This window comes from Perognathus longimembris, chromosome 11 (assembly GCF_023159225.1).
Source record: "Perognathus longimembris pacificus isolate PPM17 chromosome 11, ASM2315922v1, whole genome shotgun sequence".
Lineage (NCBI taxonomy): Eukaryota > Metazoa > Chordata > Mammalia > Rodentia > Heteromyidae > Perognathus > Perognathus longimembris.
The window spans coordinates 23,231,947-23,808,662 of NC_063171.1; the positions used below are offsets into that span (position 1 = coordinate 23,231,947).

General features: G+C 39.0%; 5 protein-coding genes, 1 long non-coding RNA gene, 1 other non-coding gene and 1 pseudogene across 13 annotated transcripts; 5 read left to right on the top strand and 3 right to left on the bottom strand.

The window, feature by feature from the left end:
• Positions 1 to 14,763: 14,763 nt before the first annotated feature.
• Tex35 (testis expressed 35) lies at positions 14,764 to 27,820 on the bottom strand. Its single transcript, XM_048358177.1, has 8 exons — positions 27,674 to 27,820; positions 20,606 to 20,680; positions 19,333 to 19,389; positions 18,397 to 18,456; positions 15,839 to 15,903; positions 15,488 to 15,671; positions 15,118 to 15,161; positions 14,764 to 14,827 (listed from the first exon to the last, which is right to left on the bottom strand). The coding sequence occupies exons 1-8, from the start codon at positions 27,818 to 27,820 to the stop codon at positions 14,764 to 14,766; spliced, it is 696 nt and encodes a 231-aa protein (XP_048214134.1).
• A 20,193-nt stretch (positions 27,821 to 48,013) lies between these two features.
• Rasal2 (RAS protein activator like 2) lies at positions 48,014 to 319,637 on the bottom strand. 5 transcript variants are annotated; one of them, XM_048357801.1, is made up of 20 exons: positions 319,031 to 319,637; positions 200,324 to 200,451; positions 188,699 to 188,822; positions 125,666 to 125,772; positions 106,425 to 106,534; positions 87,640 to 87,793; positions 86,081 to 86,179; positions 84,595 to 85,149; positions 79,609 to 79,753; positions 73,093 to 73,237; positions 72,347 to 72,583; positions 68,371 to 68,572; positions 65,239 to 65,417; positions 63,644 to 64,505; positions 60,534 to 60,668; positions 57,016 to 57,218; positions 55,111 to 55,198; positions 53,333 to 53,363; positions 48,758 to 50,378; positions 48,014 to 48,547 (listed from the first exon to the last, which is right to left on the bottom strand). In XM_048357801.1, exons 1-19 carry the CDS (start codon positions 319,230 to 319,232, stop codon positions 50,236 to 50,238), a joined length of 3,849 nt encoding a protein of 1,282 aa, XP_048213758.1. In that variant the 5' UTR covers positions 319,233 to 319,637; the 3' UTR covers positions 48,014 to 48,547; positions 48,758 to 50,235. The 5 variants fall into 5 exon arrangements, with proteins under 5 accessions (XP_048213758.1, XP_048213756.1, XP_048213757.1 ...); XM_048357799.1 differs by having other exon boundaries at positions 65,239 to 65,438; XM_048357800.1 differs by lacking the exon at positions 53,333 to 53,363 and having other exon boundaries at positions 65,239 to 65,438; positions 319,031 to 319,634.
• On the bottom strand, positions 255,975 to 278,047 carry LOC125359931. The gene is made up of 3 exons (XR_007212621.1): positions 277,724 to 278,047; positions 272,257 to 272,259; positions 255,975 to 256,029 (listed from the first exon to the last, which is right to left on the bottom strand). It is a non-coding gene; the product is annotated as an uncharacterized LOC125359931 (long non-coding RNA).
• A 53,325-nt stretch (positions 319,638 to 372,962) lies between the features above and the next one.
• On the top strand, positions 372,963 to 403,336 carry LOC125359325 (quinone oxidoreductase-like protein 2). Of its 3 annotated transcripts, none has more exons than XM_048357003.1 (10): positions 372,963 to 373,073; positions 373,161 to 373,269; positions 375,956 to 376,052; positions 378,280 to 378,338; positions 379,652 to 379,717; positions 380,467 to 380,576; positions 381,610 to 381,691; positions 386,356 to 386,537; positions 388,566 to 388,794; positions 402,220 to 403,336. In XM_048357003.1, exons 1-10 carry the CDS (start codon positions 373,024 to 373,026, stop codon positions 402,286 to 402,288), a joined length of 1,053 nt encoding a protein of 350 aa, XP_048212960.1. In that variant the 5' UTR covers positions 372,963 to 373,023; the 3' UTR covers positions 402,289 to 403,336. The 3 variants fall into 3 exon arrangements, with proteins under 3 accessions (XP_048212960.1, XP_048212962.1, XP_048212961.1); XM_048357004.1 differs by having other exon boundaries at positions 373,005 to 373,067; positions 373,155 to 373,269; XM_048357005.1 differs by lacking the exon at positions 388,566 to 388,794 and having other exon boundaries at positions 372,998 to 373,073.
• Positions 378,571 to 379,086, top strand: LOC125359326 (annotated as a pseudogene).
• Positions 403,337 to 430,386: 27,050 nt separating the features above from the next.
• Positions 430,387 to 472,150, top strand: Sec16b (SEC16 homolog B, endoplasmic reticulum export factor). The gene is made up of 26 exons (XM_048357835.1): positions 430,387 to 430,578; positions 433,090 to 433,439; positions 436,328 to 436,440; positions 437,118 to 437,238; positions 437,945 to 438,023; positions 439,722 to 439,860; positions 440,868 to 441,019; positions 441,389 to 441,450; positions 442,774 to 442,909; positions 443,322 to 443,552; positions 449,961 to 450,058; positions 451,938 to 452,019; positions 455,726 to 455,843; positions 456,996 to 457,107; positions 458,897 to 459,002; positions 460,914 to 461,054; positions 462,456 to 462,569; positions 463,326 to 463,401; positions 465,154 to 465,459; positions 466,306 to 466,373; positions 468,568 to 468,723; positions 468,896 to 468,994; positions 469,365 to 469,467; positions 469,596 to 469,675; positions 470,031 to 470,129; positions 471,070 to 472,150. The coding sequence occupies exons 2-26, from the start codon at positions 433,147 to 433,149 to the stop codon at positions 471,139 to 471,141; spliced, it is 3,156 nt and encodes a 1,051-aa protein (XP_048213792.1). The 5' UTR covers positions 430,387 to 430,578; positions 433,090 to 433,146; the 3' UTR covers positions 471,142 to 472,150.
• A 39,089-nt stretch (positions 472,151 to 511,239) lies between these two features.
• On the top strand, positions 511,240 to 511,687 carry LOC125359453 (60S ribosomal protein L31-like). Its single transcript, XM_048357198.1, has one exon. It carries the CDS (start codon positions 511,313 to 511,315, stop codon positions 511,685 to 511,687), a length of 375 nt encoding a protein of 124 aa, XP_048213155.1. The 5' UTR covers positions 511,240 to 511,312.
• A 51,800-nt stretch (positions 511,688 to 563,487) lies between these two features.
• LOC125360330 lies at positions 563,488 to 563,597 on the top strand. Its single transcript, XR_007212719.1, has one exon. It is a non-coding gene; the product is annotated as a U6 spliceosomal RNA (small nuclear RNA).
• Positions 563,598 to 576,716: the final 13,119 nt, after the last annotated feature.

Below are 576,716 nucleotides of genomic sequence, written 5' to 3' on the forward strand. Positions count from 1 at the left end.
ATATCACTTTTGTCACTGTCTTGATAGTGGGCCAGAGCTCAAGAGGTAGAGCTGGGGTCAAGCTTCCTATGGCAAACACAGCATTGGCAAAGACACAGTGAGTGAGATGGGAAACCCCAGCTCGACCTTCTGCACAACAGGTCCCTAGATGTTCCTGTGGCCCAACCAAGGCTCCATAAGCCAACAGGTTCCTCCCTTCTCTCCCAATAAGCAGGTGGGCTGGGTTCTTGTGGGAGGCAGAGGTGGGATGTCATGGCTATAAGCACCCATGTGAAGTGCCACATTGAAGCCTGCTTGTGGAGGGATAGCTTCAAGAGAGGAGCCTGTTAGTGTCTGTCCTGGACCTCTGGGGCTTCTGCCTGCCCCGCAGAGCTGAGGCAGGTCTTTCTGAGCCTGTCTCCTGACAGCAGGGGAGTGCTGAGTGGGTGGTTCCGAGGCCCGGCCATCTGGCCTGCAGCACAGAAGCAGAGCTGGGAGGACAGTGCTGGTCCCCAAGGCTCCCAGGCGGTGGGCCCAGAAGAGTTGGGCCTGCAGCTGTCACCTTCAGGCTCTGTCCTCCCAGCTCAGCAGTTTTCTGGCTGTCCTTTATCCTGATCTGACCTCTCTCTGGCCTTGTAGAAGTACATACACAGAATATTACAGGAATCACTGTCACAGCCACTCAGAACTGCTTAGAGATAGTTCCTCTTGACTTGTAAACCCTGAGTTGACATCCCCTCACCCCAGGAGTTGCTCCACCAGCTCTTCTAAGAAGCTATGGCAGAATAAGAGCTCCCTGGCAAGTGCTCAGGTCTTGTTCTCCAAACACCATGCCCAGTACAAACAGCCTGAAACTGCCTCTTCCCTACTGAGATTAATTGAGGAAAGCGTTAATAGATGGGAATGTCCCCTAGAGGACTGGGGCATCTCACATTGGGATGCAATGTTCGATGGTTTGTGCCCCTGCCAACATTGAGCTGAGAGGAACTCACAGACCCAGGAATGTGGACAGGGATGCAGAGTCAGAGGCTGGGAGAGGGGCTGCCACACTGGGCAGACAGGCTTGATATGCTGAGGGGTCCTGGGGTGCCCACGCTGTTCCTGCAGAACAGGAATGAGCCCCAGGTCAGGATCTAGAGGGAGCAGTGGGAGGTGCCAACACCAACCTTTCAGTGGGTCAGCATGTTATGAGCACCAGGAAGTGATGAACCCCAACTTCTCCCCCTCTCCCTGTATTCCTTTTATCCTGACCATACTGCCTTTCCCTTAATCTGTTTCATTTACTTCCACCCTAAACAAAAGATTGTTGTTTTACTTTTCTTTTTTCCTTCCTTCTTCCTTCCTTCCTTCCTTCCTTCCTTCCTTCCTTCCTTCCTTCCTTCCTTCCTTCTGAGGTGTGTGTGTGTGTGTGTGTGTGTGTGTGTGTGTGTGTAGCGCATATGGGTCACCAGTCCAGGGGCTTCAATTCAGGACCTAGGCCTGTCCCTTTTTCACTCAAAGCTACTGCTTTACCACTTGAATCACAGCTCCACTTCAAGTTTTTTGGTGGTTAATTGGAGATGAGATTTTCACAGCCGTTCCTGCCTTGGCTAGCTTGGAACCACAGCCCTTAGCCTCAGCTTTCTGAGTAGGTAGGGTTACAGGCATGAGCCACTATCACTGGGGAAAATTTTATTTTCTCTCTATGAAGATGTAAGGGCTCTGGCAGGTAGGGGGTGTAGTCTAGGCATCCAGCCATTTCTGTAAAATTACACAATGAGGAAACACCTTGTCTAGCTTGTGCCTGGATCATAAAGTGCTTAACAAAGCTGGCTGAGTAAATATAAGAATAAAAAGTCACTTCATTTTGAATTCCAAATTCTGGATTTGGGTGTGGTCTTTAGGAACTATTGGGATGTAGTAACCAGTGGTTTTTTCACGGGCACAAATCAATGGCATTAAGTGTCATGAGCTCCCACAATATTGCCAAAGTGAAGCCAAGACAGGCCCCAAGATTTAGACTCAGACTTTGGCCAGGTCCTTGTGCTGACCTGGCCACTTTTCCTTCACAGTGACTGATGGGGCGCCATCGCCCTCTGCTGGTCAGTCTTCATGGTTGCTTCCTCCTAGTTGGATTTATCAACCTCTGGTTTTGCTGGGCTTGTGGAAGGTGTTAGGATTTCTGGCTTTTTCTAGGCCACTCTTCTGTGACTATCAAGACTGATTCTGGTTCCTGGTGAAACAAATTAGTGTCTTGATGGGCGTTCTGGTAAGACAATGAGAGAAGACTTTAAAAAATTTATTTTGACAACCTCCCAGGTCCCAATGTTTGGAAAAGCATCAACTAGAAATGGCTTCTCCTCCAGGCTGAGTACATCTCTGATGTCAAATGGGCTTTTGTGTGCCTTTGAGAAGCTCTGTCTGCTGTTCTGAGTGAACTGGAAGACTTTCTTCCATGAACAGAAGTAGCCCTGTCCACAGTGGCCTGGCTCCTGCACCGAATCGGGGCCAAGATTTCATAATGATCACAACATGCTGACTGTCCACAGAGTCCTCCAGGCCAGCTGGAGAGGAAGCCAAAGACTGCTCTCGCTCCAGACCCTTCCTCCTCAGCAGCAGGTGTGGAGAGCTCTTGGGTCCATGGTAAAGGACAGGGGGAGGATTCACCGATTATGGGCAACCCCTTGCTTAGCATGAGGCCCCCATCAACAAGCCACATATTCTAGAGCTGTGCCCTAAAACCACTGGGGAAGACTTGTTAGAGTGCAGGTTCCTATTCAGCGGGCTAGGGATAGAGCCTAGGACACTGCCCATCAGTAAGCACTCAGGTCCTGCTTTGGTCTAGGAACCTTACCACAAGAAACAGGGCTCGGGCTGGAATGTAGCTCAGTGGCAAAGCACTTGCCTAGCAAGTGCAACATCCTGGTTTCAATCCCCAGTACCAAAAACAGGAAAGACAAAAAAAAAGAAAAGAAAAAAAAAAGAAACAGGAAGTCAGAACACGTGGATTCAAATTCTGACTGTCCCATGTATTCTGTCTGTGACATAAGGACAGATAACTTCCATTGCTTTCCCATTCTGCCCATTTCATTCAGTAGAAAATGAGGACATAATTGCTTGAATGACTTCATAGAATGCCAGATTTCATTGCTGTCATAAGAAGAATGTGAGAAGCTGCAGGTAAAAACATCTGCACAAGAAGCCTACAGTGCAGGGCTTGGGGACCATTTGTGGATAACTGTGTATCCTTTCTGTGTTCATTGACTCCCTGTGGTGGCAGGCCCTGTCACATTGATTTGGATTTGCTCTGGGAGAAATGGGGAAAACACTGGAAAAGTTCTGAGCTTCAGTGTGGTGAAATCTAACTGGGCTTACAAAGGGACAGCTTGAGCTGGTAGAGAGCTGACTGTCAGGGATTCACACTGCTCTCCATGGTGGTATGTGGGGAGAGGGAAAGGTGGCTGTTGTTTTCTACTGTCCCTTCAAATATATTCAAAGGGGGTGAACTTGTTTCTTTTACTTTGATGAGCTTGTGGACAGAGCATGCTCTCTGAATCTCTCTCAGATAACAAAAGGGTTTAAGGTGCTTTCTATTTGAAAAGGTGATAGAGGATCTCAACTGACTTGGTCAGTTCTTCAGAATCCTTCTTGGCCATCTTTCCTTTCTGGGAGGAGGTAACAAGTTTGACAAGAAATGTACTCACTACCTTACGTATGTAACTGTAACCCCTCTGTACATCACCTGAACAACAAGAAAAAGGACAACCAAAACCCAAATATCATCAAACAAACAAACAAACAAAAAAGGCTACTGTGATTTGTTATCCAAACAGTATGTGCTTGTTGTAGGAATATTAGAAATTATCACTTAGTGCAAAGAATGTGGAAGATCACTGTTGAGAGTCTGGTGCCCGCTTTCCAAATCTCTTCGGTTCACACACACACACACACACACACACACACACACACACACATTACTATAATCTAATTTTATAATTTTCTTGTTTTGGTTGGTCATGGGGCTTGAACTCAGGGCTGGGGCACTGTCTCTAAGCTTTTATACTCAAGGCTAGTGCTTTACCACTTTGAACCACAGCTTCATTTCTGTTTTGGTGTTTTTTTGGGGGGGAGGGGTTAGTTGGAGATAACAGTCTCACAGACTTTTCTGCCTGGGTTGTCTTCAAACAATAATCCTCAGCTCTCCGTCTTCTAAGTAGCTACAATCCCAGGCATGAGCCACTAGCACCTGGCTAATTTTCTATTTTTTATTTAACATTCTGCTACCAACATCTCTTGATGTCATTAGTTATATTTCAACAGTCTATTTTTCATTCTTAGTAGAACATTATTTTATCATTGTGCCATTAATTCACAAACAAATTTACCTATATTGTTTCTAGTTTTTTGGTTTTGTTTTGTTTTGGAGGGCAAGGGCTTGAATTTAGAGCCTAGGAATTCTCTGTTAGCTGTTTTGCTCATGGCTAGTGCTCTACCACTGGAGGCACAGATCTAGCTTGTTTCCAGTTTGTAAATATAATCTATAAATAAGTGACTTTTTAGAGACTTTTAAACCTTTTTGTGGTGACATCTTGGCATGTATTTATCATCTTTTGGTGTGTCTTTTGAGGTATCTGATAGTGCCAGAATAGACTTCTTCGAGTTGCTTGTCTCTGCACAAGTTCATAGCCATTTAAAACAAAGTGCTTTTGGTCATCAGTTTTAAAAGCTGATATTGACAAAGAGACGAATCACCTTTGAAATAATAAGAGAGCATACTAGAAGCTCTAGAGACCCCCGGGGCAGCCAGAGCAGCAGCTCTGAGGATGCATGGGTAGAACATTTGCAGGGAGAGTCGTCTAGCCTTTGAGTCTAAGAGGGGTTGGTAGAGGCTGAGTCTGTAACGGTGGCTGAGCGCCCCTGGGGGCTGACCTGAGCCTGTGACCCGGCAGGAGGGCTGTTGTAAGAGAACATGTGCCGGTGCTCATGATAGTGATGGGAACAGAGAACACAGCATGACCTTCTCTTGGGCCCAGCCTTATCCTCTCTAATTGCTCCCAAATGACTCGTCCGTGAGTTCCTCTGGGGACACAGGAGTCAGGGCTTGGGACTGCAGCACCTGTGGTGAGTGGGCTGAGTGGAGCCATTTGCTCCTCACTCTGTCATCATTGGGCACTAAGGTCACATGTGTGAGGTGCCAGGGTCTAAAGACTCAGCCCTGTCCTCTTCAAACAGCAGTCCCCAGCCCACAGCACACTTGTGTTTCCTGTTGTTCAACCTCCAGAGCTCCACATTTGCCCTTTTCAAAACAACTGTTAGTTGTTGCTTATTTGTTTGTCACCACTAGGGATTGAACTCAGAACCTTGCACTTACTAGACAGGTGCTCTGCCACTTGAGCCAGGCCACCAGTCCTCATTTGTTTATTTTGCAATTTAAAGTAGAACAAAAAATGATTTTGTTGCAGGCCTTGTTATGACTGGAGTGTTATGACTGGAGTCAGCCAAGGTGTCAGGAAACTGGGGCTCCAAAGGAAGGCCTTCATATCAAGGAACGAGTCTGCCCTGTCGTTATTTATTTTTTCTATTTTATTGTTCTGGTACTTGGGTTGACCTGGAGCTTCCTGCTTTCCAAGCAAGTTCTCTATCACTTGTGCTAAATCTTCACCTTTTGTCTTCTCCCTCCCTCCCTCTCTCCCTCCCTCCCTCCCTCTCTCTCTCCCTCCCTCCCTGTCTCCTTCCCTGTCTCCTTCCCTCCCTCCCTCTCTCCTTCCTTCCATCTTTTTTTCTTCTTCATTTTCTTCCTTTCTTCTTTTTCCTCCTCCTTTGTCATTATTCTTTAGTTGGATGAAAAAGTTACCATTCAACAAATCAGCTTATGAATACAATCTCCTCCTCTTCTTTCTCCTCTTCCTTCTCCTCCTTCTCCCTCTTCCTCCTCCTCTTTTCTCAAGGTCTTTTTTTTAAGGTCTTGTTAACTTTGCTCAGGGTAGCCTCAGATTCACAATTCTGCCTCCGCTTTCTGAGTACCTGAAATTATAGTTGTGTATCACCAAGCCCAAAGGAGTTCTTTGTGTTTGTTGTTGTTGTTTTTAAATAGAATCCCCAGCTGTCAATCCTGGAGTCTCATCACATGCTCAATCCAAGTCCCCAGGAAGAGACTCATGGGGCCACATGGTCTTGGATTGCCCATCTCAGTCTAGTCCACTGGGTCTGAGGTGTGTCAAGGAGGGCAGTGTCATGTAGCACAGGAAAGTAGGGGCCTGGGCAGGAGAGATGTCTTCCAAGGGGCTATGTACTGAGGACAGAACTAGAAGAGACAAGGTTAATTATCACTCTGTTCCAAATGAAGTGACATTGAGACCTCCACAAAAAGAGTGAACTCATCAGCAAAGCTGGACAACAGTGTCACAGGGACAGCCACGGTGGCTCCTTGCATCCCTGAATCCCTCCCCAAGGGCACATGCAGCATCTGTTTGACAGCCAGGTAACTGGTCCCTTCACCACATATCTGTCTGTTGCCCCTGTGCTGGGTGATGGTGGCAGGGCAGGAAAACCTGGAGAAAGGTCCAGAGATGGGTGGCAGAGCCCACTGCCTCATCCTCAGACCTTGAGAACAGCTGTAACAGCTTTTGCACAAGGACAAAGCACCCAAAGAAGCTTCTCACAATAACCTTTCTAGTCCTTGAAACTGATGTTTTAGGTTGGGAGAAAACATCTCACCTTGTTGGCCAATTGGAGCATGAAACTCAATCGTACATGTGCATTTCCCAGCATGATGTTGGTTGAACATCTGGATAGTTGAGAAGCTATCGTAGGATCTCCCCAAGGCCTGCTCACTCCTGGAGGGGCCCATGTGTGAGGAGATCTCTGCTGCTACCCTGGGACTGCAGAAGCACAGGACTGGGTCAAGAAGGCTGATATGTGAATCTCACAAGCTGGGCATCAAGTCTGACATAGTGCATTTCCTGAGCACCTACCAAGTACAGGGCCCAACCTCCTGGCTGAGGAGGAGGAGGTGGAGGAGGTGGAGGAGAAAGAAGACAGAAGCCTTGCCTCTAGAGACACATACCCTCTGTGGAGAGGAGAAAAATCTGTGGATCACGAAGAATGAGGAAATGGGACATGTCTGCCATTGGGCAATGACTTAGTCACTGGGTGTCTGAGGAGTTGTGGGGAGACAGTGAAGAATAAGGTGAACAAAGGTGAGAATGTGGAAAGATGAAAGGTGTAGTGGGAATATCTATAGATAAGAATGGGGTAATTTGTCCAGAAACACACAATTATGTACAAAGGGTTGTAATGGGCACTGGAAGTTTGGTCACAGCTGGTTGGAGAAGAAATCAGTAGTCTTGGACAGACTGTCTGGCAATCGTTGCCACTTGGATTTCAGGCTGAGAAACTGCCAGGGCAGCGAGGAATGGGGTGGAAGCTGTTGCAAGTAATTCGAAGTCCAGATACCCATAGTAGAGTATACCTGGAGTGGGAAGGTGAGATGATGGACATTTGAAGTGTTATAAAGATTCCACAGGACTTCTGGGAAGGAGATGGGAAGTGGCACACTTGAAGGAGGAAATGGCACCCATGTCAGCAATAGAAAATGTTTCCTGCATCTGTACAACCATATACACATCACGTGGCAGAAGTATGGGCTCGTCAATGAATTTATGGAGCCTCTGCCCCCGAAGAGATACATTCTCTTCACTCATTCTCAACTCAGGTAGAAAAGCCTCAAGAGCCCACAAAGACCCTAAGGGCTAGAGCTCAGTTGTAGGATATAAGATCCATTGCTTATTGTGCCCAAGACCTTGTCTATGAGGGAAGTGGTGGTAGAGGAGGTGACAAGGATATGTAAAGGAACACAGGTGGAAGGATAATTCATTTCACTGGCAGCCCTTCTGCCCTGAAGGTACTTTTACCTAGTCTCAGAAATCCTCAAAACAACCCTATATTCTTTACCTCACATATGGTGTATACATACATGTACACATCTGAGGGAAGCTGGGAGGAGGCACAGAATAAGTGAAAAGAGGGTGAAAAAATACAGTGGAGGGGGCCCAACAGCTACAATGGACATTGATGAGAGAAAACTAAGCAACTCAAGGGCAGCTGGGGGAGGGAAGAAATGAGAGAAAAAGAAGGAACAGATTACACTAAGCAAAAGGAAAGAAATGTACATATCACCCAGCCTGGAAGGAATTGTTTTATTGTTGATAATCATAGAGTTCATAAACATTGTAGACTAGAATGACAATTTCCATCATTGGGAAAGTTTCAAAAAAATGATGAATGCAAGGGGGTCTTGAGGGGGGGAGGGAAGGTGGGGAAAATGCAGAAGGGGATGACAAGTATGACAAGAAATGTATTCACTAGCTTAAGTATGTAACTCTAACTACTCTGTATACCATCTTAAAAGAAATTCTCAAAACAGTCCTAAGGGCTCCAGGAGAGGTGCAGGGACCAGATGCTCAGGGTGGGCTCTGAGCCCCCAGGTCTCCTCCTGGATGTCTGGTCCAGGACACTAGCTAGGTGTGGACAGGCAGACAGATGGGCTGAAGAAAGCCCTGCTGGAGAAGGAAACCCAGCCTGTGTGCTCCAGCTGTCTGAAAGCTGAACAAGGACAAAGGCCCCTGTCCGGACATGGGGCAGAGAAAGAATCGTGGGGCACAGATGTGGAATCTATTTTGGGATTTGTTGAGTTAGATAGGCTAGTGTGGCTCCAGAGAGACAGGGAGCTCTAAGCCTGGATAAGAGGTCAGGCTTGAGTCCAAAGCTTGAGGTCACCTGCCAGAGACAATGAACTTGAGATCTGTTCAAGTTCATTCTTCTTCAGAGCAAGGTTGACATTGGCTCCTCTTAAACCAATTTCTATTCCCATCTCAGCCAGCTCATCTGGTAGGAATAATAAGCTGACAGATAAATGCTAATGAGTAAAGGAATAGTAGGAGAAATATTTCCAATTAATCAAGTTATGATTATGCACACCTAATTAAAAGAGAGAAAGTTAATTTTTTCCTGGGCAGGAAGGACAGGATCACACATTGGGTTTCAGGGTCACATGAGCTTTCTCTTGTGCTCCAAATGAGTTTTTCCCCCCATTAATTAATGAATGTAGATTTGGCCAGGAGGGTCTTCATTAATTTAGATTTGATCTTCTGATCTTTGAGGGTTGACACTGATTGAATGGTACATATTCATTCTGGGGCCAGTATGTTCATTCTGGGATCCCCAGAGTAGAGTAAAATAGACTTGAAATCTACCCTGGGTCTTCCAGAAGCAGAGCCTTAGAAAACAGCGAAGAAACATAGGGAAAACCTAGAGGAGGTTCATAGTGAAAATGTAGTCTCAATGTTCTTGTGCTTCCAAAATTACACATGTGGAAACCCAAGGGGATATGTTTTCAAGTGGGGCTTGGGGCAGTGATTATAGCTCCAGGCAGAGTTCTTGTGAATGGGGCCAGTTCCTTTTGGTTATTGTTTTTTGTTTTTGTTGCCAGTCCTGGGGCTTGAACTCAGGGCCTGAGCACTGTCCCTGGCTTCTTTTTGCTCAAGGCTAGCATGCTACCTCTTGAGCCACTGTGCCACTTCTGGCTTTTTCTATATATGTGGTGCTTGGGGAATCAGACTCGGGGCTTCATATATATGAGGCAAGGACTTTACCACTAGGCCATATTCCCAGCCCACTAGTTCCTTTTTGAGAGAGACCTGAGAGATCCCTTGCCCTTTCCACCATGGGAAGACAGAGAGGAGGCTCCCCATGAACCAAGAAATGGGCCCCCACTTGACAATCTTTGGTGCTTTCTTTTCTTTTTCTTTTATTGTTGTTGTTCATGGGGCTTGAACTCTGGGCCTGGGCGCCATCCTTGAGCTCACGGGGACCTTTCAGCCATGGCTGGCTTTGAACCGTGATCCTCAGATCTGAGTATCCTGAGTAGCTAGGAGTACAGGCATGAGCCACCAGTGCTTGGCTCTTTGGTGCTTTCTTCTTGTATTCTTTTTACCTTGTAGAACTGTGGGAAACAGGTTGTTTATAAGTCATTTAGTGCATTGTAATATTGTTATAGCAGCCCAAACTGGCCAGGAATGGTGCTCACACCTGTAATTACTTGGTAGATAGAAATAGGATCAAAGTTTGAGGCCAGCTTGGACAGAAATTTGTGAGATCTGTTCTCAAAGAACATGCTAGGCATGGTGGTACAGGCCCATAATCTTAAGATATGCAAGTGGCGGAGGTGACAGAATTGTAGTCAGAAGCCAATCTGGGCAGAGTGTGTGACTCAACCTGAAAAATAACCAAATACAAAGAACTTGAGGCATGGTTTAAGTGGTAGAACACTAAGTGCTTGGCCCTGAGTTCAAATCACTGCACTGTCAAAAAAGTTTAGGGCTCGGGGCTGGGGATATAGCCTAGTGGCAAGAGTGCCTGCCTCGGATACACGAGGCCCTAGGTTCGATTCCCCAGCACCACATATGCAGAAAACGGCCAGAAGCGGCGCTGTGGCTCAAGAGGCAGAGTGCTAGCCTTGAGCGGGAAGAAGCCAGGGACAGTGCTCAGGCCCTGAGCCCAAGGCCCAGGACTGGCCAAAAAAAAAAAAAAAAAAAAAAAAAGTTTAGGGCTGGCAAAACAGGAGTCAAGGGAGCCCCAAAATGCAAAAAAGGCTTGCTGACCAGGGTCAAAGCAGGGACTAATCAGAGAATGACTGCTAGGAAAGGATGAGTGAAAGGTTGGGCTGGCTTCCTTTGGAGAAAAGCAGGGCGGAGACCAGGAGTTCTGGATCATGCAAGAGAGGATGGAGAGCTGATACTTCTCAGTTCCATTTGCCATCAGTATGGAGAAAGCAGATACTTGCAGGTGCTACGGGCTGGGAAAGGTGTTAGACCACAGGGAAGATGCCCAGAGGGCACCTGGGAAATTGTTTTCATTTTATTCTAAAAAGTATAGGCAACTATCGGGGGAAAATGCAAGCTTTCACTAGTTCCCCCCCCCCCACCCCCAAGGCTGATACTTTACCACTTGAACTGTTGTAGGGAGTACAGCTGACTCCATCTTGATTAGGGAAACATGGTAGCAATTGTTAAAATGAAGTTAAATATTAGGTCAACCTGACCGCAAATTTCTGCTTCTGTAAATGGCTTGCTTAACTTGTTTGTTGCTTGCTCTACCCCTTGCGTCAACCCCCTACATTTATTCTATGCTTTTACCTTTATAAATTCCAGCTTGAGGACTGTTAGGGGTCATAGTGTCAGTGCCCAAATCTGCACTGTGTCCCTGGCTGGTCAGCCTGCTTTTTTATTGTAGTTTCAGCTCCCGAGTCCGTGCTGCATCCCTGGCCGATCAGTTCGCTTTTTACTTTCCCAATAAATCCATCTTTGCTTGAGACTGTCTCTGCGTGGTGGACTCTGGAGGGACCTGACTTTGAGTCCCACTTGGGGTACGTCCCCCAGACCTTGTAACAGAACCACAGTTCCACTCCCTGATTTTGCTGGCTAATTGGAGATAAACCATCCTTCTGACTTGTCTGCTTGGGCTGGTTTCAAACCAGTATGCTTAGAGCTCAGCTCCTGAGTAGCTAGGATTACAGGTGTGAGCATTTGTGCCAGGCATTATGTCTCAGTGTTTAAAGTCGTCTTTTAAACATGAAATAAGTGAACAGGAAGGAGATGTGCACAGTATCCATTGATATGTATCAAGCTACTTCAAAACTTTTTTTTTTGCCAGTCCTGGGGCTTGAACTCAGGGCCTGAGCACTGTCCCTGGATTTTTTGTGCTCAAGGCTAGCACTCTACCACTTGAGCCACAGTGCCACTTCCAGCTTTTTTCTATATATGTGGTGCTGAGGAATTGAACCCAGGGCTTCATGTATATGAGGCGAGCACTTTACCACTAGGCTATATTCCCAGCTACCACTTCAAAAGTTAGTAATATAAAGTAATTTATTATGTCACCATTTGTCCTGGGATTTGGGAGCAGCTAAGTGAGTCAACCTGGTCCAGTCAGTATATCAGCTGGGCGGTGATCATTTCTGGCTTGATTAGGGCTGGAGGATTCTAATATGGTGCCCTCAAATGGCTCTTGGAAGGCGTGGTCTCTGGTCATCAGGCATCAGCCTCTTCATGGGACTGCTTTGATGGCTTCACCACATGGTAGCTGGCTTCACCCAGATGGAAGCCATATGACTCAGAAGTAAACCACAACATGTCCTATTTATGAGTTCCCATGTCTAGCACACACTCAGAAGTTGGTGTGTGTGTGTGTGTGTGTGTGTGTGTGTGTACATGTGCACATGCTTTTGTTTTTTTCCTCAAAGCAAATGCTCTACCACTTTAGTCACAGCTCCACTTCCAAATTTCTTGGTAGTTAATTGAAGAAGAATCTCATGACTTCCCTGTCTGGGCTGGCTTTGAACCACAATCCTTAGATCTCATCTTCCTGAGTAGGTAGGATTACAGGTGTGAGCTACCAGGGAAGGAAAGAGTGAGACTACTTCGAAACTATCATCCACAAAACAGGGCAGCCTTCCCATGTTGGGAAGTCTGGTCCTTTGATGAGACAGGGTCTGAGAGGTCCACTGTGGTAGGCAGAATAATGTCCTCCCTAAACAGCTGGACTCTAATTCCCTGGACCTATGGCTATGTTATATTGCAGTAAGAATTTTAGGTTGCTAAGCAGCTGATCTTAAAATAGAAACATCATTCTGGATTAACCAGGTGGACTTCAGTGTATTCACAAATGCCCTTGAGAGTGGGAACGAGGCAGAACTCAGTGTCAGATTGGTGCAGTATATGTGGAAGACTTCACCGGCCATTTGTGGCTTTAAAGATGGAAGGGGGCCACCGGCCAAGGAATGCAGGCAGCCTACTGAGTCTGGGAAAAGCAAAGAAGCTGTTTCTCCTCAAGTCTCCAGAAAGAAAGTGGCCTTTCTTGATACCTGGGCATTAGTCCAGTGAGATGACCCATTTCTTATTGTCTTAAGCCATTAAAGTGTGGTAAACCCATTATAGTAACAATAGGAAATGAATACAGGGATAGACTCATTCACTTTTCCTCATTCCTCATCTATTTCTGTTCTCATTACAGGCTTATTATTATGCTACTTATATTTTACTGATGTATTTGTTGCCGCCTCTTTAAAATTATAAGCTTTCTGACAGCAAGGGTGATACTGTCCATGTTTTGTTTTTGTTGCTAGTCCTGGGGTGTGGACTCAGGGCCTGAGCACTGTCCTTGGCTTCTTTTTGCTCAAGGCTAGCACTCTACCTCTTGAACCACAGCGCCACGTGCAGCCCTTTTCTGTTTATGTGGTGCTGAGGAATCGAACCCAGGGCTTCAGGCATGCTAAGGAAGCACTCTACCACTAGGCCATATTCCCAGCCCCGGTGATACTGTCTTTTGGTTTTTGTTCTTAAAACATTTATCTGAAGTACAAAACACATTGTTCATTACTCTGTGTTGTGGTTTGGATATGAAGTGTCTCCACATAAAGATTGGAGGGTTGGTTCCCCAGCTGGTGGTGCTATTTTGGGAGGTTCTAGAAACAGCCTACCTGAAGATAAGTCCCTGATGTGTGTTGGGGTGGGGGCTGTAACTTATCCCGGGATTTTTCTATCTCTCTGCTTCCTATGGCTATGGAGTAAGGGAGCCACGGCTGCTACATTCTTCTGCCACCATGATGGTTCCACACAAGCGCAAAGGGCCCATTAAGTAATCATGGACTGATTTCTCTGAAACTAAGAGCTAAAATGAATCTTTCCTCTCTTACATTGTCTCAGTTTTGGCTAGAGCTACATTAAATTAACTTGTATGCCACGTCACTTTTAGATGGTCTAAACGTAAAAGCAGTCAACTTAGGAAAGAAGTGAAACAGAGCTGGTGTGAAATAAATATGATATACCATCAATTCTTCCTCCGTCAGACTAAAATCAAAGATTCACACCCATGGCAGGATAGTTTATTGAAATACTATTAACTATGTCTTTCTTGTGATTTCAAATCAGTAGCCAGCTTCATTTCCTTAGGGTAGGGACTTCTAGCTGGATCAGTGGGAGATTGGTGGCCACTGGCTCATCTCCAACTTGGAAAAGCCTAAGGCCTTTGGAGAGTTATGGCTCCTTTGGGGTGGAGAGAGGGAGGGGAAGTCTTTTAGGGGTAAGGAAGATGGATCCTCAGAACCAAAGAAGCACCCCGCCCCCCCCCCCCAGCCTTATGATTAGCCGGGATCTGCATCCTGTTTGGTGATAAGCCCTCCCAGGGGAGGAGGGCAAGTTAGACCCGAGACTTGAAAGTTCTCTGAATTCTCCATGAAGCCCAGGCCCTGCACACAGTTCAGTAGTGGATAATGTGAAGAAATTGGGCAGAATAGTGGGTAATCTCGCCTGAGACCACACAAAATGGCACCCCATGTCTTCAGGGGCCTCCCAGGGCCTTAAGGGATGTTGTAAAACCAAATGGGAGGGGTAGAGAAGGATATGTATGTTGGGGGAGAAAACCCTAGGATAACCAAGATGGAATGTCTCCATACTAGTCAGAAGAGGAAGAGAGGCTGGAATCAGAAATACTCTGATTTTGAAGGACAAAAGGCAATAGTCCACATTTTGGACTAGTATTCAAACTAGTGACACTCTTTGGCTTTAATGGAAGATGTTTAATGTATGGGGAGGTCTGGGCAGGGCTGGTATTTAAGAAGGCAACAGGTCCTTCACTGTGCTGCTTTGGGAGAGGGGAAGAGGATGAAGTAGAGCTGCTGGTAGGTTCTGTGGCTGAGCTAGGTTGGAAGCACATACTCCATCTCATCAGGGTTGAGGTACAGGTAAATCAGAAGGCAGCTCCAGATGCCAAGGGTGAAAAGGGCGCCCAGACGGGGTGTGAAAGGTTCTTGCTAGGTGGGGAGAAAGGCAGGAACCTGAGGCCAAGTCAGCTCTGTTGCTGGGGGTGGGGGACCCCCTCCCCACCCAGGGCAGCAACCTTAGGCTTGGCCTCCCAAGTCCTCCTTCCTGGAGCCACATTCTCTATGACTGGGCAGTTGTACCGCGTGGCAGAGTCACTTGTGGTCCCTACTTCCTAAATAACCACACATAGGGGAGCTTTGCTGTACAGGCCGCTAGAGCACAGAGGCCCATGGGAAAAACAAAGACACCCAACTGGGAGATCTTGTACGGATCTACCTACCCCTGATTGTAGTTGGTCTTTAGAGCACACAACAAACATTTCTCCTGCAGAGGACAGAAACGGCACAAGAAAGATCATTTTCCCCTGGTCCAAGATGGCCAGCCTGCTGGACCCCTCATCGAGCCTCGCTATAGGAAAGGACAGAATAATACAGTGGAACTTGGGAGCAGGCAAATCCAGGGTTGACCTACATGATCATGCTTAGGAAGCTCCACCATCTAGAAGGCAAGGTGGGTAAGGAAGGCTCCAGACTAGGGAGGCATCCCAGGGCCAGCAGTGGGTGGCACCAGCCACCTTCAAGAACAGAGGTTGAAAGAAGAGGAGCCCAGGGCTCAGCACCAGGCCTGGCTGGGTTCAGGGCTACACTTACACAGCAGCTCTTGCACTGATGGGGTGAATCCAGTGGGTCCTTTTTGGGTTTTGGGGATGCCATCATCTTGCGAAGAGTCATTGGGGCTCTTTCTTCCATCTTCCTGTGCCTGTGCTGAGAGTCTACATCAATGATTCCTGTCATCCCGAGTTCCTGGTGTTCTTTGGCTCTTCTTTGGAGGGTTCTAGTGGTTAGGGAGGGACCAAGAGTTGGGGAAAACAGAAGACTTTGAGCCATTAGAGTCACAAGTCTTTGGAGAATCTGAGTGTCCCCCGCACCCAGAGGAAGTTGGCAGAGTGAATGGAGGAGATACTTGAGGAATGAGGGGAGAGGGGGGTAGCTGCTACTTACAGCTTGTTGTTTTTCTGTATATTTATTAAGACATCCATCTTTTCATCCATATCCTTTTGCATTTCCTTCAAGAGAAAATGCTCAGTTTTCTTTTTCAAATTTTTGTTATTCTAAATAATCTTGTGTTGATTTTTAAAAAAACATTTATACTGGCTTTTCTAATTATGCTCATGAATTATATTAGGAGTAGAATCTTAATCTCAACAAGTTTTATCTTTCTAGTGACGTTTACCTAGGAGTCCGTCCCACTTTTGTACAAATTTGCACTCTATTCCTACTTTAAGAGCATTTCCATCTTGTTTTAAAATTAATTAATGCCAGTACTGCAGTTTGAATTCAGGGCTTCAGTGTTGTCCCTTAGCTTTTATTCCTGCTCAAGGCTGGCACTCTTCCACTTGAGTCACTCCCCTTCCCCCATACCTACACACACACACACACACACACACACACACACACACACACACACACACCTCATCTTTCTGCTTGGAGATGAGTGTCTTTTGCATTTTGTGGTTTTGAACCACAATCCTCAGCTCTCAGCTTCTTGAGTAGCTAGGATTACAAGTGTCAGCCACTAACACCCAACCAACATAACTCTTTTTTAAAAACTCCCTTTCTTTGTAATGGAAACTATTATTTTTGCCAGTCCTGGGGCTTGAACTCAGGGCCTGAGCACTGTCCCTGGCTTCTTTTTGCTCAAGGCTAGTACTCTACCTCTTGAGCCACGGCGCCACTTCTGGCCTTTTCTGTTTATGTGGTGCTGAGGAATGGAACCCAGGGCTTCATGCATGTTACACAAGCACTCTACCACTAGGCCATATTCCCAGCCCCTAAAACCCCTTTTTATATATTTAAATATTTAAGTTTGTGATTTCCATTATATACTGAACAATAAATACTACTGATAACATCTTATTGGTTTTTATTTTTTAAAATCACTTTATAGACTCTTTTCTGTTTACAGGGCTAACTGGCTTGTGTTTTTCTCACATTGTTAAAGCAATGTTCTTAATATCATTATATAATCCTTTCCTTCTCCCTGATACTTTTTATTTAAATTTTTAGAGAATTCTCTAGAAGTGCACTGAGCATGCACTGGAGTCACCTGGGAATATGTGAATGCTGCTGATGTCTGGACCTCATCTCTGAAGTTCTACCTTACTGTTTGGGGCTGTAGCCTGCATGTAGGGGTAGGGGCTCTCTGTTGAATATGAAGTCTGTTGGCCCCAAACAACTATCGTCCTAATCTTAGTCTTCTGAGTAGGTAGGATTCCAGATGTGAGCCACTGGTAGCCAGCTTGATTGTACGGCTTTTATTTCTTTTTTAAATTTCATTATTGTCAAAGTTATGTACAGACGGGTTAGAGATTCATATGTAAGGCAGTGAGTACATTTCTTATCCAACTTGTTACCTCCTCCCTCATTTTCCCCCTGCCTCCCCATCCCAACTGTGTGGCTTTTCAATCTTCACAAGGGGTTTTCTTCCCTGGCAGAGAAGCTGTTCTCTTTAGTACTATAGATTACCCACTCAGGTACCTCTATTTGTCTTGTGACAAATCAGTTTGTACCACCCTGGTTTGATAACTGTGGCTTTGTCACTGAAAATTAACTATTTGGTAAGGCTAGAGACTCTTTAAGCCATTGAAATAAAAAAAATAAACATAATTTTATTATTGTTAAGGTGTACAAAAGGGGTTATTATTTTATAAGTCTGATAATGAGTACAACTCTTTTTGGACAATGTTACCTCTTCCTTCGCTTTCCCCCAATAACTCTTTAAAATTTTATAGTGAATGCTTATTTCTGTTTCTGTGTCAGTAGTTCTCAAACTTTCAGCTGAAGAACTTGGCCAAAGTACAAGGGCCCACCCTAGACCAACAGAAATATAGGCTGCATTTCCTTGCTACTATCACAAGTGATTCTGAAACACTGGAGTTTGTGAACCTCTCTTCTAAATTCCAGATTATCCTCCCAGTGTGAGGTGTATGCACGTGTGTGCGAATGAGTTTGTGTGTGTGCATACCAGTTGTTGAAATTGAGCTCAGGGGGCCTGGGTGCTGTCCCTGAGATTTTTTGCCCAGGCTAGTACTCTACCACTTGAGCCATAGCTCTACTTCCAACTTTTTGGAAATTTATTGGAAATTCCTATTTCCAATGAATTCTCATATGCTTTCCTACGTAAGTTAGCCTTGAATTGTAATCCTCATATCTCAGCCTCTTGAGTAGTTAGGATTGCAGGCATGAGCCACCTGTGCCTGGCTTTTTTTCCTCTTTCTTTCTTTAGTCCAAAAGAATCCTATAGGCCCTTCAATTTGTTTAGTTTGTTTTATTTTCAACTTGCAGAAAGTTCTAAGGCTTAGCGGAAAACTCACTTTCTAAGGATGCTTCTGTTAGGTTTCCTGAGTCACTACCCCCTGATTACTGACAGCCTGCGATTTAGCTGGCAGTGGCGTGGGGATTTCCTCCTGGGCCATAAGCACCTGGAGAGCAAGGTCTGCCATCTCTTTACCATTCAGCATGGTACCCTGGCCCACGGAAGGCAGGAAGGAAAAGCTTACCTTCATAATTTCGACAAATTCTTGAAGTTTATCAAAATCCTTGTCCATTATATCCTTAATCTAATGAGGAAGGAAGAGCACAGGGTATGTGTGTTACTAGGGTCAGTTTTGGGATCTTGGAAGCATTTTAAGCCAAGGACTCTACTAACAATGTCCTGCAAAGGCCACTACCTTTCCAAGAAGTCACTAAGGGGACCAAGCACACCAGCCATCAAGTCATTCCCACCGGCCCCGGCATGGCTTAGACACAGCCACTGCAAGGCCTATGGGTGAGGCGGGTGCAGAGAGACAGATTGTTCAGTGATGCCTTCTTGCTTGGGGATTCCCTTGTTCTCTGAGTGGCCGGAGGCAGCTACAACTCAGAGACAAGGGAGTTCTTGCTATGCAGGTCACTCATGGGAGGTGAGTAAGGAGAGTGCTCTGACTTACCTGCCCCCCACCCTGCATTCTAAGTCAGCCCCTCCCTCAGTGCTATCATTGAAGTTACACCATCCCACCCTTAACATTAAGATCAAGTCACTCGAAAACTAGACCTAAGCAGCACACAATAAAAACAACAAAAATACCTAAGCTGCCTGCCCAATACTTAAAAGAGGTCGAGGCTGAATTTAGTTTGATTGCAATTCCTGATTTTCTTCACTACTCAAAGTTATAAACAAACAAAAATAAATTAACTTTGTAGTACTGGAGATTGAATCCAGACCTAGAGCTTGCTCAGCAAGCATTCTACTGTTTAAATCACACTTTTAGTCTTCTAGACGTTTCTTTCTTTTCATTTTACTTTCAGAGAGATTAACTTTGCCTGGGTTGCCTTTGACCTGGGATCCCTGTCTCCACCTCCTAAAATGCTGGGATTACAGGTGTGTGCCACCACTCCTAGGGCATTTTTCTTGAGCTCTGCTTTCCCTCCATGTTATTCAAGCCTTGTCCAATTACCTGTTTAATCTCCTCCATTTTTTCTTTGAGTTCTTCCCTCACCTCCCTGAGTTCGTTCTGAGGAAATAAAGTGAGAGAGAGAAGGAGTAAAGAAATATTTTGGATGGTGTGGGGGACTGTTAAAGGAAAGGGTGTGGAACAGAACATGGCCATAAGAACAAAGAGATAGCTCCATGAATAGGGAAGAAAGAATGCTGTTAAGACACAGGGACCAGGGGACCTGCAGACATAATGGGCTTCGTGATGGGAAAGCAGAGGAGCAGACTATCACTTCTTTAGAAGTCAGGCCCCTTAAGCCCACCCTGAACCTAGAAATCAGACAAGTCCAAATTACAGGACATTTAGTAAAACAAATAATCTGTAATCCTCAAAAATGTCAGTGCCCTAAAAGACAAGAACTGTTCCTAATTATAGGAAAAGAAAGTGACGCGTGATCACAGATTAGCTCCTGAGCCAGAATTTTTTAAAAAGTGTTTGTTGTGAAAAACAATGAGGCAATTGTGAAGTGAGAATAAGGATCCAGATGAGTATGGTTGGCCGATTTCCTGATTTTGATCATTGCACTGTGGGTATGTTAAGAGAATGCTGGGGTTGTTTTTTTTTTTTTAAGGAAATAAATGCACACTGAAAATTTGGAGAAGTCTTACATCAAATGGTCCAGAAAATAACACAGTCATCCCTTGGTACCCACAGAGAATGGCTTCCATGGCTCTACCCCATGAAGGGCAGTGGAAGGGGAGGCCCAGAAGGGGAGAAGCAGTCTGATGCTGGCCCAGTAATAGCCCACTGCTCCTCTGTGTCTGGGGTGGGGAGTGGGGCTGTTCCAGGACACTGCAGCAGGTGCCCAAAGCAGCAATTAACTCCTGCCATTACATCATGTCACATTTACATATGACCTGTACATAAACTTTCATCTTTTCCCCCTAGTGTTTCCTATTTGAGGTTAGTTGAAGATGTGGAGCCCAAAAATACAAAGGGCTGTGTGTGCATGTAAGTGGGGGAGGGGTTGGGGAGGATAAAGCAACCACAACAAAATGGTAAGTAGCATTTGGAAAATGTGGGTGCAGGTCATATTAGAATTCATTGTACCACTTTTTGTCCCTTTTTGGTAAGTCTGCAATTGTTTCAAAATAAAATGTTAAACAAAAAAAGACCCAGAGAGGATGAAGTTACGGCACCACAGGTGCCAGCGGGTTTGTTCCCTGGAAGCTGTGCTGCCCACCCACACTTCACAGGACTTTGGGGTCCCCAACTCCTGGGCTTCCTCACTGACCTTCAGCTCCTGCGTCATCCCCGTCTTGGTGAATAGACTCTCCTGTTTAGTTACTTTGCAATTATATGTCTGAGGCTTGAGGAAGAAACACAGAACATTGGAAATTACAGATGTGGGCTGGGGTTGCAGGGCAGGGAAACTCACCCGAGTTTCTGGAGACGGGACACAGAGATGAAGCTGGTGGCCCCACCTAGGCCCAAGTCCCCTCTCTGCTCCTCCTCCCCGAGTCTATCTTGTTCCACTTCCCTCCTGGTCCACTGAGCCGCTGTTCTTTCTGCCCCTTGCCCTGCCAAGCTCGTGTCTCCTCCGGGCTCTGGGTGCTGCCTCCTCTGTCCTGCCAGCAGCTGCTCATCCAGAGCTCTCTAAAGAACCTCTTTCCCAGCCACCCCACACAAATCAGCCATCTTTCCTGTCTCTCCGCCTCTGCTGTGCTCTTTGCACAGCTGGGAACACAGCTGCGTGTTCCTGGGATGCCCATCTGATGGGCTACTTGTGTGAAGGTCTTCTGGAGAAACTTGTCTCTCATGGTGACTTCCAACACCTAGGCCAGGCACTGGTTGCCAGGAACAGTGAATCACCTAACTCCAAGTCACCTCACCACCCATGTCAGGCCTGGATGCCCTATATAGGTCCTCAAATATTTGGCCTGACCCTGGCTTGTTTCAGGCAAACTGCCTTGCAATTCTTGTTCTACAAAACAAGAGAGGAGGCTGGGCCTTAGTCTGTCAGGAACTGGGACTGAGGGAAGTAACACCTGGTCCTTGCCAAGAGACTCTCCCTGACACTGAACCTGCCCTGGCTCACATGGTCCCCCGATCTGCTTCCTGGAAGCTCAGCTCTTCTAATGAGCATGCGCTTGCCTATTCAGCAGGCAGAAAACGCTTTGGGGGGCAACCTCCTAGAGACAGTTTCTAGAGTAGAGGCCTTGGGGATACACCCAGGTTTCTTTTTGTTTAGTTATTTTTCTGATAGGTTCTTGTATTTTTTTTTAAACCCGGGCTGATCTGGACGACGATCGTCCTACCTCTACCTCTTATGTAGCTGAGATTACAGGCACAAACCAACACAACCAGCTTGTTTTGTGGAGATGCAGGTCTAATTTTTTGCCCCAGTTCACCTTGAACCACAGTCCTGCCATTACAGTCTTGAGCCACCTCACCCAGACTACACCCAGCTTCTAACCTCAGCTCTCTTTTCTTCTAGCTGAGCCAAGTTGGGGGAGTTATTTACTACCTCTGAGCCTTCATTTCCTCATGTGTAAGGTGGAGGGAATAATTATTTTTCTGATAAGGTTATTTTTGAGCCTTAGACTTGCTGGTGAGATTTGGTCTAGCCCAGGGATTAGGGGCTGTGAGTTGTTAGGAGGACAGAGTATTACAGTGAGGGAGAGAGCAGAGGCTCCCTGCTCCCACCTCATGCCTTGAACCCAAAAGCCAGGCATGAATCCCATACCCACTTTAAGCTGAGCAGCTACTTTGTGCTCAGAACAGGAAAGAACAGCTGGATGGGCCAGAGTATGTGTCTTCCTCACCAGTCTCCACTCAGTAGGAGGTCAGAGTCCCCCATAGCACCACGCCCTCCCCATTTACCATTCTTTTCTTCAATTCTGCCCTCTTGGCTGACATGATGAAAGAGGCCAGGGTGTTCTTTACCTTCCCAACCACCCCACAACAACCTCCCGGGGACCAGCCACTGTCTTACGCAACTTACAGGCTGAGGTGAGGGAGGGTGACTACCTCTGCGGGGCGGAATCGCTGAGGTCACAGTGGGCCAGGCCTCACAATGCAGGCCCCACAGCTTGGGCCCCACTGCCTTGCCACGGAGATGAGAGGCTCTGACCAGGTCTCAAGGTCACAGTCCTTCCTGCAGGAGCAGAAGCTGTTCACCTGGGGGCCTAGACTTCATTTCTCTATGTGTTCTTTAGGAACTGTAAGGTTCCTTTGATCTGTGGTTCAGTTCTCAAAGATCCATCAGCCACAGGGTAGCAGGGCCCTTTCTCCACTTGTTCCCATAGACCCTTGATAGTGCTGAGCAGAGAATCATGGTAAAAATGACTGACTCCACTGTAATAGCTCTGTGATATGACAGGCAGCACTTTCTCTTTCCCTCTTGCTTGGCTTAGGCTCCTTTCAGACCTGCAGTGACCTTCACTTAGTGGGGCAGTTGTTCAGTAAGCTGCTTTCCAGTTCAGCACGATGTGAGCTCAGTGGCCCTATGTATTAGGCAGTGGGTCTAAAAGAAGGTCTCAGTGTGAAACTGCCTCATAAAGAAATAAGTGAGCTGGGTATCAGTGGCTTATACCTATAATCCTAGCTAGCTACTCAGGAAGTTGAGATCTGAAGATCATGGTTTGAAATAAGCCCAGACAGGACAGCATACGAGAATCATCTCCAGTTAACCAGCCAAAACCCCAAGTGGTACAGTGGCTCAAGTGTAGGGTGCTGGCCCTGAGTGACAAAGCTAAGGAACAGCACTAGGACAATTCCTAGCACTAGCACACACAGAAAGAAAGAGAAAGGAAAGAAAGAGGAAAAAGGAAACAGAAAGAATGGATGGAAGAAAGAAAGTAATATATACATGTATACACACACTTATGATTTATCATGTGGACAGAAATCTAATCAGAGTGTTTACCTTCTCCCAGTATTTACCATTCATTTCCCAAACATATCACTGTTGTTATATCTTTCAGAAATGCTGTGGTGAGCTATGTACATATGATCATATAAGACAAGGATAAGCAAAAACAACTCCAAGAGTAGGACACAGGAGGACTCTATTATTGACATTACATTTAAAGTTCTAGGTGAATCTCCTTTGGCATACACTACATGGTTACTGTATATGATTTTGGTACACTGGGTATTGTATATATGCCTACCTGATCTAAGGAAGGGAAAGAAAAATGAGGGTGTAAGATATCACAAGATATGTACTCACTGCCTTATTATGTAACTGTACCCCTTTTGCACAACACCTTGTCAACAAAATTTAATTAATAAAAGAAATGCTGTGGTGAATCTGAGGGAGTGAGTCTCATTATTCTGGAAGGTTCTGCAGCCTTTGGAGGACTAAGTTGAAGCAGCTCTGCAGTGCTAGACATTGTTTAGTACCATTTTGTTATGGCAATGCCATTTTTACCTGGAGAATGCCAGATCTGCTTTTCCTAACCCCATTTCACAGTACAAGGCATGTGTGAAAACCAGGGCAAAGATAAGGTTCATAAGTATTCTATCAGGGTTTGGGGAGACGGGTGTCCACAACAGAGAGGAAGAGGCACCTGTGGGGTGTTCAAATCAGTAGTTCAACTTCCTTTTCTTTACAAAGCTTCTAGGTTTTCAGTTTTATAAGGGTAATGTTGGGGATAATTTTTTTGATTGACTTATTGCCTTATTTTTTTTTTAAAGAGAGGAAGATCTTGGTGCTAGTGGCTCATGCATGTAATCCTTGCTGCTCAGGAGGCTCATGGTTTAAAGCCAGCCCATGCAGGAAAGTCCGTGAGACTCTTATCTCCAATTAACCACCAGAAAACTGGGAGCAGAGCTGTGGCTCAAAGTGGTAGAATTCTAGCCTTGAGCAGAAAAGCTCAGGGACAGTGCCCAGGCCTTGAGTTCAAGTGCCACAACTGAACAAAATAGAAAGAGAAGGGGCAGGGAGGGAGAGGAAAAGAAGGTGAGTAGGGTAGGGAGAACCAACCTCAGTTGGTAAAACAAAGAGCATAGTGACATCAGTGAATATTTGGGAGTTATACACAGACAGTATATAAATAAATGTGTAATGTATAAAGTTTACCTGAATGTGCAACTGTGAACTCATTTTATTGGTAACTGTTGCAGAAGTGCATCTTGCACATGCCATTTTGGGGATCATTTTTTTTTGTTGTTGTTGGAGAAATGTTTAAAATGGACTCAGGCCTCTGAATTTGGCATCTTATGAATCCAGGGCTATAAATTTCAGGCTCAGTCACTACGCATGTGGAAGCTCAGAGAACAGGGGAAAAAAATCCTGTGGCCAAGAGACCTATTTGACCACCGAGCCTCAATATTCTAAAGCCCTTTGATTATGGCAGAATGTGTCCTAAGCACCCAGAACCTTGATAATGTGGTCTCCAACCAACCTCAAATCAACATGGGTCAATATAGATGCACTGCACGATCAACTTTCTGGCACCCTGGCACTTCATATCCTGACTCATTGACAGAGGGGCCTGTGTTTCCTAGCTCTTGGGGAGCTCTTCATATACACTTAAGAGCTTTCACTACTCCAGAGGTGGAAATCAGGAAGATTGTGGCAAGGCCAGGCAAAGATTAGCAAAACTCCATCTCAATAAGCCAGGCATGGTGGCCCAGGCCTGTCATACCAGCCATGGCAGGAAGCCTAAATAGGAGGATCATAGTTCAAGTCTGCCTGGGAAAAAGTGAGACACTTAAAACAAGAACTAACGCGAAACAGGGTCAAGGAGTAGTGCAGATTGCTTGGCTGGTAAGCAAATTCAAACACCAAGGCTGCCACCAAATACACAACCAAAAAAGATACTTTATTTGATTGACTTCGGTGTTGTCTTCTTTGATTTTAGATAGCTTTATTCTCTGCAGCAGCAGATACCCTTTTTCATAGACACTGGTTACTATGCAATTTCTGATCATTTCTACAAGTAATGTAGCTAGCTTTTAAATTGATTTTTATATTCTTTTTATTACTTGGTTTATTTTGTTATTGTTTCTGTGAGAAAGCTATATGTAGTTGCTGTCGTATGAACTCCTTATACTTCCATTTCAGGAACAGATTATTGTCAACCTCTAGTGAAGTCACGTCAAATGTGCTGTGGCTTTTCTCCTCTGCATATTCACTATAACAAGCACCTGCTTGCCAGGCCTCTCCAGACCCCACAGACCCATTGCTATTCCCACAACCCATCAGAGCAAGACTGGCCGGCTGTGTGAGAGAATGCAAGGGCGCTGTCCTCCCGAGTGTGGCTTCCAGGCTCTTTCGCTTTATTTTTCATCATAACTGAGACCCACAGCAAGAAGGGCAACTAGTTTCCTTTTGCCTTTCTCAGCCCTTCTGCTGGAAGGCTGGCCACAGGTGCTGTCCTTGCCTTTTATTTCCTCCTTGCCACCTCTGACCTCTTCAAACTCCCATTTGTCATGAAAATGATAAGACTGTGATACCATCCTTTTGACCTTGAGACAATCTCTATCTTGGGAGCAGCTCTTGTCACTACTGGTCACATTCCTGTACTGACCCCCCCCCCCCAAACAAAACCAAAAAACCCCAAACCAACCAAAATACCCAAAACACATCTGAGTGCAAAGGATGCTGGGAAATGTAATCAAGCTTCTTCCACTAAGAGAAAATAGCTTTATGGAGGTAGCCAACTTCTGCTCCATTTTCTAATGCATTCCATCTCACTTTAACAACTGTCATAGTAAGTCTGATTTGGGATTCTTTTGTTTTGTAGTGTAAAAGAAAGGTAACTTTCAAAAGCTTCCCAAAAGGAAATCTATACCGTGATTAAATGTCTGCCAAATGTGAACTGGAACACCTAGGGTAAAGATTGGGTACTTTTTTGTTACCTGACTGGACAATGAGCCAGGATGTTGAGACAAAGATTGTATTAACAGTCCAATTTGACCAAGGCTTTAGAGTACCACAGTTCCAGGCTATTCCATACCCATTCGGCTGCAAAGGGCCTTGCAAACCAAACTCTTCACCACAGGAGTCTCCTCCACGGCAGCCACTAGAATATGGGGGCTGTTGTGAATAGCTCCAGCCCAACTGCTCCCCCAAAACTACTTCCTTAGGGAGGGGAAGTGGGGGTGTGCTCTGCTGTTAGCCTCTTGGGTTCTTTCACAAACATACTCTCCAAAGTGTGGGCCCCAGCATTGAGCTCCATTCCTTTTCCTCAGCCTGTGGCCCAGGCCTCCTCTTTCCAGGCTCCTGCTCCCCAGCCTGTTTGCCCAGCTTAGCTAACGCTAAATTGTAGGCAGAGGCTACACAGGACAGCTTCCTTTTGGCAGGATGGGATAGCTCAGGTATAAAGAGACACTTAAACTGTTCCACTGGGGCCTGGGACCTCTGGTGCTTTCCTACTGGTCTTGTAAAAGATTGGTTCCCATGGGTGAATGCTTTGTGAACTAGGAACCATTCCTGCCCTCAAGAAACTCAATCTAGAGGAGGGAAAGAGAAATGCATGTGGAATTTCCACCTGGAATGCTGAGTGGGGCCCTTGGGGTGGGGTGGGGGACTGCCTTGCCCCTCACTGCACTTCTGGGTAGGTATCTCTCAGGGTTTAATGGCACCTTTTGTTCAAGGGACTTGCAAAGAAGCCTGGGAAAAATGACAAGACAAAAAGGTGACTGGTACTGTTTTCTGTCCTCACAGGCCCTGGCACAACAGGGTCTGACCACTGGGATGCAGTCATCTCAGGACACCACCACACAGGAGAATATTGGGCAGGACATTATTGTTACTGATTGAGTCACATTTTCCTTCCATCTTTTCCTTTTTCCCATTCAGACAAAGCTGTAGTTCTCTTAGGGATAGCTGAGGTAGAGCACAGAAAAAGTCTTTTAGGTTTTTTGTTTGTTCTTGTTTTTTTTAAAGACTGGGCCTTGGAGAGAGCAGACTCTGGGCATAAACAGGACACAGGGATTTGTTTCCCCAGAGGAGGGAAGTGCCTCATTCTCCAGTGTGTGTGTTTACATGGGACCTGGAGCCTAGAATGATGAAGGGTTCATATCACTAGAGCACAACTTGTGGGGCCATCTTCTTCCTGCTTCGTAGTTTTCTGTGACCTGTGCTTGAATCATGGCCCCATTACATTACTTTCTACCATATAGTCTTTTTTCTTTCTTTCTTTTTCGTGACACTGGGGTTTGAACTCAGGCCTTACTTGTTTGGCAAGTGCTCTATTCCTCTGGCCATGCATCCAATCTTTTTGTTTTGTTTGAATATATATATATATATTTTTTTTTCAGATAAATTATCATGCTTTTGTCTCTGCCAACCTCAAACCAAGATCTTCCTACACTCCCATCCTGAGCATTAGGAATTACAGGTGTGTACCATAGCACCTGGCCCATGTAGTCTTAAGCAAGTTATTTCACCTCTCTGAGCCATAACTTTCCCCCTGTACAAAGGGGCCAGTGTCACAGTCTTCCTGGTGAGGGTGCAGTGAGGGTGGGCAGGATTGTGCAGCACGGCCTGGCCCATGCACGCTTTTCTTCTCCATCCCCAGCCCTGTTCCCTCTCCTCCTCTCCTCCTCTAGCCCTTCTGGCCTCCAGAACTCCACTCCACTCACTTGGTTCTCTTCCATCCCACCCTCTCCTTTATCAGCAGCAGCCCCAAAGATGGTCTCCTCCCTGCCCTTCTCTACATAGTATTTGTCTGATCCCTGTTGCCTTGCAACAAGTTGCAAAGAGATTTTTTTTTTCTGCTTTACTCAAGCTGAATCCCCAGCACCACCTGCAGTGAGTAGCCAGCAGCAGGTATCAGTGAGTATTTGCTTAGTAAAATCCATCAGTGTGGACAACAAAAGTGAGGAGAATAAATCCAAGAAAGAAATGACCAGAAGACCAGGTACAGCCTCTGTCAAGCCTGAGAACTTTCCACCCAAAGGCTGCTAGCTCTGAGGGTTTTGTCCTGTGCCACAGCCATGCTGTCAAGGCAGCTGTTGCTATGTCTCTGCTCAACAGGTAAGACCACACCTGGGCCTGGGGGAGGGCACGCAGCCCAGAGCAGCTCTCCTCTGAGCTTCTCAAGACCCAAGATGGAGTGAGACAAAATGGACAGAAGTGAACATTTTACAAGCATTGTTCCAAGGGTGGGGAGGAAAGGAGGTAAGCATGAGGTTCTCTCTCCCTTCGTGTTGCCTTTGGGCCTCCTGGGCCCTGAGCTGCTCATGGATCTAGGAGGGGGGGCAGGCCCAGAACCAGTGTACTGACTGAAGGTCAAGTGAAAAGTGGTAAAAAAAAAAAAACCAGGGCTTAACTTCACTGGGCTTACGTCTAGGGGTGCTGAAAGATGTTCATCCAGATAAATCACAAAGATCAAGTGTAGTAAGGGAGGTCAAGGTGTCCAGGCGCCCTGGGAAGGGGACTGCTGATCAGGTGGGAGGGCTTTCCTGGGAAGGGAGGTTCAGGCTGGGCTGAACAGTTAGGAATAGCCCATGGCAGGGTGTGGGACAAGGCCACTTCAGAAGCTCCAAGGTGACAGCCTAGGACCTGCTGTAGCAGGACTAATAACTTGGCCTGATGGGCCTAGGGTGTGGAAAGAAGTGGGGAGCTGAAGAAAGCTTGAGGTGCTCATGGCTGTAGAACCCACAGTGTTTGCTGGGTGGCAGGGATGAAACACTGGGCAGTGACTCCTGGCCCTAGTCTGGTGAATGGGTGTTTTCCCCCATCTCCCAGGGGAAATGCCTGATCCCAAACTATGAAAGAACACTCGGCTTTAATCCCTCCTGCTGGCAGAAGGAACAAAGCGTGTTCTCATGGATTACGCTAAGTTGAGGAAAGGTTGCCGAAGCCTCCCTTCCTCCCCCCCCCCCCGTCCCCTCACGTGTCAGGAATGGCGGCAGAGAGAGAGAGAGAGGCATGGGGAGACATATTCCATGGTCCATGAGTCTCACCCGTCCAGAGGGTGGGCAGAAGAATTTATTATGGTGACAAAGGCGGAAGGGGAGGGACTTGGGGTGACTAACTGATTAGCTGAGCTGGGCTGCCAATCAGGTGATGTCATGAAACTTCCTCTGTGGGTGAGGACCACAATCCCCCAAGGGCCAGGCCTCCACCATTAGACACGCTGCTGAGAGGCGGGGACCGCTTGCTTCTCTTCTGGTTGAGGCAGGAAGGTGGGAGGGGCCCCTCCCACACTGCCCCAGGGCTGGGGGAAGGGCAGCCTGAATCCCCAACAAACGGGTGGCATGTGTCCATGGTCCTGGATGTATACAGAAGGTGAAGAAAGCAATCAGGACCCTGGCCTGGCTGGCTTTCCAAACCCATTCGTTCCTAACATCAGTCCAGGGGGCCACAGGCAGTCATTTTTAAAACAGAGAATAAAGTCAAAGTATCCTTACATCTCCCCCTGTTCTTTCTTGGGCACAGGAATCTTCCAGTTGTCAGCAGACATCTTGGACTCTGGTGGGTGTAAGAGCTTCCTTATTGTGCAGTGTCTGTTTGTCCTTCCTGTGCTGCCCTCTTTCCCAGGCTTAGTTTTCCTTCCTACGACACCTGGCTTGAGGCTGGTTCTTGGTGGCCTGGAATCTTCCAAGATGCTCTCTGTCCCTGCATAGCCAAGGTGTGGGCATAGAGCCTGGGCCAGTTTTCCTTTGCTGGGAATCCCCCCCCCCCAACACATACACAAAGGGATGTTAGGGGAGGTAGGAAGTGAACACTCTGATCTTAGAGTTGGCAGGGAATTTCTGGGAAAAGTCTCTTCCTTCCCTTTATCTTTCCTTCCCAAACACATTGAGAACTTCTGATATATCCTGGTGTGTATAAAGGCTCTTTATACCCAAGTTTCCTAGGCCTGGTGATGGAGACAGATGACCCAACAAGTCTCTTTCCCAAGAGTGCTTTAAAAATCCTCATTCATAGGTGGAGCTGCACATGTGTGAAAAGCTTCCTGGGTGACTCTAATGTACAGCCTGACTTACAAGGCTCTGATGTAGAAGCAGTGCCCAAAGGGCTCACATCTGGGGGCCCCACCCAGGTTCTTGAGTCCTGGCTCTACCTATTTCCCACTAGGTGACCTTGGCCATCCATCATTTGATTTCTTCATTTGTAAAACAGGCATAGCACTCTCTGTCTTACAGAGCTGGAAGAATTCAGTGAAGGAATGGCCCATTGCACATGCTCAGTGTGTTGCAGCTTACAGGAAGGACTCTGCATAGGGCAAAGGGATGGGGAGGTAAAGGAATGGAAGAACGTGGTATTAAGGGGTTGGGTGGGGATAGCTAGCCCATCTAGGGCCAAGAGATCAGTTTGTGCAAAGGCCCAGTGGCTGAGATGGGTAGAGTTGGAGGCAGAGGTGAGAGGCAACCTGGGAGAGAAGAGGCTGGAGAGGTCATTGGGGACTAGGGTAGTGGTGGCAGTAGCCATGCAGTGACAGCCTCTTCTGCCCCAGCCTCACAGCTAGTAAGCAACAGCAAAAGCTTCTACCAGGTGGAGCAGGTGCTGGGAGCAGCTGGTCATGCAGTACTGCCAGCGGCACTACACAGGCCTTGCTGACCTGGAGAGCTTGAACAGTGCAGAGACCATTGTGAGACTCTACAAACTCACCAGCAAGACAGAGGTGTGGGTTGGCCTCTTCTACGATGTGTGAATTTCTGGCCTGAGCTGGTCCAGTGGCTCTGTCTTCACCATCCCAGCATGGTGCAACCTGCCTGTCTTCAAGGAGGGCCTGTGTGCCACTCTGTTTTCTACACTGTTTTGCCTGGCCTGGGCACCGCCTCTTGCATGGCCCAGAAGCCCTTCATTTGCTATGATGGTGTGTGCAGATTCATGTTCTTGGCCTGGGCTTCTTCCTTAGTGTGTGTGTGTGTGTGTGTGTGTGTGTGTGTGTGTGTGTGTGTGTGTGTGTGTAGCCAGGGGATAGGGGAGACTTCTGGGGAAGCTCCATCAGTGGCTGTTATGTTACTTTTTTGCTTAGGTTCAAATTTCTCTGTCTCCCACTGCTAAGACCTCATTAGAAAAAAATGAGTATAAATTAGGATAGAGAAAAATCAAAATCTGGAATATTCCACTATGTCTCTTCCATCTTCCAATTAAAGATTTGGGCCAGGACAAAAAAGGGAAAGTCAGGTGGGAAGATCCATTTGTACCTATGGACACATGACAGCAGAATTCCAGGTGTCCCCCTTCTCATGGGGCACAGGGCAGTATCTCAAAGAGGCAGTGGGACATCCCTGCTTTCCTGGGAGGTCAGTGGGTGGGGCCAACTCCTCTGGGTTATCTTAGCAGGAAATCCAACCTCACACTGGCTATTGGGAACAATCACCCCAACTTTGCCCTCTACCTGGCCTGTCTCTGCTCCTGGAAACCCATACCACAGACCTTTTGTCTTGTTGATGCTAAGAAGATCATGTAGAGAATGGCTATACACAGGATGGACTTTCCTGGAAAAGAGTGCGGCCAACTCTACATTCAATGGTTCTTGTCACCCTGATACTAGTATAGAGCTCAGCTGGCTCCGTCCCTGAGTCTCAGCTACATTGTGCCTGCCATACGATTGTGATACCTAGTCTGTTTCAAGGCTTCTGTTTGAACCCTGGGTTCCAAAGAAGTAAAGAGCTTTCCAGAGGAAGCACTACAGAGGAAAGGCTGTGAGTAGAGGCCTTCCCCTGCGTCTTCCACATCTTAGCACTCCGCAACGACATGTTGGCCCCACACTACCCAGTTTCTCTAGATCTACATGGCCATAGCCAGCACATGAAGTCAAATCACCACTCTTTCCTTAGACTGCCCTGGGCCTTGCCAGTCTGTTATATGTGAAGTGAGATTTAAATGGGAATCAGATCCTGATGAGAAATCCTCACAGCATTCAGAATACCATCCTTCTCACAGGTAGCCAGGCCCTGCCTGATATCTTTGGCCTTGTCTTCTATTCCACCACCCACCCAATCTGCCCAGCCACACTGACTTTTTATTCCCCAACCATACAGCGCCTTGCCTTTGGGCCTTTTATTCTTACTCTGCCGTGGCTAAGGCTAACTCCTTCTCATACTTTCTTCAAAAGCAAAGACCCTAAGTACTTTATTTCTATTTTCCCAGCCACATAATAGGTGTTCAACTTTTTTTTATTGAATAAAGGCAGAAAAGAAGGAATGAGTCTATCCACCTAGAGCTAGGCTTCCTCTGGCTCCAACTTGGCAGTATTCGTGCCTGTAGAGGATCCTCGATAGCCCTCATCCTTACTCCATAACCCTGGCCTGCTTCTGTGTTACAGACCACTCTATAGGTCGCCGCTCCTCCTCGGAGTCCAACCTCAACTTGGCTGTGCTTCAGAAACAAGGTACACCCCTTCTCTGGGAACTTGAACTCATCTGTCTGGACTGATCACTATCTGCTTTCCCTACCCTCCACCCCTGCCTGGTCCTGGCTCTTCCCACCTCTGCTTGGCTGGTTGTATGGATTTGCTGCTCCCAGACTAGAACCCAGAGAGGGGATCAATGCCTTTATTGTTTAGACAGACCAAGAGGGAAGGTGACTTAAATTGCTGAAGAGAGCTGCATCCCTGCTTTCTGGCTCTTTCTCTCAGAGTAGAATAGGCAATTTTTCTTCACAGTTCAGAGTCCTACCCATCGGCCCAGAGATGGGGACTTAACAAGTCCTGGATGTTACTGCTTTAGGGATAACAAAAGTTTCTTTACATCTGATACACAGAAATTCTACGATGAAAGAGAGTTAACCATCTGCTTTGTGGAGCTGGTTCCTGCAGGTTATGGAGCATGGAGGTGGAGAATGAAATAGCATAGGCTTTCAAGGCAGGCAGACTTGTGTTCTGATCTCATTTTTGATACTGAAAATCACTGAGTTAGGGTGAGTCACCACCTTCTTTGGCCTCCTCTTTCTCATCTTGGAGATGAGCTAATATCTATTTTTCAGGATTAGAATATTTTAAAAGATCATGTAGCCATATACATAGGACAGGGCTAGCATATGCTAGTTATTTACTACAGAATAACTTCATAGGATAGGGAAAGAAAGTGTCAGAGAAATCTAGGCAAATCTAAATGGGCCTGTGTCAGACTTTGGGAAGCCCTATTTGAATGTAAGGATGTGACTCCCAATTACGCAAACAGTATTTTCTTTATCCAAGCCTCTGCTCACATCCTTCCCAGATTTCCATTGTCACAGATGCATAGGTTGGAGGGGGACTGGCAGGGGGCAGCCCTCCCTACCTCTGGGACATGGTGCAGGCCAGCTTCAGGCAAGGACTAGAAGTAGTGACTGGTTAGGCTGATGTCTATATATATAATTTTTTTTATTATCAAACTGAATTACAGAGAGATTAGGCTGATGTCTTATTTGTCTGAATTCCTTGGGGCACTAGGGATGGGCTGGCTCTGCCTCATGCCCACTAAGTGGGTCTTATACCAGACTTGTCTCTTCTTTCTGACTCTCTTGATGTAGTGATCCTAGGAACATCACAACCTCCTCTAGTCAGCCTCAGCCCAGGAGCCTCCCAAGAGCCAGTATTGGCAGGCACAGCCCCTGGAAGTTACAAATGAGACAGACTCCAAACCAACATCATCTTAGTTCCTTCAATTATCTCCCAAGTAGAAACTATTATCTTATTAAGTGTGATTTACATGCCCTGTGCTAAGCCACTTATATATGTGCAATTCTGATCTTAAGTACAATTATTATCCCTATTTGACAGGTGAAATTGAGATTTAAATGTAACTTGTAGTGTCATCTAGCTATCAGAATTGCTCTAAAACCCTGCTTGGCATAATGTTTCTCTCTCCAGCTGCTGCTTCATTCTTCCAAGCCAGTAATTTCATCTACCTATAAAATTGTAGCTTTGATCAGCCCTGACACATGAAGATGGGTGACAAGGGCCCAGATCAGATCAGAGAACTGTGCTTGGGGCAGTGAAGGTTGGGATGTCAAAGATCTAGGACCTCAGGCCTGTGGTCTCTGTGTTCTTTGCCTCCAGCTGAAGTCCAGATTGGTAGACTCAACTTCATTCGATTTCAAGAAAAAATGACGTGGCCCTTGGCCCTGAAATATTGTCGCAACCACTACACAGACCTGGCAGACCTGCAGACAGTTACCGACGAGGCAGGCAAGAAAGCCTTGAAGACCATCACAACTGAGATGGAGGCCTGGATTGGCCTCTACTTCAATACAAAATCGGAGACTCTGACCTGGTCCAGTGGCCTGGGTGACAGCATCCCTGACTGGCTGCAGGAAAGGTCCCTTTTGGCAAGAGGGCTGTGTGCAGCACTCGGCAACTACTTGAAAAGCACCCATATATATGCAGTGGTTTGCTCTCTCCTGAAACCCTTCTTGTGCTTCTATGGTGTGTGACAGTCAACTCCTCCTGGGCTCAGAACTGAGGCTAAGCATTAGAATAGGGAGTGGGTTGACTAGGACACTAAGTATAGACCTAAGGAAGTACTTCTGGGCTTTGAGGATAACTGAATTCTGGAACAGATTCCCAAGACCCTTGTACTATAAACTGATAAAGAAGTTATATTTATATTCTGGGGAAGAATCGAATGGACCCCAGCAAGCATGAGGACATCAGCAATTAGCAATAGCAATTAGTTATTGGACAATGAAATGATTAAGGATCTGGGCTTTAGGACAGACAAATTTTTACCACTTTCTAGAAATAAGATAGGTGGCATTCCTGAGCTTTTTTTCTCCTCACCTGGGAAGTAGATTTAACAAAGCAGGATTGGTGATTCCCTGCCCCATGACAGCTTTGGAGGTTGAATGTACAAGGTTTAGAAGAGATCCAGGCATGGGATAAGCACTTAATAGATACCAGCTGTTGTCATTGTTACTGTCACCATGAATGTGTAGGGGCCAGAGTCACTGTGGGTCTGTGTATAGTCTGCTTTCTCAGCAACATGCCTCATCCTGGATTGTCCTTTGCTTTCTCTCTTCTCCTATTCCCCCCTCCCTTCTTATAGCTTTATTGAGATACAATCCACATACCTTAAAATGGCACCTTTGGGGCTGGGAATACAGCCTAGTGGTAAAGTGCTTGCCTCATATACATGAAGCCCTGGGTTTGATTCCTCAGCACCACATATATGGAAAAGGCCAGAAGTGTTGCTGTGGCTCAAGTGGTAGAGTGCTAGCCTTGAGCAAAAAGATGCCAGGGACAGTGCTCAGGCCCTGAGTTCAAGCCCCAGGTCTGGCAAAAAAAAGGTACCCTTTTTAAATGCACAACCCCTGGTTTTTAGTATATTTGCAAGGTTGTTGAATCCTTCCCATTGTCTAATTTCAGGACATCTTCTATCACTCCAAGAAATTCTGTACCCATTAGCAGTTATTCACTGCTCATTGTCCTCCTGGTCATCACCAATATACTTTTGTCTCTGTGGATTTGCCTATCTTGACTATATTTTCTTTCGGTGTGTTGCATTTGATGAGAACTTTGATCCACATCTGTAAAGTAGCTAAGGATTCCTTTTAGTGTTTTTGTGAGGAACAAAGATGGAGCAAATTACCTCTCCCAGCAATAGGCAGACCTAGTGTAGTCATTATACTGTTGAGTTTGCCACCTGGTTGGAGCCAGGCCAGCTACTCAGCCTGTTACATGTGACAGATCCTGACCTTACACTCACCGTTTTCTTCCAGATCCTAACATTGGAACTCGGAAGTTGGCAGAGATGCCTCCGTTCTTTGATGCTCTGACAGTCATGGCTGTGAAGACGACTCCAAGGCCAACTATAGGTGCTTTGAGACCTGAGGTCTTCTGGGGCTGGGGAAGTAAAAAGGGTGGTTTCTATGCAGTTGTCCAAGTTAGGGCACAGGGGATCCTAACAAATCAGCCAGTGAGTGGCCAGAAATGAGGTGGGCTGAGTGTCAGTCAAGGGACACATATGCAGAGAAAGCTCTGTTCTCTACCCTGCTGGGCCAGCAAAGGGTCACTGCCAACATGCTTGCTCCAGGACCAAGAGACCTGGGAGAGGCTAGTTACTCAGGTGCCATGGTGAGGGCAAGATGGCTGGGTAGTACTCTTGGAGAAGAGCCATCAGGGTCTCTGAGGTTCAGCATCTAGGGAGGAAGACACAATAGAGGTGTCTATTGAAATCACTTCTAACTGTTCACTCCTCTGTGGGGAGTGACCAGGGCAGAGTTGGTAGATTTCGTGTGGGGATGTGGCTGTGATTGACAGTATGATCATTCCTGCAGTATTTTAAATTTCCTGAAACATCTTCATAGCTATTACCTCATTTTGTTTCCCAAGAGTTCTTAAGTTAAATAGGATAATTGAGGGCAAAGTCACAGTTTGCCTGGCCTCCTTAAATCACATTAAGATTTTTTGCTTTCTTTTTCAAAGCGGTTAGGGGACTTGATTATGCTCCAACAGTGTTCCATCAATTCCTTTGTTAAATGCTGATAGAGGTGGGTGCTGGTGGTGGCTTGGCCCTATAATCCTAGCTACTCAGAAAGCTCAGATCAGACATCTTGGTATAAAGCTAGTTCAGCTAGAAAAGTCTGTGAAACTCCATCTCTAAAATAACCAGCAAAAAGCTAGGTTGGAGGTACAGCTCAGGTAGGTAGTATGTTCACAAAGCAGGTAAGCCAAGCTAGCCAAGCTAGCTGAGAAAGCTTGAGGACCATGGTACTGGGTGGAGGGGGAGGGGGCAGAGCTTGTTTGGGAAGAGCTCACAGTAAGCAGAGAAGAGAGAAGAGGCTGGTACTTGGTATAGTCATGGCATGGCATAGTTGGGAAAGAGGAGTGTGTGTTCCAGTCCCTATATAATTCTCAGGTGGACTGCATAGCAAGGTGATTCCAGAACCATTTTGAAGGATGAGGAGAAATTAACTTGCAAAATTATGATGGAGCTAGTTATGTGGGGCTGTAGGTATGAGCTGATAGGTTATGTATGTGGGAAAGAGAGAGGAGGGGGAAGGAGATCTAGAGAGGGAGGGAGAGAGAAAACACAGTAGAGAGCAGTGGAGAAGGTAATTTTGGTTCCAAAGCTGGGTGGAAGCCCTCTAATATCTAACATGACCACCTACATGTTTGTCCCAGGCCTGCTGGCTAGTTGGGCTAGTCACAGTGGTTCCAGAAGGCCCTCTTTGCTCTTCCTGGTGTTCAATAAGTGGCACCATTCAGGGTGAAAGCAGCACAGGCTCGGGTGCTGGGTTCTTCTCTCTGCCCTGCAGCTGGCTGGCAGTGCCAGAAGCTCTGGGCACAATGCCCACATGGCCTGTGGCTGGGACCTTGAGAAGGGGTCCTGAACACAGCAGGTACCAGAGAAGTCTCTCTTGCCCTAGAGACCAGCACTGTCTTAGCAGCTGCCTTCCAGGGCCTGGTTTCAGAGGCATGTCACCAGCAGACAGAGAGCCTGGGGTCTTCCCAACTTGGCTCCCACACCTGTGATTCTACCACCTCCACCTCTGTGGGCCTCCCAACTTTGCAACACCAAGGATCTACCTCCTTCAGCCCTCTGACAACCCGCATGCCCCTGGGAGGCACCTCTGTGCAGCAAGAGAGGCTCAGAACCCTGCTGGCCACTACCCACACTGTGTCCTTGAATCTCATGCCTCGTGGAGAAGGTACCTCAGTCCCAGAAGGGCCCAGGGCCCTGCTGGCCACTGCCCAGACCTCGTCCTTGCACCTTTCACCCCCAGGAGAGTCCTGGGGAAGGGCCTGGGGAAGGGTCACTGTTCAGACCACCTCTTTGTGCCTACCACCCTCAGGAGATAACTTGGCCCCTGGGGAAGAACCTGGGACCCCGCTGGTCACTGCTCAGACTATGTCCTCAGGCTCATCACTCCTGGGAAACAATACCCCAGTCTCTAGGGAAGGATCCAGAATCCTATTGGTCATTGACCAGGTCCTATCCTTGAACCTCATGCCCTGGGGAGGAGGTACCTTGGTCCTAGAAAGGCCTAGGGCCCCGCTGGCCACTGGCTACTGGCCAGACTGCATCCTGGCAACTCTGTCACTGATCTGTACAGGTCCTTATGTCTCCGGGGAACTCATGTTCCCCAGGAAGTAGCTGGGACCCTTCTAGTCACAGACACCAGTTCTACTGCAGAACCTGTGCCCCAGGGCAGGCTTCTGACTCCGCAGGAGGAAGTAGGGTGACTCTGGCTCAGTTCCATCCAGGTCACCAGGTTGCCAGTGTCCCCTGGGTCCTTCCTATCTAGCTGGTCCCTAGGCTCCAAGGTCCTGGGAAGCTTTATAAGCGAAGAGAGAGTTTTGATGGCATCTGTCTCCTCAGAGAACTCAGGGGGAACTGGTTCAGCAGAGCTCAGAAGAACAACTGCACCCCCTGCATCTGAAACTCCAAGCCAGGTCGCCAGCACTGGGACAGCGGAGAGCCTGCCAGGAACGACAGCAGGTGCCCATTTGCGTCACTGGAGTTAGGCAGCGGGCCTGGGCTTTAGCACCACACAAATCCTCAGGATGGGCCAAGTTCAGTGCCATAGCATGAGTGCTAGATTCCATGGGTGTAGCAGCATTCCAGGCCTTTTACAGGGAACAGGGAATCCTGCCTGGTTACACAGTTCACTTGCCCACTCCCCCTTGATTATGTAGAATGGAGATGGGGTGAAGCATAGAGATGTGGAAAAGAAACAAGCTAGATAATAACAAGAATGCAGAGACATGTGGTTTTTTTTTTTTTTTTTTTTTTCTGGCCAGTCCTGGGCCTTGGACTCAGGGCCTGAGCACTATCCCTGGCTTCTTTTTGCTCAAGGCCAGCACTCTGCCACTTGAGCCACAGTGCCACCTCTGGCCGTTTTCTATATATGTGGTGCTGGGGAATCAAACCCAGGGCTTCATGTATACAAGGCAAACACTCTTGCCACTAGGCCATATTCCCTGCCCCTACATGTGGTTTTTGAACAAACCCCATAAGAAAACCGAGAAAGGAATTTTGTTTAAATTGTATGTAATCTGCTCAAGTGTTTCCTTGCTCTTAATTTTGTGATAATATGCCTCCCCCAAAGCAAATGGTGCCCCCAAAGCTGTAAGTTAGTGCTTAAGGGATAAAGTGAAAATTCTAGATTTGTTAAAAGGCAGCCGAAGTTGGATGGCATCACGGGAGGACTGAGTAAAGTATAGTGTAGTATTGAACTCAAGTATGGTATGGTCAACTCTACAAATCCTGGGTTATTTGTGGATTCTCAACAGTGCTCTCCCTGAAATCATATGGGCAGATACCAAAGATCTATTGTATTTTACCTGTAAGAAGCAGTTTGACGGGCAAGGTTGGGCTATTGTCTCCATTACTTACTGTGTGGCCTTAGTACTCTACATGCTCCCATTCAGCCTTTTACTCAATAGATGGAAAAATGAGACTAACTTCATTCTCATTTTATCATACAATTAAGAATGGTCACAATTATGAATTATGAGAATTACAGAATTTTACAAGGTAGAGGGTATTTCTTTTTCTCTCTCCCATGCCTAAAATGGTGTTTTGCCTGTTGGTAGATGGCTCAATTCAACAACCAGCTCTTGAGTACAGTTCTGAACTAGACATTAAACTATGCATATTGAGATGAGCAGGGATTATTTCCTGTTTTTGAAAGAGGGCATTCTAATAGGAACAGACAGACAACTGGGATAGCTTGGTAAGTGCTGTACCAGAGGTGTAAACCCCAAGCAAAGGCAGTTTAAGTGATTCATTTATTCTGCCTGAACTTTTTTTTTTTTTTTTTTTTTTGGCCAGTCCTGGGCCTTGGACTCAGGGCCTGAGCACTGTCCCTGGCTTCTTCCCGCTCAAGGCTAGCACTCTACCACTTGAGCCACAGCGCCGCTTCTGGCCGTTTTCTGTATATGTGGTGCTGGGGAATCGAACCTAGGGCCTCGTGTATCCGAGGCAGGTACTCTTGCCACTAGGCTATATCCCCAGCCCCTGCCTGAATCTTATTGGCAGCTTATGAGTCACAGCGCCACTTCTGGCTTTTTCTGTGTATGTGGTACTGAGGATTCAAACCCAGGGCTTCATGCATGCAAGGCAAGCACTCTGCCATTAGGTCATATTCCCAGCCCCTTAAGTGTTTTTTGTTTTTGTAATGCTTTTGATGGTGAAAGAGAAACTGTGGAGCTGAGGCTGACCAGGACAGGAGTGTGTGGGGAAGACTTGTACACCCTTGGTGAATGGAACTGCCACCAGCATGGAATAACTCCACTGTTCACAAGAGACACCAATCAAATACCAGTACAAAACACATTCAAAACATGCTCAGCATTGTCCCTGAAATCACAGACATGCAAATGAAAATTCATTTAAAAATTATTTTTTCATCTACCTGTTTGGCAAACATTTGACAGGGCAGTAATGAGAAGGTTGGGAATGGCTTCCAGCATAGCAGCTTGCATAAAATCGCTGCCATTCTGGCAACACAGTTCCAGTCTAGAAGTGCACATGTTCTTTCCTATAGAAGCTGTGCACTTAGAAACTGATGTAGGAGATAGTAACTTAAGGTGACTGCGCACGCATGCCTTCCACATAAGGTGTTGCAGTGCAAAAATTAGAAGCAACCTCATGTCTTCTGAAAGCAGATTGGCTATTGCACATTCAATGAAATGCTAAGCAATCTTTAAAGAGCACAAAGTAGATCTTTGTATATTCCAAGTGGGAAGAATATAATGAACTGTTAATATTAGTTGTTAATATTAGTTCTACCTGGGGGTTGAGGGAATATTTTTGCTTCAATACTTGATAATAATAAAATACCAAATGATTTGGTTATGCCTAGATTTGCAAGGACTCTTGTGACAATATAAGAGCAGCACAGGACACCTGGGATGTTCTCTGGCTGGAGTGCTTGAGGCTAAGCTTGATTTGAAGTATCACTATGAGGGAGATGTCAGGGCCTGAGTGCCTTGGGTGGAAATCTGTGTGTAGCTGGCAGGAAACAGGGGCACTGGCCCTCTTGGAGTAGATTGCTGAAAAAGCTTGGTACTGAGGAACACCTGCTAATATTGCTCAAGCTCCCACAAATCCTGATGGTGGGGTTGCCTTTGAAAGATGAGGGGTACAGTAACTCAAGAGCTGGGTACAAGAGCCTGGGTGGCAAGTCCAGGGGCACAAAAACTGAGCTTCCTACACAGATGGCTTCTAGAACAACTATTGTGTGTGGCATTGCTGCCCTAGCCAGTCTTTTGCTCATAAGTAGTCACCAGAATTAGACCCCCTGACTGTCTTCTGGCTATTTGCAATAACTCCCTTATTTTCCTATCCTTTAGCTGTGACCAATGTAAAAGGTAGCACCGATGCAAGAGACACAGTTATTGCCACTCAGGCCCAACATTTAAGCTCCTCTAACCACCCAGAATCTGAAGATCAAACAGCAGCACCAGAATCAGGTAACGCTTCTGTTCACCAAGTCCCCACTAACAGCTAAATTTTTTTTCTTTTTTTCTTTTTTGGCCAGTCCTGGGCTTGGACTCAGGGCCTGAGCACTGTCCCTGGCTTCTTTTTTGCTCAAGGCTAGCACTCTGCCACTTGAGCCACAGCGCCACTTCTGGCCATTTTCTGTGTATGTGGTGCTGGGGAATCGAACCCAGGGCCTCATGTATATGAGGCAAGTACTCTTGCCACTAGGCCATATCCCCAGCCCCTAACAGCTAATTTTTTATCCCAGGGCCTTTGGGACCTTTCAATGAAAGATAGCACGAACTGTTGGCAACAGGATAGAAAGACATGGATTCTAGTTTAGGCTCTGTGACTACTGTGAACACTTTGGAAGTCGTCACTTCCTAGTCTCAATTTTTCATCGAAAAGGGTTCAGTAAAAACTACCCTGTTTATATCAGAAGGTTAGTATTGTAAGCACTTAGTGAGTTAATTACACAAAGGCATATTATAAGGCATAAAATGCTATGCAAACACGAGGCAGGCCTTCTATAATGTTGCAGATCCTGAGATTATGGAGATTATAGAACCATATACAAGTTCAGTGATCCTGCTTGGCATTTTCTGGAGTAGAGATTCCAAGGACAAAGTAAATCCAATGTGGTGTAGATCACCTATTAACAGGTCTATTAAAAGTGAGAAGAAAAATAGAGGAGATGGAAATTCCTGATGGATGGCCAGGCTCTGGGAAGTCAATGTTACTACAATATATGGGATTTTCCTTTTGGTCACTAGTTAGTTGGCCCTACTTGAAGCTGGGGGATTCCCTTGTCAGGTCAGCAGCTTCCCTCTTCTGAGTTTTGAAGTCTTCGGTCATCATGTGGTATCTATGGCGTCCAATGGGCATTCATCAGATCTAAGCTCAAGTGGCAACAGGTAATGTTCCCTAAACCAGGTAACACTTTCTTCAGGTTACTCTTTTGGGATCCTGAAAGCAGATTTTACCATCTCAACTCTGGAGGACCCAGCGGAGATGAAAGACCAGTTTTTGAAAGAGGTGAGACTTCTGTCCTCTTCTAATTTTGATCAGATGACTTCACAATGCAAAATAATATTATGAATACTAACATGTTAAGAAAAAAAAAAAAAGCTTTGGAAACCGAGCTCATTTTGCTTTGCCATTACTTTGTCTCACAGTGACAGATTGGTTATGTGGTAACAGGATCTTTTTAGTTTTTTTTTTTTTCTCTTAGCATCGTCAACATTTTTCTAGAGCTATAGTTTTAACATTTCATTAAGAAGTAAGAGTATATGTATAAATACCTTATCCTATAAGAGAATACATATAACTAACTTATCCAAGCTTTAGGAACTGGGAGTGAAGACAATGTAACTGACACTACCACACAGCAGCAAAGCTTGATGGAACTACTGGGTGAAGTGAGAATCCTCTGGAGATGTTTTTTTTAAAAACCTGCTCTCAGTCTGTAGTGAGATTCTATTTCATTGCTCAGATGTAAAGCCCTGAGCTTTACATGTAATATATACCCTTACATGTTATAGATGGAAATAAAGAGTGTTCATGTGGATAATTTAGAGCTAAGGGAAGCTAATGGAAGCTATAAGAGAGTATCAACAGCTTATCTCTCTCTCTCTCTCTCTTTGGTGATGCTGGGTGAGGACTGACCAGGACTTTATACTCTACACCCCCAGTCTTATTTATCTTTTTGTGTTTCAGATCCAAGAAACCTTAAAGCATGTATTAGGTCACGAACGATTCAGATTGAAATGGGTTGACTTCAAAGTGAACAAAAAATAGCACCTGTCTACTGACTTTGCTTCCTTTTAAAGCATTCTTCTTCGTATTTTCAGTTTATTTTAGTTACTAGAAGAATAAGATTAAAAGACAACATGAAATACGCCAAGAGGCACAGACTCAACTAGCACAAAAGAAAGCTACATATGGAACCTGCATCTTTAGATTTTATTGAATGAAATAGGTAAAGTGATGAAAATGATGAGATCATAGGTTGAATACAGTAGTGACTTTAGTCTGAAATGTTTAAAGTTAAAGTTTATTTGTACTCTTTGTAGGAATATCAATAAAAGACCTCAAGCGTATCTATATCTGTACATGTACAAGAACCATCAAAAATTATTCACAGAACAAAAATAAATCTTCTTTAGGACAAACCCAGGTAATGAAATGCAGATATGGATCTCACATATGGAACAATCTAAGTGCGAATTGCACAAAAATATGGCTTTAAAAATAAAATAAGATCTTGGGTTTTGTTTTTCTAAGATGTATTTTCTCTTTCTTGAAATAAAAAATAAATTATTTCGAGCTATCACTGTAAAATAGTCATGTGTATTAACACATTTTTATTAAGGCCCTGGGGATGAAAAATAAAATCAAATTTATAAGGTAAATCCCTCACAGGTGTGATCCAGGTAAATGTGCTGCTGTCCATGTGAGTTGGTTTTACTTTTTTTTTTTCTGCCAGTCCTGGGCCTTAGACTCAGGGGCTGAGCACTGTCCCTGGCTTCTTTTTGCTCAAGGCTAGCACTCTGCCACTTGAGCCGCAGCGCCGCTTCTGGCCATTTTCTGTATATGTGGTGCTGGGGAATCGAACCCAGGGCTTCATGTATATGAGGCAAGCACTCTTGCCACTAGGCCATATCCCCAGTCAGTGAGTTGGTTTTAATATAGCTAAGAAATGTCTAAGCACCAGTCAAAATTTAACCTTTACTATTTTTTTCAGGTCTTCAGAATAGGGATAACTGAGTCAATTTACATCTGACCTTTTGTTGAAGTTGGAATTGAAATATTTCCCTTGGGAATTTGGAAATGATGTAGATGAGTTCGGAAATGATGTACATATACATAAATACTTGTATCCCACACAGATGATAGAGGCCCCTAAAACACAGTTTCTGTGGAAATCCCACTGCACCACCAGATAAATCTGGTTTTAAGTCCCACATTAAAAAAAATTCCTAGGGAATAATGAAAGCATTTGAATGAAAATGTAATGACTGAGTCCAAAATACCACTTTCCTTGGATTGCTCACTACATTTGCCAAGGCTGGCTGGGTTTGTAACTCAAACACCTAAGGATTATCTGATTGGGAACCAAAGCTACTTCTTTCTCCATCCTATTTAGAATAGTGTTGTTCACTTTTCTTTGACTCCCCATGCTATCATTAGTGATATTTAGGTTTTGGAGATCATGTTAAACCAAATCTAGTTCAAGTCACCTTAACTCACCTTAACTTATATATACATATTTCGCATATAGTACATTTTCACCCTCTTTTTTTTAAATTGTCAAAGTGAAGTATAGTACATTTTAAGTGGATCATAAAATCTAATAAAATGAACAACAAATCTAAAAAATGAATAAGCTTAGGAATCACTGTTTTGTAAAATGGATCAGCATTCAGAAAAAGGAAAACCTAAGAATTGTGTGTTTTCTGTGGCTGTGCACATATTTATAGGAACTGCCTTTGTGTATATCTATATAGTTCAAGAGTGGGCAGGGGATAGAAATCTTGCTGTTTAACTTCTGAGCTACAGAGAAAATTGCTATTCATTAGTACCCATCCAGATCATGTGTTTTCCTTGTATTTATTCTGCATGTAAATTTCATTACTTTGGTCTTCAAAGTTCAAATGCATTCAGAGCAGAGTTGTGATAACACGAGAATACCTGTAGAACCAATAGCCATCATTCAAACATACACACACACACACTCTCTCTCTCTCTATTTAAAAATTCAACACCTCAACATCTCTTGCTTTTATGAAAGTAGTATAGGTCCTTTCAATTGATACACTGGTAGAAAAATAAAGTATCCTAGGTGAGCAGTGGGAGACAGCTATTTATTGCTGGGGCAAGCAGAAAATTTCATTACTAGTCTAGAAAAAGGGAAGAGAAATGGAGAAGAAAGCCCTTTTTGATTTCCACAATCTGGAGGACATGAAAATGCAGCGAGGCTATAGGAATGGCTTGGGAACTGCAGTGACAAGTCTAATCTACTGTCAAGCCTAGACTCAATGGAGCAGGACTGATGAGGCTGAGGTCATTTTGAGAAGCATTGCTTCTTCAGCTCAGTCCCATAACCAGCCTTCTCAGCAACTTCCAGAACTTAGATAACTAGAACTAAATCAGAATGGAAGCAAAACAAATAATATTGCAAACTCACTTGTTGGCAATGGTCTTCCTCTGAGAACTCCAAACAACAACTCTGCTCCCAATCTGGTGTGCCTTTGAGGGTATAGTAAAAGTCAGGGGTCTATAGGACCACTGATTCATAAACAGAGGCTGTAGGTACAGCAAGATCTGAAACATTTTACTTCTAAAGTCAAATGGTTATGGCAGTTCTCAACAGAAAATCTGACCACTTCTTCTTTTTTTGCCAGTCCTGGGCCTTGGACAAAGGCCCTGAGCACTGCCCCTGGCTTCTTTTTGCTCAAGGCTAGCATTCTGCCACTTGAGCCACAGCGCCACTTCTGGCCGTTTTCTATATATGTGGTGCTGGGGAATCAAACCCAGCGCTTCATGTATACAAGGCAAACACTCTTGCCACTAGGCCATATTCCCAGCCCCTGACCACTTCTTTACTATCCAACTCCACCACAGAGCAAGGCAGAAGCAGACCAATATGAAAGCTAATTCTGACCAACTTGATATCAAATGAAAAAAGTTAAAGCTACAGCAGAACGCCACATTGTCTTTAGCAAGGTAAATATGTACTGAATCACTACCTTTGTGGCAATGAATGGATGGTGCTCAGGTGCTTGTTACCATTACTGCAGAGGCTCAGGGGATAATGATGGCCTAGTGGAGATGTAACTTTTTTTTTTTTTTAACTTTGGCTTGGATAGTTTATTGCTTCAGCAATGTAGCACTTTTCCTGAATCCTACCAACATTGTCCTTGTTAGTGGGACAGTCTAGTTACCACCTAGATATAAACATATAACCAGAATGACAAATTTCATTCAATCTAGGTCTTTCCTTACCTTACCATGTGATGCTATATTGAGGGAAGCAAGGAGTATAAAATACCATTATTTTAATCTGTTAGCTTCTCTCCAACCATGTAGTTCAAAAAGTTTGCTTGAGCTGAAAAAAGCCATTATATAACACCTCCACAAATTATCTCTTGTTGCTGCCTTTGTTCACACTTAAAAAATGTCTCAAGATAAATTTTATTGATTGCACCATTCTGTAGAGAAATAGTAAAGGAATTTGAAGGGAGAGGGGGAGGTGGGGGAAAATGAGGGAGGAGGTAACAAGTTGGATAAGAAATGTATACACTGTCTTACGTATGAAACTGTAGCCCCTCTGTACATCACTTGGACAATAAAGAAATGAAAAAAAAAAGAATTTGAGAATGATGATCAAGATATATTGTATTCATAAATTTCTTTGTTAAGTGGCAACTTCTTTGTACAACTACTTAACAGTTAGTTTGAAAAGGAGTAACCTCAAAGGAAAACCTAAACTTTGAAATCAGGGAACAGCTTTGAACTTTCATCTAACTTTATTATTATTTTACCTGTTTAGTTGTTGTGCAAGAAAACCTAGTGGTATAGGGCCTCAAAATCTGTTCAGATGTTTTGGGCATTTAATCTTCCAATGTGGCATCTAAAGAGATCCCACAATGTGAACTGCACTCTTCAAAGCATACTTGATTTTCTTCTGTCTTGTCCAAGCCTCCAATATAATTTTTTAATCAGTTTTCTGTAACTGACAACAGAAGATACTATTTTATACACTTAAGGAGAATTCTCTTACCAGGTTTTCTTTTCTTTCTTTTTTTTTTGGCCAGTCCTGGGCCTTGGACTCAGGGCCTGAGCACCTTCCCTGGCTTCTTCCCGCTCAAGGCTAGCACTCTGCCACCTGAGCCACAGCGCCCCTTCTGGCCTTTTCCATATATGTGGTGCTGGGGAATCGAACCGAGAGCTTCATGTGTAGGAGGAGGTAAGCACTCTTGCCACTAGGCCATATTCCCAGCCCCTCTTACCAGGTTTTCTATGGCACAACTATTTTAATTTATATATTTTTGGCCCTGGGGCTTGGGTGCTGTCCCTTAGCATTGTTGCTCTACCACTCAAGCCACAGCTCCACTTCAAGCTTTTTGGTGGTTAATTGGAGGTAAGTGTCTCATGGATTTTCCTGTCCATGCTAGCTTTGAATCTTGATCTCAGATCTCAGCCTTCTGGGTAGCTAGGATTACAGACATGAGCCTCTGGTGCCTGGTCAACTGAAGAATTTTTGAAGAGTCAATTAAACACTGCTAGAGCTGAGAGTAAGCCACAAACAAGAACACATCTATTCATACACTCCTTCACTCAACACAAGATACCGCTTCAGAATTGGGTGCTTTTCTTCTATTAAGTGATTCTGATCACAGTGTGCCCTAACTTTGGAAGGATGAAGTTAAGAAATGATAAAATAACTTCTAAGGGTCAAGAAAATGCCCAAATGCCTTGGCAGGAAGTCTTCGGTTCTAATAATAAGCTCTTACTTTAGATCTCTATCTAGCATAAATAGGCTTTAAAAAATTTTAAAAGGTTGTGGGGATGCTATGGAGAGGTTGATGAAATGTAACACAAAGATCCCCTGAGAGAGGGCTTAAAGAGTTGGAATGTAAGCCAGGGACTTGGTGAAGAGAGGGCTTGGTGTTGACCAGGGCTTCACACAAAAGAAGGTATTATACATGTCCTCCTGTTTTCTTATAAATATTTGGCTATGCAGAAACACTCGCTCCATGTGCATGGCTCCTCCAGGTCTCCCTTCCCACCCCTTCCTTTTTTCATTTATAAAAAACTGTAACTTAAAATAAACATTGACTTATTTGATAAACACTGTTGCTTCCTTATTATAAAACTGCTTAGATCTTGCTGAAAGAGATTCAAGAACCTTTTTTTTGGCCAGTCCTGGGCTTTGGACTCAGGGCCTGAGCACTGTCCCTGGCTTGTTTTTGCTCAAGGCTAGCACTCTGCCACTTGAGCCACAGTGCCACTTCTGGCCATTTTTTTGTATATGTGGTGCTGGGGAATTGAACCCAGGACCTCCTGTATACGAGGCGAGCACTGTTGCCACTAGGCCATATCCCCAGCCCTCAAGAACCTTTTAACAGTGTATCTGTATACCAGGAAACATAGAAGGCATGAACATTTCTTATCTGTGCAATAATATGTACATATGTGTAAATATGTGTATATATATTTGTATATATGTGTGTTTAACAGGTAACTTTCCATACACCAGGTAATCAAGGTTGCGTGCCAGATGACACGTCACATCTCTGGAAAGAAAAAGGACATACTTTCTCTTGACTTTTTTGTTCCTTAAAAGCCATGGATAACACATATTTAAGCTGGGTCAGTTACTGGCACACCTATCAATAGTGTGAGAATAGCAATTGGAATGTGACATCCTGATGCTTCAGTTTTGGATTTTCTTTCCAAATTCTACTAAAGAGTAAGAGGAAGAAGCAGCAATTTAAAAGTTAAAGATGGTGACAAAATTACCCTGCCCATATATTTGCTACTAAAATCATAATTTCAAAAGATTAGAAGGAAATATTCAGAGATTGCTGCTATGTTGTGGTTAGCCCTTTTCTGTGTGGAAGAAAGGGTGTTGATCTCAGATGGCTATGGACCAAATATTTGAATAGCCTCTCCAGGGGAGAAGAAACCCTGGTGGTGCAGAAGACTCCCACCATGGGGGGGAGAAGGCAGTGGACATATGAAGATGAAGATGGTTTGGAGACACACAAATGTTTATATTGTATCAACTTGAAAGAGGAAAAAGAATACCTTTTATTACAATAGGAGTAAAAATGAAAAAGCCCATATCTAAAACAGGAATTTCCCATCTGCTGTAGACAGAGGAAATAAACAAATTGACAGGAGTTCAACAGAGATCACTCCTAAAGTTCAGTTTTATCTGTTATCCTATAAAACAGTGAATCTCCAAGTCAGATTAAGTCTGATCAGAATCAGTCTAGACTGATCAGTGAATAAATTATTGTTGTAAATGGATCTTGGTATTTGCATATTTTCCTAAAGGACAAGGAACTAGAATAGGGCTTTTAAACTGGCAGATGAATCCCTGAAAAACTCATGTCCTATTGCACTCTATGTGCTTCTATCACATAGACACTTGGTCTCTATCTACTGAACCAATCGGCTCATTTCTCACTCACACATAGTTCCTACGTTTCCTCCACTAACAACTGCAGTGCTTTCAACAAGAGGAAAACAATAATAAAAATAGTAATAATTAAAAAGATAATCTACATTATTAACTTCCTTTTGGTATATTACAGTGATATTTTCTGTACATGGCCCAGAACTAAGTTCCCTATGTACATAGAGACATGGGGGAAAGCATCGACCTTGGAAGTCTTCGCCTTATGCCCTGAAAGACAAGGTTCCTTTCTTCACCTAAGAGTTTCTCCCTACATTGCCATTTTGAAGTAGCAACATTCTGTAAACCTGGAGGGACTGGGTAAAGGGATGGGGCTAGGAGGGTGGGTCAGTTTCCTTCTGTCTCCTTCCACAGTCTGTATTCAAGCCTGTCAGCAGCTGCTGTTTTTGAATTCACCATTCTCCGTGATGGAAAGCTTGGTGGGGTTGGTGGGGGAGATACCATTGCGGACCTGCATGCTGTACCGCTCCTTCACTTGGGTCAGCGCACTCATCAGTCTCGTGTTGGCGGAATCCAGGGACACGATCCGTTTTTCCTACAACACAGCAATTATGGCTTTATTCAGGCTGTTCACAGGAAATGATATCCTTTCTTTACTCAATGACTAACCCAATATTTTCTCTCACACAGTAGTATGCATGGTGCTTCCCAAACAAATGGAACGTCTCTGCCTCTTTCTGCACACTGGTTAGGTTCAGCTTTCCCTCTTCCCTTCTATTTTTCTCTTGTTTCCTCCTTTTGTCAAGTAGGAATTGTTATTAATAATCTCTTGGGATATTAGTGTATCTTGTAAAAAATGACACCATATGTTACTTCAGACTTTACAACTGAGGTGCCATACTGCCTATTATATTAAGTGCTTTGTCCCCCTTTGTATTAGAAGCATGGAACTTAGGTGGCAAAGAAAGAAGCACCAGAGGTTTCATTTCACAGAAGAGAGTGTGTGTGATCTATGGGCTCTTACCCTTAAAGGAGAGCATAACAGGCACATTGTGCTCAACATTAAAAACAGTACATGGTGGCAGTTTAAAATCACCAACCAGGTGAGGATGCAAGAGCAAGAGGAGATAAGAGCAGCCAGAAGCTCAGACCAAGGAGTTATTTGAATGTGGGGGGGAGGTGTGGCCAAAAGGGATGCTATAAACATAACACATGAGAACAAACAGAACACAGGCTCCTAGACCCATTCCAGCTCAGAGTTACTCCAGGAAAGCTGTCTGATAAGGAAAATGTTTTCATTTTGACACTTGTCTTTGAAAAAAATGCTTTAGAATACTTTGTGATTAGATATTGTTGTGCACACAAGCACACACACACACACACACACACACACACACACACGTGCATGAATGCATGTGCATTTCCTTTTTCCCAGTAGAAAAAGGGCCAAAAAAAAGTAATTTAAAGTAAAGATGAAAATTATTACCAGTTCCACAGAGCTTAGGAGAAATCTTTATCTTAGTGGCTAGGTAAATTATTTCAGAACCTTTCCTACATGAAGTCCGTGTGTTGTTCCTTAGCAGTGTTGCTCAAGGATGGAGCTCTACCACTTGAGCCACAGCTCCACATCTGGCTTTTTTGTGGTTAATTGATTAACTGGAATTAAGAGTCTCACAGGCTTTCTTGCCCAAGCTGGCTTGGAGATGTGATCCTCAGATCTCAGGGCATGCATGAGCTACCAGTACTGGCACAGCCCATGAGGTTTATATTTAACAGAAAATAAGTTTGCATAGAGAAAAACATTCTTTCTATGCTCATGAAACTGGAACTACTCAATGATAAACAACCCTAAAGTAAAAAAGAAGCCTTTCTACCCAGGAGTTTCCTACCAGGCAAAAGCATTGTAAGTTTAGTAGTGGGAAAGGCAGGGTGGGGTAGGAGGGATAGGGGTTGATGCTGCTCCTTGCTGTTAATGCAGAAGCTACTGCACAAGGTCATGAATGTAGCTCTGCTCCACTGAGACCACATGCTGTCAGGGCTGAGCAGAATGATGACCACTACCCTAGAGAAAAATCAAGAGTAAATCATAGGTACAGCATCAAGTAAAGTTTCCCTTTAATCTCCTACTTCAATGGGGTTGGGAGGGTATCTGTTATGAAGCAGGGCTGGTGGCTACAGTTTCAAAAGTATGGAACCCCCCCGCCCCGTCCCCGCCCCAAGCAAAAGCTATCTCCCACTTCCTGTTATCCCTTAAATTAAAAAAAAAAGGTAATTTCCTGGAAAACTCAGGTGGTAAAATATAAAAAAAACAGCTTCATTAACTAACCTCTATTTGTTTTTGTTTTTTTTTTTGAGCTTGGGTTTTAATTCAGAATTTTGCCTGTGTACTAGGCAGGGCATTCTACCACTTGAGCCATACCTCCAGTCCTTTTTTGTTTTAGTTATTTCATTATTATTATTACTGCTATTTTTTTGTGTCAGTACTATGAACTCAGGGCCTTGTGTTATTGTTTGGCTTTTTTTTCTCATGAGTGGAATACTACCATTTGAAAATAAGTACAGATTTTTTTTTTTTGGTGGTAGTTCTGGGATTTGAACTCAGGGCCTTACCTGTGCTAGGCTGGCACTCTACTTCTGAGCCACACTTCTACATATCTATCTATCTATCTATCTATCTATCTATCTATCTATCTATCATTATTTATTATTATTAGGATAGGGTATACTTCTTGCCTGGACACATATGGTGCAATCCACCTACTTTAGGTTTTCTGTTGTTACTGGGTAAACTGATGCCTGCCACCATGTCCAGCTTCCCTCAATGAAGATGGAGACTCACAGACTTTTTGGCCTGGGCTAGCTTGGAAATGCAATACTCCTGATCTTATCCACCTAAGCAGCTAGAATTATGGGTGTGGACCACTCTCATCCACCCACTTTAAAAATCTAATAGGTTACCAAAAAAAAAAAAAAGAGGTAAGTGGCTATCAGAAAACAAGAGGTAGGTGTCAAATATGCTTTCCTTCATAGTTACGAATGACTTCTAAACAGAGTAACTGGTAATCTTTAAATTTAAACATAGCTTTGGTTTTGAACCATTTTTTTAAACAGTAAGTGAAAAATTATACTAGTAAAACTGGTAATTTCTGGCAATGATATTTCAGTATTGGTGTAAGTTGTAAGACCCAAGACTTAAGGAAATCAGGATTGTCTAGGATTTCATTCCCCTAAAATCAAGCATCCACACACACAAAAAAATCTAACTTAATCTTACAGGTAGAGAAAGTCCCTTTGTAGTTTGCTCTAATACCAACTTCTTAAAACAAAAGTTAACAATTACTATCATTTTTAAAAAGTTATTCTGAAGGTTTGGTGAAAGTTGCTCTGACATTTTGATTCTGCGTGGTCTGAAGACAAAGCAATCTAATTTATGCCTGAATGGAAGTATTTCAATAAGGGGAGTGGGCAGGAGCTGGAATGTGTAGGAGGCCAGTGCACTAGGCCAGGGCTAGGAACTGCTCAGCTAGAGAACGGACAGGGTTTACTTGCCTGTTTGAATAATTTCATTTCCATTTATGACCTGTAATTTAACACAGTGGAGATATCACTTGCGATAGTAACTAGGCAGCTCTTTGCTTCTGATAGGAGGAAGCCCTTCTCTGTTCTCCATCTGAGTTACATGGAGCGATCCTGGGAGGTAGCTCATTCCCTCATTTGATATTTTTATAAAATTTTCCTCAGTACCATCATTAGGATTCCCATATAGGAGCTACAAGGTCCAGGACTGGTAGGTTCTGCCACTCAACCCTGGAGTGCACATCTGTTTGCAGTTCTAGCTTAGGCTGATGTAGGTCGGTGCCTCCCAGCATAGACTCCAGATGAATGGGAGCCTTTTTATGGGAGCACAGGGCTGCTATGAGAGAAAAACCATTCACAGGTACCTGAGTATTATTTTGAAAAGTCATAGTACTAGATTTAGCTCTAACACACAGAAAGCAACTGTATTCACTTTAGTGTTGTTTTTCTTCTTGCTGTCATTGGTACTGAGGTATATGGGATAATCATTTATCTAAGGTAGAGCAAGATGGCCATGTCTCTGTTACCCTTCACACACCTTGGGGATACCTAGAAATATTTTTTTTAAAAAGAACCAAGTAATAGATTATAGCATTTTTTTTTCTGACTTTTAGAAGGTCAAAATATCCAGAATCTATAGAGCTCAAAATATTTTGGGAGCTGTGCTTATGTAAGAACTTCCAGGTCTAGTGATCTTACAGGAATACGAGTGAGACCCATGCATCAGTTTCCTCATGGCTCTAGTCTCAGCCTGATTCCCAATTCCTTTGAAAATAACTCCATCCTACATTGATCTTTGAAGTAAACTAGATTGTTATATACAGGCTTAAGAGTACTGGAGACTCCAACATATACTGACTATTAACTGATTGTAGAGAAAGAAATGAAACATTTATTTATCAGGTCCTCGCTCTAACTTTTATTTCACAACTTAAGGGTAAGAAATGCAAACTTTGCTGTGTGTACTCAGAGACATGATATATTAAGTGGTTAGACAAGCCACTATTGTAACTATACTTGCCTTCTGTTATTTTTTCACTTTAAGGAATAAGAACCATATTTCGCACTGATAAAATGAAAACGTGTTACAAGCAGTTACTGCTTTCCTGAGGAAATCTCGGTAGCTATCCACCTCACTGGTGATACAGGTATAAACTATCATAAACAGAGGTCTAGATTCTGATTTCATCATCTGTTCCTTAGAAAGTTTTATCTGAGGAGACTCTCAGCATAGCATCAACAAAGAAGGGTGGCCAAGCACATTCCAAGCAGCAATGCCAAACCCTGACTGAAAAGAATAACAAGGAAAGGTATCTTCTATAGCATTCTTCCCCCTGAAATTCCTCTTCTGTCTGGGGTTACAGGTTGATGGCAGTGAACGTGACTGACAAGACCGTGAGCAATATAGCCAGGCAATGGTCAGTGGAGGTCACAAGCCAGACACATGCAGTGCACTTTTCATAATTATCCCTGTAGAGACTGTCCTCCTTTCCATAAGGAAAGAAGTAAGTTCTACCATGCACTTGTCAAACAACTGTACTAAATATTCTAATGCTTTGCTGGGTTAACAGAATTGCCAGTAAAAGAAAGAAAAACAATGGAAAGCATGTAGAAACTCATTCTTCAGTGTAAAAAAGATAATGTCAAAAGCTTTGCAGTCTCATATTCTAGTGCCTGTCTTGCCATTTGCAAAGATGGGAACTAAGAAAGTAACCATTATAATAATTTCACTAGATCTAGCACTTGCTTACCTGTGCATCAATGATTTTTTGTTTTGCATCAATGACTGCTTGCATTTCTGCATGATCCTTCTTCAGTTCCTCTTCCACAGCCATTAGCCTGGAGTGTGGCAGGAAGACATCAACATTTTCAAAGACAGGGTTGGGATATGTGGAGTGGGATATGTGGAGAACAAGAAACTTAAAACTCATAGTTCAAGATTTCTATTATTTTTTCTTTGCCAGTCCTGTGGCTTAGACTCAGGGCCTGAGCACTGTCCCTGGCGTGCGCGCGCGCGCGCGCGCGCGTGTGTGTGTGTGTGTGTGTGTGTGTGTGTGTGTGTATTTTTTATTATCAAACTGAATTACAGAGAGGTTACGGTTTCATACATTAGGCATTGGATACATTTATTGTACTGTTTGTTACCTTGTCCCTCATGTCCCTGGCTTCTTTTTGCTCAAGGCTAGCACTCTGCCACTTGAGCCACAGTGCCACTTCTGGTCGTTTTCTTTACATGTGGTGCTGAGGAATTGAACCCAGGGTTTCATGTATAGGAGGTAAGCACTGTTGCCACTAAGCCATATTCCCACCCCAAGATTTCTATTCTTTCCCAATAAAAAGACCTACAACCAGCTTTTTTTTTTTTTTTTATAATCATGTTTGAACTCAGGGCCTTGCTTTACTCATCTGTTGTTTTTCTTTTTGGCCAGTCCTGGGGCTTGAACTCAAGGCCTGGGCACTGTCTCTGAGCTGCTTTTGCTCAAGGCTAGCACTCTATCACTTGAGCCTCAGCGCCACTTTCAGCTTTTTCTGTGTATATGGTACTGAAGAATTGAACCCAGGGCTTCATGCATATTAGGCAAGTACTCTACCACTAAGCCACGTTCCCCGCCCTTACAACCATCTTTTCTTTCTCTCACCTTGGAGAAAAACATTTAAGGTTGATTTCTATAAGTGTTACTGGGTCCCATGAATTTAATGTTCTTTGGAGCAGTATTCTGATGATCATTTCCTCCCTCCCTATCAGATCCTTCTCTCAGTCATCTGAAAAAAACTTATGTCATCTTAAAATATAAACTACCCAACAAAAAAACAAATAATCCTCTCTCAATGCCAAGTTATATGGTATCCACTGTCCTATCTCTCTCAGTATTATGGATAACTGCTGCTACTAAAGTAACACATTATTTCTGTCCTCCATTACATGACCTGTCCAAAATGTATTGGTTATGAGTATAAACTCTGGGGCTTAGTTGTGTGGGCTCCAATCTTAATGCATCAATATGTGATGTTGGACAAGATATTGATGAATCTATCCCTAATTTTTTTGTCTGCAAAATGAGAATGATACTAATGCCTATATCAAAGGCTGAGATCAAGATAAAATAAATTAATATTTGTAAAGTGCATCAAAAAGTGCTTAGCCCATATAGAATGGTATATAAATATATGTCATAAACCTGACTTATTCTTTCTTGGTTTCTTTTCTTTTTTTTTTTTTTTTTCAGTTGTGGGGCTTGAACTCTGGGCCTGGGCACTGTCTCTGCTCAAGGCATCTTCCTTGTTTGGTATCATGCTCTTTTGTTCCTAAATACATCCAGTGAGACTCCTTTCAGTGTTTCTGGACTTGTTTTGCAAACCTGGGCCTTGGCTCTTGGATACTTAAAATTTTTAAACCTAGTTCTCTTTTCAAAACTTCAAAGGAGAGAGCCTTTATTTAGTCTTCCTTTTGTTGAATTGTTATGGTTAAAGAAAAAGTATATGCTTATTTTCATAGGCAGTAGGTCTCATTTTTAAGGATACTTGAAGAGACAGTTTTCACACTTGTACTGAATCTGCAGAGTATATATGAGTGAAGATGGATTTTGTAGCCATTCCTTTATGAATGTTTGGATCATCTTCCCATGACAAGGAGAGAGAGACGGTGATCCTCTAACCTGCTGATAATGCTTTTCATCTGGCTGTCCTTCTCTTCCTGTTGTCTACGCAGCCTCTCTTCACTGTCCTCTAGCCTGGCCTTGTATTCCAGTAGCAGCTTCTGCATCTGCTGTTCTTGCACAAGCAACCGGCGCTCATATTCCTCCAGCCGTCGACTGGATACCCTCAGGCGTTCCTTCAGTTTACTAATTTCTTGTTCATACTACAACAAAGGAAAAGAAAAGCACAAATGACAAGAAGAATTACATTCATTTTAAAATTGGTGATTTACTTAACAAAAAGAACCCTAGGCCATGTAGCCAGATGTAGTCTGTTGCTTGTGTTAATTAAAATTACTAATTGGCATATGTTAATGAAGCTCTGGCCTCCTTATAAAGTCACATTTTAAATCTTAACTTGGCATTCCAAATTCTACAGATTTATGTACTTCTCTCTACATTAAATTATCAGTTGCTGCAAGCTACATCCAATCTGTGATAGTGTCAGATTATGTCAGGAAAGAAAAAAAAAAGATCAAGCACTTAGAAGCCCAATAAATGACTTGAGTCAAAAGCCAGCTGTCTACAAGAGAAGAGATTTATGCATGATCACCTGTACTGTGGGATTCCTGACATATCTTGGCTCATCAGACTGCCTTCTACTGGCATAAGCCTTTAGAGAACAAGCAACATTTCTGTATTTCTAAGCCACTAAATCAGTAAAAGAATCTCATGGCAAAAGTAGACTATCACTGTTCTCCAACTACAAAGGAGTAAAATATTCATGCCATAGCACTAAGCAAAGGTCTGTATGCTTTTAGTGTTGATTAATGTTACCCCTTGGTTAATTTTCAGACATAAGCATATATATATATATATACACACACACATATATATATAATTTATGTGTGTATTCTGAGAAGCCTTATCAAAATTCAGTAATTGAACTGGCCAGTAATTCCATGGTTATGTGGCCCTTTCTGAGGTTGCTGTGGATGGGCTGTTATAATGGGATGTCGAATTTTCTAGGTAAGGTAAGAAGCATAAAATATATTTATTAGCTGATAACAATAATTCTGTATGTCACTTTGTAAAATACAATATTATCTCATTCAATTGATGATCAAACAACTAGCTATTGTTTACCAATATCATAGTTACAAATTATGCTTGTTAATCTAGAAAGTGAAAGGTGAGAGTATTTATGGCAGTTTTGCAGCGTTAGGCCGTATTAATAAAACAGTTTAGGATTATGCTAGCAAGAAGTTAATTGTCTTGTTCTCAATTAAATGTGCCTATGCTATGTGTGACATCAAGGTCATTGCCTGATGATCCTTGTTTTCCATGTCATCTATCTATCTATCTATCTATCTATCTATCTATCTATCTATCTATCTATCTATCTATCTATCTATCTTGCTGCCTTCTTTCCTCTCTCTTTCCTTCCCTTCCTCTTCTCTTTGTTCTTTCCCTCCCTCCCTCCTTTCCTTCCTTCTTTCCCTTTTTGTCTTGTACTCAAAAGACAAACATTTATTTATTTTTTTCACAGTTCTGGAGACTTAGAAGAGAGATGTCAGAGTGGTCAGCTCTCTCCTAGCTTAACTTCTTACTTATCCTTACATGGTAGCAAGAGTGAGCAATAGAGGGACATTTCTGACACCTCTTCCTCCTCTTATAAGAACATGAACCCCATTATGTATGACTGTAGGACCTCATGTAAACCTAGTTCCCTACTGAAGGCTCTATCTACAAAGAATCACAATCAGGCAACTCTTACACATTTTCACTAGAAACTGGCAAATATTACTCCATAATCTTAAGGAAGAGGTGGACAATATAATTTCTGAAGGATGCATGTTTTATTTGGCTTCCAAAGTAATGAAATTTGGAAGGAAACTATTGGAAGAAATGACACTGATCAATATGTACTGCACTCATAAAACACCAATTTTTCTTTTATTTTTTAGTATTATTAAGTAATTGTACAAAGGGGTTACAATTCCATAGGTAGGGTTATGAGTACTATGCTTCTTGGCCAATGTCACCTCATCTATCCTTCTCCTCCATTTCCCCCATCATCCCAATCCTCAATTTGTATAGTTCATTTTTTACATGATGCACATTGTCTAGAGTGACTACATTCACTCAGGCTTTATTCCTCCATTCATGGTCCCCACTTCTTTGCCTTTCCCTGGCAAACATATTTTCACTTCCTGGAATTTATTTTGATAAACAGTACATTAGCTGTTTAGGGTAGTTATACCTTTGGAATCCTCCTCTAAGTATACCATCCTTTAGTCAGTTTGTTGGTGTGTATATGCTAGGGTATTATGTAATATACAGGTATATATGTATATATACAACTTTTATCATACATGTTTGTATTTTAGATCTAGCCTCGCCATGTGAGAGAAAATATGCACCATTTGTCTCTTGGAGCTTGGCTTAAAAGTTAACAAACAAAAACTAAACCAAACCCTCAACTCAGTAGCCTAATGTTGAAGCATTGAGAGTTTGAGCCAAGCCTGAGTTACATAAAGACCCCTGTCTCAAAAAAAAAAAAAAAAAAGGAAAAGAAAAAGAAAAAGAAAAAAAAAGCTGGCATGGTGGTTCATATCTGTAAATCCTTGGGAGACAAAGGTAGGAAGATCACAGTCATGAGTGGTTGGAGCAAAAAACACAAGACCCTATCTAAAAAACTAAAAGCAAGGACTGGGGGCATGGCTAAAGTGTTAGCATGCTTGCCTAATGAGTAAAGACACTGATTTCAATCTTCAGTACCAAAACCCAAACCTAACCCAAACAAAACCAGAAAACCCTTTTCAAGAATTATCTATAGAGATACACATTTTTTGTTCATAAAAGGCAAAAGCTGGGAGCTGGTGGCTCATGCCTACAATCCTAACTATTTAGGAGGCTGAGATCTAAGGATCACAGTTCAAAGTCAGCTTAGGCAGCAAAGTCCATGAGACTCTTATCTCTAATAAACTACCAAAGAGATGTAAGTGGAGCTGTGGCTCAAGTGGCTGAATTCTAGCCTTGAGCAAAAAAAGCTCAGGGACAGTGTCCAGACCTTGAGTTCAAGACTAGATTAAGCCAACCCCCCTGACCCTCCTGCCCATACCAAGGGCAAACAAAAAAATCAAAACAGTAAAAAGCAAAATCTCAAGCAAACTGTTATCAAGATACAGAAACAAATCTTATCCTAAGGTAATTTTGACCTTGGTTGAATATAAATAATTGGTATATAGAAATACTAAATGATATACATAAGTACCAATTATTTACTTAATATGAACTAGAAATGAAAGAAATCAAGACAATATACATAAAATTATGCTATACTTCCTCCTAGAGGGGGAATGACAGGCATTTTCCATGTATATTCATATGAAATACTACTGACTCATTAAACATAGACATAATGGGCAGCATAAAAAGTACAGTAGAGGTAGAAATGAGGCAGGACAGATTATATTCTTGGCTTGATAATCCTTTTAGTGGCCTATCAGTTAGCTAATTAAGAGACTAAATTCTACCTTCTCAGCGTGCTTGGCTTCATCTGGATTCTGCTCAGATTCTTCCACATCCTCTTCATATTGTCCATTGTTCAGAACCCATGCTGCTGTCCTCTCTACTGGGGACATTGTGGCAGAGTCCACAGGTGACTGAACCTGGACCAGAAACAACTGTTAGCATTTCCCCAAATAGCTCACTCATTCATTACGCTTCACAGGGATAGCTATTCTAAGAAGATGTAACTGTGATCTCTAATAAATATTTTCAGTGGTAAGTAATATTTTATCAATGCCAGTGCTACATCAATACATACATATGAATTCTCCCCTAAATATATTTTAGTTAATAGACTTGTGTATACTTGCATACTATCCTGAAGCATTTACTTATACATTTACAAATTAATTTTAGCTTCCACATATGAGAGAAAACATGCATTCCTCATCTCCCTGGGCCTGAGTTAACATGAGTTTTTTTTTTTTTTTTTAAGGACCTTCCATTTCTTTGCAAATGATGCAGTATTATTCTATAACACCTTCTCAAATCTGAATTTCTAATGTTTGGAAATCTGGTAAATTTAAACAATTCATATATTAATGATTTACAAAAGCCTTTATTAAAAAAGCATATAGTATGTAAAAATAAAAGTGAAGAATATGAGAAAAATACAAAGTCTCAAAGGGATCAAAATATTCATTTTTTCTTAAAAGAAAATTATTTCTATGTAAATTGTTTCACTAGGATTTTACTTCCTTCCTACTCACTATCAGGAGAAAACTGAAGCTAGTTGTAGTACTGCTAACAAAGACCACTTCTTTGTGCTAAGATACAAATGGAATTTCCATGGGACAAAGCCGCTGATAATTAGATGCCTCCAGTACAATCCTCACAAAGAAATCTTCTACTTTTGGCCAGAGAACAATAAAATTTCAATGAAAGTATGTAAAGGAATTTGTCTTTAAATGTGCTGATTCTAGAGAACTTTAGAGGCTTCGTGAAAGAAAAGAAACAGAAGTAAGAAACAGAGAGAAAAGGAGGAAAAAGAGCTCAAATGAGTAAGAAAAAACAGAAACTTGAGCAATCAAACTACACTAATCCACACTTGAACTATTATGATGGTGCCAGTTATGAGTACAGATAGATATTATATCTGTGCTAGGATATCTCACTGTGGCTCTGCCCTGCTAAATATCTATATCTTTGTGTCTATTTATAGATATTTATTCCCTAACTCATTAATGGTTGTGGCAGAAAAATTAATTTTTAAATTGGATTTTGGAGATGGTATGCATTTCCAAGCTCCCATCTATGTAGGAAGCTTCACATTCATTCACAGAAACATGCCTGTGTAATTGGTGTTTTATTTTCCTTTCAGAAAATGCAAGTGGCAACTGGTTCCAGATGCGCACACAAAGAACTATTTAATTTGTAATATTTATAAACAATCAGAGTCATGAGCCCTGGTAATTAAAGACTTCTTAATACAGGAGAATGGACAGGTGGAGTAAGAGAGAAAAAGATTAATTTTCCTGTTCTTTTCAGGGCTAGACCAAGACAATTTCTGAAAAGTAGGAAGGCCTTTCCTGTTTTATCCCTGTCAACCTGACGTTCTCTACTTCCGATCTCATTGTTAGTGTCTTCCTTCTGACTTAAGCCCTCAGGTAGACATTTGCTTTCATACTGTATTCCATCTCTAAAACTACTTATCTTCCTTTTCTTCTTCCAATAAAATTTTAACTCTCTGAAAATAGTTGATATTAATCAAAGGCTAGCAAAGAAATACGTGCAGAAACAAAAATACAATAAAGTATCAGTGATGGATTGCCTAGTAACAAAAAAATACACAGGTTTATATATAAGTGCATGTTTATATGTAAAAGATACACATAATCAGCATACAGGAAGCAGAGGCAAGGGGTTTACAAGTTCAAAGCCAGCATGTGCTGTATAGTGAGAACTTGTCTCAAAAGAAAAACAAACATAGTATATATGTATTTTCTCATTTTCTTTAAGTAAAAATGGCTATTAAATCAGAAGAATTGATGAAATTTGGGGCAACATAAAAGTGAAACATTTTAGATCGAAAGCATGTTTATTTCCCAGAAAAGAACAACTAAGTAAAGCTCTCAGAATCAGCTTAAGTTGGCCATGCTTTTTTTTTTTTTGCCAGTCCTGGGGCTTGGACTCAGGGCCTAAGCACTGTCCCTGACTTCTTTTTGCTCAAGGCTAGCACTCTACCACTTGAGCCACAGCGGCACTTCCGGCCTTTTCTGTTTATGTGGTGCTGAGGAATCGAACCCAGGGATTCATGCATGCAAAACGAGCACTCTACCACTAAGCCATAGTCCCAACCCTGGTCATGCTTTTATCCCTTCCTTTATTTCTAAACATTCTGCACATGGCCCATTTTTTTCCTTTAAACAACTATCAATGTAAGAGCAAAGGGTTCTGATTATAGCACTATAAAGGCAGAAGCTGTCAAATCAGTTACTACCTGTAAAGATGCACATATATTAAAGATACAAAGGAATTTTATTGTAGTCCCCTTGTCCAGTTTTTTTTAGTTTAAGATTTATCATTGAATTCCATTAATCACAAAACTCCTGAGAGTACTTGTGAAGTATAAATAGGTTTAAAAATTTAATTAATACAAACATTTTAGGAAGAGCATTTTTAAAAGATAACACACACACACACACACACACACACACACACTCTCTCACTCAACAGAGTCCTAAAGGTATTAGGTTCATATAAAAAGGCAAAATATGTACTGCTGTAATAACTAAGGAAAGATTGATTAAATTCTTGGCAAACAAGAAAAAGTCTGAAAATCTTAAATTAAGATTGGTTTGACACTAGCTGGGCTTGTCCATGTACACAGCAATATAAGGGATATGCAAATATTCAGGATACTTGTCAGTCACATGTGCTTCTATCTTGTTACCTCTTCTTTCCCTTCCCCTCCATAGGTGTGGTTTCTTTGTCTAGCCATTTTCAGAAAAGGGCACAGTGAACTGATTTCTCCATAGGGAATTGGAGGGTAAAATGAGGGACAGTTATATATACATAAAGAAGCAAGGAAAGTAGTTGAACTAAGCAGAAGCCAAACCTTTCACTCTCGTCCCACCTGCTGTGTCTGTTGTCTCTGGATTGCTCTCACTTTGGGAACAGGGCTCTCTCGGGAGGAAGAGGACTGTTGCCGAGACCGACTCCCATTCTGCACAGGTTCAGCCACCAGGGCTGCAGAAGCCACTGACATGCTCCCGGTGCTACGTAAGGAAGCGCTGTGTGGCAGGGATGGAGGGGCTTTGACTCGGGCACCTAACCCAGCCTGGTCCATTTTTCGGATTTGGGGCTGCCCAGTACTATTTTGCCGTGGCAGAGCAAGAGGTATGTGTCTATCTGGTACAGTGTGCCGCCTGGAGAAGTCTTCACTCTGAGTGCTACGCTTGGTGAAATCTTCCATGCTGCTATTGCTGGGTCCACTAAGTTTGAAGTCTTCACTGTTACTTTGGCTTCTAGAACTGGCAGTGCTTAGATTCTCCAAACTAGAATCTACAGAGGCCTTTGGCATTGATGGAATTGGGTTACTGAGGTGATAGACAGGGTTCTGGAATGACAAGGGCTGGAGACTTCCTGGCTGGCTCAAGGCTGGATGCAGGGGTCTTCTCACTTGGGGTGCACTTTGAGGTGTGCTCTGGGTTTCCCGCAGTTGTTTGATGCTGGCCACCTGAGTAATGGAAAGTTGGCTTCCTGTCAGGCGCATAGGCACATCAAGCATGACAGATGCATGCTCCACCTGAGCGGCATGAGTGTCCTGGAGGTCCATGAGAGAGATGCTCCGACCATTAGGAAGGGTATTTTCTTTTTCATCCTTTTCTGAGTAAGTCATGCTCTGGGAGGATGCTTGCTGAACTAGTAATAATGTTTTCCCTCGGAAATAGCTATCTGTATTGTCCTGGCTTGGAGATTTTAGTTTATGCAAATCACTGTGGAAAAGGAAAGGACCCTTAATTATTCTTGGGGTAAATTCATTATAGTTAAGACTTATTAGTTTGGGCATATGACTTCTTTTGAAGTTTCACAAGCTCAATGTGGAAAATTCAAATTTCTTTAGAAACACAGATTTTATCACTATTATTCTTAGAATAAAATCTAGTGCTTTCAGTTTCTTCTCAAGGTTAGAGTAACACTGCAATACCACTTCATCACTGTCTTAAGTTTTTACTACAGTTCCAATAGTCCCCTACTTAGGTTTCAAACTCTCCCAAGATATTCCAACTCATAATTTGTTCTTCCTAAACCTTAAGGAAGAGAAGTTCTAAGTGGATAACCAAAGGATCTTTGTTAAAGCACAAATCTTCCCAATCCAGAGCACAAAATATAAGCAGCAAAATTGAACCTCCCCATGTAACTGGTAAAGCCAGCTATAAAATGGTTTTAACTGAGGCTCTGCTCAGTTTTGAGTGCTATACCATATGAACGCATTGTCATAAAAGCCCTTAATCTTTCATCAACCATGACAAAGATTTTTGTATACATTTACTGAATGTAACACTATTATCCCAGGAAATCTTAGACTGTATGGATTATGACAAGTGACATTTATTTCACATGATTCTTTCAACTGCTCATAATTTTAAATTTCAAAAATTAAACATTTTTTTCCCAAATCTAAACAATATCTTTCTGAGACAATAGCTCAAACCCTCACTTTCCTACCTGTCTGTGGGGTCTTCAAAGATTTTCTGCAGTCCAGAAGAGAGGCTTCCACTAACATTTGGACTGGAGTTATGCTCAGTGAAGCGTCTCAGTTGCTGTTGTATTGGTGTAGGATTAGTCAGGGATTTGGTAATATCAGCAAGTACTCGAGGAAGAGGCCCCAATTTTGCCACGGTTGCCTGTAGGAAGGAATTTTCACCCTAATTGGATAATAGCATTGTGGTATCCATGACAGGATGTTTTTGGGAAAATGATGGCCATTGATGGAGGGGTGTAGGTTGGAGGGAAGGACAGGTATTTGTATATGGGAGTGGCAGGTTCATAATGCATTGTTATGGAGGAGCAGAACCATGGCGTCGAGATGAATGGAGGAGGCGAACAGGGTGCAGCGGACATTGAGGAAAGAAAGGAAACAGAAATTAGGGTTATGCAAATAAAACTTAAAAGACATGCTCAAAACAACCAAATTATTGCCATTCCAACTAAAATAGGCATGCAAAGCAAGCTAAATCTTTGGGTGGCTAGAAGACTTTAGTGGAGAAGGGCAGGGGAAGTACCAAACATCTCCTAACTAAAAGGACCTTCAAGACCAGAGGATGGGCTAGTATGATGAAACTTCCAAAGCAAAAACAGATGATGTGAGAAAAGAAATGCATGCCAACATACAGGAAGGTGCTGCATTCAGGGTTCCAAGAGCACTGTAGGGCACGCAGTTAGATTATAATGCCATTTGCTATCCTAGTCAGTCTTGCAAACCTGATTTATTTACTGGGTATATTTGTAACTTTTTTTCAATACAAAATCAGGTAATCAATCTCTATAAGATATACTACATATATTCCTGATTTCCAGGACCAAACAGAGATTAAAAAAATAATGTTATATAGCAAAACTTGTTACCTTGAATAAATCAAATCTATTTGACAAGATAACTAGTTATAGTTATCCAATAAAGAATAATTTTTTAAGCTATTTGCTTCATCTCAATCATAGTTTTCCTTAGATAATTCTTAGCCTCATGAAGTGTTATGAGATCCCTCAACTGTTTGGCAGTTTTTTTACATTGCTGCCTTTGGGTCTTCATTAGCTTCTCAAAACCAAAAAAATCAATAAACCTTTTTGTTTTTTTGGTAGTACTAGAGATTTGAACCCAAGGACTTAGGTGAAAGTGTGTTGACTTACACAGCCACTTTTATACTATCCAAAGGATTACAAATGATATTTGAAGAATGTCTTTATGTGTTCAACAATACTGGTTCATGGTTCAAATGAACTTATTTATTTTTGCTGGTCCTGGGCTTGAACTCAGAGCATAAGTTCTGTCCCTCAGCCTCTTTGTGCTCAAGGCTAGTGCTCTACCACTTGAGCCACAGCACCACTTATGGCTTTTTCTGAGTAGTTTATGAGGTAAGAGTCTCATGGATTTTTCTGCACTGGTTGGCTTCAAACTACGATCAGATCTCAGCCTTCTGAGTAGCTAGGATTATAGGCATGAGCCAGCGGTCTCCAGCTGAAGGGAATTTACTTTTTTTTTTTTTTCAGTTGTCTTCCCGGCACCGCCCCCCCCCCCCCCCACTTTCTTTTCTTATTTATTGTCAAAGTGATGTACAGAGAAGTTACAGTTTCATACGTTAGGCCTTGGGTACATTTCTTGTACTGTTTGTTACCTCCTCTCTCATTCCCCCTCCCCCTTCCCCTCTCCCCCCATGAGTTGTTCAGTTGGTTTACACCAAATGGTTTTGCACGTATTGCTTTTGGAGTCGTTTGTCTTTTTATCCTTTGCCTCTCGATTTTGATATTCCTGTTCACTTCCTTAGTTCTAATACCAATATATGGAAACGACTGTTATATCACTGTTGTAATCACTTTCAACATGCCATGTGAAACTGCAGCTTCTATTGTCGATGATCATCTTGTATCCCCTTCCTGTGGTTGTACCCGCCCGCATATCACTGTATCTCATCTGAGTACACTGGATACTGTATATACAGGAATTTTCTTCTAACATAGTTAAAATCTAACTAGATTTTAAAATCTAGTCAGTATTTCTAAAGGTAAATAACAGGTTATTGACAAATTAGGAGTGGTTTATTATTTTATAAATAAAGCATCAGTGGATAAGCTACTATTTATGTTCTTTTCATGAAAGTTTTGATTAATATAGGTTTCATTATGCTTCAAGCTATTAGTACAACTTAATAAAAAATGGAGGGAAAAATCCTTATAACAGAAAAATAACTTTAAAAAGCCATTGTAACATATTACTAAACTATTACCTATTAATAAATCTGAAGTACCAGAAGGAAAAAAATAATACGTATGGTTTTCCACTTGCTATTATTATTAGTTTGATACATAATAAAATGTTTATTTAGAATCCAAAAATAAATAAGATAATTGATTTCTGTATTCTTATTTCATATCTGTAGATAAAGAAAACAACTGGTGGGGCTGGGAATATGGCCTAGTGGCAAGAGTGCTTGACTCATATACATGAAGCCCTGGGTTCGATTCCCCAGCACCACATATATAGAAAATGGCCAGAAGTGGTGCTGTGGCTCAAGTGGCAGAATGCTAGCCTTGAGCAAAAAGAAGCCACGGACAGTGCTCAGGCCACGAGTTGAAGGCCCAGGACTGGCAAAAAGAAAAAGAAAAAGAAAACAACAGGATTTCCAGATTTCATGTGATTCTTAGCACTAATAAATATATCAATCTTTCTGCTCTGTAATTTTTTCTCATATGTAGTGTTACTTAAATATGATAAACAATATTTTCTAAGCCTGTGATTTTATTACAAATCAGTTGATAAATAAGAATGTACACAACAATATTTGGTGTTAATTTTCTAGGCAAGTTTTTGTATACATGCTATGTAAATCTGTAGGAACATACATTAATTCAGGTAATTATGTAAACTATATTAATGATTTCATGGCTTTCTGGAATTTCTGGGTTGTTGATCATCTGTGTTACTCAGAAACAATTACCATTTACTTTTCAGATATTTAGTACAAGTGGCTGCTTTCAATGATCAGAGAGGGTAATTTCTATTACTTGTAGATACCCTTCAGAATTCAGATTCAATAAAGTTATCTATCTCTCATTTTCTATCATTCTTCCAGTCTACTTTACCTTATCCAGCTGGGAAACTACTTCCCAGAGTAAGGAATGCAAAACTGAAAGCTCTCGGCCAAGATCAATATAACCATCAAAGCCTGGAGTGTTTGAGATGGTGTCTGGATTAGAGATCTCCAAAAGGAAGCGCTTCATTCCACTCCACTCATGTTCTAAAAAATCATTCATGAACGCCATGTATTCCTCTTTGTTACCAAACCTGAAGTAAGAGGTGAGAAAATAAGAAGGAAGATATTGCAGGAAAGAGATATTATTTTGAATTGATCCATGAAAAATTTTTTACATTGAAGTATAATTTTTTAAAATTTTATACAGATAATTATGACTTTTGTATCTCCATAAGCTCTGTTAAACATACTTCTTTGATAAAGATTATAAAACTTTGAATAAGTTTCTCTTTTATGAATGGTAAAGCCAAAGCTCATGTTTTTCTGGTATTTAAAGCTTTCTATCCAACAAATGCTCACCAACACAAACTACAGTTTTTCTAGCTTCTTCAAAAGTTCCCAAATGTATTATACAATAGTTTCCCCTTTAACCATAGTGTATATTCCAAAACCTTTAATGGATGCTTGAAACTGTGAATAGTGTAGAACCTTTTTTCCCCTATACATACATACTGTGATAAGGTTTCACCTTTTTTAAACGAAGTTCTTTATAACTTCTCTTTGGCATATCCGAATCACCAGTATCACTGCTTCTATGATTTGGGACTATGAAGTAAAATAAGGGATACCTGAACATGAACACTGTGATACCTTCATAGCTGAGATCAAGAACCTACTAAAGGGGGCTGGGGATATGGCCTAGTGGCAAGAGTGCTTGCCTCATACACATGAAGCTCTCGGTTCAATTCCCCAGCACCACATATATGGAAAACGGCCAGAAGGGGTGCTGTGGCTCAGGTGGCAGAGTGCTAGCCTTGAGCAGGAAGAAGCCAGGGAAGGTGCTCAGGCCTGGAGTCCAAGGCCCAGGACTGGCCAAAAAAAAAAAAAAAAAAAAAAGAACCTACTAAAGGATCAATAGCATATACATGGATAAAGGGATGATATTCATTCTGGCTGGGACTGAGCTAGAGAGCATGAGGTGTCATCATGCTACTCAGAATGACATGCAATTTTAAACTAGGGAATTGTTTATTTCTGAAATATGTCACTTAAACAGTATTGGACCACAGTTGAACATGGGTAAGTTAACCCATGGAATGCAAACCTTGGATAAAGGTACTGTGCTCTTTATTTTCTTCTTCAAGCCTTTGCTGATACCCTTTATTTCAACTAGGGAAGAATTTGTCTACCTAGTTCCTACCTATCTCCAGAGCCCAATTTAAAACTATAAAACCTATTCTAAGATAGACTAGAAATCATCTGTATAAGAACTAGTTCAAATTTAGCTAAATATGTATCTTTTTACATTGGCTTATACATAGTGCATACAAAGTTAAAATAGTGTACTTCTAATAACACACACTATTTAGAAAAGAAAACAGTTAGCTTCATTGAAGTTCTATTTTTTTCTTCCATACATCTGTGATCAATTCTGTTAGTGGGAATTCTTTCCTGCTCTTTCCTCAAAATTATTTTCTACAAAAATTTAAGATTACAATTACTCAGGAAGGAGCTGAAAACAATAAAAAAGTAGAAAGAAAGAAGTGTGAGTCTATGCATTCAACTAAACAAACATTATTTGCTATTTACATTTGAGTGCTACTGTTTTCCTTTAACTTTCAGAAAAAAAAATGCCTACAAGCAAGTTGAAAGAACACCCATATGCCTTTCATTTACATTAACTGTTAACATTCTGCCAAGTTTTTTTTTTTGTTTTGTTTTGTTTGGAAATACAAGACTACAGGGAATTTAATGGCAGGGATGGGTTGGGGTGGGTGAGGGTAGGACTCTAACTTGAAACAAGCTAGTTAAGTGTTAGAGGATGACTTCACTTTAGGTTAAAACAAAAAAACTACACAAGTATACACAAGCATCTGAAATGTCACATATAAAAACATCAACACTGGCAGTATTCCTGTGCAGTGGTTATTCTCCCCACTGCTTTTCTATTTTCTAAAATAGAATTACTTGATATAAATGGTACTGAATAGACAGTGATTAATGCCACGAGTTAGGAATCCAAGCCACGCTGGGTGTTCAGCAGTTTGAAACCCAAAATCTAGGTAGTCAAACCAAGTTCATTCCCATTCCCACAATTCCTTTCATCCATTTCCTCTACATTTAATGTTCTAAGAATTCTTCTTTTTTTTTTTTTTTTTTCCCAGTCCTGGGGCTTGGACTCAGGGCCTAAGCACTGTCCCTGGCTTCTTTTTACTCAAAGCTAGCACTCTGCCACTTGAGCCATAGCGCCACTTCTGGCCATTTTCTATATATGTGGTGCTGGGGAATCGAACCCAGGGCTTCATGTATACGAGGCAAGCACTCTTGCCACTAGGCCATATTCCCAGCCCTTCTGCCAAGTTTTCTTTCACTCTCTCTCTACGCATATCTTTTTTTTTCTGAATCATTTTAAACTAACTTGACATCACCTCTAAATAATTGGGCACTCATTTTTTCAAATAAGATGAATTTCTTATATAAAACAATGACATTATTATACTAAAACTTTAAAGCATTATCCATGATTCCTATTATATAGTCCATATTAAATTCTACCAATTATCTCCCCAAAACGTTTTTAAATAGGGCCTTTCTGTGTAGCCCATGCTGACCTAGAAATCACTCTGCTACTCAAGTTGCCCTTGAACTGGATCCTTTGTTTCAACTTCCCTAAGTGCTGGATATGGAGGTGTATGTCACCATGTATGGTTCCCAGAATAATTGAAATAATTTTTCCCATAAGATCATAAAAAGTTGCATTTGGCCTCTTTTTGTCATCTATAGCATTCTTCTATCTTTTGTATCCATGCTAACATTATCTTTTAGGAAGTGGCTAGGCTAGTTGGTGGTAACCATAGAATTTGTCTATTTTTCCCAATTTTTTTCTTCCTCCCCATCCCCTTCCTCCTCCACCACCTCCTCTTCTTCCTCCTTCTCTTCACTGGAAGTGAAGCCAGGACCTTGTACATCCTGGCAAGTATTCTACTATTAAGCTACATAACTAGCCCTTTCTCTATACTTTTATACTTACAAATTCTTGTTTTCATATTGTTAGAACATAATATGTACCATTTTGAATCGTGTTTATAAGCTAACATTTTCATTTAATTTAATTGTATCTTCACCATTTTCCATGAAACTTAGTATTCTCTAAAAATAGTAGTTTGCTTGTTTTTTTAATTTAAATTTTAGATTCTGGGGTCTGAACACAGGGCCTGTGCTTGATAGGCAGGTGCTTATCATCATGCCACGAGCCCTTTTTCCTTTGTTTTTCAAATAGACTCTCAAATTTGTAACCAGGCAGGCAGACCTGGACCACAATCCTCCTAGTTATGCTTCCTACTTAACTGGGATGACAAGCATATATCACTATGCTTAGCTACCATTGGGTGAGTAACTTTTTGCTTAGGATGGCATTGATCTATAATCCTTTCTATATCTGCCTTCTGAGTTGCTAGGATAAACAATCCTAGTTGGCTTCAAATATTACAATAAATACATGTACTATCATTACTTAGCTGCTGCTTTTATTGAAAACACAATGAGCATCTGCCTGAGTTTTGGAGCTTCCCAATTAGAGACAAATTTTAGGCCTCATGCAATCTTTTTTTTTTTTTTTTGGCAGTCCTGGGCCTTGAACTTATGGCCTGGGCACTGTCTCTGAGCTTCTTTTGCTCAAGGCTAGCACTCTACCATTTGAGCCACAGCGCCACTTCTGACTTTTTCTGTTTATGTGGTACTGAGGAATTGAACCCAGGGCTTCATGCATGCTAGGTGAGCACTCTACCACTAAGCCGCATTCCCAGCCCCCTCATTTAAAACTTTAAACCATGTGTTTTTTAAGTGGTTTGGGTGGTATCACCTACTTGGCAAAGTTGGCTAGGTTCTGAATGACCTTGGCAATAAGAGTAAGAGTTCGAGACGTGCGGTCATCAGGATACTCCTGCATAAGGTTGAAAAGACTGGGAGACATAATGGCTGGACAAAGGAAACGGAGAAACAATGAGGCACTAATGAGCCGTTCACTGATGTCTTGCTTGCCTCGGTTTAGGCACTGCTGCTTCCATGATGCAAATACCTCTTTCAATTCACGAGGAAAGACACTGGGGAGGAAACAAACAAAAACCCAAACTAAATCTCTAAATATCAAAGTACCATAGCCTATGAAAACACAAGTGAATCCAGTGTGACTCAGCACATCTCTGCTCTAGAGTTGAATTCTGAGGAGAACTAGTAGAAGTCCAAGGATTAGACTGACTCATGTTTAAGAAGTGGTGGAAAGTCACAGAAGGCCATATGGAGACTTGAATCTGAAAGCCCAAAAGCTCTGAATTAGTGTAAATTTAGTTTTGCAAAGTGGGAAAATGGCATGAGGCTCCTGAGTAAACCATCTGGTTTAATATAGCTCACCATAATCTGTCTAAAAGACTGTTCATCAAAAATCTTCTAAAATTTCACCAAGTACTGGAACTAGAGCAATGATCAAAATTCATGAGCACATCTGTTCAACATTGGTAAATGTTTTAAAAGAAAAAGTATTTTTGAGTATTAGAGGATGTAGATCTAACATTATGGAAAGGATTATGTCAATAATCAGTTCAGATACCAGTACCAGTAAGAGTTGATGATCTTGCAGAAAGCCAGCTCACAGCACATCTTTAGGTTGCTCTGATGGTCTAGCAGTTCACTAGATGAACATTTACTGGGATCCACTTCACAGTTCTCATCTGATTCATACAAAGCTTTGATGAACTCCCCTTTTTGCAAAGAAAACAAGTAGTGTAAGTATAAAGTGTCTTCTTGAACAGAATAAGATTTAAGATTTCTGAACTAAATAAAATGTATAATGGAGAATTTTCATCTTAAAAATGACACAGAAAGCACAAGACTGCCTGTGAAGGAAGGGCTCCTGATTTGGAACCTCAAAGTTTCTACATTCTCACATGTTTATTTTCCCCATCCTGTAAGCAGAATGATACCAAATACTAACATCACTACAGTACTTATAAAATAATAATAGCTTTAAACAAGGTAGTACTTTTTTTTTTAACCAGAAACTACAAATATATTTATAGTTAGCATCACTTGTAATATGTTATAGAAGGTTCCCTTCTAAGGTAAGGGAACTATTATCATTATTTCAAAAAAAACAAGCAACCCAATCTTGAATGAGTAACCTACCTACCTAAGGTCAATTGAGGTTGAATGTGTAAGAAGGTTGTTGTGGGAAGGCTCACTAGGTTTACCTCTTACAATAAGATAGTCACTTAAATAGAGTAAAACCTATAGCAGATTCTCTTTATATATTCCTTATATGCTTTCCCACAGAAATTTTGCTTAGATGCTTTGTTCATATAGCCTATCTAATACCCTGGAGTTACCACTTTACTTGATAATCCTCCACTATACAATATACTTCCAAATGTTCCATGTTTTATATGATTTTTGTCTATATTTGTTTTCATGGCTGCTCATTTTTAGGATGAATATTCTTGGAAGTTTGGAACTGGGCTTGAATCATGCTAAAATCCCTAGTTCCTTAATATTTGTCAAATAATTATTAGAGACAGCAGGTTTTGTTTTGTTTTGTGTTTTGTATTTAACATGAGTCTTATGAGCTTGTCTGGGCTGGCTTGGCTTTGAATCGAAACCATAAGCTCTTAGCCTCCTGAGTATTTAGGACTAAAGGTATGACTGGCCTGTTCGTAGGTTTAAAGAGGAATGGCCCTGCTAATATTACTTGAGGGTTGGGCTTGTTATAACATAGTTCATGAAGGAGAACATAAATTCCTACAAAATGAAGTAGCAGTATGCAGCACATTTTTTTTCTTTAAAAATTTTATTTTATTTTTTTCAAATTTTTATTATCAAACTGATGTACAGAGAGGTTACAGTTTCATACGTTAGGCATTGGATACATTTCTTGTACTATTTGTTACCTCGTCTCTCATTCCCCCCCCTCCTCCCCCTTTCCCTCCCCCCCCCGAGTTGTTCAGTTCACTTACACCAAACAGTTTTGCAAGTATTGCTTTTGTAGTTGCTTGTCTTTTTTTACCCTGTGTCTTTCAATTTTGGTATTCCCTTTCAATTTCCTAGTTCTAATACCAGTATAGACAGTTTCCAATATACTCAGATAAGAGTACAGAGATAGTGTAGATACAACCACAGGAAGGTGATACAAGAACATCATCAATAGTAGAAGCTACAGATACACATGGGACGTTGAAAGTAGTTACAACTGTGATATAACAATCATTTCCATAACATGGAGTTCATTTCACTTAGCATCATCTTATGTGATCATAAGGGTATAGCTAGTGGGCTCTTGTGATCCTCTGCTGTGACTTGCCTAAACCTGTACTAATTATTCCCAATAAGGGAGACCATAGAGTCCATGTTTCTTTGGGTCTGGCTCACTTCACTTAGTGTAATTTTTTCCAAGTCCTTCCATTTCCTTACAAATGGGGCAATGTCATTCTTTCTGATAGAGGCATAAAATTCCATTGTGTATATGTACCACATTTTCCTGATCCATTTGTCTATTGAGGGGCATCTGGGTTGGTTCCAGATTCTAGCTATGACAAATTGCACTGCGATAAACGTTGTTGTGCAGCACATTTTCAATCAAAATGTTTAGTACTTAGGTAAGTGAAAGTTTTTAAAAATAGATATGACTTAGAAAGAGAAGTGATAATTTGGGAGGAACAGGCCTGGGCAACAAAAAGTGAAGTGGTACAAGGAAAGAAAATGGGGCATAGAAAAAAAAAGCCACGTGCACGTGCGAGAGAGAGAGAGAGAGAGAGAGAGAGAGAGAGACAGAGGCAGAGACAGAGAGACAGAGAGACAGACAGACACACAGAGAGAGAGATATCTAAAGTAATTTTAGTTCAAGCCATAATTATTTGTGTATACAAAAATGGTTATGAAATCTGCTGTAGAATTTGGTTAGGGTGCAAAATAATCTTTTTAAAAAAGCATTTTAATATGCTTCCTGGGCTTCTACAGAAGTCATTATTATGTACAAAAATAAGTTACTTTTATTTTATTTTGTGCTGGCACTGGGATGTTGCTTAGCTTTTTCACTCATGGCTGGTGCTCTATCACTTAAGCCAAACCTCCACTTTGCTGATTTATTGGAGATCAGTCTTTCAGGTTTGTCTGCCCTGGCTAGCTTCAAACTGCAACCGTCATAAGTCAGGCATGAGCTACTGTGCTCAGCTGAAAAATATGCTACCTCTAAATAGTTTTTGGGTTTTTTTGGTGGGTTTTCTTTAAACTATTTTTTATTTCTGCCAGTCCTGGGTCTTGAACTCAGGGCCTGAGCACTGTCCCTGGCTTCTTTTTGCTCAAGGCTAGTGCTCTACCACTTGAGCCATAGCACCACTTCTGGCTTTTTCTCTATATGTGGTGCTAAGGAATCGAACCCAGGCAATGCTAGGCAAGCACTCTACCACTAGGCCATATTCCCAGCCCCTAAATAGTTTTTCATAAAGTAAAATCACCAGAATTAGTAAAAGCTTAACATTACCAGTTTTAGAAGGTATACATTCAATATATTCTTCCTGTTTCCTATATCTCTATAATATGTGTTTTGTTTAAAGAGTACCGGAATTTAAAACTTAAGCAATTAATGTCAAAATATCCAAAGTAACAATTGTTTAACCCTTAGATGTGCAATATGAACTTTACATTGAGGGAGTTCTTTTTAAAGTTTTATCTACTATGGGAAAGTAATGCTAACATTAATGAGTAATATATTAAATATTTTTCTTTTATTTTTTCAAGAGTCAAATAAATTATTGTAGGGCTCAAACATAAATTGTCTATGGTACTCACACTATAAAATTGTCTATGGTGAGCACACTACAGCTTCTTTTAAAAAATATTTCATTTTAAAGGTGATGTACAGAGGACTACACTTATATAAGCCAGGTAAGGAAGAAATTTCTTTTGAACAGTGTCACCTCTTCCCTCATTTTTTCCCTCCCCAATCCCCCTACCCAATTTGTATAGTTCATTTCCAACAAACACTGCTGTATTAGTTCACCCTTTCCCCACTGTTTCTGTGTTTCCCCTTCCTCTCCCCAAATCAGATGAACACTGTAGCTCCTTAAATTTTTTTCCTTATATGACACCATTACAATCTTCTAAAATACAATTATTTTCATTTTTGGAATTATAACCTATGCCTGATAATGTGGCGCATACATATAAAAATGGCAGATGGAGCTTTTGTAGATTTGAACTTAGAAAGTTCTTGACCAAAGTTATTGAGACTGATTAAAAACCCCATTTGAGTTTTTCTTGACTTTGAAAAATAATCAGAATGAAAAGGAGTACTCGCTATGTTGTTTAAGTATAATAAGTTTATGCCAAGTTAGAGAATGCTCTAATGTGTTTTCTATGTAAATTATTAACACCAAAATTTCAAATGTTGGTGTGGACATATTAATGTTGAAAGGAACTTGCCTCTACTAAGTGTTCTAAGTGACTCCTTTAATCTTACAGATGGTATTTGCTGTGTGTCACAGGAGCCAAACCTGAACTCCAACGTCAATTAGACAGGTAAAGGGAACTACTAGATCAAAAATTTAAGTCTAAATGAAGCACTCTGTGCAGTAAAGCGTAATGCTTTATCAGGGCTTTTATCAAGTTAAATGAAGACTGGCTAAGACTCAGGCTAATATTAAACAACATATTACTTTTTTTGGTGCTGATGATCGGACCAAGGCCTATGACATGCTAGGTAAGCATTTTACTGAGCTACAGCCTCAGCCCTGACTGACAACTATTAAAATCAATTCTCCCTGAGGATTCTTAGCAGTCTGGAAATGGCATGTAGTTTTTACATACAGTGTATGAAGTATAGCTAATCTTTAATGGTAACAAGACAATCCAATTGGTTCTGAAGAAGCTTACTGGTTAATTCTGTTTATGTTTGGCCATTTTCACCACTCTGGGTATTGCTCATAGCTTACGAGAAATAGTACATGAATTTCTTCCCATTTTCAGTGAACTGTTTTATGCCTCATTGAGCCAATCAACTACTTAATTATTAACTGTTGTATCAAAGGACTTAGTATCCATTTTCACTTTTAATTTAATTTAATTAAAAAAAACATGCTTGATATTGATTTTTAGAATATAAATATTTGATTTTGAAGAAGTAGGTAGTCAACAAATATTCCCTCCTCAGTTCACAGGATAAACATTGTTTAAGAGGCTTCATTGTTGCCTTTTAAAATACAATACAAATCATTAAAGCAAACCATTACATACATATTATGACTGTAGTAAGCTCTTATACAAATGAAGCTATAACCTATTGGCACCTTTCCAAGTGTCAGTGAATATTTAACTATTTTTCTTGTAAATTCCCATTAGATCTTAAAGTTTAACACTAGACTTGAAGATAAGCACAAAGAGAAAAAAATTACTTCTGTAGAAGTGTATTGCTACTATAGTAAGTTTGTTTCATATAAACATAGTGGTCCTATTTCTTGACCATTCTTTCACTTTTTACTCCTATATAATAAGACTCCTTTCCTCTTGATACCAGTTATATTTAAGTTGCTAAAGGATTTGACAGCCACTCTTTCTTTCCTTCTGAAATCTCTGAAAAAAAAGTAAGTGTAAAATTTTGGTGGTCTTGAAAATGAATCCATGTTGAACATGTGCTCTACCACTGAGCTATTTCCTCAGCCCCTCTGACTCTTAATACTCTATTTGTTATTGATATCAAGGACCCAGTATTTTCCTTATTTTCTTTCCTTTTTGCATTTTCTCTTTGATCATTTTGTTCCTCTGTTTTGTATTCTTCTGCACCATAAACCACTTTGAGATCTGTTTTTGGGTTCTATATTCTCTTGTTGACCTGGTACTTTCATAGTCCACATGAGTAAGTTACTTCCAAATTTTCAACAGCTAGCTTGGATGTCCTGCCTAGTCTTCGTACCAAAAATCTCTGAGATTTCCTTCCAGAACTTCAAACTGAATGTATGTAAGGCAAAATATAATTTCCCTTCTTCTAAGTTTATATTTCTATGATTTAAATTTTCTTTTAAGAATCTCATTATCCTTAGTCATTCACAAAGGCCAAAAAGTCTCTAACATTTGATACTTCCTTCGTTTTCCCAAAGTTGTGAAGTCATATCAGTTCAATTTTAACATTTTTATATCTCTTTCTTCTATTCTTACTCAAGCACACTGCCTCAAAGTCTCTTGTTTTCTTTATTATAATGGCTTCTGAATGGATCTGTTTCAGGTGCTTTCCTAACAAGCCACCTTAATTAAATTTAATTCCACTGAAAACATCCTACTAAAAAACTTTCAGTAGTTTTCCTATAAATAAGTGTAAAATCTAAATCCTTAAGCCAGACTCTCAAAAAAATTGGTTCTAATTATTTTCTAGTCTTTTTGTTGTTTTTCACTTGTCTCTAAATGCCCTTTTTCTGCTAAAAAGTTTTATTCTATCCAGGTGCCTATGGCTCATGTCTGTAATCCTAGCTACTCAGGAGGTTGAGATTTGAAGATTGCAGTTTGAAGCCAGCCAGCACAGGAAAGTCTGTAAGACCCTTACCTCCAATTAACTACCAAAAAGCTAGAAGTGGAACTGTGGGTCAAGTGGCAAAGTTTTAGCCATGAGCAAAGAAAGTTCAGGGACAGTGCCTAGGTCCTGAGTTCAAGCCCAGGATGGATCAAAACCCCCCTCCCCACCATACAGAGTTTTCTATATGTGCCTGATTCTTTCTCATTTCTATGCTTTTTGCCCCCCTCCCATGGTAAACCCCATCAATGCCATTGCCCAATGTTTTCCTTATTACAACCTTTCTTCCCTTTAAACCACACATACAATGTAAGTGTATTTTACACAGGGAATAGTTCTGTAATTCTACCAAGCTGAAATACATTTTTAATAAATTTTTTGAGAAAACCGCATTTTGCTCTTTTTGGCTATAGGGACAAGGTGACTTTTATTTTTCTGTCAGCAACTTGAGAACAAAATAATCTCTTCAACCATTAAACACACTTGTACTGACTGTCTACTTTTACCAATTTGTCTCATGAGGTTGAAACAGGCTAAAACTGAGAGGAAAAGAAAAGAAGGCAGATATTTTCCTTTCCATACCTAATGCATCATGAAGATATTGTTGGCCTACCAACTTGAGGTACTCTTCAATGGATTTGGTGGCAATTGTATTCTCTCTGAAGATTAAGACATCATGCTCTCCACAACGATCCACCTCAGACATCACCAAGTCAGTCAGAAAATCCTGGTAGAACAGTATTTAGTCAGGCAGAAAGCAACTGAATAAATAATCCACATTAGAAGAGTTAACAAAAATATCAGTCATCTTGGAAATGATGCTTTCAAACAAGTTACTAGCTTCACTGGAAATGAAGTCTAGATAAAAATCTTACATATCACTACCTCTAAATTTAAAATTCCTTCATAGGTTTTCCCATGGAGTTTTTGAAAAAGACCACAATTCTGAATGCAGCCTATATGTATCTGAATTTTTGGTTTCTGTCTAGTTCTTCAACTGTGTTTAGAATCATTCTCTCTGCAATAGCCTTAGGGGCTTTCTTTTTAGGTCACTAAATACTTATAATCTCCATTTAGCACAAAGCCTTCTGCAAAGGCTGTCCTCAGTTCTATCCACTCCCATTCTCTTTCCCACCCCAATTTCCACAGAGCTAATTCTTGGAACCCGTTGGATATTAGTTTACAAGTCATTTCCTCAGTAAAACTTTCCCTGGACAGTCTTTGTTAGGTTCCCTTTCCCCACACTTCCAAAGCCTTATCTTTTTAGTCTACTGCACTTCTTCCTATAAATATGCATTTATTTCCCTAACTACTTTGATTGTCTTCCCCAGAAAACAGAAAGCCCTATAAGGCTAATGATACTGTCTATTTTTGTTCACTCCACATTTTCAACACCTAATAGTATATCACACACACACACACACACAAACACACACTATCTCCAATGTGTAAGAGGTACAAATGGCCCACAGTGTCAAAATGGAATATATGGTATTCATTTTTTTTGGACTCATGTTTTTGTCTGGCACTGCATTCATCCATCCACCAACAGAGAAGGAAGAAAAAAGGAAAATTAAAATATGAAGAAAGTCCTTCATTTCTTAATAGTCTTAAAACAAGTGATGTAAAATTCAATGTGCTTGGTGATAAATAGGGATTTAGTTTTAGTTTGTTACAGGTGTTGACCCAGTTTTGCCAGCACCATTTGTTGAAGAGGCTGTATTTGCTCTGACCTATATTTTTAGCTCTTTTGTCAAAGATTAGGTAGCCATAGGTCTGTGGGTTCATTTCTGGGTCTTCAGTTCTGTTCCACTGGTTCTCAGGTCTGTTCTTGTGTCAGTACCAAGCTGTATTTATTATTATAGCTTTGTAATACAACTTAAAGTTTGGTATTGATATTACTCCTGCACTGTTCTTTCTACTTAGGATTATTTTTGCTATTCAGGTTTTTTTTATTGTTCCATATGAATTTCGGAATTGCTTCCTCTATTTCATTTAAGAATGGTGTTGGGATATTGATGGGTATTGCATTGAACTTGTAGATAGCTTTTGGTAATGTTGCCATTTTCACGATGTTAATCCTCCCAATCCAGGAGCATGGGGCGGGGGGGTTACCATTTCTCGAGTTCTGCCTTAATTTCCTTTTTCAGGTTTTCAAAGTTCTCATCATAGAGTTCTTTCACTTCTTTGGTTTAAATTATTCCTAGGTATTTTATGTTTTTTGAGGCTATTGCAAAAGGTGTTGCTTTTCTGATTTCAGCCTCACTCTTCTGGTTGTTGGTGTACATAAAAGCCATTGATTTTTGAGGATTTATTTTATATCCTGCCAAAGTTTTGGATCAGCTCTAGTAGCTTGGGAGCAGAGTCTATGGAGTTCTTTAGGTATAGGATTATGTTGTCTGCAAAGAAAGTTTAACTTCATCTTTTCCAATTTGGATTCCCTTTATGTTTTCTTCTTGCCTAATTGCTCTGGCTAGGAATTCTAGTACTATGTTGAAGAGGAGAGGAAAGATCAGACATCCTTGTCTTGCTCTTGATTTCAAAGGGAATGGCTTTAGCTTTTCACCATTTAATATTATGCTCGCTGTTGGTTTGTCATAGACAGCCCTTATTATATCACCCTGCGCCAAAATCAATTCTAAATGGCCCAAAGACCTAGAAATAAAATCAGATACCCTGAAAACACTACAAGAAGGAACAGGAGAAACTCTAGGACTCCTTGGCACTGGAAGAAACTTCCTCAACAAAGGCCCAGAAACGCAACAAATCAAAGAAAGGTTGGACAAGTGGGACGGCATCAAAATGCAGAGCTTCTGCAGGGCAAAGAACATAGCTTCCAAAATAAACAGAAAGCCCACAGATTGGGAAAAGATCTTTACCAGCCATACAATGAACAAAGGCCTGATATCTAAAATATAAACAGAACTCAAAAAATTAAATTCCTCCACAACACATAATCAAAGAACCTACAGCCCTCTCAACAAATGGGCTAACAACCTAAAAAGAAACTTCTCTGAAGAGGAAATGAGAATGGCCAAGAGTCACACGAAAAAGTGCTCTACATCACTGGCCATAAAAGAAATGCAAATAAAATCAGCATTGAGATTCCACCTCAGCCAGTAAGAATGTCCATTATCTGGAAATCCAATAATAACAAATGCTGGAGAGGATGTGACCAAAAGGGAACCCTACTACATTGCTGGTGGGAATTGAAGCTTGTTCAACCCCTCTGGAAAGCAGTGTGGAGGTTCCTAAGGAGGCTAAACATAGAGCTCCCCTACGACTCAGCAGCCCCACTTTTGGGCATCTACCCAAAAGACTACCAGCAAGACCACACTAAAGCCACCAGCACAACTATGTTCATCGCAGCACAACTTGTCATTACTAAAACATGGAACCAACCTAGATGCCCCTCAGTAGACAAGTGATCAGGAAAATGTGGTACATATCCACAACGGAGTCCTCCATCAGAAGGAATGCCCCATTTGTAAGGAAATGGAAGGACTTGGAAAAAAATCATATAAGTGAAGTGACCCAAATCCAAAGAAACATAAACCTTATGGTGTTCCTCATAGGGAATAGCTAGTACATGATTAGGCTAGTCATGGTACAAGATCAAAATACCCCAACAGCTACACCCATATGATCACATAAGATGATGCCAAGTGAAATGAACTCCACATTACAGAAACGAGTTATACCACTGTTGTAATTATTATCAACATGCCATGTGAAACTGTAAAAAAAAAAAAATTCAATGTGCTCAGCTTGAAATGGGGTAACATTATATATTTTGAATATCATGTATTAATTGAATATTCCAAGGGGTCAAGAACAAAAACCAAAAGGAATATGCTTACTATTAGTTTAAAATTAAGTCTTTTAAACATAGATGGGGGCCAGGTGCTAGTGGCTCACACCTATAATCTTAGCTTATTCAGGAAGCTAGTATAGAGGATTGTGGTTCCAAGCTCGCCCAAGCAAGAAAGTCAATGAGATTCTTATCTCCAATTAACCACCAAAAAAGCTGGAAGTGGAGCGGTGGCACAAAGAATACCAGACCTGAGGAAGAAGCTATGGGACAATGCCAAGGCCCTAATCTGAAGCCCTAATTCAGGCACCAAAACAAACCAACCTCAGAAAACCAACAATCCCCAGAACAATAATGAAATTCACTCTGGAGCAGCTCAACAGTATAATAGAGTTGTGGACTTAAGACCACTACTGACACTTACAGTAATAGTCAGGATGAAATTGTGGAGGTGATGATAATCTTCTATATTTTAGTTATGAAGTAGTTTAATGGCGTATAATCTATCAAAACCCAGTGAACTTCTCCACTTTAAATATATGTAGTTCACAATAAATGATTGTAGCTGTGACCATGAATCTGCAATATAATTCTAGTATGACCAGTTGGCTTCTAATATTGGAGACTCAGATTAGCAAAGTGACTGTGCCTCACAGTTCAACGATGAAATCAGTTGCTTTCCGTTCTTTCTACAACTTATTTAAAATCTTCCTGACTTTTTACTTTACACTATTGCAAAACAAAATGAGATAAGGCTATCATAAAGTAGCTACCAACTACCATCTTTGATATTTTTATCCTAAATAAAGATGTTAACCCCATGAGGATTGTTAATATCCATCATGTTTCTTGAATATTTTCTTCTCTGCCTATGGGATATTGTAATTAGTTAATCATCTTTTTTTTTTTTTTTTGGTGGTGGTGGTTCTGAGGTTTTTAACTCAGGGCTTGCACTTGCTAGGCAAGCACTCTACCAGGTAAGCCATGTATCTAGCCTGTTTTTGCTTTATTTATTTTTTTTTCTCAAATTTGCTTTATTTATTTTTTATTTTTTATTTTTTGTCAGTCCTGGGGCTTAAACTCAGGGCCTGAGCACTGTCCCTGGCTTCTTTTTACCCAAGGCTAGCACTCTACCACTTGAGCCACAGTGCCACGTCTAGCTTTTTCTATATATGTGGTGCTGAGGAACTGAACCCAGGGCTTCATATATATAAGGCGAGCACGTTACCACTAGGCCATATTCCCAGCTAGTTATGTTTTTAAGGTATGTTATCTTATTTACTTACTTATTTTGCCATGGATAGACCATGGTCCACAATCCCTAAGGCCTCCCATGTAGTTGGGATCACCGGCATGAGCCACCAGCTCAACTTTCTTCAAATAATCTTTTAAAAAAATGTAGTGAGCACTGTCACACAACTCTCAAACTAAAGGTAAAAAATTTGAACATATTGTGAGGTTATCGTATCAACCCTACTGGCTGGCTATGGTATTTACCTTTTATGAAAATGAGCAAATAAATGAATTTGCAAATGAATATTTGTTGATTCCTTCGTTTCATAGTAGTTTTCTAATCCCATCTCTTCTAAATCTAGGAATTATGAATAATCTTTTCTTGAATCTTCCCCACACCCTTTTCTTTTTGTGACTGATAGTAAAGTACATTTGAATGTGAATTTCCAATTTGCAATCTCAATTTCTTTGTTAAAGGCAAGGAAAAGTTCTTAGGCAATGTAACCCTCCTTCTTTCTACTTACCTTGGCTCTGCCAGTACTCTGAAGAATGTGCACTAAGGCACAGGCCAGCTCCTCTTTATTCCTCACACTAATTACTGGCTCAAGGACAGAACACAGCATGGTATAGTTGCTGGTGACAAATTCTGCAAATTCTTTATATTGCTCCATAGGCAGAATGGTGATAGTTTGGAAACGTGACTTAATTCGAATAGAAGGTCCTCCTGTCTTTCCTTTATTGGGTGTAGGGGTACTTACTGGATACCACTTTTCTACAAACTGGCGACCAGTCACACTGGCAGTGGGAATGTTGACTAGCCCTACATAATTATTCTTGTCCTTTTTTTTCTTTTTTTCCACATCCTTATAAATATGAACTGTGATGCTATGGAGATGTGGAAGGCTGTAGAATTCAAAATGTTCACCCCAGAAAATATTGTCGGCTTTGGTCTTGCTGGTTGTACGAGCAAAGAGGGTATCATCAAGGCACAGTTCACAGAAATATTTCTTCTTAGGGGCAAGATCCTTGGCTTCAATGATCCATAAACGGAGAACATTTTCAGCTCGTCTGCAGTTGTCCTGTTAAGAGGCACGAAAAGTTGAATCTGTAAGCTGATATGCCAGAAAGACAACATTTTCCTCTGATGCTGATTATGTATTCTATTAATAGGAGTCAAGAGGAGTCAACATTGATTGAGATAAGACCAAGCTCTAAATAACAATCTTAAAAAACCAAATATATTCTATTTTATTTGGGTTAAAAATATTTTCTAACTTATCATAGTGCCACCAAAGTGATAACTGGACCAGTTTCTATAAATGAAAAAGCGACAAGTACAACTTATTTCTAGTCTCATTTTCATTATGCACTATTTTTTTTTTTTTTTTTGGCCAGTCCTGGGGCTTGAACTCAGGGCCTGGGCTCTGTCCCCAAGCCTCTCTGTGCTCAAGGCTAGCACTCGCCCCTGAGCACTCTACCACTTGAACCATAGCACCACTTCTGGCTTCTTCTGTTTGTGGGCCAAGTAACGGAACCTAGGGCTTCATGCATGCTAGGCAAGCACTACCACTAAGCCATATTCCCAGTCCCTCGTGCACTGATTTTTGACATGGGTATGTCACTTAGCTTTTCTGTGTGTCTCCTTACCAACACTGGTAAAATCTCAACAATAATTCCTGTGAGTTTATCTCTCATCATAACATGTCAATACATGTATGTAGACTTGAAAACCATTAAGCTGTAAACCAATCATGGTTGTATATGTCTGTTACCCAGCACTTGCAAGGTTAAGACAAGAGGATAACAAGTTTGAGGCCAGCATGGGATACAAAGCAATTTGGAAGGAAGCCTAGGCTATAGGGAGACTTTACCTCAAAACTAAGTAACAATAATGTAAAAACAAACAAAAAAAACCTGTTAAGCGCTATAAAAATTAAGATATTATCAGTACATTTATATTCTATGAACTTGCTGCTTAGATATAGTTTTTACACCCAAAGCTACTATTACCTTATTTGGTTGAACTGTCCTGCGAAGATTTTCCATCCACTTATCTCTTTCCGAGGCAGAGTTACAGCTGAAGCACTTACTTCCACTTAAGTAGGTGACCTTCAACATAAAAATTAGAGATAAAGAAATGGAAATGTATGATTAGAGGTTCTATGTTTCTAATTCTACTGTTAAGAGTTAAGGACTTACTATAAATCCAAATCTTTAAGTTTCATTATATACATACATATACACATACATATACATATATCTGTGTATATATATATATCATCTATTTTTAAATTTATTCTCTAGGTAGAATCCACATTCGTTCCCAGGTATGCAAACAAAAGCCATGTAGAATTTGTTTGCCTATGGTTCAGAAAAATGAAGTTAAAAAAAACCTTTTAGACTACTTCTTAAATTAACTGAAAATGAATATGTTCAATACTAAGCTACTGAAAATAGCTGAAAAGGGAAGACTGTTTCTCAAACAGCTTATTAGATTTCTCAAGACTGGCTTCACCATAACACTATGTAACTACTAAATACAAGAGTTACTGAATCACTGTCTTTAGAATCCATTTTTCTTCTATTTGGTAACCTGCTACTGGTTTTCAGTTATTTACTAGGTTATCCTGATTACTATTATCACTGTCCATCAAAAATGAAACACATAGCTTATAGTCTTTATTTTTTTATTAAAAAGATTTTAAAATATTTTTTATTAAAAAGAATATCAAGAAGTAATTCAAATGGTTTTTATTAAAGCGTATCATTAAATGGCCTGCCTAAGTTGCTGAAATTTGTTCACTTGTTAATTCAATCTCAGGTCATAGTCCAGTGAATGAGATCAGATTATATGTTCTGCCTAAAATGGTAATTATCAGCGTCATGTGACTAGTGAATACCTGCTATGTGGTAGCCAAACTACCATGTTTAGGACCATGGTCCTAGATAAAGAACTATTCATGTTGTAAATTAGAAAAATTGTGAGACTTGCATGAAGTTCCCCCAAATAACATTAAAATTGGGGACATAGGGCTTCAAGAGAAAAATAGTGTATCATTCTTATTACTAAAAATTAAAGTATTAAAAATTAAAAATGCTAACAATTAAAATATTAATTTAATAAGTTATAGTTAACTTCTGCTGAGAATGTAGTAAGTATTCAACTTTTTTCTTTTTTTTTTTCTTGGAGTCAGGGTCTGGGCACTGTCTCTGAGCTTTTTTTGCTCAAGGCTAGCATTCTACCACTTGAGCCACAATGTCACTTTCAGTTTTGTCTGTTTATGTGGTACTTGAGGAATCGAATCCAGTGCTTCATGCATGCTAGGCAAGCATGTAGCTACATTCCCAGTCCTCCAACTATTTTTTTGAAAGCAGACAGCAAAATAAGGAGACATAATCATTAATAACTTTAATAACAAATGTAATTAGATGAACAGATTTGCAACTTTTTACTAAATAGAAAATTTCCACCAACTGAAATGATGTCAGCATCATGACAGTAATGAACTTGTGTTGATTAATTATTCTGTTTACTGTGTGTGTGTGTGTGTGTGTGTGTGTGTGTTTACCTCAAAGCAAAAGTCTTGTCCAAGGATGCTACTATGAAGTGGTTTCACTGCCACAGGCTCCCCTCTACCAAGATCCAGACATTCTACTGCACTGCATGGGCTCAGCAAGGATTCATGGGAACGTGATTCTTTTAGTTTAGGCAGCCCACGAGACCTAAAAGTAGAAGATATTTAAGGTGATGCTACCTGGCCAACAAAAAACTGAAGGCTTAATGCAATGGAAGGTAACAACTGTACAAATACCTACAGGGGAAAAAATAAAAGGAAGAGAAAATTAGTAGTCTCTAGTAATAAGATATCATGTGGCACATATAAACTACATACACATATATGAACAGAAGTATAAAAATGTAATTTCACCAGTCTTAAGGGAGCTCCAGCTCCTTTGTTTACTTATGATCTTGCTATATTCAGTTCAAGGCCAAGGTGGCCTTGAACTTGCAATCCTCCTGCTTCTGCACCATGAGTACTGGGATTTCAGGCATGTATAATCATGCCCAGCCTCTACAGACATCATCATCATCATCATCATCATCATCATCATCATCATCATCATCATCTCTCTAAACTGTAATATGGAAAAATAAAATAATCTTATTCTTTATTTTAAAATATTGTCAAACATTTCTTATTTTTATATTCATGCTACAGCTTTTAGCCTCTTGTATCACTGACAAAATAGTAGTGGTTGAATCCTCAGTTTATTTCATCTCTGACAGAATACACACCCACAGACAGACAGACAGACACACATCAAAGCTAAATTTTTCAGCACAGACTATCTCCCAGAAAGCCTGATTTCCATTTCAATATGAAATTTTCTTCTGACAGCTTTTGCTTCTACCAACGCTTTACAATATAAATGTGAATAAAGAACAAAGTGCACTCAAGAAACTTCCCATCATGAAAACAATGCCCAAACTTTCACAGAGAACAACATACTAGATCTGTTGACACTGTTGAGACAACCTGGATGATTTTAATTTCCTGGGATTTTTTTTTTTTAAAGAATGCTTGGAGTCATGACTCATGCCACTATGGGAGCAGCAATTCGCTGGCTTCCCCTTTAAAGAATTAATGGAGTCTAATAATGTGAAGTACAGTGTTTCTGAATCCAGAACTGGCTGGCCATGCTGTTTTACTTAATAATTACACTATTTATGAAATACTCGGAGTTAAATACATATACTTGAAGAATAAGTACTTAGAAAAGAGGATTAAAAAATGCTGTGTAAAGACATTTGTTTTATGTAAAATAAATTAGGTAAGTGGCTTCATTGAAACCAAGATAACATTCAAAGGATCTGAAGTATTTAAAGGTAGAGTAGTGCTTAGACAGTAAAGCTGCATTTTAATAGTTTAATTAAACTTCATAACACAAGAAATATTTTCAACAGTAATGATTTTGCTCTGCTCTTTCCATACAAATATAAAAAAAACCACTATTTAAAGTTTATGCTGAAAATATGTATATCCTGGTATTTCAGCAGTTTTTGAAAGACATTTATATTTCCCATTGATAATATACAAAAATGTACAAGAAAGTGTAACGAAATACCTTTACATTTATTTCCTTTTGTTCTGCATAAGACAATGACATGTTTGCAGTTATATACTGCAAATATAGCACATCAATTAAAAACAGCTAATGCTATTTTACTTAATCTTACAACCTTTTCCAATATGCTATTTTGGAAGGCTTGATGAGACAACAGAAGCCTGGGTGAGACATCAAAGCACTATAATCTTTCTTAAACAAATATAAAACAATTCTAACAAATGTTTCTCAGGAGAAATTGCTGGAGGGGAAACACCTTGCAAGCTCTGGGATGAATCACAAGGAAAAAAAGCAGAGCATATTTAAAAAAGGAGTTTCAACAAAAGGCTTACTTATATTTTTTTAAGTAAAAAAGAAAAAATAAGTTAATTTTATTTCAAACAAAATAAATGTCTACCTACATGAAGCAACTGTATAGCCACCTGGTAGTGCAACCCCAAATCATAGCGGTGCCACATGTCCTGGAATAGCAAGTCACTTCCTGGACTACATTTCAGAAAACAACTCTCTGTTCAGAAGACAGGAACCAACAGAAGATGGTTTCCCTGCTGCCTTCGGTTACTGATACCATCTTCCCAGGTGTTATTCAAGTCTTCCACAGAGCAGAACAGAAACACAAACAACAGACCAAGTCACCATCTTCATCCAAACCCTGCAGAACAGGTAATATTCCTTCTTTTCCTTCAGGCTGCATCTAGCCCCTCAGGTAACACAAACAAGGTTCCAGGGCTCTAGGCTGGGCCTGTTGCCATGGTGCTACACCTGTGAGGAGATTATAGCTGGGAGGCTGCTGGAGAAGCTGCAGCTTGGACTCAAGGAAAACTCTCCACAAACATGGCAAAGGTGACCATTTTAATCAGAAAGGAAATAATGGTGAAGCCCCTGCCCATTTCTATTTGCAAGTTATCAAAACAAACTGGGAATGGAGGTGGCTATCTTATTAAAAATTCTGCTGGGAATAAATCTAAGCTTTAGCTTATTTCATACATATTAATTCCAACCAGCCATCCTACTAGACACTACTTCATACATCTCATTTGCAAATACAGTCTTTCCTAGCTCTTCTGTTTCTTTGTAATGCTTAGCCTAAAGTTTCTAAAACTCATTTTATATGAACTTATCTGGTTTACAATTTTTCTTCCTTTAGAGATTGTTGGGCAAAATCCTTTTTTTTCCCTATTGCATTTTCAATGCATGCAGTGTATATCCTAATGGCTGCCATAAACAGGTACTCTAACCAAACCACCTGGAATTGTAACACTAAATTCTTCTAGTTACTGAAATTTCCACTATTAATATATAGTTCAGAATTTTCTATTGTTCAGTCTGTATATATATGCACACATGAGCCGAAAGCTAAAGTAACTAGTGTGTTCAACATACTAAATAAATAAGCAAGCTCTTCCTGTATCGAAAGAGTGTCTCAGAGAAGACAGAAGTAATTCCCAGAGAAGCAAGATTACAGTAAACAGGAAGATCAAACAGCCTGGGAATGGCTTAGGGGAGGAGGCATTATCTGTATAAATATTTCCATATAATAGCATTAGTAACCCCCAAGTCCCCTCTAAATCATGTTTACCTCCTCCGTTGTACCTTCATATGAATTGATTTTTCTTAGATCTACTAACTACAGAGTTTTAGTAGACTTATGGCACCATAGTTTACTCCTCTAATGGAAGGTAGAATTTATTGGGAGAATAATGAGCTTAAAACTTGGTCCAAGCCACTTTGACAAATACCTTTTATCAAGAAACCTAACCCAGCCTTGGAAGTGGATATTGAATACCTTAACTACTTGCCAGATTCTCTTCCTGACTGCTTTCTTTCTCCCTGGACCATCAGCCCATGTTACTATACCATGTGAGAATAATTCAGGGTTTCAATATAAATCTTTCTAGACTTAACTGAGAAAATTTTCCAGAGGGCAATTTTACTTAAAATTAGGAACACCGTATCCTTTAATGTCTGTGCACGATCGCACAATTTATGTAAACTCTAGCATTGTGAGGTAAGGGTTAAAATTTTAATTGCTGATGAAGATTATCTGCTGCTTTTGACCTAGTAAGGAAGCAAACTATAAGGCAAGAGAGGCTTTCTATTGCTGACTACATCAAATCAGTATTATATTGCTCCAAACCTCATCCCTACCTAAAACCACTCTTAAAAGATGAAATCAATCTTTAAAATCAGCTGGGGGATGGGGCACCAACTCACACAACAGCAGATACACTGATGAAGGGAAAAAAAGTAAAAGAACTCTGGTTAGCACAATTTTAAATACATCACAGCTGGTTTCCTCAGCTTATCCATCCAATTCTTTAAAAAGCCACATTTCCTCCACAATTTCAATAATGTCTAGATATGCTAGCTCAATCTGCCACATGTTTACAGATTCAGTTCCAAATTTAGGAATTGGGAAACTTAATTAAAAATGCTATTGCCACACAAGATCCAGGACTCCAGTGCAGGTGAGTTTCTGCTTGGCTTGGCAGTTATGATTCTAGAGTGTTTCACTGAATTCTTGAAAAGGACAGCCAGTGTAAAAGGACAGCTGAGTGTAAAAATGAACCCATGTTTCAGTCAGTATGCATTTCTAAGGCATTCATTTTCTTTGAAAATTTCACAGGTTATAACTAAGATTCATTATTCTAATGCTCTACCAATAGAGTTTGTTTTTTTTTGTAGCTCTCACATTGAGAACAATTGCTTTACCTGTCCTCTAGACTTGATTATTTTTTAAACCAGGTATTTTATGAAAACATCTAAATAAAACTTTCTTGAAAATATTAAATTTTCCATAATAATTTTTTTTGCTGGTCCTGGGGCTTGAACTCAGGGTCTGGCACTATCCTTGAACCTCTCTGTGCTCAAGGCTAGCACTCTACCACTTGAGCCATAGGGCCACTTCCAGCTTACTCTGTGTATGTAGTACTGAGGAATCAAACCATGCTAGGCAAGTACTCTTACCACTAAACCACATTTCCACCCCCTGAAGAATAATTTTAAAGGTTCCCCTCCCTGAACTAAGAAAAGAAATTAGGACCCATTTATCACAGTTTTACTTGTGATATTGTAAGGTGAGAAAAGAGAGAAGCCACATTTTGAAGGATCAAATCTTGGTGTCTTTTATCAAAAGGCTGGCCGAATGCATGGTGTACTCTTGTCTCAAAGATATCAGACAGCAATTACACCTAAAACAGTTAGGAAATTGGGCCATGAAGCCAAGAGGAAAGAACAAAAAACAATCCCAACAAATGAATTCAGCTCCAATGACTGGAGAAGAGCCAGGAGACAGAAGACAGGTGAGGAACATAGAGACACATGGTATAGTGTAATGGCACCTGAGCTGGTCTGTGCCTAAATAAGGTCAGGTCAGGGGGAGGGTCACAGGAAATTCCCAGTCCCAGGCATTGGACTGACAGGTTTAGTAACCTATCAGGCAAGTGCCTGCCTCTGCCTCCAAGGATTCAGGCATGCCCCTCACCTGGGAGGTGGGAGATCCACCTTCCTCCACCATGAAGACAAGATGGCAGACCCTACCATCATCCATGTGGCCAAGATGGTGCCAGCCAGACCCGGTCTCCGTACTTCAGTGATACTAAAAGAATCAGTGTCTTCCATGAAGATCCTGAAAGCTCTTTTAGCTTCAGGTAAAGCCATTCCTATTGCTTACATTACTCACTGACTTTCATGTTAGCTTAAAATTACACACTATACAGCTTTTGTGGAAGCACAATGTATTCTGTATATCCTCTTTCCCTGCCTCAGCTTCCAGACAATATTATCTAATGAATCAAGCTGCTGACAAAGGGCACCTATTAGCTAGAGTGGTCACTTAAAATGAACACACTTGACAAGTGATGGTGGCTTATGCCTGCAATCCTAGCCACTCAGGAGGCTGAGATCTGAGGATCATGGTTCGAAGACAGCCCGGGCAGGAAAGAAAGAAAGTCCGTGAGACTCATATTTCCAATTAAGCATCAGAAAACTCAAAGTGGAGATGTGGCTCAAAGTGGTAGTGTGCTAGCCTTGAGCACAGTGCCCAGGCCCTTAGTTCAAACCCCATGACCAACACCACTACCACCACCAAGAAACACATTCATGGCAAGGAAATTCATCTCAAAGAAAAAAAAATACCCACATGAGCTTTGGTATATCTACATGTATATATGCTGAAGTTAGTCTCAGAAGGAAGTTTAGAAATATTAAAATATGTTTTGTAGGGTAGATAATTCAAGTTATCTCAAATATGACACACACTAGGGAACAATCTACAGAAAATAGTGTCACATAATAACACATTATTCTTTTGATGTTTAAATTGCAATGGGAGTAAAATCTACTAGTACTCAAACAAATTTCATATAGATATCAATTGAATAAAAAAAAACATGCAGAAATATAGCCAGGCACCAATGGCTCACATCTGTGATCCTTGAGACTTGAGAGGCTAAAAATAAAATTACAGTTTGAGAGACCCCTTCTTAATGCATAGCTGGGTGTGGTGGTGTGTGTCTGTCATTGTAGTTATGGTAAGAAGAGCAAACAGATAGGAAACAAGACTCTATCTCAAAAAAATAACCAGGGCATAAAAGGGCTAGAAAGATGGTGCAGCAATAGAGCACCTGCCTAGCAAGTGTGAGGTCCGGAGGCCCATCACTAACAGAGACAGGCAGACATACAAAATGAAACGCCCGAAACTCCACTTATATCCAACTCTACTGACATTCTAAACAGAAAGTGAAAATGGTAAGTACATTTTCTCCTCTTTTATTAAAGCGGCCATTAGATGGATATAGGAAAGTTACCTTGGGTGGCAGAAGTGCAATATGAGCAGGTGAGTCTCAGCAGGACTAGTTTGGTGAAGGAATTGACAGAGGGGTATGCAGAGAGGGAACAAGTATAAGACTAGAGATTAGTTCCTAGATTATGGTTAACACTCTGCAAAGCGAGCATGAACTAAGCTAGCAGAAATGAGGAAGAAAAAAATAGAGTGTAGGGGGCAAATAGGGCTTGATGACTGGACCACTTCAGTTACAGTAAAGTGGTAGAGCAAAGGATGCCTGGTCATCCTGGCTTGAACCTCTGGGTAGAAAAATGTTGATGCCATTCACAGAGATAAGAAATAAAAGGCAATACTGGTTGAACTGAGAATAGAAACGAATCAAGTTCTGAACAAGCTGAATTTGAGGTTCCTGTGGAGATACTAGGTAAACGTTGAAAGAGGGTATGTGGAATGAGAAAACATCCTAAAAAATAACTTAAGGAATATTAACCTTTAATCTAGACAAGAGAGACAGAGAAATTTGAAAGAGAGATGGAAAACTAGGTGATTCAAGCATCAAAAAAGTCCAGAAAAGAAAGCCATTTTCTCAAGAATGATTGGTGTCTACTATAGCACAAAAGCAAGTTTGTTAAAAGATTAAACGTGGCCAATGAATTTCAGAGCCAAGAGGAATTTGAGACTTTGGCAAGAGGAATTTCAGAAAAGGCACAAGGACAAAAAAGAGGCTATAGTCATTCAAAAAGAAACAGGGACGTAGGAAAGTAGAAACTAACTCATTTAACTGTGACGAAGTGGTAATATCAAAGAGCTAGAGAGAGACTTATTGCTGGAGATTGAACTCAGGATCTCCTCTTAAGCACTCTACTTACGACTTGAGCCATTCCCTCAGACCTTTTGCTTATATAGTTTGTTTTTTGGAATAGGGTCCCAACAACTTTTTCCCCAGTTGGCCTCAAACTATAATCCTCCTGGTGGCTGGATTTAAAGGTATGTGTCACCTTTCTAGGCTGAGGGTAATTTTTTAAAGCTAATTTTTATTACTTTCTTTCTTAAAGTGATGAATACTCTTGGTTAAAAAAATTACAAGATAGTAGGTAAAGAACTAAAATAAGGGTACTTTCACCAATCTCCTACAGAAAATATCATTAGCAATTCTGTGAACTCTCCTACAAATATTTTAAATAAGGAGCCAGATTTTAAAACATAGTACTTATATAATATGTATACTTAAATTTATATAGTATTTATTACAAACATGATTTTGCCATACTTTATAAAGAATGTATTTTGGACTTCTGTTCTTATTGGAACATACAGGTTTAACTTGCCTCTTTTTATTGTTATTATTTTACAATATATTTTATTGTTATTGTAGATGTAATGTGCAGAGAGGGGTTACAGTAATGTAAGTCAGGTAATCTCCCAGTTTTTTTCCTCCTGTCCCCACCCACAAGTTGTGCAGTTCATTTTCAACATAGTGTCTCTAGTAAGTACCACTACTGTATTTGTTCACCCTTTGTCCCATCTTTTCTGTGCTTCTTCTTGCCCACTCAAAGATAAATAAATTAACAAACAAGACAAAAGGAAAAGGCAACAAAAATAGCAACAATAACAACCAAAAATCTCATTTCCATTTTTTGGTGTTCATTTTGAAAACGATTAGTTTATATGATCATATGCACATAGCTATTGAGTCTTTGTGATCCACTCCTATGAATATCCTCCTTTGGTCTCATTGTGTGAATGTATAGAGACCTGTATAACCACATAGTATTCCTTTGTATGGGACTTCAGTAGTTAACCAATACCTGATGAACATCTAAGCCTTTTCCTTCTTCTTTCTTTTCCTTTCTTCCTCTCGTCCTTCCTTCCTTCTCTCCCTTCCCTTCTTCCTTCCTTCCTTCCTTCCTTCCTACCTTCCTTCGTGATTATCAATAAGGCTTAAAGAGTATCTTAGAGCATGTCTCTTTATATGTGCTTTGTATACACGTGCATGTACTCACAATTTAAATTCCCAGATACAAAGCTTTTAAATTGAAAGGTATACATATTAAAACTTAAGACATTATTAAGTTAACTCCATAAAAAAATTAAACTACGAAATCTTTGCCACTACTATAGTAAAATAATAGTATTTCATTATTTCTTTTATTTACATATGAACATGAGAATATTTGAACTTGTTTAATGGCAATTTAGTTTTCCTATTCAGATAATTTGTGAACCATTTTGTAATTGTTGAACTTATCTAATATATAGTCATCTGCTATACTAATAAGTAAATTGGTCTTTTTTAAAGAGAGCAATAGAGGAGAATAATATGACTGAATTATAATATATGTAACATGTGAAATATCATGATGAAACCCCTTTGTAATACACACTAAAAAATGAAAAAAAAAACTGACAGCAAAGTATAGTAGCCTCTGTTCAGAATAGTAATGGCAGATACCAGTAGAAATAGGCAGGGCCAATGAAGAGGGTTTATGAAGATAAATATGATCTAAATTCTTTTTATGAATGCGTGAAAACGGAACAATGAAACTTGATGAAACTGTACTAAGGAGAGGAGAGTGATGAGATAGAGTCATAGAAGGGTTGAGTTTCATGGGATACATTGTATACATGTATGGAAATGCTACAACATGTGTAGGTAATGTATGCTAATAAAAAGTTATTAATTTTTTATTTCATATTTATAATTATTTCCTTCCAGTTTATTCATAAGTTTTTTGATTCCAAGATCCCAATTAATCCAGTTATATTTTCTTTCAGTATTTTCATTTAAAAATTTAATGTAACCCATTCAGACTTCTTTAGAGGGGAGGGATAATGAAAAGAATATGATAAGGACTCAATTTTCTATTTTTCCAAATTGTGGAAATAATATGGCCTTAAATGGAATCATTAATTATTACAGTCTGGTATCCTATTCTTACTAAGAGTTGTAGTAAACACCTAAAATCCTAGCTATTCAGGAGGCTAAGATCTGAGGATCATGTTTTGAAGCCAGCCCAGATAGAGACATTTTCGAGATTCTTATCTCCAGTTAACCAGCAAAAAGCTGGAACTGGTGACATGATTTAAATTGTAGAGTGCCATTGTGAGTAGAAAAAGCTTGGTTAGAGTGTAAGGCCCTGAGTTCAAGCCCCAATACGGGCAGAAGACAAATAAGCAAAGAACAAACAAGCAAAGACTTATAACAAGTGTATGTGTCTGAGTAGTGTGTGTAATATGGATGCTTATTATTCTATGCCTCACAGAGTTTTGCATCTATTTCATAAGTTGCAACTATGATACAGATGTGAGGGACTATGATCATTAACATGGAGATTTTACAATGATATGACATGTATTAGTTCACTTTATATAAATTTACTCATGATCAGGCTTGCTCTTTTTGTTTTGGTGCCAGTTCTGGGGCTTGAACTAGGGCCTAAGTACTGTCTCTGAGCTTTCTTTTTTTCTCAAGACTAGAGTTCTACCACTTGTGCCACAGCTTAACTTCCAGATTTTTGGTGATTAATTACAGATAAGAGTCTCATGGACTTTCTTGCCAAACTGGCTTCAAACTGTGATCCTCAGATCTCAGCCTCCTGTGTAGCTAGGGTTATAGGCTTGAGCTATCAGTGCCATATAGAAATGTGTGTGTATGTGTGTGTGTGTGTGTGTGTGTGTGTGTATTCTGGGACTTGAATCTCAGGTCTCTCACACACAACTAAGTGTGCTTTCTATCACTGAACTACACTCCTAGACAGAAAACCTATTATTGAATATATTCTTTTCTGGAAGGATATAAAGACAAAAGGAATATATGTATATAGATATTTTGTATTAAGAGAAATGATTCCTTTAAGTTAAATATATTCACTGAGGACAAAATATATGACATGGGGATCTAACATAGTTTTGCACAATTAGAGAATAAGAATCTGTATACTATAACATTTCAAAGTTAAATTTTTTTCAAATTTTTATTATCAAACTGATGTACAGAGAGGTTACAGTTTCATACGTTAGGCATTGGATACATTTCTTATACTGTTTGTTACCTTGTCCCTCATACCCTCCTCCCTCTTTCCCTTTCCCCCCATGAGGTATTCAGTTCACTTACACCAAACAGTTTTGCAAGTATTGCTTTTGTAGTTGTTTGTCTTTTTTTTACCCCGTGTCTCTCAATTTTGGTATTCCCTTTCAATTTCCTAGTTCTAATACCAGTATAGACGGTTTCCAATATACTCAGATAAGATTACAGAGATAGTGTATATACAATCACAGGAAGGTGATACAAGAACATCATCAATAATAGAAGCTACAGATACACACGGGATGTTGAAAGTAGTTACAACTGTGATATAACAATCATTTCCATAACATGGAGTTCATCTCACTTAGCATCATCTTATGTGTTCATAAGGGTATAGCTATTGGGCACTTGTGACCCTCTGCTATGACTTGCCTAAACCTGTACTAATTATTCCCAATAAGGGAGACCATAGAGTCCATGTTTCTTTGGGTCTGGCTCACTTCACTTAGTATAATTTTTTTCCAAGCAGTATGGAGATTCCTCAGAAGGCTAAATATAGAACTCCCCTATGACCCAGCAGCCCCACTTTTGGATATCTATCCAAAAGACCACAAACAAAATCACAGTAAAGCCACCAGTACAACAATGTTCATCGCAGGGCAATTTGTCATAGCTAGAATCTGGAACCAACCCAGATGCCCCTCAGTAGACAAATGGATCGGAAAATGTGGAACATATACACAATGGAATTTTATGCCTCTATCAGAAAGAATGACATTGCCCCATTTGTAAGGAAATGGAAGGACTCAAAGTTAAAATTTTCCCAAGATTTCTTTTTTATTAGCACACATTAGCTGCATGGGAGGGTGAATTATTGTGATATTTCCATATGCATATAATGAATCAGAATCAAACTCACCCTCTCTATTACCTTCCTTTGACCCTCAGGATAAAGCATTCTAATGTATTCAAACACTATCATAATATAATTAAAAACGCTGATTGAATCTTAGGTCATAAAACTAAAAGATCCTTAATTGATGGTGGCAGTAAACCTGATAACGGAAACTGTACAATCAATAGCTGGAATGTATTTACTAATTAATGGTCTGGAGCCCCAATAAATTCTAAGAAGTTGTCATTAGAACCAAGTACTCCATATTTTTAAAAAAACTGTTCATTATCTACATCACTTTTGACTCTTCCTTTTTGTTGTAAGTGAATAAATATTTATTGAGTTCTTAAATAGGGTAGGCTTTGTGCTTGGAGATGATACAGTTGGTCAGGGTAGGCAGTAACTTATTCTAGGAGATGATATTAGAAGAACACAGTAAAGAACTCAAGTAGCATATGATTTCTGATTTGGGTATTGTTGCACGAGTGTGAACTAAGAAGTAAGTGTGACAAAGGATAAGATATGGAAAAGGGGCCAGCATTTAGAATAGAAGAGACAGAAAGATCAAAAGCAGAGAAATATGACACTATAGTACTAGAAATACAAGGATTGAGGAGATAATGGTGAGAGGGCATTTGTGTTATGCTAATCATGACTTGGTTAAAAGTATTATACACATGAGATGAGATATTAAAACTGTCAAGACATTGACACAAAATAGATGTTATGCATCAACGTATATTGGATAAAATGTAGTAGTCTATAAGGGAAGATGTCCTTGAATTTCTCAGATCAAGACTATAAAAAGTAGCTACAGAATACAGACATGAAAATATTTTGTGAGAGACAATTTTTGCAGAAATCTCTGAGGAGCGCCTCCATTTCCCACATTGGCATGAGTAGCAAACAGAGGGTAGGATTTGGTTTTATTTTGGAAATCCAGATGGTGAGAAATGTCTAGATGCTGGAGTGAACAAGAGAGTGTTGATGCTTCTCAATCAGCTTGAACTCTTAAAGGCTGTCAGGGCAAAGGATATGTGGTTGTTTCCTATGGACCAGAAAACTACTGGGAATGGGACTGGGGATGGTGAGGGATAAACAATGACAGCAAGAACTCCTTCCTAGAAAGGATTCACAAATGAACACTTGGGATATAATGCACCTGCCAAAGTCAAGAGATTCTTCAGGGATAAGAAATCCCCAAAGAATTCCTCAAAGAACCCCTTAAGGGAACTGTCAGCTGTAAACATCTGCAGGCTCAGAGAATATAATGGAAGACTGATGTAAGTAACAGAACTTTCTTTCCTTTCGGGTCTCCCTTTTCCCCAAACCTAGGAAACACTTATAACCGTGGTTAATAAAATGGAGAGGAAGAGTAGATGAGAAAATTAAGTCTACCAACTCTTAACAGCTTTATTTAAAATAAACAAAGACCCCAGAAATTTCAGTGGGTGAATGGCTATACAAACTACACAACCCATATGGGAAAATACTACTCAGCAACAAATGGAACAAATTACTGACGAATGCAAAGATTTTGATGGATATCAAAGCCAAATACTTATGGACAAAAAGACAACCTCAATGATAAACTGTATCTCTGTCTGTCTGTTGTGCTGGAGAATGAAACCAAAGCTTCACAAACATTAAGCAATGCTCTACCACTGAGACATGCCCTCAACTGCATTTATATAATGTTATTGAAATAGTAAACTTACTGTAGGGCTGGGAATATGGCCTAGTGGTAAAAGTGCTTGCCTGGTATACATGAAGCCCTGGACTCAATTCCTCAGCACCGTATATATAGAAAAAGCCAGAAATGGCACTGTGGCTCAAGTGGTAGAGCGCTAGCGTTGGGCAAAAAGAAGCCAGGGACAGTGCTCAGGCCCTGAGTTTGAGCCCCAGGACTGGCAAAAAAAAAAAATGTTGTAAACTTACTGTAATGAAAAACAGTGACTGTTAGAGGACAGGGAGGAAGGTGATGTGACCGCAAAGGGGTAGCATGTTTGAGTTCTCTTCTGGAAACAAAAGTTATTGTAAATGTGATCTACAGAGAGGTTACAGTTACATAACTAAGGTAATGAGTACATTTCTTTTTGAACAGTGTTACCTCTTCCCTCATTTTTTCCCATACCCCCCTGAATGCACCTGGTCTTGTCTGAATAGTTCTTTGTCTTGATTGTGGTAGAAGTAACATATCTTTACACAGAAGGTTATGTTCTTTTGCATAGAACAACACACACTCTCGAGTGAGTATAAGTTAAAATGGTAAAATGGAATGAAGTTTGTAGTTAATAGTACTGTACTAAAGTAAATTATGTGTTTTTTATATCATACTATAGTAATGAAAGTCACTGTTAGCTGGAAGGGAAGGGCCTACAGGACTCTACTACTTTACAACTTCTTTTTTTTCTGAATAATTATTTATTGTCAAAGTGATGTACAGAGGGGTTACAGTTTCATACGTAAGGCAGTGGGTACATTTCTTGTACAATTTGTTACCTCCGCCCTCATTTCCCCCTTCCCCCTTCCCCTCTCCCTCCAGTTGTTGTTCAGTTTGTTTATACCAAATGGTTTTGTAAGTATTGCTTTTGGAGTTGTTTGTCTTTTTATCCTTTGTCTCTCAATTTTGATATTCCCTTTCCCTTCCCTAGTTCTAATACCAGTATATACAGTATGATGTTAAGTGAAATGAACTCCATGTTATGGAAACGAGTGTTATATCACTGTTGTAATTACTTTCAACATGTCATGTGAAACCGTAGCTTTTTTTATTGATGATCCTCTTGTATCCCCTTCCTGTGGTTGTCCCCGCGCTATTACTATATCTCATCTCAGTACCCTGGATACAACTTCTGAAGAATGGATGGCATCAAAATAAAAAGTTAAAAAATTAGTTCTATTAAGTGTTCAGAAGAATGAGAAAATTTTATGCCATCTGTTTATTGCTACCTCAAGTCACAGATATATTTAAGTAGCACTTCTAACACGAGGTTGACAGTCTGGTAGGTATGGTAGATAGAATCCTGAGATGCCTGGAAATGAGGCATACTTTTACGTGAAAAGGCAGAATTGTCACAGTCATTTCATGTCCCAATACCCTCTTACATGACATGGTTTAAAGGTAAGAATGCTGAAAATACTGATTCTAGAAAATAATTTTACTGGTTTTCATCTAATTAGATGACATTGGAACAATGATAACTTTGTGACATCATTTTAATTTTGCTTCTAAAATGTTCTTCCTATCTTGTCTCTGTCTCTTTGTTCCTACTACCCTTTATCTACCTCAAAGCCTTCAATGTTTCCTTTCCCTTCTTCTTTTGATGGCACTGAAGCTTTTAAACTCAGGGCCTCTTACTTGCTAGACAGGTGCTCTAATGATAAGTCATGACTCCATTATCTTTTTTTGCACTGGTTAGAGAAAGAGTCTGACTTTCTGTCTGGACACGACTGGACTGCAATCTGCCTATTTTAGGCTAGCCATCATTAAGAGGGTCTTGAGAACTTTCTGCCCAACCTGGCCTCAAACTGTGATCTCAGCCTCCCAAGTAGCTAAGATTATAGGCATAACCCACTAGTACCTAGCTCATTGTAAATTGCAATAGTTTCATGCTAATTAAGTCTTCCAAATTCTTCATGCTGACTTCCAAAATTAAGTGTCTACAAGTGAAATTCTGCATTTCATATGATAAGATTTATCCTTCTATAGTATAATTGTTTATAAAGAGGTTACATGTTTCCTAGTATTTGTAGGCTAAAATCCAAGTTCCTTAGACTGACATTCAAGAAATGCCTGTGTACAAAATATTGTGTTGAAAATAATTTCCTCTCAGAATTAATATTCTTCCTGACTTCTGGTTTTCTGTATTTTCACTGAGAATACCAATCTCCCTACCTATTACATATCCCTTTGTATATAATCAATTTTTTTTCTAAAAGCTATCAAGACTTTAAAAATATTTTTATTATCTTTAAGTACCTGTACAGAGGAGTTACCATTCAACAATTCAGTTTTAGCAATTTTGTATTTTGTGTCTGATATGAATTAATGTGTATATGTTAAGGGGTCTTTTATCACTTACTATCTTGGAAATTTGGTGGTCTTTCCAATCTGGACATTTATGTTTTCTTGTTTAGGGACATTTTCTTATGTTATTTCTTTGACTATTTCTACTCCAAAATCTTTGCTCCCTCTTTGTATAATATTCTGGGTTGATTAAAAAAAATTATGTTCCACTTTCTGAGAGAGTAAGCTGACTTTAGTTTTTATATAAATTTCCAAGCTCTTTGTTTTCTTTACTGATAGTTTCTTATATTATCCTTTATTGTTTCATAGATGTAAACTCTTATCTATTGATAACATGCTTTCTACTTTCTGAGAGAGTAAGCTGACTTTAGCTTTTATATAAATCTCCAAGCTCTTTGATTTCTTCATTGATAGTTTGTTATATTATCCTGTTACATAGTCTTATCTGTTGCCAATGTTAATTTTACTTGTAAACTTGCTTTTCCTCCATCCATTTTGCTTCTTCTTATCTCCTCTATTTTTTGTCCTTATCTTTCATTTTGAAGACTTTCCTCAAGATCTGTAAGATACTTGATTATCTATTTACATTTAAAAGTAAAACACTAAAAAACTAATGAAGTTTTATATACTATAGTGGGCTTTACTGTCTTATGAATTTTATTGCAGTTTTTGATTGGCTGTTTTAATTAAAGCTATCTATACCAAAATATAATTATCTACTACAAAATCACCACATTTACAATATATACCTGTCAGAATATTCAGAGATGTACAATCATCACCATAATCTACATTTGAAATATTTTCATCACTCTAAAAAGAAATCCTGGGCTGGGGATATGGCCTAGTGGCAAGAGAGCTTGCCTCGTATACGTGAGGCCCTGGGTTCAATTCCCCAGCACCACATATACAGAAAACGGCCAGAAGTGGTGCTGTGGCTCAAGTGGCAGAGTGCTAGCCTTGAGCAAAAGGAAGCCAGGGACGGTGCTCAGGCCCTGAGTCCAAGGCCCAGGACTGGCAAAAAAAAAAAAAAAAAAAAAAAAAAAAAAAATCTCATTAAAAAGAAATCCCATGCTCTCTTGAAGTCATTCCTCATTCATTGCTTCCATTCACTCCACCTCCTCAGTGTCTGGCAATCATTAGTCTGTCAGTACAGACCTGACTATTCTGGACATTTCTGTTTTTAGTCACACACACACACACACACACACACACACACACACACACAGTGTGCTGATACTGGGGCTTGAACTCAGTTTTGCTCAATAGCTAAAACTGTGAAAAGCACAAATAATCTGATTTTAAAATGTAGAGTAGATCTAAATAAATATTCTTCAAAAGAAGACAGACAAATAGCTAATAGGCATATGGGAAAATGTCTGATATCACTTATCATTAAAGAAATACAAATCAAAATTGTAGTGAAATATCCTTATTCAGTCAAATTGGCTGTTATCAACAAGAAACACAGAAAAGAACAAGTGCTGAAAAAGATGTGAAAAAAATGAATTACATATTGCTGGTGCAAAGGTAAATTAGTACACCATTATGGAACACTGTGTTCATGTTTCTCAAATATTAAAAATTAACTACCATATGATCTAGCAATTTCACTCCTGGATTTATATCCAACAAAAATGATGTCAGGAAGCAAAAGAGATGTCAGCACTCCCACATTTACTGCAACAATACTAAGAAATGGCAACAATCTAAGTGTCCATAAGCTGAACAGATAAAGAAAATGTAATACACAACTGAGCTCTGGTGGGTTACACCTATAATCTTAAACAGGAAGTTGAGATCTGAGGACTGAGGTTCAAAGCCGGAAGACAAATCCTCAAGACTCTTATCTCCAATTAACATCAAAAAGTCAGAACTAGAGGCATAGCTCAAATGGTAGAATGCCAGTCATGAGTGAAAAAAAGCTCTGCTAGAGCTCGAGGCTTCGGTTCAAGCCCCAGTACTACCACAAGAAAAACAAAAGTAAGAAAAGAAAATGTAGTAGGTATATACAATGTAATACTATTCTGCCATAAAAAAAATGAAATCTTGTCATTTGGGGACAATAAGGGTAGAACTAGTGACTATTATTCTAAGTGAAATGACCTAGGCCAGAAATTCAGGTAGCACATGATCTCATTCATATGTGAAATATTGAGATTAGAATGGTGGCTACTAGATGTGGAGGAAAATAAGGTAGGGGAAGGGATACACAAATGTTAATCAATGGGTACTGAGAGTTATAAGAAGGTGTGGTGTTTTATTGTACAGTAGGATGACTATAGGTAGTAACAATGCACTATAGATTTCAAAACTGAAAATAAAAATATTCTGAGGGTTGCTACCATAAAGTATTTAAGGACATAGACATGCTTAAGTTGACTGAGCAATATACACTGTAAACATGTAATAAAACATCATCTAGTATTTCCTTAATAAGAAAACATGTTTTATATCTCAGTTAAAATACATTTTTCTTTTCCCAGCCTTGCAATCTGGGCCAGGCACTGTCCATAAACAACTTTTGCTCAAGGCTAGTACTCTACTACTTAAGCTATTGCACCATTTTTGGCTTTTTCTGTGATTAATTGGAGATAAAGAGTCTCACGGACTTCTCTGCTTAGGCTAGTTTTGAGCCATGATCCTCAGATCTCAGCTTCCGAGTAGCTAGGATTAGGTGTGAGCCACCAGCTCCCGGCTTAAAATAAATTTGAGGTATTAAGTTTAAAAGCCCAAAGAAGTATAAAAGAGAACATCTGACAATTACACTGTCAACTGGATAAATCTCAATGAGCACTTTTTAATGTGGTTCAGAGATAAAATAGTTAAGCAGTAGTTCTAATGAATGAAATCCATGTTTTCTGTCCAACAAATGTCTGATTCCACATGGTGAATACAAAGAACAACATAGCAGTGAAGATCATGGACTCTGGAGCTAGCCAAATTACCCAAGTTCAAATAGTATTTTTGCTAGTTATGATATGTATGATATTAACTACAATTACTTAATCTCTCTGTGCCTCAGAATCCTCATCTGTGAAATAGAAAAAACAATAACATTTATCATATAGCATTATAATAAAGGTTAAATAAGACAATGTGCATAAAGCATCCAATGATAGTGCTCAGAAAGTTAGTTATTGTCACTTCTTAAGAACTAGTCTACAGAAATAGATTAATCTCTGACCACTACAACAGACAACTGATTACTAAATTAGTTATAATATATCCTCAATTTTATAACATTATAAGGTTCTTTGTAAATAATATACTTTGGTCATATATACTTTCCATTACCGTCTTATTTCATAAGATGCTTAAACTGGTTGAGTATTTGAGTCAACAATTTGTATCCTGCTTTAATATGAGCAAAAAAAAGTAAATTTTGTATTAGGTCTGTCACCAATGCAAAGTTAGAGAAGGTTGAAGAATCTCATCCAAATCCACTCTAATGGTACTTTCTCTATGTCAAGCAAGTTAACTTCCTACCTGTCATCTGTATTGCGAAGGGATGGAAGCCGAAAGCTCGTGTTTCTGTCAAGCTTAGACTGGCTTTTGGTCCTCTTGATAGAGCCTTTCAGGCGCTTGCTGAAGAATCCCTAGAATGAAAGGGTAGAAGTTGTTGGGAAAAAGAATAAAAAGAAACTATAGTCTTCTGCACTAAATTTGTAAAAGGTGTTCAGGATTTTATAATGAAGACCTGAAACTGAGTCTAGAATATAAGTTTTACTTTTTCTGTAAATAATAGTTGCTTGAAAACACTTGGTAAGGCGATGAGAATTGGTTCTACTGTGAAAAGTAGGAAAATTAACCTTTATGATAGCATCAATAATATTATCTCTAATACAGTCTTTATTCTAGTTATGGTAGAAAAACTTCATTAATAGCTTTTTTAAAAACACACAACATAGACAAATAGTTCTTTTTAAAACATGAAATAGTACTAGTTAATTCTTAACTAAAGGAAAACAGAGTAGTATGTACACAGGCTCTGAAGTAAGAACAGAAGCTTTAGGGGTAACATTCCTCAAGATGCATTATATTCAGAAATTGACACATTTAATGAAATCCTTTGTACAAGGACTAACAGATTAAAAAGAGAATTAACTAAGTAGTAAAAAAATACACTGATGGTTTCAAAGTATTAAAAATTTAATGGGAGCTGGCAGTTCATGCCTGTAAACCTAGCTATTCAGTAGGCTGAGATCCAGAAGCCAGTCTGGGAAGAAAACTCTATGAGATTTTTTATCTCCCATTAACCATCAAAAAGCTAGAAGTAAAGGTGTAGTTCAAGTGGTAGAGTACCAGCCCCAAGTTAAAAAGCTAAGTGAAAAGTATGACACCCTAAGTTCAGTACAGGTATGCACAAAAATATTTTTTTGGTCTATATCACTTTGAATATGGTATTTCTAAAGTTAAAATTTAAATATAGCTAAACTATTTTAAAATAAAATGTAGATCATCACTGAAACCATTAAAGCAGGCAAAATTTAAATAATGTATTTTATCGCTGGCTGTCTCTTTTCACTTTCACCAAACAATCTAGAGTTTCTTGAACATACTCTTGCTCTCGGCATTTGTCAAAGAATGGGCATATAATAATATTTGTTGACTAAAAGAAGAAATACAAGATTATGATGGTCATTAATTAAAAAAATTGCAATTCAATTTTCAGCAGATGAAAGAACATTTTATAAAAGTAGAAAGTCAAAGAAAAATATTTTGACACACAGAAAGTAGCTCACCTTCAGATGCCTATCATTTATATAAGCTATGCATAACACATATTTCCATAAGAAAAGAAACAAAAGCTAGGCTAACATCAGTACATCAAATATTTTGTATTCTTTTAGCTAATACCAAAGCCCACTGTTTGAGACCAGACTAGTCAGATTAGTCTAAATTATACTTCTTTATAAAAAACCTCCACTAAAATCCTAAGCTTAAAACATGCTACATTGTCCCTGGGCAGGTCAACCAGGGGTATGACCCTGCTCTATAATGTATACTCAAGGGCTGTGAGCTATGGGAAATTCCATTTCTATGCTTTTATAGTTGCTCCAATAGGATAAAGGAAATAAAACAGATTATGCACAGTTATGTGCTCTGTGATCAACAAGGAACCTAAAATTATACCAAGAGTTATATGGGAATTAACAAACTGACTTAGTAAAAACGTAATTTAACATAGGATTTATGTACTATGTATAACACATAGGCTTATTAGTAGACTGGACAAAGCTGAGGTAATAACTCTGAGCACAAGAAGTAGAAACATCTTAAAAAAGTAGAAACATCTGAAAAGCAAATAGAATAAAGACAAATAATGAATTAAAAAAAACCCAGATTATCCAGGAATTGTTGGGCAACTATAAAAGGTATAAAGGAGGAGGAGGAGGAGGGGGAGGAGGGGGAGGAGAAAGAGGAGGAGGAGGAGGAGGAGGAGGAGGAGGAGGAGGAGGAGGAGGAGGAGGAGGAGGAGGAGGAGGAGGAGGAGGAGGAGGCAAAGGAGAAGGAGGGACTGAAGAAATATCTAGTAATAACTAGAATTTTATTTATGTTAGAAACCAATCTACAAATCCAAAATATAGCATAAATGTCATAACAACCTAAGTGTTTTGCCACAAATGCCAAAATAACATTGAAAACTACATGTAGGCATTATTTCAGGCCACAAATAAGTCAGAGATTAAAACTATCCTGAAAAAAGCTAGAGAGAAAGAGAAAGAATGCACATGCATGAGAGCGAATGAGTGCATGTACACACATGCATTTATATATTGAGGAAAAACTATCTTTCAAAAGTAAAGAAGTTGGAGAAACTTTTTTCTCAATTGAGAATATTGTAAAAGGGAAAATTTAAAACCCTCTTTTAGACAGTAATTTCAAGAATAAGTGAATGCAAAAGTACTTTTATTTCATTATTTTTAATTTTTCTGCAGTGCTAATGATCAAACCCAGGGCTTTGTACATGTGAAAAAGTGCTTATTAAAACACTGAAAGAAACAAAGAGAAATGGCCAATTGAATATGACTCGAGAGAAAGCCTATTGAATAGGCTGGTAAAATCTCTTTTTTCTTTTTCCTCCTGGAAACCATCATATCACAGGAAGGGAAGAAACAAAAAATAAGTTCCATAACAGCAGAGATTTGCAGCTGTTCTGTTCTGTGATATGCTCCCCTTCTCACCCTGTAGTGGTAGTTGACACATTGTAAGCACTCAGTAAATACCACTTTGTAAGTGCTCAGTAAACATTTGGTCACTAAACAAATTTACCAAAGGCTTTCAGCATGTCAGCACTGGAAGAGTACTTTCCAACATGTAATGCCATTTAATCCATACAGGGACTTTATGTAGGTTTTCAGTAATTTGCTTCAGCTAACACACTTAACGATATTGAGTTAAAGTTTAAACTCAATTTATTGTTAATATTCAAAATTTCCTGTTCATTTGCATATTCATTGAATAGCTATTATTTGTCAGAAACTTGAGGCATTTGCCATGCATCAGTAAACAAAACCATAAATCCTATCTTCATTAAGCTGACATACTAACAGAGTGAGATAATAAACAAAGAACAAGGGGGCTAGGGATATGGCCTAGTGGCACGAGAGCTTGCCTCGTATACATGAGGCCCTGGGTTCGATTCCCCAGCACCACATATACAGAAAATGGCCAGAAGTGGCGCTGTGGCTCAAGTGGCAGAGTGCTAGCCTTGAGCAAAAAGAAGCCAGGGACAGTGCTCAGGCCCTGAGTCCAAGGCCCAGGACTGGCCTAAATAAATAAATAAATAAATAAACAAAGAACATAATAAATAAGTAAAAGGCAAGTACAATAGCAAATCAAAGCCATGAAAAAGGAAATCAATATTAAATGGTCAAGATAGACCTTATAGGTAGGAGCTAAATTTGAGTAAAGAGTTGGAGTTAATCTGCATATATCAGAGGAAAACATATTCCAGACAATAGACACAGAGCAAAGCCCTAAGGCTGAACTATTCACACTATGTTCAAGGAAGACCCACAAGCCAGTGTGCCTAAGATAGATGTTAAGTAGTGGGAAATGGAGGGCAGTGGTTCTGAGAGCTGGATAGTATGCAGATCCTGTAGATTAGCCAAAGGACCTTATCTTTTACTCTAAGAAGAAACCATGTAAAAGGAAATAACAATAAAAAGGGACTTTATTTTTGAGACAAAGTCTTGTTATATAGCCTAGGCTGGACTTGAACTTGGGATCCTCCTTACCTCGACTTCCAAAGTGCTAGAATTAGTAGTATGTGCCTACACATCAGGCTGAACTCTTGACCACTCTGCAATACTAAATCTCTACATTTTAATTCCTCTTTGGATATTATTAGCATTATAATATAACTTACTCTTCCCATAAGTACCATATTTAATTTGTATAGGTCTTAAATAATTGTATATAACAAGTATCTAGGAAAACAATATAATTCAATACATGAGGGGGAACGAAATGAATCAAAAAATTAATCCTGTAAATTTTTTATGTATATAATTTTATTACTAAGTAATAATATAAAGAATTTACAAAGAGCTTACAATTCCATAATTCAGATTATGAGCATAATGCTTCTTTTTTTGAATAATTATTTATTGTCAAAGCGATGTACAGAGGGGTTACAGTTTTTTACGTAAGACAATGGGTATATTTCTTGTATAATATGTTACCTCCTCCCTCATCCCCCCTCCCCTTTGCCCCTTAGGTTTTAATAATAAAACTCTACTATTACACTAAAGTGAAACTTTATTGAAATTACTTTTTTTGTAGCTGATTCTGTGGCTACTAAATATATTAAAAATAACTTCCTCAAGTACAAAATGTAAAAATAGATGTATCAACAGGAAAATATTTCTCTTTCTTCTATATGGAGTTATACTGTACATGTCTTACAGAAATATGAACAGTATAAATGATGCTTCTGTAAGTTTACTACAAATATCCAATAGCACAAAAATGGAAACAAAAGCAACACTACAAATTCAATATTCAATTTACTCTATTCTCTGACACCAACCTAATATGAAAACATTCTAGTAAAACCAGCAAAACAACTCCTACCTTATTCAGTTCTCCTTGGAACAGCTTTTGTTAACATCTATAATATTTTTAAAAATATTAAAAAGCTCATCATTTAAAAAACTAGCAATTTAGGATATTAAAATGACTTACTTTAATTAGTTGTTGCTCACTATTTTCCTTAAAAATCAAGCTTTCAATTAGCAACCGTCAGAGAAATAAAAAGCCAAATGCTGCCTTTCTCTGGAGCTTGAAAAATGTTAGGATGATGATAACGAAAGTTGTTCATACACTGCAAATTAGAGTAACCTCGGAAGACTGAACTTGGCTATCTGGGTATGACTGGAAGCTGAAATAAAACTGCTGCTATGCAACCACTCTCAGTGGTGATAATAAGAGGCACTGATTTGCCAGTGTCCCAGCACTGCTGTTACTCCCTTAAGACTGGGAGAAGTGGAGACAGAGAAATATGTCATCACCATTCACACAAAAATAGAGAGATGTGCAACAAAACTTGCTATAATTCTGCTGGAGATCTTTCACATCAGTAGTCACACCAGGGATTAAGGACAACATTACTGAAATTCTGAGTAGGTAATTTTAATAGAATTTCCTCTAAATTTATATGAATTTATTTAAAAAAAATAACTTTTTAACCAGAAAGAACTCAGATTACAACTGTTTTCCTTCTTGCTTTTCATGTTTTACTTTATACTTTTTTTTTTTAACCATCCAGTGTTTTTACTTGTAGATTTATAGGCACATTCTAGTTACAACAAATGAGGGAAACCCTGAACTTGTTTCTTTGTGTCTGGCTTACATCACCTAATATAATTTTTTTTCAAAGTTTTTTCATTTCCTTACAAATGGTACAATGCCATTTTTTTCTGATGAGAGTATAGAATTACATTTTGTATGTATATATGTATATGTATATGTATACACATACACACACACACACACACACACACACACACACACACACACACCACATTTTCTTGATCCATTCATCCTTAGGCATGACAAATTATACAGGACTCCAGACATTCACACTGTGACACCAAAGAAGGATATTTTTTAGGACAGGATCACAAATGCTCAAATAGCTATGTGCTTATGATCATATAAAATAATGTTTATTGGAATCAATTCCAAGAAATGGAAACAAGATTTTTTTGTTCTTTTTATCTTCTCCTTTGTCACTGTTCTTGTTTTCTGTACCTTTTGTCGCATATATAAGTTAATTTGTTTTGAGGAAGGTAGGTTGGGCACAGAAATGGTGGGATAAAGGGTGATACTAGACACTTATGTTGAAAATGAACTATACAACTTGTGGGGGGTGTTGGGAGGGAAAAACTGGGGGAAGACATGACATTGTCCAGAAGAAATGTTTCATCCACCTGACTTATGTACTGTAACCTCTCTGTACATATCCTTTACAATACCAATAAAAAAGAATTTTTAACATAATTACCTTTAAATAGTTGTACAAAGGAGTTACCATTTAAGAAAGAAGTTTATGAATATAACATACCTTAATCAATCCCTTTCAACATCATCACCCCCCTTTATACTTTTCCCTTTGTTCTTCTTAATTTTATAGAACATACATTGGATTTTTTTTTTACTACATTTTCCCCCTCCTCTATCTTCTTCATTCATCTACCCCTTTCCCTTGATCCTATCCTAACTCTTCTGAGCACCTGCTTCCTGGTGTTTTAATTTGCTGAACTTTGATTTTGCCTTTTAAGGAATACACTATTTAAGATCTCCCTTGAATCTACAGTATCTCAGTTAAAATATTTATATACATTTACATATCACCCAATGTATTTAACTATAAGTTTGGAAGCTAAATTTAGTTTCTACATATAAAGAAAAGATGCATTCACTATCTCACTGGGCCTGATTTATTTAACATAACTTTTCCCCAAGTCTTTCCATTTCTTTACAAATGGTACAATAACATTCTTTCTCGTGGATGAGTAAAATCCCATTGTATATATATACCACATTTTCTTGTTCACTGAGGACATCTGGGCTGTTTGCATATATTGGTTAGGGTGAATAGTGCTGCAATAAACATGATTGTGCTGGTAGCTTTATGTATACTGGTTTGTAATTTTTGAATAAATGGCCAGGAGTGGAATTCCTGGATCATAGGGTATTTCTATGTTTAATGTTTTGAAGGACCTCCATACTGCTTTCTAGAGTGGTTGAACAAGTTTACATTCCAACCAAGAGTGTATTAACATTTCCTTTTGGCTGCATTCTCACCAGCATCTCTGATTGTTTGTTTTCTTGATAATGGCCATTCCAACTGTGTGAGGTGGAATCTCAATGTTGTTTTGATTTGTATCTCCTATGACCATGGATGTTGAACATTTCTTCATGTGTGTATTGGCCATTTTTACTTCTTCTGAGACTCCTCTTCAGCCCATTAGCCCATTTATTAACAGGTCGTTTGTTTTTTTAAGATTTAATTTTTTACATTTTCTGCATATTCTGGATATTAGGTCACTATCTGATGGGTAGCTGGCAAAATTTTTTTCCTATTCTATAAGCTGTTCTCCCCCCCCTCCCCGATAACAATAATAGCCTCATGGCCAGTCATGAAGCTATTCTTTTTTTTTTTTCTTATTTATTGTGAAAGTGATGTACAGAGAGGTTACAGTTTCATACATTAGGCACTGGATACATTTCTTGTACTGTTTGTTACCTCCTCCCTCATTCCCCCTCCCTCTCCCCTTTCCCTCTCCCCCCATGAGTTGTTCAGTTGGTTTACACCAAACAGTTTTGCAAGTATTGCTTTTGTAGTCATTTGTGTTTTTATCCTGTGTCTCTCGATTTTGGTATTCCCTTTCACTTTCTTAATTCTAATACCAGTATATACAGTTTCCAATGTACTCAGATAAGATACAGTGATAGTGCAGGTACAACCACAGGAAGGGGATACAAGAGGATCATCAACAATAGAAGTTATGGCTTCACATGGCATGTTGAAAGTAATTACAACAGTGATACATCACTTGTTTCCATAACATGGAGTTCAGTTCACTTAGTATTATCTTATGCATTCATAGGGGCATAGCTATAAGCTGTTGTTTTTTTTAAAATTGAAATTGTTGTTTGCTATGTTCTTTGCCATCCAGAAACTTTTTAGTTTGACTCAGTCCCATTTATCAAGTCTTTTTTTTTGATTTGCTGTGCTTATGAGTCAAGTTTCACTTTAATTAGTAAAGTAATCTGTGTATTTTGCATATTTTACTAGTATTTTGCGTATTTTACTATGGAGTGTAATTGCTTGAGAAGAAAAGCCTATGATATATAAATCATTGCCTTTCATGGTCTCTTAGTATAAAATAGTAACTTGTTAGATGGTTCAATAAATGTTGACTAAAACATAACGGTAAAAATTAATAAGGAGCTGGTGTTGGGCTTATACCTCGAATCCCAGCTACTCAAGAGGCTGAGATCTGATGATGGCCAGTTTGGGAAGACAAGTCCATGAGACTCTTATCTCCAACTATTTAACAAAAAAAGTTGGAAGGGCTGGGAATATGGCCTAGTGGCAAGAGTGCTTGGCTCGTGTACATGAAGCCCTGAGTTCAATTCCCCAGCACCACATATACAGAAATTGTCCAGAAGTGGCGCTGTGGCTCAAGTGACAGAATGCTAGCCTTAAGCAAAAAGAAGCCAGGGACAGTGCTCAGGCCCTGAGTCCAAGCCCCAGGACTGGCAAAAAAAAAAAAGTTGGAAATGATAGCTGTGGCTCAAGTAGTAGAGAGGTAGTCTTGAGTTAAAAAGCTCAGGGACAATCCCAAAGGTCTGAGCCTTAGCACTGACACTAAAAAGAAACAAATAAGGAAAAAAGAAAAAGAATGGGCAATTTAAAACTTTATTGTCCACTGGACTTCATAACTGGAAGTCCAGACAAGAGGAGAAATCTTAGATGACTGGAACAATAGCTTTCCTTCCCAGTCCTAGGAATCCATGAATGGGCTTGCTTTTTCTGTTATTTCAATGTCTCTGGGCTTTTCTTCCATCTGCCTGACTCGTTCTTTCATGATTCCCTATATATCTTCCTCTTTTTCTAGTCAGATTATGGTTTCTCTTCTGTTACTTGAATGTTCTCATTCATAAAGTCAGAATGGTGGACACCTCTAATCTGTTATCTTGCCCTACCCAATCATATTTTTTTCTCTGTAGCACAGATTGGCTTCAAATTTGACATCCCCCGCATCTTCCTTCTAAGTGTTGAGATTGCAACATGTTTTACCACACCCAGCTTCTTTCTTACTTGTGACCTATCGTTTCTCACTATTTTATTCCTTAATTAATAGAGATGTCAAATGCAGAAAGAGAAAGCAGAAGATGCTATCATAAGGAACTGATTTATCCGGAAAGGCTTGAAAGCACTGAGATGCATCCCTGGTAATTGAATGCTGATGTCCATATGCAGATAGGACTGGGGGTCCAGATCTAAATATTCTAAATCACAAAAATTCCCTAACTTTCTGCTTTGTACAAGGAGGTGAGCTGCTGAACAGAACAAGTAACAATATTTTTCAGTTCTTCCCTAGCCAGAAGTCTGTTTTCTTCCCTCATTCTCAACACATTTAGGGATAATTCTGAGGCTTAAACACTTGCTGTCCATGAAGACACAAAATGGGGGCAAGAGTAGGTGGAAGAAAGGGGAACTTGCCTAGACCACAGGTTGTAAAACTCTTTGCAGCCAACAGCAGCACTAGTGTACAAAGAAAGGGAACTTCTATAATGAAAGCAGCCCAGAAGTGGACAACCAGCCTTTTCACAAGAGACTTTAGCTAGTTTGCCTCAATCTGAGCAAAGCTGGGGTTGAGCCCTGGTACACTGTGTAGTAGTAAATGCATAGAGACATACTACACTTTCACTGGTTAAAAACAGCAATTCAACCTGGCCGTTACATTGTCCTGCCCAAACACTGAAACTATTTCAATTGAAAGACAATTAAGACTTTTAATCAAGAACTTAAGACTCAGGAAGCATAAATATTAATGTAGAAATAGCAGTAATATTAAGAAAACAAGGCAAAATGTCTCCTTCAAAATGTCAATAATTCGACAATAAAAGAGTTGAACGATAGTGAAGAAGATAAAATTTCAAATAATGAATTCCAAAGAAGAATAATAAGAATGACCAATGAAATTATGAGGACATGTATAAATCATGAAAAAATCTAAAGAGCACACAAGCCAATAGCTGAATCAATTCAAAGACTTTAAATAAACAGTTGAATGAAATAAACTCAATTGATAGTCTTATAGAATAGAACACGTTGAAAATAAGAATATCAGGGGCTGGGGATATAGCCTAGTGGCAAGAGTGCCTGCCTCGGATACACGAGGCCCTAGGTTCGATTCCCCAGCACCACATATACAGAAAACGGCCAGAAGCGGCGCTGTGGCTCAAGTGGCTAGCCTTGAGCGGAAAGAAGCCAGGGACAGTGCTCAGGCCCTGAGTCCAAGGCCCAGGACTGGCCAAAAAAAAAAAAAAGAAAATAAGAATATCAGGGATTAAAGATAAAGTACACAATTTAGATCCATCAGACAAAGGCAAAGAAAAGAATACCGGGAAAATAAAAATTTGAACATCCAAAACCTTTGGTATACCACACCAAGAGACCAAATCTATGATTTATGAGTATAGAAGAAAGAGATAAGATATAAGATAAGGGGATAGAAAATATATTCAGCAAAATAGCAGAAAACTTTTCAAATCTGGAAATAAAGAAGACCAACCAGGTACAGAAAGCTTTCAGAATACCAAATAGGCAGTATCAGAAAACACACACACATATTATAGTTAAAATACTATTTACACAGAACAAAGAACGACTATTAAAAGCTGTAAGAGCCCAGTGTTGGTGGCTCATGCTTGTAACATTAGCTACTCAGGAGGCTGAGATCTGAGGATCACAGTTTGAGTGAGTCCATGAGATTTACCTTCAATGAATTACCAAAAAGCTGGAAAGAGAGCTATGGCTCAAGGGTAGAGTGCTAGCCTTGAGCAAAAAGCTCAGGGACAGCACCCAGGTCCTAAATTCAAGTTCCAGCACCAAAACAACAACAAAAAAAACCACCACAACAAAAACAACCAATAAAAAGTTGTAAGAGAGAAGTGATGAGACATGTAAGTGTAGCCCTTGAGACTAATACTTTTTGCACACACACACACACAAAAGAAAAAGTAATAGTGAAGGTAGTAATCAAAAGGTACACTGTGAACAATAAAGTTATTCTTTAATAAAGTGACTCTTTCTCTTTTTTCTTTTTTGCCTGTCCTGGGGCTTGGGCCTCAGGGCCTGAGCACTGTCCCTGGCTTCCTTTAGCTCAAGGCTAGCACTATACCTCTTGAGCCACAGTGCCACTGGACTTTTCTTAACTCTTTGATCATATTGGGATTTTTTTCTTTTTTGTTGTAGAGTAAATGGAGAATATATTATGGAAAAGATTTTTGTTAGGCAAAATTATACTCCCAGAAAGTATTTCCTACAGTACCATTTCTAATGCTACATTTTTCCATGATCAGTTTAGGAACAAAATTAGAGTTGGTTCTTAATACCTTTTATATGTAAATCTCCAAAAATCTTACAAAATTTATGATATATTATTATAAGAAAAGAAACATGGCTTTAGAACAAGGCAAACAAGTTTTCAGATCATACAAGTGAAATGTAGGCTGAAGATAAGATAAAAATAGTTTATATTTCCTTTGCTGAATATTATAGGTCCACTTTCTTAAATGCTAATATGACCTATATGAGGAATCTAGTAGAATTTAAAGGACAGTGTGACAAGTCCTAGGTTACATGGTCAGAAGAATTTAGAGTTGTTCAACTACAGCCGCCAAATTTTCTTGATAAAAAACCTCTGAGTTGTAACCATAATCTCAAAAACTATGAAAAACAAGGATCCAGGTAGCTAGGACAGATCATGGAATTTTAATCTTCACTTCTGTTGGTTATCACTGTCTTTCTTTTCTCCTTTAGCTTTTTAAACACAGCTGAAAAGCAGACCAGATTCCTATATAGCCAATTACACCCTGAATGAAAAGCGAACTCCTATGAAAACAATTGTCATGAGTCATTCGTTCTGTCATTTGCTCATGAGGCTTCCATAGACAGACTGTTCTTTCAACTCACTACACTGCACTATTAATTCTATTGCACTTAAAAGATTAACTGTTGAAAAAAAACACAATATCGAGTAATTCAATACTACTGGCTAATGATAAAGACACTATAACACAGAAGTTTAATGTCTTTGCAATTTTAATAGCTTTGGATAATCACAAATGCCACCCATACATTTGAGGGTTTTTTGTTTGTTTGTTTGTGCCAGTCCTGGGCCTTGGACTCAGGGCCTGAGCACTGTCCCTGGCTTCTTTTTTTGATCAAGGCTAGCTCTCTACCACTTGAGCCACAGTGCCACTTCTGGCTCTTTCTGTTTATGTGGTACTGAGGAATCAAGCCCAGGGCTTCATGCATGCTAGGCAAGCACTCTATTGCTAAGCCACATTCCCAGCCCACATTTGAGTTTTAATAAACATATTAGGAAAAAGGAAAGGACAGGTCTTCTAGAAAAGTGGTTTCTAAATTTTTTTGACTGCTTAAAATGGACAAAAATGAATAAAATATTGTTTAGTGTGTATTCTTATAAGTACCACACACTGTGCCACTGGAGCTCCAAGTATGTGTTTGTAGTATTTTTATTTATAAAATGCAAGCATGTTTAGGTGTATGACTATGAAGCATTTGATAGCATAAAGATTTAAGCAGTAACAGAAATGAAAGATTTAATATTTCTTTCTGAACCCAAAGTGGATTATTTGTATACCCTTTGTGGTATATACAGCCCATTCTGGAGACCAACAACGAGAATATATGATGGGGGCTGGGGATATGACCTAGTGGCGGGTGCTTGCCTCGTATACATGAAGCCCTGGGTTCAATTCCCCAGCACTACATATATAGAAAATGGACAGAAGTGGCACTGTGGCTCAAGTGGTAGAGTGTTAGCCTTGAGCAAAAAGAAGCCAGGGACAGTGCTCAGGCCCTGAGTCCAAGGCCCAGGACTTGCAAAAATAAATAAATTAATTAAATAAATAAAAAGAAATGCATGCACTGCCTTATGTATGAAACTGTAACCCCTGGGTACATCAGTTTGACACTAGAGAAATATATAAATTATTTAAAAAAGAATACATGATGAATATAAGGTACTATATAAATAGCAATCCTACAATAATATCAGTGCTATAATGGATAAATGCACACTTCTATGGGAACACAGAGTTAGTTGAGGCCAATGTTACCTAAAAGAGGTAAGGAGATGCTGGAGCTGAATTTTAAAGGATGGAATATTTTTAGGAGGAACAGAAGATAAGACTTCCTAGGAGGCAGACATGCACAGAGACCTGACAAAACAAACCTTTTGTTTGGGGAGTTCCTGGATGGCACCTGTGAGCAACAATGTACAGAGTGATAAGAAGGGATGCAGTTACTGGGTATTAAGGAATGAAAAGGCAGTTAAAATAGAGCAAAATATTTCTTGGTGCAAGTTAATTTTTTAAATAATTCTGTAACAGGAGCTCAACTCAAAAAGCTTCAGCAACTGACCCATGCATGATGAATGAAAAGCTAATTCTGTCTGGAGATAATCTAAAAGGGAAAGAGGAAGAGAGAAGATGAGAAGAAAAGAGGAAGAACTCACTTTTGGAGTCAAATAAAATGCATACAATTTGGTAGCTTCTGAAAGACAGTAAGAAAGCATCAAGGAATGATCAGATTTAGATTTTAAAGGGATCACTGCAATCAGCATGATAGGTAAAGTGGAAGGAAAAACTAGAGATGAGTTAAAGAGTCTTTACTGTACTAGATAGGACTGAAAGCATAATTATAAGGGCTCAGTAAAAATAAAGATGCAGGGACAATTGTTTAAAAGATAGACAAAGCCAGTAAATATATTAAAAAAGAAAACATGGTTTTTATTTCCAAGCCTCTCTCCACTCCACAGTTTGTTTTTTTTTTAATTCTTCTAACTTTACTATTTAATGTTACACTACCTGAGGTACCTACCAGTACCAGGTGTAAGCAAGTAACTGGAGCTCCAGCTTATGACTTAGCATGTGAGAGGTTGACAGGTTTTCTCATTGGCCATCAAATCAACCTGAATGTTCTAGAGGCTGTCCTACTCTGGAGCTATTAGGAGTAAGCACTGCCCCATCAGGCCCTGTCCCACTGTCGGATATGCAGTTTAACCCATATCCTTCTCATGTTTGTGCATAGGACCAGTTGTAGCTGGTAAAGATAAAGGAAGGAAGCAGGATGGGGTATCTAGAGGAAAAGAAATGGGCAGTAGAGAATCCATCTCAGGGAGGCAGTGGGCCCCAGGTCCCTAAGAATCATCCATTCATTGTCTCATTGGCTTTCACTTACAAAACAAATCCAGAGATCAGTCAGTAAGAATTTTAAGATTGCAACCACAGGGCTGGGGAAGTGGTTTAGCGGTAGAGTGCTTGCCTAGCATGCATGAAGCCCTAGGTTTGATTCCTTAGCACCACGTAAACAGAAAAAGCTGGAAGTGGTGCTGGGGCTCAAGTAGTAGAGTGCTAGCCTTGAGCAAAATGAAGCCAGGAGGAGTGCTCAGGCCCCGAGTTCAAGCCCCAGGACAGGCAAAAAAAAAAAAAAAATAAGAAGAAGAAGAAGATTGCAACCACAAAGCATACACTCCATTCACAGGATTCACAGGAGTGTAGTACCTAGGTACTGAACTAGTCTCCCGCTCATAAAATTAGTCTTGGTACTAGTTCACAGAAGGAATAACAAATACTGATAATTGAAGCCAGAGAGAAGAATAAATGAATCTGAAAAGAGTCAGACAAGACCTAGTGATTTATTGTGAGAGGGAAAAATGTATATGACTATTAGGTTTTTGACTCTAGGAACTGCAGAAATGTACAGTACTATAAAGTCACAAAATAAAAGGGAAAGGAAAAACAGTGAATAAACTGCTGGGGCAAAGTTAAATTTAAAGAACCACAAAACATCAGAACAAAGCCTTATTAGAACACAGAAAACTATTCAGAAGGATATTTGCCAAAAAAATACCTCTATTTCCTGATCATTAATTTCACTGGTATATCAAAGACTTTTTTGAGATTTCAGCATCATGCCATTAAAAAAACCTATATATTAAGTATCTGATAAGAAAGGAGGCAGATCATATACAAGATAGAAAAGGCTCAACTATTTAACACACCTGAGGTTACAAAATAAATTATGAGCTTAAGAAGATATTAATAAGTCCTTTTAAAACATAAATATTTGTTGACAATCTACAAAACAAAACATTTCACATACATGACACTGCCATTATTCTTTTTAAACTAAATGTTGGGCCTGGGAATATGGCCTAGTGGTAAAGTGCTCATCTCGTATACATGACGCCCTGGGTTCGATTCCTCAGCACCACATATATAGAAAAAGCTGGAAGTGGAGCTGTGGCTCAAGTGGTAGGTAGAGTGCTAGCCTTGAGCAAGAAAAAAAAAAAAAAGAAGCCAGGGACAGTGCTCAGGCCCTGAGTTCAAGCCCCAGGATTGGCAAAACAAAACAAAACACCCCCCCACCAAAAAACCCTAAACTAAACGTTATGCTCTCTATTTCTGCATCCCTAAATATTATACTATTTTCTTTATATATAACAGGCAAAAAAATGCAGCACTGCAAAGTATCAATAGTAACTACCTAAGAAATTTGGTAGAAAATAAGCATCTAACAAATACATGTGTTTTAGTGTCTCCCCTTTGCTTTCTCCCTCAAATATATTGTTTAATATTCTGAAAATATCATTACTGTATTTTGTAATCAGTATTAAAAATAAGATCTATGTTTTTTAAGCCTAGTGTTCTAATTTTTAAGGTTTGAGATATAATTCATGTATTATCTGCACAGCTATTTATTATCTTTTCATATATTACCTGCACAGCTACCATGTATAGATGATATTGAATTATACCATGAAAACAGCAAACATTTCCTTTTTATAGATTTTTAACTTCCGTGAAAAAAAAAGTATTAGCTATCAATTGTACATATTAGGTACACGTAGTAATTACATACTCCCTTAAACAGGCATTGATTTGAAATATTGATCTTTAATTTTGAATTGAAAGTTGTTATACCTCCTCTCCCCCATTATAGACAAGGAGAAAATCTCTGCTTATGGGGAGAAGGGCTTATAGCACATTATCTTTAAGAATGAGTTATAAGTAAATACATTTCATCTTCTGGAATAGTCCTCTTCCCCCAGGCTGGAAAAATAGGACTCCAACTTGCTGTTGTAATTCTGTTTCTAGGCACTGCCATAGATTGAAGAGGGCTTTCATAATTCTTTTATTCTTTCAAGTTCAACTTTACAGTGTTTTCTACCAAACTCTCTTTTTTTCTCTAAACATTTGCCAATCTCTACTTTGTCATCTTAAGAGTTTATATCTAAACTTATTCCTTTTTATATATATTCCTAAGACTTTCAGTTCCAAATTTTAGTTTTTGTAGAATATTATCATTAAAAGAAAATTATACCTAACTCTAATTACAAAATGATATAAAGGAATGGTTAATATTTCTTAACTTTGTACCCCCAATTTTCCTTTCTTATATCTCTGTGGTAATTATATTATTTTTACCTGGTAGCAATGACATGAATAGAAATATTTATATATTATATTTATACATATATAGGTACATATATACCTGGATAAATACACTCTTTATTAAAAGATATGTTACTATAAGGTGATTCTATTATGGATCTTAATTTTATATTTATGGTGATGAAAAGGGGGAGAAACGATGTACAAAGAACTTGAATTATCAAGAGAAATAACTTTACCTGTCCTCTTGGAATATGCTAACAGTGAAAATACAAAATGTGACACTGTATTACAGCTTGGATACTATGAATTCAATTTCATTCCTAAGACAGATAGCTTCTTAGGCTGAGCAGAGGGCACTCTACCACAATAAAGGAAATACTTTCTAAATGGAAACTGGTAATCTGACTGACTATGGTAAACACATACAGGGCCAACTAATAGGCAATGTACTAGAGAAACATCACTTAACAGTTTCTTACATCAGACCTGAAGGTATAAAACCAAGCACTGATGTTCACAGGTAAAACACTGACTAAATTGAGTTCCTAATATTTTATCAAACATCTAAATAGTTCTCGACTATTAGAATAATCCTGGATTTAAAAAAAAATAGAGAACACTGAGCTTTCAAGTAGAGACCATGTTTCACTTAGTGTGCGATGGAGTTTAAGTATGTTTTTTGAAGTCATTAAGATAACTTTTATGGGTAGGTAGAGTTGAAATCCATTTGTTTAAGCAATGGACACTTTCTAGTCTTTCTTAAGTGGGTATGAAACTCTATTTCTTTGTTTAACTTTGAAAAATACTTGTGTACATTTTATTTTCTAGAGCTTTACTCTCTCCTACAAACTATGTAAAGGTTTTGTTTTTTGACTGTCTTTTGCAGCTAGTATATTTATTTGCTTGGAAAATTGCAGGTATCACAGTAGCACGACTACAAGGAGGGCTACACAGGAATATGCAGCTTCTACTTTAGTTCAGCAGCTGTTTTCTAGTTGCGTTGGCATATTTTTCAGTGTCTGAATTTTTTCAGAGCTAAGCTCAAAGCTAATACAAATGAGGCAGCTGCAACTGCATTGTGCTATATTCACATGGAAGGCCAACTCAGACCATTGTGCTATGGAAATGAGAACAGTAGCTGAGCACCTGGCATAGAACACAAGCAGTTCTCTTATGCCAAAGCCAACTTGATGGCATCATCTAAGTAGAAGTGATAAAAACATTAAATATCAAGTCACTTGATAAACAGAATATAAAGTAAGAAGCCTGTTTCAAATCTTAAACATTGTGAAACATGTACAATTATATGGAGAGATCTAATTTAAGAACCAGGATAACTTCTTAGTTACTCAACTCTCCCTTACAGCCTCTGGTGATGTGGTTATAACAATATACAGGAAACAATTTATAGGAAATATAAATATAAAAAGTGAAAAAATCTAACAAGATGTTAAAAGAAGCATTCTTTTATATGAGGCAAAAACTATTCCAATGCCTAAAGTTATTTTTGAAGAATCTAAGTTAAAACTCAATATTTGAGCTTGCACATACATAAAATGCAGAAAGACCTCAGAGAAATATCTCTAAAACATATCATTAAGTAAAAAATTCTATCTAGTTTCAGTTTCAAATATATACCACATATTATTTTTCCTGGCTCCATTGTTAGATTTATGGAGAAAAAGATGAGTTCAATAAGTTCTGGTGGAAATTATTTACATACTTATTGAAGGCTTACTTTGGGCAAAGTGATGGTGATTCACCAATAATTGATTCCTTCTTGGTGTATTATGCTTATACAGAGTAACAGACATAAGAATAGAATTTCCCACTCCCACAGAGACTATAGTCTAGTACCAACAGAGAGAAAAATGGCCAGATTAATAAACAGGTTGGGCGAGTGTGATAATGTAAGTTGTTAACAGCCTGATATGTAGGTTAAGTCTTTGCCAAACAAAGTATTTGAGGGGAGTTTCAAAGGCTGGGAAGTAATTGACAATGCAAGCACAATACTTCAGGCTGAAGAAATAGGTAGGAGTATCCCACTCTGAGGCTAGTCCAAGCAAAAAGGGTGAGAATGTATCTCAAAAAAAAAAAAAAAACCCAAAACAAAACAAAAAAACACACACACACACAAAAAAAAAAACACCCTGAAACAAACAAACATCTCCAAGTAGTAACAACAACAAAAAAGGAACCTGGGTTGAGGCTCAAGTGGTAAAGCTTTGCCTAGCAAGTTGAAGGCCTTAGTTTGAATTTTTCTAACTTCTCCCTCAAAAAAATTTTTTTTAGTTACTAAGAATTATATCAAAAAGGCCCAAACCAGATTTGTGGTGAGCTCATCTTTGCTATGACCTTTCCATCTTAGCAAACTTTTGTCAAACTTTAGTATTCAATATTGAGTCTCACTATTGCCTGGTCAGTTTAAAGAGTCACCTTATTTCCAAGTATTTCTTAACTGTTGTGGTTACCGAAAAGATGTTGCAAGCAAAGCAAAGGCAAGATCTCAAGATTAAAATTCATAATTGTTTAATTTTATGTGAATTTGCTCTGCAGTTTTTTGAGTCTCATTACTCTCTCCTTATTTAGCTCTGGAAAAAATATCTCATACCTCCATCTCCCCCCCAACCCCAAAAAAAACCTCCCACCAGCATCTTTATAGAACCGTGATGGTTTTCAGCTAGCAACTTTGATTAAAGAACATCTATAAAAATTTGCTTCATATAGTTCAGAGGGATGCAGATCTGATGTTCTTACTTACATGTTTTTGAAAACAGCCCACAAGCAAAAATCATATTCCCTCCAATCTTAATAAACCTAATACTGGAAGTAACAGACATTAACTACAGTTAATCTACTCAAATAGGTGACTGTCCTTTAATCTTAGTACTGTAATGAAACTCTTGAGGAATAAAATGTTTGGATTTTTTTAGTAGCTATTTATGACTGTAAAAAAGAGGAATATAAAATATTCTTCTAGAGAACTGACTTACTGGTACTTTGAATGGTGAGGTATTTACTGTATCCATGGAGCTGGGTTTCTCTGATGTACTGGTCCCTGAGATGCTCCGTCTTCGGGGGGACCTTTCTGCTGGCACCTCTGGAAAAGGGAAGAAAGTTGAAATAATAAGAAACCTAAAGTTAAGATCTCTCACCAAATTATAAAGTTAATGGTTTTCATGAGAAAAATTAGTTTGCTTTAAAGAAGCATTATCTCACCACATCATTTGCGTCTATTTTTGTGATGCTTGACATGGAAAAACAATAGAGATGTTATTAGGGTAATGACTTGTATAGTTATATGTGCCTGTATAAAAATATCCTTTGAGCTACATTTAATATCTTTATATTCACTACATTTTTTCATCTTTTACTGTATGACTTTACTTCTCTATATCAGCAATGTAGGAGTTATTCACAGAGCCAAAAGAAATTTCTAACATTCTTGTGAACAAAATACAATCTAGTGCTGCATATGGTCAAAGGTCAAAGTTTGGATCTGTGCAAAGAAGATGATTCACCAGACTGCAACAAAAGGGCTATGAGAAGACTGAAAGCTGCTGCCAAGATAAAATAATATATATGCCTATGCAGATATAAAAATAGATCGGTTTCTCCTTGTTCTAGCACTATGACCTTACTAAGATCTTTCTCTAGAATAAAAAAAATAGTTCAAACTAGCCTCACAAGCTTAGGATTTTGCAGAAGATGTGATCTACAATTTGATTACTATGAGCTGTCTGAAGCTATATTTTAAGATTTTTTTTCAGAATGATATCAATATACAGATATTTATGTACATACACAGGCACACATAGATGATATATATGTATATATATTATACCTTTATCACAACTGCTTCCCATCTCCACTTCAACTGACAGACATATAGGATTCCAGCTTCTCAGATAATATTAGAAAATCTCAACATGGACAAGGAAAAAAAAAACACATCCTAAAAGAAGTATTCTGTGTTATCTTCCAGATCTTAAAAAATAAGGAGCAAACCGTGACTCCGGAGACTGACATTTTGATTCCTGCTGTTCTCCCGTTAAAAGATAGATGCAGTTTAAACTTCCATTTCTGGCCTCCTGGCCCCTGGGATCCGTGCTACTTCCACTTAAGAGAAAACGTTTTCCTCTCGCTCCCTCCCTTTCTTGCTCTTCCCCCCCTCCCGCTCTACAGCTTGCAGAGAGAGCAAGTGAGAAAGAAACACAGGACTGCAGCTATTCATTCAATCAATCGTCCGAGTGCACATCCTCATTAGTTACTTTTAGGCTATTAACATGGATGCAACCACTGTATCCCCTCAGTTGCACAAAATTTCACTGTATTACACTAATATGCTGCAAGAAAAACATTTACTGAAATTAATATCCTACTAGTGCTAAGAGGACACCATTTTATTCAGACTCAGTAAAGCATACAAATCAATGCCTCCTAAAAAAACCCAATTAGAAGTGCTTACCCTACTACTACTTGTACGCCGGACACTGATAATGTTTTCCATGACTAAACATATCTTCTCCGTGACATCTTGACCAATAAGATATAAGCCAAATTGCAACATTCCTAATAACTGAGAACTCCACAACATCTCGTCTTCTATGCTTGCAGTGCCAGAATTCCATGCTATAACTATATTTTAATATGACCAATAACTGTAAGTCAACCTCTTTTTAACTATCATGGGTAAATGATGCTTTAATCTTCAAAGCCACTGTCAGAATTAGGCACATATGACTTCTAACGCACATCTCTGAAAAATGGCAGTATAATTAGCTCAGATTCATGGGAATGGCACAAAGGAATTTAAGCAAATCAGCTTGTCAGAACACAGTGAACAACAAGCCCTTTGGATTTTAACAATATCATTTTACTGTAATTATCTAAGTAAGGGAATTCTATAATGTGGGGACATGAAGATGCAGGAGAGCTGCTGTGAATGTAGAACAAAATCTCATCTTTTCTCTGATAATTATCTTTAAAGATTTAATAACTTCTTTTTATCAAATTAAGACAGAGTGAATACCATAATTTGGCATATTTGGCATATTTTAATCCTGGGATAACAGACAATGACATTAAACTGCAAGAAAAATAAACTTCATTATCTAAGATAAAATGATATAGTAAACAGTTCTTCAATGTGCAATGTTCTATAAGGCAAAAAAAAAAAAAAGAAACTCATTTCCTCACTTTTCTCTGAAAGGTCTAATTTTGTTGTTCAGGCATAAGAATTCATTAAGCTATATATATATTTTTTTTAATTTTTTTTTTGGCCAGTCCTGGGGCTTGGACTCAGGGCCTGAGCACTGTTCCTGGCTTCTTTTTGCTCAAGTCTAGCACTCTGCCGCTTGAGCCACAGCGCCACTTCTGGCCATTTTCTGTATATGTGGTGCTGGGGAATCGAACCCAGGGCCTCATGTATATGAGGCAGGCACTCTTGCCACTAGGCCATATCCCCAGCCCCATTAAGCAATATATTTTAATGCTTCAACTATTTGGAATTTTATACTGGTTAAAATGAGCAGTTACATTTGAAACTCCAATAAATATAGGCATTTGTTGTGCCTTTTTAAAAAAGATTTTTTTTCTATATCATTAAAAAATTACAAGTCTGTTGTAGCTTATAGGTTGGTACTGGGTTCAGAAAGAAGAAATTAAATTGTACTTGAAGACTAAACAACTGTCAGTAAAGAGAATGAAAGAAGATGAGGCCAAACTAATGGGTGAAGAGAAATGCTTTATATTACATTGATTTGTCAACCCTGAACAATAAGCTAGTTTTCTTCTGAAGTAGAGTAGGCCTTTGAAATATATGGCACTTTATTTCTCAGAAAATTCACCTGTAGGGCTAGGAATGTGGCCTAGTGGCAAAAGTGCTTGCCTCATATACATGAAGCCCTGGGTTTGATTCCCTGGCACCACATATATAGAAAAACAGCCAGAAGTGGAGCTGTGGCTCAAGTGGTAGAGTACTAGCCTTGAGAAAAAAAAAAAAAGAAAAGAAAAGAAAAGAAGCCAGGGACAGTGCTCTGACCCTGAGGTCTAAGGCCCAGGACTGGCAAAAAGAAAAATTACCTGTAAAAACCAATATTCACTTAAGAAGCAAGGTAGAAGCTTCTACAAGAGCAGAATTGGAGGAAAATTTGCTGGCTTAGTCACAGGCAGGCTTGCAGAGTGAGCTGGCCTGCCGCTAATCTGCACATCTTGCTGTTAATTTGCATATCTATCTATCTACCTACCTACCAAACTACATACCTGAGACCAGAGCCTTGCTATGTGACTCAGGCTAGCCTCCAATTTGTAATTCTGCCTCTGCCTCCTGAGTGCTGGGATTACAGGTGTGAAACACCAAGCCTGGAGTTTCCTGCTATATTTTTTTTTTAATTTTTTTTTATTATTAATTGAACATAAAATTTTTTTTACAAGGTGTTGTGCAAAGAGGGTGCAGTTACATAGTAGGGCAGTGTGTACATTTCTTGTGATATATTACAACCTGTTTTTCCATCCCTTTCCTGCTATATTTAATGTTAAATATCTAAGCATAAAAGAAGTGGCTACTATGCTCTTAAAGCTTTATTTCTGCTGACTTCAGCATCTACACTCAGTAGGCCAAAATTAGATAGTTGCCTTCCTTATCCCAAGTCATGCTACTACTATTGTCCTGCTTCTATCTGCTGTAAAATCAGTGTATCTTTCATTGTTATAATTTTAATTACAATCATTTTAAAATATGCCTACTTTCTTTTTTATTTTTAATTAATTAACTTTTTATTGTCAAAGTGATGTACAGAGGGGTTACAGTTTCATATGTAAAGCAGTGAGTACATTTCTTAGCAATTTGTTACCACCTCCCTCATTTTTCTCCCTCCTCCCTCCCTCAATATGCCTACTTTCTCAGACAGACACAGAGATAATAGAACATTATTTCAGTTGGCAAAGGTCTGAAGCTGCTTCATTCACTTTCTCATTCTAAAAACAGTATTTTCCACCTTTATATTGAAAGGCAAAAAGAGTTATGGTTGAATAAGCTTAATGCATGGTCAAGTTTTAATATTCTTCTCTTTATTTCCTTTGTCACTGGGTATGAATTGAGAGGCGACAACTTACAATGATAAAAGGTAACTTACAACACAGTTCCACGCTGGGGAGTGTACTTTTTGTAAAACATCAAGAAAACCCCTGCCTCTACCAACCATCTAAATGAGTTTGATAAAGCTCTATCCCTTTCTTGTCTTAGTCTTCAAAACTTAAAAATTGGGTTATTCAGACCAATTAGAGATGAAGACTAGGTTAAAGAGTTTATGTGCTTTGATACAAATTTTTAAGAGAAAGAAGGTGCCTAAATTAAAAGTGTAGAGGTATTATAATGAATGCCGTTTTCTCTGGATACACATTTTCCTCTACATCTTTTCCTCCAGCCTTTTCTGTTGAGATGGGGGTCTCCTGAATTCCCACCCCACCCAGGCTCAAATTGTGACCTCTGCCTCATGACCTCTTACAAGGGAAGGAAAAATAATGTATTTAGGAGAATCTTAAGGAGTAGACTTTGAGAGATAGTGAATTCTGAATTACCATTTCCTTCTTTCGGCATTTGCTAAAGTTTTATATAAAAATATATTGCTTTTTGTCTAAAAGTAGAGCATTCTTTTGACTCACAGATATATCTTCTCTCCCTATATGTGGCATTTGACAGGTGCTTAAAATATTTGTTAAATGAATAAAATACAACACTATGGCTTAAAAATAAAAATCAATTCCATAAAACATAAAATAACTGAGTTTTACATCTAGCTTCATTCTCTATAGACAACTGGATTAATCAAAAGACCTTATTTGCCCAACTACTAATCCCTTTAGGTTATCCAAATGCTCTAGTTCACCCATGTCATAGCACTTTTTGACAGGCACAATAATCTGCTATTTCCTTTAGTATTTGAATATTTAATGTCTCATCTTTTCCTTTAAACATACTAGCTCTCCAGACTGTTGTATTCTTGAGACTATCTTTTCCAGGACAGGTCAGTTGTTTCTCTTTTGTTTTTTTCTTTTTTTTCTTTATTGTCAAAGTGTGATACAGAGGGGTTACAGGTTCATAGGAAAGGTAGTGAGAACATTTCTTGTTTTACTTGTTACCCTCCTCCCTCATTTCCCCCCTCCCCTCCCCCTTCCCCTCTCTCCCTAAGAGTTGTGCAGTTGGTTTACACCAAATGGTTTCTAAGTGTTGCTTTTTGAATGGTTTGTCTTTTTGTTCTTTGTCTCTTGGTTTTGGTATTCCCTCTCCCTCTCCCAGTCCATTTCTTTTGCATCTACTATTACCAGCTATCTTCCCCTTTAGAACTATCCCTACACAAGCATTGAGATTTATAGGGGAAATTTACTGCATACTTCTGACATTCTGTTTAAATCTGATGATTTATTGTGAGATCAAATTTCTTTTTTTTTTTTTTTTTTTTTGGTCAGTCCTGGGCCTTGGACTCAGGGCCTGAGCACTGTCCCTGGCTTCTTCCCGCTCAAGGATAGCACTCTGCCACTTGAGCCACAGCGCCGCTTCTGGCCATTTTCTGTATATGTGGTGCTGGGGAATCGAACCTAGGGCCTCGTGTATCTGAGGCAGGCACTCTTGCCACTAGGCTATATCCCCAGCCCGCAAATTTCTTAATAAATGAAAATTGTCCATTACATATATATTTGTACTGAGGCATGTGAAAATACTTAGATTCAATAGCAATCCACTTGTTAATTTAACAATTTTCAGAGTGCCTACTATGTGCTCAGATTAAGGAGGCTTGAGTAAAAAAAGAGAAATGTATCATTGTGAACTTATATGAAATTAGTGAAGCAAATGATATTCAAAACCTTTTATTAAAAGGTGTGGGTATTTTAGAGGAAATAAAATGTAGTAAGAGGAATGAGAAAGTAGTCTGGTAATTTTAGGTGGCTATTGCATTGAGGTGAGTCAATGCTTAAGGAAATGGGAAATCAACCTTGCAGATTATCAAGGAAGACTACAGAAGGAAGTCAATACAAACTAGGGTAACATGAAGCAGGGAGGCTAGAAGACTATGTACTAATGAGTGGGGGCCAAGTAGTAGGCAATAAAGTCTGACAGAAACTGAGGCAGGTGCCCCTAGGTTATGCAGTCCTAAATGTAAGGACTTCAGCCTCTTATTACAAAATAAAAAGCCACCCAGCAAAACATAACAACAACAACAACAACAAAACTCCAAGTCACTCAGAAATCCCATAAAAATACTCTTTCTGGCACTTTCTGATACATTTTCTTCTTAGGAAAATTATTATGTTATTAAACGACAGGTTTCAAAGGCCTCTGAAAGCATCTTATAAAGAAGAAGTTATATACAATGACATTACAGGGAAAATTAGTGTAAGTATCAACTGCCTTTATTTTTCATCAGGCTCATGTAACTAAATTTTCTATTCGAGATCAGGTCCTATGTGCATATACTTGGATACTTGCATGAATACACAAATTCTGACAATGTCTACTATTTTTAGCACTAGTTATATCTTAAAAAGCAAGTAGGGAAAAGAATTCTAAAATTTTCAATATTTTGAAAAAAGATACTATAAACTTATTTAACACCTCTTCAGTTTGTACAAAAGGAAATGTTCTATGACAATTTTAGATAATATTGGATGTTAATTATAGGCTAAGCACTGAGTCTAGTATTTGTCTTAGTCCAGCCCCTGAAATAGCAAAAAGTATTATTCTCTTTGATGAGGATGAAAACAAAACTTAGAAGGGAATATCATTAACTTTGTGAAAGTAACTTCAGAAAATTCAGCAGGAAATGTGAACAAAATATATAAAAGCTTAATAAAGTTTGAATTTGGTAAACAATGATGTAAGTACATCACGACAGTATTTTTCTCAGGTTCTAAGAAAATACTGTGTGTTCACAAATGCAGTCACTTTGCATATACAGCATGTCTAACACTTATTAATTGTAAGCGAAGTCAATTCCTAGTGATTCTGCGTAACAGAATTATAAAGCATGAAAAAAGTGATTGTATTGCTAATTATTATTCAATAGCCTCTTAAAAAAAGCATTTCAACAAACCATCATAGAAATGGTGGGGCAAAGGGTGAACCAATTCAGAAGTGAAACCCATTAGACACTATGTTGGAATAAGTTATACAACTTTGAGGGGAAGGAAATTGAGAGAGGAAAAACTGGGAGAGAATGAGGGTGGGGCTAACACTGTTCAAAAGGAAATGTACTCATTATCTGAATAATGTAACTGTAATCCCTATGTACATCACCTTTACAATAAAAATTTTAAAGAAATGTCAGCAGTTATAAAAAAAACTGAATACAAACATACATATATACCAAACTCTTTATATACTTACCAATTCAAGCCATGAAATTTCAGCATGTATGGCGTGACAGTGAATAAATGTACTTCACTATAGTCTGTTTGCCTTTATATTATATGTACAACCACAGTGAATAAAATGTGGTGTCAATAACTCAAGCTACTAATGAACAAGATAAGCAAATAACTTCTCTCTCAATGCTATGAATTCTAAATTGGGAGATTTTTTTGTTTGTTTAGGCAAGATTGTAAACACTAAAGAAACAGAACAGGAAGGATAGAACATAACAGGCATTAGGTATATACCTCTCCCAAGGAGCTTTGATAATGAAAGGTAAAATGTGATATAAAAAATCTTTCACAAAAATGATTCAATGGGAATTTAGAGACAGAGTTAGGAGAATTATTATACAGAAACAGTGTCAAGAACGGAAAGTAAGGGCTGGGAATGTGGCTTAGTGGTAGAGTGCCTGCCTTGCATGCATGAAGCCCTGTGTTCGATTCCTCAGCACCACATAAACAGAAAAAGCCATAAGTGGTGCTGTGGCTCAAGAGGGAGAGTGTTAGCCTTGAGCAGAAACAAGCCAGGGACAGTGCTCAAGCCCTGAGTCCAATCCCCAGGACTGGCAAAAAAATAAATAAAATAAAATAAAATAAAATCGCCTATGTCATTTTTGTAGTTGCTAACACATAGTGGCTTGGGTGTTTATAGACCTTATCATTTTCAGTAGTACGTTTTTGGGTACGTCTCACTTTTACTGTTTTAAAACCTCTTCACCAACAATTACCAGCTGCTCTGAAATGTAAATCCCCAGAAGTACTGTAATTCATCCAATCGGACTCACTTAGACTGCAGCACTTCAAACAAGCAATCCTTTCAGGTCCTAGGCACTCCAGTAGTAGGAACTGGTGCAAAGTAGAGAAATGGGGCAAATTCTTAAAATGTACAGTTATCTTGCCCCTATCTTTTCTTTGCCCAAATATATTTATTATTGTTAGTTTTATATACTTATTCTTACTAATATAAAAGGAAAACATTTCTCTCTGGTGAAGAAATCTGAATACCATCCATGAGATGAGTATTCTCCATTCCTTCACATGACAATGGAAAAGGCTAAATAAGAATACACTTCAGAGATGTTAAGGTTCATATATAAAACATATCTCAGGTTGTAGTGTTAACAACCAGCCTTCTAAATAATAACAACACAAATCTGATAACTGTAATACCCAATCATTACTTATAACATGCTACATGTTTTCTATGAGGTCTCTCTTTAATTCACATAATCTTGAGCTGGAATTATCCTGATTTTATAAACATGAAAATATGTCTAAGTGCTCTGCATGTGTTTGTTCAGCAGGCAAGAGACAATCAAGATCACTATTCTGTTTGTGTGTTTTTGATAATGAGCTGTAATGAAGAAAAAAATAATTGTGATCAGGGAGACTTCAATTTTCTTATTTCTTTTCAAAAACAAGTTGAAGAACTAACAATATGCATAAAGTTATGCCTATTTTTAAAAAATTAAGTCATTCTTGCTGAAGGTTAACTGCAAACAAACAAAGTTCATCTGGAAAAATTCACTCCTGGAATGCTGATAAGATTGTCCTCACCAAGAAATACACAGAAGTGAGGCGGTGGGGAAAATAAGAGGTAACTTATTTAATAACAAAGTGCATTCCTGAAAAAAATTGAACAAAACCAGAAAACAAGTTATCAAGAAAATTTACTACTGATTGCTGAATAAAACAACTGACAGAAACTCTTTAAAAAATAACATGTCATTCAATAGTCGTAATGTAATATTCAGTATATCTAAGTGAGGAGACAAATACTTATACAATTTCAAAAGCATTAAGATCCAATCATAATTGGACAATCTTTAACAAAGCATGGGTTGATTTAAATGACTATTGAGCATTTCAAGCAAGTTACTTGTAAGATTTTTGTTTTTAATCTCAAGCTTCATTTGGTTTTGTACAGGGGCTGTTCAAGATAGTTAGGTCTTCACTATGTAGTAGCTCAGGTTAGCTTCCAACCTGGAATCCTCCTGTTTTGCCACCCAAATGCCAGGATTACAGGTATATACCACCATATCTGGTCTCCTAGCTTCACTTTGATGAGTTACATTTTGTTATTAACTCTAGATTAATTACTTTAGATTTCTTCTGATAGGTTATAAGACTTTTATCTCAACATTTTCTTAAATTGATTTAGTTATATATGTTTAGGTATTAATGTTTCATAATATTGAGTCTAGTCTGATATACAGATATGCTCTAAAACAGTTAAACTTTTTCTATAATTGATCCAATAATTTTTACTATATAATTACAAATTTTACTTTCCATAGTAATTTTTTGTTTTTGGTTTCTTTTTTTAAAAATTTACTTGTTATTTTAAAGCTGATGTACAGAGAGATTACAATTACATGAGTCAAGTAATGAGTACATTTCCCCACATAAGGTCTTCCCTTCCCTCACTCTCTTCCAGGCCCTCCCTTTTATGTCTACCCATGAGTTGTATAGTTTACTTTCATCAGTGTCTAGTGAGGTCTACTGCTGCACTTTTCCCACCCTTTTTCTCTCAAGATCTGTACCATCCCCCCACTCCTGAAGACATACACGTGAATACATCATATATAAAGACAGAATAAGCAAGAAATAAAAGTTTTTAAAAAGATCTCATTTCCATATCTTAGAGTTTGTTTTATGTATGTATATATATATATATATATATATATATATATATATGAGGCATGTAGGGATTGCACCTTTGTGTTTCTCTCCTAAGAGTATCATCTTTTGATCTCACTGTGTATATCTAGAATCCAGTATTATTTATGACAGCCTAGTGTATTTTAGATTTAATTTCTACATATCAAGGAGAACATGGGATGTTTGCCTCTCTGAGCTTGGCTTACCTCACTTAAACATGATGTGTTCTAGTTCCATCCATTCCCCTGCAAATGATGTTTTATTCTTTCTAATGGCTGTGTATAGGTACCACATTGTGTATAGATACCATGTTTTTTGGATCTATTCATCTACTGTGTGACATCTGGGCTGCTTCCATAACTTGATCCAATAATTTAATTATAGATATAACCTTTGATTTTTGATACCACGATTTTAGTTTTCATTGACCATTTGAGAAAGAATACTTAATTATGTAAGTACTCTTACTATTATTAGTAATTTAGTAATTGATTTATGCCAAAAACTAGTTTATCTTTTTTACTCCCAAAGAAATGTTAATAGAAGATACTGGAAAGACAGAACATACAAGACAGGCTAGTTGGAAAGCTGAGGCAGGAGGAACTGTGAGATCCAGGAATTTGAATCCTGCTTAGTCAATACAGCCAGATATCATCTCAAAGAAAAAGGGGTAATGGGGAAGAAGTAAAGGAGGGATTAAACAAACATATAAAAGTGTAGACTTTTATTATAAGTATGGAAACATAATCATTTACTGAGAATTAAATATACAAATGGCACTGTAAAATAAACCCAATTTTTTTTTTTTTTTTTTTTTTTTTTTTTTTTTTTGCCAGTCCTGGGCCTTGGACTCAGGGCCTGAGCACTGTCCCTGGCTTCTTTTTGCTCAAGGCTAGCACTCTGCCACTTGAGTCACAGCGCCACTTCTGGCCATTTTCTGTATATGTGGTTCTGGGGAATCAAACCCAGGGCTTCATGTATACGAGGCAAGTGCTCTTGCCACTAGGCTATATCCCCAGCCCTAATAAACCCATATTATTTATACTCAATATCATTTATTATTGAATGTAGTAGAAAAGGAAAAAAGAACCTGTCATGTTGGTCCTTTAACCACCAAACATTGTTAATCCATTTTGTCAAATTTTTGAATTATAATAAAATTGTTTATGATACCATCCAATTTTTAAGTCTTTAATTTTTAGTAACTGTTTCCTTTTTCACTTGTCATTATTTATACTCTTTCTACTGATCACAACTTGACAATTTTACCTACTTTCATTACAGTTTTAAAGGAATAATTCTAAGCTAATTGGGAGATGAAATTAGAAGATCAAAGTCTAAGGCCAGTAAAATGCCAAATATATGGGAGGGGTAAACAAGAGGATTGCAAAAGAAAGGAGACCTTAGTCAAAAAATAACTGAAGGTAACAACAACAATGATAAACCACTTCAATGTACCATGTGAAATTATGCTATTTTCTTTTCTCTTCCTTCCCCTGATGTCACTGCATCTGATTTTGGTACCCTAGGCATTGTATATTTATTGGAAGAAGGCAAGGGAAGAGGAACATCAAAATGGAGAGACAAAGGGTAAAAAAGGCGAACCAATGCAACAGCAACACTTACAAAAATATGCTGTAAACCAACTGTACAACTTGGGGAGGGGAATTAGGGAGGGTGGAAGGTGGGAGAAAAATGAGGGAGTAAGTAATAAATTTGATAAGAAATGTACTCACACTGCCTTATGTACGAAACTGTAACCCCTCTGTACATCACTTTGGCAATAAATAAATCAATTTTAAAAAATGAAGGAAAAGGGGGTGGAGGTATAATTTAAGTGGAAGAATGCTTGCCCAGCATTCTCAGGCTCTGAGTTCAAATACTAATACTGTCAGAAAAAAAAAGAAAAAAGAAACAACTCTTGCTTTTACTGATTCTGTTCATATTGTAAATTTCTTAGTGTTTATTCTTCCACTTTCTGAATTGGTTAATTAAGTGTATAGCTCATTAATTTTTAATCTTTCCCTTCTTCAATATAATAGAACATAAATTTCACTTAAAATTATTTTAGCAATACCCCATGAATCTTGGTATACATGATTTTCACTATCATTTCACTCTAAATAACTATAATTTTCACTGTATTTTCTTCTTTGAGTTATTTATAAGTAACTTTTAAATCTACCAGAATAGAGATTTTAAAGTAATCACTGAATCTCATCTGAATACACTGCATACTGTATATACTGGTATTAGAACTAGGGAAGTGAAAGGGAATATCAAAATTGAGAGGCAAAGGATAAAAAGACAAACGACTCCAAATGCAATACTTGTAAAACCATTTGGTGTAAACCAACTGAACAACTCATGGGGGGAGAGGGAATAGGGGAGGGAGAGGGGGGAATGAGGGAGGAGGTAACAAACAGTACAAGAAATGTATCCAATGCCTAACATATGAAACTGTAACCTCTCTGAACATCACTTTGACAATAAATAAGAAAATAAATAAATAAAGATTTCTAAGGTAAAAAAAGTAATTTTCTATTGTTAATTTCTAACTTAATTCAGCTATCAGAGAAGGCAATCTGTATGACTGGAGTTTGTCTATTACTAGCTTCTATAAAAGTTTCAGATGTGCTTAAGACTATTAATTGTTGGAATCAGTAAACTACATGTTCACAAGTTCAAGCTTAATGTGGGTTTTAAAACTGTATCTTCTAGTTTTCATAGACAAGATTGTATAGAATTATCAATTGCTCCATGTATTTCTATCAATTTGTCCATATAAAATGAGGTTTTTCTGGTGGCATATTTTATGTTTTAATTATTGAGAACTTCATTCCTACGAATTTTTGACAGTCCTATCTTATCTAATTTTCACGGTTTTACCAGTTTTCCTTTTCACTAGTATTTGCCTAATGAATTTTTATCCCAAACATTTACTTTCAGTTTTCCTGTTCCTGTGTTAGATGTCTCTCACTAATGCTTTCCTTAGGGGGTGGGGGGTGCCAATCCTGGAGCTTGAACTCAGGGCCTCGTTGGTGTCCCTGAGCAATTTGTTCAAGGCTAGTGCTCTACTACTTGAGCCACAGCTCCACTTGCAGCTTTTTATTAGTTAATTGGAGATAAAAGTCTCATGGAGTTTCCTGCCAGGGCTGACTTGTTAATTGTGATGCTCAGACCCTGGTTTCCTGAGTAGCTAGTATTACAGGTGTAAGCCACTGACCCCAGTCCGTCAGTCTTGTGGTTTCTGATACACACACGTGTACACACACACACACACACCACACACCATTTTATTTGTGTGTCTAATGCTTTTTTCTGATTTTATTTTTTCCCCTCAGATTGGTCAGGTGTTAAGAGAATCATTTTATTCTCTACTACTTCTGAAATTAGATCTACGTTTATTCTTTTTTACATTTTAACCTGAATTTATAGCCTATAGCGAATCATTTCTATCCTTCTCTTGAATAATTTAATAATCTTAAAATATTTCAATTCCAATGGTCCTTTTCCTACCTCTGATATATCATTGCTATCCACTATTTTGGACACAGTTCTGGTAAGAACTGAATTCCCAGGAGATATTTTTCCTCCTACCTACCCCACCAGTCCAAGCTGAGATAAATAAGATTTGTCTATTTTTGTCAGTGAGCAGATTTTTCTTCATTATTTCCAGTTTCATTGAGGGTGTAACTCATTCAAAGACTTGGTCCTCGGAGAAAAAATACAAAAGACTACCAGTTCTGATTCTTCACTTGCTTGGAGCCTTGGCCATGAGTTACCTTATTAGACATTGAATCTTAGTTCTCTAACTCTAAGATTTGGCAAATGCCCCCAGGACAGTTATGATTCTACTCCTCTTTCCTTTTTCTTTTCTTCCTGAGAGTTGACTCATTTAATTAAAAGTTTTGTTATATTAATATGGTATTGTAGTTTAAATCACTAATTTTCAGTGTATTTAGTCAATCATACCAGAAAGAACATTTTTTTCACTTGTCCTGGGGCTTGAACTCTGGGCCTAGGTACTGTCTCAGAATTTTTTGTGCTCATGGTGAATGCTCTACCACTGGAACCACAGCTCAACTTTCAGCTTATTGTAGTTAATAGGAGATAAGACTCTAATGGACCTTTCTGCCTGGGCTCCATTCTAACCATAATAATCAGAACTCAGCCTCCTGGATAGCTAGGATTATAGGTGTGAGTCACCTGTGCATGCAAAATTTCAATTTTTAAACACATTTTCCACCCAGAGTAGGTATAATTTGAAAAATCAGATAGCAATGTAGGCTCATACCTATAATCACAGCTACTTAGGAGGCTGAGATATGAAGATAGTGGCTCAATGCCAGCTAAGGAAGGAAAGTCTTTGATAGTCTTTTCTCCAATTAACAATTTAAAAGTCAGAAGCAGAGCTGTGGCTGTGGCTCAAGTGGTCCAGTGCCAGCCTTAAGCAGCAAAGCAAAAAGACAAGGCCCAGACTCTGAGTTCAATACCCAATGCTGGACAACCCCCCCCCCCCCCCCCGCAAAAAAAAAGAAGAGGAGGAAGAGGAAAGGGGGGGGAGAGGGGGGAGAGGGAGGAGGAGGAGGAGGAGGAGGGGGGGGGGAGGAGGAGGAGGAGGGGGAGGAGGAGGAGAGGGAGGAGGAGGAGGGGGAGGAGGAGGGGGGGAGGAGGAGGAGGAGGAGGAGGAGGAGGAGGGGGAGGAGGAGGAGGAGGAGGAAGAGGGGGAGGAGGAGGGAGAGGAGGAGGGGGAGGAGGAGGGGAGGAGGAGGAGGAGGGGGGGAGGAGGAGGGGGAGGAGGAGGGGGAGGAGGAGGAGGGGGAGGAGGAGGAGGAGGAGGAGGAGGAGGAGGAGGAATAATAGAGAATTAGACAATAGTTGGCTAAGGGAATCATGAGTTAAATGGTAGAGGGCTTGCCGAGAGAATGTAAGGTCCTGAGTTCAAACCCTAAAACTGCTGAAACAAAGTAGACTGTAGTTGTCAATGTCAAATAATGAAATTATTATTTAAGTCACTTAGAAACTAGAATGTTTTTAAGATGTTCAAATTTAATCCTTTTTATATAATTATGTTAGTAATCTCATTCCTCATTAACTTAGTACACTTAATGAAATCATATAATTTCAATTCAGTTTACAAAATGTAAAGTGGTAAGATCTAAGCTTAATATTTTTTTTCTATAAAGTAAGAACTTGAAACTTGGAAAATCAGTCATAATGTGCTGAAAAAGCAATTGTAAGTTGAAATGAAATCTGTAGAGCTGACACTAAAAGAAGTAGTAAGAGAGGAGGAATAGGAGTATCTGATGAGTTATTGCAACTATTTTGAAAAGGACTGAATTTCAAACTTAGGAATCTGAGTAGCATTCATTCACTCAGAGAACATTTAGTGAGGTTTTCCCCTATCCCTGCTTACTGAAGTTTAAACTCAATGCATCACATTTGCTAGGCTATAACACTTGAAACTTTAGGTCTTATTGTTCAGATAAGATATGTCACTTTTTGCCTGGAGCTAGCCTCAACAGTGATCCTTTTACCTGCATCTCTTGTTTAGCTGGAATTATATCCAGTTTGTTTGTTGAGATAGGGTCTCAAATCAAAATCCTCTTGATGTCCACCTCACCATTAGCCTGTCACAGAAGGTTTTACAGTGACAGCTCAAATACCCTTCAACTATTATCTCTCATTACTTCTTCACTTGACCTCCTTTCCTTTTAAGTCAGTTTACGCATTGTATCTGAAAATAATGTAATATTCCTTATGACACTACTTTCATACAGGAAACCCCCCAACCATTTTCATGAAAATGTATTCTATCTTTTGACATTGACACTGAATCCTATCTTTGTACGGCAAACTACCTTATTCTTAATCAGAAACAATTGAAACTCTCAAAGCCCTTTTCACCTGAAAATATAATTTTACAATTAAGTACTGCTCTATTTTATTTTCTCTCTAGCTATCTCACATTATCATTTAAGCCTTCTCATTAACTTTTATTTAGTTCATGTTTTATCCCCAGCCAAACCTTGTTTCTTATAGAAGCTTTATAATTCTTTGTATCCAACAACAGTACCTATTAGTGTCCTGAACATTCTTTGTGTTCATAAACAAAATTTGAAGCAGGGTTAGAGTGTTGGAAACCTGAGTGTGGGCACTGTTGATAGGAAAAACAGCAAGTGCAATGGCAGGAAAGGGAAATGTCTGTTATAGAGATAGAAAATCAATTTAATTTTTGGAATCTTCCCAAACAGTGAATAGTGGAATGTCAGGTGGGAATGCCAGAGTAAGTTTCACAGTAGGTTTTTAACTATGAATGATAGGTGATGAGGAAACCATGGGTGCTGAGTAAAATAATGAACATGAAGTTTCACCAAACCAGCAGAGTGCCAAATTAATAACAAAGCTTGGACATAAGGTAAGTGGTTATTATCCAGAAGTAAAGTAGAGCTTAACCAGTACAAATAATTTTTCTTGCACTTCCTTTTAGAGCAAAATTTGACTTCAAATTTCTTTAACAAAATAAAAAAATTAAGTAGAGTTTGACAGATTCCTTGACAAAACTTGATTTCTTACTTACCCTACAGAAAACTTAGATATTTGCCTTTTTCCTTGGTGTTTTCAATGGAACAATTAATTAACAACACACACACACACACACACAAAATCCTCAATAAAGCTTAATCCTTAAGCTATCACAAACTGCATCTTAAGAGTTTTGCTCCTAGTTCTTATTAAATTTTTGTTAATTAACAAATTCAGATGCCCACTACGTATGGATTGAAGAGAACTTCCATCCTAAAACTAAGATTTTCTGCAGTGAGAATAGGATAAACTTTTAAAAAATAATCTTTGAGTAGAATAATGACTCGCACTTACCTATGTTTCATCTATTATATATACTAGGCCTTCTCTCCACTAGGTAGATAACTGGAAATTGACTACTTAAAAATTCATATTACAGAAATTTATATCTCTTCTAAGCAAGTTCTAACCACCTCCCCTTATAAAAAATAACCTCCATTTGTGAACAAATTGGAGCAGGGGAGGGCACAGGAACCACTGTAATGCTTTTTTAAAAATTTGTACATCTGTCTACTTGATCAAATATTTTTAGGCATAGTGTGATAATAGGGGTAGAAGTATTTCAGGTCATAAAATTAGAGTAAATGTATTCAAGAGCAAGGAGAAAGTGCTTAATGATGAATCTGCTTTCATCTTCTGTGTCACAGTATGATCTAGGTTATTGATATTACTTAGAGATATTTGCATTTGTGTTTCTTCTCTAATGTTTTTTAAACTTACATTCCCATCTATACATGCATGTTTTATGGGAGGGAAATGGGAAACAAGCAGAATGAGATTGGCTTCAAAGAAACCAAGACTCAAAAGGTATACATGTTTCTTAAGCCCATCCAAACACCCAAGGTAAATTAGGCTATGATGAACTCGCATATTTTAATACCTTAAAATAACTATTCAAGGGAAAAATCAGAAAAGACTTGATTAGGATGGATTATAATGACCCTTTATACCTAAACTACACAAAAAGAAATCACTTATAAAATGTTAAAATTGACAACAAAATTGAATTAAATAAAAACAAAAACAGAAACTTAGTCTAATTATAAGATGTGATGTTTAAATAATAACAGACGTATCTTCTGAACTGGCAGAAGACAAATCATAGGTCTTAGAGAATATTAATGTGTAATTAATTAGGAGACCACCTGAATTTTACCTATTTAAAATAAAGGTATATATAAAATAAAGGCATATAAATATAAAAAAAATTACAAAAAAGATAAATCTAAAGTAAATATTAAGGAACTGAAGTATTTCCAATAGGATTATTTTTGTGTCAACCTTTCCTACCTATTTAGATATGATTGGGTTTATAACCTAAATTTCCTACAATCATCAACAATTGCTACTTGAAAATTTATTGAAAAGCATCTGTTAATGCTATGTTAAAGTATTAGCTAGTCCATATGTCCTACTTTACATGCTTAGAAAAACCATCACATATATTTCACACCTTGCATAAAAGCTACTTCTTGATTCTTTATGTTGGCTTTCTTATGCACAAAAAGCCAACTCCCATTCTAACACAAGTCTCAATATCAATGTATTGAGAATTGAATCAAACAATAATCTACTTTGACTAGGAGAAGTTACCTAAACACCACCGACAGCTGGCCAGATGACATGAGAACCTTGTATGGAGCTAGTACTCTTTGTTAAAAAAAGGCAAACTGTTAAGACTCTTTTCATGGTGTTAAAAGCACTGTTTCTATAGACAGGAACAAACTTCAAATGCAAACAACTGAAACATATTTCATAATCCCTCCCCCACTTTAAAAATACAAAGTGTATTTAGAGAATCTGGGATATTATTCCCCAAAGTAAGAAAAGTTTGGACAATAAACAGTTAAAAGAACAAGAAAGCCCTACCGTACCCAGAAATGACAGGAGGCTCTTCTCCTCTTCTGTGCTACTATCCAACCACTCCGACACATCACCAGGAGAAAGGAGACTCATTCTCCAGCCAGAAAACTTTTCCATACAGAGCACAAATACTGAATGATGAAGTGGGGGGAGGCTACAGATACTAAATTGTTGGGGTCCAACACTTAAAACTGCTGGGTAGGCTGTAATGATGAAAGAGAAAACGTGATCCACCCTCCACTCTCTCTGACATCAATCTAATACAACGGAGGGGGTGGGGAAGGAAGGAAAGAAGAGGGTTAAAAGAGGGTGGTAAAAAAGAAAGGAAAAGAGATTTGTCTCTTGATGCTAAGCTTTAGCCAGAAAGCGAAAGTAAGAATGAAATGAAATGATTTGTGTTTAATAACAGAAGAAAGCACAGGAAAATGAAGAGTGAAGATGCTCAAAGAAAAAGAAATAGGTTCTTACACTGGAAGCAGCTTAAGCTAAATAACCAGGCAGCACAATAGCTAATCAGTTAAGTAAAGCATATCATCAAATAAAAACAAAGGTAAAAGAACTAACTCAGCAGTTTGTTTTGTTCTGTGGAGAAAGGTTTTCAAATTTCCTTTCAGTCATCCCTACCAACGCAAGTCCCTAACCCCCTTCCTGCTTTAGCGATTTCAGCAGCATCCCAGCCCCTTTTATGAAGATTTCCTGTGAGCAAAGGCAGGTTGATAAATCGGTGAATAGGAAGCTTTCATCCCTCCTTTCTTCTCCTCCTCCATTCTTCCTCCCTACCTCGCATGGCGACTGCATTGATCGACAATAATGGAATATGTAACACACTGCCAACAGTAACATTAAGGATATTACAAGCCCACTTCATAAGAATTCAAGCTGGTGGTCGGAACTTGGGGGCAATTCTAGGCTCTGGTCAATAGCTCTGTCATTCTTTGTGAGAAAGAAAAGGGTGTGTGTGTGTGTGTGTGTGTGTGTGTGTGTGTGTGTGAGAGAGAGAGAGAGAGAGAGAGAAAGAAAGAGAGAGAGAGAGAGAAAGGAGGCTGAAATCTGAAAGTAGTAGAGAAGTAAGCTTGTTGGTCCATCAACAGAGCAAATGTTTAATCAACTCCTGTCACATTTATACTGTCATTATGAAGGAATCAGATCCAATGGATTTTTATATGATACACATCACATATTTAATAAGGTTTGATTTAAGATTATCTCAAGCCCTTTTTAACAGGAGGAGAAAAATAAAGAAGAGATGATCAGTGACCCTTAAATATCTAATATCTCTATTCTCTGGAGAATGGTCAAGACTTGTTGCTATAATAAAACAATATTGTTATTAAAATAGGGTTTCCTACGTTAGCAAAATATTAGCTCTTAATAATCTAATTTTTCCTTTAATTCTTCTAGTCTACTCAGTGAAAGATTCTCATTATTCAAGAATTATTATCTCACTAATATATCCCAAATTCATCCTCTTTTTCCATTTACTACAGCCTTATTTATTGTTAGTGGTGGTATAGTTATTACTAAATTTATTTTTGGTGCCAGTCCTTTGGTTTGAACTCAGGTCTTGGTTACTGTCCCTAAACTTTTGTAGTCAAGGCTAGTGCTCTACCACTTTGAGCCACAGCACCATTTCCAGCTTTTTTGGTAGTTAATTGGAAATAAAAAGTCTCATGGACTTTCCTGCCCAAGCTGGCTTCAAACCACAGTCATCAGACCTCAGCCTCCTGAATAGATGTGATTATAGGCATGAGCCACCAATGCACATCTTTTGATATCATTACTTTTAACTTGAATTCTAGTATACTTTAAGTTCTCTGAACTTACAGCTTTATATTAATATTTGTAATGCCAGTGGTTAGAGCAGTACCTAGTGTTTACAAGAAACTCACTAAATTGTGAAATTCCAGTTTGCTTCTCTCAACATTTTAACAACTTCAGCCTGAATATTTCATTACTTCTTTTTAAAACTGACAATTCTGACATGTTTATTTAAAAGTAGTTGTAGCTAGATGCCAGTGACTCATACCATATATATTAAAGATATCCTCTTTATATGTAACATAATTTTGTACTATTTTAAAATAGTATCACTAAGGGATGTTAGTGATATCCTTAGTGGTACTATTTCAAAGAAATAAAAAGTACTAACACTATCATAAAATAGATACTTAAAAGCTAAAGTGTCCAGAGCTAAAGGTGATAAGGTTCATTGGATATTAAAAAATAAATACCAGCAATAAATAGTAAATAACCTCAGAAAAAGATCTAGAAAATGGCTGATATATAATTATTTTCAACATTCCCATAAAATAGTTAAACTTTACAATTAATTTTTCTTACAATATATATAATTCTGGAAGTCTAGTATTTAGCAGATAATACAATGTCAAGCAAATAGTAGCTACCTAATATTTATTGAGTTGAAAATGGATGGATATCTAAGATTATTATCATTCTGAAAGTAAAATGAAAATCATTAGGATATTTCATCTAATTATATCTAGGCCCAGGAATAAATTAGTGTGTCACTAGTAATAATTGGTCAAATGTTCTCTATTTACAATGTACTAAGAAATACACAAAATTGGGCTGGGGATATAGCCTAGTGGCAAGAGTGCCTGCCTCGGATACACGAGGCCCTAGGTTCGATTCCCCAGCACCACATATACAGAAAACGGCCAGAAGCGGCGCTGTGGCTCAAGTGGCAGAGTGCTAGCCTTGAGCGGGAAGAAGCCAGGGACAGTGCTCAGGCCCTGAGTCCAAGGCCCAGGACTGGCCAAAAAAAAAAAAAAAAAAAAAAAAAAAAAGAAATACACAAAATTCTTTTCATATTTAACCTCATATACTCCTTATAAAAACCCATGAAGTTTTATCAATGGGAAAATTAAAGTTTAAAGAGTAGGCAAAAAAAAAGAGAGGCAAATCACATAGCCAGTAAAAAAGGGTAAAAAGTCAAGATATTATTCTTATTCTAAACCACTTTGCAAATTAGCTTCTTTTCTACAGCATTTTTAGGCATTTTGTGTGAGGCATGAAGAACAAAAAGTAAACAGTGATTAAGTGGGAACAACTCTTGTTTGAGTTAAGGATCTGAGAAGCTACAACAAAGTTGAGAAAAGTATACAAAAATCCAGAGCCAATTGCAAAACCAGCAAAGCAGACCTCATAGTTCCTAATAGGAAGCAGTGAAAAGATCACCTAGAATCTGATAGCACATAGACAGTTGTTTTACTCCTTTTCACTAATTATAGACTCTGAAGATTGCCTTTTTTTTTTTTGCCAGTACTGACACTTGAACTCAGCATGTAAGCACTGTCTCTGAGCTTCTTTTGTTCAAGACTAGCACTCTACGACTTGAGCCATAGCTCCACTTTCAGCTTTTTATTTTTTGTAGTTTATTGGAAATAAAAGCTTCATGGATTTTTCTGCCTGGGTTGACTTCAAACTGTGATCCTTAGATCTCAGGCCCTGAGTAGCTAGGATTATAGGCATTCGCCATTGGCTCCTGGCTATGTCTGATTGTTTTCTACACATATCTTTTTAACAAATGGATTTCACTGACCACTATTGCAATGCTTGATGCTTAGTTAAATGTTACATGCATGAACAAATAAATATATATTCCATGCCTGATCAGGATATCTGACAAGGTTACTTGACCCCCAAAGCATTTAATGAGGCTGTTTGATGCTGTGTGTTAGTTAGTGCTGCAATGAAAACTAAGTCAATTTTTATCTATCTTTTAAAGTAAAGTCTTTAAGGTAAGAGAACATAGCATAATTAAGAGAAAATACAACACACACTATTTGTAGGAGAAAATATAATTTGGTTATGTGATGCTTAGTAAGTTAATGGTCATAGCAAAGGAACAAACTACAAAATACAAGATAGCTTACCAATTTGATTTAAAAATAGGCAAAGAGGCTGGATGGCAGTGGCTTATACCTATAATCCTAGCTACTCAGGAGGCAGAGATCAGGAGGCTCATGGTTCAAGGGCAATGTGGGAGGAAAAGTTCACAAGATCCCAAGTTCAACCAATAGCTGGACATGTTAGCAGATATCTGCAATCCTAGCTACTTGGAAGGCTGCAATTGGAAGGACATGGTCCCAGGGCAGCCACCAAGAAAAGGTTCTCAAAACTTCATTTCAACCAATAATAAGCTGGGAATGGTAGTGTGAGTCTGCATCTTAACTATAGCAGAAAGCATAAGTAGGAAGACCATGGTTCAGGTTGATCTGGAGTACAAGTAAGACCTGTTTTAAGAATAGACAGAGCAAAAAGGTCTGAAGGCACAGTGCAAGTAGCACAGAGCTTTCCTCTAGCAAACGTGGAAGCCTTGACTTCAAACTATAGTACTACCAAGAAACACAGACAAAAAGGGGAAAGGACTTGAATGGAGTTTCTAAAAGGAAGATAAACATGGCCAACTGATACTGAATCAGCCAAGGAACGCACTGACACATGAATTGTTTAAGAAAATAGGGTATACGTACATAATGAAATTTTATTCATCCATAAAGGAGAATACATTTTTGTCAATTGCAGAGAAATAGATGAAAGTAGACTGAATAATATTAAGTGAAATAAGCCAGATCCAGAAAGACAAATATTGCATATTTTCTCATGTAGTGTATATGGTATGTGTACATGTGTATTATATATATATACATATACACATATATGTTTAAAGGACAGGAAAATAGAAGGGGAAATCTATCTGGCAATAGAAAGGGGAGCAGTGGAGTGGGGCAAAAGAGGATAATGTGAGGTGAATATTATCTAAGTACATTATCTATGTATGAAAATGGAAAATGTCATGATAAAATCCTGTGGCTAACAAAAACACTACTCAACATTGCTATCAAGAAAATACAAATTAAAAACATAATGAAACATCAGTTCATATTTTTAGAATGCTTTTGTTTAAAAAGACCTAATAAGTGTTAGTGAGACTGTAAACCCTTGTACACCTGTTGTAGAATACAGAATAGTGCAGCCACTATAATTTTTGAAGATATAAAAAAATAGAACTACCATATGACCTGTACCTCTCTTTTGAGTGTCTATTTAAAGAAAACTAGATCATCACCTTTTGAAGATACTTGCATTGAAGTTTATTGCAGCATTATTCACAACAACTAAGATATAGAAACAACCAAAGTATCTGTAGGTAAAATGGATAAAGAAACTGAGATACCCAGATAAACACACACACACACACACACACACCACCACCACCACCACCACCACCACCACCACCTAGAGACAGAATGTTTGCCACTTGCAGCAACATGGATGAACCTTGAGGACAATATGCTAGATGAAATAAGATAAATACAGTAAAAATCTACAAACAAAACCTTCAGAACAAAACAAACAATCAATACACCAGGGCAACAGAAATGAGAAGGTATAGGTCAATGTGTTCTTAGATAAGAAGGATAAAAAAAGTCTATAGTTCTTATACAGAATATGGTTAATAACAGTCTTATGACTGGAAATTTCCCAAGAGAGTAGGTTAATATATGTTTGTCACATTTAAAAAAAGAAAGGGATAGTGTAGGTACAACCACTGTAATCTTATCTGAGTATATTGGAAACCGTATATACTGGTATTGGAAGTAGGAAATTGAAAGGGAATACCAAATTTGAGAGAACAGGGTAAAAAAAGACAAACAACTACAAAAGCAATACTTGCAAAACTGTTTGGTGTAAGTGAACTGAACACCTCCATGGGGTGGGAGGGAAAGGGGGATGAGGGAGGGGGGGATGAGGGACAAGGTAACAAACTGTACAAGAAATGTATCCAGTGCCTAACATATGAAACTGTAACCTTTCTGTACATCAGTTTGATAATAAAAATTTGAAAAAAAAAAAAGAAAGGGAGAGAAAGTGAAGCTAACTATATACGAGGTGATATATATTAACTCACTATACACAGATACACATGCATGCATGTACATGTATGCATGCTCCAAAACATCATGTTGAAAGCCTTAAATATATAAAAGAAGGTTACTATGTGCTTAAAGTTACAGAAAACATATACTGTTTTATAGAAAATGTCTTGGCAATTGGAACAGAAAAAAATATCAGGTGTTTAGACAACTGTTTATTTTACACTTACAACCACAACAAAATCTTCAATATATTTATCATCCCCTAATTTTTTATATAACATATCAATATATGTCCAGAAAACATCATTGATTGAAAAAAGTTCGCAATCACGTCTTTAATTTCCTATGCTTACTGTTAAGAGTCTGTTGCAAGATTAGATTTAATATAAGACAAGGTGGAACAAACTAGGTAAATAAAAAAATGTAAAATCGTGTTCTATTTGATCTTAAGTAAGTTTACATGCCAGAGCTATTTTATAGAACTACATTACTACTTAGGAAATTTATTTACCTAACAATGGAACACAGTATTTGTATAATATAAAGAAGTGAGTAAGTAAACAACTTGCTTTCAAGAAATTCATGATATACACTCCTTTGACAGTGTATTAGTGTATTAGTAAAAAAAACACTTTACATCTCTGGAGATAGATTATAGACAGAGAGACAGACAGTCAAAAGACAGATATATGTGATCTCTAAATAAATGTAGTAAATATGAGTAACATGAGTAAAGTATACTTTTTTCCTATTTTGGATAAGGCTAAAGGAATAAAAAGGAATACACTTTTTCCCACATACAATGGACTGCCTCTGTACTAATTTAGTACAGACCTATTTTGGAAAGATAGTAAATATAAGGTTTATTTAAGAGGTCTCTGCAGATGTACACTAGTAATAGCACTCTTTCAGAACCAGAGATTGCCATTAAGACTTCTAAACAATGCAGTATTTGTCAGTTACTATTGAGGTAACAAATCATACAAAAAGAAACTGAACTGACATCTCAGGTCTACATTACTTTTAGAGAAGAATGATGGGCATTCTACTACTTAAATCACACTTGCTGAAGAAGTATGTAGGACTTATTTCTGGATACCTATATGTTGACAAAATAATTTTAAACCATTATATTTACTGAGGGATATCCCCAAGCTCCATTAACAGTTGTTAAACTTGGCTATCTATTCAAATTTAAGAAGACAAAATAGTTTTTTTTTTATTTTTTTTATTCAGTCAAACTATGCTGATCCCTAGCAAAGCTTGCATTTTATTTTCTTTGAAAACTATGAGTATAACCTGTAAGGGCAGAACAAAAGAAGAGTAAGAAAGGTATTATTTAAATGTAGTTCATAATTGTGTGGATAATTTACTGTTTATTTGTGTACATACATACTGGCATGATTCTTTCTCTTATCTCCCTTTCAAAAAGAATGCTGAGTAGGATATTTCCTATTGCCCCAAGTATAAAATAAAACAAGAATAGATTAAGTATCCCACATTTTGAATTAAAAATAACTGAGGTCAGATACCGCTTCAGTATTTATCAAGAGGTGATCTCTTTCTGCTACTTCAAACTTAAGTCTTTAAAGCAGATGATTTGACAATCAAGTTTCCAAATGTTAGTTGGTGTCTGCAAGGAAATGTTGCCCATCTCCCCTAGCCAAATAAGGAAGCAACATGAGTCTGCCTGCAAATGTTGGTTAGATCTGAATAAGAATTTATTCTAGGCTTAAAAGCTGAGAGGATAGACCTGCTGGAAAAATGCAAAGTGGGAAAGAGAGAACCTATTAGACGGCTTGAATTGTTTCTTATATGTGAGGTACTAAGCCCCAGTACTTCAAAATGTGCCTTTATTGCAATAAGATTACTGTAGATATAATTAGTGAAGGCAAGGCCATTACAGTGAACCATAGTCCAGTACAACTGACATCTTTATAAAAATGAGGCCACAGATGCACATACAGGGAGAAGTTACATGAACATTAAGGTAGAGACCGTAGCTTTTAATGTTCCAATAGGTGATATTAAAGGTTGCTAGCAACCCACCAGAAACTAAGTAAGAGACATAAAACAGATTTTGGTCTCAAAGTTCTCGGAAGGTGGGAATACTACTGACACTTTGATCTTGGGCTTCTAGCTTACAGAACCATGAAATAATACATTCAGCTCCAGTTTGTGGTTGTTTGGTACAGCATTCTACAGAGAATTGATTTTTTTTTATGTGGGACATGAAGAAGGGATTCAGTTCCATTTTGTTTTGCATATGGATATCCCATTGAGCTAATACCATTTATGGAAAAGACCATGATTTCCCTTACAACTCTGCAGTGTTAATTATAAGTGAAACATATACATGTGCACAGGTTTATTTCTGGACTCAACTCCACTAGGTTTCTTTCTAACATAACTGTTATTTTGTCTCAATTTTAATAGTTTTATAAAAATCCTAACAATGCATAGTAAGTCTTGTTTCTTCAGCAGTTTATGGCTATCCTCAGAATTTTGCAGCGACATATCTATAGTCCATTTGTAAAATTCATCTAAAATTTCTAATACTTGTATTGGGAGTACACTGACTCTATAGAAGTATTTAGATGAAAATTAGCACCTTAGAAACCAATTCGCCTATTCAAGAACATAGCATATTTTTATTTTCATTTATTTCTTAATTTCTTTTTTTTTCTTTTTCTTTTTTTTTTGCCAGTCCTGGGGCTTGAACTCAGGGCCTGAGCACTGTCCCTGGCTTCTTTTTGCTCAAGGCTAGCTCTCTGCCACTTGAGCCAGAGTGCCACTTCTGGCTTTTTCTATATATGTGGTGCTGATGAATCGAACCCAGGGCTTCATGTAGACGAGAGGAGCACTTTACCACTAGGCCATATTCCCAGCCCCTATTTCTTAATTTCTTATACTAGAATTCTGTTATTGACTTTTTAATGTTTTGCATACCTTATGTCTAGATTTATTTCTAGGTTATTAACATTTTGTTACTGTAAATGATACTGTAAAATTTCACCTTCAGTTTACTGGATACATGGAAATGCAGTTAGTTTTTGTTTATGGGCTTGTGTCTAATAACCTTACATAAACTCATTACTGTAAAAACTTTACTGAATTTTCTGGACATTCACATAACATAAATTATATAAAGTTTTAGTCTTTTTGATCCTTGAACATTTTTTTCTTGCCTTTTTCTTCACTATATTGGTATCTCCAATATAATTTGAACTAACATATAATTATGTATATCCTGCTTCTGATCCTCACCTAGAGAGGAAAGCTTCCCATAATGATTTGCTGATCTTTGTGTCTTCAAACAATTGATTCTAGTTTTTTAAATTATTTTCTCCATGGCATGTATATTTAATGAATACTTTACTTTTATGTCTTTTCTTCACTTTCAGCTTTTCTGGATTTGTTTGGGCTGGCTTTGATTCCCAGATCTCAGTTTCCTGAGTAGTAAGAATTATTGATGTAAATCACCAGAACCTGGCTCCTCTTTAAACTTTACTCCAACTAAATCATGTAAGTAAGTTTTGTTATACATACATACATTCATTCATACATACATACTTACATATATAGTGTGTGTGTTTGTGTATATGTGTGTGTGTGTGTGCACTTACACACATAGAAGCATGAGCTTGAACTCAAGAATATTCCTTACCTTTTTTTTTGCTGGAGGCTGGCACTCTACCACTTGGGTTACAGTTCCTCTTCTAGCTTTTTAGTGATTAACCAGAGATACAAGTGTATGAACCTTACTGCCCATGCTGACTGAATCTTGAATCTCAGATCTCAGCCTCCTGAGTAGCTAAGATTACAGGTGCAAGTCACCAGTGCCCAGTCTAATTTCGATTTTTATTTATTAATCCATTGGTTTAGAAGTATGTCTTGATGCTTTGAAGAATGCTGTTTAAAAATTTGTGGCCATTTTAAAGTTGTTTTTTAGTGGAAGAAAGTTATTCAGAAAACCTAGTGTACTGTTACTAGAAAGAGAAAGCCTACTATATATTTTTGTCAAAAATGTAAATGCAACTATAACATTAATTGTTTAATTTTGTTGTAGATAAATTACAGCAAAACTTCCATGCTCTCATGAGATCACTTGCATGCAAAAGTGCACCCACAAGTCTGGAAAGATAAATGAATTGTTAACTGTTATTACATGAAAAAAAATAAGAAATATTGGAAGTGGGGGAAAAGGGACAGCTTTTATATCTTGGCTTGGTGTGAATATAGTAAAACAAAAACTATTACTAATGATATGCTTTTTAAATTAAGATTTTACTTAAATGAGACTTGTGAACACAAGAAGTTCTATAATTATAAAATATTACAAAACGATCTCCATATCCAAAGTAGCCTGAATTTCTCATATATGAAGTACTAAATGAGAACTTGCTTAAGTTGCTAAGGTTGTGGGTAAATATTCATACAGAAGCACAAACATGAAAACACTAAGATTGAGTATAACAGGTAAGATATGAAGAAACTAGTGGAGAAGGCTTGTACAGACAATTTCAGAAACAGCATTAGACTATCCTCTTGTTTGAAAAACTGAATGTATGTTATAATTATTTAAAATATGATGAATAGCATGAGTAACCAAAGTTAATCTGAGGGAATGGTTTGAACTCAGCTTCTTATGCTTGCTAGGAAAGTGCTGTACTACATGGGCCATGCCCCCAGCTCTTTTTGCTGTAATTATTTTTCAAATAGGGTCTTCATTTTTGCTCAGCCTTTCCAGGACCACAATGCTCCTCTTTATGCTCCCACACAGATGGGATGACACCAAATTCAGCATTTTGGAGGGAGATGGGTAGCACAAATCTTTTGCTTGGGCTGGGTCGAACTTTGATGCTCCTCATCTCCATCTCCCAAGTAACTAAGATTATAGGCAAGAGTACCATATTGGGCACTACTGTATTTTTAAAAATTAAGGTATATCATATGGACATTAGTGTTTTATACAGAAAGCTCAAAGTTTATAAGAAGTTCAATTTTGTTTAGAGGATATATGCACAAAGCTTGATTCACCATATTTCCTCTACCAAATCTTTAAAATAACACCAAATATAAAATCCCTGATTGTACATATAGATTCAATAACTTTGAATATGTAGATAAATCTGGTATCATGTCTCACTTCCTGCATAAACAAGAACTTTCAAAAACAGTATCATACAAGCTTCATCTTGGAAGTTTGTCAAGAGTTTAAAGTTTGGCTACTGTTTGGGGCTGAAGGTTTTGTGCGTGTTGGGGGGAGGGAGGAAGCTTTGAGCAAAATGGAATTATTTTTATTCTGCATCTAAATAAAGTATAACATTTCTCCAGAAAAGCATGCACATAACAAATATGAGTCAAATTTTCACAAATAGAATTCATCAAGATAACTAGCACCTGGATTTTTTTTTTTTTTTTTTTTTGCCAGTCCTGGGCCTTGGACTCAGGGCCTGAGCATTGTCCCTGGCTTCTTCCCGCTCAAGGCTAGCACTCTGCCACTTGAGCCACAGCGCCGCTTCTGGCCGTTTTCTGTATATGTGGTGCTGGGGAATCAAACCTAGGGCCTCGTGTATCCTAGGCAGGCACTTTTTGCCACTAGGCCATATCCCCAGCCCAGCACCTGGATTTTTTTAAAGGCCACAAAACCACAACTCTCTAAAAACAAAACAGAAAACAAACAACAACAAAAACAATACCAGCAAAGCAGAACCAAACATTATCACCATTCAGAAGTCTGTGTCTCCCTTGGATAATCTTTCAGTCATTATCCTCATAAAGACAACCACTGTCTTGACTTCCTTCACTTATGTATTATGTTGTACAAAGCAGCAATTTGTTCCTTTTCATTGCTATATAGAATTCTAGTACATAAGTAAACCACAATTTATACATTCAATTAATGATGAATATTAGAATAGTTTTTGATTTTTAGCAGTTTGTAAAGAGTGCTGTAACAAACATTTTTGTTTAGGTCAGTGAACCTATATATGAACCAGGTTTCGGTACTGTTAATAGTGAGGCTATCAAGTATTTCTCCTAATTAGCACAAATTTATACTCTTAGCAGTATATATATGAATTAGACATTTTATGTTTTTCTCACTTTAGATATTGTAAAAGGTATGTACCCCATTTTTTTGCTTAAATTTGCATTTCCTTGGTGACTAGCAATGACTGAACAACTTTCCATAGATTGAATAATGACTTGGTTTGTCACATTTATGAAATGAGAATTCCAGGCAGCTGTTTCTCAGTGGTGTGTAGCAGTTCCTTATATATCATGACTTAATATCAAACTTTTTAAATGCCTTTTTGCAGGCTATCAAAGAAAATGTATGCCTTAAAACAATCTCCATTCTCCAGAAGTACAAGCTTGACAAGTAAAAGGGAAAACAGTACACCATTAAATATTAATTAAAGAATTAATATGAACTTGGATTTATAATTTCTGACACTGGGAGAAATCTACTTGGGAAGCTGTCAGAAGTCACAGCACTTTCAAGCTCACTATTTCATGTGAAGTAAAATTTCACTGTCAAACACATTTTACAGTTTATTCAGAGTAATATGTGCATCTGAGAAAAACTACTAAATAATTGGTTGGATTTTCCTTTTAAAGAAGACCAGATGAAAGCCTGGTGTCTGGTTTTAAAAAAAACCTTCACTTAAAAAACAAAACAAAAATAAAGTGGCATTATAGGGTAGTAATCTCAGCAGTTCTGTGAAGCCAAAGAAGGCAAATGGTACATTTCCATTAAGATTTCAACTTTTATAATTCAATAAATTTCTTCCACACAGAATATTTTGGTCTAACATAGGCTAAAGGTGTTTCCAGGATGGTTTAGTTTTTATTTCTTACAATAACAACACTAACTCTTGGGATTTCTTTTTTATACACTATTTGTTTGATTATTTGCTTGTTAAAAAATAACCTATTATCTAAAATATACTTAGAACTCAAAAAATTAAATCCCCCCAAAACAAATCCTTAAAGAAACAACTGCCCCATTAATGGGTGAGATAAACACTTAAAGGGAGATTTCTCTGAAGAGGAACTAAGAATGGCCAATAGACACACAAAGACAAATGCTCAACATCTCTGGCCATAAAAGAAATGCAAATCAAAACAACATTGAGATTCCACCTCACCCCAGTAAGAATGGCCATTATCAAGAAATCTAATAATAATAACAGATGCTGGTGGAGATGTGGCAAAAAGGGAATGCTACTACACCTTTGGAGGGAATGTAAACTTGTTCAACCACTCTGGAAAGCAGCATGGAGGTTCCTTAAAAGAAAACACAGAGCTCCTCTATGACCCAGCAATCCCATTTCTGGGGCTTTATCCCAAAGATCACAAACAAGGCCACACTAAAGCTACCAACACAACTATGTTCACTGCAGCATTGTTTACCATGGCTAAGATATGGAACAACTCCAGATGCCCCTCAGTAGATGAGTAGATCAAGAAAATGTAGTTACATACATACAATGGAATTCTATGCTTCCATCAGAAATAATGTCATTGCCCCTTTATAAGGAAATGAAAAGACTTGGAAAAATCATATTAAGTGAAGTGAAAGGGAATGAATAAGATTACAGACAGCAAAAGTATTTTCCAAAATGTTAGCATTTAAAGCTGTGCAAATATTTGCCTGTACAATAATTTACTCATAAAACAGCATGACATTTACTGTTTCAGGAAAACAGAAATATTTTGCTGATGTTCAAGTAACAAAAGAGTTCAAAGAAATTTCAGGATTTATACAGTCAATTATACAAAAGAGAAAATGAAGATTTTTAATTCATAAAAGTGTCCTTAAATTTCAGCTATGTAATACTGATTTATAAACAAGAATGCAAAGTATTACGTGATGCAATTTTTCCATTGCATGCTTTTCCCCCATACTTTGTGATAATTCAGGTAAGAGGTATTCCATTACCATGAAAAGAAAACTCTTAGAAATGAACTCTTGGTACACAAGTAATAATTACCCTTCTCTGTTTTAAAAAAGTAAAAATTTATATTATATTTTCTTGTTCTTTAACTGAATAAGTCCATGCTTTTACACAGGCTAGATTTTGTGTGTGTGTGTGTGTGTGTGTATGTATGGTTTTTCTTGTACTCACTTGAATATATCACTATCTGTTTTATTTCATTTCATTTATTTAGTTGGCACTCAGTATTCCAGGTGTTCTTAGAAAAAGAAACTACTGAGGTAAGAGAAAAGCATTTTATCTTTCTTTTTACCCAGGAGAGAAAAATCAAGCAAACTACAAACAGTTCAAGTTTTGTTTTGTTTCGTTTGGGGGTGTGGGGGGGAGAGATGCCAGAGTTTCCAATTAGGCCTATTTCAAGTATTTTAGAAAAAAAAAAAGTTACTTTTTTGTTTTTGTTTTTGTTTTTGTTTTTTTTTAGTCATCACATGAGCTAAAGGCAGTAACTATAAATAGTTAACTATACATGTATTTCTATGGTTTTCAAAGGTACTCCATAACCTTTGGAATAGGGTTCAGTACATTAGAGTTAGCAACTTGATCAACAACAAGTTTGGCTGTCCAATAGAAGATATCTGATCTGAATGATACTTTCTAAGACCTGATATGACAAGAAGCAGGCAGTTCTTGAAAGAGTAGGACTGAACAATCTATCTTTTCAAGGTGTGTTTCAGTAAATCATTGATTCATAGGGGACTGTAAGTTCCAAGAATGACAGAAATGTGTAATTTCAGAGTCAAATTGCTGATAGAATCCTCTCACTGGTTCCCTTTTTACAGGTTAAAGTTCACAGTATTTCTAACTCAATAGTAAGGTTTGAAAAGGGGACAGGATGGTGCTGAAGAAGACAAAGAGCTTCGTCTTAATTTTGATCATGAATTAGTCTATTAATTATATAAAAATAAAGTATTCAGAGTAGCAATACCCAAGTCTTCCAAATACAAACTGAGATTACACTAAATGTGGAATTTTGATAAAACATTAGCACTTAAAAATTACAGCGGGCTAGGAATGTGGCTTAGCGGTAGAGTGCTTGCCTTGCATGCATGAAGCCCTGGGTTCGATTCTTCAGCACCACATAAATAGAAAAGGCCAGAATTGGCACTGTGGCACAAGTGGTAGAGTGCTAGCCTTGAGCAAAAAGAAGCCAGGGACAGTGCTCAGGCCCTGAATCCAAGCCCCAGGACTGGCAAAAACCAAACCAACCACCAACCAACCAAACAAACAAACAAAAAAAAACAGCCTCAACAGAATTCATATTGCTGAGTTCATGACTCATTTTCTTCAATAATCATTAAATAGGAACAACAGGACAGGGAGATGCGATTTCCACCTTGTAATTTTGCACTTCGGAATCAGGTATTTTGGGGGGAAAAAAGGTAAAAAATAAAAGAGCCTTATTTCATAGTATCCACCCACATTTCACTAGGACTGATACACAGACTCAGGAAAATGAGAACAGCCACAACCCATCACTAGAAAGCACAAAAGAACAGGAGGGGGGTGGGGAAGAAGAGAAGGAGAGAGAGAGACAGAAAGAGAAACAGAGAGAGGCTATAGCCAGCATTTTTTCCTGTTTAGAGATAAGGGCCAGTTCCTCAAAAGACTAAAGATAGAACTCCTCTATAATCCAGCAATCCTACTCCTAGGCATTTACCCAAATGACCACCAACAAGGCCATACTAAAGCTACCATACAATCATGCTCACTGCAGTATTATTTACCATAGCTAAGATGGACCCAACCCAGAGCCCCCCCCCCAAAAAAAAAGAAAGAAGATGTGGTATATATACACAACAGAGTTCTATGCTTCCATCAGAAAGAATAACATTGCCCCATTCATACGGAAATGGAAAGACTTGGAAAAAAATTGTACTAAGTGAAGTAAGCCAGACCCAAAGATAAGTAGGTTTCATGATTTCCCTTATTTGTAAGAATTAGAATATGTCTATGATATTCATAACAGGGGATCTCAATAACCCAATTGCTTAGTGCATAGGACCACATATAATGAAGCACATCAACATGAACTCCAATATATGGAAACAAGAGGTTCTTATTATATCCTGAATGCAGTTTTTACCCCCTCTTTTCATATGTCTTAATTTTCTGTACCTTGTGTCTTGTATATAAGAGTGTTTGATATGTGGAAGGGAAAGACAATCACAGAAACATCGGAACAAATGATGAACCAATGCAACACTGATATTCACTTGACACTAGGTATGAGCCTTACAACTAGGGGGAGGAGGGGAATAGAGAAGGGATAAGTGGGAGACAATGAGGGATGGGGTAACAATGATTAAAAATGTACTCATTATCTTACTTATGTACGCGTATCCCCTTACTCATCACATTTTCAATTTTTTTTTTAAAAAGGAGAGATAAGGACCAAAATGAACAGAAAGGGAAATACAATGTTGTCTACATAAAGGGATCCCCATAGTTTTGAGTCTATAACCATGTAACTATCATGAGTAAGGTAACTCAGTGGTATTTCATATGTCAAGCCTCAAGTCTAGGTCAGTGGCCTTTTGCCTTCATTTTTGTTTGAAGAGATTTATTTATTCTAAGAAACTTATTTGGAGCACACAAAAAAAGAATTATACCCAGGACAGAAAGAAACTCCATCAGGAAAGGAATAATTTTTTGAATGAGCCAAAGACTTTTTCAACTATAGTCAAATATTTATCAGAAAAATGTTATACTACATTGTAGAGCTGTTTGCCTGCCTTGAAAAACTTAATATGTATGAAGATATAGGTAGTTCACAATTTTTTTAAAAGCTGGTATCATGGAAAAAGTCATGGGTATGAAAAACAGACCTAGGTTTTAGGAAACACTGATAAATATCATTTTGCTTACATGTGAGTTCACTGTCTTATGCCACTTATTTCACTCTCCTCATTATATTTCCATTTAAGATCTGCCTTTAGTTACACAGTGGGCATTTTATTATTGCCTTTCTAGACCTCAGGCAGTATAAATGGCCACAAATTGACATTCATATTCAGAAAATAAAAGGAACCTGTTTGAAATGTTTCTCTTCCTAATGTATGACAGTATATTCTGTGCTGATTGTTAGTTTTATAATGCTTAGGTTGTTTAACAAAATAAAATAATTTCTTTCAATTTACATCAGCAAAGTAACAATAGATGAATAACTTCTGATTATTCCTGCATCAGGAAACACATTCAGACCAAAGTCCACCTTAATTTGTCATGCAGTGAACACATAATATACATATGTATCATTGCAGACATTTTGCATACTTTAGGAAGGATAAAAACTAAGAGAAAACATAAACCCTGTATAATAAGACATGAATAATGTTAAGTGGAATAGAGCATTATGTCCTCATTCTCCCAGCCATTAGTTCTTTTATAAACAGTGTGCTTAAATAATGGATTGTCTATAAGACAAACAGTCTCTTGTTTCCTACTGGGCAGACAATTCAGTCTGCAATTTGGTTTCAGAGGCCGCCCAAAGCAGTTATATAAAACTATTCCTTATAACTTACTGACCATTTCATAAAGACTAGTAAATCAGTACTGACTTACACATGCCTAGACAAAAACTGGAATGATCAAGTCAAGCTTTAATATAAAAGGACAACATCTTGTTTCTATGCTTATAGCTAAATCAGGCTAACTTGTTCCAAGGAGTTATAAAGAGCCATGACAGACCCCTTTGATAGTGTCTATCTTTACTATTTATCTCACTAGAATAGTGTGTCTTCTCTCATTGCCACAATGGTCTCCAGAAAAATGGAAAGGGCAACAACCATTTTTAGAGATTAAATGAAATGTATGAAGACAGATGTTCACTGTCTGTTGTTACTTTCAAGATCTCCACTTAAGTTATCCTCTAGGACATAATAGAGGATCTTGCAAATGTAGAAACGCTGAGCTGAGACCCTGGATAAGGAAGCAATTGATCCTAATGGTGGAATATTTTTAAAATGTTAATACATTTTTAAATATAGAGAGATCTTTTGCTTCCTAGTAAAAGAGATACAGTACAAAAATGAACATATGCATATAGAAAAAGTTTTATCAAATTTTACAGAAATTTTTAAGTTTTAAAGTCATTAAAAGAAATTAAAATCAATTTAGTCTTAACTTTATTTGCAGATACTCAGAATATTTCATAGCTCTATAATTTATATAAAAGCAACACACAAACCACAATTATTTTCCTTAACTGAAAGTCATATACCTCTCATTAAAAAAACAAACAAACTTTGAGCTTTATGCAAGACCATATATCAATTTAAAGTCTGTGATATTCATTCCTCAATATTTCTTTTCAATAGGATTTCTATCTAAATTTATTATGCATTTATCTGGTCTCTTTAGGCAAGAATCCATCATTCCAGAGGCTGTCAAATGATAAAACATAATTAAATGTAATTGTTACTATGTAAAAACTAAGAATTCAGAAATATAGGTTTCTATTTGGGCCAACTACTAAACCTCTTAAACCTTAATAAACTCAGAATGGAGAAAATGGACTCTTGATAATCTCTAAAAGTCTATAGATTCAATGTTCAATGAATTAATAGTTCAAAGCTCTACACTGTCATCTATTGGCAGAGGATATTAGAAGCCTATCTTGGGCAAAAAATAAAAATCAACAAATAACATTTTCACTTGAATGCTCTAACTTGTATATGGATCCAACCTGTTGAACTTCCCGAATGAAGCAATTTATTACATACTACAGAGACTAAAAAAAATCATTAAAATTTTGTTGAAGGTAAGTATATTTTGTCTCCCTCAGAGAGAAACAGGGTCTGCCCATTTCTATGAATCTTTCATATTTCATTAAAAAATTTGAGGCAGGCCTAGAATTTAAAAACCCTCCTTTTATTAAAGGAACAATGAATTTTGCAGCACCGGTGTTTTACTACACTCATCCTTTTACTCTCAGATGGCTATTGTTGGATTTTGTACTGGAATGCTAACAGGCTTCACACAGTATTTCTGTGTATACAAGTAATGAAAACCAACCTATTTAAAGAAAAACAAACTAACACAGAATCACAGAGGCAAATCGTTATTGCATATGTGTGCTTGAAAAATGCATTTCCTTAAAACATACAGGAACATTTAATTTCTAGGAACTCTTACCTGGGTTATGCATTCTGTGAAGTTTCTGGGTGTTACTATCATGTTCCTTCCAGCATGCCAGTCAGAAACTAAAAACACTTTGTATACTGTACTCGCCTGTGCTTGTTCTTGTGCTCTCTCCCTTTTTGCTCTCACTCTGTGCCTCAGACAGTTTGGAATGCAGAAAAGCCAGAGCCAATGCCAGTCAAACTCAATCCATCCCCCTCCATTCTTTGGCTAGAGAGCACTGAACAATAGCCACCCTTCCTTACTCACTCACCACTGTTTCTCTCTTTCAATAGTGCTGGATATAGACAGCATACTTCTGGAGAAGTATTGTGATTTACCAAGCTAGGTCATTCTTTCTGTCTCAAGGGGTGGGAGGATCAATAGGCACTTCTGTGTGTTTTAACAAGTGCTTTATTTCCTATTAAAGTAATCAGTTTCCAAATCTGTCCTGTTTTAAGGATAGATAACTAAGTCAAGTTTCAGATTGTATTATTTTGAATGTTACTGTTTGTTACTGTGATGAATTACCATAGAAACTTTTTAATGTACAAAAAGAGTGAATCTTATAGCTGATACAGGCATAGAAGTCCGATCTTATAAACTACTTTATATTTCAGATCAATCTATCAATGAAAATATCTTACTTTAGGAATTAAACAGAAAAGGAGCAAATATTTTATTTCCCTAAAGCCTTCTGTTCAGGTCTCAAGCTAGAATTTCATTTTAAAATACAGAATAATGATAAAGAATAATAACCATAAATTAATTTCTACTAGCAGGATGAAATTACAGATAATACCACTGTTCTTGGTAATCATTCTAGCTTGTTTTAAAATAAAATATTTCCAGCTGGAAAGCATTTATGTAAAGGATGTCATCCTCATTATTGATATGATGACCTAACATACAGCTGCTCCTTGCTGATGTTAGTAGCTAGCATGTCAGCTTTGATCAATTTAAAACTTCATAGCTGGACTCACAGTGGATTATATCTGCCACTTGAGGCAGCTGAACAGAACAGATATGAGAAGAACACAGTATCAATCTGTTCCTTACCACTTAGCAAATGATGGAATCAGATATATATATATATATTATCCACTTATCTGTCTATACTTTAGACATATGTATTGTATGTATTATATGTGATACATAACTAATGCATTCAATATACATATATTAATAAGTATACACAAGTACATAGGGGTACATGTGTAAGAATATACATGTACATATCTGTTTCTTTTTCTAAGCTGTATGATTTAAATTAAGTTTCTTATTTAATCTATCATAATTTTTCTAATAATGTGGCCTCATTTTCCTTACAAAATATACTGCTCTAATTCTGTATTCCCCTCCACATTTACTTTCAGTTTCCCATCTCCATTTTAGATGAACTTCTTTAATCTCTACTGCTAATCAAATACTAATCATAGGGAAATAAGGCTGAAAATGAATGCTATCTAGAAATATACAAACTGAGAATCTGTTAAGTCTACAGATTCCTACAATGTCTTGTACAAAGTAAAACAACAGCTATACTGTCTTCTTATCAAAGATGATACACCATTAACTAGGTCTTATCACTTACTTTCAAGTGACACAGATACACTTAAATTATTATTAGTTCCCAAATAATTCTAAGAAGTAATGGTTACCATAATTTTATCAAAGAGTTAGAATTAAGAATGGTAAGTTTAAGTTACAGGGCAAGAGATTTCTCTCAGTGCAAAAGGAAGTCAGAGTCTGTGAGATACAAAAGTAGCTGTCTGAAGGGTATGCTGCTACAAGAAACAATGAGCCCCTAATTCTTCTCACACATGATACTGTTCTATTGATAAAAGAGTAACATCAGTCTTTTCCCAAATGCCAAAAAAGTTCATATGTATAATCTTCTCATGTATGAATTTTCTTCTTAAATATTAAGACTTTTTTTTTTTTTTTTGGCCAGTCCTGGGCCAAAGTGCTCAGGGCCTGAGCACTGTCCCTGGCTTCTTCCCGCTCAAGGCTAGCACTCTGCCACTTGAGCCACAGCGCCGCTTCTGGCCGTTTTCTGTATATGTGGTGCTGGGGAATCGAACCTAGGGCCTCGTGTATCCGAGGCAGGCACTCTTGCCACTAGGCTATATCCCCAGCCCCAAATATTAAGACTTTTATTAGCCACTTTGTATAACCACTTTGTATAAGAGGAGGGATTTCATTGTGACATTCCCATACATGCATACATTATCCCAAACCCTCTTCCTCCATTACTCTCCTTCATCTTCCCTCCTACTTCTTTTATTTTTTATTTTTGTCAGTCCTGGGCCTTGGACTCAGGGCCTGAGCACTGTCCCTGGCTTATTCCCGCTCAAGGCTAGCACTCTGCCACCTGAGCCACAGCGCCACTTCTGGCCACTTTCTATATATGTGGTGCTGGGGAATCGAACCCAGGGCTTCATGTATACTAGGCAAGCACTCTTGCCACTAGGCCATATTCCCAGCCCTCCCTCCTACTTCTTACAAACAATTTCAGCAGGTTTCTTTTTTATATTTCCATGTATGCATATATTTATTCTCTTTTGGCTCTCCTGCTTCTTATTGGTAACTGCTTTCCAACACAGCCTGTTTTACTTTCCTGTATTAAATATTTTTAAAACAACAACAAATTGACATGTTGAATTGAAATCCCTTTGTAGAACTATTTTTAAGATTAAAAATGAATTTATTGGTAGTGAGACTAAAGAGCCATTTCCTGCCCAGAAATTTCTACATGATTAATGTCATTTCTTACTTATAGAACTAAGAACCATCTTGAAATCCCAATGTTGTATGCTTTTGCTAAGGCTACCATAACTAAGTGCTGTCACATATTGAATGGCTTAAGCAACAGAAATTTATTCTCCTACAGTTCTGAAGCCTTGAGGTATGCGATGAAGACATCACCCGGAAGTGTTTGTTTCTTTGGAGGCCACTCTCTTTGGCTCAGACACATCTATCTTCTCTGACATTTGCCCATGGTTTTCTGTTGTATAACTCTGTCCTAATCTCATCTTCTTTTAAGTTAGGGTGTTAGGGCTCACCCAGATGAAATTATTTTAACTTAGTCACTTCTTTAAAGACCTTTATCTCCAACTATAGCCACATTCCTAGGTTAAAAATTCAACCTAGGAATTTGGTGAGAATAAAACTCAGGCCCTAACAATGTTGAACCTATCTGAACTGTAAGGGTTTAAAACAAAAAGAAGAAAAAAAAATCAGAATAACTTCCTTAAATTCAAAGAGCATGCATCTTCAAGGTCCAGTGTGTTGTCTTTCCCAGTTACTGTGACCACTTTCTTATGTAACTGTATCTCCAAGCCACTGACATCTATCATCTTGTGCTATCCTTTCAACCAGGCTAAATCTCTAAAATGCCTTTCATTATCTTGGTATAATGCCGAAAAGCTTCTAGAAGCTACTTGATGCAGATACTTGCTTGAGTAACTGGAGGAAAATACATACCTGTCCCAACAACTTGCAAAGTAAAGGTGAAGCTTTTGGGGATTGTGTTGCTCTCGGGGTCAGCAGGCAGTGTGTTAAGTCTTATCATTAAAATCCTGAGCTGCTAAGAACATGGCAAGGTTCAAAGCACAGTCTGTGAATTCGTGTGTGTGTGTGGGGGGGGGCTACAATGCTGAACATTTTTATTTGGAGACTTTCAAAAAAGAAAACAATCATAGTGCATTCATGTTGCCTGACAGGCAGGGGACTGAAAGAAAAATTAAATAATGAGAAGGCCAAGGGCACCAAGGGCAGGAATCTTAAGTCTAGACCTCCAGAGCAAGCACTTTGATAAAGAAAACAAAGGCTGCAGAGGAAAACAATAAGGTTATTAATATATATGTAAACATATATATATACATACACACACACATACACACACACACACACACACACACACACACACACACACACACACATTGCCAGTCCTTGGGGCTTGGGCCTCAGGGCCTGAGCACTGTTCCTGGCTTCTTTTTGCTCAAGTCTAGCCCTCTATCTCTTGAGCTACAGTGCCACTTCCAGCCTTTTCTGTTTATGTGGTGCTGAGAAATTGAACCCAGACGCCACATTCCTAGCCCTAAGATAAATATATAAAATTTTAATTCTAGAATCCATTAGTGTTTATCAACATAAGAGAAACCTTTGATAGAAAATTCAGGTCAAACAAACAGTACAAGAAATGTATCCAATGCCCAACGTATGATACTGTAACCTCTCTGTACATCAGTTTGATAATAAAAATTTGAGAAAAAAAAAAAGAAAATTCAGGTCAATGATTAAATTTTCAGATATTTGAAGTGAAGTTATGACAATATTGTACTATGTGGTACAAAAATCTACTTCTACTACCTACTACCTGATGTTCTAACACCTAAAGAAATCACTGTTGAGTAATTTTTACAACACAGTGCTATTCTATTATTTAACACTCTTACCTTCTTCCAAAACAAAACTGCAAAGAACCAACAGCCCCCTCATCAAGTGGGCTAAAGACTTACAAAGAAACTTCTCTGATGAGGAAATGAGAATGGCCAATAGACATATGAAAAAATGCTCTACATCACTGGCCATAAAGGAAATGCAAATCAAAACAACATTGAGATTCCATCTCACCCCAGCAAGAATGTCATATATCAAGAAAACTAATAATAACAATTGTTGGAGGGGATGTGGCCAAAAGGGAACCCTACTTCATTGTTGGTGGGAATGTAAACTGGTTCAGCCACTCTGGCAAGCAGTATGGAGATTCCTCAGAAGGCTCAATATAGAACTCCCCTATGACCCAGCAGCCCCACTGTTGGGTATCTATCCAAAAGACCACAAACAAAATCACAGTAATGCCACCAGCACAACAATGTTCATCGCAGCACAATTTGTCATAGCGAGAAGCTGGAACCAACCCAGATGCCCCTCCATAGATGAATGGATCAGGAAAATGTGGTACATTTACACAATGGAATTTTATGCCTCTATCAGAAAGAATGACATTGTTCCATTTGTAAGGAAATGGAAGGACTTGGAAAAAGTTATACTAAGTGAAGTGAGCCAGACCCAAAGAAACATGGACTCTATGGCCTCCCTTATTGGGAATAATTAGTACAGGTTTAGGCAAGCCATAGCAGAGCATCACAAGGCCCAATAGCTATACCCTTAGGAACACATAAGATGATGCTAAGTGAAATGAACTCCATGATATGGAAACAAGTGATATATCACAGTTATAACTACTTTCAACGTCCTATGTGAATGTGTAGTTTCTATTATTGATGATGTTTTGTATCACCTTCCTATGTTTGTACCTACACTATCTCTGTAATCTTATCTGAGTATATTGGAAACCGTGTTTACTGGTATTGGAAGTAGGAAATTCAAAGGGAATACCAAATTCGAGAGACACGGGGTAAAAAAAGAGAAATAACTACAAAAGCAATACTTGCAAAACTGTTTGGTGTAAGTGAACTGAACAACTGGGCGGGGGGGAGGGAAGGGGGGGAGGGAGGGGGGCATGAGGGACAAGGCAACAAACAGTACAAGAAATGTATCCAACGCCCAACGTATGATACTGTAACCTCTCTGTACGTCAGTTTGAAAATAAAAATTTGAGAAAAAAAAAAATAAATAAAAGGAACAGCAAAAAAAAAAAAAAAAAAAAAAAAAAAGAAAATGGTATGCCACAATTTATTAATTTCTATAATGAATCTACTTAATCAGTATTACTATTTTTCTTTTCTTTCTTTCTCTCTCTCTTTTTGGGCAGTCCTGGGGCTTGAACTCAGGTTCTAGGCACTGTCTCGGAGCTTCTTTTGCTCTATCACTTGAGCCACAGCTCTACTTTTGGCCTTTTCTGTTTATGTCTCCTTTCCCCAATACAATGTGTGATGCATCATGGAGGTGGGGTAGTGACCGGGATATTGTATTAGTTCCCCCTAATCTCTACAGTTTAGGAAAATACATGAGTAGGAGCTTAACGTTTGATATAAGGATGGGCGGAGGAAGATAAATTTCTTAGTGAAACAAAACATTAAGGAATTCATGTCTGGAGTACATAGATTCAAGTAGCTAATTGGAAGTAAGAGGATTAAATACCAAGGAAAGATAGATACTTCTTTATTTACCCTGTAAGGGCTTGCTTGTAATAGGTAAAATCTTGACAGTAGAAGTTGCTTTGGGGGGAAATTTTTACCTTTGCTGTTTATGAACCCACAGCCATATGCTATGTTGTCTTGGGACAGAAAAAAATGCATCTTCTAAGGGAAAGATTAAAGAGATCAATGGAATTTTTATCTTTTTCTACAGCTATAGAGAGTTCTCCAAAAAATTGTGGAACTATGAGTAAATGCTTTACTATTTAGCCATTAAGTAAAGCAAGAAAGTGGCTAAGTCCAAGTCAATGAAGAACATCCCTCACTTAATAGAAACAGCCACATAAAAGTTGGATGGGAAGTACTGGTGTTTGAAGAAGATTTTGAGCTTGCTAGGAAGGTGCTCCATTGCAGAGCTACACCTTCGACCCTTTTTGCTTTGGTTATTTAGATAGGGTATAGATTCTGCTCCTGCTTCCTGCCTTTGCACATGCACAGCATTTTCCATCGAGAGAGTCCTATGAACTTTTCTATCCAGTGATCCTCCTATTCTCAGCCTCCTAAGTAGGCAGGACTACAGGTACCACTGACATGTGGCTGCATGGAGATTTGATTACAAATTTAGAGTACTCAACTTAGTATCATATTCATTTGGGATAGGCGAAAGCCACTTAAACCATTTTATTTCTGCAAGTAAGCACTATACTAAAATTATTAGGCTTCACATTTCTTCCTCATACAGGGAGTTGAATAGGGTTGTCTTGACTAATCCATTTTATACAGTCCTATCTCAATACTGCATTTAATAGATGCAGTAACTGTATTTTCTAAGTAAAAATAAAAAAGCAGGGCTCCAGACAGGGCTGCAACTCAATGGCAGTGTGTATGCTATATACTTTGTATATAAAAGGCCTATGTTCTATCCCCATTACTGATTAAAAAAAGAAAGTAAGGTCAAATATCAACAATGATCAAATGAGTAAGTAATTAAGCACTACATGAATGGTTGAACTAGAGGATTTTAGTCTTTTCGAGTTTTGAGATTTCATTATTTTCTAATTCAAACAAAAATAATATCAATTCCAAAGTGTTGGTCACCAGGTTATCAAACTTTTATTGTATTCTTATCCTTAGAACTTACCACAATTATAAAGCAGTTTTCATGTATTAGATGTCTATTGCTACCCACCTTGTAAGCTTAAAGATGTGAAGGACTATATACACCTCTGTTCTTTATTGCTGTGTCTGCAATGCTAAGTACAATCTGCTATATAATATGTGATTAAAATTATTTGTTGAATAAATAGCTGATTTGAAAATAAATAGAAGTTTTAGAGACTATATCTATGTATAATTCCAAATTTAGTATCAATAAATATTGATTTCATTATTAAAAGGCCAAAGGTATTTTTTCTAGTTACAAATCACTGAAATAGTACATATTTGTGAATTATGAAGGACATATAGCACATTTTCTCAATACTTTATAAAACAATTATTATGGAAGTGTTTTAGTTTTATGGCAGTACTGGGACTTGAACTCAGGTTCTCATGCTCTTATTCAACTGTTTCACTCATATTTGATGCTCTACTACTTGAGGCATGCCTGATGCTCTACTACTTGAGTCATGTCTCTGGATCTGGCTATTTGCTGGCTAAATGAAGATAAGAATTTCCTAGATTCATCTTCCTGAGCTGGCTTTGAACTATAATCTTCATATCTCAGACTTTTGAGTATTAAGATTATAGGTATGAGCCACTGAGCTAATATGCAATTCTTACTTTGGTACAGGCATACTATTCCATGTGCTAGCCACTAAGAAACTAACCACAAATGCATGATTTCTGAAAAATCAAACAGCATAAAAATTAAGCTTCCTGTATATGATTACTTGCAAACAACTTTACTTAATTAAATAAATGGAAAAACAAACAGTCCTATAACACTTATCTTCTCTTCCAAATAGAAACAATCTCAGTAAGATGCAAGCTAAGGTGCACATCAGGCTCTGAAGACTTTTCTACTATGTATATACCTCACCACTTCAAAACAGCAGATGATAAACACTTCTTCTCTTAACCACAGACAGTTCTTATAATGTCACCCCACAAACCAGATTGGAATTCTGATACTGTGGTCTTCCCACTGCATTCTTTTAAAGTTTCATATTTGAAAAAGAAAACATTGTTCATGTTGGAATGACAAGTGCCAAAGTCACCCACTTATTCTTAAACACCACTAAAATGTTAATTTCTTTTAGGTTTATTGCATGGGACATAACACAGAGACACATACACAGTTCTACTATGATAAAGAAGTATTGTAAAGACCAGAATAAGTCAAATGGGGTGGCACAGACTTTTGAACCAAGCACTGAAGAGACTGGAGTTTGAGGATTCTGAGTTTAAGATTAACATGAGCTACATACACAGCCACATCCAGAGCAACCTGGGGTAGATAGTGAGACCCAGCCTCAAAAAAAAAAATAAAAAATAAAACAACGACAATAACAAAAAAAACCCTCCAGAATAACTATTAAATGATATGGTTAGCTATGTACTTACACATATTTAGAAAGAGCATTTGCCAAACTTGTGACAACTATGATAGTCATGGGTTTTTAAAATTTGGTTGAGAATCTGAGTTTCCCTTACTCTTCCAGGTAAGATATCTGAGCAGACTGAGTTTCCTTACATGGACTGGCAGTTGGCTGAGAGGAAGCATTATAGGCAGAAAACCTAATCAGAGATCAGGCTTAAATTTTTTAAACTCAGGCTCTCCTGAGAATAAAGCCGTATTCAAAGAAAGATAAGCAAAATCTAAGTCATCTAAGTGAAGAAATACTGAGAAAACCTTTTCTCATTTCATCATGAGTAAGAATATAGTATAGTAATAAAAGCAACACTTTTATTTCTATTTCTCATTCTTAAATGGCAAAGTCAACTCAAAGCATTTGGAGATAGTCTTGAGTAATAGCTAATACTATTTCTGAATATTCTCATTCAGCATAGGTCATATTTGTATTTCCTCATTTAAAAAGGAAATATACATTACTTCACAGTAAGGTCTTTAAGACTCATTTTAATTTTTTAAGACTTCTTGATTTTTTTCTCTTAAGCAATCTGGGGTCAAAAATGAAGCATTCATTATACCTTTATCATACAATATAGTTAACACATCACTTTCAGTAGAAATAGTCATTAGGCATCTGTTCTTGCCTTAGATTTAAAAAATATTTACAACTTAAGCTTTGCTTCTACCAACTCTAGTTAGAATGAGTATAGATTATAGGCTAAAGTCAGTCTTTGATATTCCATTGACATAAAAATATATTTGTACTATACAATTCAAAACAGTAATGTAGGTAATCTACTAATTTATTCAATTTCATTATTTTCCTATGACTAACTGAAACAAACCAAATTTCATAGAAAAAATGTCATGTGGCATTTAAAAACTAAAAGAAAAAAGAAATGCTAAAGGAATTCTGTAGGAAACTGAGTTCTAAAAGAAACAAATGCTAGTATTTTGCTCATTTTACTGTTGAAAAAAATAGAGACCCACAGAAATCATATGAGTAACTTGCTGCAGGTCACCAAGTATTGCTGCTAAAATTAATATTCTATTGGTTTGTAGTGCTTTCCCTTAAGTCCTATGGTACTAAAAACTAAACGACTTCTCCACATTTATCTATTTAAGTGCATTCTAGGGGATAGTTTTCCTCTTCAGGGCTTCCTGTAATTTTCAAATTTTTATAAAGGAGCTTGCATATAGCTATAGATTTGGATTATCAGCAGCTGTGGCTCTTTTCTTCAGTATGTGATAATCCAGAAGCAACAAAATATTGTTAGAACAATATACCGACTTTTCAAAAGGACATTCCATATTCATGTTTTCTTGTTGGGACACCGTCCCTTAGTGACACTTTAACAATTACAATTCTGTTTACTCTTTAATAGAAAATCCATTCCCAAAGGAAAATTTAAATTATCAAGTAGGGGAAATCAATCTGTAGTACTTTAGCCCATTACTTCTAAACCATAAAGAATGTGATAGTAACAAAATAAGATCCCTTATTCAATTATTCTCTAGGCTCTTGGGGAGAAATTCTCCTCCCTTTTATACACATCATGCTGCATTTCCATTTTAAATGTGACATCTCTAAATATATTGCTCTACTTTTTTTGAGGATTATTTTTAGATATGTAATGATATGAGATTTTGGTTTTTTTCTAAAGCTGTGATAAATGAGTGATCTTCTAGTTTGTTAAAGCCAAGTGTAAAATATTGTGGATGTGATCATTTTTTAGTTTTAGTGGATATTTATAAAAATAGATTTAGAAAATGCCTATATATAAGAAAAGTTACTTTCTGTAAGCAAAAACTTCTTCCTAAATTTCTCTACATAAAAAACTATTGTTGCAAAGAAGTCCTAGCCATTACTTCTAGAAAGGGCAAAACAATGAATGATATAAAATAAACACACATCCTTTCTTTGATTTGTAGCATTTCTGGGTCTTTGTTAAGGAAGTTCCATCCTGTGCCAAGGAGCCCAAGTGTTTCTCCTACTCCTTCCTTTAGTGTTTTCAGGGTATCTGTTTTAATTTCAAGGTCTTTGATCCATTTGGAATTGATTTTGGTGCAGGGTGATATATAAGGATCTAGTTTTAGTTTGTTGCAGTTTTGCCAGCACCATTTGTTAAAGAGGCTGCCTTTCCTCCATACTATTTTTTTTTAGCTCCTTTATCAAAGATTAAGTAGGCGTAGTTCTGTGGGTTCATTTCTGGGTCTTCAATTCTGTTCCACTGGTCTTCAGGCCTGTTCCGGTGCCAATACCAAGCTGTTTTTATTGCTATAGCTTTATAATACAACTTGAAGTTGGGTATTGTAATTCCTCCAGCACTGTTCTTTCTGCTTAGGATTGTTTTTGCTATTCTAGGTCTTTTATTGTTCCATATGAATTTCTGGATTGCTTCCTCTATTTCATTAAAAAATGGTGTTGGGATATTAATGGGTATTGCATTGAATTTGTCGATAGCCTTTGGCAATATTGCCATTTTGATTATATTAATCCTCCCAGTCCAGGAGAATGGGAGGTTTTCCCATTTCCTTAGTTCTGCCCGAAAGAATGACAATGCCTCATTCATAAGGACATGGAAGGACTTGGAAAAAATACTATACTATACTAATACTATACTAAGTGAAGTGAGACAGACCCAAAGAAACATGGAGTCTATGGTCTCCCTCATAGGGAATAATTAGCACAGGTTTAGGCAAGTCACAGCAGAGGATCACTAGAGCACAATAGCTATACCCTTATGAACACGTAAGATGATGCTAAGTGAAATGAACTACATGTTAAGGAAATGATTGTTATATCACTGTTGTAACTACTTTCAATGTGCTATGTGTAACCGTAGCTTCTATTATTAATGATCTTCTTGTATCCCCTTCCTGTGGTGTACCTGCTCTATCTCTGTATCTTATCTGAGTACATTGGAAACCATGTATACTGGTATTAGAACTAGGAAACTGAAAGGGAATACCAAAATCGAGAGACACAGGGTAAAAAAGACAAACAACTACAAAAGCAATACTTGCAAAACTCTTGGGTGTAAATGAACTGAACAACTCACAGGGGGTGGGGAAGGGAAAGGGGGAGAGGAGGGGAGGGGGGAATGAGGGAGGAGGTAACAAACAGTACAAGAAATGTATCCAATGCCTAACGTATGAAACTGTAACCTCTCTGTACATCAGTTTGACAATAAAATTTTAAAAAATAAATAAAATAAACACAAATATGGGACAAGGAATCTAATTCTAAGGTATTACTAGTACGTGAAGAGCACAATGAATAAGATGATGGATCCTAGGGCCCAAATCCTAGGTTTCCCTGTCAGCTGTGGTATTTATCTTTTGTGAAATCTTGGATAAGCATTATGTCAGTTTCATTAAGTATTAACAAACGAGGGTAACAGTAGTATAACCTTAAAGTTACATAAGTAAATATTTGCAAAGTGCTTAGAACAGTACTTGACCCAAACAACTAAACAAACTTTTGTTGAGTAAGAAAAATGAAAGTAATATTCGAGGAGTGGAGCTATCAGTGAAAAAGGAAAATCAGAACAATTTAATTTCTTATCACTGAGCTGTTTGCTATACTTGTTAAGGTTTTTTTGCATTCACTAGCACTGACAGACTGTTGTCATTTTTGATTTTCTGACATCTTTTTCCTTTTCTTTCATTTACAGAAATGTTTATTTTTCTATTTTTGTTGGTTGTGGGACTTGAACTCAGGGCTGGGGCTCTGTGCCTGAGCTTTTATGCTCATGGCTAGCCCTCTATCACTTTGAGCCACAGCTCCACTTCTGGCTTATAGGTGTTTAACTGGAGATAACCTTTCCAATCCTCAGATCTTAGTCTCCTGAACAGCTAGGATTACAGGTGTGTGCCACCAGCACCCAGATGTTTATTTCTTTTAACAGAGAACACTTTTAATATACTAACTACAGTAAAGGCCACCATGTGAAAAGAATCTGTTAACTTTCCCCCAAAGTATTCTCCTATGAGAGTAATAAATAATGACATTGTAAATCACCCAAGAAAATGCAAAGATGCAATCTTCGGTGAAATAATTTTCAGTTACGTAGTTATAGTAGTACTTTGCAGAATCTTCAATATATATTCCAAGTGAGAAATTAAAACAAAATAATTCATCACTTATGTCCTCCTAGTATTATGGTCTAATTAATAATTATTACTCTAATCTTGTACACTTATCCAACCAACACTTATAAGGAAAAACCTACACAGAGCTTATTAGTCATCTGTTAATGATCCAGTAATAACATGGCACTGTAATAAGCTAATCCACCACCTTTAGTATTTTACAGTATTTATTGCCTCCCACTCAAAATGGCTGATTGTATAATTTAGTCAGCAATATAGACAACCACAAATGTTGAATATATAATATATGTGCTAACCCTAACCTACATATCGCTAAATCTAAGTATAAGTTTTCCTGTTTTGATAGTGAGATGCATATGTGAAGCAGTGAAGAAAGGATGCTAAATTTTAATCAAATTAATTTTTGTTATATACTGATTTCTGATTTCATTTCTATTTCCTCCACATTTTTAATAAAAAGTCTTATTATCAACAAAGACAGGACATCTTGAACATTTGTTAAAATCTATTAAGCTATATAAAATATTCTGAAGAAAGTCTTAAAATTGCAGTACCTTACTTAAAAAGTGAATGGAGGTTTTAAATTATTTATAGATTGGCTGTATGGAACTCAAGATAATTTTCTTTCAAAAAAACAAGTAAAACCTGAAAGGGAGAGAAACTACCATTTAAAGAATAGCACACCCGTGGTTCATACCAGTAATCCTAACTACTTGGAAGGCTGAAATTTGAAGATCACAGTTCCCAGCCAGCCTGAGCAGGAAAGTCTATGAGATGTTTATCTACAATTAATCACACACAGACACACAGACAGAGACACACACACTGACACACAGAGACACAGAGACAGACAGACAGACAGACAGACACACACACACACACACACACACACACACACACACACACACACCTAGAAGTAGAGCTATGGCTCAAGTGGTAGAGGACTAGCCTTGAGCAAAAAGCTCAGAGGCAGTTCCCAGGCCTTGAGTTAAGACCCAGGACCAGCACAAAAAGAGGCTTTGGAAGTCAAAACCATCAGTTTGGGGACATGTTTTTTCAGGTCTTAACCAAATGTCCCTTAGTGTGCTTTCCCATTCTAGCATGCAGAAAGTGATATTTCTCCCGTTCTTCTCCTCTACTGAAATACTTCCTAGATTTTTCTCTTCCCACCACACCTTTTTTTTTCCCCAACTGAGTTTCTCACCATATGACATACTCTAAAGTTTATTTTTGCGAGTCTACTCCTACTGGAATGCAGGGCCTTTTTGTTTTGTTTTACTGTTAGCTATTTTGATTGCCTTGATTACACAGGCCAGTATAATGTATAGCACATTAATGAATCTTTAAAAAACTATATTTAGTGAAAGATGGGACAGACTTCTCAGAGCAAGGGAATTTGCTAAAGTTAGTCACTAGAAGGGCTTTGAATAAGGGAACAAAATCTAGTTGGAAAGAAGAGAAGACAAGCAGTATCACAGTTGCCTGTTATTATTTTATAAATCATTCTTAAGCCAAAAATAACCTATGAGTAATTGTTACTTGCATAAAGAAGTAAGAAGCTCAATAATAAATTGAAGTTGAAATCATACAGACTTGAGTTTGAATTCCAGTTCTGCCACTTATTTAACATCAGTACTCTTATTTATAAGACAAGGATACTAACAGCATTTGTTTCACAGAAGTGCTGCCAGGAAAAATAGGATAATGCACATCCAGACCATGGTGTAAGTGTCACTATTTTATCACTGTGGTTTCTTCACAACTATTGTTTATTTTGTAGTTTGTTCCAGTACTAGGGTTTGAACTTAAGAGCTTTGGGCTCTTGCTTGCTTTTTGTTATTGTTGTTGTTTTCACTCACAGCTAGCATTCTACCAGCTGAGCTATGCCTCCATTCCAGCATTTTGCTAGTAAATTTGACATAGAATTTCAGCTTCCTAAGCAGTTAGGACTATAGATGTAAGCTTCCAGTGCTTGACTATTTTTAAAATAGATAAAGAGAAATTTGAGATGACAGTGATACTAAGAAGAAGCAGAGATTTACAACCGATAGCAAATTCACAGTACTTTCTTCTTAAAAATATGACAAAAATTAAGTATGACATAGTATATCAATTATCTAAGAATGTATTATATTCACTGGAAAAATAACAAGGTATATTAGTTTTCTAGGATTTCCATAACAAATTATCACAAATGAGTGGTTTAACAGTGAACACATTTATTTTCATAAAATTTTGGAGGCCAATAGCCCAAAATAAGGAACAGGCAAAGCTATACTTCCTCAAAAGGCTGCAGGGAATAAAGTTTCTGATGGTTCCAGGTAAGTGTTCCTTTGCATTTGCTATAACACACACATGCCCATACAAAGTTATTGATCTTCTGTTGCTATTAATTGCATTCTAACTACTATATGAATGGTTTTCTGAAAGCTTAAGATTCTAATTCAATAAGACTTTCTAGCATCAAGAATGCTGCTGCTTCTAAGATGTGTGTGATAGTTGCTACCTATAGTCATTGCTACTTAGGAAGCTGAGGTGAAAGAATCACTTAAGTGCCAGGATTTGGGATAAGCCTGATTTAGTTAGTACTTTGCCTCTCTGTTTCTCCGGTTCCTAGTTCATTAAACTGCATCAATGATAGTATCTAGCATCTGTATATGAGGGTTAAAAGTTCATGTACTTTGATCCATTTGGAGTTGATTCTGGTGCAGGGTGATATGTAAGGATCTAGCTTCAGCTTTCTGCATGGGTATAGCCAATTCTACCAGCACCATTTATTGACAAGACTGTCTTTCATCCTGTGTTTTTGGCTCCCTTATCAAATATTAGATGGCTATAAGTCTGTGGGTTCATTTTGGGGTCTTCTATTCTATTCCTTTGGTCCTCAGGCCTATTCTTATGCCAACCTATTTTTATTACTACAGGTTTGTAATAGAAGTTTGAAAGTTGGTATTGATATTCTTCCAGCACTGTTCTTTCTGATAAGGATTGTTTTTGCTATCCAGGGTCTTCTATTATTCCATATGAATTTTTGGATTACTTCTTCTACATCTTTGAAGAATGTTGTTGGGATTTTGATGGGTATTGCAATAATTTGTAGATAGCTTTTGGCAGTACTGACATTTTCATGATGCTAATCCTTCCTATCCAGGGGCATGGGAGGTTTTCCCACTTCCTTAAGTCTGCTTTAATTTCCTTTTTCAGCATTGTTTACCATAGCCAAGATATGGAATCAACCTAGATGCTCTTCAGTGGACGAATAGATCAAGAAAATGTGGTATATATTCACAATGCAATTCTACACTTCCATCAGAAAGAACAACATTGCCTCATTTGTAAGAAAATTTAAAGACTTAAAAAAATTATGCTAAGTGAAGTAAGCTAGACCCAAAGAAACATAGACCGACTGCATGGTTTCCCTAATTTGTAATAACTAGAATGTGCCTATACATCTACAACTAAATCCAATGGATAGTAAAGACAAATAAATTACACCTGGGCATGATTAATTAAACAGCACTCTAAACATCACATAGTGAGAACAAAGGAGAATAATTTTAGGAGAGAGGATCACAAGGGCTCAATAGCTATGTGCATATAATCATATAAAATGATGCTTATTGAAATGAACTCCAAGAAATGGAATTCAAGTAAGAGGGTTTTTAAAAAAATATATTGTTTTCAGTTCTTTATTTTCTTCTTTTTTCCTTTTTTCTTTCATTTATTCCCTCTGTCCCCGTTTTTTATTTCTGTACCCTCTGTCTTGTACAGAAACGGTGGAACAAAGGGTGAATCAATTCAGCACTAAAACCCACTAGCCACTATGATGGAAATGAACTATACATCTCTAGGGGAAGGAAAATCAGGAGGGGAAAAACTGTGAGAGAACAAGGGAGGGGTTGCCACTATTCCAAAGGAAATATACTCTGTACATCACCTTTAGAATACATTTTTAAGTTCATATAAATAATGTGCCTAATAAGCAGAAAGTACTATAGAAGCCTCTTCCATATTCTGAACTACTTTTTTTTCCTCTTGTAATGGCTGATCATTCATTTGCTTAGATTTCTGCATGCTTATTATTAATTTAACTCATATCTCCCTCTTTTTGCTTATATGTTCTCAGTTATTCTATCAATTTTGTCTTCTTAAGTGAATTCCTTACCAAAATCTTCTGAGCTGTTCCTTTTTTTTTTTTTTTTTTTTTTTTTTTTTTTTTTTGGCGAGTCCTAGGCCGTGAACTCAGGGCCTGAGCACTGACCCTGGCTTCTTTTTTGCTCAAGGCTAGCACTCTGCCACTTGAGCCACAGCGCCACTTCTGGCCATTTTCTGTATATGTGGTGCTGAGGAATCGAACCCAGGGCCTCATGTATACGAGGCAAGCACTCTTGCCAGTAGGCCATATTCCCAGCCCTGAGCTGCTCCATTTTGAATTGATTTCTGATCTACAGCTGTTTTACTGGTTCTCTCTAGAAACTTTCTCCTAAGGATTCCCCATGTCTCTCCCCTGTGCCAGACCTGGGTCCTCATTCATAGAGTAGCATTTTCATTAGATCCTGGAGAAATTATGTGTAAGAAGTAATCTTTTTAAAGTGCTTCCTGTCTGAAAATGCCTTTATCTTATCTTCTGCAAATCATGATGAGAGCCTGTACGAATGAGCTGTGTGTGATTTAGAAAGATAATCCTTTGTTTAATATAAAGGCCATGTACAGAGGGAAAATTCCATGTGTTCATTGGGGTTTTAAACCTCAGAACCCTAGCAGAAGTTTATAAAGTAGAAAATGTTTTATATTCATCTTTATAGTTACATGTGTAGAATTTACATGGCTATAAAACTTGTTTTCCATTGTCATCCTTGAGCTCATATGTGACCAGGTGAGAAACATGAAATGATGTTGGAAACATTTTCAGGAATGATACATAATTAGCAATTTTCAAAGAACTGAATAGGAGCCTTTAGGATCTGAACAGTTTTAAAACATGAGAACAGAATTAAATTTAAACAATGAATTGCTTAATAAAGAAAGAAAGATAATCCTTTATTTAAGCCACTTTACTGCCATCTGCTGGAAAAATCATGAAACAACTACAAACTACATGACAGTTTAATAAAAGACACCTCTAGGAGTCAACCTGGGAGAAGAATCTCTAATGTACTATGAGAAGAGGTAATAAACAGTACAAGAACTGTACCCAGTGCATAACGTATGAAATGGTAACCTCTCTGTACATCACTTTTACAGTAAGAAAAAAAAGATAAAAGAAAATTTGGAAAGCCTCTTCTTTCTAATGGGTAAACATGATTAGAACAAGTTGGTAGTAATACTGGTTCTGTTACCTGCATGCTTTGAAATGTGAGTGTTCCATCACAATGTTTGCACATAACACAGCTTTTGTAGTGCTTATAAATAACTTAATCAATGATAAACACTAGGTGAACAAAGAAAAGTGCATCCAATAGAACTAAGCCAAGTCGACTACAGAAAACACTGATACACACATTTATATCAAATACCTACTAGGTGGCTCAATTCACTGCATGTGCAAACACCTAAACATATTTGATATAATAATGTTCTGATTTTTAAATAATCCTCCTTCTACCATTCTACAATAAACTTACAAACTATTCTGATGCCCACTAACACAAATTTTAGGAGTTCTGAAAGGTAAAGTGATACAGTTATTGAAGCATATTTTTTAAACCCAGTTTTGGTTTGTCTTGTTTTGACAGAACTAAGGTTTAACTCAGGAACATGTAATTGTAAGGCAGGCATCCTACCTCTTGAGGTAAGTTCTCAGTCCTTTTTGCTTTAGTTGTTTTTCTAAAGGACTCTCATGTTTTTGTCTAGACCATTCTGAACCTTCCATCTTTCTATTTCCACCTCCTATATAACTGGTATCACAGTTGTATATGATCATGCCCAGCTTACTGGATGAGAAAGGGCTCTTGCTAACTTTTGCCAGACTGATCTCAAACTATTTTTTTTTTTGGCCAGTCCTGGGCCTTGGACTCAGGGCCTGAGCACTGTCCCTGGCTTCTTCCCGCTCAAGGCTAGCACTCTGCCACTTGAGCCACAGCGCCACTTCTGGCCGTTTTCTGTATATGTGGTGCTGGGGAATCGAACCTAGGGCCTCGTGTATCCAAGGCAGGCACTCTTGCCACTAGGCTATATCCCCAGCCCCGTCAAACTTTTTGATCTAAATAAATGCATACATTAAAAGTAATCTAAATATTGAGTAGCTAGGAGTTCCATCATTTTTTATGTCACTGGCTAAGTTTTTTAGAATAGTGCTCCTAATCTCATTTTCTCTATGAACTATGATTTTTGCTATGCAAATCTGTACAATGTTTTTTTAGGATTAAATGTTACATTACAACAGAACTGATTCTAATGGCTATTTTATTTCGGACCATAGCTTATTTTTCCAGAATAATAATATTTATTTATATATAAATATGTATATTTATATGTATATTGTATGTTAATATATGTAATATATATAGCATAACACATAACATTTATTTATATACTATATATTTTGTTTATAGATTACAGTATATATGTATTATATGTTTTTATATATTTTAATCTAGTTCTATATGTAATCAGATTTCAAAGAACAATTATATATTTGCTCATGGTTTTTTTTTTTCAAATTTTTATTATCAAACTGATGTACAGAAAAGTTACAGTTTCATACGTTAGGCACCGGATATATTTCTTGTACAGTTTGTTACCTTGTCCCTCATACTCCCCTCCCTCCTCCCCCTTTCCCTCCCCCCCCCCCCACGGAGGTTCAGTTCACTTACACCAAACAGTTTTGCAAGTATTGCTTTTGTAGTTGTTTCTCTTTTTTTTTACCCTGTGTCTCTCAAATTTGGTATTCCCTTTCAATTTCCTACTTCCAATACCAGTATATACGGTTGCCAACATACTCAGATAAGATTACAGAGATAGTATAGGTACAACCACAGGAAGGTGATACAAGAACATCATCAATAATAGAAGCTACAGATACACATAGGACGTTGAAAGTAGTTACAACTGTTTCCATAACATGGAGTTCATTTCACTTAGCATCATCTTATGTGTTCATAAGGGTATAGCTATTGGGTCTTGTGATGCTCTGCTATGAGTTGCCTAAACCTGTACTAATTATTCCCAATAAGGGAGACCATAGAGTCCATGTTTCTTTGGGTCTGGCTCACTTCACTTAGTATAATTTTTTCCAAGTCCTTCCATTTCCTTACAAATGGGACAATGTCATTCTTTCTGATAGAGGCATAAAATTCCATTGTGTATATGTACCACATTTTCCTGATCCATTCGTCTACTGAGGGGCATCTGGGCTGGTTCCAGATTCTCGCTATGACAAATTGTGCTGCGATGAACATTGTTGTGCTGGTGACATTACTGTGATTTTGTTTGTGGTCTTTTGGATAGATACCCAAAAGTGGGGTTGCTGGGTCATAGGGGAGTTGTATATTTAGCCTTCTGAGGAATCTCCATACTGCTTGCCAGAGTGGCTGAACCAGTTTACATTCCCACCAACAATGAAGTAGGGTTCCCTTTTGGCCACATCCCCTCCAACAATTGTTATTGTTAGTTTTCTTGATATAGGACATTCTTACTGGGGTGAGATGGAATCTCAATGTTGTTTTGATTTGCATTTCTTTTATGGCCAGTGATGTAGAGCATTTTTTCATATGTCTCTTGGCCATTCTCATTTCCTCATCAGAGAAGTCTCTTTGTAAGTCTTTAGCCCACTTGATGAGGGGGCTATTGGTTCTTTGCGGTTTTGTTTTGGAAAAAGGCAATTTTTTTAGTTCTGCATATATTTTAGAGATGAGGCCTTTGTCTGTTGAATGTCCAGTAAAGATCTTCTCCCAGTCTGTGGGCTTTCTGTTTATCTTGCGAGCTATGTCCTTTGCCATGCAGAAGCTCTGCAGTTTGATGCAGTCCCATTTGTCCAACCTTTCTTTGATTTGTACCCTTTCTGGGTCTTTGTTAAGGAAGTTCCGTCCTGCGCCAAGGAGCCCAAGTGTTTCTCCTACTCCTTCCTTAGTGTTTTCAGGGTGTCTGTTTTGATTTCCAGGTCTTTAATCCATTTGGAATTGATTTTGGTGCAGGGTGATATATAAGGATCTAGTTTTAGTTTGTTGCATGTGTTGAGCCAGTTTTGCCAGCACCACTTGTTAAAGAGGCTATCTTTCTTCCATACTATTGTTTTAGCTCCTTTATCAAAGATTAAGTAGGCGTAGTTCTGTGGGTTCATTTCTGGGTCTTCAATTCTGTTCCATTGGTCTTCAGGCCTATTCCGGTGCCAATACCAAGCTGTTTTTATTACTATAGCTTTATAATACAGCTTGAAGTTGGGTATTGTAATTCCTCCAGCACTGTTCTTTCTGCTTAGGATTGTTTTTGCTATTCTAGGTCTTTTATTGTTCCATATGAATTTCTGGATTGCTTCCTCTATTTCATTAAAGAATGGTGTTGGGATATTAATGGGTATTGCATTGAATTTGTCGATAGCCTTTGGCAATATTGCCATTTTGATTATATTAATCCTCCCAATCCAGGAGCATGGGAGGTTTTTCCATTTCCGTAGTTCTGACTTAATTTCATTTTTCAAGCTGTTAAAGTTCTCATCAAGAGGTCTTTCACTTCTTTGGTTAAGGTTATTCCCAGGTATTTTATGTTTTTGGGGGTTGTTGCAAAAGGAGTTGCTTTCCTGATTTCAGCCTCGGTCTTTGGGTCGTTAGCATAGAGAAAGGCCGTTGATTTTTGAAGGTTTATTTTATGTCCTGCAACTTTGCCAAAGTTTTGGATCAGCTCTAAAGAAAAGCCAAAACTATCCAACAAAACAGTTTTCAGGTTCATTATTCCTGGTTATATCTTCTTTAAGTTATTCTGTTCAATACTTTGTCACAGCAATGAAAAAGTAACCAATAGAAAGACATAATGTTCATGAGCTTTAGAAAATAATGTATTTCAATAAAAAAGAATTCAGTGAATTAAAACCCAGGTCAATTTTAGCATCTTGAATAATCTATAGACTGAATTCATGAGTCTGAGAACTATCCTAGGGAGAAGTAAATTCTAGCCAAAGTTCTTACCTCTTGCCTAGATTATTGTAAGCATTCAAATTGGTCCTGAACTCCTATTCCTTCATCCTTATTCTCAGTATAGAAATTATCTGAAAGAGTAAGTCAAAGCCCTTATGAAGACCTATACCATATTCCGCCCCCCCCCCATTTATTACCATTCCAGACTCTTCTCAAAACTAACCATTATTCTAACATTAACACCATAACTACTTTGGCTATTTAGAGCTACTTATAATAAGTAGAATCATATAGCATGTAGTTTCTATACTTTGGAACATTATTCAGTGGAATTTCTTTTCAATTTTTCTATTTGGAAGTGTTTATATAAATAAATATACATAATAATACATAAATGCTCTTAGTTTAATACAAGTGTTGTGAGCATATTTTCCTTCTATATTTTCATCATTTTACTTTGCTAATGGTATGTTGATGAACAGAATTCTTAATGTTAATATGGTCACATTTATCTATTATTCCCATTGGAAAATGTTTGGTGATGGGTGAAACATATGACTACATAGTGTTTTTATATTTTTTAAAGAAATCTTTATCAAGTATAAGGGAATATTGTCAATATTACTTCTGGAGACTTTATTGTTTTACTTCTCTTTATATCTACCAAATGTTTAGAACTGACTTTGCATAGTAAGACAGAGGTCAAGACCCCTGGTCTATTCCTCATAAACATATATATCTGACAATACCAATGACTGAAAAGACATTTTTCCCCACTACCCCTGCTTTGTCAAACCTGACCTATATGGAACCATCTCAGGGCTCTCCATTCTATTTCATGAGTCTATTTGTCTATTATTCTATCTCTATCATATTGTACTTTTAAAAGAGACCTTGGTAATAGTTGAGTAACTCTTCTCTTCTTGTTTTTGCCACCTTACTTATTAATGCTGTGTGAAATTTCTAGAGAAATTTTAGAATCAACTTGCTATGGGAGCTGAAATATTGTCTTCTAATGTATGATCATTCTATAATCTATTTATTTAGATCATTTTTATTTTCCTCAATTATTTTTTATGTAGAAGTCATTCATATTCCTTATTAGAAATCTTTATCTCTAGCCACTAGTAGTGTTATAGTAAATATATATTTAGATTTTTTATTTCCCATTCATTAGTATATAGAAGTATCAGTAGAAATGTAATTGAGTTGAGGATACTAACATTTTTATTTCTATATACATTCATCATTATTTGAGCTAGATAAAGTTTATAAAAATCTACTAAAAGTAGCCAGGAGCTGGTGGCTCATGTCTGTAATCCTAGCTATTCAGGAGACTGAGATCTGAGGACTGTGATTTAAAGCCAGTAAAGCCTGTAAGACTCTTATCGCCAATTAGCTACCAAAAAAGCTAATGTGAAGCTGTGGCTCAAGTGGCAGAATGCCAGCCTTGAGGAAAAAAAGGCTCAGGAACAATGTCCAGGCCCCAAGTTCAAGCCCCAGGATGGCACATGCACAAATAGAATAATTAATTTTAAACATCTACTGAAGGCAGTTATCTTATGCCTTTTTCGTTCTTAGGGACTGGCATAAAATGGTACTATATAACACTTACCCCATGAACTATTTGAGACTGATTTTCCTAAAGAGAAATCATTAGGAGGCAAATCACTAGGAGATAAAAATAAAACAATAGAATAATGATCTAATTCAAGATTAAATTGGCATAGAAAGAAGAATGGCTCCTCTTTTCTCCCTCTGATAGTTTTATATGCTGATCTAGGACAACCACTCTGAAAATGAGCCATGAATTGTCATGAGTCAAAATGGCTACCAAGCTTGCCAAAGACAAAAACAAAGGAAGTTCTAGTTCAGATACTTTTTTTTTGTTGTTTTTTTTTTTTGCCAGTCCTGGGCCTTGGACTCAGGGCCTGAGCACTGTCCCTGGCTTCTTTTTGCTCAAGGCTAGCACTCTGCCACTTGAGTCACAGTGCCACTTCTGGCCATTTTCTATATATGTGGTGCTGGGGAATCGAACCCAGGGCTTCATGTATACGAGGCAAGCGCTCTTGCCACTAGGCTATATCCCCAGCCCATAGTTCAGATACTTTTGTTCCTTGTCTTAGTTTGTCTTTGAGACCAATATCTGGAACACTGCAGATACTTAATAATTTACTATACAGTCTCTGTTCTATAACAATGCAATGATTTTTCATACTACCACTATACGTCTTCAAAACCAGTGACTTTTGTGGGTGAAAACTTGAATATGCCAAGTTTGCTAGAGAAGTGACAAAGATGGTTATCAATGTAAAATTAGATGTAACAAAAGCAAAGGAACTGAAATGTGACACTAAGTTCAAAGCATATGAAATATCAGTGTATGAAATATTAATGGACTATAAAATGGTTACACCTACATAGGTTTTCAATATAACTTAAGCACATACCTAACTGGTTTCAATACACATCAGAGGCGCAATGAAAATTAAGATGTCAGGGCCATATGACTTCTCAAAAGCCCTTGGAGAAATTACATGCTAATCTGGCTAATTTCTAGAAAAACAACTGTTACAGGATAATAAGGGAGAAGGAAAAAAGATTCAAATTCCTAATAAGAGTTTTCAGCTTCTTAAGAAAATGAAAAGACAAAAATAAATTCACAAATTTAAAAACCCGAACTCTTATTTCAGAAAACAGAAGCAAACTCACTGAATCATACACAATCACTACTACAGAGACAACAAATGAATGTCAACAAACCAAGTGTCTACGACTAAAGGTCTACAAGCCACTAAGTACATATATAAAAATGCAAAGTCCTGAAGCAGTACCTACCTTTACACATTCCTTCACTATTTTAAATTGTATAATCCTTAAAAATATCTTGCTAGTTTAATACCAATTTTTAAAAATTAAAAAAAAACACTAAACAGAATACATTTGGTGCACTTTTTATTTGACCTCAGTTTCCTTTAGAACATATGAATTGAAATGAGGTTTGGGATTTTTTGGGGGGGATTCTTTTATGGGATGCTAGGGATCAAATTCAGAACCTTATGAGTGTAAGGCAACAGAATGACATCCCCAATCTGAAATGGGAAAGATTTTTCCTTTTTGTCTTCTATTTCAACCATGGTTCTGAAGAGTTTATATAGAACATGCAAAATTATCTTAGTTAAATGAGGCTGACATTCCGTTTACAAAACAACAACCGTAAAAGCTAAGTGTACACGATATACCCAAACTCTTTCATACTAAGTTCCTCTACTTACTCCCCTATAAATGCAGTGCTTCAATAATATTGCCAGTACTCTTTCAAAATCAAGAGCAAAAAGTAAACACAAAAATAACATTTTTATGACAATTTGATTAGGACTGCATTCTACCTTATAAGCTAGCACTCTTATAAGTTCTGTCTCTGTAAAGGCAACTTTATTGTCACCTGGTTGTAAAGAACAGAACTCTTTGATGACCTCTAATTCTGAGTCAACATACTATTCAATTCAGCACTTACTTAACAGGAAACACAGGATGTTTTATTTTACTGTAACAGCAACAAGTCCATAAGCTATCCAGTAAAATCCAGAAACTTTATTTCATTATCTTACCCAGTTTTGCGGTGCCCTCTGGTGGGTATTCAGGAAACTGACCCTCGGAAGGGACGCTGACAGTTCTCCTCAGGCATCGCCCTTTGGTGGAATCTGTCTGTTGTTCCTGTCCTTCCCCAGGTATCTAGTTGGTCAAAAATTAAAGAAATGAAGCTTAATAGTAAATTAGCCATAACTTTCTCTTGTATAAATAATGTTTTTAGTTAACAAAGGTAAGAGTATGAATTGAGCAGAGTAAAGGAGGAAAAATGTAGAAATCAAGTATAGACAATAGCAAGGTAGTACAAACCCTCTTCAGGAAGCTTTTCTTTAAAAAGAAAACTGGAAGATCAAGAAAGGTAAGTATGCAAATAAAGCTTACATGAGCATGTACAAATCATATCCAGTTGTGAACCAACTCTGGAGATCAGAAAACAAACACCCACACAAGGTTCTTCTATATCTGGTTCACAACATCCAATTTCTTCTAAGTATTCAGAAAGCTAAATGGAAATGAAGGTTAGCAAGAAAAATCAACCTTACTTTTCTCTTATTAGTAGGAATTTCTGGGCATGAGATATGGCTCAAATAGTATAACACTTGCCTAGGAAGAAGAAGCCCTCAGTTCAAACCTGAGTAACTCTTCTCCTAAAAGAAAAGGCAATTCTGTTAGATATTAATTCACCCAATTTTTCTTCAATTTTAGAATAAAATATTTAAGACATAATTAATAAAACACATTTCAGTGGGTAAGTGTAATGATATGCACATTAATATCTGTATAAAATGGCAAATTTCCCAAGGTGAGATTATTCTTATAATCATGAATGATATTTTTCCTAGTATAGTTTCAGAAATAAATCAAATGGTCATTTTCATATGTGAAATCAGCTGTATAAATGGTCAAAAAATAAAAAAAGAATAATTATCAGTTATCATTGTAGAGTAATGGGGTGGCTTAAAGTTCCTTTTTGTTATCATTGTTACTTGTTTATTAGTTTCCTCTTATCCATGAGAAGTATGTTCCAAAGCCCCCAATGAATGTCTGAAACCACAGGTTTCAAACTGTGTATGCCATAACTTTTTTCCTAAACAAACTGATAAAATACTTAAGTTAAAATTTAAATCACTAAACACAAAATAGAAGAGTTATAGCAATATATTGTAGTAAGTTATGCAAATATCTTTTCTCTCTAATATCCTCTTCAGTTTTAACTTGCTTTATTTCCACCTTTTTATTTAACACAAGCATTTTACAGCTTTTCTTTGGCATACTCAAATTTCCAACATCACTACTCTTCAGATTATTGTTGAGTAACATAGTAATTTAAACATAAGCACTGTGATTCTGTCACAGTCAGTCTGATAACCAAGTTGGCTACTAGGAAGTGATTAACTAATGAGTACTATACTAGCATGGACACTGTGGACAAAGGAAAAGACTTCACTAACTAGTGAGCACTATTATTAGTATGGATACTGTATGCAATGGAAAATAATTCATATCCCAGATGGATGCAGGATAATATAGCATTTCAACACCCTACACACACAATTTAAACTTACAAATTTTTATTTCTAGAATTTGTCATTTAATATTTTCAACCTGCATTTGACCACAAATAACTGAAACTGTAGAAAGAAATACCATGGGTTTTTATATGCTAAGTTTGGAAGTAATGGGCAAAAACTTTTATTAGAAGAATTATATTGCAAAGACCTTAAATAGTCTGGTAAAGTTTGCTAGTAATTACCCATAGTTCCTAATTTTTATGGCTTCTGAATTGTTTTTAAAAATCCAATTGTAATGGACTAATATTGAATTTTTAGTATATGTAAGTTTAAGAAAACTATATATGTGACATTGTAAAAGAGCAGGCATTATAATTATTTCTCTTTCACAGATGAGGGAAAGAACTGGTCATGAAGGATACTTAAAATGGTTTAAGACTATGTGACTTCTGCTTTGCCTCTGGGATCCAAGTCCTATATAACTAGGGAAGGAGAAGCATTAGCATGAGAAACTGATATTACATAAGAATTGAAGAACATTCATCACTTTGACAATAAAAAAAAGAATTGAAGAACAAATGTCTAAAATCACCATAAGTACTAAAAAATGTCAAATTCCTTATTCGATCAAATATTCCTATGTCTCCTCATTCTCATAACAATAGTTATTCTTTGCACTTTCAGAAACTGGGCAGAATTAGGATAAACAAATTTCTAAAAATAAGCAAAAACCACATAACAGCATCAAACAAAACTTCTAAAAGTATGCTACATGATGAGCAGTTTATGAAGAGTAACCCAGGTCATCCCTTCCAGAATGTCAGTTATATTATCTCTACTTAAATAATTAAAAGTGTAGCACTAAAATGTCATATGACTCCCACCTATTTAAAAAAGAGAAAACATATATCCCTACTTGCTTTAACTGTAGAAGGAAAAGGAAACAGATAATTTGGATTCTTGAGAGAATAGTTTGATATAAATAAACATAATTCTTGATGTAAATCTAAAATAACTATTTTCTAAAATAATAAAGGTTTACACTTCACAGAGAAAAATGATAATAATTATTTATGGTGTTTTTAAGTGGGGGTAATTTCTTCCTATGGATATTTAAAAGGCCCTGTCCATTTACCATATACTTTGTCTCCAGCACGTCTAAGAAGAGAGTAAATAAAATTCATCAAGCTTCTTAAGCCTAAAATTCATTCACAAATCTTTCTTCAAAGTTTTAAGGAAGATTCTTCATTTCCTACTGTTGGAATTCAAAATATAATCAGAAGTTTTATTCAAAATATCATTTTTAGGGTGAATAAAGGCAGCACTCACTAGACATTATGTTAAAAGTGAACTATACAACTGTGAGTAGGGATGGGAAGAAAAACTGAGAGAGAGGTAAGGGGTAATACTGTCCAAAAAGAAATGTATGTATTGCCTGGTTTATATAACTGTAATCCCTCTGTACATTACTTTTATAATAACCATAATTTTTATGAAAAAAATATTGTTCTTAGATGTTAGGTCATTTTACCTTTGACTCGGGATACATGGGATATTCTAACTTAAATTCTGAATTTGCTGAGAATATTTTATTCTTATAACGCTATAAATGGCTTCTTAACCTAAATATTAAAAATACATTTATTAACACTGTAATTGGACACATTACAATTTAATTACCTTCAAATGAACCAAATTCAGGTTCAGAAAAACTGTGTTTAGTTAAAGAGTCAACCTTTGAAGATGTTTTTCTATATTCTGACTGTCCTATTTAATTTTTGGTTGTTGACAAACTACTCATAAACATTTATATATCTTCCAGATTCTATAACCAAAGAGTAAAAAACAAAAACAAAAAATCTTGGTCTTGTTCTGGGCTTCTGGGTCCACTTTTGCATCAGTAAAAACAAACAAACAAACAAAAAACAAATCAAGCACTTTAATTACACTCCATTTTATAGAAGAAAAATGGAAAACAGTAAGGAATAAATTGCTTCTCAGGTATCTAAGATGTCATAACAACAAAATCAAACTTAATCTCTGGTTCCTAGATCTTCTTCATTAATTCTAATGCATGCATAACAACTTAAGAGTAAAGTGACAACATAAAATTAACATATACACTATGCATGCATACCCATATACCTTCTTCAAAAATATCTAATTTTTCATTTTTCTCAGAATCATTTTTCTTGTCTATCACATTTTTTTATTGTCAAAGTAATGTGCAGGGGGTTAGTTATATGTGTAAGGGAGTGAGTACATTTCTTATCAAACTTGTTACCTTTTCCTTCATTTTTCTCCCACCTCCCCCTCCACCCTTCCCTGAATAGTACAGTTGGTTTACAGCATACTGTCTTGCTGTTGCATTGGTTCGCCTTTACCCTTTGTCTCTCCATTTTGGTGTTCCCCTTCCCTAGTTCCAATAAACACACATATAATATCCAGTGTACCAAAGTCAGTTACAGTGAAATCAGTGGTAAAACCATGGGGAAGAAAGAAAAAAAAAAAGGCATGATTTAGTATGGTAATTTGGAAACAACAACAACAAAAATAAACCACTTATTTCCAAATCCTGTAGTTCATTTCATTTAGAATCATCTTATGTGATCATATGTACATTGCTACTGAGCTCTGTGCTCCTCTACTAGGGTTATCCTAGACAAGTACTAATTGTTTCCAATGAGTGAAACCATGGAGTTTATGTTTCTTTGGATCTGGCTCACTTCACTTGGTATGATTTTTTCCCAAGTCTTTCCATTTCCTCACTAATGGGGCTAAGTCATTCCCTCTAATAGATGCATAGAATTCCATTAATCCATTCATGAACTGAGGGGCATCTGGGTTGGTTCCATATTTTAGCAATGGTAGATTTTGCTGCGATGAACATGGTTAGAGGTTCTTAAAGGAAAGAAGTGAAACACAACACCAAGATATATTAGGGCCATGAATACCAGGCCATAGATAATTTAGGGGCACTGGGAAGCCAAGCTCATTCTTGGAACTGAGGAATGAGGCTCCCACCTGCTCTGTCTTCTTTTTATCTCTTCCTTTTACAAAATATTATATAGATTACTATTCATATTAGCTATGTTTGAGCAGATATCCTTTGTAATGAAGCTTCCTTTGGTAATTCCCCATTGCTAGTAACATCTAAGTGAAATACTTTAGTTCAAAGTTCTTTAAAATAAAAGGATTTCTTAAACTCTCAAGTTTGCTTGTTAAATCATAAATGTCACTTGAATTATCTGTGTTGGTTCCTTCACTGAATTTGTTATGAAGGAGAGAGAGAAAAGAATTGTGTTTCATTCTTTACAACTTCTAGCATAAATGCACACGCAGGGATACATAATATAGCTGTTGAATAACTTGAAAGTGGTTTGAAATGAAACATAACATGGGTAGTAACCCCTAGAGTAAATAACAGTTCATTTTCAGCTGTGTGCACAAAGCCTAACTACTGTTTCATATTCTCATCACTGTATCTGAATATAATACTGTCCTCCAAAAGCAAGACTAATCATGCTAAATATTTTTGAAGTGCACTGGCTGCCTTGCTGCCATACAACTAGCAGCCAGTGCTAAAAATCCCAAATATCAAAAGCAAAACTTGCATTAAAAAATGGAGTGAAATTTACCATCCTGATTGGCATATTGTTGGCAAAAGGAACTCAAAAACTCAGCTTTCTTTTGTATTTCTGTACTGTGTCATGTTTGTCCTCTCTATCATGTCCCTCAATTCCAGATACTCCAGTTAATCTGAAACTCACATAGCCTTCTAGGTCCTCTTTGAACTGGGTTGGCACCAAGCCAGTTATAGCCATTTTTGCACCCACGCAAGGAAGTATATTTCACAACACATAAGCAGTATCTATTTGGCACAATTCAAACAAAGTAATTTACTGAACCAGTGAGTCATTTCTCAAGGTGACACTCTTGGTAAAGTTCTCTTTTAGCATTCTGCCCAGAACAACCCTTCTTCTACATTCCTATATTGGTAATTGGTGTATTTAACACTCTTCCCCATGTATGCTTGCCCCCTTCCCCCCGTCAAATACATTTTCTTTTGACAAGAAATATGTAGAGTTAAGGCAGAACGTTAAAAGATCCCACACACTGACTTAATATACGAATGATACTAGACTAATATAATCCTCCTACACTTCACCAGTGCTTGGCTGAAGATTGAACTGAAATCCTCATAGAACCCTCTTAAATAGATCTCTTAAACACAGCAATGAACATACTTGTGATTAGTTGACCGGGTTTAAAACAACGTTTTTAGATCATTTTAGCAGAAAATTCATTAAATTATTTTCCACGGAGTTCTAAATTATTCAATAGGAAATTCTAAGTATGAGAGTTATATTCCCTATAATCCTTAAGTACAAGTAAAAGGAGATTAATAGTATATTTTGATCTTTAGTTTTGAAAATCAATTTCAAATCCTTTTCTATAATAAAATGACAGAATATTAAACTTATCAAACAGCAGGTACAGCAAGGGCTTCACATTTTTTAAAGACTTAATTCAACTTTTCCTATTTAATAGTGATAGAATATAACCCCTATCTAAGGCATTAAACTGTATTTGTAAACTCATCCCTACCTGGTTCACTGCAGTAATCTATTTAGTTCCACTCTCTTCCAATTATTTTTGTGAGGATCACAGATTAGTGTTTGAAAAAGTAAATCACTATGATGTTATTGCCCTCATAAATAATTTCTGTATTCTGGATCTTTTCCAAAATAAAATCAAAATTCCTTATTATGGCCTTTAAGGTTCTTTGTTATCGGGTTCTTGCCAACTACTACTTTTCCTCATATAAACTATATGCAGAAACTCAACAGTTTACTGTTTGCCAAACAGGTATGTTTCATCACTTTCTATTCCTTTCAAGATGTATAAAGCTCTTCCCTTATTTTCTGACTGGTGAGTTCTTATCTGTAAAAAACCTTTTTAGCTACTGTCCACTCTATACTACAAACCACCTCACTTAATATTTTACTGTGGAAGATATTTTATAGTATAAGAATAATTTTAATAATCCTTGAGGTAAAATTCATATAAAAAGTTTATAAACAGTACATTAAAAATGTTGTAGAACTTTTACTTCTAACTACAAATGGTTATAATTTTTGGATATTAAGTATCCCCTAAAGATGCTTATGTCAAAAGATTGGGCTTTAGCCCATGGTGCTACAGGGAGGTAACAGAAACTTTAAGATGTTGGGCCTGATGGAAGGTCTTTAATGTATTCTCAGTGTGACTTAAAGGGAAGAAAAAGGCCCTGGACCCTTCCTTTTCCTTTTGCTTCCTACCCATGAATTGTGTATCTTTTTCTCTATCACACATCCTGGACATGATATGCTACTTTACCACAAACCTCAAAGCAAAAAGTACAACTCTAAAACAATGAATTAAAATAAAACTTCTCGGGCTGGGAATATGGCCTAGTGGCAAGAGTGCTTGCCTCTTACACATGAAGCTCTCAATTCCCCAGCACCACATATATGGAAAACGGCCAGAAGGGGCACTGTGGCTCAGGTGGCAGAGTGCTAGCCTTGAGCGGGAAGAAGCCAGGGACAGTGCTCAGGCCCTGAGTCCAAGGCCCAGGACTGGCCAAAAAAAAAAAAAAAGAAATGAAAATAAAACTTCTCTTTATATGTTGATTACTTCAAGTACTTGTTCTAGTAACAGAAAGTTAACTAATAGAGCTCATCATAGAAAGAAGAGACAGAAAAGGTCTCTTCTCAAGCTTAAAGAACTAAGCATTCTACAATCAAAATGTGTAATTTGGCCTTTGTAACATTCAATTAAAATATTTATTAAGAATTTAATGTTGGGTGCGGTGGTACATACCTGTAATCTGAGGCAGAAATAGAATGATCAAGAGTTTGAGGCCAGCCCGGACTATAGAGTGAGACTATGTCTCAAATTAAAAAAAAAAAAAAGGGAGGGAAGAAGGGCAAAATAAGAGGAGAAGGAAGAAGTAGGCATAGTAGTAGCAGCAGCAGCAGCAGTAGTAATATTGTAATAGCTATTAGTATATATCATGAGCTAAATCAAAGCTCTGGGGTATATATCATTGGACAAAATAGATGACTAGGATTGCCTCTCCAAAGCTTATATTCTAATAAACGAAATGAGATAACTCATTACCTGACTCATACAATTATAATCCCTCTGTATATCACCTCTATAATAACAATAAAGTAAATTAATTAAAAAATAACTAATTATTTAACATTTTAAAAGGTGGCAAGTGCTGTAAAGTAAAAAAAATAAATAAACCAGGTAGTTAGACCAGAAATGTTGGATAGAAGTATTGTATACAGCCAAAGGAAATTACATCAGTCCTGTTCCTGCTGTCCATGACTGATATACTCAAAAAATAGTAATGAAAACAACATGTTTAGAAATAAAAGAGTTGGGGAAGTTTTGGAACTCTGAAATATGAAATGAAAAAGTTGCCTTTACTGGAGAGGATGATGACTTCTACAAGGTTTGGGAATAAAGATTAGGATCTTAGAATCAGGAATTTTGGAGATGGCTCTTGTATATACAAAAAGAAAATGAGTATTGGGCAAATACATACCTAATTCTAGAGAAGAGAGATGTGTACTTTTAAGATATAAAAGTAAGGACCATCAATATTAGAGGACATCCAAAGTTGTAGGATTAGGTAAAATCCCTAAGGAAATGAGATCCAAAGCCTGAATTGTGTGGTATTTGTGTGGAGATTTAGAGAAACATCTGTAAAGAAAACTCTGAGGGAACTATTAGACAGGCAGGATAAATAACCTAAAACACTACCATGACATAGAAAGTCTAATGAAGGTTATTTTAGGAAAAGGAATGAATGATCAACCTAATAACATGTTATTAACAGATTAAATAAGAGAACTAAGAGCTTTCCACTGAATTCAGCAATCTGGGGATCGTTGGTGAGCTTAACAAGAGCAATAGTTGCCGAGTTGTATCCGTCTGACTGGCATAGTAGGAGAGAAGAAGCTATAGAGGAGTCCCAGGCAACATAGTAAGATCTTAGAGGGAGGTTGGGGGAGTGGTAGTGACAAAATGAATGAATGACAAGATAGGAATTGAGTCAAAAAGTTTAGAAACTTTAATCACTTTTTTCTAAAAAGAAGAGAAAAACAAGGGCAGAAATGAATCTAACACAGTGGGGGCAAGGTTGTTTGTTTCTAAAATGGGTAAAATTATAGCACTGTTGATGGGAATGATGTGGCAGAGAGAAAACATTTAGAATTAAGAAACTGGAGAGAACTGCTATTGATATGACCTTGACAAAAAGGTATAAGGAAAGAGGTTCACTGTAGGATAGGGAACAGATGAACCATAATTAACGAAAGAAATTCTGTCATTGGAAATAATTAGTACATGTCTAGGATAATCCTAGCAGAAGATCACAATAGTTCAACAGCTAATACATATGAACACATAAGATGATGCTAAATGAAATGAACTCCAAATTATGGAAATAAGTGGTTTATCATTGTCGGTATTTTCAACGTAACATGTGAAATTATGCCATTTTCTTTTGTCTTTCTTCCCCAGGATTTTACCCCTAATGTCACTGTTACTGATCTTGGTACCCTGGGTATTGTATATACATTTATTAGAACTAGTGAAGGGAAGGGGAACATCAAAATGGAGAGACAAAGGATAAAAGATGAACCAATGCAACAGCAATACTTACAAAACTATATGCTCTAAACCAATTGTATAACTCATGGGGGAGCAGGGCAATGGGGAGGGGGGAAGATGGAAGGAAAGTGAGGGAGGAGGTAACAAGTTGGATAAGAAATGTACTCACTGCCTTATGTATGAAACGGTAACTCCTCTGTACAATACTTTGACAATAAATATTTTCTTTTTAAAGAAAGGAATTCAGTGGGTAGAAATGGTAATGGACTGTCGCAGAATGTTTCTTCCAAGTTCTTCAATTTTCTCATTAAGGGAATAAGCAAAGAAATTAACTCAGGTATAATAAAGAAGACATCAGAAATTTATGAAGAAAGAAGGAATGAAAAAACATCACAGAAATCATTCTGGACTGTGCTTCTTCTTGAAAGTGTAGTTCAAAATACTACAAACTGTTACTATTCTATAATAATGAAAGTCAAGAAAAAAAAGTTGAGAAGCAACATAATTGGTGTTATTAATGGATTTGTCTCATTGTTATTTCCATATATATAGAATTGTTATAATTAGATTCCTTCTTTCCTTTATTATGCTGAGTATACTTATTTAATTTCATGTCCATTAAATCATGTCTATCGGGATTATATTGTTATTTTCTTTTAAAAAATATATTTCTTGCCAGGGACAGTGCTAAGGCCCTGAGTTCAAGCCCCAGGACTGGCAAAAAAAAATATTTTTTCCTTAACAATTACTTTCACTGTATTTTAGAGGGGGTTTAGCTGGGGGGAAAAAAAACCTGATCCTTTATTATACGTAGATTAAGAAGCACTAGTCGAAGAGAATGGAGTAGTAATTGAACTAAGAAAATGTTCTGTGACTGCACTACAGGATCAAATAACATCTGCAGCCATCAGTTTAAAGACCAGTCAGCATGATGGGGAGATTTTCTCCAGACACATTAAACTATGGATGTAGAGACTATGTTGATCAGATTTCTATCACAATGGAATACCTAAGCTAAATCAACTTATAAAGTTAAATCAACTTAAAAAGATGGAAGTTTTATTTTGGCTTATGGTTTCAGTCTATGAGTACATGGCCTGTATGTGGTTAGGCAGTATGTGAGAGTAGGAATTTGGGGTAGGAGGATGCTTGTCAGGCAGGAAACAAGAGAGGCTGAGGTTCTACTATGCTCTCCAGAAGTATACTTCCAGTTAGCTAATCTCCTTCTACTAGGTCTTATCTCCTAGAATTTACAACCTCCTAAGGGTTTTACAGCCTCTCAAGATTGCCAAAAGATGGCAAACACAGAATACACATAACTACAGAGAGTAAAGGGTGGGAAGCTGAGGGCCCCTAGGTGTCTAAGAATACTTACAATCTGGAATATAAAAAGATGAAAAGATTAAAGATATAGGCCAATAGTAAAGCCAATAAATACATGAAGAAATAGACATCCCTGGCCATAAAAGAAAGAAAAATAAGAACAATATTAAGATTCTACCTCACTCTAGTAAGAATGGCTATCGCCACTTATTTATGTACATAAATATAGGTAGAGGACCAACAGGAATAAAGCATGGTATACGCACATGATATACCACAGCAAAATCCCTTTGGACAATTACTATGCACTTTAACAAAAAGTATTAGGACATTAAAATGTCTTGTTTAGGGTATAGATATTACATGCAGAATATATGAATGACAATTAAGAAACATCATTTCTTGTTCATTACTTATGTTCCTCAAGAAGATGATTTTTACAGAATATATCATAGTAATCTTTTCCTGCCTTCAAGTTAGATTTGGCCATTAAGGATACTGGCAAGAAAGCAGAAGAGAGATGGGAGAGTTTATCCTCTCTTATTTCTTCCTTGGGGGCTGTCTAAGTAGAAGCTTTGTTCTTTTGTGTATAACCACAGCAACTGTCAGGTAGTCTCTCAGAAATCTTACTTTCTTCTGTTACTCTAGAAGTCAAAGGCTATAACTGCTTTCTGCTGTTTCTTGTTCCTGGTGCTTTACCACTCTTAGATGTGTCTTTCATGGTGCCCACACATTTGTCAATTGTTCCCTCATTAAATCTTTCAATTAATATGCCAATTCTTTTTAATATGAGCCAGAATGGTTTAATTTCCAATACTCTTGTAGGCTATTTGCAGAGACAGGTCTACATTATTCAATTCCTTCTCATTCCAAATTTCTCAACTTAATATCTCTTCTATTACTATTCCTTAGTGAACATCTAGTCCTAGCTTTGGGTTTATGCTTTCATTCTAACAACATATTATCATGACATTAGTAGCTTTTAAATTTTATTTATAAATTTATTTATTATAAACAAATTTATTAATTTACATTTATGATTACTAAAGCTTACATTTGTACTATGTGTCTTAAATAAAGATGCAAAAACTTAGAATAATTTTAGGAATTTGCTCAGAAAAGAGAAGTAGATTTCCAGCTCACCTCTTTCTCCTTATTGAGCAAGACCAACTGGCTGTCTGTGAGAATGCAGTATTTCCGCTCCCATGTTGTTGTCTCAGTGTAGGGTGACTGACCACAAGACAAACGATGTGTGGGTGGGCCCTTCACATCTATGTAACAAAAGAAAAACAAAAAAGAAACAATCATTTTAATGTTTGGTAAACCAGTATATCAAGTAATTCTTCAAAGTCATATTAATAAAGAAATGAGTCTAAACATGAATCTCAATAATTGAAACTTTCCTCTTAAACTAAAACCTGTTACAAACAAAATAAGGGAAAAATGGCCTTACAATGTGCAGAGACGGCTAAAATCCTCTAGGAAAAACTTCTAGCACAAAGTTGATGCAGTAATCATTATTTTATTGACACTAAAATAAAGAGAGGTTGCTTCAGAGCTAAATCAACACCATTAAAAACAAACAGTTGGGGTGATACAGAGATAAGAAAAAAAATAAAATTTCCAGTCTTTAGGAGGTAGATGATGTTACATATACACTGAAACTACTGTTGACCCAGAACTGAGAGAGTAAAGTTATTGGCAGAGTGTATCTACAAAATAGCTTTATGCTCATTGAGAATTGGAAATGTTTAAGCAATCATCACATAACCAACCACTAGAGGCCAGTAAGATCAAAACAAAACAAAAAACCCCACCAAGTTCCTCAATCATTTCAGTTTTCCCCCAGCCCTTACATTTTTATTTTGTTTTTTGAGACAGAGTCTTGCAGCTATCTCTTTCAGGGCTGGTTTCAAACTTGTGATCCTTCTGCCACCAATTCGTGACTACCTGGAAATACAGGCCTACACCACCAGCCTTGGCCTCATTACTTCTTTTAAATACCAACTGGTTATCACATTTGATACTTTGAATTTTTTGTTGGTGCTTTTGAGTTGCTGTGTAACCTAGACCATGTCTCAAGCATAGTTACATGTTTAGATCTATTAAATGAAGATTTTATGACATTTCAATATATATTAAAAGTTCTTTACACCACAAGTTAGTGGCTCACACCTATAATCCTGGTTATTCAGGAGGCTGAGATCTGAGGATCGTGGTTTGAAGCCAGCCCAGGCAGAAAAAGTCTGGGAGACTCTTATCTCCAATAAATCACTCAGAAATGGCTAGAAGTGGTACTCTGACTTAAGTGGTAGGGCACTAGCCTTGAGCACAAAGAGGCTCAGGAATAGCACACAGGCCCAGAGTTCAAGCCCCAGAATAGGCAAAAAAAGTTCTTGCGCCACAAAAAACTAATCCCTTTCAAATTTACAATATATTATTTATTATTATGTAGTTGTATGCTAGATGAGCAGCTCAAACTGAAATGATTATAAAACAACTAACTATGAGGGCAGAAGAACTGAAGATAATAAATAAGCACATTTTGTCTGTTGAAAAAGAATTTTTCATTATCAAAGCTTTCTGTAGAAGTTTTTTTTTCTGCCACAGTATGACAAATACTTTTAGTACTAACTCAATAAATTCAAGCGATTTGCTAAATGTCTCATACTGTAATTACTCAAATAGGCAAAACTATGGCCAGATTTCTGTTGAAAGAAAGCAAAGAGCCAGTACACAGTGCAGTGCAGTTTAATTGTGTCTGTTTCTCCCTTACACTGCGTATGTGTTCAATTTTAACTCAACTGTTCCCTCAGGCTTAACTCCCAATCTTAAGTCTATCTAAACTAGTTGCTCTGCACTATTTCCGGAGCTCATCAACTCCCTTCAAAGATAATTCCAGGTCCAAGAACTGGTAATGATACTAGGACTTGGCTAGACATGTTATTAATTCTCAGGAATTTACTACTTCAGCCCTACCTTCCCCTGCCCAATTTTCTGTTCCTATTCCTTCTGAAATATGCACAGTATTACATGAAGATAAGAAAAGGAAAAACTCGTATGTTCACTGATTGGCAGACTTAATGTTATTAAAAGGGGAGGGGGCATACAGCCATAAATAATCTACAAATTTGATGCAACAACCATTGAAATTCTAATGTCATAAAGAAGAAAAAGTATTCATAGAGATAGTAAAAAAAAATCAATCCTATTATTCATATGGAAGTATAAAAAGGCTCTTAATAGACAAAGCAATCTTAAGCCGCCCCTCCCCCCTAAAAAAAACAAACAGAATACTAGACTTCAAATACTACAAAGCCCAGTAACAAATGCAGCATGGTACTTGAACAAAAACTGATTCAAAGACCAATGGAACAGATCAGAAGATGCAGGAATGAATACACACATCGATAGTCCCATGATTTATTGACTAATGAGTCACAAATAGACATTGGAGAAAAGGCAGCTTTTTCTCCAAGGCAGCTGGGAAAACTGGATATTCACATTCGGATTGAAACTACACCTCTGTTTTTCATTTTGTATTAATAATATTTCAAAACTACTACAGGAAAGAACAAGAACTGGAAGTTATTAACATAGGCAGTCATCATTCCTGATAGAAGTTCAACTGCTTAGCAAAGAAGAGTGTGGATTGACAAATGGGACTTCATTAAACTAAAAAGCTTCTGAGAAGGAAACAGTCACTGAAAAGACAGCCTATGAAATAGAAGAAAATCTTTACTATTTAAACATTTTATAAAGGATTAAGAACCAGCATCTGCATGGAGCTCAAAAAAAGTAAACACCCCAAAGAATCAACCCAATTAATAAACTGATAAATGTATTGAACAGATATTTCTTGAAAGAAGTAGAAATGGCCAAATAATGCACAAAGAAATGTTTAGCATCCCTGGCTAGAAGAGAAATGCAAATCAAAACAATGAGATTTTATCTAATTCTAGTTAAAATGACCATAATAAAGAACACATCAACAAATGTTGAACAGGATGGGGAGGTGGTGTTAGGGGGCGGGGAAGCTTATATACTGTTTGTGAGACTATAAGTGCAACCACTATGAAAATCCGTATAGAAATTCATTAAAAATTAAAATTGAGCAATATTATGAACCTGTTATACCACTCTTGGGCATATTTCAGTTGAAGTGAAAAATCAATATCCAAGAGAGAAACCTGTACACTCAGATTACCCCTCTGTACATCACCTTTACAATCACAATTTGGAAAATGGCCAGATAAAACTTTAAGAAGATACTGTGTTAACAGCATAACTCAGATTTCCTAACAACAATATATGTATTATCTCTCTCTCACACACACAATATATGTGTGTTATATCTATTTCTCACACTCTCTCTCTCAAACACACACACACACAACTATCACTGAATTTAAGAAAACCTAAATTTCTCTAGGTATAGTGAGTCATGCCTATAATCCTAACTGCTGGAAGAGAGAAATCAGGAGATTGCAGTTCAAGGCCAGCCTTGGCAAAATGTTAGCAAGACACCATCTCAACCACCAATTCAGCTATAGTAGCAAGCACCAATGATTCCAGCCACTTAGGAGGCATAAGCAGGAGGATCATGGTCCCAGTCAGTCTGGGTATAAATTCAAGACCCTATCTCAAAAATAATGAGGGCAAATAAAACTGGGAGTAGGGCTCAAATGATAGAGGATCTGCCTAACAAATTTAAAGCCCTTAGTTCAAAGCCAAAACTACAAAGAAACAAAGCCCTAAAATTATTTCTTTGCATGATCCTTAGTAACTTTTTAAAGCTTTTATTATTTAATGTTCTCCTTCTGTCCAGACTGAACTTTGTTCTAGTTTTTTCATGGTACTGTGAAAACTAAACAATGTCTCATGAATCCCTTTGGGAAGCTGAATCACTTCTTTCCAGTGTTAAAGACAGGATGGTAGGGTTGAGTTTGATCAGGATATTTTGGATCCATTTATGAAAATATTATACTTCAACTTCCCTTGTACAACTAATAATGCTAATTAATATTTTTTAAAAGATAGGAGGAAATGGAGAATCATAAAGCAGGGAGTAACACCTCTGTATTTTAAGAAATTCTTCATATTTTGAAACATATAAGTCATGGTTTCATCTATTTAGATAGTGCTACTTTTTGATCATTTTATAAAAATATGTAGGAAAATGATCAAAACAGAAATGATTATTTTTATTAGTTTTAGTACTTCTTGTCTGGGCATAAGTTTAAGAAGTACTTTAAATAACCAAGTGATGACGGAGAGGAAGACAGCAGAGGAGCTGCAGAGCACTATCTGCGCTCCCTCCAACACCGTAGTTTTATCACCCCATAGAAACTTTTACTCCTAGAAAGACAGCCAGAGTAAGTTCTAACAGTACAGGGATTCTGGCCAGGAAGGAAAAAATGACTTTGCTTGTCTGAAAACACAGATTTGAGCTCCAGGCAGCGTCCCACCGCCACGCCAGTGCCGGCGCCAGCACAGCGCCCGACACAGCAACCCGCAAGCCGCACAGCTAAAGCACACAGCGTAGACCAGGGAGAAATACTCCAGACAGCGGCTGAGCACGGACGACCTGAAATCGCAGAAAAAGCGTGAGTACCCCACAAAAGACATTCCCACTCGTGCCCACAGAGCAGCTTCTGGAAGGCAGCCCTTCCCCCACCACCAGAGCAAAGCGCCATCTTTGCCACTGGCATTGGGTCAGACCAGACTGGAACTAAAGCAGGCCTGGGGAAAGTGAGGTCAAAGTAGCCATCTTTGAAAAGGGCAAGAGGGATCGAACTGTGAGAGTCACCTCCGCCCAGGAGAACACCCCCTACCAAGGCGGGAGGTGTGTCCTGGGCCACGGCTCAGCCAGAGGTTCCCCGTCCTGCCCACTGGAATTTCTAAATTCATAGCGAAGGCAGAGAGCAGCTCCCGGTGGCACGGAAACACCATGCAGGGGAACAAACAGTTCCTGAGAAAGTTAAACAGTCCCGTCACAGAGGAAGCCCAATTCCCAGCCCGAAACGGAGCTGCACTCCATAGCCACCTCCACTAAGGAGGCCGCCCCGCCCAGGAGCGTGTAGCCTCCCCCAGGCAAGCAACTCTCAGTTGGATAAAACAGGCCAAAGGCACCCCGCTCTGCTGAGTCCACAGCCTATTCATAGCCAGGCGTTAAAGGCAGCGGCCCCACAGCAGACAGAGGAGCTACGGTTCCTGAGACTCCTCAAGTCCCCATCTACAGAGGACGCCAAGGACTGCCAGCAAGCTGTGCAAACCACAGAGACCCAGGATTGCACCAACAGAGGTGAAGCATCAGAACAGAACCACCCCCTGCAAACTGAAATCAAGTCAAACAGCCAAGCAGCAAAATAGACAGCAGACCATCACAAGGAAACCAGAGACTGGGGAAAGACCACCCAAACAAGGAGGACTCCATTTTTTTTTTTCACTTCTGAAACGTCGTCGGTTTTTTTGTTTGATTGTTTATTTTGTTTTCCATTTTTACCTGTTTGTTTTATCAAGTTTTTTTTCTTTGCTGTTTGTTTGGGTTGTTCCTATGTTTTTTTTTTTTCCTTTTTATTTTTTTTATTTTTAAAATAATTTTTCTCTATTTTGTGTATCTGTCTTCCACTATCTTTACTTTATTTCTCTCTTTGCGTTCTCTTTCTCTAAAAATTACTTTCCTATGAATAATACCTCCACTCTTTTCTGCTAACTCTCCATTGTCAATCATTTTAACCTTGTTCTTTCTACTGATTCTACTATTCTCCACATTTCCACATCACTGAAACTAAACCAAAACCACCACCCCACCTCCCCAATACATTTTACGCTATGCTCTTTACTACCTCCAACTTACCCACCTGACTTACTGCCTGGACCTCCAGTTTCCATTGAAGCAAATAATTAAAATCAAATCAGAATTAAATCAATTAGAGACGAAAAAAAACATCGAAAGAATCAACAAAACAAAGAGTTGGTTCTTTGAAAAAATCAACAAGATAGACAGACCCCTGGCAAACCTGACCAAGAAACGAAGGCAGCAGACTCAAATAAACAAGATAAGAGATGAAATAGGTAACATCACTACAGAAATAACTGAAATTCAGAAAATAATAAGGGACTATTTTGCAAACTTTTATGCCAACAAATTTGAGAATTGGGAAGAAATGGATGATTTCCTAGAAAAAATTCATATCCCCAAACTCAAACATGAAGATTTAAACCTTCTAAACAGACCCATATCCAGTATTGAAATAGAAACGGCAATAAATGATCTCCCATCCAAGAAAAGCCCAGGTCCAGATGGATTCACTGCAGAATTCTACAAGGCCTTCAAGACAGAACTCACACCAATATTTCTCAAACTCTTCAATGAAATTGAAAGAGAACGTTCACTACCAGACTCATTCTATGAAGCCAGTATAACCCTCATCCCAAAACCAGGCAGGGACTCATCATGGAAAGAGGACTACAGACCGATTTCCCTGATGAACATAGACGCAAAAATTCTCAACAAAATTCTGGCCAATTGACTTCAACAGGTTATCAAAAAAATCATACACCACGATCAAACTGGTGTCATTCCAGGGATGCAAAGTTGGTTTAATATACGCAAGTCAATTAATGTAATCCACCACATCAACCGGAGCAAGCTAAAGAACCACATGGTTTTATCTCTGGATGCGGAAAAAACGTTCGATAAAATCCAGCACCCATTTATGCTTAAAGCCCTGGAAAAACTGGGATTCCAGGGAACATTCCTGAATATAATCAAGGCAGTTTATGACAAACCAACAGCAAGCATAAATCTAAATGGGGAAAAACTAAAGCCATTCCCTTTAAAATCAGGAACAAGGCAGGGATGTCCAATCTCTCCCCTGCTTTTCAACATAATACTAGAATTCCTAGCCAGAGCAATTAGGCAAGAAGAAAATATAAAGGGGATCCAAATAGGAAAAGATTGTTAAACTTTCTCTCTTCGCAGATGACATGATCCTATACCTAAAGAATCCCATTGACTCTACCCACAAGCTACTAGAGCTGATTCAAAACTTTGGCAAAATTGCAGGATATAAAATAAACCTTCAAAAATCAACGGCCTTTCTTAATGCTAACGACCTGAAGACCGAGGCTGAAATCAGGAAAGCAACTCCCTTTGCAGTAGCCCCCCAAAACATAAAATACCTAGGAATAACCTTAACCAAAGAAGTGAAAGACCTCTTTGATGAGAACTTTAAAAGCTTGAAAAACGAAATTAAGTCAGAACTACGGAAATGGAAAAACCTCCCATGCTCCTGGATTGGGAGGATTAATACAATCAAAATGGCAATATTGCCAAAGGCTATCTACAAATTCAATGCAATTCCCATTAATATCCCAACAATCCAGAAGCAATCCAGAAATTCATATGGAACAATAAAAGACCTAGAATAGCAAAAACAATCCTAAGCAGAAAGAACAGTGCTGGAGGAATTACAATACCCAACGTCAAGCTGTATTATAAAGCTGTAGTAATAAAAACAGCTTGGTATTGGCACCGGAACAGGCCTGAAGACCAATGGAACAGAATTGAAGACCCAGAAATGAACCCACAGAACTACGCCTACTTAATCTTTGATAAAGGAGCTAAAACAATAGTATGGAAGAAAGATAGCCTCTGTAACAAATGGTGCTGGCAAAACTGGCTCAACACATGCAACAAACTAAAACTAGATCCTTATATATCACCCTGCACCAAAATCAATTCCAAATGGATTAAAGACCTGGAAATCAAAACAGACACCCTGAAAACACTAAAGGAAGGAGTAGGAGAAACACTTGGGCTCCTTGGCACAGGATGGAACTTCCTTAACAAAGACCCAGAAAGGCTACAAATCAAAGAAAGGTTGGACAAATGGGACTGCATCAAACTGCAGAGCTTCTGCATGGCAAAGGACACAGCTCGCAAGATAAACAGAAAGCCCACAGACTGGGAGAAGGTCTTTACCGGCAATTCAACGAACAAAGGCCTCATATCTAAAATATATGCAGAACTAAAAAAATTACCCTCTTCCAAAATAAAACCGCAAAGAACTAATAGCCCACTCATCAAGTGGGCTAAAGACTTACAAAGAGACTTCTCTGATGAGGAAATGAGAATGGCCAGGAGACATATGAAAAAATGCTCTACATCACTGGCCATAAAAGAAATGCAAATCAAAACAACATTGAGATTCCATCTCACCCCAGTAAGAATGGCATATATCAAGAAAACTAATAATAACAATTGTTGGAGGGGATGTGGCCAAAAGGGAACCCTACTTCATTGTTGGTGGGAATGTAAACTGGTTCAGCCACTCTGGCAAGCAGCATGGAGATCCCTCAGAAGGCTAAATATAGAACTCCCCTATGACCCAGCAGCCCCACTTTTGGGTATCTATCCAAAAGACCACAAACAAAATCACAGTAATGTCACCAGCACAACAATGTTCATCGCAGCACAATTTGTCATAGCAAAAATCTGGAACCAACCCAGATGCCCCTCAGTAGACAAATGGATCAGGAAAATGTGGTACATATACACAATGAAATTTTATGCCTCTATCAGAGAGAATGACATTGTCCCATATGTAAGGAAATGGAAGGACTTGGAAAAAATTATAATAAGTGAAGTGAGCCAGACCCAAAGAAACATGGACTCTATGGTCTCCCTTATTGGGAATAATTAGTACAGGTTTAGGCAACTCATAGCAGAACATCACAAGGCCCAATAGCTATACCCTTATGAACACCTAAGACGATGCTAAGTGAAATGAACTCCATGTTATGGAAATGATTGTTATATCACAGTTGTAACTACTTTCAACGTCCAATGTGTATCTGTAGCTTCTACTATTGATGATGTTCTTGTATCACCTTCCTGTGGTTGTACCTACACTATCTCTGTAATGTTATCTGAGTATACTGGAAACCGTGTATACTGGTATTGGAACTAGGAACTTGAAAGGGAATACCAAAATTCAGAGATACAGGGTAAAAAAAGACAAACAACTACAAAAGCAATACTTGCAAAACTGTTTGGTGTAAGTGAACTGAACACCTCAGGGGGGGAAAGGGGAAGGGGGAAGGGGGAGGGGGTATGAGGGAAAAGGTAACAAACAGTATAAGAAATGCATCCAATGCCTAACGTATGAAACTGTAACCTCTCTGTACATCAGTTTGATAATAAAAATTTGAAAAAAAATAACCAAGTGATAAAAACTTTTAATAACCCATGATGTATTTGTTTTGGTCCTCATTTCTTTGGCTAACCAAAGGTTTGGCAATATATAAAAAAGGCCTCAATACTAGAGAATGTATGAAAAAACAAGCTCAAATTTTGCCCTATTTGACATTCCCTATTCTAATAATCTTTATTTTTTACTCTAGTGACTTACTTCTAATTTCTGACTTCTAATTATTTTTAGTATCCAATATTCACTAGAGACAAGGATAACTAAAAGAATCACAAAGAATCTTAGTAGCAAAATTAGAAACAATTTTAGATTTTCTATGTTCTATTCCTATGGGAATACTAAGAACATTACATGCTGCCCTCATTACAAAGATGAGAGAGAGAGAGAGAGAGAGAGAGAGAGAGAGAGAGAGAGAGAGAGAGAGAGAGAGAGAGAGAGAGAGACGGTCCATCCTGGGTATGACACCTGAAGTTTTTTGTTGTTATTCGTTTGTTTTTTGATCAAGGCTAGCACTCAAACACTTGAACAACAGCTCTATTTTGGACTTTAGGTAGTTCATTGGAGATAAGGGTCTCACAGACTTTCCTGTCCACACTTTGAAGCACAATCCTCAGATCTCAGCCCAGACAAAGATTAAATGATTTTCTAAGTATCGGAAAGGATCAGCCAAGCCAGGTGCTGGTGGCTCACACCTGTAATCCTAGCTACTCAGGGGGCTGAGATCTAAAGATGCAGTTTGAAGCCAGCCCAGGTAACAAAATCCAATAAACATACTCAGAAAAAGGCAAAAGTAGTGCTCTGGCTCAAGTGGTAGAGTGCTAGCCTTGAGCACAAGGAGGTTCAGGGCCAGCAACCAGGCCCTGAGGTCAATCCCTAGCACTGGCAAAAAAATAAATAAATAAATCACCCAGTATTCAGGGCTTCACACCTATAATTTTAGCTACTAAGGAAGCTGAGTTCTGAGTAGAGCAATTTGAAATTATCCTGGGAAGACAAATCCTTGAGATTTTTACTCAAATAACTGGTAGTAGAGATGATATTTAATAGTAGCATGCTAGCCTGAGTAGAAAGATTAAGCCTCAATGTCATCAAAAAATAAACCAAAAATAACTCAAATGATACTAGGGAAAGCACTACTTTAAAACAATATTGTCCTGTAGACCAGCAGTTCTCAATTTTTTTATGTCAATATCTCTCAAGACTCTTCAAAGTTATTGAGAACCTGGAAGATGATCTATGTTGGTTATGACAATATTTGCTACATTAGACAGTCCAACTGAAAAACTAAAAAAATATGAGTTCATCTATAATAACAAAATCATTGCATATTAACATAAAGTACGTTCTTAAAGAAATGTAATTAATTACAAAAATAGAAAAATGACACTATTTTGAAAGATTGGCTAAAGAGAAGATACCTCAGTTCCTCTATATGATTCCATATTTAATAGTTTTATGTTGTTCTAGCTGACGTACAAGATAAAATCTGGACACTGATATTAAGGTGGAAATGGGAGAGTATTTTAATTGCATTTTCAAACAATTATGAACTAATTTTCTTTAATATAGTATCAAAACCTGACTAGCAACTACCTCCTAAAAGTTACTATATCAATGACATGGCAGGGGATGTCTATCTTTTTGCCCAAGCTAGCCTCTAACCGGGATCTTCACCTCCCAAGTACATTGGATCACAAATACAAACCATTGAACCTGGCCAATTTAATCATGAGTTTTTATCATTAACTATAAATACTATTGGTTGTTTGCCCTGAACTGATGTGTTTATATTCTTTTTCCAGAAAAATATGCCACATAGCAACCATAGAATAAACATAATGTTTTTCAGTTTTACTATAAAGAATAGCTTTATCTTAGCAAATGGAGAGTAATGGGGCACTAGAGTTTCAGAGATCATTTGTTAAAAGCCACTGCTTAGACAATGGGAAATCAATGAAAGAACCTAACAAAATCTGGACAAAATTTATGAAATGAAATGTATAAAAGACCAGAGGAATATGGCTTAGTGGTAGAGTGCTTGCCTAGCATGTATGAAGACCTGGGTTCAATTTCTCATACCACATAAACTGAAGAATACAGAAGTAGCGCTGTTGCTCAAGTGGTAGAGTGGTAGCCTTGAGCAAAAAAAGCTCAGGTAAAGTGCCCAGGCCTTAAGTTCAAGCCCCAAGACAAAAAGACCAGAGGTCGTGACAAATGGGAGACTAATGTAATGATTTGATCAAGGAATGATTAGATTCTGCAATAGTACAATGGAAATAGAAAGAACTACATGATTCAGACTTTAAAACAGGAACCAAGGGGAATAGTAATTTTCTAGTTGTTTGTGTTGGAAAACAGCACAAAAGAGAGTAAAAAAAACCAATACAATTGCAAACTGATAAATACTTGTGAAATAAGTTATATAACTAAAACTATGCTTCAGTTTCAGCCTGAAAGCCCAACACAGATGGTTTTCAAAAAAGAAAGTGAACTTAAAAGGAAAGCTTATTTAAAGTTTCAATGCAATATATACATACATATATATATATATATATATATAAAGTTTTGATGCAACCCATTATTTTTAAGTAATAGGTCTTTAGTCTATCAGAAATTCTAACAACCAAACTCTGGAACCCATCAAATGGTAACAGAATGGGAGTAAACCTTGACAAGGGAACAACAACAGGCTGCTTCTGTGTTAACCCTTTCCGTGATGGGACAAAAGAATATGGTATCCTCTCTTAATATGAAGATTAACCAAAATCATATGACAGACATGGAAACTCCTTTTGGCATATATACATACACATTTTTTTCTTAGAAAGTAAACAACGTTTTTCTTGCAGACTCTGAATGTCAAAATATTTACAGCAAAGTAGATGTTTTTGGAAGCAGAAATAGTTGTAACAGAAAAAGGAAGAGTTTCAACAAGTCATTGGTCCAATATGGCATTGGTCCAAAATGGAGAATGTAAAAGAAAAAAAAATGCTGTGATAACTTTTATTTTTGAATTTTACATCTCCTTTGAAACTCGTTTGAGTGCTTGAGAATCAAAGCATTTACAAGTCACATGCTTTAAAAATTCAGATATTAGAAGTTAACTGCAATTGGAAAATCTTGATCCTGTTACTGCCTACCAAAGCAAGCTTTATAGGATTCTTAAAAAAAACAGCAAGCAAAGCAAAACAAAAACCTTCCAGTTAACACACAAACTGATGCTTCACTAAGTGTCACTAGTATTTCATCTGTTCTAGTGCTAACCTTAACAACAACAAAACCTAGTTTGGGGAAATCCATCAACTTAGGGAAGATTTTAATACATTAAAAGAGAAACACTTCGGGCTGGGGATATAGCCTAGTGGCAAGAGTGCCTGCCTCGGATACACGAGGCCCTAGGTTCGATTCCCCAGCACCACATATACAGAAAACGGCCAGAAGCGGCGCTGTGGCTCAAGTGGCAGAGTGCTAGCCTTGAGCGGGAAGAAGCCAGGGACAGTGCTCAGGCCCTGAGTCCAAGGCCCAGGACTGGCCAAAAAAAAAAAAAAAAAAGAGAAACACTTCCAAGAAATAATGACAAACAGTAGATCCCTGAAATCCTACAGAATGGTAGATCTATATTTTCATTTTTACTCATACACCAAAGCAAACCTGCCTTATAACTGACAAATTCTTCTGAAATTTGACATTTCAATGGCCAGATCTCATTTGGATTCTGAAGTCAAAGCACAAGAAATACTTTATAAAGACTCAAAATCAGAGACACTAGATACAGAAGTAAAAATATCTCTAAGTAATTTTAAAGGAGAACAATGCTACTTAAATTAATTGAGAACACCAGCTGTTTTAAACAGAGGGCTATTTTTCCTTTATCCAAAATGCTCAAAGCATTTTAATACCATTCATATTATTAATATCACTAACAAGTCAAACTGCAAATTATTTTTTAGAAGCAGTAATTTTTCTCATAAACAAAAAAATTCCTGCTCTTGCCATGCAACTTTAAAAATATGATTTACCTTTGGTTATTTTCTATAGGCAAATTTGGCCAAAGAAGAAGAAATACTATTAAGATTTACTGTATGTAGCTGCTGTTTAAAAGGACAATCACCGCAACCCTCCTCCTGTGGAGGAGCCTACAACATACTGGCAGTTGTAATCGAATTATTTTATAAGTATATCAGTGTTGTCTCACTTACTTGCTCAGCTGGAACTTGAGTTAATCTCCAGTCAAGCTTTTTGCTGGTTAATTCTGAGATGGAGTTTTAAGTATACTTTCTGTCAGTCTGGCCTCAAACTTAAATCCTCTAGAGCTCAGCATCCTGAGTACTTAGGATTACAGGCATGACTCAGAAGCATCCAGCTTATTTTTCACTCTTAATTTTATTTATTTCTTCATTACGTTTTTATCCTATATACTCTGTGATATACCAGAAAATACATGCTACTAGAACAACAAACAAAATTTTTCTTAGACTTATAAGCACCCAGTACATACTACCTGTGAATTTTGCTTTGTGCTTACATACAGTAAAGCTTTAGGGTAACATATGACATACAAATCAATAGTCCCAGTAGATTTAAAGATGGCCATATGCACCTTGGTGAATAGTAAGAGTACTAATAAATGTTTCAGTAAGTTTAATATGTAAAATCACTTCCAGAAATGTTTACCTTTAGGAAACATAATTTTAACCCTTATATAAATTTACTATGAGATCATATTGTACAGTCTTTGAACCTTAGAGAACCACTTTTGTTTCCTTCTCAACTGCAGAAGCTTGCTTAATTTCCATATTACTTGATCACTGGTGTCTTGTCAGTAAACCTCTTATATTCTCCATCACCCCTGCTAAGAGAAGAAGGGAGAGAGGTGGTGGGTAATTTTCTTTAGTCTGGTATTTTCAGTCTTTCTGCAGCTTTCTTCTTGGTCTCAGCAGCAAGGTAACTTATGAAGTTTCTTACTCTGCCCTATTACAAGGCAAAATAAGTTATCTTATAAAGAAGTAATGAGTGCTTGAAAGTCATGATTTATTTATAGTTGACAATTACATTTGATAAAAGGTAACATTTTTCCTTACTGAAATGCTCATCTAAATTTACTGCTTTTACCTCAGTATTTTAAGAAGACAAATGAGCTGGGAAAAAATTCCTAATGGTTCTATCTTGTATCTCTCTTCCTTTTCACTGCTTCAGTTTGCATAGTCCCTGGTCACATGTGCCAAGAAACAGCAGGCAGAGCAAATCACATGGCTTTCTTCTTCTTCTTACACATGCATCAGAAAGAAATGTTCCCAAATTCCCACACTGGAACAAAGTGCTGCTTAAGCAAATATATGGCCAGGATAACTGAATGGAGTTTATGAATAATGCCAAAGTCAAGATGACAGATGGTGAACCATCACAGTCTATTCTTCAATTCCAATAGACCAGACACATCTATAGTTTATACTAAATCTGTTTCTTAAATAGGAAAATAAAAAGACTCAAAATAATCCATTTATATGCTAATCCCTAGAAGGAAAAAAGTTTATGTGGAACTTTTTCCTGAAATATTTTGCTAATTTAAGGAAAGTATAGAAAATACCAGATAGCCTTTGAAACATGACCAGGGTTTCCTATTCTTTTTTTTTTTTTTTTGGCCAGTCCTGGGCCTTGGACTCCGGGCCTGAGCACTGTCCCTGGCTTCTTCCCGCTCAAGGCTAGCACTCCGCCACTTGAGCCACAGCGCCGCTTCTGGCCGTTTTCTGTATATGTGGTGCTGGGGAATCGAACCTAGGGCCTCGTGTATCCGAGGCAGGCACTCTTGCCACTAGGCTATATCCCCAGCCCAGGGTTTCCTATTCTTAAAGGATCAAAGTCCTTTTGTGGTCTCACTTTTCCACTACTGGTAGGAAAATGAACTGTACTAATACCAAATACCACTTCATGTGTATTCTTTTTGTTATATTTTGTTATATCTCTTCCTATATTAATATATTCTGTGCTTGCCTCTGTTTTAATTGAATCTCATCACCTTAGTTTAGAAACAGCTGCCATGAAGAAAGCATTACGACTTTTAAAAGAATGCCATTCTTGGTAGAGAGGAGAAAAAACAGTGAGTACTACCATTGAGAGATCTCTTTCTGTTGTTAATGTTGGCTATACTGCCAACACAGTGACATTCTCTCTCTACCTAAGTGATCAGAAAGCAGGTTGCATTGAAAGTGAAAAGTATCAAGAGCATGGAACATGTAATACTTTACTAGCTTTACCTCTCTCCATTGTTTCAACTGGAATGATCTAAGTATGCATCCTTTCTGAATTACAAATCACAAGGTAAAGGTGATAATATAGGGTCCTCTAAAGAATTCACTCACTCAGTAGTTAAATGAATAACTCAATTAAACAAGCTTTGTCCTGATATAAGCTAGCTGACTTTAATTGGGGGTAGGACGCGCATGTGTGTACATGTCAGTGTATACCTTACCAGGGCTTGAACATAAGGCCTTGTACTCACTTGGCTTTTCACCTGAGCAACACCTGAAGTCTGGCATTTTGCAAATTAGTTGAAAATGATAGAGATGAGTCTACTGCAATTTTTTGTCTGAGCTGGCTTTGAACCACAGACTTCTGAGTAGCTAGAGTTATAGGTCAGAGCTAAAAAAGATTATTTTTCAACAAAATGTCACTAACTTGCTGAGCTCCAGTGGTTCATACCAACAATCCTTGCTATCCTGAGATCTCAGAATTGTGGTTTGAAGCCAGCCCAGGCAGGAAAGCCTATGAGAGTCTTATGTCCAATTAACCACACACACACACAAAAAAAATTAAAAATCCAGAAGTGCAGCTGTAGCTCAAGTGGTAGAGTGCTAGCTTTAAGCAAAAAAAAAAAAAAAAAGTTCAAAGACAGTATCCAGGACCTAAATCTAAGCCCCATGATATGCATGTGTGTGTGTGAGTGGGCACACACACAGACACACAGAGCCACTAACCTCATGTGGTTGGATAAGAACAAATACTTATTAAAACAAGGCTATGAAGTAAAAAAAAAAAAATCCAAAACATTTACCACTTTCTATGCAATACAAATGGGCATAAATAGATAGAATAAACCTCTTTCTCCTATGGATATAAGATGTTAAATGACAAACTCTCACAGAACAGGAGACTATATTCTATGATTCTAAATTTATAAAGTAAATTTAATTCAAGTTCATTGAAATTTCTCAAATTATCCAAAACATTGTTAAATATTTATAGACTTTATAATCCTTTGAAAAGACAAGCTGTGTGTCAGGGGCTCCTGCTTGTAATCCTAGCTACTCAGGCTGAGATCTGAGGTTTGAAGCCAGCCCAGGCAGAAAAGTCCCCATGAGACTCTTATCTCCCATTAGCCACTCAAAAATGGGAAGTGGAGCTCTGGCTCAAAATGGTAGAGTGCTAGCCTTGAGCAAAAGAGCTCAGGGACAGGACAGGGCCCAGGCCCTGAGATCAATACCCAGGGCTAACGAAAAACAAACAAACAAAAAACCCACCAAGACTGATTATTTAATATATAATGGATGAAGTATACTTATATACAAAGTATGCACTGTCAGACATAAATTATATTCTTTTCTATGCTACAAACATGTACTATTAAGTATGTAAATAATCATTTATTATAAACTTTAACAATAAATTGTTGAAGACACTATGAAGGCAAAGGACACAAAAAATAAGCTACAAAGCTTTTTCACAAATAAAGTTCATATGAATGAATAGTACATGAGGCCACACGCACTTCTCATCTTTGTACTTGGTCTATCATTGGATTTTATTTGTCTTTTCTTCTGATTAATAGCTTTCCTAGTTTTCCTAGTTATACCTATTTTTCCCAGGCTTTCACATTATCTTAGAAGATACTGAGATTGCACAAATATTTTCAACAATACAATAATAGCATATGATTCTGTTGGGAAAACAAAATAATACTGGATCAGAGGGTTTCTTGGTATTATTAATCTTGGGTAAACTGTGCTACAAAGCACAGTTATATGCAGGAAGGTCTGAAAAAAGTAATAGATTTAAAGATTAATGAAAAATAAGAGAATGACCTGAAAAATCTGAAAAATAGTAAGAAAGGGGAAAAAAAATCCAGTAATTCTCAACCATACCCAAGTGTAGGTTAAAAAATACAGAATAGTGAATAAAACAGATACAACATTAAAAAAAAAAAAAACTTTGGTAAGGGAATTAGAATGATTTTACGTGCTACCTAAGCACTCTTCTGACATAATAGAAAACCAATAAAGGTTTAAATGTGATGATAAAGCCATAGTATATGCAGGGAAGGATGAAGGGAAGGATGGAGACAGAGAGAACATGATTAAAAGCTTATAATTTTCTTTACAAATATAAGTGGCATTTGAAGTACCAGGTTGAAACTTAAACATCTCATATAATTCTCTGTTTTCTATTGTGTAGTCAAATACACAAGAAGGTGATATTAACTCAAAGTTCTACAGCACAAACTGACCTATATTTTATACAGAGCTACTAACACAACTCAAAGTGTATCACTGATTTTCTCAGTATGTATGAATGACTTCTCTACAGAAGAGGCTCCAGAGCACAGAAATTAGGCAAAGTCATACTAGAGCTCTGACAAGACCCTTATCTCCTTCTTAGGATAGTTGATTAAGTGAGTTAACACATTACAAAGATCTCAGTGCAGTGTTTTGGGAACATAGAAAAGTGCTCAATAAATATTAGCATTATTTACCACCATTATTGAGGAGCATTATTGAGGAGGTCAAGTGCTTACAAACATATGGAGTTCAACTGTCAAATAAGAAATCCCTGCTGTATCTCTTTTCAGCTACGAGATCCTAGTCAAGATACTTAACCTCTTGGATTCCCAATTTCCTATCTATGAAAACAGTTTAGTAACAGGAATGTGGTAAGGATTAATGAGCAATATCAAGCATTAAGATGCTATTAGCCCTGAGCAAGTATGAGTAGCTAATTCGTTTTTCACGTTGTGAAACAACAGATTTGCTTGTTAGTCCAATCCAACACTATCAGCTGATAAAAATACAGTAAGATGCAAGAGGAAATGTTTTCAAACTGTGAATGATCATTAGGATCATCTTAAATTGAATATAAGCAAAAGTTTCCCTAGAAATACTATGGGGGAAAAATGTAAAAAGCTCATACATGTATAGCTACTTCTGAGGTTAACATTGGGAAATCTCATTTTAAGGCAAGCCTAGAAGTTTGTAAGACTTTATGTCAATCAATAGCTGGGCACAATACAGGTATCATCTCAGCTACAGAAGAGGCTAAAATAAGGAAATCACAGTTCCATGCCAGTCAGGCACTTAAACAACAACAACAAAATATAGCACCATGAGACTTCATCTCAATAGAAAGTTGAATACTTGTCATTCCAGCTACAGTGTGAAATAGGTCCATGTCAACCCAGGTTAAAAAAAAACCTATATTTTTAGCTCAAAAATGATGGGAGCAAAATGTGCTGAAAGCTATGGCTCAAGCACTAGAGCACCTGCCTAACAAGTATGAAGTCCTAAGTTTAAACCCCAGTCCAGCTCCCCACATACAAAAAGAGAGAGAGAGGAAAAAAAAAAAACTCAACAGATTTGCTCTAACCATCAAACAGATCCTAGTGTATTACTGAATCAAGAATCTTAGAAATCTTTTTTCGATGAACATTTTTCAAAGGAAGAATTAAAAAATCCATTGTCTTTGGCTAGAGAAAGTTATAAATAGAAGTAAAATGTAAAGGCACAAATGCTATTTAAGTTAATTTGGTCAGCTTAATGTACTCTATTTAAGTCAGCCTACCAGTCCTTCCTGGATTGATAAGAAAGGGAGTTTAATATGAGAGAGAAAACAAAGAACAGGGGAAAGGAAAGAAGGAAGAACTGAGGGATAGAAAGGGTGAGGAAGGGAAAAAGGTGGGGGGGGGAGAAAGTAATCTTTCTAATGGCACTGTTTTAATCTAACCAATTAGTTTCCACACTTCAAGCTCTATAATTCTCTAACCACTACATACTTGACAGCTAAACTTGAAAAGACTAATCCACTTCACCTATTTCTCTACTAATTTCAAATAGTACAAAAATACCTGTATACATATATGTGTGTGTATATATATATATACATGTATTTTTCAAATGTAATCAAAAGAATATAAAGCAATTTGAAATTTGGTGAGTGAAGCTTGTTTTGCAAAAAAAATAAAGAAAAAAAGGTTAGTCCATACTCAAAAAATTAAGAAATGAACAATAAAGTTGTCACTTGAAAATTAAAACCATACACACACACACACACACACACACACACACACACACACACAGAGTAGCCTTAATTCTTATGAAACTGTTTTTCCAACACTTTGAACTTCTCTGTATATCCACAAACAAGAGGTTTGTACAAACCTGTAAACTGTATGAAGTCACTGAAACAGAAGCACTGATTGATATTACAGTTGGTATTTTCAGAGTTATCAGTAATTTTAAATATCTTACAGTTACATAGCTAGCAGGCCTTCTTAACAATATTAAAAGCCTGTTCCCTTTATCATCTTTATCTCTTCTCTAGGTGAAAGGACATTCATTTTTGCAACCAATAATTCCTCCAAATATTATACTTAGGAACAGTCCGCAATTACTTTTATTAATTTTTACACTCTCAACACTGATAGCAAAAAAATAAATTAAGAATTTACATAGCCCTATTAATAGATTCTCAAAAGGCCAGGCTGTGGTATTTTAAATAAACATCCATGTTAGTGCAATTCTCAATAGTTCTAATTAATCCGTACAGGTATGTTTGTTTGTGTTGAGGAATAGTCTTTTAGCATCAGAGAAATAATTTATTCCTTGTGAGTCTTTCCTGGAAATGTTATCTTTTTTATTTAACATTAGTTGAAATCATATGTGAATTTTTTAAAATTTCTTTATTGTCAAAGTGAAGTACAGAGGGGTTACAGTTTCATATGTAAGGCAGTGAGTACATTTCTTATCCAACTTGTTACCTCCTCCCTCATTTTCCCCCCACCTCTCTCCCTCCTTGAATTTCTTATGTAAAGGTGCTTATTCTAGCTTCAGTAATTGCTAAAACATGGAAATACGGATAGTGTGAGGTAAATAACTGCATTCCAGTTATGAGGCAAATAAATCAGCTAGACACAATTGTTCACAACTATAATCCCAGCTACTGAGGTGGTAGCGATTGGGAGGATCACAATTGGAGGCCATAGAATGTTTAGACATCAGAGTTACTTTTCTTTTTTAATCATGTACTCCTTAAAATATAGATTGGAAACTGACTAGGAAAATGGAAGAGAGACTAGATATAGAGAGATTTCCAAATTGCTGTTTGTTAATGGCACCAGCGTGAAAGTTCAGTTACATGAATGGAATAACTTCCATACCTTCTGGCTTTTCTCCACACAGTACCTCACATGCAGACTGAAGTTGCAAGAAAAGAAATAGTTTCTACATAGCATTTTGAAAAAAAATATATTAATGAAAATTGACGTGTATACATAAAAAAAAACTGAAAAGATAACAGGCAAAGTTAACTTGAAATTTTTATTTCTTTAAATTTTTATTGTCAAAGTAATGTACAGAGGGGTTACAGTTACATACATAAGGCAGTGAGTACATTTCTTATCAAACTTTTTACCTCCTTTCATTTTTTCTCCCACCTTCTCCCCTCCAAGCTTCCTCCCCACTCTCCCCTGAGTTGTACAGTTGGTTTACAGCATATTGTCTTGTAAATATTGCTGTTGAATTGGTTTGCCTTTTACCCTGTCTCTCCATTTTGGTGTTCCCTTTCTCTAGTTCCAATAACTGGATATACAATACCCAGTGTACCAAAGTCAGTTACAGTGACATCAGGGGTAAAACAATGTGGAAGAAAGACAAAAAAAGGCATAATTTCATAGGGTACACTGGAAATAACAACAACAAAGATAAACCACTTATTTCCAAACTTTGTAGTTCATTTCTCTTAGGATCATCATAGGTGATCATATGTACATTGCTATTGAGCTACTGTGCTCCTCTGCTAGGACTATCCTAGAAAAGTACTAATTGTTTCCAATGAGTGAAGCCACCGAGTTTATGTTTCTTTGGGTCTGGCTCACTTCACTTAGTATGATTTTTTTCCAAGTCTCCATTTCCTCACAAATGGGGCTAAGCCATTCCTTCTAATAGATGCATAGGATTCCATTGTGTACATGTACCACATTTTCTTGATCCATTCGTCTACTGAGGGGCATCTGGGTTGGTTCCATATTTTAGCAATGGTGAATTATTCTGTGATAAACATATTTGTGCTGGTAGCTTTATCGTTAGGGTATCTGATGGCTGCCAGGGCCAGTGGTATGCTTATAATTTGAGCTACTGAGCTTTGAGAATTGCAGTCAGAAGCGAGCCGAGGTAGACAAATCCAAAAGCCTCTAATCCCTTATTAACCAGTAAAAAGCCAAAAATGAAGAAGTGGATCAAGTGGCAGAGTGTCAGGAGTGAGGGAAGAAGTCTAGAGGCCTGTGAGTGAGCACACATAAAGTAATTCTAATTTGGTCTGTGTGTGTGTGGGGGGGGTACTCTTTTATAGAAAAAAAGACTAGTATATCTTTTACCTCTAATCTGTATCTAAAAATTCATTGAGGTTTCTGGGCCAATGATTGTGTTCTGGTTATTTAATTAATAGGCTTCTATTATTTTCATGTAGAATATTTCATTAGAATATTTCAGAGATCTGCATCTGAAGCAAAGAGTCAGAGGAGGGCTGACTGACCAATTCCTAAAGCCTTACACTATCAGTGTGAAAATACTCTTAAAAACAATGTAAGAAACAAAACAAAACAAAATCAACAATGTAAGATTAGGTTTTTCTTGTCTACTCTCCCTGACACTATAAACATTAAAGTAAAAACTACATATATATAATTTAAACATTAAGGATCATATTGTCATATTGCTAGAATTAGTTATTTCTTCATATTCAAACATTCACTCCTATAAGTGAAAAGACTCTAGAGTGAGTATAATATTTGAATATTCATGAACTAAGCCTGGATTTTTAGTACTTCAATTTTACATGAAAAATACACCAATTCATAGGTTTAAAATATTTTTTTTAATTTTAAGATCTTAAATTTTCAACTCCTCAGAATTACTTTTAAAATGAAAATTATTTAAATGGAATCATAATCTCAACCTGAATCATTTAGGATAATTTTTCAAGTGACAGAATTCTTCAAGCACTTTACATTTTGGAATGACACCTTTTCCTTATACAAAATATAATTGGCAAATTTGAAATTTTTATATATACCTTGTCTGATCTGACCATCTAACTATTTAAACCTTACCTTTAAACCTTAAAAACAGTTAGGCCAGGCACTGATGGCTAATACCTGTAGTCCTAGCTACTCAAGAAGCTGAGGTGAGAGGATCACAGTTCATAGTTAGCTTGGGCAGTAAAGTACATGAAATTCTTATCTCCAGTTATCCACCAAAAAAGCTGGAAATGGAGTTGTGGCTCAAGTGGCCGAGTATTAGCCTTGAGAAAAAGGCTAAAGGTTAACTATATAATTTAAGATAATGAGGGCTGGGGATATAGCCTAGTGGCAAGAGTGCCTGCCTCGGATACACGAGGCCCTAGGTTCGATTCCCCAGCACCACATATACAGAAAACGGCCAGAAGCGGCGCTGTGGCTCAAGTGGCAGAGTGCTAGCCTTGAGCGGGAAGAAGCCAGGGACAGTGCTCAGGCCCTGAGTCCAAGGCCCAGGACTGGCCAAAAAAAAAAAAAAAAAAAAAAAGATAATGAAAGAGTAAAGCACATAGTTCTGTTTTGTTTTCTCTGTTATAAGTATCTGAAGAAAAGCACTTTATTTTCATTATTTGCCATAACTATTGAATTTCATTAATGAAAATATGAACTGTGGCAAGGGAGGCTAAATGACTTTTCAAGGTAATTTATCTAGCCCATATTTTACTATGAGCATAATTCATGGCCATTCCTTGTCTGTACTTTCATCATTTTCTTTTCCTTAAAAATAAACTAAATTCATTTTACAGGGGCAAGAGTTGTGGTGACATAAATTATAATTTATATATACTAATTTTTACATATGGTTCCATCATAATGTGGCTACAAGGATCCGTTTTTGTTGTTGTTGTTGTTTTGGTAAGGAAGGATGATTTTTTTTTTTGTCTTGAGCAAGAGACCATGGTATGTCTTTGGTACTGGGCTCCTGACTGTCAGGAGTATGGTCCCTGGGACCTACTATAATAGTACATACTCCCCATTATCTACTTCCCTCACCCTGCCTACTCAATTCAAAGTCCTTTGTCTGAGGTTGTAAGGTAAATTAGTAGAGAAGCCACATTTTGAAGGGTGGAATCTTGGAGTCTTTATTAGAGCATTAGCAGTCTGCAGGCAGCCAGTTGTTACAAAGGCTACAGCCAGCAAATACACTAACACTGTCAGGAAATAGGCCAGAGAGGAAAGAAAGAAGAAAAACAATACCAACAAACCAATTCAGCTCACAGTACATGAACACAGAGACATGTGGCATGGCATAATGGCATCAGACCTGGTCTACACCTAAATATAGTCAGGTCAAGAGGCAGGGTCACAGAAAGCTCCCAGTCCCAGGCACTAGACTGTCAGGTTCAGTAATCTATACGCCCCCCCAATCCATATGTTTTTTAAACAGGAAGACAACAAAAGAGTGGTCTGGCAGAAGTATCAATCCCCTTACCTTGAGCATTTATAGTAATTTTGGATTACTGCTTGAGCTAGGCAATGTCAATGCAAAAATGAATAAGACTATCACCTTACAAGTATCTTTCTCCCAGAGATCTCAAAGCTTTTTCCAAAAATTTCTTTACATCCCCCATGAAGTGGACAGATGACAAGATTGTAGTGTTAGTTGGAAAGATTTAGATATAAAAAGGTTAAGCAATTTCCCAAAGAGTCCAAGTGAGTCAAAAAGAAAATAGAAATAGAACCCCAGACTCATGACTCAGTCTCACACAAAAGCTATTAGATTTCAATTAACCCTTGCCTTTCTAATAACAGCAACAAATACTTACTAAATGTTAATAATTGACAACAAGAGCAGTAACTCCACTTAAGCCTCACAGTGAGGTTGGTGTTCTCATCACTCTCCTATAGGACAGAGAATTTGAGTAAATTAGTCACAGTCACATTATTCCTAAATTATTAAGGCAAGTAAGTATTCTGACTCTATCATCACAATAATAATCATTATCCTATGCCATATCTAAACTAGTACAGGAGTTAGGAAAATTGGTTGTCTTGTCTGTTAATCTGGGATGGTATCTGTTTAGGCTATAAATTCCAGTCATATGGTAGGTATGTCTTCTGATTTTACTTAACATATTTGTAAACTAACATGTAATTGCATTTTGAAGGTCTTTACAGTTCTAAAACAATACAACAAATATAGGTATGTTGAAAGATCTGTTTACGTATAAAATCCATCATACTCTCTGTAATTGTATATTTTTATAGAAATGTAAGTTTATCAGAGGCAGAAATGCTCACTAGTGAACCAATCCTGATAAAACTCAATCTCTAGTTAAACCTTATGTATCCCTAAATATTTTTCTGATCTTGGTTAAAGTCTTTATTAAGTGCAAAATAACTGCAATAAAACTGTTCATTAGCCAAGTACCAGTGGCTCATGCCTCTAATCCTAGCTACTCAGAAGGTTGAGATCTGAGGATTTAAGTTTGAAGCTAGCCTGGCAAAGGCTGTGAGACTCTTATCTCACATTAAATCATAGGGAAAGCTGAAATGGCTCTGTGGCTCAAGTGGTAGAGAGCTGGCCTTGAGCAAAAGGAACTTAAGGGACAGTGTCCAAGCCCAGTTCGAGTCTCAGGACTGGCAAAAAACAAACAAACAAAAAATCATGCTAATTTTGCAAAAATACAAATTTTTGCAAAGCTTATCAGGATAATTTTGGAAAAGTACTCAGATCCTATGTAAACAACCTAAGTGAAACAGAACAGCTACACCATTTAACAGCTGGAGAAGATGGATACAAATGATGACAAGCCATACACTTTAAAGAAAATGATATGAATAAAAATTACTAGCCAGGCACCAGAGGCTCATGCCATAACTCTAGCTACCTCAGAGTCTGAGAACGGGAGGATCACAGTTCAAGGCCAGCCCATGCATATACACGAGATCCCTTCTCAACCTATAGATAGGCATGGAGATGTGCGCCTGTCATCCTAGCTATGGTAGGAAGTGAAAAATACTATCACAGTCCTGGTGTACATCCAAGCAAGCAAGAAGCAAGACCCTATCTTAACAACAACAACCAGTGTAAAAAAGGCATTGCTCAGCAGTAGAGTTGCCTGCCTAGCAAGTGAGAGTCCCTAAGTTCTAAGCCCTGTCCCTCACCAATAAAGAAAGGAAGGAGGGAAGGAAGGAAAGGAGGGATGGAGAGAGGGAGGGGGGCAGAGAGGGTGGGACTGAAGGAGAGAGCTAAGGGACCTGAAATGGAAAGTTTACACACTTTATGCACTCAAACATTGAAAAAGAGTGAAACATTGAGAAACAGCAAATTGAGATGTCAATAGTATAAAATCTTCACTATCATTTACAATAAATGTATATTACATAAAGCACTGAAATAAACATTTACCAAGCATAGTGTCTCTCTCTCTCTCTCTCCCTTTCCTTTAAAAAAAAACCCTTGGATCTGGGAAGAAAACCCACAAATGCTGACAGCAACTCATATGTTCTAACCACAAGATACCACTTTTCTCCAGAACAACAAACCACACACATGGTGTTCAAAATATCCGTTATTTTGACTAAGGTTACGGTTATATACTATGCTAAGTTATAAATGAATTGTGTCCTTTAGACTTAAACTTATTTTGCTATTTTAGATAAAATATCTAAAATCATGAATAAAATATATGATTTCTGCTTTGTAAAAGCAAGTAAGTGACCATCATCAAATCTAGAAATTAGAAGAAAAGGAAACCTTAAAGGACATCTCACTGAGAGCTCCAAATGTGAATCATGGAGAAAATGCTTGTGGTTTACTGACTTAAGCTCAGTCACTAAGAACCTGTGTAGTACTCACATGGATAAAGTTTCCTAATCATAGATTCAGAGTCATTACTCATCTTCTTTTTGCTTCCTTACAAAAAAACTGGCCTAGTGTGAGAAAATGAATAAAAACTGCCTCAGGGAGATAAAAACATGACAATCATCCTGGAAATGTAGACAACTCACCTTGCTCATTGTAATCAAGCTACTAGAAGGAAACTGGATCACCCTAAACAAGCAACATATCTATAATTATATTTTCAACACAGGTGTAAGACACTGCTAATTATTGAAAACATTTGATTAACACTAGATGTATAGAGAGATATATGTTCACGCAAATATTTATTGAATGAATGTGTAGCTATATGCTTAGATAAGAAATGGAAAAATTAAAGTTACTAAGGACATAAAACAGCACACCTACACTTAAGAAGCAGGATAGACCGTCTGCAAAATATCAGGGTAAATACTTAGGAAAACTAAAAACATATATTTAGGTAAAAACTGATTCATAAATATCCCCAGAAGCTTAATTCTTAATAATAAAAATGTATAAATAATCCAAACATTCATTAAATGTTGAATGTATAAATAAAACACAGTAAAACATACCATATAATAGAATATTTTTCAGTCATAAAGATAAATAAAATATTGACTATGCTACAAAATGAGAATATTATGATAGTAAAAGACAAGACAACAAAGGTGATGTATATAAAATGTGTAGGCAAGTCTACAGAAATAGGCTTATATTTGTAGTTAGTGTTAATGTCTGGTAGATGAGATATTTGGAATGAAATGGAGAATGACTGCTAACAGGTACAGAGTTTCATTTTATTGTGATTTAAAACACTCTAGAATTTTTTAAATTTAATTCAGTACATTAAAGGCTACTAACCAGTACAGGACCTAGTAGTCAAATTCATGGGGGCAGAAAATAAAATGATTACCAGTGGCTAGGAAGAGTAAAGAATAGTGTTTAACAAATAGTTTCAGCGTGGGAATATCAAACAGTTTGAAGATGGATGATGGTGATAGTTATACAATGTAAACACCAGTGAACTATACAGCTAAAATGGTTTAAAATGGCCAACTTTTGGGGTATGTTACCACAGAGGGAAAAATGAACTGTATTCTCTAAACAAGTGACTGATATGTGAATTCCATCTCAATAAAGCTGTTAGATAGTAATAAATGAGATCGGCATAGATATTTATAAAAGAAAGAATATTAAACTTGTCACCACAGTGTTTGAACTTTATGTCTATAAGCATAAGAAGTTGAATGGCTTTTAACAGGCTCCAATTAGCATGGAAAAAGATATTAAATGTACCAAGACGAGAAGAATCATCTTGGCATGCTCATTACCTTCATACTACATTCCCAGCCTAAGGGATTTCATCTATTCTTGTGGCTTCCACATTTACACACTAGTAATTCTCCAAAGTGTATCTTCATATGGGAGGGAACCAACCTCTGCTTTTGAATTCCTACCCTTTTACTAATCACTGCCCATTGGATAGATGTTCCCAGGTTCCTGAAAGCCTTTGGAATATCGTATACTCAAACTTAAAAGTGTCACTATTTTCCTAATTTATTAAATTTCCTATTATCTTTCATTATTTTTCTGCATTATTTCTCAAGTTCTATCAGTCTTCTTTAGAATACCTTTTTATTAGAGTTTCTACTCTCATTTATCACTGACACTGCTTTAATTTAGGCTTTCAGCATGTCTCACTTAAACTTTATCATCACTTATTTTTTCCTCTCCAACATTATGCTACTGTCTACACCAACACAAAATTATTAACCTAAAAAACCAGGCTCAGTCTCGAGCAGATTGTGAACCTGAGCTCAACAATCTGAGCAAAAGGGCAGGCCCTGCTGTGTTAGGGATAAATAGGGGTGCATGCCTTGCTTGTGTGATTGATTGCCAGATTTTTGGCTGGTGGAGCACCCTTCTGTGCAGAACTAAACTTTGCCTTGGTGAGACCAAAAAAAGGGGGAAAAGTAAAAACAAGGCTCATCTCCTACTGTACAGCCCCATTACCTTTGAATCTCAGAAAGTTTAGGTTTGGGGCTGGGAATATGGCCTAGTGGCAAGAGTGCTTGCCTCATATACACTAAGCCCTAGGTTCTATTTCTCAGCACCACATATATAGAAAATGGCCAGAAGTGGCGCTGTGGCTCGAGTGGCAGAGTGCTAGCCTTGAGCAAAAAGAAGCCAGGGACAGTGCTCAGGCCCTGTGTCCAAGGCCCAGGACTGGTTAAAAAAAAAAAAAAAAAAAAAGTTTAGGTTTGTACTTTTCTCTACCTTCCTTTCCTGCTAATTCTACCTACATCTAACATCCTTTATGTTTGTTTTTTTTTTGTTTTCTTACTTGGTAAACTAACATTTCAGCACTCCCATAGAAGCCTCCTGGCTTTCACTGATTCCCTCAGCCTAGAATAAGCCTACTCCTTTTCTTTACTGGAATATTCTTATTAAAATTCAAATCTATTTTAAATGACATCTTGTCAAGAACTGTCATTTAACTGTTTACCATTTCTGTCTCCTTGCTATGCTGTAAACTCTTAGAATATAGATAATACGTTAAATTATTTCTGTAACATCATCAGTCCCCAGTTAAGAAGGAAAACAGAAAGGACCCAAATGAAGGAAAGATTGAGACCCAATTACACAAGAAAACATTAGTTCCCAACCTAAAAGAATTAAAAAGCTATTTTTTTTGGTCCACAGTAAACGCCACTAGTGAAAGCCTACTGGTACATGCAAACCATGCCCTAATGTTTTAACCAGTGAAATATACTATTACATTATTTTTTCTTTCTACTGTGTTTCCTTTACAACTTTGCTGGAAAAGAATAAGCAATAGAAAAGAACAAAGAATTACTCTTATTTTTCTTTTTGCTTTTGGTGGGTGTGGGGCTTGAATTCAAGGCCTGGGGCCTGTCAGATGTCTTTTGCTCAATGCTAGTGCTCTAACCCTTCAAGCTATAGCGCCACTTCCGGCTTTTTAGTGTTTAATTGATGCTAAGACTTCTCACAGGGACTTTTCTGCCCAGGATGGCTTTGAACTGGGATCCTCAGATCTCAACCTCCTGAGTAGCTAAGATTATAGACATGAGCCACCAGTGCCCAGCTGAATTACTCATTTTTTTAAGGCTAAGGAGCAATAATGACCCTGTTGCCACATACAAGAAAAAGTAGTACTTGAGGGATCAAGGTGTTACACAATGGTACAGCACTTGCCAATCAGTTATAAAAAATGGTCTTCAGTCCCTAACACCTCAAAAATTACTTGGTTAACTAGTAGAAGTTTGAGATGGCTATTAAAGTTATTGAGGTGGTTATTAACCCCACAGGTTTTCAGTCACACTCAGATCAAAATTTAGAATCTCTGATTTTGAAACCTAAGATTACTAGCAAACTCTAAAAGCACAGGTAATGGTATCCTCTGAAGAAGAACACCATGTATAAAGAACATACATGAATGAAGAAGTAAATTCTATTCCAAGTTAGGGGTAGCTCACCACTCAAGATTATTAGGTACCAGGCTAGAAAAACTGTGTAGCTGGTGTCATGATTTACTATAACCAAGCTGAGTCAAAATCTTTGCACCTGGCCTGGAATGTAGCTTAGTGACAAAGCACTTGCCTAGCACTTGCCTGGGTTCGATCCCCAGTACAAACAAACAAATAAATAAATAAATCTTTGCACCTAATAATCTGAACAGAGTAATTTCTGGTTATATGAAGATATGACATTCAAACAAACTCAAATTTCCAGAAATGGGGCTAGAGGGGCTAAAAAATACATTGGAAGCCCTAAAAGTTTATACAACAACTGAGTAATTTTTGTTGGAAATATACTAGGATATGTTAGGTTAAACTGGCCAGTAAATTTTAAGTGTAAAGTCACTGGTTCCCTATTACAGTGACTTCTTAATTGGCTGATTCAGTGATTCAAGTTAAATTATTGATCTAGAAAACAAAAATCAAGCCAGTCAGTATTTTGTTAAGGAAAGTTTACATATAAAGCACATTTTACCATTTTATTTGTCAAATTGGTCAGACATTACAAAACCACATGGAAAGAGTGAAGTCCAATCCTTTATCTACATGAGAAAAAGTACAAGGATACTACTTTTAAGAAGTTTCTTTAGGGGCTGGGGATATAGCCTAGTGGCAAGAGTGCCTGCCTCGGATACACGAGGCCCTAGGTTCGATTCCCCAGCACCACATATACAGAAAACGGCCAGAAGCGGCGCTGTGGCTCAAGTGGCAGAGTGCTAGCCTTGAGCGGGAAGAAGCCAGGGACAGTGCTCAGGCCCTGAGTCCAAGGCCCAGGACTGGCAAAAAAAAAAAAAAAAAAAAAAAGAAGTTTCTTTAGCGTCTTTAAGAAAACATCTCTAAAGGAAGTACAAAATTACTTGAGTAATTTTCATAATTAAATCAAATAATTAATTTGGAAACATTCCTTCTTTTACATTAATTTAGCTTGCTTATTAAATGTAAGGCAAAATATGAGCTTTTAATATTAGAAGTTACTTTTCATAGCCAAACACTGATACTGAAAATTTATATGAAAATAATTTTAAACCATTTAGCACCAAAATAAAACAAGAAAAACAAAGATAAATAATAAAATAAAAACCCACTGAAACATAAAGGTATCTACCAAATTTTAGTTAAAAACAAGACTATTCTATTTTGTTTTTTGTTTTTGTTTTTTTTGCCAGTCCTGGGCCTTGGACTCAGGGCCTGAGCACTGTCCCTGGCTTCCTTTTTGCTCAAGGCTAGCACTCTGCCACTTGAGCCACAGCGCCACTTCTGGCCGTTTTCCGTATATGTGGTGCTGGGGAATCGAACCCAGGGCTTCATGTATACGAGGCAGGCTCTCTTGCCACTAGGCCATATCCCCAGCCCCCCAAAACAAGACTATTCTAAATACATGTAAATGTCAAAACCTACAAGGTAATATTAAAAAATCAGTAAAATATTACTAATTGAAGAGGCTGTCTTTCTTCCATCCTACTTTTTTAGCTCCTTTATCAAAGATTAAGTAGCCATAAGTCTGCGGGTTCATTTCTGGGTCTTCAGTTCTATTCCATTGGTCCTCAGGCCTGTTCTTATGCCAATACCAAGCTGTTTTTATTACTACAGATTTGTAATAGTTTGATGTTTGATAATGAAGTTCCTCCAGCACTGTTCTTCCTGCTTGGGATTGTTTTTGCTATTCAGGGTCTCTTACTGTCCCATATGAATTTTTGGATTGCTTCCTCTATTTCATTAAAGAATCGCTTTGAGATATTCATCCATTGAATTTGTAGATAGCCTTTGGCAATATTGCCATTTTCACTGTTAATCCTTCCAATTCAGGAGCATGGAGGTTTTTCCATTTCCTTAGTTCTGCTTTAATTTCCCTTTTCAGGCTTTTAAAGTTTCATCATAGAGGCTTCTTCACTTCTTTTTTTTTTTTTTGCCAGTCCTGGTGCTTGGACTCAGGGCCTGAGCACTGTCCCTGGCTTCCTTTTGACAAGGCTAGCACTCTGCCACTTGAGCCACAGCGCCACTTCTGGCCGTTTCCCATATATGTCTTCACTTCTTTGGTTGCAAAAGTACTCATTACTGGCCATAAAAGAAATGCAAATTAAAACAACATTGAGATTCTACCTCACACCAGTAAAAATGGCCATTATCAAGAAAACTAATAACAACAGATGCTGGAGGGGATGTGGCCAAAAGGTAATCCTACTGCACTGTTGGTGGGAGTGTAAGCTTGTTCAATCAATCTGGAAAGCAGTGTGGAGGTTCCTCAAAAGGCTAAACATAACTCCCCTATGATTCAGTAGCCCCGCTTTTCGGTATCAATCCAAAAGATTAGAAGCAAGACCACACTAAAGCCACCAGCACAACTATGTTCATCACAGCACAATTTGTCATCGCTGGAACCGACCCAGATGCCCCTAAGTAGATGAGTGGATAAAGAAAATGTAGTATATATACACAATGGCATTCTATGCCTCTAGCAGAAAGAATGACATTTCCCCAGTCATAAGGAAATGAAAGGACTTTGAAAAAAAATCATACTAAGTGAAGTGAGCCAGACCCAAAGAAACATAGACTCTATGATTTCCCTCATTGGGAATAGTTAGTACATGTCCAGGATAATCCTAGCAGAAGATCACAAGAGCTCAATAGCTATGTCTATATGAACACATAAGATGATGCTAAGCGAAATGAACTCCAAATTATGAAAACAAGTGGTTTATCATTGTTGTTACTGTCAACATACCATGTAAAATTGTGCCTTTTTCTTTTGTCTTTCTTCACCATGGTTTTATCCCTGATGTCACTGTAACTGATTTTGGTATCCTGGGTACTGTATATATGTTTATTGGAACTAGGGAAGGGAAGGGGAACATCAATATGGTAAGAGAAAGGATAAAAGACAAACCAACACAACAGCAATACTTACAAAACTATATGCTGTAAACTAATTGTACAACAAATGGGGTGAGGAAGGAACTAGGGAAGGGAGAAGGGGGAGTAAAATGAGGGAGGAGGTAACAAGTTGGATAAGAAATGTACTCACGGGAGGAGGAAGGGGGGTATGAGGGACAAGGTAACAAACAGTACAAGAAATGTATCCAATGCCTAACGTATGAAACTTTAACCTCTCTGTACATCAGTTTGATAATAAAAATTTGAAAGAAAAAAAAAGAAATGTACTCACTGCTTTATGTATGAAATGGTAACCCTTCTGTACATCACTTTGACAATAAAGAAATAAAAGAAACAAAAAATATTACTAATTATGCTCAGGTTCTATTTGAAAATCTAGGTATTCAAAACACATTCAACTTGAAAAAAGAAGTTAACAAGAACTGTGAGTGTGAACTTGTCCTGTTTCAGTACTAGAAAAAATAGAAATATAATATTGTATACCTAAAAAAGTAATAATCATAAAAGTAACTAATATGAGCTAAGTATATTTCATTTATTACTTATAACAACTCTACAAGATCATTGCTATCATCCTACAGAATCACAATACCATCTTTTTTGTTTGTTTGTTTGTTTGTTTGTTTTGTTTTTGTTGCCAGTCCTGGGGCGTGGACTCACGGGCCTGAGCACTGTCCCTGGCTTCTTCCCGCTCAAGGATAGCACTCTGCCACTTGAGCCACAGCGCCGCTTCTGGCCGTTTTCCGTATATGTGGTGCTGGGGAATCGAACCTAGGGCCTCGTGTATCCGAGGCAGGCACTCTTGCCACTAGGCCATATCCCCAGCCCACACAATACCATCTTTATCATCTTTATTGTACCTCTTTTATCTAGTAGGAAATGAAAGCTCAGAAATGTTTCAGAAAACTTTCTCAGGTATATAACTCTACAAAAGCTTGAATAAAAACTTGAACCCATTTGTATAATTCCAAATAACTTTTCCTTTCTCTCACACCATGCTATAGAGGAATACAAAACATTTTTTTAAAAGCTCACATTCAGAACATCATCAATAATAGAAACTACACATATACATAGGACGTTGAAAGTAGTTATAACTGTGATATATCACTTGTTTCCATATCATGGAGTTCATTTCACTTAGCATCATCTTATGTGTTCCTAATCTGAGTATATTGGAAACCGTGTTTACTGGTATTGGAAGTAGGAAATTCAAAGGGAATACCAAATTCGAGAGACACAGGGTAAAAAAAGAGAAATAACTACAAAAGCAATACTTGCAAAACTGTTTGGTGTAAGTGAACTGAACAACTGGGCGGGGGGGAGGGAAAGGGGGGGAGGGAGGGGGGCATGAGGGACAAGGCAACAAACAGTACAAGAAATGTATCCAATGCCCAACGTATGATACTGTAACCTCTCTGTACGTCAGTTTGAAAATAAAAATTTGAGAAAAAAAAAAAAAAAAAAAAAAGCTCACATTCAGGGCTGGGGATATGGCCTAGTGGCAAGAGTGCCTGCCTCATATACATGAGGCCCTGGGTTCGATTCCCCAGCACCACATATACAGAAAATGGCCAGAAGTAGTGCTGTGGCTCAAGTGGCAGAGTTCTAGCCTTGAGCAAAAAGAAGCCAGGGACGGTGCTCAGGCCCTGAGTCCAAGCCCCAGGACTGGCAAAAAAAAAAAAAAAAAAAAAAGCTCACATTCAAATATGAAAAGATGATAGGGGATAATTGTACTTACAAAGGAATTTGTTCTAAGTAAAGAAATGCCACATGTATTTCTACTGTGATTTGAAAAATACTTGTAATTTCTAGCAATATATGTGATATGCATGTCCCTTAATGTGATTTTAAGATGATATACTTTCCAAGCAATAATTAGTGATACAATCCTAATAAGTAAGAAAATAAAGGATTTCCACAAGTAGAAATTGTAATTTGAAAAAAAAAAACTCAAAGAATTGAAGTGTCTCCTGGTACAAGCTAAACAAGAGAGAAGAAAAGAAAAGAGAGGATAAAGAAATAAACCCACACAGCTACTGCCATCTGAGTTTTGGCCAAGGCACCAAAAATATATTGGAGAAAACATAGACTTTCCAACAAATGGTACTGGGAAAATTGAATATTGATATGTAAAAGACTGAAACTAAATAACTATTGTACCCTGTACAAAAACCAATTCAAGACAGATAATACATCTTAATGTAAGACCTGGAATTTTGAAACTACTACAGGAAAATATAAAGGAAAGGTTAGAAAACATGGATATAGGCACCTTTTTTCTAAATAAGACTCCAGCTACCCAGGATATAAGAATAAAAACTGAAAAATAATATTAAAGCAAATTCAAAAGTTTCATCATAACAAAGGAAATCTTGGTTAACTACTCAATAGATGAAAGATTAATATCCAGAATATATAATGAGCCCATAAAAATCCAACACCAAAAGAACCAATAATCTACTTAATAAATGGGCAAACGATTTGGACAGTTCTCAAAAGTACAAATGGTGAATAAATACATGATAAAATGTTCACTATCCTTATCCATAAAGAAAATACAAATAAAATTACACTGACATTCCATTACACCCTGGTCAGAACAACAATCGTCAAGCAAATAAACAACAAATGCTGGTAAGGATGGAGGCAAAGCTCAAAGACTTGCTGGGAGTGTAAACTAGTACAACTACTATGGATGTCTGTATAGAGTTAATGGAGACTCATCAAAAAAAAACAAGAATAGACATACCTTATGATCTTGGTAACGTGATGTCCTGCTATACCACTCTTAGGCATATATCCAGAGGAATGTAAATCAACATACAAAAGAGAAATCTATACACACACACACACACGCACACACATATTTACAACAGCTGTGCAATCAGCCTAGCTTCCCAATAACTGATGAAAGGATAAAGAAAATGTAGTTCAAATACATAGTTGAGTATTGTTCATCCATAAAGAACAAAATTATGTTGCTTGTAGACAAATGGATAGAATTATAGATCACCAATGTGCTGCAGGATAAGCCAAGCTCAAAAAGCCAAATATTGAATGTTTTCACTCATATGCAGTTCTAGACCTAAGATGGTGGTGATGATTATAATAATGATAATAGTATAAAAGTGGGACTGTTTAGGACTTCAATAAGAGAAGATGGCAAAGGAGAGTGTAACTGAAGGGTGAAAAGGAGTAGTTTAAGTATGTGTATCTCTCTCTCTCTCTCTACATATGTGTGTGTGTGCATGTGTGTGTGTATATGTGAAATGTCAAATAGAACAATTCAGCATTTCAGCATTACTGAGTACTAGAAGTACCAGAAAGTCCAATATCCTTGTCCTATGTGTTACTTGCTGATAAAATTTACATAAAAATTCTTAAATGAAAAAGAGAAGTCAACTTAGCACATATGTACAACTATATTAAAACTTATATAGAGCAAAGATATAGTGATATATTCTATTTTTCTCTAAGTTGCTTCCTAATAAAAATTCTCATGAACATTTAAGCACTGCTATGACTATCATATAATATTTTTATTATGTAAGTTCTCTTCTTCATTTTTGCTATTAAATGACCTTATTCCCTATAGTTATGGACTGCATTGTGCCTCACTCCTAAAGTTCATATATCAGAGCCCTCACTCTGAATTTGACTATGTTTGAAGACAGCCTTTAAGGTGACAATTAAAATCAAAAGAGATCATAAGATATAGTCAGGCTCTGCACCAACTGTTCTCTTTATAAGAGGAAGAAACTCTACGGCTACCTACATACAAAGAGGCACAAGAATCTTGGTCTTACGGACTCTAGAACTTTAAGAAGATAAATTTCTGTTATTAAAACTGCCTGTGAGAATTTGTATGGCAGTCCTAACAGATTAATACATCCTAAATACATTTATTTCAAATGAATTATATTACCATATTGAATAGCTTTAAAGAATTATATGCAAATAACCTGGTTTAAGTTCATTACCAACATTGTTTTAAAGTTATTTATTAATTTCAAAGTTGTGTAAACAATAGGTAACAAACACTACACGTAATAAAATATTAGATCAACTACAGGACAGTCAATAAATTTAAAGTTTTAGCAAGGACTTATTTTTAATTTAACAGAGTTAATGAAGGGAAAAATAAAAGAAGAAAACATTTTCTGCTCTTTTTGCATGAAATAGGAGTTAAAAGATTTCATCAGGACAGTTTAGATACAACAGATTAGGTGGCCAAAGCTAACAGGACAGATGTTGGGTATGCAGAAATGTAGCAGTTCTTGGAAAAATGACAATAAAAGACCTATCTATATTTTATATAGATATCATTATAATAATAACCTTATTACAAAAAGGAAATAGAAGGTGCAGTTAGAGATCAAAGTCACTGCATAAAATTTTATGACAAGACTTCACAACCATTTATTATATATGTAGGTTTTTTATGAACTTACAGTATTTCATTTGTGTTTTTACCTGATTTCATTACAGATTCCCTGGGAGCAAATAAAGATATGATTATAAAATAATATGCTCTATAACCAGCATCTAAACAGTATCTCATAAACTTAATAGTTTTTCAGCTGATATATAAGGCCCCTTCCAATAAATGTTTATGAAAAAGTTGTTTAAACTTTAATGAGCGTATTAAAAGAAAATCACCTAGAAAAATATAAAATCTTCTGAGACTGTTCAAAACTAACAATGTGGAAAGAAGTTTTTCTTACCACTATTACATTTAAAAAAGAGGATGTAAGTTGTTACAAGTAATGACAATAGTATAGGATATATTCAATTTCCTTTCATATATGCATACATATATAAAGCTTTCGTTCATATCTTTACTAACAAAGAAGGAAGAATAATTTAGGAATGATATTGCCTTCAATAATATTCTACTTAAATACATACTAGTTTTAGGGGAAAACAAACCACTTACGTTTGCAGTTTTATAGTTCCTTTTAACTCTCACATAGCTGGCCAAGTGGTAGATTATATAACGTTATTGATTTGATATGTTAAAATTGGCTTTTTATTATTGTGAATTTCTATTATTTCCACTATTACAAAGATGTTTAGTCCATGCTCAGCCCAAAGCAGTGGAATTATTTGTAACTATAAATTTTTTTGTTCTTTGGTCTATATTGTACCAGACAAAATAATACATATTCTAAAATTAGAGGGCTGAATACAAAGTAGTAAAAGGAACTTAAAGGGAATCAATAATGAAATCAGGTTTAAGGGAATGCAAGGAACTACACCTTCAATGCAATTAAACTGATGTACTATTAACATTCCATTAAATTAACATTTAATCCCATTAATTAACATTTAATATGACATTAATAGAAGCACATCAGGACAGATTTCCCTTCTAATTATCTATGTCCTAAAAGAAATATATTTATTTAATATATCATTAGAACTCATAATCAATGGAATAGCTAGTGAAGACAGTGTTTAGAAGAAATACCAAATTTGAGGCATATAGTACTTATAAAGTTACTTGAGTTTGCACTACAATGTTACTTTATGGTATTGTTCAACTTTATTTTAAAATAAATACAATTATATTTGTATAACAAAATTCTTCAGGAACTCACACACACACACACAAAAAAAACTTTAAACTTTTGTTGATATGGTCAATTTCTAAATTATTGAAGTTTTCTTCATGACAGGAACACTTCAGAAAAGTGATTTCAGTAGGCCCCTAAGCCATAAATGAATAGTTTATCCTGCCCTCACTCCCTACACACACACACACACACACACTCTCTCTCTCTCTCTCTCTCTCTCTCTCTCTCTCTCTCTCTCTCTCTCTCTCTTTCTCTCTCTCTCTCTGTTACTCAATAGAATGTACCTTCTACTGGTTCATTGGTTTCTCCTTTTAGACTCAGCATCCTGAGGAAGCCATTGGAAAGAGTAGAGAAAATCCCACGGATGAAATATCTCTGTTGTTCAGATTCCACTGCTCCCATTGAAGATGGCAATGATCTAATAAACCTGTGACTGCTATGGGGTTCTGGCTCTGAAACAGATCTGTTGAATGGAGCTCGAAGTGAAGAGGAGTTGAAAAAGTTCAGCTTCTCTGATGATATTCCACAGACCTCATTAGTAAAAGCAGCATTATTACTGTCCATCTCTGGCAAAACCTTTTGCTGTAGTTCATCTAGGTCTCCTTTGTTATTTTGCAGTCTCTCTTCTTTGCTCCTTTTCTTCCTAAAGCCAGGATATTTTTGCCATCTATAAGTACCCAGTGACTTTTCCAAATTGGAAACAGCATATTCACTTTTCTTCTTGCTTTTCACTGGACCACACCATGGATAAGTATTTAAACTTGTTTCTATCTCTGAATTTGCATAAGCAGGTTCTGACAAAGATCTTCGAAAACTTGGAGGACAAGATGATGTTTGTTTCTTAAAGATGTTTATCTTCCACAACTCCATTTTTTAACAACTTCTCTAAATATAAGCTTCCTCTACTCTGCAGCCGTTGCAGTTGAACCAAACTTGTCCGAACAGTCCAAAACATTTAACTGCTTAAGCAGCTTTCTTTGTGTGGCTTTGAACCACAGCAGATGTTGCTGCTTAAGAACTGGTGTCATATTATTACCCCATTTTCCCAGATCTCTGAAATTTCAGCACCACCTAAAATCCTCTTGCTTAAAGTAAATTATCTTCAGAATACAAAGTAAAGTTTCCCAAAAGATCTTCACTCTTCTTGTAGAAGGTATCATTTCTGTACTGTTTTTAGGAAATTTTTTTTTAAATATAGAGTGAAATAGGAAAAAAGAAAAACCACAAACACCTTTATGGACCACCAGTAATTAAATGTTCACCATGTAAATGACAATGGATTAAAAATAGATTGTGAAAGTACTTAAGCTGATGGCCTCACTTTATAGAAGAAAAAGGAAAAAAACCTGCCTACAAGCGTATTTTGGAGTGACAACTCTTCAGAAGGTCTACTTTTCAGAATTTAATTTTAAGCAAATTCATGCTATTTGTACTACAATCTCTCTTTAAATTAATAATTGTACCTGTTACTAACAGATAAAAACATACAATATTTTTTCAAGTCAATCCACTGCAAAAGGAAAAATAATAGAAAGAAAGCCACAACTTAAGGCCATATATAATACAGACAAATTTTTAAAAGATAAATGGGTAGAAAATTAAAAGCATAAAGGGTATTTACTATGAACAACAGTAAAAAACAAAAAACAAAATCGAACCCATGGACTCACAATAGCTACACAAAACTCAACAACTGAGCTTCAGCCTAAGCTTCTAAAAAAGGAAAATCTTGAGGCAAGTTCTTGTGGCAACTGGAAACATAGGAAAGGAAATACTTAAATAATTTCTAGAAGGGAAAAGTTTGCTATGCAAATCTAATTGGAGTTAAGTTGGCTGGAAAAATATTCCCTATCTGTTTAACCAGAGAAATTCCTTTCTTTATTCATCTCTGTGCCCCTTTCAACAGTTTTTAAAGAGCTTACTACCTAAAATTTGGTTAAAGTAAATGCCTTATACTGAACCAAGATCATGAATGCCAAGTTTTTGGCTAGTGATACTTTTTTCAACTGCCTGCTCATAAACCCCTAAAAATAAGGGTTTCAAATGGAAAGCCTGACAGACTTCAGACCACCAATAAAAGATACATAATAGAGCAATTAGTTACTTCATGAGTGGTATAAAAATCATTTCATCTGGCAAACTGAAAACTTGCATTTACTTATAGAAAGTACACAATAAAAAACAGTTCTCACACTGGCATTCACTATTGCTGAAACAGTATTAACTTATCTGTTGTTGCAACATATTAAAATGTTCTATTATATCAATTTTCTCAAAGCAAGAGCCTCACTTTCATTTGTTTGCAGTCTCTAAAGTTATGCCACCATCTATAAAGAAATGCTGACAAACTTGGCTTTCTTAGAGGGATATATCAAATTACAGGACCTAACTAATAAGCACAGTCTCTGTAATACCTGCTTCCAGAAGAATCAAGTTTAAGGCCATCCTGGGATACATATCAAGACCCAACATAAAAACAAACAAAAAGAAGTGGATCTTGTACTCATAAAAAATCATTAAAATCCCTTTTAAAATATGCATATGTGAATTTATACAAGGACACAATAAACATTATGTTCTAATCTCTCTTTATGGCAGATCATATCATCCACAAAATTTAATAGAAAGCAGACCTAAATGTAAAATATAACATAATAAAGCTGTTAAAAGAAACATGAGAAGAGCTTCTCAATTTTTCTAGGGAGTACGAAAAGATTTCTTAGTATACAGAAAACAATACCTGTAATAGGAAAACATTATATGCCTTCATAAATATAAACCAAGGACTATGAAGTTCTATCACTTTTAAATGAAAATTGTTTTACTTTTAAGGAGTCTTAAGAAAGATGAATAAAAGCAATACATAATTTTGTATGTCATCCTAAATAGGATTTTTATTCTGGAAATACATAATATATAAATATATACTATGGACTCGATAATAGAATTATCAATGTTGTTGAATTTATATTTTAGTACTTGTACTTTGATAATGTAAGAGAGTGTTCTCCTTCTTAAGAAATACATAAAAGGGGATCCAGGGACATGGCTGACGTGGTAGGATTCTTGTTGTGCTTCCCTGGCATGTAAAGGTCCTGGGTTAATCAATAGTACAGCTGAATGAGTGACTGAAGACATGAGAGAGGCAGATATAAAGAGACAGAAATATAGACAGAAGTGTATAATGAGATAAAAGGACAGCGTTTCCAGCTTGCTCTCTAATGATTCAGGGGAAAAAAACTGCATGTAAATCACAAATTATGATAAAACAAGTAACCAAAATGTACATAATTACTGAATACTTCTGCAAATTTTCCACAGATGTGAAATTACATTAAAAGATTTCACAAGTAAATTTTTTTTAATATTTCACATTTTTCTTTGAGTCTATATAGACATTTTTATTATTAATACTTGAGTATACCCTGCTGAGAGTATTTTTGAGGATTAAAAAAATATCTAGTTTCATAATTTTCAGTAGGAAAAGAAGTTGATCAAGAGCATCCCATTAAAATAGCTCAGTGGAAAATTAAACTATGCCTACAATTTTGAGAAATTTGCATAGGAGGAATAAAACTTAAATCCTGAAATCAACAGATTAAAATTCAGACAATATTAAGTTAGAAAACATTCCTACATACCAAATAGGTGGTTAATGCTAAGATTAATTAGGCATTTCTAAACTCATCAGCTCAATCCTGTGCTAGGACTAAAGGAAGAAAAAAGAACAGGACAAACACTATCTCTACCTTCTTGGTACTTGGGGCTTTCGTAAAAAGGGGTAAACAGGGCATTAGGGAACTATGTAACGAGGACTTTTATGTAGTCTAAAGCATAAATGATGGAAGCAATTTCTTTTGAAATTCTTTTCATCCACAATGTATGTGACCAAAATGCAATATGCAGTCCTAAAAATCATCACACAAGGCAAAATTACACAGCAAAATCATGGAGTGATTCTGCAAAAAATATGGGGAAGATGAGCTTAGAAACTTTGACAATAACAAATTTTAAAAGACAGGAAGCCAATAGAAGATGTTGTACTATTTCCTATGCCAAATGCTGTAAAACTTATAAATATCAAATTAATGTGTCATGTTAGTTTTTTTAACCCTGAAGTTTGCTTGTGGAAGTAGGCATTGGAACAGTTGCAGCTTCTGGATTTCTGTAAAGTTGTGGAGGGAATGTATCTGAAATCAGAAGAACAGCTTAACACTTTAACACTATATAGTTGGCTGAATGTGGCTCAGAATACAATGTGGAAAACAGGTGGTTGGTAATTGTTTAAGATGTATGCATTTTCAGTATTCCTACATTACTTGGTTCCGCTGGATATAGTTTTTTCTTGTTTAAGGAGTGTTTCTCACAAATAACACATAAGCCAACACAAAATTCATATAGTGCTCAAATTGTTCCCTTCTATCAATTGTCTAATAGAAATCTTTGCTTTCAGAACAAGTATTATGCCTGATTGTACTTCCTCTTCTCTTCCATACAGAGGGTGTGGTTAAACCAAGAAAAAAAAGATCAACAAGAGACCCTGTCAGTGCAAGGCACAAATAACAGCAGGGGGAGGGAAAAATAGCTCCTACCCTTAGAAAATTCAACTCTTTATTTCAAATGTCTTTTATCCTCCTTCTTCCTCCTCTCTTAATCAGAATAATAAAAAATGAAGGACCAGACTCCTTATGTGAGTATGTGTTTATGTTGAACACAAAGGACCAGTCTCCTAAAAACAAAGCAAGAGATTTACTTTCAGTCAGTGCTCCTCACATGACAATTTGTGGATGAAATCACTGGAGATCTTACTAAAATGTTTATGTGATATACAGGCCTGTGATATCAGGCCTGAAATTCTGCATTTTTAAGCAACTACATAATACTTATATTACTGCTCCATAGACAAACTTGTGCAGAGTAAACTGTAGGTAGATTTTAAACTAAGAGTGTACAAAACTTCCCGACAATTTGGTCAGGTTCACCAAAATAGATAACTCTATTGAGATTGAGAGACAAGCTGAAAACATAAGCCTGAAATGTTTCTCTGACATGATACATATACGTGTATAGAGAGACCTATGCAATGTTCTTGGAAGTGTGTTAAGAATCAAAAAGATAACAATCCCAGCCAAATATTCCTTTGAGACAGAAAAGATAATAATATATTAACAAACAAATTACAATAAGAAAATCTGACAATCAGCACTTCCACTCTTACCCAATGCATGTAACCATATTTCTTAATGGAAGAAAAAGAAGTAAATGCTAATGACTATCAGTAGGAAAGTGACTAAGTCATAATACATAATGATACAAAAAGAAACACACATGCATTTATACATGTCACAAGAACACACATTTACAAGTAATTAGATATGGGTAGTAGAGCTGCAAAATCATCTTAGACCTTTCCTTTTGTTCTGTCCATTCTGAGGCTTGAACTTTGGGCCTGGGCACTGTCTCTGAGCTTTTTTGCTCCAGTCTAGCACTCTACCACTTGAGCCACAGCTCTATTTCCAGCTTTCTGATGATTAATTAGAGATTAAGTCTCATAGACTTTCCTGCCTGGCCTGGCTTCAAATTGCAAATGGACAGATCTTAACCACCAGAGTAGCTAGGATTATAGGTGTAAGCCACCAGTACCTGGGGGACTTTTACATTTTTTATTTTTAACCATGAATATATACTACATTCATAAGAACAAGAATAACATTATATGGAAAGAGATCCAAGAGATAGGAGAGTACAGCAAAATACGTAGGAAGTAGGACATAATCCTACTTCTGTTAAAGATGTTCATTATGATGTTACCATATGCATAATGGAATAATATGCACAGAGAACACCTGCTATTTTCTTTTAGATTGAAACTATAATAAATTTCAATACCATTCATTTCTGTAACACATGAAATTTTATAATGAGTATTTTTCTTCTTCTATAAAGCAAAAAGATTTAATAAATACATATTTAAAATCTACTCATAGCAAAAACAAAAGCTATAGCTAGGTGCTGGTGGATCACAATTGTAATCCTAGCTACACAGGAGGCTAAGATCTGAGGATTTCAGTTCAAAGCCAGCCAGGGCAGAAATGTCTGTGAAACTTATCTCCAATAAACTACTCAGAAAAAGCCAAAAGTGGAGCTGTGGCTCAAGTGGCAGAGTGCTAATGTTGAGCAAAAGTAGCTCAGGGACAGCACACAGGCCCAAAGTTCAAGCCCCGGGACTGTGGGGGTGGAAAAAAAGAAAGAAGCCTAACAAACCCCACTAGCCTACAGATTCTGAATTAGAGAACAAAGAACTGAACACAAATCAATCTTAGCCAGATCTTTCATATTATAAATAATCCATCAAAGCCAGAGAAAAGAATTGTCTACAGTTGTTGAGCTAACAGCACAAAGACAAAAATACTGGTATAAATGATAAAATCATTTTTCATTCCTTTTTTTTTTTTAAAGTGGTGGTACTTATGTTGAAACTGAGCACCTTGTGCTTGCTAGGTTCCAGGCAGGTTGTCTAGCAGTTGAGCCACACCCTAGCTAATATTTAAAATAGGATATTAATTTCTCATTGTGTCCTTATATATTTATTTCAAGGAAATATAAAAAAGTAGAGATGAAATGTCAAAACTTGAGCTTTCTCATTTACAAACAGGCTGTTACTACTTTCTATCTTACGACACGCTTTTTCTGTGTAAGAATCTTATTATACATATCCTACATGATCTTTTTGTATTAGAAGACACAAGCCATGGTACAATTAACCAATAAAGCTCTATAATTCTGTTACTAGATCAAGAGAGTACATACCTCTCAGGTCAACTTATAAAATGCTTTAAAAGTTCATTTATATTAACCAGGAGACATCTTTGAAAAATATAAAGTCTTTGTTTATACAAAGCTAAGTAATTAATAACAAAACATCCCCTTCCCATCTCCTATCGCCAGAGCACATCTGCTTCCCGATGGAATACTTCCTGTGGTAAAAATGAGATCCTTTCTAGTATTAAAACTAAAGGGCACACCTGACACGTACACAACCACTTCTCATCTAAGAGACAAAGGGCCAAAAAATTTTTAAAAGATAAATGTTGAAATCAATAGCTTTAAAAGAAAAGTTTTAAATAAAAACAAAACGTGGAAACCTTTGAATCCTCATCCCATAATTAGGTTTTATTTTATTTTTAAAAATGAAAGTTCCTAATGCTCCTCCAGCCTCTCTAATCACAACGTCTCTTCACCTCTGAGGTTCATTCTTTTCTACTTAGTGTCTACATTTCAAATTTGGATCCTTGGCACCCTCTGCTTATTTGCTTGCCACATGTATCACTCACAGTTGCCATCCCTACTTATAATGCCAATTTAGACCTTGTCTTCTTTCAGAAATATATGTATACATTCAATTTAACATTTTCTAGTCTTCTCAAAATGTATAAAATCTAACCTGTGATCTTTGGGTGGGAACGAGAGAGATGAGAGAATGAGGGAAGGGATAATACTGATCAAGATAAACTGCACACATAAACTGCCATATTGAATTGAAACTCCTTTGTACAACCATTTAAATATTTTAAAAATTAAGATTATTTGACATGAAAAAAATCTGGTCCCATTTCAGTGTTCTTAATTCTAATGAATGGTACTATCTCCATCCAGCTATATAACCCCAAATATTAGTACCCTCTCTCACTTCCTTCCTTCCTAGGTATTACATAAATTTACCTACTTCTCACCACCTCCCCTAAATCTAGCATCATCCCTTACCTGAATTACCTTATGCTCCTAAATTCATCTAGTTACATCTACTATGGTCACCTGTAACCTATCTTTTCCTACTTTAGTCAGAATATATTCAAGCCAAAGCAGAGAGAGCAAATGCATGCCTGTAATCTCATCTATTTGGAAGGCTGAGCTCATCTGAGTTCATGAGTTTGAAAACAGCCAATAAGAACCATGCTCAAAAAATAAATTAACTAAAATAATAAATAAATGACAGTATAATTTTAAAACAAGAATAATCTTCAAAATACAAATTTACTACATCTTGTTTAAAGCCTTTTAATGGCTTCCCACTACTTTTATAATTAAAACAAAATTCCTTAATATATACACTGGTTCCTTCTATTACACACCTTCAGGTTCTTAGAGAATCCTTTCAGTCCTTCATAGGTATCATTCTCCTTATCACAGTGCTCTTGCTCAACCTACTCCCTCTCCTAGAATGTTTAAGACCTCCATTAGAAACATGAATCAGATGTCAAGCGAGTTGTTACGTTCTGAGAAAGACTCTCTGGCTAGGTAAAATTTCTCTGTTACAAGTCTTTATACTAGCATTTCTCCAATACAGCTAAAGCTGTATTTATGTATTTCCTTGAGAAACAACTGATCAATTCCTGTTTTAGTCACGAGGCTATATATAATCCCATGCCTGACTTCATATTCAACATCTACTCCAGTGCTTACCAAATGCTAAGCAAACAGTATTTGTTGACTCAAATAATAAAAAGATCTACTATGGAGGCTGGGAATATGGCCTAGTGGCAAGAGTGCTTGCCTCGTATACATGAAGCCCTGGGTTCGATTCCTCAGCACCACATAAATACAAAATGGAGAGAAGTGGCACTGTGGCTCAAGTGGCAGAGCACTAGCCTTGAGCAAAAAAGAAGCCAGGGACAGTGCTCAGACCCTGAGTTCAAGACTCAGGACTGGCAAAAAAAAAAAAAGAACTAATACAAAACAAACTTCAGAGTAGTAGTGAGAAAAGTCAGTCAGCACTTATTCAACATTATCTCTGGTACCATGACAATTACACAGAAATATAAATCAAAAGGGTGACAGGGAGTAGTCAAACTTTAGAGAGATTGTATTGTACCAAATATATGTTTCTTAAAAGATATTGGCACAAAAAAAAAGATATTGGCACAGAATTAATAGAGAAAAAAGAAAAGAATGTTGTGAAATCAAAGGAGAACAAGAGGAGGCAAAAATTAGTTTGACTTGTTAGGGCAGTTTAATAAATGTATACACTATTTCCTGGCTTTTCAGGATGTTATTAATTCGTTTTAATACCACAATTACTATTTAGAGAAAAAAGTTAAAACCATAAAATATATTTTTGGGCCCTCAACAAGTTTAATAGGTTCCTTAATAAATATACTTAGAAAAAATAATAATATTGTGTGCACCTTACATAAACATTAAAATTAAACATCTGATAATCAGGTAACTGGTTCTAATGTAGACACAGCTAAGCACCAGAAAGTGAGGATTTTGGTGGCAGGAATTAAAAATATTTTGTTATTTGGATTAAGACTGTAGTTCAGTGTTGTATAGTAGTATACTGCTTTCCTGGCGCAAGGTCTAGGTTTTGAACCCCAACACTACAAGAACAAAGAAAAAATAAACTGTTATTCTAAAATATTGTACTACTTTTGAAGTAATAGTGTTATTTAAAAGTAGAGTTGCATTAGTGGTAAATATATATTACAGATCCAAGGACAGCCTATTTAAAAAGTAAGAAACATAATTAAGACACTATATGAGACAAAATGGAGCTAAATAAAATGCTCAACTAAAACCATACAAATGCACAAAAATGGGCTGGGAATGTGGATTAGTGGTAGAGTGCTGGCCTAGCATGCATAAAGCCCTAGGTTTGATTCCTCAGTACCACATAAACAGAGAAAACTGGAAGCAGTGCTATGGCCCAAGTGGTAGAATGCTAGCCTTGAACAAAAGAAGCTCAAGGAGTGTCCAGGTACTGAGTTCAATACCCAGGACTAGCCAAAAAAAAAAGACTACAAATTACAAGCCCACAAAATAAACTTTTTTTTTTTTGGCCAGTTGTGAGGCTTGAACTCAGGGCTTGAGCACTGTCCCTGGCTTCTTTTTGCTCAAGGCTTGTACTCTGCCACTTGAGCCATACCGCCACTTCTGGCCGTTTTCTATATATGTGGTACTGAGGAATTGAACCCAGGGCTTCAAGTATACGAGGCAAGCACTCTTGCCACTAGGCCATATCCCCAGCCCCAAAATAAACTTTTTTAAAATGCACAAAAATAACAAGAACAAGGAAAATAAAGGGAAAAAATTAATAAGTGTGATAATAATTCAAACATCAATCTTTACACAAAAGATGGGCTAAATACACTGATTAAAAGATATGTTGTCAGAGTAGATCAGAACAAAAATATATCATCTACAAGAAACCCATTTTGAGTATAAAAATAAATATAGACTGAAGAAAGAGAGAGATCCTGCTGACAGAAATAAGAGGAAAACTATAGTTGTTATAGCAATCTCACACAAGTTAGATTTCAGAAGAATGAAAACTATTAAGGATGAAAGAGAGAATTACATACAGATAAAGAAGTCAATTCTCCCCCAAAAGACTTAACAAATCATGACCTGTATGTATGGAACAAAGCCTCATGATCACAGTCCATTCTGCAATGATCAAGAAAGTCACACTGTGAACATTCACAGGTACTATCCTCTATAACTCTACTCTCTTCCTGATTCTGTCTTGGTCACCAATGTGTATGCAACCAATTCTGTTAAAATTTTGACTCCCTTTGCTCCTTCCCTATCCTGCTCTCTCTTGCCTACTCTGCTTTCTTCTTTTGAGATATGGGGTAATAAAAACAGTTGCAAGGAAAAACTGGCAAATTCACCATTATCACTGGAGATTCTATATCCCTCTGCTACAAATGGACAGACAGATCCAGCAGGAAGTAAATCAGTATATTATAGTTGAATTTGATACCATTAATCAACTGAATATAAATGGTATCCCTAGACAATTTCTGCCAACAACAGCAGAATCCACATTCTTTGCAAACTCACATGGAACACTGAGCAATCACATTTTGGGCTACAAGATATACCCTGGAAATTTTTAAATGATAGCAATCATCACTACTCTCAGACCACACAGAACTAAACAAGAAATCAATACCAAGACAGCCAGAGCTGGGAATATGGCCTAGTGGTAAAGTGCTCGCCTCGTATACATCGAAGCCCTGGGTTCGATTCCTCAGCACCATATATAAAGAAATGTGTAGAATGGACTGACACTTTGGAAAATAGCATATCATTCATTTTTAAAAACTACTTTTTAATTTAATGTTTAATTTATTTAATGTTATTTTTATCACATTTTATACTGTATATGCTTTTTAGAACTGTACAAAATAGGTTTCATTGTGCTATTTTAAACATGCACATAACATAATCATATTCACACCCTTAATACTCTCACATCTTTTCCCCACTTCTCCTCTTCCCCATTAGTCCCCGTTCTATTTTCCTGTGTCCTTTCCTTTTTCCTCTTCTTTCCTAGAGATTAACCTATGAGAGAAAACATTTCAAGAATTGTCTCTCTGAATAATTTGGCTTAACATTATGAGCTCCAGTTCCATTTAAATCCTCAGAAATGGCATGGTTGCACTGTTTTATATGGCTGAATAAGTATTCCTCTGTGTATATACATGCCATTTTTTCTTTATCTATGCATCATTGAATGTACACTTAGGTCAATTCCATCCCTTTGTTATTGTGGGGCCAAAAAGATCATGAATATGCAGGTATCTCTGTTGTATGCTGACTTTGATCCCTTCAGGATTAAAGAAATACAGCTGGATCATGTGGTAAATCTTCATTATAACGATTTGAGAAACCTCCATACTGAGTTTCACAGCAACCAGACTAACTTACAATCCTACCAGCAATATATAAAGATTCCTTTTCTCATTTTTTAGCATTTTTTTTGGTTTTGGTGTTCCTTTTTGGGGGAGGAGGGGTCCCTGTACCTCTTTGTGTCCAAGGCTAGCATTCTACCACTTGAGCCAAAATGCCACTTTGGCTTTTTTCTGAGTAGTTTATTGGAGATAAAGAGTCTCACAGACTTTCCTGTCAGGACTGGCTTTGAACTGCAATCCTCAGATCTCAGCCTCCAGAGTGGGATGAGCCACCAGTGCCCAGCTGATTTTGCTGTTTCTGATGACAGCTATTCTAGCTAGAGTGAGAAGACATCTCAATGATTTTTTTTGCTTTGCATTTCTCTTGATATCTAAAGATGATGAACACTTCTTGTGTGTGTGTTTATTAGCTATTTATAGACTTGGTTGTTTTTCTGTTTTGTTTTTGTGCCAATACTGGAGCTTGAACTCTGGGCCTCATGGTCTCAATTGGCTTTTTCAGTCAAAATTGACAGTGTCCGGCTTGAGTGATACCTTCACTTCTGGCTCTTTGCTGGTTAATTGGAGATAAGAATATCTTGGTTTGGTCTGCCCAAGCTAGCTTCGATCTGTGATCCTCATAGCTCAGCTCCTGAGTAGCTAGGATTACATGTGTGAGCTACTGGTACCCAACTTGTAGGTCTACTTTTGAAAAATGTTGCTTTAGGCCATGCAATGACTTGAATACTTGCTCTTTCTGTTTTGTTTTTTAGTTTTTAACTTTTCCTGGACAGTAATCCATTGTCAGATGAATAAAATGATGTTCTCCAATTCTGGAAGATTTCTTGTTAATTGTCTCCTTTGTTATGCAGCAGTGTTTAATCTGATTTAATCCCATTTGCCAATTCTTATTATTTCCTGAGATACTGGATCTCTATTCAGAAAGTCTCTCCCTATTGCCTATAATCTTGATTTGCTTCCTCTATGTTTCCCTCTAGTCATTTCAAATTTTGACGTTTTATATTATGACCCTTGATCAATTTTTATTTTGTTCAAAGTGTGATATAGAACCCCAGTTTAAATCTTCTACTTATGGATATCCAATTTTCCCAGCACCTATTGTTATCGAAGTTAACTTTTCTCCAAGGTTATGTTTTTACACTTTTATTGAGAGTCAGACTGCTATTACTGAGTTTATTTCTGGGTCCCCTACTCTATTCTACTTGTTGGTCCATACTGTGTCCATACTGTTTTTATTTTAATGCTGCTCTTGTTACTATTTCTCTGTAGTATCAGGATGGTGATACTTCCAGCATAGCTTTTTACTCAAGATAATTTTGTGACTATTCAGGGCTTCTTGTGTTTCTACATGAATTTTAGGATTTTTTCTAGTTCTGTGAAAAATGTTACCGGAATTTTTAGGGAAGTGCACTGAATTAGTAATCAGAAAAGATCAGTGGTTGCCAAGGGTTAGTGTTAGGGTGCTGGGAATAACTTATAATGAATAGGCACAATATAGGGGATATTTAGAGCAGTGAAAATATCCTGTATGATATGTACTGTAATGGACACACATCACACTTATACAAATCCATAGACCACATAATACCAACAATATACTTTATGTTAGTTATGACTCTGGATGATAATGATGTGTCACTGTATATATTTAATACACATATCACTCTAGTGCAAGATATTGCTAAGTAGTTTGTAAGGTAAGTGTGTGATATCTCAGAATTCTTTGTATTTTCTACTCAGTACTCTGTCAAGCTAATATTGCTCTTTAAAAAAAATCTTTAAAAAACTTGGCTGGGAATATGGCCTAGTGGCAAGAGTGCTTGCCTCCTACACATGAAGCTCTCGGTTCAATTCCTCAGCACCACATATATATGGAAAATGGCCAGAAGGGGCGCTGTGGCTCAGGTGGCAGAGTGCTAGCCTTGAGCGGGAAGAAGCCAGGGAAGGTGCTCAGGCCCTGAGTCCAAGGCCCAGGACTGGCCAAAAAGCAAAAACAAAAAAAACTGAAGGTACCACTTCTTGCTTAATACCTTATGGCCTCCAGAAAACACTTATATTTGCTACCATCTCCTTATGTTTTTGAATATCACAACTCCCTCAAATTCTAGTTGCAAAAAAGGGTCCCAAACCAATAACTAAAATTGTAATAATTGTCTAGATTAATATCCTAAATCAGGCAACCAAGAAAACATGAGATGCCAGTTAGGTAAGTTACATTGTTTATACAATAATTGTTTGGTTGGACTGAATATCTTTTTTGACCAAAAATGAAAATAAAGCACACTGGCATACTGAGTACAACTTTTATAGTCATATAGACTATATTAGTAAGGAAAGTAATGCTAGCTGCTACAACAAACACCCAAATATTAGTAGCAACACAAAACAGAAGCTTATTTCCCACTGATTGGTGATCTAATTGAATAGTCAGGATTCAAACTTCTATCATTCAGGACTTCCTAGTCCTCCACTATATCATCTCTATCAAACAAGTATACTAGTATACTTCCATCCATGTTCTCTTAGTTAGAACTCAAGACACATGGCTAAAACCAATGAAAAGAGAGTCTGAGTAATGGAATGCAGCTATATCCGAGCTACAGAATGACCAGAGTGAACAAACTGGTTTGATGAGCAGCCGTCTCTGCCATGTTTGAATGTAACACTGATTCTGCTACAAACCAGTTGAATCATGTAAAGCAAGTCACTTACTACTGAAATTTAAGTTCAAACAAAATTCTATCTATGATAGGAATCATAGTACTTAATGAGAGAAGGATTAATATATCTTTGCTTCTGTTACACACAGAAGTTTCATTTTTATGTTTGAGTTGTTTTGAGTTTTGTTTTGGGGGGGAATTTTTATATTTTTGCAGTCCTAAGGATTAAATTAAGGGCTGCTATCTTTGAGCTACAACTTATCTCTGAAGTTTAACATTTAACTGATGCATACTGAGCTTGCACATTAAGTAACATTTGAGGAATAATTTCCATGGTTAAATTGGGACTTTGGAAACATGTGGTCTACAGTAACAGCAAAATAGTCATTATAGGAGAGGTTAGATAACTATAAACTCAAGACCTAAATAATTAATGTTCCTTTTAATATGCTACCAGCTTGGATGTGAGATAACCACAGTAGTTTATAAGCTAAAAGCCTCAGTAACCTTTACCAAGCAGAAGAAAAATGGCATCTTACTATGAAATGTATGTTGGGTGCTCAAAAGGTATCTGATTTTATATTTTGGCTTATCTTTCAAGTGTTTCCTATGACCAAATTGAGGTTTCCAAATACCTAAATTCCAAATAAGTCAGAGTTGTCTTATGTGTAGCTGCAGTAACTTATATTACAAAAAGATAATTCCTAGTCTTTTTGCTCAACTCTTTATTATTTTCAGGTTTTTTCCTATGAGGTGTAAAATATGTAAAATCCACATACATGAACTACACAGTTCAATGAGTTCTCACATACCCATTTATTCACTACCATAACACAGTTTATAGCATTGCAGGAGGCCCTTACATATTCTTCTTTTTTTGCCAGCCCTAGGACTTGGGACTCAGGGCCTGAGCACTGTCCCTGGCTTCTTTTTGCCCAAGGCTAGCACACTACCTCTTGAGCCACAGCACCACTTCTGGATTTTTCTGTTTATGTGGTGCTGAGGACTTGAACCCAGGGCTTCATGCATGCTAGGTAAGCACTCTACCACTAAGTTACATTCCTAGCCCATATTCTTTTCCACTCTATTCTACTCATATTCTTCCCAAATCTAGAGGTTATTATTTTCACTTCTGTCATACAGATTAGTCTACCCATTTTAAATTAATATGAGTAAAACTTTTGTCTTGCTTCTTTTGCTCATCATGATTGTGAGATTGATTCATCTACACTGGTGTATGTAAGAGTTGACTCTCTTCTCCCCCCGCCCCCGACCTTTCTCTCTCTCTTATGATACATCTTCTGGGGAATAAACGTGGGGCCTTGTGCATGCTACCCAAACACTCTAATGTGACTCTTTATCCCCAACATAGCTGATTATATTTTGTTGTGCTATTACATAATCACAATTTTACTTCTCAAAGGTTGATGGAAATTTAATCTCATTTGATTTGCCTATGATAAAGTTGCATGTATATTCCTCTATGGTCTTTTGGTGGACATCTACAGCCCTTTCTCATAGCTATGGCATATTCTTAGGCATGGAACAAAGAAGCACATGTTTAACTTCAGTGAATATAAGAAAAAAGTTTGCCAATGTATCTATACCTTGTTGGGAATATAAACATTGAACAATTACTTAGTGCTTTCAAAAGTCAGGAAGATACAGTCCTTCTCAGAAAATTATCTCATTGTGCCATGATTAAATATAATTCTCTATTGCCTGAAACATCATTAACAAAAGTAAGGCTCAAATACGAAACGTTCAATGTTACAATATTTAAAGAGTCACATCACAGTACAAGAAATGTACCCATGACCTAACATATGAAACTGTAACCCCTCTGTACATCACTTTGACAATAAATAAGTAATTATTATTATTTAAAAAAAAGAGTCACATCAAAGTCTAAGACAAGCATACAACAGTCAGCTTGTTTGAAACAGGAGATAGAGTTCATCAGACAACCCCTCAAAGAGATCTGGTTCAGGAAGAAAGGCTACCCTGAGCCAGGCCTAGCCTTGCAGTAGTCAGAGACTACAGCAAATTGCATTGTTCTGAAAGAGATTCTGTTAAAACAAAGTTGGTAATATTGAGAATAAGAAGTAGCCTGACTGATGACTGCTACTGGCCATTAATTATGACATTCAGAAAAAGAAAACCGCATTATAAAAATTCTGTGACATCTGGTATGGCCTATTGACTCTCACAGCATCTATTTTTTCAGTAAATATAAATGACAGAAAGATACTCTATACAAAGCAACAACAACAAAACACCTGGCTTCAATAGTTGCTTAACTAAAAGTAGAAAAAATGACTAGGTCTGACAGTATTAGGTCTGTAATCCCAGCATTCAGGAGGCAGAGGCAGGAGAATTCCAAGTCTGATGTTAATCTGGATACTAAGACTTCAGCATATAATCAGCCCTTGACATTTGCAAGCTCTACAACTGCTAATTCAAGCAACCAAGCAAGTAAAAGTAGTTAGATCTACAATAGTTGCATATATAAAAATAAAGCAAGTATACAAGAAATAAGCAAGTATACAAGAAGCTGTGCATAAGCTATACACATATACTCAACCTCTTTATATAAAAGACACAAACAGCTTAAAATCTGGGTAACCTCAAAGGTTCCAGAAACCAACCTTCCATGAATACTTGTAGCCAGAATTTGGCAATGGTAATCAATATTTCCTTTGAAAAGTCTTAAATCATTCAAACTATGAGTCCACAAATACTATTTCTTAGAGGATTTAGTATAACTACTTTGGTATTCCATCATTTGAGCATGACAGGTTGAATAGCTGTGTGAGCAAAAAGTTATTCTTTATGTCAAATGATTATTGTAAGTTTAAGTCTCATGTACATAGAAAGCAATATAAGTTCAAGGGAAAAATGAAACAGAAAAAGTAATTCCCTATCAAAGGTATGGAAGAGGAATGTTGAATTATACTAGCTGTTAAGAAGGGAATATGGATAGGCAAAATCAAACAAACAAGAAAAACTTTTAAATAAACAAAAGAAACTACCATAGCTAAGATATAGAACCAACTCAGATGCCCCTCAGCAGATGAATGGATCAAGAAAATGTGGTATATATACACAATGGAATTCTATGCTTCCATCAGAAAAATGACATTGCACCATTCGTAAGGAAATGAAAAGGACTTGGAAAAAAATATTAAGGGAAGCAAGCCAGACCCAAAAGAAACACAGGCTGCATGGTTTCCCTCATTTGAAACAACTAGAATATGTCTAGGATATTCTTATCAGAGTATCACAATAGCTCAATAGCAGCTATGTGTATATGACCATATAAAATGATGCTTATCCAAATGAACTCCAAGAAATAGAAACAAGAGAATTTTTAGGTTTTTTTTGTTTTTTGGATGTGTACTGTTTGCATTTACTTCTTTTTTGTTGTTGTTGTTGTTGTTCCTTTGGATTATTGCAGGTTGTCACTGTTTTTGATTTCTGTATCCTCTCTCGTATATAAGTTTATCTGGGCTGGGAATATGGCCTAGTGGCAAGAGTGCTTGCCTCCTACACATGAAGCTCTTGGTTTGATTCCCCAGCACCACTTATATGGAAAACGGCCAAAGGGGGCGCTGTGGCTCAGGTGGCAGAGTGCTAGCCTTGAGCAGGAAGAAGCCAGGGAAGGTGCTCCCAGGACTGGCCAAAAAAAAAAAAAAAGTTTATCTGATTTGGGGAAAGGAAGGGGAGTCACAGAAATCACTGGGGCAAAGGGTGAACCAATGAAACAGTGATACTCAGCAGGACACTATGCTGCAAATGAACTTTACAACTTGGCTTAGGGGGATATATTGGGAGGAGGGGCAAGTGAAAATGAGAGGGGTAACACTGTTCAAAAAGAAATGTACTCATGAGCTTACCTATATAACTGTTAACCTCTTTGTACATCACCTTTAGAATAAAGTAAGAATTTCTGAACAGAATTAAGCTTTTCAAAGTGTCATAAAACCATGCTCTTAGCTTTCCAAAAGTGCTGATTAACTTTTATTCCTATCCATATAGTCTCACTGAACTATAAAACAAAAGTAACTTAGTTTACCGCTATAAAGCTTTTCCAACAAATATAAACTTCTAATCAGAAATAAGGGACAAAAGGGGTATTATTTATGACATTTCTTGGGATCTTTAATATTTGTTTAATAACATGACATGTACTTATAAGCTTATATCTAAAGGGGATTATGCTATGAGAGATAAACCAGGAGATTACCAGTCTATGTTTGTAAAGCAGAATACATGTAAATGACAAATAATTTCAAACTGCTTCACTTATCACAGAATGACCTGTAATTACTGGGATGCATTTCTTCACATACAATCCAGATTTAAATATAGTTTTTATTAGTTCCTAAATCATTTAGCTCATAGAAAATTAGCCCTACACCGAGACTTTATTCTTTAAAATAATAATAATAATAATAATAATAATAATAATAATAATAATAATGGCTCCCCCAAATCTCCAGTTGTGACTCAGGCTGTCTATCAGCCTTCTGCCAGGGATCAGCTTCTCTGTGGGAACTGCACATACCCAAGAAGTGATGCAAAATCTGAACTTTCCACAACGGGAGTGCCAGAAACGTAGGCCTTCAGATCTCTTTACTTTTTCCCTTTCCCAAATCAGTCACTAGGCAATGGCATACAAAGGAAATAGTTGTGTGGCCTCAAAAAAGGGGACTCCTGCAATTTATACATTCATTTGCCTACTCAGATACACATTCAAGGCAGAAGACTTGTAAGCCTCTAAATTCCTTACCATTTTCTTTCATTGGTAATTATGTCAAGCTTTGGAATCCAAATGTGTCCATTTATTTACCTAGACTTAGCTAGGTCAATATTATGCATACAATACTTATCTTATTATTTTTTAATATTAAGTCTACTTCACATTATATGGCTATGTCACATGACAGCTGAACTAAAAAGAAAAAACATAAAAATTTCAAAACTGTTGTACTTCCAGTTTTAAAATTATATACCTTTTTATTTTTTCTTCAAATTTCAGTGCACTTTCTACCTAACAAATCTCAATTTATATTTTAAGTATCACTGACTTACAAAATTATGTCATGTTCAAACTCCTTTATATTTTCTATGGTCCTGACAGAGCAAATAATACACTGTCATCAAACAGATACTGAAACATGATGAAGTTATTTGATAGGATACCAAATACCGACAGTTGGAAAGACAAGGAGAACCAAAAGGGTACATATAACCCAGAGAATCTTGGGGCACTGTTACCAACTTTCTTCCTCATACCTACTTCCACTTCTCACTCGTAAAACGTAAACTAGCAATGCTAAAAGTTTGAGGTTTTTGTTTCTTTGTCCATATACTTATCTCAACTCAATTTACATTTTAGAGTTAGGAAATGTGTGTGGTTGTCTTTCTAACCAGGGTTATTTTTATAGGAATTAAATTACATCAATCTAACTCCTGAGACTGAGAAACAATCTTTGTTTTCCTACAAAATGTAGTTTTCTTTTATTCAGCATATAAAAACCCCAGAATTGGGGCTGGGGATATGGCCTAGTGGCAAGAGAGCTTGCCTCCTATACATGAGGCCCTGGGTTCAATTCCCCAGCACCACATATACAGAAAACGGCCAGAAGTGGCGCTGTGGCTCAAGTGGCAGAGTGCTAGCCTTGAGCAAAAAGAGGCCAGGGACAGGGCTCAAACCCTGAGTCCAAGGCCCAGGACTGGCCAAAAAAAAGAAAAAAAAAATACATATACATACATACATATATATATGGCTGGGGATATGGCCTAGTGGCAAGAGAGCTTGCCTCGTATACATGAGGCCCTGGGTTCAATTCCCCAGCACCACATATACAGAAAACGGCCAGAAGTGGCACTGTGGCTCAAGTGGCAGAGTGTTAGCCTTGAGCAAAAGGAAGCCAGGGACAGTGCTCAGGCCCTGAGTTCAAGGCCCAGGACTGGCCAAAAAAAAAAACAGAATTTTATTGGAATTTATTTATTTACTAGTTTCTTAGGTCATTCAATACACATATTTGCTCATTATCTACTATGCACTATAAACTTTCCCAAGTTCTTAGCTCACAGGAAGTGTTCCTTCATTTTCTTCAATGAATTAGGTGAATTCATATGAAAACTGATAATATACTAGATATAACATGTTATAATAGAAATTCCTTTTAAAATTGACAATATATTGGATATAATATATTGATAAAAAATAGAGATTCCTTTGAAATACAGTAATGGAGTAAGAGACTGATTGCCCAAATCAGACTGGGGAAGCTTTGAAGATAAGGGTTATTTGAATTGAAAGTGGACAGGAAGAAATTTGTACTGAGTAAAAACTAATGTGTAAATAGTACAAAAGTGAATTTTAGGGGCTGGGAATATGGCCTAATGGCAAGAGTGCTTGCCTCGTACACATGAAGCCCTGGGTTCAATTCCCCAGCACCACATATATAAAAATGGCCAGAAGTGGCACTGTTGCTCAAGTGGCAGAGTGCTAGCCTTGAGCAAAAAGAAGCCAGGGACAGTGCTCAGGCCCTGAGTCCAAGGCCCAGGACTGGCAAAAAAAAAAAAAAAAAAAAAAAAAAAAAAAAAAAAAAGTGAATTTTATTTTAAATAATTTCTGTTTAAATTAGCACTACCCAAAGTTGGTTCACAGGGCTATAATGGGCTACAAACTGTTATAAGGCTATGTAAAGATGAACATAAAAAGAGAGAATAAGTATTTAGAAACTATCCTAGCAATGTGACAGAGTATTATTATGCCAGTTGACTGCAATAAGAAGATTGTAGCTTGCTTTTAATATTCTTTTAATTTCATATACATAACTATTCATTTTATTATGCTTCACAAAAATATTGGCTCATAATATTAAAAAAATTTAAAAGCACACACAGTTTGAAAAGGACTACTAAATGGATCTAATTCTTTTTTGGGGGGGTCAGTTCTGGGCCTTGGACTCAGGGCCTGAGCACTGTCCCTGGCTTCTTTTTGCTCAAGGCTAGCACTCTGCCACTTGAGCCACAGCGCCACTTCTGGCCATTTTCTGTATATGTGGTGCTGGGTAATTGAACCCAGGACTTCATGTATAAGAGGCAAGGACTCTTGACACTAGGCCATATCCCCAGCCCTAAATGGATCTAATTCTGATTATAACTTTCAAAATGATCCTGCATTTAAGCTTCTTTTTAGCTCTAACATACACTCCAGTAGGATTTCTACTGACTCCAAGAAGAACTGGCTATGTCATTTAGATACTGAATTATTTTAATTAAAGATTACACCAGCGATTTTGCATGCTGATTAAAAACTGTAAGCATCTCTGTGGACTGAGAAGTAGCTGGTTTACATTCTTTAACAGAAGAAAAAGGAGGAAGAGGGAGGAGGAGAAGAAAGAGGAAGAAGAGGAGGAAGAAGAGATTTAAGATTATACACCAAAGGTATCCCCAACACAGAAATAAAACCAAATCAGTCTCTTTCATAAAAGTCATAAGATCATTTACTTCTTGTTCTTTATTTGCATATAGTTTATTCCAGTTGGTGATAAATTCTTTATGTCAACATTTTCAGTAGTTGATCATTTCTTAGACTTCACTGAATCAGGACATTATTAACATAACTAATAAAATAATCAATAGATTTAGCAGGAGTTTCAATATACAAGGTAGAATGTAAATGAACATAATCAGGTAATCTCAGAAGTAAATCACAGAATATTTAATATAATATTTAAGACTGTATACAGGACCTCACAAATTTTGTTACCTTTTTCTCAAACTGTACACAATATTTTTATTTCACAAAATTTTAGATAAGTAGCTTGAATTCTCTTAGTGTCTACTATTAACAAACTAAAAATATATACAAAGGTATTTCAAGTGGTCTATGGTAAGATGAAAAAGAAAACAAACAGGCAAGACTTTGCTACCCATCCATCAAGGAATAAGAGGCACAGAAAATACCAAGGTTTTTAAAATTCATTTTAGAGCAGATGATTTTTGGAGGGAGAGTGTGGGGAAGGGTTTTCTGTGAAGTGCAAAATGTTTAATGAAATCCTAGTGAGTTACTAGAGGCCAATATCATACCCTCATCTCCAAGGTATGACAATAAAAAACATCTCTCCTGACACTCTACTGAGAACCATTGATCACCAGTATAGAATACAAGTTCCAAACCTGATTTTTATCAAGATGTACTCTCAATAAAAATAAAACTTTAAAGCAGATGTTGGTGCCTCAGGCGTGTAATTCTAGCTACTCTGCAGGCTGAGATCTGAAGATCGCATTTCAGAGACAGCCCAGGCAGGAAAGTCCATGAGATTCTTATTCCAATTAATTACAGAAAAAGCTAGAAGCGCTGCTGTAGCTCAGGTGGTAGAGTGCTAGTCTTGAGCAAAAGGAGCTTAAGGACAGATCCCAGGGCCAGAGTTCAAGGTCCAGGATCAGGAAAAAAGAAAACCTAGTTGGGCACTGGTGGCTCATATCTGTAATCCTAGCTACTCAGGAGGCTGAGATCTGAGGATCACAGAGCAGTCAGAAAGTCCATGAGACTCTTATCTCCAATAAATTACTCAGAAAAAGTCAGAAGTAGAGCTATGGCTAAAGTGGCTAGAGGTCTAGCCTTGAGATAAAGAATCTCAGGGACAGTGCCCAGGCCCTGAGTTCAAACCTCGGAACAGGCACTAAAAACAAAAATAAATACATAAGTAAAATCTTATGTATACACTTTTATCTTGATATGTCTCCAAATTAAATACACAGACTACTGTAGTAATGCTATATATGTTAAGTATATCTTATCTGTAATGTTTGGGATCAAAAGTGATTCGAATGTTGGATTATTTTCAGATTTGGAAATATTTGCCTAGAATTTATTGCTTGAGAGTATCCTGAATCCAAAAATTCTGAAATCCTAAAAAGATCTGAGTATTCTGGACTTCAGATTTTCAGGTTTGGGATTAGGGGAGTTTAACCTCTATTCATTGCAAAATGCAGAAATATACATTTGAACTGAATTCAATAAAATATATATGAGTGTGTTAAATACTTTTATTCTGAGCCCCAAGGGATTATTCCCCAAGAATTCACATAATACATTTTTGAGACAAATGGTATAGATTATATTCTCAAATAACAGATTTGATTCTTATATTTGCTCAATTACTGATTTTCACTGAGACTATTAACTTCTTTATGATGTGTCATATTATTTATAAAGGAAATATAATCACTCCAATACACAAAAAGAAATGTTATTATCCTTACTGGAAAATAAAAGAATTCTAAAACCTTCAGAAAATATATTAAATATTAGACAAATACTCAAGATGAATACTCTGGGATGCCTTTGTCTTTTCTTCTCTCATATTTGATACTGCAATTCATATTCAAGAAAGATAGGCTGATGTCAGTTATCCTACCATTTCTCACAAAGTCCCTCAAGTCTATTTTCAAACTGACAACAGTACGACAACAGTGTTTTAGTCAAATTTATAGTGATATAACAAGTACCTGAGATAAACAACTTACAAGGAACAAAGGTTTATTTTGGCTTTTCTAAGACTCAGTCTCAAAAATAATTAGTAAAAAGCAGGATTGGAAGTAGGGCTCAAGTGGTAGAAAAGGCCAGCCAAGAAAATGTTTAGGCATTGAGTTCAAATCTCAGGACCTACAGAAAAAGAAAAACTAAAGAAAAGAAACAACGCTGTGGGGGCTGGGAATATGGCCTAGTGGCAAGAGTACTTGCCTCGTATACATTAAGCCCTGGGTTCGATTCCCCAGCACCACATATATAGAAAATGGCCAGAAGTGGCCCTGTGGCTCAAGTGGCAGAGTGCTAGCCTTGAGCAAAAAGAAGCCAGGGACAATGCTCAGGCCCTGAGTCCAAGGCCCAGGACTGGCCAAAAAAAGAAAGAAAGAAAGAAAGAAACAATGCTGTGTATTGAGGATAGGGGAGGGTGGATTGGTGTAGGATGACTCCAGAGAAGTTGGTAAGGAAACAGGCCTACAATACTATAAATAAATAATTTAAATAATAATTTAATAATTTAAATGATTATAGGACAGGAATTTCAAGATTGTTGGTAAATATTTTTGTAATTGTTATTGTAATTAATAATTACAAAAATAATTATTTCATAATTAAAATATATTCAGTTACATTTTATACTAGAAAACCATTTCCACTCTGTATATTTATCATTTCATAAACTATTCATAGGTAAATGTATGTCAAAATTTAACAATAATTTTTTACTGATTTGAAAACAAATCAGGAAAAATCTGAAACCTACCAAGGATGATTTTTTAAGCATGCTCAAGAAGAAGGTGAATTTAGTTCATGGAGGAATTAGCTACTGCATGCAATTATCCTTGGAAAGTAAATCTCAAAGTCAAAGAGTTCATGCATGAGTATTAGAACTAGGAAATAGAAAGGGAATACCAAAATCGAGAGACACAGGGTTAAAAAAAAGACAAACAACTACAAAAGCAATACTTGCAAAACGGTTTGGTGTAAATGAACTGAACAACTCATGGGGGGAAAAGGGAAAGAGGGAGGGGGGAATGAGGGAGGAGGTAACAAACAGTACAAGAAATGTATCCAATGCCTAACATAATGAAAATGTAACCTCTCTGTACCTCAGTTTGACAATAAAAATTTAATTTTAAAAAAAGTTCATGGGGCTGGGAATATGGCCTAGTGGCAAGAGCGCTTGCCTCCTACACATGAAGCTCTCGGTTCGATTCCCCAGCACCACATATATGGAAAACGGCCAGAAGGGGCACTGTGGCTCAGGTGGCAGAGTGCTAGCCTTGAGCAGGAAGAAGCCAGGGATGGTGCTCAGGCCCTGAGTCCAAGGCCCAGGACTGGCAAAAAAAAAAAAAAAAAGAGTAAAAAAAAGTTCATGCATGAACAGTGTGAATCAATAAGATTTCTGCATATCTCTTGGACTGTACCTCCTTAAAGAGAAAAAATAACGAAACAAGAGATACTCTCTTAAACCTACCCAAAATTAGCATCCTCATTATGCACCCAAGGGTAGGAAATTAGTATAGTGTAGACTGTAATGAATAAAAAGTACATTTTTAAAAAATATTATAATCTGAGTATGTGAGTCCACTGAAAATACAAACTAATCCCTAACCTAAAAGATAAATAAAAAGTAAATGAACACTTCATCCAATAAGTGTTATCAATAGCAGTATCACTAAAGATCTCTATAAGTTTCTCTAAGGGATATGCATATAACTTGTCAACCATTTTGGAAAGGAAGACTAACAATCACATTTAAGAAACATATTGAAATATCCAAATATAAAGCATATATACTAGCTAAGGAGGGGGTCGTAAAAATGTCTGAAAATGGACCAAAAACAGTAATTTTCTGGAGAGACTAGAGTTTGAACTTACTTGGCTTTCTAGACAAATGAGCCATGCAATAGGCGCCTTTTTAGTACTAGTTATTGATAAGATAGGGTCTTGCTTCCTTCCTATTTGGCCATGACAATGGATCATGATCCCCCTATTTTAGGCTTCCTGACAGAGCTGGTACAATAAGCATGCACCACTACACACAACTTCTTCCATTCAACAGTCTTCCAGAAATTCTCACTAATTTTTCTGCTAGAAATGGCCTGGAACTCCAAGCCGCCTGATCTCAGTCTACCATGAAGCTAGTCTTATGATCTTTTCTGCCTTGAACCATGATGGCCTGGAACTCCAAGCCGCCTGATCTCAGTCTACCATGAAGCTAGTCTTGTGATCTTTTCTGCCTTGAACCATGATCCTATTATTCTCAGCCTCCCAACTAATTAGATTTACAGTTCTAAGGCACCAGGATTTGGCTCAGAAATTGCATTTTTAAGGGACATGAAGGCAACTGAATATATGAATGCTAAAAATAATTTTATGAATAAAGATTATATCTCATTGTCACAATAATTAATGCCTCAATGAAAAATGAAAAGTAAGGATAGCTTCATTGATATTTATTCATTATCTAGGTGATTCTAAATGGAAATAGTTTTGCATTTAAGAAAACAGATACATTTACAGAGCCACAATTAACGTGAAATTATAATGTATTTTCAAAAATATTAAAACCACACTTTGGTTTCTATATGAGCTATTAAAATTTGGTAGCGAATTCTAAATTCACAACAGTAAGAAACAGTAATGAGAGTGATTATAAAGACTTAATTCTATGTGATTCATTATCCACTGCTAATGTGATGGTGCAGACCAATCCATTGATGTTATGAGATCCAAGATAAGCTTTTAGGCAAAAACCCAACTATCCTACAGAGCTCATAGTGCTACTGTTAAGACCTTGCAGCCACACTAAACAATATACAATTCCAATTTTTAAAGACATTAAATGATCATATCACACCATACACACAAGTCTCTTCTCATACTACTAATAAAAACTTCTGATCATAAAGTACTTTGCTGAAAAATAAACCTCTAGAAATTGACCTAGTAGTGTGAAAAGACAGAAAGATTTGGCACTAACATTTCTGATACACTTTGTCTTGTGGATATATCTGTATGTCTAGATCTACATATAGTATTATAGTATTTGGCCAGACATAAAACACCAGTCAGTAGTTTTCTTCTTTATGGCTGGTCACAGGATCTGAGATACAGGCTATCCCATAGCTTCTATGTTGTCTCTGGTTTCAACTTTAATAAATGTATTTGTGAACACTGGAGACTATATAAAAATACACAGGATTTAATGAAGACTAGAACATATGCAGGTGGGTGCTTAAGGAATTTTCTGCCCCTTTTGCCAGCAGTAAGGATGCCATCTGCTTGTGCCATGAATCAAGCTAACCTTCCACAGTTCCCAGCACTGACAGTTAAATTTGGCATTTTAGTTTAAATTTGGCATTTAGTTTAGTTTATTGTAAACGCATTCCAAATCCTAGATGAACTATTATTTTTAAATGCCCTCACATATTTTTAATATCTTGTTTTCTTCTTTGAAAACAATGGTCTTGTTTGTCTATTCTTCACTCATACAACTATTTTAAAAAGAAAACTCAAACTTACACAAACCTGTTCATATACCTAATATCTTGTTTTCTGCTTTGAAAACAATGGTCTTGACTATTCTTTCCTCATACAACTATTTTAAAAAGAAAACTCAAACTTACACAAACCTGTTTGCTGGATAGTCCTCTCTGTTAAGTAAATGAAAATCTATTCTTTTGGTTCAGCCATTTTTGCTTTCATTACTTTTCGAAAGGTTTTTGTGTGTGTGGTTTTTTGTTGTTGTTGTTTTTTGAGTCAGAGCAAAACTAGAACTTGATTCTCCTACTTACATTTCTGTGTAGCTGAGATCATAGACACATACCATTGCACACAGCTTTTTATTGGTTGTGAAGGGATTATGAAAGCTTTTTGCTTGGGATGGCCCCAAATAGCAATCTTCCTGGATCTCAGCCTCAAGTATCTACAATTATTGGTATGGGTCAGCACATCTATATCATAGTTCTCTTGTGAATAAAAACAATGGGTAGATACCTAGACTTACGTCTAAAAATGACATAGAGTTTATTAACCTTATCCTAAACATACTAAGCATGTAGTATTTACTATTCCCATTTCATTTCACAGAAAACTTCTACCTAAAAATTGTTGCCATTTGATTAACAGTCTTTGGGGTTGTTTTTATGGATATTTATGTAAAAATCCATTAAGTAGTCACATTAATTTTGTACCACATTATTTTTCACACTTTTTGACACTGAGATTGGAAACAACATACAACCCATCACAAAGATTCCTTTACCTTCTTGTATCTAACCCAAGATGAAGGTCTCATTTTACTTACTCTGGCTTTGTGCTGGTTAATTCGAGATAAGAGTTTCTTAGCTCTATTTGCCTGGGCTGGCTTCAAACCAGGATTCTCAGATTGCAGCCTCCTGAGGATTATAGGCAAGAGCCACAGGCACCTGGCTCTAGTTTTACATTTAGGAAGCTGAAGAGAGATTTGTTTAGCCATTGTGAGATCAAGGAATACCTATGAAAACACTGGATTTGTGGACATCAGCAATGGTAACACACAAAATTGATTTGGTGAACTGTGTACAAATATGTGTCCATGTGCATAAAAACAGAGAAAAGATTGCCAGTCACATATGTACTTGCTTTGTCTACTCATTAGAAACTAAAGCCTTTAAAGTATATCATGCAACCAAGTTCTTTTGCTCAAATCTGACACCCTACCACTTAAGCCACAGCACTACTTCTGGCTTTTTGCTGGTTACTAGAGATAAGAGTCTTACTGACTTTCTTGTGTAGGCTGGCTTCAAACTGTGATCCTCATATCTAAGACTCCTAAGTAGCTAGGATTACAGGCATGAGCCACCAGCACCAAGCTATTACTCATCATTTTCTTATTGTTTATAGATTTTCAAAAATCAAATATGCTTATGAGGGTTTTAAGAATGTTTCATTTGGTATAAATCAGCTTTTTTAACAACTGAAATTATGAAAGAGATTAATCTGTTTGAATATTATCATAATGTGTATGTATGTGCATGCATGCAAATATTAGGGCACATGTGCTAGTACTGGGACTTTAACTCTAGGCCTTGTGTTCTTGCTTAGCCTTTTCATTCACCCTTCTTCTTTTTGGCTGTTTTGCTGGTTAACTGGAGGTAACTGTCTCTCGGATTTATCTGCTGGGCTGGTTCCCTACCATGATTCTCATATCTCAGTCTCCTGAGTCTGAATACTGGCATGATAATTACTGAAAAAATAGAAATAAGATGTTATAATTGGACTCCTGAACCTAGAAAAGCAACAATTTTTGCTAGAAATACACTTTAGCAGTCAATATTCAGATAAAGAATCTTAGAGCTAATTCCAATGTCTATCAGTTGCTTTCTTCCTTTTATGTAGTGTTTTTTCTATTTTTATTTTGAAATAGTTGCAGACTCATACAAAAGTTGAAAAAATTATGTATAAAGAATTCTAGCATACTCTTCACCAAATACACCAAATGTTCACATATGCCTTTATGTTCCCTCATTTTTTACTCATAACCATGAAAAATAACAAAATACTTATGAATTGACTTAACAAAATAAAGATACTGAAAACTACAAAACACTGTTGGAAGTGAAAACCTAAATAAATAAGAAAATATCCTATGGTCATAGATGAGAGGATACAGTAATAATATATATTAAATAGATTTAATAAAAATCTGTATTAGAAAACCAGCTGACTTTATTTTTTTAATTCATTTGCACTTACAAGAAATATGTGAATAGTTAAAATGATTTTTTAATAGAACAAGATTATAATACTCACACCTTCCATTTCAACACAACAAAGGTACAACAATTAAGACTATGTGGTAGAAATACAGAATAAATACAACTCAAGGGGACTGAAACAAATCTATACCTAAAACTGACTGACATGGCTGCCAAAATAACTTAATGCTATCTTTTACTAAAGTTTTCTCAATAAATGATTCAGGATTGGCATGATATCCAAATAATGTGACCTTATTCTTATACCACATACAAAAACTGACTGTGAATCCAAAACCTAAATATATGTGATATGTGTGTTTGTGTGTGTGTGTGAAAAAAAGACATAATTCTGCATGACCCTAGAGAGAGTAATGGTTTCTTATATATAATCCAATCAAGAAAGAAATAGCTAAAATGGACTTTATTAGTTTAATTTTTTTTTTTTTTTTTGGCCAGTCCTGGGCCTTGGACTCAGGGCCTGAGCACTGTCCCTGGCTTCTTCCCGCTCAAGGCTAGCACTCTGCCACTTGAGCCACAGCGCCGCTTCTGGCCGTTTTCTGTATATGTGGTGCTGGGGAATTGAACCTAGGGCCTCGTGTATCCGAGGCAGGCACTCTTGCCACTAGGCTATATCCCCAGCCCTATTAGTTTAAATTTTGTGGTCTTCAAATGATATCAAGAAAGTGAACAAGAAAATCAACACAAAAATATTTCAAGTCATACATCTGGTAAATATGAAAAATATATTAGATAATTCTTATAAACAGTCAGAGGCCAAATATCCCAATTTAAAAGTGGTATAGAAGGTGGATGTGTAGTTCAAGTGTAGAGATCTCATCTACCTAGCAAGCCTTGAGTTCAAACCCCAGTACTTCTAAAAAGAAAATCAAAAAGGTATTGGAGGAAGTGGAGTGTGGGATCAAAGTGCTACAGCCTTGAGCAAAAAAGCTTAGGGACAATGCCCAGGCCCTGAGTTCAAGCCCCACCACCAACCAATAATAATAATAATAACAACAACAACAACAACAATAAATAGATCTCAATAAGTATTTCTCCAAAGATATACAATGTCTCCTACATACGAAAAGATACTCAATACCATTAGTCACTAAGGAAATACAATGTCAAAAACCAAAAAAAGAATCTCCGTGTCAGTGGCTCATATTTATAATCCTAGCAACTCAAAAAGCTGAGATCTGAGATCATAGTTTGAAGCCAGCCTGGCGAAGAATGTCTGTGAGAATCTTATTTTTTGTTATAAAAAGAAATATGAAAAAGGGGAGGGGAGGGGAGGGGAGGGGAGGGGAGGGGAGGGGAGGGGAGGGGAGGGGAGGGGAGAGGAAGAGGAGGGGAGGAGGGGAGAGGAGAGGAGAGGAGAGAGGAGAGAGGAGAGGAGCAGAGATGGGAGGAGACAGAGAAGAAAAAGTGAGCCAGAAGTAGAACTGTGCCTTAAGTGGTAGAACACTACCCTTGAGCAATAAAAGCTCAGGGACAACACCTGAAAAAAGCTCTGGACAGACCCTGAGTTCAAGGCCTATAACTAGCTCCCAAAAGAACACCAAAAAAAGGTGATGTCCCCTCACATAGATGGCTAAAAAACCATCAGAAAAGATGATGGATAATAGCAAGTGTGAATAACGATGTGGAAAAATTTAAATAATCATTTATTGTGGATGGGAGTATAAATAGTGCATTTTGGAATTTTTCATAAAGCATGAAATTACCATATGCCTGAGACATTTCACATACACACACACACACGCACACACATGCACACACACACGAAAATTAAAAGTATACATCAGGGGAATGGGCACTGAAAGAAAGCTCATGCCTGCAATCATACCTACTTGGGAGACAGATACCTGGAGGATTGTAGTTCAATGCTAGCCTTGGCAAAAAAAAAAAAAAAAAAAAAAAGAACATGTTATCAAACAATATCTAGGCACAGAGATGCAACAGTTATCATCTAAGCTATGGCAACAAGCATTAAGTAGAAAGCCAACCGTCCCAGCCCACCAAATGTGAAACCAAAGCAAAGTAGGCTAGAGGCATGGTTAAGGCAATTAAAATGCCATCCTCGGAAGTGAAAAGCCCTGAATTCAGACCCTCAGTACTGAAAGAAAAAAGAAAAGTCAACAGTAACAGGTTCACAAATGTGCTTATCAGCATTCATTGTAGTCAAAATGTGAAAACAAGCCAAATGTTCACCCACTGACGAATGAGATATATTCAAACAACAGAATTTTCAGCCAGAAAATAAAGTACTGACACATACTATTATATGTTGAACCTTGAAAAATGTGCTAAATGAACTAATCTAGTCACAAGAGATCATATGTCTTTGTTTCTTGATTCCAATTTTATGAAACATAAAAAACAAACAATTTCAAATGACAAATAGCTTAATGGTTGTTATGGGCTAGAGGTTAACAGGTAACAAACTGACAGTACCTACAATAAATATGGAACTTCTTCTTGAGGTAATCCCAGTAGTGGAATTAGGCAGCCCTTATGATTGTACAAAGTATATAATACATACTAAAAACCATCTTATAGCTTGAAAGAATGGACTTAATGGCATATAAATTGTATCTCATTTTTTTTTTGCCAGTCTTGGGGCTTGAACTCAGGGCCTGATCACTGTCCCTGGCTTCTTTTTGCTCAAGGCTAGCACTCTGCCACTTGAGCCACACCACCACTTCTGGCTTTTTCTATATATATGGTGCTGAGGAATCGATCCCAGGGCTTCACGTATATGAGGCAAGCACTCTACCACTAGGCCACATTCCCAGCCCTATATCTCAATTTTTAAAAGTGTTTCAGACCTTAGTGGATACAAAAAAAAAAAAGGAAGGGCATGAAGCCCTGGGTTCAATTCCTCAGTATCACATAAAGAGAAAAGGCTGGAAGTGGCACTGTGGCTTAAGTGGTAGAGATTTTGCATAAAAGCTCAGAACAGTTACCCAGGCCTTAAATTCAAGCCCAGGACTAGCAAAAAGAAAATAAAGGGGGGATGGCTGGGGTCAAGACACTTGGGGGAATTTTCACTGGTGTGGAACAATAAAGAAGAAGCCAGGGAAGTAGGCAATCCAATAGAACATGGAATTTATTTTATCTAACAGAACAACAGTCTGTACTATAAAAATGCTTTGGAGGAACTGATTCCAAGCAAACATGAGTAGTATGAGTTCTATCCAGTTTAAGTTGTCTCCCTTACAAAAGATGTCTAGCTACTCAGCAATCTTCTTTCTGTAGTAAAGACTAATCCTATACGTTATTGAAAGCAATCAAGCTACCTTTCTTTCATAACTTTCCTTAAAAAATTTCACTAACTGACCTTTTCTTCATCAGACAGGATCAGTAAAAGTTGACTCAACAGATTTAATCTCATTTCATGAATTTCATTATTAAAAGAAAATATATCCTCTTCACTGTCTTATATAAAGTAATAACTAATTCACTGTTTTAGATCATCATGTTTCCTTCTTTTCCTATGCATTAGCCTCTATTGTAATTTTCTTTCTTTATTGTAAAGGTGATAAACGGGGGGGGGGCGGTTATAGTTACACAGTAAGGCAATGAGTACTTTTCTTTTTAAACAGTGTCACCTCTCCCCTCATTTTCTCCTGCTTACACTCCCTACTCCCTTCCCCCCCCAAGTTGTAAAGTTCATTTCCAACATAGTGTCTAGTGAGTATTACTATTGCACTAGTCCATCCTTTGTCCTACTGTTTCTACTGTAATTTTCAAAACCCAGAATAATTTCCTCAGGGACCGACTAGAAACTTATAACTTGTGGTCTTTTTTATTTTTGCTTTATATACACTTATGCAAAGTGGAGTTTTATAGAAGATATATAGGAATGCAAAAAAAAAGCATGAAATTCTTTTATTTTTCAGTAAGGTGTTTTTGTATTTCTCTAATACATGAGAGAATTTTAGAAAAGAACAGATAGACTTATAAATGAGTTTGTTTTGAAACGCTTTCCTGCATCATCTTATTTTCTAGGTCATCTGAAACTGTTTAGGGTGTAAGCAGACTGTCTGGCCAGCTGAGACAAAGTCTTGGCACTACTGTGAAATAAGATATGACAGGGCTACTTTTTGGTATTGTTTAACTGGCCTAGTTAAGAGCACATATACTCATGATAGTCAAGAAAGGTATTGGCAATATGGATGCTATCAGGTTATCAATTCACAGGCAGTATCTCTCGTATTAACAAAATGTTTTCTAATTTCAGTAGACTAAAATATGAAGGATAAAAAATTTAAAATGAAACCCAAGAATAAAACCCAATAAAACCACTGCATAATTCAGTTTGAAACACTGAACAGCACTAGCCAAAACATTCACTCTTCTAAACCTACAAGAATAATTTTGAAATTAAGTCTTTTGTATTTCTACTGCAATTTTCAAGTTGTATTTCACCTTGTTGATTCTAATATGATTAAAAAATTTTAAGACTGTATTGACATAAAATAGTTCTAAAACAATTATTTTCCTCTTAAGAGGAAGCATCAAGTAAATTTTAGGGTGAAGTCCATTTACTTATTTCCACAGATACCAAGCTGGGGACTTAAATTTAAAGGAAAGGAAAGATACATACTGATTTATATGCTACAATGTTTATATTCCCAGAAACAGAGTCAGAGAACAGCAGATAACCCTTCTCAGGCAGCTCAGTACTATTACTTCAGAATTAGAACCAAGTAGTTCTCCTTCATACAGGCTTTTAGTTCTTCCACTGATAAAGTCATTACTCCCTAAAAGGCAAAAACTCAGTGATCTATGGCAGAGGATGTCAAAAAAAAAAAAAGGGAAGAACATTGGGAAGACTGGGTAAATGGATAGCACTATAAACCAAAATTTTCAGGCTCTGGTTGTACAGTGATCCATAGAAGCATCTGTTCATCAGGTCAAGAAAGTAAGGATTTCTAAAAGACTTTCTCCACAACGCAAGAAAGCAAGACACTGGGAAAATATGAAACCATAGCCAGACCAAGTATCTATTCTAGAAAGTACTGTCAGTAGCCTGATCAAGAAGCACCACAACCCAACTGTTCAAATTTTCAAGTCTCAGAAATAAGGTATCTATTCTGCATCAAACTGCAGAGCTTCTGCATGGCAAAGGACATATCTGGCAAAGCCCACAGACTGGGAGAAGATCTTCACTAGCCATACAACAGACAAGGGCCTTATATCTAAAATATACTTAAGTTCCCCAAAACAAATCCTCAAAGAAATAACTGTCCCATTAATAAGTGAGCTAGACTTAAAGAGAGACTTCTATGAAGAGGAAATGAGAAGGGCCAAGAGACACATGAAGAAGTGCCCAATATCCCTGGCCATAAAAGAAATGCAAATCAAAACAACATTGAGATTCCACCTCAGCCCAGTAAGAATGGCCATTATCAAGAAAACTAATAACAACAGCTGCTGGCAGGGATGCAGGCAAAAGGGAACCCTACTACATTGTTGGTGGGAGTGTAAACTTGTTCAACCACTATGGAAAGCAGTGTGGAGGTTCCTCAAAAGGCTAAACATAGAGCTCCCCTATGAACCAGTCTTCACACTTCTGGGAATTTACCCAAAGGATCACAAACAAGGCCATACTAAAGCTACCAGCACAACCATGTTCACTGAAGTATTATTTACCATAGCTAAAATATGGAACAACCCAGAGCTCCTCAGTAGATGAATGGATCAAGAAATTGTGGTATATATACACAATAGAATCCTATGCTTCTATCAGGAAGAATGACATTGCCCCATTCATTAAAAAAAAAAAAAAGGAAAAACTCAGAAAAAAATCATACTAAGGGGCTGGGGATATAGCCTAGTGGCAAGAGTGCCTGCCTCGGATACACGAGGCCCTAGGTTCGATTCCCCAGCACCACATATACAGAAAACGGCCAGAAGCGGCGCTGTGGCTCAAGTGGCGGAGTGCTAGCCTTGAGCGGGAAGAAGCCAGGGACAGTGCTCAGGCCCGGAGTCCAAGGCCCAGGACTGGCTAAAAAAAAAAAAAAAAAAAAAAAAAAAAATCATACTAAGTAAAGTAAGCCAGACCCAAAGAAACATGAACTCTAGGGTCTCCCTTAGTGGTAATATAATTAGCATATGTCTAGGATAGTCCTAGCAGATGATCACAATAGCTCAATAGCTATGTACATATATGATCGCATAATATGACACTAAAAGAAATAATCTCCAAAATATGAAAACAAGTGATTTGTCATTGATGTTATTTTCAATGTGCTACGTGAAATGATTCTTTTTTCTTCTTTTCATCTTCCCTATGACTTAGCCCCTGTTATCACTGTATTTGATTCTGGTACCCTGGGTATTTTATATATGTCTGTCTGAATTAGAGAAGGGAAGGGAAGGGCAACATTAAAATGGTGAAACAAAGGGTAAAAAAGCAAACTAATGCAATAGCAATACTTACAAGACAATATGTTGTAAACTAACTGTGCAACTGGGGGAGGGAACTGGGTAGACAGGAAGGAGAAAAATGAGGGAGGGGTAACAAGTTGAACAAGAAATGTACGTATGTAACTGTATGTAACTAACGTATGTAACTGTAACCCCTCTGTACTTCACCTTGACAATAGTTGTGTTTTTTTTTTAAAGAAAGAAGGTATATTATTCAATTCCACATGAAAAAGGGAATTCAGGAAGCAATAATATGTCGTGTTCAAATATACAATGTTTGATACAATGGGGATATACAGAATGTCCAGTATTAAAAGACAAGTTAATACATATAAGAAGATATTTAGGCTAAATAGAATTGCTAATTTACATACCAAATACACAGATGCAGGCACTTATGAAACTAACTGCCAAGTATATTACCTATAACTTAATTTTTTGTCCTGTTCTATTATATTTTCTTTTATTTACTACTATATACTTACCCACTCTGGCATTGTTGTATCTGGATTATAGCACTGAGATTTTTCATTTTTTTAATGTTATTGTAACACAGTGATTACAGAGGGGTTACAGTTACATGAGTCAGGTAATGAGTATATTTCTTTTTGTACAGTGTCACCCCCTCATTTTCTCCCAGTTTTTCCCCTTCTGACTCCCCCCCCATACCAAGTTGTAGAGTTAATTTCCAACATAGTGTCTAGTGGGTTTCACTGCTGAATTGGTTTACCCTTTGTTCCACTATTTCTGTTCCTTCCCCTTCCCCTCCCCAAGTCATATAAACTTATATACAAGACAAAGGGTACAAAAATAAAAAACAGTAACAGAAGGGAATAAACTAAAGAAAAAAGGAAAGGAAAAAAAAGAACCACAAACAGTACAATAAAAAACAAAACTCTTCCATTTCTTGGAGCTCATTTTATATGATCATATGCACATAGCTACTGAGCCTTATTGTAAGCCTCTCTTAAGAATATCCTCCTTTGTTCTCACTGTGTGAATGTTTAGACTGCTGTTTAATTAATCATGTACAAGTGTAATTATTCATCTTTTGCTATCCACTGGATTTACTTGTAGATTTAGAGGCACATTCTAATTATTACAAATGAGAGAAACCATATAGCTCATGTTTCTTTGGATCTGGCTTACTACACATAGTACAATCCTTTCCAAGTCTTTCAATTACCCTATTAATGGGACAATGTTATTCTTTCTAATAAAAGCATAGAATTCCATTGTGTACATAAACCACATTTTCTTGATCCATTTGCCCAGGGGCCCCTGAGTTGATTCCATAGTTTCTCTATGGTAAACAATGCTGAAATGAACATGGTCATGCTGGTGGCTTTAGTGTAACCTGGTTTGTGGTCTGCTGGCTAGATGCCCAAAGTGGGATTTCTGGGTGACAGGCAAGCTATGGAGCTATAGGAGGTTCCTCGAAAGACTAAACATAGACCTTCCCTATTTTATCATTGTTATTTTTAAGGAATAGTAATTATTTTAAAATCTAAAATAATGTTTTATGACTTTGGCTTATTTTTTCAAAATGATGAACCTAAATGTCAAGTTACTTATTACTATGAAGAAGAGGAACTCTGGGTCTAAGAATCTCTGTAATTATTTAGATATGATGTAAAGGACCTATGTAAATAGTTCCTTGCAACAGAGATGTATATTCTCAACAATGTCTACAGAGTATACCTACAGTCAGTTGATAGTCATTAGTGATAAACCATTCATGGGGGCTTTAAGAAGAATTGAGAAAAAAATACAACACAACATATTCAGCATACTTTCAAAAGGAAAAGAAAAAGAATCTGTTTGGCAAGAAGACAATGATCCAGCAAAATCTGTCTCGTACATTACAAAAGATGTAAGAGTCTTCTTTAGAACTGACTAAAAAAAAGTCCTCGGAAGACAGTAACAGATTTTAAGGTCGCATGTAAATTAATACAATAGGATGTCACCACACTTCTATCAACATTTTTAATAGACATGGCAACTGAACACATTCATTCGTGAAGTACTTCAACATCTGTATCAATGTATAATGATAAGACCAAGGTAACTAGCATATATATTACCTCAAACACTGTTTTTTTTGTGTGTGAAAACATTCAAATTCTGTTGTTACTTTTTAAATTTAAATTTTATTTCACTGTAAAGGTGATAGACAAAGGGATTATAGTTACTTAAGTAAGGTAATGAGTGTATTTCTTGTCAAACAGTTACCCCTCCCTCATTTTCTCTTTCCCTCCCCCTAGTTCCCTCCCCCGCAAGTTGCAAAGTTCAGTTCCAACATGGTGTCTTGTGAGTATTGCCGTTATCACTGTTGAGTTGGTTCACCCTTTGTCCTTTGTCTCACCATATTGTGATTTCCCCCTTCCCTTCTCCAAATCAGATAAACATATTTACAAGACACTGAGTACTAAAATAAAAAACAGTGACAACAAGGGATAAACCAAAGGGGTGGGGAGATAACTTCACACAATACATTAGAAAAAAAAATCTTAGAGTTCATTTTGATAAGCATCATTATATATGGTCATATGTACATAGCTATTGAGCTATTGTGATCCTCTGCTAGGAATATCCTGAAGTTATAGTAATTATTACAAATGAGGGAAACTATAGAGCCTGGCCACAAAAGAAATCCAAATCAAAACAACATTAAGATTCTATCTCACCCCAGTTAGAATGGCCATTATCAGTAAAACAAATAATAACAGATGCTGACAGGGACTTGGCCAAAAGGAAATGAATGCTACTACACTGTCAGGAATGTAAATTGTTTCAACCACTCTGGAAAGCAGTATGGAGGTTCCCACTCCTGGGCACTTATCCAAATGATAACAAACAAGGCCACACTAAAGCTACCAGCACAACTGTGTTCACTGCGGCATTATTTAGCATAGTTAAGATGTGGGACCAACCCAGATGCCTCTCAGTAGATGAATGGTTCAAGAAAATGTGATATAGATATAGATATAGATATAGATATAGATATAGATATAGATATAGATATAGATATAGATATAGATATAGATATATATGCACACACACAATGGAATTCACGTAAGTTATTTTTAAATATACAATGAATGGCACAGCACTTGTCTAACAAACATGTGTTAATGCTTATTAGAGTAATGAGTCAATCCTCAGTATAAATAAAAGGGGAAAGAAGGAAGGGAGGAAGGGAGGAAAACAACAAAAAAAAATGTTTTAAGAATTTCTCCTAACTGCATGCCTTTTAACTGACTTCTCTCCATATTCTATTAGTCCTATACTCATCTCAAGTTCTGGTGACCATTATTCCTCCTTCTACTTCTATGTGATCAATGAATTTGTAGATGAATAATATTCTATATGTCACATATTTTTCTTGGTTTACAATGTACTCAGTGAGCTATGTTTTTTTGTTTTGTTTTTTTGTTTTTGTTTTTGCCAGTCCTGGGCCTTGAGACTCAGGGCCTGAGCACTGTCCCTGGCTTCTTTTTGCTCAAGGCTAGCACTCTGCCAACTTGAGCCACAGCGCCACATCTGGTCTTTTCTATATATGTGGTGCTGAGGAATCGAACCCAGGCTTCATGTATACAAGACAAGCACTCTTGCCACTAGGCCATATTCCCAGCCCAAGTGAGCTATGTTTTTCAAGGAGAAAAAAACTTATTAAAATTTCTTAATACTTAAAATACACACACACACACACACACACACACACACACACACACACACAGAGCCAGGTGCCAGTGGCTCATGACTGTAATCCTAGCTACTCAGGATTCTGAGATCAAGGTTCAAGGCCACCATGGGCAGGAAAGTTCTTGAGATTCTAAAATCTCAGGGACAGTGCCCAGGCCCTGAGTCCAAGCCCCAGGACTGGAACAAAAAAAAAGTACATACACACATCTACACATAAATTATAAGTAAGAAATTTTGTTAGAAAAAACAAAGAACATTCAACTAGATGACTAAAAGTGCACAATTTACATCAGAATGGTATATATGCCCAAGTGTTCTTTTTTATTTTTATTCTGATACAGGTACAGAACTTAGTGCTTTTTGCTCATCGCTGGTGCTCTATCACTTGAACCATGTCTCCAGCTATGTCCTAAATATTCTAACATCCTTAGCATCTTAGAAGTATAGAACCAAAGTACAGCTCCCCAGGATTTGGATTTCTACCCAAAGTCCGTAGACTTCTGTAACTGAATCTTAGTGATGAAAAAGAATCAAGGATAGAACCAAATGACAGAAGCAAGAATCCATCGCAGAAACAAAACTGACTTAAGAGACAGTCACTAAATGATGGCTTTCCTGTAGACAATTTATGGGGTATATATGAACTTGACCCTGAAGGATAGAAATTAAAAGTCAATTTTATCCTTACTGATGGTTCTGTACTTCTTTGAAATAATAATAAGAAAAAATGAACAACAGAGAAATGTAAATTACTTTTGTATAGATGCTAACAACTCAATCATTTCATGCTAAAGTTAGAAATGGAAAGCCACTTAACTTCAGGAATAAACGTGCTCAATAAGGTGAACTTTCACCTATTGTGCCCATGTCTACAACCTCATTCCATTACACTACAGGCATCTCAGACCATCTAGAAAGAACACCTTGTCTAGTATAATTCCATTTATTCATTAAAGGAACCTATGAACTCATATATTTTAATCGTTTGTCACATTCTCTTATCATTTCTACTGCTCATATAAGCCAGTTTGAGATGAGAAGGATAGAATGGTGGGTGGACGTAAAGATGATTAAAATATTCAATCCTCTAAACATGAAAATTCAAAAGAAAACCACTGAATTGTTTATCAGAAGCATCTAGTTTTAGCAAAAAAAATTTAAAGAAAGAATTGCAGTTATAATTTATGAAATCATAAATAATCCAACTTGTATGAAATAATTGAACCAATCTTAAGATAGTCAGAAATAGCCAAAGGCCACTCCTAAAGTGTCTTATATTATTAAGTTTGGCTTTTATAACAAGCCTTTATATAGACATCCCCACCCATAGGTTAGCCTGACAGACATCATGCAGAGACTAAGTTTGTGTGGGAAAGGTTACTGCCATCCATCACTGTGAAAAGTAATAGCTTTTTAACAGTTGGAGAAATAGAAGTATGGCAGAGCAATCTTGTTGCAAATATAATTTGCCACCAAAAAAAGCGTAGGCGAAGTCCATTCATAACATTCTCTTCCTCTGACCACCTACATGTTAATTCATTATTCAAATGCCAAAGACAGCAGCAGGCACACATACTCAGCCACTAAGTCACCATTATAAAGGCTGCATAAACATTTCCAGCTTAAGCATTTAAGCATAATAGAATGAGACAGGAACTTGTTTTCCAAGTATCTCAGCAATAAAACTTGTAACAGCTTTGGAAACAACATGATGTAAAATGGCCCCAACTAACATTTTCTTTAGTATCTCATGGAGTAATTTACATATCCTGTTTTATCTAATTTCTTTTTCAATATTAGAAAACATGTAACCTGACTACAATCAGTAAGCACTAAATAGCTAAATAAAGCTCACAGTAATATACCATCATTTTGCAAAACATATCCCAACTCTCTTTGGATTCCAGATCCTGAAATAAGAAAGAACATTACTGTCCTTTAAACATGAAAAATCAAAGTAAAGTCCATATTTTATAATTGAAATGGAAAAATATTTGGGCCCTTTACCCTTTCTCTCTGCTATTCCCTGGCATACTGACTTAAGCTCCTGAAGCTCCTGAAGAGCTAGATATTCAGAAGGTCTTGAACTTCTATTCTAAGCCACATCTATCTATCTATCTATCTATCTATCTATCTATCTATCTATCTATCTATCTATCTCTCTATCTATCTATCTAGTTTGACAACAGATATACTCATCATTGTCTTTTGTCAAAATTGTACTCTGGGCCCAATTATAATAACCTGCACAGGTGGGGAATATAGAAATTGTGATTTTTTTTAAGTTATCAGTTCAAGAGAAGAAAGCCTTTGAAACATTACTTCTTTTATCAACCAACTATTATGGCAATACAAAAAAGGAGAGCACCTAGATGAACATGTACTAAAATTCACTTTAAGGAAAATAATCTCTTTCCTTGAGTCATTTAAAAAAAAAACATTGGGAAGTTACCATGAAAAGTGATTTTTATTTCATTTCATTGGAAACACCAGAACAAAAGTGCCTATTTCTTTTTCTACCATCTTTTTGTTTTATAACATTTTGGAAGGTTGTACTCTCCCAATGAGCCTGTTATGGTGTTTCCATAACAGTTTAACAGATTCTAATGAGTATTATTCAAAAAACAATTACCTATTGTGGAAAACTAATTCTGGAAAATCTTTCCCTATAGTTGCTATAAATTAATCTTCAATAGTGCTTTTTAGTAACATTGATATAAAAAAATAGTTTCCCACATTAAAGTCAATAGCTCAGAATTTAGAGCCACCACTAGTGATTCAATTTACTCTATCACAAATAATAATTTAAAAAGAAAAGAACTAGAGGTTAATTTCATAAAGTATCATCGTATGTGTTCATATGTAGATAGCTGAGCTATTGTGAACTTTTGCTAGGACTATCCTAGAGTTATACTAATGATTACCAGTGAGGGAAACCATAGAGTCTGTGCTTCTTTGGTCTGGCTCACTTCACTTAGTATGATTTTTTTTCCCAAGTCTTTCCATTTCCTTACAAATGGGGCAATGTCATTTTTTCTGATAGAATTCCATTGTGTATATGTACCACATTTTCTCATAAGTGGTTGATCACTGTTGCTGTTATTTTCAACATACTATGTGAAATTATGCCTTTTCTTTTGTTTTTCTTCCCTATGGTTTTTACCCCTGATGTCACTGTAACTTATTCTGGTACTCTGGGTATTGAATATATGTTTATCAGAACTAGGAAAGCGAAGAGGATCATCAAAATGGAGAGACAAAGGGTGAAAGGCAAACCAAAGCAATAGCAATACTTAAAGACAATATGCTGTAAATCAACTTACGAACTTGGGGGGGGGGGGCGGTTGGGGAGAAGGGAAGGTGGGAGAAAAATGAGGGAAGAGGAAACAAGTTTGATAAGAAATGTACTCACTGCCTTATGTATACCACTGCCCTCTGTATACCACTTGGACAATAAATAAATTATAATTTATAAAAGAGAATAGAATAGGTTTAGCTCAGTAGTAGAGGGCTTGCCTAGCAAACACAAGGCTCTGGGTTCTATCCCAGCATTGCTAAAACATAGATACTAGGTAATGACAGTTCTAACCCAACTCCCACTACATAAATATGTAACTAGTCTCCAGCTAACAGATTTGAAGAGCACTAAATTTTTCTGTTCACCTAAATGTACAGTGCTATGTACAATCATGAGCAAGTATACTAGAATGATTTCATTTATTTTGTATACATTTAGTCAAGCCAAGTCACAACTATGATTTTTGGTTACAAATATCACACAATTTTTTTTGCTTTCTGTTGATTATTTAAAAGCATAATTGACATTTGAGGCTCTCTTCTTATTCCTAAAAGCACTGACACAATTTTTCATTCTGTGAAAATAAATCCCCAAACTCTCAAAAAGTCATATAAAAATTAACAGAGATTTTTTTTTTAGCCCCCAATCATATGTCCTACTGCATTCCCAGATAATGGATGCATAAATAACAGAATCCTGTCAGCTCAAATAGAGGAAAAAGGGATAGAAATGTGCCTTAAAAAAGTTCCACAAAATCTGCTTAGCCAACAGTAAAAACTGTTCAATGGTCCACAGAAAAACAGAGGGAGATGGCAAAGCTCCCTTCATATGTCCAATCTGTAACTTCTTTAAAAATGCATAATTGGAAAGAGATGGTCAGAAGAAAAGATGCTAGAAGCAGGAAACAGTCCCAACAGAGAGTTTTTTAATTCTTACTGATAAGAATCATAGATGTACATGGGTCTCCACTTTAAGAAGTATATCCTCAAGCCTTTAGGGAGTAATAATAGGAAAAAATGAATCTTAACATCCAGTAAGAAGCATTAATACTTAGATTCTGAAAAATAAATAAAACAAATGAATGAATAAGTAAATCCCTCCACTGAGGTTAACAGCAGCCTGTTATTTCCAAAATTTGGGAAATCAGTTTCAGTCTTGTAGATCACAACTCTAATGGTTTCAATACAGAGAACTAAACACAAAAAAAATGCTTGCTATACTTATCCTCACTAAGTCCAGGTATAAAGGTTTTTGTTTAGTTCTTAAAACTGCCAGGGCTGGGGATATAGCCTAGCGGCAAGAGTGCCAGCCTTGGATACACGAGGCCCTAGGTTCGATTCCCCAGCACCACATATACAGAAAACGGCCAGAAGCGGCGCTGTGGCTCAAGTGGCAGAGTGCTAGCCTTGAGCGGGAAGAAGCCAGGGACAGTGCTCAGGCCCTGAGTCCAAGGCCCAGGACTGGCAAAAAAAAAAAAACAACAAAAAAAAACTGCCAGGCTTCTATTTTCCTAAGGCTACGCACATATTTTTCCTATTGTGAGGACAGGACTGGATGTTCAGAACCCAGTTTACATATATTTACCCAAGAAAATCTTCCTATCTTACCTTCCTAATTTAGTACCTAACACGGGACATCCTTCTTCACATGATTTCATTTAATCTTCACCATAAACCTCAAATAATTACTATACTTACAGATGAGGATATAGGCTCAGAAATTAAAGAGCTGGTCCAAGGTCATACAGGTAAAGCAAAGATCCAAGCACCAATTTGTCTAATTTCAAGTGTACAATCTTTCTACTATACTAAATTGCCTCTGTCTTACTAGAAAGGAATGCTTAATTAAGCACAAAGCTACAATAAGAGTTCTGGTTTATATAAAAATCTATAAAATGACAGCCTGGATAATTAACTCAATATCCAAAACACATTTACTGTCTATATTTCTTTTATATTAGCAATTAACTAAGTAGATTAAAGGAACAATGGTTACGTTTTACAAAGAGCTCATAAGAGATATTTAACATGCTATTTCCCTCATATACTTTATACACTGATGGAATGTGTAAATGAAGCAGTTAGATTACAGAATTTCTGAGTTAACTCTAAGGAGTTCAATTTTTCAATGAGTATATTTATACCCAGAAATGACTCATTTTTTTTGGTTTTTGTTTTTAATTAAATGGCAAGATTTTTAACATTCTCTAAGCTTAACAAGCTAGGGTAGCATTTTGGCTATATCAATTCACAAGCACTCTAGAAATCTGTTTTATCAACTATGAATAAAATTGTAGAGGGAACAATTTTAACATAAATAGCCTTAATACCTTGAATATGAAAGGCACTCAAATGTACTTTTAAATGCCAATTATTAGGAAAAATGAACCCATTTTCTTTTATCCTGAACTCATGTTAGTTTTAAAATACATCTACAAAATCTTTAGCACTCTCTCCACTAAAATATGAAGCCTGGAGTAGAACTATATATACCTTAGTGGTAGAGCACTTGAGTTAGGCCCTGAGTTCAATCCCCAAGCCCACAAAAACTAGATAGATGGACAGATACATAGGTGAAAAATGAAGTCTAATTCCATCATGTTAAGAATAAAGTATCTTGGTGACTCTTTCTAAGAAAAGGAATAAGGAAAAAAGTGGCAGCACAGAATTGCTAAGGCTAGGTCATAAGAGGCACTACAGTTTCTCTCTGCTCTGTTTTTTGGATCACTCACTCTAGGGGAAACCAGCAGCCAGATATATCCTGAGATCACTCAAACTGCTACATAGGGCTATGTAGCTAGGAATTGAGTCTTCCTGGAAAAAGTCAGGGAGGAAGTAAAGTCTCCTAACAACAGCCAGAAGGTGAGCATCCTCTTACCCAAAACAAGCCTACAAAGATGACTGTAACCCAGAGACATCTTGACTACAATTTTACAAGAGTTCCTAAGCCAGAACAACAAGACTGTGTGAGATAATAAATATCCACTGAGTTTTTTAAGCTACTAAGTTCTAGAGCAGTTTGTTACAAACAATAAAGAATTAAGTATTATCTCAATTATTAAACTTCTCACAGTTTTCTACAACTTCCTAAATCATTTTCCTTTGCCAATTCTCATCAGAATCTTGAACAAGGGAGCTCTCTATGTAAAAAAAAAAATTTAAGTAGCTCAACATGATCCTGTACAAACTAATTTGGTAGTCATTTATAAAAAAACATAATTAATTGGAAAGAAATGAAGTGTCTTTGAGGTGTCTAGTACATTAAGAAAGATAAGAAACTTTGGTAGATTTAGAAGCTACTCAAATTCTCCCCTAAGACTTACTAACTGGTATGACTTATTTAAATCTCACAGGGATTCCTTATTTCAGCTTTCATTGATGGATATGGTGGCTCACATCTGTAATCCTAGCTATTGGTGTAGAGGCTAAAGTTGGGAAGGAAAAGCTTCAAAGAAACACATGAGATACCATTTCAACAAATAAAAAGCTGAGCATGGTGTTAAGTTTCTGTGAACTCAACTATATGGAGAAAGAACATAGATGGATCAGGCCTACCAGGGCAAAAAACAAAACCCTATTTAAAAACAAATAAGGAAGGGAAGGGAGGAAGAGATGGAAGGAAGGAAAGGAAGGGAGTGAAGGAACGAAGGAAAAGGAAAAACAAAAAGGAAAGAAAGAGAAAGCATGCAAGCAAAAAGGGGTGAGGAAAATGGCTCAAGTGATAAGTGATGGCTCTTGCAAGCTCAAGACCATGAATCAGAAGAAAAAAAAAAAGGCTTTAATTAGGTGCAGAGCAGAGTTTTTATGGAACTACCTAATAGCCTAATGATAAATTTTCAAACTTGTGTGTTGGAAACCAAGTTATATAACAACTTAAATTACCTTTCCCACCAACTGCCCTTTCTTCTCCCTCTTAAAGAAAGAACCAATAGGAAACTGGGAACTGAGTATATTGTGGCAGAATTTTTAAAAGGAATAGTTGAGGGTGATTTCCAGTAGTAGAGAATTCTTAATATGGCTAAAACTCTACATTCTGCCCAAGAAATAGGAGAAAAGGAAGAAAGGGAGTAAAAATCTTTGAGGATATGGAGAGACTATACCCCTCCCACTACATTAGTAGTAATGTAGAATGGTGCGGCTGCTACCAAAAATATCTTGGCATTTGCTCAAAAAGTTAAAACATATATTAACCAACAACTCTACTCTTAGACATATAACAAAGAGAATTGAAAAATATGTGTTAACAATAAAATTATGTTCATAAAACATACATATGTTAACACAAAAAATTTTCAATGTACCATGTGAAATTATGCCCTTTTTCTTTTGTCTTTGTTCCTCATGGTTTTACCCGATATCATTATAACTGATTTTAGTACCCTGGATAATGTATACATGTGTATTGAAACTAGGGAAGGAAAAGGGAATACCAAAATCAAGAGACAAAGAATAAAAAGACAAACCAATGCAACAGCAATACTTATAAAACTATATGGTGTAAACCAACTGTACAATTCATGGGGGAGGGAGTGGGGGAGGGGGGCAGGGGAAAAATGAGGGAGGAGGTAACTCACTGCTTTACATATGAAACTGTAATCCCTCTGTACATCACTTTAACAATAAAGAAATGAAAAAAAAAGTTTGCACTCACATTTTTCATAATAACTAACCTAAATGGTAGAGCATCTGCCTAACATGTACAAGGTCCTGGGCTTGATTTGTAGCACTGGAGGGTTGTGTGGGTAGGGGAACTAGGATTCATGTTACAACTTGAAGACATTACAGTGAATAAAAAAAAGTCAGTGAGAAATGACTACATATTATATAAGTCTACTTAAATGAAATATCCAGAAATGGTGTGTTTGGAGAGTAAGAAGGCAAATTAGTGGTTTCCTCGGGCTACAAGCAGGAATTAAAGCAAACTTGGGATGGTGATGAAAATTTTCTAAAGTGGGATTTAAGTGACAGCTATACAAATTTGCAAATGTACTAAAAGTAATGTAACTATACAATTACAAAAAGTGAATTTTATGTAAAAATTACAATTTTATGGTAAATTATGTTTTGAGTAAATTGTACTTCAATAAAGTACCAAAAAATATTAACAGAGTATGTTCCAAGTTACAAGATGAATACAGAGAGTAAGGGTAAGGGGAGAATGCAATCATAAAATTCAATGCATATCCTACAAAATTAAGAAAATTGAGGGGAGGGAGAGGGTTGGGAGGAATGAGGAAGAATGATAAAAGGACATCTATCAAGATAACATGCATTCATAAACTGACTTGTTGAAGGGTAACCCTTTTGAACAACTACTTAAAATAACAAAGGTAATTTTAAAATGGTTACAATTTTTAAAGTAATTGAAAACTGATTCTATGTTTGTGGTAACATTTGCTAACATTATTACCAATTTCAAATACTAAGTAACTCATTTAATCCTTACAATAAGCAAAGGAAGAAGTTTCTGTTACCATTTCCAGGTCACAGATCAAGAAACTAAAACACCTAGAGATTCAGTAACTTGTTAGTAAGTTAATAAACTGCAGGATCAGGAATGGAACTATAGTTTCCTTGACTTCAAATAACAAAAACTTGATAAGTATTTCATTTGCTTCAAAAAGCAATAAGCACTTTTCAATGAAAAAAAATTTGAACTCTGAGATTTACAAATGAAAGAAACTCTGTAGATACTGAAGAGATCATAAATAGTTCAGTCCTGTTTATAAGAAAAAAAAACTTCCTCAAGGTCAGAAGAATTGGGGTGACAAACCTTACCTGACAATGAAGGAGCTTAATTAACTACAGTATCCTTATAAAAGCCATTTCAATTTTGTTCCACAGAAAATTAAGAGATTGTTCAATGCTGGTTTCCTATGCTTTAGTAATTTAACCATGATAGCAATCATTTCTTCCCTCCTATTTATGGCAAAGGCCTCCTTTTCCCACTAGTTTTTCAGAGTAAACTGTATCTCATCTGAGCACCCTGAATACTGTATATACTTGTATTAGGAATAGGGAAGGGAAAGGGAGTATCAAAATCAAGAGACAAATGACAAAAAGATAAATTACTCCAAAAGCAAAACTTACAAAACCATTTGGTATAAACCAACTGAACAACTCATGGGGAGAAAGGAAAATGGGGAGGGGCAAGGGGGGAAAATGAGGGAGGAGGTAACAAGTTATACAAGAAATGTACTCACTGCCTTACATATGAAACTGTAACCCCTCTGTACGTCACATTGACAATAAATAATTTTTTTAAAGAAACAAATTAACTGTAACAGAATTCAATTGAAGTTTTATATATATGTAGAGAGAGAGAGAGAGACAGAGAGAATCTTCCAATCAGAGACTGAAGGAAAAATTTCCTTGATGTTGGAATATGTGTATAAAAAGTTTAAATTCTAGAATAAGTGTGAGAGAAAACAAGAGATTGTCCCTAGAAGAATATGTCTCTACACTAAAAAATAACATTACAAAATGCAATGCTCATTTAATTTCCTATTTAAAACTTGAGTTTAGGGGCTGGGGATATGGCCTAGTGGCAAGAGCGCTTGCCTCGTATACTTGAAGCCCTGGGTTCAATTCCCCAGCACCACATATACAGAAAATGGCCAGAAGTGGCGCCATGACTCAAGTGGCAGAGTGCTAGCCTTGAGCAAAAAGAAGCCAGGGACAGCGCTCAGGCCTTGAGTCCAAGGCTCAGGACTGGCAAAAAAAAAAAAACAAAAAAAAACATAAAACTTGAGTTTAATTAGGCATTCTCACTATTATTTCAGAAAGTATATGCTCTTTTCAAATAATTTGTCCCTGATCTTTCATTTTCTCCTCCCTTCCCTTTTTTCCCCTTCTCTCTCTCCTCCCTCCTTCAGCTTCCCTTCTTACCTCTTCCCCCACTCTTTTATCTCCCTCCTCCCTGGCACAGTATTAGGATTTTTGAACTCAGGGCCTATCCTTGAAATTTAAAAAAAAAAAAAAATCACAGAAAGCACAATCAATAACATAGGATTGTTGTACTATGATTTTTGTCTATAAAATAGCAAGGAAAAAGAATGATTTTGTCATTCTCCTTGAGGGAGGGGGACCAGGATTTCCACTTCCCTCTATGCCTTTACATGCTTCCATTTCAAAACAGAAAAAAATTTCTTGCTGACTTATGTTTAAGGAGTTAGGTATCTCACAAAAATGTAAGAGCAATTCAAAGCCAAAAGAAAATACTGAATACACGTTAAGTACATGATCATTAAGTGCTGGATAATAGTGACTATTAGAAGGAAAACTACTTTCAAAACATAATAAGGCCTCTATTTTCAAACCACTGTATCGTGGCACATGCACAAATTATGGAAATATTAAGATTAATCATTACAGGTTGAACTGACTCAACCTGTAACTTGTGAATCACAATCTGACTGAAGAAAAAGAAGCTATAAAATGAAGGACCAGAAATTAGACTGTGGAACTTGAAGCATCTGGAAAGAAAGCAGTTATTAACACTGCAACTGCTCTAGATGGATAACTGCTTCTCTTCTATTGAAAGTCAGGCTTCAAAGCTCTGAGTCACTTTTACTTAGAGAAGTGATGAGGCTGCAGACTGGACATGAAAACATGATGAATAATGAATGACGCACATGTTTCTGAGCATAGACCCAAAGCATTAAAACAGTACTCATCACAGTTATTTATGGGAATGAAAAGAATGAAAGTTTTCCCTTCTCTTCCCTCTCCTATAAATTCCTATGGACCTGGAAGAACAATTTTCAATGTGTAATGCAAGTAGAAATTCCTTGAAAAGTCAGCTAGATTGTAAGTGTATTCAGTCTTTGAGCTTTCCTATATTTTTATTTATACGATTCAAAACATGAGAAAGCTTAATAAACTATTCAACATAATTATGCATAACTAAGAAAGTCCAAACAGATATGCATAGCATATATCCCATCACAGCTGCCCAATGCAATAATGCAACAATACAGGAATCTGGAAACCTGATTCTATCTTGCTATATAATCTAATAAAACAAATTACACCATCTTTCTACCCATATTATTTTACCAGTCTGTAACCCTTAAACCATATTTTACATATACTTGAGGATTGCCATTTCACGTCAGTTAACAGACTATTTGAGGAAAGAAACGACATCTTCTAGTTTCTAATACATGCAAGCCTTCCTTATTCATGGATTTACTACACACTATTTTGACCAAGCTCAGTCCAAAAAAAAAAAAAAATCCCATACATGAATTAAGCAGCTCAGGTGAGGTGGAGAGCTCTAGTTATCACTAGTCATTTGTGTTTAAACTCTTTTGCAGCCTAATTATTCCCAGTTTTTCCTCAATGGTAGTCTATTGGGACTATATAACCACGAATACTAAGGGTATGCTGTATATAATACAAGATAAGAAAACAGACTCTGGAGCCATAACCAGAATTTCAAATCCAAACTCCAGCATGGGCTTTGTGACCTTGGACAAGATATTAACTCCAAGTCTTAAACCATTAGTTGTACAGTCAACAGGGAAATTTGTAATGAAGGGGACAGAATAATCTTTCCTTATCCTCACTTGTTTTATCTTTGTTTGTGATATAGGGGTTTGAACTCAGAGCCTGTACTTTCTAGGCAGGTCTTCCATCCCTTAAGCATGCCACCACGCAGGATCTCTTCAGCCCAGGAATTTGATGCTAGCCTAGTGAGACCTCAAAAAAAAAAAAAAAAAAAAGAAGGAAAGAGAGAAAGAAGAAAGAGAGAGAGAATGTGAAGTAGAGTGGAGGAGGAGAGAGGCAGGGAGTGGGGTGGGAGTGGAGGGAAATTCCACTCTTAGGTATACCTATAAAGAGCTACAATATAGTTGAATGAGTAATTGTATATCGATGTTCATAACACTATTACTTACAATAGCCACAAAGTGATAGCATCCAAGCATCCATTGACAAATAATAAATGATTGAACAAACAGTGGTGTGTGTGTGTGTGTATATATATATATGTGTGTGTATGTGTATATATATATATATATATATATATATATATATATAGTATTCCTTATAGGGAATAGAATTCTGACATTTGTTTCAATGTGGATGAACACTGAATAGTGAAATAACCCCAAAATAAAAAAATATGGGATTCCACTTACATAAGGGGGCACACAATACTCAAATTCACAAAGATCCAAAACATAAAGGGAGATTTATAATTATTTAGTGAGGATTCTCCATAAAAAAACAACAAATAGAGCTTCAATTTGGGAAGATGATAAAAAAAATTTCTGGAGGTAGTTCATGGTAATGGCTGCACAAGAATGTGTTTATACTTAACGTCACTAGCCAAACTACATACTTAAATATCATTAAAATAATAAATTATAAAGCCACTGTATATGTATTCTATTTATAAATTCTATACAAAGTAACTTGTATACAAAATGCAGTTACATATAAAATATATTTAAATATTGATTAACGGAGACAAATCTCCCTGTGTAGCTCAGGCTGTCCTCGAACTCTCATTCCTTCCTTAGTCTGCTGAGTGTTGGGAAATATTTATGTTTTAAATACATAATAATATTGTATAATAAATATGAAAGTCTTTTGGAAAGTTGTTGTAAACTTTCTTATAAATCTAAACATAATCTCTGTTACTCAGTTATTCCTTACTTATTTGCCCAAGAAAATAAAGATTTATGCCCACAAAAAAACTTGCACACCAATGTGCAGACATTTATTCACAACAACCCACAAACTAAAAGCAAAATAAAATATTCATGAACTTGTAAATGAATACCTATAGTATATCGTGTGTATGTGTGTGCATGCACGCCAGCCCTAGGGCTTGAACTCAGGACCTGGGTGCTGTCCTTGAGTTTCTTTGGCACCTGTATCACTTGAGCCTCACCTCAGCACTACTTATAGTCTCTTTTGAGTGGATTTTTGGAAGTCTCACATACTTCCTGCCCAGGTTGACTTTGAGCCTCAATCCTCAGATCTCAGTCTCCCAAGTAGCTAGGGTTGTAGACATGAGCCACTAGCACCTGGCTTTAGTACATTCTTATAACACTACTCAATAAAAAAGAATAAAGTTCTAAATGTTTTTTTTTTAATTTTAAACAAGAAAATCTCCAAAGCACCATGCTAAGTTAGAGAAACCAGACCAGATAACTATGTATTCCCTCATTCCATTGATGAGACAACCGAAAAAGGCAAAAGAATAAAGACAAAAATTGACTGGGGTTGAGAAAGGCAAACTATAAAGAGGCATGAGGTTAGCTTTTGGAACAATAGAAATATTCTCTATCTTGATTGTGGGGAAATTGAATGACTGTATACATTTATCAAAGTTCACTGGACCACACAAAAAAGAGAACATTTTTACTATATGTAAATTGTGTAAATATACAATAAAAAGTACTATCATCAACTATAACTTAATAAGTACTTTTAATAACTATTCAATATTTAGGACAAATAGCTGACCTTCTGATTTTATGCCAAATACTTGGTATTACCTCACATTCTTAATTTTGTATCTTATAATTATTTTCATAATGGTAATTCATTAAAACAATCATAGTGAGCAAGAAATAGAAATAATTAGTTATCATAAGTAGTCCTTCTTTGGAAACTTATAAGGTAGAAGCAGCATATCATAATATTCATAAAACACTAAATAAGAAACCTCACATTTCCTGTCCTTTCTCTATTTTTGAAATCAGGGCTAATTTCAGAATAACTAACATCTGCAAGAGTGCTAGGAGAAATGACAATAAAGTAGGGGAACACAAGGCAAGTTGGGCATATGACTTATCCTGAATTCAACAGGAACTGAAATAATTAGAAGCAATACAGCACTTTCTACCCTGCTTAAACAAACATGCAAAGCCCTCAATTATAAAAATAAAGTCCAAGTTTTATTCTCAGGAGAAACTAATATGTGAAATCAACACTGCAATTATATATAATAGCACATCCTAAAACCCTAAAAATTTGATTTTTAAAGTAAAAATAGACAACTTTGGTCTCCTATCTTCATAGACTTCCCAACTTACACACCTTAAACAGGAAAGCAAGATGCATAACATATTGAATCTTTTAATCAAGAGATTGTAATTTTTAATATGCATTTAAACTTCCTGAGTGGTTCTCAAAATACAATTTCTTAGCAAAAGGAATCTGCATTTTTAGTAAGCACTCCAGTAATTTCTATGTGGATGGTCTGAAGATTTATTCTGAAAAACATTGGTCACTATGCTGAATTTGGTAACCGTGTTATATTTATTGTCATCATGAAATTCAGGCATTCTCTACTCACTACCATATAATATTGAGTAATACTACTAGCCTGAAGTCAACTTGTCTAAGTTCTAGAAATAAATGTAAGTACTATACAAAAATTAAAATAGACCACAGTATTGTATGAATAAATAGAAAGTAAATATTACAAATTCTTTTTTTTTTTTTTTTTTTGCCAGTCCTGGGGCTTGGACTCAGGGCCTGCCGAGCACTGTCCCTGGCTTCTTTTTTTTTTTTTTTTTTTTTTTTTGGCCAGTCCTGGGCCTTGGACTCAGGGCCTGAGCACTGTCCCTGGCTTCTTCCCGCTCAAGGCTAGCACTCTGCCACTTGAGCCACAGCGCCGCTTCTGGCCGTTTTCTGTATATGTGGTGCTGGGGAATCGAACCTAGGGCCTCGTGTATCCGAGGCAGGCACTCTTGCCACTAGGCTATATCCCCAGCCCAACCCTGGCTTCTTTTTGCTCAAGGCTACTGCTCTGCCACTTGGGCCACAGCGCCACTTTGGGCCGTTTTCTGTATATGTGGTGCTGAGGAATCAAACCCAGGGCTTCATGTATATGAGGCAAGCACTCTTTGCCACTAGGCCATATCCCTAGGCCTGACAAATTCATTTTTTAAAAAGTAAAATTTGACAAAGCCAATCACTAACCTTTCCCTCATACAAAAACTACACAAACCTTGGTGTTAATTTAATATAAAATACACACAAAATAATTTAAACAAAAAACTTGAGATACAGGTTTTCATAAACCACAAAAAAATCTCTCTAACAAATTGTAGAATCAGTTCATAAACCAATCTTTTTTTACTTACTTTCTTCTAAGACACATATGTGGCAAAATGAAAATAAGTAAACAACTTCTCATGTCATTTTTAATATTCAACCATTACTACGACATTTCACTACTGTCTTCATTCCTGAATATCTGAAAATAATTAAATTACCATTGTCAATTTCATCTTCTTCATTTTTGTACTAAACATAATCAAAGCAGACAGCATCCTTTTCTTTCTGACTTAATGTGCCTCCTCAAATAATCCATTTTCTCAACCCTGGTGTTGGTTTTCTGAGCCCAATGAACATTTTCATTATTTTGCTTATTTTTTAATTATGCCAGACGAAAACAAAACAAAACGATGGCTGATAAAGCACAATGAAAACTTTTCCTACTTTTCCTAGTATTTCAAACCAATTCTGTTGAGCATGTCATGAATCTTAGGCTAGTGTTATATTCAGTCATTATTTAGCTGTAACAGGGGTCAGTTCCATCCACTGAGTGCTCTATTAAGAAGACTCCTGTGTTCTTTGTCTTCAAGGAACAGAGGGGCCATAAATTAAAATGAGACAGTTGAAAAATGCTCTAGTCCTATAGCCAATCTAGTTCTTAAAGAGCATGTATCTCCAAAAGCTTACACACACACACACACACACACACACACACACAAAAAAAAAAAAATCAGAAAAGAAAAACAGTATTAACAAGACTAAAAGGAAGTGATGGCAATTAAAGAAAAAAGGTAGTGTTAGTATTTCATTTATGTTGTTGTGTTTAAGTCATGTACTGAATAACACTTAAAAAAAAAAAAGAGGTTTACATAGCTTCTTTTGTTGATGATCCTCTTGTATCCCCTTCCTGTGGCTGTCCCAGCACTATCACTGTATCTCATCTGAGTAGCCTGGATACTGTATATACTGGTATTAGAACTAGGGAAGTGAAAGGGAACACCAAAATCGAGAGACAATGGATAAAAAGACAAACGACTCCCAAGCAATACTTGCAAAATCATTTGGTGTAAACCAACTGAACAACTCATGGGGGGAGAGGGAAAGGAGGAGGGGGGATGAGGGAGGAGGTAACGAATAGTACAAGTAATGTACCCACAGCCTTACATATGAAACTGTAACCCCTCTGTACATCACTTTGACAATAAATAAGTAATTATTTAAAAAAAAAAAAAAAAACTCTGTGGGGAAAAAAAAGATGTTTAGGGTTTGGGGAAAGAGACTACAATAATAACTGAGAAAGAAAAGAGAACTGTTTGATTTCAACCGGTAGCAATTAGATGAAATACTAGGGTGAGGATCTAACTCTGAGCAAGCCACCCCTATTTTAGTCTCATTTTCCTCATCTATAACCTATTTCTCAAAGTTGCTGTAATGAACATCAAGGAAAATGCACCTGGTGCATGTCCAAGTACTACAAAAATGTTAATTTCCTAATCCATTAGTGAACAAGGTCCAACATTATTTTTAAAAGAAAACAGGAGGTAAGTATTTATCCTCAGAAGGTGAACTTAAAAAATAAAATGTTACACTGACTCTCATAAAGGAGTAAAAGATGCTTCCAGAAACGAGAAGGAAGGAAGTCTGCTAACGCTCAACTGAAGTGACTTGAAAAGATATTATAAAATAGGTGTTTTACAAGCATTTGGGGGAAAAGTGGTTACTGGGATTCCGTACTGATTCACTGTAACAAACTTAAAGAATGTGAACAGTTCATATATTACATTCTATCTTAGATCATTTTAGCTGCTGAAACAAAATGCCTTAATTGGGAAATTTATAAATAATATAAATTTATTCTCCACATTTCTGGAGGCTGAGAAGGTCCTATATCAAGTAGTCAGCTGATTCAATATACTGAAGTCTCCTCCTCTGCTCCTCCTCTTGCTGCATCCTCAATTGTCAGAAAGAGCAAAAAGCTTCCTTTCTCCCTTGAACCTCTTTTTTCCTCATTAACCTATCGATAAGAGCAACAATGCCATTATACAGGGAATGGGGGGAGAGGGAAGATGGCGCCAGCAAAATAGGGAGGCACCCCAACTCGCTCCAACTGAATAGTGAGCTGGGAACTCCAGCACCCAACACCTCATCAAGAATCCAGCAGGGCTGGGGATATGGCCTAGTGGCAAGAGTGCCTGCCTCATATACATGAGGCCCTGGGTTCGATTCCCCAGCACCACATATAGAGAAAATGGCCAGAAGTGGCGCTGTGGCTCAAGTGGCAGAGTGCTAGCCTTGAGTAAAAAGAAGCCAGGGACAGTGCTCAGGCCCTGAGTCCAAGCCCCAGGACTGGCAAAAAAAAAAAAAAAGAATCCAGCAAACCCAACAACCAGAAGAAACAGAAAACACAGGAAATGAAAAAGAACAAAAAAATAAGAGCCTATAACCTGCACGGTGCTGGAAAATCTCCGGGGTACCCCACACACACACACACCCGCCGACCCTGGCCCGAACAGGACCAGGCTAGGAAAGGGGACCTGGCACCGGCAAACCAACAGTGGAAAAGTCACGCCAGAAGCACAGAGTCCAGACAGCAGGAGCTCAACAGACCCCAGACTGAGCGCAGACTGACCAAGACAGACGGCAGTGGCGAGGGACCAGAGGTGCGGGACCGAACAGCCGGGATCAGACATAAGTGCAGGCAGGGAGAGCCGGGCCAACACAACCAAACGACCGATTGCCACACTCCAGCACCACAGCCCCCAAAAGCCCACAGCAGCATGGGACACACACACAATCCAGGACCAGCAAGTTCCCCATTACCCACCCCCCCAACGGGAGACCAGCTCTAGCAGAGACCCAAAACCTACAAAGAAGCTAGAGCTCCCTCCCTCCCCCTCCCTACCCAGAGGGAACAAAGGAGCCCCATATCTGGCGGCTGGAGGACCCTACAGCCTCTGGGAGGGCACGGGAACTAGCAGAGGCAGAGCTGTACCCAACAAAGTCAGCAGGAAACACCCTAGTCTGGCATCCCCCCCAAAGCCCCAGCAAAGGAACCTGAACCTGGCCACACCAGCCCCGCCCCCCTCCCCAGCAGGGGCCCGGGAAGTGATAGGCATTGGAAGCCCCACCTGAGGTGCCTGGCCCCCGAGGACTTATTGAACAACAGTCACAGGCTCCCTGGAGTGCAATACCAGCACAGCAGGGACACCTGGGCCCGAACACAGCCCCTCTCCCACACATCGGAGGCGCAGAGAGTCTGTGGACACCAACCCGCGCCCAGACACTTGATCCTGCTGGGGCCCACACATACCGCCCCCCACAGCAAACACTCGAGAGGGCACAAGCACCCTCCAACAACTCGGGGCAGCCCCCAAAGGAAGCAAAGGAAGCACTAGAGTGCACATGCACGCGCCCCCCGGAGGGACAGCATGGGCCAGCATGCTAGCTCTCCAGCAGGAGGATCTCTTGCCCACGGGAGCACACAAGCGGGCAAGCTGCACCCTCAGCAGCAACACCCTCTCTGATCGGTGCACTCCGCACAGGTGGGGAGGGCCCCCCAGCGGCAGCACTCGCTGATAAGTGCATACAGTGCAAAACACAGTTAAAGAAGACCTAAACATCCTGAGAAGTGAAATGCATGAAAAAATAGATTTAAAATACAACTCTTTAAAGGAAGAAATTTCCACGATCAGAGCTGATCTGGCAACCATAAATAGCTCCCTGACATCCATAAACTCCTCACTTGAATCCACAGCACAAAGAATTGACCATATTGAATCTAGAATCTCTCTCTTGGACGATTATGCAGCCGATAAGGTCCAGAAAATTACCACACTCCAAGAAACGATAAAACTCCAGGGCAGACTAATCCAGGAGCTAGTGGATAAAGACAAGAGATATAATCTGCGCATAACTGGAAAAGAAGAAGGACCCGAATACCAGAGCAGAGGGCTTCAACATATTTTCAATAAAGTGATTGCAGAAAACTTCCCCAATCTCACAACAGACCTCACCCAGATAACCAAAGCCTATAGGACGCCTGGCAGACCAGACCCTAGAAAATCCTCGCCCAGGCACATAATAATCAAGACTTCAGATCCCAAGAATAAAGAGCAAATTTTGAATGCAGCCAAAGCGAAGAAAGAAATTTATTACAATGGGAAAAGGATCCGAGTAACACCAGACCTCTCCACACAAACCTACCACGCACGAAGAGAGTGGAAAAACACAATCCAAGTCCTACAGGCCAACGATTGCCAACTCAGAATTAGATATCCAGCGAAACTAGAATTCAAATTCGAGGGGAAAACCAGATCTTTCCATAGCAAAGAGGATCTAAAGGAGTATTTGAATAAAAAACCAGCCTTACAGCGAATTCTAAGAAGGGAACCCCACCCAACAGAAATTGTACAGGACACACAGACAGAAACAGAAAGAAACTACAATAGCCAGAGCACAATAGAAAGAGCAGCTCATTAAAGACAAGAAAAAAAAGAAATGAGAAACAACCTAACAGGAAAATGAAAGGGGACAAATCACACTTATCCTTGATCTCTTTGAATATAAACGGTATAAACTCTCCCATAAAGAGGAGTAGACTGGCAGAATGGATCCGCAAACAAAAAGTTGCCATCTGTTGTCTTCAAGAGACCCATCTTACAGCAAGGGATAAAAACAGGCTCCGAATGAAAAGGATGGAGCAAGATCTTCCAAGCAAACGCACCTACCAAAACAGCACGAGTAACCATCCTGATCTCAGACAAACTGGACTTCTCATTAAAATCAACTCAAAAAGACAAAGAAGGACACTACATTTTAATAAAAGGAAAAATCCAGAATCAAGACATCACACTGATAAATGTATACTCACTGAACAAAAGAGGCCCTACATTTGTCAAGCAAATTCTCCCAGAACTACAGAACAAGATAGACCCAAACACAATCATAGTGGGTGACTTTAATACCCCACTCTCTCCAAGAGCCAGTGCCAACACCCAGAGGATTAGCAAGGGAGCTGAGGACCTAAGTAACACCATATCCCAAATGGATCTGACAGATCTATACAGAATCTTTTACCCTACAGAGACCTAATACACCTTCTTCTCAGCAGGCCATGGATCATACTCCAAAATAGACCATGTCATAGCCCACACAAAGAACCTCAGCAAATACAAAAGTATTGACATCATCCCATGTATTATATCTGACCACAGTGGAATAAAGGTAACCCTCAATAACAAAGATTACCACAGAGGCTATACATATTCTTGGAGGCTAAACCACTCACTGTTATCCAACACTTGTGCCACAGACCAAATTAAAGATGAAATTAATGAATTCATAAGCCACAATGACAATGAAAATACATCAAAAAGAAACCTACGGGACACAGCTAAGGCAGTACTGAGGGGCAAGATCATCGCCCTCAGCACTCACATTAAAAGAATGGAAACAGAGCAGATGAATAAGCTCACGATGAAACTAAAACAACTGGAGAAACAAGAAATGATCGAATCTAAAATGACTAGGAGAAGAGAGATCACAAAGATTAAAGAAGAGATAAATCTGATTGAAAATAGACCATTCAACAAATAAATAAGATTAAAAGCTGGTTCTTTGAGAAAATAAATAAAATTGACAGACCCCTCGCAAGACTTACAAAAAAAAGAAGAGAAGAAACTCATATACGTAAAATCAGGGACTCCACTGGAAAATTTCCAACAAATACACACGATATTCAAACAATCATAAGGAACTATTTCCAGAACCTCTACTCACTAAAAAACAATAATTTTACAGAAATAGATCAATTCTTAGAGAAGTATAAACTGCCCAAACTGAATGAAGAAGAAATAAGTCAACTAAATAAACCAATAACTTACAGCGAGATACAGGGCGTAATCAAGAGCCTCCCAACAAAGAAAAGCCCAGACCCAGATGGATTCACCAACAAATTCTATAAAACCTTTACCAATGCTCCTCAAACTCTTCCACGAAATAGAAACAGAGGGAGAAATCCCAAACTCATTCTATGAAGCTAATATCATAGTTATTCCCAAACCAGGCAAAGACCCAACAAAAAAGGAGAACTACAGACCAATATCACTAATGAACACAGATGCAAAGCTCCTCAATAAAATATTAGCTAACAGGATGCAGAAACTGATCAAGAAAATTATACATCATGACCAAGTAGGCTTCAATCCACAGTCACAACGATGGTTCAACATCCGTAAATCAATCAGTGTAATTCACCACATCAACAGAACTAAAATCAAGAATCACATTGTTATCTCAGTCGATGCCCAAAAAGCCTTTGACAAAATACAACATCTATACTTACTAAAAGCTCTGGAGAAAACAGGAATAGATGGAACATTCCTCAAAACAATAAAAGCCATATACAACAGACCAACTGCTAACATCATATTGAATGGAGAGAAACTTAAAGCATTCCCCCTAAACTCAGGAACAAGACAAGGATGCCCACTCTCCCCACTTCTTTTCAACATAGTGCTAGAATCCCTAGCCATAGCAATAAGGCAAGAGGAGGACATCAAAGGGATCCACATCGGCAAGGAAGAAATCAAGTTATGCCTATTCACACATGACATGATCTTATATCTGAAGAACCCAAAAACTCAGTCCCCAAACTCCTACATCTAATAAACCATTTTGGCAAAGTAGCAGGATACAAAATCAATCCACAAAAGTCAGCAGCTTTTCTGTACACCAGCAATGTACAAGCAGAAAAGGAAATTATGGAAACAATTCCATTTACAGTAGCCAAAAAAAAATAAATAAAGTACCTAGGGATCAACCTAACCAAGGACGTGACGGACCTATTTAATGAGAACTACAAAAAATCTAATAAGGGAAATCAAAGAAGACACAAGGAGATGGAAAGACCTCCCATGCTCATGGGTAGGCAGAATCAATATAGTGAAAATGGCCATATTGCCCAAATTGTTATACATATCCAATGCAATCCCTATCAAAATCCCAGTTACATTCTTCACTAAAATAGAGAAAGCAACCCATAAATTCACATGGAACAGCAAAAGACCTAGAATAGCCAAAGCAATTCTAGGCAAAAAAAGCAGTGCAGGAGGTATCACAATACCAGACTTCAAGCTCTACTATAGAGCCATCATAACAAAAACACACTGGTAGTGGTATAAAAACAGATCGGAAAACCAATGTATTAGAATTGAAGATCCAGAAATAAAACTGCACTCTTACAGTCAGCTGATATTCGACAAAGGAACTAAAGACATACAATGGAATAAACAGAGCCTCCTCAACTACTGGTGCTGGGAAAACTGGGCAGCCATATGCAGAAAACTCAAAGTAGACCCAAGCCTATCACCATGCACCAAGATCAACTCAAAATGGATCAAGGACCTCAATATCAGACCTGAATCCTTGAAACTACTGAAGGACAGAGTAGGAAAGACGCTAGAACTTATAGGCACAGGAAGGAACTTCCTGAATAGAGTCCCAGGGGCACAACAAATAGGGGAGATTGGGGAGAGACTCGACAAATGGGACTACTACAAATTAAAAAGTTTCTGCACAGCTAAGGACATAGCCACCAAAATAGAAAGACAGCCAACCATATGGGAAAGGATCTTTACCAGCACAGCAACACACAAAGGCCTATTGTCTGTCATCTACAGAGAACTCAAAAAACTAAGCCCCTCCAAGCCCAGTAAACCAATTAGGAAATGGGCAAAGGAGCTAAAGAGAGACTTCACAAGAGAAGAGATAAAAATGGCAAAGAAACATATGAGGAAATGTTCAACATCCCTGGTAGTAAAGGAAATGCAAATAAAAACAACCCTGAGATACCACCTCACTCCAGTTAGAATGGCCTATACTCTGAACTCAGGCAACAACAAATGCTGGAGGGGGTGCGGAGAAAGAGGAACCCTTCTCCATTGTTGGTGGGAGTGCAAATTAGTACAACCACTTTGGAGAACAGTATGGAGGTTTCTCAAAAAGCTCAACACAGACCTACCCTATGACCCAGCCATACCACTCCTAGGCATCTATCCTGAACAACAGGTCCCAAGATATCAAAAAGATATTTGCACTTCCATGTTTATAGCTGCACAATTCACAATAGCCAAAATATAGAAACAACCCAGATGCCTCTCCACAGATGAATGGATCAAAAAAATATGGTACCTATACACAATGGAATACTACATAGCGATTAGGAATGGTGAAATATTGTTATTCACAGGGAAATGGTCAGAATTTGAACAACTAATGTTGAGCGAGACAAGCCTAGAACACAGAAAACAAAGGGGCATGATCTCCTTGATAAGGAGGGGTAGGGGGAGACAGTAAAGACCAGGTCTGTGAAACCAAAAACTGCTTGTCAAATGGTATTTCCCACAGGTTTGGGGCAGCGACCCTACATTATGTAACTAAAACCAAACAACTACTCAACATATAAAGGTCAAAAATAGACCTCTCAGTGGTCACAATAGCTCAAAAGTTATGTATGTACGTTCATATAAGACTATTGTCGACATATTGTCTATTGTCAACATTACATTTAAAGCCCTAGGTGAATTTTCTTTGGCGTAGGCCACATGGCTACTGTATATGTTCTTGGTATACAGTGTATTGTATATATGTCTACCTGACCTAGGGAAGGGAAAGAAAAATAGGGTGTAAGATATCACAAGAAATGTACACACTGCCCTACTATGTAACTGTACACCTTTTGCACAACACCTTGTCAAAAAAATTTTGTTTAATCAATAAATTATAAAAAAGCAAAAAAAGAAGGGAATGGGGGCTCACCCTCATGAATTATTTATCATCTAAAAGACCTCCCATTAATATTATTTTACTGGCCATTAAATTACAGCATATGAATGAGGGGGTAGTAACATTCATCCAAATTCAATAGGCTATGCAATATTCATAGTATACTCAAATCCTAATTATTCTATTGCCTTCATTCAAGTTGTACTTCATTTTGAAATAAGATGAATTCTACATCAAATGTGAAATAGTACCAGTTATCTGCAAGAGGTCGGTTTGAAATCATCATAAGATGCATAACTAGAACAGAGGTGAACTCAGTCTAAAAACTAAACCTGATTAAGATGCTAACACAAGCACTGAGGCATGGTGGCACACAACTAATAATTCCAGCTATTCAGAAGTAGAGATAGGGAGGATCACACTTTGGGCCAGCCAGTTCAAAAAGTTAGTAAGACTCTATCTCTGTCAATAAGCCAAGCATGGTATAAGTAACTAATTATAAGCCCAGCTATGAAGGAGGTACAGATATCACTCAGTATATATCTCTTGAAATGGCTAAAATTTTAAAGTCTTACTACACTAAGTACTGATAAGGATATAGAATGGAACTTGTTTAAACTAATGGTAGGAAATGTTGTTACAACCACTCAGGGAAACAATCAGGTACTTTAAAAAAAAATGTATCTATTACATGACCCAGCCATTCAGTTATTCAGTATCTCCCTTAGAGTTATAATGAAAGCATCTGTTTGCACTAAGTCTTGAACATCACTGTTCACAACATTTTGTGCCATAGTTGAAAACTAGCTCAAGTAGTAAAGTGTCTGCTTTACAACAGCAAAACCCTGAGTCCAATCCCCAGTACTGTCAAATAAATGAATGAGTAAATAAATAAAATGTTGAACTGAAACCTTGTTGCACAATCATGTAATATCAATTTGTACACGTGTATGCACATGCATACACGTCCATTCTGGGACTTGAACTCAGGGCCTAGACATAGTCCTTGATCTTTGTTGTTGAAGGCTAGCATTCTACACTTAAACCACAGTTCCACTTGCAGCTTCTTGGTGGTTAACTGAAAATAAAGAGTCTCATGGACTTTCCAGCCCAGACTAGCTTTCAATCACATTCCTCAGCTCTTGGCCTCCTGAGTAGCCAGGATTACAGGCATGAGTCACCAGTAGTACCTGTCTTAAAAATTACTTAATAACAACAAGCTACAAACCTAGAAGTTCATCAAATAATAAACTGATCATATCCACTCAGTGGACTACTACTCAGCAAGACAAAGAAATTAGCTATTGATACATATAGTAACATGAACAAATCTCAGAATATGCTGAATAAAGGAAGCTAGAGCAGATATGTGATTTCCTTTATATGAAATTCTTGAAAATCCAAATTTATCTGTAAAGACACAAACAAGGGACATAAAGAAATGTTTACACAAAATAAAAGCTTATTTTCTTGATTGTAATGATTGCTTCATAGTCAATTGCATATTTCAAAATATATTAAATAACATTCTGTGTGGTTTGTTTTATCAGTTATATCTGACTATATCTTTTTAAGGTATGAACTGAGCCAAGTGCTGGTGGCTCAGGTCTGTGATCCTAGCTACTTGGGAGGCTGAGATCTGAGGATGGTGGTTCGAAGCCAGCCTGGGCAGGAGAGTCCAATAAACTACTTAGCTCCAATAAACTACTCAGAAAAAGCCAGAAGTGATGCTGTGACTTAAGTGGTAGAGTGCTAGCTTTGAGCAAAAGAGCTCAGGGACAGTGCCCAGACCCAGACCAGAGTTCAAGCTCCAGGACTGGCAAAAAAAAAAGGAGGTATGACTGATCAGAATGTTAGATTCTAACTCACTTTTCATTGTTGAATTTGCAATCAACAGAATCACGGATTATAAATAACTACAACCTATTAGTAAGAAATGAAAGTATATTTCAAAATTAATTCATACAGAATACGGTGTATTGCTTTAAGTTTTAAGGCCTTGAAATATCAATCACAGGATATAAATTATAAAGGATATGATATGCAAGAGAAAGTTCAAGAACTGATAATAAAGCAAACCAGGCCCATAAACCAAAATTTCTGTGCACTTTTATAAAGGAGTATGTGAATTTCATTAATGCCTTAAAATATATCCTACTGGACTAATAAGCTCAATCAATATTTTGATTGATCACAGTCTGTGAAAGTGCATTTGCTTTCCTAGAATTTCCTAGAATTACTAATATTCAAGTAGAGAGCCACTTTAAACACAAATTCTGGAGCAAATAAAATTATGTCCCACTGAACATTACTCAAGTTCTTAAGATTTTGTGTTCTTTTAAATATCAACATTCAGTGCTCAATCAAACATAAATATATGCTTGATATAGCATGCTATTATAGAAAAGATTTCATATTTTATACTAGTGCTAAAAATACATTAATTTTAGAGAACAGACTTTGTTTAACCTTTTTAAAATACAGAATATTCATACTACTCACCCACAGATAACTTTGTTATGTTGTCTGCAACTAAGAAAACTTGGACAACTCTATGAAGATGTTCTGTAAAATCATGACATTCACAGAATTTAACCAGCATAACAAATGTCATTATTTTGTAGCTATGATGCTATAAAAACTCACAGGGAAAAGTACAGAATATAGGTCTAAGTTAACACGCATTATTTTTTTCCTTTTTTATAAAAACTATTTAGCAGGATACTGGTGGCTTACCCCTGTAATCTTAGCTACTCAGGAAGCTGAGATCTGAGAGTCTCAGTTCAAAGTCAGCCAGGGCAGAAAAGCTTGTGAGACTCTTATCTCCAATTAACCACCAGAAAACCAGAAATGATGCTGTAGCTCAAAATAGAAGAGTGCCACCTTAAGCAAAAGAGCTCAGGGACAACATTCAGGCCCCAAGTTCAAACCCTATGACCATCATATTAAAAAAAAAACAACGTAAAAATAAAGAACTATTTTAAGTTTTTAACTTGTGAAAAGCCAAATTATATAGTGATTAGACACAGAGACTGAAGAGAAACCACCTGGATTCAAATACCACATCAGCCAGTTACTCACTATAGAACCTCAGGCAAGCTCATTTATATCTTTATGCCTCCAATTCCTCATCTATAAAATGAGGTAATAGTAGTATTTACCAGATATTGTAGTTATAAAAATTAAGTGAGCTAATAGGCCTAACCACTTAAACCTACACTTAATAAGCACTCAAAAAAATGTACTTGTCATCATTCAACCATGCTCAAGACTTGATTAGTGTTAACACTAACATATAAGCCAGGCATCATTGGCTCATGCCTGAAATCCTAGCTACTCAGAGGTTGAGATCCAGAGAATTGTGGTTTGAAACCAATCTAGGTAGAAAAGTCCATAAAGTTCTATCACCTTAAGAATAACCATCATTTAAAAAAAAACAAAACAATAAAATCATAATCAAAAAACCATTTGTGGGACTGGGGATATAGCCTAGTGGCAAGAGTGCCTGCCTCGGATACACGAGGCCCTAGGTTCGATTCCCCAGCACCACATATACAGAAAATGGCCAGAAGCGGCACTGTGGCTCAAGTGGCAGAGTGCTAGCCTTGAGCGGGAAGAAGCCAGGGACAGTGCTCAGGCCCTGAGTCCAAGGCCCAGGACTGGCCAAAAAAAAAAAAAAAAAAAAAAAAAAACCATTTGTTTTATCAATTATACCTGATTATATAAGCTGACTATACAGGCCAGAGGTATGGCTTAAATGGTAGAGTGCCAGTAGTACAAGCATGAGCTTCTATGTTCAAAAATCATACTAGCAAATATATATATGATAATTAACACTAAAAAATTAAGACAATAACTGATACATATCAATATATCTACTAATAAATTATACAAAAAAGACCTGAATAGACATTTCTGCAAGGAAGACAGATAAGAAGCCAATAAGCACATGAAAGTATGTTCAATGTCACTAGGCATTAGGAGAATGAATATCAAAAACACAAGAAGATGCCACTTCACACCTGCCAGAAGGGCTATAATCAGAAAGGAAAATAAGCATTAACAAAGATGTGGAGAAACTGGAACACATATATTCTTGACAAGAATTTAAACAGTGCTGCTGCAGTGAAAAAGTTTGAAGGTTTCCCAAAAGGTCAACCATAAAATTATACTTCTAGGTGATTATTTATAATGTAAAGCATAGACTAAAACAAACATCTGTACACCAAAACTCATAGGTGTATTATTCTCAACAACTAAAAAGTGGATACAACTCAAGTGTCCATAAACAGATAAACAGGCAAAATGTACTATACACAATTCAATCATTAAAAAACAAATTGTGATATGTGCTACAAGAATGGATCTTGAGCCTGGCAGAGCTAGTGGCTCACATCTGTTTCTAGCTACTTAGTTGAGAGCAGAGGATTGAGGTTCAAAGCTTGTTCAAGCAGAAAAGTCTAAGAGGCTTATGTCCAAGTAATCAGCAAAAAGGAAGGAAGGAAGGGAGGGATGAGGGAGGGAGAGAGAAAAGGAGGGAAGGAGGAAGGGAAAGAAAAAGAAAAGAGGCTAGACTGGAGGTATGGGGGTATAGCTCAAGTGGTAGAATGTCAGCTGTAACTGAAAAAGCTGAGCAAGGGTGTGAGACTCTAAGTCCATGTTCCAGTATTAAAAAATGAAAAAAGAATGGACTTTGAGGACATTCTGCTTGCTGAAGAAGCCAAACACAGAGATAAATTGTACAATTTTACTTACAGAAAGTACCTACGTTAGGCAAAATCAGTCATATAAAGTAGAAAAGAAGTTACTAACAGCACAAAGTAAGGACATGCAAGTGAGAGTCATTATTATTAAATGGTAGAGAATTTGAGGTTGAGATCATGAAAATTTTGGGGTTTTTTATCGATAATGGTTACATATTCCTGTTTCATGTCACTATACATTACAAAAGGATGAAGCTTTGGAATGTATATTACACACCCACATACAAACACACAAATGCACACAGGACTAGTACTCAGGACCAATCTCTCCTTTTATGAGTCATTTTTCCACAATTAACTATTTTGCCAATAAAATGGAGATAAAAGACGTTTCTTAAGGATTTTGTGAACACTACTAATTATCTTTTTAAAATTTATTTTCATTGTTATTGCAGAGTTGATATACAAAGGGGTTATAGTTACATGAATCAGGTGATAAGTACAAATCTTTTTGAACCACATCTCTCCTTCCCTCATTCTCTCCAAGTTTTTCTCTCCCATCCCACTCACAAAATGTACAGTTGATTTTTCACAGTGTCTAGTGAGTAGCACTGTTGTATTTGTTATACCTTTTCTGCGTCCCCCCTTGCCATCCCAAATACAAAGAAACAAACAAGACGAAAGAAAACAAAAACAGCAATAACAGCAACTAAAAAAATCTTGTTTCCTTTTCTTAGAGTTCGTTTCATAAAATATTATTTTATATGATTATGTGTACATAGCTATTGAGTCTTTGTTAACCATTCCTATGCATATCCTCCTTTGGCCAGCATGTGAATGTTTCTTAAGTTTCTTGACAGTAAAAAATATGCAGAGTATTTTGAAATTGTACGGGGCAAACAGGAATTTCAAATTATTTTATATAATTTGCTCACAGATAAATGAAATGCCATTGGTTACATAAGGGAAAAAATATGGCTAATAGTTAAGATACACGAAAAGAAGATAATCAGCCAATAACACTACAAAGTAAAGCCTCTCAGGAAGACACTGACATGACATTCTCAAATGTGTAACAAAACCATACAACCTGTTGCGCAAATGCATGAAAATATCCTCTGAAACTGATTTAAGCTGAACTTGTAAAACAATGATTGAAGGATCATGGCCTGAACAAAACAGTAAAATAAAAATCTGACACAAGATACTGTGAAATACATTTCTACTTCAAAAGGAGTGACTACATATGGCACAGTTGTTTCTTAACTATGGTATCAGGCTAAATTCACTGATAAGGATATAAATTCTTTAATGCCTATGAAAAGCAAAGCTACTATGAAATATTGATGAAACTAGAAAATATTAAATTCTTGTGTTAGTGGCTTCCATAATTATCTTTTTTTTCAGGGTCTATTTAACTGACACAGACTAGTCACCAGCCACTTGACAAAACTGACTCACTCCAAAATAAAACTATGCTAGAAAGGCCCCAAGTTTCCTACTTGGGGCTTTCTATCTAGTCCTTAGAAATAGACATAAAATTGACATAGTCCAGCTGAAAGAGAACCATGAATGGAAATCTCAAATTGTATAGACTACTTCAGCACAAGCTAGAATACACAAATGTAAATTGTAACCAGGTAAGGAGATTAATGTCCCCTTAGTGACAGGACTATCAGTCTGAGCCCTTGAAAATGCAAATTCTATCTTTTTAGAATAATTTTTTACAGAAAATGATAGTGAAACATTTTTATAGCAAGGACAAATTGAAAACAAGACACTCGGGAACAATCATCACCTTTTAGAGTATCCATAAGACCAAGCCTGAGTTACAAATTAACTCCCTAGAAACAATGTTGTTATCTACAATGATTTTGTATTTCTTTAAGTTAAATGAATAAAATATTAAAGACTACAATTGATTTACTAAGTTCATCAAGAAAATGTCTAATAAATCATATACTACAATTATCATACCCTTCATATTTTATTATTTTATATTGATTTATGAAACAAAATATTTACATGCTATATTCTACCCAAATGTAATGCAAACAAAATTTCCTACAAGATTCCAAGTATTAGGTGTAGTTGTGGAGGTTTTCTTCGTTCTTATCTCAAAACTGCCTTGTCATTGTTAAAAGTTAAACTACATTGTTAGTCTCAAAGTTTGCTTTTTTCTGGTTGCCATCAATTATGTACTTTTTGGAGTTTGAGAATCATTTTGTGCCCATATGAAGTTACTATAGTGGGAAAATCTAACCATATAAATAAGGCCATTGTCATGGATTTGGCCTGTAACAAATAAACTGCATTACTCCTAACCTCTCATTTACTTGAAAACATGCCATTACTCAAATGGATAAATAACTGTTTTTGAAGGCCCATCTTAAAGCATTAACTCTGAGAACATTTAATAAAGTGCTAAGAATGTTTAAGGGACTATGTGAAAATTATGGAAGACTTTAATATGTTGAAAGTAGCAATAAAGAATTAGGATTTAAAATTATAAGCCATATACTAGTGGCAAGAATTGCTTTCCAGGAAAGTTATACCAACTTGGCACTAAGGCTCAAGGCCTTTGAAAACATTTCCTACTCTTGTAGGAATTCAGTGTAGAGGAACAGTCCAAAGTTCCATTCAAAGACTTGTGCACAAAAACAATTAATTTTAAAGATTATTTTTAATGGGGAAAAAGTATAGCTCACTTGCCTAGCTTGAATGAGGTGTTAGATTATATACTCAGCAATACACACACACACACACACACAGAATAGTTGAAAAATATTAATGTGTAAAAGAGGGTTATAGTTAAATAAGCTAAATAGTTAAATAATGTATGAGTTGAAATCATCTTTAATAAATTGTATTTTCATATCATAAATCTCCAGAAATGAATGAAGCAGTGTAATGCTGACACATGAATATAAAGAGATAACAGAATAGAACAGAAATCTTGAAATAAACCAAAAGACAAATGGTAATCCAGGATAAGAAATAACAATAATCTTGAATCAATAAAGAAAATGTAGATTATTCAACAAGTGATATTGGGACAAGCAGACAACCACCTTTTAAAAAATGAAATTGGGGGCTGGGAATATGGCGTAGTGGCAAGAGTGCTCGCCTCGTATACATGAAGCCCTGGGTTCAATTCCCCAGCATCACATATACAGAAAATGACCAGAAGTGGCGCTGTGACTCAAAGTGGCAGAGTGCTAGCCTTGAGCAAAAAGAAGCCAGGGACAGTGCTCAGGCCCTGAATCCAAGGCCTGGACTGGCAAAAAAAAAAAAAAAAAAAAAAAAAGAAGATCTAACAGAAGATCTAGTTCGGTTTTTTCAGCATTTCCACTCCTGGCTGCTGCTGTACCACTAACCCAGGCTTCTAATTCCAGCTTTTTGCTGGTTAATTAGAGATGAGTCCATGGATGTGACTGCCCAGGCTACCTTTGAATAAAGATCATCAGATCTCAGTCTCCTGAATAGCTGGAATCACAGGCATGAGCCTACAAACAGTATCTTTCAAAATTATACCTTTGATCTAGCAATTCTAATTCTATGAATTTTTCTTACATAAGCAAAATTACTTATTTTCAAGATTATTCATTACAACATCACTTGTCACAGCAAAATTTGGGGACTGATTAAATGAATTACAATTCATCCAGGTACTACTTAGCCACAAAAAAATAATGAGACCCTCTTACAAATGAACTGGAAAATATATCCAAGATATAGTTAACTGAGGGATTGAAGGAAAGGGAGGAATAACAGCATGCAGGTCATATCAGTGCTTATAATGGATCATCACAAGTAAAATTAGAAAAAAAAAATTAAAACAGTTTTTAAAAAGTCTATGCCACAAATCTAGATATAAAGCAATTAAAAACTGGATCCAGACCCCAGAACACCTAGATGCTAGTTGCAGACATTTCATTAACCTAAAAATATATATATATTTCTTAACCAAACTTCTTAGATCTCACTAGGAAAGCACTTCTATATAGCTATTTAGACATCTATATCTATGCACATTCAACAGATATGGAAGGATACATAAGAATTTCAAATTATTTGTTCAGTTGCCATAAAGCATGTAGGAGTCCCAGAGAGAAGAGTGGGACACATCTTAAGGAATATCCATTTGTACATTTTAAATTTTGAAAAAATTGAATACATTATTTTTTAAAATATAGTATGTGAATAATTTTTTAAAAATTTAATGTTTTCCGTAACATGAGAAAACACTGTCAAGAATAAAAAGTAGAGCATAAAATATATGCAGCATGACACCAAATATGTGTAAGAAAATGTATCTGTCAAAGAAAATACAATAAAATATTAAATAATATTTATATTATTATAATAGTATATTATATATAATACATTATTACAATATTTATATAGCATATCCTATATTATATAACATATATTATATATTTATATTTTATATTACAATATTTATATTATTTATAATACTCATTCCAAGTTATTTTGAATTTCTTTGGATTCTCCAAAATTTCAAATTATTTACATAAAGCACAGATTACATTGTTTTTTAAAAAGATACTAGTTTTTTGTTTTTTTTTTTTTTGTTTTTTTTTTTTTTTGGCCAGTTCTGGGCCTTGGACTCAGGGCCTGAGCACTGTCCCTGGCTTCTTCCCGCTCAAGGCTAGCACTCTGCCACTTGAGCCACAGCACCGTTTCTGGCCGTTTTCTGTATATGTGGTGCTGGGGAATCGAACCTAGGGCCTCGTGTATCCGAGGCAGGCACTCTTGCCACTAGGCTATATCCCCAGCCCAAAAGATACTAGTTTTTAATTATATGAATCACAGCTGTTAGAAATTACTGGGCTGGGGATATGGCCTAGTGGCAAGAGTGCTTGCCTTGTATACATGAGGTTCTGGGTTCAATTCCCCAACACCACATATACAGAAAATGGCCAGAGGTGGCGCTGTGGCTCAAGTGGCAGAGTGCTAGCCTTGAGCAAAAAGAAGCCAGGGACAGTGCTCAGGCCCTGAGTCCAAGCCCCAGGACTGGCCAAAAAAAAAACAAAAACAAATTACAGAGGCAGGGAGAAACTTACTAAGCATCTCACATGAAGCATGTGTAGTTCTTTAAAACCTTCCAATTGCAATATAAAGAATTTATGGCTAAAGAACTGAAGAAAAATACAGAGATGGAAAATATCTAATCTCTCCTCTGCTCTTCTTCTTAAGGATAACAAAGATTATTCTCATCTTTCTAATCTGTGGATGCTTTGTTCATTTTTCTTTTCTGTTACCTAGGTGCTTCCAGAATTTGCCTTAAACACTGTGAAACTAAGTCTGGTATTTCTCACTGTAAGTTTTCCTGACCTTCAGCTTTGAAAGGCCATCTCCCTTAGGGAAAGTGGTAAGATCTAGAAGCTAAATCAGGATGGTAAAGAATCTGAGGTTAAGGGTTCTAATCCTAACAAACTGTGGAATTTGTCTCTGGTGTGGGAATAAGCTATACTTCCTAAGCCAGTCTCTTTATTGTGAAAACTTTAAGAACTGTTTTGAAAAGTATTTGGTAATACTGCCTCCACAGTTTAACTTTCCACACTGTTCTTCTAAATTTGTTTTCTTGCCTTGCTTCCTTTCTAGATTTTCACTATCCCAGTCAATATCCTCAAGTATTACAAAACCCTTAGATTCAAAGACGGAGGAAAGAGGTGCATGCACAGACTGAAAAGTAACACAATGAAGACAGAAACTGAGCAATGTTAAAGACAATTTATGAAGAAATAAAAATCCAATCAAGATCTAAATTGGCCCTTTATATGCAAAATGAGCAATTAATTAGAAGTGGAGGGGCTGGGAATGTGGCTTAGCAGTAGAGTGCTTGCCTAGCACACAGGAAGCCCTGGGTTTGATTCCTCAGCACCACATAAACAAAAAAAGCCAGAAGTGGTGCAGTGGCTCAAGAGGTAGAGTGCTAGCCTTGAGCAAAAAAAAAAAAAAAAGCCAGTGACAGTGCTCAGGCCCTGAGTCCAAGCCCCAGGACTGGCAAAAAAATAAAATAAAATAAAAAATTGGAAGCGTGGCTCAAGTAGCAGAGCTCTAAGCTGTGAATGAAAAAGACTGAGAGCAGAGCTGGAGGACTTGAGTTCAAGCCCCAATACCATCATATGCAGAGGACACACAGACACACACTAACTAACAAGCAGTAAGAAAAAGTAAAACTCAGTTCAATATCTGAATTTTTAGGTAAGGAAGATGGTAAGTAAGGAAGATGGTGACTGCCAAATACTGCCTTCAAGGTTCAATTAGTTCCTTTACTGTATACTCATAAATAATTGTTCTATTTGCTTATATAGTTCTTCATGACTGCCTTCTCACTAGAAAAGAAACTAAATTTGTAAAATTCTCTACCTACTAGTCTTGGGAGAAATTAATGTATCAACATTCACAGCCTATGACATAAATTCAATATTGAATACAAGATTAAAAGAATTTTTAAGGAGAATTTCTGAAAGAATTTTGGAAATATTACTACTCATTTATAAAGCTTTAGTTAATGGTACTGAGGAAATGAAAGTGATAAACTTATTATTTGGTGTAATACTTAATACAAACATGTTGGAGTATTTATCTAGTACGCATTCTCTGATATTTTTCTACAGCAATCACTTAAGAGCATGCAAAACTTTCAATCTTAGTTGAACAATTTATTCATCTACATGTTATTACAAAATAGAGTACATATTTAAGGCATGTCATAATGAGTGGCTCACTCAGAACATTCAAACTAAATGACATTAATAATATTCTGTGTAAGCCAGTTAGTCACTTCTAGTTCATATTAGACAAAAATGAAACAACTTCCTAGACTTGTTACTGGTTGCATATTAAATAAATATAGGCACACATTCTCTAGAGATGCCTAAAATGTATCTTCTCTTAGTCTTAATTCTTAAAGAACAGTCAATATCATATACCACAATCACCTAAGACTCAGTTCATGAAAAATGCTTACCAAATTCCCACTGTTGCATTTCTGGAATTATAGGTACTTGATGCAATATGATTAATTTTGTTTCTCTTCTGTAATATAGTACCAGCCTTTATAAACTTTCTAGCAGAATCCTTTGTCATTAATAAGCAATGAGATGCACACCAACTTAATAATTTTATTCATTAGCTGAATATTTCAAAAAGCCCTAGTGATTATTTAAAATTTTTAAAAGCACAAGATTTCTTGTTGATAACTATATTTCCCCTCCAAATCTCGAAGAGCACATCTGTGTACACAATTGTAGATCAGTTACACAGGTGAGTACAGAGATCCACTTCAGGCAATATTAAACATGAGTATCTTAAGTTTCACCCAAAGAGAGTCCTACAATCACCATCTATTTGTGGTAAAATAGTTAATTTTAATGTCCCCATTGTTTAGCAGAAAGCACAGACAGTGAGGCTGGCTTTGCTGCTCCCATTTCCTTTTGCTAGGCTGCTGAGCTTTTTCAGCCATTGACTTTGCTTTGAGGCTATAAATATCTGAAAAATGTTTTGCATTTGATGCTCTTGGATACTGCATCCATATTTAGCTGTTTATGGCATGTCTTTGTTTAAGCTACTCTGTCACCCATAAGATTAGTCAGGTTGAGATCTAGATGGTCAAAGGATAGATAAATCAACTTCAAAAAACACAAGTTTACTAGGAGCAAAGTACCAATCTGCCAGATATGAAAGAAGGAAAAAGGTAGTAGAAAGTCAAAAATATCAACAAGACAGTTCCTGATGTCAAAAATGTTATAGCCAGGGCTGGGGATATAGCCTAGTGGCAAGAAATGCCTGCCTCGGATACACGAGGCCCTAGGTTTGATTCCCCAGCACCACATATACAGAAAACGGCCAGAAGCAGCACTGTGGCTCAAGTGGCAGAGTGCTAGCCTTGAGCGGGAAGAAGCCAGGGACAGTGCTCAGGCCCTGAGTCCAAGGCCCAGGACTGGCCAAAAAAAAAAAAAAATGTTATAGCCAAAAAAAGTTATAGCCTTGGTAAGATATGAGACCAATTTATTGTAATAATAAAATGAAACATTTTAAAGACAAAAGAAAAAGCTCTGAGCATATTCCAAAGTTCTCTAGACATAGCAATACATAAAACTTTGGATAAAAGTACTATTAACCAAAGATCTGAACCTGCCAACACCAAAGTAAAAACAGTTCCAGTCTTAACTTTGTGAGCCAAACTAAGAAAATATTGTTCCTAAGAATTTCTGTTAAGAGAGGGCTGGGAATATGGCCTAGTGGTAGAGTGCTTGCCTCGTATACATGAAAGCCCTGGGTTCGATTCCTCAACACCACATATATAGAAAAGGACAGAAGTGGCAATGTTGCTCAAGTGGCAGAGTGCTAACCTTGAGCAAAAAGCCAGGGACAGTGTTCAGACCCTGAGTTCAAGCCCCAGGACTGGCCAAAAAAAAAAAAGAATTTCTGTTAAGATATTCCTTGGGGAGAGAGAAGAGGTTACTTTTGTTGTTCCTGGTGCGTGCGCGCATACACACTGTGGCTTAAACTCAGGGCAAGGTACTGTCCCTTACCTTTTTCATTCAAGGTGTGTGTGTGTGTGCGCGTGCGCGCGTGCGCGCGCGCGTGCGCTCAAGAATACTATGACTTGAACTCAGGGCATGGTATGGTTCCTTTGCTTTTTCACTCAAGGCTAGTGCTCTCCCACTTGAGCCACAGATCCAATTTTAGCTTTTTTGGTGATTATTTTGAGAAAAGAGTCTCACAGACCTTCCTGCTCATGCTCTTGAAACCATGATCCTCAGATTTCAGCCTCCTAAGTAGCTAGGATTACAGACATAAGCCACTAGAACCCAACTTGTTGTTGTTTGTTTACATAATGATTTCAAACACAAGTATATTACAAGGGTAGTGATTTGAAGCCAGTGGCCAGCTACACATAATATACAGCTTCTCATTATACCCGATCTTGAAAACCCACGTGGTTATGACAGATCTGAGCAATATCTCCATCCCACTTTTCTATCTTGTGAAAACATTCCAAGCAAATATATATCTCACTCTGACATTCCTTCTTTCAAAACTCAGTTTACTGACCGTCTGATAAAACTGCTCTCCAGAACCCCTTGATAATCATGATTAAAAGCATTAAGGGTTTGCTCCATTACTGGCTCCAAAAGTCAGGATGGAATTTGTAGTCTAAGTTGTAGGTAAATAATGACACAAGTCACAAAATCAGCCAACTTTAAAGTTAAAAGGGACCATAGCTACTAATTAGTATAGATCCCACAGTTTTTGCAGAAACCTAGAGAAAGTTATAACTACTTGTCCAATGTTATTAACAACTTAAAAGCCTGAATAGCAATGCAGGTTCTCAACCCCCAGTTTCATACTCCAGTTTAGGTTCTCAGTTTCAGGATTTCTTTAAGACATGTTAAATTACACCCTTTAAACTGTATGAAGGAACATAGAAGATTCATGATAATCTGGGTTTTTAACATAAAAAACAGACAAGAAACAAGAAAAACAAAACAAACTAGCATTCTTCAAATTCATTTTCCATATTCCAAAGGATCACAAAATAGGCAACTTAACAACTAGCTGAGAATATAGACAAGAATCTTTCAGAGAACTTATAATATTTGCATTAAACTACAGACAACAGAGGTGTCCAGGAGAGCTGACTTAGGAGGAAAGTAGCAGTGCTAAACTGTAAATGCAAACAACTTTTACTTCTTTTAACTAGTTGACAAAAATGACAAAAAGAAAATGAAAAAAGTGATAATGCAGTGGAAATCCCGTAACTTGACACAGAAATGCACCCTATTAATGTGGGTATGTGTGGATTAATATATGTGTGTGCCTACCAATTACTCCAAATTCAAATTGCATACTTTATGCAGAAACTTAAGGAGCATTGAGTTAAAAATGTTCAAAGTTAGACAACAAAGCTATGGAAAAGCCAGGTTCTCAAGCCCTAACTGTATACTCTAGACTCAGTTTCTCATTTCTAGATTTCTTTTTACTCCCTCCTTACCCACCCTCTTTGCAGTGCTGAGGATCAAACACACCTGAACATGTTAAGCATGCACTTTTCCATAACCACATCCCACATCCGCAGCTCTCAATTTCTGGATTTCTTTATAATAAGTTAAAGGGTGTGACTGTATGAGTAATGGGTAGATGTAGGTATGTGTATTTACATGCCACAGATCAAGACTTATAGTGGACTACCAAAACAGTAACATATAGATCCCATGCAAAGAATGATAGTTAACACAGGTCTAGAAAAGAGAGTCTTAGATACTGAAACATGGCTTTATCTCCAATATATTAAAAATAATAACTGTATGCCAAAGTATAAGGAAGGAAAACAGAATAGGAAAAGGCACCACAACATAATTCATACTTATTTCTAGACACTCATCAACCTTTGGTGAAAGTGATCAGCTAAATAAGATTAGCAAGCTATGGAAAGACAGGCACCAAAATATTTAATCAAATCTGCTGAGAGCAAACTGGTGACCTTGTATCATTTTTCACTTCACTTTTAATTCTTCCAATTAAAAAGAATAAGCTCAAGAAACACTTAAAAACACCCATCAAATAACAAGGTGGTACACATATAAGTTCCTAAGAGGAAATGATTGCCATTATTTATGACTAAAAGGGCCATTAGATTACTTAGTCCAATCCATTCGTTTTACAGATGAGCAATCAGAGGCCAAAAAACTGACCTAATCTTCCTCCAAATCATTTAGCCATTTAATGACAAAAATAAGGCAAGAACTCAGACTTCTAGATTCTTATTAGTTCTAAGATCTTTCTGATAGTGATGGACATGAAGTCCTGAAACCACAGGAACTATCCAGAAAGGTAACTCCTAAGCCATGGTCACTCTTGATCATCAAGAATGTAACCTGTTCACAAGTAGGAAAGAAAAAAAATTAAATATTTTTAGAAAACCATACTTGATCACTACAGGCATAAATGTACATGACAGCAGGATAACATTTCAGCATTGTGTTTGATCCCAGATGCTTCAAATTTTCCATCTTCCATTCAGCCACATTACTAATGCCTTTTTTGTGGTCATGTGAGCAAAGTGATAAACATCTTCCCATTTCAATATTTTGAAAAGCCACAACTAAACCCTAAATGCCACTCTGTAAATCCTTAGGCTCTGAGTTTTCAAAACCAGCATGGTTTTAAATCTGCCACAAGCCTTACCTTAATAGAATCTCATCATTCAGTTTTAATTAAAAAGGCGGTTACTAGGAATGCAGAAACAAAGTTTTAGTGTGTTCATCACTTTTAACCTGCTTAGTGGCAACCCAATCACTTTACAGTGAAAACCAGAAACAATAACGCAATCTGAAACAATCTGCGCACTTGGAATAAGTGGCTGCCTTTAGAGAGTGAGGTTCAGGAAGAGGTTACAGATAAGTCTGATGTCACCAAATACACATTTTGAGTTTTGGTGTCTCTTTTTATTCATTAGTTTATTTTCTGCTCAGCCTTTTTCATATCTTTATTTCCAGTTTTGATTTACCAAGAGAAAGGGATGAAACCCCATTCCCTTGGTTTTATGGCTTATTCCATCACACATTCTAGAAGATCGGGTGGCAGCTGTCTTGAAATAGCCACCTAGGAATTAGGTTGGGTAGCTCAACTCCATATACTTACAGCGGGTGCCAGGAGAGGTCCAAAGACCACACTGAGTCACACCTCTTTACCCAGGTGCTAATCGGATGTGGGCAGCTGACCTGGGATGGATGGGGGACTGGGGGACTGGAAATGGGAAATGAGACTGGAAAATGCATTGTAACCCAAGTAGAGGCAAGAAACACTAGCCTCAAGAGCGGCCTGCGGTCCTTACCGTACACCCGGACCCAGCTCTGCTGCTGGCACACCGACTCCAGAAGGATTCGATCCAACATGCCACCGGCCACGGCTCCGCTGACAGGGACCACCGCATCCAGATCTTCCGGGGGCAGCGGCGAGTCAGACTCCAGCCCTGGGAACATCTCCGGCCAGGACAGCGCCTCCGCGACTCCTCCGGACGAGGGCGAGAGCTCCATGGTGCCCCGGAGGGACCCGGCGGCGACCGCAGCGGGGGCGGCGGGGCGGGAGCGCGACTCCGCGCCCTGCCTGCGGGAAGGGGAGGAGGACCGCGCAGCAGCGGGGTCGAAGACCCGGGCGGCAGCCGGCGTCCGCGCCGCTCACCCTCTTCCCCGCTACCCTCAGCCTGAGGGCCGGGCGCCGCAGCCCACCTGCAACCCGAGGGTGGGACCCGCGGCGGGAGGCGGATCCAGCGTGGCCCGGACTCGCGGCGGGCGCAGGCTCAGGTGCGGGTCCCCCCCGGGAGGGGACGTGGAGGAACCCGGGAAGAAGCGGCGCGCGCGCCCGCCCCCTCGGAGCCGCCCGCCCTCCTCAGTCCCCGCCGGCGGCGCTCGCGATCCTCGCCGGCGCGGGCCGGGGATGGAGCGGGGTTGGGCAGGGCTGGACTCGGGGGCGTTGCCGCCGGGGGCCGTCCCCTCCGACCGGCTCCCGCCGCCGGCTCCTCAGCGTGAGGGGGGCGGTGGCCCCCCCCCCCCCCCGGCTCCTCGGCCCGCTGGTCCTCGGCTCTCTGCTCTGAAGCAAGCTGGCCCTCCCCCCTAACGCTCAGATCCCGGCTCCGGCTGCAGCTCGCGCTCGGGCCGGCGCTTCACTGAGGAGCCCACAAACCCCGCAGTCGCGGCGGCGCTGGCGCCGGGCGGCATCCCAGGGTGATAGGCTAGAGCAATCGAGAGCCGAGAGCCCAGCCTAGTGTGCAGTCGAATAACGAAGCGGAGGTGGAACTGCCGCCCAAGGCAGAACACATCGGCCACCGAACTACTCATCAGGCCTGCGCCTCCGTCTCCCAGGCTCGTTGCGCTGTGCTGGATCCTGGTCTCCAGAGCTCAGTCTGCTGGAGGAGGCGGGGAGGGAAAAGGGTGCGGGAAATTTAAAAAGAGAAGAGCTCTCCTTTCTTCTCACCCCTTTCCGGTTTATTTCTTCAACGCTTCTTTCTTATCTGGAGAAGAGATTGAAGAGACTACTTTATTTTTACACTCACCCTAGGGGAACCGCCTCCGTCCTTCCCAGAAAGGAAGCTAGCTGGCAGCCGGTCTGGGATTGTGGGGTCCGTGCAGGATCTGCGTTCAGCGCCCTGGTCCTTGCCAAAGCTGGACTTGTCATCGATTTAGAATAGCGTGGCGCAGAAGTGTGGTGTGGATGGATGGACAGGCCTCGCAAGTACAAGAAATGTTCTAAGCTAGTATTACCCAAACATGCATCCCTTCTTTGCCTTTGATCTTTGTGCAATATGTTGGCCCTTTTTCCTCAAATAATGTCACGTGTTTTATTCTGGGCCTTTATTTGTAGACTGTCTTGCCTCGCTGACTTTGGCTTTAGTTGTATCCCCACCCAAAGCAGGATTCACCCATTTGGGTTTAGGAGATTTCTGGGAAAGTGATACAGATTTCAAAAGTCAATACTAATAACTGAAATTGTGATTTACTCGTTATAGTTCATTCGAGAACAAAGCCACTTACAAGGAAGCAGCATTTTTCTATACTACATGTTGGTATATACCTTCTTTAGGAGTTTAGTGTTCTCTGCCCCCCAAAAGACTGATCTACAAGGTCATCTTAGTTTTCTAGTTTTGTGGTATTATAGTGTCTTTTTGGGGGGAGGGGAGGAGGAGTTTGATGGTTATGTGGATGCGTTTTGTAACGTTCTCCAAAATAGTAGAAAATCATTTTTAAACTAAAAGTGACCTTGAAGATAATTTCATCCTGTCTCTCCTTCAACAAATGGAAACAGGAAGATCCAGGTCCGCAGGCATATCAACCACCAGTACAGATATGTCTACAACCTCTCAATGAGTCTTATTACCTTCAGCTTTGTTCCTTCCAGAACCCTTTGTGATTAAACTTGTTGATCAGAGGCTTGGCTATACTGGGGTAGTTCAATATTTAATAGTCCAGTATTTAAAACCCTGTTCACTTAGTATCTGCCTGCATAGTTTTCCAAGTCTAAACTATATGTACTTCAATGCATAAGGGAAGGTGTTGAAGCAAAATTACAGTGCTCAGCACTAAGCAGAGCTATAGCATTTTCATTTAGACTAAATTTCCTATTGGTTTTAAACAAGCCAGAGTTAAGTGAATCCTGGGTTTCAGATGTTAAAATCTGAATATCTCTTTATTAATAATACATACGGAATTTATTGGCCCAAGCATTTATCTCAAAACAGCATTAGGAGCCAAGCACTGGTGGCTCACACTTGTAATCCTAGCTACTCTGGAGGCTGAGATTTGAGGATTGTGGTTTGAAGCCAGCCCATGCATGAGATTTTTATCTCCAACAAATCACTCAAGAAAAAAAACAGGAAGTGGTGCTGTGGCTCAAGTGGTAGAGCACCAGCATTGAGCAAAAGAAGTTCAGGGACAGTACACAAGCCTGGATACCAGCCCCAGGACCAACAGAGGAAAAAAAAAAAAAGCACTAAGAATGCTATATAAAATTCAAAATATTATTTCCAAACTTACTCTCTCAGTTTCATCACTCATTCTTTTTTTTAAATTTCAAATAGTGCATTAAAAATAACAACAATGAAAAAAAACACTTGTTTCGGTAACTTGGAGTTCATTTTGCTTACATCACCCATTCTTGAGTTGAAAACAAAGCCTCAGCCAACTTCCAGTAATCTTACTTTCTTAGTAATCCTATTTTCTTCATCTAGGCCACTAAATACTGATCCCAACTTTACTTACACATCCTGAGCTCAGACTATTTGAAGATCATCTAATTACCTAAGGAATAGTATGTCTGAAATTTATCTAATGCTCAGTACCCAAAAGGAAAATATTTTCACAAACTGAACAATAATTTGGTCATATTTTAATTTAAATCATCATTTAGCCAATGAAAAAAATTGAAGCAGAAAATCCTATTAAGCAATCTCTTTAAAGGTATCTACTTAGTTGACTGAGATTAAAACTCTTAGTTTCCTAATTTTGGTGGAGGGCAGGTACTGAGAGTTTGCATTCAATGTCTTGTACTTGCTAAGCAAACAGTCTACCAGTTGAACTACACCCCAGATCATTTTGCTTTAGGTTATTTTTCAGATAAGGTCTCATGCTTTTCGCCTCAGCTGGCTAAGACAGTAGTTATATTTCTGACATAGCTCGAATTATAGGTGAGCCAATATATCTGGCTTGTTTTTGAGATGGAGGTTCTCAACTTTTCCCCAGGCTGGCCTCAAACTGTGATCTTCCTGATACCATCTTCCCAAGTAGGTAGGATTATAGGCATGAGCCACTGTGCTCAACCTCTAATTTTGTTTATTCAACCTCAATTCCCCTAGGTTGATTTTCTTTAGAGAATGGAATCATTCCAACATTTATGCCTGCCACCTCCCCTCTTTTCTTACCAGTTACAACTGCTTGTTTCTTCTACATTACGTATCCTTTCTTCTATCTCTTCCTCCCAAGAAATGATCCCATCTAATGCCAACGTCCCCTTGTAGCAAATCACTCCATGTCTATATCCGTATTCCACATCATCTGTTCCTGCCCCTCTTCTGGAATCAATCATAGTATCTGTGTAGTGTAGTCCTTGTGTAACACTGAATATCTACTATCAGATTATCACATTATGAGGAGAGAGAGCTTGAGTGATTCATGTTTATACCACACTAGTATCTTCCCCATATCAACCCCTCAATGAAGACAGTCAAGAAACAAGAAACTAAAGAGGAAAAGAAAACCTATATTTATGCACAGACAGGTAAAACTGAAAAAGATACTTAAAATCAGTTTAATGAATTCAATCATGCAACTCTTGCTCTGTCTTCATTTTTAAAATAAACATGCTGTGAAATGGGGAAATCAAAGGAAGAGGTGACATTGTCCAAAAAAGAAAATGAACACATTAGGTAGTGCACTTATGATATGGTAACCCTTCTGTACAACACCTTAATAATAATAAAATTACATAATAATAATAAAAGCACACATAAAAATTCAAAAGAAAATAAATATTACCAGGTGCTGATGGCTCATACCTATAATCCTAGCTACTCAAGAGGCTGATATCTGAGGATCAATGCTCAAAGTTAGCCCAGATAGAAAAAGCCTGTGAGATTCTATCTCCAAGTAACTAGCAGAAAATCTTGACTGGAGATGTAACTCAAGTGGTAGAGAGATAACCATGAGAAAAAGAAAAAAAAATCAAAAATGCTAGTTCCTATGTTCAAGCCCCAGCACTGACATAAAAAATAAATATACCTGGACAACCATGGTCTTGAACATCTATAGTCCTGTTTCTCAGGAGGCTTATTCAAGAGAAGAATCATCTGAATTTATGAGTTTGGAGACTAGCCAGGGCAACATTGACTTCATTTTTATTGTAATTTTTAAAATGAAAAGTTAATAAAGTTAACGGAACTGTAAGCCCCATGGTTCATGCCTATAATTGTAGCTACTCAGCAGGCTGAGATCTGAGGATCACAGTTCTAAGCCAGTCAGGGCAAGAAAGTCCATTAGACTCATCTCTAATTAACCACCAAAAAACCCTTGAAAGTGGAGTTGTGGCTCAAGTGATAGAGTATCACTAACCCTAAGGGGAAAAGCTAAGGTAAGTGTCCAGGCCCTGAGCTCAGCCCCAGTACCAGCACAAAATCCTCCTCCTCCTCCTCATCATCATCATCATCAACAACAACACATCTAGACCCAAGAACACAATTTGACTTATTGAAGGTCATGTAACTAGTGACATAGAAAGGATTAGAATTCAGATCTCTGAATATCAAGTCATCAACCCCATCAGAAGATTGATTTTGTCTTATCCTTTTACTGCCCTTCTCCAAAAGAATGATTATTGATTAACAGCCTTTTCTGTAAAGTATTTTTGCATATTATTTAAGCTTAAAGCATTTGTGCCATATTCCTGGCCTCACATATAATTTTAGTAAAATTATATTTTTAAAAAAACCAAAGGACCAAACAGAGACATCAGAAAACATCTGGTCTGATTCATCAGGGGAGCAGCAACATTTCTATTTATACATGAGCAAGGCCCTATCTTTGTAGCTCTCAGCTGTTGCTCCTTACTCAGTATGTTCTCCTTTTCAACCTTGTCTGTCCGTCATCAAGATAGCGTCCCATGGCTGAGATTTCAGTAACATCAAAAGCAACAGAAAAAATGTATTCCCTATTTCCTAGAAGGGCATGGATATTTTAAAGGAACTTTTCTCTACTTTTCCAGTCTTTTTGTTCTAGAGTATAGAACCTCAAGCCTTTAAGTGGCTGAGTGATTGCCATTGTACTACAGCATTCTTGGTAGAAAGATGTTGGATCAAAACCAAAGCTGGAATGGTAAATCAAGTTTGGAAGAATGTTAGGTTAAAAAAAAAAAGTAAATATTGTAAATGGAATTGCTGTGGAGAATTTAAAAAGCATTAGCTCTCTTCACAGCCACATTTGATTAAAAACTGGAAACTGCAGTCTTAGTTAGGCACCAATATCAAAAACATGTTTAGAAGTCCTCCTAGGTTTTGTGGCTCTCCTTTTATACTTAACTTATATCCTCAAAGAGACGGCCACTACTTGTACCAACCAATGACAATGACAATACTGTTTGGAAAAGCAGTCAAACAGGCCAGAGAGAAACAAATCTCCATGTGTTACCTCTTGGCAAAAACTCCTTCAAAATAATGACCTCACCTCAGCTTTCAACTATTGGAATGCAAAAAAGAATAAAAACACTCAGAGGCAACCACAATGGCCTCTGACATCAGACCTAATTAAAACCTTTTAAGGTCTTAAACACTGAAAATAAGATGCCCTACTCCACCCCATGTAATTTAAAAATAAATTGCAGTGTGTTCAGAAAAACAATATAGTTATGATATTTTTCCCAGAGATTATAACTACAGAATTTTCAACAAAAGTAAATATAAAATTCCTAAAAGTATTGTGTGGAGGAGGAGGGGTATCGTGCGTGTGTGTGTGTGTGTGTGTGTGTGTGTGTGTGTGTGTGTGTTTCTACTTTGCCAGTGCCTAACCTCACATCTGCTGAGCAATCCAATTTGGCTTAGAATACATAGTGCCAAACATCTATTAACTAACACAATGTATGATGGGGGTAATCTTTAGCAAATTAATTTCTGTGTCCTTCTAGTAACCATATAAACACCAAGTTACTTCATCCAAGCGAAAGAAAATGGTCATTTCCTTGGCTTTGTGGTTGTAATGGGTCCTCAAACGATAAAATTAAAAACTCAGAGACCAATAACCCTAGAGGAGAGATCTTTTTTAAATGATCATATTGCTCTGTTATCTTGAGAACAGTATTATCACAATTGGTCGATTTTTGGAGCTTAATATGATCTGTTGTCAGGGTTGTTTTTGTATAATAAAGATATCAGTGTCAAGATATCAGTCATAATAACTGGAACCTATTTGAGACCTTTGTGAATAAAGACAAAAGAAATATAACCTGCCATCTTAATATGGATGTAGATGGTAATAGAAGCTCCCTAAATGTCCATTCATTATTGATTATTATGGATCACTACTACTCAGAATAAGAAAAAATAGGTGAGAGATCATTTTTGTTGGCCTATAATAATAAGTCTTTATCAAGACAACATGGGGTAGCTAAAAGTAAGAAGTAAATAGTGAGAAAATGTACACTGGAGTTTAAGATAGCTGAGGTGTAGTGTCTGACTGTTGATAGGATACAAGATGTGGTTCTGGGAAGCAGATAACTGAAGTTTATGGTGGGCAAAGGAAACAAGGGTCAAGGAGGTGTAGAAACTAAGGTGTGGCATCAGTACTTGACATCAATTCCTAGCTGGAGGCTAACATGTGAGATTAACAGGGTAACTGTGAATTAGGTACCAAACTCTTTGAGGATTGAACGGAAGAGAGCAGGACATTCATTAGAGACAGGGAGGAGAAGAAGATGGAGGGAAGTCATTCAAAAAGGCAGAAGCATTTACATGATAGTGTTAGAGTCTAGAAACAGCAATCAAGTAAGCCAGATGGCCAACCCTAACCTTCTCTACAGACAATAAATTATAGTGTATGGAAGAATGCACAGCCTCTATCAGAGGAATTTGAAAGTCAAATCTTAGCCTTTGAAGAGAGTCCCTCAATTCAAGGCAAAAAAATGGAGAGCACACTTATAAGAAAAAAAACTGAGAAGCTGTAGTGATCTATTTATATTGGAGTAATAGTTTCAGATAGTTGAGTAAAATGGATGACTTGTTTCTAGCAATGGACATAGAAGTGAGAAAGGGATGTGGACAGGCAGATGTGAGAAAGGACTGAATAAGTATAGGTAACCAAAAGCTGTGTGCCTTTATGTATCTACATGGTAGCAATGAGGCTAGTTAAGTCAAGGGTTCTCTCTGAGATAAAATTTCAACTCTGTTTATCCATTTATTTTATTCTGGTTGTTCAGCCTCTCCTAGACTCAGTGTCCATGCCCTGCCTGCGACTATTTATTGACCACTTCAAATACAAATTTACTAGGGCTTGGGTATAGTCTGAGTGTCTTGTAAGGATCCATCATAATGAAAGGGTAGAACCACAGGGTAGCACTACTGGGAAGTAGTGAAAAGTTTGGGAGTGAGACCTAGTACAAGGGCCCTAAGCCACTGAATATGTAGAATACCTACCTCACTGGTTCTCATGTGGAAGCCTTTTGAGTACTCACAAGAGGATTGCTATAAAAAGAGCAAGCCTGGATTCTTCTGGCTTCTGTTTTTCTTTCTGTTACTTTTCCAGATGTGTGTACTTGGTTCTGCTCCCATCAGGATGTGCCATCCTTTACTGTCCTCAACTAAAGATCAAACCAATGCCCCCTAACATGTGTGTGTGCTTACACACACACACATACACACACACACACACAATCTTGTACTTTGAACCTCCAAAACTCTTAGCTACACAGAATTTTTCTCTTAGTTGCCCCAGTTATTTTGTTGCAGTAATTCTAATCAATTCTAATCAATATAATACAAAACTTTCCATTACCCTGCATCCTGACTTTCTGCATCAACTCTGGATTATTTTGCTTTGCCTGCTCACCTTTCTCAAACAGCTATGGGCCAAAAAAACAATAAAACATTACATAACCTTGAACCAGTCATGGCTCTCAGAGATCCACCAATCCCTTAACTTGTCTTGCCTCTCCCATTACTCATCCCCCCTCTCCATGAATATACTTAGTCTTTGTTTTATTCCCAGAGTTCTAATAAATCTCTCCTATTCTGGAAGAAAAATGGAGGCACTGAGCAAGGTCTTTTTCAACATCCTCAAGCCTCCATTATCTTATGTTCCTCTTTTTCAAAGACCAGAACCTTTCACCTCTTTGAGAGTTTAAGCAATTGTTTTCTGGCTTTTTTCTTTCAAACACACCTTCAACACTGACTCATTCCTTAGACTCATATGTTCATCTCTCCCACCTCATCAAAAAGCTCCTGACCAATGAAATGCACTGATATCTGAAAGTTCCTCTCTAATTGCATCCAAAACATAATCTGGATGAATGGAGGGAATCTTGGAGTTTGGGGAATCTTGGAGATGGGTACATGGGTGTTCAGAAAACATTTCTTCCAGCTTTTCTATATGTTTAGAAATTGTCAAGATAAAATATTGGTGACACAGTTTTCTAATGAACCAGAACCATTGTCAAATAGTTGGAAGTTGCTAGACAACATGACCATACACATTCTTCCAGCTCACAAAGTATAAAGTCTATAAATAAGAACCACCATTTGAGTCTTTGACTCTCATTTCCTTTGAGGGCAACAGGAAATGTTTCTCTCTCTCTCTCTCTCTCCATTTCCTACTACATTCTTCCTGTAATACTAAAATAAAACCTTGCTAAATCCTGTTTTAAAAAACTTGGAATGAATGAGGCCTGGTGCTGGTCGCTCACGTCTGTAATCCTATCTACTCAGAAGACTAAGATATGAGGATCATAGTTCAAAGCCAGCCCAGGCAAGAAAGCCTGTGAGACTCTAATTAACCACCAAAAAACCAGAAATTGCACTGTGACTCAAAGAAATAGAGTGTTAGCCTTGATCAAAAGAGCTCAGGAACAGCACACCGGCCCTAAGTTCAAGCCCCATGACCCTCCTCCCTCCTCAAACACATATGCATTGAGTGAGTTGGGCTTTCAACCCAGCATCTCTTTCAAGTCACTATTCAATTTCTATTCTTCTTTTCTTCATATAAACTTTTTTAGAGTAAACTTTACTTTTTCCACTACTTCTTTATCCTCTTTAAAGAAGAAATGATATGCCATCAATAAAACAGTTTCTTTTACATTCCCATCCAATTCCATTCCTAGATACCAAGATGTCATCATTACTGTTGGTATGTATTTTCCTCCATGTATGTATGCAAATCCTTTGATGATTTTTTTCTATTGAATTTTGTTTTGTTTCTTTCTAAAGGTTATATACACATGCATAATATACTCTAGAATTTATCTTTTACATTTGGTTTTATGTTCTGAAGATTTATCTGTGTAGATACTTGTAAACTTAGTCCATTAATCTTAGCTGATACTTTTTTCTCATAAAAATAATCCACCACTAATTTATGCATTGTGTTATTGATGGTCATTCCACATTCTGGATTATCAGAAACAATAAAGGATGTTCACAGATATTAGTTCATAGGTATTAGTGCCTTTCTAGATATATGTCAAGAAATTGAATTACTATGTAGTAGTAATACACTCATTTTCACAAAATATCAGCAAGTATCTTTGTATAACAATTGTAAAAATTTACTTTCTTAATCTCAAAATATAAATGTTTCTTCACAATTTTCCCAGTATTTACCATTATCATTTTTTTTAGTTTTGTCATTCTCATGTATATGAATGATCCAATTTAACTTTGCATTTTTCTTTTCAGAGAAGTTAAAAATATTTTCACTTGCTACTGGTTAGTGGGTTGGCAAATTGATTTTTTTCTACTGCAATTTTTTTTAAGATGGATTATTGCTATGTAGTTGAGGCTGACTTCAAACTTAAAATCCTCCTCAGCCTCCAAGCTTCTGAAGGGCTAAAATTATAGCCATGCACCACCACATCCAATTTCTTTTTTTTCCTGATATACAAAATTTATCCATATATACAAGTTACAGCTTAATTTTTTGTCCTGTGGGTATGTGTGTGTGCTTGTGTGTGTATGTGTGTGTGTGTTTGTGTGTGTGTGCCAGTCCTGGGCTCAAACTCAGGGCCTTGGCACTGTTCCTGAGCTTTTATGCTCAAGGCTAGCACTCTACCATGTGAACTACAACTCTACTTCTGGCATTTTGGGTGTTTAATTGGAGATAAGAATCTCACAGACTTTCCTGCTCAGGCTGGTTTTGAACAGTGATCCTCAGATCTCAGCCTCCTTAGTAGCTAGGATTACAGGTGTGAGCCACCGGTGCCTAGCCTCTTGTGTCTTTCTTATAATGATAGGTATTTTCTCCACTCTTATCATTTTCTCTCTCTCTCTCTCTCTCTCTCTCTCTCTCTCTCTCTCTCTCTCTCTCTCTTTTCCCGCTGGTCCTGGGACTTGAACTCGGGGCCTGAGCGCTGTCCCTGAGCTTATTTTTCTCAAGGCTAGCACTCTACCAGTTGAGCCACAGCACCACTTTTTCTGTTTATATGTTACTAAGTAATTGAACCCAGGGCTTCATGCATGCTAAGCAAGCTCTCTACCACTAAGCCACATTCCCAGCCCACTCTTACCTTTTAACATAGATTATGGTATCTTTTCTCACATAGAAATTTCAGTATTATCATTTTTTTTCTAATGCCTTTGGTTTTTCATTCCCTAAAATGAATCTTTTTTCTTCAGTTATCTTCTAACAGCTTTATTATTTTCCCTTTCACACTGAAGTCTTTAATCCACCTGATATCTTATTTATGTGTACATTGAAAAATCAGGTTCTAATTTTCCTATTATGAACAGCTAAATGATCTGGTACCACTAATTGAACAATTCAGCTTCTCTCCCTGCTTTGTAAGCTCTACCACACACCAAGTATATTTGCACTTTGATAGGATCACTTATCTATTTGTGCTCTGATACCACGGTGTCTCAGTCCTTCCCATATTCATTTTTATTTTTCAAAGTTGTCTTATCCATTTTTGTCCCTGAGCTCTTTCATAAACATTTTTAAATTAGTTGGCTAAAGACTAAGCACATCCTGTCAGAATTCTGTTTGTAAGATGCTAAATTTACATATTCACTAGAATTAATTACCTCTTGATATTGTTTCTATTCAAGAATGTAGAATAGGTTTTCTATCTGATATCCTTCAGTGATGTCATATGCTTTCCAAGTAGATTTGAGGACATTTTTGTTAGCATTTACTCCTAGGCAAATTGTGGATAGTGTTATATATTTTCTAATTGGTTATTGCTGCTGTACATAAGCACTATTGATTTTAGAATACTGATTTTGTATTCATCAACCTTGCAGAACTCTCTTCTAAGTATTGATCAAATGTGAAAGGATTGTCTTGAATATCTTGTGTAGAAGATAATTATGCTCTCTGTATATACTAATTATTTTGTGTCCTCATTTCAATTCACATATTTTTTTCTTATCTTACTATATTGGTTTGAACCTTCAGGACTATGTCAGATAGGTACAACATCTGTATCTTATTTCTGACATTGAGCAGAATGTTTCCATTATTTTGTCATTATATATATGTATGTAAATATATATATAGAGAGAGAGAGAGAGAAAGAACCAGAAATTTGAGACCATGTAGCAAGACCTCATCTTTAAAATATATGCATATACATGCGTATTTATGTATGTATACAGATAGATGTTTTATATACACACATATATATTTGACACACTTGGTTTATTGTTCTGATTTTTGCTTCTGTTTCTGTTTTCTTCTTGAGATGCTGAGGATGGAAGTTAGGGCCTTGCTCATGCTCAGCAATTGATCTGCCAGTGAACTACATCCTCGGTTCTCATCATTTTTTCATACATCTCTCATCATTCCTTTTTGCCCTTCTTTGTAGTATTATCGTCTCCCTAGAATCTCCCTTGACCATCATACTTCTCATTTTACAGATGTTCCCTAAGTGACCTGAGGTATCCTAACTGTTTCAACTACCATCTGTACAGAGATCGTTTCCAATGCACATTTCTATCTCAGTTCTAGAGTTTTCTGGCTCATTCTGGCTGTCCCAAAGCCACCTGGGGCTTACAATGGAATTCTTTTGTCTTTTCCACTGAACAAGCCCCTTCCTTCCTCCCTTCCTTCCTTCTTTCCTCCCTTCCTTCCTTCCTTCCTCCCTTCCTTCCTTTCTTTCTCCCTCCCTCCCTCCCTCCCTCCCTCCCTCCCTCCCTCCCTCCCTCCCTCCCTCCCTTCCTTCCTTCCTGACTTTTTGTCTTTCTTTCTTTTTTGGTTGCTGGGATCAAACCTAGGGCATTGCACTTGCTAGGTAAACGCTTTTCCATTGTGCTACATCCTAGTCCTGAATAAGTTTTTCTTTTTTCTTTTTTTCCTATTAACACAATCATAGTTTGTCTTCTAAGAGGAAACTTTTTGGTCTTTGCTCTCCTTCATCTTTCAAATCCAATCAGTTGACAAGTCCTGAAAGTTTAACTTCTTAAACAGTTAGGCCTGTCCCTGCCTCTGTCTTCATTAGGCCTGCTTCAGACAGGACTTTCTCCAGCTTTTCTTCTGGACTAGCACAATAGTGAGCTGACAGTTTTCCTTTGTTGAGTCTGTTCTAAGTGTGGGCGAAATTACAACCATTTTCTAACTGTTGTCTTTATTTTATGATCTTGCCTTGGCACTTTTCTGCTTTAAAACCCTTTAGCATTTCTACATTAAAGACAAGATGGTGAACACTTCTTAATATGACATTTAGAGCCCTCCATCATGTAGCCTTTTTCTTTTTTCTTATGCTCTTATATAGCTGAACCTTGTCTCCAGCAATTCAGGACTACTTATGGTTCCTTGTATATTTATGCACTTTTTTTCCTTTCCATGCCTTTATCCATAATGTCCCTTCTAGAAGGCGTGACTCCACTTCCAATTCTTTCTGCTGTGTCACACTCATTTCCCTCCCCATTTCTGCTTAGCTATTTACATCCTTTAAGATCCTGCTCAGCTGTCAGCTCATTCAAAAAGCCACCCCAATCCTAATTTCTTCTAAGGGCCTCACTAAGTGCCTTTCTTCAGTGATCTCTTCAAAGCCATGACTATTTTTATATTTTGCATTTACTACATTGCACTATAATTGTTTATGTTTCCCCATTGAATTGTAAACTCACTAAAAGAAACAACTGAGTTTTATTCATACTTAAACTTCCAGAAACTAGCAGAATATCTGGCTCATGAATATTTGTTGAATTCAGAAATGAATTATTTAGTTGAACTGGACATGCCAAAAAGAAAACTTTTGGGTCTTGTTTAGTATTACTTATATTTTAGTTTTCGCTAACTTCCCATTAAATAGAATTCATAAATTTGTTATTGCTCTAGATAACCATCTCCAAAAATAAAATGACAAGAACAAAAATAGTGGCCTATTAGTGTGGTTTAGCATTGGAGTATGGAACTACAGGGGAAAAGACAAATCAATAATTCAGGATAGAATGATGACTGGAGAAAGTCAAAATTTTAACACATACTTCCTATTTTCTTAGTCCATTTAAGATCCTATAACTAGATACCACATAGTGTCTTGTTTATAAACAACAGAAGTTCATTTTCACAGTTCTGGAGCTTGGAAATCCTTTATCATAGTATTAGTTTGATCAAGTTCTTCCCAGAATACAGCCCCTTGCCTGGTTATAGACTGAGATATATATATTTGTATCCTCTTATGACACAAAAAGGAGAAGGAGGATCTCTGGAGTCCTTTGTAGAAACACTAAATCATTCATGAATGTACCACTCATCACCTAACTACTGCCAAAAACTCTACCTCCTAATACCATCACATTGAGGGATGGGATTTCAATATATGCATTTGGTGAGGAGTGGATACAAATAGTCAATTGCAATTTGTATCCTTATCTGGAGATTTCCAATAGTACTATGGTGAGGCTGAGTAATATGTATCAGCAACATCAGACTTTCAGTGGCTTCTGGAGTTAATGTTCTCAAACTCCTTGCAATTCTGGGCTGCCCATTCTCTAGGCAGCCTTTAGGATTTGATTTCTGGTCTCTGATGAATTGCCATTCTTTACTCGGTATCTTGCAGCTGTTCCTTTATGTTCTTTTGGCACTGCCCCAAAGGCTGGGTTACAACCCCTCCTCCTTGATTTCTCATCCCAAATTCATGAGAGGCAGCTGTGTGTGGTAGACTCTTCCAGAAAATTCAGAGAGTGTTGGCCATACAGGGGTGATAGGGACTATATGGCAAATATACAGATTCTTCAGTAGCCAATTTTAAACTGAAAACTCGATTTTTTGTTCTATTTCCACCCAAATGCAAACCTCCTGGCATTTTGCTCAGCCTTCTCTCCCACTCTTCCGTCTCCCTTACCATTTCTCTCTTCTTCTCATATTTCCCACTAATTTCTTATGTAAAATGATTTTGTGATATCTTTGTTTCTTTCCAATCCCAAATAATATCTACCTCACCTACCATCCCTTAGACATCTCTCAGAATAATATTCTAAACCAAGATAATTCATTATCCAAAAAGAACTCTGATAGTCTACAAAATAGTAATGTTTCATAATTACTACATTCCATTTGTTTGTTTTGACAAGCATATAAGTTCAATATTATATCTATAAATTCAGTATTGATCATTTAATTCATGTGACTATTTTCCTCAACCCTTTTGTCATAAAATCTTACATAAATACCTTTAGTCATAGGTAATGATTTCTACTTGAACAAGATGGATAGTCATCTTAATATTCAGGTTGGGGCAATAAAATTTAGTAGTTTGGATAGAGTTATGTGTGAACAGGACTTCGTAATATTCCCAACTTGTGCATTTACAGAAATATTCCTTTTTAAAATTATATTTTATTATATTTAAGTAGTTGTACAAAGGGGTTGCCATTCAACATAATCTGTTTATGAGTACAATACATCTTGATCAGCAGTACACATTTCATCATTCTCTTTGTTTCCTTCCCACCTTTCCCTTCAGTTTTCTTAGTTTCACAGGATATGCATTGAATATTATGACTGCACTCCCCTACTCCTTGTGTATGGATGTATATGTGGGACTCTAAATGGGATGCTTCTGCAAAACCATACATGTTAATGAGTCTGCCACAACGAGAGTTCTTAATAGATTTCCTCTTTGGGAAAGAGTTGAATTCATTCTTTCCAAAAAGTATTTGTCAGACTGGGAATATGGCCTAGTGGTAAAGTGCTCACCTCACATACATGAAGCCCTGGGTTCGATTCCTCAGCACCACATACATAGAAAAAGCCAGAAGTGGTGCTATGGCTCAAGTGGTAGAGTGCTAACCTTGAGCAAAAAGAAGCCAGGAACAGTGCTCTGGCCCTGAGTTCAGGCCCCAGGACCAGCAAAAAACAAAACAAAACAAAACAAAAAGTATTTGTCATGAGCCTGTATTGGATCAGGCATTGGGATAAACTCTGGGAAAAGAATGGCAGAAATAGAGTTGAACTCCCTGCTCTCAAGAAGCATGTATTTCAGTGGGAAACACAGACAATAGGGAAAAATAGATAATTACACACTGTATTCGTTCTTTGAAGAAAGTCAAGATGGTAAGTTGATAAAGAATAAGTACTGGTAGAGACTGTACTCTTAACAGTAGAGCCTGGAACGTATTCTTCCAATTTTGACCTGTTATCTGAGTCCTAAGTGCTGAGAAGGAACCAGTCATACAACAAAGGGGAGGCCAGTTGTGAGGCCATGGCAATAGTCCTGGTAAGAGATAATGTTGGCTTGACAAAGTTAGTGGCATAGAGAGACAAGGAAGGAGACATAGTTATGAAATGGGTTATACATAAGGAGTTAATAGGGAAAAGTAATCAGATGTAACTTCTATGTTTGTGGCTTAAACTAAATAGTTATGAACTACATGTGACAATCAGAATGGGATGCTTGTGAACAACAGTCAATGTGAATGGTTCTTCAACTTCTAAAGTCCATAACAGATTTTCTCTTTTAGAAAGACTTGAATTCATTTTTTACAACAAATATTTGTCAATGTGAGGCGTGGGTGGGACTATAAGATTGACATGCCTCTTGGAGTTCTTGGGAAATATTAGGCCTAGAAATTTGTATTTGGAGTGATCAGCACATAGACACTATTCCAAGCCACAGTGCTGGAGGAACTGTTTAGGTAGTACGTTATGCTTACAGAAGTAGACTCTGGCCTGAGCATTGAAGCATTCCAACAACTAAAGGTCAGGTAGAGAAATGAGAGAGAGAGAAAACAACTGATATAGAGAATCCAATGAGGTAGATAAGGCCAAGAAAGCATGGTGCCTCAAATTCAAGAAGGAGTAGGTCAACAATTAAGGTAGGGACAGAGTCACATTTACTCTTTATTGCATACCCAGTGTTAGAGTCTCTCCAGTCTGTGAGCTTACTTAGCCCAAGATACAGGTAAAAAAAAGTTTCTAATATAAAACACTTTAGGAAAGGGTTTACACTCTACTGGATCCCTGCAGATGTAGCAGATCGAGATATTTCACATGTGATATCATTCTTTCAGACTTGTGATTGATCATGTAGTAGTAAGCAGTGAAACAATGGTTCTGAGATGCCTGAATTTGGGTGTAAACTTGTTGACTGATTATTAGTAGATAATTCCAAGATATCTTTGTGATGAGAATGTAAGGTAAAAGCATGATTATAAAATTGATGTGGAAGTTTCACAATTTCTGTGGTAAAAAGATTATCTTGGTTAATTTCAACCTAATTCTTTTTTCTCAAGAGACATTGAATCATTGGAATAAGGAGTGATCCTTTTTGTCACACAACTGTTGGTGGTTAAGTAAAAGAACTGATGGGGGAAAACCCCACAAGTTTTCATTTTTAGCTTATTATTAACAGCAATGAAAGAGTAGAGAGCACTTCCTTTGAGGGGAAGTGCTGGGTCAATGAGGATACAATCATTTTGATACAGTCTGTTTTCTCATAGTCAATTTGCTGACACACAGCTTTGATACAGTCATTTTGATGGCAGGAACATCTTGATGTGGCTATCTTGATGTGGCTGTTTTGATATGGGAACATTCTGACTCTGATTAAAAACAAACCAATGAACTGAGAAAAAAATCAGTACCAAGTTAAATGCATGACAAATCTTCTTACCTACTTCTACAGTCTCACCTCAACCCTTACCCCTACAATAGAAGCCACATTGTAGAAATAGTACAACCATTGAAAGGAAAAATATCACTACCAAAAAAGGAGGGAACTGAAATAGTAGACCCAACCCATCAATACAACTTGGTGGAAGTGAAAGGCAATTCTAAGAAACGTTGATTGACTGCTTTTTTGGGGAAAAAAAATCTATGAAACACATCCATATGCCATGGAAAGGTGTTGGGCCTTGTTACCTCCTGTGTAGTCCCCTTTCACCCTCGAGCGTAAGCTGCCCATCCCGCAGACGGCAAAGCTGGAGTGAGGGCTATGTGCAAGCCTTGGCATGTGTGGCCAAGAGATGCCCCCCCACCTCACTCGCTAAGAATAAAGAGGCAGGACACGTGAGCTGTCTCGGGAAAACTTCTGGGAAATCCACCGGTTTACTCAGGGGAGGGGTTTATATGACAGTAATGGCGGCAGGAAGGGGAGGGATCTGGAGTCACTAGGGATAGGCTGATCTGGGCTGTCCATCACAGTGATGTCACGGAACTTCCCCCAGAGGTGGAGATCACAGCCCACAGGACTGCCTCCTGGGCTCCGGCCAGGGCCATTTTGACACACACACACACATGCGTGCTCCGAGACAAGAGGGGAGCTGGTTTGGGCCTCTTTTGGTTCCAACCCAGAAGGGGGTAGGAGTGGCTAACAGCCACACAACCCCAGGGTGGGAGAAAGGGGCAGTCTCTCAGGACCTGCCAAGCCAATGCCCCAACATCTCCCCCTTTTGTTTCTTTTTAAAATAGCAGGAGGTGCTGTATATATAAGGCATTGTAGGCATGAGGCAAATGTTGACATAAGATATATGTGGGGCCTCTTCCACAAGGCGGGTAGGTGCCATCCATTTGGCTCAGTCCAGAGAAATTGGAATCCTTAGCCTGTTTCTGCACCACTCAAGATAATGCAGGCAGCACTCCCCTTTTCTGGAGGTGAGGTAGAAGCGGGTTTGAGCTCTGGCGATTCTGGTGGTCCACAGCAGCCAAGGCGCTGGTAACTTAACACGTGTGGTTAGTAAATACTTTATCATAAACATTGAAGCAAGGTGTCAAAACCCTCAGCTCCTATTTTCCTCCAGCGGGAACCCCCTAAGTTTAGCAGCAGGGGGAGAGCAAAAGGGAAAACAATATTCCTTTCCAGTTCTTGTGCAAAGCCGTTGGCAATATTGCCACCGCAAACATTGTGCCAGAAAGACGCCAAGGCAGAGCCCAGGGAGCAAACAGGGAAGGGAAGCTGGCTATATCCGGTGTCATCTACTGCTGATGCAAGCAGGCAGGCTTCCCTTATTTCCATGGAAAAACAGGGAGGAATCCACCATGGTCCTTGTTTTCCTAGAGAGAACAAGAAGACATTTCTCCAGAGCGAGTGATCTAGGCTTAGTTTCCCAATTGGGAAGACATATATAACCCCTTCCCATGCTGTTTTGGGGAGATTTAAACATTTTTTTGTGTGTGTGTAAATTTAAGATATTTAATGTAAGCATAGCTGTCCTTAACTGGTCATGGGGGCTGTTCACCCCCTTTTTGTTTTAATTAATAATAGAGGAGGGCACCAGGCTGGGAGTATGGGTGGAGGTCATTTCTTCTGGAACTACTTCCTGCTGAAAGGGGACAAAGTAGTCAGGGGCCCCTGATTTGCCTGGTACCATCCAGTTTGGTTGGCAAAAGTCCTCATCATCCTTACCATGAGAATGGTTATCAGGGTCAGAGGGTGTCATGGTCTCCTCTGGCTACCTTCTGTAGCTTAGGCACATTAGGAAGTCCCTAGGGCTGGGGGCCTCCAGGGTCCAGATCTGTGCTGGGCACAGCAGTGTAGAAAGATGATGGCCTTGAACTGCAAGTTCCCAGGTGGTGACCTCAGTGAGGTATGTTATCCTGTTAAAAGAGACTTTTGAAAAGGTCAGGCAAAAGGCTGACAAGTTCACAGGACCAGTTAACATGAATGACATAGGAGAACATACCCTGGGCATAGCCAGAAAAGTTCCATTCAGAACATAAACCCAATTGTGGCCCATTACAAGGAAGGAGGAATAACTGAAGGAAGTGTTTAGGGCTAGTGGGCCGGCCGTGGTGGCGCACAGCAGTAATCAAAAGGAAAATGGACAGGTATGGGCATTGGGTAGGTGACCAACTATTCCTCCTGATCTCCTGGCTCTGATTAGTTTTGAAAGGGCGAGACAAAGTGACTCCATTTAGGATGTGACATCATTCTCCTCTTACTCTTCTCCATGATCCTTGTTTCCTGGACTGGCTGAGTCCCGGGAGTCCAGGTGCTTGCTGCTGGGATGGCATGCTCTCATCGGCATTCACAGGGTTTGAACTCAGGGCCTGAGCACTGTTCATGAGTACTTCTGTTCGAGGCTAGTACTCTACCACTTGAGCCACGGTGCCACTTTCAACATTTCTCTGGTTCTCTTGAGCCAAGCTTCCAGTCTGGCTCTTTGCTGGTTAATTGGAGATGAAGTTTTAGAGAGATTTTCTGCTCGGGCTGGCTTCAAACTGCAATCCGAGGAGTTCTAGCCATAAGAGCCCTTTTTATGTCCAATTAAAGCAACAAGGAGAACAATAGGAACAGAGTTTCACCTGCAGTTATCGAGAATTGACCAACAACCACTTGTCAGAGTTCTGTCATAACACTTAGAGAACAGCAGACTGAATGAGATGAATGAGATCCATGTGCTATCAAATCATATCATAATTTAACCTAAATGGAGGGTGGAAGAGAACACAAATGAATAACAATCGAGAGGGAAAAGGTTCAGGATAATGTAAAAGTCTCAGCTTTAGCAGTGGATGTGTCCTCCATCCTGGATTAGCAGGCTTCATTAGCCACATGTGATGGAGCTAGGCAGGAGAGATCTGGGCAAGGCTGTAGGGGCACCTCTCAGAATCCTATGGATAGACTATCATACCTCCTGCAAAATTCTACACAGAATGCTTAAAGACATTTGAAATCCCCCAGTATTTCCTGGTTGCTTATTCTGAGTACTCTTTGGCTTTTGTAGGCTGATGCCCTTCTGGTTCAAGCAGGGTAGAAAGATTTCCCTAGCCACAAAATCCACACTGCTAGCACACATGTTAACCTGTATTCTATGAAGCAAAATGTTAGCACTCTGGTTGTTCAAATTCTTTATCTAGAAATGTACTTTAAGCTTTAAAGGTAGAGAGAGAGGCTTTTACATCTTTGCCTCAGCCTTATTTGCATCTGAAAAACTCTGGAACCCAGGGGGCATCTAGCCTCCTGGCTGCCTGTTTTAAAAGAACCATTTTTTTTCTTTTAGTCCCAGCTACTGTACGACCTTTGAACTTAATTCCGTAATACAATTACAAAATTAGAAACACTTATCCATTCAGCTTTCCAATAAATTACTGAGAAACATTAGCTTGCTTTGCCATTTTTTTATGTACAGAGTTAATGAGAATTTACTTTTATCCCCATTAGTTTATTATACATACTTGCCTGATTATATGTAACTTAAGATAGTTAGGAGTCTTACTTATTACATCACAGTATACACATACAATTTAGTACCAGAATCATTAGACTGATATCCAAAACAATTGTAACAAAAGTACTTTTACCAGTGTTCACCAGAATTACAAACACAAGAAATCCGGTCTCAGCATCTTTGCCTTTTCAATATATCTAAATTGCAAAAATAGCATAGGAATCAAATCACATCAGATAAATAAACTTTTTAACCATTAAAAAAAACTTCCAATTCTTAGTATCTCTCAAGGGGCAGTTTTAGAGATTCCAGTCAATCACTCATTGCTGTATATTAGAACCTTTTGGAGTTTTTCTTAGACACATTTGCTTGCCCCCCAAAAAATCCATTTGAGTTAAAAACCTGGGGTTTTTCCTTGCTGTAACCCCACCTACAGGCTGTAAGGGAGAGTTTAACACAGAACTTAAGCAGGTTAATGTAGTAGTTAAAGAGGCAGTAATTTTTAAACCATGATGCTAGATTTTATACGCTTTTATCCACAGACAAACAGACAGCAAACATACACAGACAAACCCTTGTGCACAAGGTTTGAGCGCTCTTGGGAAAAATATCTGAATTGGCCATGTAAGTCTACTGGAATTCCAGTGGCAAAATGATATTATTTTGCCCATATTTTAGAACCATGTGGTCAGTTAAAAGGCAAAAAAAACCTTTCCTAGGAAACAAAAACTTTCGCAGTTTAACTGGCCAGGAAATGAAGAAGCCACATTTTGAAAAAAACCAGTTCAGCTCTTTCGACTGGAGAAAGTCCAGGAGATGGCAGACAGACACGAACAAGACAGACACATGACAGGGCTTAACACAGCAAGACATCTTTAAGCCCCTGCCCAGCCTTGGGGGATTTGGCACGCCCATCACCTGGGGTGAGGGCAGGAGGAGGCCACCCCCAAACCTATCAAATATTAACAACAAAAATCTAAAGCCTTTTTTGTCTAACAGGCCTCAGAAGAGGGAGCGGGCGGGGAGGGAGCAGGTGCAAGGGCAAGCCAGCCCAAGAGTGGCATGTGCCACTCCGTGAGCACCGTGCACGCCTCACCGCCTCCGTACCTGCCGTGCCGTAAAGGGCCATTGGCCTCCTGCCTCCGCCGCCATTTTCCAGGGCCACCGGGCCAAAAATGGCGCAAGGATCTGCACACTGCTGCCGCTGCTGCCACCAACATGCGTCCCGCGCATCCTGGGACCACTGTTCGCAATTCGAGACTCGGTACCTGGGGGGTGGGGGGGGGTCCCGGCCCAGAGGGCAGCACCTGTTCGGTGTGCCACCGCTGCTGCCTTGTGCGCCACGCCAGCCCCAGGCACTGCCAGGGCCACGGCCGCCACCTCCAGTGCCTATCTGCCGTGCCGGCTGCGGGATCTTCATCGCCTGTCCCACTCGCCATGAAGCCGCAGGGGACCTGCACGCAAGCCCGTCCCCTTGGCAGTGGAAAATCTGTTCCTCTCCCTAGCAGCCCGTTTAAAAAGGCCAGCAGCAGGTTCTGAAATCCCTCGGTCCTTTGCCTGAGTGTCCCACAACTTCAATCCGGTATTTTGGAGCATGAATCTACTTTAGCTCTGCCCTTTCTCCCTGCTGATGGGGGGACCCCACCCCCAGAAAACCGTCCGTGAACCAAGGGCTTACCGGTAGCTCAGTCTACATTCCCCGTGGGCTTTTTGCCCCACATTACGGCACCATTATGTTGGGCCTTGTTACCTCCTGTTCACCCTCGAGTGTAAGCCGCCTCTCCCGCAGATGGCAAAGCTGGAGTGAGGGCTACGTGCAAGCCTTGGCGTGTGTGGCCACGAGACCCCCCCCCCCCCCAACTTGCTAAGAATAAGGAGGCAGGACACGTGGGTTGTCTCGGGAAAACTTCTGGGAAATCCACCGGTTTACTCAGGGGAGGGGTTTATATGACAGTAATGGCGGCAGGAAGGGGAGGGATCTGGAGTCATTAGGGATAGGCTGATCTGGGCTGCCCATCACAGTGATGTCATGGAACTTCCCCCAGAGGTGGAGATCACAGCCCACAGGACTGCCTCCTGGGCTCCTGCCAGTGCCATTTTGACACACACACACACACACACACGCGTGCTCCGAGATGAGAGGCGGGGCTGGTTTGGGCCTCTTCTGGTTCCGACCAAGAAAGGGGTAGGGGGGCTGGGGATATAGCCTAGTGGCAAGAGTGCCTGCCTCGGATACATGAGGCCCTAGGTTCGATTCCCCAGCCAGAAGCGGCGCTGTGGCTCAAGTGGCAGAGTGCTAGCCTTGAGCGGGAAGAAGCCAGGGACAGTGCTCAGACCCTGAGTCCAAGGCCCAGGACTGGCCAAAAAAAAAAAAAAGAAAAAGAAAGGGGTAGGAGTGGCTAACAGCCACGCAGCCCCAGGGTGGGAGAAAGGGGCAGTCTCTCAGGACCTGCCAAGCCAATGCCCCAACAGAAAGGAGCTCCAGGAGCCCTGTTATATGACAAATCTCCATCTTCTTTTCAAAAGCTTACAGTAGCTGTCTATGACCAGACATTTCTTTCATGAGATATGTACCACTGAATAGACAGAATGATTGAGCAGAGAGATTAAGAGAGCCATAACAATGTAGACAAAACAGGAAGCAGAAGCCCTGGGCTGCTAAGTGTGGGCATGGAGATACTAAATGGTTGAGTTTTGAACTGATTCAAGGTTAGTATTTTGCCATTTAAGAATGTCTAGAGCAAGAAAAGGAAAACAACTTGGTCTCGCTGTTTTACTCATAGTCTCAGGAATCTAAGTGTTCTATCTTGTTGCTCTTTATAGTTGAATGGAGAATATTAATTGATGTCTTCCAAAGTAAATTCTTCTCTCTAATAATTCTCTTTTTTAGCAACAATAAAGCTGAAAGATTTATTCTGGGAAACCAGATAAATCATTAATATGATTAATGGTATAATTTCTCTAGTTTCAAGTGTTTGTATCACTCGTACTCATGAAATAAAATATTAAATATTTTCAGAAAGATGGATCTGTATCTCTGTCATCATACCTCTTTAAAAATTTTTGTAATGGCATTTAATTAAATTTTAAAATGTTCATAGTGCATATTGAATTATATTCAATATGAAAACTTACATAGTACATATGATTTATTTTCTAGAAATACAAATTTCTTCTTTTCCCAAACTAATTCACTTCATCTACTGTAGAAAGGACTTTCTATCTTGTTTCTATCTCAATCATTTCCAAGTACTCTTTTAATTTTGATCATCAAATACATATTAAATTTTAGGTATTATATGGGAAAAAGGTAAAGAAAAAGTAGATCTTCTCCTCAGGAAATTTATTGAGGGACTTAGATTTGACTATTAACCATAATTCCTGAAAATCAGAGATATTACTGGGTACTCTCTGTAACTATTTAAATATCATCTAACTGGGCTGGAAATCGAGCTCAGTGGTAAAGCATGTGCTTATGCACAAAGTCCTAGATTCCAGCTTCAATAGCATATAAAAACAAAAATGGCAGGGTGTTGGTGGTTCACACATGTAATTATAGTTATTCAGGAAGCTGAGACCTGAAGTTATTTGAAGCTATCCCTGGCAGACAAATCTGTGAGACTCTTACCTGCAGTTAGCCAGCAAAATGCCAGAAGAAAAGATGTAGCTCAAGTGGTTAGAGCACCAATCTTTTTTTTTTTTTTTGGCCAGTCCTGGGGCTTGGACTCAGGGTCTGAGCACTGTCCCTGGCTTCTTTTTGCTCAAGGCTAGTACTCTGCCACTTGAGCCACAGCGCCACTTCTGGCCATTTTCTGTATATGTGGTGCTGGGGAATCGAACCCAGGGCCTCATGTATACGAGGCAGGCACTCTTGCCACTAGGCCATATCCCCAGCCCTAGAGCACCAATCTTGAGTAAAGAATATAAGTATGAGTGGGAGTCCTTGAGTTCAAGCCCTAGTACCAACAAACCCACCAATCCCCCCTTTAAAAAACTGAAAAGAATAAAACACACAAAAATGTAATGTTTATTTGCATGTAGCTCAGTGGTAAAGTACTTGTCTACAAGGGCAAGGATCAATTTGAAGCAAATCAAAAGTAAATATCATTGGATAAATATTAAATATTAGGCTAGAGGCATTAAATGCCACTATGAGAAGGAGAAAGAAAAATGACATTTAACTATGGATAGCTTACCCTGTAGTTAGCATTGTGCTTTGTTTTACCGTATCTTGCTTCATGTAATCCTCTCAATAGCTCCATTGACAAAGGAGGAAACAGCAGTTCAGCAATAGTAAGGAACTACTTCCCCAGAGTCAGTTTTGATTTGGGAACTGAATTTGAGTCTCAAGGAATCCACATTATTCCAGTCACCCCAAAGAAGACAATGGTGTGTATTACAGCCGAAGTAGAGAAAGAATCAGGAGCCTCTGATTGGATAGGATACGTGTGTTTTTCAAGGATCCCATGGATCACAGTGCCTACTTGTAAGTGAAACTTTATAAAGTTTGTCAAGTTATTCATGAATGTTACAAAAGAATTAAAATGTAATATTGAACTTTCAAAATGACTAAATCGTTAAGTGTCTTAACTCTAGAAGATCTTTTCTTCTAAGAAAAAGTTAATAATGATAGTGAACATTTATTGAACATTTACTAATATCAAATACATGTACTCTGTACACATGGAGACTAGAAGTTGAAATCATAAATTTAAAACCAGGCTGGATTTAAATTTTCTCCTCCTTTGCTTTTTCTCTCCTTCCTCTTCTGTCCTTTCCTCATTTTCAAGTCATTCATTCTGCTGGAGGACAGCAATTGTGTCTTGAAAATTCCCATGGAGAGGCCCGTGTAGTAAGAGACAAAGGCCTCCAACTAACAGCCATATAAGTCAGCTTGGAAACAGGTCCTCCTGTTCTAACCAAACCTGCAAATAACTATAGATGGCCAGTGGCTAGACTAAAGCTTCATGAGAGGCCAAAATTGTCCTACCAAACTAAACAGACTCCCTAAATAACAAGAAATAATGTTTGCTTCCATTTTGGACAGCTAAGTTTTAGAACCATAATTAATTTTGCTGAATTGTTCTTGTTCCTATGAGCTTGTTCTGGTTAGTTTGGATTTCTCTACACACACACACACACACACACACACACACACGCACGCGCGCGCGCACACACACACACACACACACACACACACCCTATCACTCTTCTTTCTCAGGTTTTTTCCCTTTTCAAGGAAGGAGAAAATAATTTTCATTCTTTAGGGATAATCAGCTGTCCCACAGACAATCTTTCTCTTGCTATTGGCTCCTGATTTGTTTCTTTTTTAAAAAATTATTTTTTTATGGTCAAAGTGATGTACAGAGGAGTTCTGATTTGTTTCTTAGTTTTATCTTCTTAATGGGTTTAAGAGTTTCCAAATATGGAAGACTCTTTATGTTTACTCTTATTTGTTCCACTCTGACCCTCTGCCCCACTCTAAATTTGTCTTTCATCTCATTCCTCTTCAAGGAATAGATGCAAGGAATAGATCCAGGTATAGAATTAACTGTTTACTTAAAAGTTAGTGTATCAAGACTGAAAACCATATTCTGTGCTGGTTGTCCCAGATAATTGAGAGTTAAGCCAGGATTGTTAGACCCCAGGAATTTGAGACCAGTCTAACATAAGAAAATGTGTCTTAAAAAAAGTATATATGGGGCTGGGGATATGGCCTAGTGGCAAGAGTGCCTGCCTCGGATACACGAGGCCCTAGGTTCGATTCCCCAGCACCACATATACAGAAAACGGCCAGAAGCGGCGCTGTGGCTCAAGTGGTGGAGTGCTAGCCTTGAGCGGGAAGAAGCCAGGGACAGTGCTCAGGCCCTGAGTCCAAGGCCCAGGACTAGCCAAAAAAAAAAAAAAAAAAGTATATATGTATATATATGTATATATGTGCATATATGTTTATTTATATACACATACATACACACATACATAAGAACTCTCCTACTAAAATATGTTATCTCCTTTAACAATCTTATAAACAATTAATAAAGCAAATTTTCTTGTCATCTCATTGTTGGGCTCTGGCTATACCTTTAAGGGGCAGTCCCGAGAGGCCTGCCCCTTCTCCCGCCCTGGGGCTGCTTGGTTGTTAGTCACTCCTACCCCCTTTCGGGTCCAGAACCGGAAGAGGTGGCAGACCAGCCCCGCCTTCTGCCTTGGTCATGTGTGTGTGAAAATGGCGCTGGGCCAGGCCCAAGGGGCGGGATGTGATGACCGCCCATAAAGGAAGTTCTGTAACATCACTATGATGGGCAGCTTATCAGCCTACCGCTAGTATGCAGTTAGACTCTCCCCTTCCTGCCGCCATTACTGTTATATAAACCCCTCCCCTGAGTAAAACCGGTGGAAATCCAAGGAGCTTTCCCCAAAGCAGCCCACGTGTCTCGCGCCTTTGTTCTTAGTGAGTCGAAGGGGAGGAAGGGCATCTTTCCGTTCACACATGGGTTTGAGGCTTTCACATAACCCTCGCTCCAGCCTTACTGGCTGCAGGTCAGGCAGCTCGTGCATGAGGGCGAAAAGGGGTTACACGGGAGATAGACAGCCCGGCATCTCATCATCATATTCTTATCATCCCTATTTTACAGACAAGATCCCTGGCTAGTAGGTAGACCAACCAGGACTGAGCCCAAGGTTTAACCAACTTGAGCCTGTGCTTATTTTAGCACATTCCTTATATTCATGATACTAAGTCTGTAAGATGAGATTTGTAGCCATTGTAGACAGAGTTCTTATGATGAGTTAATAATAAATATTAATTCCAGGAAATATTTATTTATGCTACATCTAGTCACATAGCTGCCATGTCTATATACATTGTAAAAAACAGAAAGAAGTAGAATAGAATAGAGCGGAATAGAATTAAGTACTTCTCAGGCAAGTTCCTGGGTCTCATGCAAAGCAGGAAATTTGGCTTCAAGCATATGTCACAGTAGGGAAGGTTCTCTGACTTGACTCCAGACCCAGCTGGGACCCTGTAACAAGCTCCCTTTCATTTTCCAATGTAATACTCTCACACATTCTCCTCTGTAAATCTCCAAACATCCAGTCCTCCCACCCACAGCAAATAACTCAATGCCCACTGCTAGGGAAAATACTAGCCACCCCACAGCCACCATTTGGACTTCCTACCAGGGCCTAACGTCTGGCCTCTCACCAGACAATGGAAAATTTTCTCTTCCACAGCTAAAGGCCCTGCCTGGCCTTTAGACCTGAAAACCTCACATTCTCTCAAGAATTGTGCTTTCTTAGTTTCTCCCTCTCTTTGTCCTTTTCACCTTTCTCTCTGCTACTAAATCCTTTCAGCAATATTTAAAAGTCTCTGCTTAAGGAAAAAAAGAAAATCAAATGAACAAAAACTCTCCCATAGCCCTTTCTCTAGGTTCCCCTTCTTAGTCTTTGGAAATGGTTGCAGTTGGCGTAATCACTTCCCTACCTCCTACTCCTCACCCCACAAAGTCCCAGTTTATGTCATCAATGCTTCTCTTAATCTGCTGCCACCAAGAGCACCAATAAGCTCTTTAATGCAAAAACCTAGTGACACTGATCACTCCATTATTTTTTCATCTCCCAGTGCTTGACACTGCTGCTGTTCACTGCTTCTGAAGAATTAAATGAGAAAAGCTAAGTAAAACATATAGAATGGTGCCTGGAACATAGCAAGTTTCAATGAGCCCTGGCTGTTACTACTTTTAAAAACAAGTAGAGTATAATTTATCTCCATTCAGCTACTTACTTAACATTTATGAAACAAAAAATTGAATGAATATTTTCATCTAAATATCACACTAAAATTTGTTACATTAACTCACAAGTAAATATTAAATATGTTACACTAAGCACCTATGCAAACACCAACTTGGACCAGGGGGTGTAGAGCAGTGATCATGTGTTTAGTGTGCACGAGGCCCTGGGTTCAATCCATAGCACCATATACACACAGAAGAAGAAAAGGAAGGAGGAAATAAGTTAGTTGTATTACTTTTAAGATATAAAAGAAAGGAAAAAGGAAAAGGTAAAGAAAGAAGGAAAAGAAGGAAGAAAGGAAGGCAGGAAGAGAGAGAGAGGGAAAGAAAAGTGAAAAAAGGAAGGAAGGAAGAAAGAAAGAAAAAAGTCACACAAACTTTGCCACTGGTCACTTGAAGCTTTTGGAAATTAGGTCATTCTATTTCTATCTGAGCACTAGGGAATTGTCCTGCCTTGAGGAAGGAGGTCTGAATCAAACAGGACACCTCAAGGTTCCTGAAGACATCATGACTGAGTCTGAGGTAATGTCTTCTTTACATAAATGTCACTGTTAAAAGCATGTAAACATTATGGTAACTGTTTCAACATGTTTCCCACTAAGCCAAGACTATTAGGTTCTCCATCCTCTCAGTGCTACACATGCTTGTCATCATGCCCTGCGGGAGCCTGTGTTCTGAGGGAACTTGCCTTTTCTAGAGTCATGAAAGACAAGCCTCAGTTCAAGTCTCACAAGCCTGTGTTAATTAAATGTCAAATTTTCATATTTCATGGAAGTAGTGCCTCCAAGTGCTATGTTTGGTCAGGGAGAGATATGGGAAAAATAAAACTGTTCATCTGGGCTGGATTTGTTTCCAAGGACTTCATCTAGAGGGAACTCAGATGACTTAAGAGATGTTTCAGGCCAGGTACTGGTGGTGGCTTATGCCTGTTAATCTTGCTATTGATGAGGCTGAGATCTGAGGATCACGGTTCAAAGCTAGCCTGGGCAAGAAAGTACGTAGGACTCTTATCTCCAATTAATCACAGAAAAAGCTTGAAGTGGAACTGTGGTTCAAGTGGTAGAGTGCTAGCCTTGAGCAAAAGGGGCCCAGGGACAGTGCCCAAGTCCAGAGTTTAAACCCCAAGACCTGCAAACACACACACACACACACACACACAAAAGTGCGCCTTACTTCTATTATTGATTGTCCTCCTCATTGGCCTCCTTCCTACCACTTGTTGGGGTAGACAGACACTGACACGCTGTTTCTGTCTTCATGAAGAAAAGCTGTACTGAAAAGGATGTACTGTAAATACAATATTAATCAGAGCAATTTTCTTGTCATTGTGCCCCATTTCCCCATATCTCAAAGTAACCTTGGAAGAGAAGCAAAGAAGTACCATCACATGAAAGAGGTAACACTGATCTAGATGTATTGTACTTATAAACAGATTTGTTGAATAGTAACCCCTTTGCACAACTAAATCCAAATCCCACAGGCAAATGATCTGTGTACTGGTGTTATGGATAAAGGTGCTAAGGAAGATATAACTAGACAGTTTTGCTCTTCGTAACAGTGACACAGTCCTCACTCCTGGGACAGCCATTGTGTTGCAGAGAGATTGATTAGGACCAGGAGAAAGTGAAAATGAGTAAGTACCAGCCTATTGTCATTAATGAGAAAATGAAGTAGCAACTTAGCATCACAGACTACTGGCAATAAGAATGGCACATTATTGCATGAATTTGTCCCTCAATCTCACTGGACATAAGCATTATATTTCAGATCAAATGAATGCTTAATTTCAAACAAGATCAGCACTCTAAGGTCCCCCCCAAATAAATGTTCCCCCAAATTCCACCTAGTGTAAAGAACATTTTCAGCAGAAAGGTTGAACAGGGAGAGGGAGCCCCTTGTATAATATCCTCTATGGCCAATTTAGCTGCTGTTTTACAAGTCAAAGCTGGTCTTTCAACTGCCAGCAAAGGCTTCCACATGAGACTGGAAAATTGAGCTGCTCCCTCCCACCCCCTTCAATGACCTGCTGAGTAATGAAGGTTTGTGTTGTGAACTCTCTCTCTCTCTCTCTCTCTCTCTCTCTCTCTCTCCTCCTTGTCTGTTTTCAAATCAGAACTAAGCTGACAGTGTCTTGACGATATGACAGGGAGGGCAAGGGCAAGCTAAAACCCACCTATAGCTCCCTGGGGAAAGAAGATGCTGAGTGGCTCATTCCTGTCAGCAGGTGAGTCAGACACACAGGGAGCAGGCTAAGATGGTGCCATTTTGCCATCAATGTTCCCACCACCGCTGCACAGAAATAAATAGTTTGAGAAAATGATCCAGGATAAAAGAACAATCTGGTTGGGAGTCAGACTGAATAGAGGCCCCATTGAATACAGCGGCATTATGCAACCTTTCCTTTCACTGATGGATACCAAACCTTCGGTGGAACCAATTGTGAAGAGGGAGTGCTGACAGCCCTGGGAACCAGCAAAACTAGCCTTTGATTTGTAGCTCAGGCCTACTACTGAATTGTTAGCTGAGTGTAAGACGAACTTGATTGGATCCCTGTATCTCAGTTTTTAAATCTGGATACTGGGTTCAACAAACCTGACAAATGAATGTTTATGTGTGTGCCTGAGTTGGAGATAACATCATGGCATTGTTTTAAAACCATCTCCAAGGATCTCAGCACAACTGTTTATCACACTTGAAGATCTGGTCACTCCTGGTGCGGCATGGGGAGTGGCTTCATGCAGAGATAGGCCCAACTACCTATGTCTCAAAAAATACAAATTTCCTTAAGAAAAAACTGTCCTCTAACAGGCTGCCAGTGTTATTGATTTCCTAATGAAGGAGATGAAAGTCAACCTCACAGCTTTACTTTGTACCATTTATCAATTTGGATGTTTTAGCTTTAATTGTTTAGAAAGCTATATACAGCTCACTTAGAGTATACTTGAAAGGCGACCCATAGTAGAGACTTCTTTTCTGAAAGTAGAAAAGTAATTTATACGTATGTCCTTTCACTTGTTTCAGTACAAACTCCAGATGTTTAAACATAATTCAGTGTTTCTCTACCTCATCAAATGTTCACATTAAATGTCTACTTTGGATCTTGCTCCAGACCTACTATAAATGAGTCTCTGGGAGTTCTTTGGGCGAGTGTAATTGGCAAAGGGGAGCCCATGTGATGAACATACTTGATGAGAACCAAAGATAAGGTTACTTAGATGAAATGAATTCCAAGTAACCCTAGTTCAGCTTCCTCTTTCTCAGCTGATTTTTTTCTTACTTTTAGTTGGTCAGGCTAAAAGCCATGGAGTTGTCCTTAATTTAACTCTTATTAAACTCTTATACCTACATCAAATCTATCAGCAAGCTTGTTGGCTCTACTTTAAAAATATATCCAGATAAAAAATACGTTTACATACCTAAGATTCATCTCTTTTGATTATAACCCATCATTGTCTATTTTCTTTGTAGTAGCGAGAGTGAGTCGGTTAAAACTCAAGCCAGATCATTCCATTCCTTTGCTCAAAAACCTGCTATAGCTCCTTCTTTCAAGTCAAAGGCAAAGGCCTTACAATGGCATACAGGTTCTGCTGATCTAGAGCTGCCACTACTTTGCCCTTTCTTCCTATCTTGTCCTACTACAGCCACTGTGCTCTCCTTATGGTTCTAGGCACATTATTATCACAAGTCCTTTGCAATGCCTTTTCTACCCATCCTTTCTTCCTTCCTTCCCTCCTTTCCACTCCCTCCTTTCCACTCCCCCCGCCCCGCCTGCCCCAAATACTAGGATCTGAACTCAAGAACTCAGAGCCTCATGTATGCTCCACTGGCTTGTTTACTCTGTTGACAACTCTGCCACTTGAGTCATGCCTCCAAACTAGTGTTTTTGCTAATTATTTTTGAGATAGAGATGGCCTTGAACCTTGATCCTTAGATCTCAGCTTCCAGAATAGCTAGGATTACAAGAATGAGCTCACAGGCACTGCCTTATTTTTTAGGGAAAACTTTTCTCCCTAAGTATCTACATAGCTAACTCTGTCACTCCCATCAAGCATTGTTCAACTTTTCTCCCAGTTGCCTTTACCTTAATTTACTTCACTTTTTTCTCTAAAGCGTTTAACATCACAATATATTTTTTATTTAAATTTTATTGTAAAGGTGATATATAGAGGAGTTACAGTTACATAAGTCAGGTAACAAGTACATTTCTTTTGAACAGTGTTACGCTCTCCTTCATTTTCTCCCAGTTTTTCCCCTCCCAACCTTCCTCCCTCCCAAGTAGCTCATTTCCAACACAGTATCTAGAAGTATCATTGCTGAATTGGTTCACCCTTTGTTACACTGTTTATGTGCTTCCCCTTCCTCTCCCCAAGTCAAATAAACTTATATACAAGACAAAGGGTACAGAAATAAAAGTCAGTGACAAAAGTAAATAAACTAAAGGAAAAAAGAAAAGTAAATAACTGAAAACAGCACAATAAAAATTTCTTATTTCCATTTCTTGGAGTTCATTTTGATAAGTATCATTTTATATGGTCATATGCACATGTCTATTGAACCCTTGTGATCCTAAGATCTTCCTTTGTTCTCACTGTGTGAATGCTTAGAGTGAATCTACCAGCACAACCATGTTCATTGCATCATTATTTACCATAGCTAAGATATGAATCAATCCAGATGCCCCTCAGTGGATGAATGGGTCAAGAAAATATGGTATATATACACAATGGAATTCTATGCTTCCATCAGAAAGAATGACATTGCCCCATTTGTCAGGAAATGGAAAGACAGGAAAAATTATATTAAACAAAGTAAGTCAGATCCAAAGAAACATAGGCTGCATGGTTTCCCTCATTTGTAATAACTAAAATATGCCTATAAATATACAAGTAAACATGATTTATTAAACTATACATTTTATAAGTGATTACTGCTCCTCTTCCCTGGCTAGGCTACTAGTTGATAAGATCTGTATTTGTTTATCACCTGCTGTATACTGGCATCCATCACACTACACCAAGTGTTCAATGAATATTTGTAGCATTTAATAAATGGAGGTTCTCTACTGCAAAGAACCCAGTCCAGGTAAGTGACATATCACATAGTTTGCATCTAATTGGGTTTTTCATGATGGGGCCAAGTATAGCTTATATGATATTTTAAGACGTTTGTGGTGCTGTATCCTTCAAATAAAATATGCCACCCATGCTTTTCAAATTAGGAGTGAAGAGTTGTTGAGCTGCTTCTACACTGACATTCAACAGCTAAATCAAAATTGTAGCTAGAAATTTTACATTAGCAACATGTCTGCGTATTATGGGGTAGAAAACCCGTGAAATGGAAAAAGGTATTAATCCTATGAACTTAAGCATCTACAGGAGTAGGGGAGTCAAAAGCCATGCTGCTAGAGGGTCATTCTCTGAAGAGCTAGTAATAGAAACCCAACTCATTGCAGAGCAAAGGTTAAGGGACAAAAGGGAAAGATTTCCCTTCACATGTCTATTTTTACTTTATTGGCCTTTATCACAATCTGCTCCTCAAGTGGTTTGGCCCAGCAGGGCAGATAGATCAAGAATATTCCAGCAGCCATGGCAGTCACACTCCCCCGCTGGTGGAAACATGTAAACTAGTCTCTGGAAGCCCTCCATCTCCCCCCTCACAGGACAATGCTCTTAATTAGCTGCACCAGATTTGCCAGAGAACAAAAGCTCCCCACCCCTCACAGGAAAAGCTTTTACAGGAGATATCTCACTGGGGAAGCGCCAGGCACACAACAGGGAGAGGAGAACATACAGGCTGTTCTGAGCTCTGCAAAGAGACACAAACTCTGGATTCTCTAGGGAGCCTCAGAGGTTAGTCCAGCACATTTTCCCCCACGTGACCAGCATGTGCCTCACATTCCCTGAGGTGGGCAGCTTCAGAGCCCCCCTCCCCCCCCCCGCCCCCTTCCTTCTTCTCCCTTAGCCACTGGCTGGGGTTAGAAACCTTGAGGGGTGGCAAAATAAACTTGAATAATCTTCAGCATCGAGCATCTGGGAAGCAGTAGGGAAGGGACTGGGAGTTTATTTCAGGTGACAGACATAGAGCAGGCCCCTATTTTTTTCCCTGAGACTAATAATATTTCTGGAATGGAGATGCTTGAATCATATGTCTCTTCATATCACTGTGTGGGAAGTTTCAGTTATGAGCCCAACAATCAAAGAGATGATGATTTTTTAGGACTTGGTGGGGGATTGTGCAAATGAGTCTGGAAGTATACTGTGGGTGGGGGTGTCAGAAGGGGGGTGAGTGGAAGCAAAAAAGGCAGTTATGGGGGTGGGAAAGGACTGCTTTGCCTGAGCCTGTTGGGGAACAAAGGGAATGGGGCTGAAAAGCCTTCTCTCTACAGTTTTGTTCCCTATTGAATGCTTTTTGAAAAACGCCTGAGGAGGAGGGGAGGATGTTTAAGTGCTTCTTCCTGAGTAAGTTCATTGTCAGGAAAGGAAAATCCAAATGCTCAAATATTCTATTTTTGTGCCTAGAGGCTCCAGTCCCTTCACACAGACTCTTCCTTGCTCTGAAGGAAAGGAAACTGGGTGTGAGGCTTCCTGGTTCCAGAGGCCAGAATTGAGGAACCTGTTATTCGAAGTCTGGTTCTCCATAAAGCTTCCATTTTAGGAAATAAGGGTATATAGCACAGGCTTCTTTGGAACAAGCCTGAGGGTGGAGTTGGTTTAAAGAAAAGAAAAGGAAAGAAAAAGAAATGCCCTTCTGATCATTCTTTAGGCAAACAAGCTTGGAACTAGACCTTAATTAAATCAGGTTTGAACAGCTGCACTAGTATTAGGCTTCTTCTGGTCATTAAAGTTTACTGCCATCTACTGCCTCTTGGCTGCCATGTAGATAAGACCCAGGAAGCTAGGTGAGAGTTGTATATTTTGATGTCTGGACTAAGTGAAAGTCCTAAGTCAGAAATAAGCAGCTATCCAGGTAGATAAAGCCTCTCTTGGGTAAGTTTTGTGTAGGATGCATCTGTTTATTTGCTGTCTCTCCTCTGCCTTGCCTTCATGATTTCTCCCTTTTGCTTTGCCTTGTGTACATTGCCATTGTGAGTGCTAAGGAGATTCCAGTAGGAAACAGCATTCAGTCTATTCTGCCTCTTTTGTTTTGCCAGAGATCACCCTTTGCAAGGACCCTAGGTAACCAAGAAAGGCAATCTGATTTGTGCTAGTTATATTTGTTAGGTTCTTCTTTTTAAAAAAATAATTTTACTGTTATTATTAAGGTGTTGTTCAGAGGGGCTTCCATTTCTTAAGTCAGGTAGTGTGTGTGTGTGTGTATACATATACATATGTGTGTGTGTGTGTGTGTGTTGATAATGTCATCCTTCCTTTACTTCCTTTATTTTACTTTAGGTTCTTTTTGTCTCCTTTGCTATCTGGTATGTGAAACTGACCTTAAAAAAGAGGTCTGTGTTTTGAAAAGCCTTCAAGGGAAGCTGGTGAATAGGGACAGAGGAAGGAAACCGTCAAGTTCCAATTAAAGGGAGAGACTGATTGCTACGACTTTGCTTGTTTATTAACATTCCAAGGTAGTGCTGACCCTGGCACAGGCAGGCTCTCCTAGTATGCAGATTTGATCACAGTACCACCACTACTGCTGCTCTTAACCCTCCAGTGCCCTGAGGATTATGTCTGGACATTCCCATTAGGATATAAGCACCTCCTGGGCTGTCCTTGTCCACTTTGTGTACCTCACTGCCCTCTACACACACACACACACACACACACACACACACACACACACACACACACACACACACACACATACACACCTCTACTGATTTTCTTTCAGTTCTTCAAATATGCTTTGCTTTCTCTCTTTCCCAGTCTTAAAACCTGCCTTTTGATTAGCTACTTAGGAGTCTGAGATCTGAGGACTGCAGTTTAAAGCCAGGCTGGGCAGGAAATTCCATGAGATTCCTATCTCCAATGGATGAGCAAAAAGCTACAAGTGGAGCTGTGGCTTAAGTGGTAAAGCGCTAGTCTTGAGTGAAAAAGCTATAGGATGGTGCATAGGCCCTGAGTTCAAGGACAGTACTGGTACAAAACAGCAAAAGCAACAGAACCATGCCATTACTTTCTGGTTCTAGCTCCTCTGTTAAATGCTTTCTTTGTACATTTCTATTCTGGGATGCTTTCATTCACCACTTTGGTTCTGAGTCGAATTTTTCCTATAAGCACCCAAAAACTTACCTGCCAATATACAGCTTTGTAAATACTTATTTGTCTCTACCGGACTGTGAACAGCTGAGGGCAGCATGAAAGTATTCATCTTGTCCAATGTAATAATCCCAGTGCTTAGCCAGGCCTGCCATACAGTAGGGCTACCAAAGCATTCCTTGAATAAAAATGGACACTGCATCAATACGACAATTGATGGCCAACAGAACTAATCAGGTTTGCTCTGCTTTTGCTGTATTTAGTTTAGTTAAGTACCTGCTGAGCTACAAGAAAGGACTGAGTTAGGAAGACATGTTGAGTCCAGCAGTCTATCTCCTATTCTCCCTGGTCTGTGATATCCCAGTAAGCTTGGTGGCCACTTATAGGGGTTTTTGTTTGTCACAGAGTGGTCTCTGTCTGATTCACTGATATACCTTTTATTTTTTTTTTTACTATTAATCTGAAATTGCTACTAATTATCTTAAGTCATTTTACAGTTCTACCTTAATGCATCACATTTTTCTGCAGTAGGAAGATTGTCCAAATTCTTGAAACACCTAATGTTTCCTGGTACACAGTTCACAACTATCTCATTTTTCTTTAGAAAATGAATTTTTTTTTACAGTGCCATTTGGAGATGCATGCAAGGTATATTTGGTGATGTAGCAATCCTGATTCCCTAGCATTAGCTCAGAAGCTGCAGCCCAGAACTATTTGGGCAACAAAGGGCTGATCCTTTGGCATAAGCAGGAAGCCTACAGCTGGGGGAAAAATGTTGCAGGGTGCCCTCTAGTGATCCGTGGAGCCTCTAGGTCAGAAGCCATGACCAGATACTGAACTTCAGCAGGCCAGCCTAGTGAAATTAGATGCCAGGGCTCTCTCCTGAGTATGGTAAGCCAGGTAGGTGGGAGATCAAGCCTTTTAATCACTTCTTCAAGGATCCAGTGTGCACAGTCCTCAGATCTCATGTTGAGAGAGTGACTAGGGGTGCTCATCTGAAAAACAAAACAACAACAACAAAAAACCCTTTCCAGGTATGTAAGCAGAGTACTCCAAGTTCATTCTTCTATTCCTGGATGAATTACTGACTCCATCCAGGAGTGAACTATTGAGCAAACATTTTAAGGAGGATTTTGATGTCAGTCTCTAATTGCAATGGAGCACTACTGAAAGGCAGTCCTTCTCCCTTTTCTGTGCCCTTCTTGACAGTGAGGATGGGAAGCACCTGGTTTCAGTTGCGTATATACTCCATGGACAACACTGTGCTGGACTTTACAAATATTTCCCTGCAGGAAGTCTCTGGAATCATAGTGAGGGAGGTAGGTACTCTTTGTACCATTCAAGTAGAGAAAGGAATTGCTGGACAAATGACTCAAGCATAGGTAACAGCTAAGATTTACTTGTGTATGTCATTGTTTTTGTTCTGTTAAGTAAACTCACTGGAAAAGTAGATAAAGTGGAAAACATACCTTTTGCTTGATTGTGGAAAGGACCAGTTTGTACTTAGAAACCCAACACACCAAGTTTGTAAGTGACAACAGATCTTATATCATCTTTCTGAATCCCTGCTGGTACTTTTTTATTTTCTCCTGCTAGAAAATTTTAACTGAAGGCTGCTGCTCCTGCTTTAATTAGAACCTCTTAGCACATTTAAAGGTTTGTTGAACCTTGCAAGGTGATAAATAAATTACCCTGATGTGCAATCTAGTACTGAAGTCTCTTTTTTATGCACTTTTTCATGTGGTAATTGCACTTGTGAATTTAGTTCAATGGTAAAACCACATTTATCTAGTGTCTACCATGGGTCCGGGCACTGTGTCAGGTCCTAGAAATATAAAGAAAGATTAGGTAAGGCTCAATGTAATCCCACAGGGGCTCGAGTAGAGAGGGCACAGTATCTCTGATGCAATGTGATGAGCCCTGATGGAAATATGAACCCAGGGCTAGGATGGCACCAGGCAATTATCTCTCTTCTCCAGGAACAGGTTGAGTAGAGAAATTCAATCAAAGAAACCTCTAATATTCTAATAACTGATGAACATTAGTGTTTTCATGAAGATTAGCTAAAAATCACACCATTAATTTTCAAATTTTCTAGGATAAGTGTTAGTAAATCTCTCTTCTCACAGATAATGTTTTCTTTTAAGCCCCCTTTGCCCTTTGTAATATCTTGGAAACAAACTGTGAGATGCTGGGCTGATGCCATCTGATTCCAGTCTTGCTTATTTGCTTGTCCAGAGAACTTTAAGCACAGATTCACAGAGCCTTTAATGAGAAAGCTCATTAAAAAGCCGTCTGAAATGGTGAAACAAATTACATGCACAACACAGCCCACTCTTTTCCTCTTCATTTCCTTCTTCCCTTCCCAGACTGCAGCATTGCAAATGACAAGGTGAAGTGAGTCATCAGGTTGGAAAAAGACTCAGAAATGGCTCTGTCTTTACCTCTCTGCTTTGATGACATTTCTCTTGCTTCACTGAAGCACTAAAATGTTGCCCAAACAGCAGGAGGGCCCTGTACATGTAATGATGGCCTTGGTAAAGCCTTTGATTGTGTGTATTTGGGTGGAACTTGAGCTTGTAATTGGCAAATGCATACATTGTCTGATTGCTGAGTCTCTCCCTAGAAAGCTTGTTTTACTCTTGGAGAAGTTGAATTTCCTTTCTTTCTAGGTGCATCTCTGACTACTTTTGGACAAGTTCTTTAGGAATATTTGTATTCATGGCACAAAATGTCTTCTTATATCATTCTCTACCAGCTCCTCTATGAGGAAACCTGAGGCAAGCTGGAAGTTGAACAGCTAGGATAGGCTTCCTGCTTTCTGACTTAAAAGGAAGTGATGATGGTAACTGTCCACTGGGAGGAAGAGATGGGAAGTGGGTCTCTTTTCTTCTCTTATCCTGGAGTGTGCAAAAGGAAGGCTACAAATACCAAATAATTATTCTACACCTAGTAACTTGGCAATGTTTGTGGGGAAAAGGAAATCCTTCCCTACCATCTTGCCCCTTGGTTGATAGAATTCCCCAAGGTTGAGGCACTTATAATTAAAATGCTTTTAACATTGCTATTTTCTATGTTAAGGTAGGGAAATTACATCCATGAGATTCAGAAGACTAGGGTTTAGCACCTCCGGATAGTTGCTTGACTTTAAAGGACTTTTCAACACCTCTAAATCTCAGTGTCTGTCATGTGCCAAGTACTGAGCCAAACACTGACAATACAAAGTCAGAAATGTTGCTGTTTCTACTCTGAAGATTTTCATAATTCCCTGGGAAGTCAGACACATAAAAATAAACAATGTGATAAAGCTTTATTACATCTATGGAGGAATCATTCTACAAAGGGAATTGTGTGTGTTTTTGAGGTGAGGGAAAAGAATGAGAAGAAAGGGAGGTGGTAAGATTGGGGAAATCAGAAGCCTGAGAAGAACTTTTAAGACAAAGAAAAAGAATTCACTTAGAGAAAGGGAGAAGCAAAGAGGTGGTCACAGAACACTACTTGGAAACATTAAGAGGCAGCAGAAGAGAAGACTGAGGATCAGATTGAAAAAAAGCAGGTAGAGAAGAAGAGAAGGCAAAGGAGGAGGAAGAGGAACAACCAGAGGAAGAGGAGGAGAAAAAGTGGAGGAGGGAGAATGACTTCCAAAGCTACAAAAGACTAACTACCATAGTGACTGACAGGCATCCCTGGGAGTGGGAAAATGGAGGTCACTGGTGACCTTCACAATAATAATTTCAGTGGTGTTTGGGAGGATGATCATGATAGGATGAGTGAAGAAAAGCTACTGAAGGCATTCTTCAAGTTTAATGGAATGGCTGAGTGGAGACAAATAGGCTGTTGACGAGAGAGTAATAAGGAATGAAGTAAGATTTTTGTAATTTCTGTATAGGACTTAACTATATATGTAATTATAAGCCACAAGGAAGGAAGCAGTGGAGAGGGAAGAGTTAATTTATGATAGAGAGTGAGAGCTGGATTAAATGAGTTAATTCCTACCTCTTAGAGCCCTTCTGAGGATTAAGTGAGATCTCCTAGGAGGTGAGCCATTCCTTAAAGAGGTATACACATGTGTGATATGATTATCTTCTTGTTGAAGTACACCTCTCCACCCCATGCAAGACATTTGAGCTCACTTATCACTAGGCCACTGAGATAGGCAAATCTCCCTCTTCATAGCCTTTTTGTGTGAGCAGTTTTCCTATTTCCTTTTGCCACCACTTCAGACATTTGAGTCCAAGAATGATTTGAGTCCTCCTTGACATTTCTTCCTGCCAAACAACACAGCCCACCAGTTCCCGTAGATCACAACAGGAAGCTGGGGTTGATAAGTGAGAAGGGATTAAGGGCAAGGACAGGAGCCTCCTCATTGTTATTAGGAAGAGTGACTAACTGTTGAGACCTCTTGGGAATTTTGCTTTGCCGGTTTATTAGCTTTTAATCAGACATCCAAGGAGCCACAGGAGCCCAAAAGCAGACTGTCTTCTCATGCACACCTGCGACCCCCTTTTCCATCTCAGTTCAGAAACTGAGGTCCCACAGGGCAGAGTTTTGTCTGTTTTTGTTCACTACTGTATGCCCAGTGTCTCAAATAGTGTCTGGCACATGGTAGTGTCTAATAATATGTGTTAAGTGAATGAATTCACCCATTCTTCCTTCCATTGATTCAATAGAAAATGAGTGTATACTATTGGCTAACTACTAAGTTTATCCTAGACAAACTAAGATAAAGAGCACTGATTATTATTTTAAAATGCATGCTCTGATTCTGGTACTTTGCACACATAATTTCATGTAACTGTGATCATTTTACAAATGGGGCAAGTAAGATTCAGAAGTTATTTGGCTGAGAATATGTAACTGGAAAGAGATAATGCTGCAACTCCTTGCTGCCTGACTAGAAAAGTAGCCCTTTTTTGACACCAGCCTTGTCCCTTACCATTTCTCTGACTCAAACCATATCTGACCACCTGCAATTCCTTGAGTATGCCAAGTTCTTACATAAGCAATCTTTTGACTGAGCTACACTCAGCTCTATACACCCAGCCCTCTGGATGACTAATTTTTCTTAATACTTTTGTGAGATTCTCCTGAAATGCTCCTCCTTCCACTGTGCTCCCACAGCCTGCTTTGCACCCCTCCATCACCAACCAAATCACAGGCATTTAGATGCCCATTCATGTGAGCCTTGCTGCACTAGACAACAAGAGGCTCAAGGGCAGTGACTGTCTATTCAATAATTGCTGCTATTTACTAGTGTTGCCAGGGACTTGCTTGCCTCCCAGGTGAGAATTCCTAGGCCTGTTTTACAGATGAGGAAATGGAGGTTCAGAGAAGTCAAATAACTTCCTCAAGATCACAATGAGTATGGAGATAAGCTAGGCATTGAATGTAGGCCCACCTGGCTCCAAAGCCCCAATTCCTTTCTTTTCTTTTTTTTTTGTAATTTATTTATTAATTAAACAAAATTTTTTTGACAAGGTGTTGTGCAAAAAGGGTACAGTTACATAGTAGGGCAGTGTGTACATTTCTTATGAAATCTTACACCCTGGTTTTCTTTCCCTTCCCTAGGTCAGGTAGACATATATACAATACACAATGTACCAAGAACATATACAGTAGCCACATGGCCTATGCCAAAGAAAATTTGCCTAGGGCTTTACATTTAATGTTGACATTAGACAATATGTTGACAGTAGTCTTATATGAACGTATATACATAGCTTTTGAGCTATTGTATTTCCCTGAGAGGTCAATTTTTGACCTTTATATGTTGAGTAGTTGTTTGGTTTTAGTTACATACTGTTGGGTCGCTGCCCCAATCCTGTGGGAAATACCATTTGACAAGCAGTTTTTGGTTTCACAGACCTGGTCTCTACTGTCTCTCCATCACCACATCTTAACAGTCATGTATCAGGGAGATCATGCCCCTTTGTTTTCTGTGTTCTAGGCTTGTCTCGCTCAACATTATTTGTTCAAGTTCTGATCATTTCCCTGCGAATAACAATATTTCACAATCCCTAATCGCTATGTAGTATTCCATTGTGTATGGGTACCATATTTTTTGGATCCATTCATCTGTGGAGGAGCATCTGGGTTGATTCCATGTTTTGGCTATTGTGAATTGTGCAGCTATAAACATGGAAGTACAAATGTCTTTTTGATATCTTGGGACCTGCTGTTCAGGATAGATGCCTAAAGTGGAATGGCTGGGTCATAGGGTAGGTCTATATTGAGCTTTTTGAGAAACCTCCATACTGTTCTCCAAAGTGGTTGTACTAATTTGCACTCCCACAAACAATGGACAAGGGTTCCTCTTTCCCTGCACCCCCTCCAGCATTTGTTGTTGCCTGAATTCAGAGTATAGGCCATTCTAACTGGAGTGAGGTGGTATCTCAGGGTTGTTTTTTTTGCATTTCCTTTACTACCAGGGATGTTGAACATTTCCTCATATGTTTCTTTGCCATTTTTATCTCTTCTCTTGTGAAGTCTCTCTTTAGCTCCTTTGCCCATTTCCTAATTGGTTTACTGGGCTTGGAGGGGCTTAGTTTTTTGAGTTCTCTGTAGATGACAGACAGTAGGCCTTTGTCTGTTGCTGTGCTGGTAAAGATCCTTTCCCATATGGTTGGCTGTCTTTCTATTTTGGTGGCTATGTCCTTAGCTGTGCAGAAACTTTTTAATTTGTAGTAGTCCCATTTGTCAAGTCTCTCCCCTATTTGTTGTGCCCCTGGGACTCTATTCAGGAAGTTCCTTCCTGTGCCTATAAGTTCTAGCATCTTTCCTACTCTGCCCTTCAGTAGTTTCAAGGATTCAGGTCTGATATTGAGGTCCTTGATCCATTTTGAGTTGATCTTGGTGCATGGTGATAGGCTTGGGTCTACTTTGAGTTTTCTGCATATGGCTGCCCAGTTTTCCCAGCACCAGTAGTTGAGGAGGCTCTGTTTATTCCATTGTATGTCTTTAGTTCCTTTGTCAAATATCACCTGACTGTAAGAGTGTGGTTTTATTTCTGGATCTTCAATTCTAATACATTGGTCTTCCGGTCTGTTTTTATACCAATACCAGGCTTTTTTTTGTTATGATGGCCCTGTAGTACAGCTTGAAGCCGAGTATTGTGATACCTCCCGCACTGCTTTTTTTGCCTAGAATTGCTTTGGCTATTCTAGGTCTTTTGCTGTTCCATATGAATTTATGGGTTGCTTTCTCTATTTCAGTGAAGAATGTAACTGGGATTTTTTTTTTTTTTTTTTTGGCCAGTCCTGGGCCTTGGACTCAGGGCCTGAGCACTGTCCCTGGCTTCTTCCCACTCAAGGCTAGCACTCTGCCACTTGAGCCACAGCGCCGCTTCTGGCCGTTTTCTGTATATGTGGTGCTGGGGAATCGAACCTAGGGCCTCATGTATCCGTGGCAGGCACTCTTGCCACTAGGCTATATCCCCAGCCCGTATGGGATTTTGATAGAGATTGCATTGAATTTGTATAATAATTTGGGCAATATGGCCATTTTCACTATATTGATTCTGCCTACCCGTGAGCATGGGAGGTCTTTCCATCTCCTGTGTCTTCTTTGATTTCCCCTATTAGATTTTTATAGTTCTCATTAAATAGGTCCGTCATGTCCTTGGTTAGGTTGATCCCTAGGTACTTTATTTATTTATTTTTTTGGCTACTGTAAATGGAATTGTTTCCATAATTTCCTTTTCTGCTTGTACATTGCTGGTGTACAGAAAAGCTGCTGACTTTTGTGGGTTGATTTTGTATCCTGCTACTTTGCCAAAATGGTTTATTAGGTGTAGGAGTTTGGGGACTGAGTTTTTTGGGCCCTTCAGATATAAGATCATGTCATGTGCGAATAGGGATGGCTTAATTTCTTCCTTGCCGATGTGGATCCCTTTGATGTCCTCCTCTTGCCTTATTGCTATGGCTAGCGATTCCAGCTCTATGTTGAAAAGAAGTGGGGAGAGTGGGCATCCTTGTCTTGTTCCTGATTTTAGTTTCTCCCCATTTAATACGATATTAGCAGTTGGTCTGTTGTATATGGCTTTTATTGTTTTGAGGAATGTTCCATCTATTCCTGTTTTCTCCAGAGCTTTTAGTAAGTATGGATGTTGTATTTTGTCAAAGGCTTTTTGGGCATCGACTGAGATAACAATGTGATTCTTGATTTTAGTTCTGTTGATGTGGTGAATTACATTGATTGATTTATGGATGTTGAACCATCGTTGTGACTGTGGGATGAAGCCTACTTGGTCGTGATGTATAATTTTCTTGATCAGTTTCTGGATCCTGTTAGCTAATATTTTACTGAGGAGCTTTGCGTCTCTGTTCATTAGTGATATTGGTCTGTAGTTCTCTTTTTTTGTTGGGTCTTTGCCTGGTTTGGGAATAAGTATGATGAGTTTGGGATTTCTCCCTCTGTTTCTATTTCGCGGAAGAGTTTGAGGAGTATTGGTATTAGCTCTTCACTAAAGGTTTTATAGAATTTGTTGGTGAATCCATCTGGGCCTGGGCTTTTCTTTGTTGGAAGGTTCTTGATTACGCCCTGTATCTCGCTGTAAGTTATTGGTTTATTTAGTTGATTTATTTCTTCTTCATTCAGTTTGGGCAGTTTATACTTCTCTAAGAATTGATCCATTTCTGTAAAATCATTGTTTTTTAGTGAGCAGAGGTTCTGGAAATAGTTCCTTATGATTATTTGAATATTGTGTCTACTTGTTGTTATTTTTCCGGTGGAGTCCCTGATTTTACGTATATGAGTTTCTTCTCTTCTTTTTTTTGTAAGTCTTGCGAGGGGTCTGTCAATTTTATTTATTTTCTCAAAGAACCAGCTTTTAATCTTATTTATTTGTTGAATGGTCTTTCTTTTTTCAATCAAATTTATCTCTTCTTTAATCTTTGTGATCTCTCTCCTCCTAGTCATTTTAGATTCCATCATTTCTTGTTTCTCCAGTTGTTTTAGTTTCATCATGAGGCATTCACCTGCTCTGTTTCCATTCTTTTAATGTGAGTGCTGAAGGTGATGATCTTGCCCCTCAGTACTGCCTTAGCTGTGTCCCATAGGTTTCTTTTTTATGTATTTTCATTGTCATTGTGGCTTATGAATTCATTAATTTCATCTTTAATTTGGTCTGTGGCCCAAGTGTTGGATAACAGTGTGGGGTTTAGCCTCCAAGAATGTGTATAGCCTCTGTGGTAACTGTTGTTATTGAGGGTTACCTTTAATCCACTGTGGTCAGATATAATACATGGGATGACGTCAATACTTTTGTATTTGCTGAGGTTCTTTGTGTGGGCTATGACATGTTCTATTTTGGAGTATGATCCATGGGTTTATTAGAAGAAGGTGTATTGGATGTAAGGATGGATGGAAGATTCTGTATAGATCTGTCAGATCCATTTGGGATATGGTGTTACTTAGGTCCTCAGCTCCCTTGCTAATCCTCTGGGTGTTGGATCTGTCTCTTGGAGAGAGTGGGATATTAAAGTCACCCACTATGATTGTGTTTGGGTCTATCTTGTTCTGTAGTTCTGTGAGAATTTGCTTGACAAATGTAGGGCCTCTTTTGTTCGGTGAGTATACATTTATCACTGTGATGTCTTGGTTCTGAATTTTTCCTTGTATTAAAATGTAGTGACCTTCTTTGTCTTTTTGAGTTGATTTTAATGGGAAGTCCAGTTTGTCTGAGATCAGGATGGCTACTCCTGCTGTTTTGGTAGGTGCGTTTGCTTGGAAGATCTTGCTCCATCCTTTCATTCGGAGCCTGTTTTTATCCCTTGCTATAAGATGGGTCTCTTGAAGACAACAGATGGCAACTTTTTGTTTGCGGATCCATTCTGCCAGTCTGCTCCTCTTTATGGGAGAGTTTATACCGTTTATATTCAAAGAGATCAAGGATAAGAGTGTTTTTTCTCCTTCCATTTTCTTGTTGGGCTTTTTTTCCTCTTTTTTTTTTCTTCTTGTCTTTAGTGAACTGCTCTTTCTGTTGGGCTCTGGCTATTGTAGTTTCTTTCTGTTTCTGTCTGTGTGTCCTGTACAATTTCTTTTAGGTGGGATTCCCCTCTTAGAATTTGCTGTAGGGCTGGTTTTTTATTCACAAACTCTTTTAGATCCTCTTTGCTATGGAAAGATCTGTTTTTTCCCTTGAATATGAACTCCAGCTTCGCTGGATATTTTATTCTAGGTTGGCAGTGGTTGGCCTGTAGAACTTGGATGCTGTTCTTCCATTCTCTTCGCGCGTGGTAGGTTCGTGTGGAGAAGTCTGCTGTTATTCGGATCCTCTTCGCATTGTAATACATTTCTTTCTCTGCTTTGGCTGCATTCAAAATTTGCTCTTTATTCTTGAGATCTGAAGTCTTGAATATTATGTGCCTTGGCATGGCTTTTCTAGGATCTGGCCTGCCAGGTGTCCTATAGGCTTCGGTTACCTGGATGGGGTCCCTTGTGAGGCTGGGGAAGTTTTCTGCAATTACTTTATTGAAAATATGTTGAAGCCCTCTGCTCTGGTATTCGGCTGCTTCTTCTATTCCAATTATGTGCAGATCTCTTGTCTTTGTCCACTAGCTCCTGGATTAGTCTGCCCTGGAGCTTTACCGTTTCTTGGAGTGTGGTAATTTTCTGGACCTTATTGGCTGCATCATCGTCCAAGAGAGAGATTCTGGATTCAATTTGGTCAATTCTTTGTGCTGTGGATTCAAATGCAGAGTTTATGGATGTCAGAGACCTATTTATGGTTGCCAGATCAGCTCTGATCGTGGAAATTTCTTCCTTTAAAGAGTTGCATTTTAAATCTGTTTTTTCATGGATTTCACTTCTCTGGATGTTAAGTTCTTCTTTAACGAAGGTTTGCACTGTATCCATTTTTGCTTCCATTTCTTTCTTGGCTTCCTGGATTTCCTTTGAGACTTCCACTCTAAACTCCTGGAATTGTTTTCTAATTTCGTTTCTGAGGCTTTCCATCATTTCTGCTAACATAGCGTCAGTTGTTCTTTTATTCTCCATCTCCCCTCCAGTCATGCTGCTTTTTGGGGCTGGCGAGTTGACTTGCCCTTTGATGAAATTTATTATATTTCTTTGTGAGTTGCGCATCTGGAGATCTGTGGGTGGCTTCCCTGGTTTGGCTTTGTGCTGGTTCCTGCTGGTCCGTCAGTGGGAGACTTGTTTGTGTCCTGGCTCTGGGTTTGAGTTTGGCTGTTGAACCTTACTGCCCAATGGGTGAGCGTGACCTTCTCGATTGTTGCTAAGGTGGTCACCCTCACTTGTGCCTGCTTGTGCACTCCCGCAGGGGTTTGGGCAAAAGGTCCTCCTGCTGGGAGGCTAGCACGCTGGCCCACGCTGGCCTTCCAGGGGGTGCATGTGTGTGCCTGAGTTGTTGGAGGGTGCTTGTGTCCTCTCACAAATTTGTTGTGGGGGGACGGTGTGCGTGGGCCCCTGCAGGATCAAGTGTCCGGCGCGGGTTGGTGCCCGGAGACTCTCTGTGCCTCTGCTGTGAGGGGGGGGGCGTGTGTTTGGGCCCAGGTGACCCTGCTCTGCTGGTGTTGCTTACCAGTGAGCCTGGGGCTTCCAAAGCCTACAAGTCCCCGGGGCCCCTGCTGGGGAGGGGACAGGGCCGGTGGGGCCAGGTTCAGGTGGCTCTGCTGGGGCTTGCGGGGGTGGGGGGGGATGCCTTGGCGCTGCTCTGCCTCTGTTAGTTCCCGAGTCCTCCCAGAGGTCTTAGCACCCCTAGCTAAGGAGCTGCTTTATTCCCTCGAGGTAGGGAGGGGGAGGGAGGGAGCTCTAGCATCTTTGTAGGGTTTGGGTCTCTGCTAGAGCTGGTCTCTTGTTTGGTGGGGGTAATGGGGAACTTACTGGTCCTGGGTTGAGTGTGTGTCCCACGCTGTTGTGGATTTTTCGGGGCTGTGGTGCTGGGGTGTAGAGATTGGTCATTTGGTGGTGGTGGCCCCGGCTCTCCCCGTCTGCACCTCGGGTTCCCCTGCTGCTTACGTCTGATCCCAGCCGTTCGGTCCCTGCACCTCCCGTCCTTTGCTGCTGCCATCTGTCTTGGTGGTCTGCACACTGTCTGGAGTCTGTGGAGCTCTTGCTGTCCGGACTCTGTGCTCCTGGTGTTACTTTTTGGCAGTCGGTTTGTTGGCGCTGGGTCCCCTTTCCTAGCCTGGCCCTGTTCGGGCCAGGGTCGGCGGGTGGGGGGTACCCCGGAGATTTTCTGGCTCTGTGCAGGTTATAGGCTCTTCTTTTTTTGTTCTTTTTTCATTTCCTGCGTTTCTCTGTTGCTTCTGGCTGCTGGGTTTTCTGGGTTCTTGATGGGGTGTTGGGTGCTGGAGTTCCCAGCTCGCTATTCAGTTGGAGCGAGTTGGGGTGCCTCCCTACTCTGGCGGCGCCATCTTCCCTCTCCTCCCAATTCCTTTCTATTCACTAAGCATTTCTCAGAATCACCTGTGAGCTCATGGCTTAGCTATGAGGACAGACAGAGGATGCTACCTGAAATTAGACCAGTGAGCTAATGCAGGTTTGTATAAAGTTCTTTGTAGGGGGACATATGGAGGGGAAAATTTTGTTCTCTCTGGGGGAGGTAGGAGCTGGAAAGACCACATAAAGTTGCCAGAAACTTTTGGGAATTTATTACCTGGTTCCATAAGGATAGTTTGAAGTGGAAAATAGTTTTCTGCATCAAATACTGGTTGATAACTTTTGGATGCCACTGCAGCCCTGGCTCAGGTTACCACTGCTTCCAAATCATTCCATCTGGGTGCCAGGAATTTAGCCCAAATGCCTGCTGGTACCTGCTTAAGTAACAACTGGTAACCAAGCAACCAAGTCAGGACATGGTTTCGTTAGAATCATATTGTGAATGCTACTGCTTTACATAATCACAATTTTAATCTTATACAATATACTTTGAATTTAAATAAAATCAATGCACTTCAACTTATGGCTATATGGAATAAGGTAGTAGCCCCTAATTATGTGTTAGCATCTCTTTCTGCTTTTGTCCCTTCACTGCAGGTTTCCCTGGAGGCTTTAGATTCTTCCTTACAGGGAACTAATGTATTTTCTAGGCCTGAGTGACTGTAAAATTCCTATAAAATTAAGGTTAAAACTACAAGCAAAGCGTGGCTTTAAAGAATGTTGCATAATACCTTCTTTGTCTGCTCCCAGGACACTTGTGAGGGAAGCACAGTGGGCGGCCAGAGCCTGTTGGAGGGGAGTTCTGGCATCAGGCAATTAGGATGATGCTAAATGGCTCCATTGCCTAGCCCTGTGGTTTTGGGCAAGTTACCTAACTTCCGTTAGACTACATTCCTGATCTATGAAAGAGTGAATAGAAAAATGCATAGGACCATTGGGAGAATTAATAGAAAGTCATGCAAAAGCACTCAGCAAATTTTAAAAATAAGTAGCCAACAAGTGCTACTTGTAATATTAATAATTATTATTCATCTATGAATGGGACAAAACAACTTGATGATGGTGACTTGAACCATGAAGCACTATGAAAATATGAAACATTTTTCTTATCATTAATAAACATGGCAGAAAAGTATCAGAAAGGGAATCAGGAAAATCAGGTCCTAATGCTTCTCCTGCTACCATCTAGTAGTGTGACCTTGAGTTAGTCTATCTGGCTATGTCTGGCTTCTTGCCTCTGCTTCTTATATATAAAGTGGTTAGATCAGATTATTTTGAAGATCCATCCCAGCTCAGAAATCCTGTGATTCCACAAGTATTGGAGCAAATAACTTACATAACAAATCTTATGCACATCCTGAAATCAGGAAGGTTGGTGTGAATTACATTGATCAGAGTTAAAAACACATATCTAAAAGTGATTTAAAAAATAGCAACTAATCTCAATCCTAGTTAACAAGCAAGGGCAATCCAGGGGAGTACATGGAAAAGGCAAACTAATCTTACCATCTCCAAAGTTTTAGAAAACATCACTGTGGCAGAAGATAGTAATTTATAGCCATAATGGCAATGCTGAGCCTAGGTTGTACCTAGGGTTTTGTAAACATAGGGAAGTAAGTGGGTGCAAAGACCCTTAAAACGTTTGGATTTGTGTCTTTGCATAGTGATGTCCTGCTGGCAGCCTTCCACAGAGATTGCACAGTTCCTTATTTCCAACCTTGCTAGAGCACCTGCCATGTGCTAGATGTGGCAGTAGACTTGGAGGCTACTGAGATCACCTTTCTTCTCAATGAGCTAAGAATCAATAGGATAACATATCTTTACTATGGAGAATAGTTGCACATTCTCAGCCTAGTACTCTATGGACTTATGTTGTTATTAGCTTATATTGTTTATATATTGTTTGTCTACTATTCTATGAAAACAGAGCTGTTTGTGTATTCATTTTGGCTTGCTTCTCCACCCTCAGCCCTCCACCAGATTCTGGACATTAAATATTATCTCTTCGTGTGTTGTACCAGAAGGAAGAGTCATCTGTTACTCTTGTACTTCCTTAATGAGGCTTCAAGCTGGTCTGTAGGGCAGTTATTAATCTTTTATTTTTTTTCCTTTCCAGAGGACTGATTAGTTCAGTACTCTGTTACTGCATGATCAGAATCTCCCACAGGACTCAAATTTTATTCTTCCTGTTCCCTCTTTTCATCACACTCTCAAATAGAATAACTACAAACAATAACCAAAGGTAGACAGTAAGGTGTGGTGGCAGCATGTTGATGGATAGGCTTAAACATTTCATTTGCTACCATAGCAACTACTATTAAAGGCCCTGTCACCTCTGACTGCTTCTTGGAAATCTGAAAGTTATTTTACATATAAGTGCTTAAATCACCTCAATTATCTAAAATACCCTCATCTACCTTCAAGATTCTTCTTAAAGGTAGTTTTGCTATTTTCTTCAAAACTTTTCAAAGATGTACAATGGAGTATTGATAGATTTATCCACCATAGTCCTTGAGAATGACAAGTATATTATGAAAACTATAATAGAAAATTATTCCATAAAAGCATTTCATCAAAAATGAAAGACTTGATCTTTTTATCCTCTGGAAAATTAATGCTAGATACTCGAGTACTCATTCAACATTTCATTAGGTATACCTACTAAATGCCTAATAGTATCAGGCATTAAACAAATACTGTAAACATAAAGATTAGAAATGGTTGCTGCTTTCAAACAGCTCAATTAAAAGTTACTTGCTTTATTGCTTGCTTATATTAATATCTCCTGACATTAATATATCTAAATATTTTACAAAACACTTTGTACATGTAGCAACTCATTTCCTACTCAGACAAATCAATACTGGATTGGGGCTTCATAAATTTTAGATTTCTTGTTGCTCACTGTTGTTTGGCAACCAGATTGTGTGTGTGTGTGTGTGTGTGTATGCACACGCACACACATTACTGGCATACACTGGGGCTTGAATGTGGAGCTTGGGCATGGTACTCTGGCACTTTACCACTTGTGCTACATCTCTACTTTCAGCTCTTTGATGGGTATAAGATAAGAGATATGGAGATAAGAGTCCCAAGAACTTTTCTACCTGGGATGGCTTTGAACTGAGATCCTCAGATCTCAGCCTCCTGAGTATCTAGGATTATAGTCATGAGCCACTGGCACCTGGCTGTAGTCAGATTTTTTTTTTCAGTGCTGGAGATGAAACTCAGGACTTTATACATGTTAGGCAAGTGTTCTACCATTGCTTTATGTATTCAGCCCCTGGTTTTATTTTATGCGCTTAATAATGATCACTTTACAAAATGCTTGCACTGCTTATTGGAAACACAAGCATTTTTCATCTTCTCACCTCTTAGTCACTGTTCCCTTTTCTCCTGGTGTTTGTGTATGGGGCAAGAAGGTTAAGATGACTTCTCAGATTTCCCATGAATGCTATTATAAGTGACCTCTACTTGCTGCCAAACATGGATATTTGTTCTTAGATTTCTTTTTTTTTTGTTCTTAGATTTCTTACCCACCAAATTCTCTAGGTTATAATCTGCATAGTTTATATCTATTTCATGTTTGCTGTCCATTTTTCCTATATTTCTTTGTTGACCATATCTGCTCAATGCCTTATTTTGTGCAAGAGTTCACAGAGGATAAGAACCACCAAGTGTTAAAGGCATACAAACAATTGGTAGGGCTCAGATTGAACACACACATGTGTGTATATGAATGTGTTTTCTGGATTTTTTTTTGAGGTACTTGAACTCAGGGCTTCAAGCTACTTAGGCAGACATACTACCATTGAGCCATTCCTTCAATTCAAAGACCTAAACTCTTTGATCAGACATCTACTAGGCCAGACACATAGTTTTCCCAGCTTGACCTGTATCTTTTATAAATATTTGGTTTCTGTTGTTAACAGAATCTCCTCAGTCTTAAAATATTTTACAGACAATACTGCTATGCTTTTAGTTCTTCCTGAGTGTGCTCTAGGAAGTAGGTGAATCATTGAATCATTTACTGAGAATCAGTAATTGGTCTCCCTAATATAGACCTGTGGAATTATAAAAAAAACACAGCTTGTTGCCAGACTTTAATTTAGAAGGACTCTGAATTTGTCTAGGATCAGTGAGCATCAATCAGATTATTAGTAACTATTCCGTATTTTTAATGCAATTGATCCTGTGTGAGAAAATTAGTAACAAGAATTGAACAAGAATTGAAGAATTAGTAACAAGAACTGAATTAGTGATAAGAATGGAACATCAAAAAATTTAGCGACTCATTTAGGACTTCTTTGGCGTTTGCCAAATGGAGTTCTAAAAGTCTCCCCCAAATGACAACGATGATGAAACTTCGTGCAGTGGACTCCTTTCATTCCGTTTTTGTTTTTCCCTTTTCCCAGGAGGCTTGGGACACAAGGGGATCCGACCTTCCAGGACTGAGTTTTGCGAAAGCAGCTGGCCCTGGCCGGGTGCCCGCCTCTCCTAGGGCGAGGCGGGGTCGGGTGCCCGCGGCCGGTCTGAGGCGCGCCTGTCCGGACGCCTTTCCGCTCTCCTCGGGGCGGTGCCAGCGCTGCCTGGCCCTTCCTGCCACGCTCTCGCCGCGGGCTGGCGGCTCGCTTCTCCAGCCATGGCGGTGCTTGCCGGCAGACGGTGCCTCCCCTGGGTGTGGCTTTGCAGGTACAGCCCTGGGGCTCACCACCAGGCAGTACGGGGACGCACCTTGCGCCCCAACCCGAGTAAATTCTCTCTTGGTCCCTGTTGCAGGAGACCCGGGCAGGGCCATGGTCGGCACTACAGAGCCGCGCTTTGCACGGAGCTGAAACAGCCTCTGGCCATCAAAGAAGTGGCCCCCCGCCCTGTCCAGCCTCACGAGGTAGGGTGACTGGCTAGTCCTGGGGATCTCCGACACCAGTGTCATCTCCACACTGCAGGCTTCCGGCCTGAATCAAGTTCCCGGTTCCCAATCTAGGGGGCCACCCCAAGACTGGAGCCCAAGTTGGCCCTGGGCTGCAAGGTCAGTCAAGTTCACAGAGTGCAGAGTCACAGGTGCTTCAGGAAGAGTGCTCCCCAAAACACATGGCTAGGATTCTTTTCCCAGAAGGCTCCGGGGGACGTTGCCTTAGAAACAAGAGAATTCGAATGTACACACGGCTTTGCATAACTGCCACCAAATTGTTGATTTCAAACAGATAAACTAACCCTTGCCTTACTTTGCTTCATTCCTCTTCAGTGTCAAGGTCAAGTTAGCTGCCCTTCAGTCTTCCCCAAAGCAGCCTTAAATCCCCTGAATGCACGCCCTATGTTCTCCCTGGGGAACTGCAGTGATGTGGGCTGGGATTAGTTTAGTTCACAGAAATGAGTGAGTCATCTTGGCCTTGCCTGTTGACCAATCTGGTGACACACTGTCACGTGGTGTGCAGAAGGAGAACCTTCCCCTGCATGAAGCCTCCACGTAGGAGACCACTGATGAAGGCGAGGAATGCAGCTGCAGCCCCAAGGTGTCACTCAAAAGGATTATTTGGACTAATACATGCAGGAAGTAGGCTTCTTAGGATTCCCATGTTGAGAAAGCTCATCCCTTACTCTCCCCTCTTCCCTTCCTTGGTGGTTTTTGTTTATTTGTTTTGTTTTTGTTGCCAGTCCTGGGGCTTGGACATAGGGCCTGAGCACTGTCCCTGGCTTCTTTTTGCTCAAGGCTAGCGCTCTACCACTTGAGCCACAGTGCCACTTCTGGCTTTTATCTATGTATGTGGTGCTGAGGAATTGAACCCAGGGCTTCATGTATACGAGGTGAGCACTCTACCACTAGGCCATATTCCCAGCACCCCTTGGTGGTTTTTTTTTTTTTTTTTGGCCAGTCCTGGGGCTTGGACTCAGGGCCTGAGCACTGTCCCTGGCTTCTTTTTGCTCAAGGCTAGGCACTCTGCCACTTGAGCCACAGCTCCACTTCTGGCCGTTTTCTGTATATGTGGTGCTGGGGAATTGAACCCAAGGCCTCATGTATACGAGGCAAGCACTCTTGCCGCTAGGCCACATCCCCAGCCCCCCTTGGTGGTTTTTGAGATAGATGTGTGGGGTTTAGTCATTCTAAATCAAGGTGGAGTGTGCCTTGGGTCTGGGTCTGAAATATCAATGTGTCATCTATCCAGTGTGCATAGGCTGAGGCTGGGTTCCTTCTTTCTGTTATTTGTCCAGATATTGCATTGTAAGGAATTAGCTCATGAGAGCTGCAATTAGGTTATTTTTATTCACCATTAAATCCCTGTGGTTTAAAATGAGACTTGGCATGAGGCAGATGCTTTTTAAAAAAATCACAAGATGAATGGATTTCATAGATTAAAAAAAAGCATTCTTGACAATATGACCATTTCTGAACTAAATTTAAATAAGCAGACAAACGTTCTCAAGTTTGTGTTTCAGCATCATGTTACTTTCTCCTGAGACTCCAATCCCTTGCCCAGTGGTTTTCTGGAGTGCATCATGATCACTGGAGATTGATAAGCAGATTATTTTGTCTCCAGTATCTGATTTGTGGGGCCCAAGAATTGGAGTTTCTAAAGGGTCCCAGGTGATATGATTCTGGTAGTGTCTAGGACCATCATCTGAGACCCACTCACTTCACAAGGTCTAGAGAAACTACTGGCCATCCTTCTGCTGCTATAGTTGTACCTCATGATGCCTTTGCTGAGAGCACAGAAACTGGAGATCTAGGCTTTCCTCCAAGATTCCAGATTCCCAAACCAGATGATTATATTATCCTTCTGTTTAGACTCTCTTTCTAGCTTCCCAGTGCTCCTAGTATGAAGGTGAAGATCCTCAAGATAGAGCTACAAGTCATTATGTGATGTGGGCCCTTGACCTCTGCTCTATCCCCCTTGTCTTTCTTTGTGTCTAGGCTTGCTGGTTTTTGTTCACATGCAGATGCAGGACCTTTGCACACACCATTGCTTTTTTTTTTTTTTTTGCCAATCCTGGGCCTTGGACTCAGGGCCTGAGAGCTGTCCCTGGCTTCTTTTTGCTCAAAGCTAGCACTCTCCCACTTGAGCCACAGTGCCACTTCTGGCCATTTCCTATATATGTGGTGCTGGGGAATCGAACCCAGGGCTTCATGTATCTGAGGCAAGCGCCTTGCCACTAGGCCATATTCCGAGCGCCACCATTGCTTTTTGTCTGTGTCAGTTTTCCCCCCTCCTATCTCTAAGCTGTTACTTTAATGTTACTTTTAGTTTTTCTTGACTTCCCCCAGAAATCGCATAATCCCATTGTTGTGCTTTTTTAATCCTCCCCCAAATTCCTATTATTAGCATATAGTTTTACTTATAATTTAATACATATGCTTTCATTATCATTTGGGTAATATCTGGCTTCTGACTATATTTTTAGCTTCACAATAACAGAAATTGTGTCCATTTTGCCTCATGATTACACTCTGGCTCTGTTCAGTGCCTGGCATTTAGTTGTCATTCATTCATTCAACCATTCAATCTTTTTGAATAGTTGAGTGAATTTTGTTTTCAGCATGTGTCCTGTTCTGTTTTGCTGCTTTGTCTCCTTTACAGGTCAGAGTTGATGTCCATTTCTGTGGAGTTAACTTTGCTGATATTTTGGTCTGCCGTGGTCAGTATCAGGAAAGGCCCCATCTTCCCTTCATACCAGGTGAGTAGGGGGAAACAAAGTACTGGCTCAGGAAAATAAGGTCTTACAAGTTTTCAGAACTGCATATATCTTTCCAGACAGTGCTCTGGTGGGTTTTGCCTTGCCATCAGTGAGATTTCTGTGAGAGATTTCAGCACATTGTTAATTAGAATCACTGGATTATGAGTCCTCAAAGAAAGTAGATACATGAGTAAACAAATGTTCATACATCAGGTGTTCACTAGAATTGTGTTCGTCAGAATCATTTTTGATCGAACTCAGGGGTACTTGCTAGACAAGTACTCTGTCAGCTCAACCACTCAAGTAATGCCCAGTGCTATCCCATGTGAGCCACACCCAGAACTCTACCATTTGAGCCACACTGAAGTCCTTTTGCTTTTAGTTTGTTTTTTGGATAGGGTCTAAGGTTTTTGCCTGTACCAGCCTCAGAATGCAGTCTTCCTTTTTCCACCTCCTGAGTAGGTGGTATTTCTGATGTGAACTAGCTTGTTTTGTTGAGATAGGGTCTGCTAATTTTTTTCAGGGTGGTCTTGAATCATAATCCTGGATCATTAATGATCCTAGTCATTCCTGTTCTTTCTTTAATATTGCCTCAGTTTTTATTTTTCTTTGGAGGATCATAAAAATCTTCTTGCAGGTAAGAAACCTAATGTCACAGTATCAAAAAGAAAAAAAAGTGCTTTCATTTTTTAGCAGTCCATTGTCTCATTTTCATTTTGCCCAATATGATTACTTTTAGATCCCAATGACTTGTTGATGAAGTTTTATAAAGTGATATAAGAAGACCTTAGGATGTTTACAGTGCATACATATTTTATTTCATTTCATTTACTTATTTATTTTGCCAGTCCTGGGGCTTGAACTCAGGGCCAGGGCAGAGTCCTTGAGCTTGTGTGCTCAAGGCTAGCACTCTACCACTTTGAGCCACAGCTCCATTTCTGGCTTTTTGGTGGTTAATTGTTGATAAGGGTCTCATGGACTTTCTTGCCTGCATTCACTTCCAATCATGACCCCCAGATCTCAGCCTTCTGAGTAGCTAGGATTACAGTAATGAGCCACCAGCACCTGGCCACATGTATATTTTATGTAAATATATGATTAGACATATAATGATTGCCACATAGTTGCTATGTTTGGGCCTTAGATTTTTTTTTTTTTTTGTCTTTTTTTTGGCCATACGGGGTTTGACCTTAAGGTATCATGCTTGGTAGGGAGGCACAGACACCCTACCACTTGATCCACACCCCTAGCACTATTTGCTTTTAGTTTTTTTTTTTTTTTTTGGCCAGTCCTGGGCCTTGGATTCAGGGCCTGAGCACTGTCCCTGGCTTCTTTTTGTTCAAGGCTAGCACTCTGCCACTTGAGCCACAGCGCCGCCTCTGGCCTTTTCTATATATGTGGTGCTGAGGAATCGAACCTAGGGCTTCATATATACGAGGCAAGCACTCTTGCCACTAGGCCATATTCCCAGCCCGCTTTTAGTTTATTTTTTAGAGAGAGAGTCTTATACTTTTGCCTAGGGCTGACCAAAGATTATGATCTCCTTACCTCCACCTCCTGAGGATTTAATCCTGAGCCTGGATTACAGGTGAAATTCCAATACTACCATATCCTACTTTGGTTGTGTCTCGAGACTGGATTGATTTCTTTCAGTTTGTACTGGCCGGAATGTTGCATAGTGGGGAAGGTGTCACACAATTGAGTTATTTCCCTGTCACCTCAAGTAGGAACGGTGTGGACATTAAATCTAGGAATTTCAGAGACAGAAGGAAGGGCAGAAAGCAGTAATTTTACCAGTTGAACTGAGAACTGTCTGAATAAACACAGCTCATGTCCTTGAGGGCCTCATAGTCCAGCACAGGATATACAGAAACAGATACAATTTGAGGAGCATGATATTTGGGAGTTTATAGGGGACCCAAGGTCCTGGTGATTAGGGTCAGAGTACCTATGTACTTGTGATTCTTTGTGCTTTTGTACCTTCTTGAAATGTTCATTTGGGTCAAGGTTAAGAATGCCACTTCCATAACTTTTTAGGTTGTGAGCATGAAATCTTATGCTCATTCTCCTGTTTTAGGAACAATACTTTATCCCTCTACTCAGATTAAGATGATGATATTTAAATGTTATACGTTTATACAAATTGGTGAGATGGCCTATGGATTTGAGTTTTCACATCTCCATGTACTGATTTTATAGATAACCTCATATTTAAATGATGTTCTAGGAGTGGAGTTTTCTGGGACAGTACTGGAGACAGGCACAGATGTCAGCACAGTGAAAAAGGTAAATTAGCTCAAATCTAGGGAACCAAGGTGTGTAGACTATGAGAAGTGTGTTAATCTTATTTGTACCTTCAAAGTCTTGCTGTTCTGGCCTTTTCCAGCAGACAATAGAGGAAAACTGAGGTAGAAGGAGAAGAAACAAATTCTGAATTGGGGAAAGGAATCTTGTAGGCTTCTGGTTTCATTAAGCTCTTTATTATGAATGAAAGGTTACATCTCAGTTCTCCAGTAACTGAGAGGGTCAAGAATTCTTGTCTTCTGGGGACGGTGTCTAAAGGACATCAACAAAATGGTCCAGCGATTGACATACCGCCATAGGCTTTGCTACAACACAGCCTCTAACAAAACCAGGCTGTCCCGAACCCCTGGCAACAGAATTGTTTACCTTTACACCGAAAAAGTCGGGAAAACACCCAAATCTGCATGTGGTGTGTGCCCAGGCCGACTCTGGGGGGGTTCGTGCTGTGAGACCTAAAGTCCTTATGCGATTGTCTAAAACGAAAAAACATGTCAGCAGGGCCTATGGTGGTTCCATGTGTGCCAAATGTGTCGGGGACAGGATCAAGCGGGCTTTCCTTATTGAGGAGCAGAAAATCGTCGTGAAAGTGCTGAAGGCACAAGCACAGAGTCAGAAAGCTAAATAAGAAGAGGAAGCTGCTTGTGTGTGCTTAGGATGCAAGAGGTCTATAAATTGCTAGCAAAGAAAGAACCTTTTTGATAAATAAAAAGGCTTGCATAATAAAATGTTAGAAGGCTTGTTTTCTTTTCTTTTTTTTTTTTTTTTGCCAGTCCTGGGCCTTGGACTCCGGGCCTGAGCACTGTCCCTGGCTTCTTCCCGCTCAAGGCTAGCACTCTGCCACTTGAGCCACAGCGCCGCTTCTGGCCATTTTCTGTATATGTGGTGCTGGGGAATCGAACCTAGGGCCTCGTGTATCCGAGGCAGGCACTCTTGCCACTAGGCTATATCCCCAGCCCCAGAAGGCTTGTTTTCTAAAAAAAAAAAAAAAGAATTCTCAAGTTTGAGTCTTATATGAAAGAAGCTAATACTAGAATTCTAATTCATGACAACCTTTTCCTTCCTTTCCTACTCTGTTATCTAACATGCTCCCATAGGCTTGGCCACCAGCTGTTTTATTTACTGAATGTTAACTCTGAATATATATATATATATATATATATATATATATATATATATATATGGTTAATCTGTGTCTTATGGGGTCAGAGGTGTGTTTTTCCTTTCATTCTTTGAAAGGTGATGGAATGTAAGGGGCCATACATTTGAACACATTCTTAATGCTGCTTTCCCTTTAGGGAGATCGAGTTGTTGGTGTGAGTGGCTTTAATGGTATGGCTGAAGAATGCATCATAGACCAGAAGGTATCCTATGTTTTAACATTAAAACTTATTTTCTCTGTTACTTTCTTTAATTTCCCTCTTTCCTATGTTACTCATACCCTCTACTCTTCCCACTTTTCTTTTTTAGTTATTTTGGTCATATCTTGCTTCTCAGCTGAGCAGTTTTTTTGTTTTTTTTTTCAAATGCTAATCTCCTTCTCTCTTGGGGTGAATACCCAGGCACAGAGCTTTGTTTGTGTGGAGTGTTTCAGTGCAAAGGGGCTTATTAGTAGTAGTAGTACTTGAGCAACTGACTAGCTGTCCAGTTGGACCTTAGTAAGGTAGTTTTGGTAGAAAAACTGGTTTGGGAAATTGAACTGAATGTAATGGACTTGTCCCCCACACAAAGCTTACCAAAGAGATAGCTTTGGGAAGGGAGCCAGCCAAGGTGGCCCTTTATGATTGAGCAGGATGTGAATGCTGCCCCCTAGTGGTGACCATTACATAGACTGCCCACACCCCAGCTTTACAGAGGTAGAGTTCATCTGTCACCGTACTAGCTGTAGTTTTTCTTAATAATCTGGCTCATTTTTCAGCCAGATTCCAACCTTAGAATTTTGAAGTTGGACATATACCCAAGCCCTCTACCATGGCTTGTTTGGGCTTGAATTTCCACTGGACTTGGTTGCAGGCATTTCCAATTAGTCATGCAATTAAATCATAATATTTATTGAGCAGCTGTTCTAAGTAGGTACATGTGTTTAATATCTGACTGTTACATATTTCCATAGACCCTATGGCAGGTTCCAGAAAAGGTTTCTCTACAGGAAGCTGCTGTCTTACCTGTGTCTTATGGCACTGCAATTTTGGCTCTAGAGCATCGGGCCCATACACAGCCTGGGTAAGAACTCTGTAGATGGCCGGTGGCTACATAATACATGTGTCCCAATAAGGCTTTGCCTTCTCTTCCTCTTTGCTTTTACCATTCACTTCTGTTTCTCATCAGCTCATATTCCTTTTGGTTGAAGAAAGGCAAAAGGGAGGTAATCACTGAGACTGGGGTCTGGAGATTGTAGGGGCATCCTTTTGATTAAGATTGGTAGACTGAATTTGGTCAAAATGAATTTGGAAAAATGGTCCTCTCAAACCTGACCACTCTAGGGGTTGTTCCATAGAAAAATCTTAACGTTTAGGAAGTTGGTTTATTTTTATTTATTTTTTAATGGGACCTTTGTATGTACCTCATGTTGGTTTGAAATTCATTATGCATCCCAAACTGACTTTGAACTCATGATCCCCTTGTCTTAGCCTCCTGAATGAAGGATTGCAAGAGTGTACCACCATGCTTGGCTCAGAGTTGTTTTATTTAAACTCCTTCGTATCAGTTTCATGGAGGCCTGTGGTATTGGTTTCTGTGATATGTGGTTGGGTGTGCCAAGTAGGGCATTTCAAACTCAATAATGCTGAAGCTTCCCCCTTTTACCTGGGAAATTGCCTCTTGATGTCTTCAGAAAGCTAAGTCTCAGAATTGCTCCCAACTAGTGGGCTTAGTTGAAGAGTAGCCATTATGTGACTATTGCCTTTTGAAATCAGGTGGTATTTATGAAAATAATTTTAGGACAAATTTTCTGAAGTGTAAATTGGATGGTTGTTCCAAGGAACAGTTGCCATTGCCATGAGGGGAGACTGCCTAGAGAGATCAAGGAATCTTTGTCCTGGGACATCTTCAAAACCAAACCAAATTAGCACTGACCTAGAAGCTATATAAATCTGCCATTTCTCAAGACTGGTGGTAGATATTTATGAAGGGTTTAAGTGAAATGATCTGTAACATTGTTGTTCTCACCTTGTCTAGTTCTAACATGTTCCTGAAGTCATGTTATTGGATGGGGTTTGAAGGTTTCCACATTAACATTTTTCCTTCTCTGGCACAGAGACACTGTGTTAGTGACGGCAGCAGCTGGAGCCACAGGACTTGCAGTGATTGATGTGGCAACAAATGTGCTTCAGGCCAAGGTATTTGCATGTCAGAATCTCCATTAGAAAAACACCTCCAGTTTTCAGATATGGAATATATTCATCCACTTATTAAAAATTGTGTGCTGGGTTGGGCGGTGGTGGGTCACACCTGTAATCCTAGCTACTCAGGAGGCTGAGATCTGAGAATTGTGGTTTGAAGCCAGCCCAGGCATTGAAGTTCATGAGACTCTCATTTCTATTAAGTGCTAAAAAGCTAGAGGGGAGCTGTGGCTTAAATGGTAGAAAAAATGTGAAAAAAAAAAAAAAAAGCTCAGGGACAATGCCCAGGCCCTGAGGTCAAGCCTTAGGAACACACACACACACACACACACACACACACACACACACACACACACACAATCATGTGCAGGGCACTGAGGATATGGAAAAATCTAGATAAGGGCCTTGCCATGTGTTTATTTATGGAGTAGGAGGAGACCTAACAAAGATATCACTTGTCCCTGCAGTTACTAGAATCTGGAAAGGGCTGCCTCACCTCAGGGCCTCTTTAAATGCTCTTTCCTCTCTCCATGATGATCTAAATAGTCTCCCTCTGCAAGTCAGAGTTAAACTCACATGTGACTTTTTCAGAGACATATCTCTGACCTGGGGCTAGGACAGTCTCTTCTCCCCACTATTTGTATATATCATAACCTCCCATGATTCCTTTCTTAGTGCATACCTCACTGTGTGGTGACTCCTTTAATTGTGTCATTATTAGATTAATCTCTTCCTCCAACTTGACTGTAATCCCTATGAAGACAGGAAGAAGTCTGTGTGATTCATCACTGTAGTCCTGGAACTTCGCATGGTACCTGGAATATAGTGGACACTCAAGACATATTTCTTGAATGAAAGAACTAATGAATGAATCAATGAATGAGTGAGGCTGTGGGTATCAGAGAGAAGGGAGACATTTACCATGTCTTCTGAGGGACTGGTAGTTGAATAGATGGCAAAGGAAAGTGAAAGGGCATTTTAGTAGTGAGAAGACATTGTTAGAGGATCACAAAGTAGGAACTAGCATCATGCATCCAGGGAATTGCAAATGGCATCTGTTGTACATAGGACTTGTTACAGGAGATGACGAATGGTGCTTTAGTAAGGTAGGCAGAGATAAGATCATGAGGATCTTTCACATAGCTGTAAAATTGGAATGCTTATTGCAGACTACTGGAGGCTTTTGAGAATTTTGAGTAGGTAAATGACATGATTATCTTTTTTTCCCTTTGTTTTTGTCAGTTGTGGGGTTTAAACTCAGGGCCAGGGCACTGCCCCTGAGCTTTTTTTGCTCAAACCTGAGACTCTACCACTTTGAACCATAGCACCACTTTCAGTTTTCTGGTAATTAATTGGAGATAAGAGTCTCATGGACTTTCCTGCCTGGGCTGGCTTTGAACTATGATCCCAAGACCTCAGCTTATTGAGTAGCTAGGATTACAGGCATGTGTCACCAGCACCCAGCTGGCATGATTATCTTATCTTTGTTTTTTTTTGTTTTTTTTGGCCAGTCCTGGGCCTTGGACTCAGGGCCTGAGCACTGTCCCTGGCTTCTTCCCGCTCAAGGCTAGCACTCTGCCACTTGAGCCACAGCGCCGCTTCTGGCCGTTTTCTGTATATGTGGTGCTGGGGAATCGAACCTAGGGCCTCGTGTATCCAAGGCAGTCACTTTTGCCACTAGGCTATATCCCCAGCCCTTATCTTTGTTTTTTTGAGGCAAGGTCCTACCATGTAGCCTAGGCTGGTCTTGAGCTCTAGATCCTCCTCTTGATTACAAGTACATACCACACTGCCTTGCATCATCTTTACATTAAAAAATCACTCTGATAGCTTGTGGAGATGAGGGATAAGGACAAAGGCAGAGAGAGGAGAGAGTGAAGAGAGAAAGGAGGAGAAGAGGAAAGGAGAAAAAGAAGAAGGAAGAGAAGAAGAAGGAAGAAGAGGAGGAGGAGGAGGAAGAGAAAGAGAGAGAGAGAGAGAGAGAGAGAGAGAGAGAGAGAGAGAGAGAGAGAGAGAGAGAGAGAGAGAGTAGCTTTTGGAATTGCCCAAGCCAGATGTTAAGATGTATGAACTAAGGCAGTTGAATTCCTACTGAAGTGGAAAAAATAGAAAATTTAGTGTCCATAGAGAATTTGGCTAGTCAGGGAAACAAAGACTTCAAAGGTAGCCTGATATAGGTTTACATTCCAGCTCTACTTCTAGATTAATAGCATAACTTTCCTTATTTGTAAAATGCTGCTTTCTTTATTGAGTTGTTGGGTAATGTTGAGATTACATGTGCAATGTGCCTATTACAGGGTATGGCATGTCAGTAAGAATCTCTTAAAGAGAGAATCCTGTTATTATTAGACAGCGAGTGGGAAGAGCAAACTAGGTTAACTTCTGGAATTGCCACTTATTGAGACTGAGCATACAGGAAGAAATGGAGAGTTTAGTTTTGGACATTGTGAAATCAGTCAAGTGCAGGGTTTCTGTGGAGCAAGTGACTAGAAGGTTGAGATGGCAAGTAGATATACACACAGGTTTGGAGATAATGGGATTGTCTTGGAATTCTCTCTGGGGAGTTATTGTTCCTTTTTCATTTCAGACTCCTTCTGAGAAGGGCATGAAAGTTCTGCAGGGAATTTTAGGTGCTAGGAGGCTTCTCATGAAACATTAACACATTTCATGTGAAGTGGAATGGCTTTTTGCTCCTCTTGGAGGGGAGAGTTCAGAATTTCCCTTGTTTAGAGCCACTGACTGACATTTCTAGAAAGGTAAATCGTACCATTTCTCTCAAGAAGTTCTCAGAAGTGAAACAGAAAAAGTTGCTTCAATTTGGGTATTAAAATTGATCCAAATGAATGAAATTATTCATATGTATATATACATTATATTCATGCACTGAGACCATTTCTTTCATAGCAAAAATCAGCTTTAAACAGAAGTAAACACAATACCATATCACCTACTCAGAACAAGTCATTTTGATCATACCTTCTATCCTCAGTTTTTCCAGCTGCTTCCAAAGTAATTATCTTACACTGGACCTTCCTATAACTCCTGGGAGATAGGAAATGTAAGTGTTTATTTCCCTATTTCACAGATCAAGACAGTGAAGCACCAAGAGAATTAATGACTCACTGAAGGTTACACTGAGACATAGAGGGAATATTTGAATGAAGTCAGGTGCCTGACCTTCATCTTCATCTGTCTGCTGTGATCCTGTGTGTGTGAATAGTCCTTAGTGAGCTGGGCTATTTTGAGGGGCCTACCAGGGAGCATTGAAGAAGAGCTTTCAGTTTCAAATAGTTATCAGTGAGTTTGGAATCCTTTAAGGACAATGATGTTCTTAGAGTGAGTCAAGTTCTGAGTATCACTTTGGACAAAGTGTTTGGGTGATGGCATTGCTTGCTATTGAGGCACCTTTGAGTGATGCTGAAGTGTCTGCAGCTTTTGTGCAGATTACCAAACCCTGTATTTCTCTGTGCGTGGCCCACGGCCAGCTCTGCCATCTGTATTGGACCTTAGGCATTGCTTTTTCATGGGATGTTGGAGATGAAAAGAGTAGGTTTTGGAGGCAGTGTTAGATTAGAAATAATTGTTCTCTCTGCTACCTGAATGAGCTTGGGATGATAAGTTAATTTTCTGAACCCATGTCTCTGCCTCTTCCTGTAGTTTGGAAATAATCAACCCTTCCTAAAAATCTTCTTCTGAAGTTTAAATAGAAGAAATGCTTACATGTGTATAACACTAATTTATTTTATTCTTTGTTTCCCAAATGCTGTAAGTATAGTGATTATTTTATACCTGCACTGGGGCTGGAACTTGAGTCCTTTAGCTTTTTCAAAGCTGGTACTCTCCCACTTGAGCAACAGCTCCACATTTGGCTTTCTGGTGGTTACTTGGCGGTAAGAGTCTCACAGACTTTCCTGCTTGGAACCGTGATCCTCAGATCTCTGTCTCCTCAGTAGCTAGGATTATAGGCATGAGCCACCAGTGCCTGGCACATTTAATTTTTAAAATAAGTCTTATTTTACCAATGAGACCTGGAGATGTTGCCAGGCAGTACAAGGTCAAATGCATGAACTCTAGAGATGGATTACCTGGGTTTGAATCTTAGCTCTGTGTCCTGTTAACTGTGTGAATTGCTGTGGACACCATATTTAGCTTATTCTGTATTAATTTCTTCATCTCTAATATAGGAACAACAATGGAATATATTCCATTGGTGTATTTTGACTAAATGAGCCACTAATGTATGTAAAATCATGACACATTATGATTCTTACTAAGTAATTTGTCTATGATAACATACCTAGATTAGGTGGCAGAGGCATGATTTGAACCATGATCTCTCTAACTTCAAGATTTTTCCACTGTGTTGGTCTGGGAAGCCTTTCCTGACTTTCAGGATGGATATTGGTTCTCTTGTTTGAAGTTGATTCTTTCCCCCATCACACTGCTCTATGTTTGTTGCTCTTTTGACTTCTAGCATGGTAGCCAGTTTGTATGTTAAGTAGTTGATTCATGGTGGTACTTAGTAAAAGGTGAGTTTTATTTGCAGTTGAAGAAAACTTTCAGAGTATCTCTGGAATGATTTCAGCTCTTAGTTTCACTGAGCTTTGCATCCTCTTAGAAGAATGTTTGGAACCATAAGAAATCTTGTGTTCTTTATGCAGGTAATAGCTGCAGCTGGGAGTGATGAGAAGTGTAAGCTGGTGATGAAGAGGGGTGCTCAATACAGTGTGAACTACAGTCAGGAAAGTCTGAAGGATGCCGTGAAGAATTTGGTGGGCAGTGGTGGGGTGAATGTGGCCATCGACATGGTGGGAGGAGATGTTTTCCTGGAGTCTCTCCGCAGGTACGTGCAGTTGTCTATCCACAGTGGGCTGAACTTTTCTGAACTTCTACCTTCCTTCTGGCCTCGCTTCTCTTTTCTCTCTTGTCTTTGCTGTTCACTTCTCCTGTAGACATCAACAGGAATAGCTGAGTGGGAGGATGACAAGGAATAGAAGCCGAGAAAATCAGGAAATGCTTAAATATAGCAAAAAACAAAATCCCCAACTGGAAAATATCCAAAAAAATAACTGTAGACTTTCTAGTTGGCAATGTTAAGTGCTTTAGAAATTATGCATGTGTTAAACTCAGCTATGCTGACCCATACTATTTTCTGTACATGGAGGTGGGGCATTCTTCAGGAGATCATTGTTCAGATGTTAGAATTTCTAGGGTGGCATTCCTTACTCCTCCAGTTCATGGTGCATCAAGATATAAGCTCTCTTGGTCTTACTGGTGAGCCACTGGTTCCTGGCTCTTACCAGTGTTTGAAGCAGCCAACAGTGTGTTTCCGTGATTTGTTTTTATTAAAACATTATTGGAAATTTAGTGGGGTTGTTATACAATATCAGTTCTTATTTTATTTCCAACCAAGGATTCTGGAATATTCTGAACACTAGTTTTCCTTCCTTCCCTTCCTCTGTCCCTCCATCCCCTTATCCTTCCATTCCTCTCTGTCCCTCTCTCCCTTCCCCCTTCTTCTCTCTCTTCTTAACATTGCTGAGGCAGGGTCTTTCTATCTCACCAAGGCTGTGCAAGTTACGAGAGAGAGAGAGAGAGAGAGAGAGAGAGAGAGAGAGAGAGAGAGAGAGAGAGCCTACCTACAGAAGGAATCAGTTGGAACCAAAGTCTGCGCTGAAAGGCAGGCAGTATTCATGTTTGATCAGCACTGTATAATACCTGGTACTGTGTTCAAAGAAGAAGCAAAAGAAGGAGTGTGTGGACCAAATAGACTCACCCTTCCTTTGCTTTCCTTTTTGATTTCTGGATAATGTTTTGCAACAGCTTCTCATTTCTCTTCTGAAAAAGGAAAGCATAAAAAGCAAAAACGAATCATATTTTCTAGCAAAATGTATACAAATGTTTTATAACTTATTGAGTAGCATATACTTTGGTGCTTGTCATATGGGCTTAGACAACTTGTGAATTTTTGTAGATTATTCAAAATTCTCTCAAGAAGCATCATGATGTAAAGGAGTCTTCAAGTCTTTGTATAGAGCAATGATCCATAATTCTAGTGTCTGTTTTTATTTTCTTCGTAGTAGCACTAAGGTTTGAATTCAGGGCCTTATTCTTGGTAGGTAAGTACTCATTTTAGAAATGCCTTTGGGGGCTGGGGATATGGCCTAGTGGCAAGAGTGCCTGCCTCATATACATGAGGCCCTGGGTTCGATTCCCCAACACCACATATACAGAAAATGGCCAGAAGTGGCGCTGTGGCTCAAGTGGCAGAGTGCTAGCCTTGAGCAAAAAAAAGAAGCCAGGGACAGGGCTCAGGCCCTGAGTCCAAGCCCCAGGACTGGCCAAAAAAAAAAAATAATAAAAATAAAAAAAAAAAGAAATGCCTTTGGCCTTTTTTGCTTTGGTTTGTTGTAAGGTAGTGCCCGAAAGTGGAACTAAGATCTTCCTACCTCCACCTCCCAAGTATCTGGGATTACAGGCAAGAGTCAGCACTGCCAGCTCACCACATCTTCTCTACCTATTCAGATGCTGAGGGACACTTGCTTTGTTTATGCTTCCCTGCTATTGGGAATAGTTCTGCTATGAACATAAGTGTGCAGATATCTCTTCAAACTTTGATTTGGGTTTTTATTGCTATATACTGGAAGTGGAATTACTGACCTTATCTTTAACTTTTCAAAGAACCTTCATGTCATTTTCCATAGCAGTTGCTTCATTTCACAACCCCACTGACAATTCAGTTTCACACATCCTCACCAACTTTTCTCCTCCTCCTCCTCCTCCTTTCTTTAAAAAAAAAAAGACATTGGGTAGCCATCTTAATAGATGTAAATGTTCATTGGCATTTATCATTTCTTTTTCTTCTCTTTAGCCTGGCGTGGGAGGGAAGGATTGTGGTGTTGGGATTTGCTGGAGGAAATATTGCATCTGTGCCATCAAATTTGCTGCTCCTGAAGAACATCTCTGCCATGGGCCTCTACTGGAGTCGCTACCAGCAACATAACTTTACTGTCTTTTCCAAGAGCCTGTCCTCTGCACTTCAGTACTGCCAGCAAGGGCGCATCAAGCCACATATTGGAGCCATGTTTAAACTGGAGGAGGTGAGACACGCTGAAGAAATATGCTGCAAATACATCCAGAAAACAATCTGTCAAACTACTGGCAAGTTTATCTTTGGGTACCATAAGTCCTCACTTTATGAACTAAAAAGAGGAAAATGCCACACTGAATAGTGAGATTTTACAGGCTTCCGAGTGATAGGATTCCTAGCTGTCTTCTGGGGGCATGTCTGGCGAGTTAGGGATAGTGTGAAATTCAATTTTAAGGGCTCTGTTGGTGTCACTGGTATCCCAAATAGAGGTAAGTTATAGTGCTTTAGAAATTAATTTACACATGTTGATATGAACCCTGAACTCTACAACATACTCTAAGCCTAAGATGGAAGCACTTGATTTGACCTTTGATTTTCAAATATAGCTACTTCAAAGTACAACCAGATGATCTAAGTTGGAGTTCTGTGCACAGAACATAAATCATGCCTGATATTATGAAACTATAATTCATCTACCAGTCAGTGTTGTTATCTTTGTTGATTATTCACTCCCGTACTCTTTTCCCCACAGTCTCATTAATATGGCTTAAACTTCTGGAAAAGTGTAATTGTGTGCATGCATATGCAATAAATGTGAATCTGTTAGGCAGTCACTATCAAGCCTTTTTGTTTTGGCTTAACTTGTTTTTTTATTTTAATTAATTAATTTTAAATTTGATTTTTGTGGCAAAGGTGATCTACAGAAGGGTTACAGTTACATAAGTCAGACAATGAGTATATTTCTTTTTTGAACAGTGTTATCCCCTCCCTCATTTTCTCATACTTTTCCACCTCCTGACCCCCTTCCCCTCAAGTTGTAAAGTACATTTCCAACATAGTGTCTAGTGAGTATCACTGTTGCATTGGTTTGCCCTTTGTCCCACAATTTTTGTGATTCTTCTTACCTTCCCCAAACCAGATAAACTTATATGCAAGACAAAGGGGACAGAAATAAAAAAAAAAACTGCCAATAAGGAGTAAAACTGTTTTGGTAACTCTAGTCAGCCCTAGAGGGTGGCCATGTTTTGTTCAAATGTGAATTAGTGGAGCTGAAGCTGTCAGTACCAGACTTTCTTGTTTACCAGCCTTCCACTGTTAAGGTTTGTCCTGAGATGAGGCGCATTTATTTCAACCACAGTTTCCATCCTTGTTTATCTTTTTGGTGTGTGAGTCAAGAAGACAGCTGTGTGCTTTGTTATGTTTTGATTTCCACTGGAAAACTGTGGGCTCTGATGCCAGCTTTGCCCCTCTTGTCCCCTAGTTTGTGGAATTGCTGACCTTCTATTTCCACAGCTCTAGTATGAAGGGGTAGGCCATTATCAGTGGCTTTGGACTACACTTAGAAGTCATGGAGTGGATGTGGGGTAGACAGTGTACATCTGAATTATTTGGGTTCTGGAACCTGTTCTTGGCTGAGACTAGAGTAGTGTTATATTTTCACTTTTCAGTATATTTTCTTTGAAGAAAAGGTTTTGTGCATAAATACTTGTAAACCAGTAGTTTAGGTTTTCTGAGTCCTCTTTCCATCTGTTGGTTTTTATCATTGCGTGATTTGTTGGTAGAGGCAAAGGATGTCCTATCGGTATAGGAAGGAGTAGAAACAAAGGGTTTAGCCATAATCCTCTCACAATTGATGTGTGTTGGTGCTGTTTAGGCATGAAAAAAAAAAAGCTAGAGGTGAATTATCATGTAACTGTCCACATCAAAGTTCTTTCTCTCTCTTTTCTTCTTCTTTTCATTCTTTCCTTTTTAATGCTTGATGGTTTATGAAAATCTTTATTACTTAACTGGATTCCATCAAATTCCACTGAGAATTTCAGGGCATTTCACAAAGAGGATATCAAATCTTTAGTTTAAGAACCTGACTTGGAGGAATGACTCCATGATTGTGAACAATCTTTTGAAACTTATCTGTATGGGAGGCACTTCAAAAAGTACCAAGTCTGATATAGTTTTTGTCTTATATAGAAAGCAGGAAACATAATGGGACTGCTTGACTCAGGTTGAAAGAGAACAGAAAGAGAAAAGCCCTCCTAGGACACAAAATAGATCCTAGTGAGGGATTACTGAATGTACTAAAGAAATTTATGAAGATGGAGATGATATGATGCAAACCATTAGTAAAGTTGGGGTGAAATGAAGAGAGAAGCAAGTCAACAGAGAGACAGAATTTTTAGTCTCTTAAATCCTTTTGGGAACTGTGATATAGAAATTTTGATGTTTCCAGAAAGGAAATGTTAGCACATGCAAATTTGACAGATAACTATTGACATAGCATTCTGAGTTAAAGACAGTGAATTTTCAATTTCTTACTTTGTTTTTATTTAGTATGTTTATTAAACACTCCCTCAAAAAATGCTTTTATTAGTGTGGCACCCTAGTCATTTTGTTCAAGATGGGGTTATATAGCATTCGCACTGAAACTTAAAAAGCAAGTTTTGCCTAATGAAAATGCTATATTATATGTATTTTTGTTGTGCTAGAAAGCAAAAAACAAAAAATATTTCTTATCCATGAGTTGCTGATACCAGTTTCAACGAATGTAAGAGTAATTTAAGAATAAAATTTGAAAGTTTGCACTGTAAATGATTATGATGTGTATTTTCCTGAGCAGAGCTTACATATTTTGCTCTTTGAAAATGAAAGTAGTAGCATTGGTGACTCACACTTGTAATCCTAGCTACTTGGGAGGTTGAAACAGGGAAGATCACATTTGGAGGCCCATGTGAAAACATTTATGAGATTCCTTCTTAATCAAAAGCTGGATGTAGTGGCATGAGCCTGTCTTCTCTGCTTTGCTGGAAGTGTAAGTAGCTAGATTACAGTTTAGACATACATCAGAGCAGGAAGAGACACCCTATCTCAAAAATAACCAGTGTCAAAATGAGGTGGAGGTGAGGCTGAGTGACACAGTGCCTACCAAGAAAACACAATGTCCTGTACTATAAGAAAAGAGATTGTTTAATGGATATCTACTTAATTTCACTGAGCTTTAAAGTCTGAGTAATATTTTTCCATTTAAATTAGTTAACATATTATACAGATTACTTATCAGGACCAGTTTGGGCTTGGAAAAAATCCACTGAACTTTTAAAATATGTATGGTATTAGAAAGAGTGGTGAGCCTGGAAGTAGTGGTTCACACCTGTAATTGTAGCTACTCAGGAGACTGAGATATGGGGATTGTGGTTTGAGCTATCCCAGGAAGGAAAGTCTGTGAGACTCTGATCTTCAATTAACCACAAAAAAGAAAAAAGTGGGGGTGAAGCTCAAGTAGTAGAGCACTAGCCTTGAGCAAAAAAAACCCTCAAGGACAGTACCCAGGCCCTAGGAGTGGCACATGTACAAAAAGTAAAAGTAAAATAGGAAAAAGAAAGACCATTGCATCTTAGTTCATATTTTCTCCTGAATGCATCTTACAGGGTTGACCTTGATAATTCATATTTGTATGATTGTAAACGTGCAATCAGGGGCATGTCCTGTCTATATCTCAACATCTCCAGTTCTAGCAATCATTCATGTATCTGTTGAATGGCTGACTGAGAATGGAGTCCATGGGGTCAGACCACCAGAGTTCAAACACTGCCTATGCTCAATTATATGTCTTCATTGCTTAGCTACAATAGGACAGTACTTACCCTGCCTCTTAGGATAGTTATGACGATTAAATGAGACATGAAATGTAAAAGAACTTAGTGAATTTAGTAACTATTCAATGCCTCATATACCATTCCCATAAAATATAGAATTGTGTTTGTCCTGTTTCTTTAAATGATATTTTTTTTGCATTGCCATATCAGAAAGCAGATTAAAATGATAGGTTTTGTATTTTAACTAGAATTTATTGTTACCTGCAGTTGTAACTGTGTTGTGATGGGCAGATCATACATTACCCTGTATTCTGTTTCAGAGGAAGGCATTTGTTTAGATGTGCAGAGTGTTTTCTGTATGAAGCTACCCACACACCTCTTCATTGGACATAGTACTTAAACAGCTTGTGTATTATTTAAAGGTCAGGTGAGATTGCCACATGAACAGATTTAATAGAAACTATTTGCTTGAAGTTTCCCCTGTGTATAAGTGGAATATTTTTAACATTGAAATGATTCTTTTAGTTGAGATGGTCTGTTAAGTTATAGCCATTTTTGCCCATATCTGCTGTTACTCATATGTATCTCATATTTGCGCTCCACCTTCTGCCCCTATCCCTGGCCAGTGGGCTGCTTGTTAAACTATATTCCTACAACCTCCACCATTGTCCCTAGGCCATGTCTTCTTATGTCACTGATTTCTTCTGCTTTCCTGGGGGAAGAATGATAAAGATGATCATCTACTCCTTCTCTCCTCCCTCTACTCTTTCTTTTTAAATTCCAGGGCTTGAATTTAGTACTTCATGGGTTTATGCTCTTGGTCAACTTGTTCATTCATAGCTAGTACAGTACTACCTGAGCCACACTTCCAGCCCAGCATTTTGCTGGTTAATGGAGATGGAGTCTCATGGACTTTTCTGCCTTGGTTTTCTTTGAACTTCTATTCTTCAGATCTCAGCCTCCTGAGTAGCTGTGATTACAGGTGTGAGCCACTGGCACTTGGCTGCCCCCAACCCCTTTTTGGGGTTGAATTCAGGTCCTATGCACTGTCCCTTAGCTTTTTCACTCAAGGTTGGCACTCTTGCATAAGGCTTCTGGGGTTCATCTAGTAGTTGAATGTATTAGTAGTGCATTTCTTTTTATTACGGAATGGTAAGCATGGAAGTAATGCAGTGGGTTTATTCATTTACTGGTTAGTAGATAGTTGCTTGAATTCAGTTTTTGGTGATTAGGAACAAATCTTTTGTGAACATTTATAGACATATTTTGTGTAGACATAAGATTTTATTTGTTGTAAGACTAATTAATAGATAATATGCAAAGAATGTGTATAAAAATTTTACAGATATTTAATTTGCTTTATTTTCCCTTAGTCTTCATCATTAGGTAAGAATGATGGGAGGCCAAAACTTGATTGTAAGTACTTCTAAATGATGAATGTAAAAGAAATCATGCAGAATCCTAAAAATAATAGACTTTATGTTCCTTAGAAAGGGGCAAACGACCACATTGACAACTCTTTTTCTCTACCTTAGTAACTCAGAAACATCTCTGTTCTAGGATCTGCATCCCATGATTTTGAAGAGTAGGCCATTATTTCTGTACTTCCATCAAAGCCCAGAGAACCCAGGTCTTTTCTTTTGGGTGATATTCTGATCTAGAAACTGGTATAGATAGTCCGGCATCAAGCTGGGAGTTTGGAATTTTGCTTCTACTGATTTGCTTACTCTTTTAACAGGCTGCTAAACTATTTTTTTTCAGAGTGGTTATGCCATTCTGCAGCTCTACCAACTATGTCTGAAAGGTCTAGTTGCTCTGTATCTGCCGGAACTTAATTTTGTCAGTTGTTTAATTTTAGCTACTGTCATAGGTGTAATGATGCCTGCTAGTGAGCTTAACTTGCATTCCCCAAGTGAATAATAGTATGAGTATGTATTCATATTCTTATTTGTTATCTATTATTCTCATTTTTTTCTGGTGAAATGCATTCACTGACTTAAAATAAGATTCAGAGCTGTCAATATCAGAGAGAGAGAGATATGATGACTGTAATTCAGTTACAACAGTGTATCATTATTCAAAAGTTTTTTTTACCTTTTATAAATAATCTACTCAGTCTCAGATTCATTCATTAATTTATGAATTTATTCTGTTCATCAAACACTCACTGAATATATTCTATATGACAGTCAATAAAAAAAGGAAGATTTAGTCCTGACCTAAAGGAGTTTATTTTTTAGTTGGAACGAACTCAGGATAGTGCTGTAAGAGAGGAAGAACCAATTTCTAATGGGAAGCATGAATCAGCATGATATATTCAGGAACTATAAGTACTCTGATTATTCCTATTTGATGAGATAATAAAAAATTCCAGTAGCAGAACTTTTACATCTTAAAACAAAAGCAATATCCTCACTCTGCCTCAAATTTCAGGTGGCATATCTCTAGAGACAAATTTAATTATGGCTTCTTCCACCTCAGGGCAGAGAAAGGGGGTGTTGGGAAAGCTTGCATCCCGCCATCGGTATGGTGCAGACTCCCTCTCTGAAATGCAGCCTGTAGAAGAGAGGAAAGTATCCCTAGGCCTCTGAAGTAGCTCTTAGCAGACTGACTTTAAGCCATGCATTTCACTTTGTAGTCTCTGACTCTGATTAAATTTGTAGTCCTAAACACAACCAGCTGTCTGTTTTTCCAGCTCAGACAGAAATCACCAGTTAGGAAGGGATAGACTCAAGTTATTCTTAGAAGCAGGTACAATAACAGAAGTGGCAACTGTATGTGGACAGGTGCCAGGACATTTGTAAAATAGGGAATGAGATAGTAGATGTTCACAATCATGAGATCCTCAAGTCATGGAGCAAAAACCTATGCATCCCCTCATGGTATTATCTTTTAAGGAAGGCAGGTAAATGTGGTACATTTTAGTAAAGATTTATACATAGGATGGTAAGACTTAAGTGTTAGCACTCCAAGGCATGGCTTTCTTTTTATTTTAACATTTGCTTGTAGGAGATCCTTCATTTCACTAGGATGCCTGGGGAAACAGTATCATTATTGTGAATAATTCTTATTTTCCCAAGTGTTTTCTATTGCTGGGCTATGACAGATCTCTGGGAATAAGCGACTTTCAACTGATAGGGAGAGTAATGCAGCTGGAAGTCACCTGGAGATAATCAACAGGGGAATGAGTGTTTCAAACATCTGTCACCTCCATCCTAGACCTTTTTTTACCTCCTTGGAGTGAGTCTCAGTTTGCTTAGGTTGGTAAGGCACAAAGTCCTGCAGGCAGATGTTTTTGAAAACAGGTATTTCATGCCTCAGGGAGGTGGCCACAATTGATTCATTTCTTTTCTATTTTTACTTATTTATTCATTTATTTTTTTGCAAGTTTTTGTGGAGGATCTCAAATGGAAAGACTTACTAACCATAACTCCCCTTTCCAAACTTCATGTTTATTGTTGGGCTCTGCAAGGCTTCTCTTTTGCCTAGATGCCTTTGTATTGCCTTTGTATTGCCTTTGTATTTACACATGCCTGTATTTTCTTATGCTATTTAACCTTGTCCCCCACAGCCTATCCTCACCCATGTCCAGAGCAGTTTTTGTGATATATTTGATATAGAGCTGTGGACTTATATTTCCTTATAAAACATAGAGTTTATTTTGTATGCTAATTTGTTTCTGAGTCACGTAATTGGTGGATCTCTCTCTGTGTCTCTGTTTCTGTCTCTCTCCTGTTAGTTGTGGAGCTTGAACTCTGGGCCTGGGGCCTGTCCCTGAGTTTTTCAGCTCAAGGCTAGTACTCTACCACTTGAGCCATAGTGCCACTTCTGGTTTTCTGGTGGCTAACTGGAGATAAGAGTCACATAGACTTTCCTGTTGGGGCTGGCTTTGAACTTTGATCCTCAGATCTCAGCCTTCTGAATGCCTAGGATTACAAGTATGAGCTGTGGTGTGCTCTTAACCTTTGTCAATTGCTTAATTTTCCCATAGCTAGTTCCCTGTTTCTCACCACTGCATAGAGTGTCTGGAATGCATCTCCCATAGCTTCCAAATCTCTCCCCAGTGACAAACTTCGATTCCATTCCACTGTAAGGTAATAAACAGCCTCACATGGGTGACTTTAAGGACTTGTGCAATTGTTGTTTTAGGGCTGTTTTCCCTGGAGTGGGGTGGTTGGGTCATAGTATATTTCATCTGACTGCCAGTTATTCTCCAGAATGATTTGGCCAATGAATGCCTCTACTAGCAGTGTATGAACATTCTTGTTCACTTGTTATGTAACAATGTCCAACTTCCTGACTTTTGCCCAAATGATAAAGCATAAAGTAGTATGTTATTTTAATTTGAATTTCATTGGTTTCTATTAAGTTGAAGCATCTCTTTATGTATTTGCTAGCTAGATGACAATGTAGTTCATTGATAGAACACTTATTTAGCATGTGCAAGGAATGGCAATTTAGTTCCTGTATAAAATTTTCTATATTGGGAAGTTCCTTGCACTTTTTGAACTTCCAAGTGTGTGAAAATCACCCGAGGATCTGGTTAGCATTTAGTAAAGGTAAAATGGGACTCAGGATTCTGCATAGGGGGTGCAAAAACCTTTGTCCTTGAACTCATGCTTTGAGTAGCTAGGTTCTAGATGCTAATTTGAAACTTGCGAAATACTCCTTCCAAATTTGTCATGCTATTGCTCTTCTTATTTAGATAATCAAAGACTTGATTAGGTAATCAAGGACTTATTTCACAAGTCCTTCATTATTCGTGGGTCACAATGACTTTCTTCTCTGTTAATTTTACTGTTGTTATTTTTGCTGGGTTGCCAAGGCTGGCCTTGAACTCTTGGGCTCAAGCCATGATCTTACCTCAGAGTTCCAAGTAGCTGGAACTACAGACATGGACTGCTATGTCTGGCTGCCTTTATAGGGTTATATCATACTTAAAGATTTAATGTATCTGAAGTCATATTTCAACTAGGGATATATAAGGTAACTTTTAGTTTCCTCTTAATAGTAATTAGTTTCATGGACTCTATGGTCTCCCTTATTGGGAATAATTAGCACAGGTTTAGGCAAGTCACAGCAGAGGATCACAAGAGCCCAATAGCTATACCCTTATGATCCCATAAGATGATGCTAAGTGAAATGAACTCCATTTTATGGAAATGAATGTTATGCCATAGTTGTAACTACTTTCAACATCCCATGTGTATCTGTAGTTTCTACTGTTGATGATGTTTGTGTATCACCTTCTTGTGATTGTATCTACACTATCTCTGTAATCTTATCTGAGTGTATGGGAAACAGTGTGTACTGGTATTAGAATTAGGAAATTGAAAGGGAATACCAAAATTGAGAGACAAAGGGTAAAATAAGAGAAACAACAACAAAAGCAATACTTGCAAAACTGTTTGGTGTAAGTGAACTGAACACCGCAGGGGGGGAAAGGGGGAGGGGGGAGGGGGGTATGAGGGACAAGGTAACAAACAGTACAAGAAATGTATCCAATGCCTAACGTATGAAACTGTAACCTCTCTGTACATCAGTTTTATAATAAAAACTTAAAAAATAGTAATTAGTTTCCCCAGAACCAAATAATCTATTGTTTCTCCATTGATTTGTGGTGCTCCATTCATCTTATTTCAAGTTTTAGGATAGCCATGACTCTGTTCTCTGCTTTCTGGTCTATTTCTTTGGTTTGCTTATACTCCTATACCAGCAGCATACTGCCTTTGTGTGTAGCTATATTCATTATATAGAAGGCATGTTCAATACATAGAAGGGTAAGTCTTAGACTTTTGTTTTTCCTTTTCAATTTTGACTTAACTATTTATACATATTTATCCTTTAAGATAAATATTAGAATAAATGTGTTTAGTTTCCCAATAATTTTGCCTGAAATATTCAATGGAACTGCTTTGATTTTATGTATTAATTCGAGGGAGATCAATGTTTTTGCAGTATTAAATTGTCTCAATCTGTGCATAGGATGTATGGGCATTCATGTCTTTTAATAGACTCCCATGTTTTTCTCTATAAGATTATGTGGCTTAAGATTAAAAAATTATCTTTAAATAGTTGTACAATGGGGTTTCCATTCTGCAAAGCAGTTTTATGAATACAGTAGCAGTATTGGGGGTTTGAATTCAAGGCCTTGAGCTTGTCAGACTGATACTATACTGCTAAGTCATACCTCCAGCCCTGCTTTTCATTGTTTATTTTTAGGACAGGGTCTCACTCCCTATCCTGCTGGGCAGAGCATGCTGCACCTGAGCCATAATCAATCCATCTTTTAGACTTCCCATTGTGGCTGTGATCACAGCCACAGTCTAGCACATCCTGATTCTGTCCTGTGGAAAATGAGTATTGTGGACATTTATACGGAGGCTGGCCTAACAGTGTCTTGTGTAGTTTGGGATAGCAGGTGCATACTACTGTACCCAGGTATGGGTTGATCTCATAAACCTTTCTTCCCAGGCTGAACTTGAACTTCATTCCTCAAGTTCTCAGTCTCCCAAGTAGCTAGGATTATAGGCATGAGCCACTAGCACTTACCTTGTGTCTTTTTCTTTTTTAGTGTTATTATAAAGATGATGTACAGAAGTTGTGTCTTAGTCTTTATGTTTATTGTAAGTACTTTACTGTCTTGGTTGTCTTTGAGAAGAATATTTTATTTCTTTTCTTCCTTTTATCGGGGATTGAATTCAGAGCCTCATGATCTTGCTTGGGTTTTTCATTCACAGCTGGTGCTCTACCTTTTGAGCCACATCTACAAATATGACCTTTTGCTGGTTAGTTGGGAATGAAATCTCTTGTATTTGTTTGCCTGGGCTGGCTTTGAACCTCAATCCTTAGGTTGAATCCTAGCCTTCTGAGTAGCTAACATTGTAAGTGTGAGCCATTGGCATTTGGCAAAAACAGTATTTTATTTCTGTTATGTTTCTTACTTGATTATTTCTGATATAGGGAGATGTCAGTAATTTTTATATGATGATTTTGTATTCCACAATCTTGATGACCTGTTTTTGTGTGCTTCTTTGATTAGTGTTTCTGTGTAAATGATATTATCTGAAGGCAATAAAACTTTTATCTATTTCACTTCTGATTGCTTTTTAAATTTCATTTGTCATTTATTATGTTTAAGAGTTAGTGGACTATTTGCCGAGCAGTTTTAGTTAGACAAAAAAATCAACAAGAACTATAGAAAAGTTTTCATATATTCTCTCATTGCCCTAAATTTTCACTGCTATTAACACCTTGCACTGGTGTTGTGCATTTGTTACAGCTGATGAATCAGTGTTGAGACATTAAGAGTATTAGAGTGGATAGTCTACTTTCAGCCTTACTCCGTGTGTAGAATTCTGTAGGTTTTTTCCCAATGCATACCCGTTATATCATTCAGAATAGCTTCATTGCTCTAAGAAAACCCCTGGGCTCCAGATATTCATCCTTACCCCAATTCCTTCTATCTTTGGCGATCACTAATCTTTGTAATGTCTGTAGTTTTACCTTTAACAGAATGTCACATAGTTGGAATCATATATTTAGCCTTATCAGACTAGCTTCTTTAATTTAGTAATATATACATTTAAGACTTTCATGTTTTGCTATGGCTTGACAGTTCATCTCTTCTTGTCACTGAATATTCGCTATTTGATTGCATGGATGAACCCATTTGCTTATTCATTCGTTTGTTGAAGGACATTTTGGTTCTCCCCTAGTTTGTTAATTGTGAAATAAGCCTGATGTAAACATTTATGCGCACGTTTTGGTGTATACCTAAGTTTTTAGTTCCTATGAGTAAATATCCGGGAATATGATTGCTGGGTTGTATGGCAGTGTTATGTTTAGTTAAGAGACTGTCAAACTCTCTTCCAGAGTAGCTATAACATTTTGTATGTCCACTAGCAACAAATGAGAGTTCCTGTTGTTGTATTCCATGACAACATATGGTGCTAGTGTTTTGGTTCTTAGCCATCAAGCTTTTTCTGTATATATTACATACAAAGCCTTTATTAGATATCTGTTTTCCAAGGATTTTTCTACTAGGATATAGCTTTCTTTTTTATGTATGTGTGTGTGTGTGTGTGTGTGTGTGTGTGTGTGTGTGCGCGCGTGCGCGTTCGTGTGTTTTGGGATTGAACTCAGAGCATTGTGTGTGGTAGGTAGGTGATCTCTCACTTGAGCCATACTCCTCCCCTTTTTGCTTTTGTAACTTTTTTGTTGTTGTTGTTTGTTGCCAGTTCTGGGGCTTGAACTAAGGGCCTGGGTGCTGTCTCTGAGCTTCATTTCCTCAAGGCTAGTGCTCAACCAGTTGAGCCACAGTGCCACTTCTGGTTTTTTCTGAGTAATTTATTGGATATAAGAGTCTCATGGACTTTTCTCTCCTGGCTGGCTTTGAACTGTGATCCTCAGATCTCAGCATCCTGAGTAGGTAGGATTGCAGGTGTGAGCCACCAGCACTCAGGTCTTAGTCACTTTTTGAATAGCATCTCATGTGTATACTTAGATCATAATCCACCTATTCATGCTTCCCATGCAGCTAGGATGACAGGAGTGTAACACTGTTGTTACGTTTGAGTTAGCCTGGAACCACAATTCTCCTGATCTCAGTCCCCCATATATAACAGGCATGTACCACTGCATCTTGCTGTTGGTTGAGATGGTAGGATGTCTTAAGCTTCATACCTAGGGCTGGCCTCAAATTGCAATCCTCCTGATCTCCACCTACCATGTAGTTAGCTTTACAGAAGTTGACCACTGGTACCTGGACTCTTTTCATTCCTTTAATAATGTTTTCTGTAGAGTAGAAGCTTTTTAAAAAAAATTTAATGAGGTCAGCTTACTAATTTTTTCCCTTGTGGATTGTGTTTTTGATGCTATATCCAAAAACTCATTTTCCAAACCCAGAATGACCTAGATTTCTTTTCAGTCTTTTCTTCTGGAAGTTTTATGGCTTTGTATTGTGTATTTAGGTATAGGATCTGTTTTCGGGTATTTTTTGAAGCCATAAAGCCTGTATCTAGATGTATTATCATTATTTTACTATTATTATTATTATTATTATTATTTTATTTTTGCCGGTGATAGCCAGGATTTCTAGTACTATTTGTTGAGAAGACAGTCCTTTTTCCATTAAGTTGCTTTCACTTCTCTGTTAAAGATCACTTGACTATATTTGTGCAGGTCTATTTTTAGACTCTCTATTGTGTTCCATTGATCTATTTTTCACCAATATCACACTGCCATGATTACTGCAGCTGCTTTTTAATTTGTTTTATAACCTTGCATTTATGAAAAAGGATTTGTGATAGATTGTAATTTCAGTTACACGGGGAATAAGACAATTTTAATAAAGAGATATAAATCATATAAAATGACTGGTTCTTCTGCCAGAGGCTCCATTCTTCCAAAGCTGGAGCAGTCCTAAAATGGAACAGCAGAATTATCACAGGGGTGATGGAACTGGCCTCTGGACTTTTCAACTGATGATCTATAACTGACAATATTGAGAGTCATAGTTTAGATGGAAAAATACCAAGAATATGTTATCCTTAAGTATTATTTTTTTCTTTACACTGGTGGTAGTTGGTTATTTAGTTGTATTGCATAGCTAGTGTGTACAGTTTATTGGAGCTATATCTTAATATTTGAGATTTTTAAGTGTGATCCCCATCACTACAAAAAAGAATATACCTTAGATATTTGATGTTATTTCACATCATTTGTGGTACTGCGGGTTAGACTTAGGGCCTTACACTTGCTAGGCACTCTACCACTTGACCCACATCAAGGAATAGAAATATGTATATGTGCAGATCTGACCCTATGTTTTTTTTTTTTTTTAGGTCAATGATGCCTTCCTTCATGTGATACAGCGTAAATCCACTGGCAAGGTGCTTTTATCCCTGAAATAAATCCTCACTTCAGCAGCAAACTCAACATCTCCAACTCAAAATTCATCATCCTCCCTCCAAACCTCAATTTCTTACCAACTCATCTTTATAATCTTAGGGACAGTCACCTTCGTTCTGCTTTCTTATTGCTCATAACTTGTATGACCAGAGAGGTTATTGCCCAAACTTGGGCCTTTTTGAGAGTAATTATTTCCCAAAAAAACCAGGATGTACAGTCTTAGTATTCAAAATGCATCAATTGCTAATGTTATCCTCCATATCATCTTTTCTATTCTAATTATATCTCCTCATCAGTTTCCAGTCATGGCTGTTTTCAAATGAATGTCTTGCCCTTAAGTTTCTTCCATTGTTTCTATCCATCTTATACATTATTCCCAAAGAACAGCTCTCACTATCTCTTGACTTGGTAAACCTTCAGTGGCATACCATTACCTACATGGGGGATCTCAGACCTTTAGAGTCATTGCATTATGACTCTAACTTGCCCTTTTAAAAAACTTTCCAGCACTATGATCCATCAGTCCCTAAGCACACCCTATTTCCTTCATTTTTCCCCCCACACATACAGATATCTTTGCCAGATATAAGCCTTCCTTACCTCTAAGACTACATTCCCCATGTACCTTTATCCTCAGGGGAGTATAACTTTTAGCTTCAGCCCCAGGGTTTGTCACATTCTAATTTGTCACAGGAAGAATCATGTGCAGGGGAGTAGACACAGGCATTCTAATCCAGGAAGTGGGTTTGAATTGCAGCTTCATAACTATGAGGTGGCCATTTATGTTCTATACTAATTTTCTCACTGTAATGTAACATGGGTATTACATATCTACCTCACAGAGTTGTAAGCAACGCATGCAATAGTTGTGTAAAATGCTGGAAACTGGTAATTATCAATGCTGATTCCCTTTACTTGTTCTCTCTTCTTTTCCTAATGAATTTTTCATTCCTTGAGAATGTGTTGGCTTACCTTTGTGACTTCTCACCCTTCCTACCATAGTGAATTACTCTTGGTAAATGTGCAACAAATTCAACTGCATTTGAATTACATTCAAGCCTAAAACTGTAGATTAAATTAAAGATATATTGTGTCTGGATTGGGACGGGGGTACTGGTAGGAGGGTGACAGATGAATAGAGAAGTGGAAGGAGGCTGAACATGGAGATAATTATGCATATACTTGAAAATAGAACAAGGAAACTTGATGAGACTTAGGAAGGGGAGGAGGGAGAATGATGGAGGTCATAACTGATCAAGATGTATTTATAAATGGACATGTTAACATGAAACACACTTGTACAACTAATTGATGCTAATAAAAATATTGTCCTTGAAACAACCCAAATATCTATCAACAGGGGAATGGATAAATAAAATGGATAAAATAAAATAAATAAAATATGCATACTTTGGAATATATTTCAGCCTTAAAAGGGAATGGAGTTCTGATATATGTTACAACATGAACCTTGAGGACTTTCTGTGTTAAATATGCCAGGTACAAAAGACAAATACGCTTTGATTACCATTAATTGAGATATGTAATATAGTCAAACTACAGAGACCAGACACTAGAATAGTAGTTGCCAGAGGCCATATTGGAGCAAATCTTAATAAATCTGTCAACTTCTTTCAGTAGGTTATAATTATTTAACTATTACAAGTTGAAAATATCATAAGTTAAAATACATTTAATTCATTTAATTTCCTGAACCTCACAGCTTAGCAACTCAATATAAAATATCTCAGGAGAGAGTACTGTACTGTGTATTGCTAGACCAGGAGAAGACCAAATAACAAAATTCTAAGCAATAGTACTCCTAAATGCACATCACTCTGCCATCATCATGAAATGGAAACATCCTACATCAAACTATCATATTTGGAAGACTATCTGTATCATGTTTAGTATCTAGTTTAGGCCTCTCCCTTTGGACCAGGACACAGCAGACACTGGGCTTCTTCAGTCTAAACTCAGCACTTTATCCACACTGGATGCTACTCACTTAGAAGTAAGGTTGATGGATCCTTCCTTCCTTCCTTCCTTCCTTCCTTCCTTCCTTCCTTCCTTCCTTCCTTCCTTCCTTCCTTTCCCCATCCCTCCTTCTCTCCTCCCTTCCTCCCTCCTTAATTTTTTTTCTTTTTTTTCAGTGTACTAGAGTTTGAACTTATAATCTCATGCTTGCTGGCACAAACTCTACTACTTTGAGCCATGCCTTTAGGGTTTTGTTTTTTTAAAATTTCTTTAACTATTTTTCAGATAGGGTCTAGTGCTTTTTGCCCAAGGCTAGCCTCAGATGGTGATCCTCCTATCTCTATCTCTGGCCTAGCTAGGATTACAGTAGTGAACTACCAAGTATGACTTATTTACCTATTTGTTTATTTTATCTTTATTATTATTGTGTGCGTGCGTGCGTGCGTGCCTGCCTGCCTGCCTGCCTGCCTATCTGTCTGTGCTGGTCCTGGGGCTTGAGCTCAGGGTCTGGGTTGCTTTCCCTTAGCTTTTTTGCCCAAGGCTAATTCTCTGTCACTTGAGCTACAGTTGTATTTCCAGCTTTTTGGTAGTTAATTGGAGACAAGAATCAACTTTCCTACCTCGTCTAGCTTTGAACTGTGATCCTCAGATCTCAGCCTCTTGAGTAGCTAGGATTAAAGGCTTGAGCCACTAGTGCCTAGCTTTGTGTCATTATTTTATAAATGGCATTACTAACATAATTAGTAATGTTTTATAAAAAAATCAAAGCACCCAGCAGTTTATGAATAGCAATGGTTTTTTTTTTTTTAAGCCCTGTCTCATTCCAGTTCTCTGGGGAAAATACTGGAAGTAGGTTTTTTTTTTTTTCTCCAATTTACTTTGTTGTTATTATAAAGGTGATTTACAGAGGGATTACAATTACATGAGTCAGGTAATGAGTACATTTCATTTCATACAGTGTCTTCCATTTCCTCACTCTCTCCCCAAAAAAGTTAGTCTTAAAGAACTTTAAAATTACACACATACATATGCATTGAGTTTTTTAAAAAAGCAAATATATTTGCACTTTTAAAGTATATAAATATATATGTTTAAAACTTATACATATATTTGCTTTAAAATACTATGTATAATCTGTAATGTACTAGTGTGTGTGTGTGTGTGTGTGTGATATTGAGCCCAAGGCCTTGCACATACCTTACCACTGAGCTACATTTCTAGCCTTAATGTATTATTTTAATCAATAATACATTACTCATATTTATAAATACATTCTCATGGTGTTTTTTTTTTTTTTTGCCAGTTGTGGGGCTTGAACTCGTGGACTAGGCTCTATCCCTGAGCTTCTTTTGCTCAAGGCTATCACTCTACCACTTAGCCACACACTACTTCCAGTGTTTTCTGTTTATGTAGTACTAGAGGAATCAAACTCAGGACTTCCTGCATCCTAGGCAAGCACTCTACCACTAAGCCACATTCCCAACCCTAATCTCATGCTTTTTAATAGCTGGTTAGTATTTCATGCCAATATGTATAATTATATCTTTTTCACATATTATTCACAATAAGTGGTTATTTTCATAGATGTTTACTGATCTGCCTTTATGTGGCATCCCAGCACAGCATAGGGACCACTGGTGAGCAGATCTATGAACCTACTGAGAAAGAAGAACATTAGCCAAGTACCCAGAACCATACTACATCAGGACCAGGTAAAGTATAATGGAGGCCTTAGCTCAGGAAAGGCCTCCCTTAGGATACTTTGGAGCAGATGGAAGCCTATAGGAATTTAAACAGGGAAGAAGGGAGGAACATTCTAGGATCCTGTAGCTCACAAAAGCATGGTGAATAAAAGAAGCTGAAAGAAGCACTGTTATGAGATGAAGTTGGAGCAGATACCATATCCTATGGGGCTTTGTAAGAGGCTTTTTTGTTGTTGTTTTTTGTGAGTCCTGGGACTTGAACTCAGGGCCTGGGCATTGTGCCTGAGCTCTTCAGCTCAAGGCTAGCACTCTATTGCTTGGGTCACAGTGCTGCTTCTGGTTTCCTAGTGGTTAATTGGCGATAAGAAAGAGTCTCATGAACTTTCCTGCCCCAGCTGGCTTTGAACTGTGATCCTCGGATCTCAGCCTCCTTAGTAGCTATGACTACAGGTGTGAGCCACCCGCACCAAGCTTGGAAGAGTTTTGATTTTACACTAGAAGCAAGGTGAATGCCACAGCTGGACACAACTGAATGGCATTTTGTAAGAATCCCTCTAACTATTGTTGGGAGTGGTTACTGGAGAGGAAGAGGTGAAAGAGGTGTCCATTGAAGCCCAAATAAAAGATCATTGGAGAAGCTGGGGAAGGAGAGAAAAGGACTGTGAAGCCAGCTGTGTAGGAGAAAAAGTGAAAGGATTTGATACTGGATTGGAAATAGAAGGAAAGCAGACTTGACTCCTAACTTCTTGGATATATGTTAAAGAAAAGGAATAGTGAGTGAGAATTGGTTTTGGGGAGTGGTGAGGGGTATAACTGAGCACAAGATTAACTTTTATACCTATTGAGATATATAATCAATGTTCAGTAGCAATTTGTTGCTCAAGGAGAGGAGTTTCCTAGAGGTACAAATATGAGAGCTGTTTGCATGGTGGAGGTATTGATGTCCAGGGTGTGTCTGAGATTATCCAAGGATGTGTGTAGAAAGGAAAAATATGTAGACCACCTAGGAACATCACACCTTTCCATACAATGAAGAATATTTCCTGGCTCACTGTGGACCACAAAAAAGAGACTTAGAGAGGGTATAGTTTCAAGTCTAAAGTGACAACATGATAAGCTGGTGGCGTGTGCCTGAAAGCCTAGCTACTCAAGGCTGAGATCTGAGGATTGTGCTTCCAAGCCAATTATGGCAGACAAATCTGTGAGACTCTTATTTACCAGTAAAAACCCAGAAGTAGAGGTGTGGCTCAAGTGGTAGAGTGGTAGCCTTGAGTGAAAAAGCTAAGCCAAGGCTGGAAGCCCTGAGTTCAAGCCCTAGTACCAGAAAAATCAGTCAGTGACAAGTGGTTTTATGAAAGGTTGTACTGTTCAGGGACTTAGGTATCATGATCTTGCTGGAGGGGCAGAGGCTGGTACTCTAATTCCAGCTCTTTGATCCTAAGCTGGATTTATCTCTACTTTTTGCATGCAAAGCATAAGGATATTAGTATGGTTTTTCTTCCTTGGATGCTTCATGTGAGAGTCAAATGAGTTGATGTAGGTGAAGGTGCTTTGCAAATTGCCATTTTCATAAAGGATTACAAGGTTGCCTTGTGCCCATGTGCTTAAGTTCATTTCAGAGTTGAAATGAAAATGTATAATACTTTTATTCAGCATGTGCTGTGCTGACACAGAGCAAAAGAATTATTTGACTTTTTAAAAGTCTCAATTTTTTTTTTTACATTTTCAATGAAGTCTTTGTGCTCTTTTGTTCAGAATAATAGACAAAGCGATGGTACTTGATGGACTTCAAAGATACGCAGAGTGAACCAGACAAGGTCTGGAGAAGGGCAGCTCATTTGATCAAGAGGGTAGAGGGAGTTTTTTTTTTTTTTTTTGAGGAATGATAAAAGAATTAGGCTCTTCATTCTGGAAAGCCACAGGCTGAGAGAGAAATCTGATTGAAATTTATAAAATAATGAAAATCATAGGATAAAATATGAACTTATTAAAGTTGGAGAGTATAAGAATTATAGACAGCTTTATCGTTTTAAAGAAACCATTATAGGGCAAAGTAAAAATAGCATTTTTAAACATAGGACTAGTAAGAACATTGAATTTATTACTCACAAAGTTTGCTGAGACCAAAATAAAAAGTATGAAAGAGATTTATATTATTAGAGGATATATTCACAGCAAATTATAAAATGAAAAGACAGCTATTTAGTTAAATCTCCCTAGTTGTGAAAGTTACCATAGGGAGTGACCATTAAGCTTTCTTAAGTGGATGTGTTCCAAGTAGAAGCATAGAAATTTGGTCTCAGAGACCTGCCTCCAGGCAGGACCTTTGGGAACCATTTGTTTTTTGTGTACAGTGGTTTATACATCTGTTAAAGAAAACAAAGGAAAAAAGGGTAATGTTTCTATAATTTGAAATTTCTTACAATTTTTAGGAATGCCCAAAGGGCCAGTATAATAGTCCGGTAAGAAAAAGTTTGGAGACTGGTACCTTATGGATTCTTATAGGTTTAGGATTTAAGGGATAAGAAAAGGTTTGGCCATGGAATTTCTTTTGGGGATGGCCATTGCCGTTTGTTATGGTGGGACAGCTGATGCAGATCTTGGAAGAGAGAGCATAACTTGCCTGGAAGGTCTAACATCCATATGTTATCCTTTGGGACTCTTGATCTGGTAGAGAACTGATTACAAATGCTATCCCACAGCAAACAGGAGGCATTCTATTTGACTTTCAAACACTATTTCCTACAACCTCATTAGGCCTTATTTCCCATGTGTTCTAATAGAAAGATAATGGCAAGTCAGGAAGTCCTTAATTGGCTGTGTGATTTCCATTTCCAATCTATGAAGCAGCAGTAATAGTTACCCCCGCCCCCACCTTCCCTCGACCATTGAGCTGCAGTGAGGACCAAATCAAAATGTATTTGTGAAGTACTTAGCATAGAGTCTAAGTGCCAGCTTTGTCATAACCGACCTTGCAATGCAGTCTACCCCAGAGAGGTAGACTGCATGGTACAACTCTGGGATGAATAGGAAGGCAGTCCAGATGTGCTCCACTCATGTCTGCATCAGCGGTACAATCACATCACTGAAGACAAGATTTCTCTGTCCCAGATCTGTTCCTTTCTGGTCACTTGTATTGTGAAGGCTCATTTCCTCAGTGAAGCAGCTCCCATTGATCTTGCTCTCCTCAGAATTCCCACAGCACCCAATTCAGGCCTCAGATAGCCATACACCTACATCGTTGTCTTGTTGCCTGGTGATGTCTTAGCTTTATCTTTCAATGGTGATCAACATACACTTAGTGAACATTAACCAAGGCTCTAGGTAGTCAAATCCACAGACCCGGGGTCTATACCTTCTGTTGTTTACAGGCGTGTGTCTTGACTCAGCACTGAGGGAAATGTCCTGCTCTCAGTTGACACATGATAGTAGGCTGCTATGCTTCCTACTTCAAGTCCCAGGAAGCATATTTGTAATTGGTAAGATTCCTTTCTCATCACACTAGTATCTTAGTGTTACTTTTGAAAACTGTTCAGGTTTGTAACATTGCTGATGATGTCTCAAAAATGTAGCACTCAGAATATTTTTTTTCTCAAGAAAAAAAAAGCAGGATTCAAATGTTAACTGCTGTCACTTTCAACTAACATAGGATGATGGCATATACAGATTCCTCTTCCTTTCTTTTTGGTTCTGAAGGTCTCAAGGTACCTATAGAAGTTGAGACAGTTTGCTGAGTTTCCTTTCTTTGTGTGTGTGTGTGTGTGTGTGTGTGTGTGTGTGTGTGTGTGGTGTGTGTTAAAGGCCTTTCTGAAGGCTGATATGGGGAATGACCCCAGCACCCACATAACTCCTGCCTTCCATTCTTGCTCTTATCTCAGGTGTGCTGTATGATGTACATTCCCAGTCAATTCTCAGTTCTCATGGAGCTAGAGACCATGTGGATGCCCTCCCTCAACCCAGACCCTCCTTGCAACTCCCCACCCAGATCAGCAGCCTGGAGCTACTTATTGAACAGTTGCATTTCCAGATGATAAACTTCTTGACTTATTATCTAATTTTTATCCTCTCCTTAAAAGGCTATATTTTTAAAGTTAAAAATAACCACAAGAAGACCTTATGATCCTCTTTTCACTGACCCAGATAGTTTAAGAGCAGATATTTTAAGAGACGGACAACAGATTCTCATCTGAGGACAGAGGCTGCCTCTCAAAAGCCAACCAGCTAAATGTAATGATAAAATATTAATCCTGTTTCCTCACATGCAAAACGTTCTTGTAGTCTTTTTTTCTTATCTTTTCAGACCCTACTCATCCTTCAGTCTTGGACTTATGGACAAAAGACTTGGGCTGAACTCCTAACTTAAAAGCTATTTGATCTTGGGTGAGTCACTCCATGCCTGTGAACATGATTTGTCAAGACAGAGATGCTGAGATCTCAAGGAGTGAGAGCTGAGGGATTTGGGTCTAGCCAACCTCTTGACGAGAACACAGAGAAATGGCTCCAAAGAAATACCTAAGTTTAGAAAGTCCAATTTGGATAATGTTGGAATAATTAACCTCTACTACTTTTGAAGTTTATGCACTGGTGAATTTATCTATGTTATATAATAGTTAACTACTTAGTCTTTAGAATGTGCCTCTAGTCTTTCACTTCTCCACCTGGTGGCTAACTATTTTTTGCAGGATACACTATCCATTTTATTTTATTTTTCTGTGTCAACATTGCAATAATGGGCACTTAATCCTTGATAATTGATTGGCAGAGTACATTATCCATTTAACTGAATTTGGGATCTGTAGTGTAGCATAGGTCATTTTCTCTGCCTTTATCTCTCCAATTGCATTGCTTTCTGCTAATGGTGAGATAGCAGAAAATCTTTCAGGCTTTCATTATCTTGTCAATTTGCGGCTTCTCATCAAATATGTGCTATATGTGTATTTGAAGAATGGCTGACCTGTCATGAAAAGAAAGTTTTGTTTGAGTTTTTTTTTGCCCATTATTAGGGTGGGTTTTTCCTGAATCAGCTCTGTTCTCTCCCTCAGGTAGGCTTAAGGTAGGCCTGTTTGATTCACCCTTTCTTCTGCTTTGATATGGAGGTCTAAAAAGAAAGCCCACCGCAAGCCCTCTTCTGATTATGCTGATGGTGACCCAAGTATAGTATACAGTGGATTTGATAGTGAACCAAAGAACCTGTGTGATTTGTATAAGAAAAGCTCCTCCAGCTGTTATATTACCACCATGAGAGCCAGGATGTTCATGCATTGTGTCCCCTAAAAGGTAGATATGTTGATGCCATAGCTCTTGATACTTACAAATATAACCTTGTTAAGCACTGGAATCTTTGCAGAGGCAATCAGTTAGTATAATGGTCTGTGTATGTGTTTGTGTGTACATGCATGTGTGTGTGTGTGCTAAATCAATTGCCGTGTCCTTCTAAGGAGAGAGATTTGAGCCCTCATAGAGGGAAGATGGCCATGAGAAGACAGAGGTTGGAGTGGTACAGCTAGAAGTCAAGGAATGCCAGTATTGTGGGGAGCCTCCAGAAGCAAGGGAGAGGAAGGGAGGATTCATTTCCAGAGCCTTCAGAAGAAGTGGGGCCCTGTATGACATTCTATTTGGATTTCTAGACTCTTGAAAAATGAAAATAATTTATTACAGTTATAAGGCACCAAGTTGGTGGTGATTTGTTATGGCAGTCACGGGAAAATAACATGCTGCCTAAGAGTCTAAATAAATATAATCACATGCCACATAACACTGTCAGTCCAACAGCAGACCACAAATACCATAGCTATTCCATAAGATTATAATGGAGCTAAAAAATTCCTGCCTAGGCATTTTGTACCATTATAATGTCATGGCAGTACAATGTATTACTCATATGTTTGTGGTGATGCCCACTTGCTGCTTGTTATCTAAAAAGACAGCAATACAATTAAACTCAACGGCATAATATTTGATAATACATTATCTGTGTTCATGTAGACCTACACTCTTTCTTTCTTTCTTTCTTTCTTTCTTTCTTTTCTTTCTTTCTTCTTCCTTCCTTCTTTCTTCCTTTCCTTCCTTCCTTCCTTCCTTCCTTCCTTCCTTCCTTCCTTCCTTCCTTCCTTCCTTTCTTTCTTTCTTTCTTTCTTTCTTTCTTCTTTCTTTCTTTCTTTCTTCTTTCTTCTCTTTCTTTCTTTCTTCTTTCTCTTTCTTTCTTTCTTTCTTTCTTTCTTTCTTTCCTTTCTTTCTTTCTTTCTTTCTTTCTTTCTTTCTTTCTTTCTTTCTTCTTTCTTCTTTCTTTCTTTTCTTTCTTTCTTTCTTTCTTTCTTTCTTTCTTTCTTTCTTTCTTTCTTTCTTCTTTCTTTCTTTCTTTCTTTCTTTCTTTCTTTCTTTCTTTCTTTCTTGTGCTGGTCCTGGGACTGGAACTAAGGGTCTAGGCACTGTCCTTGAGCTTTTTTTTTTTAACTTTAAATTTCTTGTCAAGGTGATGTACACAGGGGTTACAGCTTTTGTTTTTCCTCAAGACTAAACTCCACTTCTAGATTTTGGGAAGTTAATTGGGGAAAAATGTCTTATGATTTTCCTACTTGTGCTGGCTTCGAACTGTGAACCTCAGATGTCAGCCTTTTGAGTAGTTAGGATTACAGGTATGAACCACTGGTATCTGGCAACTATACTTTTATGTTACTTTAGAATTGACTCCTACTCACAAGAGGAGTAAACAGCATGGAAAACAGCCCTGTTTTGTTGGCAGCTACCTCACACCTCTACTTACTGCATCTCTACATTGCAACAGGAGGCTTGTCTGAGAGACATCCTTACACCATACAGGTTCGCGTAAGTTTAGTCAATGATGTTTTCACAACAGCAAAATCACCTAACAGCATTTCTCAGCGCATATCCTCATAATTAAGGAACACAAAGCTATACAAAAAGGAGGCCTGTAGTTAGAATCCATTGTTCTAACTTCCCCTGCAGGGCTGTGTGTTAATCCTTTCATAGTTATCTGTTGATTATCTAAGTAGAAGACTTCTAGGCCTGCTCCCTACACAGCTCTGTCTAGCTTTTTATTTAATTTCATTCCCTATTGTTCTCACCTCTATATCCTCAACTTTTTTTTATTACTTCATTGTTATTATAGAGGTGATATACAGAGGGATTGCAATTACATGAGTCAGGTAATGAGTACATTTCCTTCATACAGTGTCTTCTGTTCCCTTATTCTCTCACAGTCCCTCCCTCCTGTCTCCACCCATGAGTTGTATAGTTCACTTTTACCAGTGTCCAATGAGTTCCACTGACGCATTGTTTTCACCCTTTTCCTGTGGAGTTATGTACACTCCCCTAAACCCTTCCAAAGACTGAATCATCCAAAAAGTAAGAACTTTAAAAAAGAAGGAAAAAAGAGAAAAAGAGAGGTCTCTTGTTTCCATATCATTTCAATAAGTATATTATTTTATATAAAGATGAAGAGGCACTTAGGCATTGCACCTTTGTGTTTCTCTCCTCAGAATATTCTCTTTTGGTTGTTAAGTATCTAAAATCCTGTATAATTTATCATATCCCAGTGTATTTTAGATCTAATTAACATGCACTTTTTGTCTCTCTGAGCTTGGCTTACCTTACTTAACATGATTTACTTAGTTCCATCCATTTACCTGCAAATGGCATTATTTTGTTCTTTTTAATGGCTGTGTATAGGTACGACCTTTTTTGGAACTACTCATCTATCGTGGGTCATCTGGGCTGCTTCCAGATCTTGGGCTATTGTGAATAGTGTGGCAATGAACATGAATGTGCAAGTGGATTTATCATATCCTGGCTCGTGATATTTAGGGTAGATGTCCAGGAGTAGTATGGCTATCCTCAACTTCTTTGTATTTTTCTCATCTTTATGCTCTGAGTGATACTTGCCTTGTTCCAGAGAACATGGGGTAGGTATCGTCTTTGCTCCACATGGCTACTCCCAGAGAATTATTTCTCCTAATCCTGCACCTTGGTTTGAAGCACAGGCCATCAGAAAACCCCTATAAAGTTGTCATACTGTTGTAATGCCCCAGCCTTTGGTTATCCTTTGGTCCTAGTGAGACTTAAGGTGCTGTTGAGTCCCTGCTCTTTCCTTACCACCAGTCTTGTCTCTCATGGTGATTACATTGCCCAATTAGATAATTCTTTCCAACCTGAATGCACTTTACACTTATCTCTTTGTCCCTTCTATTTCTAACTGGTTAAGCATGAATCTTTGGGGGTGTAAGAGGCAAACACACATATGAATATATACACACACATATATGCATGCACATACATATGCAGTTTGAGATTATTCTATTACATGGCCGAGTAGGGAACCACTAATGTAGATGGTCCAAGTAGTATTTTATTCTCTTGGCTCTTATAACCTCCTTGGTTCCAAACAGTCCATTTCTTCCACCTCTGCAACCTAACCTCACGACCATACTCTGATGATGGTCATTGTTAACCCTTGCTCCACATTGGAAGTGTTGGTTTCTGGAATCCTTTTCTGTCCCCACTTCCTCATTTCTTCTTCACTCCTTCTAGAAATCCAACTGTACTTTGGCCTCACCATTTCATCATCCATCATGGCCTCACCTTTACCCTTCTCAAGTCAAGTCCAAAGTTCTAGACTTCTTTCCCTTTCCCTTTGATGTTGTCACCTGGCAACCCCTCAGACTGATACATGTCTATCATTCATGCTACACCTGAGCACCAAATCTCAGAATGTATCAGATAAGAACACCCAGCAGGCTTTCTGGTCTTCAATTTCACAAATTAAGTAGAAACCTAAGTGTTACCCCCTGCCCCAGTTAATTCATTTTCTTGCCTTATCTATTGTGTACCTTCTTCCTCCAGACGAATTCCCTGTACAATTCTCTGGCCTCATTAACGAGCTGGTTTTATCCTCCTCATCACTGCACTCACAGTCACTCTGCCTTGCTCATTTCTTCTAGCTCTTGCCAGGAACATCTGACCCTGAAGGGATTACTTCTTCTAGGAGAAGCATTTTCTGACTCTTCTCCCTATGACAGCCTCCTATGAGGCCATGACATGCCATCATGTGACTCGTAGCACTCCCACCACCTGGTATCACTGAGTGGGTTGAATTTTGCTGATTTTTCCATCTCCTTCACTAGCATGTAGGCTCTGCTAAGACTTCCTCCTCTTCTGACTGATTTATTTCCTTCATGCCTAACATCAGCTTTGCTGCCTGGCACACAGCAAGTTCTCAGTGAATGAATGAGAGAATGAATGAACAAAGGAATGGATGTATACTGTGTGCTTTTGAACTGTTGACTTGGAAGGGAATATAAACAGTGACTAAAACGTCAAGTTCCTGATCCATGCTAGATCTGTATTCAAACTCTGGTTTTCTCTTTGCCAGCTGTGAGACCATGAACAAAGTACTAACCTTCTTTGAGTTTCAGTTTACTCACTTACAAAAAATAGAGCTAGACAATAGGAGCTACTCCTTAAGGCTGCTGGATGGATAACATAATAGTTATACAGAAAGCTGGGCCAAGTGTGGTGGCACATGCTTATGTTTCCAGCTTTGAGAAAGAATAAGCAGGAGGTGCTCAGTTCCAGGCCAATTTTAGGCAAACATTCAAGACCTTAGCTGAAGAAGAATTGAAGCAAAAAGAGTTGACAATGTGACTTAAGTGGTAAAGTATCTGCCTACCAAGCACAAGGCCCTAAATTCATTCCTCAGTGCCACCAAAAGCACTGTATATAAAATACAATGCAAAGCTGGCAGACTGCAAGCACTCAACAAATGCTAAGTAGTAGAATCATTATTATTAGGCTACAGGTTTGGGCCATAGATTGTAGCACTTTTCCAAATACTTTACTTGTAGCTATTGAATCCATCTTCTCAATAACCCTTGTGGTGTGTGTGTGTGTGTGTGTGTGTGTGTGTGTGTATGTGTGTGTGTGTATGTGTGTGTGTGTGTAATGTGTTAGAAAATTATCTTTAAGTAGATGTACAAAGGGATTGCCATTCAACATGTTATTTATAAGTACAACAAATCTTGGTCAATGTCACCTCTTTCATTATTCTTCCTTCCCCTTTTAAAAATAAGGCCTCATTATGCAGTCTAGGCTGCCTCAGTTTCTGCATTCTTTTGCCTTCTCCTTAGGGCTGGGATTATAGGTATGCAATTATTGGGATTATACGACATCCAGCTATTTTAGGTATTTTTCTGTAGCTGAAAGTAACAAAACATTTTCAAAAAAATCTATTTAAGAACAATTCTATAATTTAACAATTTTATTGAAATGAGGCATCTTCCCATATAAGTTTGAAATGAAGGCTTCCTCTATTTTAGGTAATACATACCCACACTCAACACATGCTTTCTGCTTCAGACAGGAATCCACTTGATGGATGGGTGGAAAACCTCCATCAGCAGCACCTCTGTGGGGCCTGTGCTGCCCTCCACACCAAGTGCACATCAAGTAAGGCCTGGAAGACATGACCACCTCTGACTCTGACCACCATCTCTAGGAAGAGGGCAGCTGCGTGAGGTCTGCCCAGGCTGAGTGTTTCACATTCTCTCTGGAATGGCTTATCTGTTCCAGATAAGCACAAGACCATCCTTAGAATTTGTGAGTGTGTTTGGAACAGAGAAAAGGGCGGGCGTGGGGTGGGGAAAGAACCCAAATCTATTTAAGATTCAGTATAGGACTCAGAGCTTGAGTACAGGCAAGCTACCACTTGTGAAGGATTTTTGCATACAAACACCTCTGTGGTTTCTTCTGAGTTCCTAGTTTACTTTGGGAAAAAAATGGAAATGTATTTAGAAATATCGAGAGGAAAATAAAAGTCTGTCTACTTTGAGATATTGAATTAACACTTTTGCATATTTCTGTTTAAGCATACACACTACTCACAAAGAAACAAATTTACAGTAGTAGAATGTAATAAATGCTGTTTCATTATAAAACCTATGGAAAAATTTACTTTTACCTCTATCAATACTCTCTTTTATACTCTCTCCCCCCAACAAAAGAAGTATTAACCACCAGGCATGAATCGTTAATGTACTTTTATCTATTACTTTTATACACATTAATATATAACCTATATAAGCATATATATCAATGGATATAGTTCTAATTCATTATTGTTACATAGCCTAATGTTTCACATAGATTTTTTATATATTCAGAAAATATTTGAATATATTCAAGTTATTCTCATATTTCATATATTAATATATTTCATTTTCAATATGTGTCAGATATTCAGCAATTTCCCTATTCATGAACAAAAACCTTTTCTTTTTTTGCCATTCTAAATGTGATTTTTAAAATGAACTGTCATCAGTTTTGATGCTTTTTTTTTTAATTGTAATCACTTAACCTGGTGCCATAATTGTTTAGGAAGTTAATATAATATTCAAATTGTGGTTTGACACTGGAGGGATATGTATAGTTTTTTCTTTCTTTTTGCTGTAAATTTAAGTTGTGTTCTCTTTTAAGAAGACCTTCTGAAGATGGTGGTCAAATCAAGTTACTAGCCCAGGAGCAACATCCTAAATCAGTCCGTTGAGAAACTATTGCATAAGCAGAAAGGTTCTGTGTGGCTGACGTGGCATCACAGTGTATAGTGCCTGCCAGCTGTGAGTAACAGCAGGCTGTCATGATGGGATAGAGCAGCAGCAGCAGCAGCAGCTCCTGATTTAGGGGCAAAAGATGTAAGTACTTATTTTCACCATTTACCAATTAACTCAAACCAAACCCAAACTGAAGAATGCTAAGAGAGAATATATAGTTCTCACTAGAGACCCTTCTAGTAGATTCATTTGAGAAACATTTGGCCTTAACCAGAGGAGAAGGGCATTATGCCAGCACATGGTTCCAGCAAAATGAAGAACTTAACAGTCTTGTTTGCAAAAACTAACTTCAGCTGTAGCTGATCTGCTTCTTTCTTCTTTTTCAAACCCTCACTTTTTAGAGTGCCTGCATACTATAGCAGGAGCTGTCCCCCGTGGGGAAGGAATGCATGGCTAATCTACATGTGATTTCAACTTACATAAAAGTTAAGATAGGTCTGATTATGGGAAGATGAAAGGAGGCTTAGCAATTACAGGGGCAAAATAGAGAGCCTGTTAAATATTTTAAGAAGGATTCAAGTTGGTTAAAACTGACTTACATGCCATGTGGAAACTTCTGTTCTCAAGCTATACAGATGATCAGGACCATTGTGCCTGCCAGCTCTGTCAGATGAAACCCTGGCACATATCCCTTTAGATAGTTCTATCAATCCCTAGAGATGGTTCTAGGACTGTGGTTCTCAAGGCTTACACCTTGGAAGTCATGTTTAGAGTCCCTGATATTGCAGAGTTTATATTTCTGTTAAGACTCTTTACTCATGTTTATCTCTGCAAGAAACTTCACAAATAACCACCCCGAGTATGGTTAACTTACTGTCGAACAGATCTTTTTGATTGTCACCTCTATACTGGGAATACCTAACTGAATAAGATGAAAGAGGTTGCTGGCCCCATGGAGGTTGAGGCCCAGCAGGAAAAACAGATGTTTGAGAGAGGAATGAACACTAGCCTAGGAGACTGGAGACCTGGATTGGGGTCCTTGGCATTGATCCCAATGAACCATATGGCACTCTGGGCTTGTGCGTATGTGCTGTAAAATGAATGAACTGAGATGGAGAACCACTTCAGTAATTGATTCCTCACCTAGTGTGAGTTTCTGCTTGCTAAATAGCTTCTCACACAGTGCTGGATTTTCCCCATATCTAGTTTGGGGATGGGTGCTTTGCTTATGCAATGGATCTCACTAACCAAGCCTCATCAAACTGTGATATCTGGAACACATTGGAAGGGACCCACTTGTAGTATGATACAGTACAGGTAGGAGGAAAAGTTGCTTTTGAGAAAAAGGTCTCAAAGGTAGCAATTCCACACAAACTGGGCTTTTTTTTTCATGGTTCTTGGTTAGAACGAGTCTCTTCACTATTGCTGACTTCTAGGGCGTAAATTACTAAGGAAATTGCTTGAAATAAGGGTGGCCTACAGGCTTAAGTATGAAAGAAATTTAACTGAGTCAAAAAATAAGTCAGGCTGTGGTTTCAAATAGAATAGAAAATACCCATCATTTATGACTATGTGGTACATCCTAGTTAGCTTCCTGAAACTAATCCTCATCAGCTCAATCATTGCTGACACTGGAATCATGTGGGAGTATCAAACATGGTTTTTACTATTTTTCTGGTACCAGGCCATGAACTCCAGGCCTCATTTTTGCTTGTCTGGTACTCTACCACATAAATCACTCCTCTAGCACAGCTTTTTGCGGGTAATTTTGGAAATGGAGTCTCATGGACTTTTCTACTTGGGCTAGCCTTGAACTGTAATCATCTAGAGCTCAACATTCTGAGTTACTAGGCTTATAGATGTGAGTTTCTGGTGCCTGGGTTCATAATATGTTTTGATAGAATAATGGATACAGTAAAATACTTTAAAAAGTAACTTATGTATTTATATTTCCCCTACCAATTTTGTATAGCTTGGCTCAAAAAATAAACAACATGGACATTCACACAGCCCTCTCTGGGATGTGCTTCCCAACCCATGGCAAAACCCTTTCCTTGGGCCATCCATCCCTGTCAGGCTCCCCAGAGCCCACCACACTCATCCCATCTGTTTCTTTATCTTCCTGCATCTTTAGCTTCTCCTTTCTCTTGGTTTCTACCTGGAGTAAAGATGTTAGAATGTCTTCCATTTAACTTCTAACTAACCAGAAAATAAGCCAGTGGAAACACACAAGCCCTCATTGTTTTCTTCCTTTCCTGATCCTTCCACATACATTCAAGTTTGTGTATAATTTGATCTTTCATTGTGAAAAAGTCTTGTGGATTTGTCTGCCCAGGGTTAACCTGAACTACAATCAAATGTACAATCTTCAGATCTTAGCCATCTGAGTAACTAAGATATAGCTGTGTGCCATGGACACCCAGCTCCTGTTTACCTTGCTATTTTCATCTTGGAGTCTGTGCTCATCTTTGACAATCTCATTCATAGCCTTGATTTAAATTATGATATATGGGCCAATAACGCCTAAATCAAACTTTCAGGAAGGAAGCAATGGATCAACAGAAGAACACCACCCACTCCCAATGTGTGTCTGCTCCTGACTCATAGTCACCCTTTCAGACACCTCCAGTCCTATAGGCAACTGAGCTGGAAGTGGACCAACCTGAATTTAACTCTCTTCACAAAACCTGATTCACCCAGTAAATTTCAATCCTGATCAGAGACAACATTGTTCACAGTCACCAGTGTGGAGCTATGTAAATTCAAGTAACCTGTACATCCTAGCTATTCGAACTCCTTGCTGTCTCTTGAATTTGACACCTGCCCTGGTCACCCTTCTCTTCCTCCTATGTTTTAGTTTGGACTAAGGAAGTTGACAGCCATGCTTCTAAGATTTCCCGCTCCCTATTTCTGGTATTTTCAAGACTATTCTCTTACATTGTGACACGTGTGATTTCCTAAAATGCCAGTTTAATGATGTTATCCATCTGCTTTTAGAAGTCTCTCATAGTCTTCAGCAAAGATTCAAAGCATCCGTGCTTCAGGCTCAGTTTGATTGGCCTTTTCTTTTCCTTATCACTGAATAGGCACTAACCTCTGGTCTGACAATATGATGGCTCACTGGTACCTGCCTACTAACCCTACTCTACTTTCTATTTGTCTGAGGACTGACTGATTCATCTTCTGGACTCACCCCTAACATAACCAATTTTTCCTAATTATTCAATAAGGTTCAGTGAGTGTTTTGTCCCCCAGGAAGTCCAGTTGTGCCTTCTCTGCACATGTAATAATCTATGTAACCTCTATCCTGACTCTTATTTCCTTTTATTGCAGACTTTAGTTTACTTTGGTTTTTCAGTTGATGGTGACAACCTATGAAACAGAACTACATTCTGTTCTCCTAACACAACATGAGGGGCATAATAACTGATGAACTATTATTAAGTGCATGAATGATTTTGGCTATCTGAAGCACCATTATGACATCTTGTGTCTCAGTCAATCCAATGGTGAACAGTCTTCATTTCTAATACTTTGAGAATAAATTCCATGCTTCATGGACTTGTCTCTGGACATGTGTTGACTGCAGAATGAATCACTATGGCCAGGAAACTGGCAACTCTTATTTTGAATTTTGAACTCTGAATTTTGTGTCCATTCTTAGAGCAAAGGATAGGATTGGTACCACACATGATGTATACCCAGAGACAGAGAGGGCAGCTCATTAAAGACTGATAATTTATTCATATAAATGAGAAAGAAATAGCAGATATTCATCATATGTATGTGAAAGCAACCTAGGTATTGGAGAGAGTTAGATCTGCACTCCTTTCTCTGAGACTAGGCAAGGCAGCTATAATGGTCTCTCCAATCTCAAGTCTCAACACTGCTCTTCGTGTTCTAGATTTAAACCACTTAATACAGAACCCATTAGTAATGCTGTGAATAGAAGCAAATCTTCTTTTGCCTGGAGCTTGTATCACATCCACCTTTCTACCCAGAGTGTGCATCCCCTCTCACTCTCCTTCCCATCATTCCAGCACCATGCATTCTTATCTTGCAGGTCTCAGCTGAGGCTGCTTTTCTGCTGCAGGCCTTTTCTGACTAGGTTTGACATGTTTGGGATGCATTTCAGCTGCTTCTTACTGTCACCCTCTCCTGGCACAAATCACTGGAATCACCTGTTACTTTTCAATGTTCCCATTAGGAAACAAACTCGAAGAAAGCAAGGAACAAGTTCATCTTATTTGCTAAACTTAACACATAAAATGCTGCTTGGCATAGTTAGGCACTCACTAGATACCCAATGAGTGAAGTGCCCTGTTGTTTTATCCACTTCTTGGTTTAAATGGGAGCATGGACTGTTCTGGATTTCTTTTATATAGTTTGGGGCTTAGAATCTATTGTAAGTGCTAGGTTCCAGTGGTTCTTGCCCTATAATCCTATCTATTCAGGAGGCTGAGATCTGAAGACCATGGCTCAAAGCCAGCCTGGGCAGGGAAAACTGTAAGACTCTTTTCTCTTATCAACAACCAAAAAGAAGTGGGACCTGTGGCTCAAGTAGCTTGGAGTCAGAAAGCTAAGGGATAGTGCCTGAGTTCCAAGTTCAAGCTCCAGTATCAGCACACAAGAAAAAAAATCTATTATAGGAGCTATGGAAGATCATTTTATTACAAGTAAACAAATTAAAATGTCTATTGAAAGAAATATTATTTTCTTCATTCTCTCAGGATCAAGTTCTACCTCAGTTGGAGTCAGTGATACTAGCTACTCAGTATATAGCATCTGAGTCATTCCCAGTGCGTGGTGTCATGTCATTAATGTCACAGGGCATGTGAACAGAACCTTTCATGTAGAAGAGATTAGATGCAGTACGTTTGCGCAGAAACTGTCCCACAGACGCAATGTCAGGGATGGCAAGATTTACTCAGTATGCAGAGACTCCACCGCATTCATTATGGGATGTTCCCAGCAAACAGCAAACTTCAGCAATCTCCTTTTTGAGGACAGTAGACATGTGTGCTCAGGAAAAGAAACTTCTCCATCATCTTATGCCTTTCCATGTCCTCTAGAAACTGAAGCTTGAACTTTGCTTTTTGGCACCACAAATGGCTCCTACAGAATTTGCCCTGATGTGCTAAATTCAGCATTAGAACAGCACTCCTGCTGAGCGTTGCTCTATCTGCAGGCACTTGTTCCAAACTGAGAGAACAAGGGACTCGGGTGCCACAAAAACACGTGTCTGCATTTGCACCACACACACAAGTTATTTCTGTACATGGAACAGTGGGCAGAGGAATAGAACACCAGAAAGTGCTGTGAAACTTTGTTGGCTGACAAATGGGATGAGGAGAAAATACAAAAATTTATCTTTCAGCTCTTATTTTAATCATTAAATAGCTATCTATCTACCTACCTACCTGCCTATCATGAAGTTGAATGAATCTATTTATACAGGAGAAGAACTTTGAAGGTTATAATCATTGTATTCACATATTCAATTGAAGGTTGTATACACAGTGTATTTTTAAATAGCTTTTTTGGGTCCCCTATATTACATGGTGATTACTAAATGGTATGCTTTTTTTGTTTTTGTTTTGAACAAAAGTATTGGGCTGGAAGTCCTGTGGTTGATTTCCCTCAATTTGATGACTAACATTGATGCACTGAGTGGATTTGGAGAAATTTCCTACCCTTTCTGATCTTGATATTAGTGCTTCTAAAGTGGACAAACTCTACTGATATCACTGAGTGATAAAACTATGACGCCAAGGACAAGAATATCTGGAGAAGGCCAGATTATGATTGTAGTGGATTATTACAGTGAGAGAGTCAAACAGATTTTAGAAACAATGACCCTAGTTTAGATTATAAGCCAGTAAGAAAGTATAGCTGTGGGTCTGGAAGTGTGGCTTAAGTGGCAGAGTGCCAGCTGTGAGCAAGAAAACTCAGTGAATGTACAAATTCTGACTCCAAACACTAGTACCAGTGGGAGAAAAGGTGTAGTTATGGTAAAAATTCAGTATGAAATCCCAAGATAGAAGTTCAGTAAGAATATAGACCCTACCCAGAGAAACAAAGATTGCAGCTAACAAACTTTCATAGCATAGTTTCTTTTATTAGTGGTAGACAGAATGTGCCTATAAATCTGTAAGTAAACATGCTGGGTGAATTAACTGAATTAAAATAGCCGCTATGGGGAGTTTAAATAGTACAATGTTTTAAAAAGACTAAGCCAAAGCAAAGCCCGACAAAATAAGCACCAAAAAATAGGTACTTGCAAGGGGAGGGGGCCAAGTGTTGCAGAGTAGATAATGAAGGGTGGAGAGAATGTGGTCAAGAATTCATTGTATATACTGCAACACTGAGAAATGTAAGGGAAGGAGTGAGTCAAAGGGGAATGAAATTGTTGAAGGTGTGACACTGATCAAATTGCATTGTATTCATATACTGCTTTGTTAAATGACACTTCCCTTGTACAACTACTTAAAAATAATAATAATAATGTAAAAAGTATATAAAAATGCATAGAAAGTAGCTCTTCTGCTGTGTTCCTTTAAACAACTTGGGAACCAACCTTTGATTGAACAGTTACTATGTGTAGACACTTTGATAAGAACTTTTCTTAGATGCATTATTAATAAATGCCTTCACTTATTCATCAAGCATCTAGAACATACCACAAGCAGTACTTTATCTCATTCATTCTACTACAACCTTACAGAGCTATCTATTATTGTACGCACATTTAACAAAGAGTGATACTTCACTTGAGCGGTTAAGTAACTTGCCTGAAGTCCCACAACAAATCAGTGGAGGCATTGGGACCAAATCTAATTCTGACTGCAAAGTTTGAGCTCTTAACCACTTACACTGTGTCGTACTTACATTGGCTTTACATATAGTTTAGCTTGTCATACCTTTAACAGAAAGAAAGGATTTGGAAGAGAGAAAGGCACAGATTTGTTGGAAGCTCACGCCTGTATTTCACTGGTACTAACTTTTTGTTTTCCCATATATCATTTTATTTAATCCACACCACAGTCCTTTAAGTACTTTTTCAGTTTTATTTTAAAGATGAAGAATCCTGGAGTAAGAGTGATTGGGTAATTTTTTTTCCTCAGAACTTTTGCTACTACCCAAAATGATTTAGAGAGGAAATTTTATAAGCAAACACAAACAAGATTGAGGTTATGTAATCTGAAGAGGAAAAGGTTGTGGAGTGGCATGGTGGCCATTCTCCTTTGTCAGGAAACTGAACTGAGTGACCGAGTCTGGTCAATGTGCTTACTCATAAGGAAGGGTAACTTGACTCTAAAATACTAAGTGGCATTAACAAGGATCTGCGGACCTCCTTTTCTTGAAGAAACCCTATGTGTCTCGGGTATACTGAGAGAATGGGCTCTCAGAGACCTTGTCAATCCTTGTCTCTGAGTTCCTCTTCCTTGTAGAGTCTTTCATAATGCAGAATTTTATCTGGCAATAAAGAGCTTGCAATGTCATGGTGTATAAATGAAAGAACCATATGTAGGGAAGGCCTTGGCTGAGTCTGGCTGGCTTAGATGCGGCTTCACCTGCGTTGATGGATTCTTTCCAGAGACTCTTTCCAGCTTATTGGTTCTGTGTGTCTGAAATGTCTGCTCTTGTGCATGCTACATCTCTCACTTTCCCACTAAATAGCAGGAAATGACTTCTAGGGGCATAGGATATGTGTGTGTGTGTGTGTGTGTGTGTGTGTGTGTGTGTGTGTGTGTGCACCCATGTTTACCTGTCTCATTGCCAAAATGAAATTTCTTGATATGTCATGTTTGATCTTAAAAATTAATGCAAACTTGAATCTCACTGAAAAACGTATTTGCTTTAAATTAAATTAAAATAATATTTACAATTGCTTATAAAATGAATACATATCCCATGGCTTTCTGCTTTGTCCCTGGGACAACATATTATCTGATGTGAGAAGTGTTGGGCTATATTTCCTAGAAGCTGCTAATTCTGATGTCCTCACCTAAACCCATTCATTTCCTTCTGTGTAGTCATGTGACAGTTTGGTCTCAAGGCTCTATGGGGACCCTAAATTGACTGTCAAGGGGGAGCTGTGGATTTCACAACAGTAATAGATAATCAATCCCTCATCAATGACAGGTGTGGAACACATTGTGAACACTGTTGTTTCCAGGGCAATGATAATGATGAACAGCTACCAAGCATTCCTATATACTGAGTATTTTATAGGTTTTTAATCTGATTTTATGCTCATAATAACTCCATGAGGAAGGAGGCTTGATTATCACCCCACATTTATGGATTAGGAAAAGGAGACAAAGGATAAAAAGACAAATGACTCCAAAAGCAATACTTACAAAACCATTTGGTGTAAACCAACTGAACAACTCATGGGGGAGAAGGAAAGGGGGAAGGGGGGGAAATGAGGGAGGAGGTAACAAATTGTACAAGAAATGTACCCACTGCCTTACGTATGAAACTGCAACCCCTCTGTACATCACTTTGACAATAAATAAGTAATTATTCAGAAAAAAAATGATCACCGATTGTAAGCAAAAAAAAAAAAAAAAGGAGACAGAATAACGTGCTTGAGTCCACATGATCAGCAGATGGTGGCGTTGATGTCCAGTCTTATTCCAACATTGCTGAGTTGTATTTCTCTTGGGAATTTACACCTAATTGACTTGCAGCTGGAAGAACCCTCTGAAAATATTACAGTCTTTTATTTCATTTAGCGGGCACATGAGTTACCTCTGCCCCTTGGAGCTTGATGTGGAGTCACAAGTCATAGCAATACTCAAATGCCCAGTCATCCTGATTCAGGGGACCCCAACAAAATGAGAAAGGTAGGTAGAAGAGATGATAGGGCCTCTGCCAGCCCAGGGCTGCTAAGGAGGCATGGAGTCACCCTTCTGGAACGATATCCTGCTTGTTTAGCTCATACAAGAAGAGATGTATGCAGGAAGAGTAGGTTTGCAGGTGGCAGGTAGATGTCACATAGAGGGGTCTTTTGTCAGGGCTCATTTTCTGAGTTCCATGATCCAATAAGAAACCTACATCATGCCCAAACCTTCACTTCTAAGGATTCAGTAAAAGTGTCAGTCCCAGCATGGACACTGATGGCTCACAGTTTCTGTGACCAGGCTAATTGTTGTTGGCATAGGCACCATTTTTTTCTGGCACTCTTATTCCTGATAACTGGAACTGGTTCCCGGGGCATACTTGTCTGTATCTCATTCGTCATCCAGCTACTTGAAGGGAGGTGGCTAAGCAGTGGCTGAGGCCTTGAGATCAATACCAGTGAGACAAGCTACTGAGGCTGCCTTTGTTGGAGTCAGAGGCTGTTTCCCCAAACTCTTCAACCCTTAACTAATTTGTAGTCACAGATATGGGATGCTTGCTGAGTAGAGAGAGCCACAATGCTTCAGATGTTGCTGGATCTGCAGGTGTGCAAACTGTCCAGTCCTCACTTTGGCTGAGTCTTAAAAAATTATTATTGCTGTTTTTGGTTCATTTTCTCTGTCATGTTTGGAGTGCATCAAATGGCAGGCACTGGGTCAGGCATGGAAGATATGGCATGATCAATGACCCTCTGGAAGTTAAAGTCAGTACATTTATAATAAAAGAAAATGTGGACAAGCAAAAAGATGAAAATGAAATAATTCAAAATTCTGTTACATGAGAGTAGACAGCAACTGTTGTGAAAATGTTGATACAGAGCTACAGAACTGCTGTTTTTTTTTTTTTACTGTATAGCACTCTCTAGTCTTGAACTCATAACCTTCCTGCTTTTGTCTACTACATGCTAGGATTTCAGGTGTGTGGAATACAGTATACCTGGATTACTTTCTACAATTTTTGGTGCTGGTCCCAGGGTTTGAATCCAGGGCCTGGGTTCTGTCCCTGAGTATTTTTTTTGCTCAAGGCTCTACTTTTTTTTTTTTCTCAAGTAGCTCCACTACTTGAGCCATAGCCTCCCTCCCAGCCTTTTTTAGTGTTTAATTGGAGATAAGAATCTGACAGACTTCGCTGCCCTGTCTAGCTTTGAACCTTGATCCTCAGATCTCAGACTCTTGAGTTAACTAGGAGTACAGGTATGAGCCACGAGTGCCTGGCTTATTTTCTTCATTTTTAATTTCAGTAAAGGGATAGGGTCCAGCCTGGGGAAATGTCTCATCTACCAAGCTGTCCCTTGAAGGAGTAACCAGCTATAACATCACAATATTCAAGGACTTGTGACAAACCTGACCTGGATCTAGGTGGGTATTCACATTCTTCAACACTAATCTGCTGCCTGGAAATTAGTAGCAACATTAGAAGTAATGACACTTTTTGTAAGACCTATGTGAAACTAGAATAGTATCTTAATTCAGGCTGCAATACCAGGATCCCATACACTTGGTGGTATAAGCAACAGAAATTTATGTCCCTTAGTTCTTTTTTTTTTTTCTTTCTTTCTTTGCCAGTCTTGGGACTTACACTCAGGGCCTGAGCACTGTCCCTGGTATTTTTTGCTCAAGGCTAACACTCTGCCACAGCCACAGCGCCACTTCTGGCCATTTATACCTATGTGGTGCTGAGGAATCAAACCTAGGGCTTCATATATAATGAGGCAAGCACTCTTGACACTAGGCCATATTCCCAGCCCTGTCCCTTAGTTCTTGAGCTGGAGAAGCCAAGATCAAGTTGCTGGTAGAGCTGGAATGTAGCAAGGGCCCATGTGTTGGTTTGTGGATGATCCTCATTTTATTGTATCCTTACAATCCTTCCAGAGAGGAGAAGGAGAGGAAGATCTCTCATGTCTCTTCAGAAGGACACTAATCCCCTTCACCAGGGCACCACTCTCATGACACCAAAAGCTTTACCTCCTAAGTCTATCACATTGTGAGTTAGGATTTCAACTTCTAAATCTTTTGGGAAACAAACATTCAATGTATAACAGGTAGTTGCTGTTATTTGAAGCAAGACCCTAGAGAGCAGCCTGGTTTGAAAAGGAAGACAGGGACTGGGAATGAAAATTCACCTAAAGTAGCAAGTTTCTAGGATTCCAATCTAGTGGGGAGTCAGGATGCAGAGCAGGCATCAGGTGTAAGGACAGGGTTCTGGGACAGAGATAGTGTGAAGACTAGCTGTTTGGACAGGAGTCAATGGGATTGTGAGACAGCACGGCCACTAGACTTGGGGTGATAAGACTAATTCTAGCCCTTCTTTGGGAGGGCTATAGTACCAAGCTAGGTAAATTTGGTTTAGAAACAAAGCAGAACTGAACTGTCAGCTTGAAAGACTTAGTAAGAAGTGCAGATATATGGAGCTGGGGAAGGCAGGGGCTGATAAACCCTGAATGCTTTGGAGTGGTGAGATCCCACTGCAATCAATTTCATTCTGTGACCCATATAACTGTTGTATGCCATATGTCTATATAAAATAATTAAAGCTAATTAAAATTAATTTTGGTTGGTGAGTGTTTAAAGAGTTCCATAATAACTCTTGAGATGATTAGAGATGCTTTGGGATGTCACAAAAGGAGCATTTGGAAGAACTGGGCTAGATGTTTAAACTAGAAATGAGCACAAAGGTGAACAGAATCACAATTCTGTCAGTGAAGGAATGCTGAATTAGGAACCAGAGTTCAGGGTTGAACTCAGATTTATGCTATACTAGGCCCCCAAAACAAACAAAAACAGACAAACACATCTTGCTTTGTGACATTTGTTAATTTCTGTGATGGGAACACTATCACCATGTTACTTATGCTTTAACGACTGGCTCACACAATTCTTGAAGATTTAATAATCAGCCCTTGTAAGCCCTGTGCAAGACATCTCTGTAGCTGCCAATAGAATTTAGCTTTATAATCTTGGGTAAACCACTTTAATTCTGTGGATCTTAGTTTTAGTATCCAAAAAGTCAAGTTGCTAAAATAATCTCGAGGAGCCTTTCTGAAGTTACTAACCCAGTAATGCAGCTGGTGTTATAGGGCAAGTTGAAATGCCATGCTATAAGCTGCAAGAGTCACACTGGAATTTTACGTCTTATTGTGACATGTGAGAACTCATTTGATATTGACTCTGTGTCATAACCGTGTTCTGATTCCTCTTGTCAGTGCGTATTCTCCAGGACCTCTTCCCAAAAGCACTAAGAACATGAGTGTAAGGCCCTGGGGAGCTGAAGTCTGCTTCATGGCCCAGCATTGAGTGTTGAAACCATTACCTGCAGGCTGGGAATTCTACACTCTGTCACTAGGTAATAGGGGTCATTTGAAAGACTGAGAGAAAATCTTAAGGCTTAGAAATTATTATCTAACTGACCTTGAAACTGCAAACAGTCCTGATTTTCCCTCCACTACTAACTACACAAACTCTGGAACTTGGCCTGGGCACTGTCTCTGAGCTTTTGTGCTCAGGAGCTAATGCTCTACAACTTGAGTCATTGTCCCACTTCTGGAATTTTTTGTGTGATTTACTGGGGCTAAGAGTCTCATGGATTTTCCTGCCCAAGCTGGCTTTAAACCGAGATCCTCAGATCTCAGCCTCCTGAGTAGCTAGGATTACAGGCATGAGCCACTGGTACCCGTCTGCTCTACGTGTTCTGGAGGCAAAGGGTTACGTCTTTCATGTTTGTGTATTTCAAATTCAAAGTTTGTTGAAAGACTAAACCACTGGGCATTTTTAGAGAAAACTGAATTTCAAAAATTAACATGTGTATGAGGGACAAGGTAACAAACAGTACAAGAAATGTATCCAATGCCTAACGTATGAAACTGTAACCTCTCTGTACATCAGTTTGATAATAAAAATTTGAAAAAAAAATTAACATGTATTCAACTGGAGACACCAACTGCTCTGTGTTTTCCTTAGTGATGCTGAAGGAATGCTGTTTTTCAAAAGGGAGAAGTTACTTCTTGTCATAATAGAAAAGCTTTTGGTGCCTTCAGTTCAACATTGAATCCTTCAGTGTGCCTGCCTTCCAGCTGGATGAAAGAATTGCTTATATGATCCAGTGGAGAGAAAGCATGCATGAGTAAAACACATGCCAGGCAATTCAGGTATTTATCACCCCCGCCCCCATCCCCAACTACACTTCCTGTCTCAGCCTTTTTTTTTTTTTTTTGCTAGTCCTGGTGCTTGGACTCAGGGCCTGAGCACTGTCCCTGGCTTCTTTTTGCTCAGTGGCGCTTCTGGCCTTTTCTATATATGTGGTGCTAAGGAATCAAACCCAGGGCTTCATGTAATTGAGATAAGCACTCTTGCCACTAGGCCATATTCCCAGCCCCAGCCCATCTCTTTTGAAGGGAAGAAATGATACTTTTGATGATACTTACTTGTATACTATGTGCAACTTCATTGGCATTTTGTCCTCATACTGTCCTTCCTAAGCTAAGAACAGCTATTCCTGTTTTAGAGAAAAAGAGAGGGACCCAGAGAGGTGGGGTAACAGTGGACCAATGGCAGAGCCACAAGTCCACATCCTGGAGGTTGTGTTCTTCTCTGCAGACCAGGCTGCCTCAGGCCTTTCTGGGCTTCCTCTACCCGCTGTCTCTCTTTCGTGTTTGCTGTGGGGGTTTGCATGTGTTCTCTGTGAGTGCAGCTGGCTCAGCTCATGACCATGCAAACAGTAGCACCAATCTCTGACAGGGTTCTCAGCAGATAGCTAGGTCAGGACCTGGGGTAGTTGCCCTGAACTTTGCCCTAATGAATCAGCTGCATAGAGCGGGCAGTTGCAAAGACAACTAACTGGCTGCAGATGTGAGGGCCAGGTAAGTCCTGGTAGATGTGGCACCTGGACTTTGACAATCTCCAGGAGGAGAGGAGGCAGAGCCCGGCAGGTCCCTGGAGCAGCGCGGAAGGAAGGTGGAAAGCTGGCAGAACAGGTGTGTGGGAATGTGATTGCCCTTCTTTTGCTTCTTTGAGTTGTGCTTGCTGGGCTGTGAGATTAGGAAAGGCCCTGGGAACAGGGCACAGTTATATGATTTGTCATCATAGAGAGAATTCTTATTTTGAGAATCCTAGGTGTTTTCACACCTGAAGTCTAACCTTCAGAAGTGGTGACTCTTGACCACAAAACTGTGATTTCAGTGAAGAGTAGCTATTGGGCCTTTGCAGCTGGGGACGGGCTGTCTAGTGGCAGTGTCTGGGGACAAAGGGAAAACAGCTTTCTTCTTGTACTTCTCACTTGTGTGGATACAACTGGTCAGAAATAGTTGAGTTTCACAGGCTGTTAGGAAAGGTGAAGGATCTCTTAGTAGGTCTGAGCCATTGTGTCTGTTCTGAGATTTGTTGGCCAGGGCTTTGGTTGTGCCTGTCTTTTTCAAGGAAGTGAGCTGGCACCGAGAGGAGGGCACATACCTTGAATTGTGATAGGAGGCCCAACTGCCTGCTCCACTCTGGTACATCTGCTGTCTCATGGCTCTTGCTTCACAGTGCTGAACCTTGGTTCTGGGGCAGTGGCTCAGAATGACATCTTGGTTTTGACCTTTTGACTTTTTGTTCTGATATAAAATTTCAGAGACTGTAGTTTCAGGAGTGGAAACAAATTAACAGATTTGGTCAGAAGCTTGTAGTCTAAAGCAGTTCCCAAGGAAGAAAAAAGATAGGGACTGACCTGTCCTGTGTGTGCTGGTGACCCAGGGGCCCTGACAGAAGGAAGGTCTGAGCTGGGGGATTTCTCTCTCCTGAGTCTTTTGTCATATCAGAGGAACTGGAAGAAGGTAATGGTTTCTAGAGTTACTTCTCATCTTAGGGAATCAGCGAAAAGCCAGTGTGATGCCAAGATGACTTCTAGGCTTAAAATATCTAACTAGGAAGAACAGTGAGCCCTGGTCCTCTATTGTATTATGTGAGCAGCCCCAGACTTGGCTCTGTTAAACTGTTCTGGGATTTGGGCAGGAATGGCCAGGTTAAAAGGAGTCACCATGCTAGGAGGTGTCCTGAAGAAGTTAGTTTAAACTGTTCACAGGAAATGTCTTCATCCACTCTACCCTAATGTTTATCTCTGACTAGTACTACCTACTATGCATTGAACAGTTACTATATATCAAACACTATCCATACGCTATCTTTTACTGTGACAATAACCTTGCAAAGTAGTTATTATGGTCACCATGGATAAGGAAACCAAGGCTTGAGGGAATTATTCAGCTTCTAAGCAGTTCACTTATTATTTGAACCCTGATCTAGCCCTCTGCAAACCTCAGCATATCGCTACCAAGTGTTATGTAAATATTTGGTGGTGGATAAATGAAGAAGCATTAATTGGGATTCTTGATAGCATTTTGTAGCTGCATTTATTATTGTTATCTGTCTCCCTTTGCCTCCCACATCTGTTGTTCCATATGTACTTTCTTAATTTTTAAAGCAGCATCAATGTAATTGTCTAGTCTACTATTTCACATAGCAGCTTGAGGGTTTATTTTTTCTCCCAAATTTCTCTGTGTCTGTGTTCTTCTGGTTCGCTTTACACCATGGTTGCTCTTTTCACAAAACCTAATCAATCACCAGGTTGGAATGTAGGGTTTTATAAAATGACGATCTTTCCCCCTTTTTTGTTTTGTGTACAGGAAATGAAAATAACTACACAACAGTCTCAAAGCTAAGAGATATTCAGAGGGTCAGGGATGGAACCTTGGGCTCCCCAGTGGCCGGCTCGGTCATGGGGGAGGCCCATGGCACCACCCAAAGATCCAGACAGAGGACTTCGGAGTGGACATCCCCGGCCTCTTCCTAATCCTCGGCACAATGGAGAGAGGTTCCATCAATGGCAAGACATCCGAGGGAGTCCACAGCCCCAGCAGGAGCCCAGGGCCGACCACCTGCAGTCACATTACACATCCAGGCCTGAGGAGTGGGCTCAGCCTATGTCTGTGGGGGACTACTATGAAGGGGGTTATCCTGGTCACGTGTACTCAAGGTGTGGTTTTAGGGCTTGAAATGGACTCAATTTTCCTACATGCTTATGATCAGATAGTCCTTTCCTTCTTCCTTTTTCCTCATCCTTCTGGCTTTTTGTTTTTTTTTTGTCCTGGGCCTTGGACTCAGGGCCTGAGCACTGTCCCTGGCTTCTTTTTGCTCAAGGCTAGCACTCTACCTCTTGAGCCACAGCGCTACTTCTGACTGTTTTCTATATATGTGGTGCTGGGGAGTTGAATCCAGGGCTTCATGTATACGAGGTAAGCACTCTTACTACTAGGCTATATTCCCAGCCCCCTTTTTCTTTTTAAGCTCCAGTATTTTTTTTTTTTTTTTTTTGGCCAGTCCTGGGGCTTGGACTCAGAGCCTGAGCACTGTCCCTGGCTTCTTTTTGCTCAAGGCTAGCACTCTGCCACTTGAGCCATAGCGCCACTTCTGGCCATTTTCTGTATATGTGGTGCTGGGGAATCGAACCCAGGGCCTCATGTATATGAGGCAGGCACTCTTGCCACTAGGCCATATCCCCAGCCCCTAAGCTCCAGTATTTTGAACTCAGGGCCTAACACTTGGTAGGCAGGTATTCTACTGCTAGAGCCACTCTGTAAAACCTCTTTGCCTTGGTTATTTTTTTGGGTGTCTCTCTCTCTCTCTCTCTCTCTCTCTCTCTCTCTCTCTCTCTCTCTCTCTCTCTCTCTCTCTCTGTGTGTGTGTGTGTGTGTGTGTGTGTATGATATGTATGTATGTCTGGGTATTGGATACTGTCCCTGAGTTTTCTTGCTTAGTGCTCTTCCTCTTGAGCCACAGCTCCATTTTTGGATTTTTGGGTAAGGGGAGAGGTTAATTGACTTCCATGGATTTTCCTGCCCAGACGGGCTTCTAAGTGCAATCCTCACATCTCAACCTATTGAATATCTATGATTGTACAGGCATGAGCCACTAGTGCCCAGATCACTGGGTATTTTTTAGATAAAGTCTTACTTTATGCCTTGTTTGGGCTAGCATGGACTGTGATCCTCCTATTTGTGCTTCTTCATGTCACCATGATGATTGGTGCTCCACACTGTGTCTAGCCATTTGTTTGAGATAAAGTTTTGAAAACTTTTTTTTTTTCTGGGGTGGGGGGAGGGTGTCTGTGCTACGATTGAATCTCTGCCTCCTGAGAGTAGCTAGGATTACAGGCCAGAGACATTGTGCTAGGTTTGCTTACTTTTTTTTTGAGACAGGATCTTGCTGTCCAGGCTGGCCTGGAGTTTATGATCCTCTTGCCTCAGCCTTCCAAGTACTGAGATTATAGTTATGTACCACCAGATTTGAACTTTCTCTTCCTTTTGTTCCCCCTTCTTTCTCTACTTTACTACACTGGCTTATTTAAAACATTAACTGCTTTGTTTTTTTGTGATAGAAGGTGGTATTTCTCTCCTTTTTATCTCAAGCAGTCATCACAATGTAATGGGGGAGAGGGAGTTGGTGAAGAGTGAAGGGTTGAACTTTGTAAGAGTTGATGGGATGCTCTTGCTCTGGGATTCCCAGAGGCAATTTCTGTAGATAATGGAAAGGTTTTTCTTAAGACCTTATAAGGAGTTTCTCATCATCTTTAGATCATTCTGATCTGTGCTTATTATGATACCACCAGTACCAAGAAGAACCCTAGAATCTAGAATAGTACCTAGAATGTGATGGACATTGGAAAAGAAAATCCTGTTAGAGATGGATGTGGTGGCTCATGCCTATAATCTCAACCTCTTAGATGCTGGAGATTGGTAGGAGATTGGCAGTCTGGGGCCAGCCCAGGCAAAACAGTTAGTGAGGACCCATCTCAAGGAATATGCTGATCAAAGTGGTCATGTTTGTGAGTCCCATTACCTAGGAGGTACAGATAGGAGGATCAAAGTTCTAGGCCAGCCTGGTCAACATTTGAGACCCAGTCTAAAAAATAACTTGCAAAGCAAAAAGGGCTCACTTGATAGAGTGATTGCCTTATAAGCTGAAGGCCCTGAGTTGAAACCTCAGTATAGCCCAAATCTGTGTTTAATAAATTACAACTTTAATAGGCAAATCTGGAATTGTAGGCTTAACATTCAGAACATTAAGAGGTCACAGCAAGGTGGTTCTAGGTTGGAGAATCTGGGTCTTCATGGATGGATTGACTAAATCTTCATAGAGTATTGCTTTCATGCCCTACTTTACCTTTTCCATTTAGGATGATATATGTCTGCCTATAGATTTGGGTTGAAATGGTAACAATCACTATAAAAGATTTTGCCTCTATGAAATATCAAGTATTATTAATTGGTTAAAAATACTAACAACATATTTCTTCCTTAGCCTCTGGATTATTGAATTTGCAAAGAAGGATATGTTAAGGACAGAGGCAATGAAACCAATCAGACTTAAGAGAGTTTGGTGACTTTTTCATCCCATTTCTATCTAGAATTTGCATGGAAATCACCATGATATATTGGGGTTTGGCAGTCTCCTCAGGAGAGGTGCTCTCAGAACATATCGAGTAGGTTTGAGATACCTATACATCTCTATCTATCTATCTATCTATCTATCTATCTATCTATCTATCACACACATACATTTGATGTAGTAAGAGTCTTACTATAAAAATAAAAAAGGAGTTGTGAATAAATAACTTAAGAAAAGAATTTTAAATAAGAGAGAACTTTATTATTTTACTATTAAAAACCCCAGCCTTGTTATATAATAAGGGCATCTCTTGCTCAGATTCTGGATTTTCTGTTTATGTGATCTAGAATGAACTGTGGTTTTCTGGCTAGTTCTAGATGAGGTTGGCATTCTGTATTCTGAAGTTGTTTAGTTTGTCCACTTTTCCCTTGGTTTTGGTCTCTGTACTCATAACTGGCCTTCTGTTTGGTATCTTAGGCCAGGCTATGAGGATGTCTATCAAAGATACCATGCCTCAACACTGCAGGAAGAGTATGCCTATGGAAGCTATTACTACCCAGGACACCTGCAGCAGCTGCAGGAAGAGAGAGGTATGGAGTGATCCCCAGGAAGCCCTTGGAGATTGGGGATATGCGTGGGAATGACTGGTGGGGCACAGACTACTGGGGCCATACTCAGAGCCTCTGTTTGAACAGATGAAATACCAGCACCGTTTGTGTCTCTGTGTTTTGAGAGGAGGGAGCATCCCTGGCTTGTGATGGTGGTGATACTAATGGTACTGGTTGCTGGTACTGTGGAGAGTTTGCACATCATCCTACTCCTCTTTATAGCTGGGTTACTATTACTGGTCTGGTAGCAGTGAAGTCAGTCTGAGGGCCTCTGGTGTGCTGGGCCATGATATGAATCAGTCATTGTTTCACACTGAGGGTGGCAGACAAACACCAATAGAAATTTGTACCTGGGCTCACAGGGATAGGCATATGCCAGTGACAGCCTCTGGTCAACTAGCAAAGAGAAATCTGTATCATTGTACACCCCCCAACCCCCATTGTACAACTACAGAAGCCATGCTAATTGCTTCATACAGTCATCTTGGGAACCTTCTTCACTAGATCTCACTCATCTGTTAAACTTGATTGAGCAAAATAGGTTTTTATACCTGCAGTGCCTAGTACCTCAGCATCACTGCTCACTAGAATCTTTTCTGAAGGAATTTTCAGAAACAGCAAATGACCTGTCTTTATTTTGTTTTCTTCTGATGGTGCAGTGCCAAGGCAAGGGAGTCCTTATATCTGGCATGAGGATTATGGAAATCAAAAGCACCTCAGTGAACATCATGGTGAAAACCAGAATAGTCCATTTGGAGCAAATAATGAGACTCAGTTTCAGTAAGTGTGTAAAGAGAGGACACTTGGGAAGATTCTGTCAGACTATGTTAGGCCAATGTTAAGGCATCTAGTGGTCACTTACCTCCAGTATCTGTTGCTTTCGTTCATTGGCTGGCACTCTACCACCTGAACCATGCCCCCTGCTTCCAGTAGCTTTTGTTCTAGACACAGGGACATGGGAGACGCTGGGGATGAACTTGGGAGGAGAGATTTCTTATCCTTTGTGGTCCCTGACCTCGGTAGTCTGTGTTTGCTGAGGTTATTTGAGGTCCATTCGAAGGAGGGCTGGAATCCTATGTTGGCCTCCGAAGCAACATGGCCTTGCCAAAGTTCTTATAGTTCAGTGCTGGAGTGCCTTTGTCCTGATCACTCCTGGGCTCTGAGAATGGGGTGTTCCCCAGGCAGAAGGAAGAACAAAGAACAAGGCTTTGCCTGAGCCTCTGTCCTGAGGCCAATTGCCTTGGAACCACCAGCCCAAGTCTAGGATGGCAGGCTGCAGAGACTAGCCCCACTCTGCAGGGTCTGATACCACTTCCAGTAATTAATACATTGAGATGGGGAATGGAGGAGAATGCTTTTCCCTGTGGTACCTGGGCTGACCTAAGAGCAGCCTATACTTAGAGTCAGGGCAGCCTCTAGAAGGGAGCACTTCCACCTGGCTGGTTTGCTTAGGACGTGTCTCACTGCTGCTGTCATTTTGCTGCAGATCTCTTAGCCGGAACCCTTATAAAGACAGCCCCACTTCCAGCTCTGGACAGGAACAGCCTGGGGACCTGAGGAATAAGGTAACCTAAAGTGACGTGGGGATGGAGGCCTGTGGCCAGGCATCAAACCTACCTTGTCATCAGTGGCAGACTTAGGGGAGAATGGGTCTCCAAGCTGCCAACTATGTGCAGGGATCTATGCCTCCATCTGAGCAGAGCTTCCACTGGGGCCTCCTTTTCTGCCTTCATGCTTCAGTCTTTCAGGTCTGGGGTTCTGATCTGGTCCATTTGCATTTCTGTAAAATTGGCAGGGCGCTAGCCACTCCTTGAAAAGAGGTTGCCACTGAGTATTAGGGGGTGGGGACCCCAATGCACTAGCAATTTGGTTTACATAGGAAATTGGAAGCTGCTAGAATCTCTGAATTTGGCTTTGAAAAGTAGGACCTGATATCTTTCCTAACTCTAATCTCATCTTTAAATCTTAGTGTGGGTACCACTTGGGCCACAGAACAAAGCTCTTTTTCTTTCTTTTTTTTTTTTTTAAAGAAAATAAACTTTAAGTTTTGGAACAATTTGAGCTCCATGGGAAAGTTGCAAAACTATTATTAGAGATGAGCTCCTCATTTCTGGCAAGTTTGGATTAATTTTCTCTCCCGGATTAGCTTTGTATGACTTTCGTGGATTGTTTCTCTGTATACTTAAGAGCTTAATAGGTAGGACACATATTATTAAGCTTAATCTAGTAATTCCAAAACAGTAGCCACTTTCAGGTGTACAGCACTTTATGATGTACAAAGAAGGAGCTTTTAAAAATTTTAATTCAATGTTTATTAAGTAGTTTTATAAAGGGGTTTCAATTCTAGATGTCAGATTATGAGTACAAGGCATCTTGATCAGTTTCACCCCTTCCATTGTTTTCCTCTATCTTTCACCATCCCCTCCCTATCCACAAAGAACTTGTGCATTCATTGTTTTACTCATCTCCTCCCAGAATGTTAGTTCCACAAATGCCCTGTATACCTGGCTCCCCAGGGAAGAAAAACATCTGGAGTAGTTAAGGTACTCATTAAACACTGTTAAAATAAGCAAGACAGATGTGCTTATCTATATCACCCAGGAGAGCATTGAGCCTGGAGAGCCCAAGTCATTTGTTCAGGGTCTCACAGGGTATAAGAATTCAAAACTGAGCCTTAAAAATTCAAGATCTCTTTTCCTTAGGGCCTGCTTTCTTCACATTGGGCTGCACTGGGCTGTAATGTACCCTATAACAAACACCTGTTCACTGAATAATATGGTCTCTTTTCAATTCATCCTCATTCAGCATTGTGCACATAAACTAAACTGACATGCTGAATTGAGACTTATTTGTACAACTACATAAAGATAATTAAAAAAATAGCTGAGCACTGGTAGCTCCTGCTTGTAATCCTAGCTACTCAGGAGGTGGAAACCTGAGGATCATGGTTCAAAGTCAGTCCAGGCAGGAGACTCTTATCTCCAATTAACCACAAAAAGCTAGAAGAGGAGCTGTGGCTCAAGTGGCAGGGTGCTAGCCTTGAGCAAAAAAGCTCAGGGACAGTGCTCAGGCTCAGAGTTCAAGCCCCAGGATTGGGAGAAAAAATTATATATATATATATATATATATATATATATATATATATATATTCTCTTTCACTGTATTGGTTGGAAAGTTTGAACTTAGTTTCTTTGAAGGGAGACTTGTGAAGACCAGTTCCCAGAAATGCTTTCCCATGTCTTTTCACTGTTTTAAACTTTCAGCCATCTGAACACTCCAACCTTCTCCAGCAGCATGAGTCTGGCCTTAGCTCCAGCAGCTATGAGCTCAGTCAGTACATGGCAGATGGCCCTGAGCAGAGCAGCTCCATGGCTTCATCGGTTTGGCTTCCAATCCAGGACGGTGGGTATTAAAGTGACCATGGGTGTTGTTTTATTCTGATGAGGAAAGGCTGGGACAAATCTTTTGGCAAGGCATCGTTCCCTTGCATTTCCAAGAATGGGTCGTAGTCTGCCTCATTGGCTTATGCTGGTCTCCTAGGTAGAGGAGCCAACCTTGGCTCCATTTCCTTTTCTTTTGCTAATCTTTTCTTTTGTAAAGTCTATTATATCATACCTGGGTCTTTCAACAGAATACTGCCCCTAGCTATCATCAAGCTTGGCAAGGAAGCACTTAGGGGTGCTGTTAAGTTATAGGTGAAGAAAGCAGAGATCAGAGAGAATTGCATAAGCAGAAGCAGGACACAGAGCATCAATCCACTGGCAGCAGGAAACTTGACATGGGCACACAAACTCTGTGAGCCACACTTCTTGGCCTCTTTTATCATCACTGAGCATCTGGGCCAGTGCTTTGTCACTTGCACAAAATTACCAAATCCTTGCCTTGGCATATTCTGAGAGGCTTAAATCAGACTGCAGCATGAAGCATGGAGCATGAGTTTCTTCTAGTTAGGCAGACCACCTAGTATCTTATCTTGGTTCCAGGTGGGATTTGGACAGAAATAATGGCATATTTTTTTGGGGGGGGGTGGAGGCAGGCAGTACTGGGTTTTGAACTCAGGGTCTTAACACTTGCTAGGCAGAGGCTATGCAATCCAGCATATTTCTAAACTTAAGGAGTGAGGCGGGGAGCTGTGGCTCATGCCTATAATCCTAGCTACCTAGGAGGCTGAGATCTGAGGATCACAGTTCAAAGCCAGCCGGGGCAGAAAAGTCCAAGTGAGACTCTTATCTCAAACTAACCACTCAAAAAGCAGACATGGAGCTGTGGCTCAAAGTGGTGGGGTGCTAGCTTTGAGCAAAAGAGCTCAGGGATGGTATCCATGCCCTGAGTCCAACCCCTGCAACTGACCAAAAAGAAAAGGAGTGAAAGCAGTGCTAATGATGTCTATATCTGTATCTGTTGGTTAGGGAACATCTCAGCAGCCGAGCCCAAGGCACCCTCGAAGTTCTATGTCCCTCATGTGTCTGTGAGTTTTGGGCCAGGAGGCCAGCTGGTATGTGTGTGTCCCAACTCTCCCCTGGATGGGCAAACAGCCATCGTTGAACTGCATAGCATGGAGGTAATCAAGATTCTCTGCCCCTGGGATGCTGCACACTGCTTACTCAACTACTCTGCACAGGCTTTGCCTACTTCACTTGGCTTGAACTCAGGCATCTCCAAAAGAGGTGGGAAATTGGCCACATACCTCTCTTGCCCCTCCTCAGGATGTGGTGAAGGAATAGATTTTGTTTCTGAAAGAAATGTTTCTAGACATTTTCCAGAGATGCTAAGTAGTTCATCTTCAACAGGCTAACTCATTTCTGTACTCTGTTTTCCCCTCAGGGCATGCCATGCCCTAAGATCATAGCCTTGGGTACTAACGCCGGGCTTGATTGACAGAGGCAGTGGGTGAGTAGTGTTGAATATCTAATTTGATTTTGTGCTCCAGGTTATTCTTAATGATTCTGTGGAACAAGAGGAGATGAGAAGTTTCTCAGGACCCCTGATCAGGTAGAGTACTATAAGGGCTCTGAATAAGAGACTTATGAAATCTGGGAAATCTTTGTTGTGTTCAGCTCTTGGGTTCTTTGGAAGAAAATATGTATTCTAGGTAGAATGTCAATTCTCTTCCCCACTAGAAGAAATGGATGTGGCCTGAGCCATTTTGATCAGTCATTTGATAGTCGGAGAAAGGTTAGCTTAACCGTTTGGAAATCTGAAAATCAACTGCATTTTGGAGATTTTGCATGGTAGGAAGTTTTTGTGTTCATCTACTTGGTAAATAATAGTAGAAAATTGGAGCATGCCCTTGGAAAGTATAAAAAATAGATAATAATGGAAATAGAAGAAATTCTTGCAAGGAGCTTTTTTATTTAAATTTTTTTTTTTTTTAATTTAAAAACTTCAGTTGTCTACTGGACCATGTGCAAGCCTGCCCTCTGCAGGACTTAACTGGAACTGCTTTCACATTTTCAGTCATGTTTCTGATGACTACTTAGGGCATAATTTTGGTTATAGAGAATCCTGGCTGATGTTAGCGGACCTGTGTTGTAGGCCTAAGCACTCTCCAAACTAGTGGTACTATGGTGGAAAGATCCGTTAGCCCTCTATGAATCTTAGTTTTCTCCCTGATAATTGGTGTAACACCCTCTCTGCCTACCTGCAGGTGGTGACTATAAAACTCAAGTGAGATTATGCATGTGAAAACTCATTACAATACAAATGTACTTATTTTAAAGATTACCCTCCAAGAAAATGCACATAGTGTACCTGACAGCTTCTTCAAGTGTAGATGGTTGACTTTATGTTAACTTTATGTCTTATATACCAGTATGCAGCCACAGGTAGAGAACAGTATAGTATTTTGGCCTAACTTGGCTTTGATTTTGAAGAGTCTTGATCAAATAATAATGCCCAATACTTGCCACAAAATTCGCTTATTATTTTTATAGGAAGGTAGTTTCTTTTACTCTCTCTATTTAGGAAGAGGAATAAAGCTCAGATTCGGGAGGTAAGAAACTTGCCTAAAGTGAGAAATGGCATACTAGAATTTGATGCAGGTTGATCTGAACACTCTTACCTTCTATTCTGTACCTTCACTTCAGTTGCTGGGCCTCAGCTACCTCACCTGTGAATTGGAGAATCTCTGAAGTCCCTTCCTGTTACACAGGAAATAATTACCCTTTGGCTACAGACTTACCCAATCCTGAATTGGCAGGCTTCTGTCTCTATCCCAGCCTGGCTGGAGGCTGCAGGCTGTCAGGGGAAACCTGGGACCTGGAGCAGGAGAAGTGTCTGTCAGTTCACCTTATGCTTCCTGAAATCTCTCCCTAGGGAAGATGTGCACAAGGTGGACATCATGACCTTTTGTCAGCACAAAGCAGCTCAAAGCCACAAATCTGAGACCCCACAGAGCAGAGACTCAGCTCTACTGTGGCAACTACTGGTTCTCCTTTGTCGCCAGAACGGGGTGAGTTACTGCTTCTATGGGAGACTGGAGTGAAGTGCTAAGTCTTCATGGGATGGACAAGAATTGGTTTATGGCATAATTATGGAAAGAAATATTAAAGATTCACCACTTTGCCCCTAGGAAAAACATTGCTCAAATGTCAATACTGATTTGCTAATGTGAACTTTCCCTTGGATGGTTTTGTCTCTGGATAGAGATTGTTCAATAGTCTGACTGTTGCACAGTCTGATTATTACACCAACCAGACAAGTAATTATGATAGTGGAGCTGACATTTGAAAAATGGCATCCAGGAACTGAGCACCTGAGTTTGCAGTACCAGCCTCCTTACAAAGAAAGGGGACACGCTAGTGCCTTCCTTTCATCTTGGACTGCCAGGGGACAACAGGATTCTCCCCCTTGTTGTCTTGCAGTCCATGGTGGGGTCTGACATCTCTGAGCTGCTGATGCAAGACTGCAAGAAGCTAGAGAAATACAAGAGGCAGGCCCCGGTGGCCAACCTCATTAACCTGACTGACGAGGATTGGCCGGTGATGAACTCTGGGAACCGCAATCTGCTCACTGGGGAGATCCCCCCAACTGTGGAGACACACACTCAGGTTGTGGAGAAGTTCACTAAACTGCTGTACTATGGAAGGAAGAAGGCAAGTAGCCCTTCTCCCTGGCTTGCTTTAGACATCTAACCACCAGCCTCCCCACCTCTCCTCCAATCATGTCAATAGTACATATTTTACAATGGGTGAGAAGTTCAGAAGAGTATGAAAATATCACTGTGTTTTTACCATTAACACCTACAATGTTAGTGTTCCCCTACTGTTAAACGATTGCACCAGTTAACATTAGAGGGATTACTTCTAGCATTTTCCTGTGAGTGTATTAAAAATCAGTTTAGATTGCATATATTAGGTGGGTATAGTGACACATGCCTATAATCCCAGCACTTGGGAGTCTGAGCCAAGAGGATCACAAGTTCAAGGCCAGCCTTGAAAAAGATCCTACCTCAATATGAACAAATAATCCCTTCCTCAAAAAAATATAACCAATCATTTCTTTTTTCTTTATTTTATTTCATTTAAGGCTATTTGATGAGATTCTTAATGGCATTAATTATGTTCCAGTAGTACAATTTTATTTATTTATTTGTTTGTTTTTGCAGTGCTAGAAATTGAACTCAGGGTCCTGTGCATGCGAGGCTAATACTGTATTAAAAATGTTACACCATACCTTGCTTCACAAATCACTAGCTGATACATATTTATTTTAAAAGGATAAATTCCTGGAGTTGGAATTACTGGGTTATAGGGTGCAATCCTGAAAGGTTCTTCAGATACTTACCAGATTAGTACCAGAAAGGTTGATTACAGATAATCTTTCTGTCATCTCAGGTGCTGTGCAATCAACACTGATCTGATTCAGAAAGAGAGGGTCTCTTGTTTAATTATGAAGTTGTGCTTAAGTTTTATAAAAGTCATAAAGTAAATTTAAACATTTGAATATGATTAAAATCAATGCAAATCCATTTACTTCATAAAAGATTACATAAGATTGTCTATTTGGTCTTGTTACTCTATTCACCTTTATCAAAAGCAGTTGCAGAAAACAAATGAATGAGTGTGGCTGTGTTTCAGTCACACTTTATGGGCACAGAACATTGACTTGCATATAATTTTTAGGTGCAAGGAAATATTTTTCTTTTGATTGTTTTCCAGCCCTTTTGAAAGGACAGAGTATTCTTGTGGGTTGCTCTGGATTTGGCCTTCAGGTGTATGTTGCTGTCCTTGTTTTTTAGTCATGCTCTTTATATCTCAAAACATGTTATAACTCTATCGTACTTTCCTCCTCATCACTATTAGGTGGTACTGGGGTTTGAACTAAGGGCTTCATGTTGCTAGGCAGGAATTCCACCACTTGAGCCATGCCATAATTTCTGCTTTCCACATGACTTTTGTGGCTCCATAGTTCTATGGATAAGGTATATATCATTTAACCAAAGCAACATAGGTGGACATTTGTATTATTTCCATTTTTCTGCTATGACACACAATGAAGTGAATAACTGTGTTAGAAAGCTTTTTCATGTCCATGACAAACTGCTTGAGGGTGGAAAATCAAGTTAAAAAAGGAAGGATTTATTTTGGTTCGTGGCTTCAGAGGTCTGAGTCTATGGTTGTTTGGATCTACTTTTTCTGGAGCTGTGGTGAGGAAGAACATCATGGGTGGGAGCTTGTGGATGAGCAGAGATGTTCAATTCCTCACAGCTGGGAAACAGGGTGTGGGGAAAGAGTCCAGGGACAAGACACACACATGTGCATGCATACACACACACACACACACACACACACACACACACACACACACAAAACACATACTGCTTTCCAAGGCTTCCCCAAATAACATACTTCCTCCAAATAGGCCCTGTTTACTTACTTACAATGGATTAATGGATTAATGGATTAATTGATGGAGTTATTGCCATCACGATCCAATCACCTCTCAGTAGCTAGCAATCAATAGCTGGGCCTTGTGGGAGGACACTTTATATCCAAGCCACAATGTCATTGTCATTTTGCATAGTGTAAGAGAGAAGTGTCATATCAAAGAGCATATAGTTGATTACTTTGATAGCTACTGAAAAATTGCTTCTAAATGTATTAGTTCATTCTACAAGCAATAGATGAGGTTGCTTGTTACCCCATATTTGCACCAAATTTTTAAATATTTAAAAATTGCTATTGTAAAGGTGTTGTACACATATTTCAGGTAATGAGTACATTTCTTTTGAACAGAGTCCTCTCTTCCCTCAATTTCTCCCAGTTTTCCGCCTCCCTACAAGTAGTATAGTTCATTTTCAACATAGTGTCTAGTGAGTATCACTGCTGCATTTGTTGACCCTTTGTACACCAATATTTTTAAAACTTTTTTTTATAGTGCCAGTTCTGGGGCTTGAATTTGGCTTGGGCACTGTTCCTGAGTCTTTTAGGTCAAGGCCAGCCCTCTGCTATTTGGGCCACAGCTCTACTTCTGGCGTTTGTGGGGTGGTTAATTGGAGATAAGAGTCTCATGGACTTTCCTGCCAGGGCTAGCTTTGAACCAGGACCCTTAAGTATCAGCCTCCTGAGTAGCTGAGGATTATGAGCATGAACTATTGATGGCCCAGCTTCTAGACATTTTTGGTGTCAACCTGAAAGGTAAAAAAAATGAAATTTAGTGTAGTTATTTGCATTTCTGCTATTGTGAACGCAGTTGAATATTTTTAATCTGTGAACTTTGTTTTGTGGTCCTGGAATTTGAACTCAGTTTATATTTGCTAGACAGGAGCTCTACCATTTGAAGTGTGCCTCTAGCCCTTTTTGCTTTAATTATTTTGGTGATATGGTCTTGCTTTACCCCCCAGGCTGGACTGTACTGTGCTGTACTGGACTGATAGGCACCTACCATTACACCAGTATTTTATTGGTTGAGATGGTGTTTCATGAACTTTTTGCCTGTGTTGGCCTCAAACTAAGTGTTTCTCAATCTTTCTTTCTCAAGAAGATAGAATTGTAGTCATAAGCCACCACGTCTGGCTTGTTAAGTTTTTTTGTCATGAGATTTCCGTATTTTTTTCCTGTTGATTCTTTATCCTTGCCTGTTGAGTTGTTGGAATTTTTCATATTTTTAAAACTTTTAGTTCAAAATCACATTTTGTTGTCATATGCAAGTAGACTTTTATTTAAAAAATGCTTATAAAATGAAGTACATTGTGACTATTTTACATTTAAATAGTTAATATTGTTTTTGTATAAAATGGTGTGTGTGTGCACGCGTGTGTGATCGCGTGTGTGTTTGAGACACTGGAGATTAAATTCAAGCATATGTACTTGTTGGCAGGTGCTCTACCACTTAAGCCATGATGGACCAGTCCCATGGTGTTATCTTCTTTTTTTCTTTCTTGTAGCACTAGGTTTGAATTTGGGTCCTTATACTTGTTAGGCTGTCACTGCACCATTTGAACCACACATCTAGCCCCTCTTTTGTTTGCTGCTATTTTTTTTTAAATCAAAGAATGAGAACTTTATTTTCGTCTTACATTTTTAAAAAGTCAAGTAAATAGGTAATAGAATACTTTGAACGATGCTTTATCAATAAGATACCAGTGTAACAAACAGTACAAGAAATGTACCCAAGGCCTAACATATGAAACTGTAACCTCTCTGTACATCACTTTGACAATAAATATGAAAAAAATCATAATAAAGATACCAGTGTGTATCAGACATTAATAACATCATAGTTCAAGCTAATCACATCTGAGTCTAAGAAGCAACAACAGCCGACTTTAGTATGAGATGGGTTATTTTTCAATTATCTTTAAGTAGTTGTACAAAGGAGTTGCCCCTTAACAAAGCTGTTTATGAATGCAATGCACCTAGATCAATTTCATCACCACTTTCAACATTCTCTCCCATCCCTTCCCTACCTACCTATTCCATTGCTCTTTTTAATTTATTAGGATTTTTATTTTATTTTTTTATTTTATTTATCAGTTAATTCTTGACTGCTTTTTCTCCCTCTTCACCTCTTCATTCATCTACTACCCTTTTCCCTTGACCCCATCCCACCCCTTTCAAGTACCCACTTCTTAGTGTTTATTTTGTTGAACTTACTGCCTTGAATCTACCATATTTTAGTTAATCCATTTGTATACACTTGCATACGACCCAGCATATTCACTTATTAGCTAAATCTAATTTCCACATATAAAGGAAATCATGCATCTAGTGTCTCTCTGGGCCTATCTTTACTTCACTTAGCATGTTTTTTTTTTTAACTTCAGGTCTTTTTTTTTTTACAGATGGTATAAGATCCTTCTTTGAACTGGATGAGTAAAATTTCATGGTGTATATATATATATATTACATTTTCTTGATCCATTTGCCCATTGAGGGGCATATTGGCAGGTTATTTTTGAGATATGTTTTTGTGAGCTTTTCTGCCTGGGCTGGCCTTAAGCTACAATCCTTCTGCGTTTAGCAGGAGTTAGGATTACAGAATGAGCCACTGCTCAGCTACTGCTATGAAGCTCCTGAACCCAGTGGCACACGCAGAGACAAATCAATTACGAACTCTGTTTTAACAAAGATAAATAATGACCATAGTAACAATTACAACAAAGGAAAGGATTTCAAAACTACGTTTTTCCTTCCAGGCACTTGCTTGACATCTTTCATGCATTATCTCATTTATCTCCATAGAAACCCTGTCTGTCAGATTCTGTTGTTCTATGTATTTACAGACTAGGCAAGTTACCAATGGATAGAACCAGGGCTTATGTCTGGGCATCCCGGTTCTAGGCTTCGAACACCCTCCTAATACCCTACTTCACAATAAGCCCAAAGGCAGTAAGAGAGGGTAATTGAAGCCCCATGGGAGGGTTCAGAATGATTAAGGAGAAATGGGATATCACAATATCTTCTAAACTTTTACTCATATATGACTGGGTGTCATTTTTGACATTGTATGATAGTTACATGATTGATACAAATTCTTAATGTATTTATGAATTCTTAAGTCATATTTGGAGTAACCTGATGATTCTCAACTCAGCATTAGTAACTCTTATTAAAAATATTGATTATAAAGATAAGGGCTAAAGGCTCATGCCTATAATCCTAGCTACTCAGGAGGGTGAGATCAGAGGATCATGGATCGAAGCCAGCCAAAGCAGGAAAGTTAATTGAATGAAGAGTAACTTCAATTAACGGGCAAAAAGCTGAAAGTGGGGGTGTGGCTCAAGTGACAGAACATGGGCCTTGAGCAAAAAATTTAAGAGACAGTGACAGGGCCCTGAGTTCAAGCCCTAGTACTAGCATACACACAAAAATATTGACTATGAAATAGTTAAAATCTTCAAAAAAAAAAAAAAAGCAACCCTTAATGCCATCTTTTACTTGCCCTGGATCAGATACTGAATTCCCTAACAGACGATTTAAATCTCTCTGTGTGTGTGTGTGTGTGCGCGCATGAGCTCTCTCTCCCTCTCTTCAATAAGAATACATGGTGATATATTGGGATTAGTTAAGGATCATGTTTCTTAGAGGTGAAATTACTTTATTAAAGACTTTCTGTCTCCAAATCACTTTTTTTGCACCAAGGAAATTATTAATTTCAGTTCAAAACCTCACATGTCAGTTGAATAAAAAGGTGAGTATGTGTGTAAGTTTTTTTTTTTTTAAGTTTTCAGTTCTAGCTCATCTTACCCAATTAGTGGTGCTATGAATTTGGCATATAAGGGCGTTTGATAAATTAACAAGCAATTATTTTTAGCATTAGGTGGCAGGTTGGTCTCTGTGTAAATTGGCTTAAATGCAATAGCAGTCTATTATTCTTCACATACGCATTCACGAATGGACCCGTTGGACAACTCTTTTCCACATAGATGCCAGGGGTGGGGGGTCAACCGTCTTCAGCTAAGGTTCTCCGAGAATCCCTTCCAGTCTAGCCACCCAATGGGGTAGCCCTCTGAAGGACTGGGTGCAAGAGTTTTTATGGGTTAAACCTGGATGTACCTGGCACTTCTGTTGCCAAGACTCAGCCAAACTCAGAGCCAGGGAGGTGGCAAACATAGCTCAGCCCTTTACCCAGGAAGGAAAGCATGGATTTTGGTGAGCAATAATTATCCTTAGTATGGCATCAGCCATACTCCTATTCTACTCAAATTTTGAGACTCAATTCCTGGGATGAAATGTTTCTCTCATGGGTGATAGCTAGCTTCTTTACAAGTATTTTGTAACTTTGGCTGAAGATATCAGCCTATCTGGGGACCTCATTTGAAGGGAAGCTAATGAAATGGCATAATGGATGGCTGGAGAAGTGGACACCCAGAGAAAAATACCCTGTGGATTAGAATTTGCCTCCATACTTCCTGCCTCACATTCATCCCTGAGATGGAGTCTGTTCCTAGAGACCCAGCCCCTACTGCTCATTCTGAAGCAGTGCCTTTAGGTGAGGATTTGTTGTTTTGTTGGAGGAAGGTGGGAACGCATTATTGAATGGGATGCTTTGGTTTTCAGGAGGCCTTGGAATGGGCTATGAAGAACCACTTGTGGGGTCATGCTTTGTTCCTATCCAGCAAGATGGACCCAAGGACCTACAACTGGGTCATGAGTGGGTAAGTCCAGCTTGGAAAGTGGACTAAGGAAAGGAGAATTCTCCCTTCTGAAGATGAGGCAACAGTGAGGGCGGGGAAAAGAGAAAAATGCACCTCTCGTTTCCAGATTTGTGTTTGTGTCTCATTATGTAGCTTACACTGGCTTAGAACTCATTATCAGGTTGTCCCCAAACTTGTGATACTCCTGCCTCAGACTCCTGAGTGCTTAGATTACAGATATGTGCTATCATTAGCTGGTTCTCCAGATTCTTATAACTTAGATGCAGGGATTTTGTGTCTAGATTCTGTCTATCCACTAAGTGGAATGAATCATTTCAGTAATATTTTGTAGGGCCAGACTTTCCAAAATTAAATATGTTCTACCAGGCAGTAATCTACTTTGGTTCTACTGATGAGGGTACTAAGTGATCACCTAAGTTTCACTGGTAGAACCTTAGGAATAAGTGTGCAGTGCTTAGTCTTGTGGTGGATACGGAGAGGTGGGCAGGGATATGGGATAGCAAAATTGTGAGTTGTGGTAGGAAGAGAATGTGCTGGGTTTATGGGCATCTGGAGAAAGCTTTCTGCCCAAGTCCGTCCTTCCAGACCCAGCTAGCATTCTGGGGGACAGGGGTGAGAAGGGGACCCCCTGTAAGGGGCAGGCATAAATCTGGTGTGAGAGGAGTGTTAACTTTATGGTTTCTCTTCAGGGCTGCTTAAGGACAGTGAAGATACCCTTGCAGATTTCATAAGCTTGAATTGGCCTGTTGGGAAGAGAGTTGGTTGAAAATAAGGAAACCCATGGCCCTAGTGACTGCCACACTGCTTAGGAGCCAGTCATGATGGCATTTGTCTCTATTACTCTAACCTCCAGCTTTCCTAGGGACCAGTAATTCTACATAGCACTTCATTATACTCAGTGACTGGCATGGCAGGGAGCACTGTCGTCTATTATGCTTAGTGCTCTGAGCTCCTGTGGCAAGAATGTTATTAAGTAAAAGATGGTGTTTGGAGGGACAGTGTTCCTCTGGGTTTTGAAAAGGAACATCCCACATACCATAGGCTATAGCATATATCTCTGCTACAGAGTTTTGCCTTGGGCCATTGATTTTTGATGGGGCCCAGTGAATTGTGAAAAATATCTCGCACTGAGTATGCTTAAATCTCAAATCAGCTGTAGAGCTTATTATATCCTTGTTAAGCGTATCCCATGGTTTGTCATCAGCAGGATTACTTCTGGTCCCTGTTCCATGCCTCTTTGATCATTGAAAATGGCTATTTAGTGCTTGCAAGTCAAAGCTCTATAGACTCAAGCTTGTGATGCGGCAGCAAAATGGTACTGAGAGCTGTGGGTTTGGTGTGGAGAAGCTGAGGGTTGCTGAAAAGAAGGGACCCAGGAAGAGCTTCCAGATAAACTGCTGGACTCTCTAGGGACTCATGAGATGTGGGTGTTGATCTTATTGATAGAAGGCCAATACAGTATTTAAATAAGAGTTAGGGCATTAGGGCTTGGCGTGGGGTCCCAGTTACTTAGGAGATGAAGATAGGAGGATTGCAAGCTTGGGAAAAAGAGATCCTGTCTGAAAAATCAACCTAAACACACAAAAGACTTGGACATGGCTCAAGTAGTAGAGACCCAAAATTCAATCCACAGTTTGAGCATTAGGGACAAAAGTGTAGAAAATATCTCCAAACATTTAGGTCTACTTGGATTTGTATGATGGAGTGAAGATGTTGATGACCTTCCTCAAAAGAAGGATACAAAAGATATACATATAAAACAGAGATGCTCAAGCAAAAGAAGCTGCTGAAATCAAATGGAAATAAGCAAGGTCTTGTATGCTGGCAATGGGCCAAGCCTGCTGTGCTTGATTCCCATTGATTGTCTTTTGCTCTGCAGTTTCACCACCACACTGGCGCTCAATGACCCCCTGCAGACCCTTTTCCAGCTCATGTCTGGGAGGATTCCACAAGCAGCTACGGTATGCCACGGTACCCTCTGTGATGGGATTCCTTCCATACTCTAGCATCCTACAATTTGGAGGCGGGAGGGGTTACTGAGGAATGCAGTGAAGGATTTCAAGGTGAAACAGGAATAATAATACTTTGCTAATTTCTTATACCTGGTCCCAATGTAAGATTTATTTTTATTCTAATTTTTGTGCTAGTAGAGGGGTTGAACTCAGTGTCTGGGCATGGTCTAGCTTTTTCACCCAAGGCTGGAGCTTACTTGAGCCACAGCTCTACTTTTCTGCTGGGCTGTCTTCAAACCACAGTCCTCACATCTCAGACTGCTGGGTAGCTAGGATTACAGATTTGAGCTACCTGCACCTGGACTGGTGTTTTGTTGAGTATTATTTCATTTAATACCTAGAGAAAAGTTCTTTTGTAGATATAGAAATAGGTGCAATGGAGTAAAATGGCTCCAGATCACACAGTGAAGAGTAGGATCATGATTGGCTCAGGTCTTTTGACTAAAAATACCTGGTTTTTGCCCACAAATACCACCGTTGTTTGCTTTGCTATAAACAACAATAACCTATTGTTCCATAGGCTTCTCACAGCAGGGCTTCCCTTTAAGCATGTAGATTTATACCTTAGAGTTCATGAAAATGTTCAGTTATATCTCAGTATTTTCTCATCCAATTATTTTAGTTTTATTTCAGGAATTCCATGTGTATATATTATAGACACATGTGAATTTCATATATACATAAGTTCCTTTTTAATTAGAAAATTAAAAAAATTATTTTTCTAACTTCTTCCTCCTTCCTTCTTCTTCTCCTCTCCTTTTCTCTCGCTTTTTCCCTCCCTCCTTCCATCCCTCCCTCTTTTTCTTCATTTTGCTTTTATCTTTGTTCCATTTCTTTATTTCATTGTGGTTTTCTCCCTTTCTGTCTTGAGCTCTTCAGGCCACCTTGATTCCTTCCTATTAGGCTCTCTCTCTCTCTCTCTCTCTCTCTCTCTCTCTCTCTCTCTCACACTGAAAATAAACTTCACATTTTTTCTTTTTTTGATGTTCTTATTGCATGTGGATTATTCTAAGAAAAAGAAAAAGGCAATGGTGGCTTTTGTGCCCCATCATCAAACCAATGGATTATTTTGGAACATAGAATGTGCCTCACAATTCAGCTGAATGGAAATTTCAGCTTTGCAATGATATTGCATCATGTCACAAAACAGTAAATGGAGAAAATGATATAATTAGCTCATGGTCCACTGGGTCACACCAAAAAGGTAGAGTTAGCTAATTTCTCCCATTTTGAGGTGAGAAAACAGAGAAGCTAGAAGTGTTGTGCCAGTGTGATATGTGATCTTAGTGCGTGAGAGCCTCTCAGCACCTCACAACTGACAAAAGGCTCCACTTCACTAGGTGATGGCGTGGAAACAGCATGGCAACTGGACACGGGGGTGGGCCTCATCACAGGCTCAGCTGGACTTTGCTCCTCAGTGCTGTGCGAACTTGACTTGGTTGCTTTTATCTCCCAGAACCTTCATTTTTCATCTTTGCAGGGACTTGGGCAACAAACAACAGAATTACTGTGAAAATGAGAGGACATACTGGAACCAACCAATCACCATGCTTACCACATTGCTTTATGGTGATTTAAAAAAAGAAAATTACCTCAGGAAAGAGACAGAAAGATTACTTCCAAGATTACATTTTTTTTTTTTTTAAAGACAAGGGATTCTCTTCTGTCTCCTTGGCTACTAAAGGTCCAAGAGGAAGAGGCCTGGCTTACATGTCAAAGTAATGTGAGAGCCTGGCACTGTGATTAGTGGCGGAATGACTTAACTTAGAGTATGGTTCATGGTTTGAACTTTGATGATAAATGAGGACTGTTGTTATTTTTGTGATTTATTATCACTACCATCATTACCTTCTCATCATTTGTATTGCATTCCTCAAATAAACAAGGAATAACTGTAGCATGGAGTTGGATAGAGCATCTATTTCTTGGGATAATTATAAACACCAAACAATTACAAATAGTTTTGACCTTCAAGTCTTAGTTACAATGATCAGTCTCTTGCATTATTCCTCTAGTGGGTAAGTTGAAGTTAGACTAGTTATCCCATCACCTCTTTCTTTTTTTTTTTTTTTTTTGGCCAGTCCTGGGCCTTGGATTCAGGGCCTGAGCACTGTCCCTGGCTTCTTCCCGCTCAAGGCTAGCACTCTGCCACCTGAGCCACAGCGCCCCTTCTGGCCGTTTTCCATATATGTGGTGCTGGGGAATCGAACCGAGAGCTTCATGTGTAGGAGGCGAGCGCTCTTGCCACTAGGCCATATTCCCAGCCCCTCCATCACCTCTTTCTTCTGCTTATCCTACTGTGTGTGTGTGCACATGCACACGTGCAGGCATGTGCACCCTCACACTCATGTGTACCTATTATGGAATTTATAAGGTACATGATATTGTGCTATTCACTTTACATGACTTATTTCTATTATTAACAGTAACCTTGTTAGGTAGAAATTATAATTTCCATTTTAATTTTTTTTTTTTTTTTTTTTTTTTGGCCAGTCCTGGGCCTTGGACTCAGGGCCTGAGCACTGTCCCTGGCTTCTTCCCGCTCAAGGCTAGCACTCTGCCACTTGAGCCACAGCGCCGCTTCTGGCCGTTTTCTGTATATGTGGTGCTGGGGAATCGAACCTAGGGCCTCGTGTATCCGAGGCAGGCACTCTTGCCACTAGGCTATATCCCCAGCCCCTATAATTTCCATTTTAGAGATAAGGAAATAAAGGTTCAAGAAACATTAGAAAATGTGCTCAAGGTCACACAAGAAGTATGAGACAGGATTTGCCTGTTTGAATATGTGACATTGTTGTTTGTTCACCAAAGAGAAGGGCTTCCCTGGGGTGGTGAGTTCATAGGGCAGCACTATTTTTGTGGGACTTCATATTTCTGGCTCGGCAGAATCTCTCCTACATGGATCCCTGATGGATCCCAGAGCCTCTTTATTGCCACCAAAGGATAAGGAAAGAAGGAAACCAATGCAGATTGAATCCTGGCTGTGGGATTCTGCTTGATTTTCTTATTCCTAAAGCGGTAATAGGAAGTGGACCTCATAGGGTTGTTATAAGATGATGTGTGAAAGTACTTTGGAAAATCAGAAAATTTTAACCATTCATTAAGACATTAAGCACCCTAGGACTATAATTTGATGATGGATTAATATAGTCTCATCTATTTGTGAGACAAGGATGTTTGACCTTCTTTTACTCACTCAAATACCAAAGTTATTTTGGTTCTCTAGCTATTTTGAGTGAAAGCACTGGGAAAAATATAAAAAATTAAGTGGCTAATGTTGTTCTTTTGTGTGCTTCTCCCACTATCCATATATGTGTGTATGTATGTATGTATTGCTTGCCTGTCTATCTTTCTAGGAGCTTTGCTTCCTTCAAGTTTTTGAGATAGGGTTTTGCTATGTTGCCCAGGGTGGCCTTGAACTCACGGTTCCTATAACTCAGCTTCCCAAATGATGAGATCATGGGCATGTACCATGATGCCAACCTTCCCCCTCTTTAAAAAGAATTCTAATTCTGTGCATAAGTGCACTGGAGGCAACATAGCCTTCCCCGAACTCCTCTATACCAAACAATGGATTGTGGTCTTCGTTACCTACATTTTGGGCAGTATGAAACAATTCTGTAAATCTTCATTATTTTTCTGCTATTTTCTTCAGTGTTGTGGAGACAAGCAGTGGGGAGACTGGAGGCCTCACTTGGCTGTGATTCTGTCAAATCAATCTGGAGACCTGGATCTGTATCAGAGAGCCATTGTCACCATGGGGGACACATTGGGTAAGCAGAAACCAGCAGGAAATCTCTAAGATAGCTATAAATACTTGTCTTTAGAACTGTAGATTCTAGGAGCGTCTAGGTCTGTACTCCAGTCATTTTCCAGGACCTAGGAGATGCCATACTTTGAGGTAAGAAACTCCTGGGAAGGAAGGGTCCTTCTTGAATCATCTTCCCAGAGTTCCTGCTATAAGGAGTTTCTGCTCAGCAGTTGATTTTCCAGCCTTGGGTGAAACTCCCTTGTATAGGAAATTACACAGGTGACATCGCACTTCCTGTGGCCATTACTACTTCAATGACTTGGCTTAGTCAGATAGGAAATGCTGTTTTTGCCTGATCTGAATAATTCTGTAGTCTTTATTTCTAGCACCTCTCTATAAACATGGCCCATATAAGCACTGGGGGTCTATTGGGTAGTCTAGACTAGTGTTCTCAAATTTGGTCAAAGGGCAGAGCATGTAGAAATCATGGCGTTCCTGTGGAGCTCTGTGAACCATTATTCAGTTAAAGTTGAAGTAGCCAGATGGAGCTTGTGCCAGATGATGGTCAGTCACTCAGCACCCTGAGTGACAGGTAACCCATGTCTGCTGAGCCATTCTCGGGTGCCTGGCACAGTGTTAAGTACATTATGAATAGGGTAACATTTGAAAATCGGTAACAACTTGGTAATAGTCAATGTGAGTTTTATGAGGACTAGGGATAGCTTTCCACCATTTGGCTTTAGCAGGGGAAACAACCTTGCCTTAAGAAGCTGAGCTTAAGTTCCTTTGAGAACTCTACTTGCAAAGGTTCACATCACTCCCAACTATGTAGGCATCTCTTCTCACCCCTCATCCTCAGGAAAGACTAGGCAGAAAATTCCTAGTGCTGGGTGGGGTTGGGGGTGGGGGTAAGAGGACATTAGCACTAATGTGAAATAGTACCTTGTTCTGGCAGAAAAGAAGTTGTAATGTTGGAGGCCAAAATACTGATTGAGAAAGGAGTGGGACTGGGGAGATTGTGACTTAGGCTGTGAGAAGTTTGTTGAGGTACTCTCAGGAGTGAGGTCTCTCCTAATGTTTGAGCCCATTTTTCTACCCCTATCCTACCCAGACAATGGAACATCTACATGTTTGCTTCCATGACTGACTGGGTCTTGCTCTGCTCCTCCTGCAGCTGGGAAGGGGCTCCTGGAGGCTGCTCACTTCTGCTACCTCATGGCTCACGTGCCCTTTGGCCACTATACAGTGAAGACAGATCATCTGGTCTTGCTGGGCAGTAGCCACAGGTATGTGTGGGACTTCTGTGGAGGAAAGGCAACAGCCAGGATGTTTTCCACGGGTGTGGCTTAGCCCTTGAAGGCTCTCACTGTTCCAGTTTTCATTTTCTTGTGTGAATTTCAGCGGCTGCAGGTCTCCTGTACTTGGTTTTCTCTTCAAGTCTCTGGGCAGGATAGCCAGTAATCTCCCCTCAGCCACCAGGTGGCCTCAGGCCTCAGATCCTATTCCAGAAAGCTGTAAGCATGTGCCTTTGGGGTGGGGTGGGGTGGGGTGTAGTGTGAGTATTTGGCCACTCGGTGGCACCCCAGCTCCACAATCAGAGATTTTTCTATTAAGAAAAAAAAGTTTTTCATGTAGGAGACTTAGGCTCTGTGTTAGGCAGCCCTGAGCCTTTTCTGGGAGCCTGTCCAAAGCTAGAAAGTGAAAGGAGTTATGTTTGGTTCATTTTTTGGGGTCCCAGAATCTCCACACTGACTCTGTACAAGCTTCGGCAAGCCCACTTACTCTGAGTCACTTACTCTCTTTTGTCCATGACATCAGACTTTTCACATGGAAGGATATCACTGAGCCCTGAGAGAATGGATGATAGACAGACAGACTTGGCTAGACTGATCCTCCATGTTTTGCATCTCTTTACCCGTTTCTCTGGCAAAATTTTACCCTCCCTCCCATCCTCCCTCCCGCTCTCCCTTACTTCCTTATGTGAAACATTTACAAAGCAAGTTTTTAATGTTCATTTCTGTAGGAGGGACTCCAAGGCAAGGAGAGGTTGAGAATGTGGTCTAAGGTCACTGGTGGGCAATCAGGTTGGACCTGGGGCTTAGGGAGTCATGCCCGGGAGCCCATCCTTGTTAACTGTGATCCAGCTGCCTACCCCTGTAGCCATCCATGGCCTTGAGCACAGAGCTAGCATGTCAAAGAAACCCATTTAGGCCAGACATGACAATAAGGATGTTTGTGATATATAAGAAAATTTCTGGAGATCATGCCCTAACTACCTGGAATATCCCTATTTACTTTGGGCAGCACAGGAAACTATTGAAGTAAAAGAAGCAGGGGGAGGGGCATAGAACCCCTGTGTCCCTCACATCATGTTTACCTAGTCTTTTCCCTCCTTGGCTGACTGAATGCCCCCACATGTAAGGACTGCTATCTACTTCTTGGCTCAGTTCTTGTCCTCATTTTCTGCCAGGCCATCTTTCCTCAGTGATCCTGGTGGGTTACGTGGCTCCTTCTTCTGTGCCTGTGTGCTTAGGCTGAGTGCCATTCACAGGGCCCAAGCCTGGCTTTTACTGTGTTTAAGGGGAGGGCCCAGTGCCTCACCCACCAGCAAAGACAGCAGAGGACTTCCTTCCCGTGGGCCCCCTCCTAGCCCAAAGCTCTGCTCCACTCTTTCTCCAGAATCTAGCAGAGGTGGGAACCTTTTATTTTCTGCAAAGGGCCATTTGGATATTTATGCCATCATTACAAGCCATATAAATTTATCAATATAAGATGAAAGGCTTTGGGGGTAGCCAACAAGAAGCATTATGTCTGTTTGTCCCATCTTATACAAAATATTTCTCAGGCCCGAGAATGCCTGCAGGCCAGATGTTCCCTAACCATGAAAGAGGGGTGGAGGGCAAGGAGGCAAAACAGCCACAGCAAAGCCTTTAGTCTCTTTCCTCTCTTGGAGCTGCCTGTGAGAAGCCCAATGTAGAAGTCCCACCAAGAAAGGAGCAGCTGTCGTGTGGCTGTATGCTGGGATGCAACCCTATTTTTCCCTCAAGCTCTGTTATTGTTATTCCCTGGTTTTAGCCAAGAATTTTTGAAATTTGCAACAACGGAGGCCATACAGAGGACGGAAATCTTCGAGTACTGCCAGATGCTGGGCCGCCCTAAATCCTTCATCCCTTCTTTCCAGGTAACTGAACTCAGACAATGCCATTACCTTAGCTGTTTCAGATGTTGTGGGCATCACAATGGTCAACTCTGTTATTTAGCACACTGTTCCTGGACAGAAGCCATCGATTGCATTTTCCCTTATTAGGGTGAGAGTAGGAAGGTTTGGGACTGTGTTTCAAGTGTTAAAGAGCTACATTTTACAACAGGAAAGCAAAGCCTTGTAGAGACCTCTCTGCTAGAGGATTACTCTTATTCCTGACACCTGGAAATCCTGCTGCAGTCCTGGGCCTCCTTCCTGCCACCTATCGTCTCTGCTCTGTTCTGCTTCTGCCTCACCAGCATCTCCACCTTCTCCACAGCCTACACCACTATTCTGTCCCTGGGGGTGGGGGAGGGGAGTGTGAGGGCTTGCTTCCCCCAGGAGACTTCCCTGCCTGACCTTGGCCTTCAAGGTCTTGCTCTGCTCTCAGGGCTTCAGCTGGGCAGGTGCATCCACACTCCTCTCTCTTCTTGTTTCCTTTTCTTTACCTGTCCTCATGTCTCCTGAAATTCATGACTGATGCTGACATCATGTTATCCTCCTGTCCAATCCCCAGTGTGCTCCAAGACCCAGCATCTTAAAGCCTCCTTTGGTCACTTTGTTGGAATGACATTGGTGGCCCTCAGTGATCAGGGCTATAAAATCGGCCTAGACAATAGAGCTGAGGATTGAGGGAGTTGCTTTCTTTAGCGAACTACGAAAGTGCCAGGTTTAGAGCGACTGTTCTCACACTGACACTATTGCAGTCACAGTACTTGCTTCAGGGCCCCCATGGGACATTTAATTCACTCTTTTTTTCTTTTTCATGGGCAGATACTCTATCTCCTTGCTGAAATTATCTTCTTTTGGCAGAGACCTTTGTATCTCTTTTACTGCCTGGTATTCGGAGTGTACACAATAACAGTGCAGCAATAACAACACAACACATACATATCCACACACACATCTACAAAGCAAACACCACCTTGGAAATAAATTATGATGTGACAAATGACCCATTTAGTATCACCTCTTCTTTGAAAGTTTTGCCAACAACTCACTTTTCCCCAGGAAAGCCCTACCAGCTTTGGTCTCTTCTTTCCCTTTTTGAAAATTTATCCTATTGCTCAGTTATTTTGGACCTACTTTGGGCTGACAGCAATTTTATTGACATTTTTAGTAGTGTTTTGTATGCCTGGCATTGTGCATTTGTTTTAATCCTTGTAGGGTAGGCATGATCCCTTCCCCCCACCTCCTCTTATGAGTTATAAGCTATGGGCTCACTTCCCCTGCATAACATCCGTCCTAAGCACTTCTCTGGATGAGCTCATAAACTTCACAGAAACCAAGCAGGTGGGTAGTATCATGATTCCCATGCTAGTGAAGAAAGGTGGGCATGGAGGGGTGAGGCAAGCAGCCTTTGCTTTAAAGCTTGGGTGGAGCTTGGATTTGATTGGGGCTGTCTGACCCCAAAACCCTCAGCCTTGATCTCGCCCTTGTCACTCATGCTTGTATTTTTCATGCTCTTCTGGGCTCTATTTTTGTGTCTTCATACATGACCCATTATTTGGGCTGTGCTGCATAGAGTCAGGCTCTCTGGGGATGTGGGCTGCTGGGTAAGACATATTCCAGTGCGTTTCCACAGTGAGCAGAGTCTGGGAAGCTCAGCCGATGTGCTTCCTATCCTTTTATCCCCCTCCCCCCGCCCCAATGCAGGAACTGCAGGCTGGATTTGGAGATGAGCCCATACACAGATAAAATGCCCCAAATGGCACAGGGCCCTTGATATTTGGATTGCCAGAGTTAGCAGAAGCTGGCAGTCAGCTGACTTCCAAGAAGTCTTATCTACATTTCTCTCTGTCTCTGTCCCTGCCTGGATGGATTCCTCACTGGCCCTGTTCCTCCTTACAGGTATATAAGCTCCTTTATGCATCCCGTCTGGCAGATTATGGCCTGGTGTCCCAGGCCTTGCATTACTGTGAAGCCATTGGTGTAGCCGTCCTGAGCCAGGCAGAGAGCAGTCACCCTGTGCTATTAGTGGAGCTCATCAAGGTGAGCATCTCAAAGGCATTTCTGCAGGTGTTTTATCTTCAGTGTTCAGAGAAAGCCATTGTAGAGCAGCTTAGACTCCACATTTCATCTACTTTGAACATACTGCAAAATTGGAGCCCATGGCTGTCTTTGACCACATATGCATGCCCTGATGTGATAAGCAGAGACCTGCCATGCACAAAGGAGGAATCAGGAGGTAGGGTGGGGGTGTGGGGGAGCTTCTTGAGAAATTCACTCTTGTGTCTGCTTTTCTGATACAGTAAAACTTCATGCTATGGTGAGCTGTTCAAATTACCAAAGTGAAGCTTAGAAAATACATTTTAGTGCTTAAAACAGGAAATGATCCTTATTAACATGCCTTTAAATGCATGGAATATTTTATCACATGTGGGATAATATTAAAGAAAAAGGAAAACAAAAACATATCAGCCCTCATTTCCCGGGGAAGAAAACAACTATTAGGCAAATAGTTGTTCCAATTAATTGAAGAAAAATCCATTAGCTAGGAAGTTAAAAAGTCAGTGTACCCTTAAATTTCTGCTTTTGTTTTAGACGAGGCTTAAGTGTTGAATTCAGTGACCAATAATATCCGTAGGGCTAAGTCCCCGCTTCCCTCCCCACCCATACCCTAAAAATCCTGTGAGGAGGAGCTTAGGGCTCCAGATGGATGGCTAAGAAAGCTTGGGGATACAATAATGAAATAGGGCCTCATGAAACAAAGTAGTAGAAACTGGAACATATGTTGTCAAGGACAGTAGATGAAGGGAGAGAGGAATGATCGGTGAATGTAGTCATATTCAATGTGCATATTTGAAAATGAAACTGGGAAATATGAAGGGGGGTGGAGTTGGGAGAGATGGAGGAGAATGATGGAAAGGGGTGACATTGTCCAAGATGCATTGTACTTGTAAACTGACATGTTTAATTGAAACCCCTCTGTACAACTACTTAAGGATAATAAAAGGATAAATGAAAAACAGAGACAAAGTGGCATTGCTGCCATCTGGGAGCTTGTTAGGAATGCAGATTCTAGGCCCTGCCCAGAATTCAGGGACCAGAAATAGTGATCCTGTGTGTACCCAAGTTCAAAAGCTTCTTATACAGAGATGGCAGCTTTGCAGAGCAATGAAGTTGAGCAACTGTTTCTTCCCATCTTTTGTTTTGTATCTAATGCCCAGATGGGCTGCTTGTTTATGTATGACACAATTTTGGGAGCATATCTGCTGAATTTGTTATTTCTCAATTATTGCTTAGAATTGAATTTACAAGTGAATTATAGCTCTTTCTCTTTTTCCTTTATCACCCCCTCCCCACCCTACTCTGTTGTCTTCTCTTCTCTTGTTCTTCTCTTCTTGCCTTCTTTTACTTTCTGAACCTGACCTGCCTGGGAACCTGGCACAGCTCGCAGACCAACTGAAGCTGTCAGATCCTCTGGTTTTAGAAAGACACCATGGGGACAGTGAACTGGAGCCAAATTGGCTAGTGCAGCTTAGGAAGCTACACAAGGATCTAGAGGTAAGGAGGATGGAATGGGGGTATCTCTGGGGTGGACCCTGCATTTTAGCAAGTGCCCAGGCCCTATGCATCACTGTGGGATCTCCCATCACCCATGAGGCAGTCTAGGACGATCCTAGGAAGGGCTCCCTGACATTCTCTGCAGCTGCTTCTCTCCTGTGCCACCATTTTCCCTGTGTTTGCAGGAACACAGGAGGGCGCTCTTCCAAATGCGCTTGCTGCTCCTGAGGTCCCAGGGACTGTTTCATGACCATCAAAGCTTCCCCATCTCGGTTAGGAACAATGGATCACAGTGGACCTGTGTCACTTTCATGTAATGTAGGGCAATTGCTTAAAAGACTTCCGGGCCTGTCCCTTTTGTTCTGACAATTGCAAAATCTGCTGGTCATAATCAGAACAGTAATTGGAGCAGGGCCTCCCCCCATTTTCTTTCTTCTACTCTGCTCTGAAGAAAGGACAAAGTGGACTTTAAAAAGCACACAGGGCCGCCTCTCCCTCCTTCCCTCTGCTGGAGAGGCCTATAGTTTAGTTGCTGCCATGTGTCCCTCTCTCTGGCAAGATGGATGACACTGACTGTGGACATCCCTGCCTGGGAATGCGAGTCCCTTCCATTGGACCCTATTCCATGGTTACCTTCCTTGTGCACTCTCACCTCTCACAGGAAGTTTCTTGTTAACTTAAGATTTCAACTATTTTTTTCCCTCCAAGTCCTTGTCTTTGTGTTGCTTAAAAGGATTTTTATTTTATTTTAAATAGCAAAAGGTAGCTGGAGACATTGGTGATCCTCATTCTGCTCACTCAGACGTGTCAGAAGCCAGGAGAACAACCACAGGTACCCAAAATGATGAACTGGCACTTAGGATCAAACTGCTGGAGAGAAAATAATTTAGTATTTCCCCCTTCCCTTCCCAAGGTGCCTTTCTCTGTGTGTCTCTGACTCACTAGTCTAGGTGTCTCCTCTACACAGCTCCTGCTGGCTACCTCCCCACTCCCAGACACCTCTGCCTCCCTGCAGTGTAGTTCTTGCTTTGTAGTCTGGAGTTGGTGTTGCATTGCTAGCTGTTTCATGAATTTGTGCCTGGTAGAATTATGTTTCTTGAGGCTAGAGATTATAGGCTCTCTGGATCTTTTCCTAGTGTTGTAGATATTAGGAACACTGATTTTTTTGCTTTAATTTAAAAAATTCATTGTTATTATAAAGGTGATGTACAGAGGGGTTGCAGTTACGTAAGTCAGGTAAAGAGTACATTTCTTTTTGAACAATGTCACCCCTTCCTTTTCTTTCTCCCAGTTTTTCCCTCTCATCCCCACCTACAAGTTGTATAGTTCATTTCTACAAAGCATCTCCTGAGTACCACTGCTGCATTTGTTCAGCCTTTGTCCCTCCATTTACACTGAAGATGTTTTCATCATCAATTGTTATGTAACTGTGAAACACGTATTTTTCAGTGTGTCCACAGTGTCCCTATTCCTCCCACAGGGTGGCCTTGGCCAGCAGGTGCTGTATCCTTAGTGAACTCCCTGCCCTTTTCCTGAGCTCCCCCAAGGTAGAGGGTCATCCAGGGCTCTCACCACTTCAGTCTTTTGTACTTCCTCCAGGGTGGACAAAGGGAGGGGAAGAAAGGAGGAGGAGGCCTTGGCTTCTGAGTTTGGTCTTTGCCAGAGGTGGTGGTTTCCTCACAGCCCTGGCTGTGGCTGCCCAGTGGGACAGGTAGGCTGGCAACTACACCAGTCCTATGGGCCTGGGTCCTTGAGCTTTGTGCTCAAGGATAGTGCTCTACCACTTGAGCGGCAGCTCTACGTCTGGATTTTTGTTGGTTGAGTGCAGATAAAAATCCCACGGACTTTCCAGCCTAGGCTGGCTTTTAACCTCAGTCCTCAGATCTTTACCTCCTAAGTAGTTAGGATTACATGGCATGAGCCACAGTTACTAGAAAGGTCTGAATCTTTAAAGGCAAAGTCATCATTTTTTTTTTTAAGTACCGAGATTGAACTCATGGCCTCATACTTGCTAGGCAAGTGCTCTACCACTGGAGCCATGTCCTCAGCACTTTTTGCTTTAGTTTGCTTTTCAGATAGAGCCTCACACTAACTTTCCTGGGGCCAATCAAGATAGTAAGTTCTACCCTCCTATCTCATGGATTAAAAGCTCAGAGATTAGCCAGGTGCCTGTAATCCTAGATACTTAGGAGGCTGAGCTCTGAGGATTGAGGTTCAAAGCCAGTCCAGGCAGGCCATGAGACTCTTATCTCCAGTTAACCACCAAAAAACCAGAAGTGTAACTCAAGTGGTAGAGTACTAACTGTGAGCAAAAAGAGCTTAGGGACAGCACCCAGGCCCATGCCTCATGACTGAAGAAACAAAACAAGACAAAAGCTCAGGGATCATCTAAAGAAGTGAGGGAATGATTCTGAAAGAGGTAGTGAGAGGTGTCACAACACTCTGTGTGTTGCTTCTCATCACATGCATAGAAGTCACATCAGGCATCTGGTCTTGTCAGTGCTCTCCAAAGTGAACAAGACTGGGAGTGTCTGTGAATTCCACATTTTGGGCCTAACTTCTTCTGCTTTGTCCTTTGTCTTAGATACTTTCTACCAGGATCTTTCAGGACAGCAAGGCTCCTCAGAAGACCCTGGCTACAGCTCAGCCCTGTGGCCAACACCTGAGCAGACGCACCCCACTCAGCCTGTCCCACAGCAGCCATTTTCCCTCCAGCAGGATCCTTTCCCAGGGGGAGGCGGTCCAGGGCACCTGGGGACCCCAGTGCCTCTTTATGCTGTTCCTGAGACTCCCTTCTCAGGGATCAGCCCTGGTGGTGGCAGTATGGCAGTAACAGGAGCTCCTGCAGGAAGGGCTTGGGAGGAAACACAGAAGATACATCCCACCCCTGGTAAGCCCATCTGGACACCTGGGGATGGAGCCTTATAGGAAGCTGTAGAAGAAGATGAGAGAGGTGCAGGGACATGCTGGAGCTGGGGAATGCGTTGGTGTGGGTGTTTGCCTCACTGAGAGAGTCTCCTCCTTGTTGGCCTATGTGCTGATGTTTTGCATATACCCAACAAGCTTGCTGTATGCCAGCCCATCAGTCTCTCCATCTGGGCAAGCACAGCAGAATGGACACAGCCACTCCTCTCCTCTCCTTAGATTATATAGTTTATAATGGAAAGACTTTAGGGTGAGTAAAGATAATACTGCCTCTGCCTTCCATGCACTGTAGCACAGGTCAAGCCATCTTTCTGAAGTTGTCTTGCACCCAGTGGATGAAAGTAGGGAACTGTAACCAGGATGGTGTTTCTGTCCTGGACCACAATTCTTCAGGCTCCTCAGATCTTGCATAGCTGGGGCTCAATGTGGGGGAGCAGTGCTGACTGATGTCAGGAGCCACATAGGATTGGATCTTAGACCTAAGAAAAGATCCTGAGCAAGATGGAGACACACATGAAGGGCTGAGGATGAGTCCATGTGATCTAGCTTCCTGTTATTCTCAGACTCCTAAGAAATAACCTTGGTGTTCAAGGTGGAGTTGGGTTGACTGGCATGGCCTAAAGTGGCTAGAACCAACAGGAGCCAAACAAACAGGCTTTGCACCTACTGTGACTTCCTTGTGGTTAAGGGCTCTGAGTTCTAGCCCCTTCCCTGCTTTCTTTGGAAGGCCACAGTGTCCCTATTACTCTTCTTCAGAATGGATGGGAAAGCACAAACTGGGCTTATGCTGTGTTTCTCTTTGGTGCTATAGGAGACATCACTGCCTCTCATGAAAGCTCCCAGGATCTGAATCGTCAAAGGGTCATTCCTGAACCTCAGGTGAGAGGATGAGGAAAGATGCCAGTGTCCACACTGATGCTCCTGCCTCTACGGCTGCCTCTGTTCTCTTAGCCACATGCAGTCTCTCAACGGCTATTCCAATCTCCTCTCCATGGTCTACTTGTCATTCTCCTTTGCTTTCTGTGCTGGGTCCTGGAAGGCTGGGTGGAGGCTCAGTCTTTTCCTGTTGTGACTCTGGGTGGGAGGCAGCAGAGCTGGCTTAGTTTTGGGCTCACAGATCTCATTCCTTTAATGGCACCCTCTTCTCTCTGCCCACCCAGTGCTCACATGGTACCCTGCCCCATTGCTGAAAATGGGGTATTTATTTCTGTATTCTAATTCTTACCTTGCTTTGTGGTAGTCATGAAAGAGCCTGCTTATGTCTTTTATGTAAGATGTCAGAGGAGACCAGGTCTAATCGTTTTACCACACTGTTGGCTGAACGCACTCTTTCTCTCAGGAGTGCGCAGTCTTGATGCCAAATTTAAGTTGATCTGCTGCTTTGCTCTGTTGGAGGATTATATCACAGAGCATTTTCAAACAGTGTTGGGCTACAGGTCTTAAAACACTTGTATGGGCTGAGTGCAGTGGCTCACTCAAATGACGGAGATCAGAAAGATCTCAGTTAGAGGTCAGCAAGACAAAAACCTCACGAGATCCCATTGCGATCAGTAATCTGGGTATGGTGGTAGATGTGTGCCATCCAGCTAGGTGCAAAGCGTAAATAGGAAGGTTATGGTGTGGGCTGTTCCGTGCAACAGTGCAAAACTATTGAATAAATAACTAAAGCAAAAAGGCCTGAGGGCATGGTTCATACTCAAATGTAAGACCCTGAATTCAAACCTCCACACCTTTACTGTAATATATTATAGGTATAGAAAAAATTTAACAAGAAAAACATTGTATAAAGAACAAAGTAAACATCATTCATAATCCCATAGCTAAATGTTTTAGTTCTTTCCTTCCATTTTTTGCTTCTGAATATGTACATAAATATACATTGGTTAGTTAGTGGTTAAATATGTGTATATAGATTGTATTTTCTATTAAATATAAATAAGTCTATGAAGTAAGATTTTCCATATCATCCCATATCATTTACATATCATTCAGAAGTATGATTTTTAATCTTGGTGTGGCAAAATTTATTGTGTCTTGACTCAATGAGGAGAAATTCTTAGAAGAATTAGAGACCCAGACTGCTAAGGTTAGAACCTTCTCTGCTATTTGCTAGCTGTGTGGCCTTAGGCAGGATGCTTAACCTTTCAATGGCTTTATCTGCTCATTTTTAAAGACTAGAAGGTAATAGTGCTTACCTCACAGGACTTTTGTAAAGATTAAGAGAATCACTGTACATAAAGCACCTAGAACAGAGCTAAATACTTTATTCACTAGAATGGAAATAAGGCTTCTCCCCTGTATTTTGCTTCCCCTGTCTTTTCTGAAGCTTTACTGGAAGCACTGAGTGGAAATGTGACACAAAAGAGCATATGCTTTATGGTTTCACTTATGCCTAGATTAAGCAATATCATAGAGACAGAAAGTAGGTAGGTATTAGCGGTGATCAGGGGCTGGGGCCAGGTTAGGTGGGCACAGAGTTGCTATTAGAGATGATAGAGGGTGCTGATGGCTAGTCACCATTGAGGATGTGTTTAGTGCTGTTGGGCCATGCGCTTGTGAGTGGTTAAAGTGATAGTCTATGCTTATGTATGTTTGATCACACTATAGAAAAGTTAAATAGAAGGGGTGTGAGCATATTTTCCTCCCCTCCTGTATGTATATTCACATTGCTCTTAAGTGAATCTCAGGAAATGAGGGCTAAGGAGAGTTAGTTTGGCTGTTTCCCACATTCTCATTGTTTGAGTTTTGGTGTTCTTTGTGGGATATTCCCAGTCTCTCTTCATCTTCAGCAGTTGCTTCCTTACCCCCCTGCTTTAGACTTAGGCATAACTTTGGAGACTATATTAGAGAAGTCACATAGTAGGCAAAATTCCTCAAGTTTAGGGATGACATGAAGCCTGGGTTGGGGTCCTGCCCTGGTCCCCTTTCCTGGCTAAGTCTTACTCTTTCCTCAGTGAGATAATGATCCCTTAAGACTGTGTTAGATTTACTGAGTGGTCAGGTGACAGGGTGCATGGAAATGAGCTGTGTTCCCTGCCAAGTGCTCTATGAATGCTCGTTCTTTCTTATTTAGTTCCAGGCACTGCCAGCCTCCAGAGCACGAAGATTTTCTGAGAGTTCCACTGTTTCAGCCAAGGAGAATGAGGAGTCCTCTGATGAAGCAGACAAAAAGTCTTCCCCAAATGCTTCACACAGAGAAAAACCAGGAGATGTGAAAGAGAATACAAAGGTGGAGGGATTTTTCTTGTCTTTCTATGCTTCCATCCCCTTCTATCCCCTGTCCTAAAGGTAGAGTGGAATTGGGAGTCCCTTCCTCTCCTTCCATCTCATACTAGGTGGAACATGGTCAACCTGTCAGTGGGAGAAACAAACTGATAGGCCATATTTTTTCCCCCCTTTAGAGCTCAGGATTTGGCTGGTTCAGCTGGTTTCGAGGGAAGCCCACCACCAGTGAGAACCACTCTGGAGACGAAGATTCATCACACAGCTCAGACTCAGAGGTGTGCTCAGTGGAAGAAGGAAATCCCTTCCCCATGGGCCAACACAGGTGTCTTCCATCATTGTGACTGGTGGCCAGGTCCGAATGGACTGGAGCTTTGTGGGAGATCAGTTGGGTCTGTGAGGCCCAGGGTAGATAATGGAAAGCCTAAACAAGTGGTGGCAAAAAGTCTTAACTTCAGAGGGCCAGTAATAGAAAGATAATCCAAATTTTGGGACATAGAAGCAACAGGGAAAATGAAATGGTGTTTTGGGGAAAGTCCCTAGAGCACGTCACAGGTGGAGGCCACCACTGTGGGTGTAGGAACACGGGTAGGTTGGCTTGAACTTCTTAGCCAAATCTTACCCCTGTTGCCACTCTTCACAAAGCAGGAGTCTCTGAAAGCACCATCTACCAACCCGGCCAGTCTGGGCCTGTCATCCACGCCTCCTCTGGAGTCCCTGCCTCTGCCTGGTGCCCATGCCGTCTCCATAGGTACTGCCAATCTCAGCATGTCTGGACTGCTCTAGTCCTCTTATTGTCCATGGGTTAGGGGATGCCTTCCGGAAGTTGGGGCTCCTCAGTTGGAGCAGAGGAAGCAGCTTTAACTCCCTGCCTTCTAGGTGGGGGTGAAGTCCTAGGATCCGTGTCCAGTGGGGGACCTGCCAAAGGCACTGGGGCTGGAGACTTCTCAGCGCTTGAAGTAAGCAGCCTATGGGTTGGGGCCTAGGCCTCCTCTCAGGAAGGAGGACTAAACTCTCACTGTGGTTTGGAGATGGTGTCCCAGTGTGGGCCGACTTACAGAATATAAGGGGAAGGTTTCTGCCTTAGTTTTCTTGGGCCACCATCACAGACTGGAGGACTTGAATAACAGCAATGTATTTTCTCACAGCTGTTAGTTGGTCATACATACTTGAGCCATATCGGGTGGCTGAGGGTTGATTTCCTGGGTCTTATAAGGAACCCTTTCATCCACTTGACCAAAGTTCATGCTTTGGGAAGACTTCCTATTCTAGGAAGCTGCCATTAACCACATTTTCTATTCTGTTCCATCCAAGAGTGTTTCCTCTGAGCTCTACTCCAGACCTGGCATTCTGCTTCCTCCACCCACCTTGAAAGGGGCAGTTCCTCTCTATAACCCAGCTCAGGTCCCACAGGTAAGGACATCTTTGTGGGGAGAGGATAGAAGCACAAGTTATGAATTTAGGAGACTGAGTTTATAGTTCCACTTTACCAGTTGTTCTATATGAATTCCTGAGTAATTGTCTAACCTTGCTAAGTCTTATTTTATATCACAGATAAATATATAAAATGTCTGGCACCCAGAAAATGCTCAATAAGCTGGGAGTGGTGGCTTAAACATGCAATCCTAGATAATTTCAGGGCAGAGAATCATGGATGATGACTCAAGACCAGCCTGGGCATAGAAGTCCAAGAGTCTATCTCAACAAATGACTTGTGAAGTGGCACATGCATGTCTTTGCAAGTCACAGGGAAAGAACAAGGCTGTATACAGTAGCATGAATCTGTCACCCCAGCCACAAAGGGAAACAAAAATATGAGGCTCCCAAGCCAGGCCAAGCCAGGAATAGAGACTATATCTTGAAAAGAACCAATCTAAGAGTGGACTGACAGAATGGCTCTGAGTGATAGCTTACCTGCCTAGCAAGATCAAGGCCCTTAACTCAGCTCTCAATATATTTTTTAAAAGAAAAAGTTCAATAAATAGTGAGTATTCCTCTCATTAGCACAAAATATTGTTAGTGTGTGGTGTGATTACTTCCTTCCTCTGTCTTGGAGTGAGGGGATTACTGCCAACCTGAAGAAAAGCCAACCTCCATGTTCCTCAGCAATCCAGAACAGACTTAGTGCAGCTGATTAATGCCTTTTGTTTCCCCCTCCTTATAAAATCAGAAATTTTCTTGCCATATTCAGTAGATGAAGGTAGACCATTAGAATGCAGTGTTGAGAAGCCATCTGTAGCTGATGTGTTCTGGACTTGACGCTTGGGATGCTCTCGCTCAGTCCAGCCCATCACCCCTGAGTGGTGTTGTGCTTGGGGCTGTGCACTCCAGCATCATGTTTGTTCTCTTCCAGCTCTCTCCAGCCACAAGCCTGAGTCGGCCCAACCGCCTGGCTCAGCACCGCTATCCAACCCAGCCATGCTGAGAATGACCACCTGTCCCAGGCTTGTTTTTGAGGAGCACCACTTTCATGGCACTGTAATTTTTCTCCTCTTGGCTGTATTTGGGTCCAACAGAGGGTCGTTCTGGATGGCTGTCTTTGCTGGTCTCTTAGAAGGCAAGGGGATGGGACTGCTTGTGAAACAGTTCCGTCTAGACTTCACTTTAGTTCCAAAGGCTAGAGATGATTTAATCAGGTGGAAAATCTGGCTACCATGGGCAGAGGGTCACAGCAGCAGCATGTGAGATGGTGGCTTGAGACCCTTAGGAGGGTGAAGGCCTTTAGGATCTCAGGGCTAGAATTAAGGGCAATGCCATCAGGCACAGCTCAGAGTAACATTCCCGATTAGCTTTGACTCTTTCTTCAGCTTTACTTATAGACTAACACATAGCTCTAGTTAGTAACGTTTTTACTCTGAAACTTGATTATTACAGCCCTTCAGTGATTCCTTCTTCAATGACATTTCACCAATTTTCCTCCTGGTCCTAGTTTTATGCACATTCTCTATGTGGCTCAGATTAATTATCTTTCTCTCACTTTCTTAGCCAGTACTATTTTTTCACATTCTGGCATCTGGCTATCAAGTTAGACTGCTGTAGGCATCATATTGTCATGGTAACTACTGCACCTAATGATGCAGATGGATGGAACATCAGTATAATAAATGATGGAAAAAAGCCTTCCCTAAAAATTCATCTTTTCCATAAGAGGGAAGGAATGAGTGCCTGATATTGTTAAATACCTCTCTTCCTACCTCAGGCCTTTGCAAATTGATGTTCAGTGGGTCACAGGGGTCTGAATAGGAGGGGGAGGGATATCTTGAAAATTTCCATCTCTCCTTTCAAACCCAAAATCAGAATGATTCTTGCTGTTTGTCAGATTTGCTGAAATTGCTCCTCACAAAGAACATTTTTTTTGTATGTGTAATTGTACATAAAGGTTTTGTACTTTAATGTACTATGGTTCTGATTTTCATAGCGATTAAACCTAGATAATTTTGTAGCAAATGCTGTCTTGGGCTGATTTTTTTCTTTTTCTTTTTTTATGGTCTCTTTCCTGAATTTTTTCTAATAATGGTTGCATTGTGTGATCAGGTGCGAACAGCTGGGAAGAGCCCTTTTTTAATGAAAAATCAGGGCTTACTCCTTTTCTCTTCCAAGTTACTCTAATGTTATCATTTTTTCAATTTAAAAAATTGTTCATGGGCTGGGGATATGGCCTAGTGGCAAGAGTGCTTGCCTCCTATGCATGAAGCCCTGGGTTCGATTCCTCAGCACCACATATATAGAAAAGGCCAGAAGTGGCGCTGTGGCTCAAGTGGCAGAGTGCTAGCCTTGAGCAAAAAGAAGTCAGGGACAGTGCTCAAGCCCTGAGTCCAAGCCCCAGGACTGGCAAAAAAAAAAAAAAAAAAAAAAGTCCATATTAAATTGTCCATATTAAAAAACAATTTTTTTTTTTTTTTTTTTGGCCAGTCCTGGGGCTTGGACTCAGGGCTTGAGCACTGTCCCTGACTTCTTTTTGCTCAAGGCTAGCACTCTGCCACTTGAGCCACAGCGCCACTTCTGGCCTTTTCTATATATGTGGTGCTGAGGAATCGAACCCAGGGCTTCATGCATAGGAGGCAAGCACTCTTGCCACTAGGCCATATTCCTAGCCCCCATATTTAAAATTGTCCATATTTTTAAAATGTGGAAAAATGTTCTGTGGACACAAACCAGTCATTTTACAAATGATTGAATTTTCTGTTACCTATAAAAAGTTTTATTTCATGCCTTAGATTAAATCTGAAAAATACACACACCCTTTCAAATTACACACACACACACACACACACACACACGTAAATAGAAGTGTTTTGCACCCAGAGGATTTCAGTAAATCTAATTCTCTTTTCTTCCTTGAGAGGCCGCTGCCCCTTGGGTTTGGCATGTTGACACCCAGTGGTGGTACTCTAGCATGAGCCTATGAGTTTCCAAGTACCCAAATCCTCATGGGCAGGTCACCCTGGGGCCTTGTGTAAGGTTACTTCACCATCCTGGGATTTAGTTTCCTCATCTATAATGGTAGTAATAACACCTATGTTATTGGAAGAATGAATGAGTCATCTAAGGGAGTGCTAAGAACTTTTGAAGTATGCTCAATGACAAGGGTGCAATCTAATAAGTAAAATCTTGACTTTTTGGTGTTTTTTTCCTTCCCTGTTTAACTATGGGTTTGCAAATTTTGACATATACATGTATATATATCCACATATATGTAGACATATATCTGGGACAATAATTTAAAAATATTTTATGAGATGTATCTTAATTGCTAAGCCAGGTTCTCCTCCTGCATCCCATCTGCAATCAGTGCTAGATGATAATGGAGCATAGTTCTGGGAGCAAAGACACAGGGAATTCTACCAATCAAAGGAGCACTTTCACTAAAGAGAATGAAGACCAAAGAAGAAAGCAAAATTCTGGGCTGCTTGTTTTGTCACTATCTCCCCCGATAGGATCACTCCTGGAGAATCCACAACTACAGCATTCAATACAGCAAACATCCAGCTTGCTAACTTTCCTGCAATGAAACACAGCAGGAAGGAGAGACAGGTATTTCCTGCACTAGAAGAGGAGGAGGTGCATGGTCTCTATGCTAATTCATGATGGAAAGATTTTACTCTGTCCTGGTCAAAATATGTCTATGAATCTGTATATACTTGATTAAAACAAATGCTAATGCCCATTCGTCAGGAAAGTGAGGTTCCACAAGGGTCTGAACTGGGGTCATTCGAATTTATTGTTTATCTGCTTTGGCAAGGTATCAGGGACTGCTGTTGAAGGTCATGGTTGTTTTATAGCTTCAGCTGGTTAAAACTAGCTGTGATGAAACAGTAAATGCAGCTTAAAGATAAAACTATTTTTTCCCTTCCTGTTATAAAGTAGAAGCTTGAGGAATAGAGCAGGAATGGAAATGTGCTAGGGTTAGAGGTTTCTTTCCTTTTTTGTAGCCTGGGAGAGGCTGCAAGCCATGGGGAGAAGCTGCTTTGGGCATAGTAAAGTGTGTCTTGGGAGCCACAACATCTGGATATGGCTGGGACCCTTATCTGAGGTAGAGCCCTGTATCCTGGCCGCCTGGTGTAGTATGGACTACAGAAAGAAATACTGGCCCAATGGCCCAGATAGCCAGTTGTGTCCCACAGTGATACCCCAACGCAACAAGAAGACAAGAAGAGAGATCTTTGCAAGGTAACGGAATACACTGTGGAGTTTCTCTCCATGAGCCATCTCTTTAACAAAGTAATGACTCAGTGACACTGTTTGGAAGGGAAGAACTTACTGGGTACCAGTGGCTCACGCCTGCACTTCTGCTACTCAGGAGGCTTAGATCTGAGGATCGAGGTTTGAAGCTAGCTAGACAGAAGTCTGTGAGACTCTTATCTCCAATAATGAACTCAGAAAAGGCCGGAAGTGATGCTATGGCTCAAGTGGTAGAGCACTAGCCTTGAGCACAACGAAGCTCAGGGCCAGGGCTCAGGCCCTGAGTTGAAGCCTAAGGACTGGCAAAACAAAATAAAACAAAACAAACAAAAAACCCCAGAAGAACTTATGGCTGGGGATGTAGCTTATATGATAGATCATTTGCCTAGCAGGCTAGAGACCTTGAGTTCAATTCCCAGTCCCACAAAAACCAACAAACAAAGGAAGCATGTAAGATACTATTTTTTTTCTTCATTTCTTTATTGTCAAAGTGCTATACAGAGGGGTTACAGTTTAATACATAAGGCAGTGCGTAAATTTCAACTTGTTACCTCCTCACTCATTCCCCCCCCACTTTCCCCCGCTCATTTCACCCCCCCCCCCCATGAGTTGTGCAGTTGGTTTACATCATATAGTTTTATAAGTATCGCTGTTGAGCTAGTTTGTCTTTTTATCCTTTGTCTCTCGATTTTGGTATTCCCTTTCCCCTCCCTAGTTCCAATACTGGCAAGTTTGTTGGGTGACCCTGCTTCTCAGTAGAGTACAAGCTTGCAGGAAGAATTCATCAGTGGTGAGAAATAAAGAAGCCACATTTTCCTTGCAAAACAGAGTGGCAGTATGCAAATGTGCAATTCTGCTATATATATATAATTTAATATTTATATGAAAACATTTAAACTTAATGTTCAATAATTTGAAAGAGAATAAACCATTAAATTCCACTTAAGTGTCTTTATCACAGATCACCATTCCAGCCCTCTGTCTAATCCTCTTATGCGGCTATAAAACTGTGAATGAGCTTTGTGCTTCAGTCAGCTTCACTCTCTCTCTCCAGCCCTGGCTTCAGGTTGTGCAGGATCAAAGCCTCTGATAGCGGTTTTCTGATAGCTGCTTTCTTTTGGGCCTCTTTCTCTAGCCAACATGAGGAGCAACAAACTGCATTTACTTCTTTGCTAAAGCCAGAATACATTCTATCCAAGAGGGAATATGCAAACCAAACCACGCTTCTGTTTGCAAAGAGTAATAGGGGAACAATTTGGGTCTCTCCACTTGTATCAGTTTTTCTCTCCCCCAGAGAGTGGGGTTTTTCTTTTGGTGGTACTAGGGTTTGGACTCAGGGCCCTACTGGTAGGCAAACACCTTACCACTTGAGCCAGACTCCTAACCTTATTTCCTTTGGTTATTTTTTCAGGTAGTATGTCATGGGTTTTTTTTGCCTTTTTTTTGGGGGGGGACTGATCTTATTACCTGTATACTTCTGCATTGCTGGGATAAGAGGTGTGTACCACCATGCCAGAATTATTAGTTGAGATGATGGGCTTGGTAATATTTTACCTCAGGTGGCTTTGAACCTTGGTCCTCTCAATAAATGGCCAGCCAAATATCTGGGATTATTGAGAGGAAACACCACACTGTACTGGAAGTGATTTTTTTTTACCCCCCCCACTTTTTCCATCTGAAGTTGGAAGTTGAACATACAGTCGCATGATCTGTAAGCTATAGCAGTAGGATGGAGGTATTTACTCATCCAAGGTGACACCTAAATGGGACCTCAATGCCTGTCTGTCCTCATCATGTACTTACATGTGGCCATCGCCCATTCAAGTCTTTCAGAAATGGCTTCTTAATGAGATTTAAAGTTACACTGAATGGAGATTAATAATATGTTGAAATGTTTGCACTAAGTGGAGGAATCTGCTCCCCCATCCCCTCTTTTTGTATATTCATGCCTCTGAGGTAATAGTGCTTCTCTGGGTCAAGCTCAACAAGACTTTAACTTGGAGTTGATCTGTGAAAACTTGCTTACTATTTTAATACAATATGCTTTCAAGCTCCTCACTTTAGAAAGAGTCTCTTCCATTTTTTTATGACTCTTAAGAGGAGGGGATTCCATGGTATTTCTTTGAGGCTTTCAGCCATGGATTATGTATCCTTAAGCATCAGGAAGAGATTCCTAATACTTTACACAGAAATTCTTCACACGTGGCTCTTTAAAACTCTCAGCTGGTCCCCAGTAGCGATAGGAAACAGCTGTTTAGCAACTGTGCCTGGAACTCTGTCACAGTGTGGAAGGCCTCAGTCCTTTCATAAAACAAGAGAGTGTTTTCTTCTCTAGACTGAGAATCCTGGAATCTTTTAGTAGTGACAGTGGTCAGACATTCGGAATTTCGATCATAGCAGTAATACCCATGGGAGATTCTTCTAGGCACTGCAGCATGCATTCTATGAGATACATAGCATTCTTTCAGCACAGACAGTATATGAACAATCAAAACCTAAGGAGAGATGTTGAGCACTTTGTTCATGTTTATACAGCTGGTAAGGATGGAGCCGGATTAGAGTCCAGGAAATCTGACCTCAAAATCTAGGCTTTCTGTTACATTGTCCCTGGACAGATGTGCATTTTCTCCTTTGTTCTGGTATTAATTAGATGATGTATCAAACATTACATATTTTTTTCCTCTTCGTGCTAATTTTGACAAACTCATTTACACTTGCCAAGCTGCTATCATGGCAGACCTTCTCCCTTCCCTGTGTCCTTTACAGGTATTTGGAGGAAGGAAAACACGGAGACCATTGCAGGATGCTCCCCTGAAGGGAAGAGGCCTCGGTGGGGAGTACCTTTGGGCTTGTTCACAGAGGTAGGCCCCATCCCAGGTGGTACACTTCAGAAAATATCTTTGTTTTTAAAATCCAATCTCCTTTCAAGCCTCTTTTAGTCTGTATGGATATGCGTATGTATGTATGTATGTATGTATGTATGTATGTATTTATATTTAGTAGCAGGAAGAGGTTTTAAACCCAGGGTCTGTGTATGCTAGACAAGTGCACTTCCACTTGTTCCATACTCCTAGTGCTTTTGTTTCTGAGATAAGGTCTAGCTTTTGCCTAAGCTTACCCTAGACTCAAAATTCTCCTATCTTTACATCTCAAGTAGCTGGGATTACTGACATGAATCCCATGCCTGGCTTTGTTTCTCCTCCTGCATAATTACTTTTTACTTTTTACTCCCAGGAGAGGATTATCCAGAAGGTAGACTTTCAATGAAGAATCTTCCAAGTGGCTGGCGCTATGAAGGCATCTATATTAGTTTATTTTCTGTTGCTATAACAACATATGTCAGGCTGGATAAAGAAAAGAATTTCAGAGGATGAAAACTCAAGATTGGGTGGTCCCATTTGCTTTCTGGTAAAAGCCCCCTGGGCTGAGTCACCATATGGCAGGTGGCATTGGGATGTAGAGTGTGCAGCAGGGAGATACTGCACAAAGAGACAGGAGGGAAGAGAAGGGCTAACCTTGTGTGTTTTTAAATTTTTATTGAAAATTTTACAATAATAATTCTTGAGGGGACAGACCAAGCTCCATGTCAACTACCTTGATTTCTGCAGAAGGCAGCATCCCCAATGACCTCCCTCCCTCCCACTAAGCTCCCACTAAGTGTGTGTGTGTGTGTGTGTGTGTGTGTGTGTGTGTGTGTGTGTGTGTTTGTGCATGTGGGTACTGAGGATTGAACTCAGGGCCTGTATTTTCTTTCAGCTTGCTCACTCCCAGCTGGTGCGCTACCATTTTGTCACACCACTAGCCCATCATTTTCTCCTTCCCTTCCTTCCTTCCTTCCTTCCTTCCTTCCTTCCTTCCTTCCTTCCTTCCTTCCTTCCTTCCTTCCTTCCTTCCTTCCTTCCTTCCTTCCTTCCTTTTGTTTAGTTGGAAGTGAAAGTCTCACAGACTTTTCTGCCCAGGTTGGTTGTGAACCTGGATCCTCCATGACTCAGCCTCCTGAGTAGCTAGGATTAAAGGCATGAGTCATCACAGGGCTTAAATTTCACCTTTGAAATAGTCTCCTATCTCTCCAGGAATGGGGACTAAAGTTCTAACATTTGTATTCTGGGGGACACACTCAACCCAAATCCATGTTATAGTGACAGTCCTGCTTACCAGAATAGGATGCAACAGATCCTGTGCCAATAAATCTAAATCTTTGGCCAGGACATGGTAGCTAAGTTTTTGTTTTCTAAAACTAGGTTCTTGTAAAGACAAGGTCTTGATTTTAAAATTTTTTCTTTTAAAAAAAATTTTATTGTCAAACTGCTGATGTACAGAGAGGTTACAGTTTTATACATCAGGCTTTGGATTACATTTCTTGTACTGTTTGTTACCTCCTCCCTCATTCCCCCCTCCTCCCTCCCCCTTTCCATTTCCCCCCCATGAGTTGTTCAGTTCATTTATACCAAACAATTTTGCAAGTATTGCTTTTGTAGTTGTTTGTCTTTTTTACCCTGTGTCTCTCGATTTTGGTATTCCCTTTCAGTTTCCTAGTTCTAACACTAGTATACACAGTTTCCAATGTACTCAGATAAGATACAGAGATAGTGCAGGTACAGCACAGGAAGGGGATACAAGAAGATCATCAATAATAGAAGCTATGGTTACACATAGCACATTGAAAGTAGTTACAACAGTGACATAACAATCGTTTCCATAACATGGAGTTCATTTCACTTAGCAGCATCTTATGTGTTCATAGGGGTATAGTTACATTTTTTTCTTGAGTTTTAAGAAGAGGCAGGATTTAAATCTGTGGCTTCTTTCAATGCTTTTGTGTTCTACAAGCACAATTCAGGATTTTTGAGATTTAAATCTGTGGCTTCTTTCAATGCTTTTGTGTTCTACAAGCACAATTCAGGATTTTTGAGAAACCTCATTGTCCTAGAGTAGAAATAATTTAGATTTTGGACCTGAAAGCTTAATTACTACTTCTTTGATATTCCAATATATATCCATGTGTTAAGAACAAACCAGAGCCTGACATTCATAATCTTTTCATGTTATTTTCCAACTTTGCAAACAAGAACACAACTTGCCCAAGCCCACAGTGGCCATGGTCATCCTCACAATGTGCATCGGTTATGATAGTCAGTCAGACTCCAGCCCCATTTGGTTTGTGAAACACATATTATGGAAAAGTTGTAGATACCTTGAGATTTACTACATCAAATATATCCCGGAATCCACTGGAATAGCTGGAGATCTAAAGGCAATTGATGTTAATTCCCTAAAAGGAAAGATTATTCCCACAGAAAACATTCCCAATATATCACTTTGTAGAACTTGAATTTGTAGTCTTAAGGAAGGCAGAATAAAAGAAGACTTTCAGTTCTAGACTTACATCTCCTACTGGAGGAACTTAAAGTAAGTTAACTGAGTTTCAGCTGAATACCTGGAGTTCATTCATCCAGCAAACATTTTTGTAGCATCTCTCATGAAATTGAAAGGTGAGCCTGAATCCCAGCTTTCAAAGAGCTCACAAAGGAATTGGAAAGTAATAAGTGACCAAGTTCAGCCAGAGTTGTTTGTGGCTCTCAGTGTTGTTGGTAGTCCATGATAGCTCCTGACTCTTTCTACCTGGGAGTGAGGTTATCTGGAAGGTTCTGGTAACTTGATTGATGGCTTGGAGAGGTTAATCAATTTTCCTAAATCCCTTTAATTAAAGTCCTGATTTCCCAGCTGATGGTCTTTTCCTTTGAATATGAGAACATAATTTAAAATGTAAAGCTTTTCTTTTATTATCACATTGAGGGTGTATTTATGATACCAAGGCATCAATAATATGCCAAGCACTAGTGTCTCACGCCTGTAATTCTACCTACTCTGGAGGTTGAAATCTGAGCTTATGGTTCAAAGCCAGCTCACGATTTCCATTTCCAATTAACCAGCAAAAAGCTGGAAGTGGAAGGGTTGCTCAAGGGGTAGAGTGCACCAGCTTTGAGTGAAAAACCCAAGCAAGAGTAGAGGCCCTGATTTCAAGTGCCAGGACTCAGGACTCACACACACACACACACACACACACACACACACACACACACACACACACACACACAAAACATCCATAGTAATAACTAAGGTGTTACTGTAAGAATCTACATGTGTTTGTTACATTCTCTTAGCAATCCAATGAACTAAGGTCTTAGAAGAAGCTAAAGCCCAATTGGAAGATAATATCCTCTGTCTTCACTGGTGAGGAAATGGAGTCACAGAGACTTTCAGTACTTTCTCTAGGTTACTCAGGAAGTGGAGGGCTTAAAATCTGGCTTAAACAGTTTGCCTCAGAACCTCAGGCATACCTGTTCTATAAGTCTAAAGAGGGCTTTATCATCAGCCCAGGTGATTCTCTGTGTCCCTCCTTCCCTTCTGCTACTAAGGGGCAGGGCTGCTTCAGTGTGTGTGCACACAGTTACCATTTTCCATTAGACCTGACTTTTCAGGGGAAGGAGCTATATGGCAACTCGCTCATCTCTGTATTCCCACCACTTGTGCTGTACCTACGTCTAGTAAAGCCACAGTATTCAAAATAGATGGGAATATGGACCTTATAACTGTTTGCAAGAAATTGTCTATAAGTGATATCTGGTCAACAGATGGTCTTGGTGAGTTATCTTGTTCTTACAATTATTATATTTTTTCTGCATCTTTGAAAGTTGATAGTTTTTGAGCATATAGTAAGGGCTCAAACAAAATCCACGAATAGGTGGATGGCTTACAAAAAGAGGCCAGGATAATAAGCATTCATCACAGCTTGTGAGTAACTGCCCGAGAGGTGAGAGAGGTCTTGGGAACAGTGACCCCTAGGCTGGCTCAAGACCCTGAGGCCAGTAGCCTTTGTGGCAGGTGATGGAAGTGCTCAGCTTAATGTCAAGACAAGTAATCTCCTGCATCTACAATTTAGCTTGACCCTCAAGGGTGCTTATTTCTGGCAGAAGCATTTTTTAAAGGTATTTTACCCCTTTATAACCTATGTAATTGCTATTGAAATGTGTTGCCCTGTAGTGTCTTAATTAGGTCAAATTTTATACCAACGACATTAATTTAATGCCATGTTCTCAATCGTAGGGGTCTTTATTTAGAAGACTGCAAGGAAACATTCACATTTCCTAGGATACTCGAGTTTGTATGGGAATTTCTTCTGAGGACTGGGGTGCAGCCAGCGTCCAGGGGAGCTAGGCCAAAGGAGAGGTGTGTGTCAAGAGAGTCATCTAAATGCTTCTAAAATTTTGGTCTCTAAGCCTGTTCTGAGTACTGCCTGGATAATTGTAGGGTCCAAGGCTCTTCATATTTAGTTAAATTATATAGTTTTGCTTTGAATGTTGGGGGAAAATCCCTACCTTTCTACCTTATCTGCCTTTTATCCAGTGGAATACACTTCTAGAATTGTACCCTTCCTCTACCTACCATGCCACCCCAATAGAAGCAAACCATCTGCCAAGAATACAAACATAATATAAAAATCACATGAATACATAATCCCTATCTCAGAAGGAAAGGAGTAGCTGCCACTTGGTACCAAACCAAAAACATTTGAATATTTATCTAGCAGAGAAAGCACCCCACCAGGCTGGGATTCCTCCCTGTCTGTGTGTGTGTGTATAGGGGGTGGTGGTGGTGTCAAGGAGAGGTCAGTGATGAAAATCATCTCCATAAGTCTAGCCTAAATAGGAGCCTGGTGGAAATCAATTCAGCAAGCTCAATGTTGCTCTTCCCTATTGTGGAGCCCAAGACATGACTGAGTCAATGAGCACCCAGGAGGCACCGATCCATCATCAGAAAGGGGAGAAGCAGGGAGATGAGAGGAAGTAATTGGAATTGAGTTTCTATGGGACTGGAACTGGAAAAATAGGAAACAGAGCCATCTCCAAAGTAAGGGAAATTGTGGCTTTTGGGCTCCTGGGGCTGAGGAGTGGAGCTCATGAGGTTTGAAAATCTGTTAAGGATGCATTTTAGACAAACATTTTTCTAACTCCAGGCCTGGTCTTGGATTCGGGTCAAATTGTATTTCCCCAGCCTAAGAAATAGACCTTCCCACGCTTTAACCTACTCAAGACTTGCACTGACTGATACATAACTTATATTGGATTTCCTAATCAAATGCTGTGAGTGAGTAGAAATTTAGTGGTTAGAAATTATGCAATGCCAGTTTGTCATTGCTAAAATATGGAACCAACCCAGATGCCCCTCAGTAGACTCATGGATCAGGAAAATGTGGTACATATACACAATGGAATTTTATGCCTCTATCAGAAAGAATGACATTGCCCCATTCATGAGGAAATTGAAGAACTTGGAAAAAATTATACTAAGTGAAGTGAGCCAGACCCAAAGAAACATGGACTCTTTGGTTTCCCTCATAGGGAATAATTAGTAAAGGTTTAGGCTAGTCACAGCAGAGGATCACAAGAGCCTAATAGCTATGCCCTTATGAATACATAAGATGATGCTAAGTGAAATGAACTCCAAGTTATGGAAATGAGTGTTATATCACTTGTAATTGCTTTCAACATACCATGTGAAACAGTAGCTCTTTTTTTTTGTTGATGATCCTCTTGTATCCCTTTCCTGTGGTTGTCCCCGTGCTATCACTGTATCTCATCTGAGTACCCTGGATACGGTATATACTGGTATTAGAACTAGGGAAGGGAAAGGGAATATCAAAATCGAGAGACAAAGGATAAAAAGACAACGACTCCAAAAGCAATACTTACAAAACCATTTGGTGTAAACCAACTGAACAACTCATGGGAGGGGGAGAGAGAAAGGGGGAGGGGGAGGGATGAAGGGGGCAAATTGTACAAGAAATGTACCCACTGCCTTACGTGTGAAACTGTAACCCCTCTGTACATCACTTTTACAATAAATAATTATTCAAAAAAAAAAGAAATTGTGCAATGCATAGAAGCTAGTCAATCTTCACTTTTCTTGATAAATGAAAATGGTGAAACAACTCTGCCAGTGACAAGACTCTTTTTAAGAAAGAGTCAGTCTCCAGGGCTGTGCAAATCCAAAGTGTCCTTAAACTGTGGTTGGTGAGACATGATATGGCAAAATGTCTACCAATAAAGTGAAGCATTACAGTGAATTACCCGGTTTATGCATGCGGGTGAGGCTTCCTTTCCCATGTCGTGTTGGAGAGCCAATAAAGCTTTGCAAATGTGATGGGAATCACTATTTCTGCCTTCGTGCAGCTGTTTATCAGCAGCTTTTTAACACATTTCCCCATATTATGAGGTGGCATAGCAGTTCTAGAATTAGATCAGTGGGATGTAGCATTGTCTGCCTTATCTGAGGACATGTCTGCTGTCAGCAGCATTACCAGGATATCTAATGAAAGCTGGATGTTTTGGTGAGAACAGCCTATGCACACACCCTCTTCTTTGCGCCCACCTCTCCTGCTTCCTGATCACTCCCTGGACTGGCTCTCGTGCTGCTGTTTGCAGATCTTATGCAACTTGGTCACTCTGTTTTATAATTAATGCATCTAGAGGACTTGGAAATTCCTTTTGGCTTCTCAAACACTCTCAGGTATTCAGTAGGTACTTCTTAAATGTTGAATGAAGACATGACTGAGCCAATGAGCAGAGAGGTGCATGGATGAAAAGTGTTCTCTCAGAATGTCCTCTGCAGGAAGCTTCACCCATCACTATGGCTTCCAGGGATAAAACAAGTGTGTGGCATGGCTTTCTTTGAGTTTTGCATACAAAGATGAGACATGGGTTCCAAGGGCAGGCCTGCAGTTGGTTCCAGAACACACAAGTCTTTACAGGTCTAACTGTGATAGGAGAAACATCAGGACAAAGCTAAATATATTCTGTCAGAATTCTGAGACTGGATCTTTCCACTTTGTTTGGCATTAGAATACTCTTTTTTTTTTTTTAACAAAATGATGGTAATAGTAAATGACAGCTACTTTTCTTTTTCCCTCAAATGCTTTTACTGGTGAAACAACAAACTCCTAAAATTTTATGAATTCCCGAATCTCCTACAATTTTGGGAAAAGGAGACGTTTTATTGCTCTGTGAAATGCCCACATCTGAACTACTCATTTAACTCATGTGTATCCTTCTGAAGAAAATTCACTTAAATCACCTGTTAGCCTTATGCTTAAAAGAATTAGCTCATTGCATTAAATAAGAAGATATTTCTAGTATCACAACTGCATTTCAGTGATGTCTCTTCAGAGTAGGGATCCGGGCGGGATGGGAAACTTGTAGCAGTGCCTTACCTAAGATAGGAGAGCGTTCTTAAATCCAGGTTGGTCACAGTAATGGCGTAGCCCAGAGGCCTGATTTGCCAGTCTACTGTGTTCTCCTCTACTGAGCACATAGTTGCTATGCTGCCGCTGTTAGTAGAACAAGTATGTGCTCTGACTGTGCATTAGTGAGTGCTTCTCTGATATGGTTGAACACTAAGATAGGAGAATTCAAGTTAGTGTACGAGGTGGAAAAATGACTTCTGTGTAGACATACCACCACCATGTAGACACACCTCCTCAGTCCATCTCAGCTCTCATATTCCTGCAGCTCTTACTGATATATATGCCAGTAGAGGGGCAATTGGCTTTTATGCTGACTTCCATTCTTTTTATTATTCACTCACCAGTCTCATCTCCCTTAAAGAATGCAAACACTTTGTTTGGAGCCTGTTATTAGCTGACAGTATTATTTGAAAACTCAGTCTTTTCCAAAGGCCATTGGTTCATAGTGGTTCTACCTATGTTGGAAAGATCTAAAATCCAGCCTTTGCTCTGCCATGATGAATGAGAAGTTTAGGAATGAGTGAAGCAGCTCAACATCTGTATCCCTGTTGCTAAGAGAAAGTAACGGTACTGACCTGCCTCACCAAAAGACATGTCTTAGGCATGAATGGTCTAATGATGCTAATGCTCTTTGAGAATATAAATGTGAAACATTATCATTATGGCTAATACTAGTCTTCAGTTTAATTTTTTCTTTAAATAATCTTCCTGCCTTCTCCTCTTAAAGACATAGTGAATAGAGGGCTATGATTTGTTCTTAATTTATGACTGACTTTGATCAGAATGGCATAAGCAGTGGGGATGCAGTCTTAAAGTCCTAAAGGTAATTATTTCTACATCAGGGCATGAAGACTTCTCTTTCTCCTCCTCCCGCTGGGGTGGGGGTGGGGGAGATAGAGGAAGAAAAAGCTAGGGAAGATAATGCTCTTAAAAATAAGATGATTTCTATATGTCATGTCTGGAAATATTATTTCCTAAAGCTGCAAAGAAGGCCACACTGAGTAGAAGAGGACCAGCGAGGGCTGGATTTGGCTGTATCTTGCCATAGAAAAAGTCAGAGACAGCAGGGAGAGGAAAAAGGGGGAAGTACAATGATATTTAAAAAAAATTAAAGCCCTATTTGTTGGAATTTTAAGAGTAGAAAGATTATTGAGGTTGTCTTTGTCTACTTGTCCTTTAAATCAGAATTGGGGAGTTAAAGTCAAGGTGTCAGCAGATCCGGTTCTGTGGAAGGATCCACACTGGAACTCATTCTCTGCCTCTTTCACATTCTAGTGGCTTGTGCCCAAAACACTCCAATCTCTGCTTCTGGGTCACATTAGCACCCTCTCTACAAAGCTTCACTGCCTCTCTTTTATGAGAAGTTTTTCCTTTCCTTTCTTTCTCTTTTAGAAAATCACATTAGATCCACCAAGTTGATGCAGGGTAATCTCATATCAAGATCCTTAGTTAATATCTATGAAGTCCATTTTGTCATGTAAGATAACATTCATAAAATTCATAAAGTGGTAGCAGAGGTACTTTTTCGGGCTTTTTATTCAGCCTACCATAATAGGTAACAGCCTTACCCCCACTTATCCATTTTAACAGAAACCTGAATATGTTTAGGTAGCCTAAGACTTTCATTTTTAGGGAGAGTGAAATCTCTGCTTTTGGAGTGAATCTGGACTCAGTTGGGTTTGTCATAGCTCTTCCATTCATGCCAGCCACTGGTTAGGAATGGGCATGGCTCTCAACTTTGCCAATGATGTGGAGACATCTGTGAAAACTATGACATTTCCTTCATGCTTAACATGGAAAGAAGGAAAAGATCTGGTGACTTTTGTGTGGAAACTGGACTCTAGGTGAAGGGACAAGAGTCTTTCTCAATAATCTAGGCAATAATAGATCATGGTGGCTGGACCAACGAGGTAGCATGGAGATGGTAGTGGTAAGAAGTTGGATTCTGGATGCATTTCAGATCAAAGCTCTTAGAATTGGCTGATGATTATCTGTGAAAGGTGAGAGAAAGAAAGAAGCAAAACCAGACTCCTAGGCTATTGGTTCAAGCAGCAGAAGATGGGAAAGACTGCAAAAAGAGCAGATTTGGAGAGAAATTAAGGGTTTGGGTTGGATGCATCAGACCTGAGATGTGTGTGAAATAGTAAGTGAAGCCATGGAACTCCATACAGCTAGATAAAACAAGTAAGGGAAGGTCTTCAGAAAATAAATACTCAGAACACAGAACATCTATTTACTTGTTAAAGAACTCAATTTTTGAGATTTTCTAAGTGGATTGCAGCCTCATCTTTCTGGTTGAGTCATCTTTTCTTGAATCTCTCCTACACTGGATATTTTAGTCATTGATAGTCTTTGGGATCTCTGCTTGCATATTCCCTTTAGCTAGTTTCTGTCTTTTGCCTTCAGAGTTCTTCTCTTCTGGCAAGGCCCTAATTTCTTTCGTTGAAATCCATCATGATCTTCTCTGTGTCACAGAGCTCCCATAGCTGATTCTGGAGTCTGTGGAGAAGCCTATATTCTAGATGTCAAGTTCCTTGCAGTAGGAGGAGGACCATAGTTTATTGATCCTTGTATTTGGGGAATCCTTGTGCAGGATTCTCCAAATCCAACATCCCTACTTGATCATGGTTTACCACTCCTGGTTTTGCTGTAGAAATTCTTGTGGACAAGGCCAGACTAGAGCATGTTATTTCTAATTACTAGAAGTTGGCCAACCCTTCCCCCATTAGAACCCATAGCACAAGAGATCTAGCTTCAACATACGTGAGTCATAGCCATTCTTTGTGTCTCAAGGAGCTCAAAAGACTGGACTAAAAGCTGCCTACTTGGGTCCTTTCCACCACCCCCCACCATACATAGAAATGGATCATTTTGATGGTGAGATGGGTATGAGCTACCGAATCAAACAGTGAGATGGTATAGGGAAATGAAGCTGAGAGCAGAGTTGGCCTGAGTCCTACTCTTGAGGCACTGGAGTTGGGGGTTGGCAGAAAGCCAAATGCATTTTAACAATCATTCACAATACTAACCAAATATAAGGATACAGTCGGGAAATAAAGGCAAGAACTAAATAAGGAAAAGAGAGAGCAAGGAGTACAAGATCTGACTTCTTGTTCACTGCATAGAACATTTTACCTAACATTATGGCACAGTAGTGTCTTGAGCTATGTTCTACAGAAGCTCCCCTCCTGGCTGCCATGAGGAGAGCCCCAATTCCTTCTACCAGCTCTTCCCAGGGTTTATCCAATTTACTGCCTTATATAAACCCTCAGGAACATACATGTGTTCCAATGGGCTTACTCTTGTGTCAGTGGCAGCAAGAGAGAATAAAAAATGTTAGAGGAAGCCAGGAGCTGGTTGGTGGCTCATGCCTATAATCCTAGCTACTCAAGAGGCTGAGATCTGAGGATCATGGTTTGAAGCCAGCATGGACAGGAAAGGCCCTGAGAGTCTTACCACCAATAAACTACTCAGAAGAAGCCAGAAGTGGCACTGTGGTTCAAGTGGTAGAGCATTGGCCTTGAGAAAAAGAGCTCAGGGACAGCACCCAGGGCCTGAGTTCAAGCCCCACAACTGACAAAAAAAAAAAAAAAAAGAGGATTTTCCTGGACTCCCATCCAGGCCATGTTATAGTACAATATTATAAGAATGAGGGTTCTAGAGCTGTGTGATATTGGATGAATTAGCCTCCCAGGGCCTTAGTTTCCTCTTTCATAAAATGTGAGCAATAATAATTTTTGCCTTCATAGAATCTTGTTAAATGTAAGTATTTACTATTTTGTAAAAGTGAGATAGATGGCAGATAGAATGGCAGAGAGATTTGGTAGAGGACATCCCTAGGGTTTTGTATCCAAGAAGGGTTTTTTAAATTCCCAAGGAAGAAGTAGACTATTATAACATGCTCAGTTTCTCTCACCTGCATAGTTCTTCCTGCTTCACAGCTCTTATTCTGGCAGCATAAATGACCCTTCTCATCCAGAGCAGAAATCTTATTGGATGTAGTTATGGGGCTGTCGTTTAGACAGCTGCATGTTGGTGTGATTCCCACATGAAATGTTTGAGATGGCTCCATCTCAGGCTCAGAAGACACCTGACTAGTGTGGATTTCCATAGTTTTGGGATGCTCAGCTGGAATTTCTGGCTTGTGCCACAGTAAGCAGGTGGTTTGGGACCAAAGGGCACAGCAGTTGGCAACAATAGTTCTGGAAGGTTACCAATGCCAAGAACATTTTCCTGTGTGTGTGTGTGTGTGTGTGTGTGTGTGTGTGTGTGTGTGTCTGTCTGTGTGTGTGTGTGTGAGAGAGAGAGAGAGAGAGAGAGAGAGAGTGATCTCACCAGGTGGGTCATAAAGGTCTTATTAGAAGTCTTTAAGGAAGTATTTCTTTCAATTTTTTTTCTGGTTTTCTTTGTTTAGAACTTTTCCTTCCTCCCTTCCTCCTTCCCTCTCTATCTCCCTCCCTCCCTCCCTCCCTTCTTTCTGTGCCAGTTGTGAAGCTTGAACTCCAGAGCTGGCACTGTCTCTTAGCTTTTTGCTTAAAAGCTAGTGCTATACCACTTGAGCCATGTTTCAACATTTGATCTTCTGGCTTTTTAGTGGTTAGTTAGAGATAAGAGTTTCATAGACTTTTCCTGCCTGAGCTGGCTTCAAACTGTGATTCACAGATCTCAGCTTCCTGAATAGCAAGTATGACAGGCTTGAGCCACTGGTGCCTAGCTAGAATTTCACTTTGTCTCAGCAGTTTGGGACCCTTTACAATGCAGTCCTCTACTCTGACTCGAAAGTCCTGAGTGCTTTTCTGATGGTGTTATTTAACTCTTTTATTTACCTTATCAACTGCATTTCCTTCATTTCTATGAGAAACATCTTGGGAAGGGAAAAGTGCTTTAACCTAGCAAGCATCTGGCAGATAGAAGCTTTGGCAAATAAAGACTTTTGTTTAAACACCTGATTAATTCAACTTGTTCTTCCCCATATTCCAGTGTCAACACCTCCTGTCACTTTCTGAATTCCAAGAGGGGGATTTACTATTGGAATTAGAAAAAAAAAATCAATGCTTAAAGCCATCTCTTCTTTGAACCCTATTTGGTTGGATCAGTTATAATCCTGTATTTCCCATGATGGATTTTACATAAGAATATTCATTCAACAAATATTTAGCATGTATGTGTTGGGAGAAAGGTCCTGTTCTAGGTATTGAAGGAGAATAGAAAATGTCTAAAACATCTCTAGTGCTCTCCATACATTAAACATACAGGATAGGAGACATGACAGGAAGATGCAGACACAATAGTGACTGCGATACAAGGCCATTGGGTATCAAAGCAATGTTATAACCTGGGTGTTTTGAGAGAGGGAGGAGCTTATTTGCAGTTGAATTGAGTCATTGTTGAGAGCTTCCTAGAGGAGGTCGCTTTTCAGTTGGGGCACAAAGGATAAGTCTCCTTGAAGTTAGTTTAGCTGGCACATTTTCCCTGGAGAGGTCAAACATGCTGCCAAGATATCAGTATTTTCCCAATAGTATCTCAGAAGGTTGAAAGTCCTTTCCTCTTATACTTTAGCAAGCAATATGAACTCAGGCTTCTGGAATAGAATCCAGTTTGTTGCTGTTTATTTGCATGGAGTCTCTACCTGGGGCCTAGGCATATTGGGCACTTCTGTGGGAAGCCCACTGGTCCTTGGCAAGAGGGTATGGGCCATTTACAGAGTCCACAACCAATACTGTTGATTGAAGAAAAGAATGGCTGACTGACTTGATGACTAGGATGTACCTGGGGGCGGGGGGTGGGGTGGGTGGGATTGGTAGTGGTGGGGACAAAAATGACCCTCTGTTTTGCACCTCAGGTCATCACCTGCAATGCAAAGCTCACAATGTACATGAGAGCCTATCTTTACTGTGTGTGCTATGTAGAAGATGTGTAGTCAGTGTTAACTCCTTTTGTTCTTACATCAAGAGTTCCTTTCTCCTTTTCCTTCCTCTTTCCTCTTGGGGTCAGTGTGTGTGTGTGTGTGTGTGTGTGTGTGTGTGTGTGTGTGTGTGTGTGTGTGTGTGTGTGCAGGAACTGTTTGCATGTCTTTGTGAGTTCCAAGCACATCTGAGATGAATGCCAGCCAGAACTCAGACATCCCCGCCAAGTCCTAAACTCCTTGAGCTGACACACAGGCCACATGAAGGGACTTCGCACAGTGCCAGGTGACGCTTATTACCTTCTGATCTGAAGCCAGGGTTGCTTTCCTTTGTTTAATAATTTACATCTTCTCCGAGAACACTGAACCAAAGTTTAAAATTATAGTAAGGGATGATTGATCTAAATGCCAACAAAGCTAACCTGCCATAAAATCACCCAACTCCCCTTTTGTGGGCTGCCACTCACTGGAACCCATAAATACCCGGTGGCAAGAGGGATGCACTGTGGGTGGGGGGGATAGGAGGAGAGTGTTGCTCCTGAGATGTGGAGATGTGGGATCTTTGTCAAGCCTGCCTCTGCAGGCTTGCCTGCTGCCTCAGAAGCTTAGCCAGACTCATGGGAAAGGAGCAGGTTAGATACTATGGTGCAGTGGAAAGCATGGTGATGATGCTCTATTTCCATTGTTTTCTTTCATCCAGTTTTTATTGGATAGCTACTACATACCTGGCGCTCTGCTGGACACACCCACAACAGGTGATTGCTACAACCTCATGTGCACAGTCTGCTACAGAAAACATATATGAACAATTCAAGTGTCTTCTTTCACTGCCCACCCTTCCCAAACAGCAGGACAACAACTGCTCCAGGATGCTTCCTCCTTGTAGCATCCAGGCAAATTGGGGAGGGTGAAGGAATAGGACTGGAATAACAGGGCAGTAATATACCTGGCATGTTAAAAGCAATTCCCATGTTGTAATAGCTTACAATGTGCAGGTATAGTGCCAGTTATATATGTATATATGTGTTATTCTCATGAAATTACTATAGATGGGAGGAGTAAGAGATTTATGACACATGGAAGACACGGATCTGGAATTTTCAAGGGTGCCCTTCCTGCTCTGATTGAAACCTAATTTTCTTCTGTATTCATACTCAAGTTGCTATTTGTTATACTTTGATTTTGTGGGACAATCCATACTGCAAGCTGACCTCTGGAGCTGAAGGGAATACTCTCCATTTTAGTGAGGCAATGACAGGCATCCTTGAGGTGTCACCAGCCAGGATGCAGTAAAAATGGATCTTTACACTCGCTTAGCCTCTGACTGGAAGACTCTTCTTACTAGAGTCACCTGCTCCCCTCTTAGGCTTCCTGCAAGTGTCCCCTGTCAGGCAGGGGTTCCCTTACTACTCTGTACCACTGAGCAGCCCTGTTCCCTGTCACTCTTGTCAGCTGAAATCAGTATTCAGGATTACTCTATCTATCTATCTATCTATCTATCTATCTATCTATCTATCTATGTAATTTATGTCTTATCCCCTAGTCTTCTTGTCGGGTAATCTCCATAAGTTCTCTGAGCTTGCCATTTCTGTTCCTTGCTGTATTCTAATTGTTAGAATAGTTATCAGTCCCAGAACACATTAACCATTTAAAGTATTTCTTGGGTAATTAGTGATGTAATTTTACTAGGAAGGAATGACTCCACAGCTCAAGGATGGAGGGAAATTCTTCTACCATGGAAGGATAGAAAATCTACCATCCAGTCTTGGATTCTTTCATTTCTCATGTGTTTATTGTGTAGCTATATTGTACCTGGTACAATTCTGGGCTTTGGGGTGACAAAAAATGAGATACAGCTCCTGCTATAGAAAACTCAGTCTACTGAGGAAAATGAACACACAAATATTACAAAAAGTGGTAAAGATGATGTATAGTATATACCATGCACAATTCAAAACACATTTGTGTATATTACGTCTTTCAGTGCTGAGAAAAAAATGAGACATACGTAGGCTCATTGTGCAGGTAAGAAAAGAGACACAGAAGCACTGGGAGGCCATGCCAACTTACAACTTACACACTTTCAGTGTGAAGTGTTCTGGAGAGTATGAAAATGTATATAATATAATACCATGCTTTTGCATTTTGGCACATGCAAAGTTCCAAAGCACATCTAGGTGGTAGAACAGTGGAGAAAGCTTTATTACCATAAAGAGAGCACTGGATCTGGTTTCCAAAGCAACCCGGAGTCTCTACATATTCACATAGGAAAGTAGGTAAAGGGACAGGCACATTTCTGGGCATGCTCAGTTCAAGATGACATGTATGAACCATTTTTGGCAGAGAATTTAGTCTTTTAACGACGAACCAGCTTTACTCTAGGCTGCCTGAAAGAAGGAATCAGAATGACTTGGTAACCTTGGCTACTTTCTTGGAAACAACTCCAAGAGTTTTAGTTGAAACAAAAAGAAAGAGCTTTAAAGATGGGATAACCATCTTTTAAACAGGCAATAACTTTGTTCCACATATATGTAAGATTTTGAACCTAAAAGTGTCTGCCTTATTTAGTAGTTAACAAAGGCAATTCGGTGTGTGTGTGTGTGTGCATGTGCGTGTGTGTGTGTGTGTGTGTGTGTGTGTGTGTGTGTGTGCATGTGTACCAGTTCTGAGGCTTGGGCCTGGGCATTGTCCCTAAACTTTATCGCTGAAGGCTAATGGTCTACCACTGAGCAACAGCCTCACTTCTGCCTTTTTGGGGTTTAATTGGAGATAAAAGTCTCAGACTTTCTTGCTTGGGCTGGGTTTGATTTGTGATCTTCAGAGTTCAGCCTCCTGAGTAGCTAGAATTACAGGCACAAGCCACCAGCTCCCAGCACAACACATTTCAACTGGGTACTCTATGATTGGACGTGGTACCAGATGGCTTAAAAATCTCTCAGGCCCTTAAATACTACTTTTGATTGCTACATAGTTCTCCCTTCCTCACCCCACTCTGGTCCTATTATCCTGGACTGGCTCTCTTTTGAGTTCAGCATCTTTCTCTCTCATGTGACTTCTTGCTAATTTTAAACAGCTGTAATTAGCACATAGTAATTGTATGTATTTACAGGGTACAGTGTGATATTTTGATACATGTGTACAATGTGTAGTGATCAAATTAGGGTAATTAGCATTTCCACCTCAAACATTAATCATTTCTTTGTGTTGGGAACATTCAAAATCTTCCTATTGAAATACAGTGAATGGTTGTCTGTAGTCACCCTACTGTGCTAGAAAACACTAGAACTACTTCCTCCCATGTAACTGTGCTTTGGTATTTATTATCTATCTTTTCTTTTTGTTGCCAGTCCTGGAGCTTGAACTCAGGGTCTGAGCACTGTCCCTGGCTTCTTTTTGCGCAAGGCTAACACTACCATTTGAGCCACGGTGCCACTTCTGGCTTTTTCTATAATATATGGTGTTGAGGAATCGAACTTAGGGCTTCCTGTATGCGAAGAAAGCCCTCTATCACTAGGCCACATTCCCAGCCCTATCTACCTTTTATTTATTGTCTCTCTTTTCTGTCTTTCCTAACTTCTTATGCTTTCCTTCTATATAATCAACATTTTTAGCTTCCACATATAAGTAGGATTGTATGGTACTTGATTTTCTGTGTCTGGCCTATTTCCTTTAACATAATGACCTCCAGTTCTATCCATGTTGCTACAAAATACCAGGATTTCATTCTTTTCTACTACTGAATACTACTACATTGTATATATATACTACATTTTCAATATTAATCATCTGTTGATTGATACTTCGGTTGATTCTGTATCTTAACTATTATGAATAAGCCTGCAATAAACATGAAAGGGTAGATATTTCTTTGACATTCTGAATTCACTTCTTTTGGGTATATTCCCAGTAGTGAGATTGCTGCATCATATGGTAGTCCTATTTTTAGTCGTTTGAAGAAGTTCCATACTGTTTTCCATAATGGCTTGTGCTCATTTGCATTCCTACCAAACTATATGAGAGTTTCCCCTTCTCTACATCCTTTGTGGCATTTATTATCTTTTGTCTTTTTGATAATGGATATTCAAACTGGACTCACTGATGTTTTGGTCGTGACTCTGCAGGGTCCACTAGTGTTCTATAGGCAAGTAGGGTGGATCAGCTCCAGTTTCTTAAATCTCCCACCTTACATGCTCAAAGCTATGTTCTCAGTCACTGCTTTTGAGTCCTGCTATCCCTCAGTGAGTGGGAAAGACTAAACAGCCCCCAGATTCTGCAGATGCTCGCTTTGAAGGGGCCCAAATGTCTACATTCACAGAAAGGGTCTTTTGTGAATCTCTGTCAGGAGAAAGTTTAATGCTTGTAACCCTCTCACCTTGTCTACTCCTCCCTCAGTCCCTTCTGGGTTTGGGGTGGCCACCTGTGTGCTTCACGCTCTAGGAGGTCACTTGTCTTCCTCACCTAATGATGTGTTACAGAAAACAAGCTTCCATTACTCGCAAAAGTGTGACGGGAGCATGAATATTAATAACTCCCACGGGTCCCCTGAAAGCATCCATCACGGCAGCTTAGAAGGCTTGTTCTGACTTGCTTGGCATGGGGGTAACTGCTCAGCAGAACAATAATAAAGCATTCATGAACCCAGCTTAGGGGGAGCTCTGCCTGGGGCTTTGAACTTCAGTGCTCCTGCAGGGCTGAGGAAGGAATGTACCCACTTCCACCAGGGTTTCTGCGGGGCGACCTTTGGCTTCCATTGGAGACAGGACCTGGCAGATGTGCTAAGATCCTGTGGAGCTAGAGTTGGGCTTTCTTTTTCTCTCTTTCCCTCCCTTCCCTCCCTTCCCTCCCTCCCTTCCCCATCTGTCTTCTCCCTCCCACCCTCCCTCTTCCTCCCTTTTTCTCTCCTTCCCTTTCTCCCTTCCTTCCTTTCCTTTCCTTGACTTCCTTCCTTTTCCTTCCTTCCTTCCTTCCTTCCTTCCTTCCTTCCTTCCTTCCTTCCTTCCTTCCTTCCTTCCTTCCTTCCTTCCTTCCTTCCTTCCTTCCTCTTCCTCCCTTCCTTTTATCTGAAAGAAAGTTCTCAATGATAACGTCTTGTTGATTAGGTACATTAGATGTAGCCAAATTGTGTTGGAATGATGAGTTGGGGACTGGGGGTTTGGTCCAACTTAAGACCATAGAACCACCAGATTTAGCTTTGAAGTCACAAATGGACCCCCCCCCCCCATAAAAAAGTAGTTCTAAATCTGTGGGAGGAACAGGAGTGGAGAATCTGAAGATGAAAGTTTCTCTTGGAATATCCTGGGCAAAGGGAGGGCATTAGAACATTGTTCTTTACTTAGAGTTCTTTCTGAACTCTGCTGACAGATTCTCCTCAGTGCAAGTCCTTTCCTCTGGGAAATCTCCCCTTGTATGACACTTGCTGTCCCCTAGGTCTCAGGATCTCTCAGGGTTGGCCCAGGCTCTGATGGAGATAGGGAGGCTCACCAGATTCTCATCTCAGCAGAGCTGTTCCAGTAAAAATGCCCTAAGGGAGGAACCCTAAGGCATAACTACTCTGGACTTTTAAAATACTATGAAAGCAGGCACTGCTGACTCACATCTGTAGTCCTAGCTACTCAGGAGGCTGAGATCTGAGGATGGTGGTTCAAAGCCAGCCCTGGCAGAAAAGTCTGTGAGACTCTTTATTTCTAATTGACCATCAGAAACTTGAAGTGGCATCATGACTCAAGTGGTAGAGCACTAGCCTTGAGCTGAAGAGCTCAGGGACAGTGCCCAGACCCAGAGTTCAAGCCTCATGCCTAACCAAAAAAAATACTATGAAAATGGACGTATTTTTTTAATTGGTGTTGTTTTTGCACTTTTTTGTTGCGGGGAGGGATAGGGGTGCAGAAATGGGAGGAGGGTGAACAAAAGCAACCATGGCATTCAGTATACATATGTGAAAAATGAACTATGCGACTGCGGGCAGGGAACAAGAGGGAGGGAGCTGGGGGATCCCATGTGAAGAAAGGAGTGACATTGTCCATAAAGAATTGTATTCATGACCCGAGTTATGAAATGGTAAGCGCTCTGTAAAACACCTTAATAATAATGTGATTATATTAAAAATCTAAAGACAAAACAACAACAAGCAAAAGTATCCCAAGGGAGTGCAGGGCATTTTCAGCAGGGCTGCAGGATAGATGGAACACAAGAGGAGCAGAAACCCTGGGTGGGGGTCTCTTCTTTTTGATTCTTTTGCTCTAGGATCCTGTGAACCTTGAAGGTTGGGTTCCTAGTTTGATGACTATTGAAGTACATAATAGCCTAGATTCCCTTGCTGAAAAAGTCACTGTTGAAATTCATTTTAATGTATAGTCTTCATGTGCTTCCTTGTTCATTTTTTCCCCAGTTTAAATAAAAAAATTGTACCATTAGTTCACAAAAATAAAATAGAACCATTTGGATTTTCTAGATGTCATTAGGAATTTCAGTGTGATCAAGGCAGCATTTCTGTTGCTGTACCTAAGGTCATTCATTAAAGCTGGACTGGGGAATGAAAATGCTCATTTTCTTAGGTAGCTACATGCACAATCCTCTGCAGTACAATTAATGGTGGTGAGGAAATCTCAACCATTTGTTCCAGCTAGAAAATTTCTGGTGCTATGGCTGGGAATCCATCATGCTGCATCAGAGAAGGCTGTGAAGTGCTCATAGCTTTCTCCCTGGAAGATTTTTATGCAGGTGACTGTTTCCCCCAACTCCCAGCACATTCGGAAGCCAGAAAAGCTACAGCCTGATCTGTGTAAGTGAATCCTGGCCTGAAACTTTTCTACTTGTGATGTTCTACTATTGTTTTTGAGCTGTAATTTTCCTATCTGTAAAATAAAAACAAAAAATAGCTCATATATCAAAACCGTCATTATATACCAAACCATTATTTCAATATGTAATCAGATGTAAAAATAGGAATCAGATGATTCACATTTTATTCAATAAGTTCTTAAACATTGGTTTTCCTGTCACAGTTCTAGCACATCTCAGTTCAAGCTAGTCATGTGTCAGGTGGCTAGCGCTGCCGTATTAGACAGCTCAGGTATGCACAACTAGAACCCAGGAAGTTCTCTTTGACTTCTTTGTACTTCCTGGGCAGAACAAATGTGGCAAGATGCAATGTTCTCCAGGTGGAATATAGATCCATTCTACTGGAGAGACTGGTATTCTATGGAAAATGGGCAAATCCATTGCTTGGGATTGCTCATAATTACTAAATAGGGTATGTTTAAAACTATACAGAGATATTTTAAACAAGACCTGCACAATCTTTATATTATTTCCCTGCAAATACCATCAAGAAATTGTATTTTCTGAGCCCCTTGAGGCTAAGGTCAATCTACCCCATTGGGAAGATGAGAGAGAGAGAGAGAAAAACAATGAGAGAGAGAGAGAGAGAGAGAGAGAGAGAGAGAGAGAGCACTTCATTGCAGCTCTTGAGGATTTAGGTATTGATTACTAAAGCTTTTATGTAGTTAAAACAAATAACTAAGCAGCACCCTTTGCCCCTCCTAAAACACTCTGTAATGTTTGCCTTTTGAAAAATGAAAAATAAAGGGTTTCAGGTTAAAAAGAAGGGGATCATGCAGTCATCAGCGCTTTAGAACAGTCTAAACCAACCTTGGATGCAACATGCCGCCGTTTTAATCCCCAATTTGAAGGCTTCACAGCATCTCATTAATGTGGAGTCCACATACAGATAGTTCGTATTGAGTGAGTAATTAAATGTGACACAGAAGCAGGCAAATGGATTAGTGACATGCCCAGGGGGCCTTGTGAGGAGGCCTTTCCTATCTCTGTCCATGGGGGAAGGAGGTGAGAGGCTTAGCAAAACTTGCACAAGGCAGAATGCTGGGACACAGGCCAGGGGAGGTTTCACACCTTAACTACAGATATGTGCCAGCTGTTGGGAGACAAGGATCTTATAGAGGGACCTTGACGGAGACTGGGCCGATCTATCAGGTCACTTCTGTTGATCCTTTCGGCAAATGTTAAGAAGCCAATGCCATCTCTTCAGAGCAAGTGGCTCCTTTGTCCCCAAGGGAGGAGAGCCAGGCTGTGTTGACTTTAGGAAGACTGGTTAATGTTGTTATTCTAACTGTATTTTTTTTTGTCTTTTCTTTTTTGGTACTGGGGATCGAACCCAGGATGTTGCTTTGCCACTGAGCTACATCCCAGCCCTGAATGTTGTTATTCTAGAGCCTTAAAAACTTGAGAGCATATCTGACAAGGACAGACTTTGTCAGAAATGAGGAAAGACAGCAAGAGCATTTTCTTGTTTTTACAGTGTCAATAAGACACTTGTTTTTTTTATAGAGTCTGAGGCTTGGACAAGGTCTCATGTATTTACCTTTGTGCTTACAGAAAAGCTCTCGTTCAGCTTTTCACACATCTACCCTGTTTTTCAAAGTCTTCTGGGGAATGAGTTTGCAAAATCGTTTTGGAAACAAGTTCTTTTTGGGGGTGGTGGTGGTGGTGGTGGTCTTGGTGTGGTCAGCTGTCAGACAACATACATTGATTCCTGACTCTGCTAGGAATTAAGTTGAGACATTAAAGGAAGAAAGACGTAGCTTTTGCTCTTAAGGACAGGTGTTATAGGGACTGAGGGGATGGCACAGCTATTAAGGCCTTTAGTTGACAGGAAAGTTTTCCTGTAGTTGATGAACTGAGGTTGGTCTTCTGGGATTTTATAGAGGGTTCCAGGGTTTCCTGCTCGGAAATGAAGAAGTCTAATTTCATGCTGTGCCTTCTCCTCATTTCTAGTTTCAGTGACTACATAGCAATAGGCTTGCTCCTGGTTCCTAGGAACTTACAATAGATGAATGTAAATTTCTAGAAACTTTTCTTCCTACTGAGATGTGGCTCATGACTCATTCAGTCATTCACAAAGTATTTATTGAACATCTGCTAGGTGATCAGTCTTATTCTTAATCCTAAGGATGTAGGAAGATGGATACAAGTTTTGCCTTTGTAAAGTTTGTGGTCTAGTAGGGTGAGAGACAGTAAATTAATACAAATGTGGTAAGAATTAAGAAAGGGAACAAGAGAGTGCTAAAGCAGCACACAGCAAAATCTTCCACCTGATCTGGGAGAAAGTATTTCTTCCAAAGTGATGTTTAAACTGGGCATGACACCTCAAGTCTGTAATTCTAGCTACTTGGGAGGTGAAGATGGGGGATTCTGAAACTGAGTATGTAGGCAAAGGTGGAGAAAAGACTAAATGGAGATGAATGTGTACAATGGAAGAAAGGGACTGAACAAAGGTGCAAAGTGAAAAGAATGTGGTTGAAAAATGTCCAAGATAGCTGCTGTAGGAGTGCAGACAAAACCCAAGAAATAGATCAGGCCCTTTTTTGATCTTGGCAGTATCCACAGTAAACAATGGTCAAAACGAATCAAAACTAAAGCAAGCATTGTGTCATTGTGTCTTCTCTTTCAGGAATAGTAAAGATCATGTGCATTGGGTGTAGAGGGGGGCCCTGTCTTGGTCCCTGAGCCTTTGTGTTCCCTTCTGTCTACCTATCGTTTCAATGCAGTACTCATGAATACTCCTCAGCTATACATTCTATCCAATCAGGCTGTGTGATAATCTCACTGCTAAGAAAGTGTTCCAAGACTGAGTTGTTTAAAGCAGAAGACCATCTCCTCCCTTTCTTTTTTTCTCTTCACTAACAGCATAGTGCCTAGCACCCAGGGAACTCAATTAGTGCATGCATTCTCTGTGCCAGGGGAGATGGTTGGTATTCACTTATTTATTATTATTATTATTTTTTTTTTTTGGCCAGTCCTGGGGCTTGGACTCAGGGCCTGAGCACTGTCCCTGGCTTCCTTTTGCTCAAGGCCAGCACTCTGCCACTTGAGCCACAGCGCCACTTCTGGCCGTTTTCTGTATATGTGGTGCTGGGGAATCGAACCCAGGGCCTCATGTATACGAGGCAAGCTCTCTTGCCACTAGGCCATATCCCCAGCCCCTATTTATTATTATTTTTGATGCCAGCACTGAAGTTTGAACTCAGAGCTGTGTGCGTTCATAATTCTTTTCTTCCTTTCCTTTCCTTTCCTTTCCTTTCCTTTCCTTTCCTTTCCTTTCCTTTCCTTTCCTTTCCTTTCCTTTCCATCCTTCCTTCCTTCCTTCCTTCCTTCCTTCCTTCCTTCCTTCCTTCCTTCCTTCCTTCCTTCCTTCCTTCCTTCCTTCCTGTCTTCCTTTGTTCCTTTGTTCCTTCCTTCCTTCTTTCCTTCCTCCCTCCCTTCTTTCATTCCTTCTTTCTTCTTTCTTCCTTGTGCCAGTTCTGGGGCTTGAACTCAGGGCCTGAGCATTATCTTTGATCTTCTTTTGGTGCAAGGCTAGCTCCACTTCCAGGTTTTTTGGTAGTTAAGTGAAGATAAGAGTCTTATGAGCTTTCCTGTTTGGCTAGCTTCTAACAGAAATACTCAGATCTCAGACTTCTGAGTAGCTAGAAGCATAGGCATGAGCCAACAGCACCCTGCACAAGAGGCAGTCTTTTTAAAGGTCATTAGCTTGGTTCATAACTTCTGCCTCAGTTTCCCTGCTGAATTTCCTGTTGCGGCTTGAAGTGAACCTAGCTTCTGAGTACCTGCTGAGTTAGAGACATGTAGATACTGATGGGAGTTGTGAACAAAATAAAAAATAAGCACACCAAAAGACAAAGCCCCGATGACACCAATTGAGTGTTTGTGATAAATTGATTGGCTAGATTATCATTAGTATTTTGAAAATGTGAAAATCTTGTTTAAGTACCTCAAAAGGAAAGACAGTTCTTATTATAAATATGCTACTTAAATAATTTCATTCTTTTAAAGTAGTTTTGGTCTTTGTAGTTGCCAATGACTGCTTCTTCCTTTTTTCTAGTTGACAGAAAACTAGTCTGATATTCATTACAACTTTATGTTATGAAATTCACATGAGACAAAAATGTGGCTTAGGAGATGGACGGAACCTAGAATCCATCATTTGATCCTCAAAGTCTTTCCCTGGCATGCATCAACCTCCTTCCACTCTTCTTTTTCATGCTTTCTTCCATGAAGATGTCTTCTATTTCCACTTACTTCCCTTCTTCCTCCTTCACCTGTGCCATCTTTCTTTATCTCTCTTCTCCATCTCTGACATCTTTCTCTGTCCTTGGCTCCTCAACCCCCCTATTTTGTCTAATGCTCACGTGGTCCTTGCTCAGACTCCTGCTCTCAGACATCAGCTATGAATGCTTAACAAGGATTTTTAGCGCTCACTTAGAAAGGCACCTCAACATGTCCTCCTGATTGCACAATCTAAAGTCTTCATTTAGGAAACCTTCAAAGCATGAAGAACCCAAGGAGCACCTCTGACTGTGGAGGAATGGTCCATAGCACTAGCTTCAGATCTCAGCTTGGTTGCTTTGTAACATTGGGGCAAGTTCCTCAGCCTGTCTATGCCTCAATGCTCTCTTCAATGAAATGGAAATGATCAACCAATTTAATGGGCCTGCTGTGCATATCATATAAGTATCCCATGTAAGGTGTTCACATGTAAGCTTCTGGCAAGTAATGGACACTCAAGGCTATATCTGTATACCTGCATGTATCTTCTTTCCATATATCTAACTTAGCATATTGAAAGTCACTTAATGTGATATTTATAATTTCTTTTTTTTGGTGGTACTGGGATTTGAACTCAAGGCTTCTTACGTGCTAGGCAGGTGCTCTATTGCTTGAGCCCCACTTCCAGCCCTTCCCATACTAGCTTTACTTATTTTCTATGTCTATTTATTGACAGTACTGGGGATTGAACTCAGGGCTTTGCATTTGTATGTGCTCTATTCCTTGACCCACGTTCCCAGTTCCTTTTTGCCATAGTTATTTTATATATTATATTATTTTGGTGCTACTGGGACTTGAACTCAGGGCTTTATATTTGCTTGGCTTTGCTTCCTGAGCTGGTACTCTACTACTTGAGCCATACCTACAGCTCTTGACGTGGTTATTTTTGTGGTAGAGTCTTGCTATCTGCCAGGGCCAGCTTGGGCTGTAAATGTCCTACTTGTGCTGTTTTGTTTGCTGGGGATGACAAACAAGCAAGTCCCACCATATCTAACCATTGGTTGAGATGGAATTTTACAAACATTGTTTTTTGCTCAGGCTGGCTTTGAATTATGATCTCTGATCTCTACCTCTTAAGTAGCCAGGATTACAGGATTGAAGCCCTTCTGTCTGGTGGCTCTAATTTCTTAAGGTCTGGTCTCACTTTTTGCCTTGAATAAGCTGGATTGCAATAATCCTATTTCTGATTCCCATTAGAGCTGGTCTGGGTGGCAGACATGGGACATCATACCTAGACTTTTTGTTGGAGATTGGTGGCTAATAAACTTTTATGTCCAGATGGCCTCTAACTACTGCCCTCCCTATGTGTATCTCCAATTAACTAAGATCACAGGCATGATCTTGATTATAGGTGCTTGGTTATTATTTATAATTTCTATTAAAATAATTTGCAAATGTCAACTAACAGTCTTCTAAGAGTTCCCAATCTCTGTACTACTTTGATTTCCCAGAGTGAAGAAGTCACTTGCCTTACTTCCCTGAACATTAAATGCCAGGTACCTCTAGCAAAGGGAATAATCATATCTGACCCCTTCGTACCTTATGATGTCTATTAGTGGAAAACAGTCATTTTGGTGAAAACCAGCAGATGGGTTAGTGGCTTGATGTAGTTTGTAATACTCATGTTCTTCCCTGGAACCTCTTCAGATCTGTTGTGTGGACTGTGTGCTAACAGTGAATGCCACATTTTTTTTTTCTTTCTGAGTTAGGGTGTGCTGACTTCTTTCTTCCAGTCTTCTTGCCTCAGCCTTCTGAGGGGATGCTGGGATTATAGAAGTACCCTACCCTATCTGGTATGTGGAATACACCAATGGATAGCAGTCTTTGGTTTAGACATGACAGTAAACCTCTGAGTTGAATATGGGTTTTTCCTCCTCTCATGCAACCTTCCAGCCACACCACTAAGATGTGTTAAGATAGCTGGCTTACAAACCATTAGGAAGAATTACCATGATCACTAATGGGTAGTTAGGGACAGCATTCTAGTTTAAATGCTTTCATGGGCTGTGAAAGCGAGTGAGTAAATAACCATTTATCAGCCAGTCACTTAGAGGACAAGGCATTGAATGAACTTCTAGGACTTCCAAGCACATAGTAGCCATATATCATAATGGAGCATAAAAGTCACATGTGTGAATAGGCTGTAAAACAGAACCACTGTTTACCTTGGTGATTTTATTTACATGCCCTCCAGCAGATACTTAAATGTGCTTTCCATGGACGCTGCCAGTGCAGCTTCAAGCTGAGCTCCACTAAGAGGACATACACCGGGCAGACGCCAGTTGGGCCAGGAGAGAGCCTCTTTTGTTCTGTGCAAAACTCATTTTATCTCCTGGAGGCTTCAAAATTTTCAAAGGAAAAATGAAAGAAATATTTCTATAATTACAGAAAATTTGATTTGATAACTTCGGCATTGGATTCAACATGCTCTATTGCTTAATGTCCAAACAGCCAATGTTATTGTGCTTCAGAGCACTTCCACGAGTCATCTCCTTTCTCCTCAAACACTTCAATAAGTCTAACCATTACCCCCAATTGTGATGTGGGACCTGTAGCTTGGGGGAAGTTAAATGGTTTGAGAGTACATTCTGGTTACGGTAGGCTGGGGTGATGAGCTTCCTTGTCTGTGATCTTTGAACTCAGGCAGGCTCTTTTACTAGCTACCCTGCAGGTATCAGGTTTGGAAAGGGAGATGGGAACTGGAGCTGTCCTGCCCAGCCAGGCAGGACATGAGGCCCCCTCTGCAGGGCTGCCCTACTGTTTGCTGGTGATAGCAAACATGTATGCATCTCTAAGCTTGCAGAATTGACCCTGTTCAACCTTTGCATTTTCTGCTGGAATGAGAGCCCTCTTCTGATCACCCTCCTCACCCTCAGGTTCTGGAAACCTGATATTGCTTTGCCAGTCCTTGTTGTCCAAGAAGCTGAGCTCTGCTCTCTTGTGCTCCATCTCCAATAGGTGTTTTATTCCTCTGGATAAACCTGCCCAAATTGGATGCTGACACAGTTTGGGGTTGATCTCCCTTATCTCTCATGGTAAGCTTAACCAAGTTTCCTCTGTGTTTTGTCATCTGCCATGGTAGATCTGCAAGGATGAGCCTTGATTCTCTACAGCTTTCCCAACTGGCAAACCGTAGGAACTAGTAGTTTAGTGCAAGGCCATGAAGAGGCCAAAGGTGAGGTCAGGTCAGGATTGGGCACAGATCATGGGGGCTTAATTTTTTCTTTCTCTTGTTTCCTCCCCCCCTCTCTCTTCCCCTCCCTCCTTCACCCTTTCTTCCCTTCCCCTTCCTATTTTTGGGGATATCAGAACTTTGAACTCAGGGCTAGGCAGTCACTTTACCACTTGAGATATGCTGTGTCCTCCCACCTGCCCCCGGCCATTTTTGCTTTAGGTATTTCTTTGAATAGATTTTCACTTTTTGGTCAGGCTGTCCTGGACCTCAATCTCCTATTACAATTTCTGAGTCACAGGGATGGCAGGTCCATAGCACTGTGCTCAACTTTTATTGGTTGAGATGGGTCTTTCAGATTTTTTGCCCAAGTTGAGCTCAAATTTTGATCTTCTGGATCTCAGCCTCTTGAGTAGCTAGGATTACAGGCATGAGGCACCAGTGCACCAGTTAGAACATAGCAGGGTATAGCTGGTCATGGCTTCCGATAAGTCAGTAAATGACTGATTCTTCTGAGAAACAATCCATGAGTCAAAGAAGTAGTGGAATAATTTATAGGAGAGGCTAAAGGAATGACCTTCGGTGACATTGTGTAATGACCTTACCTCCATAGGCTGCAGTCCTTTAGTTTTACATTGACCTATGGTAATAGCTGAGTGAATTTTGTCTGAATTTCTACTCTAGTTATTTCTCTGCTAGCTTCATTTTTAAAAATCACCTTTTGTGAATGACAACTCAATCAATTCAATAACATGCAATTTTACACAGGGGGAACCTTATTCCCAGGTGTCTTTGTCCTACTTTGTATTTGTCAGCTGCTTTTCTGAATAGCCTATATGTGTTTCAGAGCCAAGTTATTTTCATCCCTGGACTCTTGAGGTAGAATGACACTGTGAGATGAGATGGACACAGTTCTGACTAGAAGCTGAGCCTCACTTGTCTTCCTGTTTTTTTTTTTTTTCTTTCTTTCAGGTATCTCTTGTTTGTCACACCAGAGCTGCCAGCCCATGCTCAATCTCCTATCAGTTCAGTTGTGCTAAGAAATCATCAGCTTGATCAGCTTCTTTTCAGACTGGGATTTTTTTTTTTTTACTTTGTTTCCCATGCTTTGGAAGCTAGCCAAAGTAAATGAAGGTGAAAGGAACATGTATATTTTGGCTTTGTTTTCCAGGGCTCTGTAAAATGATGGACAGGATTGTATTACGATAAGAATTAAAGGGAGAGATGAACTGCATACATCCGTTGATCTACAGAGTATGTGGGTAATGAACTGGAAAAAAAAACCCTTCTGATTGAACATTTGAATCATTAAATGCTTTGAAATCAACAGCTTCTTTTAGAATTTCAATCTTCTATGATTTGCTTAGAGTCGGCACTACAGTGGTCTGAGCCACAGGCCAAATTGTCAATCAAAATGAACAGGGTTTGCTTATGGCTGCTGTTGTTGCTGAGATTCTATTAAATATTTTAGAAAGCTATGGTCACTCTTCCAGGGCACTGGAGTGGTCATCATGGTACAGTGCTCCCTGGATTTCCATTGATTTAGAATCTGCATTTCTCATTATTTGCAAATGACCCTCCAGGCTCAAAATTTGTATTATAATTTGTATTTTTACTGAAGCATGAATTAGAATTGCTGGCTGGGAGGCTGGAGTATAGTGGTAAGTTGCATGATTAGTGGACGAGTATGACACCCTGCCCCCCAGATCCCCAGAGGGGGGAAAATGTTCTCATTATCACTATCTATTATGAGGGAAATTGTGTGACATAGTGGTTATTTGTGAATTGGGGGATTCCTAAAGGTCCTGGAAACAATGTATCAGACTGTACTGTAGGTATGTCTGACTGTAATGAAATCCCTCACAGCATTGCCTTCCTTATCTGAGGACTACTTATCCTGGCCATGAAGAAACGACTTATTCTATAATCAGTATGTAAGAAAAATTTGCTGCTGAGCAGACAACGGACATTCCCATGCATATCCATATGAAATTCATGTTCTCCAAGATGATTTCCTTAAACCTTCTTCCAGACCTGCCCTTCCCTCTTTTTCCTCTGGACCTCAATGGCACCATAATTGAAGTGAACATGAACAGCTCATGGATCTCTCTGTTCCCGTGCTGCTTTGTTTCTTATTTATCCTTCTGCTTCATCTCTATGCCTATTCGCTCCTGTGATTAGCTTAGGCATACCACTACATTGTTTAGAATATGCTATTGAGATGAATGGCATTGAGATAAATGTATGACAGTTTGCTTTTCTTCCCTGCTCCCAGGGCATTTGCAGTTTATTTGTAGGGGAAATATTGTATAAATTAATAAATCTCTATGGGACATTATAGAAGTACCACTCAAGTGGTATAAGACTTGCCTCACATATTTACTTTCTTTCTTCACTATTTTCACTTGGCATTACTTCCTAGGATTCATGCATTTTGGTGGATGTGTGTTAGGTTAATTTTGTGGAATCCTGTTCCAGAGTGTGCATTCAGCATGCTTTGCTTACAATCTCAGGAAAAGACGTCTTGTTGGCTTACAGCTCTGCAATCACCAATAGAGCTTTGTGCACCACTCTTTCCTGTGCTAATCTGTGGGCCTGGGTGAGTGAGTGCGGGGTGTTAGCTTTACAGTTGGGAGTACAGGGTATGGGGAAACTATGGCTTCAACCTTACATGGTTTGCCAAGTTGTTTACTTCCTTCTCCAGTAGAATATATCCTGTGGAATGCATAATTTTTCTCAAGCTGATGCATTTCTTTGGTTTTATTTAGTACAGTTCTGGTTATTTGTGACTAGAGCATCTCCTTGTGTATTTATGATTCTCACAGGCTTGTCCATCTCACAGTTGGGTTTCTTGCTTTTCTCATTAATTTATCAGAGATCTTTGAATATGTTAGACTTCCGTTTTTGTCATTTTTAGTTGATGCAAGTTTCTGCTGGCATCTTCTGTTGAAGAGAGACTCTTTTATATGTGACAAATGTTTGATTTTTGAAATAGTGTTAGATTTACAGAAAAGTTGTAAAGATTCTACAGAGTTCTTACAGAAGCTTCACCAAGCTTGCCCTAATTGAATAGCATCTTACATAACTTGATATGTTTGTCATAACTAAAGACATCGATGTCTCTGTAACAGTGTTAGTGGAGTGACAGACTCAGATTTCACTTTTCCCTGCATTTCCTTGTATTGCTCTAGCATCTAACTCAGAGTTATATTGTATCTCTTTAGTCCCCTTTGATATGTGACAGCTTCTCCATATTTCCTTTTTTATGACCTCAAGCATTTTGTAGACTGTCCCTCAGTGTGAGTTTGTCTGATGTTTTCTTGTGATCACACTGGGATTAAGGATTTTTCTTTTTGAAAAAGACCACAGTAGTAAAGCACCCTTCTCACTATACTACATCAAAGATGCCTAAAATAAAAGGAATTGATCACTGGTGGTGTTGAACACTTGTGATTAAGATGGAATCTACTAGTCTTCTGTACTGTAAAGCTAATTTATATTTTTTATGCTCATTTAAACATGAGTCACTAGATTCTGGACATAAACTATTTGGAATTATTTTTTTAAACTTATTATTTTTTCTTTTTTCCCCCTTTATTGTCAAAGTGAATTATAGAAGGATTACAGTTTCATATGTAAGGCAGTGAGTACATTTCTTGTTCAACTTGCTATCCTTAATTTTGATGTAATCAAACTTGCCAAATTTTTTTATCTTGTGGTTTGTGCTTATGGGGTTTCACTTATGAAATCTTTCTCTATAAGATGCCTTCCCATATTGTTTTACATTAATCTTTAATCTTTAGATTTTAAATCTACCTCATTTTACCTTTGTTTAAGATGATAAAAAGTGTTCAATTAAAATAATCTATGTAGTTTTTAGACTACATAGGTTTTTAAAAAAAATCTGTGTCCTAGCCCAGTGTTGGTAGCTCACACCTATAATTCTAGCCACTCAGGAGGCTGAGATCTGAAAATTGCAGTTGGAAGCCAGCAGTGGCAGGAAAACCTGGGAGACTCTTATCCCCAATTAACTACCCAAAAAAGCTAGAAGTGAAGCTGTGGCTCAAATAGTAGCACGCTACCCTTGGGCAAAAACAAAAACAAAAACAAAAACAAAAACCCAAAATAAAAAAAACCTCAGGAACAGTGCCCAGGCCCTGAGTTCAAGTCTCAGGACTGGCACACAAAAAAATCTGTTTCCTAAATAGATTCTCTACCACTGACTTATATCAGCCATGCCATATCTCTTATTTTCAAACTGGACTTATTTCTGAATTCTATTTTGTCTCATTGATCTCTCAGTATATTATTGTGCCATACCACAGACCCTACCATGATGTTATTGCATTCTTTCATATCTGATAGACTGAGTACAGTGGGTTAAGTGGCTGGATACCTGTGGATGTTTTCTTACTTGGATAAATTACATGGCTACAGCTGTAATTAAATTAAGAATCCTGAAATGAAATTATCCTGGATTAACTGAGCCTTAAATCCAATGAAAAGTGTCCTGATAAGAGACAAAAGAGGTGGAGACACAGAGATACAGAAAAGAAGGTGATGTGCAGACAGAGGCTGAGACTGGAGAGAGGTAGCCAAATGTCAAGGAAAGCCAAGGAATTCCAGCAGCCCAGAGTAGCTGGAAGAGGCAAGGGATATCTTCTTCCTTAGAGTTTCCAGAGGGAAGGGCCCTGCTGACACCTTGAGTTTAGATGTCTAGTCCCTAGAACTATGAGAGAAGAAAGGTCTGTTGTTTTAGACCACTTTATTTGTGGCAATTTGTTCCAAAGCAGTCTTGAAAACTATCACTCTAATGACTGCTTCTGCTCCTTTCTCAAAATTTCTGTATTTATAGACATTTATTTTTCTCTATTTATTTTAGAACCAGTGAGATTATGATTGGTGAGATGTTAAAAAAAGTCCTGACAAAATTTTTCTTATAGATAAGTTAGTTTGGAGGAGAATTTATATATATGCAATGTTTGATTATCTCATCCACAACATTAGGCTTTTCTCCATCAATTGTAACTTGTATGATTTAATAGGTTTTAAGTTTTCTCTCTAATATAGCACACTTTGTTATTTGTAAACAATGTCACTTTTGCTCTTCCTTTGCCTCTTTCATTTTTCAGGGTATTGCCCAAGACGTTGATGTCTGTGAAAAACAGTTGCAGAAATGATTTGACTTATTTTGGTATTAGTAAAGATATATTAAGACAGTATTTCTTTTGGAAGATCTCCTTTATTAAATTCAGTAACTACTTTTCTATTTCTAGTTTTGTGACTTTTTTGGGTTATAAAGAGAACTGAGCCTTTTCAACTTTGTAATACCTACTAAGGTAATCAAAGCTATCTTCTTCTACTCATTAATATCTATTCTATTTTAAATTTTGATCCAGGGACCAATGAATGGTCATGTTTGATATGTGGTTGTTGTTAACCAGTATTTGATTCAAGGTCAGATGTGTTGATATTTCCACAATCTGGGTTTTTCTGATTATTTCTTTGTGATTACAGTAAAAGCTGCGATGAACATAGTTGTGCTGGTAATTTAGTGTGGTCTTGCTTGTAACCCTTTGGGTAAATGCCCCAAAGTGGGGTTGCTGGGTCATAGGGGAGCTCTATGTTTAGCCTTTTGAGGAACTGCCACACTGCTTTCCAGAGTGGTTGGACAAGTTTACACTCCCACCAACAGTGTAGTAGGGTTCCCTTTTGGTCACATTCCCACCAGCATCTGTTGTTATTAGTTTCATTGATAATGGCCATTCTTACTGGGGAGAGGTGGAATCTCAATGTTGTTTTGGTTTGCATTTCTTTTATGACCAGTGATGTGGAGCACTCTTCATGTGCCTCTAGGCCATTCTCATTTCCTCTTCATGTGCCTCTAGGCCATTCTCATTTCCTCTTCAGAGAAGTCTTTCTTGAAGTCTTTAGCCCATTTATTAAGGGGGCAGTTGTTTCTCTGAGGATTTGTTTTAGTGAAGTGAATCAGACCAGAAGAAACTCTATGGTTTCCCTCATTGGTAATAATTAGTAAACGTCTAGGATAGTCCTAGCAGAAGATCACAATAGTTCAATAGCTATGTACATATAAACACATAAGATGATGCTAAGCGAAATGAACTCCAAGTTCTGGAAATAGGTTTATCATTGTTGTTATTTTCAACATACCATGTGAAATTATGCCCTTTTTCTTTTGTCTTTCTTTCTCATGGTTTTATCTCTGATATCACTGTAACTGATTTTAGTACCCTAGATATTATATATAAGTGTATTGGAACTAGGGAAGGGAAGGGGAACACCAAAATGGAGAGACAAAGGGTAGAAGGTGAATCAGTGGAACAGCAACACTTAGAGGACAATATGCTCTTTTTTTTTTTTTTTTTTTTTTCCATCTTGGGCCCGGCAGAATGGCTCCCACAAAGAAGGGTGGTGAGAAGAAGGGCCATTCTGCCATCAACGAGGTGGTGATCCGAGAATACACCATCAACATTCAAAAGCGCATCCATGGAGTAGGCTTTAAGAAGCCGGCCCCTTGTGCACTCAAAGAGATCTGGAAGCTCGCCATGAAGGAGATGGGGACTCCAGATGCGCCCATCGATACCAGGCTCAACAAAGCCGTCTGGGCCAAAGGAATAGGGAATGTCCCCTATCGGATCCGTGTGCGCTTGTCCAGGAAACGCAATGAGGATGGAGACTCACCAAACAAGCTCTATACTCTGGTGACCTATGTTCCGGTCACCACGTTCAAAAATCTACAGTCAGTCAATGTGGATGAGAACTAGCCAGTGAGTGCCAAATAAAGCTATAAAACTGAAAAAAAAAAAAAGACAATATGCTGTAAATCAACTGTATAACTGGGAGGAGTTGGGGAAGGGGGAAGGTGGGAGAAAAATGAGGGAGGAGGTAACAAGTTTAATAAGAAATGTACTCACTGCTTTATGTATGAAACTGTAACCCCTCTGTACAACACTTTGTTGACAACAAATAAAAAAATTAAAAAAGGAAAGAACATTCTTTCTGATAGAGGCATACAATTCCATTGTGTATATGTACCACATTTTCCTGATCCATTCGTCTATGGAGGAGCATCTGGGTTGGTTCCAGATTCTCGCTATGACAAATTGTGCTGCGATGAACATTGTTGTGCTGGTGGCATTACTGTGATTTTGTTTGTGGTCTTTTGGATAGATACCCAAAAGTGGGGCTGCTGGGTCATAGGGGAGTTCTATATTGAGCCTTCTGAGGAATCTCCATACTGCTTGCCAGAGTGGCTGAACCAGTTTACATTCCCACCAACAATGAAGTAGGGTTCCCTTTTGGCCACATCCCCTCCAACAGTTGTTATTATTAGTTTTCTTGATATATGACATTCTTGCTGGGGTGAGATGGAATCTCAATGTTGTTTTGATTTGCATTTCCTTTATGGCCAGTGATGTAGAGCATTTTTTCATATGTCTCTTGGCCATTCTCATTTCCTCATCAGAGAAGTTTCTTTGTAAGTCTTTAGCCCACTTGATGAGGGGGCTATTGGTTCTTTGCGGTTTTGTTTTGGAAGAAGGTAATTATTTTTAGTTCTGCATATATTTTAGAGATGAGGCCTTTGTCTGTTGAATGTCCGGTAAAGATCTTCTCCCAGTCTGTGGGCTTTCTGTTTATCTTGCGAGCTATGTCCTTTGCCGTGCAGAAGCTCTGCAGTTTGATGCAGTCCCATTTGTCCAACCTTTCTTTGATTTGTAGCCTTTCAGGGTCTTTGTTAAGGAAGTTCTGTCCTGTGCCAAGGAGCCCAAGTGTTTCTCCTACTCCTTCCTTTAGTGTTTTCAGGGTACCTGTTTTGATTTCAAGGTCTTTAATCCATTTGGAATTGATTTTGGTGCAGGGTGATATATAAGGATCTAGTTTTAGTTTGTTGCATGTGTTGAGCCAGTTTTGCCAGCACCACTTGTTAAAGAGGCTATCTTTCTTCCATACTATTGTTTTAGCTCCTTTATCAAAGATTAAGTAGGCGTAGTTCTGTGGGTTCAATTCTGGGTCTTCCATTCTGTTCCATTGGTCTTTAGGCCTGTTCCGGTGCCAATACCAAGCTGTTTTTATTACTATAGCTTTATAATACAGCTTGAAGTTGGGTATTGTAATTCCTCCAGCACTGTTCTTTCTGCTTAGGAGTGTTTTTGCTATTCTAGGTCTTTTATTGTTCCATATGAATTTCTGGATTGCTTCCTCTATTTCATTAAAGAATGGTGTTGGGATATTAATGGGTATTGCATTGAATTTGTAGATAGCCTTTGGCAATATTGCCATTTTGATTATATTAATCCTCCCAATCCAGGAGCATGAATGGAAGGACTTGGAAAATGTTATACTAAGTGAAGTGAGCCAGACCCAAAGAAACATGGACTCTATGGCCTCCCTTATTGGGAATAATTAGTACAGGTTTAGGCAAGCCATAGCAGAGCATCACAAGGCCCAATAGCTATACCCTTATGAACACATAAGATGATGCTAAGTGAAATGAACTCCATGTTATGGAAACAATTGTTATATCACAGTTGTAACTACTTTCAACGTCCTATGTGTATGTGTAGTTTCTATTATTGATGATGTTCTTGTACCACCTTCCTGTGGTTGTACCTACACTATCTCTGTAATCTTATCTGAGTATATTGGAAACCGTGTTTACTGGTATTGGAAGTAGGAAATTCAAAGGGAATACCAAATTTGAGAGACACAGGGTAAAAAAAAGAGAAACAACTACAAAAGCAATACTTGCAAAACTGGTGTAAGTGAACTGAACACCTGGGGGGGGGGGAGGGAAAGGGGGGAGGGGGGCATGAGGGACAAGGTAACAAACAGTACAAGAAATGTATCCAATGCCTAACGTATGAAACTGTAACCTCTCTGTACATCAGTTTGATAATAAAAATTTGAAAAAAAATAAAAAAGGAAAGAACAAAACCACGAAAAATCAAGTCTGTGGGATATTATTTTAAGACTGCAAACAATTAGTTTCTCAATAATCTTTTTGACCAATTATTATATATTAGATATTAATGATCTGTATCCAAGAATTATAGTTAGCTGTGGATGGTAATTTCTTTCTTTCACTGTTTTCTGCCTTTATTACCTAATATTGTTTCTTAAGTGAGAACTCCTTCTTTTGGGTGTCATTGTAGATTCTCAAGAATACTTTTTTAAAGCTTGATTCAATAGAGTCTAAAACATTAAGTACAATTGCTGATTTATGTATTTGTTCCTTTAGTCATGTTGCATTGTATTTTATGACCTATTAGCTTTCTTTACATTTATGGGTATATTAGATATTTGTACCTTTGTTGCCTCCTATGTACAATGGCAGTAAAAACGAAAGTTAGTTCAATCAATGTCCTGGGGTAAAGATGAAAGTAATTGACACATGTAAATATCTTAGATTAGATTTAGAATGGTTCTTGTCCTCAATAAATGCTACCAATTACTTTTGGTAATAATATTGTTATATCTTTTGGACAATTGCTTCTATTGCTTATGTGTAATATCTTTCTGTGTCTTTGTGTTATGTACTTTGATTTCTAATTCAGATTGCTATTTCAATTTTCTTTGGCTTATAATTTTGGTATCAATTTTAAAATCCTTTCTGCTTCTGTAAAACATATGTTTTAAAAACAACTTTTATAAATATCTTATTCCGTGATAATTAGGTTCTCATCCAACTTGAGAATCTCTTCTTTTGTTCTGTGAATTCAATACATTTACACATTAAGTTCCTGTTACTTTAAATCTATTATTACCATTGCAGTGTGTTTTCTCTATAGCATAATTTTTGTCATTATCTCCTTCCTAACTTGCTCTAATACCTACCAAAGCCTTAATCTTTACATATTCATGGCATTCATTTGGAGTAGGATCTCTTCATCTGGGGTTAAAGAAATGTTTTCAGTGATAGATTCTGTGGAGTCAGTGCCTTTTATGTCTGAGTAACTTTATTTTACTTTTCCCTTAAATGACAGTTTAGTTAGCTATAAAATTTGAAGTTTACATTTCTTTTTCAACAATGCTCAGAATGTTGTTGTTTATGCTGAATTCTTGTAACCAATATTACTTCTGAGAAGTTGGATGCTAATTTCAGTTTTATTCTTTGTTGGTTCTTTCCTAGTTTTCTTCTTTGGGAGGTTTTTGTATTGTTCTCTTTGTTTTTATGAATCACAGTTTTACTATAATGAATTTGTTTTATCTAACCTAATTTATTTGTAAATTACTTAAGGGTTCACATCTTTAATTCTTGGAAACTTGTGGTCATTATTTTACTTAATATCTTCATTCCTCTATTTTCTTATCGTCATCAAACATTCTGTTAATACAGATACTAATAACCTGATTGTCTATATCCTCCATATCTCAATAAACAAATAATATATTCAATATTTGTAATTGTAACTGTATAGTTACATATCTCTATAGTCATATATACTTTTATATATAAACTTCACAATTATATATATCAAGAGAGTACACACACATATATATGTATATTTATATACATATATATGATCACATATGTTCACACCTTTTCTGTCTGGTTCATTGATGCTATATTACTTATCATTGTCAATGTGTTCATTTGTTTTATAATTGTACTAGTTTGGCGTCTTGCTATTCTTAATCTAGAACTCATGCTCTTGGAGTTACCATCCATCTTAGTTAATAATATTACCATTAGAGGGAGGAAATAAATCTGATTTATCTCTTCATGTATATGTTGCCATAGGGTAAAAAATTTAGTTTTGGGGTCTTTTAAAAATTACAAATAGATTTATGTTTTTATATGGCTTGAAAACCATAGCATGTTGAAAGGGACAAAAATGCCTTCAGAGTCAAGCAAGAAGTAGATGATGGCATCTTAGAGTAAGACAAGCTTCATATACCATGCTATATGCGTAAATATGAGTACAGAAAGCAAAATGACCAGGAACCACCCAATATAGAGGTAAATTAACCAATATACTTCAGTACTTCCCAAAGCCAACATTCTATAATACTTTAGGATAGCATTTTATCAATAATTTTACCAAGGGAAAAGTTAAGGATGGAATTAGAATATCACATTTTATGATATGTATTTATATTTAAACACACGTTTATGTATATATTATATATATTATAGATGAATATGAAGTAGACTTTAGGAAGATTGAAATATTACCATAGAAATGGTTATGTTAAAACATTTTATACTTGAAAAGGTGTCAATTACCTGACCAATTTATTATGTTCTTTAGCTTATGTACTCAAGAAAACAAAGAACAGATAGTTTGACATTACGTAGGTAGTTTAAAATGAACATCATTTTGTATTAAGTTTGAGCACACTTAAAGATATCCCTTTCAAGGTTATTATTGCCAAAATGATGCTGTGCAACAAATTCTTCCTAAATCCAGTGCCTTAAAACAATAACCATGAGAATGTGGGTAACTGGGTGGTTGTACCCATCTGAGGCAACCTTACTTGATCTTGGCTGGTCCTGTTGATACATCTGTAGTAAGCTGGGAGGTCAATCAGAGCTGGCTAGTCTAGAATGTCTCATTCACATGACTGGCAGATGAGTGCTTCTGGCCAAGTTGTGAGGGAAGTTATGGTGAATCTCATCACTGAGCAGGCTAACAGGACTTGTTTATTCTGTTCTATGCCTGAGTAAGTTTCCATGAGAGCTGGAGAAAAGCCCTTAAATTCCTTTGAAATCTACTCTTGGGATTGGCACATAGTTATATCTGACATAATTCATTGGTCAAAGTGGGTTACTAGGCTGGATTGAAGGGAATGAGAAAATAGAGCCAAGTTTTGATGGAAAGAGAAGAAAAGTTACTCTGCAAATGTTAAAGACACAGGAAGAGTGAAACTGTGACTCTTTTGCAATCTATCTTCCAAACCCACAGTAGGAGGATTGATCCCATTCTGAGATAGCCTGGACATAAAGCAAGACCATATCTTGAAATAGAGGCTGGAGGTGTGGCTTAAGTGGTAAGAGTCCCTTCTAACAAGTTTGAGCCCTTGAGTTCAAACCCCAGTACTACCCTCCCACCCACAACAAAAAGAAAGTAAAATTCATGGCCTAATTAGTGATGGATTTTGGGGAAAGGATGTTCCTTGCAATGGGGACAACATAATGGCCAAATACTGAAAAGAGTAATGATTTGTGATATTTTTGAAAAGATTTAACTTCTGGGTGAAGATTACAATTCCTAACAGGTAGGTACTGTCTTCTGAGCCATGGCACTGAGCACCAATTTGCTCACCTCTCTATCAGCAAATACTTTCTAATTATTATAGACCAGGCATGGCCATAATGGCAGGAAGAACAAAAAGGAAAATAGTTTTCCCCCCAGAGATTCTTTCAATCTATTAGAAAGATATGATATTCTTCAAAGGAGATCAACTAATACAAGTAACATAATGTAATAACCATAAAAATGGCCCATAAAGACATAAGTACATCAAATCTATCATCTATGTACATATATATAAATACATATAAACTCTGATCTTTGTATTTCTATATAGTACAAATGACTAAAATATGGTATACACAGGGGAAGACCCCTTTGAACAACTAACAGTTTACAAAATAAATATCAGGAAGCAGAAACATGTTTTATCATGAGCTGCAGGGGAGTGAGGCAAACAAATGGAGAGAGGAAAGGTGAGAAAATGTAGTAATACTTTTTAATGTACATATGTGAAAATGGAATCAGGTAACTTGGGATGGGTGAGGCTGGGTAAGATGGAGGGAGAATTATGGGAATTACCATGGTGGCATGACAAACATCCATGTACTTATAACCTGGTATGTTGAATTGAAACCCCTTTGTACAACTACTTAAAAGATAATAAAAATGTGGCTCATAGAAATGGAAATGAAACATTTAGTTCTGAAAGAAAACTTTGAAAATAGAATATAGTTTCAATAATATAATGAAAACCAGTGTAGAAAGACATTCACTTTTCATAAGTAGGCCACTGAAGTATTTAAATTCCAAAAAGCAAGGAATGTTTTATATTAAAATTCAGTCACAAATTGTACCCTACTAAGTGAATTTACCAGAGATTTGAATTATTGTGACTTTGAAAATAGCTTCCCCATATCTGACTGTATGAATTAAATATAAGAGATGAGAACTAAGTTGCAAAATCTTTTAAACTTGAGTCTCTTCTCTTGATTTTATTACTAATAACAAAATGAACTCAACTTATGTGTTGACATGAGAATCAGCTAATAGAAAACACTGCCAGGCACTGTGGAAATAAGTGCTACAGAACTAGGTCAATAATGGACATTGGCTTTTCTCCAGTTTCTCCTGAAAGGGAGGCGTTTGATGGCAGTTGAGTGACCATTTAACCTGCTAATCAGGCAGCTGGCAAGATGCCTGGTGATAAATAGAAGAAGAAAACTTGGAGGAGACAAAGATAAGGAAGAAAAATATAGGAGATACCATATTTGCCAGCAGTAGCACTGGTGGCATTTGGGGTAGGATGCATCTTCCTTGCTCAGTCCTTGTTCAGAATTGTCCAGTGTGTTTATGATATTTGGCTTCACTGTCCCTTGTGGAACCACATTCCAGTACCTCACTTTTCCCAATCTGTGAAAACAGCAGCAATCCCAGTGAATGCCAACTATTTTCCAAAACTTTTATTCTCTTCTTGGTGAAAAATCATTGAGTTAGAGAGCTAAGCCCTCAGCAAGTAATATCACCAAGGAGAAACTATTCAAAGACATAACAATGGAGAGATAAACAAAAGGTCTGATTAGGAAAACAGGGTTACATACATACATACACAATCAAATGGACTAAAGTATGACCTACACAGGGATGGATTCCCATAGTGTAATTCTTTTGAACAATTAACAGACAGTAAGGAAATAAATACTAGGAAGCTGGTTCAAGGGAAGGGAGGCAGACAAATGGAGAGAGGAATGGTTGGTTAATACAGTCATAATACTCAATAAACATATTGTGGCAATGGTATTAGGTAACTTGAGTCTTAACTAGGTAGCTTGGGGTTGGGATAGATGGGAGAAGGGAGAATGATGGAAGGGATGATGCTGATCCGAGATGCATTGTCCTCATAAATTGACATGTTGAACTGTAACCCCATTTGTATAACTACTTAACTGTAATAAGAAATAATTTTTAAAAGAAAGATCAAATTAGAATGGCAACAATACTTTAGTTACCCAAATAGATTTCAGCCAAGTTAACGTGCTTTGTACAGAGATTCTAGATTTTTCTATGCATGTGCTTTCATCTCATCCTGGTTCTACCCAAAAGCTTCAAGCAACTCAACTCCATTATGTAGACCACATTCCTAGGCCCGCCATTTACTTTCCCTGCTTCGAAACTTGTTTCTATTCCCCCAGCTACATCTTTCATCACAGACTTTTCTGGTCCTAGTTTGTGGATCTTACCAAAAGAATCCTTGAAGGAATCCAAAGTTATCCAGAAAGGAAGCAAATTGATGTTGATCTATTAATTATTGGAAACTGCAATTCAAATAGCATCCTTGTTCTTCCCTATTCTGATAGTGGTACTCATTAGCAGAAATACTTCTAGGCCCATCGGCCCATTTTCCCTTTGCAACTGTTTGACTCAAATTCACTTTGCCAGTGCTCTGACCCAAGTTGTCCTCTTTTAACTATAGACATTTGTCCTATACCTGAGTTTTTGTTTCTATGTATTTTCCTTATCTCTTCCATCTGTTCTTCTTTGCAATATTGTGTATCATTTCCAGGAGCTTCAACTGTAATACTAGACACTTTAGTTGATAACAAGATCCATTGGTACATGAGAAATGTATGTACTTGAGGCTCCCTAGAAATAAATGTCTTTGTTATCCAATTGGTATGGCTTTAGCATTGCCTTAAAAAGAATACTGCAATATTGCAAAGGGAAAAGGCATTGCGAGTCAAGTGTTTTGAGGATTTCTTGCTAATAAAGCTTTACTTTCCATGTAGACCCAGGAATTACACATCTCTGCCTCTTCTCTCTTTTCCCTAACTAGTCCCCATATTTTGATGCAATAACATCCCAAGTGGTTACCCAATGCCTTTGTTTCTTTCAATAAAATGAATAGTTCTTTAGTTTAGGTTCGTATTATCTCTCACTTGAACTATTACAAATCTAGGTTGATCAGTAAATGGTCTTTATTCTTTCACTCCACTGGAACTCCTTCCTATTTCTACTCAAACCAAACGTTACCATGTTATTCCTCTGTGTACCACCATTCATCTTCTTCTTTCATCCCTGAGTAAAGTGTAAAAGACATGGCAGAGCATAACGTCCTTTCATCTTCCCCAGGTCACTTCTGATTCTCCTCCTTACTCTGTGCCCTCTATTGTCACAGATGAAATTCTAAGGAATTAGTATCTCTTGCCTTGGATTCGTGTGTGTGTGTGTGTGTGTGTGTGTGTGTGTGTGCATGCACATGGTTGTGTACCTCATGGTGGTGACAATATTTATCAATATGTGGCAAGTAATGTTCTAAGTGCTCTGTGCATTCACTCAATTAATATTTACAACATCCTCATCATGCACATATTGTTATTGTCTTTATTTTATAAATGAGGACTATAAGAAGTAATAGAAAAGTTAAGCGATAAGGTCAAGCTCACTCAGCTAAATGTTAAGGGCAAGGCAATTGCAAGCAATCTGACTACAACGCCCAGGCTCAGACTAACCTGCCTCAGCCATCATTCTTTCTCATTTATCATGGGCTGTCACAGTCCAGTCAGTGCTGCCCATTCTCTGGGAACCCATGAATGCAACTCGTCACCAGCAACATTGCCCTTTCAGGGGAACTAAGGATCTCCATTTGATGGTACTCCCAGTACAAGGGGAAGTTGAGCTGCCACTGGGGGGAAGTCTTGAGGAGGTACACCTTTGAAGCCGTGGTCTGCAGACCAGTGTTTTCACTGGCCTGGCTCAGACTTCCATTGTACCCTCTAATCCCAATTAAGAATTAGAACAGGGGCTGGGGATATAGCCTAGTGGCAAGAGTGCCTGCCTCGGATACACGAGGCCCTAGGTTCGATTCCCCAGCACCACATATAAAGAAAACGGCCAGAAGTGGCGCTGTGGCTCAGGTGGCAGAGTGCTAGCCTTGAGCGGGAAGAAGCCAGGGACAGTGCTCAGGCCCTGAGTCCAAGGCCCAGGACTGGCCAAAAAAAAAAAAAAAAAAAAAAAAAAGAATTAGAACAGGACAACAGAGAACTGGCAGAGTGATCCTGCCAATCAGCAGAGAGTTCATCAACTTGATGAGAGACCTGGGGTGGGGTGGAAGCTGCTGGGGCTGGAGGTCATGGGGAAGAGATGCAGCAGTGACCGAGGGGCTGCCAAGTCTGTCTATATTGGAACTCTATGTTAGCTTGAATTCTCACACCAATGCTGCAAGGTGAAGATTTACTCTGTTTTACTGACAAGGAAGCAGTCTTACAAATGTTACATAATATACCAAGGTTATAGTGTTACTAAAGTACAATTTAGCTAGGATTTGAACCTGGTTCTAATTGATATCAAAGCTATTCATAAGCTCCACCTACAGTCTCTCTTACATAATGTCTGCTTTGCTTGTTCTCAGTCTCTCTCATTAAAGCTTCTGACTGAATCACTGGGGAATAACAGGGCTTGTTTAGTGGATTACACAATAGAAATACTTTTCCAGAATCTTGAAATTCAGAATCAAGTGGGTTATTATATTCCCTGTAAAAATAGTTGAAAACTTACTTCTTAGCCACCCCCCCCCAAAAAAAATCAGGTCTCAGTACTAAGAATTCAGCTCAAACCCAGTCTTCCTTGTCCAAACTTTTCATACCTAGGAAGTCTCTGTGAGAAAAAGCAGAGAGTACAGAGCCTCTTGTTTATCTGGAAGGATGATTAAGGAGCAGTGGTAGGATGCATAGCTGGCTGGGGGGTTGATGCTGGACCTTCCTGTGAGTCAGTCAAGCCAAAGACCTTGTAGGCTAAGGTACTTATTGAGCATTGCTGAGTTGGAGGAATATGAACTCAAGGCATATTTTAGTTAGATTCATGTGTAAAATGAGGGGGGTGAGAAGGAGAGAATGGGGGTACTGCGGTATTGGAGGAATAGATACAATGTGAAATGAGATGGTATTCCGAGTGGGATCAGGTGCTCCAGAGAGTGACCCATTGGACATGCTTGATTACGGGGAAGGACTTAGTGCCTAGGAGAAGAGCAGAGCATCCTGGTGGAACTGATCATAAGGGGGACAAAATGCCCCAGTATTTTGGATTTAGGGGGTATTTTTCAGAAGGAGCAAGTTGGAAATGTCTCAGTCACAGAAAGCTGCCTTTCAGACATATATCATCATTTGGGAAATGTGAATCTTTTACCTGTGTCTTCAGGACTTCTGAAGACAGAGATATGCCTTCTGTTTCTAGTGATCTCAGGGCCCCAGGATGAAGCTAGCCTTGGGATAATAAATCAGGTAATTATCTCCATCCTTCCTATGACAATAACGATGAGGAGGCAGACAAAAATTCATCAGAGGCTGCTTCACATGTCCCCAGGGAGACTCAGGATAAAGAAAGTGATTGTCAGAATCTGCCTCTGCAGCATTATATCAGGGCTCTGTAACCATGGCCCAGGGCCACATTGTGCCTCCAGAGGGAAGAATTGTGGAGATGAAAAGGAGAAAGACACCTACACCCTAGCCTGGTACCCAACCAAGTCTGTGTGGAGGGTTTAAATCTGTAATTAGAAACACAGAGCAATAAATATTGAAAGAAGCTTCTGTAAACATTCTAAAGGACAATGAAATTAGAAATAATAAGCAGATGGGCTTTTATTCAAAGCAAATCATGCCAGATGGACTCAGTACCTCTTCTTTTTTTTTTTTTTTTTATAAAAGTACAAAGTTGGTAGATGAAGGGAAAATGGCATACTTGATGTCATATGTTTGAAGATTGTTAAAACATTTGAGTTTTCCAAGAAGTCTGATTTGCAGAATTATCTCAGAATGCATAGAATAGAAGCACATACCTGACAAAAAAGTATTGGATAAATGCTTGTAATTGGTCAAGGAAACGTACCAGAATACTGCACTGTCCCATGGCCTCCAGAGGGGTCTTTCAAGAGATTATAGAGTGTTGGAGTCTAAAAGGACCTTATAGATAATCCAGTGCAACCCACTCATTTAAAGATGAGAAAGCTGAATGAGAAGGAGACAGTGGTTTCACAAAACCTGGGCTTGACAAAGGGTCACTTGACAATTAGTTCTGCAGTGAGAATGCTGGTCTCAGCCAGACACCTGTGGCTCATGCCTATGTAAGTCCTGGCTGCTGAAGAGGTAGAGATCTGAGGATTGCCAGCTGGGGCAGGAGTGTCTGTGAGACTCCAATTAAATACCCAAATAACCGCAAGTGGAGTTGTGGCTCAAGTGGTAGAGCAAGGAAGCTCAGGGACAGTGCCCAGGCCTTGAGCTCAAGCCCCAAGACTGGCACACAAAAAAATACAAAACAAAAGTACCAATCTCTTCTACCCATTGTCTCCATTATCTAGGAGAGAAAATAAATGAGGTCAGGTCTAGTGTGGAAGTGTTCCATACACAGGAGAAAGACCAACTAAAGATCCTGTCTCTTCTGTAGGGTGGGGCCTCAAACAAAATGGAGCGTTGAGAGCAGTGAGAAAGCTTTGGCACAGGCCACTCTTCTATGATTTTGTGCAGTTTTGTGCATTTTCAATGACATTAATCTATTTTTGCTATGAAACACATATTGCCCTTAGTTGGGCTTGTCCAACTAAGGTCAAACAGCAAGTGTATCACAGAGCTGGGACTGAAGTATAGACTCTTTGCTTCTAGTCAGTCTCTACCTTATTCGGATTTTATCAGTGGTAGGCCCTAATGTCCTTCCTTGCCCTTTGACCTCTCAAGAAGACTCTCCCTCCATCTCTACCTTGGCTTGGCCAGTATTCAGTTTCCCCTTGACTTTTCTAACACCTATCCCTGTCTCCTCACCTCAGAAATGTTCCACATCCTCCTCCATTCCTTCCAGGTCATCCTAAAAGAATATATGTGGTGTTCTCTGTTTCTACCAAGCTTTGTGCTCAGCCATTAGTCACCTTAAACTGCATACAATTTGTATAAACTAGTTTCTGCTATTGTCTCTCCAGGTGGTCATTTCAAATCCAGAGTATCATTGCTTCCTTATTTAAAAACCCAAACCACCCCCCTTTGTTTCTGATGTGCAGTGAATGTGATGTATTAAACACCACCTAGTGGGTGCCTGACACGAAGTAGGTGTTTGATGTATTTTAATTATTTACATGAGACTAGGACTCCAACAGGGTAATTGACTCTTGGCTTTCACTCACTGGCTGGTGCTCTACTACCTGAACCATATCTCCAGCCCTGCTATGTATTTATTGAGGGAAGAAGTGGAGGTTAGGGACATTTGCCTGAGATCCCTCTCAGCAGTTCTTGCTTCCCAGTTGTTGCTTACCAGATCCAAATCTGAGCACCCCTCATTCAGAGGATGATCAGGATCTAGTCATTTGAGTGGAAGGCAGGTTGAAATTAAGGATAGATTAAGAATTGATTTTTTTTTTGGAAAAAAGAGTCATGGAGGTGTAGGAAAAAATAGAAGCTCTTTGCACCTTCTCCCATAGCTGAAAAATGACTCCACACTTCTCCTGAGCCACAGGGACAACCTGTCAAATAAAAGCTATTTGAACTTATTTTGGTCTCAGTTTTCTGTCTGTAACAACCCTCAGTGCACCCATAGTAAGAACCACCCTATTTACCATCTGATGAGTGCAATCATATTTCCTTCTCTTACCTTCCACAGAAGGGGCATAGCCAGTGAAGAAACAGTTATTTTCCTACCTAGGAAATGGGAGCCATGGGAAAGAACAGCCCTAAGAAATGGCCAGATCTGTATTTTTTTCCCCACCTCCGACCCTGGGGGCCTTCAGACAAGTGTCTTATCCTCTCTGTGCTTTCTGTCTATTGAATATAATATACTCCGATCTATCCCTGCAGGCAGGACATATAACTTGTCTTCATATCACTTGACACAATAGCAATGAGTTTAGTAAATATTTGGGAATCACAAGTCTAAATGTTGCTGAAACATTGTCACACACACATCTATCACTAAGAAATACTACTTAGTATAGTGCCAAATATATGCCTTTCATGACTTAAGTCTAATAAGAGCTCTGCAATGGCAGCTGTTATCACTGCTGGTTTACAGGTAAGAAAACTGAGATACGGAGAGATTGATTTATCATTATGCTAGCTGGTAGTAAACTCAGGATTTGAACTCAACTCCTCTGTTTTTCTATCCATCTGTATTCAGGACCTATACCTGCCATTTAATAAAAATACTTTACCATTATAAAGGGCTTTGACTTTTTTTTAAAAACATTAATCCTGAGTTTATTGAGGATTGGTTTTGTGTGTGTGTGTGTGTGTGTGTGTGTGTGTGTGTGTGTGCACATGAGACAGAAAGAGAGAGGCAGAGACAGAGGCAGAGAGACAGACAGCCCTTAAGAAAAACCATTTCTACGAAAACGAGGTCTGTGCAGTTTTATCAGTACTCTAAAGACATTTTATTAGCATTGATTAGCTGTACGGAGGATTTCTTTTTTTTTAATTTAATTTATTTATTAATTGAACACAATTTTTTTTGACAAGGTGTTGTGCAAAAAGGGTACAGTTACATAGTAGGGCAGTATGTACATTTCTTGTGATATCTTACGCCCTGTTTTTCTTTCCCTTCTCTAGGTCAGGTAGAGATATATACAATATGCAATGTATCAAGAACATATACAGTAGCCACGTGGCCAAGCCCAAGAAAAATCGCCTAGGGCTTTAAATGTAATGTTGATATTAGACAGTATGTCGACAGTAGTCTTATATGAACGAACATACGTAGCTTTTGAGCTATTGTATTCTACTGAGAGGTCAATTTTTTTTTTTTTTTTGCCAGTCCTGGGCCTTGGACTCAGGGCCTGAGACTGTCCCTGGCTTCTTCCCGCTCAAGGCTAGCACTCCACCACTTGAGCCACAGCGCCGCTTCTGGCCGTTTTCTGTATATGTGGTGCTGGGGAATCGAACCTAGGGCCTCATGTATCCGAGGCAGGCACTCTTGCCACTAGGCTATATCCCCAGCCCCGAGAGGTCAATTTTTGACCTTTATATGTTGAGTAGTTGTTTGGTTTTAGTTACATACTGTTGGGTCGCTGCCACAATCCTGTGAGAAATAGCATTTGACAAACAGTTTTTGGTTTCACAGACCTGGTCTCTACTGTCTCTCTGTCTCCCTTTCTTAACAGTCATATATCAGGGAGATCATGCCCCTTTGTTTTCTGTGTTCTAGGCTTGTCTCGCTCAACATTATTTGTTCGAGTTCTGACCATTTCCCTGCGAATAACAATATTTCACCATTCCTAATCGCTATGTAGTATTCCATTGTGTATAGGTACCAGATTGTTTGGATCCATTCATCTGTGGAGGGGCATCTGGGTTGTTTCCATATTTTGGTTATTATGAATTGTGCCGCCATAAACATGGAAGTACAAATGTCTTTTTGATATCTTGGGACTTGCTGTTTAGGATAGATGCCTAGGAGTGGTATGGCTGGGTCATAGGGTAGGTCTACATTGAGCTTTTTGAGAAACCTCCATACTGTTCTCCAAAGTGGTTGTACTAATTTGCACTCCCACCAACAATGGAGAAGGGTTCCTCTTTCCCCGCACCCTGTCCAGCATTTGTTGTTGCCTGAGCTCAGAGTATAGGCCAGTCTAACTGGGGTGAGGTGGTATCTCAGGGTTGTTTTTATTTGCATTTCCTTTACTACCAGGGATGGTGAACATTTCCTCATATGTTTCTTTGCCATTTTTATCTCTTCTCTTGTGAAGTCTCTCTTTAGCTCCTTTGCCCATTTCCTAATTGGTTTATTGGGCTTGGAGGGGCTTTTTTTTTTAGTTCTCTGTAGATGACAGATATTAGGCCTTTGTCTGTTACTGTGCTGGTAAAGATCGTTTCCCATATGGTTGGCTGTCTTTCTGTTTTGGTGGCTATGTCCTTAGCTGTGCAGAAACTTTTTAATTTGTAGTAGTCCCATTTGTCAAGTCTCTCCCCTATTTGTTGTGCCCCTGGGACTCTATTCAGGAAGTTCCTTCCTGTGCCTATAAGTTCTAGTGTCTTTCCTACTCTGTCCTTCAGTAGTTTCAAGGATTCAGGTCTGATATTGAGGTCCTTGATCCATTTTGAGTTGATCTTGGTGCATGGTGATAGGCTTGGGTCTACTTAGAGTTTTCTGCATATGGCTGCCCAGTTCTTCCAGCACCAGTAGTTGAAGAGGCTATGTTTATTCCATTGTATGTCTTTAGCTCCTTTGTCGAATATCAGCTGACTGTAAGAGTGCAGTTTTATTTCTGGGTCTTCAATTCTAATACATTGGTCTTCCGATCTGTTTTTATACCAATACCAGGCTGTTTTTGTTATGATGGCTCTATAGTAGAGCTTGAAGTCTGGTATTGTGATACCTCCTGCACTGCTTTTTTTGCCTAGAATTCTTTGGCTATTCTAGGTCTTTTGCTGTTCCATATGAATTTATGGATTGCTTTCTCTATTTCAGAGAAGAATGTGACTGGAATTTTGATAGGGATTGCATTGAATTTGTATAACAATTTGGGCAATATGGCCATTTTCACTATATTGATTCTGCCTACCCATGAGCATGGGAGGTATTTCCATCTCCTTGTGTCTTCTTTGATTTCTCTTATTAGATTTTTATAGTTTTCATTAAATAGGTCCATCACGTCCTTGGTTAAGTTGATCCCTAGGTACTTTATTCTTTTTTTGGCTACTGTAAATGGAATTGTTTCCATAATTTCCTTTTCTGTTTGTATATTGCTGGTGTACAGAAAAGCTGCTGACTTTTGTGGATTGATTTTGTATCCTGCTACTTTGCCAAAATGGTTTATTAGGTGTAGGAGTTTGGGGACTGAGTTTTTTGGGTCCTTCAGATATAAGATCATGTCGTCTGCGAATAGGGATAACTTGATTTCTTCCTTGCCGATGTGAATCCCTTTGATGTCCTCCTCTTACCTTATTGCTATGGCTAGGGATTCCAGCACTATGTTGAAAAGAAGTGGGGAGAGTGGGCATCCTTGTCTTGTTCCTGAGTTTAGGGGGAATGATTTAAGTTTCTCTCTATTCAACACGATGTTAGCAGTTGGTCTGTTGTATATGGCTTTTATTGTTTTGAGGAATGTTCCATCTATTCCTGTTTTTTCCAAAGCTTTTAGTAAGTATGGATGTTGTATTTTGTCAAAGGCTTTTTGCGCATTGACTGAGATAACAATGTGACTCTTGATTTTAGTTCTGTTTATGTGGTGAATTACGTTGATTGATTTACGGATGTTGAACCATCCTTGTGACTGTAGGATGAAGCCTACTTGGTCATGATGTATAATTTTCTTGATCAGTATCTGGATCCTGTTAGCTAATATTTTATTGAGGAGCTTTGTGTCTGTGTTCATTAGTGATATTGGTCTGTAGTTCTCTTTTTTTGTTGGGTCTTTGCCTGGTTTGGGAATGAGTATGATATTAGCTTCATAGAATGAGTTTGGGATTTCTCCCTCTGTTTCTATTTCGCAGAAGAGTTTGAGGAGTATTGGTATTAGCTCCTCACTAAAGGTTTTGTAGAATCGTTGGTGAATCCATCTGGGGCTGGGCTTTTCTTTGTTGGGAGGTTCTTGATTACCTCCTGTATCTCACTGTAAGTTATTGGTTTATTTAGTTGATTTATTTCTTCTTGGTTCGGTTTGGGCAGTTTATACTTCTCTAAGAATTGATCTATTTCTGTAAAATTATTGTTTTTTAGTGAGTAGACGTTCTGGAAATAGTTCCTTATGATTGTTTGAATATCGTGTGTACTTGTTGTTATTTTTCCGGTGGAGTCCCTGATTTTACGTATATGAGTCTCTTCCCTTCTTTTTTTTGTAAGTCTTGCGAGGGGTCTGTCAATTTTATTTATTTTCTCAAAGAACCAGCTTTTAGTCTTATTTATTTGTTGAATGGTCTTTCTATTTTCAATCAGATTTATCTCTTCTTTAATCTTTGTGATCTCTCTCCTCCTAGTCATTTTAGATTCTGTCATTTCTTGTTTCTCCAGTTGTTTTAGTTTCATCGTGAGGTTATTCACCTGCTCTGCTTCCATTCTTTTAATGTGAGTGCTGAGGGCAATGATCTTGCCCCTCAGTACTGCCTTAGCTTTGTCCCATAGGTTTCTTTGTGATGTATTTTCATTGTCATTGTGGCTTATGAATTCATTGATTTCATCTTTAATTTGGTCTGTGGCCCAAGTGTTGGATAACAGTGTGGGGTTTAGCCTCCAAGAATGTGTATAGCCTGTGTGGTAACCGTTGTTATTGAGGGTTACCTTTAATCCACTGTGATCAGATATAATACATGGGATGACGTCAATACTTTTGTATTTGCTGAGGTTCTTTGTGTGGGCTATGACATGGTCTATTTTGGAGTATGATTCATGGGCTGGTGAGAAGAAGGTGTATTGGGTCTCTGTAGGGTGGAAGATTCTGTATAGATCTGTCAGATCCATTTGGGATATGGTGTTACTTAGGTCCTCAGCTCCCTTGCTGATCCTCTGGGTGTTGGATCTGTCTCTTGTAGAGAGTGGGGTGTTAAAGTCTCCCACTATGATTGTGTTTGGGTCTATCTTGTTCTGTAATTCTGTGAGAATTTGCTTGACATATGTAGGGCCTCTTTTGTTCGGTGAGTATACATTTATCACTGTGATGTCTTGATTCTGGATTTTTCCTTGTATTAAAATATAGTGTACTTCTTTGTCTTTTTGAATTGATTTTAATGAAAAGTCCAGCTTGTCTGAGATCAGGATGGCTACACCTGCCGTTTTGGTAGGTGCATTTGCTTGGAAGATCTTGCTCCATCCTTTCATTCGGAGCCTGTTTTTGTCCCTTGCTGTAAGGTGGGTCCCTTGTAGACAACTGATGCCAACTTTTTGTTTGTGGATCCATTCTGCCAGTCTGCTCCTCTTTATCAGAGAGTTTATACCATTTATATTCAAAGAGATCAAGGATAAGAGTGTTTTTTCTCCTTCCTTTTTCTTGTTGGGCTGTTTTTTCCTCTTTTTTAAAAATTTTTTTCTTGTCTGTAGTGAGCTGCTCTTTCTGTTGGGCTCTGGCTGTTGTAGTTTCTTTCTGTTTCAGTCTGTGTGCCCTGTACAATCTCTGTTTGGTGGGATTCCCCTCTTAGAATTCGCTGTAGGGCTGGTTTTTTATTCACATACTCCTTTAGATCCTCTTTGCTATGGAAAGATCTGGTTTTCCCCTCGAATATGAACTCCAATTTCGCTGGATATTTTATTCTAGGTTGGCAGTTGTTGGCCTGTAGGACTTGGATGGTGTTCTTCCATTCTCTTCGCCCGTGGCAGGTTTGTGTGGAGAGGTCTGCTGTTATTCGGATCCTCTTCCCATTGTAGAAAATTTCTTTCTTTGCTTTGGCTTCATTCAGAATTTGTTCTTTATTCTTGAGATCTGAAGTATTGACTATTATGTGCCTTGGGGTGGCTTTTCTGGGGTCTGGCCTGCCAGGTGTCCTATAGGCTTCGGTTACTTGGATGGGGTCCCTTGTGAGATTGGGGAAGTTTTCTGCAATAAGTTTATTGAAAATATGATGAAGCCCTCTGCTCTGGTATTCGGCTCTGTCTTCTATTCCAATTATGCGCAGATTATATCTCTTGTCTTTGTCCATTATTTCCTGGATTAGTCTGCCCTGAAGCTTCACCGTTTCTTGGAGTGTGGTAATTTTCTGGTTGTTGTCGGCTGCTTCATCATCCAAGAGAGAGATTCTGGATTCCATATGGTCAGTTCTTTGTGCTGTGGATTCAATTGCAGAGTTTATGGGTGTCAGAGAGCTATTTATGGTTGTCAGATCAGCTCTGATTGTGGAAATTTCTTTCTTTAAAGAGTTGTATTTTAAATCTATTTTTTCGTGCATTTCGCTTCTCAGGATGTTAAGGTCTTCTTTAACGGAGGTTTGCATTGTATCCATTTTTGCTTCCATTTCTTTCTTGGCTTCCTGGATGTCCTTCAAGACTTCCACTCTAAACTCCTGGAATTGTTTTCTGATTTCGTTTCTGATGCTTCCCATCATTTTTGTTAACATGGCCTCATTTGCTTTTTTATTCTCCTTCTCCTCTTCAGTCGTACTGCTTTTTGGAGCTGGCGAGTTGGCTTGCCCTTTGATGAACTGTGTTATATTTCTTTGTGATTTGCGCATCTGGAGATCTGTGGGTGGCTTCCCTGGTTTGCTTTTGTGCTGGCTCCTGCTGGTCCATCAGTGGGAGACTTGTGCCCTGGTGTCCTGGCTCTGGGTTTGGGTTTGGCTGTTGAACTTTGCTTCCCAATGGGTGAGCGTGACCTTCTCGGTTGTTGCTGAGGTGGTCACTCTCCCTGCACTTGGGGGCCGGTAGGTTCTGTGTCTTTCTCTGTGGGACAGTGTCCTGCCGCTTTGCTGTGCTGACCCTAGAGTGCTCCTGTTGGGGGTTTGTTCGTCGCTAATTCAGCATGGTGTGGAGTCTTATCTCTTCTTTGGTTCTTTTTTCCACTCTGTATCTTGGTCAGAGGAGCTCACCTCTCAGGCAGTTTGCCTTCCTGTGTGGACTGCTCCGGGGCCAGTGTTGTTGAGGGGCGGCCCACCCACTTGTGTGAAATGCGCCAAACTGAGTGGGCACGGGCCAATGGAGAGCTTTGCCTTCCTGTTGTAGGCGCACCTAGCAAAGCAGGCGCTACCGCTGTGGCCCCACCCACCTGAACGGGGTATGCCTACCAGAGCGAGCGCTGTCGCCGGGGCCCCGCCTACCTGTGTGCTGTCCGCCCACTACAACGGGCGCTGCCACTGTGGCCCCGTCCACCTAAGCGGGGTATGCCTACCAGAGCGAGCCCCGGGTTGTTGGGTTGTGCTTACGCCCTCCCAGGAGTCAGCTGTGGGGGGCAGTATGTGTGGGGCCCAGTGGGATCAACTGTCCAGGCGCGGGTTAGCGCCCTCAGACTGCACCTCCACTGCAAGAGGGGTGCATGATCAGGCCCAGGTGTCTCTGCTGTGTTGGTATTGCCCACCAGTGCCTGTGATTTTAGTTGTGAAAGTCCACAAGGTCCAGGTGCCTCAGGTTGGGCTTGCACTGCCGGCCGTCCCCTGGCCCCTGTTGGGAAGGGGGCAGGGCCGGTTAGGCCAGTTCAGGCTCCTGGGTGGCCTTGGGGCTGCTCCGCCCTTCCCCTGCTAAACTCCCAGAGCCTGATGGGAGCTTCCCGCCTGATTTGGGGGTTCTTTGTTCCCTCGGGGTGGGGAGGGGGAGGGAGGGAGATCTAGCTTCTTTGTAGGGTTTTGGTCTCTGATAGCTGGTCTCCTGTTGGGGGAGGGGGTAATGGGGGACTCACTGGTCCTGGATTGTGTATGTGTCCCTAGCCGCCGTTGGTCCTTCGGGGGTGGAGTGCTGTGGTGTGGGGAAAGGTCGTGGTGGCGTCCCTGGCTCTCCTCTTCTGCACTGCTGGGTTCCCCAGTTGCTCACGTCAGTTCCCGGTGTGGACCCAAACTTCCCGTCACCGCCGTCGCTGTGTGTCTTGGTCCACACTCTCCCTGGTGTCCATGGAGTCCCGCTGTCTGGACTCTGTGCTCCCGGCAGTCAGTCTGCCGATCGCCGGGTCCCCTTTCCCAGCCTGGCCCTGTTCCGGCCAGGGTTGGCTGGTGTGGGGAGGGTGCCCCGGAGATTCTCCAGCTCTGTGTAGGTTTTTAGCTCTTCTTTTTTGCTCCTTTTTGTTTTCCTGCATTTCTCCACTGCTTCTGGCTGCTGGTTTTGCTGGCTTCTTGATGGGGTGTTGGGTGCTGGAGTTCCCAGCTCGCTATTCAGTTGGAGGGAGTCTTTCTCAGGACTTAATCTACTTGACCTTGGCTGATGTGCTCTTCTAGGATTTGGTCCACTCTGGGGTGGGGTTATATTCTTTTTCCCACTCAGCTAGAGGCTTCGTTGAAGTTAGACAGTTATTGAATTCCTGAATGTGTCACACATTGTGTTGGCCCTGAGATTATTGCACAAGCCAGATACGTTTTTTCTTTTCTTTCTAGGAACTTGTCTTCTAGGGTGGAAGATGAAGGTAAGTGAGCACTTCATAAGAAGGTGGCTCCTTGGGGCTGAGGATATGGCCCAGTGGCAAGAGTGCTTGCCTTGTATACATGAGACCCTGGGTTCGATTCCCCAGCACCACATATACAGAAAACAGCCAGAAGTGGTGCTGTGGCGCTGTGGCTCAAGTGGCAGAGTGCTAGCCTTGAGCAAGAAGAAGCCAGGGACAGTGCTCAGGCCCTGAGTCCAAGGCCCAGGACTGGCCAAAAAAAAAAAAAAAAAAAAGAAGAAGGTGGCTCCAGACAGCTGTATGATCATATAGGTCTCTTTCTGGCCCAGGGAGCTGAGACCTTAAGCTTCAGGAATTGGCCTTGTATAGTGAACACAGGATGAATGTGTGAGACTGGAAATGCAACAGACTAACAAAACTGCAGCCTGTGAGGGGCAGTTTAGATTTACAGAGAGAATTTGGTTGTACTATTTGACCTAAAGATAAAATCTTCTAAGAAAAAAAATTCAGGTTTCTCTTCATACTTTAGTTTCGTCTGTGAAGGCCACGTACTGAGCTTATTCCTCCCTGTTTTAATATCATACCCACTCTTTCTGTTAGTGTTGGCTGGAGTCCAGATCTCTCATAATAAGATCATTGTCGTAAAGTTCTTCAGTAATCGAAGGACTCCACGCCGCACTTGCTTTCTTAAAATGAGCCTTAAAACAGGTAAACTCCCATCTTTAAGTGGTCAGTGTATTCATCTGATAGTCTTAGTAAAAACAGAGCATTTAGACAACGGGGTAGGTTGTAATTTCCAGTTTATGTGCATGTATTTTCTACAGAAACAACATCTCAAGTGACTTTCAGTTACTTAAAAGTTTCCTATTAGCCTTCCTACTGCTAATAGTAACCAAATTCTATATGTTTTCCATTATATCTTTCACTGCAATTCCCTCCCTCCCTCCCTTCCTTCCTTCCATCATTCTTTCCCCCTCCTCTGTTTCCCCTTTACCCTTCCCTTTCTTTCATTCCCCTTCCCTTCCTCCCTCTCTTGACCCTCTTTTCCTTCTCTCCTTCCTTTCCTTCGCTCCTTCCTTTCCCCTTACTCCTTCCCTCCCTTCTTTCTGTCCTCTCCATCTTTTCTATTTTCTCCCTCCTTTCTCTCTCTTTCTTGTGTGTTTTTGATAGGTTTGATTAATGCCTCTAGAAAGTGAACAGAATTATGTTTCTTTCCCCTAATTAGCATGACTTGGAAGGGGTTTAGAAGCTAGAGCCCAGGCAAGGGAGGCCTAGGCCCTTGGCTACTTTCCTTTCTTTCCCTCCACTGAATATGGAGCTGGCTGTTAAGAGGGAGTGTCACTTTGTTCAGTCATCAAGTCAAGCCTATTACTGTGTTTTCAGGTAGAGATTTAAGACCTTCTATTTTTACAAATACTAGGAGAGATCTCTTCACATGCCCTGTGTACTCTCCCCAAAGAAAAAAATCTTCCTTACACTGTGAAATATTGCATGCATGACTTTTTCTGCCTTTCTTGTCTATACACCCCCTCCCCACTCCCCTGCTCCAGGTTTTGCAAAGTAACTCTGAAACCAACTTCTGCAGTGAAATGCATCTGCCCAAGGGATATTTTTTTACCCTAAATAACAACTCCCTCAAGAACCCAATACTTTCTTTTTTGCAGAGTTATGTTACTGTTATTTGGGCTGGATGGACTGACAGTCATTTTCTGCCAGAAACAGAAATGATAATCAGGCCTCAGGCACAATGGAACTGGGGCTCACATGCCCCCATTTTTCTTGGGCTCATGAGGGCAATGATTTTGCTGAATTTTATTTTTTCAGGCCCTCCTAGAGATGAGGTCTGTCAGAATCCCTGGCAATTGAGAGAATGTTGTTTTAACAGAGCCCATTGTGGTACATTTTTCACCAAATTACATTAGCATATAAAACTTGGATTATTGATTTCTTGTTTACTTGTAGTTTCTGGGCAAGAGTCCAGTTTATAGAAGCAAATAGAATATCTACACAGTGGAGATGAGAGTAGCTGATGTTTTTCTTGACTTTAAAGACTAGTTACCTGATCTGGGAAGGTAGTGTGAATTGAAGCTTGGTTGCTTTTTTACCAAGCCTGTTAGTTGCACTCAAGACTTTTAGAGGACAACCTTTCCCTTCCCAACTCAAACTGAAGAGGCGGGAAGGACAGATGACCCTCTATAGGCCCCTTCTTAGGCATCTTGATGTCATGCAATGATGATAAAATTTGTACAAAATCTCTGTTGTACAAAATCTTTATTTTGTAGATGAGGAAACCTAAGCTTACTTAGTAAAGCTAAGGTACTTGTTTCAGTTCCCTTAGATAAAGGTGAAAGATTAGCAGCTATTTGGTTTGGAAAAGTTTGGCAGTTTCTTAAAAGGCTAAACAGAGCTACTATATAGTGCAATCATTCTATTTTTGTGTATATACCTAAGAGGAAAAAAACATCAAACTTTCCCTGTTCAAAAACTTGTACAAAGATACTCATCGGAGCATTATTAGTCATTCCAAAAAGCAGTGTAACCCAAATATCTATAACCAATGAATGGCTAAATATAATGAAGTCTATCCATACATGGAATGTTATTTGGTAGTAAAGAGGAATGAAAAATTGATACATGTTGAGAATGAACTTTGAAAACATGCTAGGTAAAAGAAATAATTTGCAAAGATTGCATATAAAGATGTGATTCCATTACATGAAATGTATAGAATATATAGAAAATAGATTAGTGGCTTTCAAGGACTATGGGGAGAGAGCACAATAGCTAATAAATGCTGGGTTTCTTTGAGGAGTGATGAAAAATATCCCAGAATTGACTCATAAGTTTGGTTCCAAATTGGTTTCTGAATTCCAAATTGGTTCTCAGATTGATTATAGTGACAGCCATACAATTCTGTGAATATGCTAAAATTTATTGAGCTGTAAACTAAATGAGTACATAGTATGGTATGGAAATTTTATCTAAATAGTTATTTTTACAAAGTTAGAAGCTGCTGCTGAATGTTCTTAAAAGGGAGTGCAATGGCCATTCAGACAAGGGAGTAACCAGACCTGTGAGATTATAAGGATAAAAACACAAATTGTATCAACAGTGGCAGTATTCATCAACTATTTACTAAATGTCTGGTATTGTGCTAAGTACTTTGCATGAACTATCACATTTAATCATTACACTATCCCCTAAGGAGCCAAGTATTACTGTTAGTCTCATTGCCTAGAATTGGAAACTGAGGTTTAGAGAGGTTTGTTAATTTTCCCATGTTCACATAGCTTCTCATTGCTTCGGCTGCAATCAATTGCTTGTGCTGCAATGCAGCACAATCTTGGAAACAACTGTCTTCATTTGTCCCAGTCCCAGTATTGTGTGGTGGTGGCTAAAAGAGTAGGACCTACAACCTGATGGCTTGGATTTGAATCCAGGTGGTGCCTCATGGGTGTTGTGTAAATGTGAGCAAGTAGCTCATGTTGTGTTCTTTGGTTTCCTCATTTACAAATGGATAATGGAAGTATGTGACTGATAGAATTGAGGGAAGATTAAAGAGAATAAGCAACAGGTCCTAGAAGGGTGACACTACATAGTAAATACTCAGCCTATGGGAACTATTATTGGATTGCAGGATGGAAGTCTAGAAATTAATGGACCACAGCGTGCGGATCAGCTATAGTCTATCAGAAAGACGGGGACACACATAATTGAAATAGGGAGTTATGGTGAAAGCAGGCAGGAGGCATGAAGGTAGAAAGATTAATCATTAATTAGGGCCACTCTCATGGTCCTAGATCTTTGGCTTTAAAGGCTCCCATATGAAGGTATTTATAATGGTAGTATTCTCTTTGTTGTCCTTCACGAATTCAGGCACACACAAAAATTATGAAATCTAGCTGTCTAGGAGTCTTGTGATTTTTTTCCTTTTATGACAGCTTGGTAAAAATGAAACACTTGGAAGGGCAGAGTTGAGAGAGTATTTGAGTATTATTTGGGCTTTTTGAATATTTAACAGTAGTTAGGTCCTTAGACCAATATAATGAAACTTGGTTGGAAATGAGAAGTCACAAAGGAGAAGTGAGTGCATGAAATGTGTTCAGAGTGTGAGGGTGTTCATATCATCTCAGCATATAACATGGGAGCTTAGAATATGCTGGAGGAATAGCTATTGATACAAAGGAACCATAAGATGTATGGATGAAGGTATCGGGGTGTTGATCATATATGTATATGTCAGCTATAATATATAACAAATATAATGAGGACTCAAGGAGGCAGGAAGACTTTTCAAAACTTTTTTTCTTGGAAAGCCAGGCTTCCTAATATGAAAGGGCAGAAAGGAGCATAAAGTCAATGGAAAAATATCTTTGTGTCCCTGTTTTCAGCACACTTTCTGGTTCATAATACACAACGGACAGATATGTGTTTCAGGTGAACAAATAGATGGTGTTTGTTCTGTGGGTGTGGTGGGGGTATAGGAGATTATTGAGGCTGACCTCTAATTACTATCAGGTTCTGAATTTCAGATTAATTTCTGAACTATTATCAAGAGAATATAAATGAGACCACCTTTGTTAGGTATGAACTCAGAGCTGTCATCATCTATCCTTGTGGAGGATGATCTAGAGGACTTGGCATCTGACCCAATTGCCTACCCTAGCTATGCTGGAACTCCCTGGGGAGCTTTGACAACACGTAGCTGCAGGCTGGAAGTCATTCCAGATGAATCAAACCAGACTCTCCAGGAGAGGACCTGGATGTTGGTAGTGGAGACATTTTTCTTTACAAATACTTCCCAAGTGATTCTATTGGGATCCTAGGTGAGAACCACAAGAATAAGGCATTTATAGATGGGAAGGCTGGTAGCCTTGGCCAATAACTCTAAGTTCATTGTTGGCCAGAGGTAAATCTCAGGGGTTACCTGAATGACTGGGAAAATGTGTCAGTCAGTCTCACAGATTTCCATGGTCATTTTCTGAAAAAAACAAAAACAAAAACAAAAACAAAACATTCTCTGATTCTGGACTGACTATATCCCAGTACAGAGGCAGGGAGGGTGAGTGGAAGGGTGGCTGCAGGGGAGAAGATAAATTTTAATAATTGGAACAGTCCCTGCCTCTTGTGTATGTACTAGGGATTGAATTAAGTGGCTTGAATTTACTAGGCAAGGGCTTTACCAGTTGAATCATGCTCCCAGTCCTTTTGCTTTAGTTTACTGTTCAGACAGGGTCTCATGCTTTTGCTTTTCTGGGCCCTCAGTTCTTGATCCTCTTCTGCCTCTGGATTAACTCATAGGCATGCGCCACCATGCATGGCCACTGAACTTTGAACTACATATTTCTATAATTTGGAAATTTCCCATAGCTTGAGACTGCAAGGAAAAGTACTGAGGTATCCTGGTGCTCCTAGGCTTTACCTCATTGAAGATGTAGGCTAGGTCAGCAGAGAACCCTACCACCTATTTCAAAGGCTGCTGGTTCTCCTGGGACCCAGCTTCCTACTGCAGTGCTGGCCTCGTTGCACCAGAGGCTTTCATGCCAGTTGCTCTGCAGCAAGACCATTAGGATGATCAAAGAGTATCTGGGGAGTTTGTAGAGTGTGACTGTGACCACAGGAGTATATTTTATTTTGCTCTGAACAGAACTGCTGAGGGAAGATTCTCTTATAGTTTCAACAGGAAGAGGATATCAGTCAGCCAAATAGCTCCGAGAATCCTTCCAGTTAGCAAGCAACGTCCCAGAAAATTACACCTGAAGTTTCTATAAGGAGCCGTCTCCTGCAAGCGAGATCTAAGCCTTCCTTCAATGAAGGATGTGGTTGTGTCCCATACTTTGTTTGCACAAAAGAAAATCTAGGCTCGGGGAAGGCATAGTTGCTCCGTACCTAAATCAGGTGAATTAATTTAACCACATTAAGTTGTCTTCAAAAAGCACTTGAGCTAATGTTTCTCTGTGCTTCTAGCTGCCTGCTTCTACCTCAGGAGCATTTCACAATTCTCCCTCGACCCTGTCTTGTACCTTCTTTTCTTCTCTGTTCCACTGCAACCATACGCACTTGATAGAACCTTGCACACAGGCATATTTATTATTGACCAGTGCCTTTATCTTGGATAGTATGTCACAAGTCATCAAGACTATAGCTCTTGATGGTAGTTACACAGATTTAAGATGAAGAAGCAGCATCTATATACTAGTCCCAGAGTCAAGGAAGTCTGATAGCCAGGCAGAAAAAGAAAGAAAGAAAGAAAAAAAAATCAACAAAAAAACCAAGCCACTAGGCTAGAGAATGGAATTTTACTCACTGGAGCTGGCTTGGACTTTAGATATGAAACACTTGATTTATAGTTTCTATTTCAATCTGATAGAAAACTCTGCCTACCCTTATTGGAAGGTCAAATGTGTTGGGTTCTTTAGCTAAGGTAGCTGTTAAAATTTATTTCCCACTCAAAGAAAGGGGCCCTTGATACTCAACATGTTCTCATTTTAATTATGATTTTTACTGGCATCATTTTTAACAAGAATAACCGAAGGCTTACAAGGAGTGATTTCCCCTAATCAGTTCTTAAGTTCTTCTCTCCTTTCAATATACTTCCAGAGCTCTGGCTACGTAGATGAAATGAAATGGAGAATTGAGCAATTACCTGGTAAATCTGAGTGGTGTAGACTCAGCAGCCAATTAGTACAGTTCAATTACAACAGTTATTTTTTTCTCTTAGTCTATAACATTATGGACATTAACTTTTTCTACTCTTTCTATCCTGAAGGTCGTGGTGTTCTCTTCCAGCCCTGGGACTTCTCTAGGACGTGGGTGGGTTCTTCCTCTAGCTTAGCCTTTGGCTCTTTGCTTTTGGGAGAGGCTTCATGTTCATCCTTCCCCCCAAGTGTGGACTCAGGATTTAGCACCCCTTCATGTTGCACTAACTGGAGAGATCTTGCATCATTGCCTCAATGCCAGTTCCCTTCAGAGAAGCCATGCCTGACTACCTTCTTCTTGTTTGCTTTCTGGTTCCATTTACTTAGGTGGATGCTGCTTATTCTTGGGAGCACCCCTATAGGGATGGACACTCGATCCTAGCCTGAGGTGACAAGGGACCTGTACCTCTAAGAGGTAGACACCCAGGCCAACAAGCTTTCTGAGAATGGCTGTGCTCCTTGCAGTGGGAGCTCTGATGAGTGCCTTTTCATCAGAGCGTCAAGCACTTGTCCAAGTCTTTGGGGGAGAGTTAATCTTATATTTGGTGGAACAACCCCACCATACACACCATAATCAGCTATATTTGAGGACTTACATAGTCTCAACCCCCTTTCCTTGACTTATCTGAGATTATCAACCATGATAGCAAATATGTATTCATTTATTAATTCACTTGATTCATTTTTTTCATTTTCCTTATTTTTTTTTTGGTGTTAGTCCTAGGGCTTGAACTCAGGTCCTGGGTGCTGTTTCTGGTCCTTGTTTGCCCAAGATTATCACTTTACCATTTGAGCCACAGTTCTACTCCTGGCTTTTGGTGGTTTATAGGAGAAAAGAGTTCCAAGGTTCTTCCTGCCAAGCCTGGCTTCCAAGTACAATCTTCATATCTCAGGCTTCTGAGTAGCTAGGATTGCAGGCAAAAGCCACTGGTTCCCAGCCACTGAATGCATGTGTATGAAGCACTTACTATATACCAGACCCTCTGCGAGATAATGAGAACTTAGAGTTAAGCTACACTTGAAGAAAATGGATTCATATGTTAGTGCTCCTACAGCAAGATGATAACAACAGAAATTTGTTGTCTCATAATTTTGGAGAGTAGAGTCCAAATTCAAGTTTCTGGCAGGATTGGTTACTTCCGAGGATCTGTTTCATGCCCCTCTTCTAGGTTTATTGATGTCTGTCTTCTCCTTGTGTTTCATTGTAGCTCCTCCCTGTCTGGATGCCTGTATGTGCATCCTTTTTCTAAGGACATGAGTGACATTGAATTAGGGCCCACCCTACTCAAATAGTTACATCAGCAGTGAGCCCATTTTCAAAGAAAGTCGCAGTCAGTCCTGTCCTGTCTGTCCTAATACTGGGATTAGGGCATCAAGGGGAAAATGTAACGCCAAACACTGTTTTATGGGGGAATAATTGATAGTAAGATGTGTCTATTCCCACTGCAAACCTAATACTAGGAATAGTTCACTTTTTAGGGAAGACACATCTTTAAGATAGCTAATATTTGTCAAGTTATAACTCTATTCCATACACAGTTTGTATTTATTGAATACTTCATATATTATGAGTATCATTTGGTGATTTCCATGCATCAACATGAACCTATGAAGAAACGATGGCACTGAGAGGTAAAGGAAAGAGTTCAAATTCTAACAGGCAGAGTAGATCAGGTATATTTTGTAGGAACTAAATTAACTGCACCTTCACTGGTTATGGTGGTATACACCTGCAATCCCAGCTACTTGTGAGGTGAAGAGAGAAAGATTAAGGTCTATGGCCCATGGATAACATGGATAAAAGTGTGAAATCCTATCTGAAAAACAAATCAATAGCGAACTAAAAGGATCATGAGCATGACTCAAATGGTAAAACACCTTCTTAGAAATTGTATGCTCTGATTTCAATCCCAAGTACTACTGGAAAAGTAATCATTTACATCTCTACTCCTACCTTAGAGCAACACTGGGCTTTGTCTATTGAGGCTGTCTCTATAGATGATTAGGAAAGTAGCCAGACAGGGCACAATTTTCAGGAATTTTATGTGGGGGAGAGCTCTTCATTGGGCAATGCAGAAACCTGATGCTCTAATCCCTGTGATCAAAACCTCTGCCTCAAGCACTCTCTCTCTCTCTATATATATATGTATATATATATATATTTTTTTATTGTAAAGGTGTTGTACTGAGTGGTTTCCGTTATATAAGTCACGTAGTGAGTATGTTCTTTTTTGAACACTGTCACCCCTTCTCTCATTTTCAAATACTCTTAAAATAGATACTTCTATGTCATCTATGCCCTGTTATTGTCTTAAAATATTGTAAAGGTGGTGTACTGAGGGGTTACATTTATATAAGTTAGGTAAATGCGTGCATTTCTTTTTGAACAGTGTCACCCCCTGTTATTGTCATTAATATATCTTTTAAACACAACGAATTTACTCAGTTGCTAAAGTACTTACTGTCTGTCTCTTAAGGAGACTTTAAGTGATGTGAAGCAGGGACTTGCATAGTCTTTTAGGGCTGTAGAGCCAGGGCCTATCATTCTGCCTGTCCCACAAAAGTGTTTCAAAAAGACCTTCTGAAAAATAGATTTTGCTATAGATGACACATATTTTTTTGAGGAGTCTTTCAGAAATGAAATTTCTTTCCTTTCCTCCCTCCCTCCCTCCCTCCCTCCCTCCCTCCCTCCCTCCCTCCCTCCCTCCCTCCCTCCCTCCCTCCTTTGCTCCCTTCTTTTCTCTTTTTCTTTTCCTCTCTTTCTTTCTCACTCTCCTTTCTTCCTTCCTTCCTCCCTCTCTTCCTTCTTCTCTTCATCCATCTCTTTTTTTCCTCCCCCACTCCCATAAAAGCCACAGGTGCAAAATGGCTTTAGCAACTCCAACATTAAATAACTGAGTAGCAATGAAGCATTTGAAACATCACAGCTGGTCCCCAGCACAGCTGTGGAGGACACTGAGGCTGTGGCTGTCTTCACCAGAGTCATATTACAGCATTTATTGATAATTATCACTTTAAGTGGTGTAAATAACCCTTATCTAGCTCTAGCAGTGTAGATGTAGATTTTAGTTTCACTTACTGCATTGATTTCTCACCTAGGCGCATCAGGATTTTCTCCTATAACAGCAGCCCATTTCCACGGCCTTTGTGTGTGTGGGCAGCACATTTGACTCTTCCCAGCTCACATGTGGTGGGATTTCTCTGTACTGCTAAGGTGGGGTTGGAAGGTCTGTGTTTTTACCATTGACAATAGACAGCTCTCAAATTGCCTTGATGCTGGGTGCTGCATTTGGAAAAAAAAAAAAAAAAGCAGGAGGAATGAATAACTTGCCCTGTCTCCCTCAGAGAGCATTTCAGGGTTCAATTAAAATAATGTAGAGAGAAGTGCTTTGGATTAAATGTGAACAATAACCACCCTGGAGCAGTGTGACAATATACAAAGAATAGAAGAATTAGCATCTCACAGCCTTGGACTCAGTCCCAATTCTACTATTTATTACCAGTGACTCTAGTTAAAAAATCTCCATGTTTCAGTTTTCCTATCTGTGAGATGGAAAGAATGATACCACCCTTGCATGATTTTAAGAGAATATTTGAAAATATTTTGTCCCATATAGGTCTACTAGTAATGTTTTTGCCATTCGTTTTACTTTGTCAAGTAATCAGGTTACAGTGATATTTATATACTACAAACTTATTGTCTCAAAACAATAAAAATTCACTGCCTCATAGATTTGTGGGTCAGAAATCCTGTGGTATTAGCTGTTTTTTGTGCCTGCATGTTAAAAAGCTGAAAGCCAGCTTCCTAAGTTGGTGGGTTTGGGGGCAGTGCTCATATACTTCCAGGCTCATTCAGGTTGTTGCTAAAGTTGAGTTCCAGGTCCCTATTTTCTTGCTATCTGAGGTTACTCTCAGCTTTTAGAAGCCTCGCATGATGCTTGGCTGTGTCTTGTTCTCCATTTTCAAAGCCAGCCATGTCAGCTTGTGTCCTTTGAATGTGACATGTGTGGAATGACTTCTCTGCTTCTGTCTTCTTCTACATCCAAGTCTCTGCCTCTTCTTTCATTTTGAGCTCTCTGTACACATGGATAATCCAAGCTAACACAGGGTCCTATTTTAAGGCCTATAACCTCAATTTTACCTGCGAAGCCCCTTTTGCTATAAAACCATATTGTGCCAATGTGATGCATTCACAAGTTTCAGGGATAAACATATTGGCATCCTTTGTTTTGGAGCAATATTCTCTCTACTATAGCCAGTTTGTGTTGTATGTCTTGTGTTCCTACTATAGTTATTTTGTATAGCCTTTTGTATTTTATGATTCAACCCTGGTTATGCAACAAGATTTCCTATTCAAACTACTTGGCGTATTGTCTATCATATAAAAGCTCTTGCCAAGACAAATATTAGTTTCTGATTTTGTTGTTGATAAGCAGTTGTTGGTAAGCCTTTTGTTTTTTTCCCCCACAAGTTCTGTGCAATCTACTTAGCTGAGGGATTTCCTTTTGCTACCTGTCTTCTGTTCTTCACAGAGAACAGCCCTTGCACTGGTCCAGGCTTAGTATAGTCCGAGTCTGTGGTTTCTGTATCACAGCATTTGCCTTGTTCAGCTGCTACCACTGCCACTAGACCCAGAGCTCTTTGAATATAGAAACCTGACATTTGTCCTGGCCTCATCTAGTTGAGAGTGTAGTACAAAGTAGTACATAGCAGATGCTCAACAAATGTTTATAAACCATGAGTAAACCTCTTCCATACTTAAAAGTTGATCAAATGACTATTGATTGAAGTGCATTCCTTACCCAATCTAAACATTGCAAAGAGTCATTAATGAAGAGGAAAAATGTGTGTTGATGACTGCCATGCTTCTAAGAAAACTGTCTTTACACAGAAGCTTAAAAAATTTTTTTTGTAGTACTGAGGATTGACTTCAGGGTCTTGTGTTGCTAGGCAGGTGCTCTACCACTTGAGCCATTTTATGCTTTTAGTTATTTTTCAGATAGGGTCTTACCATTTTACCTGAGGCTAAGCCTCAAACTGTGATCCTCCTACTTATGTCTCTTACCTATTTGGAATCATAGATATCAACTGTCATTCGTAGCTTATTGGGTGAGACAGAGCCTTGCTAACACTTTGTCCAGGCGATCCTTGAACTGTTATCCTCTTGACCTACCATTTCTAAGTACCTGGAATTACAGGCATGAGCCATTAAATTTGGTCACCCACATGGAAGCTTCTAGAAAAATAAATTAGGTTGTATATATGAACTGTCCAGTCCAGACATTGTGAATGTAAACAGTTCTAAAATAGGTGCAGACTTCTGGTGTATTTCTATTCTATTGTATTTGAAATGCATGGAATGATTTTTGTCACTTTCTTTCTCTTAATGCATCAGGGAACAAATAAAAACTCTATTGAAAGAAAGCCACATTCACTTGGCTTAGTTCTCATTTACTTGCTTACTGGGACATATTATATCTAACAGCAACATTGGGCCCTAGTGTTATTCCTCTGGGAAATTCCCAAGTAGCTCTTCCTTCTTCCTTTTTGGTGGTGATTGTTTTTCCTCATATTTTGAATGCTCATTTTCTATCCACTTTGTAAGTGCCTTGACAATACTGTATAGCTAGTGATCAATAATGATAAAATAAGAGCCATGTTTGTGGGCAGCATGTGCACTGTTGCTATATGTGTGCTTTCTGTATTTTGAAACTTTTCTCAATTTCCTTTTGTCAACCTGCCCATGTGATTCCATCAGCCAGGAGTCTCAGCTCCTCTTGCCTGTTCCAAGATCCCTTAACAGCTGGTTTGAGCTTGGCTGGTCCTTCTGCAATAATTGCTCCCTCTTAGGGACTTTGGTCTTTTGGTACTTATTTTTAGATTCAATATAGTCCCCATTATTTTAAAGGAACAGTTTTATTATCTGAAACAAACAACCACAAATGAAAAATTGGAGCCAAATCACAGGCCTCAGGACCCAGATGAGGAATAAAGAAAAATTGTTTATAGCTGTAAATGCTTTCTTTGCAATTTTCCTTCTGTCTATTGGGCTGGGACACATTTCCTACCCTCACAGACCAGTGATTAGACACCAGATTATGTCTTGATGTTATAACTGTGATTCCTGATGGAAATCTGGGAATTCCAATTTCCTCTGGATTCAGTGCTTCATAATGGCATCAGTTTAGCTCAGGTATGAGGCTCACATGTCCCACTAAAGGATTTCTGTAAAACTAGTTCTCAATGGCTACCTCTGGTTCACGTTCTTTGCACAATTACTTCAAGCTCAGCAAATATTTATTGGATGCTGGCCCTAGTGTATCAGCCATTGTGCAGAGTATCTTGGAGGTGCAGATGTGCCTACAACATAGCACCTAGTTTCAAGGCCCTTATTATAAAGGAGATAAACACATTTATAGAGATGTAGAAAGGAAAGATGACGCCATAAAGTTCTGAAACTCCACAAAAATTTAAGTGCCATATTGGTCAGTGAATGGTCAAGGAGAATTAGGGCTTGGAGCCTGACCAATCACAATACTGTTATATGTTGGTCCTACTATCATTTGTTTCTATATGTGCTTCCCAGTGGTCACATTCTATAACCTTTTAGTAGTTTTTGTCCTAGTGGCCCATTTATAACCCTCTGTTTCTACCCTTTTGGTTTGTCCTTTCTACAAAAGAGGGCTCTTGCTGTGCCAGATTGACCTGTCTCTCTCTTTTGCAAATTTTTGAAATCTACTAGTGCAGATTGTGAGAATGGCCTAGCTTACCTTGACAGACAGTCATAAAGGAAAGGCAAAATATTTTATTACATCATAATGAGGATACTGCCTTCCATTCTGAGTAAGAGGGGATGCTATGGGAAGGTCTTGAGATGGAGTGATGCTGTCACCTGATAAAATAAGTGAAGCAAGAAGCTAGGTATTGGGTTGAGATTAGAGTCTAAGGAGAAGGGTTGAGGCTCGAACACCATTTAGAGAGTTATTTAAATAGTGCCAGTGAGGGACAAAGGTTACCTAGACTAGGGTGGTGGAGTGAATGGGATTGTGGGAAGTAATCAAATGATGGACATATTTTGAATGTACAGTTGATAGACTTGCTGATATAGTAAATAGAAGATATGGATGGTATTGTTACCTGTGACATGAGTACCTTGAAGAATGATAAGGTGAGGAAGACTGAGAGAGGAAACACTGAGGGGATGCCAGGTGAAGTTTCAGTGTTTACTAGCTATCTGTTTGTCAAATGTGCATAGGCAGCCTGAAAATCAGTGAAGTAAGACTGGAAATGCAAATTGACAGCTTGTCAGCACAGAGATGGTACAAGACAGCTTGAGATTCATGAGGTCACATTGAGTGTAAGTCACTGAACACAACTTAAAGATGGCTTCTCTAGGCTTGGGAGTATCTCTATGGGGGTAACTATACAGGAGTTTTCTGTTCCTAGTCCAAACATTATTATCCAGGCAAAGGGTAGGCCCTGAAATATTTTAAGAGAAGTAACAGGACTCTATGTTTTGGGGTCACTGTGGAAGGTGGTTTGGAGAAGGAAGTTGGAAAGAACAAGACACAGAATAGATGGCTGTACTACCACAAATCCCTGCACACAGTAATTGAGAATGGAGAGGAAAGATCAGGTCACAGGAGTATTTAGGAAGTTGAGAATCTGTAAGACTTGGTGACCAATTAGACATAGTTGCTGATGAAAAGATTCAATGATAACCAAAAGATTCGGGCTTGGGTTAAAGGTTCTGTAATTACCTGCATCCCTGAGAGAGTTCTGTCAGTGTAGGCTGCAAACCAACATTGCATGTAATTGACTTTCCTTTTTAGCTTTGTTCAAGTTATTCTAACAAAAATTTGAATTGATTAAATTCTCAGACTACCTTGCATTCTAGCTTGTTATTCATGGCTAAATTAGTTTTTTTTTATTAATCTAAAAATGTTTCAATGGTACTTATGAATTAAATTGATAAACTTGGAATCTACAGGTTATTATGACACCAGGTTCTGGAATATTAGTGTCATGTTTTGTAATTGATGTTTTAAAAGTGTATATGTGTGGAATACAGACTAGAAAAGAAAACATCATACTTAACTAGAAAAATACTCTTGATGAGTAGTTTAAGAACCTTGAATTATGCTTAGGTTTTGTTCTCTATCAAGTAGAAAAGATGGGAGAAATTCCCAATACTGTTTATATTGGCTTTGTTATTTCTTTATACTATTTCTTTTGACTTTATGGTGGTACTTGAGCCACACCCCCAGTCTTGCTGTTTGGTGGTGATTTTGGAGATGGAGTCTCATGGACTTTTCTGCCCTAGTTGTTTTTAAAATAAAGTGCGTTGTATCTCAGCCTTCTAAGAAGTTAGGATTGTAGACATGAGCCAATGGCACCCAGTGATTTTGCTGTTTTCAGTGCTGGTCAAGAAATCCTAGGATTCCTCTGGATAATAAATAGGCCACGAAAGAAAGTGTATTTCTTCAGTATGGCTGTGGTTTGTATGCCTCCTTTCACCTTTACAAATAACTTCATGTCTACATTAGTGCCTTCTTGGGATAGCTCATTCCAAACACTGAATTGTGATGCAGAATCAAGTTGTTTAGGGTCATGTGAATGATGCATGATGTCACATCTTTACTCTTTATGAATCACAAAGATTTTCTGTGTGACATTCACTAGGAGTTCTTAAGGAAAAAAACCAAGTTTTTGTGGTGAGTTCTGTTCACAGATATTTCTGGTTTCTTCCTGAGAAGTGAAATGTAGCAATCAACTTTCTTTTTTGCATTATGTAAGGCTGGGAGCGTGACTGGCTTTGGACAGTTGAATGCTAGTATAAATGTCATGCATCACCCCTGGTGCGAATCATTATTATTGGCTACATAATTTCCTTCCTCTGGAGGTTTTTTATTTATTTTTTTGTTTCTGAGTGAGATGATGTGGGGATGAGTTTGAAATGACTATGTAAGGTGAGGGAGAAATAAAGTTGTTTTAAGCCATGTAACTCTAGGGCTTATTTGTTATAAAGCCCATTCTGACTAACATACTTGCATTGTTTTATTTATAAATTCATAAATACCACTTTACTTTCTCATTACTACAGGTTCATTGTAAATTTTGGAAATTATTTTAAAAATCCACTGAAATCCCCTGCCTAGAAATAATCTGTTAATACTTTACCTGTTTCACTTTATATTAAAACAGTGCTCTTAAATATATAAATTTACTGCCTAGGAATAGTTGGTGAGAGAATGTTTTCATATTTATTGAGTTATACTATTTTTATTTTTTGCCAGTCCTGGGGTTGGACTCAGTGCTTGAGCACTGTCCCTGACTTCTTTTTGCTCAAGGCTAGCACTCTGCCACTTGAGCCACAGCACCACTTCCAGCTTTTTCTGTTTATGTGGTGCTGAGGAATTGAACCCAGGACTTCATGCATGCCAGGTAAACATTCTACCACTAAGCCATATTCCCAGCCCCGGGTTATATTATTTATAACAAAGTCACATTTTATTTTTGTATTTTTCTTTGTTGTAAATAACACCCTAATGAAACTTTGGTTCTCAAGTCTGCTGGAATTTCTGTTTATGTCCTTTGGATAGATCCCTCAAAGGGGAGTCAGTGGGCCAAGAAGTATGCAGATTTTAACACTTTTGCTGAAAATTGCCAGGAGAAAGGTTGTACCATTTAGCACTCCAGCAGTGAGAGATGGGCCATCTGACCACCCCTGTTGCATATTAGAATTTCTTTTAATTTGATAAGTGAAAACGCTATCTTGTTTTGTATTTGCATTTATTTGATTACAAGTGATGTGGAACATTTATTTAATATGTTTATGCATTATTTGGATCTTTTATTTTTTTCTTCTGGGAATTATATGAATGAATTTTCAAGCCCCCAGAGCACTGACTGTTAGAAGACCCAAGGCAACATGGGAAGCCAGCAGCACGGTGCTGTTGTCAGGGAGCCTCAGCACTAGGTTTTGAATATGAGGGAGGGATAGGCTTCTTCTCCTCCTTCCCATCTCCCTTGCTATGATTATTTCTTCTCTGGTTATTTCTGCCATATCCCATGTCTCTCTAGCCCTTGTTTCCTTTCAGATATCTTATTGCACTGGGCTCTTGCTGTGTAATTTAACCTTAGAGTTTAGAGAGAACCAGAGAAACGTGATTAAAGTTACTTTTCAGTGCAGCAGCATTGTTGAGGGAAAGGCCAGCAAGCATCTCCCTGATCCAGAACTCCCCTTACCAATGGGTAATGTTCCTGTGGTCGAGGCCCTGCGGCTAGCATGTCCTCTCCTCAGGAGTCACGATGGTGCGCATAGCGTACTGCTCTAGCATTGGCCTGCATCCGTGATCCTGGAGCTAAAGCTTCAATTACTCTTCCCGGAAGCATTCCTATTTATTTCAAAGACACTGCATCTCTCTCAATTGTCTGTTTGGCATTTCCAAGAGGAGAGAAGAAAGAATCTAAAGTGTTACTTTTAGCCAGTGTAAGATAAAAGACAGATTGAAATGGAGCCAGAGGGACCTGCCCTTCACCTTCCATCTTCACTGGAGTTGGAAGCTCGCACTGGTATGTCAGACAGCAGCTGGCAAGCTCTTTTATCATCATTAATTGTCCGTGGAGTTGTCACAAGGAGAGACTAGAATTCAGGTTTAATTACATCTGTATCATCTCTGATAAAGTTCAGGAAATTCTGGCTTGGTGATGTGCCAAGGATACTCTGTGAAGCAGAAACCATGTGTATCCTTGGGGGAAAGGTGAATTAAGTGAGTTCGGAGGAAAGAAAAGCTTATCAACGCTGGGTATCTCTCCTGAGGTACTGGTGGAGGGGAGACTGCTAGATGCCCGTTAAGGGTGGTTGGGTTTATATAAGACACATATAGTAGACCTTCACAGGAAATAAGTAAAGAGTTATCCCAGGAAGCATGCTTGATTTTTATGGACAATAACTTGCTGCCACACAGGGAGCAAAGAAATATTTGGTCTTAGATAAATACTAGCATTCCCACCTCCATTTCCTTTATGAAATAGGTCTCTGGATGGTCTTTGATTTAGTTCTGGAAATACAGGTAGAGAGTGAGGCTTAAGTGATAATCATGCTGGCTTTGGCTAAAATGAGAACTAAAGTACAGCTTAATGGAAATAGGAGAGGACAGGTGGCAGGGGAGCTGGTGTATCAGTAACTCATTGTCTCATGAAAAGAAGTCAGTAAGGGCTAAGAGCCTTCATTGCACTTATGACAATGACACTTCTGTGTGGCTTAGCAGTACCGAGTCTCATTCTGATCTCTGCTCGATCTTTGGGGACTTTCCTATCTGCTTCTAGTCCTTTTATTATTGATCAGCACTTGAATGTATACTTCAGAAGAAAGCTTTGGCCCCATTCTCTCTTTCCATCCAATGGGGAATCTTCAGCTTAAGGACATTAACCACTTAGCTTCATCTTAACTCTTATTTCCGGAAAGAAAATCTGAAACCATTCTATGAGCTATATCACTTGTGGAATTAGGTGTTTTCAGAGGATCATGTAGATTGACCATCTAGTTCTCCGATTTCCAAAAGGACAATTTCAGCACCACTCCTATTTCTCAGGAAGAGCAATTTATTTTAGTTTACGAAGTCCTCTTTTAGCCTTTAAAATTATTTTAAAAATACTAAATCGTATGCACGAAACCTGAAAAACCTAATAACAATAAGTGTGTGGAAGAATGTGTGTGTCTGTGTGTATTAGGCCTAACAGAAGAGGTTTGCCTACATTCTGAATCTCCAGGACAGCTCTTCTCAATCCAAAATCTGTGGCTTTTCATTTAAACTACAAGACTAATCTTTGTTCTGGGTTTTGTAGCCAGGAACAAAACTCACAGGGCTAAGTTTGGAAAAAAGAGGAAATCAAATTTGGATTTCTCAGAATTTATAATATAGGCTGACTCAGAATAGATATAAAAGAGGATTAAAATGCAGTTTAAGAAGATTGGTATTCAAAAGCTTACATGTGATTACAAGTTTCTTGAAGCCAGAAGCTCTAAATTTGTACTTCTATGCAACAATGCTAGGGACAGAGTAGATGCTCAATAAATATGTAGTCAATGTGTAAAGTACTTACTGAATGTGCTAAAGATCTTTCACAGTTACCATATGCCCTGATGGGCTAAACATGTTAACTGAGGTGTGAGCAGAGGAGGAAGTAGGATCTGATGCCAAAATGATGAGCTGTTTGAGCTCGCCCTAGTTAACGGAGTCCTTGAGAGCTGCTCCCTGAAGTAGGGTGAAACCAGTCCATGGCCCCAGACCCCAGGGCTGAGCTTCTATGTGGCAGACTTGCTTGCTAATATAGCACCTGAGTCACTCAGTAATTCCATTTTTTCTAAGTTCGCTGTGTGGACCACATTTGTTGCTCTGTACCCAGAACCACAGATGTATCCTCTGACTTTCATGTCTATGAAAGAGTAATATAAACAATGGTCACTTTGAGATGCATAAAGGTGTCTTAGTAAGGTAATTAAGATGTACAGCTCTAAGTTACAGTTAAAATTCAATTTTTTAAGCTAGGCACTGGTGTCTCAAGCCTGTAATCCTAGCTACTCAGGAAGCTGAGATCTGAGGATTATGCTTCAAAGCCAGCTCAGGCAGGAAAGTCTGAGATTCTCATTTCCAGTTAACCACTAGAAAGCCCAAATGGTGTTGTGGCTCAAAATAATATAGTACTAACCTTGAGGAAAAAAGCTCAGGGACAGGGCCCAGGCCCTGAATTCAAGCCACGGGACCCACACAGAATGATGCTATTAAAAATCTTTCTGCTATCAGGCTGGAGACCAGGGCCAAGGAAAGGGAGTGTGGACAATCTCTTCTTCTCTCTTCACCTAGGATTTTATTCTCCATCCGTACTCCACCAATTCTTTGGTTATAATTAGGAGCAGCATATATCCTGGCTAACCCAAATGGTCCTACTTGCTTATTATGCCTATTGCCTGGGCCTAGAGTTCTGTTTCATATTAGTTACGATTCTGTGGAGAAGCAACACATACACACACACACACACGTATGAGAGAAAGAGGAGAAGGAGGAGAGAGAGGAAGAGTGTGGGGGGGGAAGGAGAGGAGAGAGAGATTTAGGAACCCACTCATGTAACTGTAATTACTAAATTTAAAGGTAAGGCTGGCAGGGAGAAAGTGCTCAGGAAGGATTTCTATGTTATAAACTTGAAGCAAAATTCCTGCTTTTTACCAACACACACACACACACACACACACACACACACACACACACACGTTTCTTCCAATAGTATGGTTCCTCAGTTACTGTCATGTAATGTGTACATACATGAAAGTATGGGAATAGACACACACACACACACACAAATTCTTTGTTTTTCTATTATCAATAAGTGGCTGTTCAAAGGATTATATGTGCATTTATTGATCATTCTGTCATTTTATTGTCTCTCTCCACTAAATGTAGAAACTGAAAGAAAGTATGGGATTGCTCATCTTCTGTTCCCTAAAGTACTCTAAGTGCCTAGTAAGTGGCTGCTGTTCCATTTCTCATAAATATCTGTTGGATAAATGATTTAAAAGAATCCTGCTTTTTGTTTATTTGTTTTTTTTTGAGAAACCTAGTCTCTATTCATAGGCTCTTTAATTGAATAAAGCCTAACCCATGATATCCATCATCCTTCTTTAAAACAAACTGATTGTAACTGCTAATCACATTTTCACAGAACCCAGGCTAATGAGCAAATGAGTATATATTTATAGATGACACACATGCTGAACAATCATATCTCTCCTCTCTTGCTACCTTAGCAAGTTCTACCCCTTGTCAATGGGTGTACAGGGGAAGTGGAGATAAGGAGAGCAGGTCCCCAGAACAGCTCTCTCTGCCTCACCTGGCTCTTGCTCTTACAGGTATGTGTTGGGTCTCTGGAAATGGAAAACTTCCTACTTAATAGTGAGGATCTCTATTTTCTGCTCATCACAGGACAAGTGCATCTATTCTGTTAGTGCAGAGACTCGCTTGAGAGTAAGGGATTCTTCCTCACTGTTATCAAACCAGCTGGCAAGCATATACCTCTTGCCTTTGGTGGGAGTCAGATATATGCACAGGAACTACATATTCTGTTCTCAATTCCTCTAAAGAATGCCTTTGTAACTTCATTTCATAGGTGTAAGGTGAGGGCAGAATACCACTTTTATATATAACATAGTTGGGATGGGGGAATGAGAACGTAGACAATTCTTACAAAAGACTCGTTCCAGAAAACCCCAAAGTAATATAAAGGACCATTGTTGAATTATTTCTTAATCTTCCAGTCTTATGTCCTGGATATGAGAAGTTAAGACATGCAGCAGGTTCTTTCCCTCCAACCTCATTTGTAGTTTTGCATCCAAGGAAAGTGATGCTATTGATGCTTGGATGTTTGCCTGAAGTTCATTGTAACATTCTGTGCAGACATCCAAATATACACACTGGTGTACATTTATCTATTATCTCCAGTCCATTTATCTAGACATATAATTCTGGTAACAAACAGTAAATTGGAGGATTGTGCCTCATACCATCCCCTATGACTTTCTTTTCAATTTGCTATCATTATGACCTCATTTTTTAAAACCAAAGGTAGTGTATATGTATGTGTGTATATATGTGTGTGTATGCATGCATGTGTGTACATGCATGCACATGCCTGGAGGTTGTGGGGAGATGAGATCAGTATAATTCGTCCAGACTTTAATCTGGGTCCTAATATTCCTCTCAATCCAACACTGGGTCTCACACCAGTTGGGCTGTCCGAATATACCTTAAGCCAAGCCGTGGGATGAATGTCATTGTTGATATCACCCTTAGCTACAAAGGCATTTAAAATAAAGCCTAAGGAAATTAGGATGTCAAATAATTCTATAGCTCTTATAATGCCTAGATATTGAATATGTATTAAAATGTAAGCAGGCTTGAAATTTGAAATGGAAAGAAAAATGTCCCTTTATGTCATTAAGGAGTATTGGGAGCTCTAAGCCTTTGGGGAAAGAAAAAGTTGAAAATTTGAAAATTCATACCTCAAAAGAATTTGAGTTACATTTATAAATATGTAGAGCTTAGAGTAATAAAATAAGGGCCAATTTGGAGGTCCATTTAGAGAGGTGACTAGAACATAATTAAAATAACTGCATTCATACCCAATTTAGAATTCTGTCTCTAGGAAAATGGTTACTATGAGATATTCATAGGTAACCCAGAGAAAATGAACATTTAAAACTACATCAAAGAGGGAAAAAGTCACACAAAAGAGTGGAGGTAGTTAGAAGAACAGATTCTAGAGTTAGAGTGAATGGGTCCTAATGCTGGATAAATTATGACCTAGGTGGCCCTTGGGTGCATGTAGAACTCTTTTCTGTCTTACTTTCTCACCAGCAAATTGGTCCTTATCTTACAGAGTACCTTTGAAAGTGCAGCCAGCCATGGTCTTTGCATACTTAATATGCTCAGTAAGTAGTAGCTTTCATTATTAAATCTAGATTGTTTTCCCCTCAGAAGCACCATGAATTTGATAAGATGGAAATTTTAAATAAAGAAGTTGTGAGACAAAACCAGTAGACTCAATGTATTAACAGACTGGAATATTTTGTATTGATATTGATTAGTCACAGAGCATAAAAGAGACAAAAGCACCCCAAATGCTTAATTCTACAAAGGGATTGTCAATTTGCTGTTCTCCTTCCCTTTTTATCCCTCCTTTCCTCTCTCTCCTCTCTCTCCTCTCTCTCCCTCCCTCTTTCATTCTCCTTCCTATCTTCTCTCCCTTCCTCTCTCCCTTTCTTTATTCCTCCTTTCCTTCCTTTCATCCATTGTAATATTTATTGACTCTCTCTTTTCAGAGAAAAAAAATTCCTCAGAGGTGGTTCAACCTGATCATATTGTTTCACTTGGTGTTTAAACAAGCCTATTTTGGACACAATTATTTGGTCATGGATCTGGTTAGAGAGGACTACATGTTGCAGGCAGCTTTCCTGAAGGCTACTCCTCCAGAACTGATACGGGGTCCTGGATATATTTTATCCCTTGGACCTCTTTGGTGTCCTCTACAAGGTGTTTTTATTTTATTTTATTTTATTTTCTTCTCTCAGATAATGATCAAAGATGTAAAATGAGAATGATTATGTGGAGTGTTTTATATTCAGCTAGAAAGTGACAAACACCATTTCTTCCCATATACCTTTGGCCAAAACTTAGTCACATGGCTCCAATTAAACTTTAAGGATAAATATGAAAAATAGTTTATTTCCCCTAGGGAGCATCTAGCCAGCCTGCCATATGACTGTTCTTAATGTTAAAGAAAATTTTGTGTCATGTAAGGCTTCCTACAACGGTCACTGCAATGTTTGTTGGGAAATGTTGGCAATTATTTAAGGCAAAAACGAACTTGAAACATGAATTTTTTGCCTTAGTCTGAGTAGCAGTGAGAACCTCTGTTAGTGAAATGGCACCTGATTAACTGCATAGGCTAACTCATTTTTGCTCCCATAGGTCAGGATTCTGAGAAAGTTTAATGTTTTGCTTGTTTGATATTCCTTAACAACAGGACTCTCCTTGAGAAATTACTAGGACCTTTAAGTCTCCTTTCCTTGGGGATAACTCGATATTATTTCCTTTAACATGTTCCAGTTTTCACATTGAAGTCAGAGTCATCCAAACAGCTCTTGCCTTATTCTCTCTCATGGACTCATTGAGTTCTTTTATGAAAATACAATAGGAATATTTTTGTGTTTAGATAGTCCAGTGGTTTTGCAAAGAGCTAGAAACTGTCAGCTCATGAAAAATATATCCAATAACAATGGTATAGAGAGAGCACAATGCAGTTTCCTAAAGTTAAATGTCCCATGTACTCAGCTATTCATTTGAGTGATCAGTTCAGAAAGGGATGGAAAAAGATGGTAGATTCGTGTTCTAACTTTGAGAGGAGGGGGTCAAGTCAGCCCTCTTATGATATTTTTTTTGTGTGTAAAAATATTTGTACTTGGACTGGGAATATGGCCTAGTGGTGGAGTGCTTGCTTTGTATACATGAAGCCTTGGGTTCGATTCCTCAGCACCACATATATAAAAAAAGGTGGAAGTGGTGCTGTGACTCAAGTGGTAGAGTACTAGCCTTGAGCATAAAGAAGCCAGGGACAGTGCTCAGGCCCTGAGTTCAAGCCCCAGTACTGGCAAAAAAAAATTGTACTTGTTTTAATTACTCAGGTAAATACCAATAACTTTTATTTCTGAGTTACAAATATCTTAGTCTACTCATGTGGCTATAATAAAATTAGATAAACTTGGGTGCTGGGAATGTAGCTTAGTGGTAGAGTGCTTTCCTACTATGCATGAGTCCTAGTTTCAATTCCTTGGTACTACATAAACAAAATAACAGGTAAAATCAATAAATTTGTGGGGCCCTGGTAGATCATGCCTGTAATCATAGCTAGTCAGGAGACTGAGATCTGAGGATTTGCAATTCAAAGCCAGCCCAGGCAGCAAAGTCCCCCCAGAGACTCTTATCTGCAATTAACCACTCAAAAATTGTATATATGTGTATTGGAACTAGGGAAGGGGAATATCAAAATGGAGTGACAAGGGATAAAAGACAAACCAATGCAACAGCAACACTTAAAAAACTATATGCTGTAAACCAACTGTACAACTCATGTGGGGGGGGGGGGAAGACGGGGGGATGCGGTAACAAGTTGGATAAGAAATGTATGCACTGCCTTATGTATGAAACTGTAATCCCTCTGTACATAACTTTGCCAATAAAGAAATAAATAAATTAAAAAAAACTGGAAATGGTGCTGTGGCTCAAGTGGTAGTGCACTAGCCTTGAGCACAAAGAGGTTCAAGAACAGCATCCAACCCCTGAGTTTAAGCCCTACAACTGACAAATTAGATAAGCTTAGAGACAATGGGAAATTTTACTTCTCATAGTTCTGGAGGCTGAGAGGATCTAAAATGTACAAAAGGTGTAGGCAGATGAGACTGCCGGTCCTCTACCTTCCTACTGTACAGTGTATTCTGTGGTTTGCTACTATTTTAGTCAAGTCCAGATAGTGCTTGACTTTTAACATTTTGTTCTATTTCCTCCATCTCAGGCATTGTAAGCTGGACCTGGTGATCACAATAGTTCATTTCATTGCTTAGACTCTGTTATTTGTTCTTTCTATCATATAGTACATTTAAGGAATGGCTCTGCCTATTTATTTTTTCATCTTACCATATTCCCTAGTCTAGGTCCAAGGAGAAGGAGAAGCAGTTTAATTTTCATGTTATCTGAAGTCAGACATAATTGTGACAACAAATCTTCTAGAAAAAAAAAATCCCCTGCATTCCACTGTAGTGCAGGTGATCAGATCAAACATTACCCTGATACATTAACTGTGCTCTCTGAGGCTTTCCATGAAGGTAATCATCGTGTTTCGAAAGCGCATGATGTGACCCAGGGTGGTTCAAAATTCTTAAGAGTAACAGGCCATGTAAAAAACAAGATATGTTTGTACACAAGAAATTAAAAACCATCTTATGAATTTTGCATGAAAGAAAAGGTTCCAGGGGACTGGGGATATGGCCTAGTGGCAAGAGTGCTTGTCTCATATACATGAGGCCCTAGGTTCAATTCCCCAGCACCACATATGCAGAAAATGGCCAAAAGTGGCGCTGTGGCTCAAGTGGCAGAATACTAGCCTTGAGCAAAAAGAAGCCAGGGACAGTGCTCAGGCCCTGAGTCCAAGCCCCAGGACTGGCCAAAAAAAAAAAAAAAAAAAAAGGTTCCAGATAAGAACATGGTTACCAAAGGTCACTTAGAAAGTTGTTCAAGACACAGATTTTTCAGACTTAAAATTCACATTCTTCGATAGAAGCCTTTACTCTGAATTTCCAAGCCACTTCCTAAATCGAGAGCTTTTTCAAAGTGAGGCCACTATGCATTGAATTTGTCAAATCACAGAGGTCTTTAAAAAAATTCTACAGGAAATGGTCACCATTTATTGTGTTTGCTACACAGAACTGCTGTACCAATCAGCTCTCTGCTGAATGAATACTCTTTGGGAATAGTTAGTGTTGGTATACTGTCAGGGGCAATTAAAGAATACACAGATAGCCACCTTCAGCTTTAATTTTCTGCAAAATAACTCCAGTCTCCTTCCTATTGGGGGCATGGACATGAAAGTATCAGAATGTCAGGTGTTCCTTGTGGCCTTCCTACTTTGCTTGAGTTTATGTCAGTGGCAGCTCCCAAGTGTGTGTGGAGTTAACCATAAGCAAGATTCCATTTGTGCACTTACAGACTTGAAAGGGGACAAGCCTGGTGTTCTCTACTGTTGATCAGGGACACAAACAAAGCTATTAGCTCTACATTCAGGGAAAGGCAAAAAAAAATCACTTTTCATATTGTGCAACCAACCCTAAATCAGGTCAATCTCTCCTTCATTGCTGGCTAATATCCAAGCCACAGTGAAAAGCTGATGTTTTTTGTTTAGAATGAATTTTTGCAGTGTTTATAAACCAAGTCTCCTTGAAATTTTCATTAGGAGGATCATACAGTTCACCTCTTGTCCTGCCCTTTATCCTTTCTGCTGGAATAGTTGAGTGATTTTGAAAATTTTCACTAGTCTAATTGATTAGTAAGGAGAGTTAGTTTTGAATGTCACCTTCTGCAAGGCAGAACTGAGATAGACATCCAGCCCAGATTTTGTGACCTTGGTTTACACAGCCGGGGGAGTGAGAACAAGACATTCATTACAGCTTGGATTATATGAGGAATAGGAGGGAATGGTTATGTAATAACCCAGTGGCAGCGCTTTACTAGACATGTAAGAGCCACATGTCACTGGATCCTAACAATTTATAATCCTGAAATGCAGATACTTTTACCACTATGTTTGTAGGTAGGGAAACTGAGGCTCAGGTGGTTTCCTTGTTAGTAGATAGTAGAGTCAGGACTTTTTTTCGGGCACAAATTACCTCCAAATCTAATAAGTTGTAGTGATAAACATCTATTATTGTTCCTAAGTTTACAGCCAGCCTCTATTGATGGGGCAGCTGAGCAACTCCCCTGACCTGGGTCAGACATAACTGATTTTACTTGAGTGTGCTCATTTATTTAATGTTTGACGTGTGTGTGTGGTGGTGGGGGTGGGGTTAGACCTCACAGATCTGGCAGTTGGTTGACTAGCATGTGATGAGGGCGTGGTAGTTTGTATTTTCTAAAGATAATCTACAACAGTTGAACTCAGGGCCTTGCACTGGCTCAGTTCACTTGCTTGGCTAGTACTCTACCACTCAAACTGGTATGTATTTTTAAACAGTCTTTAAATAGTGTATGGAGGATTTCCATTTGCACATATTAATTTGAGTACAATGCATCTTAATCAATGTCACCCCTTCATCATTCTTCCCCATCTCTCCCCCACTTACCTACTTCCATTTTCATATACATATATATATATATATATATATAATTATTTGCTCACCCTTTCTCTTTCTACTTGTCTATCTTCCCTCTCCTGAAAACACATGTTTCAGATTTCTGGTATTTATTTTGTGAAGCTGTGAGTTAGTTGTTTTAAGGAGTTATACCATTACCAGCTTGGATTTCTGCTGATTTGGTGGTGAAATCTTTTTATCCTTTTCTGTCTGGGCTAAAGAAGATCCAACTGTGGTCCTTCAGATTTCAACTTCCTGAGTAGCTAGGATTACATGTTGGAGCCATCAGAGTCTAGCTAAAATATGTCTCTCATATTGTTTTGACAATGGGACATTGATTTTTTTTTCTCATCTATATGTTCCTTTCACTTGAATTTGAGCAGATATTTGTGGTTACCTTTACCAATAGAATATGGTAGATGTAAGGCAAGTCCAGCTCACAGTTGTAGCCTTGAGAATTTGGCAACTTCTATTTTCTTTTTTTTTTCATGATATTGCTCTTTAATTAGATATATGATGTTGGATGGGATCTGGACAGTCACATAGACAGTTCACATATAGAACATTCCAGCTTAAATCCCAATTTAGCAGGCAGAATCAACCATCACCTTTCACCAGATGTGAGAGTGAGTGAGTGAATGAGCCTTTGGATGACCCCAACTGCATGATGCCAAGTTACTCCAGTTATTATGTCACCCTGGCCTTTGAGGTTTCCAAGCAGATGTCAGGAACAGCAGAGCTGAGCTATCTCTACCAGGCCCTCTACAAATTGCTGATCTGTAGGTAGAGCTGTTTTGTGCTACTGGGTTTGAGGTGGTTTGTGTTTTTATAATAGCTAACTGAAATAGAGTGCCATGTGTTTCATATAATTTGGCAGGCTAGATTGAGTTTATTTTCATGGGAGCCGGGAAAGAGAAGGGAAAGAGGGGAAGGGGGAAGAGGAGGGGGAAGGAGAGAGGAAAGGAGAAGAGGAAGGAGGAGGTGGGAGGAAAAGGGAAAAGGGGGAGGAGGAGGAGAAGGAGGGGGGAATGGCAGAGGGGGAGAGCAAAAGTCTCTTAAGGGCTAGGTTCCAATTGGCACACTATCACTTACACTGAATTCTGTTGTGCAAAAGAAGTCATCCTGGATTCAACACAGGGGAAATAAATTGTACAGTTTGATGGGAAGAGCAAAATGTCACATTGAGAAGAGCCTGGCTAAAGGGAGGAATGAAGTTTATGGTCTTATTTGCAACTTGTTATGCCACCTCCTAAGAGCTTTAGACTATTTAGGTCAGTAAGAAAGGTGAAATAACACTTAGAAGAAGCCCAAACCATTTTGATGATTTTGTTTCATATAACAAATGTATAGAGGATAGTGCCTAATTTCTAGCCAGCTCAACCATATAGAAAGTCACTTGTGTGAAAAAGTTTGGTATGTCAGGAAATTGGTTGTCATGAATATATGCACTGTGATATATATATCACCCATACTGGGTATGCCGTTCCCATGGGCCCCAGTGTATAAAATTTAGAAAGGATGCGAGCAGTTTTATTCCTTTTGCTTCAGAACACACAGAGCATTTGACAAGGCCTGATTTACATTCATTCGCTTTAGGAGTGTGTATTCATTGTGTTTGGCAAGAGATGGAAACAAAGGCCTGAAGACTATTGCTAAGGCCCTCATCTGTCTAAGATCTGAACATGGGTTAAGTAGCTGAGAGAGCTAGCTTGATCCAAACTACATATTTGGGTCAGCTTTGGAATAAATTTGGGTACTCTAATAATGGGTTAAGGCTTGGGAGGTCTTTACTCCTGAGTTTGCTGGGTGGGCGGCCACAGGGGTGTCTTCTTTGTCTGAGTAGGTTGAGGAAGGGGTCTCTTTGGACTTCTTTAGACTAAAAACAACAGAATTATCTGAACAAGACTCCTTGTAGTTCAAGAAGTTCCAGTCACTGTGAAGGAAGATAAACAGACAGAGATAAAGCAATGACTGGACTTTCTTCAGAGACATTCATGGTTTTGTAAGTGAGCAAATGGTTCCTGCCATGCAGTGTCATGGTCAGATCAAGGAGGCTACATGCAGGCAGCACCACCAAGGGCGCTGAATATAGCCTGTGGCTTAGGAAGGTCTTTAAGATGAGAAGGATCAGAAGGGATTTTCTAGACAGACAAGTAAAGTCATTGTAGACAGAGTTCTGGAAGCATGTGGAATGCCAGCTAGTACAAAGTGTGTCTGCATGAGAGAGAAAAATGCAAGAAGCAGGCCAGAGGGGATGACAGTAGCAGAGGGAAGAGATGAGAAAAGTGATGAATATGAGTAGTAGATTCCAGGGGTAAATAGGCAGAACAGCAGGTGATAGTTGTCATAGTCAGGTCAGCAGTGATGACGGCCCTGATCCCCGACATAGACATGGGACTAGCTATGAGAACTTTTTCTAGCCTACTGGACCAGTTAATATTGCTTTTCAATAGTGGGGTGTTTAGGATGATACCCTTATTTTGAACGATGGGTAGATGGTGTTATAATGCCTGATACATGGCACAAAGGAAGATGAGCAAGATGCTGAGTGTGGCTTGACAATCTATACCTTGAAGTCTTTACGGCCATTTGATGGGTTGTTACAGTTCCCATTTTTTTTTTCCTGCTTTTTGCCTGCTCCTCTCCTTGTCTTCTGTGCCTGCAACAACCAAACTCCTAAATCAGAATGGGGAAGTATATATTTGATGGTCTGTGTGTCCAGATGGAATCAGGTACATGTCTCTACGATCTTCAAGGTCAAGTTGTATCTTCTTTTCAAAGGTCTTATACCCTGGGTGTCATGTAGTATCTCACACATCCCATTCATGGCTGGTTTTACAAATATCCTAATGCATTAAAGATAACACATTAATATCCAGGCTGCCTGTTACATATATCCCAGAGTGCAGGGATGGTTATTTGTGCCCTTATGTGTAAACTACTTTGTATTTGGTCCTCCAACTAGTACATGGTTCTCCAGTTTCAATGAAGAAAAATTCCTTCCTGTAGCTTTACACCATTTCACAGTTTACAAATTATAAGTATAATCTGAATTTTAAGTGATCCTTTGAGGTTTGTGGGAAAATATTATGAATTTTATTTTCTTTATATAGAGACTGAGGCTCAGGAAGTTTGTGACTTACCTACTATGGCAAACACTGAATATTCACTTGGATTGCCTACTCTAAGCCCAATATTCTCTCTCTTCTGGCTTCTCCTTGGGAATGAATAAAGAGTTAGATGAGTGCTCACTTCAGCAGCACATATACTAATAATATTGGAACAATACAGAGAAAATTAGCATGGCTTCTGTGCAAGGATGACATGCCAATTTGTGAAGCATCCCGTATTTTTAAAAAAAGAGAGCTCTCCTATGACCCAGCAGCCCCACTTTTGGGCATCTACCCAAAAGACTACAAACAAGAACACACTAAAGCCACCAGCACAACAATGTTTATCGCAGCACAATTTGTCATAGCTAGAATTTGGAACCAACCCAGATGCCCCTCAGTAGACGAATGGATCAGGAAAATGTGGTACATATACACAATGGAATTTTATGTCTCTATCAGAAAGAATGATATTGCCCCATTCGTAAGGAAATGGAAGGACTTGGAAAAATTATACTAAGTGAAGCGAGCCAGAGCCAAAGAAACATGGACTCTATGGTCTCCCTCATAGGAAATAATTAGCACAGGTTTAGGCTAGTCACAGCAGAGGATCACAACAGCCCAATAGTCCTTATGAACACATAAGATGATGCTAAGTGAAATGAACTCCATGTTATGGAAACGACTGTTATATCACTGTTGTAATTACTTTCAACATGTGGTGTGAAACCGTAGCTTCTATTATTGATGATCCTCTTGTATCCCCTTCCTAAGGTTGTACCTGCACGATCTCTGTATCTTATTTGAGTACATTGGAAACTGTGTATACTGGTATTGGAACTAGGAAAGTGAAAGGGAATACCAAAATTGAGAGACACAGGGTAAAAAAAGACAAACGACTACAAAAGCAATACTTGCAAAACTGTTTGGTGTAAATGAGCTGAAAAACTCATGGGGGGAAAGGGAAAGGAGAAGGGGAGAGGGGGGAATGAGGGAGGAGGTAACAAACAGTACAAGAAATGTATACAATGCCTAATGTATGAAAGTGTAACCTCTCTGTGCCTCAGTTTGACAATAAAAATTTAATTAAAAAATAAAGAAAAAAGAAAAGAAAACATGATAGGGAGAAGACTGAACAATTATTTGTAACTTGGCTTGTGTAACAATACTATATAATAAAATGGGGGTTTCTTTATAAAAAGAAATAGCTTTAGTGGATGTGTGGAGTTATTTCTAATTTTTTTCTTTTTTTAACTGTATTTTTTTTGTATGTGTTTTCTTTTTTGGTACTGGGGATTGAACCCAGGACGTTGCACTTGCTAGGCAAGCGCTTTGCCACTGAGCTACAACCCAGCCCAGTAACAACAGTGAGAGTGGAATCAATGTTAGTGGCTCTTGCTTGTAATCCTACCACTTGAGCCACAGCGCCACTTCCGGCTTTTTCTGTGTATGTGGTACTGAGGAATCGAACCCAGGGCTTCATGCATGCTAGGCAAGCGCTCTACCACTAAGCCACATTCTTGGTCCTCTGATTTTTTTCACTTCTTTTTTCCTTGGGGTTATCCACTGTTGTCACTGTTTTTGATTTTAGTATCCTGTGTCTTGTATATATGTTTATCTGATTTGGGGAAAGGAAGGGAAATCACAACATGGTGAGACAGAGGACAAAGAGTGAACTAATGCAACAGTGATATTCACAAGATACTATGTTGGAAATGAGCTTTACAATTGGGGGTGGGGGAGGGGAAGAAGTTGGGGGAGGGAAAATGGGAGAAAATGACCATGGGGTTAATGTTGCTCAAAAAGAAATACACTCATTACTTATATAACTGTAACCCTTCTTTACAATAACATTTTTGAAAAATAGAAAAGAGCAAGATAGGTGAGCTCTTCAGGGTCAGGAATTAGATCCTCTAAGCAGGCATCAGATGATTGTGCAAGGTACACGGAACCCAGAGTCGTCTAGCATAGATGATGTCCACTTCCTTCTTGGAGGTGAACCTTTGCCATTCATTCCCTGTTTACTCCTCTGCTCAGAGGCTTTGGGAGACTGCTGCCTTTGACTGCTATGGTGAGGGTGGAATTGCTGTTGTCCTTTTTGTTGCAAAAGTTAATGTTCTACTTTCTGCTTTTATGTATAGGAATTTTTCCTGTTATGTGACATTTCTTTCTGGTCCAATAGGGAGAGGAACTGAATGAAGTAGTACCACTAATGCAAGGGCAGATTTTACATCTGAAACACATCTAGCAGCTTTTCACTGAGAGCCTAGGTCAATAGGGCCAGTGACTGGCAGAAGAAAGGACAGGCTAAGAATATCTTTCTTTTAAGTGCAGTGTGTAATTTTTTTCATTTCTTTATTGTTAAAGTGATGTATAGAGAGTTATAGTTTCATACATAAGGCAGTGAGTACGATAAGAATATCTTGCCTTGTGGATTTCTTGTTGGATGGGCCTTGTTAGGTAGATAATTCACACAAAGCATGTTTGGAAGAATGTGTTTTAAAAGGGTATTTTATAAACATTTGCTTATGACCTCAATGTCTTCAATGATAATAGTCCCTTGTGGAAACAAGAATGTACCGTGTTTTCCTTTTATTAACATTCCCTGGTGCCAGTGAAAAACTAATTATGAAGGACTTTAGTTAGTATAAACATAGGATGTTCAATATAAAAATGAAAATAATATATGAGTAAATGGGAATGTAAATAAAATTCCCACCATAATATATGGCTATAACCACAACTCAAAATATCAATGATTGTTATCATTGTTGGCAGTGGCATTGGACAAAGATGAGGCTGAGGCATAATATCTGTCTTACTGTCTTCAGGATAACCAAACAGGCTTTCTGATTTTCCTTGGTGTCTGCCCCACCTCTACCCAGGCTCCACTGCACACTCACTGCTGGACTTCAACTGACAGTTTCTTGAGGGCGCTGCCAGTTTTTGTCACCTTGATTAGTATGATCAACCACTTCTCTGAATGTGTGGCAATGTGCCCAGATGGCCTTCCTGAGACCTTCCTCGATGTAGCTGTTGCCACTAAACCCATCTGACTCTTTGTCCAGGCTCATTGGAAGAGCACAGAGAGCAGGATGGTTGGTGTTAAATGGAAGCCTTTTTGAGCCATTATCTTTTTTGAACTTGGAGATCCTGTTGGTTTATCATCATGCTTAATCAAACGAGATTGAGCATCCTTCCCTTCTAGGTTCCATCTATTCAGCAAGATTTGCAAGCCTGATGTTTCAGAAACATGTATTCGTTTGGGATCAACTAAGGAGCCTCAAAAAACCCAATAAGTCCCATTACCTGATAATCTTGGCTGGTTACCTTTTAGTACCAGTTGGCACTCTAGTGCATTTTGGACAGTTTAAGAATATTTTATGAATTTCAAAAATGGGTTTACTGTGAGAGACTCAAAAGCTGCTCTTAGTCATTCTCAGACACACACCGCCCACCCACCCCCCCAAAGCCCCAGACTCGAGTTTCTCTGTGTCCCTTGCAGCTTTGCCCCCATACTTAAAGAGCTAACAAGGAGAAGAACTCTGAGTTGGATTTGCTTGTGTACTTATGAGTGGTAAGAAATTGAGGTAGGTGTGTGTGTGTGTGTGTATGTAATGAGTTGGGTTTCAGTTAGATGACTCACAATTCTGGTTGGCCTGGGGGACAGGATTGATAATGTTAAAATCAGGACAGTCCCACATAAATTTGGAAGGCTGGTTACCTTAACTGGGTGAAGGAATCATGTTTTGGTTGTGGGGGCAATGTACCTTCTTGGCAAATGGTGTTGGGGCTTGTGTCAGACCTAGTTCAAGGCCCAGATCCATTGCATACCATGATACCCTGAACAAGATGGACCTTGTTCTTACTCTCCTTATTTATGAAGTGGTGATATTAATCATACCCACTTTATAGACTTGTTACTGAGATTAAATAACACACCAAATGCAAAATCCCTGGCACATAGACAGCTTCAACCACTGACAGCCTTTGTACTAGTCCTGTCTGAATCTCATCAGTGTGAGCTCTTCATGTTGAATCCAATCTACACAAGATGCCCTGGTGTTAACTTTTTTATTTTTTTTATTTTTTTGCCAGTCCTGGGCCTTGGACTCAGGGCCTGAGCACTGTCCCTGGCTTCTTTTTGCTCAAGGCTAGCACTCTGCCACTTGAGCCACAGCGCCACTTCTGGTCATTTTCTGTATATGTGGTGCTGGGGAATCGAACCCATGGCTTCATGTATACGAGGCGAACACTTTACCACTAGGCCATATTCTCAGCCCCCCTGGTGTTAACTTTTGATACAGTGTGTCATCTGCATGATTGTATGGCCACTTCCTGTGAGGGGTGATTGTTACCCAAAATCTTGGGCAGGACTAAGGCTTCTTCACACTTAACATCTTTTCCATAGACAAGACTCTGTGTTCTGAACACCAACGATGATAATTATCTTAGCCTAGGAGAAGAACCTGGGGTATGGCAACCAGAAGACTTCTGTCTCTGTGAATTTCCTTCATTGAAGAAAGGTATGTATGGGGAGAAGACAAGGAGGGTGTAAAAATATGGTAGCTAGTGAACCTGATAGCTAGTGCCCGAAAGGCCCACTAGGCTATGTTTGTTGTCTGATAGTCACACTGCTTATAAATATAGTTATGTTTTTTATAACAACACACACACACACACACACACACACACACTCCTGGAAATCTGGCTTCTCCAATTTCCTGCTCTTTCTTCTCATCTCCATGCCTGCATCATGCAAACATTATAGTACTCCTTATCTAAATTTCTCCTAGCGCCTATTTCTGTCTTAGTTCTGTTCCATGCCTGACTTTTCTTCCTTTTGCTTTGAGAAGTGGGGACCCTGCTTTGTAGGATAACAAATAGAACTGTCAAACCCATCAGTGCTGCCGCCTGCAAAGATAAATGGGGCGACACGTGGAGCAACCTCTGTGGATCCTGGAGCCCCAGCAGGAACTGACATTGTGACAGATGGGGGGACAAGTGGCGCTGACACAATCGGGTCGTGTGAATGTTGTGAGTGTCGAGGGGGTGCGGGTGGTGTCTGCTCCCCTGTTGGCACCCCCCTACCACTGCTGTGGACACACCATGTTGCTGGGATCATAAAGAGATCGCAGGCAGTTGGCTGCCTCTCTCAAGGCCTTGTGAATCTTCCCTGTGAACTGCACAGGGCAAGGAAGCAGGTTGACTGCAGAGCATTCTGCTCTCCCAGGGCGACGGTTGAGTTCCCTTGCAAAGAGAGCTTTTCCTGGGCAAAGGACCAGGGCCAAGTTTGTCTTTAACTTTCAACCTCATCTTTCTTCAGGAACGCTCTGCAGGCTCACCTGTTCTCATAAGTATTTTCACATGCTGTCTGGCTTTCACCCAGAATCCCACCCCTCCCACCCCCCCGCACACACACATCCTAGGTTGTCAATCTACCTACACATGAGATCTTCCTATTCGTTTTCTTGTGTATTAAAATTCCCCTCCATGTGAAATGTTCCATTTCACCAGGGATCTATAGGGAATCCTACTGATGGCTCCCAAGGAGCCCCTCCTTGCTAAGCCCTGAAGACAGAAGCACACCCCTGAGCAGGGTCTGGGCAGGTTCTTTGGGGCCCTTAATGGGGGATGGCTCACTCTGTGGAAAACTACACTTGGAGAGTATCCAAATGCTTGGTCGTATTTAGAGGAGTATATTCTTGGTATAATTGTTCACTTTCAATTTCCCTTTTCCTTCTGTCTAAAATGAAGTTCTCCTTTGAACAGGGGTGCAATTTCTTTGGGTCTCTGCCTTCAGTAGCCTATATTGTTCATAGCTGCCTGGGACCTCAGTGAATTCAATTAATTTAACAGTCAGTGAAGACTCAGTTCCCAGAAAGCAATGTGCTGACTGGTATGATTTGGAGGAGGCCGCAGGGTGGTTAGAAAGATAAGTAAGATGTGGACTATTGCATTTGGAAACTCATGATTTGTTGAGAAGAGAGTTATATGTATGAGTAACTTTCATGCATGACTAGCCACAAGAAGAAATTCTGGTGGCAGAAAACTAGGAAGAGGAAGAATCACCTTGACTCAGGATTGGGCATCGTTGAGGAGGTGGTTAAAGCAGGACAGGGCCTTGAAAGATGAATAGATGTTGGATGGGTGAAAATGATGGGGGAAATCTCCTCATATAGGAGGAAGAGTCTGGATTTAGACAGATAGGAAGTGTGCATGTACTGGGGTCTGGGTATAATCAAATACCACTGAGATACATGAAGAATGTATGTATATGTGTATGAGAAGGAGAGAGAGGGAGAGGGAGAGAAGAACAGAGGGAGAGAGGGATAAGGAAGAGAAGAGGGGAGGGAGAGAGAGAATGAAGGAACATTTGGTTGGGAGAAAAGATTGTGCCCAGGCTTAGAAATTTAAATGTCTTTCTATATTGAGCTTTGGGTGAGGGGACAGAATGGTTCTTCACCCATCATTTAGTTTCTCATTGCAGAATTCTCAGTACAACTGGATGCTGCCCTTGGTGATGAACAAGAAAATACATAATCAATCACACAGTTCTGTTTGATTTCTCACCCCCCCCCCAAACCAAACCAAAACAACTGAGAGCGATGGGCAACAGGGAAGGGAATGGGCAAAGGGTGGAGCTAGTGTGGAGTGTCTAGCAGTAGAATGAATGAGCTTGTGTCACTTAATGCCTTTCAGCCTCAATTTCCCTGTCATACATAGAGAGGACATATAATATGTGACCTAAAATAGAGCTAATGATACTTTCTCCATGTAAGGCTCATGAGAGAAAAATGTATATGAAGTGTTTAGTACACTGCATCTCATACCTGCTGGCTATTGTTATGATTATCTACTTAACATTTGATCCCTCTTCAGCAGGCAAGTACTCTGTTAATGGGCAGCTGTACAAAAGGAAAGGAACACGTGGTTTGTCCCCAGGAATAATGCTTCTAAGGGATGCTCAAAGTCTAGATGTTGAGGAGACTTAACAAGATCAATACCACTTTTGGAAAAGATTATTTGCTATACTAGGCAGCAAATAGACCATTGAAACTGGATTTGGAAAGCATTTATGGCATCTATTAGAGTTGGTTAAACATACCAACACAGAGAGAAATAGTGAATTATATACATCCAGCCCTCTAGCTATCATTTTCGTTGTTGTGTGTGTGTCTCCTGTCCTCCATCTCTTCTCTTTCTTCAGGATTAGGTAAGTAGGACTGAGAAAAGTGGGAGAAAACTCCAATGGTACAAGGGCTGTGCATATCTAGTCTAGTTACAGTGTATGCAATGTTTAAGAGCTGACTAGGAAGAGATGCTTCAATTTACAGCAGGCAGTGGATGAGTTCTCCCTGATTAATAAACTGATAGGCTTTCTACAAATAATCTAAGCCTTTTGGTTAGCTTTTTAAGGTTATCAGTGAGCAATTCAGTGTGCTGGAGCAGTAATCCTTGTGATCCCTACTGGCTTGAAATAATTAGATTATTTTGTGTAATGAATAAATGAGAAGTTAACTCCCTGGCACGGATCAATGTGGCAACATGACTTGTTTCTTGTAAAAGTAAATGCGCTAGAGTCTTAGACCCTGCAAATAATTGTTTTTGACTCCCTCCATTTTCTCATCTATAATATGCTTTGGGTCATTTTGTGAGAGAGGCTGCCCAGTGGGGTGAGAAGACCATATGGACTTAGAGATCAGCCAAATCTGGATTCAGTTTTTACTAAGTGTGTGACCTTGGGCAAATCACTTAATTTTTGTTGGTCTCAGTAAAACGTGGTGCTAATACTCCCCTTTGACGAGGGAGGCAGGATTTAAATTAGTGACCTGTGGAAGAGGACCAACCGTGGGCTCTTAACTCATATTGAAAAACACAGATAGAAAGGAGGCATTCTTTTTTCTCTCTTCCCACTATATTATTTTAAAATGATGAATATTTATGGCAGGAGAAATAGAAAGCACATTCATTAGTTCTGGTTTTATTCATTTGTTAGGTTAAAAAGAAACTTTGCCTTGATAAAGTGCTTTAATGAAAATGTTTACCGAGCCTGCATTTTTGAGTGTTGTGAAAGGGACTTGAAACCTAAGTATTATTGTGAAAATCTAAATGAGCATTGTGTTTTATGGCCACTAATGACCTAATTTAAGGTAAAATCTTTATCTTCATAGCAAGCAATGACTATTCCAATATATAAAATTTAAAGAGCATTTTGATTGGGGAATTGGTTTTGCATTCTCTTCTGTAATGGCATTATGTACAGTGGATATTTTGTAGCCTTTAGATAAAGTACAGAAATGAAAAAAATCAATACCCAAGCAGCATTTGGAAATTGGAGGACATTATATTTTGAAAAGTTGGTGATGGAAGGCAGAGCTTGCTTTTCACAAGTTTGCTGCTCTTTGGATACTAGCAGGCTTCCCAGCTCCAACGGATTCAAAGGAATTCAGCAGATGGGGATGTGTGCTCTCAGGTCCTCCTGGGACATTATAGCATTGGAATTCTTGTTATGATTTCTGCCAAACCTCACATCCGTGAATCAGTTATCTGCTGAATTGAACAAATTGAAAGTGATCACATTTAGGGGCTATTGGTGGGAGGTCGAAGCTTCCTCCTCTTTAATAACATCCTGAGAGCAAACAGGACTCTCCAATGTTCATCAGATTCATCCTCCCTCCCTCTGCACAAATGAACTCAGTTGGAGGTCGGGTTTATTGACGTTTAAATGAGTATATTTGGCTCACTGTGGTGTCTAAATGAACACTGCTTTGGTGCATTGAGACAATGATTTACTCTGCATCAAGGTGAAAGAGGGGACATGGTCATGACATTATGATGAGGGGAACACATATGGAACACATGACTTGTAGCCAAAAATAATTGCAACTTGAATTAATTTCTTGAATATGCCATAGAAAGTAATTTTGATATTTGGATGGGAACTTTAGGAATGTTCTACCCAGGTGGGAAAGGCAAAAGAATAGCTAGAAAAGGGGGAAAATTCTTCCATTTGGATTATTGCAATTAACTCCTTCTTGGTCCTTTTTTTATTTTTTTGGTCTTTCTTTCTATTGTAGTCGTTGTATCCACAGCAGTAACTTTTTTGTTGTTGTTGTTCAAAACCTCCCACATTTTTATCCTGTGTCCAGAATACAGTCCTAGCTCTGTATCATATTTATCAGACTTTGCTTGTTCTGTTTTTCAGGTCCTCCTTATGTTTTTGACTTTTTTTAAAGCCACATTTCCTTCCTCTTTTACCATGCTTTATTCATATCTGCCTTTCTTCCATCCCCAGAACATATCACATGCTCTCAGACATCATGGGCTTTGTATGGGTTGCCCCCTTGGAATGATAATTTCAACTCCAAAAATGTTATCTTCCTAAATTCTCCGTGCATCTCTATCAACTAATCTTGTCAATTCAACCTTATGTTATGCCTTGCTATTTCCATTTCTATGGCCATACCATTTCTAAGTGTTTTCACAGAGTGGAGTGATAGATTAAATTCTCCTGTCACCCATACAGATAGGAACTGTGTGCTTCCATTTGACAAATGAGGAAACTGATTTACAAGTTACTTATCTGAATGCTCATTCTTTCTTTTCATGTGTCAACTCCTCTGACTAATTTTTGGGTCTTTATTTAAACATTGCTCTCAAAGATACTTTCCTTGACCTCTCCACTCTCTGAAGTGCTAATTTAATCCCCATCCCCTCCCAGAGCCATAATTATAACTTGTGATTTCTTCATTTTTTTTGTGTGTTCTGTAATGTGAACTGGGGTTCAGTCTCTTCCATTTATTGTTATACCTTCAGGAATATTCCCTGACCCTTAAATCTTTGATGAATGAATGAATGTGGGAATGAAAGATCATCTTCCTTGAAATTTAGGCAGAGAGGAGTGATTGGAAAGCTATGGAATATGGAGTCATAGCTGTGATATCTAGGTCCACATGATCTGTTCCACCATTTTTTTCTTTCTGAAACAATAATAAAAAGCAGAAAGAGAGAGAGATTGGGAAGACTAGTTTCGTATATATACTTCTCTGATCACAGTTGATTTACATATGCGCAGTGGAAGAAATGGCATAATCAAGTGTAAAGATGAGAGAGAGGATTGAAGGATTACCAGCACGAGACTGTCTGGGATAGGAGGTTTGGGACTGATTGCTTGTAGGAAACTTCAGGAAATCAGATCAGAATTGCCAATGCTAGTCTATGGAGTGCAGTTGTGAACCATGATAGGAAAACTCAACCAAGAATCTTTGCACAAGTAGTTTGAGGATTCACAAGAATTGCAAAACCCTCAACATGTTATGGAAACTAACTCAGTTTAAAGTCTTTGCTTACATATTCTGGACTTGCATTGAGGGAAGTTATAAGGAATATATTTTCTCTATGCCACTCACTATCATCTACCAGGACCCAATTTTAGTGCCAGCAAATTTATGTTAGATTAATTACTTCATGGCTAGCCATATTTCTGCCTATATTTTAGGAGGAAAAGAAATCTGGGCATCAAATTTAAGTGACTTAATTGTTCAGGTCTTTTCGTCTTGCATTTCATCTTGCAATTATCACCCTCTGATTTAAAATTGCTGTTAGATGTTGATTTTCCTTCAACAGTATTATTTATTAGTATGTTTATTACTTTATGAATTTTCATAATCCCACCTCAAGTCCTTTTTGGTATAGGAAGAGTATTCTTTCATTAATATATCAAAGCAGTTTGATATTAGAAAATTTTAGGGAGCATTCTAGTCTTGCTAGTATGAAGGTGACAGTGTTCATTTGACATGGAATTTGTCTGTGGATCATTATTACACCCTTTTCTTTCAGTGAACTGCTTTTACCCTTGAAGATCTGTAAGAGGACTAAATCAGATTTAAAAAGGGGAAAGACTAGTATAGCAAGAGCTTGCCTCAAATGTCATGAGGTTAGATGTAAAGAGTATTAAAAGTTCTTGGAAATGAGACAAAGATGTCTGCTCTCTCCACTCCTTTTCAATATAATACTGAAATTTCTAGGTACAGCAATATGGCAAGAGCAAACATAAAGGGAATCCAAATAGGGAAAGAAGAAGTAAAACTCTCCCTCTTTGCAGATGACATGATCCTGTATTTAAAGAACACCATAGATTCCTCTCCCAAGTTACTTGAGCTGATCAGAAAGTTTGGCAAAGTAACAGGGTATAAAATTAACAAATGAAAATCAATAGCTTTTCTGTATGTCAACAATGAGAAGAGTGAGGCTGAAATCAGGAAAGCAACTGCTTTTGTAATAGCCTCAAAAATACCTAGGAATTCACTTAATCAAAGATGTGAAGTACCTCTGTGAGGAAAAATTTAAAAACCTGAAGAAGGAAATTAAAGCAGATGTAAGGAAGTGGATAAACCTCCTATTCTCCTGGATTGGGAGGGTTAGCATCATGAAAATGGCAGCACTGCCAAAAGCTATTTACAACTTCAATGCAATACCAATCAAAATCCTAACAACATTCTTCAATGATAGAAAAGAAGCAATCCAAAAATTCATATGGGATAATAGAAGATCCTGAATAGCAAAAAACAATCCTTAGCAGGAAGAAGAGTGCTGAAAGAATATAAACACCAAAAGTCAAACACTGTTACAAAGCAGTAGTAATAAAATCAGCTTGGTAGTGGCACATGAACAGTCCTGAGGAACAATGGAATAGAATTGAACCAAGAAATGATCCCACAGACCTATAGCTGCCTAATCTTTGATGAACGAGCCAAAAACACAGGATAGAAGAAAGACAGCCTCTTTAACAAACAGTGCTGGCAGAATTGGTGTTTGTCAACGACTCCTGTGCACATTCTTCTTTGGCCTCAGTGTGTGAATGTCTAGAGTCTTATATTATTTACTCTGTGTGTGTGTGTGTGTGTGTGTGTGTGTGTGCGCGTGCGTGTATTTGTGTGCTTGTATAGAATAGATGGGATTTCATCAAACTGAAGAGTTTCTGCATGGTAAAAGACATAGCTAGCAGGTAAAATAGAAAGCCCCCAGAATGGGAGAAGATCTTTACTAGCTATGCATCAGACAAGGACCTCATATCCAAAATATACTTAGAGCTCAAAAAAATGGATCTCCCCCAAACAAATCTTTAAACAATAACCCAATTAATAAATGGGCTAAATATTTAAAGAGAGACTTCTCAGCAAAAGAAATAAGAATGGCAAATAAACTCATGAAGAAATGTTCAACATCTCTGGCCATAAAAGGAATGCAAACCAAAACAACTGAGATTCCACCTCACTCCAGTTAGAATGGCCATTATCAAGAAAACTAATAATAACAGATGCTGGCAGGGATGTGGTTAAAGGGGAACACTACTAAACTTGTTGGTGGGAATGTAAACTTGTTCTATCACTCTGGAAAGCAGTATGGAGGTTCCTCAAGAGATTAAACATAGAGCTTCCATATGACCTGGCAATTCCACTCCTGGGCATTTATCCAAGTGACCACAAACCAGGCCACACCAAAGCCTCCAGCATAACCATGTTCATTGCCACATTATTTACCATGGCTAAGATACGGAATCAACTCAGATGACCCTGAGTGGATGAATGGATTAAGAAAATGTATGTAACACACTGGAATTTTATGCCTCTATCAGAAAGAATGACATTGCCCCATTTGTAAGGAAATGGAAGGACTTGGAAAAAATTTTACTAAGTGAAGTGAGCCAGACCCAAAGAAACATGGACTCTATGGTCTCCCTTATTGGGAATAATTAGCACAGGTTTAGGCAAGTCACAGCAGAGGATCACAAGAGCCCAATAGCTATACCCTTATGAACACATAAGATGATGCTAAGTGAAATGAACTCCATGTTATGGAAATGATTGTTATATCACAGTTGTAACTACTTTCAATGTCCCATGTGTATCTGTAGCTTCTACTATTGATGATGTTCTTGTATCACCTTCCTGTGGTTGTATCTATACTATCTCTGTAATCTTATCTGAGTATATTGGAAACCGTCTATACTGGTATTAGAACTAGGAAATTGAAAGGGAATACCAAAATCGAGAGACACAGGGTAAAAATAAAGACAAACAACTGCAAAAGCAATACTTGCAAAACTGTTTGGTGTAAGTGAACTGAACACCTCAGGGGGGGGAAAGGGAAAGGGGGAGGGGGGAGGGGGGTATGAGGGACAAGGTAACAAACAGTACAAGAAATGTATCCAATGCCTAACATATGAAACTGTAACTTCTCTGTACATCAGTTTGATAATAAAAATTTGAAGAAAAAAAAAAGAAATGGAAAGACTTGGAAAGAATTTTATCAAGTGAAGTAAGCCAGACCTAAAGAAACATAGGCTGCATGGTTTCCC

What these genes read in the sequence shown, in the direction of transcription:
- Tex35 (XM_048358177.1), bottom strand. Translation starts at nt 27,820, where the DNA reads ATGGGCCAGGCCGTGCTGCACAATCCTGCCCACCCTCACTGCACCCTC. An exon ending in TACATGGGCCAGGTGCTATG is followed by an intron (nt 20,681 to 27,673) that starts GTACACACCTGT and finishes TTCTTCCTCAAG; the next exon opens with CCTCAGACATATAATTGCAA. An exon ending in AAATGGAGGAGATTAAACAG is followed by an intron (nt 18,457 to 19,332) that starts GTAATTGGACAA and finishes CTTCCTCATTAG; the next exon opens with ATTAAGGATATAATGGACAA.
- Rasal2 (XM_048357799.1), bottom strand. Translation starts at nt 319,232, where the DNA reads ATGGAGCTCTCGCCCTCGTCCGGAGGAGTCGCGGAGGCGCTGTCCTGG. An exon ending in AGAGTACTGGCAGAGCCAAG is followed by an intron (nt 79,754 to 84,594) that starts GTAAGTAGAAAG and finishes CTGTTCTACCAG; the next exon opens with GATTTTCTGACTGACTTGGT. An exon ending in TTTGAAGACCCCACAGACAG is followed by an intron (nt 64,506 to 65,238) that starts GTAGGAAAGTGA and finishes CCTTTTCCACAG; the next exon opens with TGATTTGCATAAACTAAAAT.
- LOC125359325 (XM_048357003.1), top strand. Translation starts at nt 373,024, where the DNA reads ATGGCGGTGCTTGCCGGCAGACGGTGCCTCCCCTGGGTGTGGCTTTGC. An exon ending in CCATCTTCCCTTCATACCAG is followed by an intron (nt 376,053 to 378,279) that starts GTGAGTAGGGGG and finishes ATGATGTTCTAG; the next exon opens with GAGTGGAGTTTTCTGGGACA. An exon ending in CCATGTTTAAACTGGAGGAG is followed by an intron (nt 388,795 to 402,219) that starts GTGAGACACGCT and finishes TTTTTTTTTTAG; the next exon opens with GTCAATGATGCCTTCCTTCA.
- Sec16b (XM_048357835.1), top strand. Translation starts at nt 433,147, where the DNA reads ATGGAACCTTGGGCTCCCCAGTGGCCGGCTCGGTCATGGGGGAGGCCC. An exon ending in TGTACTATGGAAGGAAGAAG is followed by an intron (nt 443,553 to 449,960) that starts GCAAGTAGCCCT and finishes TTTGGTTTTCAG; the next exon opens with GAGGCCTTGGAATGGGCTAT. An exon ending in GGATTCCACAAGCAGCTACG is followed by an intron (nt 452,020 to 455,725) that starts GTATGCCACGGT and finishes TATTTTCTTCAG; the next exon opens with TGTTGTGGAGACAAGCAGTG.
- LOC125359453 (XM_048357198.1), top strand. Translation starts at nt 511,313, where the DNA reads ATGGCTCCCACAAAGAAGGGTGGTGAGAAGAAGGGCCATTCTGCCATC.